Here is a 487,587-nt window from a genome sequence, read left to right as displayed (position 1 = left end):
GGAGGCGAGGGAAAAAGGGGAGGAAAGAAAACACAGACGGGCAAAAAAGGAATGAGGGCTAGGAAGATGCAAGGATCTTTCTTTAACGAACTGGAGTCACACCCATCTTTCACTTTCAAATCAATCGTCTAGATCTTATCCGTTTCCTTTGTGAAGGTTGTCCGCATTGCTAAAGGAAGCTAGTCAGTACTCCTCCCCCTCGCCCCACGCGTGCCTGCGCTGCTGTACCCCGGGCCCCTGAGACCCAATACATCCCGAGTGGGAACCTTTGCAGGAGCGCGACTCTGGGAACACTCTTGCGGCCGGTTGTCACCTGGGAGCCTAACCGGATTAATACCCAGAGTTGGATTACGCTGGCTGTCACCAATACGCCTAAAGATTATAATCCAATTTATGCACATTACAGCCAGTATTAACTTTATCTGCTATTTTAAGACTCCCAGTTGCCCCGCGTGTCCTCAGAGGACAATCCTTCACGTTCTGATGCAACCCACCAGGCTGTCAGGAGGGGAAGCCTCCCGAAGAAAACAACTCCAAGCCGGGTCCCTGAGGGTCTGCACCCGGTACTCGCAGGTGTCCCACCTTCACCTGGGCACCGCTTTGTGTTGTCTCCCAGCCGGGGATTACCAAAGCGGGAGGAGTTCCCTTGGAAGGAAATAGCACTTTTGTTCATTTCATTTTTGAATTTTCGGTGGCGGTGGCAGAAAGGCGGGGAGTGGGGCCGGTGGGCGGGTGCCTTTGAGTAGATGGGAAAGGGGGCCAAGGGGACTGTTGCCGGTTATAACAGTCTCAGCGAGTGCTTTTTGATGTTTGTTTGTAGAGTGGCACTGCTCTCGTTCTGTCCCTAAATAAGTTTGTTTGGGCGTTGAGTTCTTTCCTTTTCAGCACAAAACCACAAAAAGACGGGGTGGGAAGTAAAAGAAAGCCCCCTCTCCCCCCTCCTCCCCCGAGCGTGCTAACGCCGAAGACTTGATTTAACACCCCTTCTCCGGCTGCTGGGGGCTCTAGGCAGTGGCTACATTCCAGCAGTTTTAATCCGTTTTTTATTGTAGGGCGAGAGGAGTTTACACAGGGGCCGGGATGGCTCCCCAGCTGGCCGCTCTCCCCACTCTAGCGCCCCTTCCCCGCCCTCTGCTCCACCTCCCCCCTCCTCCCCAGTAGGAACCTGTTACTTTAAGCAGGGCGTTCCAGTGTGGCGGTGCGGGCCGCCGGGGTTTCGGGAGGTGGCCGGTGATTGGCTCCTTCGAGCTCCCCCTGGCTTGCTCGCTCGGCCTCCCCGCGCGCTCCGCCCCGCCCGCGCGCCCTCCCTCCGCCCCGTAAGGCTCGGAGCCCCGGTGTCAGGCGCCACGGCGCATGCTCCGGAATCTCATCCTCTGGCCCTGGAGCTGCTGCTGCTGCTGCTGCTGCTTTTGCTTTTGGGGCTGAGTTTAATAAGCGAGCGAGCGAGCGAGCAAGCGAACGCGGGGGGAAAAAGGCAGAGAATGTCCGCCATCTACCCTCCGCTCCTGGGCGCGCTCTCATTCATAGCAGCCTCTTCATGAATTACAGCTGAGGGGGGCGGGGGAGGGGGGTACCACACAACACCCCAGCAAACCTCCGGGCCCCCAGGCATGGCTAGCTCGGTAAGTACATGCAAAAATAATAATAAAAGACCCCCCCTCCCCGCCTTTCCTCCCTCGCCCTGCGCCGCCGCCGCCGCCGCCGCCGCAGCCCAGACAGCGCCAGCGCTCCGCGGTTCCAATTAGAGAAAGGTTGGTACGGCTTGCAGGGAGCTGCTGCCTCTCCCTCAGCCTCCGCTCCCCTCCCTCCCTCCACCCCCCCCCCCGGCGCGCGCACATACACACACACACACACACACACTCACACACTCGCCCCTCCACCCCCCCCCCGCGCCTCCCTCTCTCTTCGCCTCTCTTTGCAATCGCAAGAAGCGCACTCGCTCACACGCGCGCACTCACACACACACTCACACGGTGGAAGGAGGCGAATAATAACTCAGCCATATTTCAGCCGCCGCCGCCGCCGGGAGCCGCGGGCACAGTCCGGGGACGCGGCGAGCAGCTTCGGCGGCCGCTACGATGGTGCGTTCTCCGCGGCGCGCGTGTGTGAGCCGGAGTGTGCGGGCTGACAGCGGCGGGGCCGCACGCAACTTTGCCCCCGCGGCGGGCTGAGCGCAGTCGAGCCTCGGCGGCTGTCCGCCCGCCGCCCTGCCTTTCTGATTTTTATTTTTGGGGGGAGGTGGGAGCTACTTTGGGGCCACTTTGGCTCTTGGAAGTGTGTTTCGGGGGCTCTGCGAGGCTGGCCTCGCCGATCGCGTGGGGCTTTTCGCTGGGGGTGCGGGGTGCCTTAAGTTATGGATGCCTCGGCGTGTTTTCCTGCGGGCGTGTGTGTGTGTGTGACGACGTCTCATTTTTGTTGTGCACGAACCCAGTGCTAAGAGCACGGGAGTTTGTGCCCATCAGCAGAGGCTGCCTGTAGTTTCATTCCGCCTGGCACAGCGCTCCACACGCACGCACACACACACGTACACAAAGACTTCCTCGGCGTGTGCCTGTCGCCGCGGTACTTTCAGGGAGGGGGCTCACCAGAATCCCCCCTCGGGGTCCCGGCTACCTCCCTTCCCACGCCGGGAAACCGCCCCGGCATCGCCTCCTAATTGTCTTCTAATTTGTTTCCGATGCATTTGTTGTCGGGCTTGTAGTGGCTGAGTGTGCTCTCCCACTTCCCCCCCACCCCCCGACCCGCGGACCCCCTTCCCGACTGGGGCAACATTCCGTTACAATCCCCGCCGGTGTGGATGCGGGGCGCCGGGAGCCGGGCGGGCCGGGTGGGGTGTGTTTGGGGGTGTGGGGTGTGCGCGCCCACGCGCGTGAAACGTGGATGCAGAGGGCACCGCCGTTTCCTTTTATGTGCGTTTCAAGAAGGAGGAAAAAAAATGTCAGGCGCAATGTTCAGTGTCGAACGGTCGCCTTCCTGTTGTTCACGGCTGTCTCTCCTCCCCCTGCCCGCAGTGTGCCGTGCAGGTGAAGCTGGAGCTGGGGCACCGCGCCCAGGTGAGGAAAAAACCCACCGTGGAGGGCTTCACCCACGACTGGATGGTGTTCGTGCGCGGCCCGGAGCATAGTAACATACAGCACTTTGTGGAGAAAGTCGTCTTCCACTTGCACGAAAGCTTTCCTAGGCCAAAAAGAGGTAGGGCTCGAATACAAAAGGAGCTTGATAAAAAATGTCTTTGCTCGCGGAGGAAACAATCGCTTGTCCCGGGCGGTCCCCCTGCCCCTCTCCCCGCCCCCCGCGTCGCGCTCGCCGGCGTCGCCTCGGGACCAGGGTGCGCGGCGCCGCGCTGGCCAGGTCCGGGCTCCCGCCCGCGCGCGCGCCACTTCGGCTTCGGGAAAGTCACCGCCGAGAAAGGACCGTCAGGTGTCGAGTGTTTATTCATCCCAAGCCAGCCCTCACCGGTCCTCTGGGGTTAGCCGCGGGTTCTGTGGGGAAGGTGCAATTAGTTGTTGGATTGGGAGGTGTCGGGGGTGGGGGGTGGGGGGTGGGGGGTGGGGGGTGGGGCTGGAGGGAATAAACAGCTTGCGCCTTTTTTTTTTTCCTAGAGAAATTGAGATTTACCTGTGTTTTAGCAAGGAATGCATGGGATGTAGTTATTGTTTCGTCTTGAGAAGTCGCCTCTCTTTAGGGTCTTCTCTGCCTTCCACTGGGTGCCGGTTGTCACAGATTTTCCTTTCTGTGGGTTAGCCACCCCTACCCGGCACCATCAGCATTTTCTGCTTAGTCGGGGCGAGGGGGGGGGGGGCGAAGCGGCTTACTCGTTCCTAGCCCCCGATGGCACTTGATTGCTCCTTCGATTTTTGAGCAGCGTTCCGAAGTCTCTGCCCCATGGGATCTGCGGGGAAGAGGGTCCCTGCAAAGGTCGAAGCTAAGTTTCAGAGGAACGATGTGGTCCTGCCTTCTGCTTCAGTCCTTCCCCACCTTGGTTTTTAGCCTGGAACTCTGGTTTGCATAATCCAGCTCAGCCCCTCTTGCTCCCAAACATTTTCCATAAAGGGCAGGACAGTTTTGAAAAAAAGAAACGGGGTGTTATTTTGGAAGAAATTTAGAGAGGGTTTGAGAAATCCGATTTCTATTCCCTTCAGCCTCCTGAAAGCTACTGTCTGGTTGTTTTAGTTGGATTAGTGGAGGTAACAGTACAAATACAATAAGGTGCTTTGTTTGTGAGCAGGTTTATTTATCTAACTCGACACAATGGTTAGTAGTTATCTTCCATTTGATCCGTAATCTTTATTGGCATCTAGAACTCCTGCAGTTTCTTAGAGTAACATCATAATAAATCCATTCTGCTTAGAGCTACTGGAAATTATTGAGCATTGAGGAGCTGAATAAAGAAAGGAGAAATGCTGTGTGCCTTCGAGGTGGCAGAGGTTTGTGTTGATGCTTAGTTTTGTTTCCAGAGCTCATGTAATGGGTTGTAAGATTGTATGTTTTGCCTTTAGTGGTTTGTTGTATAGCTCTTCTTGAAAACTTGAACAGTTGAATTTGATGGGCTTTGCTGGATGGTTAATAAATTAATCCAGCCTCTAATAGAGGGGTAGGAATATGCATGGCCTCTAGGAAATAACATTTCGATTTTGTTAGCCTTTTAGATCAGAATATAGCCAGAGATCTTTTACTTCATATGTCCTCACCACTGTAATTAGGATGAGGATTGTCAAGTTTCTGTCACTGTGTGAGGGTGGGTGTGATGCTTTTTCCTCTCCCTCTCCTCACCGCAGAGGAGTTTAAACAAAAGAAACTACCTTCTAAGATCCTTGGTATCCACTGTTAGGACTACTTGGCTGCTACTCACTTCGAAATGAAATACATGGAACAAAAAAAGCAATATTTATTGTATTAGGAAAACTAAGTCAGTTGGCAGAAGATGTAGCTCTTAAGATAACTTTGTTTAGGCGCCTTAACAATCAAGCAATTGGCATTATGAAATTAAAGATGACCAACCTCCCCAGATTTCACCACTGTTTCTGTGCTTCAGTGTGTCTGTGGAGATGTTCCCCTGCATTTCCCCTACTTAATGATTTTCTGTCCAGCCCGAGGGAACATGAGGGTGCTGCCCGGCAAAGCCCACACCTGGGAGTTGTTGCTAGGCGTGGTAAGCTGCTTGATAACAACTGATGTCTTAGGCGTCTCTACTGAGAGATGCCTGCTTGCTGGTTGGGCTCTTCAATTTTTTATTTTCAACTGTGGAGTTTCTTTATGTAGTCTATAAGCCATTGTTTTAAAATGTTTATTTTTGGATTTTTATTTGTATGTGTGCTTCCCACGATGTGACAAGTCCTGGGAAAAATGCCAGTTTACATAGCCCAGGAGAGACCTTGTCATACTGTAATTACACATGATTCAGATTGCAAGAGAAGGTTTCTCTGTTCATTGGGAATAGTTAGTTGTAAATTCAAGTAACACCAAACATGCCACTTAATCCTGGGACTTATTTTTGGGCTTATAACATCTTTCAAAATGATAAGAATAAATACAGAATAAGGATGCCAGGCATTGCAGAGTCTACTTCTGTACCTTTTAAGGTGCTGTATTTGCCATTTTATAGATCTGTAAGTGAGAAATTGGAAAATGGGAAAAACTGCAAGAATGGCTTTGTGAAAAACCTGAGTTACAAGATACTTAAAAGAAATGCACATACGCCAAGCTGTAAGTGGCTATTGATAATGACAGGTTAAATCACTTTCACTATATACAGTAGCTGATAAACAGAAGTGGACCTTCGCACTGAGGATGAACTGCTCAGCCACTAAGATGGATGAGTCCTTAGTTTTGTAAATCTTTGGTTTGGAAAAGCAAATTGATTTTCAGGTGGATTTCCTTTATTTCACAGTAATATCATGAGAACTTGTAGAGGAAGAAATTCCAGTATTTTCAACTTGTTGCCTAATGAGAATTACATGTACCATTTCAGAATTGAGCTAATTGGACTTGAATTAATGAGGGCTTACTCTGTCCCGAAGATGGGTTGGAGATTTTCAACTTAAAATTACTAGCACAGAGTCCTAGAAGAGAGATTTTGATGAGATAGTGAAGCCTGGAATATCCATTAGCCGGTACAGAATAGGCAGGTCAGAGTATAATGCATTTTAAAACTATCTACTGCAAAAAAAGACCATATCTTATTTGCTAGTACCAAAGATTATAATAGTCTGATATGACTGAAATGGTCACATTCAAAACATTTCATTTAAAATATTAATGTTTTCATTTTCAGTATGTGGATTTGAGTGAACTTTCTTTCCAATTGCAGCCATTCTTAACTATTGCAGTCTGTTCCACTGACATTTATAATATGAAATCTGTTGCTTATTATTTTATGTAAGCTAATTTGGCCACTGGTATGATTTGATAGCTTCTTATTTGTAGCCCTAGTCCTTTGAGTGGGCAGATAAAGCATAATAAATCCACACTTAGAACTTTCCTTTGATTTAAATGGTTGAGCTCAGCGTTACTGCGTAGTTCTGATTTGTGTTAAGGAGTCTTCTGGAATAATTTGGGTAACTTTTTATCAGGGTACCTAAAATTGGAGACCAAAGTAGTTGAAGATACTGCGTGCACCTGGTGTGTTTTCCCTTCTGAGGTATTTAAAAGGTTTCAGGAAAAAATAAAGATGGGTAACTATTCTGATACATTCAGTGAGTGTTAGAAGATTTGTGTAGAATTCTGTATGGAATTAAGATGACCACTGACAGCAGTTCTACTACTTGGCATTTTGAAGCAACATACGGCATAATTTTCCAAGGCACTTAAAAGCTGAATTATTGAAGGAAATCTCATATGCTGTTAGTGGGAATGTAAATCGGGCACGGACATTTTGGAGGGCATTTGGCAACATCTATTAAGATTTTAAATGTTTACACCCTTTGACCCAGCAATTTTACTTCCAGGGATTTTCCAACAGATAAAGCTTTACAACTACACAAAGTTACAGCATATTTCTTGTGACTTTTTTAAACAGCAGAAATTTGGAAGCAAGCCATATAGGGGACCCCAGCTGGGTACAGTTAAATGATAATGATCTATTAAAAGGGGGTAAATCTAGGGGCGCCTGGGTGGCTCAGTCGTTAAGCGTCTGCCTTCGGCTCAGGTCATGATCCCAGCGTCCTGGGATCGAGCCCCACATCGAGCCCCACATCAGGCTCCCTGCTCCTCAGGAAGTCTGCTTCTCCCTCTCCCACTCCCCCTGCTTGTGTTCCCTCTCTCGCTGTGTCTCTGTCAAATAAATAAATAAAATCTTCAAAAAAAAAAAAGGGGGTAAATCTATTCGTAGATGCAGGATGATCTGCAGGAGATACTAAGTGAAATAAGGCAAGTCGCTAAATCAGTGTGATCCCATTGAAAAAAATATGCCTATACAGATAAAAAAATGTATGTGTGTATGTGTATAAGTAAATGAATTTTGGATGAGTGGGAACCCAGCTCCTACCAGTAGTTTTCTCTAGTGGGTGCTCATGGTGTTGGCAGTGATAGGAGGTTGTTTTGTAGTGTCTGATTTTTTTTTTTTAGAGTTAATTCTATATATTTAAAACATTCCAGTGAGCACTTATTACTTCTTAAGACTAAAAGACAAAGACTAAAGACCCAATATAGAACTATCTTGGGTAGATATTGTTGCTCAGTGGTGAGGAGTTAGGGTTAGGAATTACAGACTTATATTCAAAAGCTGGCTTGAGAGACTCCTTCTGTGATCTTTTTCTTAAGATTTTATTATTTGAGAGAAAGAGTGTGAAAGAGAGCAGGAGCAGGGGGAGGGAGAAGCAGGCTCTCCGCCAAGCAGGGAGCCTGATGGGGGACTCAATCCCAGAACCCTGAGATCATGACCTGAGCTGAAGGCAGATGCTTAACCAACTGAGCCACCCAGGTGCCCTTCTGCTTGTGTGATCTTGAGCAAGTCCTTTCTGTGTCTGTTTTCTCACTTGTGTTCTCACCTGTGTTCCTGAAATGATGGAAGAATAGGACCATTACCTCATAAATTGAGGATTAAATATGAATCAGCTGTTCTCAAATTTATTGTTCTGAAGACTGCTTTACACTGTTAAAAACTGCGCCCCCTGCTTGTGCTTGCTCTCTGTCAAATAAATTAAAAAAAAAAAAAAGAAAGAAAGAAAAGAAAAATTGACTCCAAAGAGCTTTTTTTATAGAAGTTATATCTATCAATATTTACGATATTAGAAATTAGGCCTGAAACATTTAAAAAGTTATTTATTAATTTGCTTAAAGATAACAATAATCAACGCATTAAAGGTAGCATGTGAATAGTATCTTAATGAAAAATGAGTATTTTCAAGAAAAAGGAGAGATGTGGTATTTTACTTTTTTGTGTACAAATCTTTTTGATATTTTGAAATAACTGGATCAGCTTATGTGCTTCTGCATTCAGTCTGTTGGGTTATCACACATCATGTAGCCTCTGGAAAACACAGTACTCTCATGAGAGAATGAGTGAAGGAGGCAAATAATGTCTTAGAGTTGTTATAAAAATAGGCAATCCCTGGGAAAGGTTTTGGGGATCTTGGGGTCCCCGAATACACTCAGAGAACGTCTGATATAAAATATTCACAGAACCTGGCACAGATCAACTGCCCTATTAATATGTGGAAGCTGATTTTTTTTAAAGCCGTTATTATCATTGCTAATAAAAACATTTAATGGAAAGAGGAAAGAAGTCTTCCAAGGTATTTGCATGGTTAAATTCCATTATAACAATTAACAATTTTTTTTCAGAAAAGGAAAATCCAAACTTGGGTTTTAGTGGATATGTTTTATAGTTAATATCAGTGTCCAGTTTATGGCATATTATTTGTATAAGCAGAAGCCTTTTACATTTGTTATTTTAGGTGACTCTGTATATATATATATTTTTTTAAGATTTTATTTATTTATTTGACAGAGAGAGAGATAGTGAGAGCAGGAACACAAGCAGGGGGAGTGGGAGAGGGAGAAGCAGGCTTCCTGCAGAGCAGGGAGCCTGATGTGGGTGGGACTCGATCCCAGGACCCTGGGATCATGACCTGAGCCGAAGGCAGACGCTTAACGACTGAGCCACCCAGGCGCCCAAGGTGACTCTCTGTAGAACTACCTCTATGAGGTAGACAGGGCAGGGGTATCAACTGGTTTCATAATTTTACCTTAAAGATTCTTTGTTCTTTCTCTTGGTTCTTTCAAGTTTCCTTCCAGTGGTCTTCTACAGGCCAGTTCTTAGCCCTTAAGTTGTTTTTCTGGTTAACTATTACAGATGACCCCTTCTACTTAACATAGCTTTTACAGTTCTAAGATGCAGAAAATTTTTTTTTCTTTTTTTTCTTTTTCTTTTTTTTTTTTTTTAACTCTCTTAGTGACTTACGTCTGCAAGAGATAACTTGGAAAGCTTAGATACTTGGGAGGAAATGTGAAACACAATTGTCCCACTTACATAATTAAGCAAAGACTTGGTGTATTACTGAACTTTAGACTCTAATATTTATTGGACAGATTTTAGAATAATTTTGATCTCTGATCTCAGGGTTTCTCACTGTCCCCATGGAAGTAATACTGAATTCTGTAATTTTTTCCCTTGGCTTTTAAACTTGCTTGATTTTATGTTTTACTCCTCAAACAAGAAGCTGCCTTGTAGAAAGAGAAATTCTCTTGTTTCAGTGATACATATTAATATTCTTTTGAAACATTTTGCTTTGTGTGTGTGGCCAGAGTCTCTAGTTCATCCTCTTCCTTGTAACATACATTTTCATGCTTTAATCTTTTATTCTCTTGTATTTTGTGGGTCTCCTTATTCCTGTTGTGCTGTATTCATTTTTGAGACTATAATTTGTCTGGAAAGAGTCCATTGATATTATAGGTAATTCATTAGTTTTCTTAAACTTACAGATATAGAACTTATACAGTGTACAGTCTGGCTTTTATGAGGAACCCATATATTTTTTACATGCAATTGAAAATAGTGTTATTTTCTTAACTTGCAGGTGTGTTCATTATGAAAAATCAAACCATAGAAATATAAAGAAAAGTTATCCTGAAAATTCTTTATAAGAGAACCATAAGAACTATTTTAGTAGATATCTGTATCTATATATACAAACACACACATGTTAACTATAAGTTAACCTGAATTCATTCAACAGGTAATTTTTGGAGTTCCTGTGTGGCTAGAACACTTTTAGGAGCTGGGGTTACAGCATAAGTGAACATTCCTACCCTCCTGGTATATGGGGAAATACCATCTTTTCAGAGCTGGATTTTATGGTATTACATCGAATATACATTTATTACAACTTCACATGGACATTTAGATTGTTCTTAGTTTTAATTTGTTATGAATAATGCTATGATGAACATCTGAGACATTGATTTTTATGGTTTTTCTTGTAATTTCCTTGTGTTAAATTTCCCAGAAGGGAGATAGTTGAGACAAGGTGTATAGATTTTAAATTTTGATAAACGCATTACCAAACTTTCCTCCAAAAAGGTTGTACCAGTTTATACTTCCCCAGGGGTTGGGAGAATTCCCTTTTCCCCACATGGTTGCCAATACTGGGAATTAACAGTTTGTTTGTTGTTGTTGTTGTTTTTGTAAATCTTTGTCAATTTGCTGGATGAAGCAAAACTTCATTTTTATTTGCATTTATATCACAGTGCTGCATATCTTTAGGTATGTGTATATTTACTATTTGTTGTTTATGATATGCCTGTTTTGTGCCGTTGTTGTATTTCTCAGAAAAAAACACGCAAAAAAACCCAGGAAAATACAAAGGAAAGAATGATATAACAAACATTCACATCCCCACTACCAAGGTTGAATAAATGTTTACATTTTATCATATTTGATTCTTTGTTTTGATTTTAGAGAATTAGGTATTATAGATACAGCTAAAGTTTTTAGATGCTTCCCAATCCTTTCTTTCAACTCTTCAGACTTTCTTCCATTCTGTTTATGTACATTCACACATTTATACTGCTGCAAGTAATAGTATATTATGTTATAAAATCTCCACGAAGAGTATCATACTGGATGAATCCTTTTTTAAAATTGAGATATAATTTGCATACTATAAAATTTACCCCTTTAAAGTGTAACATTCAGTGGCTTTTAGTATATTCAAAAAGTTGTGTGACAGTTGCCACTGTTTAATTCCAGAACATTTTCATGAGTGAATAATTTTATATCTTGCTATTTCCCCCCACTCTGTGTTTGAACCTTTTCACACATCCTTCATCTGTAGAGAGCCAATTCATTTCCTTTAATTTCTTCTCTTTAGTATTTCATGGTAGGAAGAAGTTCTAACTGCTTAATTTTCTGTTCCCCTGTTGAAGAATATAGAGGTCATTTTCTGTTCTGTGCAGTGACCATCTTTGAACGTGTTACCTTGTGCAAATGAACAAGATTTTGGATATAGGCCTGGAATTTGAGTTGTGTGTACGTTTTCATTTGTATTAGACATTGTCAGATTGCTCTACAAAGTAGTCGTGACAGTTTATACTCTGTCAGGGAATGAGTACATCTTCTGTACAGCTTTGCTAACGTTGGATATTTTCAGATTTCTTATTTTTATATTTAGTTGAAATAGGGTATCTTTTCATTTGCATTTCCCTGGTTTCTAGTGGGGTTAAGCATTTTCTCTATGTTTACTGATCATTTGGATTTCCTCTTTATTGACTTTTAAAAATATCCTTTGTCTTTTTTTAAAAAGAAACTATTGGGATCTTTGTGTCTTTTTCTTATCTGTAGGATGTTAATCCTTTGTTATTTGCATTGAAAATATATTGTCTCATTTTCGTTTCTTTTTCTTGTAGCCTAACGTATGGTATCTCTGTCATACACAAGTTTTTAATTTTGCCAAATTGATCTATTTTGTTTTGTTTTCCTGTGTGGTTTTGGGGTTTTGTTTAAGAATATAATTTGTGGGCTTGGTAATGTGCTTAACCAACAGACTTTATATGTGCAGGATACAGGGAATGGACTGGGGGAGAAGTAAGAGAAAGAGGAGGTCCCTGCCTTCAACGTGCTTGTGTCTTGTAGAGCTGGAAAGATCATTTGAGATTCTTCATCTTTGTTTATCCTCTCTTTTTACTTTGAATCGGAAGCCTAGAAATGTGAAGTGATCTTGCATGTAGACACAATGAGTCACAAGTGTGCTGGTGCGAAAAGATAGCTAGTAATAAATGGTGGTAAATGTTTACTTTTAAAATGTTGAATATTCACTTATATTAGACAAATGTTCAGCAATAACTGCTTTTGTAGGCATGATCTAGGATTTAATTAAGTGGTGGTAACCATGGTAGATGCTGTTTAAGAGGGAAAAGGTCTACAGCTACTTTCAGGCAAAATCAAATTTATTGTGTGGATTAATTTAAGGTTTCCTTTGCAATTAAATCATTAGGAAAAATTGTTACTGAGTGGTAGGTATCTCCTGATATTTTGCCTCCCCACCATGGTAGGATTGTAACTCCATAAAGGATCCAGAACATTGTTTTAAGAAATAATGTTGTATCGGGGCGCCTGGGTGGCTCAGTTGTTAAGCGGCTGCCTTCGGCTCAGGTCATGATCCCAGGGTCCTGGGATCGAGCCCCACATTGGGCTCCCTGCTCGGCGGGAAGCCTGCTTCTCTCTCTCTCCCACTCTCCCTACTTGTGTTCCCTCTCTTGCTGTGTCTCTCTCTGTCAAATAAATAAAATCTTAAAAAAAAAAAAAAGTATGATGTAATCCTTTTAACTTAAGTGTGATAAGTTTGCAGTGATTAAGGCCTGAAGAAGGCTATTATCATTGAATTTCTAAACAGATAAGGCTAGTACTTGGGTATGATTTAGTTGGTATGTAGTAGTTAACAATTAACTTTTTGGATAAAATCAATGCATCTTTTTTTTTTTTTAAGAAAATTATGGTTTATCTTGAACTTAATTCTGACGTCCATTTATTTAAAATAATGTTAATAAGTGATTACAAAGATGATAGTTGAATTTAGAGTTATTATCCATGTCAGAAGATTGATATTCTCTGAGCCAAATAAATTTTAAAATATTTAATTTTGCCAAAAGTAGATTTTTTTTTGTTTCTTTTCAGCAGAAATTATTAGTTATTTTCCCATCAATACCAGGCCAAATCCTGTGTGTATGTACTGATTTTAAAAAGCAAAATATACATTAACAATTTCCTAAAATATTAATAATAGCAGTGGTCTACAGAGTAGGGAGAGTTAATGTATCTTAATGTATCTGGATATAAATTTAGTCTACATGATGCCTTTAATCATTGCAGGTAGGTTTTATGTCCTTCTTCTCCGTCCCTCCCAGGGTGGTGTTGGGGGAGATTATTATCAGATTATTCTAGGTACCTATTTATTTTGATATATATTTGTAACATTTTGGATGTCCAAAAGCAAGGTTCTTTAGACTTCCTGTTATCCATACCTTTTACCCCAAATACTTCATAAATATGAGTTGCTGTGTAATGGAAGGTTTCTTTGTATTGAAGAAATACTTTATCTTATAAAATTTTTTCCTTTGTTTAATTTCTTTCCCTGTTCCTGTATTACAAGCAACTGTTTTGTAATGATTAAGTGAAAAATAGAGTTTAGACTGTTGGGATTTGGTTGCTTTTAGTGGGGTAGTTTATTCAAAATGTTGATGTAGCTCCAAATTGTCTTATCAGAGATGCTTGTATGACTTCCTACCTATGCACAGAAATAGTAAGGAGCAGTGGGAAGCTACTTTCTCATCATATAAACACTGAGCAATAGCACGTGTTCCATGCTCCATCAGTCCCGCAATGGCCTCTCCTTGTATATGTGTCCATTGTTCCTCCTATGTTGCATTAGTTACACATCCCATGAGATGGGACCTGTATTTTCATTGTGGATAGTACTCATACCGTCCATCAGTGTAGTCTGGACATTGGAAGTTTTTGGCAACAATATAAAGGCAGATATTGCAAGTCAGTAAGAGTTTTAGAATTCCGACTTTAGCTTCCACTCCCCTAGGTGGTAAATTATTACTCTGTGTTCTGAAACTCATATCTTCTGTATCTCTAATAATTGACTTTGTGTAAACAGAACCACCACTTGAATTTAGCAGGAAGCACTGTGTTGGCTGAGAATCACATTTTCTAGAATGGGTTTTAGCCTATGTTATAGGCAAAAATGAATTTTTCTCCTTTTCTGTCTCTTCTTCCTTAGTCTTTTTTTCACCTACTTTGGATGCTTTTTAAAAAAGCTAGTCACAAATTTGAGAGCCTTGGCCAGGTCTATCACTTTTTTTTTTTTTAACTACTTAATCCATGAAATACAACTAACTAGCCTTTTAGCTTTAAAAATAGGAGTCAGATGTATTCCAGAAACTTGTAGAGCAGTATTTAGCAATGCAGTAGGAAAGGGAGGCAGAAGAGGTATGTTTGGACTGAATAAGCTCTGTGGGCTTTTCCAACTTTGAAATATTATTTTTCCTTAGTTTTTTTTTTTTTTTAAAGGGTAAGTTCTGAGCATATATTTGATCTAGTGTTTTCCTAATGAAATAACTACCATTTATTAGATATCAACTGTGTATTGGTCATCACATGGATAGACACGTGTTGCTGTGTTTAATTTCTTATGTTTCATAATGTGCTGGTTTGGAGAATAATTCTTTTTGAAAAAAGAAAATGTTGATATGAACTTCAGTATATTGGGATTTTACCTTTTTTAATGGTGAGTGAACAGTGAACTGGGTGGAAAGACTCACCTGCAGTAACAGGGAAGTAGGGTAATTAACCACATAGGTGATTACGTTTTTGTTATGAAAAGTTACTTTCTGGTAATATTGGTGCTATTTATGCCAGCCATCAACACTACTTGTAGGTTGGAACATTCTAAGAACTCAAGATACCCTATGTTTATTTGAAACTTCTGCTTCAGGGGGCGCCTGGGTGGCTCAGTTGGTTAAGCGACTGCCTTCGGCTCAGGTCATGATCCTGGAGTCCTGGGATCGAGTCCCGCATCGGGCTCCCTGCTCGGCGGGGGGTCTGCTTCCCCCTCTGCCCTCTTCCCTCTCGTGCTCTCTGTCTCTCATTCTCTCTCTCTCAAATAAATAAATAAAATCTTTAAAAAAAAAAAAAAATGAAACTTCTGCTTCAAATATGGCTCTTGACCAGGTCATTAGACCATTGGGTTTTTCATGAAAGTTAACTGATTTTTTTTTTTTCTGTTTCATACGATGTAGTCCAGACCTTGAGATTTTTGTCACTCAGTTTGTTTTTCTGAAGCATCATGTTTCAGATAACTACTTGTGTTTCTATTATCAAGGAAATAATTGGGGACTTGGACTTATCATGTAAACAGGTTAAAATAAAGTATGGTATATCAAATATTTGATCACTCATCATATCTTCAGGGTTTTCTATTTAATAATTCAGATGCTTAATTGAAGTTGTCTTGAAAAGCAATTACCCTTCCACTTTTCACTTATGACTTGCTGCCTAACTTAAAAAAAAAAATTCTAGCTATCATTCCAACCTGTTAAAGAGAATTGTGAATGATGCTAGAGCCAAGGATTTAATTATATGAATATACAAAAATACACAAATGCAGACAATTTGAAGAGAGCAGCAAATAAATGAGAATTATATTGTAAAGGCTACTCAGTAGCTTGAAGTTAGTGCTACTTGACATAGTATCTTTCTGCAGAGGCTCTTTTTTTGGTTTATTTTCATCATTGATTTTAGTACTTGATTCAGGCCATTCTCTTTATATGAGAATGGCCAGAATTGTTCATTACTCACATTTTGAGAATTGTGCGAGAGATAATACATTTGTGAAAAGATGGGAAGAAAATGCTATAGCAAAATGTTAATAGAAGTTATCTCTGTGAGGTGGGATATCAAGAAATATATCAAATTGGCTTTATTCCAAGATTCAGCACCCCCATCTAGCAAATAGAAAGGAGCTTTCAGGAAATGCTTATAAAATTTACTGGATTTTTCGAGCTTTCTTGAATAAGACGTATTATTTATGTGAAGGTAAAACTAGATATTTAAATGTACATATGGACATGTTTACAATACGCTTTTTAGTTTTTTTTTTTTTAAGTTTAGTCTCATTTAGAACAAAAAAATGTCTTTCCCAAGGAACACTTTCATATTTTGTTATTTGAAATTTTAATCACCTTGTCGTTCTGAGTGTTCTTTTAATAGTACTATAATATATGTACAAATGGGACGCCTGGGTGGCTCAGTCGTTAAGCGTCTGCCTTCGACTCAGGTCATGATCCTAGGGTTCTGGGATCGAGTCCCACATTGGGCTCCCTGCTTGGCGGGAAGCCTGCTTCTCCCACTTCCCCTGCTTGTGTTCTCTCTCTCTGTCCAAAAAAAAAAAAAAAAAAAAAAGCACAAATGTTTCAAAAGTTGATTGTAAACTTTAAAGAAAACATGTAAATCATATTCTTACCTTTCTTAACAAAGTTGCTGTGTTGAAGTTGTAAAATGAATCAGATTAACCTGACTTATGAGTACATGATTCATGTAAGATGTTCTTTGTAACAGAAAGACAACCATGTTTAATATTTCAGTACAGTGTACATTTTTGAAGTACTTAGGAATATTTTGAAAAGTTTTGATTTTTTTTTTCCTGTGGAGTTTTGATAAGTTTATTAATTAGTGTGTTTATCTTGATGTGTGTAGTATTAGAAAAATTTCCAGAGCCTAAATCTGACTTTAAAAATTGACAGCAAATGAAAGGGCATACTCATGCTTAGATGTATAGTAATAGTGGCAGGAATAAATGGGATCCGTAATTGCAAATAAAGACCCATTTCCAGTTTGTGTCTTTGTGTATAATTTGGAAGTTAAATGTTAAATTATGAGAAAAAGTACCCAAACAACTACTAAAAAGCAAGACAAAAATAATGTTTGGGGCAGGGAAAGAAGAGGTGGTTCTTTTTGGATGGATGCATACTTGTGTAAACACAATATTTTAGTATTAAAACAGTTTAAATAATATTTCATATATAAACTACAAAAATAACCAGAAGTTTTAAAAATAAAAATGAAAATGTAATTTCATGTTTTATATACAGTAGATAAATATGAACATTCCTTAAACACAACTAAAAGAAATGATTTCTGCAAAATGACGGAGTTAATTTTAGTTGTCTTGAAGGTCTCTTTGCAATCCAAAATTCATCCAGTTAAGTCCATGATATTATGATGTGGGATATTAATATCTTTACCTTTTTAAAATTAAAATAACCATTGAAAGTAGTATGCGCAAATGCATATCAAAACTGTACATCAAATAAGAATAAGTCTGTTTTCCCTTTGGTTTTAGCTGCTTTTACAAAATTCATAAATGACAGATTAACTCCACCTCAGGATGTGAAATGCAAAAATTGATGTTTGTGATCAGAGCATTTCTTTATTAGCTGCTTGAATAAAATTGCCATTTTAAAAACTTTTAGTTCCATTTACTAGCATTTGGAGTAACATTTTCCATGGGCTTCATTTAGTTCTGCTGATAAATTTTTATTTAACTATTTCTATTCCTTTGGAGAGAATTCTAAATGGGATTCATAATGGCCTGGATTCTTTTCTTCAGGATTAAGATGTGTATGAAAATGAGGAAAATAGACTCTTTGACCCCATGATTATAGCTCCCCATATTTGCTTACTACTTTTATTAATTTATGTAGGTGGCTTAACTGCAAATACAGAAAATCAAGTAATTGTTTTAAAACCTATTCTAACTGAATCCTCAGGGGGGACCACACGAAAGCCTTGAGAGTTTGAGTAATACGAAGACTTGGTTTGAGTATTGCAGATTGTTAGAAATTCCAAATTTGGTACTAAATTAAATATACTCATAGAATTTTATTATAGTACAGACAAAGCTATGGTAGAGCAAGATAATGTATAAATGGCCCTTATTTGGAGCATATAGAGTGGGAGCATATTTTGCAGTGAAAGGGGAACTAAAGGAAAAGGTGTTCTCTACTTGTAGACTTGTAAAGGCCTCAGAGTTTTCTTTATGTTATTGTAGAAAGACATTATTTTTGCTTTGGCGTGCTTAAAACTAAAGGGCAAATGATCCAAAAGAATAATCTTGAAATTCAATAGCAAGAAAACTACTTGACATTGTGGGCTAGAGGCCAGCAAACGTGTTGCTTTCATTGAATGCGTGGGAAATGGGGCAGGCCTGGAATTTAAAGAGACAGGGTGCAGTATGCTAGAAAAGAAAAGCCCTCCTGTATGATTTGCCTACTGGGAGAAAAAAAAAATAGACTTACAGTTTTCTCTAAGGGATCTTTATTGGATCAACTATTTAAGACACTGAGTGAATTTTTCCTAACTCTGCCTCCCATCTCCCTTAGCCATCTTCTCTTGTCTGAAATTGGTGCCTGGTAAATTTGTTTATAACAGAGGAGAAGCAGCTTTTCAAATAAAAGTACTTTGTAGCCTGTTCAAATGGAGTATAATGTAATTCTCCCTGAAATTGAGCACTTATTACTTTGTTTATGTAGCTGTTTAAAAAGGGGGGGAGGGTGCGATGAGGAGTGGGAGGGGGGACTACTGGAACCTTTGCTTTAGAAATTTCTTTTTTTCTGTCTGAGTTTCCTCCCCCATCCACTCATGAATCCCCCTTGGCCCCCTCCCCCACCTCCCACAATCCTTCAATAAAATAGTATTTAAAAGACTTGAATAACCAGTCCTATGTACCAGCTTCTTGCTCGAGGCAATAATGTTGTACTATTTTCAATGGGTGGTCTTGAATCTCCATGGGAGATTTCACAGGCAGTAGGCTCCAAGACCCACTAAGTGTATTATTTTGAACATAACCAGTTAAATTCCTGAGCCATAGAGAATATACAGAGATAATTTTACATGATTGAAGTCCCATAGTTGATTACTTACAAATCCATTTATTTAGTTTTATTTGAAGAATTTATGGCTTAAATCCCTAAAAGTGACACATATTATTAACCCAGGATTTGAGGTTTCCTTTTTAAAACAAGTAAGCCATTCATACATGTCAATTCCGGAGTACCCATTTGTGTGTATATTTTAATTCATAGGTGTTTTTTGTTTTAATTTTTTCCTTTAGGAAGCCAACAACTAGTAGTCATTTCCAAATGTTAAGTTGTTGAAGTCCTATTTCTCCTACTGGAGAGGTACTGTAAGATGATAGGATGTATTATAATAAAAAAATAGATCAGATAGGTTTATAATCAGTATCTTTTGCTTGTGGCATGGAGCCGAAATGTATAGTAACCTGAAATTTCACTCAGATTGCTTTGGGTTAAACCTCCGTGGAAGCAAACAAGATTGAATTACAAATTAAATACTGGATTGAGATTGCCCTTTGGGGAAAAAAAATGTTTCTTTAGGCGACCTTACTTTAAATAAAATATTTACTTATTTGTTGTAAATATTGAAATGGGGACTGCTTCTGTCATGCCCATTCCTGCATAACTTAGTTGAAAGTAATTTTGGGAGTTTCTTCCCAGTGTGAACCGGTGGTTATTCACCAGTGTGATAGCATAACTTTGTTGGGTCACTGATTTGATGACTTTTTTCCCCTTATTTACATTCTTGAGAAAATTAATTTCTGAAGAATGTCGGATTTCTGTTTCGAGTACATATCTCTTAAGTCCTGAAATACCTGTTTTCCATCGGCTAAGTGGAGAAACGTTTAGGAGCAGGTATCCCAGATGTGTTGGTAAAGCCAGATGATCTATGATGAGAGATCATTTTTGTTTATTTTAAACAATGTAAGTAATTTTAGGTGGAAAATTGCAGGCTTGGAGGAGCTGAGTGTGTTTCTTGTATAAAAATTATTATACACTTGTTTTAGGTCATATGTAAAATGATGTGACTTACGCAGTTTTCTTCACTGCAAAATTCACATCATTTTAAAATGTGTCTCATCAGTTTATGGCACTGACTAAATGTTTGCCTTTTCTTTTTTAGCTCAGGACTAGTCCTTGAATAGCTAAAAAGTTTTCCAGTAGTTTTTATAAGTAAGTTTAAAGCAGTGATAGCCATCTGAAGTTTATCTTGTATAGCCAGCATTTAAGAGTTATTAAGATTGTCTCCACACAAAAAAGAAACTGCTCTTAGGTCCATACATGCGAATAAAAGTTAAAGGTTGGTAAAAATGAGCTTGTCAAGTAAACTTTCTGACTGAGGAATAATTTTGTTTTCATTATCTGTTCCCTTGGCTGAAAATGAAATAGAAACGATCTGGTTACTAAAGACTGGCGCTGTATTGGATCACTTCCTTGAGCTTTTGCTATGATCGTGGAAGGCAAAGTTAGACAGCTGCTGTAGATTTTGCCAGTGTCCTCACAAAAGAAGTTGTTTAACCCTGTTAGTTTCAGACACTATCATTTCTACTTTGCAGATACCCTTGCTGTGTTCAGTATGAACAATGTCCTCGCTGTGTTAGATAGGAGTGTCTGTGATTGCGATTTGAACTTGTGATTTATAGGAAGGTGGTGTAGCAGAAAATGAGTAATTTTAGTACTCCATTACAACACAGTTTCATGTCTTGGAGTATGACAAATCTCAACAGGTTTGCTTATATTGAGGCAGATTTAAAAACTTAAGACTTTTCTATTAGACTTGGCTTTTTGTACCTGAAGATTGTTAGGGAATTGGGAAAATTGTGGAAAGGTGTGAAAATGGAGTTTGACCTACAATCCATGACAGTTGGGTATTTAAATGTCCTTTTTGGGGCTTGAAGTCCAGAGGAAATACTAAGTCATTGGCTTTAAAATCTCATTTTGCGTAAGTGTCGAATTAAAACAGTACCACCTACTCTCACAATTGATGTCATAGTGTTAAAAATCCCAACGATATTGGGTTCTTTTTGCATAATGTATTTGCATCTTTGTCATGGGTTTAAAGGGCAGGGAAATACTTCGTTGTTAAGGCTGAAGACGGCAAGATTTTGAAACCTACTGCTATGTGATTAAATCAGTGTGTTTGCCCTGAGGCTTCAGCCACTCAATCTGAATTCATAGTCTAAAATTTTGGATTCCTTCTCTGTTTGAAAATAATACTTCTTAAAAATTTTAAGACGCCCTTTGCCTACTCAGATGAAAACTACTGAGGCAAATGACCAGGGTTAAGATTTTCATGCAATCAAGACGGAAGATAATTTCAGTATTTTAAAGAGAAAGTTCAGAGCCATTTTACATACAATTTTACTGGGCTTTTCGTTAATCTAAAATAACTGGTCTATAAGTACTTTATCAGTGAAAACTGCTCAGCATGTAAAACGAGGGGTAGAAGGAGCACAAAGGCTTCCTGCAAATTAAGGGCACAATGAGCACTAACGGACTTGCCAGCCATCTCCAGCTGTGAGATTATTATCGTTTTTGCAAACCCTTTTCTCTCAAAACTAAATCAAGAATGGTAGAGTCCTGATAAAAAGAAGTGTAGAAAAGCCTAACTAATCCTTAGATGAGTTACTTCAAACGTGCCAAAATAGAATAAAATCAGTTAATAGCATGGATTAAAGGTTACTTTTAATGCATTTTTATCACTCACGTTGAGAATTTTGTTGTATGTTAATGCGTTTGGCCTTGGTTAAAGAAAAAAAAACAACAACAAAAAAACAACCGGAGAGAAAATATAGTTAAATTTGAGAGATTCCATAATCCAGTTGTTATGAGGAAATTTAGTACTAACGTTAGGTGCCAAAATTGACCTAAGAGATAAAAGCTGTGTACTTGAGATCAGAGCTGTAAACAGGTGACTCCAATTTAAAGCGGTAAATTTTCGGGTTATAATGAGAGGGCTCATCTATGTACTTCAAGGGTTGATATATTGTATAGATTTTAAAAAACAATATGGCTCTGTGTCCTTGGATAAATATGTACAAGTTGTTCCTTGGATAAGATCACAGAAGAGTGCTAAAATCAGGTCTGGATCAGTGTTTTAGAATTGCTTGATTCTTACAGGTGGTAAAGAGAGGAGGAGGAAAAGTAAGAGGCAGGTTTTTGGGTGCAAAGGTAGTCTTCCCCCTGTATGCACATATCTGGGATCTTTCATATCCTGAGGAGACTGTGTCGTCTGTACTTTTAATTCAGAATCACGTGTTTGCCAACTACTTACTTTGTGAAATACTTTTTTCATTTCACTGGCATATTATGATAGAGCTGCCAAAAGTACTGGGTTGAGGAAAAACTGATTTGGCATTCTGTCGTTGGTAAGAAGAATTTTAAAAAGTAACACGTCTTCCTCTTTTTAGGTGCAGGGACATAGCTATTGGGGTGTGTATGTATCAACCTTAATAAAACTTTATTATAAGAACCTGGGCACTGGGAGATTTTATAATCATGTCACATTTGCCACGCCCCTTAGATGCCAAACTCTAAGTTTCTCTAATGGGAATTAGCATTTATTTTCTTGTAATGGGTGTCTTGCTTTTGCTGTGGTTTAATTGGAAATAGCTTGACTGGTACCCTCAGCACGTGTGTGTGCTGTGTATGTCAGGTCCTTTCATGCGTGTGCCATCCCACATAGAGTGATTTTTTCATAAGCCATGTGAGCATTAAGGTCTGTTAGTTTACTCAAAACATACAGTTGCCCATACATAAATTTCTTCTGTTTGATATGCTGACCAAATTTAACCTTATACAAAGCTTCTAGCTTGAATGAGTTTTGCAACATTGAATAAATACTGTACTGTATAGTTATTTATGTGCTCAAGAAGCTGAACTTTCGTTCCATCCCATTAAGTTCCCATGGGATAGTTATTCTAGTAAATCAGAAAATTTCTCTGAAAGCAGAGTAATTCTTAATTTTTGGAGGCTTGAAAATGGGGAAAATAGCCATATGCATGAGGGGGAAGAAATTCTAGTTGATCCACATCTAAAAAACAATTCAAAGTACTTGGACGTCTTAAATTCTCTTGGGGGGGAAGAAACCCCACCACAATGCTGCCGAATTGTTTTATTTCTGTAGTTATGTCTTTGTGTGTTTATAGGAGCGGGAACATTTTATCTTCTGTGTTTCTGTTGAGGTTGTTTTTCAGCAGTGTCCCAAGAAAAGTCCTGGAGGCTAGCTTTGAAGCCCTGTGGACAAGCTGGATATCAAAGAGCCAGAGGAATTCGGCAGTAATTGTTTTATGGCTGGCCAGAAATCAGACCTATTTGTATAGGTAGCACACAAAATAGCTGTGATTTGACAATTTGGTGCTATTTATACCTACCATAAAAAGAGAAAAGAAAAAGTTAAAGGGGTATTTTGGAAACAGGAACTAAGCTGTAAATGCAAATTGCTTCACCATTTTCTCAAAGGAACAAAAAAAGGAAAGGGTTAGGAAGTTTTTATTGAAGCTCCGTTATTGAGGATCTGTCTGCTTTCAAGACATTTAATATTTACTCACACTGAGACTACACTTCTTTCTGTTTTGCAGTTTTTTTTTTTTTCCACTATTCCCATCTGAATAAAGTTATTTTTGTGGAGCAAAAGGAATTCTCTGGAGAGGGGGACAGTGCAAATCACAAAGTTTCCAGCTCTATCTTAATAGACCTTTAACATTTCATCTTACTGTTTTTATTTAGCTTTGGATAAGAACCATCTGCTGTTGCTAGAGCGAAGTTTTTTCTTTACACATAAGTTATATTTTCAACAAGTAGTCATAGGTTGTTTACTGAGGTGGTGGGTGAGGATTCATGGCATTTCAGAAATATACAGAAGGAAGTTTTCACAACTATTCTTGTGTCTGCTAGAGAGGTCTTTTTGAATACAAAGTGCCTAAGCTGTTACTCTCACCTAGAGTATATTCCAAGCTCAAGGTGGGCGGTGTATCATGGTTTGTACGTCCATGAGCAGCCCAAAGTGAAGTTTGACTGTTTCCAGAATGTCATTCAGACCTTTTGAGGTTGTCAAATGCTTCATTGTTTTGTCTTGAAACCCCCAGCCCCAGAGCAGTCTGAGTCTGGGGCATTGGGGCAGAGAAAAAGCAAACACGTCTATGATTGACTACATTTTTTTTTTTCTTTTTAAAGAAACCCTAGAAAATGCCTGGGGACCCCTGGGGGTTTGTCACAATTTAAAACCATTTTACCATTGAAGGCGTTCCAGTGCTTTCGAATTGGGGCTGTATTAATTTGCTTTGGTTTTAATATTTTTCATTGGATTCTGATCAGTAGTAAGTAGAGTGGCCTTTGGCATGTGTACCTTAATTTTTGGGCAAAGGTGCTCAAGTTTTGATTGGATAAAGAGAATTCATTGAGAGTAGGAGGAGAGAAGGGGAAACTGGTAGACATAAGTCTGGTTTGGGGGACAATCAGTTTTGTCTTTTTTTTTTTTTTTTCTCAGACTGTGAAGAGTCAGAAGTGGCTGAATCAAGATTTAAAACATACCTGAAACTAATAAGATACTGCATGTCAATTAAACTTCAATAAAAAAAGGTTGAAGAGAAAAAGAAGCATGTTGTCAAAAAATGGAAAAAAGGGGGGGAGGGGAATCTCCTAAAAGCTGGAAACCTAATTGGATTTCAAGATGGATTCCCCTTAGGGAAATAGGTGAAGGGACTTTATAGAGAAGAATCATCCTGGATCGCTGTTACTCATCACCGAGTATGAAAACTCAGGTTGGGGGAAGGTTAAGGACATAGCTTGGTTACAGACCATCCTTGGGGGTGGAGAATATATAGCAGGGTTAGGGCTGACTAATGAAGGGTTGTATTTCTAAAGTAGTGATCATTTATTCAACCAACACTGAGCACTTACTGTGTGCCAGGAATTGCTCTAAACATTGAGGATAACAGCAGGAATAGAGGTAATTTTTGTTGTATAGGAGTGCATCAGGCTTGTCAAAAAACAAATCACAAGATGAGTGCTTTTATGAAGCTATGAAAACAAAGCTGTGGAAACAAAGTTCTGAGTGACTAGTTGTGCCCAGGTTTCAAACTTGAACTAAGGTGGTGGTGATGGTGTTTTAATTGCAAGAGAAAAGTCTAATAAAAAAGAGAATGTGTGGATTAAAAAAAAATCCTGACTCTCTCTTTTAATTTAATAAATTAAAAGAAAAAGAAAAATTTTGGGAAAAAAAAAACCAAACTAGGGGCTCCTGGGTGGCTCAGTACGTTAAGCGCCTGCCTTCAGTTCAGGTCATGATCTCAGGGTCCTGAGATCGAGTCCCATGTCAGGCTCCCTGCTTAGCAGGGAGCCTGCTTCTCCCTCTCCCTCTGCCCCTCCCCCTGCTTGTGTGCGTGCTCTCTCTCTCTCTCAAATAAAAGCCATTTTTAAGAACTTGTAGGTTAGGTGATGTTAGGGTGGGATGGAAATGCCTCATGTTGCTCATCCTACTTCTTACTCAGATTTCTGCATCTGGTCAGATGACTTGTCTGCCCTTGAAAAGCTCAGAGACTTGTATGGGGGGGGGGAGATAGACTTAGAAACATACATTTCAGTACAACTTAAGAATTATAGTTGATGTAAGAGTGGAGTTTTATAGAAGCATAATGGGGCAAGTGAAGATTGGAGATGAGCACAGTTATGTGTGCGTTTATGTAGCAAATGTTTGAACCTGAATCTCTTTTCATATTTTGTACCATTTTTGTTTTATACAGCATTTTTATGTTGTTTAGCTCTCAAGGATGGATTTTCATTTCTTTGATGTGTTCTTCTGTAAGGCTGTATGGTGTTTTTAGAGTTTCAGAGCTGTCTAGATTAGTATCATAGAATATAGGGTTATATAGCTCAAAAGGAGTAGGAAAGCAATTTGTAGTTACTGATGGCTTAATTCTGTACTCTTTATTCACATTTTACAGATGTGGATCCAAGACTCAAGTAACTTGCCCAAGGTCCATATGGCTTGAGTACAGTGACCATATGTCTTGTTTCCTGGGGATTGTCCCAGTTTATGCCTGTTGTCTTGTGTCACTCTCAAAACTGGTGCTTTTTGGATGATAGATTATATGGTCACTGTTTTTGAGTGGCATCACTAAGATTGACTCTCAGGCCTTTTTGACTCCCAAGTCATAAGCTCACTACTGTTCTACTGTTTATACTGTACTTCTAGGTCATGTCTCTATTTCCAGTTTGGTCTAGTGAGAAGGATTCTGAGGCATTTGCTGGCTTAGTATAGTATCAGTACTTGTTTGGTGTTGTTTATCATGAGTGATGGAGAGGAGCGCCTTGGTGGCTCAGTTGGTTGAGCATCCGATTCTTGGTTTCGGCTCAGGTCCTGATCTCAGGGTCATGAGATGAGCCCCACGTCAGGCTCCGAGTTCAACGGGGAGTCTGCTTGACTCTCCTCCATTTCCCTCTCCCCATCCCTCTGTGCTCATGTGTGCACGCGCTCTCTCTCTCTAAAATAACTAAAAAGAGTGATGGAGAGAAATGTGGTAGCTTTCATGTGTGTTTTACATCCTGTTACTAAAATGTTTTAGAATGTAATTCATTTTCCTTCCGAAATTCTAAAGGCATTTGAGAACTTTGTCTTAGGATCATATAAGTAAATATCAGTCATCACTGCATGGTACTAATCAAGGAAATTCTGGTGATTTGAGTTTTCTGGATAAATGGAAATTTGGTACATTTCTTGATCACTGAACATGTTGCTTTTCCCTGTAATTTTTGTTTCTCTTTCCCCACCTAATCAGAAGCCTAGACCAGCAGAATAGGATTTGAGGAAAGTAACTCTAATTTGGAAAAGAAAATTGGAAACTTATGTTCTGATTTGCTCAGTTTGGTTAGCTTTTCCACAAGGTTTGCTGGACAAATACTGAATATATCGCTTCTCTTTGGTTCCATTTCAGTGGCTCAACACTTCAGGAAACAGGATTTTAGAGGTGTACTGACTATCAGGTCAGCTGAAATGTATTTAACTTACTAATTTAACTTAAAATAAATTTAATTTACTAATCAAAGTTCTGGTAAAGAACTTTGTTTTGTCCTGTGTCATTTCTCATATATGCTGTGTCAGTTTCCATCAGGAGAGGGTATGATCTTCACGTACTTTTACTGAGACTGTAGTCTTCACTTAAAGAAGGACTAATACCAGCTGTTAGTCTTTGAATCAAGTACAGGGGTAAAGCCATTTTTGGGGCGCCTGGGTGGCTCAGTTGTTAAGTGTCTGCCTTCGGCTCAGGTCATGATCTCAGGGTCCTGGGATCGAGCCCCACATCGGGCTCCCTGCTCCGCGGGAAGCCTGCTTCTCCCTCTCCCATTCCCCCTGCTTGTGTTCCCTCTTCCGCTATATCTCTTTTGGTTAAATAAATTAAAAAGAAAAGAAAAGAAAAGAAAAATTTTGGGAAAAAAAAAACCAAACTTGGGGCTCCTGGGTGGCTCAGTACGTTAAGCGCCTGCCTTCAGTTCAGGTCATGATCTCAGGGTCCTGAGATCGAGTCCCATGTCAGGCTCCTTCTCCCTCTCCCTCTGCCCCTCCCCCTGCTTGTGTGCGTGCTCTCTCCTCTCTCAAATAAAAGCCATTTTTAAGAACTTGTAGGTTAGGTGATGTTAGGGTGGGATGGAAATGCCTCATGTTGCTCATCCTACTTCTTACTCAGATTTCTGCATCTGTTCAGATGACTTGTCTGCCCTTGAAAAGCTCAGAGACTTGTATGGGGGGGGAGGAGGGGGAGATAGACTTAGAAACATACATTTCAGTACAACTCAAGAATTATAGTTGATGTAAGAGTGGAGTTTTATGGAATCATAATGGGGCAAGTGAAGATTGGAGATGAGCACAGTTATGTGTGCGTTTATGTAGCAAATGTTTGAACCTGAATCTCTTTTCATATTTTGTACCATTTTTGTTTTATACAGCATTTTATGTTGTTTAGCTTTCTTTTTTCCCCCTCCAGAGACTATTTATGACCATACTTGAACAATGCAGTGAAATTCTTCTTTAGCTCAAGCTGTTGTGAAGCCAAAAATAGATCTGGGCTGAGATTGGACTTTGTGGTACAAATTGTGGTTTGTAGGTTGTGACTGTTATTGTTCTAACAGATAACTGGAATTTTAAAATTATTTAGAAGTACGACAAATGTTGCTGAGACAAAAGGGGACCTGGCTGATTTTTAAATGGTGTGTTAGAACAATAAGCAGATGTCTTAGTTCCAGGAACTGTTTGGAATGAAATTGTTTTTGTTAAAGAATATTAGTAAGCTTCTATGGAATAGTAGGATTGGAGCCTGCAGTCTTGCAGGAACCTTACTTGTTGTATCCCCCCTCCCCTGGGTCCCCATGTCTTTTTTTGTGTCCTTTCTCTGGAAACTGAAAAGCATGAAATAGGTTTCAGAGAAAGAAAAACCAAAGATAGTAATAACAAGACTCTCAAACTTTCCAGTCACTTTGGTCAAGTGCAGTGCAGGAGCATTGCTCTGCAACAGTATTTGTGTTCAGAAGTGTGGAAGAGTCTAGTAATAAACATGGAAAAAGTAAGGAGGGCTGAACCTCATTTGCATGGCTCAAAAGTAGATAGCTTTCTGAGAGTCTTATTTTTATTTTATCGAGACTCTTAAAGAATGTATGAAGGCAAATCTGTTGCAAAAGAAAGCTTATTAAATTTTTTTTATCTGATATCTATACAAATCACTTAAGAGACAAGTAGAATCTATTTCTGCTCTAAGACTGCTTGTTCCTTCTGGACAGGATTTTTTTTTTTTCCTTTAATCCCTGTATCACACTTTTAAACATAAGAGGTGTTGAATAAACATAGATACCTTACTAAAGCTCTTGATATATAAAAATACATAAGGTATATAAAAACACCCACTATGTGCCAGAGTACTGAGTACTATACAAGAATTACATAATTAGTCTAATGGTCACTCTGTGAATTGGAGTACTACCAGTACTACTCTCTCTTTTTTTAAAAAAGATTTTATTTATTTATTTGACAGAGAGAGAGAGACAGAGAGAGAGGGAACACAAGCAGGGGGAGTGGGAGAGGGAGAAGCAGGCTTCCCACGGAGCAGGGAGCCTGATGTGGGGCTCGATCCCAGGACCCTGGGATCATGACCTGAGCCGAAGGCAGACGCTTAACGACTGAGCCACCCAGGTGCCCCAGTACTACTCTCATAATAAACAAGTTCATCAAGGTTGCAGGATAAAAGGTCAATATACAAAAATCAGTAGTATTCTGTATACTTGAACAATCTGAGAATGAAATTAAGAAAACAATTCCATTTATAATAGCATCAAAAGAATAAAATACTTAGGAATACATTTAACGGAAGAAGTAAAACTTATGCTCTGAAACTAGAAAACATTGAAAGAAATTAAAGAATATCTAAATAAATGGAAAAATATCCCACGTTCGTCAATCAGAAGGCTTAATATTGTTAAGATGGCAATACTCCCCAAATTGATCTACAGGTTCAGTCCAGTCCCTGTCAGTATCCTATCTGGTGTCTTTGTACATATCAACAAGCTGGTTTAAAATTCATGGGGAATTGCAGTGGACCCAGGATAGCCAAAACATTTGAAAAAGAGCAAAAAATTTGGACTCACACTTCCCAATTTCAAAACTTATTACAAAACAATGTTAATCAAGGCAATGTGGTACAGACATAAGGTTAGATGTGTAGGTCAGTGGTATAGAATTGAGAATCCTGAAATACACCCATGTGTCTTTGGTCAACAAGAATGCCAAGACCATTTACTAAGGAAAGAATAGTCTTTTCAATAAATGGTACTGAGAGAACTGGATATCCACATGCAAAAGAATGAAATTGGACCCCTACCTGACAGCATTTGTAAAATTTAACTCAAAATTGGTCAAAGATCTAAGAACTGTAACCATAAAACCCTTAGAAGGAAGCATAGGGATTAATCTTCATGACCCTAGATTTGGCAGGAAATGGATTCTTAGATATAAGACCAATAACATGAGCAACAACAACAAAAAATAAATTGGATTTTATAAAAATAAAAAACTTTTGTGCTTCAAATGACATTATCAAGAAAAGAAAACCCAGAGAATGGGAGAACATATTTTTAAATCACATATCTGATAATGGCTTGTATCTGGAATACCTACACACATAACTCAAGAATATGAAAAATAACTCAGTTAAAAATGGGCAAAGGATATGAATAGACATTTCTTCAAAGAAGAAAGGCACATGGCCAATAAGTATGTGAAAAGATGTCTAACATGATTAGTTATTAGGGAAATGGAAATCAAAACCACAGTGAGATACCATATTATATCCATTAGGATGACTATAATAAAAAATACTGGGGAGGATGTGGAGAAATCAGAACCCTCACACACTGCTGGAGGGACGATAAAATGGTGCATCCATTTTAGAAGATAGTTTGGCAGTTCCTCAGTTACCATATACCCCAGCAATTCTACTCCTTGGTATCTGCTTAAGAGAAATGAAAACATGTCCACACAGAAGCTTGCATATGAATGTTTATAGCAGCATTATTCATAGTAGCCAAAGGGTGGAAACATCCCATATGTCTATCAAATAATGCATGGATAAACAAAATGTGGTATATTCATATAATGGGTTATTATTTGGCCATAAAAAGAAATGAAATACTGATACATGCTATAATATGGATGGACCTTGAAAACACTGTGCTAAGTGACACAAAGCTATTCACAGAACACATATTATATGATTTTATTTATATTAAATGTCCAGAATAGGGATATCTATAAAGAGAGAATTTAGATTAGTGGTTGCTTGGGGCTGGGAGTTTTGGGGGAAAGAAAAGGTGATAGCTAAAGGGTACAGGGTTTCTTTCTTTCTTGGTTTCTTTCTTTCCTTTTTTGAGACGATGAAAGTGTTCCAAACTTGACTATGGTGATGGTTGCGCATGTCTGAATATACTGAAAACCATTAAATTGCACATTTTAAATAGATGAATATATGGTATATGAATTATCTCAGTAAAGCTTTTATTTAAAAAAAGTTTGCCTAACGTTCATTAACAAAAATGTTGACACAAAACATTATCTTCATGTTTATTATACATTTGGGAACTAAATTAAACCTTGATGGCATACCTTTCCTCTGAAAGGAGGCACATGTCAACATTCCAGGGTTTTTCATGGCCCCAATATGATTTATTAAAGGAGCATTGTTTCCTAGGTTGAGCAGGACCTAATTAAAAAAGTGTATCTAGTTGTTTTAGTAACTTTATTCCAGTTTGGTGTATATATTTATTTTGTTTCCATCCATCAAAAATATAGCTCTTAGTTATGGGAAGTAATAACAATGTTCGTTGAATGCTTAGCATGGATATGTCCTGATTTTATTTATTTCTTTATTTGTCAGAGAGAGAGAGCTAGTGAGACAGAGAGAGAGAGAGAGTACAAGCAGGGGGAGCAGCAAGCAGATGGAGAAGCTGGCTCCCTGCTGAGCAGGGAGCCCGATGCGGGGCTCGATCCCAGGGCCCCGGGATCATGACCTGAGCCGAAGGCAGACGCTTAACCGACTGAGCCACCCAGGCATCCCCTATTATAAGGGATTTTAATGTGTTAGTAAATCTCACAATAATTCTGTAAAGTAAATATAGTAACCCTAAGTTTAAAGATGGGGAAATTGAGGCACAGGGTTTAAGTAATGTAGTCAAAATGAAATAGTAGGTAAGTGACAGAATATGATAGTAGGTAGCAGCCATGTTTTGTAGTGTTCTGGGCCAGGCATATCTTACCTTGTACAATAGATGTTTCTGGTAGTGTGTGTTTAAATAACTTTTTGTAAGTGAAACCATATTTTTAGTGTTCTAAAGGAGCTTATTATTTTAAATGAAAACTGCAAATAAGTCAGTTCCTTTTTATCATCTTGACAATTGTGACATCTTAAATCAGGACACTCCTATACGTTTGATTGAATGTAGTAATTTCCCTGGTAATTCTATTGATTGGGGTAGTTTTAAAGCTGTACAAGTTTCGTTTTGCAAACTTTTATTAAAGACTTATTTTTTGAAGTAAAGAGAAAGTGCTCTAAGAAAGTCCATAGGAGGCAATTCCTGATCTAGAATTAGCTGGTGATAAAAGCTTATAAAACAGTTTTCCCTGAAGCCTGTCCTTAATTTAAGCTTGTAAATTATGTTGCCTTTCATGTCTTAAGTTTTGTATATACCCTACCAGCTGCCTTGCCCAAAACAGTAGCCACTAGACACATGTGGCTATTGACATTTAAATATAAATTAATCAAGATAAAATAAAATAAAATAAAATTCAATTCCTCAGTCATTAACCATATTTCAAGTGCTTAATAGTTGTGTGTAGCTAGTGTCTGCCATAGTTAGACAGAGCTGGACTAGAGAAATGGTAACATATCCCCAGGACTTCTTTTTACAGTGGATTTAAGATGGTATATGTAATTTTATGGGGAATGGAAAGTAGAGGAAAAGGATCTAATGGGACTTTTAATATAAAATTATATGTTACCTTTTAAAAAACTTAAAAAATATATATTTTATTTGAGAGAGAGCACGAGCTCTGGGGGGGGGAGGAGCAGAGGGAGAAGCAGACTCCCCACTGAGGGAGTACATCCAGGGGCTCCATCCCAGGACCCCGGGATCATGACCTGAGCCACCCAGGTGCCCTAAATTTTTTGTTTGTTTAAGTTTTTTTTATTGATTTTTTCTTTTTAAGTAAGTTTTTCCCCCAATGTGGGGCTCTAACTCACGACCCAGAGAGGAGTCGCACGGTCGTCTAAGCCAGCCAGGTGTCCCTGTTACTTAAAAAAAAACAACAAACAAAAAACGCCAAAAAACAGGATGAAAAATACACAGATAAGTTTTATCTGACATAGGAGCTTTCATAAGGAAAGGACCCAAAGAAATAGTTAGACCTGTGTATTTCTATGCTAGGTTTGATGAAGAGTGGGTGATTGTGAAGGAATATGACAGATTAAGGAGTATGAGGTAATTGTAGTAAAATGGAAGAAATTTAGCAAGTCCTGTTTGTTGGGATTCTTCTGGCGTCCCTTTGTCTTCAGAGATAAGGATGCTTCTTTACTCCAGGTATTGGGAGGGTACCTCTCACAGGAGGATTTATGACCTCTTGGGGGTACCTTCTCTCACATTTTCATTAGGTACCTTATTGCCAGTTCCATTTTTTAGTAACATTTCTTTTTTTTTCCCCCACAGAGTTGTTAATCAAGTGCATCTAGGCTGCCATGTAGATTACCAGTTTATTATAAAGGATATAACTCAGGAATAGTCGGATTAAAGAAAGGCATGGGGCAAGGTATGGGGAAAGAGTATGGAGCTTCCATGCCCTCTCTGAGTACACCACTCTCCCGGAATCTCCACGTGTTCATCAGTGTGGAAAGTTCCCTGTGTCATATTTTTCAAAACCCTGGAGGATCTTCACAAGTTCCTCCACAAACTAAAAAATATGGGAAACTGTGATGTTGATAAAGAATATTAATTATACTGCATGTTAAATGCAATTACATGCTGTAAAATAAAGTCTCTACTCCTCCCATATGCTCATAAGTTAGTGATAATAAATTCATTAAATGCAAAAGGAAATACGAAGGCTTTGGTGTAGTATACTGTTAACTAACATTTAATTTTGACAAAAACTATAAATGTATGTTGAGAGAATAATGCAGCAAATGTTCATATGCCACAATTCATTAACATATGGCCATATTTGGTTGTGTTGTGGATCATTTAAAAATGACTTGCAGTCATAGTACTTGACCTTTAATACTTACAGCATGCATCTCCTAAGAATCAGGATGTTATCCTTTATAGTAATATTACAATTAGCACACAGGAAAGAAGTGATCAGTTTGTCCATAATATCATATAATGTCAGGGGTATATAAAAATCCACTTGTCTTCCGAATATCTCTTGGTTCTTTCTCCCCAAGCCAGGATCCCGTCACGTTTTATGCAAGTCTTTTAGTCTTAAGCAGTCTTCACTCCTTCTATTTTTGATTTTCATGAAATGGCAACCCCTTCAACTTTCTTTTGAAGAATTTCCAATTTACAGTAAAGTTGAAAAAAAAATAGTACAGGGAATTCTTAGCGTCATCAATTATTAATACTTTGCTTCAAGTGCTTTATCTCTTTGCTTATTTTTATACCTCCCAATCACTTGAAAGTAAGTTGCACATATCATGGCCTCTCACCCCTAAAAACTTGGCAGTGTATCTCCTAAGAACAGTGATATTCTACAAAACACAAAACTATTGATCACATCTAAAATTTAAAATAGCTTTAAGGTGTCATGTCTCTGTGGTATCCTATGGTCTAGGACATTACCCTATTGCCACCTCTTTTTCCCCCTGTCTGATCTTCACATTGACATCTTTTAAGAGGCTAGGCTAGTTGTGTTAGAGAACCTCCAACAATTTGGACTTGTCTATTTTCTCGGGGAGCCATTTAACTTGAATTCTCCATCCCCTGTATTTCTTGTGAGTTGAAGTTAGATCTATAAGCTTTGTTCAGTTTAGGGTAAGTGTTTTTAGTGAGAAACTTTCAAGGTACTTCTTGTTGTACTTCACATCAGGAGGCACCTAGTGCTGATTTCCCCAATACTAGAGATACTGAGTTTTATCACTTGATGGAAGTGGCAGAATCTGTTGTGATTTTCCCCCTTGTAATTACAAAGTGACCAGTGTGACGATACTTTGTATCTTTCAAATGTCATGTTCTGTAAATGGTCTTTCATGTAATGTTTTTAGTTATCTATTGACCATCCTTATAGATGAACCTGAATCAGCTATTTCACTGGGATTGCATACTGGTGATTTTCTTAGTTCAGTAGCACTTGAGTTTAAAAGGATAGACATAGCATCCATTCCATTCCTCCCTCCCTCCATTTTTATCCATTAATAATACAGTTTTTGAAACCGTTTGTTTCATGGCAGATGCTTTCTGATTTTATGGTTAATTTAGTGAAAATGTGATATATAAATTTCTGTATGTAATTTCTCCAATAATTTTTAAACGTTGAGCTCTGTTGGGGAAGGTGGGTTCTAGAGGGAGGAGACTGATTTTAGTCAAATGTTTAGGTCTGTTTTAATTTACATTGCCTGTGCTTCTTGGTTTTAAATATGCTTATGGCTTCTGAAGAGTCATCCTGTTTCAAAAGAAATTTCTATTTCTGTAGATTTAGCTACAGTTCAGGAAAATTTTGTGAGTTTTTATTAAGTTCTGGGCATGGACATCAAGAATGCCATCATACACTTAACAGTTTGGAAGCAAGTGTTGGAATGTAACTGTATAAACTCCCCCCCCCTTTGCCTTCTCTTTCATTGCTTCTTTGGTTTTATCATTGGGGATGGGTGTGAAAGCAACTTGTCTGAAATTTTGTTGCCCTTAGGGAGAGAGTGAAAATTCCCAGGATAGTTTTAGAGCTGATTCTTGATTTTGGAAGTATGGAACAGACCTTCTAGTAATCCTCTGGCTGCAGTGAACATGAGTTCTAGGAGGGGTATAGCTAGTCCTGTGAGTAGTGGGTGTTTTTTTTCTCTTTCTCGATTTCTCTTGTGCTTATGAGTCTTTATTAAAGAATTTTTCAAACTTTTTGAAGTAATAGTACTTTATTTTTTAATCCCCCCTCCCCATTCTTTGTTGAAGTCCTAACCTCCAGTACCTCAGAATTAACTGTATTTGAAGATAGTCTATAAAGAGGTAATTAAAGTTAAATGAGGTGATTGGGGTGGGCCCTAATCCAGTATGACTGTCCTAATAAGAAGGAGAGATTAGGATATAGGTATAAGGTATAAGACCATGTGGAGGCATGAAAAGAGGCCTCGGAAGAAATCAGCCCTGCTGACACTTTGATCTTGGGCTTCTAGCCTCTAGAACTGGGAGAAAGTAAGTCTCTGTTGTTTGAGGTACCCAGTCTGTGGTATTTTGTTGTGGCAGCCTGAGCAGACTAATATACCATATGATCCAGCAATCATGCCTAAGTATTTATACATATAGTTAAGTAAATTAGTCTGGGTTGTATCTAAAGCCACATATAAGGCAGGGAAAGGGCAGTGTGGATCAGGAATAACCACATGCTAGGGTTAAGTTAGGATAGATTGTGAGCTTAAAAATCCAATTTCCCACCTTTCATTTTATGTTGTTTAGGTAAGTGATGGGAATAGGTAAAATGTCCACCTAGGAGCTTGCCCTGTTTTCTCTCTTGTGTAGGTTTTATTGGTTTTACTTGGGAATGAAAGGATGTTAATATGATTGGTGGTTAACCAGTACCTCTTCATTCTGTTTCTGTAGCATTTCTTAAAAAACACTCTTCCTTTCTTTCATTTGGGAACTCATTTTCTTACTTTTAGTTTAATCTTCCTTTGAAAGCACCCTTCACATTTAATACACAGCCAATCATTGCTGTGAATCTTCTCTCCTTAAACATATTTGTCTTAAAATCCCTTTTAGTGTGAGTCCACAGTTTGGACATAGATTAATTTTCAGATGATTCTTTGTTTCATTGTTTCCCAAACATTTCACAGTTTGGTGCCATATTGTAAAGGTGTCCCCCCTCAGTCTGGAATGTCTTCAGTGCCTTACCCATAGCCAGTTCCCTTTTTATGGTCTTTAGCACTCACAGGTTGTTTTTATTCATTTATATTTTTAAGATTTATTTTAGAGAGAAAACGAGTGGGAGGGGCAGAGGGAGAGAGAGAATCTCAAGCAGACTCCGTGCTGAGCGGGGAGTCCTAAGTGTGGGATCCCACAACCCTGAGATCACGACCTGAGCTGAAACCAAAAGTCAGATGCTCAACAGACTGTGCCACCCAGGCGCCCCCACAAGTTGTTTTTAAATGTTTATATGTTTGTTTTGTGGGCCAGCGTGAGCCCTCCTGTGGTAGCGTTTGCTGGACACACCTGTCGGATCACCACCTACAATGGAATCATGTTAAAAAGGCTGCTTTCTGAACACTATCTCCCAGTCCTATTGGCTCAGAACCTTTTGATAGTGAAATCTGGGTACCTGCGTTTTATTTACTTTTATTTTTTAAAAATGTATTTAAGTAATCTCTACACCCAACGTGGGGCTTGAACCCTCGACTACAAAAGAGTCGCATGTTCTTCCAACTCAGCCAGCCAGGTGCCCGAGGAACCTGCATTTTAACAAGCTCCCTGGTGATTCTAAGTTGGAGTGCCTCTACTGTAGAGTAGGGGCAGCAGCTTAACTCATCTTCCCCAGTGTCCCAGGCCATAGTAAGTTAGGGAGAACAATAAACTAGATTAAAAAAAGAGGTCTGGTAAGTTCAAAATGCCACTAAATTTACTTAAATGCCACCATTATTTGAAAGTAATACGGATTTGAAAACCAAGGTTTTATAAACTTCCTGAAATCCAAGCCTTTAAAATGTTGATATTATTTATTACTCAGGAGTAGATATACTTTTGGGAGGTTAGGATGGCAAAAAGTGTAGGGGCTCTTTCTATTTAGTACTTAGGTAAAAGGGGACTCTTATTTATTTATTATTTATTTTATTTTTTAAAAAGATTTTATTATCTGAGAGAGACAGTGGGGGGGGGGGAAGCAGAGGGCAGAGGGAGAGGGAGAAACAGACTCCTGCTGAGTAGGGAGCCCGATGTGGGGCTCGATCCCAGGACCCTGAGATGATGACCTGAGCCGAAGGCAGACACTTAACCAACTGAGCCACCCAGGCACCCCAAAAGGGGACTCTTATTTCCTAGGAAAGCATGACTGCCATTTTCATCCATCCTGGCTTCCTGGATGTCTAGAAGCTTGAAGGGTCGTACCCATTGAAATGGTATAACCGTAGCTAAGTTAGAATGCTTGGTGGAACTCCCCCCCTACTTGCTAGATGGGATGCTGCCCAATTTATGAATCCATGAATCGCTTAATAAAGTCAGATTAAAAAAAAAAAGTTAGGCACGCCTGGTGGCTCAGTCGGTTAAGTGTCGGACTCTTGATTTGGGCTCAGGTCATGATGTCAGGGTTCTGAGATTGAGCCCAGTTTTGGACGCCGTGCTCAGGGCAAAGTCTCCTTAAGATTCTCTTTCTCCCGGGGTGCCTGGGTGGCTCAGTCATTAAGCGTCTGCCTTCGGCTCAGGTCATGATCCCAGCGTCCTGGGATTGAGCCCCACATCGGGCTCCCTGCTCCGCGGGAAGCCTGCTTCTCCATCTCCCACTCCCCCTGCTTGTGTTCCTGCTCTCGCTGTGTCTCTCTCTGTCAAAAAAAAAAAAAAAAAAAAAAAGATTCTCTTTCTCCCTTTTCCTCTGCCCCCCCGCCCCCACTCCCCATGCATGCTCTCTTTCTCTTTCTCAAATAAATAAATAAATCTTTAAAAAAGAAGTTAGAATGCTTGGTGAAGGGAAAGGTATAAAAAGGTTTCCCAACTTCTGACAACTGGCATAGATGACTTTTGTAAATGGGCCATTCATTACCCACAGAGTATTTTGTCCTGGTAGGTACTTTGTATCTTTAAGGGCTGCCTAGAAATCACCAGTTGACAGGGTGGTCTGGAATACTAGTATGAAGGAAATCGAGAGATAAAAACTTAGGAATGCTCAATCCTCAAATTCTTTTTTTCCGAAGAGGATTTCCCCGTGCACTCTAAAACCACATTATGGATTTTTTTTCTTTTGATGGCTAAAATGGGGATCTTTCTTTGTGTCTTATAATTTAAGCATTATTGTAGTATTGCACAGTGGAAAGCATAGAGGATTCCTTTGTCCTGGAGAGTAGAGTTCTGAATTTGAATTTGGCTCTGCTGTGTGTAGTGGAAAAGTTTCCCTAACCTTCAAGAGATTGCTTTCTTATCTGTAAAATGAGGATAGACAGATTAGCTTTCCCCAACTTCACTCAGAATAGTGATAATAGGATTGAGTAAAAAAGAGATTATGTATGAGAATGTGTTGTAAATAAGATAATAAATCAGTGATTTAAAAAAATTTATTACTATTTGCCATTACCAAAAGAATTGTTTTGAGTAAATAGTCTGATTTATAGTTGATTTTAACCATGAGAGAAAATCATTTTTATCTGTTTTGTGGCTTACTGCTTTTTAAAAAAGTTCTGTTTGCCGAGATGAATCTATTAGAAATCATTTTCTCCACTTGCTTATCTGTTGGAAATATTCAATAATTAAAATATAAACTTTTTAAAAAACTAAGGGAAACTAGCATTATCTTTAAGTTGCAGAATCCTGCCTTTTATTTTGTTCTTGATGTTTGATAAGATAAAGGTAAAGATAAAGGCTTGGCTGGTTATTACTTAGTAAGTTTGAAGAAAATTAATTCGTCAGATTTACTGCTGAGGAAAGAATCACGCTTTTGGTTTAAAAACAGATTCTAGGTTTCATTTCAAGCTTAAAAAGATCAAAATAAGGGATGTAGAGGATAGATAAGGAAGAAGTATTATACCACAAGTAATTCTTTCCTATTCCCTTTTATTTTTTGTTTTTTCTTTTCCCCACCCCCAGCCCCTTTGAGGAATGGGTAACTATTCCCCTCCCCCAGGCCTAACCAGCAAGTCCCACTGCTTCACTACCTTCTGTCCCTTCCTTCCTCTCCTTTCTTGGAAAGCAAGAAGTAAAAAAAAAAAAAAAAAAAAAGAAAGAAAAAAAAATCTCCTGGAGGCTTATTAGGGCCTTTAAATTTGAGTTTGATTTGTGACCTGTCATAGTTTGAATAATTCGCTTCCATGGTATTTTGCTTATCTCAGCTTCCCAGCTGTATGCACAACTTCTGCCTCTTCTGTTTCTTGGCAGGTTAGATTATTTTTAAGGAGTAGAACCAGTTGTCTCCCCATCTCTCACCCCCAGTGATTTCCAGGGAGATTGGGGTCAGACATCTCAATTCCTAATCTTTTTCCCATCACCGACTAGCCGTGACTTCCTCAACATGGCAGTACCTGTTCATACTATTTTCATTCTTAAAAAAAAAAAGACTTTGAGATTTACAAGTCAGCAGCCAGTGAGGAAAAGATAATGGATGCAGGTCTCTAACCAATCAATCTTGTAAAAGCCAGGATGACCATTGGTGATTCTCAGTGTTCTTCCCTTCTTCAGTTGTGTATTTGTCCATTTAATGTTTCTCAGTCTTGCGTGTACTAGAAAAATCTAATGCATTAGGGGCGCCTGGGTGGCTCAGTTGGTTAAGCGACTGCCTTCAGCTCAGGTCATGATCCTGGAGTCCCTGGATCGAGTCCCGCATCGGGCTCCCTGCTTGGCAGGGAGTCTGCTTCTCCCTCTGACCCTCTCCCCTCTCATGTGCTCTCTCTCTATCTCATTCTCTCTCAAATAAATAAATAAAATCTTAAAAAAAAAAAAACTAATGCATTAGTACTGGCTGGGGCCCAGTCTTCTGCATTTCTAATAGGCAGTCAGGTGATCCTATTTATGGGTGGCCATCAGACTACGCTTTGGTAAACATACTTTTAGAATAGTGAAAAGAGTATTTTGCAGATAGCTCATCATGGAAAATAGATGGCAAATAAGCATATGAAAAGATGCTCAGTATCATGTCATTAGGGAATTGCAAATTAAAATAAAACGAGATACTACTACATACCTATTAAAAGGGTTAAGATCTAAAATATTGACAACACCAAATGCTGGCAAGGATGTGGAGCAACAGGAACTCTCATTCATTGCTGGTGCAAAATGATACAGTCACTTTGGAAGGGTTTGGCAATTTTTTGCAAAGATAAATATGTTCTTACATATGTTATGGACTGAATGTATGCTCTTCAAATTCCTGTGTTGGACGGCCAAACCTCAATGTGATTGTATTTGGAGATAAGAGTCTTTATGGAGGTAAGTCCGTTTAAATGAGGTCTTAAAAGTGGGGCCCTGATCTGATAATATTAGTGTCATTAAAAGAAAAGAATCACGCAGGAGAGAGATCAGTCTTCTCTCCCTCAGCCATGTTGAGGACCTACTTAGAAGGTCATGCTCTAACAACCAGGAAGAGAACTCTGACCAGAAACCAAATCAGCGGGCACGTTGATCTTGGACTTCTCAGTCTCCACAGGTGGGAGAAATAATTTCTGTTGTTCAAGCCACCCATTCTATAGTATTTTGTTATGGCAGACTAATACACCATCTGATCCAGCAATTGTGCTCCTTAAGTATTTACCCATATTAGTTGAAAACTTATTCCCACACAAAAATCTGCACATGAATGTTCAATAACTGTTATTCGTACTTGGCAAAAATTGGAAGCAACCGAGATGTCCTTCAGTAAGTGAATGGATAAACTGTGGTACATCCATACAGTGGAATTTTATTCAGCAATAAAGAGAAATGAGCTATCAAACCATAAAAAGATATGGAAGAGCCTTAAATGCATATTGCTAAGTGAAAGAAGCCATTCTGAGAAGCCTACATATTATGTAATTCCAGCTCTATGACATTCTGTAAAAGGCAAAACTGTGGAGGCAGTAAAGATCGGTTGCCACAGATTTTGTGGAGAAGGACAGAAGAAAGGATGAATAGGTGGAATGTGGGATTTTTAGGGCAGTAAAACTATTCTGTATGATCCTGTGATGGTGTATACAAGACCTTATGAATTGTCAAAACCCATAGAATTATACAGCACAAAAAGGGGATCCTAAACTATGGACTTCAGTTAATAATAATGTATCGACATTGGTGCATCAGTTGTAACAAATGTACACCACCAACCTAAGATGTTATTTATAGGGAAACAGCAGGGAAGGGGTGAAGTGAGGGGGAGTGAGGGAAATGTATGGGAATTCTGTACTTTCTGCTACTTTTTCTGTAGACCTAAAACTGCTTTAAAAGTAGTTTATTAATTTTAAATAGGTATTTTGCATTCACCCTTGTTTTATAGGGGAATCAACTTGAAATTAAGATAATAAAAAAATTCAGAAAAAAATTTTCATTGCAGTTGGATTTGAGCACCAGATACAGACTTCGTTCATCTTATTTTTTTAAAAAAGATTTTATTTATTTATTTGAGAGAGAGCAAGTGTGTGCGCATGAGGGGGGGGAGGGGCAGGAGAGGTAGAGGGAGAAGAGGACTCCCTGCTGATAAACAGCGAGCCCATTGAGGGCTTGATCCCAGGACCCTGGGATCATGACCTGAGCTGAAGGCAGATGCTTAACCGACTGAGCCACCCAGGTGCCCCAAGACTTTGTTCCATTTTAAAAATAAGAAAAAAAAAAAAAAAAACAGGGGCGCCTGGGTGGCTCAGTTGGTTAAGTGTCCAATTCCTGATTACGGTTCAGGTCATCTCTGGGTCATGGGGTTGAGCCCTGCATTGGGCTCCTCCCTGGGCGTGGAGCCTGCTTAAGATTTCTTTTTCCCTCTCCTCTTCCCCCCAGCACTTACCATTCCACCAACACTCACTCTCTCAAAAAAAAAAAAGAGAGAGAGAGAGAAACCAGATATCTTCAAACTGGAGGGAGGGCTACTCTGCTTAAGAAATGATGGAGACCCTCAGATGCCTTTTTGTTGTTTATTATTTAGAGAAACAGGCAAAGGTGATAATACTTCTCTTATCAAATTGAAGGGTTAAATCTGTGAAGAAGGGTTGAGTGTGGAATGTTTTCTTGGTACCTGATAGAATTGCATAGTATTTCCTGGTCATTGAGTATCTGGGAAATTAGTTTAAGGTGCTTCGTTGACCGAGCATGGAGTAATCTTCCTAACTTTCATTGGCTGCCAGGGGCCTTAACAGCCTGAGCATTTTAATCAGCTGCTCCCTGGTTTGAGACCCACCTGTTGGGGTGGCTGGCCGGTTGTGTTCAGAATGGGAGTCCACCACCTCAAGAGTTAAAGGCGAATTGCATAGCCTCTTTTAGTACAAAAAAAAAAAAAAAATTCCAAATGAATTTCTCGTATGAGTTAGGGAAGACTTATTTAGGTTGCCCTTGTAATCATTAAAGTGGTTTCTTAGAACTCCTAAGTTAATGAAAAGATAAAAAAAATTTTTTTAAAAGATTTTATTTATTTATTTGACAGAGAGATAGAGAGCACAAGTAGGCAGAGAGGCAGGCAAAGGGGGAGGGAGAAGCAGGCTCTCTGCCGAGCAGGGAGCTCTCCCTGCTCGGCAGAGAGCCCGATGTGGAACTCGATCCCAGGACCCTGGGATCATGACCTGAGCCGAAGGCAGACGCTTAACCGACTGAGCCACCCAGGTGCCCCAAAGATAAAAATGTTTTGTAATTAGCAGATCAAAGCGTAACTGTAGCTGCTGTTTACATTGTCAGTATGTAAATGGAACTTCTGAAGGGAGTGAAATGAATTTAACACCTCTTTAATTTTGTTTATGTACTAACTTTTCTTAAAAGTCTCCCTCCCCGCACTTCCAGCTTCATGTTGATGATGCTAAGGTAAACATTAACTTACCCCTCTCACTTTTTAGTATCAAAGAAGGGAGTAATAGCAGTGTCCCAATTGTTGAGGCTTATTATTGAGTTCATCCATGCTTTAAAACAAAACATGATCTCGAAAGGTTCATTCATCAACCCTAAATCATATATGAATCCATTGATAATCTGAATTTAAAGAGGCACCAAAAAGCAATGGATATATCCATGGTAATCTTGATTTAGAATTTGGCATTATCGGGGTGCCTGGCTGGCCCAGTCAGCAGAGCATGCTACTTTTGGTCTCAGGGTTGGAGGTTTGAGTCCCAAATTGGGTGTAGAGATTACTTAAAAGTAAACTCTTTTTTTTTTTTAAAGATTTTTATTTATTTATTTGAGAGAGAGAGAATGAGAGACAGAGAGCATGAGAGGGAGGAGAGTCAGAGGGAGAAGCAGACTCCCTGCTGAGCAGGGAGCCCGATGCGGGACTTGATCCTGGGACTCCAGGATCATGACCTGAGCCGAAGGCAGTCGCTTAACCAACTGAGCCACCCAGGCGCCCCTTAAAAGTAAAATCTTAAAAAAAGAAAAAAAAAGGAATTCGGCATTCATTATCTTTCTGTATGAATTAATGAACACTATGTAGCTTAGTTTGCACTGCTTGTTTGGAATATACTGTATACGTAAAAATAAACTCTATTGACAGAAGCTTTTCTGTTTAGGTGGTTAGGCAGGTTAGCCTTGCGTAAAGTGTTGCAGGTCCAGTCCAGTCCCTCGAACTGGTGGGTGGGGTACTCTTTCTCCTTAAGGCAGTGCTCTTGACTGCTTGATTTCAAGGCTCTATCTACCTCGGCATGTTTGTGGGGAGGGCGCATAATGGAAACATTGGTTAGCCTTGCCTATCTGGAAGGAAAACTGCTTTATATTTCAAGTCATTCCATCCCTGATTGCTTTTTGGTTCACAGCTTTGATCTTCTCTAGGACTAGCCATTACACACAGTGTGCATTCTGGATAAAATGGCTCAAAGCAAATGGATTAAAAAGCTGTCCGAGAGAGCCTAAGAACTTATTTTATGAAAGCTCTCAGCTTTGCAGTGGTGGATCGCAATTGGGATTTATTCAGGACTAACAAGAGTGGGAACGTGTCTCTGGAAGGGTATTTCTTAAGAAGTTTGTTCTAAGTTACAAGCTGAGCTTCAAGAAAACTTGAGCTGTTACACCTCCACTGTCTGCTTAAGGCAGCAAATTTGGCTTTAGTTAATTTCCATACATGGAGAGAAGGGGTTTGACCTTTTTGTTTGTTTGGTTTAAGGGGTTATTAAATTCTCCCAGGGAAGAAGGAGAGCTAAGAAGGGGGTAGTAGCTTTTGTCTTTATGACCATTAGCAAGACTGTAGTTGTTTGCACATTCCTGATTAGGATGGGTAGACGTTTGATACTGCAGGACAGTGGTAACGAAGCCAGAGCTCTTGGGTCTTGCTAAGGTGACAACAAGGAAGGGCTTTCTTTATTCGGGCCTCATTAGTATGACTGGGATGTTGCTCCCTATTTACCCCACACAAATCTGACGAGACTTAATTAGTTGTACTCAAAAAAGCTACCTGGGGCCTTCATGTAAAGTCTGAATTCACCTAGTGCCTGCACCTCCCCTGAAAAAAAACAGAACCACCAGCTCGTCCTTCTCCCTCCCGAGGCATGCCACTCTGACCTCTCTGGGTCACCAGGCTGGAGGCCTGACTCCTCACATTTATGCTGGTACCGTGTCCTGTCTAGTCTTTCCTGCGTGTCCCTAACCTGGTTTGGGACTTAGTGAATAAAAAGGGTAGGGTTAGAAGAAAGAGCTCTTTCCCTCTAACCACAAGACTACATTTCCTCATACCTTTCATACTTGGCTGTTTCATAGAAAATTAACTTTGTGTACACCTTTGATGACTCTCATCAGCTTGCTGCTGAGCTTTTTTTTTTTTATGAAAGATTTATTTATATTTGTTCATTCGTAGGTCAGGATTATTGTGAGTAAATTATTTGGGTGCTTAGAAGTCTTATTTGGAGAGATGCTTTTTAGGTTTCCTCATGGCTCTTTATAGAAGCATATATCCCCTTATTTCTCCATGCTGCTAATTTGACTTATCCTATTCTTACCTCTGCTTTCAAAAACTGCTATATGTTTTATATCCTTTAAGGTAGAACTGTCCAATAGAAATATAAAGCAAACCAGAGTTGTAATTTTAAGTTTTCTAATAGCTATATTTAAAAAAATAAACAGTAAAGTATAATTTGTTCAACCTAATATATCTAAAATATTATCTTGCACAGTTTCTTACGCTGATTATAGTGTGTAATGAGTATAAACAATTACTAAACTGTTTTTCTTTGTACCGAGTCTTTGAAATCTGGTGTATTTAGATTTTATAAGATACACAGTTAAAAAAGTAGATTCATATACTCACATTGTTCCAAATATATTTAAGTTTGCACTGGCCACACCTCAGATGCTCAGTGGCCACATGTCGTGGTGGCTACTTTATGGGACAGTGTAGTGTTCTTTATCACTTTTTTTTTTTTTTAAGATTTATTTCAGAGAAAGAGAGAACATGAGCGGGGGGAGGGGCAGAGGGAGAAGGAGAAGCAGGCCCCCTACTGAGCAGGGAGCCCAATGTGGGACTCAATCCCAGGACCCCGAGATCATGACCCAAGCCGAAGGCAGATACTTAACCGACTGAGCCACCCAGGAGCCCCTGTCATTCTTTATTTGATAGGTTTCCCACTTTCAGATGAATAATCCAAGGCCCAGATTATTAATCACCCTTTTTTATTATGCTTCTGTAATATTTAGAACAAACCTTAATTCAGAAAGATTCAAAATTTTGAAAACCTTTTTTGTGCCTGATATGACCAGGGGAGGGATGATTTATCTAGATTTATTTTTAATTCATCCAGCAGTTCTTAAATTCCTATGTAGTGAAGGTCAGTGGAAAGAGTCTGGAGTAGAATCCAGATCTTCCCAATTGTTGCCTGTCTCTTCTGTTATGCTAGATTCTTTTTTTTTTTTTTTTTTAAGAGTTTATTTATTTATTTGACAGAGACAACGAGAGAGGGATCACAAGCAGGGGGTGTGGGAGAGGGAGCAGCAGGCTTCCCGCTGAGCAAGGAGCCTGATGCTGGGCTCAGTCCCAGGACCCTGAGATCACGATCTGTGCCCAAGGCAGACGCTTAATGACTGAGCCACCCAGGCGCCCCTGTTACGCTAGATTCTAATACTTCCCTATGCTATAGATGATTTCCTTTCACTAGTAATAAATTAAAAGGAATCCTTTTTTTCCCCCCCAAGATTTTATTTACTTATTTATTTGAGAGAGAGAGAGAGAGAGAAAGAAACAGCATGAAAGGGGAGAGGGTCAGAGGGAGAAGCAGGCTCCCCGCTGATCCGGGAGCCTGATGTGGGACTCGATCCCAGGACTCCAGGATTATGACCTGAGCCGAAGGCAGTCACTTAACCAACTGAGCCACCCCGCGCCCCAAAAAGAATCCTTTTCTTTTTTAGTAGTATGTAGGTGTGGATTCACCTGTTGAAAACAGACCACTCTAGCCAGTTTTAGCAGAGAGGGATTTAATGAGGGAATTAAGTCCTTAATGTATCTTGGAGGCGTGGGAAGAGCAGGCTCTGCGTCGAATTTCTAGGAATGATTCCCAGAATAACATTACAGAACTGGCTGGCCAAGGAAAATGGTACCTCTCTTGTAATCAGGATGCTGAGCAGTCAAGCAGCCTCCCATTATTACAGCAGTCAGGTCAGGACCCCATAGCCTGGTTGGCAGCACGATGTGGGTGTTGGGTGTTGACTCTTCGCTTTTCAAACTGGGGACTGAGTGCCAGGACTTCAGCCTCTGAAGCACAGCCCCGTCTTACAGATGTGTTCTGGCTGCATCTGGCAGGAGCTATGGCAGGGGAGCCCTTCTCTTGATGTCACCTGTTGTGCGATAAGGGGGCTAGACTATATTTCCAAGTCTGCAATAGTTGCCCGAGTGGTTCGCCAGCCTATGGATGTGGAAGTCAGAGATGGGCCATGGTGAATCTCAGTTGAACCCGGGGCTATTGATCTAGCTGAGGTGAAGTCACAGAGATGTTGAGAAAGGTACATGAGCCAAGAGGATAGGTGTTATGAAAGTTGTGTGTTCTTCTCTTTGTGTGTGTGTGTTTTCTTCTCTTGAGGGCATTTCTCCAGGTCGGTATCTTCTGGAAAGATAAGAACAAATGGTAATATTCCTGGATCAAACTTGAGTATTCCACATTTTGAAAGATCTGAGGGTTCAGTTCTTCATGAATATTATCAGTATTACTTAAATATTTAGATTAGTGTTCTAGCCTACTTTATGACGTTTTTGTGTGTCTGAACATTTAGGGCCTTGAAAATATGGGGGAGGGGAGATTACATGGAAAATTTTGCCCTACTGTTGTTCTAACTGGGGTTATTAAATATATCAAATGTGGGGATAAATCACTACAAATAGCAGTAAGTAATTTTGGATGAGAGAGGTAGAAAGAGTTATTTCTTGGGACTGTTGTGGGTCAAGATATAGACATTGGGCAGTGCTGCAGAATTAATCCTGGTAAAAAATATACTACTTTAAACCACAGTGACTTTTCACAGAACTGTTGTTCTTCAAAAGGTTTGTAAATCAAATAATTTGAAAATTCAGACACTGGAATTATGTCCCATCGAACACAATGCATCATTCTTTCATCATATCTCTAAATGTTTGGTGTGTTTCATTATAATTTGTGTAAAGCAGTGACTCTAAATATGGTCCCCAGAGCAGTCTCATCACCTGGGAACTTGTTAGAAATGCAGATTCTCGGACCCAGCAGGGAACCTGTTGAATCAGAGACCCTGGGGTGGGGGTGCTCAACACCCCACAACCTGCATTTTAACAAATCCCTCAGGTGATTTTGATTTTCAAGTTTAAGAATACAAGAAATGATTCATTCTTCTTTAAAGGGATTACCAATCACCAATTCTTCCTGTCCCAGAAAAGGCTACCAAATTTTGTCCTTTGGCAAGTAACCTAACATCTCTGAATCTCAGTTTCTTATCTGTAAAATGGGAAAATGTATAGTTTTGGGTTTTGATGAGGATTAAGTGAGATAGATGATTAGTGTTGTATGCATAGAATGGTTGAATAAGTAACTACTATTAATATTGTTGTAAGTATGTTTCACTTTTTCAAAAACACTTTTGGAGGTAGCAACTTGATTCCATTCTACCAAGGGGAGATTTAAGATGGACATACACTTCATCTGTTTGGGTTTTTTCTCCTAAATTGTGTTGGATTGTATAACTTATATTTCAGATAACTATTTACCTTATTGTAGCTTTATTTTGTCCACTTAAAAATTAACCTTATTTGAATTTCTTTTAACTTGTTTTCTAGATCTTTTATTATTTATTTTCATTTTAGTGGTACTATTTGTATGGTGTCTCTGTTTTTTAAAAATCCTTCTGATGTTGTGATACTTTTACTCTGATTTAGTTTTCAAACTTGGTGTGCCATGTGAAAAGATCAACAGAACAAACCAAATTGGTTTCTTCAGGTTGCTTTAGGCAGTGGCCTATAGGCACTCCTTTATGTATGCAAGTGTGTAATTTTGTAAAGGGGGAGACTATGTCTATGGATGGAGAAAACACTGAGCAAAAGAGATTTTCTTATTTTCTTCCAGATAATAGGCCAGAATTTTTTTTCCCCTGAAACTAACAAGTGCAATGAGAAATTTAGAAGTTATAAGCCCACCTGTGTTTGTAAGACTTAAGTAAAATACTGATTTCTTTATAAAGTTGAGTTAGCCCTCTATGAAAATAGGTCTTTGTTTGCTAAGGGATCATGTGTATGTCTGTGTGAGTGGTGGTCCTTGCTTTTGTTTGTGTGACTGACCCACTGTGAGTTTCTTTGCCACACAGACATGCCTTCTATTTTCAGTGAGTAGTTTTACTCCTTGTTTCTTTGTATGAAATACAGTCTAACAATTGTGTTGTTAGTTTACAAAGTCTGTGTATGACTCATCTTCAGGCTATGGCTTTTTCAAGTTACACTTAAAGGTCAGAGTCTATTTTGTCCTTAAGCCTGCCTTTTCTAAGTGGGAAGTGAGAGTTAAAAGGAGTAAAAAATATGGAATTTGTTGGGTCTGGATTCAGACCAGTAGGGTTTTTTTTTCTCCTTTTTTTTGAGGGTTACTTTTTAAAGGAGAACAGTCAGTGTTGCTAAGAATTGCTAAGAATTCCCACAATTGCGAAGTAATTTGATACTTAATCTTTTTTTTTTTTTAACAGTATTGTTCATTACAGTGGGCCTTTGGAGTTTAATTTTTGTTTCAATGTTTGATAGCTGTATCACACTGACAAAAACGAACTAAAAAATTCGTAAGTGTTCAGAATCCCTTTTCCTCCTCATGTCATAAGTGTATTTGTCTACATGTGTCTTGTCATAGACATTCCAAAAGTCTTATTTAAACAAAAATAGTTTGAGGTAATTAGCTTGAAAAATTGGTCAAACTGATAGATGCAAGAGAAATAATTTTCATGTTTATTTGAAAATGTAGTATTTTGGCCTTACTAGTTTTGCTTTTTATTTGTATTGAGCATTAGTGAATAACACTATACAAAAATTGAAAAAAACAAAATAGCTTTGAGTCCTGATTGCTTTTTATTACTACCAAGCTGGTAGGGCTGATGGGAGAAAATTAAGATTCTATGACTTGATTCTTTGGAATTCTTCCTGTTGTCACTGTATAAACAAATAAAACAATCTCTGGCTGCTCACAGAGTTTTTGTCCCTTGGACAGATATAATGTCCTGGCATTTTTCATATTCCATTATCAAAGCCAAGGTCTAGAATTTTAAGTGGGAAGTTGGCTCTGAAATAATCAAATGCCAAACAAAGCCCATCTGAAAGTCCAATAAAGTAAAATTATAGTATTGCAAAATAAGAGAGTTGCTGAACTAAATCCCCCCAATTTGCGGATCTTTACTATAAAGATGTTATTGTATTATGAGAGGAGAAGGGAGATAGTTTGGGCCCCCTGGGGGCATGACTTTGATCCACAGATGGGGAGCTGAGGGTTCATTTTCCCTTGGGGTTCCTGAAAGAGGAAGACTGCTTGCTGGTAGAGACCACAGCACTTTATGTGGGGATGAAGCTTTTCCCGAGCTTATGCTTTGCCTTGATTGCCAAGCACTGAGTTAGGCGCTTTACATATAAATAGGTATTATTAGCTCCGCTAAGAGGGACCAAAAGTGAGATTCCCAAAGTGGCTAAGTGATGACATGCCTGAAGTCATGGAACTTGTTAAGTGGAGAAGCTAGGATTCAAAATCTCTCTTCACATCACATCTCTTTTTGAAATGGGGCGTTCTGAATGCTGAGGATGCTGCTGAAGTTTCGTAGTGCCTGTTTGTTGAAGTTTTATTTTAGGGTAGTAATCATTGGCTTGTGTATTTTTCATAATATCCAAGCACAGTTTCCAGTATGTCATAGGGCCTCCCAAATCTCATCTTTCCAAAACACTTCTTGCACTTTGGAAAGTCTTGGGATACCTCGGTGACTATTTTGGTTGGGTGTTAATAATTTGGGAGTGTAGATGCTTACTATTCGGAGTGGACTTCTGAACTTTTGATTCAGAAGGGGGAGTGAGCCTGTTTTTCAAGGAGTGACATTGTTTCGTGGTATGTGCAGTAGCTGTGGAGGCTTTTTGAGTCTGAAAACCGGTTTTTGTTTATTAGCAGATACCACGTGCAAGTTACTTCTTTTCTCCAAGGCTCACTTTTTGTAAAATGGGAATGATGGTGGGTCATTTAGAGGGTTTGTGAGTGGCACAGTGGGACACATGTAAACTCTTCTGCAAGTGCTATAGCTACTCTGGTTGACCCGATTGCAGTTTATGCAGCTTGTTGATGTATTCCTTTTGCAATCATTTCTCCCCGCCTTGGTCTTGAGGATGGACAGGAGGAGTGTAAATGTTACTCTTAAATAGGGGTAGGCTGGAATTCCAGGCTCTGGACCGGTTTACTTTGGGGATTTTTTTTTTTTTGGAAGTAGATTAATTTTTCACTTGCTTGTTGGGAGTTTCCTCTCCTGTTTTCCTCTCAGACATCCTGAAGACAAAGACGTGATTCTTACATTCTTGGTTGGAATCCCTGCTCCAACTCCACTCTATTTAAACTCTGAATCTCAGTATCTTCATTTCTGAAACGTGGATAATGCTTGTACTTCCTCTCGGGGTTATTACGAGGATTAGATGAGCATACAGTCAAGTTATTTGTACATAGCAAGGGCTCAATCAACTTTAGCTAAAAGGGAAAATAAACCTTTTAAAACAGATGAGATTGCCCTTCAGGAAAAGGAATTAACTTGTTTAACTTTCTATTAGGATATTTTGTCAGATTCTTTTCATTCTATACTTGTTACATCCTCACTCGAAGCTTTGTTTATGTGGATTTGGGTGTGTATGCCTCAGGGCACAATAGCTTTCTCTTAAATTTGAATCTCGCTTTTGGTGCACGGTCTCAGAAATGGCTTCTAAAGTCATCCAGGTCATAGCGTCCTTTCCCACCAGAAATGTTTTAGCAGTCAGCATCCTGCTAATAGTAAATATTTACTTTCTGAACACAAAAGAGATACTATTTTTTGCTGAAAAGATCACAGGAGAGAATAAAATTAATCAAATCCATCCACCAATGGGTCGTTAGTATTAGCATTTTATTGTATATGCTTTCACACACCCCCCCTCGATTTTTATTATGGAAATTGAAAGATATCCAGAAAAATAGAATGGTTATAATAAACACTTATGTGTTCACTCCTCAGCCTCAATTATCAACTCACGGACTTACAGTCAATCTTGTGCCATCAGAATTGTCACCCAGCCTCCTTTCCCCACTGTCTCCAGCTGAATTTATTTTGAAGTCAGACTAGACAGCTTATCATTTTAACCCATAAATATGTCACTGGCATGTGCTCTTAAAAAGTTATCTGTCACAGTTTCTTTCTTTCTTTCTTTCTTCCTTTCTTCCTTCCTTCCTTTCTCTCTCTCTTTCTTTCTTCCTTCCTTCCTTTCTTTCTCTTTCTTTCTTTCTCTCTTCCTCTTTCTTTCTTTCTTTCTTTCTTTCTTTCTTTCTTTCTTTCTTTCTTTCTTTCTTTCTTTCTTTCTTTCTTTCCTTCCTTCCTTCCTTCCCTCCTTCCTTCCTTCCTTCCTTCCTTCCTTCCTTCCTTCCTTCCTCCCTCCCTCCCTCCCTCCCTCCCTCCCTCCCTCCCTCCCTCTTTCTTTCTCCCTCTTTCTTTCATGGGGGGGGCAGGTCGTGGGGGGTAGAGGGAGAGAGAGAGAATCTTAAGCAGGCTCCCTGCCCAGGTCAGAGCCCAATGCCGAGCTCCATCTCATCACCCTGAGATCATGACCTGAGCCGAAACCAAGAGTCTGACACTTAACCAACTGAGGCACCCCGGTGCCCCTCTGTCACAGGTTCTAAGGCATCCCCCACCCCAATACACTTAACCTCTTTTACTTTAGAGTATATTCAAGTAGTTATTTCTGGTCACTGTATTTAATTCTTCTTAGCTTAGGGCTTGCATTAGTTATTTTTCATTAATTTGAGATTGTTGAATAGTTACAGAACCAGGCCTCCAGTCAACACCTTATTTGTCTCTGAAGGCATCTCTGGGTGGGGATAGAGGTAGGTGGGTAGGATGTGAGGGTGGGAGTAGTTCTTGAAACATAGGTTTTCTCTTCTCTTCTCTCTCTTGAGACTGAAGGACTGTTTGCTTTCGGAGCTAGAAGCCTTAGTCTTAGTCTGTGTAGCCATTCTTGGCTGAATAGAAGACCTGCTTGGTTAATGTACAAGCCAATTTGTTCATTTCAAAATATATGTTACTGTTGGACATTTACCCAATGTCTTGGTCACTGTGCCATTATATAAACCTGGATAATGATGATATTGTGGTCAGGGCTATTTTATTGACCAAGTCGTGGAATGTTTCTTGTGCCAAATGAATTCTTGAAGTTACGGTTTCTGGAACCCTGGCAAGGAAAAGGTGAACTGGTAAGGATGAACTGAGTTAAATTTTTTTTTCTTAAAGATTTTATTTATTCATTTAACATAGAGAGCACAAGCAGGGCGAGTGGCAGAGGGAGAGGGAGAAGTAGGCTCCTTGCTGAGCAGGGAGCCCGATGTGGGGCTTGATCCCAGGACCCTTGGATCATGACCTGAGCCAAACAAAGGAAGATGCTTAACTGACTGAGCCACCCAGGTGCCCCTGAACTGAGGTAATTCTAATTTCAAAGCTCAAATCTGAAGATTTGCTAAAATGGACTTTGATATAGAATAGTTTCTATGCCGTTTTATGTTTAAGCTCATTATGGTTTGGGGTGGCTATCATTTGGTGACTTTGGTAATTTGAGATTATGACTACTAGCAAGGCTAATAACCTTTTTTAAAAAGTTAAGGTTAGGGGCGCCTGGGTGGCTCAGTCGTTGGGTGTCTGCCTTTGGCTCAGGTCATGATCCCAGGGTCCTGGGATCGAGCCCCGCATCGGGCTCCCTGCTCCGCGAGAGGCCTGCTTCTCCCTCTCCCACTCCCCCTGCTTGTGTTCCCTCTCGCTGTGTCTCTCTGTCAAATAAATAAATAAAATCTTAAAAAAAAAAAGTTAAGGTTAATGGGTTGGTTTGTACTGTTAAATTGAGTCATATCTGTTTTTTTTTTTAAAGATTTTATTTATTAACTTGACAGAGAGAGAGAGAGAGAGCACAAGCAGGCAGAGCAGCAGCAGAGGGAGAGGGAGGCTCCCCGCCGAGCAGGGAGCCGGACGCAGGGCTCGATCCCAGGACCCTGAGATCATGACCTGAGCCCAAGGCAGATGCTTAAGCACCTGAGCCACCCAGGCGCCCTAACTGAGTCACATCTTAATTAGCTAAATCATTTATGTTAAAACCTTTACTTAGTATAGTACTACTCCCAGCTCTCCTTTTGGTTACAGAAGCCCCTAAGTTTAGATGCTTGCAGAGGAGAGACCCACCCTAATTTTAAGACTTTCAGACTTAATGTTTTGCCCTGTTAATAGCTTTTTGTTGGCCTTTGAATGATAACATTTTCTCTTGGCCTTTTGGGTGTATTTGAGATTCCTTTTTTTTCCCCCAAGAAGAATTCACACATTTTCAAACACGGTTCAGATGCAGTTTGTAACCTGTGAATGTCCTGCCTACCCTTGAGGTTTAGGGACAGAGCAGCCTTCCAGAACCCTGAATTAATCTCCTTTTTAGGTCAGTTGGTTTGGGTATTTTTCACAAGAGACAGGTGTGCTGCTATACCCAGGTATTCTTGTGTTGGCAAACTGTTGGGCATTGGATGTGCCACCTGGACCTGCAGATTCAGATGCTTTGTGTTCCTTCCTGTTCCTTTTTCCTTAACATCTCACATGGGTTTGGACACAGGCACATGTAAGGATGCTTGTATCTGTTTCCTCATGCCGCTGGAGCCCCCATGAGGGACTCCTGTAAGACACCTGCTTTTCTGTTGCTTGTGACTCTGATCACTGATTGATTAAATATTTATTGAGCACCTATATGTACCAGCAGTGTGCCAGGTGCTGGATACAGAGGTGAGTAAGTTCTTGCTTTCATGGAGTCTGTGCTCTGTACTGATAAGCAGGTACATGTTTCAGAATAGAAACTGGACTGGAAGGAGACGTACCGAATGGTTAACAGGGGTGGGAGGGAGGAGAGGACCCTGTTTTTCTTATATATGTCTAGGTAATGTTTGAACTTGTTGTAGGCATGTTTTGTTCATGCAATTACAGTAAAGAGAAGATTCATTGTGATAGGTACAAGAAGCACATAAAAATATGGTGGGAAAGTGATTAGTTTCATGGAGAGCAGGGACCAAGAAACATTTTTTTTTTTTTTAAGATTTTATTTATTTATTTGAGACAGAGAATGAGAGACAGAGAGCATGAGAGGGAGGAGGGTCAGAGGGAGAAGCAGACTCCCCGCTGAGCAGGGAGCCCGATGCGGGACTCGATCCCGGGACTCCAGGATCATGACCTGAGCCGAAGGCAGTCGCTCAACCAACTGAGCCACCCAGGCGCCCCAAGAAACATTTTTAAAAACAGATTTTCCCCCTGGGTAGGAAGGGGGGAAAGTGGGAAGATAGGGAGAAGGGTTCTCATGCAAAGGGAATAGAATGTGCCCAAGATTGACAAAGCAGCTTATTTTGTTAGGAGTTTCAATAGTGACTAGCTTATAAAAGATTTCTAGGCACCATAGCTTTTCTTTCCTGGGGAGCAGAGAGGTAACATGCAATTATATTTTCTTTTGGGACTTGGGATATATTTGCTTAAATATATTTCAAACATATTAAATATTTCTGAAAAGCATGCCATATTTGGTGATTATGTTTCCAATGAACCTGGGTAAGTTTTTTAAACTCATGATTATAGGTGAACTGTAGAACTGGACTACGGGTTAACTTTGTTTCAATGAGGATATTCCATTAAGTTGAAGGATGTCTAGCAGTGTGAGGGTGGGGGTGGTCTTTATGGCAGTCGTCCTGCCATAAAGGTTCTCGGGTCAACTGGGGCGCCCTGGAAGCTTTCCCTTTTGGGCAGTGAGTTGGTAAGTTAATTCTCAGTATTTGTGCCCCATCAAGGGGGCACATTTACCTTACAGCTCACTGTGTTTTTTTGTTTTGTTGTTGTTTGTTTTTGTTTTGTTTTTTCCTTCATCCTCCATCCCCCTACCCCCCCACCTTCTGAGCTCAAACTTTTCTGAGTATAGCCTGTTGGAACCCAAGCTTGATCCTATTGACCAGCAACCACTTGCTGAAGATAATCTTGTCAATTGGAAACAAATGCTTAAGGGGATCTCCTTTTATTCCTCCAACTGATGGGAGAAAACTAAATACCAAGAAAAACACATGATCACGCAATAAACCAGAGATTTGCCCTAATTAATATGGAATAAAGCACTTAATTCTTTGAGTCTCTGTACATGTCAATACTGTTGTGATATCATTTGTGCAAGTTTTCAGGGTATTTTCATTCTTTAACTTTTCATAATTAAATGGTAGTCCTATATGCTGAGTTTAATGTAGAAAGCAGTCCTATTAAGTGCTACACATACTGTGTGGTATTTCTTTCCCTTCCTACAAAACATCTGCCTTTTGGAAGAATGGATGGCTCAAGGGATTAGTGATGGGGAAGTGGAGGCTTTCACATTGGTTCAGATTTGACCTTGGTTAGTGATGCTTGAAAATCAGCACTATTTAATAGGCATTAAGAGAGCCCACTTTTTGATCACTTCCAGTGGATAAATATCCATAGTTCTTTAATGCCATAGTTGTGGAACTAATTGGCAGAATTAAATGATTTAAGAACTTTCCTCCCCTTTTGCCCTCAGAAAATAGTTGGTTGTTGTTGAAATCAGAATCTTGGAGGCGGCATGAGTCATTTCGGAGGACTGGAGACTAGCTAGCTTTGCAACTCTTACTGTATTGGGAAGCTTATGTGCTTTGCGCTGCTCTCAGTGGGGGGAATTGGGTAGAAAGGCTGTTTTCCTTTCAGTTTGCAATTTTTCCCAAATTTGGGACTGCTCTTCTGACCCTGGACACTGAAAAAATATACTGGGGTCATTCATCACTCAAGATTCATTCTTTTCTCCATGATCAAATAAAGGGGGTGTAAGCGTCATCTATTCTCTGTCTGCTTGTTTTTCTTCCTTTGAAAGAATTTTAGTGCACAAGGCTTACTGACTCCCTACTTCTGACTGATACTATGGACTTTTGCAGTGTGACTCCAGTATTTTATGTTTGAAGCCCAGTAATTGGCAGTCATGATCACTCAGTATTTATAGAGCTTCCAAGGATGGGTGAGCATTCAGTGATGATAATTACCTGCTAATTTGTTTGCTGAAAGATGGGCCCATATATTTAGAATGATGACAGATCAGGATATTTGGCTAAGTGTATCAGTCAGTGTTTCATTTTTCAAAACATGAAAACTCCAGCATGCTGCTGTGAAAATGTTGTGCTGTAGATGGGTTTTTCTTGCTAAATGGATTTCTGTCCTGGCTGGACTCTTTTATTTATTAATTTATTTAAAAAGTCATCTTTTGTTGTATCCTAACTTGGGCAATGAGAACTTCTGGCTGATTCCTTTTCTTCTTTTGTACATTCTGTCTGTCATGCATGCAACTCACATTCCTTTTTCTTATTGCAGTATTGGACATCAACATCTTTACCACATAAAGGAGGTCAAGTACAGAAATCTATAGGTCTGGCTACCCTTTGTTCTCTCTGTCTGTAGCCAAGAGGTGTAGACAAGGCCTTCACTAAAGGGGAAAGGGAGAAAAACAATGGGCTGTCTAATCCAGCTGAGAAGCTTTAGGTTGTGGAAGGAATTAAAAGTGCCATCAGGAAGGCAGAAAAGCTGAGGTTACTCTTGAGTAGGTAGAGATGTTGCATATTCTAGACATCCCTATGGACTTTTTGGGGACTATTTTGCCCCTGCTCATAGAAGGAGTCCAGAAATGTACATATCCAGAATTGAATGGCTTATTTGAATAAATTGTCAACCAAAAGAAAAGCAAAGGAAAAGATTGTCTTCAGCTATTAGCTGCCAAATAAGTATGGGATGCTGCCCCCACCTCAGTAGGGACTTGGCTTGGGGACAGCAAGATTAGATAGTGAATGGATAAAAGATATTCTCCATTGTAGTTCACCTTTATATAGAAAGTGATCTTTTTTTTTTTTTAAGACAAGGCTTCGCTGCCTTTTTTTTTTTTTAAATTTTATTTATTTATTCATGAGAGACAGAGAGAGAGAGAGAGAGGCAGAGGGAGAAGCAGGCTCCCAAGGAGCAGGGAGCCAATGCGGGACTCGATCCCAGGACCCTGAGATCATGACCTGAGCCGAAGGCAGATGCTTAACCATCTGAGCCACCCAGGCGCCCCCCCCCTTTTTTTTTTTAAGATTTTTATTTATTTATTTAACAGAGTTACAGAGAGAGAGCACAAGTAGGCAGAGAGGCAGGCAGAGGGAGAGGGAGAAGCAGGCTCCCCACAGAGCAGGGAGCCCAATGCGGGGCTCGATCCCAGGACCCTGGGATCATGACCTGAGCCGAAGGCAGACGCTTAACGACTGAGCCACACAGGCTCCCCTGTATAGAAAATGATCTTTTTTTTTTTTTTTTAAAGATTTTATTTATTTATTTGACAGAGAGAGACACAGCGAGAGAGGGAACACAAGCCAGGGGGAGTGGGAGAGGGAGAAGCAGGCTTCCCGCTGAGCAGGGAGCCAATGCGGGGCTCAATCCCAGGACCCTGGGATCATGTCCAGAGCCGAAGGCAGACACTTAATGACTGAGCCATCCAGGCGCCCCGAGAAAGTTGATCTTAACAAAAAAAGTGGAAGGATGCTTAGAAATAAAGCAGATTGGATTCCAGGTAAACCCATTCATGCTGTTACTTGGTGACGTTACTGATTTTCCCAGAACTGTACTTGTAATCTGTAGGTTTTCAAGGTACTTACGTTTGGAGGTGACCGTAGCTGAAGAGGTAAAGTTTCTCCCCTGAACCCTGCCTGCTTCGTTTGTTTCTTGGAAATGTTCCCCAGCCTGCGGGACAGCTCGGACAGGCGGCTGTCCTCCTCTCGCCGCTGTGCTTGGGCTGGTCGTGCCAGCCGGGCTCTGCGCTGTGTGTGTTTGGTGGTGGTGGGATGGACTCCCTGGAAGGTTTTGGGTTGGGTACGATGTAAGTCAAATAAAGACCAAATGGCAGGAATGCTGCTGTGACCCAGTGATTTGGAGATCCCACCACTCACATTAGCTGGATTCCGAGCCTTGCCCTTCGGAAGAGAACGTGCTTTGTCACCTGTTCTATCATATCAAGTGTTAGGGAATGCTTTCATAATTCCAGTCCTACCAAGTGGAAAGATGGACCTACTGAAGCTATTATTTTTCAGAATAATGTCTTTTCTCTTAGGAAATCAGAATTATAAATTCTTTCTGTCCGATCATGCTCTTAAATACCCTTTCTATATAAAATTACATATGTCTCTAGGAAGTGATCCTTTTCCCTTTAAAAATATTTACTCCTTTTTTTCTTGTCACTCTTCATTTGCATTTTCTTTTGTTATGTTTCTGGATCTGTTTAAGCAAATTGTCTCTGAGATTGTCTTTGCTGGAGCTAAGAGTCTATCAGTTGGTTGTGTATATTTATGAAGTAGTTTCTTAAATCCTGTTAGTGTCACAGGTCAAATTTTAAATTCCCTGACTCACGACTTTAGAGATAGAAAGTACTACCTTTTGGGGGGGGGGTGTAAATTATTTTTAACTTTAATTTTGTGAATAGATAAACTTTTATTTTGTGGTGGGGGCTAGAGGCAGGAATGCAAGCAGGGACAGCAATACTCAACCACATTTTATATCACTTAGTTTCATTTGCTATGTTATATTTTTGCAGTTAGTTCTGTGTAGCCTCTGAGTAGGAAATACACTGATTATGAAACTGGTTTTCTTCTGGAAATGACAGAGCCATTTAGGATAAGGACATAGCCTTTTCTACCAACACAACTTTCTGTACTACATTGTAAATATGACATGGCTTTGACTATCTCCTCAACAGTAGATGTGATTAGATAAAGTACAAAAAATATTACATGTAAAATACTTGTAGAGAACATTGAAATTCTTTTTTTTTTTTTAAAGATTTTATTTATTTATTTGAGAGAGAGAGAATGAGAGAGAGCACATGAGAGTGGGGAGGGTCAGAGGGAGAAGCAGACTCCCCGGCAAGCAGGGAGCCCGATGCAGGACTCGATCCAGGGACTCGATCCAGGGACTCCAGGATCATGACCTGAGCTGAAGGCAGTCGCTTAACCAACTGAGCCACCCAGGCGCCTGAGAACATTGAAATTCTTGTGTCTGAGGTTACTCTTAGTATTCTCCCCATCTTTCAGTGGTGATCCTCCTTACCTTTTGTCTCTCATCTCCAGACCCCTCAACAACAAACAAACAAACAAACAAACAAACACAAAACAGAACTCTCAATTCTTCAAAAAGATCAGAGAGTTAATTATAATGATACGCAACAACTAGGACAATCGTAGCTGTTGGTCTGGCCCAAAGCCTACAGAAGGTTCTTATTTCATAAGCAGAGATAATTTGTTTTTCTCTGTGTGCCATATGGTTTTGCAACTGCAGAGATCAAACAGATTTGTGGATGTAAACTTCAGTTCTGTACTTAAAAAATTTTTGAGTTGTGTGGAGATTTTCATAATGTGCTTGAATCATTGATGCCAGTCAGGTCTATTGGAGTCAAGGATCCCTTGTCAGCTCTGTAAGCAACTATGCATGGTGGCTTTTATTTGCCTTGGACTTTAAAGACGATTTTGGAAAGAAACTTGGAACACAAATTGTCAACTGGAATGCAATGATTATTTGTTTTTTTATAAAGACGATGATTAAAACCAGGGATCATTAACATAGAAGAATAATAGTTCTGAGGCTGCCCAGGTGGTCTCTGGAAAGGACGGGAGTTTTCTCTTAATCAGAAAACTTTTAATTATGCTAATTTATTTTGAGATTGTTTTGGGGATGGTCTTCAGAAATAAGAGTTTGAATTTCTTCATTCCTATTTTTTAAAGGGGGAAATGGTATAAGTGTGCAGTGATTCCCCCCTTTTTTTTCTTTTTATTTTTTTAAAAGATTTTATTTATATGAGAGAGAGAGAGAGAGAGAAAGAAAGCATGAGTAGGGGCAGGGGGAGGGGGAGAGACAGACTCCACATGGAGCCCCATGCGGGGCTTGATCCCAGGACCCAAGATCACGACCTGAGCTGAAGTCAGAGGCTGAACTGACTGAGCCACCCAGGTGCAACCCCCGCCCCCCCCCCGCCCCTCTTGTTTCTAGTGACTCTCCATATATGTATTCTGACCTGCTTGTCACAATGAGTTAAATTTTTAGTATAGTGTTCAGGTTATCTAAAGTAGATGCATATTTCCTGGTCCCTTTGTTTTCAAATTATTAAATTTAACAGTGTACCAAAGTGTATCTAAACTGTCTCCTGTTTATAGACTTAAAAAAATTATTTATTTATTTGGGTGGAGGAGCACGGGGGTGGGGGGAGGGAGAGCAAGAAAGAGAGAGAGAAAGAAAGAGAAAGAGAAAGAGAATCTCCAGCAGACACCCTCTAATCCCAGGACCCTGAGATTATGACCTGAGCTGAAATCAAGAATCAGATGGATGCCTAACCGACTGAGCCACCCAAGTGTCCCCCCCCCCCCCTTTTTTTTTTAAAATAAAGTTGTCCTCTTGGGTGGGGTTAAATCTGGAGGGCAGAGCGGGGACTGGAACTCAACCCTATAGATGTAAAATTTGATAGATTCTAAGGTTATACTTTCTGTTGAGATGTTCTCTTGTTATACTCCCCCTCCCCCAGTTTACGTTCAGGTAAACTGTTATTCCCTGAGGAAAGCCTTCAGGACCCTCCGAACTGGGTTCTTACACTATTAGGTTTTCTGGAACTCCTGGTGTTGTAGCCACCACATCTGCAGTAATTGATTCTGTGATTTTGATTAACCTGGCTCTCCTGCTATTTGTCTGGCTCCAAAAAACCAGCAACTGTTTCTGTCTTGTTTTCCGCTCTCTTCCCAGCTCTTGGCTCATAATGTGTACTCAGTAAATATTTGTTGAATAAGTGACAGTATAGTTGGTATAAATCATGCTTACTTCGTATGCATAAATAGAACTTTTTCTCTTTTGCTAATTTTCATATAGAGCATCTTCCAAAATAGCAGTTGTGGCTTTTTTTTGGTAAATGACTCCGTACCTTCTGCTTGCACATATTCAAAAAGATCTGGTGCCTGGGTATCCAGATGTTATTTTTTATTTATTGATTTTTACTTCAGCTTGTGCATGGCAGCTATCATTTTGCCATTTCCTAGGCTTGTAATTCCAGAACCCACATCAGGAATAAGCAGACAGTAATGAATTTCTATATAAACCTTACAATATGTTTCATCTTTGTTGGCGCAGAGAACAAGAGCTGAGATTTCTTGGAGAGTTGAGGGTCATAGAGTGAGAGCTCGTAGAAATCCTGTCACCTAGCCCTCCCTCGTTTTATGTCTGATGAAACCAAGGGCTCAGGGAGTTTACCTGCCTTTGCCCAAAGTAAAATGACTAGTTAGATTGGCTAGTATGTGAGTAGTGTTAAGAATCTCGTCCCTGGGGCACCTGGATGGCTCAGTCGTTAAGCGTCTGCCTTCGGCTCGGCTCGGGTCGTGATCTCAGGGTCCTGGGATCGAGCCCCGCATTGGGCTCCCTGCTCAGCGGGAAGCCTGCTTCTCCCTCTCCCTCTGCCCCTGCTTGTGTTCCCTCTCGCGCTCTCTCTCTCTGTCAAATAAATAAATAAAATCTTTAAAAAAAACCAAAACAAAACAACCTGGTCCCTCTTCTCCACATTGGTATTCTTTCTGCTACAAAACTTTTGTATTTAGCAGGAAGTCAGTTTTTCTGTTTACCCCAACTTCTTTAGTAGGTTCGTACATTTCAAACATTCATAAGTGACTACTCCATAAATATATACTTTATGCTCCCTCAGGTGGCGGTAAGAATAGATACCCAACATTTGATAGTACAAAGGACTTTATCCTTCATAAATCAGGTGGAGGAGACTCACTCACATTGAAGGATGTGCCGTGGTGCATTTCATAGTGCAAAGTGATTTGGCAGAAGGCTCTGCGGTAAGTAGGAAGATTCCTCTGACCTGGCCTGCCACCACGCCTCTGTGCCACCCCCAGATGAGGCTTTGAAATCGAGACCTCCCGTCAGATAAACCCAGCAATTTATTTGGAAGGGAAAGTCAGATAAATGAAGGTGTGATGCCAAAATAAAGGGAACTCTCACCCCATCAGACACTTCTTCTTCTTCTTTTTTTAAAGGTTTATTTATTTATTTGACAGAGAGACAGTGAGAGAGGGAACACAAGCAGGGGGAGTGGGAGAGGGAGAAGCAGGCTTCCCGCTGAGCAGGGAGCCTGATGCGGGGCTCGATCCCATCATGACCTGAGCCTAAGGCAGATGCTTAACGACTGAGCCACCCAGGCACCCCCCCTCCCCTTTTTTCTTTAAAGATTTTTTATTCCGATCAAGATGCTTCTTCCTGCAGCATCCTGCTCTGATGCAGAACCTCGTAGCCATTCTTTCATCAAAACAGCTGGGAAACTGGAATGTCAACTTGACCACATGCTTCAGCCAGTTAGCCAGGGCTTGTTTTTTTTTTTTTTATGTTGCTTTTTATTTTTATTTTTTATTTATTTTTTAAAAAAGTATTTATTTGTTTATTTGAGAGAGAGTGTGTGAGTATAAGCATGAGCGGGGCGCAGGGGCAGAGGGAGAGGGAGAAGCAGACTCCCTGCTGATCCCAGAACCCTGAGATCATGACCCAAGCCCAAGGCAGACGCTTAACCAACTGAGCCCCACAGGCGCCCCTATATTGCTTTTTAGTAACACAAGTTAGAAGGGTTCCCATCTTTTAAAAGTATCCAAACATATATTTTCAAGGCGTAGGATCTACTAATGTCTTTTATTTGCTTGTTTTGAGGAGGAACACGTATATTCCAGAACACTTGCATTTATATCAGGTTTTTTTTTTTTTTTAAAGATTTTATTTATTTGACAGAGAGACAGAGAGAGGGAACACAAGCAGGGGGAGTGGGAGAGGGAGAAGCAGGCTTCCCGCAGCAGGGAGCCCGATGCGGGGCTCCATCCCAGGACCCTGGGATCATGACCTGAGCCGAAGGCAGACGCTTAACGACTGAGCCACCCAGGCACCCCTATATCACTGTTTTAAAATGGAGTCCTCTTGTAAATAAGGTATAATAACTTTATATTTTTTATATAAAATTACTTACAGTAGATACCAGTTAGGGAAACTGCCCAATCGAGAATGATTTCCCAGATACCGTATCTGTGTGAAGCCCCTTTTTCTGCTTTACGGACCTTGGCCGTAAAGGTGCGCTCAGGGTAGGATAAACCAACCACCGTGCCTCCATGTGCTTTCACCCTTCAGCCTTTCAGTGGGAAGACAAGCAGTGGTCATATTATCCAAGCCAGGCCAGCTGACACTCTTCACCAGGATTGTGCATCTGAGCTATGAGAAAGATGCTTTCCCCTCCTTCTCTGTTTGCAAGGTGTAACGTTTCCGACACAGAGCACTTAGCAGTCACAGTTTTAGCCTTGAGGAGCAGAGTTCGCTGATGCAAATGACGCCGACATGTCTAAGTTTCTCAGAATGGGCAAAGTGCATAGGAACTGCATTCACTAAGTGATATTCCAGGGATGTGTTTCAGGCAGTGGTTATAAAACTAGAGTGTACTCAACAGTTCCTTGGGTGCTTGCTTAAAAATGCAGAGTCTTTGAGTCCTACGCCAGACTGAGCCAGACTCGTTAGGGATCCAGGAATCTGTATTTCAGACAGATGTTTAATTCTAATATTTCTGGGCGCTGTTGAATGGATGAGGCAGCGGAAGATGTTGGTTAGCATTCGCTGCAAGTTAAGTTTAGGTTTTATTGCCATTAAAAAGTTAGGTTCATTGCAGTTAGGTTTATGGAGGTGCTTCCTCAAAGCCAAACACAGGGCTACGTTTATTATGGTAGATTATTTGTTGAAAAGAAACTTTCTTTCCTAGAGATGTGATTTTGGGGGGATGGGTGAGGGTGTTGTCATGGTCCATAAATTCGACCCTTCTGTAGCCGCACACCTGCCAGTGCATGTTCTCCTGTAGGTACTCTCTTTGGCTTCCTTCCCAGAGACTCCTTTTCTTTTTACATCCAGCCGTAGGCCAGAATGATCGGAGAGGGCCAGGCAGTGGGATCCCTGTCAGTTTCCATACTTAAGAATTGGAGGCCGGGGCGCCTGGGTGGCTCAGTCGTTAAGCATCTGCCTTCGGCTCAGGTCATGATCCCAGGGTCCTGGGATCGAGCCCCGCATCGGGCTCCCTGCTCCGCGGGAAGCCTGCTTCTCCCTCTCCCACTCCCCCTGCTTGTGTTCCCTCTCTCACTGTGTCTTTCTCTGTCAAATAAATAAATAAAATCTTAAAAAAAAAAAAAAAAGTGGAGGCCATCCAAGCCTTGGTCACACATACAGATTATCCCTCTCCCCCATTTATTTTCCATATATTGTCTCTTAGTGCAAGATAGTGGAAAGCCCCGAGGATAGAAAACACAACTACTCCTAGGAGTTTTTTCTAAGGGTTTTCTCTATTTCTTGCCGTAGGATTTTTCTGTCTTTGAAATGTAAAGGCTAAGGCCATGAGGAAAGGCCAGGGTGGAATTATTTGTTAATTATAATACCCTTCCTAGTGTTTCTTTCTCTTAACATGAGTTGACTTACATAGAGTTTTTATGGATCTTCCTCTAGGTGGGGACAAATGTGGTGGATAGATGTTCTTGTGTGTTCCTTCCAACTGAATAGGCCTGGCTTGGATAATGGGAAGTAGCTATGTGTAAAGATGGGGGCTCGTGCCTCTATAATAAAGTCTGTACCATGGTGTGATTAAGGTAGTTGTAGTAATTGTGGTGCTAATACTAATGATGATGTAGCAAAAATGGTGTGTTGAGCAGTGTTTTAAGGGTTTTAAATGCTTTAACTCGTTCGATTTTTACAAAACCCCAAACAGGTAATGTTGATGATAATCTCCGCTTTGTAGATAAGGAAACTGGACCACGGAGAGATTAAGTAACCGGCTCAAGTTAGTCAGTGGCAGAGCCAGAATTTGAAACCAGACAACCTGTCACCAGATTTCGTGCTGTCACCACTGTGTTATTCCGCCCTCTTACCAAATTAGCAGTTCATAGCACTTGACCAACTGCTGGTCTTGAAAGAGAGAATGGTGGGATTTGGAGGAGGGTGGGGTCTATCTTCCTGACAGTATGAACAGGGGTAGGAGGTGGGAAGGGCAGTGCCAAGCCTGTGGAGGAAATGATGTTCTGAGGCTCCACCTGCAGGTACAGACCTAGTTAAGGGCTGGAAGGGGAGATGGAGCATTGCTCTGAAGGAGAGCCAGCGGATGCAGGCTGACAGCCACTGCGGTGGCTCTGTGGCCTTCCTGTCTTCTATCTAAACTTTCATCCTAAGTATAGCTTGTTTCAAAAGATGATATTTCAGGCATATTGTAGAAATTCACTTTTTAAAAATAAAACGTGAACGTGGTAGTCTTCCATGTAGTGGATGAAAATCTAACATTTATACCAGCCACCATGCATTCAAAAAAGCGACAGACTCTTTAACTGGAGACTCATCTGTTAACCTTGAACTTTTCTTTTAATCCTGCTTCTCCCCAAAGTTTTATTCTAATGTAGTACACGTTCACGTTTCAGGATCTTTTGTTGATTATCACATTGCCATAAAAATGTATAAAAACTTAAAAATGTATTGTGCTTGCAAGCATTACTCAATCCAGAAATAATTGCTTAAACACTTCAATTATTAGTAGAATAGAGTTGATGGAAATAACATGATTATATTGCAAATTCTGATAAATGATTAATAAAGAAATAAAGTAAAAATGTATCTCTTTAAAAATTTCTCTCTTACTATATATTTGGGTGCTTTTTTCTGCCCAGAGGCATTTTTTTAGTAGATAGTAAAAGATTTGGCATCACTTCTATTTTCCATTTTTCTTTTTATATATATATATATATATGCAGGCACTGAGAAAACCTGTTCCTAAAAACAAAAAAGAAAGGAGTATTGTAGCAAGGACAGCCAATTCCTTGGACACTTTCTGAAGTTATACAGTAAAACTCACCCCAAGCCATCATCAAAAATTATTTTTCATGATTGGTTGATGGCTCAAAGATTGGATGCTCTCAGTTTGCAGCGATCTAACTCACAAAAGCATTTGCTTTTATTTTATTTTATTTTTTATTATTTTTTTGCTTCCTTTCTTTTAGATGCTTTTGTTTCTTACACATTTCTTTCCAGCAAGGCCAGTTTGTTTCCAGTGGTTCTCTTTGGTGCCTGGAGGTATAATGCCTGGTGAGATGTGGGTGTGGCTGACTTGTCTGTTCTCTAGAGGAATTGAGAAAAGGGCAGTTGGGAAAGAGAACGTTCTCTAGCAATATTCTCAGGCATATCATTTGTAGGAAGACAGACAGGAGGAAACTGAGGATGGAGAAATTGATCTCTTTCTTTTAGAGCAGTTTTCGTGTACCCTGAAGTGCCTCTATAGCCCAGTTTGAAGAACATTGCTGTAGGATGTAGTGTAACTAGGGAGATTTTAAGTTTGGTATTTCCCTAGCTCTGTGTGTCCAGGAATTCAGTGTTAGCTTCTTGAAGTGTAGCTTGAGGGATTACATACATCCACACTTACACTGAAAACTGATTTTTAAGCCAAAATACCGTTTCCACCATTAAAATCAGCAGGAGAATCCAGTTAAGTTCAGGTTAAGAAGATGGTTTGTGGGGTCGGTTAGATGACCTTCAGGAGGAGGATGGCCAGAGACTGGTCTGGTAGGGCATGGGGGAAAGGGAGGTGATAGGCGTGGCCACCACCTTAAGCATTGTTCAGTTCCATAAAACCCTTCTAGTTCAACATGAGACAGCTACTTGGTCTAGTTCTAGTTGGTTAGTTAAGAAAGGAATATCTAGGGGCATCTGGGTGGCTGAGTCGGTTAAGCATCTGCCTTAGGGTCTGGTCATGATCTCAGGGTCCTGGGATGGAGCCCTGCATGGTGCTCCCTGCTCAGCGGGGAGTCCGTCTCCCTTCCCTTTGTGTGCTCTCACTTTCTCTCTCTCAAATAAATAAATAAATCTTTTTTTCTCTTAAAGAAAGGACTAACTAAAATATATTCATTTATCTTAGACATTTTAACTGAATATGTAAATATTCTCCAGTGTCCCGAGAAATGTAATGTCTTCATTAAATGTTGGTCCACTGGGCGCCTGGGTAGCTCAGATGGTTAAGCATCTGCCTTCGGTTCAGGTCATGATCCCAGGGTCCTGGGATCGAGTCCCGCATCAGGCTCCCTGCTCGGAAGGGGGCCTGCTTCTTCCTCTCCCTGTGCTGCTCCCCTGCTTGTGCTCTTTCGCTCTGTCAAATAAATAAATAAAATCTTCAAAAAAAAAAAATGTTGGTCCACTGGTTGCAGTTCTGAGTGGTTTTTCTTGCATTAACCACACCCTGATATATCATCCATTCTAAAAGTAGAGCAAGAATTTGAAGTTCTGTAATCTGAGGTGAGAATCCTTTCAAATTAAAATTATGTTTTTTTCCAGTCTTGGATTCTCTTTCCACAGTTGATTGAGCAGTTATTAGACTCCCCTTCATTGAGTATTGACAAAGCATTTGCTTCAAAGATTTTATTTATTTTTATTTTTACTTTTATATTTATTTATTTAAAAAGATTTTATTTATTTGACAGAGAGAGACACATCAAGAGAGGGAACACAAGTAGGGGGAGTGGGAGAGGGAGAAGCAGGCTCCATGCTGAGCAGGGAGCCCGATGTGGGGCTTGATCCCAGGACTCTGGGATCATGACCTGAGCCAAAGGCAGACGCTTAACTGACTGAGTCACCCAGGCGCCCCAAGATTTTATTTATTTTTAAAGATTTATTTATTTAATTTTAGAGAGTGCAGCATGAGTGGGGGGAGGAGCAGAGTGCAGTGTGAGTGGCGGGGAGGGACAGAGAGAATCCCTGAGCTGACTAGCTGCTGAGCAGAGTCTGGTGTGGGCGGCAGGGAAGCTGATCTTCTGACCCTAAGATCATGACCTGAGCTGAAACCAAGAGTCAGTCAGAAGCTCAACTGACTGAGCCACCCAAGCACCCCTTAAAGGTTTTATTTTTAAGTAATCTCTACACCCAGTGTGGGGTTTGAACTCACAACCTTGGATCAAGAGTTGCATGCTCTATCGACTGAGCCACCAGGCACCCCTGCTTCAGTGTATTAAAAGTAGTACTTTCCATCCTCTTTTCACTGGTTTATGGGACAGAAAATGATCTATTTACAATTAAAAGTGCAGATGGCCAAATCTCACTCTCCCTTACCTAAGAAAACAAACCAGATTTGGAAAGGAACAAAATGCCTCTTGGTAAGTATATTATTATGGGAGAGGTACTTAGTAGCTGTTAAGTATCTATTCATTGGAAGGTATCACCCGGGTAGTGTATAGCATAGCGGGAACTTGGTATCCTTATCAGAGTGAGGGAAGGGAATTCAGTTAAGAATTTAAAATGCGGGCACCTGGGTGGCTCAGTTGGTTAAGCGACTGCCTTCGGCTCAGGTCATGATCCTGGAGTCCCTGGATTGAGTCCCGCATCGGGCTCCCTGCTCGGCAGGGAGCCTGCTTCTGCCTCTGACCCTCCCCCCTCTCTGTGCTCTCTCTCTCTCTCATTCTCTCTGTCTCAAATAAATAAATAAAATCTTTAAAAAAAAATTTAAAATGCATATAATTAGCTTTGTTTTGCTGAAGTCTGTTTCACTGAGTGTTTTGTCCAATAAATAAATCTTTCTCTCATTGGTAATAGAAATCTTTCCTATTGCATGTACTATTGCCCATTATGTTGTTCCATGCTGTATTTTATTCATATCACCCGTTTTTGGTGTACAGTAATTTTTAAAATGAGCTTTAAAGGTGGGATAGGAGCTTGAAAGTGGAACTTGGTTTTTATGATTATACTAGGAGCTTTCCTTTTCCAGAAACGAGTAACAGAACTTGTAACAACTTGTATTGGTTTATATTCTGCCAGGCTATGAATTTCCTTAAATAATAGGGAACAGAGGTCTTTAAAAAATTGTGAACTGAGTATTTTTTTTCAAAGGTGAAATGAAAGCAGTACTGTACAGGAAATTAAATTTTTGGGTAAGGAAGGAAAATTGGTCTGATTGAAATCATTAATGTCTCTTTAATGAGGGGTTATATGAAAAATGTTAGGCAGAAAGTGTGATGCCAGTTAAAAATCATAAATATGAAATTTATTTAGTTTGAACAAACAATATTTGGAACTGAGCAGAGAGGAAAAGGAAAATTTATGTGGAAGGGATTAGTTGTCATTCTCAAAGGTGCTGGAAATGGTATGGAAAGCTGCTGGACCATTACAATTGATTTGCTTTTTTCTGAAGAGAAATACTTGATTCAGAGATTTGTGATACTAGTTTCTAAAATTTCCACAAATTAATATTTAGTATTCCGGGGAAATTTTCTTTTGCCATCAGTGTTGTGAATATCTGTATTTGTATATTGTAAATTTCTGTTTGTTTCCTGTTTGTAGAAGTTAGGAAAGCATCTACTGTAGTCCTAAAAACTTAGTTAACATATTCAAGCTCCTGTTTGTTTCTAGTCTTCTAGATCTGTAAGGTAAGAGTGTCAAAAAGGTCAAATAATGGGGCGCCCCGGTGGATCAGTCAGTTAAGCTTCTGCCTTTGGCTCAGGTCATGATCCCGGCGTTCTGGGATTGAGTCCCCTGGGATTGAGCCTGCTTCTCCCTCTCCCTCTGCCTCTTCCTTCTGCTCCTGCTGTCTCTCTTTCTCTCCCTCAAATAAATAAATAAGTCTTAAAAAAAAAGAGATCAAATAATTTGACCAGCTTCATTGAGAAAGTCCCAGTGAATGCTAGCATTAGTATTTGGAGTTGAGTTTTCGGTCGCAGGTGAGGGATGCACATCACTTTAATGGGGAAGGAAGAAAATGAACAGGATGTCTATAGACAAAATGTTGATGCCCAGCTCCAGTGGCAGGCCCTAGTAGGTGCTCTGTATATGTTGCTGAGTGAGTGTTACGGATGAATTGAGATCAGCTGGAATTGGTGAGCTCCATGAGTAGAAGGAATTCTGACTCATTATGTTCAGGGCACCTAACACCATGCCTGGCAAAAGGTGCTCAGTCATGCTTCGTTGTGAATGAGGTTATGTGCAGTCAGTCATAAGGACTGCTGCCTCCTTGTAGACATGAACATAAGCTCTTCTGAGTCATTTGGAAGAAGAAATAATCAAAATGGCAGCCTTCTTTTTTCCCCCCTTTATTAATCCGTTTTCTACAGCGTTATTCTTAGTGTTGAGAATTGGGGGCTTTTTTATTTTAAGTGGCATTTAAGATTACCCTGAGATTCATGAGGTTAAAGTATAAAGTGTAACTGTAAAACAAGGACTTACTTCTGGATTCTGACGTCTGGTGGTAAAGAAAAACACCCATTACTCATAATAAAAGGTCAGATTCTCAAATTTTCTTTGGTACTTTCTGGATATCCAATACAAAGAAAGTCTGTATTAGAAAAAAATATTTGTGTGTTTTTCAATTTTTCTTTTTTTTTAATCTTTATTTTTTAACTTGTACCTTTTAAATAAACTTATAATAACATTTAGGATGTACTTTTATAAGGCTCATTACTGAATCTTTGGGACCTTGCCAGGTGAGAAAAGGCAGATTCTCTGTGAGATTTTTATATCTAACGCAGTCTTGCGTTTGACTTCTTAAACTTTCTATTTAAACTACTTCTCAAGTAAGTGTAAGGTTTGTTTGGACAGCAGTTGCATTGTCACCAAATATATACAGGGATGTGTTACTTGTGAGGAATACCAACGTGGACTGTTTGCTTAAAAACAACAGCTTATCAGAAACTCAACACTTACCCTTAAGGTTGCACCAGTTACTGGGCTTGTAGGTTCCGTCCTCCTACCTCTTCACCTTCAACATCTCTATATTTTCCTTCTTTTTTTTAACCTCCACAAAAACTGGAGCAGGAGATGTCCAAGCAGCTAGAGCCTAGCTGCTAGTGGTTCTGGAGATAATGAGGTGGTTGCAATATAAAAATTACTTCATGAGTGACGTTGGCCTTAATTAAAGAGATTTTTTTGGAGTTTGGTAGCTTAGGAAATTAGAAGGATGATTTTTTTTTTTTTTTTTTAAAGGCAGCACTTGTTGCCTGGCATCTGAACTCTACCTTGCATCTCCTGGGTGGTCTTCTGCAACTTGATTAACTTTATTTTTCCTGTGTTAATTAGGATTAAGAATGTTTCCTTTCTAAGTGTTGTAAGGCGGCTCTGGTATGACTCTGAAGTTCTTTGCAAACAAGACTCCAGCTAAGAAAGAAAAATCTTAAAACATCTTTGCTTCTCTTGCTTACTATCCTCCTCTAATAATGCTTCTGAGATTTGATCAGAGTTCTATAAAAGGGAAGTAGTTACAGTGTGTCAGGGGAAAAAAAAAACCATGAGAAATAAGTAATCCATAAACTTTACAGTCCTAAGGGGATCCGGGTGGGTGGATCTGATGACTTGGCAACTGAGAGAGGGAAGCAAGTGTAATTGTTGATTTTATCAGAGCAGGTTTATGTGTTTCTATGTGCACACAGGGGGATGGGGATTGAATATAGACTTAACGATTAATGTTAATTTCAGGTGGTTACAAAAGTGCTCCATAAATCCTAGGCAATATTACTATGTCTATAGGGTATGATATTAATACTCAAAAATAATATCAAATTCTGTCAAAATAGAGGTTGTAATAAACAAATATATGGCTTGCTTCCTTTCATTCAATCTGTGTTTTGGGTCCTTTAGGTAGTTTGTATTAACACTGGGAATGTATGAAATTTGATTTGGTACAATTAACTCTATGTGGAATATGGAAATCAAAAACTGTTTCACTAAGCAAGTTTTTTTCTCTCTGATTCTGGAATGTCAGCACTTGGAGCTTTGAAGGTTGTTTTGGGTTTGTTTTTGAACTGAAATGTCATGGGAAAGGCTGGTCGTTAAATTCATAACCAGCCAGGAGAATTTACAGGATGCAAAATGTTTGGTGGGTTCCTTTAGTGAAAATATATGTCTTCTGGACTTTTCCCAGGGAATGCAGTTCCATGTAATAATTTACTAAAAGGGAATTGAAAAAAGGAAATATCACCTTTGGGGGATAGGAGGTTGAGTGGGTGGGTGAGCAGAGTGCTTTAAAAGCAGTCTTTGCTCTGTACAATCCATTGATTTAAAGAGTTGCATGGACCACAGAAAGAAGCTCAAGTCAGTTATCATGTATGAGAGTACCTTAGAAATTAGGCACCAGGTATGTTATTCTACTTGGGGAGCCTAAAAATGAATTCAAGGATTGGGGATGTCTTTTCTTTATTCTCATGCCTGATGGCTGCTGAGGCCATTTGAAAATTTTAGCTAAGATGTTGTTTTATGTTTCTTTACCTATTAAATTTTCATAATGAGTATTTTCTTCCTCAGCAGAATTCGTCATTTAGAGGAAGACTTTTAAACAGATTAAGCAAGATTTAACATACTAAAAAGAAACGGTACATGGAAGAGTATGTGTGGTTAAATAAATGGCACTAAGGAAGAAATCCAAGTGGAGGAAAAGAGAGTTGCATAATAAGAGGACCAAGCAGGGTGGAAAGCCATGGCTAAATATGCATCTCCGATTTAAGAAGCGCCACATGCCTAAGGCCTTTTATCTCTATCTTTCATGTGGGTGCCTCATTATATAAGCCATCTCCCTCATAAGGTGTTTTGAGCTTTGGGGGCAAATAAGAAACAGCCAGTTGGCAGTCCATTATCAGCCCTGATACATGGGATTGGAACTACTGTCTAAAGTAGAATTGTGAGTTTTTGAATTATAGGTAAGATTTCAGTGCATGCTCTGTGCCCCCATTACTAAAAGTGGTTTGTAGCTTATGATGTTGGGAACAAGCCCCTGGTTCATGGGTCATGTAGATCACTGGTAAGCCATGGAATTTCTGCTGGCATCAAAATTTAGGTGTTCGAAATCCTTGGGTTGGGTGGGATGGGAAGGCAGTGGAGTAGGAATTCCCTAAGTTGGTTGTATTAACAACATTCTGGAGCTAGATCTCCTACGTGTAGGTGTTGGGAAGAGACACAGAGGTCGCAGTGGAAGGATCATTGGGCATCTTTGGTGGGCAAGAGTGGGAAGAAGTTTCATCTACTTCTCTGTCAGGGTGGAGTTCAAAGTTCTGAGGAGTTAGTGGTCTTACAGTTCTTCTCAAACCAACCCAGGTGATTTCATATTCTGGCTATACACTGCAGTGCTATGAAAAGCATGTGGTATGGAGCCAGGCAGTTTGGGTTCAAATCTCAGGTGTTCTGCCAGTCACCTGTGTGACCTTTGTTCATTAAGTTCTCTTTCCTTATCTTCAAAATGAGGATCATCAAGTAGTTACAGAGTTATTGTGCAGATTAAACAGTATCTGTAGAATGTGTGAAATATATGCTTAGAACAATTGCTGGCACAGAGTGACACACATGTGGTAGCTATTATTATTATTATTATTATTATTATTATTATTACTGCTGTTATTACTAGGGACTATTTAAGAGTTAGTCATTGTTGCTGTTATAAATCATGTTGGGTTGGTAACAAAGATGATGTTTCTTTGTTAGAGAAAGCAAAGCCTGTTGTCAATTTTACCTTTGAGTTCAGTGTTTCGGTCCACACACTTTATAGCTACCTGCCTTTTTTCTTTCTGGAGTTTCCAGGGAACCTCCCATCATTTACTGGTGATTGGAGTAGTTAATGCCTTGTCAAATGAAGGTGGTATTCATAACACCGTGTTTAAGTGTATTATTTTTTTATTGATGTCTTTGAGTAAAATGAGCGTGTTGGTCAATTTGAGCAGATTGAAGTTCCCAACGATGATGTTGTCCAGGAGTAACTTTTGAAGGCATTTAGGTGAATAATTTTCTCCCGTTGCCACTGTTTGCTGCCCTCTGTTGCCCGGAGCCCTCAGGAAGGATTATACCTAGGATAGGGGATGGCTTTTTTTGATGAAAAAAAATTTTTTTTAAAGATTTTATTTATTTGAGAGAGAGAGAGACAGCGTGAGAGAGAACACAAGCAGGGGGGAGTGGGAGAGGAAGAAGCAAGCTTTCCCGCCGAGCAGGGATCCTGATGCGGGGCTCCATCCCAGGACCCTGGGACCATGACCTGAGCTGAAGGCAGATGCTTAATGACTGAGCCACCCAGGTGCCCCAATTTGGTGAATTTTTTTGAAGTGGACCATCCAAATAGATGTTAGGGCAATTTCACATAATTAGGGCAAGAATATATTACTGTTGGTGTTTCCAGCAACTAGTTATTACAATTAAAATCCATTTACTGTAAGTATTCCAATGGGATGTCAGATCTAATCTGCATTTAGCATCCCCCTGGATGACTTACACTTTTTTCTTGTACTGTTTTTTAAACTTCAAATGCTGACTACCTTCCAGGAAACAAAAACACCTGTCTTGGGAAGGAGGAACTGCTTTAATCTCAGGTTATACCAATTAGATGCCATCAGAGCAATCGTAAATGCATGCTGAAGACCGATAGGAGAGATGCCTTTACACGTTCTTGTTAGATGTGCTGTCCAATATGGTGGCTACCAGTCACATGGGACTACTGAGCACTTGAAATGTGGCTAGATTGAAGGACTGAATTTTAAATCTTATTTAACTTTAATGAAATTTAAATTTAAGGGGCGCCTGGGTGGCTCAGCCATTAAGCGTCTGCCTTCAGCTCAGGTCATGATCCCAGGGTCCTGGGATCGAGCCCCACATCGGGCTCCCTGCTCACGGGAAGCCTGCTTCTCCCTCTCCCACTCCCTCTGCTTGTGTTCCTGCTCTTGCTAACTCTCTCTCTGACAAATAAATAAAATCTTAAAAAAAAAAAATTAAATCAGAGACTTGATTTTATTATTGGAAAATTGTAAATATGTTTGGAACAACTTGCGTATGTGAATCTACTTTTTCAACTGTAAATTTTTTGAACTCTAGATACTTGTCAAGTAGTTCCAATGAAAATTTAGCATCTGAATTGAAATGTGCTGTAAGTATAAAATATACTCTAGATTCCAAAGACTTAGTATGGATAAAAGAATATTAAAGTATTTCAGTTTTTTATACTAATTATATTGGAAACATTTTAGATATTGGGTTAAATGAAATATAATAAATGCCAATTTCTCCAGTATCTTTATTTTCTTTTTTTTTTTTTTTTTTTTTTTTAAAGATTTTATTTATTTATTTGACAGAGAGAGCAAGAGAGCACAAGCTGGGGGAACAGTAGGAGGGTGAGGGAGAAGCAGGCTCCCCACCAAGCAGGGAGCCCGATGCAGGGCTCGATCCCAGGACCCTGGGATCATGACCTGAGCCGAAGGCAGACGCTTAACCATCTGAGCCACCCAGGTGCCCTTATCTTTATTTTCTTAAAATGTGGCTACTTTCTTTAAGTTACATGTGTAGCCTGTGGTTCTGTTTCTGTTGAACAGCACTGTGTTAGACTGTCTTCCCTTAATCTGTGTCTTTGAAAGCTTTTGGATATACTTCTATGTTCCTGTGTGTTGGGAGATCACGTTCTGGAAGAGTTCATGAGAAATAAAAATCATCTTGAAATAAAATGACCAGTTTAATATTTATCGAATATGAAAAACCATCTCCAACATCTCCCTTTTATAATTTCAAATGACTGTTTTATAAGTAGATTTGCTGCTGAGGTTGATTTAAATCTAATGGGGTTAAAGAGACATGAATAAAAATATGAGGTCGTTAAATAAGGCTTTATGTCTAGGGTACTATATTCCTGTTGTATAGTCCTGTTTTTGGCCACAAAATTCACCCCCCCAACAGTACAGTACAATATTGTCAACCACATGTACATTGTTGTGCAACAGATCCTCAGAATCTACTTATCCTGCTTGACTGAAACTCTACACCCAGCTAACAACTCTCTCCATCGTTCATCCCCCAGACCCAGCCAATTACCATTCTACTTTCTTTCTTTTTTAATATGTTAATCTTTTCTTTTTATTGCTTTGTTTCCTTTCACTGCATCCTTTGCATTTTATTTATTTATTTACTTATTGTTTGAAAAGTAGGTTTTATTTTTCATTTTCCTTAGATTTTTAAAAATTAATTTATTATTTTTATTATTTTTTATTACTATGTTCAGTTAGCCAGCATATTGTACATCATTAGTTTTTGATGTAGTGTTCACTGATTCATTAGTTGCGGATAACACCCAGTGCTCATCACCACACGTGTCCTCCTTAATACCTATCACCTGGTTACCCCATTCTCCTACTCCCTCCCTTCTGTAACCCTCAGTTTGGTTCTCCGAGGCCAGAGTCTCTCTACTTTCTGTTTCTATGAGTTGAACTGTTTTTGATACCTCATATAAGTGGATTCATGCAGTATTTGTCTTCTTGTGACTGGCTTATTTCACTTAATATAATGTCCTCAAGATTTATCCATGTTGTAGCATATGATAGGATTTCTTTCTTTATTATTCATTATTCATAAGGATGAATAATCTATTGTATGAATATACCACACTTCCTTTTCTCTTTTTTCAAGTTTATTTATTTATTTCTTTAGTTATCTTTACACCCAATGTGGGGCTTGAACCCATGACCCTGAGATCAGGAGTTGCATGCCCTTCTGACTCAGCCAGCCTTCAGCCAGCCTTTCACCCCCCACATTTTCTTTATCCATTCATCCATCCATGGACATTCAGGTTACTCCTCCTCTTGGTTGTTGTAAATAATGCTGCAGTGAACGTGGATATGTAAACATGTCTTCACGATCCTATTTTTAATTAGTTTAGATATATACCCAAAGTGGAATTGCTACTACATGGTAGTTCTATTTTTAATTTTTTGAGGAACCTCCAAACTGTTTTTCCATAGTGGCTAAATCAATTCACATTCCTACCAGTAGTATACAAGGATTCCAATTTCTCCACATCCTTGTCAACATTATTTTCTTTTATCTGATAGTGGCCATTGTAACAGGTGTAAGATGATGTCTCACTGTAGTTTTGATTTGTATTCCTTTATGTTGAGTGATATTGAGCATCTTTTCATATGCTTGTTGGCCATTTGCATATCTTCTTTGGAGAAATGTCTATTCAAATCCTTTGCCCATTTAAATCATCTTATTTTATTTGTTCGTTATTGAGTTGTTGGTGATCTTTGTGTACTCTTTTAACTCCTTATCAGATTCATGGTTTGCAGATATTTTCTCTCATTTCATATGTTGCCTTTTCACTCTACTGATTAATTCCTTTGCTGTGTGGAAGTTTTAAAATTTGATTTAGTCCTGTTTGTTTTTTCTTTTGTTGTCAGTGCTTTTGTGTCATAGCTAAGAAGTCCTTGCCAAATTCAATGTCATGAAGTCTTCCCCCTGTGTTTTCTTTCTTTTTTTAAAAGCTTTTATTTATTTATTTGACAGAGAGAGAGTGAGAGAGAGTACAAGTAGGCAGAGAGGCAGGCAGAGGGAGAGGGAGAAGCAGGCTTCCCGCAGAGCAGAGAGCCCAATTTAGGACTCGATCCCAGGACCCTGGGATCATGACCTGAGCCGAAGGCAGATGCTTGACTGAGCCACCCAGGCGCTACCTCCCCCCCCCGCCCCGCCCCGTGTTTTCTTCTAGGAGTTTTATAGTTTCAGGTCTTACATGTAGGTCTTTGGAACATTTTGAGTTAATTTTTGTGTAGGATGTAAGATAAAGGCCCAACTACTACTACTTCTTCCTCTTCCTCCTCATCTTCCTTCTCTTCCTCCTCTTTCTCTTCTTCTTACTCCTTGTCTTCCTCCTGTCTTTTTTTTTTTTTTTTTGGTATGTGGCTGTCTAGTTTTCCCAGTGCCATTTGTTGGAAGAGATGTTCCTTTCTTCATTCTCTATACTTCAGTTTTGGCATCCTTGTCAAAGATGCCAAACCCATATATCTGAGGGTTTATTTCTGGGCACTTTATTCTGGCCCATTGGTCTATATATCTGTCTTCATGCCAGTATCATATCAACTGGTTTGATTACTCTGTTGTACTAATTTTTAAAAAGCATTGGCTTTTTTCATGTTTTTTAAGGGTCTGACTAGGATTGCTTAGAAAACTCTATTGAAAATGCCTTCTTCAGTTCTTCATAATTTATAACTTTTTGCATTTTTGTATCCATATCTTTTTCCTGGATGTGTAAGGGAATTTCTTTCTTCTCTTTTCCCCTTTCATCTCAAGCATGTTTAGAACAACTTGGGTATGTGAATCTACTTATTCAAAAGGGATGACAGATGGTGTGAATTTAGTTAGGAATGTTTGCCTCCTCAGGTATTCCTGATCTTCAGATGGAGGTGGGAAGTCAGGGAAGAAGTTTGGGATTGTTTAATATGGTGTAGTCTAGAAACATGGTTAAGATGTTATGAATCTGGAGCCAGATTGCCCAGGTTTGAATCTCAGCTATGCCACTTACTTAGTTGCAAATTTTGGGCAAGTAATTTAACTTCTCTGTTTTAGTTTCCTTGTCTTTAAATGAAGTTAATGTTAGAAGCTACCTCACAAGAATGTTCTGAGGGCTGAGTGAATTAAATACAGTGCCTGGCACATATTAAGTGCTCTACAAGTGTGTGTTTTATTACTTTGAATATTAAAAATAATAACTAGGACACTGACTAAATTCTTGGGTTCTGAGATGGCCAACCTTTCTAGTTTCATCAGAAAGAATGAACAAGGGGTGCCTGGGTGGCTCAGTCGTTAAGCGTCTGCCTTCGGCTCAGGTCATGATCCCAGGGTCCTGGGATCGATCCCCACATCGGGCTTCCTGCTCGGCGGAAAGCCTGCTTCTCCCTCTCCCACTCCCCCTGCTTGTGTTCCTTCTCTCGCTGTATCTCTCTCTGTCAAATAAATAAATAAAATCTTAAAAAAAAAAAAAAAGAATGAACAAATGGGGCACACATTATTGCTGTTCTTAAGAGCTCTTACAACTTAGATGGTGTAATAGGAGATTATACATTCTTAGGTTTGTGGAGGTTTCCAGATCTTTTTATTTTTTTAATTTTATTTTTTAAATTTTATTATGTTATGTTAGTCACCATACAATACATCATTAGTTTTTGATGTAGTAATCCACGGCCCATTGTTTTCGTGTAACACCCTGTGCTCCATGCAATATGTGCTCTCCTTAATACCCATCACGGGGCTAACCCATCCCCCCATCCCCCTCCCCTCTAAAATCCTGTTTGTTTCTCAGAGTCCATAGTCTCTCATGGTTTCCAGATCTTTTAATAATTATATGGACATTGCATTTATATTAAGGGATATTACAAATGCTGCTGTATAGTTTATCATTTGTCTTCTGGTTTGTAATTAGTTTTTTTTAATATATGTATAAGACATAGCGTAAGATGAAGATTAATGTATTTGAAAAGCATAAACCACAGTGACACTTTGATATTGGAATGCTTATAATATGCCATGTCTGTCAGATAAATTTTACAACTTAGACTTTATTTTCACATTGCAATAAATCATCTAAAGGGTTGGAAGTTTATAAATTTAATGGTAGTGCTTTCAAATTCCATTTCTTGGTGTTTTAATTACATTTAACTTTTATAGCTTGTGTTGCTTTATATTTGAATTACTGCACTATTTGAAAAAATAAACACATGGAAGTTCCCATTGGAACCAAGGATTTGTTGAGATTATATATCCTCCCATCTTTTTTTTTTTAAGCTATAAATGAATACAAAAATCTCAAGTGTTTTTTTTTTTTAATTTTAAATTCCAGTATAGTTAACATACTGTGTTATATCTCAAGTGTTCTTTTACTAGGAAAATCATGCATTAGAACTTATGATTCAAGATGTTTGTAAATGGTGAGATGATCATTTCTAGGGAAGTTAAAGCATTCTTCCGAGAAAGTGTGTCTAAAGTATCTTTTCTTGTACAAAAGGAATTCAACACATATTTTTCTCTATGTTTTAGACTTCTCTAACATACTGAAAAATCACCCCACCCCCTACTCCAGGCAAATGGAATATTTTTCCTTTTGTAGCATACATCTCTGGCCTCAAGGGAGACACACCTGTGTGTAGCACCAATCCTCTGTAGTAGTATACATTGACTGAGTCTTAGCAGCTTCTTGCCCAGCTGTAATAACATTGAGTGCTTGTCTGTTTTTTCCAAGCCATTTTGTAATGTGTAATATATTTAATATCTGCAATTAAGTGAAAGGTAAGAGTATGTGAATGCATAGGTTGAACACCTCATATATGGCCTTAAATAATTGGCTACTTAGTGGCTTCCCGTCCATAGCTTTACCACTGGCAGTGCAGGGCACCTAGCTTTCATGCTCCTGGATGTTTGTGTGGCTGAAACCCTAGTTATAAGTGAAGAACCAGATGGTTGTTCTTCATTTGGGCTGCCAATCTTAGATGTTCTATAAAGCTGCTCCTGTCTATAAATGTAGCACTTATATTTTCTGCACAGTATGTGCCTGTTGGCAATGTTTTTATTTTTCTAGTTAAACAGCCACTACCTGCAGGAGGAGTCACATACCGGAGCTGAGAAGAAATAGCCTTGGCTGGATAGTTTGCAATAATTTTGTAATTAAAAAAAAAAAAAAAAAAGCTGCACAGTGGATTCTGTTAAAACAAAACAAAACGGGTCTGTCTTCCAGGAAGGCTCCTCAGCATTCAAGAGCAATTTTAAATCAGAGGGGCTTTGATTAAAGTGTTGTGCCAGCAGGAAGGAGAGCCTCTTTGTCTTGACTATGGTATTACTGTCCGCTCTACTCAACTTTTTATCCTAAGTTATCTTTGCCTCCATTTGGTTCATTAGACTGATTCCAAAAGAACCAGAGGGATAGAGCATTTTCAGTTTATCACCCAGCATAGTGGTTTTTATGAAATTCTCAGTTAAGGGGGTTGTGGGAAGGGGTTGGATAAACCTAGTATATTCTTTCTGTCTGAATCATAGCCATCAAAATCTAGAGTCAGAAGTGTCTTTTTCATGATGAAGTGCTCTCTTCTTTTATCATTGCATGTGCTGTTAAAGCTTGGGACACTTACTCATTTCCAAGGACATGGTGTGGGCCAGAGTTGTAGGATAGGTACCACAAAAGCATTTTCCACTTTCTGTTCTGCTATCCATGTATCCTCTGCTTTCCATTTTTTAAAAAAAGATGCTAGTAGTGTTGCTCTTCCCATGGCTGAATTAATGACGAAGCATAGATTCCTGTCTCTTTGATTTTTCTAATGGATTGATTGGCTCTTTGCCTGCTTGACTACATTAAGAAAAAAAAAATCCCCCTTTCACAATTACAGTCAGAAATATACCTGTGATGGACTTTTAAAAGCTGTTTTATATTTAATAAGTGCGGGAGGCCCTTATGAGTTTGAGGCATTCTCCCCTTACTGCCACGACTCTCTGTTTAGTAATAGAATCACATCCTCCCGTCTGCCTCTTGATGGATGAAGAGGCAACTTCATTGGGTCTAATTTATGCCTTGCTTGGCTATTTCTAGCTGAGATATGGATGGGCATCCTCCCACTGCTGTCTGTTTTTAACATTTGCCAGTATCAAACAGTTTTTGAGCACATGGTGATGTCTTAAAGGCTGTGGAGCATGTGGGGGTTGAGATGCAGCCTCCAGGTCCTCTCGAGTGTACTTCATTGTGGTGAGCACCTCTGCTCCCGCAAGACCCCCCTGCTTAGTACCCATCAGGACCTCTTGTCATCCTGAACGTGCTCCCTGCACAGCCTGTTCCTGCCCAGCGAATGCGGTTTTCTTTCAGTAACTGTTTGTCTCTCATTACTCAAATATTTTATGATTGATTTTTTTTTTGGATGCGCATTTCCTTCCTTCCTCTTGGTTTCTATTAAAAGTACATGGTGTCTAAAAAAGCATTGCGGGCTCCGGCCTCTTTGGCACTAGCATTTTCTGGGGTAGACCTGATTCACCGTGCTGTTACTGAGTATCTTTTGTTGGGTTTACGTTGCTGCCAAAGACATGGTATTTGTCATTCAGAATGCTCATTCTTGTTTGTGAAGACCATGTCGTGTCTGGTTTTAACTATTTGTATTGTAGCGTAGTGTGCCTGTTGAGAGTACTCTTGAGAAAACTGTGTATTTTTGGGGATGCCTGGGTGGCTCAGTTTGTTAAACGTCTGTCTGGGGCTCAGGTCATGATCTCAGGGTCCTGGGATCGAGCCCCACATCTGTCTCCGTGCTTCAGTGGGAAGTCTGCTTCTCCCTCTCCCCCTGCTTATGATCTCTCTCTGTCAAATAAATAAAAATCTTTAAAAAAAAAAGTATTTTTAATTTAAACTCTCATTTTCTATTCATCCAGGTAGGGCAAGGCAGGGTAGAAATGAAGGACAATTCTACCAAAGCTTAGAACTTCTCATATAATTCTATCAAGTTGTAACTAATTAAAAAAACAACAACAACGCTTTTTTAAATTTGAGTGTAGTTGACATACAATGTTACATTAGTTTCGGGTATACAGGGTGGTGATTCCACTTCTATATTAATTCATAACTGATTTAAACTTTAAATTATTTGAAATGATCTGTTTTATAGCTTCTATATAGGACTGAAGTAGAAATCCAGGATCCCTATTTCAGTTGGACCTTTCTTCAACTTTTTCAGAGGTGGAAAACTCCGAAGATGAATCTATAATGAAGATATTTTTCCATCGTTGCTGTTGCTATTTGCCTTACTTTTAAAAGTTGGAGCAGTTTCTCCACGGTAGTAACTTTCCAAAGAAACGTCTTAGAAAATTTTCAACTAATATATTTGCTAAATATTTCTCCTTTGAAAATCTGCTATTTGTGTAGTAAGTGTTGAATCTTCTGTTGATAGATTCCCCCCCACATCCCCAGCCAAAAGATGACATTTTCTTAGATATCCTAACGACCTGGGGCAAAGTTCATGATATAAACTGAAAAAGTAGGCCCAAATTATATACCATATGACTTCAACTATGTTAATTTTTCACATATATGAATATTTAACATTTTGATGTCTTTTTCTGTTCTGTAAATGTAACAGTAGTTACTTCTGGTTGGTAGGACTATGAGTGAATTTAAATTTTGTGTGTATTTCTACATTTCCTAGGTTTTCTGTACTGTATTTCTAACAACAAAAACCTTTTTAAAGTGTTGCTGGTGAATGTTTTTAAGGGTCACTTTAGTCGAACAGTATTTTCTAGATGATTGTGAAGACTTTATCATATACTTGAATGTCTTAATTTCACAGATTAAATGATCGCTGGTAATGTTTAATCTCTTACTTGAAGTCATGGCATTTAGGGGCCAATACCAAATCTGTAATTGAACACAGCTGTGAAAACAACATTGCAATTAATTTGTTTTTTGTGGGATTTTTGAATAATGCCTGTCATTATATTAACAAAGAGTGGATGTTTTGTAAATATTTTAGTTACTTAGTATAAACTAAAATTAAGTTTCTTAGCTTTCCTGTGAATCAGTAGTTTACACAGATTATTACACAGATAAGATGGAGACACCTTTTGGAAATATGGAAGGAGACCTCAAGCCATCTTCCTTTCCCCCAGAGGTTTTTAAAATTTGTTTTTAATTCCTGTTTTGTATATTTTATATTTCAGAAATGATGGAGAATCAACAGTTTCTTATCTTACTCTGATGTGAAATGCAATTACACATTTAGTGACATACTTCCTCTTAGAACTTGGTTGAAATTAATACTGCAAGTGAAATTGAGAGAAGAGGAAAAAGTTTAGGGGAAGATAAATGAGAAGTGAAACTTGCTTTTCAATGGGGAGGCTATAGAATTAGAGTGGCCGCCAGCAGGATGAAATCCTAATTAAGTAGTTGACAAAGAATTAAAATAAAGACAAGCAGTGCTTTAAAAAAGATAAAAAGAAAACATGAATATGAAGTTGAAAGGAAAATATATTTGAAAAAGCAACTGTGTAATGGATAGAGGGGAAGAAACAAGGGGTAGTGTGTCATGAAAAAAACCTTTCTTGGATTTTTCTTTTTGGGGCAAGAAACAAAGAGGTAGCTACAAATATGAGTAGATGTGTTAAAATATATTTGGGTTAAAAAGAAGTATGACAGGGCGCCTGGGTGGCTCAGTTGGTTAAGCGACTGCCTTCGGCTCAGGTCATGATCCTGGAGTCCCTGGATTGAGTCCCGCATCGGGCTCCCTGCTCGGCAGGGAGCCTGCTTCTCCCTCTGACCCTCCCCTCTCTCATGTGCTCTCTCTCTCTCATTCTCTCTGTCTCAAATAAATAAATAAAATCTTAAAAAAAAAAAAAGTATGACATAGGGGTGCCTGGGTGGCACAGTTTGTTAAGACTGTGACTCTTGGTTTTAGCTCCCTCAGGTCATGATCTCAGAGTCGTGAGATCAAGCCCCAGGCTGGGCTCTGTGCTCAGCCGGGAGTCTGCTTGAGATTCTCTCCCTCTCCCTCTGCCCCTGGCCCCACTCACGTGAACGTTCTCTCTCCCCCTTTCTAAAATAAATAAATAAATCTTAAAAGTGTGACATAAATATATAATGCGTGCTTCATTAAAAAGAAGTAAGCAGTTTGCCAAGTACTTTTGGTTTGTGGCAGACTGAATGCCAGTTTATATTTAGTAATTGTTTTTGTGAAGATGTTTACCAGAGAAAAAGACACATAAAATAGATGTGAATTTCTGAAAAACATTTTTCAGATTTTGAAAGAAAGTTGTTGTATAAATTCCCATTTATGTCATCTAGGAACTGACACCTTAACCTCTGTATCATGACAGATTTAAGCTCTGAAAAATTGAAAGGTGAGTTAGGTGGAATATTCCCTAAGGGACTTTGAAGTTCTTTTTCCACTGGGCATACATTTTGCCTTGCATTGTATAAAAACAAAAATGTGTATCTCAAATCAAAAGTTTAGTCATTCTTTTTTTTTTTTTAAATATTTTATTTATTTATTTGACAGAGAGAGACACAGCGAGAGAGGGAACACAGCAGGGGGAGTGGGAGAGGGAGAAGCAGACTTCCCGCTGAGCAGGGAGCCCAATGCGGGGCTCGATCCCAGGATCCTGGGATCATGACCTGAGCCAAAGGCAGACACTTAATGACTGAGCCACCCAGGCGCCCCAAAAAGTTTAGTCATTCTTACGTATGGTTTTCATATGGAAACATGTGTGTTCTACTCATGGTAATTTTTTATCCATGTAATGAGAAGTAAGGGTAACACTGGAAACCCAACCTTTATATTATTTCCTGATTTGATCCTTCATTTGTGAAATCCATTTGTTGAGGTACCCTGTTTACCAATTTTGCACTTATTTATTACACTGATCAACAAAATAAAACATATTCCTAAGCAAACTTAACAAACAATATTCTCTGCTCCCAACCTTTGCTATTTATAAGCTTACTTTTGTTTAATATGAAACATTTCCAAAAATAAACAGTAACAGAATCTGCTGATTTTTGAGTTTCCCCTTCCTTTTCTCTGTAGTGGAGGTAGTAAGAAAACCCCTAGATAGATGGGTAAAAGAGCAGGTCCCAAAAAGAAGGAGGAGGAATCGGAGACATGAAAAGAACATCCTCGGTTTGAATAATTAGCCTGGGTGATAGAAAATTAGATTTACCATCTTGGAATCCTGACTGTCATTTTCCATGCCTTAGCAATGGTCCTCCATATAAAAATAAAATTGTGAAACAGTAAGCATAATTCTGAAATGATCTCAATATAATAAGAATATTTTCATGAGCTGTTTGTTCTAAGCAAGCATTACTTGGTACTGTTAAAGCAGTGTCGATTAAATGAACTCATGGATCCTTGTAATGAAACAAGGCATTTAATTTGTACTATTTCTTGGTTAGCCGTCCTGCTCACATATTCTGGTTTGGCTGCAAGAGTTATAGAGGTAAGTATTTAGAACTTCTGATATCAATATATTTTCAAATTAAATGAAGGACATGATTATTAAAGGGATCCTTTGTCCCTAAGGAGAAAAATTGGTTGTGTTAAATTGGTTATAATGATAAAACAAATTAAAAAAAAAACCCTTTCCCTGTATAATTAAGGTATCCATCCCATTTTAACTTTTCTGCTACAGATGCTAGTTTTTCAACTCTAGTTTCACATTTGCATCACCTGAGTTTTAAAAACAAACAAAATACCCCAGATCTGGGCTGTACACCCAGATTCTAATTTCAGGGGTCTTGGGTGGGGCCCTAGTATCAGAAGTTGTAAAATGTTTGTAGGTGATTTAATGTTTAGCTGGAGTTGATAATCATGTGCCAGATTTTTACCACTAATGGACGTCTATAGTATGACATGGGCAGTTCTGATTTTTCTGGACATTAGACTTGGGTGCACCCTGAATTTCATGACAGTACAGGTTGAAATTTCCTGCACTACTTTTCTACACTTGGGGCTTTAATATATGAACTGATGAGTAATTTGAACAGCCCTACAGTAAGCTGCTAGAGTGGGCTGAGTGGTGGCGCAAAGATACGTGCATGTCCTATAGGTGTTACATGTTTGGAAAGTGAGAAGTAGTTTGCAAATATGATTAAGTTGTGAGGCTTAGAGGAGGAGATCATCCTGGATTATCTCTATCCTGAGTTTCCTCTGCATACCATCATAAGTATCCTTGTAAGAGAAAGGAGAGGGAGATTTGATAGACACACAGAAAAGATAGTGGAAGATGAAGGCATGGTTTGGAGTGATGTGGCCACAAGTCAAGGACTACTTGTAGCCCCCAGAAGCTGGAAGAGGCAAGGAGCAGATTGTTCTGTAGAGCCTCTGGAGAGAGCACAGCCCTGCTGAAACCTTAATTTCTGCCCAGTGAAACTGATTTTGGACTCCTGATCTCCAAAACTGTGAGGGAATAAATTCCTATTGTTCTACGCCACCAAGTTTCTGGTAATTTGTTCCAGCAGCCATAGGAAACTAATATAACTGCTTTTCAGCTAACAGTTGGATTTTGGTGGCATGTTTTCCCTTACAGGAATATGTATTAGTGTATTAGATTAATTATTTTGTTGTATTACCCCATTTTATAAAAATAAGTTGAAAGCATGGAAAAGTGCTATTATGAGTGCACACATGTATATATTTGTATACACATTCAGGGGTGTAGCCTATAATCTTAATGTAATTGAGACAAAGATGGAAATTGTTAGGATGTGTCTTTAACCTCAATTAGATGCTCATTAGATTTAAGCTGTGTTTAATGATGAAGCAAAAAAAAAAAAAAAAAAAGCCACAACCACAATTAATGAACATGTACCGAATGCTGGAACTATTTTGTTGAAGATTGTTTCTAAAAACGCGATAGATAATTAGGGATTTTAATAAACTTCTATTGCACTGGGAATAGATCAGGTCTTATAACACTTCCTGAGCTTCTTTGATTCTGAGGTGTACCACTTTTCTCATTTCTGAAATCAGGATATCTACAATAAATGTGTCCATTTCCTATCTTTACTGTCACCCAAAGATACTGCAGCATTACAGATGTTTTCAGAGTGTGGCACTAGATCAGCTCTGTTGTTTGACTTTTCAGATTTGACCCTTGTGTTTTCGAGAAGAGCACGTTTTCTGAAATGCCTTACGTCAGAAGGCAAGTAGTACCTATATGAAGCTCTGAAGCTTCTAATGCTTTAATTTAATGACTGTTTTTGGATTCAGTTCCTGGGAGCTACCTTAGTAGAAATTAAATTTTATAATAATGGTGCTTGTTGAGATCTAGAATCTTTAGTAGAAAAATCATAGGCTTTAGACATAGGCAGACCTTGATTCTTAGTCTGGTTCTCTTGCTCCTTAGCTATGATATTAGGCAAGTTATTTGACTTCTTCATTGGTAAATGGGGGATAATACCCATATTGCAGACTTGGGGTGATTAAAGAAGGTAATGTATTTAAAGTGTTAAAAAAGGCCTCTTGAAAACTCCATAGCCCACCTCTATCTGCCTTTATTTTTATCCAGCCTATTTGGTGCCCAGTAAAGACTTGAGCTTTAGGAAAAGCAACGTTCACCCATGAATAAGGCTCATTCTGACTTGAATTTTGCTGCTCATGGCTCTTTATTCTCCTGCTATGATTATTCCATCTTGTTCCACTTATTTAAATTGATTAATTTCTTCATCGTCCACTTCAGATTCTCCCTTTTCTATGTGTCTTTCTCTGTCTGACAGCTTTAGATTGATCCTTCCTTGTATACTTGTAGGCTGATGACAGAATTTTAACCTTTGACTTTGTCCTGGGTCTTTTTTATGTGTGTATATCATGTTTGTTCCAAAGCTTCTTCCTAAGCACTTAGATCCATAATATATAAAGGACTTGGCCAAATCAATACAGAATAGTTAACCAGTAGAAAAAGTGGATAAAAGACTTTAACATTAGACACTTCACTTCATAAAAGTGTCCAAATATGTACAATAAACATGTTGAAAGTTGGCTAACCTCATTAGTTCTTAGAGAGAGGCAACTTAAACCACAGTCTGATTCTTCCACACACCCGCCACAATGGCTAAAATTAAGAAAGACAAAGTGTTGATGGGAATGTAGAACAATTGAAACTCTCATACTGTGCTAGTAGGAATGTAAATTGGTACAATCATTTTGGAAAATTACCAGTAAAGTTAAACTTAGACATACCTAGTGATCTGGCTATTCTACTCCTAGGAGTGTGAATATGTATGTGTGAGTATGTACATGTACAAGACATACAAGAATATTCATAGCAGAACTACTCATAATAGCCTAAAACGTCCATCAGTAGTAGAATGGATAAATATGTCGTATAATATTCCTTTTGTGGAATAATAGATTTCTTCTATACATTAGTGAGAATGAACTAACTACTGTTATATTCAACAACGTGAAAAAAAAATCTCACAAATGTAACATTAGCTTAAGAAGCCAGACACAGAAGAATATGTATTTTATGGTTCTGTTAATATAAAGTTCAAAAAAAGCCTTGTGCTACCCTTTGGGCACGTGCATTTTGAAGGAGCATAGAACTGGTAGGGAACACTGGGGCAGGCTCTAAGAAGCTCACAATCTTCTATGTCTTGAATCGGGTGGTGGTTACTCTGGTTTGTTGATTTAGTGAAAGTTCATTAAGCTATATACTTAGGATTTGTTACACTTTTCTGTATGCATGTACACTAAACTTTAATGAGTTTACTTTATAAAAAATTTACCATTGACAGCAGAGTGCTTAGACAGCTCATGGGTGCCTAATTGCCTAATAAACATTTGTTGGTTTTACTTGATTTTTACATTCTGAGTACTTTATGAAATTTTTTACATGAAATATTATGGTGCTCTCTGATCTTAAACATACATATATTCTGCACAGCAACCTTCCCACCTACCTTGTCAACATCCAAGCCTTTCTTTGCTGTGGTCAAAATTACAGAAGATATTGCTTATTTGGTCTCAGTACAAATATCCTTGCCCTGATTTTTAATAAATACCTTCAAAGAATGTCACAACATGTAAATTTAGAGGGTCAGACTTCAAGCTAAACTACTATGGGTCTTGTGAGACCAGTTATAAGTAATAGTTTGATGAAAGGTATTAAAATCCTGGACTGACACATTAAAAGAGCTAAGAAAAATATCTTACAGCAAGGAGGTTGTATCCCAAACCTATTAAATGGAGAAGCATGTGTGCCCAGTGACCTTGGGATTGACTAGACCTGCATTTGAGAGTTGACAGGAATGGTTTACAGATGAATGAAATAAGAAGCATGTGTAGTGGGGATACTGTTACATTTGATAGGAGGAATGAAAACAAGAGCTTTAAATTTCATTTAAAACCTTGGTACTTAAAAAAAAGAAAAAAAAAACCCCTAAGAATCTAATTTGTCTTTCTGTTAGCAGAACTCATAAATGTTAAGGAGCTAGGTACTTTTTTTTCACTGCTCCTTTTTGTCTCATCTTTCTTCTTTAGTTCCTTACTTTCTTGTTCATGTCCTCTCCCCTTTCACCCCTCTTCTTCCTCTCCTCTCTCCTGTTCCCCTCCCCCCTCCTCCCTCCTAGCTGGTAGGTGGCCTTCCAGAAGGTAGAAGATACCTTGGCTCCCGCTGTAGCCTGAGGGGGTCCTTTACCAGGGTCTCTCATTTGTTTTTTTCCTCTTGGAATGAAAAGTTTTAACTTCTTATCTCCCTTTGGGAATGCTTAAAAAAAAAAAAAAAAAGCAGGGGTGGAGAGGCTTTGGAGTTGGGAAAACTTCAGTGAAAAGGAGTGGCCAGCAGGAGCTCATTCAGAGTTCTGCTGGACACGTATGAATGGGAAGGGAAGCTAGGATGAGTGGTAATCCCACCTGAGACCCCTGGTAAAAGGTGGTGGGTCATTCATGACAGCTACTCTGTGCCATAGGTATTTCCTTTAATATTTTTATTGAAGAATGTTGTTTCTAGTTAGTCACAGTAATTCTCTTCCATTGCTTTAAAAAAGTATGAAAGATAATTTTTATTTTGCATGGTACATTTTATCTGGCAGAAATATTTCATCATTCATTGTTCTATGGAGCAGTTTTATAGACATTTTCATGCAGATTGTCATATAAGAACCAGGATAAGGATAATATTAATTCTGTGTCGCTACAAATAGAGACAGAACATTTATTTTTATTTTTGTTTTCTTCCTTATGCTGTACTGCAGAATTATTATTTCCCTCCAGAAGCACATACTGGGCATGAACTTCCCTGAATATTTGAAATAAGAGGGATTAAATGTCACATGTGACCTCAAAATTTAATATCAGAAAAACGGAGTTGCCTTAGAGTATTCAAAAAAGAAAGCATTAGTAGGCAATAATTGTATCTTCTAAAGAGTAATTACTTTAGTATTGTGGTCCAGAATGGTTATATCAATATTTTGGAGAGGAAAAGCTTGTTTTGAAAGGTGCCATGGCTTTCTTTCACATAATGTTAAAGCTTTAATGTTCAATTTATCTATTCCTAAGTATAATACAGAGTTATTTTAATTTTTTAAATTACTGTTTCCTTTGGTGGCTTTTAAAGCTGAAAGAGATGACTTAGCAGGTCTTATTTGAAGTGTAAATGTTAAAAGAGGTTTCTATATGGAACATGTTCCTCTATTTCATTGATACTTTAAAAAACATTGACAGGGGCGCCTGGGTGGCTCAGTGGGTTAAGCTGCTTGCTGCCTTCAGCTCAGATCATGATCTCAGGGTCCTGGGATCGAGCCCTGCGTTGGGCTTCCTGCTCAGGAGGGAGTCTGCTTCTCCCTCTCCCTCTGCCCTTTACCCCTGCTCATGCACTCTCTCACTCTTGTTTTGCTCTCTCTCTCTCTCAAATAAATAAATAATCTTAAAAAATTAAAAAAACATTTACAGTTTAGTGGTGATGGTAGGAGGGTCTTTCTAAAAATTTTTTTGTATCAAAATTTGATTCTGGGTTCTGAAAATAACTGTTTTATATTTTTATATTTGGCTTAATGAGGAAACCTCCCACAGCATGATTTCAGAGTATTAAAAAGCTGTGACAGTGAGAATTAAATTGTAATTTTTTGCTTTTAATATCAAATGGCATCTTTCTTCCTTTAGTTTCTATGCATTTCTTCTACTTCATTTTTCCCCCCTGTATCTCTTCTTTTAGGTTGTGTTTACCTATAACAAGCTGCATTGGATAAAAGGAATGAGAATATTATGGTAGGGGCGCCTGGGTGGCTCAGTTGGTTGGGCGACTGCCTTCGGCTCAGGTCATGATCCTGGAGTCCCAGGATCGAGTCCCACATCGGGCTCCCTGCTCGGCAGGGAGTCTGCTTCTCCCTCTGACCCTCTCCCCTCTCATGTGCTCTCTCTCATTCTCTCTCTCTCTCAAATAAATAAATAAAATCCTTAAAAAAAAAAAGAATATTATGGCTATTTTTCCAGCAATTAATGAGTCCTAGCTGGTCTTAATTGCTTATGGTATCATGAACAATAAGGGATTTCTCTTCATTAAATCAGAGTTCAATACTGATTTAAAGAACAGAAAGCACAGAGTCATCTTTTTCATACATTACTTGAGAACACATTTTCCTACTTTTTTTTTTGCTCTGAGCGTCCACATTTAAAATTCTTTGGCAGTTTAAGCCTTTCTTTTATGGTGGAGTTATCGTAATTGTGGTATTGAACCAAAAGTCTTGATAGAGATTTGGATTTGAGGGACAATTAAATTATTCCTTGTTCTGTCATCTTAGGAGTTTTGAACTCAAACTTCACATGTATTGTCTCCCATTTACACATACACACGGCCCCACGCACCACCTCTCCTGCTGCATCTCTGGCTTCTTGTGACGATGTTGTGCTGTGGCCATGGCTCAGCATTCTCTCTCAGTGTTGCCATTTCCACATGTGCCTTGGATTCTCCTGCCCTGTGTCTTGGAGATGTTATCCCCTTTCTCAGAATGTTCTCTCTCCATTATGGTTGGTCAATTTCTGCCCTTTGTTGCAGACTCAGTTCAACTATCAGCTTTTCAAGGAAACCATCCACTGCCTACCAGGTGGTCAGTCATCCCTTCTTTCTGTATGCCCAACCCTTGCATGTTTTTATTGTGTTCTTTACATTAATCTCTAATCATTTTCTTTTTTTCTTTAAAGATTTTATTTATTTATTTATATTTTTTTAAAAAGAAAGTTATTTTTTTAATTTTATTATTATTTTAAAGATTTTATTTATTTATTTGAGACAGAGAGAGTGAGAGAGAAAGGTGGGGAGGGGCAGAGGCAGAGGGAGAAGCAGACTCCCCGTTGAGCGCAGAGCCTGAAGCAGGACTCGATCCCAGGACCCTGAGATCATGACCTGAGCCGAAGGCAGATGCTTAACTGACTGAGTCACCCAGGCGTCCCATCTCTAACCATTTTCTTGTGTTAGTCTTCACAGAATTCTCTATTTATATAGTTTCCTATTTTACTAGAGTTTGGTTGCATGAGAGAAGTTGGAATTCACAGCATTTAGGATGGGACTTGATGGTACAAAGTACACTCAGAATAAGTACTTTTTAAATGATAGATTGATAGGATTTGTGAGCCAAATATGTGACGGTAGCCCAGCTTATTCCGTTTGAGACTTAATGATATTCTGTGAATTTGACCACGTGTATTGTGAGAGATATATGTGTATATGTGTAAATACATGTATTTCAGATAGTCAAGTAAGCCACTGTGGCAGAATATATGCTCCCACTGAGGCATCATTTATATAACAAAGTGATAAGGCATATTAACAAAGTTTTTATCTGGAATAAATTTAGGTTTACAGAAAGGTTGCAAAGATAGTACAGAGAATGCCTATGTACCTCTAACCATTTCCTTTATTGTTCAAGTCTTATATTACCAGGTATTTTTGTAAAAATTAAGAAACTAATACTGACACATCACTATCAACAAAACTCCAGACTTTATTCAGATTTCTTTAGTTTTTCCACTAATACCCTTTGTATTTTAGATCGTCTATGTACCACATTGCATTTAGAAAACATTAATTTTGGGGCGCCTGGGTGGCTCAGTTGGTTAAGCGACTGCCTTCGGCTCAGGTCATGATCCCAGGGTCCTGGGATCGAGTCCCACGTCGGGCTCCCGGCTCAGCGGGGAGCCTGCTTCTCCCTCTCACCCTCTCCTCTCTCATGCTGTTTCTCTCTCGCTCGCTCTCTAATAAATAAATAAATAAAATCTTTAAAAAAAAAAACATTAATTTTGAAAGTTTTATAATTTCAATGCTAATCTAAATTTCTTATGGTTAATAAGTATTTCTAACATTTTTCCCTCTTTAATTAAAAAAAAAACACCATTTTTTTCTTTATCTTTTTCATGATGAAAGATTGAACTTACTGTTAACTAACTGGACCATTAGTTAATTTAAAACGATTTACAGGGTCAACAAAATGAAAATAGTCCCTTTCCCTTTTAAATTCAAAATAGTAATCCATCTTAACCTTTATTGAGAATTGTTAGCTTCCTTTAGTCTGTGAATTTAGTGTATTTTTCTTTTTTAAAAAAATTTTTCTTGGGCGCCTGGGTGGCTCAGATGGTTAAGCGTCTGTCTTTGGCTCAGGTCATGATCCCAGGGTCCTGGGATCGAGTCCCGCATCGGGCTCCCTGCTCCTTGGGAGTCTGCTTCTCCCTCTGCCTCTCTCTTTCTCTCTCTCTCTGTCTCTCATGAATGAGTAAATAAAATCTTTAAAAAAAAATTTTTTTTTAAATCCTGTCCTATTTTTATGTCCTGTAAAATTTTATAATTTTCTCCATAATTATATTGCAGTTTTCATCAAGTTTATATCTGGTATTTTGTTGTTGTTGTTGCTGGTGTGATTGGGATAATTTTTCTTTTCTATTGTATTTTTAAAACCTTTATTTTGAGGTAATTTTATGAAGATTTGCAGATACAGGAAAAGGAGCACTGGCCAGGTATTTTGTAGAATGTCCCTCCATTTGGGGTTTGTCTCATGATTAGGTTGTGGTGATATGTCCATTGGGAAGGAGACCACCCACTTGACGAACCCTTCTCAGTGCGTCATACCAAGGAGTGCCTGATGTCAGCATGTATTACTGGGTGTTAACCTTGTTCACTTGGTTAAGGTGGTCTCTGCTAGGATTCTGTACTATAAAGTTCCAATTTTTCTCTATGATATTGTGGGAGATACTTTGAGACTGCATATTTGGTTTCTGCTTAAACTTCTGTCCACTTTGCCTGTCGTAGTTACCACTATGGTGTTCTAATGGCGATTTTGTTTCCCTTATTCTCATTTTTTAATTTATTTAATTTTTAAAGTTTTTTAGAAAGATTTATTTATTTTAGAGAGAGCGAGCGCGAGTGGGAGGGGCAGAGGGAGAAGGAGAGAGAGAATCTCAAGCAGACTGCCCGCTGAGTGCAGAGCCGACTAGGGGCTCTAGATCTCATAACCTTGAAATCACGACTTGACTGGAAACCAAGAGCTGGATGCTTAACCAAGTGAGCCACCCAGGCCCCCCTCCCTTATTCTCATTTTTAAATTGGAATTCTTTTATAAAGAAAAGTTGTTCATTGTCCGTTTGTTTATTCATATAGTTATTTATTTATATCAGTATGGTACATGGATATTCTTTGGCTTGTACTGTTGTACATTTTGTTATTCAGATTGTTCCAACTTTATCCAGTGGAATTCTGCAGGTTGCCTTCTGTGCCTTTTGACATGTATCTGTCTTTTTTCTCCCTTCTTTATTTTGTGACCCTATGAGATTGTCCAAGTGCATCTCATATGTTCACCACTGCAGCCCTGGATTCAACCAGTTTTCCAAAGAGCCTTTGTTCCTTTTATTGGGGAATAGCATTGAGAAGCCAAGCTCTGGGTGCTCCTTGTCATCATTGCTATGGGGGCCACTGTTTCTAGTTCCTCTTGGTGGATAGAGCTATGATGTGAAACTTTTTGATTGCTGTTTTTATAGCCCTCTACTGTAGGCAGTAACTATTGGCCTATTTTTTTTTTTAATCCCAATAGAGAATTTTTCTCCCATTCTGTGTCACTAAGGAAATTTGTCCAAAATTCTAATGGCATTATAATACTGAATGAGCATTATATATGCAATAGACAGTGGGCTCTTTAAGGTCTAAAAAAATATCTGTAATAACACATGAACAGTAAATAAATGTTTATTAACAAGTTGAATCAGACTAGTTTAAAAAATACAAATGCTATGTAAGTATAGTTATTTCTTATAGCTAATTAATAAAGTGGAGCATGTGTCCTTAAAGTGGATAGTAATTTCCAGCATATTACTGGAAATTTAGTAGATACTTAAAATATGTCGGTCGAATTTATTGCAACACATTTTCAATGATCTCATGATATTGTAAAAATAATATGCTTTCCTTAGGAAAGATTTTACCTTTTAGCCTGCCTGTCAAACCTGCTACAAAGAGTTTGGAAACAGAGTTCAGGTGAAATCTGTTACCAATTCAAGATTCCCACGTAATCTTTCTACATTATTGCAAGTACTTGGTGCCCTGTTAGGAGAAACACATTGTTTTTTGGTTCAAGTGAATCTGGAAATGATTCTACACACTCTGTAAGCAATAGAGCATTATAATAGATCTTGACAAAAAAGAAATAGATGTTTCTGCTCAGCCTAGCAAATTAACTTTTATAGTAGTATGTGCCTTTTGGCATGACAATTATTTAATAAAATAACATTCCAGAGACACAGAAAGTGAGGAATAACAGAGGGGACCTGACAGGTAATGAAAGTTTTGGAGGTAAGCCAAGGAATGAGAACAGTAAGACTGTTGAAGTTCTCTGATTAACTGTAATTTAAACTATTTGGGTGTGTATACATATAGATTTTAAAGCTTTTCTCTATTTTTTTGTGAGGCTACCCATCAGATTGGACTAAGGATGATTTTTAAAAAATTGCTCTGCTGGTTGTGATTAGAAGAGCTATTTATGTAAACATTGGTATCTAAGCTTTTGTGATGGAACTACTTTCTTCTTCATGTGGATCACAGGTGGAGTTGGTGAAGCCTTGGAGGAATCAGAAGATGATATTTGAGGCAGGTCTAGTGTTCACAGCAGTGAAGACCTGGGAGTGGGTCTGGGTTTATGGTGAATATCTTTTGGATCTCTCTCTCTCATTGGCTTTGCCTCCTTTTTTTTTTTTTTTTTTTTTTTTTTTTGTGAAAGTCTTCACAAAATACGTGTTGCTGTGGTGCAGAATATGCATCAGCTTCCTCTTTCTTCAGACATATTCCCAACCACAAAACCTTCATATTGGGGTTTCTGTGCATGAGCTTTGGGGTGGGGGGTGGGGCACAAGCCCCTTGAAATAGTATGGAACTTTTTATGTGTGAGAACGTTTTTTGCACATGTATTTTTTGGGGGTGGATTGTCTGAGGTTTCATCAGGGTTTCTGAAATGGTTCAGAACCAGGGCAGTCTCTGTGGTCACTGAGACACAGTGTAAGTAGGGCCATCAAACTGAAATCTTTGTCAATGGCGTTATGACTCACAGCGCCAGATGCAGGGACGAGTTCTCTGGACAGGTAATGCCACACTCTAGAGTCTTCCCTCTTCTGGGGTTGAGAAGGGAACGGGGCAGGCACAGGAAAATCTTGTCCACCACTGTGATGCAAAAATTTGTTCTCCCTCCAGTAGCCCCTGTACGGGGAGCTCGTGTCTGTAGCCTACTAGGCAGTCTTCTGTAAGGATTTATAGAGTTCATGAGTCACACTATGCTAGGCTGCTGCAACAAAGAGGCCCAAGAATATAGTGACTTCCATAACAAAGATGTTTTTATCATTTATGCAAGTCCTGATAGATATCTCCCAGGTTGGTGGATCTATGTTAATTCTGAGATCCTGGTTCCTTCCAAGTCTTTTTGACCCCATCCTGACACATTGTTGTCATTTGCATGACTGAAGCTCTGTGGCCGCCAGGTTTAGGTCTAGGTTTCGTGGGGGAGGGACAGAAGGAGAAGCATATTTGATGTTTGAAGTCTAAGATGTCCAAAGTCATGTATCACTTCTCACACTCTTGGTAAGCACTATTCATACAACGATTCTACTGTAGAGGAAGCAGGGGAATATTGTGTAGCATGGAAGCAAGAACAGATTTTTGGTGGAGAGCTGAGTCTCTGCCATATTCTGCATGGTGTTCTCCAGCTGGTTTGCACATTTGTTGAACCAGGGCCTTACTTGCTGTCTCTTACATATAGTATCTTTATATGGTGTCTTTTGTATAGTAGATGTTAGATCATCTATGTTTGCTGAATTGTCTTATACAGTGGAGTACGTATGTATGTATATATGTGTTTAAAGTCATTTTACATCTGGTGAATGCAAAAAGGCAAGTGCCATAAACAGCAGGAGTTCTGGCCAAAAGGGGAGGGGTTTGGTCATGTATTGTGCTCTGTGGCAGTGAAGTTAGAAGTGTTTTGGTGATGGTCACAGCTATTTTAGTAATAACCTCCGTTACCAACTTAGAGGAACAAAGTTTCTTGAAAACAAAATCAGTTGCATTAAAAGAAACCAAAAATAACAAATGAACTTTACTGGATGATGATGTTACATGTTCTGCTATTGAAACAGCATTATTACTGTTAAACTTTGTAGGTGTGGGGATAAAAACACTTGTACACGTACACGCTATTTCCACATGGATAGTCTGAGGCAGTGGTTCTGAAACGTTAGTGGGTATCAGAACAAGCTGGAGAGCTTGTTAAAACATGATATGGACTCCTCCCCGCCAAGTTTCTGATTTCATTCATTTTGGGGTGAGGCCTGAGAATTTGCATTTCCAGCAAGTTCCCAGGTGGGGTTGGTACTACTAGTCTTGAGGCCACAATTTGAGAACTATTGGTTTAAGGTAAGGGGAACATACCAACCTATCAAAATGGGCAAGTATCTGTTATTACCAGTTCATGCTGGTATGCTGTTGCCATATAAAACTTCTAAGAAAGATCTATTATGGAATGAAAACATGTATGTTAATGGAAGTTCAGATCAGCCACCAGATAGGGAGACATCTATTATTCCCCAATCCCTAAAACTATACCATTGCAGTCTTTCTTGGAGGTAGATCAAGAATGAATGTTTTAGTAGTAGTTATTGAAGAATACTTTGGAAAGCTTGCTCTTGAAGTGCTAGGGTAAGAAAGGATATATGCAGGTGCAGTGTGTGTCTCATCATTGGTTCAGGCTTGGAAGCTTTTTTTCCTCCAGCAAGTTCAGCTATTTGCCTTTCTGAGCCAGGGAAAGAAGATTGGTTTCTCCTGCTTTACAGGAGGTAGCGGAATTCTCAGGCTGCCCTCAACGACACAGAGAAAAGTGTGATGATTGATTATTCATGTCTGTTGCCATTCTTTGCCCTCAACCTGCCTCTTTTAACCTTTGCCTCTCCTTTGAGGGTGTGTGGGTGTATGTACCTAAGTATCTTGGGTATCAATGTGCCTATAAATGATGTGTTTAATGATGTTTTATAGCTTAACCTTTTCCTACTTCTGGTAATAGTTTGGGACAAGGAATAGGGAGATAGTGTTTTTAAGGCATCCAGCATAGAACTCAATGTATTATACTTTCCTGGTAGATTAATTCTTTCCTATTTGAAAAAGAAATATGGCAGTATTGCTTTATTTATTTTTTATTACATATATGCCTATATTCTTGCCAGTACTGGGTATGATCAATTTCATTTGGCCTTATTTATTTTTTCTTGAAGTTTTTTTTTTAATTATAAAAGTAACACATTTAATTTTTGTAAATTATTCACCCTAGAAGTCAAAACATCCCTCTATACACGTGTGTACACGTAAATTCCCATAGCTCCTCTATTATCAACTTTTTGTGGTTACCAATATTAACATTATGATGTGTTTCTTCCACATCTTTCTCATATGGTCAATAAAATAGACACATTTAAAAAATTAAAAATTAATACCATTAATAGCATTTACATGGTTCTCTAATTTGAATTTTTTAGTTAAACGTGTCTTGGACATATTTCAAGATCAGTAGATGCAGAGATACATAATTCCTAATTTTTTTTTTTTTGAGTATAGTTGACATACAATATTACATTAGTTTCAGGTATACAACATAGTCATTCAACTTCTCTATACCTTACGCTGTGCTCACCCCAAGTGTAGCGACCATCTGCCACAATACAATGCTGTTATAGTATCAATCACTGGTATTCCCTATGCTCTGCCTTTTATCTCCACAATTTCATGAGTGGAGGCCTGTATCTCCCACTCCCCTTCACCCATTTTACCTAACCCCCACTCCCATCTCCTCTGGCAACCATGAGTTTTTCTCTATATTTATATGTCTGCTTCTGCTTTATTATTATTATTATTATTATTATTATTATTATTATTTGAGATTCCTCATATGAGTGAAATCATTTGGTATTTGTTTTTCTCAATCTGACTTATTTTATTTAGCACAGTATCCTTTAGGTCCATCCATGTTGTCACAAATGGCACGATCTTATCCTTTCTTTTTTTTTTTTAAGATTTTATTTATTTATTTGACAGAGACACACCGGGAGAGGGAACACAAGCAGGGGGAATGGGAGAAGCAGGCTTCCCGCAGAGTGGGGAGCCAGATGCGGGGCTCGATCCCAGGACCCTGGGATCATGACCCGAGCTGAAGGCAGATGCTTAACAACTGAGCCACCCAGGCGCCCCAATCTTATCCTTTTTTTAAGGCTGTGCAATATTCCATTGTATGTATGTATGTGTGCATGCGCACGCACAAACATATACACCCCACATCTTCAATATCCATTCCTCTGTTGATGGACACTTAAGTTGTTTCCATATCTCTTGGTTATTGTAAATAATGCTGCAATAAACAAAGGGGTTCATATATTTTTTTGAATTAGTATTTTCATTTTCTTTGGGTAAGTACCCAGAAGTAGAGTTATTAGATCATATTATATTTTTAATTTATCGTTTAAATTATTTTTAATAATTAAAAAAAATTAAAACTGAATTTTTATTTTTTTTGAGGAATCTCCATATTGTTTTCCACAGAGGCTGCACCAATTTATATTCCCACCAACAATGTACAAGGGTTTCCTTTCTCTACATTCTCTACCATACTTGGTATTTCTTGCCTTCCTGATTGTAGCCATTCTGCTAGGTGTAAGGTTATCATTGTAGTTTTGATTTGCATTTCCCTAATGGTTAGTGATGTTGAGCATCTTTTCATGTGTCTGTTGGCCATCTGTATTTCTTCTTTGGAGAAATGTCTATTCAGGTTCTCAGCCCTGTTTTCCTCCTCCTCCTCCTCCTCCTCCTCCTTCTTCTTCTTCTTCTTTTTTGTGCTGAGTTTTATATATTTTGGATGTTAATCCCTTGTTGGATATATCATCTGCAAATATCTTCTTCCATTCAGTAGGTTGCCTTTTTGTTTTGTTGATGGTTTCCTTTGCTGTGCAAAAGCTTTTTATTTTGATGTAGTCCCAGTAGTTTATTTTTGCTTTTGTTTTCCTTGTTTGAGGAGACATATCTAGAAGAATGTTGCTGCAGCTGATGTCAGAGAAATTATTGACTTTGCTTTCTTCTAAAGTTTTTGTGGTTTTAGGTCTTACAGTTAGGTCTTTAATCCATTTTGAGTTTATTTTGGTCCAGTTTCATTCTTATACATGTAGCTGTCCAGTTTTCCCACCATGTATTAAAGAGACTGTCTTTTCCCCATTTTATAGTCTTGCCTGCTTTCTCACAGATTAATTAACCATATAAGTATGGGCTTATTTCTGGGCTTACTATTTTGTTCTATTGAACTATGTGTCTGTTTTTGTGCCAGTGCTGTGCTGCTTTGATTACTGCAGCCTTTTTCTTTTTTTTAAGATTTTATTTTTTATTTGACAGAGAGAGACGCAGAGAGAGAGGGAACACAAAGCAGGGAGAGTGGGAGAGGGAGAAGCAGGCTTCCCGCTTAGCAGGGAGGCCGATGCGGGGCTCGATCCCAGGACCCTGAGCTGAAGACAGACGCTTAATGACTGAGCCACCCAGGTGCTCCGATTACTGCAACTTTGAAGTATATCTTGAAATCTGGGATTATGATACTTCCAGTTTTGCTTGTTTGTTTTTCTTTGTTTCTTCCCAAGATTGCTTTGGCTATTCAGGGTCTTCTGTGGTTGCATACAAATTTTAGTATTATTTGTTGTACTTCTGTGAAAAATGTTGTTGGTATTTTGATAGGGATTGCATTGACTATAGATTGCTTTGGTAATAATTTTAACAATATTCTTCCAGTCCACAAGCATGGGATATCTTTGCATTTGCTTATGCCGTCTTCAGTTTCTTTCATCGGTGTTTTATAGTTCTCAGAGTACAAGTCTTTCACCTCTGGGTTAAGTTTATTACTAGGTATTTTATTCTTTTTGGTGCAGTTGTAAATGGAATTGTTTTTTAAATTCCTCCTCTGCTACTTTGTTATTAGTGTATAGAAATGTTACTGATTTCTGGGTATTACTTTTGTATCCCGCAACTTTTTAAATTCTTGTATTACTTCTCGTAGCTTTTTGGTGGAGTCTTTAGGATTTTCTATGGATAGTATCATGTCATCTGCAAATAGTGCCAGTTTAACTTCTTCTTTACTGATATGGATGCCTCTTATTTCTTTTTGTTGTCTGATCGCTGTGGCTAGAACTTTTAGTACTATGTTGAGTAAAAGTGGCAAGAGTGGATATCCTTATCTTTTTGCTGATTTTAGAGGTAAAGCTGTCAAGTTTTTGCCATTATGTATGATGTTAGCTAACTAACCAATGTATTAGTTAGTTAGATATTTTCATATATGGCCTTTATTATGTTGAAGAATGTTCCCTCTAAACCTACTTCATTGAGTTTTTATCATGCACAGTTGTTGAATTTTTCAAATGCTTTGCCTACATCTATTGACATTATTGTAAGATTTTTATCCTTTTTTTGTTGATATGGTCTATCACATTGATTTACAAATATTGAACCATCCTTGCATCTCTGGAATAAATCCCACTTGATTGTGGTAAGTGATCTTTTAAATGTATTGTTGAATGTGGTTTGCTAATATTTTGTGGAGGATTTTTGTATCTCTTTTTATCAGGGATATTGGCTGGTAGTTTTCTTCTTTTGTGATGACTTTCTCTGGTTTTGGTATCAGGGTGATGCTGGCCTTGTAGAATGTATCTGGAAGCTTTCCTTCTTCTTCTATTTTTGAGAGTAGTTTGAAGAGAATAAGTATTAAGTTTTCTTTAGATGTTTGGTGTAATTCACCTGTGAATCTGTCTGGTCCTGGACTTTTATATTTTGGTAGCTTTTTTGATCACCAATTCAATTTTGTTACTAGTAATTTGTCTATTCAGATTTTCTATTTCTTCCAGATTCAGTTTTGGAAGATTTTGTGTTTCTAGGAATTTATCCATTTTCAGAATTCATTATTTTTATTGGCTAAATAATATTTTATAGAGAGAATCAACGGATTTATTCTGCCTTTCTGCTATTGATGACAATCACACTTCCAGTTTTTGTTCTTCTAAACAGTAATGGAAAAATATCCCTGAGTATATTATCTTTGAATACTGGTACTTATAGTTTAGCTGAATAAATATTAAAAATGATGGGAGGATGTATGACTTTTAAAATTTAATAACATTTTACCATATGTCTTTCTAGAAGATTATGTAGACCTATGTAAATCCCCCCCCCCACCAAAGGGCAGTGTATGAGAATACCCATTTCCATAAGTGCTTCCAACTTTGAATATTAACAATCACCAACTTTTGGCAAAATTCATCTTTTTTTTGGTGCTTACCAGTGAGGTTGACTACCATTTCTTTTGTTTTTCATTTATTTGTATTTCTTCTGTTTCTTGCTCATTTTTGTCTCTTGGGTTCTTTTGCATATTCAGTTGTTGGAGTTCTTTAAAGGTATTGATCCATTGTCATATGTGTTTTGCAATTGTTTTCTTCTAGTTACTCATTTGATAGTGGTGCCTTTGTCTTTTGCCATACAGAAATACTAAATGTTTATATAGTAAATCTGTCAGTCCTTTTCTTTATGGTTTTGTACAGGAATTTTGAGTACATAAAACATTTCACATTTGATCCTTATAATTTACCTGAGATAAAGGGAATATTGTGGATAACCCCAATCTTCGGAGAAGTCAGCTGGCCTGCCCAGGTTTGTAAGTAGTTCATATCAGATTCAAATTAAGTTGTTTTTAAAATTCTGTATCCTGGACATTGTACTGTGCTCTGATGGATATAGTTCTTTTTACAACAAAAGTTACTTAAATTACTTGGCAGAATATAAAGCAAAAATCTGTGGTATTAATGAAACATAATTGTAATCTGTTTTCAAAGATGTATGTGGATATATGATACAAGTTATTTTGCTAGTGAAAGATGCATTGATGTGTACATAACAAGTGATTTGGGCTGTGGTATAATTACAGTCTTGCCGTGATGAGCTGTTTTTAACATGTTATCACACACAGTAGTTCAATTGTTTATGCTTAAAACAACCAAAACCTCAAGTGTAGATATTAATAAATACTTGTCTCAGGAGAAAAAGCAAGGTAGAAGAGAAACAACCCTCCAACAAGTTTTTTTTTTTTTTTTTCCAAGATTTTCTTTATTTGTCAGAGAGAGAGCGAGCGAGCATGCACAAGCAGGGGGAGTGGCAGGCCAAGGGAGAAGCAGACTCCCCACTAAGCTGGGAGCCTGATGTGGGACTCAGTCCCAGGACTCTGGGATCATGACCCGAGCTGAAGGCAGACACTCAACCTACTGAGCCATTCAGGCATCCCCAGCAAGGGTGTTTTAATGACTCAGATTAGGTCCTACTAGAGAGTGATAACCACTTTTATCCAGAGATAAAGAATTCCAAAGAATAAACACTTCTTCCCACTATATTCATCTGAAATTTAAGCAGAGTAAATACACCTTTCAGTCCACATTTTAATGGATATATTGCCCATAGTGAACACACTAAAAAATAGATCACCAGCTTAGGTAGGCTTCAGTGATTGTGCTACCAGATGTTGAGGGGACCCAATCTGGATTCTGAATGGAAAGAGTTTGACAGATCTAAGCAGACCTGGTGTTCATGTAGATCTTCACAAAATAACTCCTGTGGGCACTGTATACTAGGGAAAATAGGGAGCTTAATACAATAGTTACCTCTCCTGCATGGAAAGAGCAGGGCCCTAGTTCTTATAATTCCTGTTGGTTTATTTTGGGTTGTAATTTGTCATGTCTTCACCACCCTTCTCTACAAAATCACCCGACTTTTGGAAATGAAACTGCTTGAAATGAAATCATGTAACATGTTCTTTTGGTTGCTAGTTCCCTTGAGGCTATAGAGATGACAGGTGTATGAATTAGTGATGCCATAAATTAGAAATGATTTGAGTACAGTAAAGCTGGGATCCTTGGCCATTTTTTTTAAGAGCTGGGCCTATGGGGTCTATATGTTTATTTTATACTCATTTAGTGACCATGCCAGCTATAGTTTGCCATCTGTGTTAAAAAAGATTTTTTTTTAAAGAAAATTTAATACTTTTTGTTTTATTTAGTTCTTTCTAATTCAAGAGGCCAGTCTCTATAAACTTGAATTGCATGGAGTCTGACTTTGTAAAAAAGCAGTAGTTTGTGCTTATCTGTCCAATCCTTTCTTATAGCCCGAATCTTTAACCATCTTTTGTCTTCTTCATTCTTTACCTCCAAGATTTACTTTCAGTTCCTCACTAAAGCCATGACTGGGGTTTTGTTGACTAGAATTTCTTCTCTTTAGGTCTCTAGATCCTGGGATGATAGTGTTGGCTCTGGGGTAGTGTCCTCCCCTATCTCTTTCTACCATCTGTAAACACTTTCATTCTGCCTTTAGTGGATGGGCCTCCTGAGGATACATGAAGCAGAGTGTTTGTGAAAGGAAACTGATAAGACTGAAGACATTTTCCTTTATAAAGGAGGCAGGGTGGAATGTGGGGAAAGGTAAGGGAATAGATCTGTTGTCATTATTACTCATGCATTTCAAGCATTGTGTGGGTTTTGCCTTTACGTGGGGTTTTGTGAGACCAATACTAATGGACTTTATGACGGGGAAGTTGAACATATTTTAAATTTAAAGCAGTCTCAAAAGCATGGCACTATGATTCTGGTCAGTAGGAGAGCCTAAAATAATTTATTGTGATACATTGCAACAGAACCTCCCTTTTTTTAAGCAGGAGGGAATGTAAATTTGAATATCTTAATGTTCCTAATTAATTTTCAGCTTTAGTATGCCTACTTCTCTTCCCATATAAGCTGCTTTCTTTCTTTTATTCTTTTTTTATGTGTTATATTTTAATGCTTAGCCTAGATATTAGGCACACTTCATTTGGATCGATGATATGTTGTTATTGTAAAATGTACTTTTTCTTTTTATTTTATTATGATTTTAACATTTAAAATGTTGAGCCTGTTGACTTGTCTGTTGTTCTGCTTGAGGGTTTTTGTGGTTTTTTTTTTTTTTTCCATTTTGGGAATAGGCTGCATAGTGTTATGTGATTGGTTAATTTTCTTCTAATACTGCTGCTCTGCCTTTGAAGAAGACAATGAGCTTGCTATAGTTAGTAAGCAAAATCTTGCATGCATGGGCAGGAGGAAATTGGGTAATCCTGAGAAATCATCTGCTAGCTTTGAACATGAGATTAATTTTGGTTTTGATTACTGTGTTATACCAGAGGTTTGGGAGGGAAGGAGGAAACACGTAAGGGTCTGGTTTTTAAGGCAAACTTTAAAAAGGTTATGTAAGATTTGATCTTTCTATAAATATCTTTTTATAGTGATACCATTGGCATTTTTTAAAAATCATAGAAGTTTTGAGCATAGGTCCTGGTCACTCAGAGCAGACAATTTTAGACTTAAGAAATATTCCCTCAGATCATCAGTTTCATCAGAGGCTGATGTTCTTTTCGTACCTTGTAAGGTAAGAGGTGGGTTCCTGGGAGATGCTGAACTAACAGATTATATAAATTTGTAGGCTGTATATAAGTGCTCAAATTTAGAGCTAAGCATGGGTGGAAAACTTGACCTCAACTCAGCTTGTCCCCTTCTCCCCTTTAAAGATCAGTTAGCTGATAGAGGCATGTTTTAAGAAACAGGCTCTTTGTCAAAAGTAGATATTGTCCTTAAAATTGACTATTCACTTTAGCATTAAGCCAGGGCCTACCCTCCTGGAGACTTTACGGGTGCCTTGCATTCTTGCTCCTGCCAATTGAATAGTAAGTATTGATTTGCAACAAAGAAAATTAATGTTACGTGTTTGTGAGGGATTCATTTTTAAGTGATATTCTCCCTCTCTCTTAAATAGCAAGTGATTAACTGCAACTTTAATTTTCAATTAATCAAATTAGGTTTCTACTGGTAAATTTTGATTACATGCAGTTCTAACAGCTTCCAGATACACTTCTCTTTCCCATATGCTTACCATATGCTGAGTAAAACCAATGTAGAATAAATTAGTGTAAAAGTAAGAACACTTAGTTCTTTTGTAGAGTTCATCTTGAATGATGGAAGACAGCTCAGAATCATTTTAGCTACGAGGCACCTTTTGAAAAGTGATATGGCAAAATAGCCCATTTATGTGTGCCAGGGTCTGTTTTCATAAATGTAAATTTGAAAGTTCATTAAAATTTTGGCATGTGATTTGGAATGCATAATAACTGGAAGTGATTCAAAGCCAGAAATCTGTATCCTTATACCAACAACATGTTTCACTGAAGACTGGCTTTGTGTGGTTGTTTAATATTTAAAAGTTAAAAAAAATAGTATTTACTCGATGGTTATGGCTCTGGAAACTATGTTCAGGACGGAGAGGCTGCAGAAGCAAGGGAGAGCCAGCAGTCTAACTGGTGGGCCCAGAATGCTCACCAGCCTCTCCTCCTTTTATAAGCAGGGCAGGTGACTTTGGACTAGTGAACACTGTCCCTAATTTTTCAGAGATGGCAAAACAGAAATGTGTTTTCTCCTCGCTTTCTTTGGGAATGTGAAGATGGACCATGAAGGGACATTTCAGCTCAACGTAAAAAGAGCTGAGAAATGGCCAAGCTGGGGTCAGGCATAGGTGGCATCTAATGCTAGTAGCTAATGTGAGCCCTTAGTGCTTGGAGATATTCTAATGTTACATGCCAGGTCTAGTGCTAACCTGTAATATAAGCCTCCCAAGGTGAGGATGTAGAAGCAAAGGAGAAGACAAAAATTGACCTACCGTTGGTGCAAATCAGCCCGCTGATACTACCATTCTCTGTAGTAAGAGAAGTGCATTTCATCACCAGCCTTTCAGGCATCCTCCAGTGGGGCAAAGGAAGCAGTGCTCCCCAATCAAGGTAAGAGCAAATGAGGAATTACTGCAACAGGAAAGGTTTTATTTTATTTTTTTTAAAAGATTTTATTTATTTATTTGACAGAGAGAGAGCACAAGTAGGCAGAGGGAGAGGGAGAAGCAGGCTGTCTGCTGAGCAGGGAGCTGGACGTGGGGCTCGATCCCAGGACCCCAGGATCATGACCTGAGCCGAAGGCAGCTGATGAACCAACTGAGCCACCCAGGCGCCCTGGCAAGGTTTTATTTTAAAGCTTACAGGCTAACCTTTTCAAAATCTTATCCCTTGCCCAATGTTGTTTTTGCTGTTATATATGTGTACTTTGTACAGATGCCATTTTTATTCTGTTATTTCCCTCCACGACTTTTGTTTTTTAAAGTTTCTTGTTCCCTGACATCTCAGGCGCTCTGGTTTCTACCTTCCAGTTTTGTTTTAGGAGGAGAAAAATGGTTTATGAGGGGACTAAGATGATCCCCAGGATGAAAAGTCACACTCTTGGGTTTGTGATTATCTCCTTAGCTCATATTCTATCACTCAGTATGCCATTTATGGATATTGTTCTGTAATTAACCAAGCTTCCTGCAGAAAGTAAGTTTAAAATCACTGTCGGCTTGGTTTATTTCCTCTCTTACCCTTTGATCTATTTGACTTTGACACATGCTTCTTACCAACTTCTGTAGATTCTCATTCTGACAGGATACTTTGATTCTTACCCCTCCCCACCAGCCCTGTTTCAATGTATCAGTCACCAGATTGGATGTTCTTGTATCTGTTTTGTGGACTCCGGGTCTTGGCCCCTCCTTTTCTTTCACCCAAACCTAGTAGTTTTTCCTACTCCCTGGCTCCTTTTCCTCAAACCATTTTTTACATTGTGGCCAGTTACCCTTTTGTAAACATGGGTCTTCTCAAGTTTTTCTGCCTCTTAAAAGTATTTGGTGGTTGTCTACTGCCTATAGAATTCAGCTCCTTATGGTACTCTGTAAGGAACATTACAGGCTGGCCCTTGCTACTTTTCTAGCCTCACGGTTGGTCACAAATAGCCAGGTACCTATAACCATACTTCAAGTTCACTTGTAGTTCCTTATCAAGCCATATAGTCCCTCTACCCTGGGTTATTTGCTTATGCTTTTCCGTTTGCCTACAATGGACGCCTTTCATTTTCTTCTCTCAAGTACTTACCTACTTTTCCTTAAAGGTAATCTCTTTTGTGTGTGGTTTTAACTGAGTCTCCTAAGCCTTAAGAAGGCTTGCCTGTGGTGTGGTTATATAATGGTTGTTGGTAAATTTGCCTTTATGGTTAGATGCTTAGCTATGTAAGAAGCAGGAGACTGTGCCTTACTCAGCTTTGTCATCTAGCACATAGCAGAAGGCCTGGCATGCAGTTGGTGTATTCCATACAATAAATAAATATTTATTGTATGGAATTTAGTTTATTTTCCATTACATTTTATAGAGAATGAGTGAATCTTAAAGTAAATGAAGTACCTAAAAATGGTATATTTGAATGAAGATTTGTGGTTTATCATGATTTATGGAAGTAGAAAGGGAGATATCACAATTCCTTGGCACTCAAATTAGTGAATAGATACCATGAACCATAATTGGTAAGTTATCCAAAACCTTTGGCTAAGGAAAGTGTGTGTGTGTGTATGTGTATGTTTCAATGAGAAATTAACTTGAAACCAGTGAAAGAATGACATGAAACTCTGAATTATAAATAGTTCTTTTTCCCCCCCCCAAGATTTTATTTATTTGAGAGAGAGAATGAGCGGTGGGGAGGGGCAGAGGGAGAGAGAGAGAGAAGCAGACTCCCTGCTGAGCAGGAAGCCCGATGTGGGTGGGGCTCGATCCCAGGACCCCGAGATAATGACCTGAGCCGAAGGCAGATGCTCAACAGACTGAGCCACCCAGGTGCCCCAATAGTTCTTAATAATTATTTATTGATAGGGCTAGAGTGGAACCTAGGTTTCTGGGCCCTGATAGGAAGAATGTTGGAGTGGAAGGGGTTGTGAATGACACAGCTGAGAGGGAAGTGCTTGCCATCAGTTTCTCTGTGTGACTTTGGATAAATAATTTTTCTGACTCTCCTTTTTATAACGCACTGCACCTGAGTACCTGAGTCAGTAGTGTATACTAGACTGTAAGTAGTCGAGAAAGAAAAGAGGACTGGCAGAAACAAGAATGGGCAAAACATTGAGCCCCAGGGATTTTAGTATATACCTTGTCTTTGGCCTTTAATTTGTATGGAGCAGTCTCCTGTTCTCACAGCCCCAGGAGGATATGTTTGGGAGTAAATTGTATTTTATAAATATTTCCACATTATCTCCCATTATACATGTTCTTCTTATAATTTGATTTTGACATTCCTATCACGAAGTGGGGGTGCTGTTTCTCCCCTTTGAAGCTGAGTGTGCTCTTGTGACTATTCCAGCCTACAAAGAACTGCAGAAATGATTCTAGGTGGTTTCTGAAGCTAGATCATGAAAGTCTGTGTGGCTTCCTCTTTGTTGGCTGGAATGTAATGCTTGGTTACGAAACCTGCAGCCATCATATGAGCAGTCCATTTAGCCTGAGGCCATCAAGTTGTGAGGTGAGACTGAGAAGACTTAGCTGCGTTGAGATGTCCAGCCAGCCTTCTGCTTCCCTGGACTCCAGCAGCTCCAGCCACCATCTAACTGCAGCCGAATAAGAAATTTTGAGCCAGAGCTGCTCAGCCAAGCCTTCCTGAATTCCTGACCCAGAAACCATGAAAGATAGTAAAATGGCTATTGTCCTTTTAAATTGAGTTTGGGGTTATTTATTCAGCAGTTGATTGTTAGAACATGTTTCTTTGGGGAAGCATTTTCTATTTTCTTCTAGGTGGTATTGAAGGAAGACATGGCTAGAACTAGAAGAAGCACTTCTTAGTGCAGATTGAGAATTGTCACTGCCCTAACCTGTTCCTCCAAATTTTCGTACCCTAATTGGGCGTAGGTCAAGGAGGGGAGATCATAAAGGAGAAGATCATGTAACAATATTTTCCTCTTCACATTACCTTTACCTAATAGTTGATAAAGAAGGGTTAGCCAAGAGTAGATGCTTAAACTAAACTGACTGTGTCACTGGAATCTGTTTTGGGGAAGTAAGGCTGTGGGCAAGAAATCCTGCGAATGAGCTTGGGGTATATCTCTATGGGAACAGTGAATGAGGTAAGACCAGGCTGTTGTCAAGGAGGCCAGAATTTATGCTGAATAATTTATCGTTCAGTGTGCTTTTTAAAATATTAAAATCTGAGTGCCTCTTATGGGTTGAATTTGTTCCCTGCCAAAAGATAAGATGACATTGTAACCCCCACATACCTGTGTACATGACCTTATTTGGAAATAAGGTCTTTTGTAGAGATTGTAGTGGATTAGTGTGGGCCCTAAGTCCAATGGCTCGTGTCTTCATAAGGAGGTGGTGTGAAGATCCAGAGAGACACAGGGAAGAAAGCTATGCAAAGACAAGGCAGAGACTGGAGTTAGGCCACCACAGCTAAGGAATGTGAGTGTGCCAGCAACCACTAGAAGCCAGAAGCTAGCAGAGTGAAGGAAGGATTCTTTCTTAGAGCTTTCAGAGGGAGGTTGGCCCTGCCAACACCTTGATTGCCTTGATTTCTGTCTTTTAGCATGAAGGATTAAATTTTTGTAGCCTCAAGCCAACCAGTTTCTGGTACTTTGTTATGGCAACCCTAGGAAGCTACTGTGGTACCTGAAGATAGGGACAATGCAAAAATGTTGCTCTTCAAAAGTTATGGAGATGAAAAGATAAGCCGCAGGCTGGGAGGAAATATTTGCCAAGCATATATCTGACAAAGGACTTGGATCTAAAATATATAAAGATATATAACCCAATAATAAGAAACCCCCATTTAAAAATAGGCAAAAGATTTGAAGACATTTCAAGAAAGGAGATACACATGTCAAAAGAAGCACATGAAATGATGTTCAGTATCCCAAGTTGTTAGGAAAATAGAAATTAAAACTACCATGAGATATTATTACACTACTCCTAGAATGGCTAAAATTAAAAAGAATGGCCGTACCAAATGTTGATGAGGATATGGAGCAATTGGAGCTCTTATACATTGCTGGTTCAGTACTTAAAATGGTGTATCACTTTGAAAGACAGTTTTTCTTTTTCTTAAAAACCTTAAGTATACAACCACCTGGTTGTTCTATTCATAGCTATTTACCCAAGAGACTTGAAAGCATACTTCCCTAGGAAGACTTTTACACAAATGTTCCTCAGAGTGTTACTTGCATTAGCCCTAAACTGGAAGTAACCCAGATGTCCACCGACAGGGAGGTGGATAAACAAATTGTGGTATAATGAAATACTACACAGCAATAAAAAGGGATCAACTATTGATATTTACAACAATATGGAGGAAACTTAATATAATTAAATAATTATATTGAGTAAAAGAAGCTAACTTCCTCCCCCAAAAGAGTACATATTGTACGATTCCATATGTAGACATACCAATTTTAGAAAATGCAAAGTAATTATAAGTGACAGTGAAGATCAGTGGTTATGGGAGGTGTGGTTTGGGAGGTAGGGCAGGCCAGGGAGGGGAAAGATTTTAAAGAGACATGAAAAGGGATTTAGGATTGATGGATATGTTCATAATCTTGACTGTGGTGATGGTTTCCTTGGTGTATATTTATGTCAAAACATCGAATTATGCACATCACATATGTGGTATTTTAGTATGTCAGTTATGTCTCAAAGCCAGAACAAAAAGAGAAAAATTATATGGGAAAAATTAGGGTTAAGAAGGGGGCGTGAACTCCAGGTCCTGTTCTAACATTTATCAGCTGAGCATGAGCAGGTGCAGTTTGCTTTGCCATTTACTGTTGAATATGCCGTGTCTTTAATGGCCAGAGACCATTTAAATCTAGAGCCAACAAGTAAACCAAACCTTTAGAATCAGTTGGGGTTTAATCACAGAAGACCATAATGGGTTATAGAATAAGGGATTTATTATAGAAGTTAAACCTTAAAGATTGATGGTAGGAGCTTGGGAAATGAAGGGCCAGGAGGCAAGCTGGAGGATGAGTGGAGTCCCCAACTAGTCAGTCTGAGAAGCCAAGCGTGAGACAAGGCTCCTGGGGCAGGGGGCCGTGGACTCATGTGCCTCTGTGTAACTACCATCTCTTTGTGTCTGTTGGTGGGCCTGGAGTTGCTGTTGACCCTACAGGACCAGTTTGGAAAGGTGGATAGGGATCTGAGAAGAGCAAAGATAAGCTTGAACCCGCCCACAGAGCCTGTCTGGTCACTGTTCTAACCATAACAACCTTCAGAGAGTAATGGCTTCCAAGTCCATACAGATCTGTCCAGACCTATGCAAATTCTACTCTTGGTCAACCCTAAGCTGCAACTATACAGGGAAGAGATTCCAGGAAATGTAGTTTATGCTTAACAAATTTGACACAGCATAAACCACCACAACCTGCTAATTAATGGCCTTGGTAATTGTAGTACCAGTTATGAACCCATGGTCCCCTGTTCTTATGTAATGGGTTGATTATGCTAAACAAATTCAGAATATCTTTGGGAATGATCTGATTGGGACAGAATGCAGTGAGTTAGTCTGGGCATGAGGAATAAGGGTAGATCTTTTCAGAATCAGGGCTGATTACAATGTAAACAATAGGGAGACTCTCCATCCCCTCTTACAAGGAAGGTGTTTATAGCAACATAAACACCTTTTCAGCACAGTAACATAAACAGTTTCTCAAGGAAACATTCTCTGGCATTCAGGAAATGTTTCTTTCTTTACAAACAAAAAGTGTTTTTCTTAAGATTTAATTTACTTAAGGGCTCTGTTTAGAACAAGGCTATGATTGTAGAGGGATAAATTTATGCCCAGAGCACTTTTGTGGTAGGCTCGAGTTGAAGTCCTTATAGAGACATCTTGTTTAAAAACCCGTAGACTAACAGGGCACAGGTCAGTATAGGTATACCACGTTACATTTTAGATACGCCTCTGGAAAGTTGTATAAATTATACTTTTGTGAGTCAGATTGTATTACAAATTTCTGGTAGGCTATGATTTGATATTTTCTTATGAAAATCCTTCTTGAAAATGTGAAGACCCTTTGTTACAGGTATAACATACTACCTACAGTGAGGCCACGGCCTATGATATGGGACATGTATTTATCTCAAACATACCTAAGTAATGCATTTGTACAGTGAATAAATGCTTCCTAAAATTGGTCAAATTAGGATGCTTATGTTAAAATTCTTTAACTTCAAACAATTGGAAATAGATTTCATCCCTAAGACACATTATAGGTTTGAAAAGGAGAGGAAAATTCTTTAGCAAGAATGCTTTTCTTTTCTTTTCTTTTCTTTTTTTAAAGATTTTAGTTATTTATTTGAGAGAGAGGTAATGAGAGACAGAGAGCACAAGAGGGAAGAGGGTCAGAGGGAGAAGCAGACCCCCTGCTGAGCAGGGAGCCCAATGCGGGACTCGATCCTAGGACTCCAGGATCATGACCTGAGCCGAAGGCAGTTGCTTAACCAACTGAGCCACCCAGGCGCCCCAAGAATGCTTTTCTTAATAGAGGATGGAGAACAGATGTACCCATTTTCAGCACGTTATTAAAAATATATAGTTCTGGTAGTGCAATGAAGATGCTGTTAATAGGCACGAAGCATCATGTTTCTTTTTTGTTGTTGTTTTTTACCTTTGTGGAAAGGCCTGATTTAATTAAAAGATTTACCAACAGTCTCTAGGAATGATTTATTCATTGCTGACTAAATTTTGTATAGCTTTGCACAACTTAGAATATGGATGCAGGAGATGGTTTATCATGGTGCCTTTTGTCTTAACCTCTGGAGTAGTGCTTCTCAAAACTTTAATGTGCTGACAAATGACCTAGGCATCTTTTTTTTTTTTTTTTAAGATTTTATTTATTTATTTGAGAGAAAGAGTTAGAGGTAGCACTAGCAAGGTGGAGAGGGAGAGGGAGAGGGAGAAGTAGACTCCCCGTTGAGCAGGGAGCCTGATGCAGGACTCCATCCCAGGACCGTGGGATCATGACCTGAGCCGGAGGCAGATGTTTAACCGAAACCAACTGAGCCATCCAGGCACCCTGACCCAGGCATCTTGTTGGTAAATGTAGGTTGTGATTCAGTAGATTTGGGGTAGGGTCTGAGATTTTTATTTCTGTTAAGTTCCCAGGTTTGTAGAACACACTCTGAGAAGCAAGTAAGAGGCTTTTCTGAGTATAATTTTTGGTGTGGTTGCCCATAGTATTCAACATTTTACAGTAAGTGTAGTAGATAGAAAAATGATTTTCACATATGCCCCGTTTTTGTCTGGAGGACAAAAAGATAGTGGTAGACTCCCATTAATTAAGTAGCTTGCTAATAGTTTGGCAGGAATGAAGTATAGGCATTTCCTATTCAACTAGCTGTAAGTATATTGCATTTTTGAATTTATGAAAGTGGAGTAGTTTAAAAGCCAGGCTCTCATTGAGATGCCAGTTACCCTAGGAGGAAGAGAAATCATTTTGGATATATGTGGAGTACAACTATGGGCTTATTTCTTTCCTCTGGAAAGATCTCTTTGTATCTATAAAAGTAATAAAATAATTACATCCTTGGATGTTAATATATATAAAGTTAAATGATTTTTTGTGGGTATTAAAATAAGTTCAGGTCCAACTTGGTTGTGTTTGGAGAAGAGTTTGTGGTTGCTTCGGCAGCACATAGACTAAAATTGGAATGATACAGAGAAGATTAGCGTGATCCCTGCATAAGGATGACGGGCAAGTTCATGAAGAGAAGAGTTTAATATTGAGGAAATGTTCAAGGTGGGAAAACTTGCCTGTTTGAAGGATAAAAATGGAGAACTAATTTGAAAATAATTTTTAATTGTCACCATTTTTTTAAACCTTCAAGATGGGCAGCCTAGCAAAATTGTACCAAGTGATATTGAATACATTGGTCTTGAATAGTTTCAAAGAAAACTTCAGCCAGTTGGATTTATCTGGGAAATATTGAAATATGAATTTGAGGCTAGAAAAAAATGTTTAGAGAGATAAAGTCAAATACTTCAAAGAATTATTTGCTTATTTCTTAAAAAATGACTCAGTTTTTCTTAATTTTAAGTTGAGCCTTTATGTAATTGAAGGTTAAAAACAAAGGAGAAAAAATGAGCATCGTTAAAGCTTTCTGAATTAGTGCATAGATCTGGTCTTCCTTGAGGAATGGGAAGAGATGTAACCAAATGGCTATTATCTCTGTAGATGATATGATAGACCATAGAAATCATCCACAACAGTAAAAATCCCCTAGGATCTGACACAGGTGCGAAAAAATTCCCAGGGATTCTGGAAGTCAAATTGTGTTTATCTACGATAATAATAACTGATAACCAAATTAATTTTAACTATGATACTCTAGTAGTCTTCAGATAATAAGTTTTTTTTCTAAGTGCATCTTCCAAAAGATTGAGGCTGTAGTTGATAACTGAAAAATTTTCATTTGTGTTTCAGATGGTTAAGTGTATGGAAGTATGTGTTCTAGAAAAGTAAGGAAGGAGGTATGCATTCCATGGGAGCTAAGTGTTAAAATGACAGTAGTGTTTTTTATTTGTATTTGTATTTTTTTAAAGATTTTATTTATTTGAAAGAGAGAGGGAGCACAAGAGGGAGGAGGGGCAGAGGGAGAAGCAGACTCCCCACTGAGCAGGGAGCCAGATGCAGGACTTGATCCTGGAATTCCAGGAACATGACCTGAGCTGAAGGCAGTCACTTAACCAGCTGAGCCACCCAGGCACCCTGTATTTGTATTTGTATTTGTATTTTTTTTAGAGAGAGGGGAAGCAAAAGAGGGGCAGAGGGAGAGAGAATATCCCAAACAGGCTCCATGTTCAATGCAAAGCCCAATGTGGGGCTCGATCTCACGACCCTGAGATCATGATCTAAGCTAAAATCAAGAATTGGATGCTTAACTGACTGAGCCACCCAGGCACCCCTGTTTTTATTTCTATTTTTTATTGTTTGATAGTAACATATTTTAAAGTATGAGCAGTAGGAAAATAACTGTGGTGTTAACAGATGAAACAGTTATACATGCACATTGTAGACCATTTGGGAAAAGACAATAAAAGTTTGAAAACCCAGTGTACTTTCTAATTTTTTTTAATATAGTTTAAAAAATGTAATTTCTTCACTGTAATGTATTTCCCACATGATTGCACATTTTTGGGGTGAACATTATTTTCTATGGCTGCATAATATTCCACTTATAAAAGAAATATCATTTGGGTAGTCATTCCTTCTTAGACATTTAAGTGAATTTATATGTTTTTCTAAGATGAATAATACTATAATGAACATCTGTGTATAATGCTTTTCTTTGACCAGAATTTTCTTCTTAGGTCAGATTACCAGAACTGAAATTCATATTCTTATAGGAAACCTTTCCTTAAAAGCTCTTTGTGAAGTTGAGGGACTGTTTACAAAGAAATACTAACCCTTCCTGGGTGTTAAAAGATAAGGATGTTATGACAAGGTGTTAAAAGCTAAGCTGGAGTTGGACAGATCAGATTAACCTGGTTCTATCTTTGACACCTGTTTTTAACACTTGTTGAAAAGGGAAAAAAATCAGGGCTAAAAATTGGTCTTTTGGTAGGTTTTGATAGGTTGGATTCTTTCTAAGGAAATGAGTTGTTTATATGGCAAATGCCTTTAAAAATATTTTGCTAATAAATAAGAGTAGGAGAACACTTGAACATAAAGTTTCTAATAATAAGTTTATAATGTTTAACTCCTAGCCCTCTTGACTTTAATTTAGGGCAAATGTATGGAGATAGTTGTGATTCACTAAGCAAATAGAAAAAAAAGAGGGAAACAAGAATAATACTGCCATAGGAAGAAAATAGAAACTGTCTCACAATTCAGACTATAGACTGATTTGTAATATTTATTCTTAGCCAAATTTTTTTTAAAGATTTTATTTATTTATTTGAGAGAGAGAATGAGAGAGAGAGAGAGAGCAGGAGAGGGGGGAGGGTCAGAGGGAGAAGCAGACTCCCTGCCGAGCAGGGAGCCCGATGTGGGACTCAATCCTGGGACTCCAGGATCATGACCTGAGCCGAAGGCAGTCGCTTAACCAACTGAGCCACCCAGGCACCCTATTCTTAGCCAAATTTTAAACATAAGACAGTCAGTTGGATAGGTAAGCCATAAATCCATCCTAGTTGCTCCATAAAGTTTCAAACAACCCCAAATTTCTAATAGCCCACATCATTTTAGTTGCCCTAGTGTCTTCTCACAATAGATTTACAGCCAGAACAGAAGGTTTGCAAGACCAGATCTATAAGTTATATTTTCTATGTGTATTTTACTAGAGTTCTTATTTTAGTTGAGAAATTTTAGTTTTTAAGTGGTTTTTAATTTTTCTGGATTGTAATGATCTCTTCTATATAGTGAAATGTCTGTAGAGAATATTTTTTTCAATTAATTCCAAGACATTGATGTATACATAAATCTAGGAATTAATGAAGTACTGTTTTCATCATTTTTATGTTTGTGACTATATTTTGAAGAACGTATATCAACTATAAATTAACTTGTTTAGAGGGGGGAGGGAGAGAATCTTAAGCAGGCTTTATGCCCAGTGGGGAGCCCGATGTGGGGCTCGATCTCACAACTCTGAGATCATGACCGGAGCTAAAATCAAGAGTTGATGCTTAACCAACTGAGACACCAAGGCTCCCCTATAAGTTAATTTTTAACTACATAACATTTGGTACATGAATATAAGTAACGTGTAAAGTAAAAAGCAAAATAATAAAATGAACGTCCATGAAGCTACCATTCAACTTGAACTAGAACATGACCAAATTATCTCTGAGTTCTAGCCCATTCAGTTTCGCAGAGCTTTCAGGTTAAAAAGATCTTGGTGCCTACTCTTCTTTTCTTTCTTTCTTTTTTTTTTTAAAGATTTATTTATTTGAGAGAGAATGAGAGAGCACATGAGAGGGGGGAGGGTCAGAGGGAGAAGCAGACTCCCCACCGAGCAGGGAGCCCGATGCGGGACTCGATCCAGGGACTCCAGGATCATGACCTGAGCCGAAGGCAGTCGCTTAACCAACTGAGCCACCCAGGCGCCCGGTGCCTACTTTTCTAAATAGAATTAGTATGCTACTAGCCTTTGGAAGAAATCTAAACAAGTATATGCAATTTACATTAGGAACACCTGCAGATTAATGATTGATGTCAATGCATATACATAATTCATAATGACAAAGATGTTTAAAAATAGGACATTAGCATTGAAATTGTTATCTATGCTAGATTTAAACTTTTAAAAAATACTTCTTAGACTAGAAATTGTCTTTATCTAAGAGTCTGTTTTAAAAATATCACTGAATGGGGGCGCCTGGGTGGCTCAGTTGGTTAAGCGACTGCCTTCGGCTCAGGTCGTGATCCTGGAGTCCCGGGATCGAGTCCCGCATTGGGCTCCCTGCTCAGCAGGGAGCCTGCTTCTCCCTCTGACCCTCCTCCCTCTCATGCTCTCTGTCTCTCATTCTCTCTCTCACAAATAAATAAAATCTTTAAAAAAAAACAAAAACAAAAACAAAAACATCACTGAATGTAAAAACAACATGGATATATTATTCGTACGTAAAAGACCAAATATGTGTTTATTTAACAACATAAATTCACATTACATGTTGGAAATCCAGGGTTTTTTTTTTTTTTTTTTTTTTTTTTAAGAGGAAATTATGTATCCCATCCACCAAGGACCTTCTGTGTTTCCAGATCTTTGCCTCATTTTCTGGGAATCAAGATTTCAAGGTTAAAAGGATGCGTTGGCGGCTCGGTCAGTTAAGCGTCTGCCTTCGGCTCAGGTCATGATCCCAGGGTTCTGGGATTCAGTCTCGAATTGGGCTCCCTGCTCAGTGGGGAGCCTGCTTCTCCCTCTGCCTGCCGCTCCCCCTGTTTGTGCTCTTTCTGTCTCTCTCTCTCTCTGACAAATAAATACATAAAATCTTAAAAAACAAACACCTATTTAAAAGTTATACACAACATATTATCATTAGAGGAAAGTACTATTGATTAGTAAAGTTGCAGGTGTATTATGTGATTATTTAAAGGTTCCCCCCCAATATTTTTCCCATTTGTACTTTTGATAATTAATATTTTGGAATATAGTAGTTTTTGATTTTTCAAATTGATTATTGACTGAATCTCAAAGAGTAGAAACCCAAATTGCTTTTAAGTTTTTTGTTGTCTTAAGCAGTAACCCTTTGAAGATTAGTAAACAAATTTTATTCATCTCATAAAACTATTGCAGGTGATTGTCTCTGAGTCTGTCTTCCTCATAAAATAATTGATAGATTTCAATTTTGGCTTATATCTTCCCCCTGATTTCTTTCCATATTATCATTGCCTTTTTTTTTTTTTTTTTTAAGATTTTATTTATTTATTTGACAGAGACAGAGCACAAGCAGAGGGAGAAGCAGGCTCCCACCTGAGCAGGGAGCCTGATGCGGGGCTCGATCCCAGGACCCTGAGATCATGACCTGAGCTGAAGGCAGTCGCTTAATGACTGAGCCACCCTGGTGCCCCTTATCATTGCCTTTTATCTGAAATTTTCTGCTTTTTAAAAAAAATTTTATTTTATTATGTTAGTCACCATACATCATTAGTTATTAATGTAGTGATCCACAATTCATTGTTTTCATATAACACCCAGTGCTCCACGCAGTACGTGCCCTCCTTAATACCCATCACCAGGCTAACCCATCCCCCCCCCCACCCTCCCCTCTAAAACCCTCAGTTTGTTTCTCAGAGTCCATATTCTCTCATGGTTTGTCTCTCCCTCCAATTCCCCCCCTTCATTTTTCCCTTCCTTCTCCTAATGTCCTCCATGCTATTCCTTATGTTCCACAAATAAGTGAAACCATATGATAATTGACTTTCTCTGCTTGACTTATTTCACTTAGCATAATCTCCTCCAGTCCTATCCATGTTGATGCGAAAGTTGAGTATTCATCCTTTCTGATGGCTGAGTAATATTTCATTGTATATATGGACCACATCTTCCTTATTCATTCATCTTTGAGCAGGAGTATGAGCGTCTGGATAGTGTGGTGTAAGTGGTGTTGTTCCTCACTTTTCCTTTAAAAAAGTTCTCATATGGCTTTAACTTTCTTCTGCCCTTTTTTTTTTTTTTAAGATTTATTATTTTATTTAGAGAGAGGGAGTGCCAGTGCAATGAGGGGGAGAGGGAGAGAGAATCTCAAGCAGACTCTACCCTCAACGCGGGGCTCAATCCCATGACCCTGAGATCATGATCTGAGCCAAAATCAAGAGTCAGACGCTTAACTGTCTGAGCCACCCAGGTGGCCCTTAACTTTCTTTTTTTTTTTAAATCTAAATTTAAATTTTTTTAAAAGATTTTATTTATTCCTTTGAGACAGAGAGATACAGAGAGAGCATGAGTAGGGGGAGAGGCAGAGGGAGAGGAAGAAGCAGACCCCCTGCTGAGCCAGGAGCCCGATGTGGGTCTTGATCCCAGGACCCCAGGATCATGACCTGAGCCGAAGGCAGATGCTTAACCATCTGAGCCACCCAGGTACCCAACTTTTTCTTCTTATAATGCCATAGTTTAATGGGTTTGTGGATTAAGAATAAAAAGAAAAGTGATTTTACATTAAAACTTAACTTTTTGGGGCATCTGGGTGGCTCAGTCAGTTAAGTGTCTGCCTTTGGGCTCACGTCATGATCCTGGGGTCCTGGGATTGAGCCCCGCATCAGGCTCCCTGCTCGGCGAAGAGCCTGCTTCTCGCTCTGCCTACTTATGCTGTGTCTCTCTGTCAAATAAATAAATATCTTTAAAAAAACAAAAACCGAAAAAAACTTAACTTTTTAGGGGCACCTGGGTGACTCAGTTGGTTAAGCTTTGGTCTCTTGATTGGGGCTCAGGTCGTGATCTCAGGGTGTGAGATTGAGCCCCACGTAGGGCTCTGGGCTGGGCATGGAGCCTGCTTAAGATTCTCTCCCTTTCCCTCTGCCTGCCCCCCACTCCCCTTGCACTTTCGCTGGCTGGGGAGGGGCCTTAACCTTTTATTGACTAAATATCTATCTTGATTTTTGAATGTATAGGAACAAATGTGTGGTTACATAGGTTTGTATTCATTTTTAGCAATGTAGTTTTTTCTCTCAGGTTATCTGCTGTAAGGACATTATAAAATTGTCCTTTTGATTTAGAGAACTTTTCATTTGAAACTATGTAAAGTTTCTTCTTTTTGAACTTTAAAAATAAATTACTTTGTTGTAGAGTAAGATTCAGTCATCTTCTAGCTGAAAAAAAATTTTTTTTTTTAAGATTTATTATTTTATTCAGGGAGAGGCACAGGGAGAGGGAAAGAGAATCCCAGGCCGACTCGGCACTCAGTGCAGAGTTGGATGTGGGGATTGAACCCACGACCCCAAGTTAGTACCTGAGCCAAAACTAAGAGTTTGATGCTCAACCTGCTGCACCACCCAGGTACCCTGAAATTTTAAACTCATAAATGTTATGGGCCAGTTAGCTTTCTTACATGTAAGTCAGCCATCAACCACTCTGGTTGTCAGCAGGTTACTTAAGGCTTTTATTCCTCTGTTTCCTCATCTGTGCGGTGGAAGGAGATAGCTTTTCAGGGTGGTTGTGAGAATGAGAGGAGTTGTTACATCTGAGCACTTTTATGGAAATACTTGCATTACTTTTCTGTCACTGCCATAACAGATGAACAGAAATATAGCTGCTGAAAACCACACAAATAATGTTCTCCTGGTTCTGTAGGTTAGAAGCTGGGATTAGCTCAACTGGTTTCTCTACTATAGTTTCAGGGGCCTGAAATTCAGGCGTTGGTCAGCTAGGCTGTTCATTGGGAGGCTCAGGGAACAATATGCTCCCGGGCCTATTCAGGTTGTCCTCCGACTCTGGTTCCTGTGGTTGGAGGGTTGACGTTTGTTTCTTTGTCAACTGTCCACTGGGCCAGCCTTAGCTCCTAGAGATTTCTCCAGTCCTTTGCATGTGGGCCCCTACATTTGAGAGCCAGCAAGTGCTCTGCAAATCCTTTTCACACTGAGAAATTGTTCTGACTTCTGCTGTTGCTGCATCTCTCCTATTCCTCTTGTACCACATCTCTCTCTGATTAGAGCTGGGGAAGGTTCTCTGCTTTATAGTCTCATGTGATTCGTTCAGGATCATCTGCATAATACATGATAATCCTATAGCCCGTGGTCAGTTGATTAGTGATCTTAATTACATCTGCAAAATCTCTTCACAGCAGTACCTAGAGTAGTTTTTTTTTTTTTTTTTTTAAGATTTTATTTATTTATTTGACAGAGAAAGAGAGATAGTGAGAGCAGGAACACAAGCAGGGAGAGTGGGAGAGGGAGAAGCAGGCTTCCTGCCAAGCAGGGAGCCCGATGCGGGGCTCGATCCCAGGACCCCGAGACCATGACCCGAGCTGAAGGCAGACGCTCAACGACTGAGCCACCCAGGTGCCCCTAGACTAGTTTTTGACTGAATAATGAGAGGACAGGAATCTTGGGGATAGCTTCAGAATTCTGCCTGTGATCGTGCTCAAAAATGGTAGTGAGGAATAGTCTGGGAGGTGACAGGCAGTGATGAAAGAAATCACATGTTTACCTGAGAAGTACGGAGTAAATTGTTTAAATCCCTTATAGGTAGGCACTGTAGTCCTTACTTTTTTGTATCTTTAGGACCTTATGGCTTGCCATATATTTATTTAAATACCTGCCATTGGTTGATAACTTGAATGTAATTTCTCTCTTTTTTTTTTTTTTAAAGATTTTATTGATTTATTTGACAGAATGAGAGAGAGAAAAAGACCATGAGAGCGGGGAGGGTCAGAGGGAGAAGCAGACTCCCCGCTGAGCAGGGAGCCCCATGTGGGACTCGATCCTGGGATCATGACCCAAGCTGAAGGCAGTCGCTTAACCAACTGAGTCACCCAGGAGCCCCTGGTCCCACTGTGGAATGATTTAATTCTGGTACCACTGTGGAATGAGTTTCCCATTACCTTTTTTGCTACTTTTCATTTTCATTAAATCACAGAGACAAAATAGCTTGTTCTTGTGTTATAAGCTGCCAACAACCTTTTGTTATTGGAACAGAAATTTTGAGGTATTTTGTCTTGTACTCTTCAAGGATTTGTTAGTCTTTTGTGTACTCTTAGCCGTGTCTCCCGTGACTGTATTTGAAGATAGGTTTTAAGTAGAGCATACTGTTGATAGTTGAATGTAGAGTTGTCCACCTGCCCCAGCAGAAGGGGGCGCCCTTATTGCTGTTTTCAAGGTGGCTTCCTTAACACTGAACCTATAACCACAGTGGCCAGCAAGGTGATAATCACTCAGCGTTCCTCTTACCATTTGGGGACATTTTCCCAATCAGCAAATCTAGGACTTCCTTTCATGATTTTAATCAGACATATTGGAGACCTGCCAAGAAAGAAGAGTATAAATCATCACTTTTAAGAAGCCAAGATCTTTGAAAAGGAGTTAAGCCTTTTAATGACAGTGTTTTTAGAATATTTACATAGGCCAGTCTGTAGATATGGAAACCTATTTGTCTCAGGGACCCTCCTCATTAAAATTTTTAAAAAATTTTTATTTTTCTTATACTCTTTCCATCAGACTGGCTTGTTCATCCCTCCACCCCCTATAACCTCTACCACCTTAATCCTGTGTTAGGCAAAGAGAAATGAGGAGTTTATTTAATATACTTTTGTGGAATAGTGTTCACTTTGTTACTTCCTTTCATTCATAAGTGATGTCTTGGAATCTTTTCTGCTTTTTCTGACTCTTAGACAAAAATACATGTCTGTCCTCCCCTTCCTAAAAAGATGCATAACATGAAACAGCCCTTTGTGCCAAAAAGTTTAAACGCTTTTTACCCAAGTACCTTGCTTACCTTGCTGCCTTTGAATCTGATAATGAGGGCTGGCTGCGCATGCATATGGTTAGTTCTTTCAAGAATGCCTTTCTGTCTAAATCTAGGATCAACACTGTCCATTCATTGTTCCTTTGATCTTTCTGTATGTTTTGCAGACTCATCTGGCAATCTAGTTTCTCTCATGGAAAACTGGGCATTTGTTCTTTTCCTTTACTACCTATAAACTGAATTCGAGCCTTCTTTTACCAAATTTCATTTCAGGAGAACACATCTTTTAAAAGCTCTTTGAAAGAATCAGATTCAGTGTTGTTTTGTTTTGTTTTGTTTTTTTTTAAGTAAGATCTCTGCCCACATGGGGCTCGAACTCACGACCCCAAGATCAAGAGTTGCTTGCTCCCCCTGGCTGAGACAGCCAGGTGCCCTTACGTATTGCCTTTTTAAAAGTATTTTTAAAAAGTAATCCATGTTATCTAAATAGGTTAAAAGTATCATATTTATTTAATTTGTTGAGGAAGTTATCATTCTTTCTGAGATCATTATTTAGAGTCTTCTAAATTCTTGACAATTTTTCAGTTTTCTTTCTTTCTTTTTTTTTTTTTAAAGATTTTATTTATTTATTTGACAGAGAGAGACACAGCGAGAGAGGGAACACAAGCAGGGGGAGTGGGAGAGGGAGAAGCAGGCTCCCTGCAGAGCAGGGAGCCCGATGCGGGACTCAATCCCAGGACCCTGGGATCATGACCTGAGCAGAAGGCAGTCGCTTAGCCAACTGAGCCACCCAGGCGCCCTCAGTTTTCTTTCAATTGATGTACATTGTTCAATTTGTCTTATAGATCACCAGCCTGATTATAAATTTTTAAAAATATTTTATTTGAGAGAGAGAGAGGGAGAGAGTGTGAGCACACACTCGCATGAGCACACTAGCAGGGAGGAGGGGCAGAGGGAGAAGCAGGCTCCTCCCATGAGCAAGGAGCCGGATGAGGGACTCTATCCCAGGACCCTGAGATCATGACCTGAGCCGAAGGCAGACGCTTAACCAACTGGGCCACCCAGGCGCCCCATGATTTATTAATTTTTTTTTTTTTAAGATTTTATTTATTTATTCATGAGAGACAGAGAGAGAGAGAGAGGCAGAGGGAGAAGCAGGCTCCCAAGGAGCAGGGAGCCCGATGTGGGACTCGATTCCAGGACCCTGGGATCATGACCTGAGCCGAAGGCAGACGCTTAACCATCTGAGCCACCCAGGCTCCCTGATTCATTAATTTTTTTAATTGTAAAATGTACGTACATAAAATTTCATTTACACTGTTGTGAAGTATACAGTTCAATGGCATTAAGCACATTCCCATTGTTCCATAACTTTTTCTACCATCCATCTCTGGAACTTTTTCCTCATCCTAAACTGAAAGTCTGTATGCAGGGAAACAATAACTCCCCTTTTCCCTTCTCTCTCCTTCACCTGGCAACCACCATTCTGCTTTCTGTCTCTATGAATTTGACTTAATTGATTTGTTTTTATAATGTTTACCTTAACAAAACATTTATCCTTCAAGGCATGACTGGGGGTATGGTCTGGGGGCAGGGAGGAAGAGTTGATTTATAGGTATCAGATTAAATTTACTGCCTAAGGAATTAATAAGTAACCTTTACCTGCCTTGTGTATTTGATTACTTTTTATCTACAGGATTTGAACACTGGGAATATATGAATATAACTTGTCTTTAAAATGGTATGTCTTTGAAGAAAAGAAAATAAAGTTTTGAACTTTGAGTTATGGGCTTTGCTCATACTCATCTCTCTTAAATATATATATTTTTTCAATTTGGCTTTTCTTCAGATCATTTTACTTCCCATCTTGAATGTTTAGTCTATGACTCCTAGAGTTCAGTGGGAATAATTCCTTGTTTTTTTAGACAGCTAATGTCTTGATTTTTGACATAGATATGTCTCACATGCCATAAAGTTATTTTGAAATTAGTTTGATAAGAGTGAGATGTTCATAAATTATACCATTTGGGTTGTAGATATTTTGCCTGATAACTACATTACTGGTACAGACTGACTGTTTTCCTAGAATGGGGGCAAATGGTCTTCTTTCTCATTGTAGGAAGATGGGAATTTTCCTGAATGATACTGATTAGGGAATACATAGCAATTTTCTGGGTTTGGGGAAAGCATGGCTTGAGTTCAAAACTGGTTAGGTTGTCTTTTCAAGAGTGGCTCTAAGCTTCTCCAAAGGCAGTATTGTTCATTCATTTTGTAAACAATTGAATGATGCGTTGGCTATAAATAGAATTTCATTCCAATAGTGAAGGTCCTATGATTTTCCTAAATAGCAGCAAGTTTTTAGCCTTGGATAGACGGAGTTAAAGGTAAATAGAGACCACAGTTTCACAAGAAGCACTTCTACCCTTTGTTCCTTACCTGTGGTAGACCAGGAGAGCAAATGAAAGATGAGGCAAGGGACCTTGTAGTATTAACTAGTTCTGCCTTGCAACTTTTATGCACCAGCTTCAACATCTTTTTAGCTAATGTCTTTTCTGCCATGACTTTAGGTAATAAACATAGACAAATATGTGTATATGTACTTTGTTTTTTCACATTCTGATTCAGTAATTCTGTCTTAGAATCTCAACATAAAACAGTCAATAGCCATGGTGCATTTCTATAACGTTTCTCAGGTGGAGGTGGTTTTGTTGTTACAGAATGTCGTGGGTAGTAGCTAAGTGGGTTTTTTTTTTTTTTAAAGATTTTATTTATTTGACAGAGAGACGCAGTGAGAGAGGGAACACAAGCAGGGGGAGTGAGAGAGGTAGAAGCAGGCTTCCCCGCGGAGCAGGGAGCCCGATGCGGGGCTCGATCCCAGGATGCTGGGATCTAGACCTGAGCCAAAGGCAGACGCTTAACGACTGAGCCACCCAGGCGCCCCAGCTAAGTGGGTTTTTGTTTATTCCCAGATTCCTCTCTATTCCAGTTTTCTATTAATTAACAAATGCTAATATACAAAGACAGTAAAACTTAACATCCCTTGCCTTTGGGGGAATAAACCAGCTGATAGAGGCCCTTAGACATCCTCTGGAAGCATGCAGGCTCTCCTGTAATGACAGAACTGTAGGAGCAACTCCTCCTGACAGTTGAAACTTTCATAAAGGTGAACCGTGAGCTGGCCCTTGAAGAATAAGTCGAAAGATTTATTGCTGTGCGCCTGATACCAATTTGTGTTGTAGGAGTGTGACCTTATCTTATTTTAAATTCTTTGCCAATCTTTTAGAATTACTGTCTTTTGCTTTTTTTTTTAAACCAGCGAGTTGGACTATCCTTTCATATATTTATTTACTAGCCGCTCTTTTCTTTGGAGGGTTGCCAGCTAGTGGACTTCCCCATTTCTCTCATTAATTGTCAAGACTGGTTTATGTTCGTGTTGGCTTACCGAAGACAGGATGTTTGTTGGAATTGTGGTAAAGGTATGGATTGATTTATGGAAAATTAACCTTTTTTTGGGTGATATTCCATCTTCCCTGTCAAAGAGCATGCTACATTTTTTCGTTTATTCAGGTCTTCTAGCTCTCTCAGTAAAGTGATATGCAGCTTTGCTTATGGGTAATATGTGTTTTGAGTTCCTTAAGTTTTTGTTGCTTTTGTAAATGGAGCCCTTTGTTCCATTGTATTTCGGAAGGCGTGATTCCAGAATGTGATTATTGTACTACGGAGGAAAGCTATATATATTTTTTGTGTATCACCTAATTTCTGGAGATTCTTTTGGTTCCAGAACTTTTTCAGTGGACTTTCTGCATTTTCCCCAATAGACAGTAATTTTCTACAAGTAATTATGTATGGATCATCTTTGTTTGTTGTATTTATTATATGTGCTGGGGTTTTCTTTTTTTTTTTAAAATATTTTATTTATTTATTTGACAGAGAGAGACACAGCGAGAGAGGGAACACAAGCAGGGGGAGTGGGAGAGGGAGAAGCAGGCTTCCCGCGGAGCAGGGAGCCCGACGTAGGGCTTGATCCCAGGACCCTGAGATCATGACCTGAGCCGAAGGCAGATGCTTAACAACTGAGCCACCCAGGCGCCCATGTGCTGGGGTTTTCAAAACAATTTTGAATCATGCTGGTATTAGTGGTCCTTCTTGTTGAAGGCATACGAGAGTTCAGTGAAAATATTTTGGCAAACAAAAAAGCAGAGCTCAACACTTGAATATAACTGATGACAGACAAAAATGCGTTTTAGGAAATGTATGATTAACTATGGCTTGCATGTGAAGGAAGTGTTAACTTTATGGCTGAGAATAATATGTACACTTGTGCAGACGTCTAATATTATTTTATCATTATTTTGGCAATTGTATATTTATGTGTTGTACATATATAGTGCACATTTTAGATCAAGTGAAGTCTGTTTGCACAGTGCAGTTACAATTAATGGCACTGATTTATTTATCATTTAAAAAATGTAAAAATCTCTCCTTATTTTCAAATCCCGCTCCTAGGGGGAATCACTGTTAGGTTTGTTGTTTACCCCTCCAGTCTTTTCTGTAGGTATTTAATCACTCTGTGTACACACACTCACGTCTGCATGTGTTTATATATTGTTTTACAAAAACAGGATAATTTAAAGCATAAAGTATAGTAACTTCTTAGAAACTTAGCAATAAAATACATTGTGCATCTCTTTTTATGTGATTGATGATTTTTTTTGTGATTGATTTTTAATGTCTTGGCTTAGTGTTCTGCACTATGTTATTATGGTCGTAACATTTCATAGCTATTTATTTTTGGAGGATATGAGAAATAAGCAGGTGAAGGTATATCACAGCAAATAACTTACTTGAAAATAAGCTGTATTGTTTAGGTTTCCTTATTTATATAAATCAATTATTCTAGGAGCCAGTTAGTGAAAAACTCTCTTAAAATCATGTGGGATTTATATTTCCCTGAGAGAATTTTACCAGTTAAAAGCAATTTAGATATGTAAAATCCAGCCATTAACCGAGTCATGAATATGCTCTTGCTTTAAAAATCTGATTAAGAAAAATATAGATTTTCACCAGGGGACTTATATAAGTTTGATTCATGTTTTCAAAGACCTTTGCCATACTCCTTATCTTTTGAAAATATTTAACTGAGTTCAGGATGTGAGTGTGATTATATAATTATTGTTTTCTGGGTCATAGTGTTCTTATGTTCACAATTTGTTTTCAGTATTTCATCAAATGTTTTGAATACTTGGGGTAAGTACCATACTAGGTCCTGGCAATACCAAGCAGGGGAAAAAAAAAAGAAAAGTGGTTCTTTTTATAGATTTTACAGGTTACAGACTTGTAGGGGACCAGAGAAGCAGATTTCAAGCGCACTAAAATGTTGCTTGTATATAGGCTATAGAGGGGAAATTTATAATTTGGGAGGGGGGGGAGCTTATGAGGAAGATGCCCGGAAAGTCTTAGTGGGGAAGGCAGGGAAGAGGAGTAATTTTGGGATTGAGTTTTGAAAGATGAAGTTTCTCCCAGGCAGGTGGGTAATAAGGAGAGCCAAGGGCATAAGGGCCAAAAGAATAGAAACCTTTCTGGTTCTATGAGCTGTAGGCAGTCGAGTGTGTCCGTTGAGGAAGTATTAAGCAATGGAGACACTTCTCCAGCACAGCAGTGCAGGGTCATGATGGTAGAATGACTATTCTTTGTTAGAAAACAAGAGCGAAGGGTTAAAGGAATAACTTGGAGAGCATGGTGGAGTATGTATTAGAATTCTCCCACGATAGCTTCTTCATCAAAACTTTGAAGAGGCCTAAATGGAAAATACAGTGACACCAGAAGGAAAATAAAACTTACTTGAGGGGTGCCTGGTGGCTCAGTCAGTTAAGCATCCGACTCTTGATTTCAGCTCAGGTCATGATCTCTGGGTCATGAGATGGATTCCCACATCGGGCTCCATGCTCGGTGTGGAGTCTGCTTGAGATTCTCTCTCTCCCTCTCCCCTTCCCCTCCTCACTAAAATAAATAAATCTTAAAACAAACACACAAACAAAAAACCAAAAAACCTTCCTTGATAAGATTTCTCTCCAAGATCAGTTTGCTGGATTGCCCTTTTGTGCACATCATCTTTAGCCAAATCTTTTATGGTATGTTCATATGCCTGCAAATAATAAATCAACTATAATGATATAACTGCTGTATTTCATAGATTGTGAGATCTGCATTTAACATCTTTGAAACTGGGATATTTCTACTAAGCAGTACGAGGAGTTTTCCTGGCTATATTTTCTTCTTAGTATGGCATACAGTAATGTTGAATCTGTTTATGATCAGTGGCATCCTATACTTGAAATATGTTAATATTTTGCTGATTGTCATTTAAAAAAATCATATGCATATGTATTTTTTAATTTTTTATTTTAATCCCCTTGTAGTTAACATACAGTGTTATATTAGTTTCAGGTGTATAATACTGTCTTTCAACAATCCTTTATTACTCAGTGCTCACCATGATAAGTGTACTCTTAGTCCCCATCACCTATTTCACTCATCCACCCCACCTCTAGTAACCATTAGTTTGTTCTCTGTAGTTGAGTGTGTTCCTTGGATTGTGTTTCTTCCCCCTGCCCACCTCTGTTTATTTTGTTTCTTAAATTCCACATATGAGTGAAATCATATGGTATTTATCTTTTTCTGACTTATTTTGCTTAGCCTTATACTGTGTAGTTCTGTTCATGGTGTTGAAGATAGTAAGATTTCATTCTTTTTTATAATTGAGTAGCATTCTGTTGTGTGTGTGTATAGACACACACACACACACACACATATACATATATATGTATATATGCCCCTTCTTCTTTATCCATTCATCTGTCAATGGACACTTGGGCTGCTTGCATAATTTGGCTGTTATAAATAATGCTGCAGTAAACATAAGGATTCATGTACCCCTTTGAATTGTTGTTTTTGTATTTTTTGGATAAATACCCAGAAGTGCAATTACTGGATCATAGGGTTGTTCTGTTACTTTTTGAGGAACCTCCATACTGTTTTCCATAGTGGCTGCATCAGTTTGCATTCCCACCAACAGTGCACAAAGTTTCCTTTTCCTCCATTTACTTGCTAACCTTTCTTTCTTACGTTTTTGGTTTTAGCCCTTCTGACAGGTTTGAGGTGTTATCTCCTTGTAGTTTTGATTTGCATTTCCCTGATGAGTGATGTTGCACATCTTTTCATGTGTCTTTTGGCCATCTGTGTATGTCTTCTTTGGAGAAATGTTTGTTCATGTCTTCTGCCTATTTTTTAATTGGAAATTGGATTATTTGGGATTTTTTGGTGTTGTATCAGTTCTTTATATAGTTTGGATACTAACCCTTTATTGGATATGTCATTTGTAAATATGTTCTCCCATTCAGTAGGTTGTCTTTTAGTTTTGTTGATTGTTTCCTTCTCTGTGCAGAAGCTTTTTATTTTGGTGTAGTCCCAATAGTTTATTTTTGTTTTTGTTTCCCTTGCCTGAGGAGACATATCTAGAAAGATGTTGCTACAGCTGATGTCAGAGAAATTCCTGCTGTGCCCTCTCTAGGATTTTTATGGTTTCAGGTATCACAGTTAGGTCCTTAATCCATTTTGAGTTTATTTTTATGTATGGTCTGAGAAAGTGGTCCAGTTTCATTCTCTTGCACGTAGCTGTTCAGTTTTTCCAACACCATTTGTTGAAGAGAGTGTCTTTTTCCCATTGTATATTCTTGCCTCCTTTGTCGAAGATTAATTGACCATATAATTGTGGGTTTATTTCTGGGTTTTCTGTTCTGTCACACTGATCTATGTGTCTGTTTTTGTGCTAGTCCCATACCGTTTTGATTACTATAGCTTTGTAATATAACTTGAAGTCTGGAATTTTGATACCTTCAGTTTTATGTTTCTTTTTCAAGATTGCTGTGGCTATTTGGGGTCTTTTGTGTATGCATATGTATTTGCTACTTTTTAAAAATTGTAATTATCTTTAGTGATATATGAGTATCCATGGTGGTATGTCATTGAACATTTCTGATCATTGCCTTAATATGGATTACTGAGTATGGAATGGTCATTTTGCTTTTAGGGTCTGAAATGATTTACAGTTGTTGCCCTCTAATTGTCTTTTTCTTTTTTACAACTTCTTTTGCGTCTGAAGAAGCCATGACAACTTGTCATTTGTCAATTCCAATTCTCAGCAGCTGAATAGTCAGGTATAATTCTTTTTTTTTTTTTAAGATTTTATTTATTTATTTGACAGAGAGAGACACAGCGAGAGAGGGAACACAAGCAGGGGGAGTGGGAGAGGGAGAAGCAGGCTTCCCGCGGAGCAGGGAGCCCAGGGCTCGATCCCAGGACCCTGAGATCATGACCTGAGCCGAAGGCAGATGCTTAATGACTGAGCCACCAGGCGCCCCTAGTCAGGTATAATTCTAAGATCTGCAAAGACAGTTGGAGGTGGGGTGAGGCAAGAGGATAGAAGGTCTGTTTTTTAGGTTATAAACAGTCAAGAGGTATAGTATAATGTGTTAAACACAATTAGTAGAAGAAACAACAGGAATTAAGTAAATGGCAAGGACAGATGTTTGGTTCATTACCTGAGAAATAAATGTACAATCATTGGAACTTCTCTTGGATAAAAATAATAAAATGAAACCAGATTTTTAATGCCTCTTATACTATTTATCTTAGTTAATATGCATTCTCCTCTTTGGGACTTAACAGAGCTCTGTATTTTTATGATAATCTATTGTTAAACCTACTGACTAGTAATAGGTAAGAATTCCTGATGGTATATGTTCTTTATATATATTTGTGTGGGATATCACCTCTTAAATTCAGGAGTGACTAAGACAGGGAAATAGAGGATGTTATGATAAAGAGTCTAACTTTCTTAGGTTGGGAGATAAAGGTCTAAACAGGTATCTAGAGGAATCTGTAGAAATGGTTAAACTGGACAGGATAAGAGAAGACTGAATTTGGAGTACATTTCTTCAACACGTATAGGTTGGAGGTTTCAGATGTCAGATGGAGTATGTATTGAGACTGTGTACATTTTTTGAGCAAGAAGGTAGACGGAGTCTCTGAGGCTTTAGCCTCTAGAAAGTGGGGTGTCATCAACTCTAGATGGTAAAGGTTTGGGAGAGGCTGATAGTCTTGGCATGGTAGTAAGGTAAAAAAAGTAGGAGCTGAAATTTCAAAAGGCATTGTTTAATAAAATCTTCATTCTCTCTTACATATTAAGGAAGTTGTTTTCTTGTTTGCACAATGAAGTGGAGAGCTACTAGTTTGGAACTTGTCTAATTCAAAGTTAGTACTGAAATTTCTAAGAAGAAAATATCCAAAATAGTACGAAGTTATATGTCGTCCAAACTATAGGAAAAATGGACATATAATTCCTTGATTCGGAAAAGATCTTGAAATATATGAAGTACTTAAAAATTGTATAATATATGATTGATGATAGCCTAAAATGATGAAATGAGAATAAGCTACAGCAGGAGGGACTTAGGTGAGAAGTAAATAAGTATTTCCTGAAATACGGAACTCTAGAAATGATGCCAGTTGAGTTAGGCATTTAAAAATGCCTTCTCTGCATAATTTTAAGAAGCCATTAAGTTCTTATTTATTTGGATTGGCTTTAAGGTGTGGTAATCTTGAATTAGAGAGAAGTGTTTTGAATGACTTTCTTGTTCCTTCTGGCCCTAGAATTTAATACTCTTTTGAGTGACGATTTGCCAGTTTGATTCTGGTGGTGAAATCTTAGGAAAGTTAACCAGATGAGGCTGTGGTTGAAATAACATGTAGTGAGGATTTGGCTCGCCACAGTTATTTTAATGGACAACCAACTCTTTCCCCATACCATTGGCTCTGTAGTATCCATAATCTCTTTTTTTCTTTGAATCATGTCCTCATGTGAGTAATAGACCCTTTAAATCATTTCCTTTTGTATTTGTGTCCTTTTACTGAATAGAAAACCTTCTACCACCCTTGCAGTGACAGGAAGAAGTTAAGAGCTGGTTCTCTGAAGTTGTCGCTACTTGGGTGACCACAGTGTGATCTTGGGTGGCAGTGCTTCTTTTTTAGTGCTAAGGAAGGAACTTTTCTTTTGTTCAACTTAAAAAAAAAAAAAAAGATCTGCTTTAGCTTTTCAGACACAGTCTTGACTTTGATAAGTAGCTTGTAGCCTTTTTCAAATAAATATGAAGTAACTGAATTTTCTCCAGTGCTCCATGCCTAAGAAGTGGGAGGAATTCTTAACTGGCGATATGTTATTGAGAGAAGGATCTACAGGGTGATGGTGGGGGGTGGGGGGGTGGGGTGGAGTGGGAGTGGGTAGAGAACAATTTGATTCCTAAGTCACAGTGGGTACCTCACAGTGACATCAGGGATGACAAAGTCAGATAATTGTGGAATTTGAGACTATTCCTTAGGTGTCTGAAATTTTTCCAGGTCTGAGGTCTTTCAGATTCCTCAGGAAAATAGGAAAAGGGCTGTTTTGACACCAGTTGGGGAATTAAATCAAGAATTGGCCAAGAGTCTTAGTGGGAGCTTTAGCTGATTTCGCTATTTTCAGCTGCCTGGCTGAAATACATAGGTTCCTCATTAGAAAAATATATTAATATTCCATTTCCTCAGAACGACTCTTCGAGAGTTCATCAAGGAAAGCTTGGCGTTCGGTTAGCAGGTGACTAGCAATACTTCTGATTCTCTCTCTTCTTACTTTAGGTTCTTGAATCATAAGTAAGTTTTTACCAATAATACTTTTGAAGGCTTACCTTTAGGAATATCTATTAAATACATCTTCTGACGCCCACTGTGATCCTTTTTTTTTTTTTTTCGGTGCTACCTCCGCCCCTTGCCCCCGTTGCTAACGCTACACTGCTGACATTATAATCATTTATTTACAGCCTTGTTCTTTGAACAGAGTCCTTCTGCTCTAGTTCTCTTTGTGTTTGTAGCACCTAGCACTTCATAAATAGGTGGTCAGTAGAGAACTAATTGAGCATCTACTGTCTACCCATCACTACATGAGGCACTCTGAGATCTTAAATGGGTTCTTACTGGATGGCCTTTCCTTGTTTCCAGAAGGATAGGAGGGCTTGTCAAGTGAGTTAGTGCATGAGCCCTTTGTGGATTAAGTGGTCATCTTTCTGATTCTCTTGGGCTGTACAGAAATGCATTTGTGTCTTAAAGAGCAAAATTGCTCTGAAATGGGGCTCCTGGGTGGCTCAGTCGGTTAAGCGTCTGCCTTCGGCTCAGGTCGTGATCCCAGGGTCCTGAGATCAAGCCCCGCATCGGGCTCCCTGCTCGGCGGGGAGCCTGCTTCTCCCTCTCCCGCTCCCTTTGTGCTCTCTCTTTCTCAAAAAAAAAAATAAATAAAAATAAAAAATAAAAAATTGCTCTGAAGTGCCCAGCCCACAGGGTGAGGTTGTCTCTTCGACATGGAGGAAAAGGAATCCTCACCCTCTTGGTGGGCAGCAGACTGTCTTTGTCTGAAACTGTCAATCCACCATTGCGGAGTTTCCATATGGAAATTTGTCTTTGCTCAACTCAGTCTAGGGATTTCTCAAGTGGATCTGTTTGCGTGAAGGGGAACTTCCAGAACTAGAAGCATTCAGATGAAAGGGAAGGAGCCCGGAGGGAAAGCAGTGGAGGCCTTGTCCCAGGGGCTAGTGGAAGAGCGATTTCCCATGCTTATTTATTTCTAGGCCCTCTTTCTTTGAAGAAGTAGGAAGGATTGAAATGGAAAGGCCCCAGGATGCCCCAACAGGTCTGTGGCCTATGGTTTGGCTGTCAGGGCAGCAACAACAGTGGTTTGTGCTAACTTCTGATTTTATTTTAGCACTCATTTTTTCCTCTACGTTTTACTTACTTTGTTGCCTTAAATCTGCTTTCCAAAGACCAAGGCAGGGGGAGAGAAGATCTGGGGTTTGGCAAAGGAAGGGAACAGATAAAATAACTTTTGTATTTGTAGAAAGGACTGCACCTTGTTATAGGCTGTGATATTTTCCCATTTTATGTTTTAAGGACACCAGAAGCTTAACTCAGCACTGCAGAAGTATTGTGTTGCAGCAGTTCAGAGCATAGGATTTAGATAATTTCTACTCATACTTGCACATAACTCATCCTATTGTATTATATGTACTACAGCATTGTTTTAAGTTATGGGAATTGAATCATTGTGGTACATTATTTCTCTGAAAAATATTTCACAAGTTTATTCAAATTTGGTTATATCCACAAATCAATATTATTACCTGTGTGACATTTCAGCTGTGGATTTTGAGACCTTTTACTTCTAGTATATTTTTACTTTTCGAAACAGTGTTACAGTATCCCCAGAAAGCAAGCTAGGACAGATTACTACTGCCCATGTCAAGTTAAGGAAACTGAGTCACAGGAGAATTGTGACTTAACCTGAAATGTCGTACTTATCCAGTTAGGGGCGACCCGGAACTTCAAACTGTTGTACTTGACTTCTCTAAGCTTTATTCTTTTCTCCTCTCTCTGAACTGCTTCCTTTGAGTCAAATAGGTTAGCTCCTCCCTGGGGAAGGTCTCAGCTTAGAACAGGGCACTAATTTGAAAATCTTCTGGTTTCCTTTCTAGGATTTGTCTGAGGCAGGGACAGGGGATCACCTGTATTCCCTCTGGTAAAAAAAAAAAGCTATAGGAAAAAAGACAAATAGTTTGCTCTAGGTTAAGGAGAGGCCAACAGCAGTAACAACATAAAAAAGCAAATGAATTAGGGAAATAGTTGCAGTGCTTAAAAGGCACCCTTCACAGTAATTGCCTTGTGGCGCAAATACAAAGTTAAAAACTTTCATAAGAAACCTAAAAGCATATAAAGAGCCAGCAACACCCCCCCGCCAAAAAAAACCCCAAACAGCCAACAGCATTATGTCATATTAGAACATTAAATTTACAGAGGAAACCATTTTAAGCAGTTCCTTCCAAATGATCCACCCCCCCGCCTTCGGTAATTAAAGAGATCCTCATATTAGGAATAACATGAGAAAACAAATTCAGGCCCTGCCAGATGAGGGCAGACCAGGATCTCTTTAATCGAGAGCGTTCAAATCCAAACCATCATGAGGTGCTGTCAATCTCTTTCTTCATTAGTCTCTCAAGTACATTGGCACAGCTGCTGCTCCCCTCAGAGCCCTCTGTGGAGACTGGGTTCTGAGTTCCTAGAGGTGGGACTGCACCTCTGCAGAAGCCAGCCTTTCTCCCTCTGCCTCCCCCCCACCCCCCAGGTGCTTGCACAAACACGGCCTCATTTCTAAATGCAACTAGACTGTGCAGTAAGTAGGAGTCCTTGGTCACACAGGAGGAGGGCTGAGAGGTTAAAGTGACTTGCCCCAGGTCATAGCTATTAAGTGGTGGATTTAGTCTTATTCCTAGGCTTGTGCTCTTTGCACCTTGCTGGAGCTGTGTCTTAACTGCGTGAAAGTTTGCAGCAGAAGGGAGGACGTTTGCAGTCTCTCTGAGCCTAGACCCGGAGGGCTTCATGAGACCCTTGATGGGTAGTTTGAGTTGTCCCTTGACACAGGGTATGGTGTTACAGCCCGCAGTTGACCAGCCATAATTCTGGGTCCCGTTTCTGGCTTTACCTTCAAGAGGTGCATGTCTGTCACTTGGTAGATGGTTATTGAGCACCTGTTCTGTGCTGGGTATGGTGCTAGGAGCTGAGTCCCGTGCTGCACAAGACACAACTCCGTTTTCACAGAGCTCACCTCCCCTCTCCTCTCGGCACCTCTTCAGTGAGAGCCGGCAGTGTTTATAGGGCCCTATAAACATGGAAAGCACGTCATGTTAACTTCAGTTCACATATCAGGGGGCAGACTGCAGACATAGAGGAGCAAGGGGCTGCTCCCTACTGCATTGCCACCAACACGGGAAGAATGCCAGATCACCGACGGGCTGCAAGGTGCCTTCTCGCGCCCTGTAGCTGGAACCGTAGCCATACTCACTCAGCTCTAGGGCAGGGCTGAGGGTATCCTTGTCTTTGAACAAGGCTGTGTTTTGCTGGATCCAGCCCACATGATGATTGGACCTCCTCCTTGGGCCGTCATAAATAGGGAATGAAGTTGGCAAAGGCTGGAACAGCATTTCCTCTGCTACCCACTTAAAAAAAACAACCCTAAATGTTTTACGGGTTAGTAATCTATGAAACATAGTCAGAGAAAATATTTCTTTTTCTTCGGGATTTTCTTTGTAGCTTATATAGCCCCATGATTGCTCATCTGATTTTAGGGTAAAAGTGAGCTTGCAGATAAAACGCACAACATTCGGATTAGTTCCTCTCAGCATGTCCTTGGAATAGGACGGTGGAGGCAGAAAGACACCAGCTCCACCCTTCCCTCATTTTACAGAAGGAACTGAGTCCTGGGGAGAAATGATGTTGCTCTGCTTGGACCTTGGGTCCCAGAGCAGGTAGGAGAGGAGGGGTTTCTGAGGGTTTTTTTCTGTCCTCTTTTGTCATCCTTGATGCTCAGATAGGTTGGTAGTCAGCTTCAGCTTTGGGTGGCAGAGTTTGTTTCCATGTTGGGGAGGTCTGCTTTCAAAGACTTTTAACTGGGAATGTGAGACTACATCAGGGTCTGTAGCCCAGTGCCTTTGTAAACCAGAAACTCTCTTTCACATTCTCTCTCAAATACTACTTATAACAAACAAAACAAAACAAAACAAAAAACAAAGTGTAAGCACCTTGTCGAATTTATTGCCTTAAAAAGAAAAAAAAAGGCCTTGAAATTTCCTATCATGACTGATGGAACAAACCTTGAAGTCAACACATTCGACTTTTTCATTTTTGTTCCAGTTTTCTCCTGGCAAATAGAAGAATTTAATAAGAAAGGAACCCATGGTTCCAAAACAAATAGGATCTAAGTCCAAGACATCTAAAGCCTGTGTGGAATCCCTCCGGCATTTATCCCACTAGGCCTCAGGGAAAGGAGGAGACAAAAGTCCATATCCCTGTTGTAGTCAGAGTTGGTTCAATTAAAGGTGAAACTGTCTGTCAAACTATTTATAGCATGTTTATAACATGATGGAAAAAAACAAAAGACCATAGGTTTTGAAGCCTGGCCTTTATTCACAGATAGTAAAGACTTTTTGTTTTAAAGGGTAGATTCCTTAACATACTCTATAGGAATTGGTATGAATTTAAACCATGATATTTTAGCTAATTGATAATTTTTATCTCTTCATTATTAACAGTTTATGCTTAATGTTGAGAAATTAAGGAAATGTTTTTAGGATGAAGACATCACTTATTATTAGATAGAAATAGAGGGGCTTCAGGATAAGATATTGTCTTAGAATGTAAAATGTTTTTCATTTTAAATACTTAGAAGATTGGGTTTCATTGGCATTTCCAAGGAATTTCAACCAGGTATGATATGATTAATAGAACTTGCAGTATAATTCTGTGAACTTTTTGTTGAATTTTTGGTTTATAGCTATGTATTATCATTTATTCTAGCATCTCCGTGCTTTTGAATTAAGGTACCATTACTTTTTTATTCTAAAGATGTAAATTCGTTGGGGTTTTTTGGTACTATTTTACAACTGACTGCTGCTATAACTTATGTTTGCATAATGTAATAACGAAGGAACATGTGGATGAAGTATGCAGAAGTCTATGAAGAACCTTTGCTACATGACATATTTGACTCTGAGATACATTCATCAAAGTAAAGTTGCTGTCTTGGGGACTCTGCTTAAAAGTATTTCTCTAATTTGGGTCTCTCTAGCTTGTTCAGAAAACAAACCCACTGACTTGCCTTTTTAGTACTCGTAGAGAAGATGGCACAAAACCAAGAGTGTATAGTAGTTTTCCCTTCTGTTTTGTTAGCCTTATTTATCGTAAGGCATTTTATCCAGAAATGTCTTCCCCAAATAGAAGCATTAATGTTGGGATAGTCATTTCCTAACTGTTTTTGGAACATTTGGGAACATTTTTAGGTAGCATTCTCTTACTTGCTATTTAGGAAAATATGCATTACTAAAATGTGTAGTTTTCTCCCATGGACAGTTTTGTTGCTAACTGAAATAACACCCTGACTGATCGCTTTACTGGTATGGCTACCTTCAACCCATCAAAATCAAATATCTCTATTTTGGAGGAGGACTCAACTTTGGTGGATCAGTAGCCCTCATATTTGGGGTATACCAAATTCCTGGAAAAGGTAGATAATGTAAATCAAAGTAATGAAAGTCAAATGTGATTTTTCCATAAAACTAATGTGAAGACGGGGGCTTCCATTCCTGATCCAAGGACTTTGGGCCAGTTTTTTTTGTTTTTTGTTTTTTTTTTTAAATTAATGAGCCAAGCACCATATTTAATCAACTGTAAATGATGTATTTCTGATCCTGTTGGATTGTCTTTAATATGCATGACTCATTTTAATACAGCAGTCTAATAGTAGCAGGTTGTATGAGATTGTTTAAAATACGTTAACACATTCTTGCATATTTCTCAACCAGAGGTGATTTGTGCTTTTTTAATGCAATAGTTCAGAATTTGAAATTATACCATCAAGTTAATAAAATGCAGGATGGCTTCTATGGGGAGATTTGATGTGAATCTTTGTAAAAATCTCTAAAGACTTAGTGGTATGTGATGTGGCTTTTTTAAAAGGTAGATTACTGAGGGATATCTGTTTATACGTTATAAAAAGTTACTGTAGAAAGCATAGCCATTACCCATCAAACGGTTGGCATTTCTCCTGTGTTTGAATTTTTGCTTTCTAGACTGCCTTCCCATCAGCAGAAATAACTTCACCTTGAGCCTTAAGGTTGTATAAATCACACCGACCTTTAAAATGCATGAATCAACTCTTAGGACAATGGATTTTTCATTCTTTTTGTTCTTTTTCTCTTGCCATCACTTTATAATGTCAAGTAGCCTCAAAGCTTTGGCTTGATAAGTGGCCATTATAATAGGCTCGTAGTCCTTTGGTGAATTCATAGAGTCAAGTTATTCCAGGTCAGCCGCAAGTCTTGGATAATGACTTATGACAATAAAGTCCCCCATTGGCTAGAACACTATTCTCTGCACCTATCAACCGTTTAGAAATACTCAGCAAGTCCAGATGGGATTTAGAATAGAAATATTTAGAACAGTTTCTTGCAAATGAGTATGTTTATTTAAAGTGCTTTTCATGGTTGTTGCCTTCAGAATCCCTTTACAAGCTGTGGGAGAAAATTAACTCTCAATAAATTAGAGCCCTAGGACACTTATTTGGTCTGTTTTTTTTTCCCCTTTTTGGTCAAAGTGCTTGTAGGGCTCTATCTTCTTGAGCTAACAACTAGATCAGAGAGGAGGCTTGTATGTAGGATGAAATCAAACCAGGATGGCATAAAAGCTAAGATGTAGTGCTCAAGGTCTTTGCTGAATGAAGGCAGAAGCTTTTGGGGGTAGACTGAGGCTGCTACAAAGCATATGAGTGAGGACATTCATGTACAGGAACCAGAGTGACAAGATAGGGTAGGTCCATTTATAAGTAAGGACTTGACAAATAATTGGCTTAGTATAATAAATATAACTTGTGGGGCAGCTAGTCATTGAAAATGGAAGTACTCACAGCTGCATTTGGACATTAATGTCTACCCAAAGCTAATTGTTAAGGTGTTCTAATCTTCTAAATTTAGCTAGCATTTATGTTATAACAGATGCAAGCTCTTTACCACTCCTCCAAACCCCCTCCTCCAATTTACTCAACTCATTTATTTAAGTAGGTTATTATAAAAGTTTCTGTGTGGTCTTGCGTTTAATAAAGTTACTGAAGAATCTTTCGTTTCAAATCAGTCCAATAATTAAAGAGTTATAGAAATAACGTCAAGGTCCTCAGAAATGATATATTGCAAGTTTAGGAGCCAAGAGACAGAAAAAGATACTCCCAGCCAACACTTGCAAATCAGAAGCAGCTGCAGCAAGGTCAGAGCCCCTGTGTGTCAAGGGGCTGGTTATTTTATCATCAGTTAAAGGAATCGACTTTATTCCATGTCTCTAGGCATTTGACACTTCTATTGGGCATCATCCCTAGCCTTCTAGGAACAGACGTTAAGAGTGTGGTACAATAAATTCTACTTATGCAATGACTAGAAAGTCCAATAGTAATTTGCAAGTTGCGCAATAATTATTTATGTATTGTGCTTCATTGTTGTACATGGGCCAGGCTTTGAGTCCATTACTGTTAAACAGCCTGCAGCTATTTTGCTCTTTGAGTTTATTAGCACAGTTGGGTTTTTTGTTGTTTTTTTTGCTTTTTTGTTTTTTTGGGATCATGGTTTTCATAGCAGTGACATTATGGGATTACTCTGTTCTTGACATTTCTTATGGGAAAAGTTTGCATATTATCTGGTGGATTAGGCTTGAATTTTGGATCCAGTCCTACTCCTTGCCAACCAATGAAAAGCAACTGTTGTTTAGCTTTCTGATGTTTAGAAAGTTCCTTCTGTGACCATGTCCATGTTTTCCTGGCAGGGTCTGTTTGAGCAGTAAACAGACGTACCTTTTGTGCTATTACCACATTAAGAATCATAAACTTACTCTTGAGCATTTTGTTTTGTCGTTCATTCTGTTTTTTTTTTTTTTTTTTTTAAATACAGTTGGTGAAACTAAGTGTTATAACAGTTTTTGTATTATTAAAATAGTTTTAGAAAAAATTTTTAGGGGATAATTATACACAGTCCTTCAGTCCTTTCAAAAATAGTGATGTTTTAGAAAATGGTGTAATTTATGGGATGAAGGAAGTAACTTCTCCAGTTGGCAGAGGAAGAAACAGCTTGTGTAACCGAAGCAATGAAAAAAACAATCACAGAGAGAGCCATTCTGCTTGGACGAGGGTGAGTGTGGGAGAGCATCTCTAAGGGCAGCAGCTCTCACACTTGAGCAGGCATCAGAATCGCCTGAAAGATTTGGGATAACAGACCGTTGGGGCCTACCTACGCCAGCGTGTCTGATTCAAGAGGTCTGGGGTAGGGACGGAGACTTGGCATTTCTCACAAGTTTCCCAGGTGATGCTCACGTTGCTGATCCAGAGACCACTGCTCTAGTGTAATTAAACTAACGGAGTCCTAGCTAAGATTTTTTTTTTCTTCTTTCCTCTTTTTTCTTTTTCTTTCTTCTCCCCCCACTCCTCCTACTCCTCCTTCTTGTGTTAGTAACACCACAGAGAATGGAAAGAATTGAAGTTTGTTAGTGAGGGTGTCTGACTTTTGGTTGACTAGGAGAAGATTGAATTGTCATTAAGTTGCTGAACTAATATTAAGGAAATGTTGTGTTTAGAATGTAATATATTTCTAAATTTGCTTTACTTAGTATTTGTATGATAGCTTATGAGCAGTTTTTCTTTTAACAAAAAAGATGCATGTGCTTTCTCTATGGTTAGTTTAAAACGACAGATGTTTGTTCCATCCAGAAAATGAACTATTGCTACTAGATGGGGAACTTTCATTTAATGTTACAATCTGGGAATGGGTAGGGAAGGGGGGCTTAAGTTGAAATTTTTAATTGGGATCTAAAATGTCTGGATCCAAAATACCTAACTACGATTTCTTTGAGGATAAGTCCTTATTTTCTTCATGCTTGAATTTTTAGTCCTGGTGTATAAGTGCAATCCTTGTGAAAAGAGTCAAGGAATGGCTAGCAACACACTTGCTTTGAAAATAATTAGGTAGTGATGCTGGGAATCACAGAAGATTAACCTCCCCCACAAAAAACCATTAGTGACTTGAAAAATTTGCTTATTAGTTTATTAATATAGTTTTTGTTACCTCAGTAAATTTAAGGCAAATGAAAATCCTAATAGAGTTAAATAATATTGGGGTTGTTAATATCAAAACAAATCTGTAGAAACATACACTTCGGTAGCCATAACACATTATCTAAATGAAGCTGGGATTAAAAGCCATGGAGAGAGGACAGAAGAGTTAAATAAAGATATGAAGTCTTAGTAAACCATATTTGTCAAAGAAACTCACAAATTTAGATCATTAATTTAATCTTAATCATTTAGCAGAATCGTGTTATCCTAATCTTTTTTTTCCGAGGTCTTCATTTTCCTTGCTTTATTGGTGATGGGGCATAATATCCATATCCTGTAAGAAAGAGTCCTATATCCCTAAAATGGTGGGAGGTGTTCTTAAGGGCAGGGACTATGTTTTTAATGTCTCACACCTACCTCTTGGTTAGTCAGAAATTTTGGCTAAATGGCATCTTTTCTTTGATTCCATTTAGTGGAAGTATGCATAACTGTTGGCAAAATAGTCATGTGTTAAGACTAATGTTTGGTAGGAATTTAGCATTTAGAAAATGATTTTCTCGTAACATACCTAAAATACTACACTGGATGTGCACAGTGATGCTTTTTGTTATTTTAGGGATAGAAGAATCTGGGATAGAAGGAAGTTATGTAACATGCCTAAAGTTAGTTACTCGAGCTAGGAAATGTCAGAGCCAGGCAGAGAACACAGATTTGCTAGCTTTAAATCTGGTTTCTCTACAGAATTCAACTATGAACATATTGGTCTTGGGTTTTTTTTTCCCCCATAGGAAAAGGTGTATAGTGGAAGGTATACATAAGTGGAAAACTTGATCTCAGTTCTCCTTGACTTTTAAATATTTCAAATTCTAGAAACCTTGCTCTTCTCTGAGTTTCTCTTAACTTCATTCAGCATCGCATTATTGTTTTAAACATTTTTTATTATAGTAAGAATTTTTGTGTTTGTCGTAGAGAAATGAAAAGACACAAATAAGCACAAAGAGGAAAGTAACTTTGCATTCAAGCATCCAGCACTGAGTGCTGGGCATAGAAGCCATTAATAAATATCTATTGATTGAATGCCAGGAATTAGCTCCCTGACCTCTGGGTAAATTGCTTAAGTTGTCATATTCCATCTGTAAAAAGGGGTGGCTAGCAGGGCTCTTGGGCTGCTTATTTCCTTACGTTATGGATTTATGTGACATCAGCGGTCTTTCAGGGACTTGGTGAAAGGTGTTAAATAAATCATACCTTTATTATTATCTCTAAGGAAGAAATTATTTGAAATTTGCTGTCTTTAAATATCTTACTGCTCTTTGTCATAAGTAGGAAAGAAAATGACTTCTTTGCAGTGTATGGTACGTGTTTATCTGGAGGGGTAAGATGTCTGAGAGCAGTTGTATTTATTTATAAATAAATCGTCATTATGAAACATTAAAAACTTCTTCCTGTGATATTTCAAGTTATATTGTTTAGTTTCCACCCTCCCTGACCCCAGACTATGGTCAGATGGACTTAGAGTTTCTCTCTCATCATTTCTTCGTGAAAACAGAATTACAAGGGAAAGGAGTTAATAGAGTAGGAAAAGCTTGTTTGATTTCTTGGTAGTCTTTTTCTGGTTGATTGTATTTGCTCCATGGGCATGATACAAACACATGTGTATTAATTCACATGATCTACTTAGTTCATTTAGGTGCTATCCTAATTAGACGTTATTGTCCAAAAAATTTGACCATTTGGAAGAGAAACTAAATTAGACAGTGGGTTTTCCACATAGGATATGACAGCACACGGAGAGAATGACTTTTATAAAACACAGATGTACCTTTGTCTTATGATAAATTTAAATAAACCAGGTTTTTCTCCAGATGGGATTATAATGCTTCCAAAATATTTACAAGCATGATAAACAACTTTTCTTTTTCCTATTGTTTTAGCACTATTTTATGCCTCACTCAAATTTTCTTATAGCTGAGTTAGTATTTCCATTGTGTAGGTAGTACGTTTACATGGAGAGAAATACATTCATCCATTTAATTAGATCCCCTGTTAGAATGGGTTGGGACTGGTGGCTGGACATTCAAGTCAATAAACAGAAAAAGTACTCTGGAAACATAAGTTGCTAGTTTACCCTTTGTAAACGTCATCTTTTTTTATATACATGAATTAGGCTATAATAGAATTCTACAAAAAAATGAGCCGAAAGGCTCTTAGCGAAATTTATATTTCTATTAATATTTGATATTTAATAAATCTAGGATTAATTTTAGAAGTGTGATATTAATGATTTTACTGTGTAATTTTGCATGCAAGCTTCATTGTTTCATAAGAGGAGTGGTTCCCTGTAAAGGTTGTTTTGGGACATAGCTCAGCTTCATTCAGTTTTTATAATTTATCTTTTGGAACTGACTCAGTGAAAGTTATGATCACACTTTAAGAGGAGGAATTTTTCTTCTGATTTACACTGAATGAGTGAACATTAGCTAGCTCTTCAAGTTAGGGTCTTAATTATTCTCTTGTTTGACCTTTGCCTGTAACATTTGGTTTGAGTTGTGTCCTTCTCTTTGACTTTAAGATTCAACCACTGGCAGGAGCCTTATTTAATCTTTCTATTGAGCTGTTTCATCTCCTTGAATAGGGCATAAACCTATTCATCAACCTATCTTTCATATGGCATGCTGTTCTGGAATACTATTAAGATTGAGTGCATTGTGGCAGGGTGCATTCCATTTAAAAAGCAATGTAATATGTTTCAGTGTGATTAAGGACAAGAGTGTTACAAGTGCAATATATAGTAAAATCATAACACTCAAGGGCTTTTTACATAATGTGCTATTCCTAATGTGCAAACAGTTGATTTAATTTTTTACTTTAGCTTTCTAAGAGCATGATGTTTCTCATAAATGCTGCCGGTATGTTCTGATCTTTCATTCCTTAATACTTGAGTTGATATGCTGCTGTAACTAAATTATATCAAGTTCCTGAGGAATCAAATTTCTAGTTTGATTTATACATGTAAAACAGGGTCTTAGTGGATTTAATTTGACTTCATAATTGAAATGGAAATAAGAAGATGAAAATCTAATTTATAGAAAAAATTTTGGGTTTTTTTGGGGGGTGGGTTATGGGACAGCCTCTGTTAAGGAAAGTAAATGTTCACTTATTTATTGGTCTAATAAAAGTAAAATTCTCCTTTAAGTAAAAGCCTTTACCAGGAAACATTTTCTAAAAATTTGTGTGATTCTGATTCTTTGTTTTGGTTTTATTGTTCTTTTGTTTGTTTTGTTCCAATTTCCTGATTGTGTTACAGCAGATGAGGTGTTTAACCGATAGATGGTTTATGCTTAAGCAACGATACTAAAGAGGACAATGCAGTTACCTTCAAGTTCAGATAGAAGTAGCACATAGGACTTGTCATTGGAATACTAGAATTTTAGATGAGAAGCCACCTCTGAAGTGGAATGGTTCTTTAGATGACAGAGAAGGTCTGGAGTGAGTAGTCAGAGGGACTCTCCCAAGGTCATACGGTGAGTCTGGTAGAAATGGTGCCAGAATCATGTCTCTTGATTCCTTGCTAGTTTTTCTTTGGCTACACCACAGGACTCAAATTCAGTTTACATTTGTATTTTCTTTCTTTTCTTTTTTTAAGATTTTATTTATTTATTTGATAGAGAGAGCGAGCACAAGCAGGGGGAGCGGCAGGCAGAACGAGAGGGAGAAGCAGGCTCCCCACTAAGCAGGGAGCCCGATGCGGGGCTCGATCCCAGGACCCTGAGATCATGACCTGAGCTGAAGGCAGACGCTTAACCTACTGAGCCACCGAGGTGCCCTTACATTTGTATTTTCTACTTGTTTGTTTGTTTGTTTGTTTTTGCAGTATCTTTGTGTTGCTCTTTTGTAATACACAACCTTGGAAGCTTTATTTACTGCCTTTTTCGCAGTATGCCCTAACTAGAGCTTTATGAGTTTGAAGTGGGCGGACAGTGTGGACCCACTGCTAGTACTTTTAGTGGTGGATTGAGCTGAAAGAATTCCAAAAAGAAGAATATTTTCTTTCTTTTTTTTTTTCATTTCCCTGTCGAGAATCTGTAAGGCCAGCAATAAAGCCAGGTCTAAGAATGTTTAGTTAAACTAACTGATTGTGAATATGTATGTTTACTTGGAAATAGATATATTTAAATTATATTTGTTTTTTGGGGGGGGCATATTTTTGCAAGTTCTCTAATGCTTACAGTTTGAATTTGATTGCTGTTCAATAACTGGATGATTTCTAGTTTCCATGAAGTGTCTGAAGCTCTATAGGGATTACCTTACTTATGTCTTTAGCATGGATGCTCTCTTAAAGCTTAAGGAGCTGTATGATGGAGGTAATCGCATTAGCTCCATTTTTATAACTGAGAGGACAGAATGTGTTATGTGAGGATCCAAGGTGGGATCTTGGATTGAATGAGGGTGTCTCATGCACTCCAGCTTGTACTTTAATCTTTTCCTCATAAGCTTTTTCTAGAATCGTTCCTACTCATTACAGTGTTCTTTTCTTCTTGTTTTTGGGGGGCACTGTCAGACCTGCTTTCTTTAAACAAATGAAAATTAAACCAATGACTGACTTTCTCTGCTGCTCCATGGTTTGTCCCCTAAGCTTTTCAGTTTGTGAGTTCTTATCTAGAATACTGGCTATTAATAGTTTTTGTGTCAATTCTGATGTCTCTTTCATTTATATTTTTACTGTTTCCTCTAAGTAATTCCTGGATTTCAGAGACCATGAGAGGTACCATGCAATTAGCACTGGATTTGTTAATCAGAAGGTATTTTGTAAAATTTGACCTACAAAGAAGAGTAGGAGCTGGTTTTCTCCTGTTCTTCTCTCTTTCTGTTTAGCCCAAAGACATGTTAGAGCTACAAATCAAACTGCGAAATCGATGTAGCCCACTTTTATAGTCAGCATAGGCAGAAAATAGTAGATCACTACCATGTATTGTAGGAGCAAGCAAAAAATCATACTCTGTAAAAGAAGATTTACTTTAATGATATAGGTTAATTTTTATAATGTACTTTTCAACAGTAGTGTCAGATTTTATGTTTGCAGTGAGTTACTTTTTTTTTTTCCTCTCACATAATCCAAAGGGACCCTAATACTGTATCTAAAACTCAGGATTGGTCCTTAGGCTGTTTAAATTTTCATTGTTTGGGGCAAACACCTTATTGCTTTTGTGAAAGCAATATACACTACAGGGCTGTAGGGTTTCCTGGAACATAGTTCAAAAATCCTTGCCTTAGAAGGGTGGTGATAGAAGATTTCCCTGGTTTATTTGAGGAGATTGAAAGATTGTCAGGCTAGACAGAAACCACATTCCTGTATGTACAAGGTTTAAACCATTGCCGCCATATGAGCTTCACCCTCATTCTGTCTTCATTTGTAATATCTAATGGAGCTTAAATCAATTAAGATACTTAGGATAGTCTCTCTCTGTGCCAAATGCTAAATCGAAAAACAAAGTAGAGTCCACAAGATGTTGAAAAGAAATCTTGTCCCTAACCCTTCCTCTGAAGTTAGAACAGTTTTCATTCCTTCCCTGGCCACATTTGTTTTTTCTACTGAAAAGGATAAAGTAAAAATTAGCAAGTATGAACTTACCAAGTATTGAAAATGGAATTGTATGCTGTACAAGAAAACGGGGCAACACATTTCCAAGTGGCTCTTATACACTGTGCACTTATTAAAAGAACATTTTTATTTCAGTTAATGTATTCCTTTCAAAGGAGTGTCTGTGTGTTTGAGAAAATTGTAATTTATTTCAAATGGCATCACTCTTGTAATCTTCCTTTCTCTCCTGACTCCTGTGATTGTTTTCCTTGTAGCATGGGTTTCCTTCCCCTTGAGTAGACAGCTTTTCATTTGTGATCTTTCTTTTTCTCAAATTGCATTTAAAATCCACTAGTTTTTAAGGCTGGTGTTCCTTAGTCTAGACACTTTCTTCTGTACTGTGTTTAAGAACTCTGAGATTTCAAGAACAGATTTAAAAATATATATAAATATTATACATTTATATTATATAAATAATATATAAAATATATTATAAATATATTATACTTATATAATAAATGTAATATATATTAATATATAATAATATATATATAAAATATATATATATAAAACTTAAGATTAGGTTATACAATTCCCAAGAATTGATACTTACCTTAAAACCTTCACAATGAAGAAAGAATCATAATGAAGATTTTATAAGTAGATATGTTGTTTTCTTGGGAGTTTGTAGCATTGGGAGAATGTTAAGATTGGAGCAATGAGGTTGTGAAATCAGAATAGCCAAGCCTATGTGAGTGTTAAATGGTGAATTCAGGATGGAAGAGAAGTCCAAGTAGGCGATGTTCAGGAAGGAGGAAGTGCCTTCACCGCAGTTAGAAAATCCAGGTGAGGGGCTAAGTAGCCCTGGAGGCTAACGTAAGGACAGGCTTTCCTTAGGTGGTTTTCATATCTTCCTCTTGTAGGCAACATAAAAAGCGCTTGTTTCCTGCCTATCCAACACAGGTCTCAGCTTAAATGTCCTCAGAGAAGAGAATACCAATGTAAAATAAAACGAGCCCTCCATTCTCCTCACATCAGCCTGCTTCATTTCCACCATAGCTCTTGTTACTCAATACTTTCTCAATATTTTCTTGATATGTGTTCTCTCTTTCCTCCTTGCCCAACCTGCCTCTCATCAGTGTATATAAGTTTAGTATGTGCAGAGCTCATGTCATTTGTGTTCATTACTTTGTCTTGTCTCTAGCGTAGAATCTGCACTCAGACAACAGTGTCTCTGGCTAGATTGTCATCTGCTCGAGAGCAAGAATTCCACCTTATCTTTGTAGCCCTATGATTATATGGTTCCTGTTAGCTTGAATTAATTAGGCTAATATTCTTGAGAAAAAAATGAATTACTATGAATGAGAAAGTAGGATAATTTTATAAGCAAAGACATTAAATTCTTTCTCCCCCCTTTTTATTTTTTTAAAAAGATTTATTTATTTGAGAGAGAGAGAGAGCGAGTGAGTGCGGGGGGACGGGGAGGGCAGAGGGAGAAGGAGAGGGAGAATCTCAAGCCGACTCCCCATTGAGTGCAGAGCCAGCCGCACATGGGGCTTGATCTCAAGACCCTAAGATCACGACCTGAGCTGAAACCAAGAATCGGATGTTTAACCAACTGAGACACCCAGGCGCCTCCTTTTTTCCCCTTTAAATAAAAAGCAACACCAGGTTTAGGGACAGCTGGGCCAAGTATAAAACATGGGGTAAAACTGGGTAAAACTTTGATGCCAGAGGCTGTCCCAAGGGTTGTTTACTTCTGCTACATCCAGAAGTCATGAGGTGATTATTTTAGGAAATGTCATTCTTCAGTAGCTCCTTAGGTATTTGGTTAAATAATAAAAAGCCATAAATGGGAAACTCTGTTTCTGATGGCCAGCTTTTTGATGTGGTAATACACACTGAAATGAAGATGCTTCTGTTAGATATTGAGAGGTTCTCAGTTACTTTTCAAGAAGACCATTTTCCATGTACTAATGTTGCTTTTCTAGATGGCCCTTCTGAAATATGGTATTCTGAAAAATATTTTGTCCAAGGTTTAACTTTAAACTTTTTTTTAAAGATTTATTTATTTGAGAGAGGGAGCGCGCGCGCACATGATGTGCGCACGCATGTGGTTGGGGAGGGGAGAGAGTCTCAAGCAGATTCCACTGTGCGGTGAGCACAGACCCCGATGTGGGGCTTGATCTCACGGCTGAGATCATGACCTGAGCTGAAACCAAGAGTTGGATGCTTAAGCTACTGCACCACCCACGTGTCCCCAAGGTTTAACTTTAAAAATGATGGTCATCTTTGAGAAAGAAATCTTAAGATTTTTCTGTTTGAATAATTCTCAATGAAGGAATTGGGTTTGTCCTAAGTTGCAGTTTCTCTGAAGATATACTCTTGCTATTTCCTGTCAAATTAGCCTGGAAATACATTTCCACTAGGCCAGTTTTTAAGCAGCACGATACTGAGTTATCGTGAGGCAGGTTGGCAGAAGTACTGTCAATTTTAGTGAAAGATGTAAGATTGAGTATTTAGTATTTCCTAACAGTTCATAATGTTGTCTAGTTCGGGGCAACTTTTGTATTTTGTTGGCTCATTTGTTATACATTCCTTGAAGAAATGATCATGAAGGCAGTCTTGACTTAACCTCTGTTAGATAGGCTTTGCTAACTCTAATGACGTAACTGCTCTGAAAGCTAAAAATGTGCATATATTTTTTAAAAAATCCTCCCTTTTTTTCCCCTCTGGAGAGAGAGGCTAGGAATATTCTAAGTCTGTAAGTAAAGATTCCAAGTTACCAGCAAATGAAGTCATTTTTATGTTCACCATTAAGATTTTTTCAACATGGCCAATTTGGAATCTTGAATTCTTTTTCCAAATCTAGGAGTTTTTTTTGTAACATTTCAGAATTAATGATCCCTCTTTTATATATGTAATCCATTTTTTGCCCACCTGGGCTTTCTGAGTGTGTTATGGTATGAGGTTCTCCATGCAAGTATAAACTTTATCCATATTATCTGTTTTTTCTTCATTTTCTGTGTTTCCACTTACAGTGACTGCTCCATTATACTGTTGAACTTTCCTAATGACTTTGCTCATGCTGTGCTTGCCATCTAGGGCCTTTCTTATTTGTATTTTTTTTAATCTTTTAAAATTTTATTATGTTACGTTAATTACCATACATTACATCATTAGTTTTTGATGTAGTGTTCCATGATTCATTGTTTGCGTGTAACACCCAGTGCTCCATGCAATATGTGCCCTCTTTAATACCCATCACCAGGCTAGCCCATCCTCCCACCCCCCTCCCCTCTAGAACCCTGTTTGTTTCTCAGAGTCCACAGGCTCTCATGGTTCGTCTCCCCCTCCGATTTCCCCCCCTTCATTTTTCCCTTCTTACTATCTTCTTCTTCTTTTTTTTAACATATAATGTATTATTTGTTTCAGAGGTACAGTTCTGTGATTCAACAGTCTTTCACAATTCACAGCACTCACCATAGCACATACCCTCCCCAATGTCTATCACCCAGCCACCCCATCCCTCCCACCCCCCACCACTCCAGCAACCCTCAGTTTGTTTCCTGAGATTCAGAATTCCTCATATCAGTGAGATCATATCATACACGTCTTTCTCTGATTGACTTATTTCGCTCAGCATAATACCCTCCAGTTCCATCCACGTCGACGGCCAAGCTTGCTCCATCTCTTCCTTTGAAGTTCATACTAAAGTTATGTTCCATTGACTCAACTCCATTTCATAAATGATGGGCTGGGTTCAGAGATGAGAAATGGCTGGAGGCACAGCTATAGCCCTTGGGAAGCATAGAATTAAATAGTGGTGGGGATGGAGCTTGATAGTAGCATAGATAATAGACTAGCTAGTAGGATCAATGAGAAAAGAGGTTAAACTTGGAAGAGGGAAACTACCGTTGTTGTTTTGCAATATTGGCAGAAGGCTCTCCAGAGGAGGTGGTATTTGAGTTGGTCCTTGAGTGGTGAATCCTGAAGAGGTGGACATATGTTCCACGTCTGTTCAGTTAGCTAACTGTATCTAGCTTGTTTCTTAAAAGTTTGTGAAAGTTAATTGGACATTTATCTCGTGTGGCCACAGTTCTATTTTGCATATGAAGCAATTCGGTTTTTAGAATTGCTTTTGAATTAAAAAACCACCACCACCACCACAAGGTAAAAACCTCAACAATGGAACTCAGAAGTTGCCTGATGTTACCTTTAGTCGTTTTTCAGGGAGACAGAGGAAATGGCACAAAGGGGGAAAATATTTTTTGCCATTTAGAAATACCTGTTTTGAAATGGGCTGAGTAGAAGCAATGGCAGAATCTTTGTGTGTTCCCATGTGTGTATGCTTATAAAAACAAAAGCAAAACCCAACTGTTGATTTTTGCTCTTTTCAAAATGTCACAAGTGTAAAGGCTACCATGTTCCATGGTGGTGAGGTGCTCAGACTGCTAGATGCTAGCTCTAGACTTCTAAATGCTCCCACAGGACAGTTGAGGGCAGAGACATGGGCCAGGTAGCCCCTTGTTTCACTGTTCTTGGGGGCTCTGAACTCAAGCAGGAAGGGAAGGAGTCCAAAATGCTCAAACTGGAAGGGACATTTAGCACAAAGCATTGGTAATAACCAGTCTATATATAGAGTTCAGTGTGTTTCCTTCCTGAAGGACTCTGCACCGTAAATAAAGTAAAACCAATAATTATCAATGGTCAACTGGGCCATGTCCTGAACAAAAGTGTTCAGATGGGCATAAATCATAGTGTCTAAGCAAACAGACTGGAGAGGAATCTACCAGCTGTTTTCCTGAGGATTAGAGAAAAAACTATTGCCCAATGATATTTTTTTTAAAGCTTTAAATGAAGGTCTTATGAATCTGTAAGAGCTTCTTCTTCTTCTTTCTTTTTAGGGCTAAAAAATGGGATCTTTTAATTAAGTTTATTTATTGTGTCTGTATATGAACTTTATGATAATAGCACAAATTTATTTATTCATCTAAGGAGCATTTATTTCCCTGTACCAAGCACCGGGTTTTTTGTTTGTTTTAGTTTTTTTGAAGACTTTTTCTCCTAAATGAAGAATATTAAAAATCTCAGGTAAGGGAATAAGATTTTGACTTATTCCACGTTAACCAAAATATGACCTTTTCCCCCCTTCATTGGTTTTTCTTCCTTGTGTGCATTTTTTGCACAACTTAAATAGGTTAATGGTCACTGTATATAGCTAGCATTATACTACATATTTATATGGGGAGTGTGCCTACTTTTGAGAAGCTATTTTAAGAAAAAAAAAAAAACTACAGTTACTCATTATTTACGCACACTTCGGGCTGTTCCTCTCAGGCATGAGTGTTGTGTGCTGGTAGACCTTCATGCTACATGTGATTACTTGGAAAGAGATGTTTTGAAAATGTCTCCTAGTTAGAGGCTTGGAATACCTGAGCAGCAGTATGTGGAAGGAGAGGAGCAGGAACATGTTATTTATGGCTGTATAATGTTAGTTTCAAAATGACACTGGGTATCCTCTGGCACAATTTGTTAACTCAGTTTCTTGAAGTTTGGTACTATCAGAATTAAAACCAGTTGCATGGGAGTACTGGCTTTCAGGAGAAGGCTCCTCTGTGGCAACACTTCCTATCACCTCTACCCATTTTTATAAAAGTTCATGTTGATTGTAGGGCGTGGGAGTTTGGAGAAGAATTTGAGTGCTCCCGGAAAGCAACTTCTTTAGTAATGGTAAATCAGTGAAGGATGGCATGCCTCTTTAAAAAATTCAATTCAACAAACATTTGTTGCTTTACTTGGCTCAATGTTAATGCCCGGAGTTACAGATATGAGTAATAATGGGGTTGCTGACCTCAAGGGGCTCAGTCTAGTGGAGAAGTCTGAGAGGTGAGTGAATGTTATCTTGCCAGTCTGATAAATGCACCAACCTGATAAGTGCAACACGAGAAGCTTGGAAGAGGAACAAGGGAGACATTCTAAAAGAGCTAACGTCTGGGCTGGATTTTGACAGGAGTGAGAGCTTCCAGGGATTTCTACTGAGTATTAATTTGCATAGTTTAAAGAATGGATGTTAGTCCTCCCACTTTACTATCACCTAAAAAAATTTGGTGGCTTTCCAAAGATGAATGTCCCTTTAATAACTTTTGAAACTTTTATTACATAGATTTTAAGATTATCTGATTCTCGAACAATTGAGAGGAAGAATGAGTTGAAGGGTTTAGGATGCTTAGATCGTATGAAGGTGACACAGTAGCCAGTGATGATAGAACATGGATTCTTTTTTTTTTTTTTTTTTTTTAAAGATTTTATTTATTTATTTGAGAGAGAGAGAATGAGAGAGAGCACATGAGAGGGGTGAGGGTCAGAGGGAGAAGCAGGCTCCCCGCCGAGCAGGGAGCCCGATGCGGGACTCGATCCCGGGACTCCGGGATCATGACCTGAGCCGAAGGCAGTCGCTTAACCAACTGAGCCACCCAGGCGCCCTAGAACATGGATTCTTAATGAAGAAGCATTGCTGAGTGACACAAAGTCTGAAAGGTGGTCCTTTTAGTTTAACAATAATTGCTTTATGACTAATGTACTATCCCTGGCTAAAATGTTCCTTGGTTTGAACTCCTGTTTCTTTTTAAGAACTAGGTTAGAAACTCATGTTAATGATTCAGGTTATACGATACTTGAATAAATAAACTACTTCCCATAATTTGGCTTTCTTCAGATTGGGGCTGTAAGTTTCTATCTGTATTGCTACAGGTTTTCTGGCATGTTTAGTGTGTATAAAAAGTTTCTATTCTTTGCTTCTAATTAAGAACTCAGGGTGCTCTACAGACATCGTTTATTGTTATTTATGAAAATATTGCATTTAAAAATAATTGAGGTATGCATTGGTAAATAGTTTCTTATAAGCCAGACTTTTACGGAATATTAATATATAACAAATCATTTCCTTTAGAGGGTGGGAAAAAATCTCAAACTTTCAACTAGAAGATGTGCTCACTAACAGCTGTTTCCTATAATAGAAGCAATTTGCATGCAGAATAGAGAAAATGAATTCAACAAAAGGGGGTATAGAGAAGCAGCCATAACTTCCCTGGCATGTACCGCAGCCCCCAGAATAAACTTCCTTCAAGTGACATTGGCATGATTAATCCCCAGCGACCTGGACACTGAAACTGCTGGGTGGCAGAGAGGCTTTGCAGTCTGCAAATGTCATGGGTGTAATACGAGCCTTCTGTTTGGGGTGAGGTGGGGAGTGCTCAGTGCTTTTGGTGGCATATCCTCTCCCAAGGGTCCAGGAGATTTGAATATTCATGACAGGTCAGCAGGTGGTTAGTGGATGCTGGACTGAAGCTACTCTGAGTTGTTTCGCTTTTTCATTTTTTTTTCTTTTTATTAGAGACACTTGTAAAGTCAGGTGAGATTCCTCATTCCTGATTGACTTCTGATGTCCTGATTGACTTCTGATGTCCTTTTGGGGAAGGGTCCCTGAGGTGGATTAAAGGAGATGTCCAAGTGTTAAAATCCTATCTTCAGTATACCTCTTTATAACCATAGTTGTACTTGTGGAATATCTAACGAATCTTCATGTGTATCATCACCGTTGTCTAGAAGAAAAATAACTTACACTTGAATTTCTACACGTACATAGTCTTCTTGCATCTTGATGGCCATGCTTACAGTTGGGTATATGGTTCTCTTTCTCTCTGTCTCAAGAGTGAGAGAGAGAATCTTAAGCAGGCTCCATGCCCAGCGCGGAGTCAGATGAGGGGCTCTATCTCACAACCCTGAGATCATGACCTGAGCTGAAACCAAGAGTCAGACGCTTAACTGACTGAGCCACCCAGCGGCCTGATGGTGTTCTCTCTTTTAAAGCTGAAGGAAGTGGAAGCTGTCTGGAGAATTCTTACCCCAGGGGCCATGGACCTGAGTCTTATCATCAAAATCCAGGGCTCTACTTGCTGCCTTCTTTCTATTTTCATCTGAAAAGTTTATATGACAATTGGGTATTTCACGGATTAGATTTCCTGCCTCACTTCAGTCACTTTTTGAGAACTTACGTGTGCCAGGATCTGTGCTGTGTCTTATATATACATCATCCCTGTTTAATCCTTACACTGGAAGAAAACCCTATGTTCAGAGCTCTGAATTAGAGTAACTTTCAGTAACCAGATGTAGCCTGGTTAGCCTGAGGTGGAGCCCGGATTGGCACCCATGTGTGCCTAAGCCCTTGACACTTGACACTCATTATCTTCCTGAGGTGAACGTTTCTGTCCTTGAAGCCTGGAAGTAAATTACAGATGAGATTCCTGAATATGTGGTAATGGGGAACTCTATTGAGTGTCAAACCCGTAATTCAGACAGTGAATGCTTTGGGAGGGTAAAAGAGGAAGAGATGATAGTACTTTGTGGTCTGGAGAGGCCACAAAATTTGTGATGAAATTTGAATTTGAACTAGAGAGGATACTAACAGTATTATCAAAGTGTGATGGAAGGAATGGCAGGAGGACGGGGCATAGTTGGGACATGCTGGGCATATTTGGGGGGAGTTGGTGCACTTGAATGTAGCATAGGAAGATTGATGGGTGACAAAAGAGGAAGGCTGCAAAGGTAGGCTGGAGCCCTGCTGCAGAGGACTTGAGCTGCCACATAGAGGACTGTGTTGCCTTGATGTTCAGCATCCACATTTTTACTTCTTTGTGATACTATCAAATGCAGTCTTAGCTGGAATAATTTCAGTTGGCTTGTGACTGATTTTGATTTAATTGATATTCTAGTGGTATGAAATCATATTTAGCTTCTTGAGGGTGTCTCTCATTTCCCAAGAACTTGCCTAAATAGTCTCGCCTAATTCTTTTTTTTGGAGAGGGGGGACTGGGAATAGTGACACTATGGGCACCAATAACATTGGGAGACTCTGGGTTTCGGATTTTCTAAGGAAGGAGGGTGTCCTGCCACTTTTTGGCATAGAAATCCAAAAAGTGAGGGGTTTAAGGATGGGGTAATTTACATCAAAGACCTGACATAGACAGTACTTTTGTTAGGAAACTTTCAAGCTTTGGATCATAGGAGCTATCCTCAATTTCCCTAAAGCTTTAGGGCAGGGTGACAACTGAAGTCAAGTTATTACTAATCATGGTTGACTGCGATGAGATGCCTCCATCAAGATTTTAACAAACAGCTTACAGATTTGCTTTACCTAGGAAAATTATTGTAGATTCTGGAGAAGTAAAGGATAGATCAGAGGTGGAGATGGGGATTTAGCAAAGGGCTGTGAAAATTGAGCATGATCTAGATAGTAGAGTGGGTTTTGTTGTTTTTTTTTTTTTTTCCAAAAGAAAGAATGCCTTTTTGTCTTTTATTCTCCTCTCACCTATTTTCTCTTTTTAATGTTGCAGTGTGCAAAGATCCACCTTACAAAGTAGAAGAATCTGGGTATGCTGGTTTCATTTTGCCAATTGAGGTTTATTTTAAAAACAAGGTATGTAATCTTTACCCATTAATCTTTCAGTGGAAGATCCTCCCTTAAACAAATGATGTTTAAAATAATTTTGATTCATAAACACTTCTATCGCTAGATGATTTGAAAATAACAGTTAAATTTGTCTTCTAGGAATTTTGGTTATTGTTACCCTTAATTATAGAGGAAGTGGCTAAAGATAATTTCAATTATGTGAAGCCAGATTATATGAAATTCATTAAACTTTCCTTTTTAAGAGAAGAATGATTACCATTTGAAAAAGAAGATTAATATATGTTTGTAAAATAGAAAAGAGAAATTAGGTTTTTTCAGTGAAATGCTCCTTTTCTCATTTTCATATTTTTAGGATTTTAGACACTTGCAAAGAATAATCTCTCATTTATCTTCAGCTGCCATACACACATGGCATACATACACAATTATATCAGCTTGACATATAGATTTTACAGGATTTAAAAGTATATATGTAGCAAAACACACAGACTATATAATATTACAAATTGCTCAACCTCTGTGGGGTTCACTTTTCTTATTTATAAAATGGGGATAGGATAAGAGTATCTACCTCATAAGGGGGCTATGAAGATTAGATGCAGTATGTTTGTGTAGAATATTTAGAATAATGCTTCATGTATAAGTAAGCACTTGGTAAATGCTAATGATTACTTTTCTCAGTAATAATACTGAAATGTTCACGTTTTTTATCAAATCAGAATTTGTTGAGATGCATTATGTCTGCTCATGTGATATGACTTCACATTGATGTATTGATTTATTTTTTCTCATATCAATTTGGATTTCCCTAAAACCAGCTTTTAGCTTTTTTTATGTGAAAATTTGAGATATAATTTGCATATCATAAAATTCATTTTTTTTAAAAGTGTGCAAGTCTTCAGGTTTTAGTATATTGTGCAGACATCACCACTATTTAATTCTATGACTTTCTTAGGATTTTCACCACCCCGTAGTGAAACCCTGTACCTAGGGCAGTCACTCATTCTTCCCTCCTCCAGCCCCTGGCAATGATTAATCTACTTCCTTTCTTGATGTAATTTCCTATTCTGGTGATTTCATATAAATGTGTGACCATTTGTGCCTGGCTTCTTTCACTTAGTATGTCTTTAAGGTTTACCCACATTATAGGATGCATTGATATCCTTAGTATTTTTTTTAATAACTGAATAAAACCCTGTTGTATGAATATACCACATTCTGTTTATTAATTCATATTTTGCTGGAAATTTGACTTTTTTCCACCTTTGCCTACTGTAAATCATGCTGTTGTGAATATTCATATACAAGTTTTTGTGTGGACGTATGTTTTCAAATCTCCTGGGTATATACCTAAGTGGAGTGGTTGGATCATATGGTAACTCTATGTTTAACTTTTTGAAGAACTGTCAACTGTTTTCCAAAATGACTGCACTATTACACATTCCCATCAGCAGTGGTGGGAAGGATCCAGTTTCTCCACATCCTGGAAAACACTTGTCATTTTCCTTTTTTAAAATTAAAATTATCATGGTGCATGTGAAATGGCTTTGGTATGTATTTGCCTGATGACTTATGATTTTGAACATCTTTTCATATGCTTATTGTCCATTTCTTTGTTTTCTTTGGAGAAATGACCCTTTAAATCTTTTTTTTTTTTTTTAAAGATTTTATTTATTTATTTGACAGAGAGAGACACAGCCAGAGAGGGAACACAAGCAGGGGGAGTGGGAGAGGGAGAAGCAGGCTTCCCGCAGAGCAGGAAGTCCGATGCAGGGCTCGATATCAGGACCCTGGGATCATGACCTGAGCCGAAGGCAGACGCTTAACGACTGAGCCACCCAGGCGCCCGACCCTTTAAATCTTTTGCCCATTTTTTTAAAGTATTGATTTTCAATTAAAGTGGTTGTGTTTATGGGAAGGAGCGAGAGCCTATATCTCCACCCATCCCTGTTTTCAGTATTCTAGAAGTTTACTATTTTTTAAAAAGATTTTATTTATTTGACAGGGAGGGGGAAAGAGCACAAGCAGGGGGAACTGCAGACAGAGGGAGAGAGGGGGAGAAGCAGGCTCCCTGCTGAACAGGGAGCCTGATGCAGGGCTTGATCCCAGGGCCCTGGGGTCATGACTTGAGCCGAAGGCAGACATTTAACTTACTGAGCCACCCTCAATAATTCTAGAAGTTTAATTAATAAAGATCATGTGGTGCTTTTCTTCCCTCTTGTCACTCATCCAGTGTTTTATTTCATCTAGGCATTGGGCTGCCCATAGGAAGAGTCTAGGCTTTCAAGCCAGAAAAGGTGTTGTTCCAAAGAAATGAGGGGCTAGACAGTTATGATCTCTTGTGGGAGGATCATAATGGCTGTAGCATTCTGTTCCTATCTCCTTAAGTCAATTTAACATTGCACTGGCTTCAGTTTGGAAATAATGCGGTAGTGAGGTATCTTCTCTCCTTTGTTTTTACCTTTTCTGGTCATTTTTTTTTTTTAAAGATTTTTAAAGATTTTATTTATTTATTTGAGAGAGAGAGAATGAGAGAGAGCACATGAGAGGGGGGAGGGTCGGAGGGAGAAGCAGGCTCCCTGCTCGGTGGGACTCGATCCAGGGACTCCAGGATCATGACCTGAGCCGAAGGCAGTCGCTTAACCAACTGAGCCACCCAGGCGCCCCCTTTTCTGGTCATTTTTACAGGCTGTCTGTTCAATAGAAAAAATTATTTTCTGAATTCCTCAATTCCCTTATTTACAGAAAAACTGGAATCTCTCTGCACACCACACACATGTGCACACACACACACACAGGTTCAGTCTTCTCGGCACTTTGGGTAGTCATTCTTATGACTCATCTTCTTGACTCATTTTGTGAAGAATTGTAGTTTATTAAAAAAATGAAGGGAGGGGACGCCTGGGTGACTCTGTCGGTTAAGCGTCTGCCTTCGGCTCAGGTCATGATCTCAGGGTCCTGGGATTGAGCCCCGCATCGGGCTCCCTGCTCAGCGGGGAGCCTGCTTCTCCCTCTGCCTGCTGCTCCGCCTGCTTGTGCTCTCTCTCTCTCTGACATAAATAAATAAAATCTTAAAAAAAAAAAAATGAAGGAAGAAAGAGGCACATGAGATGGAAAGCAGTAATTCCTTTGGGGCCATTATGAAATAGACTCTTGAGTTGAACACCATTAAATAGATTTTCTGTTTAGCATCCATATCAGTTTATTTCAATTTTCTAGTTTTAGATTGTCTTTAAGATTTTATAGTTAATAATTGCTATTTTTATAGGTACACAATGAGACATCTATATTTCACTGTTTGTAATATGAAAAAGTGAGATACACCTAATTGGTCCTATGTAGAGATGTGGATCACTAAATGGTGGGTTAGGAATACACGGAATGCTATACAGCAGTTAATGAACAACATGGATAAGTCTCAAAAACAAGAATGACAACTTAAAAGTTACGGAAGTATATGGTTATGATACCATTTATGTATGTTTTTATAAGCCACTGAAGCTGAGAATAAATAATGTTCTAGAAATACACATACGTAGCTCAAGAGTGTGAATTGAAATGATAGCACGGGAACTAAGTAGCATTGGTTCCTGGGAGGATCCATAGAGCAGCTTACATTTATAAAATTGTATCCTTTGGGGGTGCCTGAGTGGCTCAGTCAGTTAAGTGTCTGCCTTCGGCTCAGGTCATGATCCCAGGGTCATGAGATCGAGTCCCCCATCGGATCCTCAGCAGGGAGTCTGCTTCTCCCTCTCCCTCTGCCCCTCCCCCTGCTTGTACTTTCTCTCTCGCTTGCTGTCTCAAATAAATAAAATCTTTAAAAAAAAATTGTATCCTTTGAAGCAAAGGTAAACACAGTGAAGTGTTAACATCTGTTTACTCTCAGCGGAAGATACATGGGTGTAGTATTTAAAGTTCTTTTCTGTATGTTATTAATTTTTTAGTTAGAAATTGTTGCTTTGTCATCTCTTCATTTATCTTGGAATTTTTTTTTTAAACAAACCAAAGTTTTGCTGTATTCTCTGAGCTGGATATATTTCTCTTTTCTCTTCCTACTGAAATGATTTGTGGGTAAAAATTTAGGAGTCTGGGCTATTCCTCCAGAATGTACATTTTATTTCTTTTGAGTTTTTATCATTCATCCCTGGAGTTGATTCAACTCTGTCTTGAAGAACAAACATCCATTACAATAATGGTTTATGAAAAATATTGTTCAGAGTTTTTAGAGGAGGTGAAAGCTGCAAAAAGACTTCCGTGTGATCTTGGGAGAGTCCTACTACTGCATATTAAGGATGATATCATCCTGTCCTCGGGTCCACCTCCATCTTTTCCTTTCCCTGCTTCTCATAAGCCTGTCTTCAATTTTACTCATTTATTTGAGAGGTCAGAGTCATTGCTCCAGAGCGGGAGGTGGAGTGTCTGTCAGGGCTGCTTTTGAGTTCGTGTATGTTTATTCTATCTTATTTTGCATTTGTGTTCAACAAAACAAGCTTGTCTATGAGAATTATGAGTGTTGCAGAAACTTTAAACCAGTAGGCACACTAAAACATAATTGACTGTAGCATTTTAGGTTTAAAGGATCCCGTGCTTCTCTCTTTCATTCTGTCCTCAGAGAAGGTACCTGAGTAAATGTCAAGGACTGAAGCAGAATGAGAGGGACAATTTGATATTGCCAAAACCAGATTTCCACCTCTACGAGGAAATGTATTAGCTTTATATATAGAATAAATGCATAGTTTCTTGTTTGCAATTTGAGAAGAATCTTTCCTGAGGAGCATAGATTGACATAATATTGAAGTCTGCTCTCCAGGAAAGAGATCAGTTGGCTAGAATGCAAGGTTTGTGAGTACTTTTTCCTTACTCAAAAAACAAACAAAAAACCACACACACACAAAACTTTAAAAGAAAATTGCACTCAGGATTCATAGAAAGATAGTCACTCTCTGTGGTTCTTACCCTTAGTTTCATGGAAAAGTGATTGGTTTTTTTTATATTTAAGTGTTGTGAAGTGATATTATTCATTCTTTTTCTGCTGGTAATGATTTATACTCAATATATTTTTATCTTTAAAAACATTTGCAGGAATATATGTATATATATATATATTTTAAAGATCTTATTTATCCATTTGGGGGAGAGAGAGAGAGAGCGCACACAGAGAGTGAGTGAGAGGGGAAGCCGACTCCCTGCTGAGCACAGAGCCAGACACAGGGCTCAATCCCAGGACTCCTGAGATCATGACCTGAGCCAAAGGCAGACACTTAACTGACTGAGCCACCCAGGCACCCCTGCAGGAGTATGTCTTTTGACTCCGTTTAATCATTATTAACTATTTGGTACAGCTTTTCCCGATTACCCCATGCATTTGCCCAGATAAAATCTATGTTGAGTAGAGATTGGCAGGGGCATAATATATCATACTTTAATATTTTCTGTGAGTTACCTTTAATCCACTTGGCAGTATTTCCAAATCTGTATTTTTAAACATCTGTGTGGTATTCAATGGTATGATATACTCACTTGAAGATCATTTCAATTTTTTTTTTTACCATTACAAACAATGCTACCACGAACATTTTATCATCTATATCTTTGCACACATATTTGAATATTTTTGTGGAAGAGATTCTTAGAATTACTGGGTTAGCATGCTGATAGATACTGCCAAATTGTCTTCCCCAAAGGCTTTACAAATTTATAGACCCAATTATAAGGCAGAAAGCAGCCCTTCTTATGTTTTTAATTAAATTCTAAGGTGTGTTGACTGTTTTACAATTTAGAGGAGAGGCAGGTAAGTAAAAAAATGATCATAATTCAATGTGATAATTACATTAATAAAGGAACGCTGTAAGAGGGATGTCTAATACAGATTGGGTTGGAAATATTAGGAAGACTTTCCAGTGGATTTCATGCTTTAGCTGTGTTGTGAATAATGAGTGCATTAAGCAAGCAAGGGAGGAGAGGTGTGTTGGGAGGGAAGACAGTGTAGGCGTGGGGAGCAGTACATGTGAAAGGCAAAATGAATGAGATAATGTGAAGTATTGGGAACTGCAAGTGCTTCACAATTATGGAAGCACAGGGTGTCGTGAGAGAACAAAGGAAATGCAGGGAAGGTATTAAAGGACTAAGATGGTTATTCCAAGGAAGTGGGATTTTATCCTGTGGAAAATGATGAGTCATTAAAGGCATTTATATCAATGAAAAGATGTAATCTGATTTTTCTGTTGGGAAAATCACTGTCTTGTCACTGTGGGAGGTAGAATGGGGTGGGTTCAAAAATAGAGGAGATGACCAGGTGAGGAGTGATGAAGGTCTAAGCTAAGGCAAGGGTATGGTGACTGGACAAAGGGGCTGAATTTGAGAGTTCCTAAGGGGGGATTCTAAGTAGAACTGGGAGACTATTTGAGTGTGGTGAGCGAAGGAGGAGGAAGAGCTGGGGATGGTTTTTCTGTATTTTAACTTTGATAAGAAGTTAGGATTTCTGCTTGCCAAGATACAGAGGATAGGAGAAAGGACAGATGAAGATAAACTCAGGTTAAGATAATCCATGACTTTGCTGTTGCCATGGCTCAACTTAGTGGAGATGTGGGCAGACTGTGGAACACGTACATCTGGCCATCAGGTGGGAGCTGGGCTGGAGGTATAGATAGGGGAGTCGTTGTCCTGTAGGTAGAAGTGACCCCCTGTGAATGGGTGTCCGCTCCTTGGGGAACTTTGCCTAAAGTTAAAGGACGCCTAAGGGTCAGGGAAGAAGACTAGGAAGGAATGCCAGTTAAGTGTGAGGAAAACCAGGGGAGAAAGGTTATCCCGATGAAAGAGGGAAGGAGCAGATTTCAGGCCTGCTTGCTAGTGAGCGAATGAGTGGAGACTGATTTGGGGAAGTGTGGATGAGGAGGTGGAAACTGTAAATTTGTAGCAGGAGATGCCTACATTTTGACAGTTTCAGGTGCTAAGACTTTTGAGTCAAAAGAAGTAGATTCAAATCACTTTGTTTCATCACAATAGTAATATAACAAATTGTTTTTTTTAAATAAAGAAAAATTTTTTAGGGATGCCTGGGTGGCTCAGTTGGTTAAGCGTCTGCCTTCGGCTCAGGTCATGACCCCAGGGTCCTGGGATCGAGCCCCGCATCGGGCTCCCTGCTCTGCGGGGAGCCTGCCTCTCCCTCTGCCTGCCGCCCCCCCTGCTTGTGCACACACACTCTCTCTCTCTCACAAATAAATACATAAAATCTTTAAATAAAGAAAATTTTTTTTAGAGTGAACTGGGGAGGGATGGGCAGAGGGAGAGAGAGAATCCCAAGCAAGCTCCATACCCAGCGCAGAGTGTGTCATGGGGCTCCATCTCACGGCCCTGAGATCATGAGCTGAGCCGAAATCAAGAGTCAGACGCTTAGCCATCTGAGCCACCCAGGTGCCCCACAAATTTTTTTTTTAAGAAAAACATTTCTTTATCTATGTAAAATTTGAATATGTTATATATTAAAAAACATATATACCTCATACATTGCTATTGAGATTTTAAAATGGTGCAACCACTGTGGAAAACAGTAATGCAGTTTGTAAAAATGTTAAACATGGAGTTACGGCAGGACCCAGAAATTCTACCCTTAGGTGTTTACCCCAGAGAAATGAAAATACACATCTACATAAAAACTTGTACACAAATGTTCATACCAGCACTATTCACAGTGGCTAAAAAGAAAAAATACAGGGACGCCTGGGTGGCTCAGTCGGTTAAGCCTCTGCCTTTGGCTCAGGTCATGATTCCAAGGTCCTGGGATCGAGTCCCACATCGGACTCCTTGCTCAGCAAGGACCCTGCTTCTCCCTCTGCCTGCCTCTGTCTCTCTCTCTCTCTGATAAATAAATAAAATCTTAAAAAAAAAAAAAAAGAAAAAAATACACATGTCTATCCAACAAGTGGATAAACAAATACTGGGATACCCATACAATGGAATATTATTCAACCGTAAAAAAGGAACTACTGACACATTACAGCATGTATGACCCCTGGAAAATCATGCCAAATGAAAGAAGACAGTCACAAAGGATTACATATCATGTATGTATTTTATGTATGTTCATATATTTGTATGAAATGCCAAGTCCGCAGAACAGGCAACTCTAGAGAAACAAATAGATTAGTGGTACAGGTGATGCATGATCTGGGGGGGGGATGGGAAATGACTACTAATGTATTTGAGTTTTATTTCTGGAATGATGAGAATGTTCTAAAATTAGATGGTGGTGATGGTTTCATACTTCTGTGAGTATACTGAAAACCACTAAATCGTATATCTTAAAGCGTGGATTTTATGGCTTGTGAATTATTTCTCAATAAAGCTATTAAAAATAAACAAAATGGCAAAGCTAATGACAAATGAAAAAAATGATAACACTTCACAGGGATGGTTAATATTTGTAACACAAGACATTTTTATATAAAGTAATATAACAAATTCCAGTCCTTTAATTTCCATACCTGCAAAACAGGGCTCACAGGTGACCTAGAGGCGAGCTATGAGAATTAAATGAGATCACTGTTAACATTCATATTAGTTATTGTCATTATCCTCAGTCTTCATTGCACCTGGAATGCTTAAGAATCCCTGTGTAGAGAGGTTTAAGTGTTTAGCTAACTAAAATAATGGCTCGAGAGTAGAACTTGAGTATCATGAAATTCTGATGGTTGTGTTCTCGTGAATCTGATGCTATTTCATCCTCCTGGTTCATTTCATAGATATTTATTGTATTTCTGCTATGCACCAGTGCTAAACTAGTTGCCAGGGGTGCAAGGATGATTCAACCATTGCTCCTACTTTCAAGAATCTTATGATTAAGCAGGATAAAGAGACAGGATAGGATGGTTACCCTAAGATGTGGCAAGGAGGAGAGAGATGCACTCAGAGCAGAGGAGAGGCAGTGGGAAATTGGGAGTGGGTTCTAGGAATCCGTCTCCAAAGTGAAACCTGAATGGAGAAGGAGGAGTAGAAGTTACCCAGGTGACACAAAGGTGGAGGAATGGAGGCGGGCAATGAGGGTGGTAACACAAAGCAAAGGTAAATCCCAGAGTTAGCATAGAACATAGGAAATGCTGGGAACACCCAACAGCATGTGTTGCTGGACCAGGAGATGGGTGGACGCAGTGTGGTGGAATGAAGAGCCGAGAGCCAAGTTCTGAAAGCCCTTATGAGGCATTCAAGTGAGCTTTGATTTTTATCCTAGTGGCAGTTGGCAGCTTTTGAAGTTTTGTTTTGTTTTTAAAGATTTTATTTATTTGACACACAGAGAGAGAGAGAGAGAGAGCGTGCGTGCACACACACAAGCAGAGGGAGTGGCAGGCAGAGGCAGAGGGAGATGCAGGGGGAGCCCGATGCAGGACTCGATCCCAGGACCCCAGGATCACGACCCGAGCCAAAGGCAGTTGCCCAACCAACTGAGCCACGCAGGTGCCCCAGCTTTTGAAGTTTTAATCAAGCTGTGAAATGGTTAGATTTTTGTTTCATATGGATAATTGTGAGGCCTAAATGAAGGAGGAATTGAAGATAAATCTGTCCTGAAGTAGGAAGGACCTACTAGAGAAAGGAGCTTATTATAGTTTGGGCAGTGAATAAGAGTTATGGGTTAGAGGGTTTGTTCGAGAAATATTTAGGAGAGAAAATGGCAGTTGTTGCTGATGGGTGGAGAGGGTGGTGTGGGAAAGGGAGGAAGTGGCCTCAGGGGTATCTTAGGTTTCTAGTTGGGTGGTTGTGTTGGTGGTGATCACCACTTGAGATATTACAGGAAAAATGATGAGTTTATTCTCTCAGAAAACAAGAGACTGATTCATTAGGTATTTGCCTTTTGCTTTGTAGATAATCCCATGAGAATTTTCTTTGTCCAGTACTTTGACACAATAGCTGTTGGTTACCTGGGTCTTTTCTGTTCCTTCTGAAGAATAAAACTTTGCTTTCAAAATTTGTATATGCTTAACTCTCTCTTTTCTTTCTTAAAATTTTTTTTAATCTCTAGGAAGAACCTAAGAAAGTCCGCTTTGATTATGACTTATTCCTGCATCTTGAAGGCCATCCACCAGTGAATCACCTCCGCTGTGAAAAGCTAACTTTCAACAACCCCACAGAGGAGTTTAGAAGAAAGTTGCTGAAGGCAGGAGGGGTAAGTGGGCACTGCCTTGTGAAAAGCCTTCACTTCAAAAACTAGTTGCTAGTGTGTTAAGAAGTGTACTAATGTTTTGAGAGAGGTAAGAGAGAGGAAGGACCTTAATGACTTAGCTGTGGACTCCTGGTTTGGGATGAAGAGGTAAGCAAACATGAATATTTTACGTAGGTATGAATCTGAAATTATGCTGTTGGTTGGAATAGCTTGATAGTCTGTGCAGCTCAAATCTATTTTAACAAAAAGCCAAAAACAATAAACTTTCCTCAGTTAAGCAAAGAACAATGTCTGAACTTTGTCATATCAGTTTATAGAAACTTTTCGGTAAAATTGGAAGTCCTGTTTAAAATTATATAAAAAGAGGTTGTTTTCCAGATTTTCTTGGGAAAAATTAATAGAAAAAGTATAGTAATTCATGTGACAGGCTTGGGTTATTTAAATACACATTTTTGTTTATTTGAATTGTGTGTAGGTAAAAGATGGGTTTTCTTTCATTTTTTTTTTAAATGTTTTATTTATTTGTTTGACAGAGAGAGACACAGCGAGAGAGGGAACACAAGCAGGGGGAGTGGGAGAGGGAGAAGCAGGCTCCCCACTGAGCAGGGAGCCCGATGCAGGGCTCTGTCCCAGGACCCTGGGATCATGACCTGAGCCGAAGGCAGACGCTTAATGACTGAGCCACCTGGCGCCTCTCATTTTTTTTTTTTAAAGATTTTATTTATTTATTTGAGAGAGAAAGAGAGAGCGAGAGAGTAAACATGGGCAGGGGTGGTGCAGAGGGAGAGGGAGAGAAGCAGACTCCCCGCTGAGCAGGGAGCCCAATGCGGGACTCAATCCCAGGACCCTGAGATCATGACCTGAGCCAAAGGCAGATGCTTAACTGACTGAGCCACCTAGGCACCCCGGATTTTTTTTTTTTTTTTTTTAAAGATCATGGTAACCAAGTTTTGCCTGTGTGATTTGGCTAGGATGGGGAACGATTTTTAAGTGAGGTTTTGTGCAGACACAAATGTACGGAATGTTTGCTTGCAGCTAAGTCAGCTGTGCAGGCAAATGCTACTGACTCATGGAAGTCTACAATGGGTGCCATTTGGACCATCATCCTCTTTCCACTTCAGATGAACTTCCTGTGTCATCTTATGTGGGCAGTTCTGACCCCATAAAATGTTGAAATGCATTCTTTACTCTAGAATTTCCTTCACTTAGTTTTTCTGGAAGGTTTTTGATAGCTTTGCCTCGATGCTCTTACCATATGTGTAAACATATGTGGATCATAACTTTGCAAAATGCCTCATTTCTTTCGTAAGCTCTATCTGAGGGCTATGTAGGGAAGAGTTTGGTTTTGTATAGCACAGAAGTGTTTTCCCTTTATCGAAACCCCTTTTTGTGGGGTTAGAGACAACCACTTGGAGAAGCTGTGGACCTTCTCATAAGAAAATCACCCATATGTACAGCTGTGTGAACATTTTGGGTTATGTGGAACTCCTGGAGTCCCTTTTTTGGAGTCCTATTTTGCCAAGATCCTATCCTTTCAGCTGAAATACTAATATGCATTTGAAGCATTGTAAGTCCCTTTACCACATTTCATTCAGTACTCTGCTATGTCAGTACATTATGGGTTAAATAGGTATTGGGCCAGGTTTGGAAATAAACCACCACTTATAGTATTTTATGGGGAAATGTGTCTTCATGAAGAAATGGCCTTTTGTAATACAACTCATTTTTCTTTTTCTTTTTTTTTTAAGATTTATTTATTTATTTTAGAAAGAGACAGTGCAGGGCGCCTGGGTGGCTCAGTTGGTTGGGCGACTGCCTTCGGCTCAGGTCATGATCCTGGAGTCCCGGGATCGAGTCCCGCATCGGGCTCCCTGCTCGGCGGGGAGCCTGCTTCTGCCTCTGACCCTCCCCCCTCGCATGTGCTCTCTCTCTCTCTCAGTCTCTCTGTCTCAAATAAATAAATAAAATCTTTAAAAAAAAAAAAAAAAAAAAAAAAAAAAAAGAAAGAGACAGTGCAAGCAAGCGTGAGTGGGCGGACGGGCAGAGAGAGAGGGAGGGAGAGAATCATCAAACAGATTCCCTACTGAGCATGGAGCCCAACATGGGGCTTGATCTCAGGACCCTGAGATCATGACCTGAGCTGAAATCAAGAGCCGGACGCTTAACCCAGGTGCCCCTGTAATACAACTCATTTTAAAGTTAGAGATTTATTATATATTTATTAAGGAAGTGGTGTTTTTTTTTAAAACCTATTTTATTCTTTTTATAGTTACCAAGAACACAGTGTTGATGCTATTTACCTGTGGCTGTGCCCTTAAAAATGAGCTGGTCCATCCCTGGTTATCTGCCCAAAGAAAATGAAAACACTAGTTTGAAAAGATATATGTGCCCTTACGTTTATTGCAGCATTATTTACACTAGCCAAGAAACACTCTCTGTGTCCATTGATAGATGAGTGGGTAAAGAAGATGTACATATATGTAATGGGATATTACTCAGCAATAAAGAAAGAATGAAATCTTGCCGTTCATGACAACATGGATGGACCCAGGAGGTGGATATTCTGCTAAGTGAAGTAGGTTAGACAGAAAGACAAATACCATGATTTTACTTAGATGTGGAATGAAAAAAAGCAAGTCAAACAGACAAACAAAATAAAACCAACGGAAACAGACTTGCAAATACAGAGAACAAACTGTTGATTGCCAGAGGGGAGGAGGGTAGGGGACCGGTGAAAAATGTGAAGGGGATTAAGAGGTACAAACTTCTAGTTATACAATAAATAAGTCACGAGGAGGAAAGTATAGCATAGGGAATTTAGTCAGTAAGCTTGTAATGACTTTGTCTGGTGACAGATGGTGACTACACTTATCATGGTGAGCATTTCATAATATGTATAGCTGTCGAATCACTGTGTTGTACACCTGAAACTAGGACGGTATTGTATGTCAACTATACTTGGATCAAAAAAATGAGTTGGTCCGTTTTAAATCCTGATTGTTATTATTTTCTTTTTATGTTGGTGGCATTTTATGCTTCTCATTATTCCTCTCGGATATGTCGTTAGGTGGGTGATCGGAGCCTGTGGATTCTGAAACTTGAGTACCTCAGGGTTCTGATAAGAGTCGTAGGAAAGAGTAAATATGATACAAGAACTTTTTGAAACGCCACTTAGTCCCAGAGCACTCAGGGCTTGCTTGCAAGCTGAAGAGGTTACAGGTCAGTGATAATGCGGCAGAGTGCACTGCTGCATCCCAATAAGGTCTCTAGTAGAGTTCTGTCTTCCTCTTCTCAGCCTTTCTCTCAGAACTGTCCTCCTTGACTTTCCTTCTTTGTATTTCTTGAAGTGCTGTTTGAAGCCTGTAGATTTGTTTCTGTTAGACTTAGATTGTGTCTTGACACCTCTAAAATAAGTTGAAATGTGAAATATTCAGGCAAACCAGTTACTTAACATAAATTCTTTAAGAGACTGATACCAGTAAATTTTGGGGTAAAATTAAAATTTAAAAATGTGCTTGAAATAATAGTAATCCAGGCGCCTGGGTGGCTCAGATGGTTAAGCATCTGCCTTCGGCTCAGGTCATGATCCCAGGGTCCTGGGATCGAGTCCCGCATCGGGCTCCCTGCTCAGCGCGGAGCCTGCTTCTCCCTCTGCCTCTCTCTCTCTCTGTCTCTTATGAATAAATAAAATCTTAAAAAAAAAAAAAAAAGAAATAATAGTAATCCTATAGATTCTGTCCAGTTCGTATGGGAAAATTAGTCTTTTATGGAAATGTGGGAATCTATAGACTAACAAACATTTTTTTGGCTTACCTAGATTTTTGGCTACCTTGTATTGTTTTTACCTGGTATGTAAATATTTATCATTGTCTTGATATTAATGCAGCCTGTCGTCGTGTTACTAACTTATCAGCCATTTTGATTTTATTAGAAATCTTTCTTGGGGCGCCTGGGTGGCTCAGCCGTTAAGTGTCTGCCTTCGGCTCAGGTCATGATCCCAGGGTCCTGGGATTGAGCCCCACATCAGGCTCCCTGCTCTGCGGAAAGCCTGCTTCTCCCTCTCCCACTCCCCCTGCTTGTGTTCCCTCTCTCACTGTGTCTCTCTCTGTCAAATAAATAAAATCTTAAACAAAAAAAAGAGAAATCTTTCTTTTAAGCTTTATTAACATAATTGACATGCATATACCATTGTATAAGTTTAAGATGTACATTGTATTGATCTTGTACATTTGTATATTGCAGAATGATTACCACCATAGCTTTGGCTATCCTCTTCATCATGTTACATAATTACCATTTCTTTTTTGGTGAAAACATTTAAGGTCTACTCTCTTGGTAACTTTGTTTATTTATTTATTTTATTATTTTTTAAAGATTTTATTTATTCATTCATGAGAGAGAGAGAGAGAGAGAGGCAGAGGGAGAAGCAGGCTCCCAAGGAGCAGGGAGCCCGATGCGGGACTCGATCCCAGGACTCTGGGATCATGACCTGAGCCGAAGGCAGATGCTCAACCATCTGAGCCACTCAGGCGCCCCTCTCTTTGTAACTTTGAAATACACAATTCAATAATATTAATTATAATTGCCATATATAATTGCTTTCCATTGCATTCCACTTACTCTTCTTATAAGTGAACATTTGTACTGTTTGACCAGCATCTCCTCATTTTCCCCCACCCTCCAGCACCTGGTAGCTACCATTCTAGTCTCTGTTTCTAGGAGTTCAGCTTTTTAAGATACCACATATAAGTGATATCATAGAGTATCTGTCTTTCTCCGTCTGACTTTCACTTAGTTTAATGCTTTCAGGTTTTATCCATGTTGTCACAAATGGCACGATGTCCTCCTTTCTCATAGCTGAATAATATTCCATTATTCTCTCCATTCACTTAGGTTGTTTCCAGATCTTGGCTATTGTAAATAATGCTGCAGTGGACATAGAAGCACAGATATCTTTTCAATATCCTGTTTTTTATTTTCCTTTGTACACACACACATACACGCACACACGGGATTGCTGGATCCTATGGTAGTTCTCTTTTTAATTTTTTTGAGAAACCTATATATTTAGTTTTCCATAGTGGCTGTACAATCCCACCAACAGAGCATTAAGGGTTCCTTTTTCTCCACATCATCTCCAATACTTATCATTTCTTTCTTTCTTTTTTTTTTTTTTAAAGATCTTTTATTTATTTATCTGAGAGAGAGAATGGGAGACAGAGAGCATGAGAGGGGGAGGATCAGAGGGAGAAGCAGACTCCCCACCAAGCAGGGAGTCCAATGCGGGACTCGATCCCGGGACTCCAGGATCATGACCTGAGCCGAAGGCAGTCGCTTAACCAACTGAGCCACCCAGGCGCCCCAATACTTATCATTTCTTATCTTTTTGATAATAGCCTAACAAGTGTGAGGTGATATCTCACTGTGATTTTGATTTGCATTTCCCTGATGATTAGTAATGTTAAGCACCTTTTTATCTACCTCTTGGCCATCTGTGTATCTTCTTAGGCAGATTTTGAAATCAGACTGTAGTTTCTGCCATTGAGGTGTATGAATTCTTTATATATTTTGGATATTAACCCCTTAGATGATTCGCAAATACTTTCCTCTGTAGGTTGCCTTTTTCATTTTGTGTTGCTGATTTCCCTTGCTTTGCAGAAGCTTTTTAGTTTGATATAGTTCTACTTGTTTATTTTTGCTTTTGTTGCCTTTGTGTTTTTTTTTTTTTTAATTAACATATAATGTATTATTTGTTTCAGGGGTACACGTCTGTGATTCATTGGTCTTACACAATTCACAGCACTCACCATAGCACATACCCTCCCCAGTGTCCATCACCCAGCCACCCCATCCCTCCCACCCCCCATCACTCCAGCAACCCTCAGTTTGTTTCCTGAGATTAAGAGTCTCTTATGGTTTGTCTCCCTCTCTGGTTTTGTCTTTTTTTTTTTTTTTTAAGATTTTATTTATTTATTTGACAGAGAGAGACACAGCAAGAGAGGGGAACACAAGCAGGGGGAGTGGGAGAGGGAGAAGCAGGCTCCCTGCTGATCAGGGAGCCCAATGCGGGGCTGGATCCCAGGACCCTGGGATCATGACCTGAGCCAAAGGCAGATGCTTAACAACTGAGCCCCCCAGGGACTCCTGGTTTTGTCTTGTTTCATTTTTCCCTCCCTTCCCTTATGATCCTGTCTTGTTTCTCAAATTCCTCATATCAGTGAGATCAGATGATAATTATCTTTCTCTGATTGACTTATTTCGCTTAGCATAATACCCTCTAGTTCCATCCACGTCATTGTAAATTTGTTGCTTTTGTTCTGATGTTTGTTATTAGAAATCTTGTTCATGACTATGTCTCTTCAGATAAACATTTTTTCCCCTCCCTGGGTTTTAGGGTGAGAGAGGGGTGCTGTGTTTCTTACACTTAACCATTATATGTGTGATGTAGATGTATATATTCTGCCTTTACAGGAAAAACTCAATCCTTATCATATGTATGTACTGTGCAAAATCATTATAGCTTCAGGCATGAGTGGAGTAAGCCTACTGTTTGGGCTGTGGTTCCTTCTCCTTATTTTTTCTTTTAAACAGAAAGTACATAACACTATTAAAAGTTGAACTTGGCTTTTCAAGAGATCAGAAAGGTTGTTTTTAGAGCTAGTAGCATCTTAGAAAAATGCTTTTAACATTAAAAGAAAATGATTCCAAAGAGCTTTTTGCCAGAAAAATCTTGAAAAATTGTAGATTTTTTTTCTACTTTCAAAACCTATAAGCCACTAACTACATGACAATTTTTTTTTTTTTTTTTTTGGTCCATAACATTTTTTCCACTGGATTTCTTCCTTTTTTTTTTTTTTTTAATTTTGCAACTCATTTCTAAATAGTCTCAATGAAATGTACCCTAAGTTCTTCTGTTGAATAGTCCCTAATATATATTTCGGATATTTTGCTTTAAAAGAAAAAAGAGTAACTTTTGAGGGAAGGACACATTTGTAATTAAGCATTGTTTTCTGAGAAAATTGGAATACAGAATGATTTCATTTACAAGACCCTAAAGGTAGTTTCCTCTAAATGAGAGACCTTATTGGAGCTGCTAGGGAAATTGTAGATTTAGTTTGGGATCTAGCCCCTGTCAGGCCTTAAGTAAAAAGCAGAAGGTAGGGGTCAGGAAATGGAAAAGAACAATCTGAGAGCTCCTGAGAGGAGACTGCTTTTTATTTTGAGATCTTATTTTATTTTTTGTTTGGTAGAAGGGTAGAGGACAGTGAGCAATAAACTTTTGAGGGTAAAACTTGATATGTCCATTTGTCCTTGGATTTTAAGCAAAAGGACCAAATATACCCCATTGAGGAGTACCTCTGAATTCCACTGAGAATATTTCTACTTGTTTTTATATAAATGAACTGATGAATCCTTTTTGAATGATTTTCAAAATGCTGTTTAGGATGTCAGGATTTTTTTTAAGGATTTATGATCACAGTAGATGATTTTGTTTTTATTTACTTGATCCCCTTCTTAGTAGCTAGAATTCAGTCCTACTGAAAAATTGCTGAAGGGCTTGACATCCATTACATTTGACTGAATGAAAGAGGATGAGTTTTTCTTTTGGGTGTTGGCAAAGTTAAGATGCAGATAGTGTACATCCTATAGCTGAAAGTCATCATTCTACTAACTCAGCTCTCTGGGATTTCCTGTGGGGAGGGAGTGTGATACCGTTGGAAAAGTTTCGAAATCAGGCAGACTTAAGTAAAAAGCTCATCTTTGTCATCTTCTGTCTGAAGAAAATAATGACATCTCTTTGAATCTCAGTTTGTCATCCGTGAAATGGGTGAGACTGTGTTTTCCTCATTGGGAATATCCAAACATGGTGTGTGACTCTTAACAGAGATCCAGCCCCTTGGTTCTTTTTCCTTTGTCGGTTTAGAAAATTAACAGATCTTTAACCATGTGTATGTCGAGCATTTAAAGTACCCTGAAAAAGGTGTGCTGGGTAGTGTAAGCTGTTCTAGATTTAGTCACAGGAAGACGTCTTTACCACCAGTTAGTGTGACTAGCACATTGGTGGACCTGTGTTGGATTTAAAGAATATTAGCCCATGGTATCTCTTTTCAAGGAGTTTAATTCTGGCAGCTTGTATTTTGCTTGTGTAATGTGAAACAAAGATCTGTTCAGAATATCGTTTAAGATGTAAGTTTTCATTAGAAAAATTATTAGTTCTTATCATTGTTCTTAATTCTAAATTTCTAGCAAATCATATAAGGCTTCTTACAAGATTTCCTAAGTAGCATGTTCAGCATGGTAGCCGTATCCTTATGCTTCTATGAAGAAAGCACAAAAGGGACAAGTATCTTTGGAGAATCAAGTTTATGTTATAGCTGCTCCCCTGTTTTTGGCCTGGAAATCAAATGGTCTGCTGTGGTTCTGTTGTTCTTTATGGAATGGTGGTAGGATTGGTAGATTTTTTTTTCCCCCTTGCTTGCTTGCTTTCCTCAATTAAACAGGCCAAAGTCTAAACATGTTGTTCAGTCTATTTCTGAATCACTGGCAAGCAGTTAATTTTGAGGACTGAAAATTAAAACTAACCACAGCAGTTGTTAAAACTAGGGTTTCTATAGGCAGAAATCCAATTCTGTTCAGACACCACCTGTTTCAATAGGACATTTCAGACGCCCATTTGGCAGACTTTGCTGGAGAAGACATGGGGAACATGCTTACAGTCTGTGTTAAGTCTGCAGCATAATGCAGTCCTGCTTCTCAGAGTGACAGTTACATTTATATATGATATGTTTTTGCAAGGAATAAATTGGGATCTTTTTGAAACACTGCTTATTGTGAAGTGGCATTCAAGTCCATGGCAGTCCCCCACCAAGGGGTTTTGGTTATTAAAGGACCAGAGGGATCTCATGATAAGGAGCTTTCACTAATACAGCTGTGCAAGCCATCTGAACATAGCATTTTATTGCAGGGTTCTGGAATGAATTTTGTCTAGGGCCATTTAGTATTTCCTTTTGTGGGGGAATTTAGAACACTTCTAATTTCTAAACAGTATAGATCACATTCTCCCCCCACCCCCCCCCAAGTTTACATTTTTTTTTAAATAGGTACGTAATACACACGTAATACAAAATGACATGCAGTCTGTCTTCCTTCAGGCCACCAACAAAGCTGTAGTGAATAACCTTTTACATAGTTCTTTGTGCGCAAAGATGAGTATATCTGTAGGAGAAATTCCTAGGAGTAAAACCATGGCTCCGAGGCAAAGTGGAATTTAAATTTTGATGGACATATACAAATTGCCTGTCAAAGAGGTTATACTACTCTGTGCTTGGATCAACAATGTGTGAGAGTACCTATTTCTCCACACGGTGATTTATTAAACTCTTCCCCCCCCACCATCGGATGAGTGAAAAATATCTAATTTTTAACTCCGATTTCACTTATGAATGATGATGAGCATCTTTTCATATGTTTAAAAGCTATTTTCATTTCCTCTCGAAGACCACATTTTAATGTATTTTAAATTGGAAATATTCTAAGTGTTTCAGTTTCAACTTAAATTTATGGGTATTCTTCCCACATACTTGCATTTGGAAAGGTTACAACAAGATACGGAAGCCTCTTTAACCAAGGTCCGTGTTTTCAGGCTTTCTTCAGTGTGTAACAAATTATGTTCTTAGGAACTGATTTGTCAAGACTTGGGCTTCTAAAAATGTAAGTGGTTTTTGTGGCAAACTCATCCCAGTAGTGCCCAGAGGATGGATAGCTGATTGCTTATTTTTAAAATGACTCAAAGAAAATAATACATGGAAAATTATTTTAGTGGCTGTTGCTGGACAGCTTCATTCGATTTTTGGATATTTGTTTTGGGACAAGTGTGCCTTTTTGTTATTTTCTGATCTATATCATCCTGTAATTACCTGCCTCAAAAGATGCTGCTGTTTTTCACCAGCACCAGTAAAAGGTGACTTATTTAAATAAATGTAGGATCAAGCAGGCTGCCTCATTTATTTGGTTGTGTGTCAGAGTTGCGGTTAATTTTCTGTCGTATGTGCTATTTTCTCTTTTCTATATCCCCTTCCCCCCACGCCTGGAAAATTAAATCATGAAAGTAGAACATACATATAAATGATAAATAGAATGTCAGAGTTGTGAGGCTTCATTCCAAATGTAACATTGGTCTCGTAAATTTTTAGGGAAAGCATGGTCATAGTAGAAAGTTATGTCACTCAGCATATTTAGTGGTTTTATGGTTTAATTTCACCCAGAGTCACAGAAGTTGATGGCAGGACACTGGGGACTTTTGAAAATATGCCCCCCAAAATAGCTGTGGTCTAACACAATCTGCGTGCCTTCATTTGTTCCTTCCTTCCTAATTACCTACTTACCTTTTCAGTAAGGAGGGAAAAAAGTGGGGCACACTTTTCACAAGGTCCACAGCTCAGATATGCTTACTGCATAAACTGAACAAAGGCTCAGTGGAAAAGAAAAATAGATAGATGTTCCTGAGTGTGTACTAGGAAAAATTCTGTCGAGTGTGTCTAAACTCTCAGAATTGGAGGGCGTGCCATGGTTCTTTCTGCAGACCTCCCAGGAGCTGCAGTGTAGCTGACTAAATGTGGGAGCCTTAATTTAGTCTTGAAAGGAAATGCTGTGATATTTGAAAGAAAAGCAACACGTAAGCCTACCCCTAATGCCCACCCCCAGTGCACAAAAAGCCAAGAAAATAAGAAATGAATAGAAAAGAAAAAAATGAAACCATATAAATCTTGGAGATTTTCAAATTAAAAAATGAACAATTCTTTCTCTTTTAATTTTATTTTATTAAGATTTTATTTATTTGACAGAGAGAGAGAGGGAGAAAGAGGGAGAGAGTAGCAGAGGCAGAGGGAGAAGCAGACTCCCTGTTGAGCAAGGAGCCCGATGCAGGACTCGATCGCAGGACCCTGGGATCATGACCTGCGCTGAAGGCAGACGCTTAACCAACTGAGCCACCCAGACTCCCCTATTCTTTCTCTTTTTAAATACACAGATATTACAATTGAAAACTTTTGATTCAGTTTTTCCCTCTCTTCTGGGCTCGTGTAGTTCATTATGTACTTGTTTTTAAAGCTGCTTACGAAATTGATCTAATATACCTGAATCTATTACCGTAACTTCTAGCATCCTAGTAAAGGAACTGTTTATGAGAGCAGCTGTTTGCCTTGACTGTCCCCACTGGGTATTGTTTTTGGCTCATACTCTATAATACTAAGTACAAATAAATTTTGCGATGGGGGGGTAGAGAAGAGAAGCTATAATTAACATTTTATTTTATTTTATTAGCTGAGTTTTGTTGTCCCATAAGTTATACAAAAACCTGACAGTGGTGGGATCTGTTTAAAAAATAAACGTTTGAGACTCTTGAAATAGCTATTTGTGTTTCATTTTTGAGGAGTAAGGATAAGTGGTAGGTGGTTTAATATAATAACCTTTATCACCACAAGGGACACAGCCATGGTGTGATAGAAAGAAGGTTTGATTTGAAATCTGAAGGCACGAATTCAGTTCTCGGATCTGCTGCTAATTTACCTTGGGCTTTAGGTTGGTATAAATCTAAAATAAGCATAATATCCTCTCCTCCCACTTGAAATGATTAAATAAAACGTGGAACCTAGTTAACCAGTCAGCAAGTAATTCTTTTATTTATTGAAATGACCTCTTTTTTCTGTAGTTTTTTTATTATGCTTTGGTTTAAATCATAGTTTTTGTTACTTAGAAAGGTGAAAATAAAAGACTTCTCTTCCAAGACTTTGACATAATAATGGTGTTTGACTGGAAAGAACATGTTTTAGCCCCAAGAAGAAATCTGACTTTTTACCTGTTTTTAAAATAAATATGTGCTAACTTTAGAAAAATGTAGACTTTCTAGAAAAGCAGAAGGAAGAAAAAATACATCATTTTAATCCCTCCAGTAATTGTCACCATTGTATTTCTCATGTAGATGAGATCTCACAGGTTGTTTGTATTTGCACTTAATGTATTACACATGAATTTCTTGTTTTAAACTGCATGACTTTATTTTAGTTCAAAAACGTCCTCACACCTCAGAGGATTGATGTAGAGATTTCAGTTGTTTAAGAAGTTACCAGTAAGGTGTTCTATGTTTTTATTTTCTTTTTATGTCTCTGATGACTCTCATGGAAATATGGTGGTCTAGTGTTTTTTTGTAATTGGATGGGCCATGTTAGATCTGTTATTTGGAAAATTTTGTATTTTAATAATTGTAGGTGTAGATTTTGGAATGTGTCTTTATAAATGTTATTCTTGCTTTCCCTCTCCTTAGCGGGTCATCTGGGGGCCTGTGGTAGTGTGAAATGGTTAAATACAAAAAGCCTTCATTAATGGAAAGATTGAGTAATATAAGGATGCCCTATCCAGAAGATAAACTGGTCCTTTCAACTACTGTCAAAGTAAAAATGGAATATAATAAAAATCCAGTTAACTTTACAAACTTCAGTCTTAACAATAACTTTTGGTGATTCAAGAGATAGATTTGGTTGGGTTATAGAGACAAGTCTACCCATATGGTTGATGTCTGTAGTGTCTTTGGGCAAATTAGAAATAAATATCCCCACCCTCCCTGCCCCGTGAAGCCTTAGCCCAAGGAACATAGCATAGCTAGCATAGCATAGTGGGATTTCAGCTTGTCCTCATCCCACAGGCCGAGCATCTTTGTGCAAGGGACCATCTGGACCACGATTTATAGGAATGGCACTATTTATAGGTCCAGACAAAGGTGGATTTTAATGTTAAAACTATCTTGTCTGAGATAGTTGGGACAGGAGTGTCTGGGGAAATAATAAATAAGACTTTATCGAAATTTTGCTATCGGAATATTCCAGTTTTAACTAATAATATGCTATATGTTAACCAACTTGAATTTAAATTAAAAAAAAAAAAGAATATTCCAGTTTTTAGTAGCCATGTCCTTTCAGAGGTTTAGCTTAGCCTCTTGTTCTGCCACCTTGCTTTGTGTGTTTAGTTTATGACACTATTGTGCAACATCCATAGATCTCTGTAAAGGTCTGGTTTAAGCATAGGAAGCAAGAGGACTTTTGATAAGACCAATGTGCTAAATCAGGGCTTTCAAATATCAGTGGCTATGAGACCAGGCTAACTCTTTGAAAGAACATACCTACCAAAACTGGAAGACTAGCTGAATAATTTAATATAGGCCTTGCTATTGGGAATTTCACACAATGGGTAGTGATATATTATTTTTTTAAAGTTAAAAATTAAAGAAAGTGGAATTTTCCTTTCAGGTAGTTTTGACCTTTGAATGCTTTGGTAAAGAGAGCATCAGTGAACTCCAGATCAGGGAAATCCTAGATCTTAGTAACAGTCACCATTAGTAAGCATGCCTTCCACTCTATTCTAGTTTTAAGATGGACTTTATCTGCTTTGCAGATAGGTCCCAGGGCTAAGGCTGGAAACTTTTTCTTACGGAGTCTTATTTCCCTTATGCTCCTTCTGTATTTTTTCTTTTTAGATTTCTGTTCCTCCTCGTGATAAAGAAGGGACTTGTTTCTTTTGTCCATCATGCCCCTCTTCCAGGGTCAAGTTTCTGGAGCTTCCCTCTCTCTCTCTCTCTCTCTCTCCACACTATCCCCTGGGATCATCTTATCTGAATCCTGTTCTTTTTTATTCTTCGCCTGAAGGGATTTTTGTGGTTTATATACATACTCCCAATTTTGGCTTCAGTTCTTTTTTTTCTTTTTAATTAAAAAAGCATGTTGTAGTTAAATCTTTTCTGATTTGCTTTTCTTAAATGAAAACGCATTGAGGTAAACGATGTATATGTCTCTACACTGCAGAGCAATAACAGGGTGTGGATGTCTCACAGGCACAAAGATAAATGCTGTACTTGGTTAATCAGCCTTGAAGGTAATAATAAAAGCTGTATGAGTTATTGAAGGATGTAGTAGCTTTCTCACTGCTTGATTTTTCTGTACACCTATTCTGATCTCTTTTGGTGAAGAGAACATACCCCACAGTTAAAAGGGCAGACTCTGTTATGAAATAGACCTTTTTTTTTTTTTAGAGATTGGCACTGGCACTTAGTAGCTGTGTAACTTTGGACAAATCAGTTATCTCTATTGGCCTGTTTCCTCGTTTGTAAATGTAATTTACAAACGAGGAAACCACGTATGTGTTTTTCATAGCTGAAGGTATTCTTTGATGTAATAGGTCAAGCTCCCCGTTTTGCAGATGAGTAAACTCTAAGGCACCAAATACTGAAATGATTGATCAAGGGAGAGTTGAGTCAGGGTATTGGTTCACTGTTCTTCCATATTTGTTCTACAGTAATACAGAGTAATGTTAATTTTCTTTTGATGATGCAATTAAAGAGGCAAGAAATTAAAACAGGTCCCCAGAGCCACTTCTCTTAGTTACATTAGGGTCACTATAGCAGTAGTCTCCTTCCTGAAGACAGGCTGCGGTGGAGCAGCTCGCTCATGGACGGCGGCAGACTTTATTCTTTTGTGTCTTGCTTCATAAAGTTCTCTGTATTTCTCTTGCTTCTGAAATCCAATTTGCATGGAGAAAATAATAGTTAGGAATCTGCTCCCCTGCCACCCAAACTTTCTTCTTCTTTTTTTAAATTTTATTTTATTATGTTGGTCACCATATATTACATCATTAGGTTTTTTTTTTTTTTAATATTTATTTATTTGACAGAGAGAGACACAGCAAGAGAGGGGAACACAAGCAGGGGGAGTGGGAGAGGGAGAAGCGGGCTTCCCACAGAGCAGGGAGCCCGATGCGGGGCTCGATCCCAGGACCCCGGGATCATGACCCGAGCCGAAGGCAGATGCTTAACGACTGAGCCACCCAGGTGCCCCCACATCATTAGTTTTTGATGTAGTGTTCCACGATTCATTGTTTGCGTATAACACCCAGTGCTTCATGCAGTACGTGCCCTCCTTAATACCCATCACCAAGCCAACCCATCCCCCCATCCCCCTACCCTCTAGAATCCTCAGTTTGTTTCTCAGAGTCCATAGTCTCTCATGGTTTGTCTCTTCCTCTGATTTCCTCCCCTTCATTTTTCCCTTCCTACTATCTTCTTCTTCTTCTTTTTTTTACATATAATATATTATTTGTTTCAGGGGTACAGGTCTGTGATTCATCAGTCTTACACAATTCACAACATTCACCATAGTACATACCCTCCCTAGTGTCCATCACCCAGCCACCCCATCCCTCCCACCCCCCACCACTCCAGCAACCCTCAGTTTGTTTCCTGAGATTAAGAGTCTCTTATGGTTTGTCTCCCTCTCTGGTTTCATCTTGTTTCATTTTTTTCTCCCTTTCCCTATGATCCTCTGTCTTATTTCTCAAATTCCTCATATCAGTGAGATCATATGATACTTGTCTTTCTCTGATTGACTTACTTTGCTTAGCATAATACCCTCTAGTTCCATCCACGTCGTTGCAAATGGCAAGATTTCGTGTTGTTTTGATGGCTGCATAATATTCCTCTGTGTGTGTGTGTGTGTGACATCTTCTTTATCCATTCATCTGTTGATGGACATCTTGGCTCTTGCCATAGTTTGGCTATTATAGACATTGCTGTTATAAACATTGGGGTGCATGTACCCCTCTGGATCACTACGTTTGTATCTTCGGGGTAAATACCCAGTAGTGCAATTGCTGGGTTGTAGGGTAGCTCTATTTTCTTCTTCTTTTTTTTTTTTTAAGATTTTATTTATTTGACAGACACAGTGAGAGAGGGAACACAATCAAGGAGGGTGGGAGAGGGAGAAGCAGGCTTCCCACCGAGCAGGGAGCCTGATGCGGGGCTTGATCCCAGGACCCTGGGATCATGACCTGAGCCGAAGGCAGACTCCAATGACTGAGCCACCCAGGTACCCCAGGGTAGCTCTATTTTCCACTTTTTGAGGAATCTCCATACTGTTTTCCAGAGTGGCTGCACCAGCTTGCATTCCCACCACCAAACTTTCTTAAGCCAGCATCAGCCTCTCTGTGGGGATTGGTTACATTTTTGATTTCCATAAATTAGAGGCAAGCATAACTTTTTGGAGTCTTTTTTTTTTTTTTTTTTTCATTTGAAAAGCAAGAACATGCATGACTTTAGAAGTCGTTTTCCTCGGCATTAGCCAGCTTATGAAAAAGACAACAAATAATTTTGTCATCTACCAGGTTTTTGAAAGTAGAGATGCAAATAAGTCATGGGGTAGTGGTGATTTTTTGAGTGTTTATTTTATTTTATTTTTAAAGATTTTATTTATTTATTTGAGAGAGAGAGAAAGAGAGAGAGCACATGAGAGGGGGAAATGTCAGGGGCAAAAAAGACTCCCCGCTGAGCAGGGAGCCCGATGCAGGACTTGATCCAGGGACTCCAGGATCATGACCTGAGTCGAAGGCAGTCGCCTAAACAACTGAGCCATCCAGGCGCCCTTTGAGTGTTTAAATATGAAAAGATTTTCTCTTTGAGACTGGAAAGTTAGATGGTAATATACTTAATTGGAATCAGCTTAATGTGACTGGCTTGCCACTTCTTTGGGGAAGCTGTTTTGACTTCTTGGTATTCTCACTGTCTGTCTGTCTGTCTCTCTCTCACACACACATACACATTCCAGAATCAAGATATATGATCTAAAAAATGGTTCAGAGAATTTGAATCTAAGACAGGTAGGACAGGTTCAGGAAATCCAAAATAATTTTCAAGTCCTGAAAGACTTCTGGTAGGAGATTTTTATTCTTTTGCTCCTTGCTTCATAGATTGAAATTCTGTGAACAAAACTAATTTTTCTTGCTTCTGAAAATCAAATTTGAGAGGACTTCCCTGAGTCTTGCCCTATCCCTTTTGCCTTCAACCTGTATTCTTCCTGCTCAGGTAGTTCTGTGTTTAGATAAGACAAGAATAAAAATTCCCTTCCAGGGTGGGAGGATGGGTTAGCCTGGTGATGGGTATTAAAGAGGGCACGTTCTGCATGGAGCACTGGGTGTTATGCACAAACAATGAATCATGGAACACTACATCAAAAACTAATGATGTTATGTATGGTGATTAACATAACAATAAAAAATTCCCGTCCAGGAAGCTTATAATTTTCCTTTTGTAGCTTAGTTGCTCACCTTATCCAGAGAAGAGGTGTAAGTACTTTTAAAATGTTTGTGTACCTACTGTGGGCCAAGTTTAATGCAAATGCTGGGTTTGCATTGAATGAACACTGGATTTCTTTTTTCTTTCTACCAAACCCTTGGCCAATTTTCAGGGGATAAGATATTCTCATCAACTCAGAGGACTAGAATAACCCTGCTCAGTTTCTGAAGGTAAGGAAAGGAAAGGAGGAATGAAAGAAAGGATGGAAGCAAGCAGGAGGGTAGGTGGGAGGGAGAAAGGAAAAGGAAAGAAAAGGAAAATTTCTAGCCACCAGACCAGGCTACTCTAGTGTGCTTTTAGGAGGAAAAATTATTGTGCTTTAAGGCATCCACTTCTTTTAGTGGGGTGCCAGAGACTTTATTATTGGACCCTGTCCCCAAAGGGCTTCTGAAGACCAAGGATGGCAAAAACTAAATACTTCCTCTTTTGGAAAGCTGGTCTTTTTGGTAGATCTTTAGATGGTCCAGTTGAATGTATATAAAACTGTTTTGTGTCTACAGCAAATCCTACCACGTGGAGCAGATTTTCCCAGATAAGCCAGAGATAGGTTGTTGCCAAATACATCTTTGAATATTTATTACAAAGTTACGGTTTTTTTCTTCAACAGAAACAACTGGTTTTAGTTGAGAGGAAATGTGAGGACTTCAGACCATGTGTGTTTTTTGTTTGTTTTCTTTGCTTTTGTATGTGGTATTAAAATACAAACTCATTTGGAATTTTTGAAAGCAAACCATGTCTTTCTTTAGGAAAGCCTTGATTTCCTTGACAAATCTAATTTGTTTAAGGAAGCCTTGATTCCTTTTGGGATGGTATCTAGATTCTTGTTAGAAGAATATGGTGCATTTTAGGTCTTCTTATATGATATGGGCCCTTGGAGAGAGAGCCAAGTGTAGTGAATTGAACAGACTGGGGATGCTTCTTGGACCCCCTCTGATTTTGATGCCCTTCCCAGGGGTCCCTTAGTTCTCTGTGCATAGGCCGTTCCAAATACTATTATTTATTTACTTCGTAAGTTTTTATTTTGAAATAATCTCATACTTACAGAAAAGTTGTAAATATAGTACAAAGAGCTTTTCTTTCCTGAACCATCTGAGAGTATGTTGCCAGCATGGTTTGCTCCAATATCCTTAAATACTTTTGTGTTTATTTCCTGCGAACAAGGACATTCTCTTATACATCTGTAATACAACTGTTGAAGTCAGGAATTAGTATGGATGTGGTACCAACCTCTGCTCCTCAGATCCCATTCAAATTTTGCAGGTTGTGCCACTAATGTCCTTTATTTTTACAGCAAAAAGATCCAGTCTAGAATCAATGTGTCATGTGGTTGTCATGTCTCTTTAGTCTCCTTTGAACTGACAATAATTCCTTGACTTTCATGAACTTGAAATTTTTTGAAGATTCGGGGCCAATTATTTAATAGATGGCCCTCAATTTAGGTTTGTATACTGGTTCCTCATGACCAGATTCAGGTTATACGCATTTCTGGCAGGAATATTACAGAAGTAATGCCAGATTCCTGGCATAGCACCTGATCATATGATCATGATTTCATTGTACCCATTATGACTGGGATGTTACTCTGATGATGTGATTCAGATGGTGTCTGCCAGGCCCCTCCACTGTAAATTACTTTTTTCCCCCCTTTTTGTAATTAATGAGTATTTTACTGGGAGATATTTTGAGAAAATGTGAATTTCTCATTCCTCCTCAAGCTTAAGTTTGTTCTTATATTTATTATATCATCACGGACTCATGGATATATATCTTTTTCACTGAGTTATAATCTATTACTATCATTTATTTTCATGCTTAAATGATCTTGATTTGGCCAATGGGAGCCCCTTCAGTCTGGTTTCTTTGTCTTTTTGACATGCTCTGATCAGTGTTTGGACACTTCCTGAGTTTTTGCTACAAGAAGATGTTCTAGGCTCATTTTCTATTTTGCTTGTGTCAGCCTTAGATTCAGCCATTTCTTCAAGGAGCATCCCGTTTTTAGTGGCTCTGAGACCCCGCATAGTTGCCTTTCCTGATAATTACCACCCTCTCCTCCCCTGCTGTTGCTTACTTTGCTTGGCCCTACCTAATAGCTTTTGGACTGACTTGTTCAGGAAGAGGAAGGGCACATTTTGTTTTGATTTAATCACTTACGTTAGCTTTGTGTGGATAGGGGTGTGGGGGGGGGACTATAACATAGTTGATCTGTCATCCCTGAGGTCCTAATATATAATATAGTAAATGCTCAGTTAGGGTATAAATTCATTCAAAGACAAATACCTTACTGTGCATTTATTAGGACTCGGTCATTCCAGGCACTGGGTGGACACAACAGTGAACCAAATTTAAAAAAACAAGAAAAACCCATGCATTTGCAGAAGCCCTGTGAATAGAAATAGTTCTTTGTGAAGGATGGAAATAATTTTCTAAGGCAACCATTTCCCCAACTGTGTTCATTTACATTAATATGTATTCAATGAAAAAAAAGGTTTTGACTTTGCACTTTTTTAACTGTAGTTCTTGTTAGAGCGCACAGACTAAATGTGTCACAGATTTTTTTTTTTTAAGCCTCGGTAATTTCTTTTCTTCTGTTACTGTAGTTCCTCTTTTCCCCCTGGAAATTCTAGCAATACACAAATGGTACATTAGTTAACTCCACCCTGTATAGTCTGTTAGTTTCTTTACCTTTGACCAGGATACTTTCAGAGAAAAAAGTGATTTTTCTCATTATACTTTTGGTAGTAAGTAACAGAATGTAGAAACAGTAAGAATAGATCATAAGCTCCCTTCTGTTAACAGAGTTAATCATCTCTTATTTCATTTTAAGTCCTGAGGGTAGAGCTACGCTATGTATAGCATATAATCAAACCCTTTCTCTTTTTGCACTGTAAAATTATTCAAGCATATATTGGACTGCCTGTGCTTTGCCAAGAATCTGCCTACCTACCTTTGCCAAGTACCTACCTCACAGGCCTCTTAAAGGATTAAACGAGACAATGTTTATGGTTTGTTCATAACACCTAATAAATATCTGTTGAATTGGAATGTGAAATTCTCTTGCTAGGCTGTAAGGTTGTGACATCAGGAGTTTTAAGTTTTTCTTAACATAAAAATGTTACTACATTATAATTGATACATCTGAGAATTGTGTGTGTTTTATATGTAAATTACAAAACAAACACCATAAACCTATCATTCAGTTTAAGAATGAGGATTAGAACATAAGTAGTGCCATTCAAACTACCCGTGTATACCTTTCTAGTCCATCCTTTGCCTCTCCCAGATGCAACTACTCTCCTGGCTTTTCCTGAACTTTTAAATGTGTTTTTACCACAAATGTGTCTGTCCTTCTATTTGTTCAGCTTTGCTTATTTTTGGTCTTTAGGAAAATGGTATAATACTGTAGGTAATTTTCTGTGACTTGCTTTATTTACTCAGTACTGTGTAAGATTTGTTCTTGTTATGTTACTGATTTCACTGCTGTATAATGGTCCATATAGCACGATTTGCATATCCATTCCCTTGTTATCTAGATATCTAGACTCACCCCTTTTTTTGTTTGTTTTTGTTTTTGTACTCCCCCCCCCCCCCCCCCCCCCCGCTGCTGTGAACAATACAGTTATGAACCTCCTTGGGCATTTCGTCAGTACACATGTACAGGAGTTTCTCTAGGGCAGTGGATTTCAAACTTTTATGACTGTGACCCATAGTAAGAAATATGTTCTTTAAAAAAAAAAATACGTTCTGCATAATGAAAGGACCCATATATATAAATACACATAAACAAATGAGACAAAAGCTTAGTAAATTAAATTTTTTTTTTTTTTTTTTACATTACTACACAGGACTCAATCTATTTTATTTTATACCAGTTGACTTACAGACAGTGATGCAATCCATCGTACTGCTTTCCAGTCTCACTAATAGGTTCTGTTTGAATAACAATGCTCTGAATCAGTGGCTCTCAAACTGTAGGGCACATGAGAATCACTTGGAGAGTTAGTAAACCTGAGGACTTATGTGCCCCACTACACAGATTCTTAATCGGTAGGTCTGGGATGGGCCTTAAGAATCTGAATTTCTGGGGCACCTTGGTGGCTCAGTGGGTTAACCAAATCCAGCTCTTGGTTTCAGTTCAGGTCTTGATCTTGGGGTCCTGGGATTGAGCCCTGCATAGGGCTCTGTGCTCAGTGGGGAGACTGGGATTCTCTCTCTCCCTCTCCCTCCCTCACCCCATGCACACTCACTTGCGTGCACGTGTGCTCCCTCTCAAAAATAAGGTTTTTAAAAAATGCGCAAGCACATGAGAGAGAGAGAGAGAAAGAGAGCAGGAGCAGGGGCAGAGGGAGAGGGAGAAGCAGACTCCCTACTGAGCAGGGAGCCCAATGTGGGGCTCTATCCCAGGACCCTGTGATCATGACCTGAGCCGAAGGCAGACGCTTAACCAACTGAGCCACCCAGGTGCTCCTAAATAAATAATTCTTGGAAAAAAAAAAAAAAAAGAATCTGGTATTTCTAAAAAGCATCCAAGTAATACTGATGTTGCTGGTCTCCCAGCCCACTTAGAGAAATACTGCTTTATGGTATATACCTATAAATGAAATTGCTGAGTCATAGGGCATTTACATATTTGGCTTTTTAATATTTTATATAGTAGTTGTAACAATTTTGAGTCCTATGTCAGCAATATGTAAAGAAATTCCATTGCACTCTTTTGTAGTCAGACTTGTTCATCTATGCCCATTTTGTAGGCATAAAATTATCTTATCACTGTCTGATCTTGTATTTCAGTGATTAGTAATGTGGCTAAGCATACATTTCAGTGGCCAATTATGTTTCTTTCTCTGTGAAATGCGTTCATGTCTTCTGCTTATTTGTTGGGGGTCTTTTATATTCTGGAGATATGGATCCATTGGTTATATTTACTGTAGATATCTTTTTCTAGTTAGCTTATTTAGTGCCTCTTTTACTTTGTTTATGGTATCTTTCGATAAACAGAAATTCTTAATTTTATTTTTCTTTTCTTTTTTAAATTATGTTAATCACCATACATTACATCATTAGTTTTTGATGTAGTGTTCCATGATTCATTGTTTGCGTATAACACCCAGTGCTCCATGCAGAACGTGCCCTCTTTAAGGCTAACCCATCCCCCCACCCCCCCCCAGAAATTCTTAATTTTAATGTGGTCAGATTTTTTATGGTTAGTTCTTTTTGTGTCCTGCTTATTATGTTCTTCTATACCCCAAGGTCATATAGATAATCTCCAGTGTTTTTTTCTAACATGTTTGAGAAGTTTTGTCTAACATTTAAATATTTTCAAACATCTGGAATTGATTTTATGTATGGTATGAGGTAAGAGTCTAATTTAAATTTTTTCCTATATAGAAAAGCAGTCCCAGCACATTTTATTGAGTTGTCTGTACTTTACCCAGGAATCCATAGTGCCTACCTTGTCCAATGTCAGATTTTCATATATTTGTGAATCTGTTGGGGGGATGTGGTTCATTTTTATTCCATTGGTCAGTTTGTTGATCTCTGTAGTAGTAGTATCATGATGTTGTAATTGCTATAGTTTTAAAATGAGGTTTGCTGTATGATGTGACAAGTTCTATTACATCATTCTTTTTTCTTCATATAAATTTTAGAATCAGTTTAAGTTCTTTGGAAAACTACTAGGATTTGGATTGAAATTACATTGAATATGTGACTAATGAGTGTTCTTATCCATGAAGCTAGTCTATCAGTGTATTTAGGCTTTCTTTAAAGTTGTTAAAATGTTAAGATATTTTTGATAAAGGTCTAACTGGTTTTTGTTTATTCCTAGGTTCTTTTAATTTTTTTTAATTGTTCTTGTAAGCAGACTCTTATTTTCTATGTGTTGCTGATGTGTAAATATACATACTGGAATTAAAAATTAATTAAAAATAGGCAGTTTACATTTGCAGATTGATGATTCTAACCATCTTACTAAACTTATTCTAGTAAAAAAATTTTTTTTTTAAGATTATCATTTATTTTAGAGAGAGTGTGTGTGCTTGTGCATAGGAGGGGTGGGGCAGAGGGAGAGAATCTTCAAGCAGACTCCCCACTGAGTGTGGAGCCCATCACGGGGCTCCATCTCATAACCTGTCTCAGTCGCACAACTGACTGAGCCAACCAGGTGTCCCTAATTCTAGTGTTTATGTATAGTCCTTTAGTTTTCTATGTGGACTGTCATAATATGTAAATAATGACATGTTTTTCTTATTTTGTGTTTTTCTATCTTGTTTTCCCCTGCCTTTTGTGGTCTTCTGTTAGTAGGACTACCAGTAAACCATTAAGTATAAATGTTTTTGATTTTATTTTATTTATTTATTTATTTTTAAAAGATTTTATTTATTTATTTTTGACAGAGAGACAGCGAGAAAGGGATCACAAGCAGGGGGAGTGGGATAGGGAGAAGCAGGCTTCCCGCTGAGCAGAGAGCCCGATGCGGGGCTCGATCCCAGAACCCTGGGATCATGACCTGAGCTGAAGGCAGATGCTTAACCGACTGAGCCACCCAGGTGCCCCAAATGTTTTTTATTTTAAAGGAAATAATTCTGGTAATTCACCATTTAGAATGTTGTTTGCATGGGATTTTAGTAGCTACGTTTTGTCATGTTAAGAAATTTATCTCCTAGTCCTGTTTTGTTAAGAGTTTTGTTTTCTTTCTGTTTTAAAAAAATCATACATGGATTTTTTTCTATCACACAACTTTTTAACATCTCTTGAGATGAACAGATGGTTTTGTTCATCATTAATCTGTTAATATGGTGCTTGACAAGCATTTTTATCATGCTAAACTACTCTTGGGATATTCTTGGAATTCTTGATAAAACCAATTTGGTTCTGCTCTCTTAGGGTCCACTCCCAACTGGGTTAATAGTACTAATATTTTCTTCAAAAATTTTGCATCCATATTCTTGATTTATGTTTCTCTTACTCTTCTTGGCAAGTTTTGTTACTTTGATAATATTCACCACATGAAGTGAGAAATGTTTTCTGTTTTCCATCTTTTGGAAGAGTTTTTGTGAGATTGAAATTATCTTTTTCTAGAATTTGCTTGTAAAACCTTGTGGGCCTGATATTTTCTTTGCAGAAAGATTTTTAAACTACTTGTTTAATAAAGGATTATGCTTGAGTTTTGTTTCTTTGTGGGTCAGTTTTAGTAAGTCACGTTTGCCTAAGAATTTACTTTCAAATTTGTCGGTAAAAAATTATAGCTTTCTCATCTGTTGTTGTTTTTTAAGATTTTATTTATTTATGAGAGAGAGAGAATGAGAGAGAGCACATGAGAGGGGGGAGGGTCAGAGGGAGAAGCAGACTCCCTGCCGAGCAGGGAGCCCAATGCGGGGCTCGATCCCAGGACCCTGGGATCATGACCTGAGCCAAAGGCGGGCGCTTAATGATTGAGCCAGCCAGGCGCCCCTACCATAATTTCTTCCTGAATTCATTTGTCTTCTTCCTGAAGTAAATCCTATGAAAATTCTTTTAGTGAAAGTCTCCTGTTAGTAAACTCAATTTTTGTTATACTATAAAAGTTTTGACTGTTGCCCCTGTTATGAAAAGTGGTTTTGCTGGTTATACAATTCTAGGTTGACATTACTTGCAATACTTTGAAAATATTATTTTGTTTTTGTGAAGTCTGATGTCAGTCTAATTCAGGGTTATGATAGTAGATGTTCAGCAGTTACCTTCCTGGGGAAGAAAGTCTTGGTTTTTAGGTTTATTTCTATGGTGTAATACTCATGCTGTGTTGGGTCAGTTTTGCTGAGCTGGGAGGAATGTGCAGTAGCACACAGTTATGAACTATTTCCCCTATTCTGATTGATAGACATAAGTAATTACTTCGAGAGCACAGATAATAATATGAAGTAAAATAACTAGGAAGTGATGAGTTTCATTTCTTACAACTGCTTTTTGTATTTTTCTACTTGTACATTTATATAATTTAACTTCTACTAATGACCTTTAAAAAAAACTGGCTCACAGAATTCCTGAAAATTTAAGAGTTGGCTTTTGTAAGCCTGTGTTAGCCAGCTGTAGTATACCACTCATTTATTTGTTTTTTTTTTTTTTTTCAGTAGGTGATCTCTTATTTTTTATTGCTTTTACAATCTTTTTTGTCTTTGGTGTTCTTCATTTTTAGTACAATGTGTCTAGGAGTAAATTCTTTTTCATTTATGTATATATCTTTTTTTATATTGTACTTACTCTTTTTGTGGATTCATGGCTTTTATGGTTTTGGAAAATTCTCAGCCATTATGTCACCTGTATTCCGTATTTTTTCTGAGTCCCTGATTAGATATTTATTATTTTTATTCTGTTCTCCATGTCTCTTAATAGCTTTCATAGTTTCCATTTTCTTATATTTTTGTGTGCTTTCTGGCAGATTCTTCATATCTGTCTTCCAGTTCACTAATTCTTTTTTTTTTTTAAGATTTATTTATTTATTTATTTGACAGAGAGAGACACAGGGAGAGAGGGAACACAAGCAGGGGGAATGGGAGAGGGAGAAGCAGGCTTCCTGCCAAGCAGGGAGCCTGATGTGGGGCTTGATCCCAGAATCCTGGGATCATGACCTGAGCTGAAGGCAGATGCTTAATACTGAGTCACCCAGGCGTCCCTGGTTCACTAATTATTTTCAGCTGTGTTTAGTTTGCTGTTTAATCCATTGAGATATTAATTCCAACAGTGATTTTTTTTCCTCCCTTCCATTTCTTAAAGTCTTATTTGTTTCTTTTCAGTGTCCTGGTCTTTCTTACTCATTTCTTATTGGTCACTTTTTGGATTCCCACTTTTTTCTTTTTTCACACTTTATATATTATTATTATATATTTTGCATCTAATGATTCCTGTATGTAAGATCCTTAGGGCTCTTCCTCAGACTCTCAGATCACAGTGGCTTGTTTTTTTTGTGTTCAGGAATATTTTTAAATTGTGAGTTCATCTTTGATTTAACTGAACTTTGGGAATCCTGAAGTCTGAATTCAGGGTACTTTTCTCTAATAGCAGATTTGTGAAGGCTTCTCCTCAATTTCTGAGAGACTCTGAGGTTCAGGTTTCCAAATAGGCTATAGACTTCAGGTTTGGTCTTTGGAGACATGTGAGAACATAAACCTGTATGCCATTTGGGCACCTCATCTCATGTAAAATTCACAGTTCACATTTTAACCCCTCCCTTCTCCTCTTTTTCTTTCTCTTTCATATACTCTTGATTCTTAGAATTTTCCTTTTTTAAAAATAAGCCCAGTGCTGAAGAATTTTGTAATTATCCAATATCTAGTTGTATTATAGTGAGAGTTCCCAAAGAGTCCACCATATTGTCCAAATTAGGTTTTTTCCCCAGAAACCATTGTACATCTAGTTTTTGTGTTTTTTTTTTTAAGATTTTATTTACTTATTTGACAGAGAGAGAGATAGAGCAGGAATACAAGCAGGGGGAGTGGGAGAGGGAGAAGCAGGCTTCCTGCCGAGCAGGGAGCTCGATGTGGGACTTGATCCCAGGACCCTGGGATCATGACCCGAGCCGAAGGCAGACTCTTAATGACTGAGCCACCCAGGCTCCTTGTACATCTAGTTTTACCGTAGTTCTTCCCATATCCTGGAGACTCAATGTGTAAGAATAACTACTGAGACAGGAGAGCGTAACTGTGATTATATTTTCCCATTATTTAATTGTGTCTCTGTTTGGGTTTTTTATTTTTGCAATGATTTGTTGAATTTCTATGTGCCAGGCACTGTGTTTCATCTTACACTTCCAGCTACTCCATCCCCATATATGTTGAAGATTGACTACTCTCTATGAGTAACAATTGCTTATCAAGCCTCATTGTCAGCAATTTAGCTAGTACTAAAAGAGAAGACTAGAATGATCTGGCCAATATGTTTTAAAGCTTGTTGAAGAAAAAAATTGTACAAAGGTAAACATATATAAACCTAGAAAGAGAAATGATATAATTATTACTTCAAGTTTCTAGTTTCAAACCACAAAAGTAAAGAGAAGTTTACTTGAAACTGCAAAGTCTTTAAATATAACTAGCTGTTAACAGTATTTAAGTATAATTTAGAATTTAAGCCATAGCAAGTCAGGTTATAGTATATGAATAGAAGCATTTTAAACAAGATTGGATTCTGAAACAAAAGTATTTTATAGTATATACTACATAGCTGAAACTAGTCATTTGAGAAAGGAGGGCTTTTTAAAATCTTGTCTCCTTGGAATATTATTTTGTAAAATACTGAATTTTTTTTTTTTTAAAGATTTTATTTATTTATTTGAGAGAGAGAGAATGAGAGAGAGCACATGAGAGGGGGGAGGGGCAGAGGGAGAAGCAGACTCCCTGCCGAGCAGCGGGACTCGATCCCAGGACTCCAGGATCATGACCTGAGCCGAAGGCAGTCGCTTAACCAACTGAGCCACCCAGGCGCCCAAAATACTGAATATTTTTGCCATTGATACTTTACAGTTAAATTTATATTTACATGCAAATACAGTACTTCAATATATTTTTAATACTGAAGAAAATATTAATTGGGTTTACTTTTAATGCTTTTGAACAAAGGGCTAGGGAAATGAAAATTTAAATACTACTTATTTTGGGGCGTGTGGATGGCTCAGTAGTTAAGCCTCTGCCTTTGGGGGGGGTCCTGGGATCGAGCCCTTTGTTGGGCTCCTTGCTCAGCAGGAGGCCTGCTTTTCCCTCTCCTACCCCCTCTGCATGTGTTCCCTCTTTCACTGTCTCTCTCTGTCTGTCAAATAAATAAATAAAATCTTTAAAAATAAATACATACATACATACATACATACTACTTGTTCACTTTAGAACTGAATTTTCAGTTGTTTCCATTTCTCAGTTGTAAATATGATTTATAGATTTATTTTCCTCATCTTTAAATGGTATAAGTATAATGAATAAAACTCAGAATGTAATCTAAGTATCTTAAGCTAAATCTGTAGATTAGAGAGCTTGATTGCAGTTTGCTCAAAAACAAAAAGACTTTCAGACTACATCAGTAGGAAAAATGAAAAAATTTTAAAACACAGGAAGAGAGTGGTCACTTACTTCAATAGTTTCTCTTTTTCTAATGCAAAATTTATTTCACAAAGTCTCTGAAGTGCAAATGGGTACATGAAAGAAGAGAGAATGTAAAAATACCTTTGGGAGGTTGAAAACATTTTATATCAAAATAATTAATGTACATGGTTTAAAAGAATTAAATAGCAAGGGATGGTATTCAGCAAAACCGAGAAGGCCTATATGCCCCCTCCACCCCCCGCATCTTCTTTCCACTTCCTAGAAGGAAACAATTTAACTGTTTTCTCTCTTTTCTTTCTCTTTCTCTATTTTCTTTTTTCTCTTCTTTCCTTTTCCTTTCTCTTTTTTCCTTTCTTTTTTTTTTTAAGATTTTATTTATTTATTTGACAGAGAGAGAGAGAGCAACATCAGGAACACAAGCAGGGGGAGTGGGAGAGGGAGAAGCAGGCTTCCCGCCGAGCAGGGAGCCCGATGCGGGGCTCGATCCCAGGACCCTGGGATCATGACCTGAGCCGAAGGCAGAGATGCTTAATGACTGAGCCACCCAGGCACCCCTCTTTTTTCTTTTTTTAAAGCTCTACAGTTACTGCCCAGAGTTTCCAGCTATATGCTTATGCTTCTATTTCTACAAGAGACTCTAACCCATTTGCTCCATCTACTTTTCCTCCTAGTATGTGACACCATTTTAAATTCTTGTCTTGGATGTAAGTTGGAGATATATATATTTTTAACGACTTTATTTTTAAGTAATCTCTATACTCAATGTGGGGCTCAAACTCACAACCCCAAGATCAAAAGCTGCATGCTCCTCTGACTGAGCCAGCTAGGTGTCCCTAACTTTCTAGATATTGAACCTTTTTGTTCCACCAACTCTGGACAGTGTCTTTTGCTTCTCAGCTTTGGAAACTCAGAGTATCCTAGAGTTTCTTTCCCTTCTCTGTACCTGTTTCTACCTTTGTGCTTGTCATCCAGACATTTACTTTTTCGTTGTCACACTTGATAACATTGTGTTACATAACACATTTTAAGTTTTCTTGCGTATCTGAGTAGTGACTAGTAAGTGAAAGCACTTCCAGAGTTTCTGCTATGTGCCAAGCACATTAATTATAAGTAAATTAATTATATAAGTTGCATACAAATAGGCACACACACAAGACTTTACGTATATGAAACCTATTTAATCATCAAGTTGACCTTGATGGTTTAGGTGATATGGTCTCCATTTTACCGACAAAGAAATTTAAGTCACTTAGCAAGTGGCAGAGCTGATTAAATTAATTTCTACAAGTTGAAAATCAGTAAACACTGTGCACGGTTCTGAGTAGTTAAAATGTTTCTTAACAGCTAAGGTATGTACTGTTATTATATTTCCTGGTACAATCATGTGTTTGGGGGCTTTAAAATTGCCTCCTTGTTTTTGTGCTAAATTTCTCACATTCCCTCTCTCTTTAAATACCTTCTATGGAGGCCCTGTGGCATCCTTTAGTTTTCATATTCAGTGACCTCCCTACCCTACCCCCTGTGGAGGTGATCATTTATTTGAGCACTATACATTTCTGTTATTTCAAATTATATAGTGTGGCAGATTTTTACATTGATTTTGAAAACGTTTAATTGTGAGATGAGATGGATCTTATACTTTTGTGATACTCTAAAATAATTGGAGATAACATGTGCTCTGTAGGTATATTAGAGGAAAGGTTGATTTTTCAGTATCGCACAAGCCCTCTGAACATAGCCATTTTAATGTCTGTTAAGTTTAAAATAGTTATTTAGTAACAAAGACTCAAAGTTTAAGCCACTTGAAACATATATAGGAAGAGCCACTGATTTCAGAATAAGTTATTTGCCACTTACCAAAAACTAGTATGTTGTACCCCCTCTAATGGAATAAAGTAGAAGTTCCTTTATGTAGTTCTGCCTAGATGGCAGGCATGTTCAGTGTTGTTCTTTGGAAGTCATTGAGCCCCTGCTCCTTTCTACCCATCCTTTTTTCATTTCCAGCTCAGGTTATGTTGGCAAGTTGGTTTCAAAACCAACTGACCTCTGAAACATTGGTGGATGTATACTGGTTGAGAGTATGGGCATTCGAGCCAGACCATCTGGGCTTGAATCTCCGTTCTACCACCAATTATAGATAGGTCTTTGGGCACATTGGTTTTTGTGCCTCAGACTCTTCCCTTGTCAAATGGAGCTAATAATAGCTACTTCACAAGATTGTTGAGTTAGTCACTGGAAAGCTGCTACATCAGAGTCTGGGCTAGTAAGCATTTCACTGCCACCATGATCACCCTCCCCCAGTGCAGTAGTCCTCTAAGTGGCCTTTCTTCACTCTGTACCCACCTTAGCCTCTCCACCACATTGCTACCAGATGATCTTCCTAAAACGAATGGCTGTTCTTACTGACTTCCTCCTTCAAGTCCTCAAGTGTGTCTCTTTTGCTTGCCAGACATGCTCTTTGTACCTGTTATTAAGGCCAATCTGTCTTAATAAAGAATTGGCAGAACTCATAGCCTGGTATGGCTGAGGGGAATCTGTTACTCTTCTAGATTCTCTCCTTGAATGATCAATATCATTTTTTGATTCTCTTTCATGTTATTTGTTCATTACTAATAGGGTGATTGCTGTATCTTCTGTCATTTGTGCAAAATCCAGCCTTAACTATATTTCTGTAGGTGTAGTTATATCTTTATTATTTAGTTGACTAATATATAGATCCAGGCAAATTGAGGAATTTGAGGATGTGATTCTTCATTTTCTTTAATCTGTCTGTTGCTCCTCCCTGGTGAAGTCTAGAAGAGGCTTTATTTTTTCTTCCCTGAGCTGTGGAGGTATACTGTAGGGTTCCTTCTAACTTCCTGGTTCAGTATCACCTCCAAAAATGATACAACATTATAAAAAAAAATATAAAAACAAGTAAAACCTTCCAAAGCATTGTGCTCTATAACAGCAGACTTTTCTTTTTCTTTCTCGTATATGTATAAATATTTGATGTGCTTTTAATGTACAGGCCATTTAGATTGTTTTTGTTTTTTTTTTTTAAGATTTTATTTATTTACTTGAGAGAGAGAGTGAGAGAGAGAAAGAGCACAAGAGGGGGGAGCGGGAGAGGGAGAAGCAGACTCCCTGCTGAGCAGGGAGCCCGATGCGGGACTCGATCCCGGGACTCCAGGATCATGACCTGAGCCGAAGGCAGTCACTTAACCAACTGAGCCACCCAGGCGCCCCATTTAGATTGTTTTTGAATGAAAGACCCCTGTTGCTCTTCTCAAGTACTATTTCTTTTCCATTCATGTAATGTTCTTTTAGCTCCCTACCCATTCATTGACTGATAAATGTTAAGTTTTGGGCCTGTTGCTTCCAGTTTTAGCCTTGGTGTTCAAATCAATTTTGGTTATTTTTTTTCCAAACCAAAATTGGTTTCCAACCAGTTGTTTTTGAGATGTTTTCTGCTGTACAATCTTGTCTTAATATTTATTCATAAAACATTTATAAAGTCAAATGGTACTAAAAAGCCCATAAAAATTATCAGCAGTCCACTTTGCTCCACCATTCCCCCAATTCTACCACCCCTCCCCCCAACACAACTGTGTGGCTGTTTTTTGGGGTATCCATCTACCTATTTTGAAATATTGTTACTATTTCCTCAATTTTATTTCTTTTATAGTAGATCATGATTTTAAATTCAAGTAACTTCGCCTTTTCTAGTTGATTATCAAAAAGAAATTGTAGATCTCCTTTAAGTCAGAATTAACTTGATAAATTTGTCAGAATTAACTTGATGAATTTCTCCTTAAAATTTCAACCTCAAATGTACATTTAAGGCCATTATTTTAAAGCATAGATCTTCACGAAATTTGTTTATTTTACTTTCTTCATTATATTTGGTATTATAATGTTTGCGTATTTGTGGATCTTTTTCTAGTTTTTCAGAGTGAGTACTAAGTGTATTCTTATACTTGGTTCCCCTGCACCCCCTTGCCCCACCCCTTCTTTTCCTTTTTAAAATGAATACAATAAAGGGTATACATTTTCTTTTTAGCATATGTTTTGCTGTGCTCCTAGATTTTTTTTTTTTTAATTTATTTATTTGACAGAGACACAGCGAGAGAGGGAACACAAGCAGGGGGAGTGGGAGAGGGAGAAGCAGGCTTCCCGCTGAGCAGGGAGCCCGATGCAGGGCTCGATCCCAGGACCCCGGGACCATGACCTAAGCCAAAGGCAGGCGCTCAACAACTGAGCCACCCAGGTGCCTCTGTGCTCCTAGATTTTTTACATGAAATGGTCTTTTCATTATTTTCTTCTGACTGATTTGTCTTGATTTTTCTAATTTTATTAGAGTATGACCAACCAATATAATCCATTCAAGCATTTAAAATAGATTATTTTAAAGTTCATTTATGATACCTTTATGATTGATTTTTTTCATTGTTTCATGAGCACATATAAAATCGTAAACTTTATGCAAGAGATAGAAAGTTTTATATATAATTATTAAATCAGATTTGTGGGTTGTTTCTGCCAGTTTCACTATGTCTATGCTCATTTCATTAAATTTGTCCATTTCTGACAAAGATTTAGTGATTTCTCATTTCAATGAAATGTTTTTCAAGTTTTTCTTACATATTCAATACCTTTTGCTTTATATAACATAGCTTCTAAACGGTTTATGCGTTTGGTCCTCTTAACTTTGAATTCTACATTGTGTGATATGAATGTAGCACTCATGCTTTCTTTCTTTTGGGGCCAATTAGTGGATAGTTCTTGGCCCATTCCTTCATCTTAAAACTTTTCTCAGTTGTTTGATGTTGTATTTCTTACAAACAGTCTGTATATGCCCTTTGTCTTTTTAACCCAGTCTAACAATCTGTCTTTCAATGGGAGAATTCAGCTTCCTTTTTTTATTTTGTGAGTAATACTTGTTTTTATTACTTATATTTGTGACTTTTTCCATTTTTCTGAATTTTGCTTTTATTTTCAAGTTGATATTCATTTCTGAGTTTCCTCCTGTTTATGTGGCAGTTCTGTACTTTTCCATTTCATTATTGACCACCTTCCCTTTCATTGGCTCATAATCCAGTTTTTTCTATTTTACCATGTAAAAATGATACCAGCATTTTCCCTCACCTTGATACTCCAACCTTCTCTAATGTACCTAAATTTCTAGAGATAATTTAATTTTTTAGATCCAGATTTTTGTTAGCCTTTTGTATGTGTATGTGTGTGTGTGTGTCAGGAATTCACATTCAGTACTTCTATTACATATTCCAGATAGTTGATTATCCATCTAGATTTAGTTCTGTATAGAAGACAAGGTACATTGCACTCTTGTTTCCTCTCCTCTCCATCTTCCCACACTGAAAGGTCTCATTTCTAATTCAGTTACTGTTTCGTTAAAATCCCTTCTCAAGTCCTTTCCTTAGATGGGGCAGTGGGTGATGTGCTCTTTGAATCCTTAAATTTTGGCAAACACTTCTTTCACACTGACTGTGTATGTAGGATGTTTGGGTGGTTCTGCTTTTTCTCCCAGCAGTCTCAATTTTACTGTTCTTCTCAGTTCCACTGTTATAAAGTCTCATGTAATTTCATTCTTTTTTAGTTTTAAGTAATTATTCTTGCTGGTAACTTGTAAAGTTTTATTTTTATCCTTAAAGTTGAGGCATTTTAGCGTGATGTTCTTGAGTGTGTCTCTTTTATTAGTCCTGCCTGGATCTTGAAGAGCCCTGTGAGCTTGCAATTCAGTCTTTACTTTTTTCCGTATTACTTTATTACCTCTCTCCCATCTTTTCCTTTTCCTCCTTCAAGAGATTCTTCTGGAACTCTTCCTTGGTTGGTACATCAGTTAGGGCTCCTCAGTCTGTTCTTCAGGTTTCTTCTCTTTTCCATTAATGATTTTCGTCTCTTTGTATCTTTACTTTATGCTTTGAGATTTCTTCCAGTTGATCCTTCATGCCATCATCTAGAGTCTATCTTGTCCTTTTTTAAAAAATTTTATTTTATTATGTTATTTTAGTCACCATACATTAGTTTTTGATGTAGTGTTCCATGATTCATTGTTTGCATATAATCCTCAGTGCTCCACTCAATATGTGTCCTCCTTAATACCCATCACTAGGCTAACCCATCCCCCCACCCTCCTCCCCTCTAAAACCCTCAGTTTGTTTCTCAGAGTCCATAGTCTCTCATGGTTCGTCTAGAGTCTATCTTGTCCTTTAATTTATCTACTGAATTATTCAGCTTGGAGGTTTTATTTTTACATTTTATTTCAGCTAATATTTTAAATCCATGGAAATTTTTTTTTGTTCTCCGTTGTGCCTCTTCTGAAGTAATCATACTATTTTTGACCTCAGTGTTTCATCTGTGTCCTTCAGAAAATCTGGTAGGTCTGCTCTCTCATACTCTCACCGACTCTTGGATATGTTATTTATGTGCATTGGGGTTCAGGTTGAGTTGTTAGAAGACCTTAGGTTTTTGTAATCCTATAAGTGATGAAAGGTACAGGCATTTCAGCCTCTACTGTAGATGCAGGCATGTTGTGTATTTCATGTGTATACACCTGGGAGACCCTCTACTTTCCTTCTGGTCTCCTTGCATCTCCAGCCTCAAGAGTAGAGGGGATTTCCCCCTCCTGTTGAGCGCCTCCTGAACATCCTTAGAGCAGGGAGGCTGGCCATACTTGTGCATATTATCTGTGTGCACAACTTTTCTGAGTCTTGCTTAGAGCCCAGAGCAGAGCAAGCCCTGTATCAGTCCTCTTTCAAGATGCCCGTCATCCCCTGGCCACATTCTTCAGGCCTCATTCACTATCTGTTGGTTCCCAGAGCTGACTGGTTCAAGAAGGTAAATGGATTGGATTTGGGATTAAAGTTGGGGGAGGTAAGTCAAATTTAAGGTCCTCCTTTTCCCCAGAATCCTGAATTTTTATACTTTATTCTTAGCTTCAAATGATCACCCTTCTGTGCCATTTGTCATGTGTTTAATGGTGTTACAGGAGAGATTTTTAGTTTGAAAGCTTATCTTTGACTGTTTTACCCAACCTTTTGTATGCATACTCTTTTGGACTATATTACAGTTTCTAGGAAGTATCCTTTTCAGATGCACTGTGGACAAATAAACTTTTAGAGGAGAGTTTATTGCTTTTGGATAAATAAAACTCTTCTGAGAGGGTTTATTTGTCCGTATGCAGATTTCACTGAACAAGATATGAATGATCTGAAAATCTTGTACAACACAGAAGCTAGATGAAGTAGGACAGAGACCAAAAATAAGAGCATAAGTAAAGAGAAGAGACAGGAGCTGGAGAAAGAATCAGCTTTGCATTATCAGTGGCATTAGGAAGAAGACGTGGCGATAACACAGTAGTTGAAAGCCACAAATAATCAGAAAACCTTATTTTGTCCACTAGTTAAGACCTTTTCGCAAGCTATCTACTAGAGTTGCTGACAAGTAGTATTAGAAGAGATTATACATTAAAAGGACCCATTTTGTTCCTGAAAATTAGAACAAGGAAGCATTCAGTAGAATCTGAGAGGATGAAAGAAAATTCTGTATCCTATATTCATAGGTAGTAAAGTTAGTGCAAATATGTATATGTATGTTTAAACACTCATTTGCCTTAAATATTTGAGGTTTGAATTACGCATACTTGCTCTCCCTAATATTGATATTCAGTTTGTCCTAATGAGCCTCAGGCAAAGAGAATTTGAATTACACAACACGTGTAAACTTCGCATTGAATGGTAATTAGTCTGTTCTGCTTAGTGGCACTTAATGTTGAAGTTAATAGTTCAGTAAAAATTTTAAAAAGCCAGTAGCTTGATCTCCAATATATATGGCATAGATAGGCTGAGAATTAGTAAAAGCTTTTATTCTGTGTCAGTAACAGTTTAATTCCTGACTTTGCATCTAAGTCTCTGTTTTACGTTTATTGCATATTTGACTCTGGAGTCAGAGGACAGTACATCTTAACTTTGCCATTTATCACAAGGCCCAGGACAAAGAAAATGTTGTCCAGTATACTAGGGACCATTCTTCCACCATTTTGTTATTTCTTAAATTTTTATTTATCTGGGGTGTTATGGAATATGTTTTTCTTTTTACTTCTCAGTTGTCTTAATTTAAAAAGAGAGCTTTTTTGGTAAAGGGGCAGGTGCGAGAATAGCTGGGTGCCTTGCTTTTATGAAGATTTGTTGGGTTGGTGAAAAGCTGACAGTGGGCATTAAATACCTAGACCAACGTGGGAGTAAAAAGTTATAAAATTTCTGGAGTTTTATACTTAACATCATATGTATGTAATTAAGACGAATTTAAACTTTCTGTGACACAAGAGTCTGTGTCATATACCACTATGGACTTTGCATTAAGAATTCTAGTTTGTCCTACAAAAGCGTTTTAAAAATAAATCACGGGGGGCACCTGGGTGGCTGTCATTAAGCGTCTGCCTTCGGCTCAGGTCCTGATCCCAGAGTCCTGGGATGGAGCCCCTCACCAGACTCCCTGCTTGGCGGGAAGCCTGCTTCTCTCTCTCCTAGTCCCCCTGCTTGTGTTCCCTCTCTCACTGTGTCTTTCTCTGTCAAATAAATAAAATCTTAAAAAAAAAAAATCATGGAAGGACCTCTGTAGAAGTTTTTTTTGGTACTGAAATTTACTGTTTTTTAATGCTTAATATTAGGAAACATGTTGGTAAGTAAAAATCTGTGTATTTTTAAAAGTCACATTTATAAAAATATGTGTAATACTCCATGAAGGTTGAATATTAAGCAGCAATGCTTGGGTGTTCTAGAGCTGTAATTAGAATACTGATCGCAAACTACCAAAATTCAGTGAGTCAACAAACCAATTAAAAAAAAAAACTCAAGGATATTAGATTTCAAATGTTCTTCCTTAATTTAGTTTGCCCATTATACTTTATTTTAATTATTCATAGTATTGCTTAACATGCCAGGAAATGTCTTGTAATAGAATTTATAAAATAATGTAGTTTCAGTAATATGAATACTATCTTTAGCATTCTGCTTTTAAATCTCAGATTGAGATTTTTTTTTTTCAGATTGAGATGTTTTGTAAGGAATCAGCTAGTTTGGTGCATAAAAGCATGTCTTTGCAAGTAACTTTATCCATTTTAGAAGTTTGAAACCAAATGCTCACTTGAGAAAAATAAATGGAATAATTGGTATATGTCATTTTGTTGTTGTTGAGCAAATGAGAAAAAAAATTGAGAAGAAAAAAATACATAGTCCCACTAACAGAACAATAATTTTTCATTTTGAGTAGTACCTCTTTTTTTTTTTCAAGTTTTTATTTAAATTCCAGTTAACATAAAATGTTGTTTCAGGTGTAGAATTGAGTGATTCCTCACTTGCATACAACAAGTGGTGCTCATCACAAGTGCACTCCTTAATCCCCATCACCTATTTCCCCCATCCCCCCTCCCCTCTGGTAACCATCTGTTTGTTCTCTGTAGTTAAGAGTCTTGTTGCTTGGTTCCCCCTCCCCCCCACCCCCCCGCCCATGTTCATTTGTTTCTTAAATTCCATTTATGGGGTGCCTGGGTAGCTCAGTTGGTTAAGCATCCGACTCTTGATCTCAGCTCAGGTCTTGATCTCAGGATCATGAGTTCAAGCCCCACATTGGGCTACTTAAAAAAAAAAAAAAATTCCACATATGGGTGAAATCATATAGTATCTGTCTTTCTCTGACTGACTTATTTCGGTTAGCATAATAGTCTCTAGCCCCATCCACGTTTTTGCAAACGACAAGATTTCATTCTCTTTTATGACTGAATAATACTCCATTGTGTGTATATATACCACATCTTTATCCATTCATCAGTCGATGGACATTGGGGCTCTTTCCATAATTTGACTATTATCAATAATGCTGCTGTAGGGGCACCTGGGTGGCTCAGTCATTAAGCGTCTGCCTTCAGCTCAGGTCATGATCCCAGAGTCCTGGGATCAAGTCCCACATTGGGCTCCCTGCTCAGTGGGAAGCCTTGTTTCTCCCTCTCCCACTCCCCCTGCTTGTGTTCCCTCTCTCGCTGTCTCTCTCTCTCTGTTGAAAAATAAATAAAATCTTTAAAAAAAAAAATAATGCTGCTGTAAACATCAAGGTGCATGTATCCCTTCAAATTAGTATTTTTGTATCATTCGGGTAAATACCTAGTAGTGCAATTGCTGGATCATAGAGTATTTTTAACTTCTTGAGGAACCTCCATACTGTTTTCCACAGTGACTGTATCAGTTTGCATTCCCACCAACAAAGCAAGAGAGTTCCTTTTACTCCATATCCTTGCTAACACTTATCATTTCTTGTGTTTTTGATTTTAGCCATTCCGATGGATGTGAGGTGATATCTCATAGTAGTTTTGATTTATATTTCCTTGATGATGAGTGATGTTGAGCATCCTTTCATGTGCCTGTTGGTCATCTGTATGTCTGCTTATTCATGTCTTCTGCCCTTTTTTTAACTGGATTATTTTTTTTTGTTGAGTTTTATAAGTTCTTTATATATTTTGTATACTAATCCTTTATCAGATATGTCATTTGCAAATATCTTCTCCCATTCTGTAGGTTTCCTTTTAGTTTTGTTGGTTGTTAGCTTCACATTGAGTATTACTTTCTGATGCTTATTCATATATATGCTTTTTTTGGGGGGGGAGCATAGACCCTAAAAGTATTGTTCATTTTAGGGAAAAGCGTAGCCCCTGCCCAGTATCTTTTCTGTATTGTGCTAGATATTGAAGGGATACAAGATTGGCTTACATAGCACTGATTTTAAGTGGGTGAGTTAGAGGTACAGCATAATAAGCAAACCATGGAGATGTAAATTCTGTTTGAAAATTTGGACATTTATTTGTCATTGATTCCATTAGGAGGTGGAAGTAAGCAAGAAAGAGCTTTTCTTTCATAGTATTGGTATGGATTTTTGCATGTCAAGGATCTACTTCTGTTTCTTATTCTTACTATTAATGGTAGAGGTTCACAAATATGTTAAGTATGGATTTAAATTTTGCTCCTAAATAGAAAGGTTCTGTGTAGGTTATATATTCTGAAGTACTTATATGAGTGAAAAAGTAGGTAACACATTTAGAATGGAATAGGCAGTGATGAACTCTTTCCTCATCATTGCACAACTGAAGACTTTTCAGTCCATTTAATAACTATTAGGTAAAAATCTTTGTTCTGTTCATTTTTTTTTCCTTTGCTAGTGATGGGAGACCTATTCCTTAGCTCTTGAAATTTGGATAGCAAAAAATAATTGCCTTTTATCTCAAATTGAGAATTATTTTTTCTTGAGTCTTGTGATTCTTTATATTAAAAAGCCATTTAAAATGTAACGTCATCCAGCCTGTGGATTAATATTACCCAACTCTGTGACCACTGGCTGTTTTTCTGCATCCTTCTCAATCTTTGCTATAGCTGAATGCTGCGTCCCAAGCATAATCTGTGCTTTGATCCCTCCTTGTTGTGCTTCACTCTAGTCCCTGGTCTGCAAGTACTTTCTCATTCTTCTCTTCATAGTAATTCCCTGCTGATCCTCAAGTATCTAGTTCAGGTTTGAATTCTCCATACACTTCTGAATTATTCTTGTATCATGCCCCCCACGGAATTAACGGGCGCGCCCCCCCCTTGTTTTTGTTGTCCTAGCACGTTATCGGTGGCTCTTGGAACCCCCACGGCTCCCGGCTACATCCTCGTTACTGAGAGTCGGGCTGTGTGTTACCCTTCTGTGTATCTCCCAGGACAGGCCCTCAGTGAACACCTGTTGAACTGAGACGGTTAGAGCGCCATGCTCGTCATGCCGGGGCGGACGGCTGGGCCCCCCTGAACTCCTGGACCATCGTGGCCCTCGCCCAGCCTGTCCCCACCTGTTAGGCCGAGGCTCTGGCTGTGTCTTGCAGTGAATCTGCGAGCAGTCAGAGAGAGATCGTTCTCGTGGAGGTGGAGCATGCCGGGAAGCGGGCTTGCACCTCCTGGTTGCTCCGCAGCTCTGAGTTGCATCTTCTTGTCCCGTTTCTGCAGGACCCTAACAGGAGCATCCACACCAGCAGCAGCAGCTGCAGTAGCAGCAGCAGCAGCAGCAGCAGTAGCAGCAGCAGCAGCAGCAGCAGTAGCAGCAGCTGCAGCAGCAGCAGTAGCAGTTGCAGCAGCAGCACCAGTTTTTCAAAGCCTCACAAATTAACGAAGGAGCACAAGGAAAAACCTTCTAAAGACTCCAGAGAACATAAAAGTGCCTTCAAAGAACCTTCCAGGGATCACAACAAATCTTCCAAAGAATCCTCTAAGAAACCCAAAGAAAACAAACCACTGAAAGAAGAGAAGATCGTTCCGAAGATGGCCTTCAAGGAACCGAAACCCATGTCAAAAGAGCCCAAACCAGACAGTAACTTACTCACCGTCACCAGTGGACAGCAAGACAAGAAGGCTCCCAGTAAAAGGCCCCCCGCTTCAGATTCCGAAGAACTCTCAGCCAAAAAGAGGAAGAAGAGTAGCTCAGAGGCTTTATTTAAGAGTTTCTCCAGTGCACCCCCACTGATCCTCACGTGTTCTGCCGACAAAAAACAGGCAAAAGATAAGTCTCACGTCAAGATGGGAAAGGTCAAAATTGAAAGCGAGACCTCCGAGAAGAAGAAGTCAACTTTACCGCCGTTCGACGATATCGTGGATCCCAATGATTCCGACGCGGAGGAGAACATGTCCTCCAAATCTGACGTGAGTAGCCTTGTGGGTTTCCCTCCTCTCCCTTGTTAGTCTTCAGATTCTCTTTCGCGTGGCTGCAGGATAAGGAGCCAGGGAAGAAAATGACAGCTGAGCCATGAAGTGGTAGCATGGAAGTACCTAGAAGTGAATTTCCTTAACTCATGGAAAGAAGGAAATGAGATCGTTAAAGAATCTGCACACACTTGGGCAGCAACTTAAATTCTTAAAGGAAGATACGTTCCATAGAATGCCATTTGAATAGCAGCCGCAGAATTGAGATGCGCATTAGAGCTTAGTTTACTATGCTTTTCGGTGAGTGTTGATTTAGGAAAATGAGAAGAAGGCAATAGAACTTGAATATATGAGAAAATAAATTTGAAAGAGAAAGTTAGAAAATATTGGGGTGCGGCTCTAATGTTGATCGTTTTGGTGCAGGGATGTAATTTGTTTACAAAGATGGAAAGCTGGTCATGGTGGTTTTTTTTTAAGCAGTGTTGTTTTAATTGATGTCACAATGTACTGTATATATATTTAAAATGATTAATTCGGTAGATTTTTGAGTTGTATGTGTGCTTGTGAAACCAGGTGGTGGTATTTTGAAAATGAAACGTTTGATTTTGTTTTCCTTGGCTAGCCATTGATTTGGGAGGGGGCGGGGAGTGTGATCTTCATTATGTTTTTGCTGATGGATAGGATTATCTTTTATGGATGCCTAAAAGACCATCTGACCCTCTAACGTCCCTCTGAAATGTTATCTGATGTTGGAGATTTAAACCAATAATTACAGATTTCTCAGAGATGAAAGGGATTTTCACGTTCTCTCTTCTAATTTCCCACCAGTGTAAGAAATCTTAACACTTCTAATGACAGAACTATTAGTCATTTGAAAAGTATTCCATTCCATTTCTGGAGAATGAACATTACTTACTATGAACTCACGTTTGCTTTATTACAAACTTTTGCCCCCTTTAGTTGCTTATTACGATCAGACCAAATAATCTCCTTACTTTGGCTTGTCAGTATTTCTAAACAATGATCAAGGAAGATGTCTGGCTAAAACTGGCTGGCAGTTTGAGAATATTTCTCTTTCTGTCCCATACACACATTCCTAATTTAAATGCTGGCAGAGGTGGGGGGACTGAGCAGCAGAATCTCTCTTCTGCATTTGCTCTCGGTAGAAGGGAAGCCAGGGCTAGGACATGGTGTCAGTACTGATCCCCAGTTGTTGAGAGACTACTTCCTTCCCTACTACCTTCTACAGCTAATCTTGAAAAATTTTTTTAAGATTTTATTTTTACTTATTTTAGAGCGTGAGCGAGCAGGGGGTGGGGAAGCAGAGGGGGAGGGAGTGAGAATCCGAAGCAGACTCCATGCTCAGTGTGGAGCCCAACGTGGGGCTCCATCCTACAACCTTGAGATACGACCTGAGCCGAAACCAAAAGTCAGTCACCTAACTGACTGAGCCACCCAGGCATACCTAATCTTGAATTTTTAATACAAGATTGATTATTTATTTATTTATTTATTTATTTATTTATTTATTTATTTATTTATTTATTTATAGCCACTCACGGGGGGAGGGGCAGAGGGAGAAGCAGGCTCCTCCACTAGCAGGGAGCCCGACGTGGGCTCGATACCAGGACCTGGAGATCATGACCTGAGCCAAAGGCAGATGCCCAACCAACTGTGTCACCCAGGTGCCCCCCAGTCTTGAAATTTTAATAGAAAACCAGATTGGGAGTAGAGTAGCATATAAAATACAAGATATTGGCGTGATTTGTCCCAGTGTTTGGCAAATGTTTTATAGTGATAGTTTATTGAATGAAGATGAGAACTAATGGGTTTGCTCCAATTTATCTCAAGCATCTATTTTTCCTCCTGTGCTTTTTACTTAGGCTCTTCTTAATACAAAACTTGTTCTTAATGCAGATGTTATTTGAAAATTTTTTCTGTATGTTTGACTTTTACTTCAGATCACCCTAAAATGTTCATTGAGCCTCTTGGGATGTGATTAGTCTATCAATATTGTCAGGTTTAGCAACTTTGTCTTTCTGTATTCTGACATGTTGTGATTCTTGTAGAGCAGAGGTTTTCAAATTGTGGCTTCTGATTCACTGGTGAGCCATGAAACCAATTTAGCATGTCATCAGCAGTATTAAAAAAAAAATCAGAATATGTTATAATTAGTATGGGTAAGTAATGGTTTGTAAAAATTTTATTTCATAGGATGTGTGTATTCCTTACAGTAGGTTGTGGTCAAATTCTGAAAGGCATCATTCTTGAATGTTTGCTGATTTATGAGAAGATCAAATGACATTCATAAAGCAAAGTTCTTTCTACATGAAATTATCACAAATAATCATTCTCTTTAGATAACTCTGTATATTCTTGTTTTTGTCTCTTGCTCCCTCCCTTTTATGAATGATTTATAAGATATGGCTTTCATAAACTTCATGTTCAACTTAGTATATTTATCCAAAGCAGTATCTTAAAAAATCTTTTGGAGTGAAGAATTAGAATTGTAATTCCTTACAATAGGTAGCATGTGTTCAAAAACAATTCATGACATATCAGAGCCACACATCCGGTGATTGTTACAAGACTTTTTAAAACGGGTTCTGCACATCATTACAGAGAAAGCCTCTAAAGACTTTTAGGCATTATTTGGGTATAAAACCCAACAAATGTACTTCCTTTATCAGTTTTCTGGTAGTAGTGCTTTTATTATTGCTGTTGTTGGTTTAATTCTCTGCATGTAGGTGGTGGAGACAAATAGAATTGACAAAGCGGTTCCAGATAAGCCAGGGCCCCAAACACCTTTCTGTGAGCGAAGGAGATAAAAGGGGGCTGAAATTCCCTTTATCCAATAGTAGAAATCACCTTTGTTTGGTTTTCTTCCTACTTGGTGTCCCTCCTGTGGGCAAGACAGAAGGAGTGGGAGGCCATTGTAATGGAGAGCAGTGAGAAGCCCAAATCCTCCCTTGGCCAGTAATGGATTTGTTAGCTTAGGACAGGCCCAATTTCAGGGGACACTGTTCACAGTGTACTGGTGGTGAGTGTGTCTGCATCTGAGTAAGTGTGATAAGATGACCTACCTGATCTCGCTAACGTCCTTTCCAGCTTTGTTATTTGAATATGAGCCAGACTTGTGTTCATTTATGGCAGATGGGGTAGTGGGGTAATTTTAGACACAATGGGCAGAGATCATGGACTTTGAAACAGAAGAAAGAGACAAAAAAAGAAATTGGAAGAGTGTGAAGAATTAGGAAGGGCTAGGGAGAAAAGATTATTGACCTGGTAAGCCTGTGAAGTACACATCTTACCTCAGTACATGTTAGTTATAATTAAAAGGAAGAACTTTTTAAAGAAGCTTTTCCATAATTAAGGTAGATTCAAATTTTATTTAAGAATAAAATCAGTGTTATTACGATGGATTAGGAAGCTCAGATCGCTGATTCAAATGGTTCTTTTGGATTAAGATTTTTATATACTTCGTGTAGAAAAGTAAAAGTACATCCATGCCTACATGTTTTTTGAGGGATCGTTTATTTGTTAAGTGCTTAGGCAGTTAGGTAGGTAGTCAAGTAATCGAGTAATTAAGGAGTTTGTATTGTGATTTTAGACTATGTTTGGAAGCCCAGCTTTTCCGGTAATCTTGGGCAAACGTTTTTAACCTTCTGTATTTCTTTTTTTTTTTTTTTTTAAAGATTTTATTTATTCATTTGAGACACAGAGATACACAGAGAGAGAGAGCATGAGCAGGGAGAGAGGCAGAGGGAGAGGGAGAAGCAGGCTCCCCACTGCGCAGGGAACCCGATGCGGGGCTCGATCCCAGGACCCTGGGATCATGACCTGAGCCGAAGGCAGACGCTTAACCATCTGAGCCACCCAGGCGCCCCATCCTTCTGTATTTCTTAATTAATTCTTTTGTAAGATGGAGATCATAATAGTGTTTACTATGTAGGATTATTGTGAAAATGCTCAGTCTGGGGAAACTACATAGCACGTTAACCAAAAAAATATTAGTTAACTATGATTATGTATGATGTGGCTTCTGGAAATCTTTATAAGCTATAGCTTTGGAAGAGATTTTTTGCTCTTCAAAAATACCGTAGAATTCTAATGTCCTTTTTCAAGGGTGTGGGCTATATGTTTTTAAGGGGACAAAGTACTTGGCATCTATGTCCTATTGCTCTGAATTTTGTCTTGAGGTATATGGCCTTGATATTGATATGCATTTGTTGCATGGTAACTGGAAAAATACAGGATGAAGAGTCTAAGTTTTAAATCAGAAGTTAAGCAAAAGTTTCCCAGGATCTTTTAGCTTTTAAATTAAAATAGATAAAGGACAAGAACATAGCTAGCACTGCATCAGGGAGGCACTTGGTTGTTTTTTTTTTTTATTGCTGTTCCTCTTAAAGGAAGACGTTCTAAGAAATGAGTTACCTTTGGGTTATTATTAATGTTACACAGAATCATTTTTAAATACATTTTGCAATCCCTGAAGTGTTTTTTCTAAAGAAATTCAATATTATCACATGAAAGTACATCAGTGATTCCCCCTCCCCCTACAGAATTCAAGAGGTACAAGGTGGTGGGTGGATAGGGAGGTAAAAGGACTGGTTTATAGTGGGTGAGCATTTAGCAAATACAGAAATCATGATAAGAGCATGTTTTTGCTGTGTCTGTAAATGTTAGCATGAAGAATATTTTACCTTCAAGGACCTAGGTAATTCCCGTTAGAGTAAAGCTGTTCTTGGTTTAGGAAATCATCATTTTGTGGTCATGATGGTCATTTATGGAAAGTGACCTTACTAGTGCAGCTGGAAGGGTGGGAATCTGTATTAGGGTCAAGTAAAAGTTTATAATTGGAGTTTGTATTAACTTGTTTAAACTTGAATCGACAATTAAAAAGTACCCAAAATATCTATTGCCCTTCCTGTAATTTCCTAGGTTTTGTTTTTCATATAATTCAGCTTCTGAAGAGAAGTCTGTGGAGTTGATCTTGTTTTGTGATATGAGGGAGTTTGGTCTTCATAGCACAGAAGGAGGGGAAAAAGAGTAAAATAAAATTGGAGTAACTATTTATAATCAGATTTGGTTATGGTAGCGAAAAAGAGTAAAATAAAATTGGAGTAACTATTTATAGTCAGATTTGGTTATGGTAGCAATTACCTTATCATTGCCTTTGCTTTTTGCTTTGCTGTATAGAGATTTAATTGTAATTTAAAAGCACAGTCGTTAAAAGTTTTAATTGTCTTTCCTTGAAAATTGGCAGATTGCATTTGGTAAAATGTTACAGACTTCAACCTGCAGTGTGAGGAATGAGATTGTAATCCTGTCTTTCCATACTTTGGCTTACCAGTGTTTTCTTGGATAAAATCTTCCTGTGGGAAAAGGATGAAATCTCATCAGATGGTAGCATTTTACCAAGGGCGGGTGGTGGTTCAGCTGCAGGATAAAGACTGCAAACCACCTTAGCCAAAGTTTCTTTGAAAAAGAAAAAAAGAAGGAAAAAGAAACTTCCCTTCTTTTGTTGTGCCTCATTTCCTCCCACCCCACCCTGTTCCTTGCCCTGCTTAAACTGTCTCGAGTTGGCAGTAAACGTCCTGCTGTTGAGGCACTGGCCTTAGGTTTTTATGTGATGGAAGGTTGTAGCAGTCAGAGAAGAAGGTCTTTATTGTATTTTCAAAGTGGCTTTTTTAATGACTTGTAATTCCAGCAAATGCAAGAGCTGTAAAGTCTGTAAGTATGGTGAACGAGCAGCTGGAGAGGCCATTCATTAAAGGGCGGCCCTGCCTGGTAGGGGGGAGGGGAAGGGTGAACTCTCATTCTGGACTCCTATTCTCTGCATTTTATAACGGAGGTAAACATACCTGAAGGGTTGCAGTTCTTCCTTGGGTAGATTCAGCTCATTGTGGAACATTCATTAAAATTCACCTGGCCTTATTTTCAAATGCTTTTGCATTTGTTTTCTGTGTAAGGTGTGATGGGTAGAGGGGAGGGGATGGTCCAGCCAATCGACTGTTCATTTATTAAGCCACTTGACTAACTTAGTCCAAAACAGGATTTGGCGCAGTTTTTAAAAGGGAGATTTTTACTTTAAGACAAAGTTAGGGGGCTTCCGCTCTTTCTTGTTTGTCTACCATACTCAGCCTCAATTGTTTCTTAGTTTTTAAATTAAAGAATTCCTTAGAAGCCTTTCGGTAGCTGAGGGCCATGGACAGACAGGAGGTTCTGTCATTGCACAGTTGGTTACCACCAATAATTGCTAAAACTCCGTATTTTTACTTACTTGTATTGAATTGAATCTCTCAATAAATTCCATGAGCTTCCTTTAAGAGAGCTGCATCGCCTATTCATTGCACTAGTGTTTCTTACTCTAGGGCCCATGATCTTTACCTAATTGTCTCATCTGTCATCTTTAGACACAAAATCAAAGATGTGATTCAACATGGTCTTTGCATGGCCAGCCTTACCATACCACAGGGAGACTGTATGGTTGTAGTTAAACATGCCTTGAGCGCTTTCTATGTGCAGTCACCAGTCTAAGCACTTGACTTGTTTCAACTCACTTAACTCTCAAAGCAACTTTATGAAATAGGTACTATTATCCCCATTTTATTTTATTTTATTTATTTATTTTTTAAGATTTTATTTATTTGACAGAGAGAGAGATAGCGAGAGCAGGAACACAAGCATTTTATTTTATTTTATTTATAAAATAAATAAATTTTATTTTATTTTATTTATTTATTTTTTAAGATTTTATTTATTTGACAGAGAGAGAGATAGCAGAGCAGGAAGCCCGATGCAGGGCTCGATCCCAGGACCCTGGGATCATGACCTGAGCCGAAGGCAGACGCTTAACGACTGAGCCACTCAGGCGCCCCAATTATCCCCATTTTATAGATGGGGAAACTGAGGCTTAAAGGTTAAGAGACTTGCCTAAAGTTGCCAGCTGGTGGATCCAGAATTGGATCCCACTTGGTAGAGAATTCACTCAAGAGGAATTTTGGAATGAAGCAAATCTGATTTTCTCATGAATTCATATTACATTTGCAGAGTTGGGCTTTCATGAAATTGGCCTCACACTGTGAAAGCCTTTGATGTCATAGTCTTGTTCCATTTATGAGTCATGTTTCTTTGACCTACCTATTGATTTGGGCTTTTACCAACAGCCTTCAGGAAGTGACAGGTCATCCTTAGAGCTGGATTTGGCACCCATAGCCTGAAGTGAGGGAGGAGCTTTGAAGTGTCCAGGAATCTCTGACTTCTCACACAGGCTTGCTGCAACTACGGCAGACTCTCATGGCTCTGTTTTTCACATTATTACATCATCAGCGCTGTTTTCCTGCTCCCAGAATTTTCTCACTTGCTTTTGTGAGTAATTTATGTTTAACAGAGCTGAGCTGCAATATCAAGCTTTCCCAGAAGGTGCCACCAAATAACAAATGGTGTCCTACGGTTTGAAGATCACTTCTTTTTTTTTTTTGAATCTTCTAACTATATTTTGTAATTTCATGTTATACATGTTATTCAAAATGTAGGCTGCACTTTCTGTGAATCAGGGGGCAAGATAATGCAATGGCATAGATCAGAGAGTGGTTTTCTTTTGGTGTCTAGGTAATTATTTAATCACATTTGAGAAATTGTTCTCAGTAGGTAACAATTTATGACTGTAAACTTTCAAGGCAGTGTCAAAGTCCACAAAGAAAAATCACCCCTAAGAGGCTACTTTAGGTCACAAAAGGTGACTGCACAGTGAGATGTTCCCAGATAATGTCAAAGATCCTTCTATTAGGAGAAAATGGAAAAGTATTTACGGACGTATTTGGGGACAACAAACTTTGCCTTTGAATCCTGTGGGGGCACTGGGATAGGGAGAAATACTCAGAATTGGTGACACAGAGAAAAGGAAATTTTCTTGCCTTTCTTGGTCATGAGAGAAAATGTATGGGATCCTCAGATGTGATGTGATGTGATGTTACATATTTATTTAACCATTTTTTGGTTCAAGTATAATTAACATACAGTGTTATGTTAGTTTCCAGTGTACAATATAATGATCCAACAATTCGATACATTAGCGCTTATCATGATAAGTGTACTCTTAATCCTCTACACCTATTTCACCCATCCCCCTACCCATCTCCCGTCTGACAACCACCAGTTTGTTCTGTATTTAAGAGTCTGCTTTTTTGTTTCTCTTTTTCTCTTTGTTTATTTGTTTCTTAAGTTCCACATATGAGTGAAATCATATGATATTTGTCTTTCTCTGACTTATTTCGCTTAGCATTATATCCTCTGGATCATCCATGTTGTTGCAAATGGCAAGATGTCATTCTTTTTTAGGACTGCGTAGTATTCCATTGTGGTAGAAGATGGGGTATATATCACATCGTCTACAGTCATTCATCTGTGGATGGACACTTGGGCTGCTTCCATATCTTGGCTATTGTAAATAATGCTGCAGTAAACATAGGGGTACATTTGAGGTACCACCATACTGTTTTGCACAGTGGCTGCGCCAGTTTGCATTCCCACCAGCAGTACACAAGGGTTCCTTTTTCTCCACATCCTCATCAACACTTGTTTCTTATGTTTTTGATTTTAGCCATTCTGACAGGTATGAGGTGATATTGCATCATGGTTTTGATTTGCATTTCCCTGATGTTAGTCAGCTTGCCATCTGGATATCCTCTTTGGAGAAATGTCTGTTCAGGTCCTGTATTCATTTTTTAATTGGATTATTTGGTTCTTTTTGGAATTGAGTTGTTTAAGTTCTTTACATATTTTAGATATTAACCCCTTATCAGATATATCATTTGCAAATATCTTTTCCCATTCAGTAGGTTGCCTTTTTGTTTTTTTGATGGTTTCCTTTCCTGTGCAAAAGCTTTTTATTTTGGTTTGGTCCCAATAGTTTAATTTTGCTTTTGTTTCCTTTGCCAGAAGAGACATATCTAGAAAATTTTTTCTACAGCTAATGTCAAAGAAATTACTGCCTATGTTTTCTTCTAGGAATTTTAGGGTTTCAGGCCTCAGATTTAGGTCCTTAATTTATTTTGAGTTTATTTTTGTGTATGGTGTAAGGAAGTGGTCCAGTTTCTTTAGTTTCTTTTTTTTTTTTTTTTGCCTGTAGCTGTCCAGTTTTCCCAACATCATTTGTTGAAGAGACTTTTTTCCCATTGTATATTCTTGTCTCCTTTGTTATAGATTAATTGACCATAAAAAAGTTTGGGTTTATTTCTGGACTCTATTCTGTTCCATTGATCTATATATCTATTTTTGTGTTAGTACCACACTATTCTGATTACTGCAGCTTTGTAGTATATCTTGAAAGTTAGGATTGTGACACCTACAATTTTTTCTTTGTTTTCAAGATTATTTTGGCTATTTGGGGTCTTTTATAGTTCCATACAAATTTTAGTGTTATTTGTTCTAGTTCTGTGAAAAATGCTTTTGGTATTGTGACAACGGTTTGCATTGACTCTGTAGATTGCTTTGGTTAGTATGGATGTTGTAATGATAGTGGTTCTTCTGATCAGTGAGTATGGGAGATGTTATTTTAAATAAATAAATAAAGTAAGTAAGTAATTAAAGTAAGGTGCCCTGGTTTGGAACCTCAGTGTTTGGAATTATGGTACTGTTTTGTTTTTTTTTTTTTAATTAAATTCTTGACACCTGCTTTATTTTGTGGCTCTTTTATTTATTTATTTATTTATTTTTACATATGATAAACTGCTATATCACTTTGAGTACCTACAAACATTTCCTTCTAAACAAGTTTAAATTTTTAAAGATATTTTTTGATTACTTTAGTGATGTTTAGTAACATTCGAAAATATTTATGTGGTAGATACTCCTGTATATAAACACTGTGTTAGATGGTACAGATGGTACAAAATTAGAATTTAGGCTGAGCTTGGAAGAAAGAAAAGCATGAATAAGAGGGGATGAGGGGTGGAGTAGGCAGGACAAGCCGTTCTTGATCAGAGGAAACAACTTGAAAAAAAAAAAAAAAGAACTGTTGGCAAACATAGCTTATTCTATGTTGTCCTTACTGAGAATGAAGAGAGATCTTATAAGTGAATCCTGCCACGAATTTATCAAACTGGTTTATCAGGAATGAAGGAAGTCTTATCGAACTCTATTCTTGCTGGGAGTGTGCTGGACACTGTCACTCAATACCCTCTTTTTTTTTTTTTAAGATTTTATTTATTTATATGAGAGAGAGAGAACACAATTAGAGAGAGGAGCAGAGGGAGAGGGACAAGCAGACTCCATGCTGAGCACAGAGCCTGACACAGGACTCGATCCCAGGACCCCGAGATCATGACCCAAGCCAATATCAAGAGTCAGACGCTTAACCAACTGAGCCATCCAGGCGCCCCTTGATACCCTTTTTTAATCCATGTAGTTTGTGTCATAGCTTTTGTTCTCCTCCTACAGATGTAGATGTGGCAGAGCTAGAATTTGAATCCAGTTTTCACTAATGCCATGCCCCATGCTTTTTTGTACCATATCACCAATTAAACCTTATTGAGAGAGAAATCACATCAAGTGAAAACCACTGTGGTACTGATAAAACCTTTTCCAGAAAAAAATCTAGCTGGGAAGATTAACTAGGTAATGGTGCCACAGTTTATTGAAAGGGGCAGAGTAAGAAATAAGATGTAGCCACAATACTTGGGTACTTGGCTATGAATAATGGGGAGCAAGAGGACCTGGCTGGGATTTCCAAAATGATGATCAACTCATGCTTCCTATGCATCCCTACATTTTCTAAGAAGCAGAATTGCAGAAAGTATTGAATAGCTGTGCTACCTTGGAGTCTATCCAAGTGAACCGTCTTATTAGATTGTATCATATACTTCACACTTGGGACAAGACATGGCCAGGGTTACTGTGTGAGAGGTCCCATTTACTTTATTGCATCATCTAAGGGTTGTACTCATGAAGGACCTGAAGAAGGAAGGTAGGTTCAGAGTTCTACAAGATAGTGGCATAGGAGGATCCTGAACTTGCTACTTCCCATGGACACAGCAAATCTACAGCTACATATGGATGGACCATTTCCCTCTGAAAAAGATCTGAAAACTAGATGAACTGCTTCTCTAGAAAAAGAGATAAAATAACCACATCAAGACAGGTAGGAGAGGCAAAGACTCAGTCTCACCAAAAACCCCACTCAGTGCTTCTCTTAGAGGAGCAAGGGGTTGGTGCTCCCCACATCAGGTGCCCAACCCTTGGGATCTATACTGGAAAGAAAAGTACTCAAAATGTCTGGCTTAGGAAACTAATGGGGCTGCCATCCAAGAGACCCAAAGTGCTGGAGGAAACTGAGATTTCTCTTTGAAAGGGCTGGCATGTGGTCTTACTCACTCCGAGGTGCAGCAAAAAAGAGCAGTTTGAAAAGTGCCTAAATAGGAAGGAGATTCAGTTGCTAATCTAAAAGTATCTGCTCGAGGGGCAGGGGACAGTCAAAACTCTCCCTGGTAATGGAGGCAGTAGGGGACACTATTTTTGCACTCTCAAACTACCCTGCTAGCACAGGTAAGCAAGCTCTGTTTTGGCACCCTCCCACTGCCTTCCTAAGACAGGTGGGGGTGAGCAGTTGCAGCTCTATTCTGCTGCCTTGCTGAAGCTAGACAGTGCAGTTGTAGTACTCCCCCACTCCCTGGCTGGGGCAGGCAAGCATGAGTGGTTATGGTATTCTTCCACTTGTAGCCCAAAGCCAGGGGCACTCTCCCACTATATTCCTGGTCTACAGATATTCACAGTCAAGACATTTTGCTGCTGCCTTTCTGAAGCTGGTGAGTGTGCCCCACCTCCAGCTGCCTACATAAAGCCAGTGAGCACATGCAATCCACACAGAGAATGCCCCTTGATCACCTGGCCCTGGTGACCAAGGGGTCAGATAGTCCTGAGCTCCACAAGAATGTAATAATCAGACAGTTCTTGGCAGACTACAACAACCCCCCGGGCACTGCACAGACAGCAGACTTAAACACAACTCCAGTCTTCCTATGAGAAAGGCCTCTTGACTTAGAATGGAGCTTCAGCCTAAGAGGAAGGCTTCAGGTTTCCCACACATCTAGGTGCTTCCAGGGAATGTAAGCAGGGAGACAGTGTTCTTTTAAACCCCCTTGGCCTCACTACAGCTCAACATGGCCTCCCAGAAAGGAGCTCATACATTTGTCTAGAGCCCTGATTTTTGCAGCTGTCACCTGCTGGACACCTCCAGATATTCTGGTCTGGAAGCCAGGAGGGTTTAAAATTGCAGCCCCATAAGACTGTACATATTTGCATACTTTTAAAAGCTCCTCCCTGAGGGTCTTTCTCCCAGTCAGCCTGAAACTAGGTGCTAAATGAGATTCCTCCCCTTGGAACAGTGATAGATCTTGCACACCCTCAATGATGGGGACACATCAAGAATAAATCAGGCAGTTTGGGAAATCACACAGGTTTGAGAGACAACCAAGAGCTAGGGCAATGTTCAATGAGAAGGTTTATCACCTACACAAGGCCACACCTTCAAGACTGAGAGAGGTAGCTGTTCAGCCCAATACATAGAAAGAAACACAGAGCATCCAGCAAAATGAGGAAAGAGAAATATGTTCCAAATCAAAGAATAAGATAAACCTCAGAAAAAGACCTTAATGATACAGAGATAAGTCATCTATCTGATGAAGAACTCAAAGTAAGGGTCACAGAGATGCCCACTGAACTCAGAAGAATGGATGAACACAGTGAAAACTTAGATAAAAAGAGAAAGTATATGAGAAAGTAGCAAACAGGGGCACCTGGGTGGCCCAGATGGTGGCATCTGACTCAGTTTCAGCTCAGGTCACAATCTCAGGGTCGTGAGATTGAGAGCCCTCGGCTCCACACTCCATGCTTAAGATTCTCTCTCTCTACCCACCCCGCCCCCCAAAAAGTAACAAACAAAAGTCAGAGAGCTGAAGAATACAGTAACTGAATTGGATTATATACGATCAGCAAGCTGGGAGACAAAGCAATGAAATTAACTTCTCAGAACAGCAAAAAGGAAAAATATTTTTTATTGTTTAAGATTTTATTTATTTATTTGTCAGAGAGAATGTGGCAGGCAGAGGGAGATAAGGAGCCCAATGTGGGACTGGATCCCAGGACTCTGGGATCATGATCTGAGCACAAGGCAGACACTTAACCGACTGATCCACCCAGGTGTCCTGGAAAAAGGTTTTTAAAAAAATGATGATAACTTAAGAGACCTATGGGACATCAAGTGGAATAACATTTGCTTTATAGAGGTCCCAGAAAGAGACAAGAGAAAGAACAGGGCAGAAAACTTACTTGAGGAAATAATGACTGAAAACTTTCCTAACCTAGGGAAAGGAACAGATATTCAGGTTCAGGAATTCCAGGGAGTTCCAAGTAAGATGAACCAAAAGAGAACCACATCAAGACATTATAATCAAACCGTCAAAAGTTAAAGATAAAAAGGGAATCTTAAAAGCACCAAGAGAAAAACAAATTGTTACATGCAAGGGAAACTCCAGGAGGCTATCAGCAGATTTCTCAGCAGAAACTTTGCAAGCCAGAAGGGAGTGGTATAATATATTCAAAGTGATGAATGGAATGGAAAAAACTTCCAACCAAGAGTACTCTACTTAGAAAGGTTATTTTTCAGAATTGAAAGAGAGAGTTTTCCAGAGAAGCTAAATGAGTTTATCACTACTAAGTTGGCTTTTACAAGAAATGTTAAAGGGACTTATTTAAGCTGAAAAGAAATGGCACTAATTAATAACAAGAAAACATATGAAAGTAAAAAATCTCATTTGAAAGGTAAATATGTAGTAAAGGTCGTGGATTAATCACTTACAAAGCTAGTATGAAAGTAGTAAAATTAACTAAAACTATAATAGTTAGGTAAGGGATGCATAAAAAGATGTAATATGTGACCTCAAAAAACAAAACATGGTTGGGGGAGTAAAAATGTAGAGTTTTGGAATGTGTTCAAATTTAAGTTGTTATCAACTTAAAATAGATAGTTACATGCATAGGATGACATACGAGAACATCACGGTAACCACAAAGCAAACACTTAAACTAAATACATAAAAGAAAATAAGGAATCTAAACATATCCCTAAAGAAAATCATTAAATCACAAGGAAAGAGAAAGAGAAGAAACAGGTAGTACAAAAACAACTCTATAAAAAACAGTTAACAAAATGGCAATAAGCACATACCTATCAAGAATTACTTTAAAATTAAATGGACTAAATGCTCCAATGAAAAGCCACTGAGTGGCTGAATAGATTTAAAGAAAAAGAAATCTATATGCTGCCTAGAACTAGAGTTTGACTTCAAAAATAAGGACACATAACAGACTGAAAGTGAAAGAATGGGAAAAGATCTTCCCTGTAGTTTGAAATGAAAAGAAAGCTGTTGTAGCTATACTTGTATCAGGTAAAATATACTTTAAAACAAAGACTGTAATAGAAAACAAAGAGGGGAACTACATAGTAATGAAGGGGTTATTCCAACAAGAAGATACAGCATTTATATCTGTACCCAGCATTGGAGCATCAAAATACATAAAGCAAGTGTTAACATAACTAAAAGGAGAAAATGACAGCAATACAATAATAGTATGAGACTTTAATACCCCACTTACATATCAATGGATATATCATCCAAATAGAAAATCAATATGGAAACACCGGCCTTAAATAACACATTAGACTATATGGACTTACTAGATGTATACAGAACATTCTGTCTAAAAGCAGCAGAATACACATTCTCCTCAAGTGTGCATGGAACATTCTCCAGAATAGATCATATGTTAGGCCACAAAACAAGTCTCAATAAATTCAAGGAGATTGAAATCAAATCAATTACAGGAAGAAAAAAGAAAAACCACAAATACATTGAAATTAAACAACCTGTTACTGAACAGCTACTGGGTCATAAAAGAAATGAAAGGAGAAACAAACACATACCAAAAGGCAAATGAAAACAGAAATATATATGAAAATTGGGGGTGGGGGTGCATGGGTGGCTCAGTCGGTTAAAGTGCCCGACTTTCGGTTTTGGCTGGGGTCATGATCTCAGGGTCCTGGGATCAAGCCCCGTGTCAGGCTCCATGCTCAGTGGGGAGTCTGCTTCAGGATTCTCTCAGTCCCTCTGCCCCCCTGCCAATAATAAATAAATTAAAAAAAAAAAAAAAGAAAATCTGTGGGATGTGGCAAAAGTGATTCTAAGAGAGAAGTTTACAGTAATACAGGCCTGCCTCAAGAAACAAGAGAAATAATAATTTAACTTTATGCCTGAAGGAACTAGAAAAAGCGGAGCAAATGATGTCAAAAATTAGTAGAAGGGGGGCACCTGGGTGGCTCAGTCGTTAAGCGTCTGCCTTCGGCTCGGGTCATGGTCCCGGGGTCCTGGGATCGAGCCCCGCATCGGGCTCCTTGCTCAGCGGGAAGCCTGCTTCTCCCTCTCCCACTCCCCCTGCTTGTGTTCCCTCTCTCGCTGTCTCTCTCTCTGTCAAAAAATAAATAAAATCTTTAAAAAAAAAAAAAAAAAAAAAAAAAAAAAAAATTAGTAGAAGGAAGGAAATAATAAAGACCAGAGCAGAAATAAATGAAATAGAGACTAAAAAAGACAAAAGAAAAGATCAATGAAACTAAGAGCTGGTTCTTGGACAAAATGAACAAACCTTCAGCAAGATTCACCACCACCATCCCCCCAGAAAGGGGGGGGCTCAAATAAAATAAAAAATGAAAGAAGTTAAACAGGATATCACTGAAAAAGAGGATCATGAGACTACTATGAACAATTATACACCAACAAATTGGACAACTTAGAAAAAATGGATAAATTCCCAGAAACTTATAATCTTCCAAAACTGGGTTATGAAGAAAAAGAAAATCTCAATAGACCAATTACTAGTAAGGAGATTGATGAATCAGTAATCAAAAACTTCCCAACAAACGAAAGTCCTGGACCAGATGGCTTCACTGCTAATTCTACCAAACATTCAAAGAAGATTTAGTACCTATCCTTCTCAAACTCTTCCAAAAAAATAGAAGAGGAAGACTTCTAATCTTGTTTTAGAAGGCCAGCATTATCCTAATACCAAAACCAGACAAAGACACTACAGAGGAAGAAAATTAAAGGCCAGTATACCTGATGAACAAAGATGCAAAAATCCTCAACAGATATTAATGCAAACTGAATTCAGCCATATATTAAAAGGTTGAGACACCATGATCACACGGGATATATTCCAGGGATGCAGGAATGGTTAAACATCTGCAAATCAATCAGTGTGATACATCACATTAACATAATGAGAGATAAAATCATGTGATCATCTCAATAAATACAGAAAAAGCATTTGATAAATTTCTAACATCCATCTGTGAAAAAAAACTCTCAATAAAGGTATAGAGGAAATGTACTTCAATGTAGTAAAGACCATATATGACCAACCCATAGTCAATACCATACTCAGTGGTGAAAAGCCAAAAGCTTTTCCACTAAGTTCAGGAACAAGACAAGGATGCCTGCTCTTTCTGCTTTTATTCATCATGGTATTGGAAGTTCTAGCCACAGCAATTAGGCAAGAAAAAGAAATGAGGCATCTAAATTGGAAAGGAAGAAGTAAAACCATCACTATTTGTTGATGATATACTATATATAGAAAACTCTAACAACACCAAAAAAACTTTTAGAACTAATAAATGAATTTGGTAAATTTGCAGGATACAAAATTAATGAACAGAAATCTGCATTTCACTACATTAATAAACTATTAGAGAAATTAAGAAAATCCATTTACAATTGCATTAAAAAAAAAATACCTAGGAATAAATTTAACCTAGGAGATGAAAGACCTGTACTCTGAAAACTACAAGATACTGATTAAAGAAATTGAAGAAGAAGGGTTTCTGGGTGGCTCAGTCGGTTAAGTGGCTGCCTTCAACCCAGGTCATGATCCCAGGGTCCTGGGATCGAGCCCTTCATCAGGCTCCTTGCTCAGCAGGAGCCTGCTTCTCCCTCTCCCTCTGCTTGCCACTCCCCCTGCTTGTTCTCTCTCTCTCTCTGTGTCAAATAAATAAATAAAATATTAAAAAAAATAAATAAGTTGAAGAAGATCAAAAATAAGTAGAAGGATATTCCATGTTTATGTACTGGAAGAATTAATATTGTTAAAATGTCCATAATACCAAAAGCAATCTACAGATTCAGTGCAATCCGTATCCAAATTCAAATGGCATTTTTCACAGAACTAGAACAAATAATTTTAAAACTTAAATGGAATCACAAAATATCCAAAAAACTTGAGAAAGAACAAAGGTATCAGGGAGGTATGAAGCTCCCTGTTCTCAAACTATACTACACAGTTATAATAATCCAACAGTATGGTATTGGCATAAAAACAGACACATGGTGATGGAACAAAATAGAGAGCTCAAATAAACCCACAGATAAATAATCAAACAATTTATGACAAAGGCAAGAATGTACAATAGGGAAAGGACATTCTCTTCAAAAAATGGTGGTGGGAAAACTGGACAGCTACATGCAAAAGAATGAACTTGGACCAGTGCCTTAAACCATATACAAAAATTAACTCAAAATGGATTGACAGACTTGAATGTGAGACCTGAAACCATAAAACTCCTAGAAGAAAATATATACACCAAGCTCCTTAACAGCAGTCTTAACCATGTTTTTTTGGATCTGACTCCAAAGGTAAGAGAAACAAAAGCAAAATAAACTATTGAAACTACATCAAACTAAAGCTTCTTCTGTACAGTCAAGGAAGCCATCAACAAAATGAAAAAGCATCCTACTGATTGGAAGAAAATATTTACAAATCATATATCTGATAAAAGTTTTATCCAGAATATAGTAAGAACTCCTACAACTCAATTAAAAAATCCAATCAAAAATGGGGAAAGGGTCTATAAATAGAGATTTTTACAAAGAAGGTCCACAGATGGTCAACAGACACAAAAAAGATGCTCAACTCACTAATCAACAGGGAAATGCAAATCAAACCTTCAACGAGATACCACCTTACACCTGTCAGAATGGCTATTATTAAAGAGACAAGAAATAACAAGTGTTGGCGAGGATGTGGGAAAAATGGGAAACCTTGTGCATTGTTGGTGGGAATGCAAAATGGTGCAGCCACTATGGAAAACAGTATGGAGGTTCCTTGGAAATCAAAACTAGAACTACCATATGATCCAGTAATTCTACCACTCATGGGTATTTATATGAAGAAAAGGAAAACACTAATTTGAAAAGATACATGTACCCGTATAGTCATTGCAGCATTAATTGTAACAGTCAAGATATGGAAACAACCTATGTGTCCATTGATGGATGAATGAATGTGGTACAGATACCTATAATGGAATACCATTCAGCCATAAAAAAGAATGAAATCGTGTCATTTGTGATAAAATGGGTAGACCTAGAGAGTATTATGCTAAATGAAATAAATCAGAGGAAGACAAATACCAAATGATTTCACTTATATGTAGAATCTAAAAAACAAAAGCAAGCCCAGACTTATAGATACAGAGAAAAATTTGGTGGGTGCAAGAGGGGAGGGGCTATGGCAGTGGGAGGGTGACATGTATAAAGGAGATCAAGAAGTGCAAGCTTCCAGTTATAAAATAAATAAGTATGGGGATATAATGTACAGCATGGACAATATAGTCAATAACATTGTGATAAATTTGTATGATGAGAGATGGTAACTTACTATGGTGATCATTTCACAACATATACAAATGTTGATTTACTATGTTACACACCTGAAACTGATAGAATATGGTATGCCAGTTTTACCTTAATTTAAAAAAAAGAGGGAAGGTAAACTCTTTTTTCTTGGAACATAGCCATATCTGGCTATTTCTTACCTTCCTGGGCCCGATGTGGAGGGGGGCGGGGGGCGCGTAGTCCAGGAGGCATGGTCCAACAGCAGACACTTGGATTCAAAAGACTAGCCCAGTTCAGCTGGAACTATACAATGTTGATTTTAATAATAATGATGAGATTTTCGATGCAAACTGCCACTCAGGTATCAGTTGAAGCAAAAATATTAATTATGTCCTAGACAAAGACTTAACCTTTTTTGTTTGGTAACTGATGAATTGTGTTCTGTGAAGACCTGGTGTTCGTAAATGTTCTCATAAAGATGGGAGATGTAAAGCCACAGTCTAGGAAGTTAGTGATTTATAATGTACAGTCATAGTTGTTGTTTTAATTCCTGCATGTGTTTCTAAAATGTCATCTCCAGGGGCTCTTGGGTCTCAAGTCGGATAAGTGTCTGATTTTTGATTTTGGCTCCAGGCATGATCTCAGGGTAGTAAGGTTGAGCCCTGCCTTGGGCTTTGTGATCAGTGAGGAGTCTACTTAAGATTCTCTCCCTCTGCCTCTCCCCCAGCTCAGGCTTGTGTGTGCACATGCGTTCTCTCTCTCTCTCTCTCTCTCTCTCTCTCTCAAATAAATAAATAAATCTTGGGATGCCTGGGTTGCTCAGTCGGTTAAGCGTCTGCCTTCGGCTCAGGTCATGATCTCAGGGTCCTGGGATCGAGTCCCGTGTGGGGCTCCTTGCTCATGGGGGAGCCTGCTTCTCCCTCAGCTTGCCACTCCCCTTGCTTATGTTCTCTCTCTTTCTCTCTCTCTGACAAATAAATAAATAAAATCTTTAAAAAAAAAAGTTTAAAAATAAATCTTAAAAAAATAAATTAAAAAAAAAAGTCACTCCAGGTGACATCTCCAATGGCCTAACCTTAGATTATTTTAGGAATCCAAGCATAGTCTTGCTGAAAGTCCACCCTAGTTTAAAATGCTTAGTATCTGACAAATTCTAATCAAGGTGACCTGACACATTTTCAGTGTTAAAAAGTACTCACTGTATTTTCAAGCTTCCTCCCCTCCCTTATTATTTTCCAGGGATTTTTTAATTAAAGGTTAACATCACACTTCTTGCTGATCTTGTGATGGGTTGTTTCACAGTGCTGGGTTATCTGATGATCTTGGACCCAAGTCATGCTTTTACTCTTGCTTACCAAGCCTGCTTTCATTGTCCAGCAGCTTTCAGACTTCCAACAAGTCCCTTCCCCCTTGTAAAGATAAGTCACGCACAGTCTTCCTTGTTTTGTATAAGAAAAGCATTGAGTCTCACAGTTTATTCCCAAAAACAAAGGTTTGAAGGAAGGAGGTGGTGTGTCCTGTGCTTCCCATCTCTTTATCCCCGTCATATTAATAGTTCTGTTGTCTCTCCTTTCTTTAGAAAACCCACTCTGGCTTAACGTGCCCTCTGAAAGGTTTAAGGCCAAATTTAGAAACCATGAACAACTGTCTTTAAGACAGCATTTACTTCATGATTTAAAAACATCATAGGAATTTTATTTTATTTCTTTTAAAGCTTTTATTTATTTGACAGAGAGAGAGCACAAGTAGGTAGAGCGGCAGGCAGAGGGAGAGGGAGAAGCAGACTCCCCGCGGAGCAGGGAGCCCGATGTGGGGCTCGATCCCAGGACCCTGAGATCATGACCTGAGCCGAAGGCAGACGCTTAACTGACTGAGCCACTCAGGCGCCCCCATCATAGGAATTTTAAAGCAGAAAGAGACTTCAGAAATTTCCTTTAAGAATTTCGATTTTGCAGAGGAGAACTTGAAGCCAAGTTTCAAAACTTGCCCAAGATCATGGAGCTCTCATTGCTGGGGGAAAAAAAAAGGCCCTAACATGCAGGTCCCTAATTGGCATGCCATTATCACTTCCAATTCAAACAGTTTATAACCCCTCACATGTACCTCGCTTCCTGTCCCAAACTATCCTCCACTTGATATCACCAAGTGGTTCCTAATGGGTTGTTTATGCTCATCAGGCATATGGTTGGTGTCAGCTCTTGGCCCTGCATTTAAATCTGTGCCCTTCTGTTGAATGAATGAACCTCACATTTCATATCCCCAGCAGAATCCCACCTGAAATACCTGATGTCATATCTCAGTGAGGGTATTGTTGATGTCTCAATGTACGTTACAGAGATCAATTGGTGGAAAAATTTGATAGACTTTGTGCCCTAGTCATCCTGGATTATCTCCGGGGAATTAAAAACCAGCATAATCATGGCTTGCTATATTTCAGGGAGAAAAGTATCATTAGGCTAAACAGAAAATGACTCATTTAAGTATCTGGCAAATCAAAGGTCTTACTATTGTTTAATAATAAAAAATGGAAAGAGCATTCAAAACCTTATTTACATTTGCACTCAGTTCATTTTCTATCAATGAAACCTTTCCTTGGACAAGCTAGTATTCTTACAGATGAAACCTGAATCCTACTACCACCTGCTTTCCAGTATCTTCAGTATCTGCCTCTGTGTCCTGTATTGTTGCCCTTAGTCTCGCTACAAGTGTACTTATGGAGAGCTTCCCTCCTACCAAACAGCCAGCCTCACACCTGTGCTCACCTGCCTCCAACTTTTCTGATTAACCTCGATGCTCTTCAGACTGTAGGCCCTTCATTTCCTTTCCTTCACTGGCAGATATCTCAAAAGCTCCCGTTCTCCAACCCATTGCGGTCTGGCTTGTGCTTTTGTAACTTCTTAGAAGTACCCCTGGAAAGGTCACTAATGCCTTCCAGATTCTTCTGTAGAAACTGTCTGGTAAGTATTGGGTTTGATCTTTCTGGCACCTTTGACTTGCTTTTCTGTTCTGTTCCTTGGCCCTGTTATACCCACCCTGATCTTCCTAGCCATTCTCGGAGTTTCCTTTGCCAGCTGATCTTCCCCTACCACCCTGAAGTTTGCCATGGCCAGTCTCCTTTTTTGTTATAAATCTTTCTGTGCACAGTCATCTCTTACCAATGTGCATTTTATATTTTCTTCTTCTGCCTCCCAACTGTTCTCAGAAAGCTACCAATTTGAAACGTCTGACCAAGAGATACTTGAGGCATTTTCTGAACTTACATATATTTCAGATGCTGCTTGTTGTTTATTCTGTATCTATTCTACTTTTAGTCTTTCTAACAAAATTTTGATTTTGTTGGGGCGGTAGTAATGGTCAGAACATTTCCCCCAGCCTTCCTTGGAAATAGATATGATCATATGACTAAGTCTGGCTCATGAGATTTACATAGAAGTTATTAGGTGGGAGTTACAGGAAAACATCTTGAAAAGGAGCTGACTCAGCTGGCATGTACCATTTTGTCCTTTTCCTTTCTTCTACTTCCTGCCTGAAACTTGGATGTGATGGCTTGTATTCTAGCAGCCATATTGTGAAAAGCATATCCTAAGGATAAAGGAGCACAAAATACAAGAAGATACTGGAGTTTTGATGACATTGTGAAGCTGCCATATTGATTCTGTCTATCACAGTGGATTTCTCATTTAGTGGAAGTTATAGTTCATTTTTCAGATGTCTGTTATTTAACAGCTGAGTATATTTAGTCAATTCCACCTATTATCCCCAAACACCTGTGTCTCCTAATTAAATTGATATGTACTGCATCTATTTATTAACCCAAGTTAGAAATATCAGCTATTATTGAATATATTTTTTCAACAAACAGTTACTAAGCACTTCTCATGTATTGTTGGCCCCTAGAAATAAAACAAGGAATAAGACAGGCACAGAGCTTACCTTCTACTGAGATACCTAATTTTAGGTAATGATTGGCACTATGAAAATTATTTCTTTTCCCTTCAATCTCATTTCAGTAGGTTATGATGCCTTGTCAGGTTTGCTCTTAAAAGGTCTGTGAGTCTGTCCCTTCTCCTGCTGCTACTCCTCAGCTTCTCACCACCCAGCTTGACTGAGGTTGGAGACTTTGTGTTAATCTTCCTTTCTCCTCTCTTTCCTTTCCCAGGCCCTCCTCTGCATAATGATCTGAAACACAGACAAATTCTGGAAGGAAATGTGCAAAAGGATGTAAAATAACTAGTTAAAGTCGTGGTCTTTTTAAAAATATTATCTTTAATATGGCTGTTTTCATACAGCATTTCATTGTTTTCAAAACTCCAGATCTCATATGGGCTAAATACCAAGTTCTCTTTAGCATTCCCTTTTTCCCCCTTTTGTAATATATTTTTGTAAGATTTTATTTATTTATTTATTTATTTATTTATTTATTTATTTGGGAGAGTGAGAGAGAACAAGCCAGGGGAAGGAACAGAGGGAGAGAGAGAAGCAGGCTCCCCACCAAGCAGGGAGCCCAATGCGGGGCTTGATCCCAGGACCCCGGCATCATATCCTGAGCCAAAGGCAGGCAGATGCTTAACCGACTGAGCCACCCAGGCGCCCATTTTTTTGGTAATATTTTTAATGGAGAATTTAAAATATACACAAATATGCAGAATAGTATAATGAGCCCGCCATTTTTCCATCACTCAGCTTCAACAGTTATTAACTGAAGGCCAATTTGTGTCAACTGTAGCACCATCGACCCTTCCCCATTATATTTTTAAATGAAATCCAGGATGTCATATTATTTCATTCATAGGTATTTCAGTGTGAATCTCTAAAAGATAAGGATTTTTAAAAGGCAGAATTAAAATATTATTATCACATCTGAGCAAACTAATAATTCTTAGTATCAAATTTCTGGGCAAGTTTCCAGTAGAATCAAAATGTCATAAATTTTGTTCTTACAGTTCATTTGAATCAGGATCCAAATAAAGTTCGCATCTTGAAATGTATAAAAATGTCTTGTTAGTTTCTTTTAATCTATAGGTTCTCTCTCATCTCTCTTTCTTCATATAGAAGTTTCAAGGAAAGAAAACCACTAGGTTATTTGTCTTATGGAGTTTCTTAGTTTAGATTGTGCTGATGGTATCTTTGTGGTGTATTTTCTATAAACTAGAAGCATGGTCAGATTAGGTTAGGTTTTTGGTTTTATTTTATTTTATTTATTTTTTAAGAGATTTTATTTTATTTATTTGACAGATAGAGACACAGCAAGAGAGGGAACACAGAGCCGAAGGCAGACGCTTAATGACTGAGCCACCCAGGTGCCCCAGGTTTTTGGTTTTAGTTTTCGGGCCAGACTATTTCCTGGGTAGAGTTGTGTACCTTTCATGAGGTGTCCTGATGAAAAGGTGACGTGTGAAGTGAGGTTAATCTTTTTTTTTTTTTTTTTTGTGAGGTTAGCACCCGTTGGTGCTCAGTGCCTATATGCATTAATTCATTAGGGGTTGCAAGTTGACAGTATTTTTATTCCATCATTCTTCATTTATCAGCCAGAATTCACCTGTAAAGAGCAACTCTCCCCCTTCTCCCTTTTGTGTAACCAGCAGTACAATTTGTACATGAAAAGTAAAACATGGTGCTTGATTTTTTTTGCCTAACCAGTTTTCAAAAGAATGGGTTTGGTTCCATAGTATCCTTCAAGAATGTCTTTTTTTTTTTTAAAGTATCGCTTTTAAGAACTCTTCAATATGACCTTTCCAACCTCAGCTTTCTTTGCTCCCCCTTATATGTTAGTGATCCTAAAATATTAGCAATCTTCAGTTCTTATATCATTCCCTGCTATTTTATGCCCTAATGAAATACCCTTGGTCTTTTATGACCTGGTTAATGTTCACCTTTTCTTTGAAACATTTCTAAATTACTTGCCCCGCCTAAAGTCATCCCTCTCTGCTTGGTGCTCCCTCCATTAAGAATATGTATGCTTTGACAATAGGTGTTATTCTCTCATATTAAAGTGCTTTTCTGCCAATCAGTGGAATATTTTGAGGACAGATACTGTCTCTCAATTATCTGATTTCTCAGCTCTTTGTACTGTGCCTAGCACTTGGTTCTCAACAAATGTTGAGTCACAGTGCAAAGATTTATTTATACTTATGTATATGTATTTATGTGTTTACAGTAAAGAGTCCTCTTAACTAATTTATGTATTTATAGTTAGGGAGTCTTAAATACATCCAAATGATCTGGAAATATGATTTTTTTTGGCCCCTCTCCTTGATGGAGGTGCAGTAGATGGGCCACAGTGAGTGGGAGAGTTCACTATGAAGACAAGTCTCGGCCCTCCCAGAGGCACACAGTTCAGGGTGTAAGCACCCCTCTACAAATAAGTTCATACAACAGAATCCTGGGATAAATGGGAGGCCACAGAAAGCAAGTTGTATAAATTAGATTGCACTTTACCTGTCTTTGTGTTGGAGATATAAGCTAGCCAAGGAGTGTGGAGCTCTTGAAAATTCCCATAAAATGACCTGAGATTTTTTTTTTTCAACTGATCCTAACAATGAAGAGTATTAAACCAAAAACGTAACAAAAGAAGGCAAGGACCACAAATTAATCTTTTATTGGACAGCAGAGGGATGTCAGAGTTTAAAATCCCAAAACATTTGCTTCTGTATTTTAAAAAAGCAAATAGTTTTCAGAGAAATCTCAATAACAGGATGTTGAAGTGGAAGAAATTTCTGCCTCCCAGTTTCCTATAGGGACTGTGCAGGGGCATGATAACATGAAAGTTATACGACCACCTTGTTTTTGCTGTCTTTGTGATCATGAAATATGATTATATTCCCTCTAATGTTTGTATGTACTCTTGAAATTATTGAAACTGGTAAAATACCACTCGTATACTATAAAAAAGGAACTATTGTTTCCCCTTCTGTTTTCTCAGGTTGCATAATTATCATGACAGATTAGCTTTAAATTAATAACCTTAATTTGGTTGTTAAGTATTTATTTAACCATCACATTTGAGTATGTGCAACTGTGCAATTAAATGTTTATTGTATATGCGGGTGAATGAAAAATACAAAAAATTTATGTTCCTAACCACAAGGGGCAAGCATTGTAAAAAAAAACAAAAAACAGTTTTACTCAACAATAACACTTAGGCAGAGAGAAAAAAGATGTGGGGGATACATTTAGTTTCCCTAAAGAATTAGCATCTTAGGTGTCAAATATATATTTAATTATACTCATTGAAGACTGTTAGCATTTCTAAGGGTGGTTTAAAAGTCATTATTACACTATAAAACTAAAATTATAACCACATATAATTTGTCACTGTGGGAGGTTGAATTTATTAATTGAAAAAAATGAATTAAAGACGGCAGTCATTATTTTGGAAAGAAAATGTTATCACAGCCAACCTATGTTAAGGAAATACATTGCTCCAGTGCATGTACCTTGAAACCTTATTAAGGTATCATTAAATTTATATATTGATGGAGTCCCTCCTGTCTTCAGTTCTGGGGATCCCCTAAATCGGAATGTGCATGCTGGTGCGTCCTCAACAGTTGCCCTTCTACCCAGCCCTTACAGGATCCTGCACGTACCGTACCCGAAGGACGCTCAGCTAATGGGCCTGCCCTGGTAACGCTGCTCACCATTCCCCTATGAAACCTGCTCAGTGTGCTCTTCACTGGTGGACGCTTTCTTATACTGTGGACTTCTGCTCCCACAGGCTGAGTGCTACACTCACCAGGAAGCCAATGTGGTTGTTCCTAAACATGTGTGTCCGTTCTACTTGTAATTACATTCATTAATTAAATGTTATGTAAACCAATAATGTCCACAAAAAGTAACTGTTTGGAAACTCAGTTGAAATCTGAAGGGAAGTCCCTTGAGAAAATTTGCTCTCAAAATAGGTGTAAAACACCAAGGGAAAAATCATAAGAATTTAGTAGGACTCTGCATTCTAACAGCTATGAAAGTTTCTGACTTATTGCTTATGTATAGATGGTGATAATAGATAATGCCTTGAATGTGGTTTATGTGAGACTTTTTAGACTCTACTCAAAACTCCTTGATCTGACATCAAAAGATGAGCTGATTAATGTGTATTTATAAACTTTAAGTAAAATATTTAAGGGATGTGTGTATTTTTTTTTTTTTACTTGTTCTGGAATCTTCTCTCTGTCGGATGTTCAGTAGCCAAAAAACTTGACTGCTCCTCACCTATGATTCTGGTACTTTTTTTCTTGATCCTTGAGTTAAAAATGAGCCTTACTCCAGAACAGCAATCTCTTACCTCTCCTTTCCCCCCATTATTCCATTTTATGAATGATGATTTTATTCATACCTCACCTTGGATGCAGCATTTTCCAGATGAGTTTGTAGGTTTGCTCAGGTTTGGTAGCATCCACATCCACCAACACTTGCCTGCAACATTAGTATGCTCATGTACGTGTCATGGACATAGGAATTGGCTTATAAACCATAGTGTGGTCCAGGAAAGCCGGTCGTCCATAGTTTGGTGAGGAACACAGACCCTCTATTTTTATAAACCAAGTAAAAAAAGTGTCTCAGAAAGAGTCTTAAGAGCTCCAGGTCTGATAGTTGTACTCCCTTTGTGATCAGGGGCAAAATACCCATTTTGAGTCTTGATTTTGTAATCTCTGAAATGTGAATAATATCTCCCCAAATTGTTGTGTGAATCAAATGAGTAGCAAACAGTACCTGGCATGTAGTTGGTAGTTGGTAAATGCTAAGAGAATCTGAATATTTCTAAACTTGCCCCCCCCTTTTAATACAGTGGGGATCCTAGTAATGCCCACCTCACTGATTGTTAGGATTATATGGGTAAAGGGCTTCCCAGATTTTAAAATCCTGCTCAAAAGATGTTGAGAAATGACTTTATGCTTAAAAATAATGGAAAACATGGTCTACCCTAAGCATTTCGTTCTTCTAGCTGATAGAGTTTATTCTGCTTTGATATGAAATCACTTTGTGTCCATATGTGTTGGCTGGCTTTTGCCCAGTATGCTTCATCTTGTCTTCTGATTAAGATCGTGAATTTTGTTGCCAAATACTGTGCACTCTCCCAAGAAGCCTGTCTGTCCTGACCACAGGGTCAGAAGTTCCTGAAGTATAGGTATCAGTGGTTTTCCTTCACCTTGTTTACCTGCTGCTCAGCTGTCACTACTTTTGATGGCTTTTTAGCAGCCTAAATCCAATAAAAATGCAGCCTTGGCTAGCATGGCTTACTCCATCTTAGGGTGCATAATGTACAACATAGGAAAGATTTATTATGCTTTCATTGTGTGTGGTCGTGAACCGTGTCAGTAAGTCAAAGGAAAACCTTTTAATTGTTACAGAAAGGGCAGTTAAAAGGTGTTTAACCTAAATTTCTTTCCTGAATGCCAAATATCTTTCCAGGGGAGAAAGATGCCAAGCATTTTCTGATTAGTTCATTACAGAATAGTGAACACATAGCCAAGATCAAAAGACAACATGGTTTTGCATTAGATTCATAGCTGCATGTTTTAAAGTAACTTTAAAAGTTACCCCGTTAGTACCTTTTAAAGCTACCCATAAAATGCCACTTTACATCTGGCATCAGATCTATTAATTTGAGTATTATGAATATGTAGGAATATTTTTGAAAACTCCTGTGGTCTTGTAAAACCTCCAGGCCCTTATTAGCGGAAAAATCTTGCCTTCTGCCAGGGCATGGAGCCAAGGTAAGATCTTTAAGTAGATAACATTTACCATTTGAAATAATAATAATGAAAGAGAAGTCCATGTGGAGCTTTCAAGTTGTTATCCATTTGAAATATCCAGTATGGAGTTGGAGTCCGAGGGAGAAGATTCAGCAGATGTCAGGCTTGTTTCGGCAGGATGCACTGCTTAACCACCTTCCCTCCAAAGTGTTTTATGCCTAGCATCCTGGGAAGGGCACTGACTAATTCATTTGATCCATCTGTTGCTCTGGGAGACACTATGGGTTGGTTCCTCCAACTATTAGCTTCACAGGTGGTGACCAATGAACTTGGGGAAGATTATGGCTTTTCATTATGCTTGTGGGTCCTTTCTTTCATCTACCCTTCTCTCACATGAGTCACCTTGGACTTATCCTCCCACCCCCGCTGCCACAACCCGCCCCCGCCCCCCGTCACAACCTCCCCCCCCCAAAAAAAACCCTCAGGACACAGCTTCTTTAAGTAGGCTCATTTTCAAAAAAATACTGAAATAGGTCAGGACTTTTTCTCTAGAACCCTTATTTTCCAAATTCTTTCTTGTATTTTCTATTACTCTATTTCTTATGTTATTGTCTTTTCTGAGGAAGAATTTAAAAATACTTTCCATGGTTGTTACAGCTATATCTTATAGCGAGTGTTGAACATGTTGTGAATGAAGATAATCTCCCCCCCACTAAGGTGACCTCTGGAGTGGTGGAGGAAGGTTACAACTAGTTCCATATTCTGAGTAGACCAGTTCTTTCCTCCAGGTTGTAGAGTTATACTCCTAAACAGAGAGCTGGCATCCTCTTTGCAGATCCCCAGTTTTCCTATTAGGGGTATTGAGTTAAGTTACTACCATTTGGTTTCCCCTTCTTACCCACCCTCTCATGCCCCCCCTTCCCAATTAGGCCTTTGTGGGAGCCTTGAACTCAGGGCCAGGTCACCAACTGGCTCATTGTCTAGGTAGAAGGAACCACAGCTGGATTTCTTTCTTTCTTTTTTTTTTTTTAGATTTTATTTATTTATTTGACAGAGAGAGGCACAGCGAGAGAGGGAACACAAGCAGGGGGAGTGGGAGAGGGAGAAGCAGACTTCCCGCTGACCAGGGATCCCGATGCAGTGCTCCATCCCAGGACCCTGGGATCATGACCTGAGCTGAAGGCAGATACTTAACGACTGAGCCACCCAGGCGCCCCCCATAGCTGGATTTCTTAAAACTGCTCACCATCCTCTTGCTTGGCTTAGGTAGTGTTTTATTTTGCATTCAGGTCGGGAAGTGCTTCTCTCCTTCCCTACCTCCACAAGTGGCATATACCTGAAACCTTGATTCTGATTCTGGAAGAGGAGGTACCTTCCCTCAACCCTACCCCCTGCCTGCTTCGGGTGGGGGGGCATATCCCCTCTGTTGGGCTCTCAGCCTGCAACCAGAAGCCTATGTGGGAATCAAGCCTGCCCCTTGTGGAGGAGTTAGTGGAAATTATACAAACTCTGTATGAGTCATTTTCTTCATCTAGAAAGAAGCACTGAATGAATTTGATAGAGTTGTTGTTAAGGACAATTAAAACGACTACAAATGTTTTTCCGATGTGAAACTTTGTGGGAATAATAAGTCTTATTAATCAATGATGAAATGCTTTCAAGTGAAGCATCAAAGAACCAGAACCAATTTATTATAATTGGTTTCAAATCGATAATGTCAGTTATAAGTATATCACGATTTAGGGTTTATCACTTGTTCTTGTTACTCTAATTTTTGTGGTCCTAAAGTATATTTACCTGTTTCTATTAGGTGATTGGTACTTAAAAAAAAAAGCATAACTAATTATTACGTAGGGCCAATAATGATTTTGTTTCTTTTTCAATTAGCATTACTTTTGCCAGGCAATTAAAAGTAGTTACGTCAGGCATCGACCTTGGGATAAAAAAGGAGGTATTGCACATACTTGCCGCCCTCAGTCACTGGCCTTTTCCTAGCAAATAACCTACAACGTTCTGCCCTCTGTGTAATTATGTGCTGGCAAAATGCTCAATTGCTCAATTTTTGACCATTTTCATTGCCCCTCCCCCACACAGGCAGAATTATATCATTGAATAACTTTGAAATTAAGAGGCAATCTTTATAGCAAGTCTGCTGAAGATAATGTAATTCTACCATTAAAGACAGTGTTACAGTGAGTAATAGGAGTATTTAGCCCTGGAAATAAAACAGTCAGCATGCAGTGATAAAGTGAGCACAGTCTCCCATGAGTAGTCCTGACACATCCTTAGATTCCTGAAACTGCAGATTGGCAAATCCCCCATTGTTTCCTAATGAAACTCTAGAGTTGAATTTGAAATATGCAACTAAGGAGCATTTGAAAAGGATTGTGGCTATCACTAGGTTTTAATGGGTTTTTATACCTAAATAATCTAATTTTCTTATTATAAGGTTGACTAGGGAATAGAGTGACTCATCAGTCTTTTAATGAAACAGGAGGAGAGGTAGAGGAGATATGAAAACCGGGTGATTTTTCAGGTAGGTGGATTTGTGTGGCCTGAACAAGTGTATTTAAAGAGTTCATGTCAGCCTGTAAAGAGATCTCTTACAGAGCTTTTTGTATTTTTCATGTCTTATTTGTTATTTCTATAGTGAGTTTTGTAAAGATGGAAGTCATGCTCACCAGTGACTCAAAGATGGGAGGGATAGTGTATTACATATTATCCCAGAATTAATGACTAAATATTCTTAAGCAAGTAGAAAGCTGGACTAAAATGCAAGAAAGTGAAATTTAACAAAGATAAATATAAGTTCCTTCTTTCAAAATCAAGTAATTGTTTTGATTAGTAAAAGATAAGGGCAGATCAGCCTTAGAGACAGTTTTTATGGGAGAGAAAAGTCTTGGGAACTTTTAATGGATCATCAGTGTTACAGAATTAATTTTATCTGAGACTGTAGTAATAGAAAAATTGTATTATATTATTATATACTATAGTATATAGTATACTGTATTATGTTTATATAGTTATGTATTATATTTATGTTATACAATTTATATAATATGTACTATATTATAAATAGCATAATAGGATAGGATAATAGATTATAGTACAATCTTAGTTTTCCCAAACTTGTGTAATTTCTAGTTATTCTATCACATACTTGTGTTCCTTTGATTAACTTCAACTTTAGAGAATGACATTTGATAGGGATAAAGAATTTTTTTATTTTACCCTACCTTATTTTAGGAAAAATAGTGTGGAGTAGCTTACAGAAATAATGCTTTATATGCAATAGCATATTGATTAAGTTTTAAAGAGGTAGATGTGGAAAGTGGGTTGGGACAGATAAGCATAGGATCCTTTTCATAAACTGGAATATTTTCTTGTGAAAATGTTAAATAAATAAATAGATGGATGGATAGATGGGATGGGACAATTATTCCATGTGTTGTGAGCTGCTCTTTGATTCTTATAGGCTCACAATATGCTGCTCCTGAGCTCTAGCGTGATGTCTTTGGTTCCATGCCTTAACTAACAATTTCCTCATACTGTCCACCCTCCCTGCAAAATAAATATGGGCAGAATAACTCCTTCCATGTATAGTCTCTCTCATTTACCACTTACATTAGTCCTGTTTGTAGAAACCAATTCTGCTTTGTTTTCTTCTTTTTTGTACCATTTTCCCCTTTTCTAGTAATTACCCAGTATTTTCTATACAGAGATGATCAGTCATCTAGATGTGATTTTATTACTACAGAATGATTCACCAATATCATTTGGCTTGCCTTTTACAAAATCTTCTACCCAGTTCACTGGGAGAGTTGCTAGGGCCAACCAAGCAATCCATTGTCATTACTTAGCAAACCATTGTCCAAAGTCATCATCAGGGAAACTGTTTTATTTTGATCTGATGATAGTTACATGGGTATCTACATATGTAAAAATTAATCAGGCTGTACACCTAGATTTGTGCACTTTACTGCATATAAGTTATACCTCAGTTTAACCTATGTATTATTTAATTTGCCCTCCTATTATAGGAAGGAAATGATTTCTCTGACCATAAATTCCTACTGCGAACCTTGATTTTAAATGTTTGAATAGTAGCAGCCAATTTGCTAGAGTTCTTCATAAATGTGAAAATTTGAAGCAAAAGGCAGTTAAATGTTAAACCGTAAATTAGACTGTAAAGCCTCTGGGCAGGAATCATAGCTCAACGTTGTTTCCCCAGGGTGCTAACACTTTTCCAGACATACAGTAGCCATGAAAGAGCAAGTCAATAAAAGACATTTTTCATATGGACAAAATTTGCTGATATGTTTTACATGAAGGAATTCATTTATGATTATTTTGGGATCAGTATTTTGATCTGTGTATACTTGTATCTCTATTTTTATTTTACCTTAATGCTAGATTTTTTTTTTTTTCCAGTAAGTAGAAGTTAGACTGTGTAACACGGTTTTAAGTTGTGTTTTCAAAGCCCTGTCTGTATTTACAACCATGGAGAAAGATTAATACCCTACTTTTTTTTTTTTTTTTTTTTTTTTTTTAAAGTAGGCTTCACGTCCAGCATGGAGCCAGTCCAGGGCTTGAACTCACAACCCTGAGATCAAGACCTGAGCTGAGATCAAGAGTATGACGCTTAACTGACTGAGCCACCCAGGCGCCCCAATACCCTACTTTTTAGTTCTCTATTTAAACTTGCCACCTTTTACCTCCAAATATCTCAACATATTTTTCTAATTTTTATTCTTCTTAATGTAACACTATCAAATCTACTACTGTTTACTTTGGCTAATGTTTCACATTTTATCTGTAGTTTGTTGGAAAGGTTACTGCCAAACTTACCATTAAATTCTTCTGGTTGAGTCTCATAACATTTCCATTTTAGGAGCTTCCATAATAATCTGATGGGCTGAGTATCCCCGAAGTATATATAATTTAATTACGTCAATCTTTAAAAACATAGGGTTTGAATCTAATTGCCATACTGGACAAAGTAAGAAAAGGAAAAATAATTGAATGAGCAATTGCCAGGAAATATTTAGTGTAGTTTTCTAAAAACAACTTTATATAATTCACAATATGTACAGTTCACCCATTTGAAATTTATGATTCATTGGTTTTCATTGTATTCACAGAGCTGTGCAACCATTATTACCACAATCAATTTTTGAACATTTTCATTGCCCCTCCCCCACCCCAAAACGCCATACTTTTTAGCCATCATCTGTCTCCCAGATTCTCTCTTGTTCCCTAGCCCTAGTGATCTACTCACCTACTTTCTGTCTATAGATTTGCCTATTCTGGACAATTCATATCAATGGGATCATATTACACACTGTCTATTGTGATTAGCTTCTTTTACTCAGTGTGGTGTTTTCAAGGTTCATCTGTTTTGTAGCATGTAGCAGAATTTCATTCCTTTTTATGGCTGAATAATATTCCCTTACTTGGATATACCACAATTTGCTTACCTGTTGATGAGTTAATGGAGATTTGAATTGTTTTAACCTTTTGGCTCTGGTGAATAATGCTACTAGTTTTACATAATGTGTTTTTGATAAAATGTTACCTTCTTATTGGCATAATTGTCTATTTCTTTTTAACTCTGAGCGTCTTGAGAAAGTTTAGAGAATTCTGATAGATGTTGAGGGAGATGGGTTATTTTTCTCTCCAGTGGAATGCCCCCTTGGGTCAATTAGTTAGGTATCCTCAGTACAAAAAACAAAATAAACTATATGCCCCCACCCACATCTTTATTACTGGTGGGGAGAATTCTTGTATAGTTATGCAACTATATAAAAAATATGGAAATTATTAAGATTTGCAATTTGTTTTTGACAATTATTATCATTGCCCTTTAATGGGAGATTCTTTTGAGGGAAAACAGGTTCATTTAAAAAGAATTCTATTATCTTCTTTGTAAACCTTTGATTTTTCTTTTTAGCTGACTGTTCAGTTTGTTGTTTATTAGAATAAGTATTCAAAAGAGAGAGTCAAGTACAAATTTTCTAACTCATTCAGCAGTACTTGATTTTTTTGTTTTGAAGTTTACACAAGGATCAATTTGGTTAAAGATTCTAGTTTGGAGCGTTTCCTCTAGGTGAGAATTAAAACACTGAATCTTCACAGATGTCAATTTGAACTTAAAACACATGTACTTATTTTACGTGGCTAGATAATATTTTGGGCAATTGTCATGTTACCCTCCCATCCCCCCATGAGCTAGTCCTGTGTTTCTGTTTACAGAACTTGAACTTCCAGATATCTAAAATTTACCCATTTTAAATACTTGGTCTTTCCAAAACAATTAATGAATTGCTTTGCTAAATGAGTGACCTTTGGATAGCCTTCCTGTAGGGGTTTGCAGTGGCTTTGGAATTCTAAGTTTGTAACTTTTCCCAACTGCCTTTTTCAAGATGTTGCTGTGTCAGAAGGACTGCTGTTTATCTGGTAAAGAGTAATTTATTGATGAGAACTTTATTTGTACACATTCAACAATATAATTGGCATGAAAACTCTTCAGGATAATATATCACAGTTATGACTCTCACAACAACGAGAAGCTTGGACAACAAGGTCAGAACATTGCTCTTTCATGGGATAAAATTGTTTAGTTGCCATCAGACAGAGTGTTTTAAAGGAGTTGAAAACCACATAGCTAGCAAATGAGGTCATTAAGCTTTTTTTTTCTTATTTTGCAAAAAACAAAGAATGTTGTTTGTACAAACAGAAATGGACCAGGAGAAATGATATGGTGAATTAAATCAGAGAAATTTGGTTTAACCCACTATAAGCGAGAAGTTGTGCTAAGTACCCCATAGGGTAGGAATCAGCAAACTTCAAAGCCCTTGGACCAAATCTGGTGTGCTGCTTGTTTTTGTAAATAAAGTTTTATTGGAACAAAGCCATGCCCATTTGTTTACATATTGTCTGTCCATGGCTGTTTTCATGCTACAGGGTCAAAGTTGAGTAGTTCCAACAGAGACTGTACAGCTTGTGAAGTCTAAAATGTTTACTGTTGGTTTAGTAATAGGTTGAGAAAGGTTTCCAACTCCCTCCATAGAGGGTGCAAAGTAAGTAAAATGTACTTTCTTTCCTCATCTTTGTCCTTAGTGGGATTGCAGAGGGAAGTGTTTAATGCAAGTATTCAAATAACTCCTAGACAAAGCAAAATACAGAATAGTAGAATGATCTGTGATGAAAAGGACTAACAGGCATCTTAATATAGTAAGGCCCTAAGAAGCAGAATTTGTACGTTGGAGAGTAATGGATATCAGGATAGAACAGCAATAGATGGCCTAAATTCATTATCTAGGTTCAGTTCAGGACAGTTTGGAATTTTACATGTATATCCAGAAAATAGCATGCCTGTTACCATAGGAGCAGAGTGGCCAGTACTAATAGCCATAAAAGGCAGTTGGCATTTCCTACTGGGAATTCTCTGAGGTCTGGAATATCTGATGTGGTTGTATATTCTCTTGGCTGTATCATTTCAGCACATCTTTGGAATAGAAGCTTGGGGCATCCATGGAATGGAGTCTGTCACCTCCAGTGATGACTGTGGCAGCTGTGAGCTTCTATTAATAGGCTTTGTTCACTCCTACAAGGTTCATTTCTCCAGCGATTGGGCCTCCAAACAAATCTTGATGACAGAAACCAGACCAAGTCCTTCTTGGTCTTTCTTTAGCAAAGCTATAGCCAAGAAAAAGAAAACCACACCAATTTCAGAGGCTAACTTGTCAGACTTTGGGTTTATTGGCTTCTAAGGGGGTAGGCCCGGGACTACTGACCAGAGGGGGATTTAAATGATCCTTCTCCCCACTCTTTGACTGTGCCTTGGAAATTCTTCTCTAACCATTGTATTGTGTCACTTCAGGCCCAGAACACGCTTTCTCTAAATGTAAACCAACTGATAATACCACTCTTGTATTCACCAATTCTAACCGCAAACTCTGATTTCAGAGAAAATTATGTAAAGTATGTGTCTTCACATGGTGCTTTTTGGATGCTGTTCACCAAACGGCATGCGTCTGTCCTTGTTCTGATATGGAGTCCAGAAATGGCGGTACCAACTGGAAATGGGAATTTGGTTTCAACCAAAGGGACTGCAGTGGTGCCCTAGGAGAACTAAAGTGGAATTATAGGCCAGATCACGGAAGTGAGAGATTGGAGGCAAATATCTCAGAAGGCAGAGGTTCTAGTTTCCTCTGAAATGTATCTTTGTGTGAATACCAGAGAGAGATCATTGAAATGCATTTTGTTAGACCAAAAGTGTCATTTTGTGGTGATCTCAGAATTAGAACTTTATTAAAATGGAATACTGTGCCTATCGTGGTATATGATTAGATGAAACCCCTATAGGCGACTGTAAGAAAACACTAGCCTAGAGTAGTGGTTCTCAACCCGGGGTGATTTTGCCTGCCCCCCTCTCCCCGATATTTAGCATTGTCTGGAGACCTTTTTTTTAATTGTCATGACCTGGGCACGTGTGTGTGTGTGTGTGTGTGTGTGTATGGGGGGGTTGCCACTGGCATCTAGTGGGTAGAAGCCAGAGATGCCACTAAGCATCCTACAATGCACAGGACATTCCTCACAATAAAGAATTTTCCAGTCCAAAATGTCAATCGTTGAGAAATTTTGGACATTGAACAAAAATTCTTAGCTGAGATTTCAGCTTATTAGGGCCAATTATTAAACTTTTCTGAATTCCGTTTGGACATAAAAAGGGAGTATTTCTTACTGCTTTAGGATGGTCTCAATTAAGCCAAGAAAATATATTTTATTTCTTGCTTATATTTCAAACATTGTATTTAAAAATTTTTTTAAAGTACAGTATAGGTTTATAATTATAAAAAAATAATAAAACACAGCATGATCCCACTACTTATTTGTACATTTCCTTCAAGATTAGAAATATCATGGAACAGAATGGTTTATCCATCAGAATATCCTCTGTAGAGAAACCAGCTGAAAGAGAATGGAATTTTTTTCTGGGCGTTCTTCCTGCTTGTATTATCTGTTCCTAGCCCCTTCTTTTTCAAATAATACTGCTGTCACACAAAGTTTAGGATCAGTTTATCAGAAAGTGATTAGACCATAAATACCTGAGTTGAATTCCCAATGTCAGGAATTCTCATTGATATTTAAGTAGAGTGAGAAAAAAGTCTTGTGAGATTTTATTATTTTTGGTATGTATGTGCTAAATAATTTAGAGGCTTTTATTTCATACCTTTATTAATGGTAGGTTTCATTAATAAATAAAAGTATTTTCTAACTTCCCAGTCTGAACCTAGATGTAACTTGTTACTTTCCAGATGAATGTTTAGTTGATTATGAGATCTGTAAAAGCAAGGGAGGGGAACAGACCAGATATTCTAGACCACCATACAATAGTATCCCTGAACTTCAAAAGCCCAGGAGGGAGCAGCTGGGGAGTGCTATATTTTCTGTACTCTTGGTGAGCTAAATTTGGTTTGGCAGAGAATTTTTAGGAGTAGATAAGGCTCTGTAAGTAAAGCTGCAGTTTTAGCCAAAGAAAACAGACTGTAGATTTGATGACTCTATTTGATTTATTAGTGCCATATGCAGGGCCTTTTGATCTTCAGAATTCAGTAAACTAACGAATTGATATTTATCAGAACTCCATCACATGGGAAGAAATCTTAATTTGCCTGTAGTGTTGATGCTAATATAATTACCCAACACCTGTATCCTATTGATGATAATTGTGTTAGGTTATATTAAATTTTAATGATAGGTACTGATGAACATTAAAAACAAGTTTTGGGGTAGCATTAACATTGGAAGTAATCTTATTTCTCAAGTATATCAAATTTGCTTACTTCAGTATATACAGAACCTCTTACCAGGAGTGCAGGAACTGCATGTAATGATTGTGATTTTCAAACAAAGAAAGGGAGATAACTTGACATTGATGATACCACATGAACAGATGATCTATAATGCTATTTACAGTCTTAATTTGTCAAACAATGTAAAGAAGTTCCAATTAAGTTTGAGGTTTTACCCACTTCTGAATTTCCTTGTAGTACTTTTATAAGGTAGCAAAACCACAGGATAAGTATCTCTCCCACTAAGCCATCAGCATCCATCAGTTTTTGTCTTTTAACTCCTAAGACAAGTTAACATATGACAGAAATGTATATGTCTGTAAAATTGAGATGAAATGTCAGGAACAATATCATGGTATTAGTATTTTCTTTAAATAGATCTTTTTCTTGAGACTCTTGGGGTCCATGTTTTTGTGGGTGGAAAAGCTTATGGGTCTCAATCAGTGGGATGCCCTAAATGAGTCTTACTTTCTTTTTTTTGTGAATTCTTAATTATTACCTGACCAGACAATTCTTACCTGAAAGTGATTTGTACTTAGATTAACTATCAGTTTTTAATTCTCATCCTTGCTTATTCCGTTTGTGTAGAGGTCCTTTCTGTAGTGTCTGTTATATCAAGCATTGAACTAGGCATTTTATCAGCTCCCTCCTCCAAGAGAAGTTTAAAGGGAAAAAAAATTTTTTTTGGATCAGTCTAGAAGAGGTTGCCTTATTTCTTAAAGTGTCAGATATATTTCTGGGAATACTGTTACAGGGGGAGGGGTGAGCAAACCAAATAGACACATACATGACTTTTCTCAGGCATTATACTTCTACAGTTGTTGTAATTGGTGATAACAGTGGCTATTTATTCCATGCTCTATTCTCAATGCTTCACTTGCATTATCTACGTTCTCATCCTAACAATGTGAAGTAGTACATTATTAATTTCATTCCCTCTTTTTAGAGATGAAGAAACCAAGACTTGGAGAGATAATGTTACTTGCCTAAGGTCACTCGGCTAGAAAGTGGTGGAATCAGGATTCACACCAGGACTAATGTTTCTAGAACCTGACCCCAAATCATTATATTATTCTATTCGTTTCATCTTCACTCTATAACCCTTGAGTTTTCAGAGTATTTGACATTCAAGATGTAAGTGCAAAATTCATGTCAAAAGTAAGATAATTATTTTAAAATTGTTGGCCATTAAAAAAAATGCGATTTATTTATTTATTTTTAGGGGGAGTAGCATATGCAAGTTGAGGGAGGGACAGAGGGAGAGAGAGACTCACAAGCAGACTCCCTGCTGAGCTAGGAGCCTGACGCCTGGCTGGATCTCACAACCCTGAGATCATGACCTAAGCTGAAACCAAGAGTCAGACGCTTAACCAACTGAGCCACCTAGGTGCCCCTGTTTGCCATTTTTTTTTTTAATAACTTTTTTTTTTTTTAAGATTTTATTCATCTACTTGAGAGAGAAGAGAGATCACGAGCAGGGGTGAAGGGTACAGGGAGAAGCAGACTCCCTGCTGAGCAGAGAGCCTAATATGGGACTTGATCTCAGGACTCTGGGATCATGACCTGAGCCAAAGGCAGACGCGCAACTGAAAAAGCCACCCAGGTTTGCCATTTTTTATAGCCTGTCCTTTTATCACAGAGTCAATAACTGTGTGTGGCTTTCTGCATCTAACAACACATCTTACTATATATGAATCTCCATACATGTGCATACATATAACACATACGTATATACAAACATATATATGACATAGCAGTGTTGTAGGTACAGCTCATAGCTGTGTCCAAATAATGCCCTCTGTGTTTCCGGTTTTTTCTTATTTACTGGAAAATGTTACTGGAGCCCCAGTAATGAATAGGAGCTTAAAGTTCATGTTCTGTATTTCCACCTTTTAACCCTATCACCCTTTAAATGTGATCCTCTGCAGTGACTTTGCCCTGTTTATGGAATAGGAGCGTATTACTGAAAGGATGGGCAAGTCTTACCATTAAAATACTTGTGAGACAAATAGATTTTGGATCTTCAAATGGTCATTCCTTTACTATGTGCTTCATAAAACTTCAGGCTAGAGGGAGTGTACTCAGCTGACTTAAGTTGCTGAGTCACAGTTACTTTAGAGAAATGTTCTGAATACTAAAGCAATGAGATTCAAGATCAGGTATACTGAGAGAGATAGTTAAGTATTTGACATCTGATCTCTTCAGCAGAATGTATGCTTACCACACAGAGGGTAGTATCAGATGGAAGAAGCTAGTTTCTAAAACAGTTTGGGTTGGATGTTTGCTTCTGATTAGCCTGTGTGTGTGTGTTGGATGAATGAGCAATTGGGAAGTCATGACCATGTGTTTGCTGTCATTTAAACCGCCACTCTAATCTAAATATACATGTGGGTGCTTAAGGAGACTTCTTTCTTTTCAAGAGGATCATTCTTAACAGCTCTCAACTCCTTGCCGGCACACATGAACTTTAGGGCACTTCTGTTTTCCTGAGGGCTACTCTGTTTTCTTTTAAAAGAGGTGAGGATGATTTCTTCGCTTGCTGTATTTCTGATTTTTAAAGGCCAGCTGTATGTAAAGTTTATTTACCATGAGCAATCACTTCATAGGAAAGACAGCTTCTAGGATGTTCTACAAGGTAATGAAAGAGGGGGATAAGCATGAGGAGACAAATAAAAGACACGGGGTTTCTTTTTATAGGAGAATTCAGGAAAAACTTAACTGATTTTAGATCACTAATTTGCATATAGCATGCACTAATCTAATTAAAAAATTAGAGAAATTTATAAAATAGGTATGATTTTCTAATACATCATCATATAATGGAACCCTCATGTGTGTTTTTTTTCCCCTCAGAGTGATTTAAAGTAGAAAAAAAAAAGATACCCTTCTCCCTTGACTTCAAAGCATTTACATATATTTTATCTACCCGAGAATTATTAAAATACACATTAAAGAAGTTAGAAGTTACATAGAAGTTTCTTCTGCTCATGATTATAATAGTATAGACTTCCTTTTATTTTCTTAGAGACACTAAGGATTAGGCTTGTAAGTATTTTACTAATCTGGAATGAATCTTTTCATTCAGAAAAGAATAATACTGGTCTTTCATTTTTTCATAATTATATAGCTTATTTTTGAAGAGCCATATGGCCAAATGTTTTTCTTTGCCCATTCACACATTTTTAGATATAAGAGCAAACAGTGTAAAATACAACTTATGAAAAAATAACACCCCTTGTCATCTACTAGGGTATTTGATAAAAATTAGTTATCACTTAATTACACATGAAAATGTTTCCTTAATATTTTTTGATAATCCTAGGGAGACTGTGTTATTTTTTTAAAAAAATTATTGCTGTGTAAATTCTTAAACAAATACATGTATTTAACTTTTAATTTACTTAATAGTTATACTGTATGCCTGTTTGGAAGTTGCCTTACAGATTAATATATGTGACAAATGTAAACTAAGGTAAGTAGTAACAAAATTTAAAGAACGGAGTGTTTATTCAGAGTTAGGCAAATTTTCTACGTGGGCAATAAGGTCTACCATTTTTTTCCTAGAGAAATATGAGAGTTACATAGTTTTATATTTGGAATATCATAACGCATGCACATTCATTGGCAGAAAGAAATTTTCCTGGAACTATATTCCAGGAGAATTTACCATATGGGTCTCTAGATGTCCAAATAGTTAATGTTCTGTGTAAGTGGGCAAAGTAATTTCATGTAAATACTAATCTCATAAATTAAAATTATTTTTTTCTGATGGGGTAGAACATCCAGGCATGGAAATATCTAAAGGCTTAAGAAACTTTTTTTGAATAGCATTTCCTTTCTAAATGTTTTCATTTCAGCATAATTTCAGAGAAAACAGAAGCTGATGATAATAAATCCCTGTCATTCCAGGAAGAGTCATATTTAGTAAATTCTATTCTAGAGCAATAAGTGGAGCCTTCGTGTTTGCTTCACAGCTAGTTTCTCCCTTCCCCCTCCCTTCCCTCCCCCATTGCTCAGCCCACACTCAGGGAATTGTGCAATTTGCTCAGTTCATCAGGAAGTTTATGAGAATAATATCAATATTTCTAATTTTCTTTCTGATTTTTTAGTCTATAAGAAAACACCACTTTCCGGACTAATTTGACTTTCAGGTTTCTAGCAGCCAGCTGGTAAAGAGGACGTGATCTATTACACATTTCACATTGTTATGAGATAAAAACCAATCTCTTAGGAGATGCTTAAGTCAAATGCAATTAAGTGGAAAGACGAGTCTGTGTTTTCTACTTGCTTTTCAGCACTTGGCCTTTTAAGTATAGTGGATAAAAAGGTAATAAGTAGCATTTACCATAGAGGAAGAAATTTGAATGCCGTATTATAAACTAAATGTGCTGAAGTTTTAAATTATGTATATATTTGAAGCATGCATGCATAGGTGGGTATGGTGAGGTTTGTGGAATTGAGCTTTTCCTGAATAGTGATTGTATGAGTAGGGAATGCTCTCGTTTCATGAAGATTAAAAAACAAGTTTAAGGTCTTTAAATCATTCTTGAGATATTGAAATTGAATGAGTTTCTGAGGATCAGTTCAGAAACAGTTCCAAACCATCCTCTGAGAATGCGGTAAATCATGTGTGCTGGGTCTCTAATTGAACAGCGTGGATCTGAATCCTCATTAACTTGTCTGTAGGGAAGAGAAAATTGAGGAGAGCAAGGAAGAGGCCGAGGAGAAGACCTTTAGCCGGCGCTGGCCTGAGCTGCCATTGTTGAAGGACATCCTTTGAGCTAATTTCAGTCCCATAAAAAAAAGAATCTCTTTAGTGATTAGTAACCAGTGGATAAGAGCAGAAAGCCCAAGTGAATAAAGGCCATAAATACCGAAGTCCTTGGGATAACAGCCTGTAAAACTGTCAGAAAGCATTGCTTAAGTGACAAAAGATAGCCCAAAGTAACAAGAAGTGCTAGGTCACTAGGCAATACTCTGTGTTCTCGGACAGAAGACAAAATTTAGTTTTCCCCAAAAATAGAGGTTCTTCTTGAATCCAGTACCTGCCCCACTTTATTTATTTGTAGTGGCTGGTGTCTCTGCTTTTAATTTATGGTTGATTGCATTTGCTTGTCGGAATCTTGAGGCCTGTTAAAGATAGCGTTTCCAAAAGTAGCACTAGGATTCCTGAAACTTCTGTTTAGATCCATCAAGATCTACTTACTTGCTAAGAATGTTTAGCCTAACTAGAGTGAGTGGGTAAGTGTGTGTGTGTATTTTTTAAAAAGCAGATGGTTAGGGATTAGATGCTGTCGAGTGCCTTTCTCTTGTTTTTAATTTAAAGTCTGAAGTTCACCATCCTTAAATAGTTTTTCCTAAGGGAAAAATAAGTAAATAAAGCTAGAAGAATGTAAGTTTATATTATAAACTATTTTGTTATTACTGTGCACTGTTAGGATCACAAATGATTAAAGTCTTACCAGCCCGTACTTCAGAGGTGTTTAGAGTTAGAGAAAATTCAGAATGATTATGGAATCAAGGGTCTTTATTCCAAGCTCCTATTGTTCTGTGATGATGATTTTATGGCATTTGAATTACGGTGTTAGCCAGCAAAATGATATGTTTTTACAGTTTTACAGTATAACCTTCAAATCCCAGATGTGTGTCTGAGAGCTGTGTCTTCAGCGTACTCAAAGTGTTGTGCTTCTTCAAGTTAGAGAATTTTGTCAACTTAAGGGTATTTGCTTCTCAGCGTTCCGGCTGTGAGAACTAGAGGTATCATTCACTTGAAGGGAGCAGATGTTAAAGGTTCTTGCCCCTGCCTCCCTAATCCCAAACACCCTTGAAGAAGAGAAACGTCCTATTACCCAAATAGGCATCTTTCTGATGGTGAGAAAAGGCGGTAAAAGGCAGTAAATCTGCCTTCTCATTATGAAGTGCAACAATAGATTGATTTATGAAGAAAAGCAACTGTTGGGTTTATATGTGTGCATGGAAATGTAGGTTCCTTTAGAGCCTTAGAAGCAGTAGCTTTCCTCCTGTTCTTGACAAGAGTTTAATATTACTAATACGGGATGCGTTGATTCTAAATGCCACATTTTTTTAAGGGGGTACATTGAGAAGAAAACAAACAAACAAAAGTCCACCTCCTAATGTTTTCGCATGAGCACAGTCTCTTAAATAGGCTATGTTGTTGCTATTTCAGTTCATTTTCATTAAGATCGAGGGGAATTCTTAAAAACAGTTTTATTTTTATCAACTGTGTGTTAGTACTTAACACTTTAAATAAAAGTGAGTGTAAGTATAGCATATTTAGATGTTAGGCTGTTTGTAAAAATTTCAGTTTCACTTAATGTGTCATTTTCAGCAAACACTATAAAACTACCGGATAGACCCACAGTAAAGATAATTTCAAATTTCAAGGGTAGGGGAGGTCATGTTATGTATTTTGTGTTGGGTTTTTAAGAAGGTCTTTGTGCACTTTAAAATCTTTTAAATAAGTCTGTGTTACCTCTTATTTAGTAAGAAGCTTTGTTAGAGGATTTCTATTTAACTTAAAAGTTAAAATTTAAGCTCTAAGTCAATTTTGAGCATAAAATATTATAAAATACAAAAATCTGGATGGTCTCTAGATAAATTGATATGATACTGGCCTTGTATATTTAGCACCTAGTACTCCAGAATTTGAAATCTATGTGATATAATTAAGATTTGAGCATGCAGATTACAGAATTCAAACTGATAATTATCTATAGAGTTGATGTTAAAGCTCATCTCTTTCAGTAAACATTTATCCCCAATGCATGTATATTTCTAAATTGTAGTAATAGCTGTGCTAACATACTATGTACAAGAAGGTACATATAAATACTTGAAAAACTAAAAGAAAAAGAAAAGTATTATTTGAATAAAGGTTCCGTTCTTTTCTTTTACCGCTATGGCCTACCTTACATACATCTATGTGCACATGCATATGCATACCCACACCCAAGGAATTGTAGAGCGCTCTGATCTAGAAGAAAGGGATTCAGTGTGTTACCTGAAAAAATGCAGTTATTTTAATTAGGAAGATACAAGGCTTGTAAAGACTTATTCCTTGCAACTATCAACAGTCTTTGTGATAAATAATAGACTGATAAGGAGAAATGTTGCATTTTGACCTGCTGATGATTGGATAGTTTTAAATCAATACTTTTTTTTCCCAGTGGACTTTGGTTATTTTGGAAGTCAAAATACCATGGAAATAAAGGTCTTGGCAAATAAAACGAAGTCTTGATGCCGCTGCTATGATCGTAAATCTAAGCTTCACATTTAATGGGGAAAATTCTCTAAGATGGCCAAAGATGAAAATTAATAAAACTTCTTGACATTTGTGTAAGTCTATAAAGATTCTATAGGTGTCAATCAAATGCTCTTTGGCCTTTTTCAAGTAAACCATTTTTTAAAAAGGTCTGAAGTTAATGAGAAAATGCAATTAAAATGTCTTGTCAAATGATCTCTTCAGGTGTATCTGTGTTTTACTTCATTTCAATTAATTACTATCTTTATGATACCCTGAATTCATTCTATTTAATTTTAAATTTTATAATCCAAAGCTGAGAGCTTAGCACCACACCACATATAACGTACTTTCAGGACTCCGTTCAATTCAACACTGCCCTTATAGAGCGAGAGGAATATAATATTTTACATTATTTTGAGCGTCCTGCACTCTGCACAGGTGGGTTATTTGACAAGCAACTGAATAGTTGTTCTGACAACAGTTTCAGGATCTTACTGTTAACTGATGAGCAGTGGTGTTTTGATGTTCATTGGTCAGCTTCAATAATGGTTATTTATGGGGCAATTCCATGAGGAAACTTGTTTTTTCTTTCTCTTTTGTGAGGCGTTACAGCTCTAAGCCCTCTGCCTTGTAACTTTTTCTTTCTCTACCCTAATCCTCAAAATACACAAGAGAGGGGGGAAAAAGGACCAGTTAAAAGACATGTCTCTGGTATTATAACTCAGTGGTATATTTTATGGCCAGTTGTGAGACACGACTTCTCACGGTCTTTGCTCAAGGGATAGCAACATGCTTAGAGGTGGTGCAACTGTAAATGGCCTGTTTCCAGATGATTTCTCATTCTTACAGCTCTTAACAAGTGAGGGATTTTTGGAACACATCTGGTACACCATCTTGCAACAACCGGATTTTTTGAAAGATCATATGTTCTGGCCACAATAGTCAGTAGCAGCCTACTGACTATGAGAGATACAAGACTTGGGGCTCTTGTGCTTAAAAGACAGGAAACTAAAAGAAAATTATCGCCATCCCTACGTGTGGAAAAGGGTCTCCTGGAAAGATTTCTAGACCCTTGTTCCCCAAGTCCATTTCGTTTCCTAATGGGATTCTGTGTTCTCAGACAGGGCACAAATGGTGACACATTTAGTAATAGCAGCAAAGAGGACAATAATAAGGAAGAAAGCAAATGCAGTAGTTAAAACCAGAGGCACCACAATGTAAAGCCAATTATCTTGGCATCCAGGATGATTTTGTCCGTAAGTTTGAATAGGTCACAAAAATAAGGACCTTTGCTATCTGTAGAGACGGTAATTCTTAGGATCTTTCTCTCTTACCAGCAAATGATGGGCATGACGATAGCTTTTGATAATATAAGGGCCCAGCAGGCTAAATACACTTATAATTTAACATCAAGTTCATTTAATTTGTCATAATATCTACAAATGGAGAGGGTTTGCCAAAGAGAGATGGGGTGTCTCCCCCGTGGTCACGGACTTGAGTAACTGTCCAGCCGTAACTTGAGTAACTGTCCAGCAAGTGGTAGCTGCCTATTCCAGTGTCCTTTCCCCAATTTCACCTTGTTTTCAAAGAAATTGGCAAATTACTTAAAGCAATAAATCTATTTTTTTTTCCTGGAGATTATGTATAGATTGTATGGAAAAGTTGAGTAACAAGACTAGATCACTTTAGAAGGCAAATAAAATAAATGATCGTAGTGGGTTGTCTGATGTCAGTCTTCTTGATCAGTACCAATGCCATTCTAGGAGAAAAGTCCTTGCTTTTAAAAACAAAACTTATCGAACTAGTGAGGTGAGTACCCAGGATCTCTTGTAGTATTGATTGGACAAATGTTAGAAGCAATTGACACAGACGCACCCATTCAGACCCAGGGATGAAGTATTTTGTTTTATCACTGGTTTGCCTTGGGTGCCAATCACAAGATATCCCTTAGGAACAGAGGGATATTCAGGGCAGCTTTCACAGTGACATAGAAAACCGTGTTCCCTGACTGGTGTTATAAGAGGCTGTTAGTGTGTTCAGAATACTGCTTTAAATTAATTCCACCTTTTCAAGGTTAATAGGTGTAGTAGAAAGAGAACTGGATGAGAAGTCAGAAAACTTGGTGCTAATCCACCTAAATATTACCTACTGGCCACTTAATCTTATTGTGCTTTAGTTCCATCAGCAATAAAATGGGGATAAAAAATATGTCCTTTTGTCTTAATCAGCTTGGGCTGCCATAACAAAATACCGTAGAGTTAGGTGGCTTAAACACAGGGATTTATTTCCTACTGTACTGGAGGCTGGGAAAGCCAAGATCAAGGTGCTGTCTGATTTGGTTCCTCTCTGAGGGTTATTTTCTTGACTTGGATTTGGTTACCTTCTCACTGTGTCTTCACATGCTGGGCGGGAAGTGAGACAGGGAGCAAGCTCTCTGGTGTCTCTCCTAAATAAGGGCACTAATCGCATCATGAAAGCCCCACCCTCATGACCACATCTAAACTTAATCACTTCCCAAAGGCCCCATCTCCAAATACCATCACATGGGGGTTTAGGACTTTAACATAGGAATTTTAGTGGGACATATCAGTCTGTAGCACTTGCCTTTCTCATGGTAGAGCGAATGAAATAATATGATAAGGCTACACAAAGATATATTAAGAGGTTAGAGTTATTGACTGATGTTTGTCCAATTGGATTTTCATATACCTTTCTATATAATAAAGTTTTGTTTTTGGGGTGCCTGGGTGGCTCAGTTGGTTAAGTGTCTGCCTTCGACTCAGGTCATGATCTCAGGGTTCCTGGATCCAGCCCCCTGCCAGCTCCCTGCTCAGTAGGGTGTCTGCTTCTCCCTCTGCCTCTCCCCCTGCTTGTGTTCCCTCCCTCTTTCTCTCTGTCAAATAAATCTTTAAAAAAATAAAATTTTGTTCTTTTAGCATGCTTATTTTGAAGCAGGTATTAATGTAAAACTAAATGAAATAAAAGTTCTCATTTCTAGCTTTTTGACGAGTCACTCTTGCATCATTCTTGTTAGATTAACTTAATGTAAGTGTTATTTCACAACTTTTCAATCCTTAGTTCTTTGCTTAACTGTGAGCTTACCTTTTATTGAAACAGCTATCACAATATGTTAGCTATCTATGGGAATTGGTAAGAGAATGCATTTATGTGATGAACATTTTCCACAGTTGTTTAAAATGGATGTCATTTTTCTTTAAAAATGTATTAAATGTATACTTGAAAGTTGAGTTGGATTATCCTCAGTTTCTTACAGAAGGTTTCCTACTACTAAATAAGGTTTCTTACAGTAAGTTTCTTATTACTAAATAAGGTAGTTCTTTTTTTCAGTTTTATCAAGCTATAATTGATGTATCAAATCAAGTTACACACCTTAAGCTAATACAGTGTTATAAATGTGTATATTGTGAAATGACTGCCACTGTAAATTCAGTCCACATCCATTGTAAATGAGACAGTCTTTTAAATGATACTATATGCTAAGAAAAAAAAAAGTGTCAGATGATTATTAATTTGTAGTGAAGGAAGCACTAAACTGACAAGAACCTAGTAGCTCAGTCATGGAAATTAAATAGAGACGTAAATAAAAGTATATTTACATTTGTGTTTTCTTTGATTAGTACTCACCCTTGACATAGTCTTTCTGGATATTTGTGCAAAAAAAAGAATTTTTATTGCAGGCTATGTGTTTTCTTTTTCTAAACAACGTAGAAATTTTGTGAAAAAATATAGCAATGTGTCTAAAATAATCTCTGTTTAACTGCTTAGACTGTATTCTCTTCCTTTCCCCTGAAGAAAAAAAAAGGTGTACGTTATTCTTCCCCTTTTTCTTTATTTTGATTGTTTTAAAGATGCAGTTGAAATTCTGGTCATAAATATATGTTGCCTGTGAGAAAAGATGGAACTTTTATCTTCTGATTACCTAAGGAGGAAGCCTGCTGCCAGTGTTAAGAAACAATGCCAGATTTTACCAGCCCTGTCGCCTGACCTGCCTTGATAGGTGTTCTCTTTTGAAGCACTTAACTTGTAGGAGTTGTAAACATGTGGTTTTTCTTACTTGTCTTGGACAAAAATAATCCTCCATTGAAAATCCATTACAAAGTGATTTTGCATAGCCATTTAATGTTGAAGATTCCATTGCAAATCTTGGTAGGCCATTGTTTTGGTAGTAAAGATATATCTTGTTTTAGGCAAAAGAGGAGTATGTGGTCTATTGTAAATAAGAGGAGCAACCAAATGTTGATTAGCTACCACTGGAAGAGTAGAGGGCTAGGAGGTTTTACTTTACTTCTACATGAGGCTCAGTGCCCTCACTGTATGAGGACATTAATGCCTAAGCAGTCTTCCCAAAAACCTACACAGTAAGCAATAGAACTTAAGATTTTTTTTTTTTAAATCTGAATAAAGTCAGGTTTTTATTAGATATTGGGAAAAGGCTTGAGCAGGCAAGGTGAGAGATTTCTAAATTTTAACACTCAATGAATGTTTGATATGATAGTGATTGTCATAGAATTTGAGTTTTTTTTTTTAATTTAAATTCACTTAATTAACATGTAGTGTATTATTAGTTTCAGAGGTAGAGTTTAGTGATTCATCATCAGTTGCATGTAACACCCAGTGCTCATTACATCATGTGCCCTCCTTAATGCCCATCACCCAGTTACCCCAGCCCTTCACCACCTCCCCTCCTGCAACCCTCAGTTTGTTTCTTGTAGTTAAGAGTCTCTTAAGGTTTGTCTCCCGAATTTGAGGTTCTTAAGACTAGACTTTTGTCACTGTGGAGAATGCCATTTAAAGACACTTCATGTCTAGTGTTTGATTACTCAGGAGGTAAGCTAAACATGTGACTTTGGGCATCAACAGGAAGAAGTCAAAAGTTTTTTTTTAGTGGGGAGAATTTTGATATTTCAAAAACAAGTATCAAATTAGTAATGGGAAAAATCAGAACCTCGTTGAAGTTCCCTATATTTAGGTTTTGGCACATATACACATAAGGAGGGGAAAAGAGGATGCAGTAATCTTTTCAGTCCTTGGGTACTTTAAAGACCTTACTCTAGCTCTGTTTATGGTGAATATTTTAAAAAATAAACCAAACAGCATTTTCTAGGTTATAAAATCATCCTTGATTGGCATTTTTGGAGAATAAATATGATTTTATTTTCAAATAAAATACAGACTGAAAGTGAACAACAGCTCCGTTCGGTTGGATTTGATAAAATAGAAGACTGTGTCACCCTCATCTAGTAGCAGAATGGCTTTTTGAACAGTTACCATTTAGTTGAATTCTGTCCTGGTCTGGCTAGGTAAGTTTAAGGTCCATCCACTATGACATGATTTTGTACATGCTTCTTAGATGTTTTTATTGAGAGGTAAATGCATTCTTTCCGGGTGTTCTCTTGCAAAATACTTTGATGAGTATGCAGGGATGCTACTTCTGGATACATCAGTAAGTTTCTAATTTTTCTCATGATGCTTTTTTTTTTTCTCTTACACTTTCTTGGATTTGTGATTCTTTCCAAAACATGCTTTTGCATTTAGAGGAAAAGAAATGACTAACATAGTATCAGTGGTGTTTTACTTGGAATTGTCATTAATATCATTTGTTTGAACAAAATATTCCTGGACCCCCCACACCAAACCCACTTAATCAGAATTTCCTTATGTATAGAATGCCCCCGACTGATTCTGATGAATATCCATGGCTGCAAATCTCTGGAGCCTTGATCATTGGTTCTTAAAAGTCTGGTTGGTCCCCAGAACAGTGGCAGCAGCATCACTTGGAAACTTTTTATGGAATCTAGGTTCTCATCCCTATCCCAGAATTATTGACTCAGAAACTCTGGAGTGGGACCCAGCTGTCTGTGTCTTAACAAGTCCTCCAGGTAATTCTAATGCCCATGAAATTGTGAGACTCCCTGTCTTTGATCATCCCAAGGGGTCTTCTTGGCTCCAAAACCACAAATCCTTGTCCTGGTTACAAAAAGCTTCCAGGATATTGGATTTGCTGCCCACCATTCAACATTTTATCCTTCTCCATTCACCTCTGTTGCTTTAAAGTTTCTCTTTTAATATTGTCGGTGAATTAATGTGTCTTCTACCATAAACCTTAAATGCTTTGTGGATCAGGCATGGTGGTAATGATAAACATTGAATGAAAGCCTTTTTCTCCTGTTGTATTATGTTCTTTACTCTTCGTCAATTTTCTGAGGGTTGGTAACTGGATTTACTAACCTTGTTTGTGGTTAAGAAGCTAAAAGAAGGCTGCCTGCAGGTTTGGTTCTGGCATTGGCATGAGGCTTGAGACAGATGGATCAAGTTTAGCATGGGGTGGTTGGGGAGATGGACACCATCCCCTCTTGCTTTCCTGATTAGTGTCACTCTCAGCAAATAGCTCTGGCAGAATGGCTCCTTTAAGTCCAGTGCAACATGACTGGTCCAGCAGGAGGGGGAATTAGAGCTCTCTCCACTGACTGTAAGGAAACCTCTTTTTTGGCTCCCAAATGGTTTCCAGAGCTATCAAAATAATACCATTTGCAGACACTTTTCATGGCTGAAAAGAGCAACTTGGAGAGGAGAAATGTTTTGCAGCTGGGCATTGCACATAGCTGCTAACTGAATGCCCTTGCAGTGTGTAGCTCACTTTTGTGGCTCAACAGTGGAAGAGCCACTCAACAGAAATGAAGAGTCCCTCACACAGGCGTTTGTGCTTGTAAACCAGCTTTTCTTTGTGGGCCACAGACAGCAATGTGTCGGACGTTGTACTGCAAAGCTCAAGTAAATCTTGCAGTGGTAAAGGGTTGGTGGCCGCCTGCCGCTCATTAGAGATCCTGTCTGGCTCTTTTCCTGCGGAATGAGTGGTAGATTGCTGACACCTGTTTTCCCATCCAGCCTGAGGATGTGAAGTGTGCATTAGGAATGCTTGAAAGTGCTTCCTTGTGTCCGAGGCTGGATCTCGGTGTTGCTTGCAGAGAAGGGGGTTGGGATTCAGTGCTGAGAAGGGAGATGAAAAAAAAAAAAATCTGTGGTGAGAAAACTGCATTATCAACTGAACTGAGATTCTCCTCCTCATTTAGTGGCTTCTGATGGTGCTCTTAGTTTGTCTTCCACGTGGCCCCGATAACTTGGGTCATCCAATGAGCGAAGTCGAAAGAAGAAAGATAATGTCCTGTATGTGAAAAGACCTCATCTATGTCTCAAATAACAAGTGTATAGTTGAGACTCTGAGCACATTAGAAATGGGATAGAAATAGTCCAACATTAAGTTATTTTCAATTTGGCCTCAATACGTAAAATTCAAGTGTGTTGATGGTATGATCAATTTCTTTGCACACTTCTGTCCATGTATTTGTTCTTCCCACCTTTACCTACTGTAAAGCCTCATAAAAACTGGCAGGTAGAGGAGAGGACCTAATGCTCTGCCTTCAGTCCCAGATGCAGCGTGCCTGCTGTATGCAGTGCATTATGCTAAGTATGAGTGGATAACAAGCACAAGACAGACCCCCACACCCCTGCCTTTTCAAGTCCCTGCAGTCTACTGGAGAGGAAACACACACATCAAAGGCAGCATAACAGTGCAGCACATCAGATAAGCAAACAGATGAGATCCACATTTTCAGTGGGTTTGGAGAAGGAAGACAACTGTGAGTTGGACAGGTAAAGGAGGATGTGGACCTTGTTCTGGGTATTAGGGGATGAGGAGAATTTATGGTGAGAGAGTGGGGCATGTGTGTGATGCTCTTTACCTGCATACATAGGCTGTGGATTTAGAGGGTGGTGTGTGTGTGTGTGTGTTTGAAGTAGTGGCAGTATTTCCCATTGACTCGTTTGTGGGACTTGGCCAGATCTCCTTGTGAACATTACCTCCATTTGTGAACTGTGGATGAATGGGGTTAGAGTTGGGTCATGGCCTTGGACCAGAGTGAAATTAACTGGCTCGTAATGTGATTGAACTAATGACCTTGGCCTCATTACCACTATGTTTTAACCAGTTGAGTCAATCAAAGATTGCAGAAAGGGTAATCAAGGTAATCTTTTTAGAAAGAGATTTGGATAGCAGCAAACAGGAGTGAAATCAAATCCGTCGTGCCAACACCCAGGTGTTTGTCTTATCATCCTTGAGTTTATATACTTGTTTCTGCATCTAGTAAAAACATGGTGGACAAAACAAAAAGGATACCGTGGTTCTACTGTGTCGCTGTTTTTGGCATAATGCAATGTGTATTCATTTTTCTTGCACAGCATCGGATGGTTTTTGCAGAGCAAAGTATTTTTGAGCAGTGATGTTGTTCTTTAATTTTAGATGTGTAGTGTCCCATAAATTTATTGATGATGGCTTTCTCTTCTTCTTTAAAGTCTGAACAACCCAGCCCTGCCAGCTCCAGCTCTAGCTCCAGCTCCAGCTTCACACCGTCCCAGCCCCGGCAACAAGGTATCAGTATCTCCCAGGCAAACGATGGGACATTTTCCTCGTAAAACATCTTAATGAGTTGATTTATGGCCTGTTTTCTACTGTTTTATTATTGGAATGATAACTTGGCTTTTATGCAGTTGTATTTATTTCCCCTAGGCATGCACTTGAGTATTGTTCTGATGTATGAGGCGGGCCTCTAGAAATTCCTCTTTTTCCAGTCCCTGCCATCAGAGTCCCATTTTACAAAAGGATTATAGACACACACAGCCCATTCTGGGGAGCTCCCAAAGGAAATACAATAGCAAAAGCTGGAGTTGAGAGGCTCTGACATAGAGAAATAGGTTTTTACTCTCCCTCCTGGAGGTCTTTCATTTTATTTATTTATTTTTTTTCTGCAGATTAATAGACCTGTTTTCTTTGGCAAGTGTTAGTTTGCTGTCTTTAAAATTTATTTTCCCTCTGCTTGAGCTTAAAGAAATTTAAATTGAAAGAAATCTAATAAAGAAGTTTAAGCCAGAACATTAAATATATATTTTATACTTTTTGGTGTGTGCAAATCTTCAAGTAAGGTCTCCCCCCCCCCTTTTTTTTTTAACATGAAAAGTGAGATCATATGAAGGAATAATTTGTTCTTGAGCATCATGTTGCACATGACCTCTTTCATGGACCATACTCAATTTCTGATGGCCTTGTATGTTTTGAAAAGGATTAAATTGTTGTATGTATTTGGGCTAAGGCTAAGCTTCCTTATATTTTTTATATAATATATATTTATATATATTATATATATTTTATATATTTATATATATTATATATATTTTATATATATTATATATATAAAACTGACCATTTTGGCTAATCAGATTTCTTGTTACACTGACTTCCAAAGGTAGAGAAATTTGGGTTTTGCAAAGTCTGAGATTGCAGAGAATCAATACTTATTTTAGAGCCGATTTAGTGAGAACTCAGATATTCATGTCCTAGATTAGGCTTTAGGAATTGCCTAATCCAGAATAAAAGTGCCTCTCTCACTTTCTTGATTGCCTCCATAATCTCTTCTTTAACATAAAAAAGAGTGATCTTGTTTTCATCACATTTAGAACAGTCAAGTGAAAATAAGCCACGCTGAATTTTGGTTTTGGTTTTGTTTTTTCCCCAGTTATGTCCTGTTCTAGAATAAAACTAGTTATGACTTAAATTTTTTTTCTCTCCCATCTAATACTGGATACTCTCTTGAATTTTCTGGGCACCTGACTTATTACATGGTTTTATTTATGCAAATATATGCTGGTGTTTTGCCAGGAATTTCTTAAAAGATAAAATAAAAATCGGCTGCATAAAATTGTTGCTTGAACAAGACCTTGTGTCCAAGATCAATATGAAGATCAGAGATAGGACATTACACCATGGAATTGAAATACTTCATAATCTGAACTTGACTGAAATGCTTGCTTGACCTGAAATTGACCTTGAAATAAAAGGAACAGCTAAACCTTAATAGATCAAAAACTACCACACAAAGGCTGCATTGCCAAGAACAAGTTACAACCACGGTGATTTATTAGCTTCAACTTTTCAATACATGGATTAACCTAACAAAACATTCAATTTACTAATAGATCTTTCTGTTCCTTTTTAGGTGTAATTTTTCTTAGGGAAGAAAAAAATACATAGAAAAACATTCCTAGGAAATAGAGATTTTCCAGTGAACATCCTGGGGCATCTGTTGTGAAAACAGTAGTGTTTCGTTTAGATGTTACAGTCCAGAAACTACCAAATATGTCTTGTCAATTGTATAAATATATATGATAGTGGGGGTGTTTTTTTGGTTTTGTTTTGTTTTGTTTTTGATTTTTTGGCCAACGTTCCGTGCTGGATAGCAGTCCCATGTGTCCAGTATGACTAAATGTGTATGAAGTCGTGTGTTTGATTGTGGTACACCGTCATTCCTCAGGTCCTTTAAGGTCTATAATGAAAGATCTGCATTCCGATGACAATGAGGAGGAATCAGATGAGGCAGAGGATAATGACAATGACTCCGAAATGGAGAGACCTGTAAATAGAGGAGGCAGCCGAAGCCGCAGGTGAGTGTGTCTTGGCAGGAACGCAGCTCCCTGTTATGGAATCATGCCTTTTCCCCAAACTTACCAGTATATGACCACCGCAAAGGTGTGCAACACCAAAAACAGTGACAGAAAATGGTCACATTCATTTAAGCTGGGTCACCTAGGCATGCTTTTATTCCTCTCTCCAAGGAACTGTGTATCCCTTTTCTCAGAAAGCAGAGGTTTTTTTCCTCTGAAAATTCTATAGGGAAAACATCCTACTAGGAGTTCTTGTTTTTGAAAGTCTATGCCAAGGTAGCAGGACTGACTGCTGAAATCAACTCCGTTTTCATTTGAAGAGTTTGTGTAGATCCATTGCTATAGCTTCAGAGTTTGAGGAAGCGTGTTTGCTGTTTGTAGTTAGAAATACGTAATTGGCTTCAGTGAATTATGTGTGACCTAATTAAAACTAGGATCACCTGTGTGTGTTTTCCAGCAAATAAATTCCTTTTAAGTGTGCTGACAATTAGGTTCCTTAAGTAGCTTTAATGCTGTGAGGCATAATTCCACATTATAAGATGGTAATTCATGTCACTTATAATTAATAGTCAACTTGAAATTGCCTTGAGGGTTTTCTTTCTTTATCATGAGGAAAACAAATAGGCATGCTTACTTTAATGTGTTTGAGTAGAAAAAATATGAATCTACTTGAACTTAAAATCCAATTAATTTATAATACATCACATTAAATCTTTTCCCATTATCCATTACTGTGTGGAAGGCCCTAAAATTCCTCAAAAGAATACCATCTTAGTCCCAGCTGGACAGATCGGATGTTTACTAATCGGTAATTCCTTAGTGTTCTTTGAGAAGGGCTTCCCGGAGTATATACGCCTTTTCAGATCTCTCAGTGATGCTTGTAGCCATAATCAATACTTACATCCAATACCTCTTTCTCCACCTTGTCTCCCAAACTCACCCATATATATACATATATATTTTTTTTATTTTTTTTTTGAATAGAAGAAAATAAGGAGACTTATCGCCTTGGTGTGATAACATTTCCCTTTAGAACTCTTGAATCTGACAAGAAGGAAACTAACTGGTAGGACAGGTCTACAAATGGACCGGAACGTGGCAGTGAGCGTACTTACAACCACCAAAATCCTGACTGCTGGCTGTTCTCAAATTTACCTGATGAAAGATGCATGACCTATTTAGCCAATTTCCAGTTATTGTTATTTAGAAAATCTGGATATTCCGTGATTGGCCGTTGCCCACCCACTTGCTGCCCCCTGCCCCGAGTCGGTGCGGGTCAAATCGCTCAGGCTTGTGCGTTGTCTGACGTGATCCCCGTTGTTGGAGATTCGCGTCTTTCCCCCCACCTGACATGTGCTGTTAGTACAGCAGCGCCGATGTAACATTTGGTCTTCCTTGCACTTGTGAAGTCTCAACTGTTTAATCAGTTTAAATACTCAGCCTTCCGCTTCAGTCAAGAAGCATTTTAAAGCAGCGCTTCAACGGAACACTTCATTAATGTAATTTAGTTAAGAAAAACAAGTTCCATCAATTTTTGCTAAAAGGATGTCCCAGCGTATCCTTTTCATTTCCTATCTTGTATCTTGTCTATCTGAATATATTATAGAGCTGGAATGTGATTGCCTATTCAGAGCAAAAGAAAAACTATCCTGATTTCTAAAGCATTTTCTGTTTCTGAAAAGAATATTATATTAGGTGACTGTATAGCCAAAGAGAGCAAACACTGAAGGACATTTCAGAAGGAGGGTGTACATTCAGTAGAGTAGAATAAAGAAATATCTCCTACCCTGGCTACAAAGAAAATTCTATTTTGTTCTGAAAGGAAAAAGACAGGGGAGGGGTGATGTTTTTATATTGTCTTTGGTTGTTGAAAGATACGCTCTTTCTTGAAAGCAGTTATCCCAAACACACTGTCTCTTCATGTTGCTGAAGTGTATTTCCAACAAATTATTGTAGCAGTGGTCAAGACTAGGGACAGCCTTGAATCATTACATGGTAGAAATAGTTGGTGTGGGTCTAGCATCTTGGGCTTCCACTCCCACAGCCTGGGTTCACCCACAGCAAAGAGGCAGGAGGAAAAGGAAACTAAAGGGTAATAACCTACAAAATATCTAATTTTGCTGACCTGGCAGCTTGGGTAACATGCTTGGTGATAGCAGGCGGGTGGAGTTGGAGCAGGGAGATATAAGAATAAATGGGGCCAGTACAGTATAGCTGCTGAGCACCAACGTCGGGTACCATTGCCTGGGTTTGAATCCCAGAACCGCCCCTTTTACCTCTTGACCGTAGGCGGGTGACCTAGTTGAAGTCCGTTTCCTCATCTGTTGAAATAAGGGTCATTAAGTGAGAAAGAGGCGCTAAAACACCTAACACGGTTCCAACCCAGAGTGAGCACCACTATGGGTTAGCGGTTGTAGGAGTTGCACCAGGTTTCCGGTGATTAGTGTTTGGATTCCTTGCTCTCTGCGCCTATTTCCATAGATATTTCAAGAACTGTCTAGACTGATGCGTGTGACTTCTGTTTCTTTTCAGAGTTAGCTTAAGTGACGGTAGCGACAGTGAAAGCAGCTCAGCTTCTTCACCCCTACATCACGAACCCCCGCCACCTTTATTAAAAACCAACAACAACCAGGTAAATTGCTGCGTTTGCCCTCTTCAGGACTCTGCCAAACGAGGTGTGATCATTTTTACAAAGCACACAAAACTTTTTATCCCTTAATTTTAAACAAAATTTCTCTCACTATCAAATAAATGGGAATCTACAACCTTCGGAATAAACACATGGCTGGGGTGAAAGAACTTTTGTTGTCATGGGAAAAGTGTGTTCCATCGGATGGGTTAATTATATCGACGCAGGAAGGGACGGTGACAGAAAGTGTTGCTCATTTTCTCCTGATCCCTGTGGGGTTTTTTTTCCCCCCTTCAGCAGTAAATAGGCTAATTTAATGAATTAGAAAGAATATAACCTTTGGAGCTAGGATAAAGCCTGGTTCTTTGTTTTACTAATTTACAGTAATGTACTGGTGGGAAATTAACTTTGAACTTTTGATTCTCAGTTTCCTCATCCATAAACGGGGATATTAATACCTGCCTTGCTGACTCTTGGAACAATGATGAATACTGTATTTGTAAAGAGCAAGAGGCCATGCTCATGCCTACTGGGCACTCAGTTGATGAGAGTAGATGTTTATTATTATTATAGGTGCTCTGCCCCTGTGTGCTCATCCAGGAAAAGAGGGTCATCATTTGAAATTGTAAGGAATAGTTAATAAAATGCAGAATAAATAATGGTCATTATCATTGTTATGAATCAAGCAAAAAGGAAGCCTTATTAATAGTCAATTCAGAATAAAGTTATTTGGATAAGGTCTAGGCAAAACTTTGAAAGCTATGATGAAGAGCTTTTGTTAAACGATTAAGAATGGGATATTTTAGGGCGCCTGGGTGGCTCAGTTGGTTAAGCGACTGCCTTCGGCTCAGGTCATGATCCCAGGGTCCTGGGATCGAGTCCCACATCGGGCTCCCGGCTTGGCGGGAAGCCTGCTTCTCCCTCTCCCACTCCCCCTGCTTGTGTTCCTGCTCTCGCTGTCTCTGTCTCTGTCAAATAAATAAAATCTTTAAAAAAAAAAAAAAAAAGAATGGGATATTTTAAATACTAAAATAAACTAATTTCAAATATCATGAATATTGTAAAAGCCTCATAGTGCATTGAGTTGATACACTCATTTATGTAAGCTGTTCTTATCTCTTTGTTTAGGCAGATTCCCTGTGACCTCTAAAATAATTGCTTAATCACGTTACCCTATGAATATTATGAACTTGAGAATAAAAGAACTGAGCTTCTCTGAAATTATTCTCTTTCACAGATGTCCTACAATTTTAAACAGCCTTGTCCTTGAATTTGTGATCTTTGCTTTACTGGGAAATGTGATTTTTATAGCTGAAGATTTTCTTTTTAAATTTTGCATAAAGCATAAGATCTCTTAAAATTTAAAATACCTCATTTATAAAGTTTATCTGCAACTTAAAGCCTTCATTATGGAGTAGGAATAATATCAGTGTTCTCTGCCTCACCGTGTTCATACAGTTTCTTTGTGGATTACATGTAAATGCAAGCCCAGCCTCATCATCTGTTACAGACTGGCTGGCTGTTCAAGGAGTTAGTACATTCTTACTCCTTACCCTACCTCCCGGCATCCCTGCATTCCCCAGCTCCAGTGCCAGTCATACCCTTGGCTCTCTCCTCTCACATGGCTGCCTACCACCACATATCAAGCACTTCTGGGGCAGGTGAAGAATAAGGGCATAACCATCACTGCCAATCAGTTGGGAAGAGCCCTGGGCTGGCTAACTAGATAACTTGAGTTTCTTTTGTAAATCTGTGCTTCCGTATAAGCTGGCAAAGTTTAGAATTTGGACTTTGAATATATTTGCATATTTAATTTAAGCCTCTGGAACCCTGATTTCCGCTTCAGGTAGGGAGTGTGTTAGAACCAGGGTCCCTTACGGGCAGTAGCAGGGCACTGTCAGGAGTTAGGGGTGTTAGGTAAGCCCCTCCTTAAGCCCCTTCAGCTTCATTCCCAGTCGGGGTTAAGACTGTGCTTGATAAATAAATGCAGCTCCACAAAGCCCCCATCTTGCCTTTCAAACCACCCTCGACACTTCCTGGATAGGCAGGCTTGAGCTGACTTGGCTCAAGTCTTGGCTTCAGGGAAAGGTTTGGATTCTTTGTCAGTTTTTTTTTTTTTTTTTTTAATACCTGTCTAGCAAAACGAGACTAAAAAAAAATGAATGGTATCATCTATCTGGTGAGGGTAAAAATTACTTTATCCAATTAGATAGCATACCACTGGTTTCTTGGCATATGTTTATTCGACAAATGTAGCTTCACACATGTGAATCATCAATCTGTCAGGAATACTCAGTTATATGTCACTTACTCCATGCACCTATAAGCATAATAAGAAAGTCCATATGCTTTCACTTTTAGCTAGTCTAGGGTAGGAAATAGGTGTAGTACCGCAAGAGCACTTACCTCCTTGTTGCTGTCTTGGAACAGAGAGCAGAGAAGGGTTTTAAAACTTTGTTTAGTATTGATTTCTTAACCCCTCAAATCACCTGCTTCGGGTCAGGTGTGTGTTGCTGTCCCTTTAAGTCTGTGTTTTAGGACTTCTTAAAAATTAGCTAGTCTTTCTTAGTTCTCCCTGCCGGTGAAGTGGAATAGTGAAAATTAATTAAAAATATAAAAGTCCCCTGAATTTCACCCTAGAATGTGTTTTCCATCTTTATTTGAATGTATGTGTGATAATTTGAAATTTCACATCAAATAAAATAGATGAAAACAGACTTCCTGTTTCACAGTTAGGCCTTCAGAGTATGAGTTTCCTGGGTTGCTCTGTCTTCAAGTTGATAATGATCTCTCAGGTTTCTGTAAATCACGAGACAACGCCGAGTTTTCCTTACCCGTTCTCAAGTCTTCCAGGGACTAGGGAAAAGAGAAAGTGCTAATTGAGTCAAACATTTTCTAACTATTGATAAAAAGTGAACAGAGAGCCACATGTCAACAAAGCAAGTAATTAACCTGAGTATTGTTAGGAGCTACTAGCGATCGTTAACATGAAAGACCTATCAGTAGAGAATCCATCTCCTGAATAATTGAGTTGTCAGTCCTCTCAAAGGGATACAGAAATATAATAATCTTTGAAGTTTGAGTCTCAAGCCATAGCCTCAGATTAAGGATCGAAGTGCAACTTAGTTCTGTTTTAGGGGACTACCATGTGTATAAATGGTGCATCTTGGCAGTCTGGGTGGCTGTCTCCAGTAAAGCTTAATAGGGAATAATAGTGAGTGCTGTGCCATTTTAATCAGAGGGCTGTGTGTGTATGTGTATTACTATTATTACTAAACTTCAAACCTCCCTTACATGAGTTTCAAATGAAATCAAAATTCCAGATCCTTTTTGGCTGAAAGTATGTATGAGAAGGGCGGGGGTGGGGGCCTTGAGGGAAGGAAGTGATCCACTGGACCCAAGTTAATATTCAGAATATCATAAATTACCTCTCAGCCTGCAAAGCATGTTGAATGAAATTAAAGAGTCCATCCAGTTAAACTGGTTTGAAATAAGCCCATGGAAGACAAGGTGCTGTACTTTTATATTCTGGAGTCGTTTCCTTAAAGATAAGAAATGATCATAAATAAAACAATTGTCTTCAGCATGGCTCAAGCTCTCTCAGAATGAGGTTTTGACAAAGCTGTTTATTTTGGAGCAGGGAGAGATCAAAGAAGGAAGATTAACTGAGCCCTCTCTGGGCAGCCACTCAGTAACTTGAGGCGGATCACTGACACCCGGAGCTTTTGTTCCTGCCACTGCAGCTTCAGAAGAAAGAAACTAGGATTTCAATGTAGTTTGGCCTTCTGTGCTGGAGCACTTACGGAATGTGTAGGGTGGGACTTAAGTGCCCCGAATGTTCTATTTTCTGCTCTGAGGAGAAGGTGGTAGAACTCTCTAAACCTAGTTAGCAGAGTTGCCTTACAAATGTAGAGCCCTTAGTCACTTTGACCCCCAGAGTGCAGTGAAGGGGGGTGCAGAGAGGGATATGATGGCATACAATTCAGTTTTCTAATGCACAAGGCAAGCACGCAGGCGCTGTTTTTCTCTCTGGCCTGGAATCTCGGCTGACGGTCTCTGCTTTGCCCAACCGCGTGTCTGAGTTGGCGAGGAGTGCCATCTACTGACCTACTTACTCCTAGGTCTCCGAGCTCGGAGTTTCCCCTTGAGGTCTCATTTCCAACAACAATAGAGAAGGAAATTCTGAATATAGTGGAGTGTTGGGTTTCCTTTACAGTGCAGCACGTTAAAAATGATTGCCTTGCCCCAGCGATTAAGTAATTTCCTTGTGTTGCCCAGAGCATTGTATTTTAAGTGACTGAGCCTGGTCAGGTTGGTCATCTGGTTATCTTAATGTTAAAAATGAAGAAATAGAGGCAATTCTCAGGAAAGATCTGTTGAAGCTCACTTCTTACCCATGCATTATTCTAAATTCAAAGGAAAATATACCCTTTTAAAGTATTTGGTCTTTTCCAGAATGTCATGGTCCTATATCCCCAACAGGTGAACTGTTGGTAGTATAACATTTTACAGCTGAATCTTGTTCATCATGTTCTTCTTGTTTATTTCATCTCATTTTTTTTGAGGTCCAAAAATTTTAAATAATAGGGCCAGGACCTGAACCTAAGTTTCCGAGCCCAATCAGAAACTTACTAAAAGTGGACTCATTTTAAGGTCATTTTGTGTTATGGAATATGGTAGACTTTTGAACAGAACTCTGTGTGTGTGTGTGTGTGTGTGTGTGTGTGTGTCAGAGCAGAGAATGAAGAGCAGTAGGAATGAACATGAGACTTCGTAAATATATCCTTTATTTGGTATTTTCCTCCTTATTATTAGCTTCTGATTATAACTCACTTGGTAATGAGGTTATCATGAAAAAGACAAATTACTTTGCTTTTTATGTTTATATACATTTGTAAACACTCATCAATAAATTCAGTGGATCTCAGCGATTTTAAACAAGACCCATTTAAAAATATTTCCCTTATAATCCTCAATTTTGAGGACCCTAATAAACCAACTGCATTTATTAAATAATAATTTGTGTCTCCTTCTAGTTCATTAAAAACCTAGCTCCCCACGGAAGCTTATAAACAGCACGCAAAACTTCCGTTCGTACCCTAAGCTGTAATCGGTTCAGATGGAAGGGCAGGCACTTGGTACTTTATCATGGGTAAACACATCATTTCTTGAGACACAGAAGATAGTCCTGCCCCTTTATTTCTTGAGTCGGAGGATCCCAAGGTGGGAGCAACCAGTGTAACTGATGGCCATCTTCATTTCCAAGGCTGCATCCAGTTAGTGGATCTGAGTAATTTTTAACTCTGAAAGTCAGGTACTAAAAAGGGCATTTGAGTGTTTGTTTTATCATCCCTAGCATGCTGAGCACTGGTAGTCATGCTGAAACAGCAGAATGAGTAAGAAAAAATTCTTGCCAGAGGGGACTATAATCCAGTATAACTCAGCTGCTGTGCATATGTGTGAGAGTGTTGTCACAAAAAAGCAGCAGCCTTGGAAGCTTCGATCAATTTCCTTATCGTCAACTTTTTTTTTTAAGTCTATTGCCCTGACTCAGCATTTCAGATAGAAGTCCTTTATTTTCCAAGAAAGAGTGAGATTAGAAGAGAAGAAAGAAAACATAGGAGAAATGCTATTTGGAAAGTGATATTATTGTATGACATTTCATGCCTAAGTGCCTTTGTTTAGGGGGCCGGTTCGCTACGAAGTGCCTGAAATCAAATTTACCAGTGTTCTCTTTGATCCCTAGATTCTTGAAGTGAAAAGTCCAATAAAGCAAAGCAAATCAGATAAGCAAATAAAGAATGGTGAATGTGACAAGGTAGGTTTCCAGGGCGTTCCTGGGAGTGCTCTAGCACTGACTAGCTTCCCTTTCCTAGTGTCTCCCTTGACCATTCCTGCTGGCTCTCCTTCCATGTCTTCATCGGAAGTGCCCCACATCCCCAAATGATGAGCACTTCTTCTCGGGTTCTCCAAGTCTCGCCTATATCTTCAGTGGGATGCGGGGCCCTTATGCTACCATTTGCCATGATGCCTGCATTGCCAAGGGGTTTTGGGGACATTGAATTGGGAGGTAAGAAAACCATGGTGGAGGATTGGGGAATCACAGCCTAAGTGAGCGGGACACCTGATCCCAGTGTAGTGTGCTTTCCAGGTGTACGTCATGCAATCGAAATCTGACTGCAAGACTCGCTGGGGGTTAGTCTCCTGTTGTGGGCAGGGTCATAAGGTGCTTTGCGGGATCAAGGCAGGCCTGACTAAAGCTTCACCTGCCTTTCCTTTGCCTTCATGGCAAACGGCACTAGGAAAACCCATGCAGTTATGCAGACAAAGATTCCGGAGTCTGAGCATATGGAAAGAGAGGTGCGCTTCTGCCCCTTCAGGGGAGCTTTTGACAAACCACATGCTAATTTGGACAGTCATCCCTGTCTTTCATAAGATGTTGGTGATGTTGTTAGGTAAGACTGGAAAAGCCTTTTTTTTTTTTAAAGAATTTGTCCTGATATAATTGGTTATGTGCATTTATACTTTCCATGTTCAAATTTAGACTTTTATTCTCCTAGTTAATTTTCTGAGATGGAAGAATTAAAAAAAAGTCTGTGCTAATACGTTTCAACTCACAATTTACCATTGAGTACCCTTTCTTCCTATAGAGGGTGTTACTGGGAGAGGGTGGGTCCGCTCCCTTGAATCTTGTTGAGAGTAAATAAGTACAAGAATTTTCCCTTCGTAAAAAAAGCCGGCTTTGTAAGGGTAACAGTTGGCCAGGAGAGACTCAGTCTGCAGGAGCCTTGGGCACTGACTCCACACAGCCTGGGGAAGGGAGCTAGAATGGGGAACCTCCAGCTGCTGCTTGTGTGTTCCTGTTTAGTTGTTGTGTTATTTTTGGATTGCTTCCTAAAGTGCTTGTTCTTTTGGGGGATACTCTTCTCTTTCAGGCCTACCTAGATGAACTGGTAGAACTTCACAGAAGGTTAATGACGCTGAGGGAGAGACACATTCTGCAGCAGGTGAGAGAAATGCATTGTAGCACAACCGTTTCCAGAAGCTGCAAGGCCTACTTCATCCTGGGATCGTGTCCTAGCCCCTGGAGGTCACGCCAGCCCTGCGCTGTCAGCAGGGGTGATGCCACCTGCAGAAGTATTTTGGGGGGTGGGAGGAGTGCTCGTTGCTGAGGCTACCTGGAAGTCTGCTCCGGAGCTCGGCGTGGATGATCTCCCTCGCCTGGTGTTGCAGGTGGGGAAAACCGGGTCACTAGAGGAGGCGATGGTGCTGGAATGCACGGATTCCTCCGAATCCGCTGGTTGACACTGGCCTGTGGGCTGAGGGAGGGGGAGAGTGGGAATGCAAAAGCCTTGGGGGCTAGGCTTCTAGTTTCATGAGAAAACAGTGATAAGAATTTCAGTCAAGTGTTATAAACATTTGTGATTCAATGGAGTAACCTTTTGCCAGAGCTCTTCGAAGGGAAAGAAATATTTTCCTCATTTCTCTTATCTTGTACAACATACATCTATTCTTATGAACTCAACTGTGAAATACTTGCGGAGTGGGGAAACTTCTATTAGTACAATTGGATGTTTTGTGAAGATAAGGGTGCTTTTTAATTTTACTATAGTTACAGTACATGTGTCTGTTGCATTAACAGTGGCTGGTGATAAATAACTTTTCTTTAACACCCAAAGAGAAGGTTGCGTTCTAAATTCCAGGGTGGGTTTGTAGATTAGTTCACTGTTTGAATTTTGTTTTATTACTACTTTCAAATGACTTGAAGTAGTACTTAATCTACCCCAGCTGTGTGTGGGTTATTTTTTTGTTTAATGGCTGATGGTCACTTTTATATTCTGTGTACATTTTTTGCTGAAATCTATAAATATGCGCTCTCAAACCTGCCAAGTTGCCTGATTTGTCTGATAAGGTTTTTTTTTTTTTTTTTAAACCCTTCTAGAGTTTCAGAGTTAAACGAAACTGTTACAGATCTAGGATTCTTAATTGGGACGAGTTGCATTTCTTGCATTTCCCTTTAAGCGAGTATGGGTAAGGGAGCCGGATTGGAGTGGTTTACCCTAAGAATTACCCTAGTCCTCTGCTAGTATCTTTCTTCAACGTTCTTTAGAAATGAAAATTGTTCAGCTTGCCATTTACCAATTACGTGGGGTTAATTGACTGAATGGTGATGGTAAATCTATTAGCTGATATTCCCATCCCTTTCTATCCCTTTTTAAACACCAGCTCTGAACCACTGTGGAGCAGTTGTCCAATAAAGCTATTAATGCACAAGCCGGGTCCAAGTAGCGAGTCTTGCAGGAGAGTGAAACAGATATTTGGGCAGGGTTGGGACACCTTCACAAAGAAAGCCCAGCCAGTGAGTGGAGGAAGGAGGCCTTTGGCAGGGTCTTACCTTGGGTGTCATTGGCATTCTCGATTTCACATTGTCCCTTAATTTGACCTTTGAAAGAATCGTGAGGGAAGGTGGCTTACTCGAGAATTCTAGCGAAGTGGATTACTTTAGTGTCCTAGAGGGAGAGAGTGATGGCTATGAATTTTTAGCCTGGCATCAAGGCGCTCCAGGACACACAGCGTTTCAGCCTAATTGCATTCCCAGGCCGGTTGAAAGCTCTCAGTCTTTGGCCTTTTGCCTTGTAATGCAGCTGAGGCTTGTGATTATGATACCATGATGCATGTACTGTCACGGTTTACTGCTTAATTAATTCCTATTGTAAAACATAGCACTATTGAGGACTAATGTTATTCTCCACCTCGAGAGCTGCTCATCTCGCGGAATGCATTCCGCAAAGTCGACGTACTCTCCGCCATGCGGACCTGAGCACCTGCGACAATATTTCTGGTGAGGCCAGGATCACATCCGAAGTCTTCTAGTATTAAACACGTCCTATCAAAAACTCTGGTCTGACCATTTTATTTGGCTCACAAAAAGTGGTTAATGTCTTTGTTTTACTCTGGGGACACCCAGCATCTAGCTTAATGAGCAGAAAGCCCTGGATCAAGAGAGCCTGTGTTCTTCGCCACTTTCCCTTAAGGTAAAAATACAGTACAGGGGATACAGTCAAACCCAGAGATCTGAGTACTGAGGATGGACTAATAATTGGATTTTTCTTCAAACTGCATTCCACCTTTATTTGGAAAGGGAGATTGAGCACTTCTCACCTTCCCCAGCAATTGAGCTCTGAGTCTGGGTTTGGCATTTTAGGATGAAGTAAAAGCTCTAAGGAGAACAAGGGCTTCCTTAGAAGACAGGTTAACAGTTTAGATAACAGCTACTATACTTTTAAAATTGTCTTCAGGAAGATGGGAAATGAGTGGTATGTTAGAGTATTCCTTCTCACATCATGGAGAACCCTCCCTGAGAAGTGTTCTGCTGAAGATTATCTCCATCTTGGGAAATTGCCTTCATGTTACCGAACCCCTTACAGCCAGGATCCTGATGGCCTGCCTCCTCCCCCAGGGGAGGGCCCATGTGGTCCCTCCGTAAACAGCACTTCCCTGTCCGTAGCCCCCGCGATTCTACAGGAAGACCTAACATCTCCCAGACCTGAATCCACTGCAGGCAGCAGTGGTTAAAGCAAAGCCTGTTCATTACTTCTCTTCACTGAAAGAGCTGCTTTTGGGCAGAAAGAACTCTGATTTTTAAAGAAATATAATTAGACTAGAAATAATGCATCCACCTCTTTATAATTAAAAACCAGGGTTGGGGAAAGAGCCATAGATTTAACAAGTGGACCTTACTTTGTTTTTAAACAAACAAAAAAGGCAGCCTGCCATGGTACCCCCTAAAAGGCTTACGTGACAGGAAATAACCCATCACAAATGTTTTCTCCCCATAACCGTGATGGGAAGAATGAGTTGTGCAGTTGAGATACTCTTCCTTTTCCACTAAGTATCTACACCATGTATCCTTGCCTTTTCTTATCTACAGCACTCTGTCTTTTATTATCCTTATTTGGGGGAGGTATTCCTTATTGCAGGATGACGGGGGCTGACAACAGCAAGGTAGAGCCCCGCCACATGGGCAGAGCAAGGCGGTTCCTATAGCGAGGCAGAGGGGCATCCTTCGGGGACCAGTGGGGTGTTTCTAGGCTTTGGGGCTTGTGTCATTGGAATAAGGCATGTTAATGCCGTGCTTCTGATGTTCTCACTATCAGGGTTCCTGGAAAGGAACCCACGTTTATTTTTCTTTATGAAGTCTTTACTTAATTGAGGACGTGGGTACATGCTCTAGTAATTCGAGTCATTAATGCCGTTCCCTTTGGCAAATGGTCCCGAACGCCCCGACTGCTGCCACTGCTATTAATACTACTTTAAGGCTGTCTCTGCGTCTACCTTGATGTATTCTTACAAGCGCCCATAAAAATATGGGGCTCATTTAGTGAGATTGATCGGATCCCCTTCATTTCTTTGTGTGTTTGCAGGAGTTGGGGGGGACGCGGGGCCGCATGTGGGGGAGGGAGGCGGCCTGTCATCCGAGCACTGGAAACCTACCGGACAGTCCGGTGCACCTGAGACACCCCCGTTTCCTAGTGGGCAAGTGGGGTTATTTGCTTTAGAATCAAGTGTCTTTTTCTACAAGGTATTTTTACTGCTCTGGTTTCTACGTATTGTTAAGTAATTAGTCAGCAGCTATATTGAGTCACAGAAAGCTATCTTCTTAAAGGAGTGAGTTACCATTTCAAAGGGAGAATCTAGGACTATCCTTTACCCCCACATTGTGATGTAACTACTCTCCTTCCTCTCCTGTCCTCCCTGCTCTCTTCCCTTACCCCTGCAACTTTCATTATAATTGTTTGTTTTTTTTTTTTTAAATTCAAGTAGGCCTTTTCTGAGTTTTAGCTTCTGGCATTTTCCCTGCTTCATTTGTTTTAGTGCTAATGAAATGGCTAACAGTCAATGAGGGGAGGTGGAAAAAGCGCTGGGTCTGAATAGTCCATGTGCTGTACAGTTACCTCCCAGATCATTAAGGATACATTTATATTTATACGGTAATCATAATCATGTTGCCCTGATCTGTGTAGCAATTTAGTTTATAAAGAAGCTTTATTTATCCTATTATCTTATTTGATCCTTTGCACAACCCTGTGTACTAGAACAGGAGTCATCGTCCCCATTTTGTAGGTGAAGAAGAAATGGAGGCTCAGGTTATCATGTTCTGTGCAGTGTCCTTCAGATAGTGAGCTGAGTCAGAACTGATACACGAAATCCAGGAGTCTGTTCCGGTTGCTTGGGCGCTCCCCTCCTGGCCAGCTCGTTGGGGAGAGAGGTCACACTCTGGGAGAATTGTTATTGGCCTTCATTGTGTACGTTGAAAGCCTATCTCTTTCTGTCCTGAAGATTACACATATTCCCTAGTCCTATCGTATTTTTTTATAGTATCACAAAAAAGATAATTTACTCTGGAAACTACTGTTAGTATGTCTTTAGCATCAGTTGAATTAAGTATTTGATTGCCTTGAAAAGTTTGTGTGTGGGTTACTTACCAAAGCTCGGTAACTAGTAACTGATAAACAAGTGTCCATTTTAGATCTTTTAGCGTTAATAAGCTCTTGCTTGATAAGTTCTTATCTTATGTGAATATAGTACTTTAACCATAATGGGGAACACCCTTTCTGGTAGTCTCTTGATGCATGAGCTAGAGCTAGAAGCCTGGGTCCAGTGGTTTAAAGTAAGTAAGAGGTTACTGAGGACATAGACTCAATGCTGTCCTGATCTTCCATCTTTCCCCTCTTGCACTCATCCTCTTGAGGGGAAGATAGGTTTCCATCTTTATTCCAGACAGGAAGGGGGGGACAGAGACCAGAAAACACATACTCATGGTCTACAACCTTTTCAGAAATGGTCCTGAAATCCCAGTGACTTCTGACAAATAAGTAGGAAGTAGCAGTATCTGCCAAATGCTGCAAGTGGGTCTGGGGAGGCAAGTGTTTTAGCTGGGCTTGTGGCTACTTCCAGAAAAATCAGGCTTCTGTTCATTAAAAAAAAAAGGGGGGGGGGGAGGATAAAAGGATAATAGGTAGGCAGTTTGCTGTATCAGTCATGATGATTTCACAGTGAGAGTAATTTGTTTTATGATGATCCCATAGTTCTATTTGTAAAAAAGAGTTCCAGACATTGAATAAGGCAATAGCTGCTCAGTCTGGAGCTGGGCAATTAATTGGGTTGGGGTTCAGTATATCTTTTATGCTTCTGTGGAAGTCAAATATGTCAGGAATGGGGAGCACATTTCCTGTTGAGAGCCATTTACACATAGGGAATAGTTCACAAATTTACCATTTTTTAAAGAAAACTAATTCTAAGAAGAGAGGGTCAGAAGTTTCCTCTCTGCTGTTTGCCACCTGAAATTAGGTAATCTGAAACTCTGTTGAATAAATAATAGGCTAAATAATTAAAATTGTTCTCTGTTTTAAGGTGAACTAAAGAGAATGAGAAGCAAGTGATAGGAGGGGAGTAACAGACAACTAAAAATAAATAAAAGAGTTTGCCCATTTTCTCTGTGCAAATATTTTCTTTCATCCTGATGTTTTTTTCTCTCCCCTACAAAGCTTGCTAAAATTACCCCCCTCCATCCCAGTTTACCCACAACATACATCCCTCAAGTCCATGCCACCTCGGCACAGCGTCCATTTCTGATAAAATTGAGTAAGATAAAAATGGAAAGACACTAACATGATAAAAGATTCTCTCAAACCAATGACCAGCCTCGTTCTTAACACTGGAAACTTAGAAGTCTCCTCTTGAAAGCCAAGGCAAGACAAAGCAGTACCTCTGCCACCACGAAAGTGGGAGCCCATACGGGAAGAAATGAGGTAGGACTAGGCCACACGAGGAGACAAAGGTTTTTTCTTTTTATAGATACTCATACCCCCAAATATCCAAGGGACTAAACGGGACACGACTGTAAGTAATAAATACAGGTTTTTAATCATTTGGTGCGGTATAACAAAGTGTACAGCTAGCTGAATTTTCACAAAGCGAATGCATCTTTTGTAACCAGCACCCAAATCAAGCAACAAAACAGGTCCAACCCCCTTCCTCTAGTTACTACCCATGGTCGTCAGGGGCTGGGATAGTAGATGGTTTCTCTTTTTCCCTTTGTGGGTTTTGTGCTTTCTAAGTTTTCAATAACATAATCAGAAAATGATTATTATATATGTGTGTGTGGTGTGTACTTTATAAGGAATTTTGTTATTCCTAGGATGGAATTTCCTTACATCTAGTAAGTCAAGTCACTATCCATTGAGTAACTATTTTTTTAAAAGGGTCTTGAAATTGTATCTCCCCCTAACCACCCTTACAGTAAAATAGTCTGTTGATGACTTGAAAGGAGGAATCAGTTTAAAGGCTATGAAAGAGGAGAACAGGTAATCAGCTCTGATAGAGGATTTCAAGGGGTTAATCGTCCTTTGGCTTTTACCAAATTGGCTAAGGGATAAAGTTCCATGCCAACAGGGCATAGGACCCTCTTGTTATAAAGGAGAATATTAATCTCTTGGTTCCATATTTGATACCATCCTCCCCTCTCTCTCTCCCTTTGCCTTGTGATGTCCACTGCTTATTGCCCAATCTTTGTGTTCTTTACTTCCCTAGATCGTGAACCTTATAGAAGAAACTGGACACTTTCATATCACAAACACGACATTTGATTTTGACCTTTGCTCGCTGGACAAAACCACAGTCCGTAAACTACAGAGTTACCTGGAAACATCTGGAACATCCTGAGGATACAACAACTGGATGCATCAAAAACTATTTTTTTTTTTTTTGGTTGTGATTTTTTTGTTTGTTTGTTTATATGAAAACACTCAGAATGATGCAACCAAAAGGGAAAAAATAAAAATCAAACAACCTTCAGCTTTATTTTTCTTTAAAGCCAGTCATCATCTCTTGATAAAGGAGAGGTTAAGCAAACCAGCCTCAGCGGACCACTCTTCTCTCCAAGGAAATCCCCGGGAAGAGTTAGCCTGGATAGCCTTGAAAACAAATCAAACACAACACAAGAAAACTTAAAGAATGTGTATGGTATCATGTATCTCTCTGTCTGTGGTGGTTCATTCCACAGGACGAATGCATATTCAACACACTGCCTTATTACATAACTGATCTATTTATTATCGCATACAGATATTCTAAAGTCGTTGAGGGAATGACACCACAAGACATTATAAGTACTTGGTCCCGCGGATGCTCTTTCAATGCAGCGCCCTTGCCATCCCAAGCCCAGTGACCTTACTCGTATACCGTGCCACTCTCCACCAACTTTTCCAAGTCCTTTTACTCGTTGCAGTCTGTATTTGCCACCTTTTGTTTTTCCAGTTCCAGGACACAGGTAATCAACTGGGGGGACCAAATTGCCACCCTGATTTTCTTCTTTGTGGTCTTTCTCCTGAAAGTTGGGGCCCAGCCCTTGGCTGTATCCATATAATGATCTTGGACCATGGTAGAAAATGCACCAAATAGGATCATATGAATTGTTGTCTAGCCTTAGTCAATAAACCTGTAGGACTTTTAAACAAGTGTACCTGTAAACGTCCTGCATCCAGCACTGTTGAGCTATCATCAACATCCTTGTGTCTGTTTTACTGTTCTAATATTAGATAAAGACAGAAGTAAAGGCATTCCACAGGATCATCGTTTAAAGAAGAAAAAAAAAAGAATTCTGGTTCTGTTTTCTAAAGAAATGTTGTAGAAATTCTTAATTTGGATCTATTTATTAGTAAGAGTTTCAGCTTTCTTCGGATGCCAGTGTGTTATCCATCTTTACCATAAAACCTGGAATAAGAGATTTTTGTTCACATATGATCCTCTTAGACTCTTTTATATTTGGAAAATTAAAATCTTTCTTTGGGGGAAAATTCTTGGTTATTCTGCCATAACAGATCATGTATTAACTTGTAGATTCAGTGGTTCGATCCTGTTTAGTCACTTGCTTATGTTTCCAGAAGGATTTCTTGTATTGGTGAAAATAAAGATGGTTGGGGGGGGGCTATTTTTGTTCTTGATGTACCCTGTTTTAAAACTAGAAGTCTGTCCTGTGGCATGCAAAAGAAAGCGAATTATTTTTAAAAGAAAAAAAAAAAAAACTCAAAGTCCTTTTGGTGTCATTATTCCATCCTCTCCATAAATGGAGATATGCCAAGTGAGAACAGCTCATCTTCCAAGTTTTTGCTAGGAACTCAACTGAAAAGAAGGAAGATGAAGAAATACTTCTGGATCCAAAGGTTCATTCACTGGATCAGCCTTAAGAAAGCCTCTATGTGTGCGAATAGACCAGTCTCTAGGCTCTCCCTTGTTTATTCCCGTGCCAGATGCTGTCTTTTCATACAGAGATTAACTAGTGTCTGTACAGAAAATGGTCTTTCCAGACCCATTCTTTTGGGCAGTAACGTAAATGCAGATTGATAATGAAGTTATTTCTGCATTTTAAAAAGGGGATTTTTTTTTACATTGTTTTTTTCTATCCAAAGACACTATTTTTTCCTTTAAAAAATTATAATACAGCCATGCTCCTTGTAAATTACTTCTGAAGCGTCCTCCCCAAGGACAAGTGTACTTTTTTTGGTAATGTTATGATTCTTGATGGTTGGCATGAACAGTCCTTGAAGCATTTGTTGTGTGTCCTCTGCTCAATGTTTAACTCCAGAGAAACTTTTGGAGTCATTGTGGACATTAGGTGACTGATGTGTGTGGTTTTAGGTGTGGTTTTAGTTGTGTTTCGTTTTTTTAACTTTGCGGATGAAAGGGGAGGGTATGCTTACATGAATTGTTTGCAAAATTTAGAAATCTTTAAACATTTCTAACTGCTAATCCACATATTCTCATTAAGCCAGAAATGGATGTGGTTTAACTAAAATATCTGTGTAGTGTAACTAGAAATGTATATATGTAGTTGAGGCCATTTTTATTTTTGTAACTAAGTTGTGCGGTAATTATCTGACAGTGTGAAGATTTTTCTCATTCCTCTGACCACTTACCAGGAAACTAGGTAACATAAGCAACCAAACAAAAAAGGACAATGAGAAGGGAAGCTATTACAGTGATAAACTTTAGACCTAAAATTTAGGCAATAAAGCGGATGTCTTCAGAATATCGTCAGAATGGAAGTTTGTATATTAATAACAAAATTCAAGAAAACTTACCCATCCACTAATCCTCATCGAGACAGCAAAATGAGTTTTCCATCAAATTTCAATAGAGTGAGGGTCACATTGTTGATTTTTTGCAAGTTGTATTCTTACTCTTACCGAATCTTTAAATGCGGAAATAATAAATCCCCTTTCAGTTAATTTCAAATAGTTATACTTCTCTTCAGGTAACCCCCTCAGTTCTGCCATGTTTATAAACACCATTGAAACCTATTAAAAAGTATATTTGGCACATGTGTTTCCTGATGGTGGCTTTGGTTTTTTTAAGCACAAAGGGAAAATGGCAGGGTTTAATTTCTTAGATAGGTTTCAAATAAAATCAACTGGGTGAATGTGAATATGATTTGAGCCAGCCAGAGTCTGAGAAATTTTCTTTACATTTTCCTCCAGTACTTTGAGGGGGGAAAGATATATGTACAGAACATTTTCCCCCCTTATAAATGGGCTTGCTTCTGGTTTTGCAGCAGGATTATGTATGAGAGGGGATGCTTCCCCTAGCATAGAGCAATTATGTCAGAAACAAAAATGTCCACCTTTCCCTCTACCTTTATGCAGACAAAGAGGTGTGTCTATATGCTTGTGTATTGTGTCAAAAAGTAGGGAGAAGTGTAAAAACTTAAGATCGGGGATAAAAACTCTAAGAGAAAAAATTCCTAAGAGCGTTCTGAACATTTTTAAATTGCTAAGCCAGTCTCTCTGATCGGAATAATTACTCACCTTTTTGTGGAAAGAGCCAATGAAATTGGTTTTCTTCCACTAACATGTTTCTCCCACCGAAAAAATGTTTCTGCTCATACCTTTTACAAACCCAGCTAACCTTTTAGAAAGACAGTTCACAGTTCGGGCCTGCATGACGTCCCACGTACCGTGCGTTTCAAACCCCACACATTAACAATAGTTAACATTGGTTTACGAGAGACTTTGCCCTTAAATGTTTTCACTGTACCCAGGTAACGGAGTTGGATGTCCGGTGCTGGAAATGGTCAGCGTTCGTCTTTGGTGGCTTGTGTTCATTTCTCGCACTTTGAAAGCGATCTGTATGCGCACTGCGTCCCGCCTTTCTCGTTTTGTGTTCTAACGCTGTGTACAGCCCACACGCACATGCTCATGTCCTAAAATGTTGCTTCAGACTGTGGCTCTCAAGCGGGGACTCTGATGTAGAGACAACTCCAGGTGCAGTGAACGTTGAGCCCCTATCCCATGGTTTAGTTTAATCTTGGGCTGGAAGTCTACATCTCTGACCCCTTTTGTTTTACATGATGCTTTTGATCACATAGTCACTGCCGTCCCTGGATATTGCGTGTAAAGATGCATTGAAGAAGTCCATTTAAGAGGAAGACAAAGCCACCGCTGTCTGTAAACTGTAAATATGGATTTGGGCACTTGTACTCCGGTATCTGCAAATAGAGTTATGATGGAAATGCTGACAGATCCTTCACGGTGGCCAGAGCTACCGTGCGGTGCAAAAATAAATGAAGGAAAAATGTATTCTTGAGACTAACAGTGCAAGGCCAACACATTTTCTAAATCTGTCAGTATCTTTTTTAATGGAGTGTGTATGTGTAGTTATGTTGAAAGATACACTGTGTATGTGTGTGTAGATGCTATTATGTGAACTACAAGGCATTCGTAAGATGTATTTCCCATCTCTAAAACCCATGTTGAAATATAAGTACAGATTGACAGAAATAGGTGTTTTACTTAAATTCATATTTAATCTACTGTGGCTCCATGTTCTTTACAATGTATAGTCTTACTAATTGTTAAGAGTCATTTGACCAGAGTTTGGTTTTCGTTTTGCATACAGGGGAAAATGAGCCCTTGGCCTTTCTCAAGAAGTGATGCTGGTCCTGGGAAAGAATGGACAGATCAGAACCATCTGAGGGCACAGTCCTGCCCCCCATTCATATCTTTGAGTCCCCGGGGTCTAGCACCATTTTCTGTGTCCTAAAACCAGTCATTTTTCAAGCTCTGCAGAGACTGGGCAAGACACGGTGGGGCCCATTCTTAGAATAAACCAGGTTCCTTGTGCGTGGCATTTTTTCTCTTTCCCCCTATTTCTCTGGAAGGTTTGGTGCCTAAATTAAACAATGTGCTATCGCTAGACAAAGTCAGTCCATCAAAGGCTCTGCATTTACTTTAGCAGCAAGAAATGCTACCTTGATTAGACAGGAAGGAGAAACTACTTCAAAGAGAATAGAATACTTTCAGTTTGGCAGATAACACAGGAATTGGATATAATGCTCTAGTTAAGAGTAAAGAGACTTCACAGCAAATTTGAGAAAGTCCCCTTATCTTCAGGCTGACAAGCCACGGTGATTATAGTGGACTGCCTTGTATGCTATCAACTAGGAGCTGATTTTAGGTGTGGAAGCGTCAGTCCCAGATGCGCTTGGCTTGTAGCTGAGCTTTCTAGTGACCATGCTCGAATTGGACTCATCTCTTCCCTTGCTTCAGCCTAGATAGATACTGATTTGTTGACTTTAAAATCATGGCCTTGCATTTTCCCCAGTGAGGAGAGAGTCAAGATAGGCAGCTTGGGCGTGCTGAAGACCACTCCGGATGCCGTCTCCAAGCACTCTCACTCACGAGGTGTGCTGAGCCACCGTCTGCCCCAGTACATTTGTTCTACCAGCTCTCTCCGAATTGTGTTCCCGCTTGGATAGGCAAGGGGTCCTGGAGAGAGCTGGTAACTCACCCAAGGCTGACGCCCAGACCCGTCCGCCTGGTAGTCCGGAAACATGGTGTCCCAAACTAATGGACTTGTTTGTTCTGATTAGTGGAGCAACTAAAGGGTATTTTATGGGTTTCCTTGCCCGGATACCACCCAAATAGAAAATCCTGAGCACATTCCAGGGCTTCCGCTTTCTCTGCCAGGTAATAGTATCCACACCTTCCTGTTTACGTGGTCCCCTTTTGTAGCAGCATTTCCAGGCTTTTCCAAAGGTTGTTAACTTGCCCTGGGCGGTCAGCTTAGCTTCTTGGTCTTCATTTCTCCCTTAATTAAAGGAGGGTAACCAATAGGGTTCCCAAGGGCGAGGGAGAGAAATATATGACACAGACTAAAAGACGTTTCAGCAATTGTAACTGGGCCCTAGAACTGTTAAGTAACAACAGAAATAGTCTACCACCTAAATGGGAAGGCCGCTGAGCCCACTTTTATCATCACTCAGGGCACTGGGCAATCTGCACAGAATAGATGGCCCCAAGGGGCGGGGGAGATAAAGGCAAAGCTGTTTGCTCATTTTCCCCTCGTAATCATGTCTTCCACCACATGCAGCCCCCACCACAGAGTTCTGAAGTTTCAAAAGGGTAGAAAAGGATAAATCCAGGCCATTAAAAGAAAATAATCAAAGCTATTGAAAAGATAAAACAAATGAGTTGCACTAAAAGGGCCGTCTGTGCAAGTAATAAGGTTGAAATAGTGATACTGATTTCCTAGCCCAACAGCATTCCTCACACATGTGGTTTGTGTATCCACGTCTGGGTGGGTGGTCTGGTGAGAAGTGCTAAATGCAGCAAGATGGCTTAGTTTTTGAGCAGTGGAGGGAAGCTTTGGGGACAGGCTCAGCCCGTGGCATCTATAGTCCCTGCAACATAAAGAGGCTTTCCTTTTGCTTTGTTCCAGGAGGGAAAGTTTTAACTTGGCTTATTCATTTAAATATGAGTCTCTATTCTGCACAGAATCAATCAAAGGGTAGGAGTTTTTTTGTGTGTGCGTGGTTTTCTTTCTTTTTTTTTTTTTTTAAAGCACCTCCTTGTCCCTCATCCCAGCCCTAGAGATGTGTGGCATAGAATGGAATAACTCTCCATTTGTTCTAATTTATTCCCTGAGTCCTAGGCAATTATAAAAACATCTCCTTTGAAAGTGATGCTGTTTTCAATAACACCTCAGTTCTAGATAGGACAGAAAAGAATATTAAAGGTACGTATTATGAATATAGTTCCCAGACAAAAGCTGACAGAAGATGGACTCCCCCAAAAGCACAGTTATGTTAATGAGAATGATAAAAGAAGTCCACTCAGTTCAAGGGTGGGGGGAGACTTGTTTAAAGAGACTTGTTTCTACTAAGAAAACATGGCACCTGTTAATGGCTTTTGACGGACATGAATCATTGCTGACTCATGTCTGAAGACAGGTTGCTTCGTGAATACTCAGAATTGGCAGAGGCTGTGATTTTTATTTTGACCGTCAATCACTTGGGTGATAGGTCATTGGTTTGCACACTACAATATTTGTTTACAGATTTATTACCTGTCTGCCCCGCTAGAATGTAAGCCCCATGAGGACAAGGACTTTTCGAGTTCACTGATGGCCCTCCAGGCCTAGAACAATTCCTAGACACACTAAGTGCTCCTGTTAGTTGAACAAAAATGTGGGAGCATTTTGTAAACATTCACCTCTTAAGACATGTCATGAAAAAAGGTTTTAAATTTGACAAAACTGCCCAGTAAATGACCCTCCACTGTATGTTCATGACATGCTACTGAATTCAGTCTCTGGGGAAGCCCTATGTTCTGACAACAACCAAACTTGTTTAACCTTATTTAATGCAGTATTGCCCAAATTGTGTATCACCCAGCAGTAGTTACACAAGATAACAGCAGTTTTCCTTTTAAGTTCCTTGATCGAAATGGTTTATATTTGAGGTTTGTAACATAGACTGGGAGCTTACAGGTTCAGAGAAGGAGCACACAGCTATTAATAGCCCCAGAAGTGGCTTTCTGGGTTAGGTGACCATTTAGCTTATTGTTGAAACTGGAACATTTTTGAGAATGAGACGGGACACTTAATAATTATCCCAGGACAACATGAGCAAACCCAGGCTGTCTTTGTTGCAAACCAGGACATGCGGTCACCCTATTTTTAAAGAACATACTTTGGAACATGCCGAACTGAAAATCCATCCTTCTGTTTCTTTATCACTTAGGTATGTGCACAATAATGATAAAGGGGGTTGGGTTGGGCTGTTTCTGGTGATAGGAGAGTCACCCAAGGTAGGGGCAGGCCCTTAGGATCCAGACTGTAAAGGGCGTTTTCAGTGTGGCTCAGGAGCCTTGGTAGTTGAAGGGGTCCCTGGGCTATACCTCACATCCCCGCCACCGCCCCCACCACTGTCCCCACGTGAGCCATCGGTTCTTTCTATAGCTTGTGCAGGGAGGACCCATTCCTTGTATTGGGTCCCTGTCCCGTCCCCTGAGCCTGCTGCCTGTTGAGGGTGTGGTGTCTTCCTGCACAGGGTAACAGACACCTAGCCTGGGGCTGCTACCTCTTCATGGTCCGCTGCGGAGTCACCCTGAGCAGCCCGTTGCCGGAGCTGCTCAGTGGGCAGGTTCTGTCACTCACTGGTGGAGCATGTTCTGGAATTCTGCTGCTCTCCACTCTGTCTCCAGGTCCTGCTACCTGATATCCTTTGATATTTTAGTGGTCCCAATCCAGGTGGGCACAATTTCTCACATAGATAAACACTCAAAAAATGTTGAATAAATGAATAAATCTCTTGCCTTACATTGATGTCATTCTCTCCTGCCTCTTTCTCCAAAATTATGTCTTAGTCTGCTACTGAAGGTAATGTATAGTGTGGTGACAAAAATCAGACACAGAAAAGCTTGACTTTGAATCCCAGATCTGCCACTCCTAGCTCTGTAAATTGACCTTTCCCGAACCTCGGTTTTCTCGTCTGTGAAACGGACTGAACAACGTACCTGTGTTTGAAGGCGTTTAGAAGACTGGATGTTTGGAGAGCGCTCGGCACACTGTGCCTGCTCTACAGTAAAGTGCTCAGTGCATGGTAGGGAAGTTAACTTCTGCTGTTGGAGTCTGATGAGAACCTTCTATTCTCTTGGTGGAGGATTCTGCCAACACGTGAGAGTGTCCTGGTGCTATTTGCCATTCGGGCTCAGGTGTCTTCATCCTAACTGGCAGCGTGTTGCAGCGTGCCCGATACCCTCACAGCCATGGCCGTTGGCCATCCTCGTGCACACCTTCTTGCAGGTCCTCAGCTACGTAACCAACTGCTACCTTTAAGGCGTTTTCAGCCCGTGGGGAGGAAATGAAGCCAGAAGTAAAACATCACAGTTTTCAGGTCTCTTTTTGGCCTCAGAGCCAGGTCACATAAGACAGAATTGAACACATTTCTACCTGGTGAGTTCAGTTGCTAATGATAATGTTGGCAAACCTGAAGTCATAGGTTCAAGCCCCTTGGGAGCCCCTTGCAAGGCTGCAAACTTACAATCCCACACAACCATGCCCTGAGTGTCCTGGGTCATATAAGGACAGGGGGACAGCATGCCCTTCCAAACATGACTTCATAACATCTTCTGAAGGTGGTCATTGTGCAGCATAAGCATCATCGTCCTCACCCAACTGCGGCTTGCCATTTTGGTGAGGGGTATTTGGATGGGAGGCCAGCTCTTGCTAATGTTGGCCGTTTCACCTGGAGTGAGCGATGGTTTGTGACCTTGGTTAGCCAGACATGCTAATCTATTACCATGTAGACCATGTAGACCTTTAGAATGATACTTTTTTTTTTTTTTAAGGCAAGCGTGTATGCCATGGAGAAGTGGCCATTGTTATCCTGTGATTTGATTTACAGCAAAGATCTCCATAACTCTTATTTCAGCAACGTGCTCTTTTAAAAGCATGCCACACTTTCAATGGGGTACTGTTGGCCATGTCACTTTGTCAGGTACCCAGTGCAGCCCAAACTATGTTGAAATGCTACTCTTAGTCCCTGTATTTTTCCCCTTAAATAACGGCATGATATATTACCTTCCTATTGCTCCTATAACAAATGAGCACAAACTGGTGACTTAGAACAACACATTTTTTTTTCTCTCTCCAGGGCTCTGCAATGGGTCTCCCGGAGCTAAAATCAGAGTGTTAGTAGGACTGCATTCCTTCTAGAGGTTCTTGGGGGGCGGGAATCAATTTCCTTGCCTTTTCTAGCTTCTAGAGGCTGCCAGCATTCCTTGGCCCATGGCCCCTTCCTCCTTCAAAGCCATCAGTGTGGCTTCCTAAACTCTCCCTCTGACCCTGACCTTCTGCCTCCTCCTTCCATCTTTGATGGGTCTTGTAATTACCTTTGAACCACCCAGATCATCCTGGATAATTTCCTCATCTCAAAATCCTTAAATAACCATGATCATAGCTGCCCCTTTGTCATTTAGGGTAATATAGTCACAGGTTTGAGGGATCAGGATGTCATTATCTTGGGGAGACTGTGACTGTGCCTGTCACAGATGGGAAGACGCCAGTATTGAAATCCCCGTCATTTTGGAAATATAAATAAAGCCTCCTTAAATTGCTCAGAACTTCTTTGCCCCCATTAAACATTAAAGCAATTTTGCGACTAGTTCCAGTTGTTCATGGTGTCCTATTGTGATGATGACTGTGGTGGTTTTTTTTCAGAAACTGGGGAAAACTCCACAGCGAGCTACCCTAGGAGGTTATTTAAGGTTTCAGCTGCGGTGATGGAAATTCAGTGGGTCGTCCGACAGATATTTCTTGAGTGCCCACCATGTGCCAGCCACTCTCTTGAAGAGCTTGTGAAAACGCAGCAGCTGTGGCGACAGGATCTCCTTTCCATTTTGCTGGGATAGAGACTTCTTACTCCCGAGCAACAATGTCATCATGTGGTTAGAACTTCTTTGAAGCTATATGGAAATCCTTTGCTGGCAGGCACACTCAACAGCCTTTCCGGGCTCTCAGCCTTCTTATTCCCATTGCTGGTGGCAAACTTAATCTGATCTGAGTTTCACAAGCTTTTTAAAGGATAGCCCTGAATAAATAGTTCAACTTCAAGCAAATGCATGGGGAGCAGTCTGGAGTGCCTTGCAGTGTCTGTCACAGGGTCGGTATAGAGTTGCTCCTTGCTGCTCTGGTTTGTTGAATAAAGATGAAACCCGGTGACCTCAGGGGGGCTTGGACCAGCTACTCTTCCAGAGGTCCCTGATTCAATTTTTCTCGTTTTTTGGTTTTTGGTTTTTTTTGAAGCAGGCTCCCCACCAAGTAGGGAGCCTGATGTGGGGCTCGATCCCACGACCCTGGGATCATGACCTGAGCCAAAGGCAGACACTTAACCGACTGAGCCACCCAGATGCCCCCTGATTCAATTTTTCTGCACAAGGTCTTGCATCTTGGGATTTTTAAAAAAAGATTTTATTTATTTATTTGTCAGAGAGAGAGCACAAGCAGGGGGAGCAGCAGGCAGAGGGAGAGGGAGAAGCAGACTCCCTGCTGAGCAGGGAGCCCGATGCGGGGCTCGATCCCCGGACCACAGGATCATGACTTGAGCCGAAGGCAGACGCTTAACTAACCTTGCCATCCAGGCGCCCCAAGGATATTGGGATTTTTCAGTGCCCCTCAGACTATTCTGGTGGGCAGCCAGGGTAGGAGCATAAAAAAATTAAGTCCCAGGTTCCACTGCTAGTGATTTTGATTCAGTAGGCCTAGAGCAGGGGACATGAGTCCCCATTACTAAAGTTCCTCTGGTGAGCCTAATACACAGCCAGGTTTGGGGGCTACCATGTAGTATCAATCTTCTGGCACTTTCAGATATCCTAATTCTGCTTCCCAGGAGTCCAGGATGCTAACGAGGGACTTGTTAGGAATACAGATTCCTGGGCCCCATCTCTAGCCCAGGCTTCCTGACGCAGACTCGGGCCTGGGCCCAAAATGCTGCATGTCCAGCGTGTACTCCAGACGAGGAGACACTACCTAGCTGTTTAGGATCCTGAGGCAAATGACTTCAAGCTGTGCCTTTACTTACATTGAGCGGTGTAGCCCACACACCTACCCTCAGTCCTGACATCTGGCTGATTTGCTCTTGGGGCCAATATCCTGGGGTGGCTTGGTGGCGTACGAGGGACAGGGCATTCCCGAGTAGCACCGAGTACTTTGGTTCCTGAGTGATTATCCTGACTCTCTGTGGGTTGAGGGCTGCCTGGAAAGTGATGTTAGTTCCCAGTTAGGTCATGTGTTATCAGTAAGAAAGGGGAAAGGGTGTTCCAAAGAGCTGTGCAGAGAAAGAGGCAAATCAGATGCAAATCCATCTGGATAAAAATAACCCAGAAGTACTTAAGAACGCACCAATCGAAATTTCCCTGAAGGAGACAAGATGTTACCACTGAAGGCTTTAGTCTGTTCTGATCTCGCCAACCTGCACCCAGGATAAACTTTTAAAGTTTCTTTTACATAATCAAATTTGTTAGCAATTCTAGTATAAAAAGATAACTTTAATCTTCTTGTTTTAGTTTATGAATGCATTATTTCCTCATGTCTTTGCTTAGTAACCAAGGTCCAAAAATGGTTTCCCCGAAATTATTGCACCTTCTCCCTTCGGTGGCGTATAGTAGCTTTGTTAGCCTCCATGTGACTCACAGTTTGGATTTTCAGGTGCAAGAATTTTTGTCCAGAGATATCCAAGTCCTCTTTACAGGTGGTATTCAGCACATTACATAGTCAAATCATCAACCCATCAATCATGTCCTTACACCCAACTGATTTGTAAAAACTCAGTCATTTGCCATGCAAGGAGTCTCCATGGTCTGAGGGTTCCTTTAGGTCATAAGTCAACCCTGCAGAGATTTCGGCTTAGGTTTGGATGTATTCTCTTCTGTGGACCAAAAGTGATAGTGAGCATGAATAGAATTTTATTTTAAGTCATTCTACTTTTTTTTTTTTTTAAGATTTTATTTGAGAGAGAGAGAGAGCACAAGAGCAGGGAGGCTCAAAGGAAGAAGCAGACCTCAGTGGGGCTCCATCCCAGGACCCCCTGGGATCATGACCTGAGCCGAAGGCAGACGCTTAACCGACTGAGCCACCCAGGTGTCCCTAAGTCATTCTACTTTCATAGGATTCAAAGACTTTTCTCCAAGGCTCATTACTGATCTTTCATGAAAATCCCTCATGACAATAAGCCTATTATTATATGGAAACAAATTTTTGCTCAACTGTCTAAATCATCATTATTTTCTCTTTCTTCAAAATGGAAGGCATCCAATGCAAGGCGCCACTGACTTAAAGATATTTAAAAAGAGTCATCAAGTATCTCCATCTGATAGGCTACACCTTGTAAGAAAGACATTTTCTCTAACATAGTGTCATTGCTACCTTCTTCCCTGAGCATTTCTTTATGAGGAAGGTGGTTGGTTTCACCGCTTGAGGGATTCCTATGCTGATCTAACTCTGGGTCAGCCCATCAATTTCAGGTGGTAGCAAGTGGGCAGGAAGGCAGATTTCTTGAAAGGCATTAACATTAGATGTTGATTTTTTAAATCCCCTCCCCTTTCTTTCAAGTGATTGGAATATTGGTGAAAAGAACTGATACATAGGATGGGAACCTGAATTGTGACAAACCTTGTGAAACCCATTCTCTTAATGGATTTCTCAACATGAGCAAAGTGCAAGGTATAGGCAAATTAATAGTTCTAGAATTTTCTTGTTTGTCTAAGGGCAGAGTGAAATGTAATCCTCCACTGTGACAAATATACCTACAGTTTGGAGGCTTTGCTTTTTCATCTTCCAATCTGGCTTTTGATTTTGTGGGCCCCTGGCCTTGAATATGGGTCTTTTTATTGTAAGCTGCCCTATTATTATTTCAACAGCATGGTATCAAATATAGTAAAACCAATAAATAATTGTTTGTTGTCCTGGCAGGTCCATCCCATGGTTATTCTTTCATCAGTGATTTTCCAGCCTGTGAACAGCCTCTGAGGTACCAAGTTGAAGAAGAGGCTCAGTAGAGAGCTTAGTGCTAGAGGGGCTGCTGGACAAGAAAATCAAAGGTTGCAGGATGGGGGTATGGGGGATGAGAGAGTCACTGGAGAGGCAGGTATAGGGGTTTGCATGGAGTTCCAGAGTATCAGGGAGGGATGGAACCAAGCCTGTACAGCAAGGCATTCTGGGAAGGGGGAGTGGCATAGACAAAGAACAGTTTTGGAACAAGTACATGTAGCTCGGCATGACTCAAAGATAGGGGGCAGGGAAGGCGAAAGCAGGAGATGAAACTGGAGAAGGAGGCAGAGGCCAGATGATGGCAGTCCTTGTTGCCAGACTAAGAAGCTTGGGCTTTATCCACTGGCTAGGTAGACAGCTATGGTGGGTGAGAACGGCATGAACAACTTTGCATTGTTAAGTAGGGTCCCATACTCCTGTCCTCCACAGAGTGTACATCTTACGTGCCTATGACTCCAAGTTTCTGTGCTCTCTTGACCCTGTAGTGTGAACCTCTGCTACACACATCTCACACTTGTGTTAGTTACCTCTTGCTGTGTAACAAAATAACCCCAACATTTAGCAAGTTAACACACCAAGTGTTTTTCACAGTTTCTGTGGAATCTAGGCATGGCCTAGCTGGGTCCTCTGGCTCAGGTCTGCCACAAGGCGGCAGTCAAGATGCCGGCGAGGCCATGATTGTATCAAGCTTCCACTTGGGTGTGATGTGCTTTCAAGTTCATTTAGTGGTTGTGGGAGGACTCACAATGCCTTACAGGCTGTTGGATCAAGGGCCTCAGTTCCTTGTTGGCTGGTGGCCAGATGATGCCCTCACTATCTTGCCGCATGGTCTTCCCTAACTGTGTGTCCACCCTGTAGGAGCTTACAGACTCTAGCATATATTGAGGTTGGCTTGTCTCATTTTATATAAGCTTTCCCTTCCTACGAAAATGCCATCCAGTAAATGGTTTCAAAATATTTGCGAGTAACAACAACAAATTGTTCCTCAAAGTGTTGGAAAAAATTTATGTGATCTTCTCTTCACTTGACTTTGGTGAAGTAAGGAATGATTGACTTTGATCCATGTCAAGAGCAAGGAGTGAGTGAAGGGGTGCCCGGCTGGTTTAGTTGGAAGAGCATGCAACTCTTGATCTCTGGGTTGTGAGTTCAAGCCCCATGTGGTGTGTAGAGATCATTTAAGTAAAAAAGAAAAAATTAAAAAAAAAAAAAAAAAGAGGAAGGAGAGAAGACCCTCAGAGGTAAGTGAGTTTGAAGGAAGTATGAGATCACACGGCAGGCCCCAAACCCGGCTCCCTCATTGGTTTCTTGTTCATTATCTTCTATCTCTGCTTCCTCTTTTGGTCAAAACCACCTCCAAATGAATGAACCTAGAAAAAATATTTCCCTCGAAGGCATTTGAACGTGGAAAGGGGGGTCAGCACGCCCTTAGTACTGTTGGCATAGCTTCATGACCTTAGAGAAGTTCATTAGCTACCCTAAACTCCTTTTTCAACTGTAAAATGGAGGTAACAAGAATACTGCACTTCATCTATTTACTCAAGAATGTTTTATTGAGAACACTGTTCTAGACTGCGGCGATTCAGAAGGGAACAAAACAAAATCCCAACCTTGTGCAGCTACATTCTAGTGGGGGGAGACGGTAAATAAATAGGTAACAGGCTGTGGGTGGGGCTGGAATAGAGAACATGTAAACAGGGTCTAGAAGATAGGGTGGAGGTGGGCTGCTATGGATATCTGATGGCCAAGGAAGGTCCCATGGAGGCAGCGACATTTGAACAGAGACCAGGGACAGTCAGAAGGACAAGTGATGCGACAAGGAGACGGAGGAGCACGGTGAAGACCAGCACAGGTAGACTGGAGATACAGAAGGGTAGCTAGGTAGGCAACATGGTCAGACCACAGGGCCCTGACTATGGCTTGGAGCGAGGACTTGGCTTTTCCTCTGAGTGAAACAGAAAGCCATTGGAGAGTTCTGTACAGATGAGTGTCATCACCTGACTGCTATTTTAAAAATCATTCTGGAGTTTGGGGTGGATTCAATGAGATAATCCAAGAAACCCCACACGAAACACATAAATGTTTGTTCCAGGGATGAGGGGCCTAGGATCGCAAAGCGTCAGGTCTTTGGAAACATATTCACAAAGTTCGGGGTCTTCCAGATGAATGGCCCTGGATCTTAAGAAACTGAATTGTTCTTCTAAAGGGTGTTCACTCCATACCAATGGGGGTTATTCCCTCATAGGGGCAGGAAGGGGCATTCATGGTGGAGAAGCCTTGGCTGCTTAGAGGTCGGTGGCTGAAAACGGTAACCATTTAAGGATGCCTTGGGAGCTGCTCGGAACATGCCCACAGAAACCTGAGGTGGTCCTGTGTGCATTCTTGCCAATGGCTTTGTAGAGATTGCATTCATTAAGAAGTACCACCCCATCCGCTAAGCCCCACAGATTTTATGCTGAGAAACAGCAGATTAGCTCAAGAGGTTTGCTAGAATAAGTGCTTTTTAATGCATTAGGCACTAACTGGAAACTGAAAACGAATACGCAGGAAGAAGTGAGCTCAGGGCAGGGCAACCTGGCTGCTCAACCTCTGGCTTGGGAGGCAGCCAGGGGGAGCAGGGGAGGAGAGGATTCTGGTCTGCAGTGTGAGTGAATTTTAAAAGCGGAGGATGGAGTGAGTCTTGGCAGCTCACTCCTGTCCTAAGTGAACATCCCGAAGTGTTCATTAAAGGGAGCCCTTGAAAACGGTGGGTCCCAGGATCCACTACGTGCCTTGATGAAGAATTTCTCTGAAATGTAGGAAGTCAGGCAATGGGGTTCTTTTTTCTCTGTGCGTAGATAAAAAGGATCGGAAGGTATCAGAGCGCTGCGTTCTTCCCAGGCCATTTTTGTCTCTTAGGACAGCGTTTACTACAGAGGGGGTTGGACACACTTAGGTGGGTTAGCAAATGTGCAGCATCTTAAAGAGACAGAACGTAAGTCTGGCTCTCTGCACCACCCCACGTTCATTTACCCCTTCTGGCCCCTTCCATTTCCCATCACTTATTGTTCTCTTTTGCTTGCATCCTCCCCTGCCATTCTTTTATGCTAGATTTCTCTTCATTAATCACCTCTGTTAGGTGTTTGAAGCAGTGAGCGATGTGTGTATTCGCAGCTGGCAGGCCACGCCCTGGTCCTTGGCCATAGTGTTACTTTAGCACGAGGGCAGAGACGTGTAGAAGGCTTGTCTGCCCTGGGGAAGGAGGGCGGCCTCCTGAAGGGGTCTGAGTGTGGAGCAAGAGACTGATAGGAATTCAGAAAGCAGGAATTTGCCTTCAAAGCTTTGGGAAGGTTGAGCGCAGGCTATTTATAATCCATCAGGGGATTAAAGAGAAAATAGGCAGGTTCTGGGATATTGCTATAGATCACCTAGACAAGATGAAAAGATAGAGCAGCTCAGGAAATGTGTTTACAGATAAGAGGCAAGTTGAAAAAGCCGGGCCACGATCATGGAGACTTTGACTGATTGCCCCTACCAAATAATGTACAAATGAATGTTATTCAACAACTACCGATATTGACTGGCAGCACAACGGTGGACAGATGGAGGCAGAAGCCCGAGCAATAAATCTCAGGAGCCTGCCCCTGCGCGGGATACCCACAGCCCTGACCTTTCCCTCTCGTCCTCCAACCACACTACTCCCAGCTAGCTGTGGGGGAATGGATTCTTCATTTGTTCACTCATTTATTGCCACACATTTGAGCACCTACGCTGTGTCCGATCGGATATATTTAGAAGATGCAGCCTCAGCCCCAAAGGACCTCATGGGAGGGAGACAGGAAACAGACCCAGCCAGTAAAAATCAGATCATGAAGTTGGCAAAGATCAAAACAAAATGTACTGAAGACCTCAGAGGCACACCTCAGTGTGGGAAGTATCTTAGAATTAGGACCTGGTGTTTTTACTCTGGGATGAAAGAGTCCTGAGATATTCCTGCATGGTGGCGACGTCCCCCTTCCCCCTTTTATTATCAGGATTAAATTACAAGTATCAGGAGACAGCATATATCCAAAGTTCACTAAGAAACTGGAAGTGAGTCTGGAATGAATCCAATCCTCACCATTTCTTCTCCTGACCCACGACATAAGCATTTTTTAATATTCCTTGAGATAAAAAGATCCAAGCACACCAAACACTCGACAGTTTCTTATTTGTTAGAATGAAAATGTGGCAAAATTTGGGAGTAGATTTTTCTGAAGTTGCAAAGACGTTGATGACCAAGGCTGCACACATTGCTTCTATGAGTTAATACTTTTAGGGTCAATAAATATGAGGATAGCAGGTAGTACTTGGAAGATGGCAAGGACAACTGTACCCCGTCGTCACACATACCGTCTCCTTTTGAAGTCAGTAAGCTCTCAGCCACTAACCTTCAGTGTTGTGGGAAATTCTGAGGACCCTCTCAGAGCAGATTCAGAAAGAACAGCTGGTGTATCTTAGTCTCATTATAAATGTCAGACTTCCTGGGCTCCTGGGTGGCTCAGCTGGTTAAAGCATCCTACTCTTGATTTTGGCTCAGGTTACAATCTCAGGGTTGTGAGATCAAGCCCCACTCTGGGCTTGGAACCTGCTGAAGATTCTCTCTCTCCCTCTCCTTTGCCCATCCCCACCCCCTCTCTAAAAATAAATAAAAATTTAAAGAGTCAGACTTGCATTTGTCAAAGTAGTTCCCCAATCTTCAGACATCCATGTAGGGAATTGGAGATGACTAATTGTTAATTAGTATCAAGGAGGAAATGTAGGAGCTGCTGTTAATCGGGCTGGGAGATTGGTTATAAGCACTCACTCACTAAAAATAATAAGCAGTGATTGGCTGAAATAGTAAGAAGTCTAACAAACATTAAAACAAACAAAAAAATACCACCACCATCCCCACTCCAGCATAATTAAATCAGAATCTTGAGTGGTGGGGTGCCCGGTACCAGCACTTCTTCAAGCTTCTCAAGAGATTCTAATATGCAACTAGGACTAAGCAGCTCACGGGGGCTGCTAAACTTGGACATGGAGAGAACCCAGTAGCCAAGATTCAACACGATTAATTAAGGTGATAGCTGTAAATGTTGTTCAGCGCAGGAAAAATGGGATTGGGTTACTCTAAATTTGCTAGAGCGAGGTCTACAAACAGCCCAGGCCATCCTTAGGCAGTAGGGCGTTTGGACTGAAGCCTCCAGGTTGCTGGGGTCAAGAGTCCAAATGGAAAGCTCAAGAGCACAGGATGTGATCCCACCTCGGTGGTGCAAAGGTGTGAAGCTTTTGTTTCTGTTTTGAAAATCCGAAGTTGTTCTCTCAGAAAGACACGTGAAAGGAGTGGAAAGAAAATTTGGAGGGGAAGCCCAAATATTCGTCCAGTGGAAGCCAATTATCCTTTCTCATGCACAAGCAAACCTAAGCCAGGTCAGTCTTCAACACGTGACAGAACTAGCTCCAGGGAAAGGTCATGAATGAGGAGCACAAGCAGGAGCAAAAGCTTCAATGCCCAAAGCTTTGGTTACCCAAGATGCCTCTCTGAGGTATGGAAGCACAGTGACTGTGATGGCTGATCTTATGTGTCAGCCTGACCCGGGGTTAAGGGAACCCAGAGAACGGTCAGTGAGGGGGTTTCCAGAAGAAATTAGCTTTACCCCGTCTGCTGATTAAGATGCTATCCTCCCTTAGACCAATGTGGGTGGGCATCATGCAACTCTGTGAGCGCCCAAAGAGAATAAAAAGTCAGAACAAGGCCAAAGTTTCATTTCCAACTTCTCCTGCCTTCAGATATTGGACACTGGAGCTCCTGGGTCTCACACCTTGGACTCAGGCTGAGTTATACCCACCAGCTTTCCTGGTTCTCTAGCTCATAGACTGCATATCGTGACAGAGCTCAGCCTCCATAGTCACATTACCCAAAGCTCATAATAAATCTCCTCTTAGATGTCGATCTATATCCTATTGGTCCTGTTTCTCTGGAGAACCCCAACTAATTCAGCGACCATCCTGGATTTCCCAGAGTGGTTTAGATTTCTCTTCCATTATCCCTGTATTGCTTCAATGCCCAGTGCTTTGAAATCCCAGGAACTGATGTCCAGTCAACAGATACCAATGTTTGTTGATCTGAACTCAAGGCTGCTACCCGCCCCCCCACCCCCCGACCCCACCACCACCAAGTTGCCTCTCCTACACAGGACCAAACTAAAGCTACTGAAGACTGTAACCAGCCAAAGAGCTGAGGGCAGGGACGCCCAGGGATGAAGGTCTGTCACGGTGGTGTTCCCACGGGACGTGCAGCGTGGAATCCAGCTTCCTTCTGGCATACAAACCACTGCCGCCCCTGCCTTCTGAAAGCCCTGCTCTGGGTCCTCCTTTTTCCTTCTCTGGGCTTCCTTTTTGGGTCCTACACTTCTATCTGATGGCAAAGATCTGACTTTGGCTCCCCCATTCGTGTGCATTTGGGGCACCGGCATCTGCTTTGGGATGCTGTGTCTAGCACCTGGCGGTCTCTGTCCCCACCCCGGGGCCATCATTCTCCAGCTGTCTTGCCACCACCCCCGAGGGACGCCAAAAGCACCTTGTCAGAGCACTTATTTGCATCATTCACCCGGAAGACGGGGTGCCTTGGTCACTCATCTATTTGGGGCAGCCAAGGCAACTGTTTTAAGCTAAACCAGTGGTTCTCAGCCCCGGCTACACCCACGCCTGGGCACCACTCCTGAAGGTTCAATCGGGCCTTAACAAAACCCACAGGTTCCTTCAGTTTAAGCTTTTGTCTCTGTCTGGAGATCCCAGGAGGCGTGTTTGCGCACTTCATGTGGGATCATTAGCTCATACAAAGGTCACAGGGAGGGAGTGACCCCCACTCCTGGAAGGCAAGAATGGAGATTACTCCCCCGCCCCCAGGACTGTGGCTGGTGATTGCAAGGACCTCATGCAGAGAGCCCCTGAGACTCAGAGCCACGGGGGACTTGGGTAAGTATCCCAGGTTCAAATGTTCTGCTCTGTTTTCCCTGGAATGGCTCCCGGGCATAAGGGTGCTTTGCTGGTAGTTTAGATTCTCTGTTATGACAGAGGATTCGGTCCAACCAAGGCAAGCCAAAGGTGGAGGGGGGGTTGGGGGGAAGGGAGGGGGAATGAATGTCAGCACAGAGGCAGCTGCTCTTGCTTTTTGTTTTTCTAACTTTTGAAAGTTTAGCCCCGACGGCTCAAGCCTCCAATGATTTAAATTCACTTCTCTCCCGTTTCATTTCACAGAGGGCTCAAGGTGGCCAAACTCCAAGTAATTTTATACCTGAAATGACCGTATTCAGAATATGACATCACACATGGATAAGAACAGCAGTTTTTTTTTTTTTTTTTCTTCTAATCAAGATGCAAACTTGACTCTTTCAGTCTGGGTCACAACTCTCCCGCAGTTCGGCGTGTCTCCTCATGGCTCTGACGGGTCGGTTTTCTTCTGTACAGAGAACATCTTGGCTGGTGAAAGTCTGAACTGAAAATACGCAGGTTCTGTTAAGACAATCCTGTTAACCTGTCATTACACGCCAATTACATTGTTCCTTGTTTTAGAAATCTAGTTAAAAGAAACACACTAAGAAATCCATGAGGAGTAGCCAGCATGGGTTTTTATGGGTAGGGGTAGGGAATCTGCCTGTGGCAAGACATACCAGGGCTGGCATGCCCAGAAAATTCCACCTGGAAGAGGGAGTAATTGGCACTTGGCAAAGTTGTCCTCTCGTCTTAATTGGCTAGTGTTGGTTTAAAAATGTAATTTGTGTATGTTTTTTTTTTTTTTTTTCAGGGAGACATTATGGTAAGCTTTTCAAAGACAGTACCCCCTGAGATTGCTCTCTAGCCTGAATTCCTGTCAGGGTGAGGCTAACGTTTATGGCGAGTCTCGAGGTGTGGCGGTGGGAGAAGACTTCACCCCTCTGGAGCGAAACAGTCTTCAAAACTGGGCCACCTGCTGGCCTTTCCTACCCAAATCTCCTGAAGCTTAGCCACCATCCAGCCAGTGCTCTTTGCCTCTTGGCCTGATCTAGTGTGTGACAAGAATGAGAAAGTGTGAAGCAGGAGCAAACGTTCTCCCCCTGTGCAGTGAGGTTTGGTTAGATCAGAAAACCCCACTCCAATTCCTTTTATTGTGCAGATAGGATTCAAAAAAATAAAAGGAGTATCTGTGACATAAATTTCTAGTTCTCCAACTCAGAGAAGGCGTGCGGGGGGTGGGGGGGGTGCGGCGGGGAAGGGACAGAGACAGTGAGCATGCACAGGGGTATGAGCTACTCCAGGAAATGCTCAGCTGGGTGAGGGCCACTGGCAAAGCTTAGTATCAGCGCTGGGCTCAGAGTCAGTGGTAGGGGCTCAGTAAGTATTTGCGGCATCATTAATTGATTTCAATAGGAAATTTCCTCTTTATCCACAGTTGTCAAATTCCTAAGTGTCCTAAGAAGCTTCAGAGACGGGATGAATACAGGTTGCCCTAAAGCAAACCAATAAAAATGGCATTGCTCTGAAAGATGCCTTTGGCACCTTAGTTACCACAGGTGCTCATTAGAGTTTTCTCTTTTCTCGAAGGTGTGCCTTTGGCTGAGAGTAGGTAAGTGGGCTACGAGCCTAGCCAAATGCCTTCTCTCTTCTGTACTTGAAACCCTATTCTCCCAGGCCGAAGAGTGGGTGACTACAGGGAAAATGTGACTCATTGCAAGTGTTGTTATTAAATCACCTTGAAGTGTCTCTTGTAAAAGATAACTCCCTGCATGGTAGCAATGTCTTTGACAAGAGAGGATTAGGGTGAGATTGCAATTACTTTGACATAAAGGAGTGAATTAACTTTCCAACTTGTGTTTTTTTGCAAGGCAAAGATTCAAGCCGCTTGGAATATAAACATAGAATGCACTCACAATAGCTTGGGGCACTTGAAAATTCCAAGGATCGGCCAGGGAGCCCTGGGATGCGAGGCAACTTTAGAGGTGTTCCTCACCACGGAGGGGATGCCTGCCTGGACAGAAACTGCCCGTGTCGTCCCCTCCCGCGTCAGCGGGGTTTAGAGGACAGTGGGGACTGACGCCTCCTGGGGCTGATGCCCAGAGGCCACGGCTGCAGGAAGTAGAGGGGGGCCCTCCCAAGATTTGACTAGATCCAGCAACTATTGATGGAGCACTTACTAGGTGTTGGCCTGGGAGGGGAGGCAGACAGTCTTGGCTACCAGGGACCTGGGGAAGTCAGACATGCAACTGAGTGGCCATGAGCCTCAGTCCACGATTCCTGTGCAAAAACACACATTTCTGTTTATTTTCTTGAACTCAAAGCTGACTAAGCTCTCATCCTGCCAGAGCAGCAGGAAATTCCAGCTCGTAGGTTTGCCCTGAAAGCCCAGGGCTTTTAGGAGGATCCTGAGAACTCAGGACCTCTGGTCCCAAGAGCCTGGGAGCTGCTGCAGGCATCCCTATGGGCTCTCGGGCCTCCGATGGACAAGGAGGCTCAGGACGGCAGGCAGAGCGGGGAAGGCCATGAGTGGGCCTGGCTTCCCAGGTACACCACTCAGCCATCGCTCTGAGGTCTAGTCACAGCACCCCGGGCACGGCCACACGGCCGCCTTCAGTCTCAGACACAGACCACCCCTCCCCATGCGGGGCAGCACCTAAGGCGAGGGCCCCGGCCACCCGTGGGTGGCAGGGGAGGGGGCATCGTTGTCCCGTCCCTGATGTATGTCAGACTCGCCCCTAACATCTTTTGGTCTTATTCTTGGCAGAAGCCATGCCAATATAGGGCTTAAAATGGTTAGAAAGGCCAAGTTCTTAGAAAATGGGCTCGAGGGAACCATTGTACCCCACTTGGCTACATTTATGTCTGGTTTCTCTAAGCTCAGCCACTGCCGCCCGTCCTCCACTCTGCCATTCTCCAAGAGCTGCTTCTCTCGCTCTTCCTGTCATGGGAGGCATGGCTCTCCCCCTTCATCTCCAGCATAGAGGTTAGTGTTTTATAGGAGAGCAGGCCCTTCATTCAGCTTCTACTTCCCCTCTGGAAAAATCCCCACAGCAAGGGAGTATAAAGCCTGGAACCTGGCAGAAATAAAGACATGGAAAAACAGAGGAACACCACCCATACATTACCACGGCTCACTAGGCCCCGAATTAGAAAATGCGTGAAGATTCTGCAAGAGGAACGATCCCAGCCAAGGGGACACACCAGGCTGCTTTGAGGGAAAGAGGGCCTCCTTGAGGAGTCATGATAGGGTTGAGACGTCAAGGCTCAAAAAGGAGTTAGCCAGGGGAAGCGTTTTCAGATGTTTTCAGGTCTGGTCCAGAACGAGAGCGAGTGGAGCAGGCCTGGTCTCAGACCAGAGAAAAAGCCCGAAGTGCAGGAGGACAGCGTGGAGATGGTGATGGTGACCCAATGGGTGGCGGTCTGCCCTTTTCCTCCCCGAAGGTCTCCCCCTCCACTGGTTGCCTTACCGAGAGGGCTGTCTACGTGGGGGCAGTACAGAGGAGAGCGAATCCGTGCAGAGCCAGGAACAGTGGAAGAAAAGAAACTGGGGCCCCGGCAACAAGCCCATGCGCAAACCCAAGAGGTGATGGGGCTCGGAGCTGGCGACCCGGAGCCGACTGCTTAGGCTCCAGTTCTCACAGGCTCTTGTGAGGCTCTGGTTAGCAGGGTAGGCTCTGCTCGCCCTCCGCTCCACTCCTTCCCTTCCTGCTCGCTCGCTCTGGGCGGCAAGGGCCATCCCCGTGGGCTCCGGCGTCTGCTGGCTCCCCAGCCGGCGGGGGCCTGGGTGGGAGATCAGAGGTGGCAGGAGGAGGAAGGCCAGCTGTTTCTTCCCTTTCTCTCTTCTCTCTGGCGCCAGCTCCCTCAGGACAGAGCTGCCATGTCCTAGCTTCCACTCAGGGAGGGACCCAGCACCCAGGCGCCCCTAACACAGACCCTCACTCCCTGCCCCCGCCTTAGATGTGGTAGGAGCCCTCTGCTTTTGCTAATCTCTAGGGCGGTCATGTTTTCTTGTTTGTCTTCTCAGCATTTTCTATCTCCTCTTTGTGTGTGTGTTTTAAGATTTATTTGACAGAGAGAGAGAGAGAGCGAGCGCACAAGCAGGGGGAGTGGGAGAGGGAGAAGCAGGCTTCCCGCGGAGCAGGGAGCCCGATGCGGGGCTCGATCCCAGGACCCTGGGACCATGACCTGAGCTGAAGGCAGACGCTTAATGACTGAGCCCCCCAGGCGCCCCATCCCCTCTGCTTTAAACACCTAGTGGTTTGGGTTTTCCTGCCTAGACAGTAAGCCATGCAGTGAGTAGCAGCATTGCTCTTCCGTGGACAGCTGCTGTGGGCTCAGCTGTGCTCCCCAAAAGATATGTTGAAGTTCTAACCTCCCCCCACCTATGCATGTGACCTTATTTGGAAGTAGGATCTTTACAGGTAGAATGAAGGTCATTAAGGGGGGGGCCCTAATCCACTGACTGGTGTTGTTATAAAAAGGAAATTGGGCCACAGACCCACGCGTAGGAGAATGTCAGGCGAAGACAGACAGACAGACACACACTCTGGTGGCAGCGGCGAGTAAAGCAACTCTAAGTCACAGAATGCCTGGGATGGACAGGCGCCCCCAGAAGCTGACAGGTCTCAAGAAGGACGAGGCTCTGCTGACAGGGTTCAGACTTCTAGCCTCCAGAACTGTGACCCACTAAACCCCGCCCCAGACCCCCACTTCTTGGTACTTGGTTAGGGCTGCTCTAGGAGACCAACACCCCAGCCGGGGCCGATCCCCTGGGGAAGCCCCTTAGGTCCAGCTCTCCACACCCACCTTCAGCAGCCCGAAGTACCCCAGACAGACTGCCTTTCCCTGCCCAGGGCTCGCCTTCCGGGAGACGTGTCCGAGCTGGTCTCCAAGGGCACAGCCGCGGGCTGGGCTCGTCCCGTGTGACTCTGTTACCGTCAAAGGGAGGTTGGGGTTTATCACTGTCAATGTCTGTGTGGGTTTTCATGGTTTGGTTACATCCCCTCCCCCAACACCAGAAAAGAACAGAAACCTCAAGAAAAAGGTGGGTGGGTGGGTGGGTGGGGGAAGACACATAAATCTGAAGAACCCAGAGACACGCGACAAGTCACAAAAGCACTCATGCACCTGTGCCTCTGGAAGGGACTGGAACCGGCAACTGGGCGCCCTCCGTCTTACAGAGCACCGGGTTCAGCTGCTGCTCCAGCCCACAGCTCCCAGCCCGACCCGACACACCACCAGCCAGAGAGGGACGATGACCCGATTCGCCTTTGGTTCAAGAGGCACGCTCACAAAGAAGAAAATCTGATTGGCTCAGCTTGGGTCGAGTGCTCAGGCCTTATCCAATCGGCTGTGTCCAAGGGGGCGGGAGCACACCCTCCTTTAAGTCCGGGCGAGGTTCAAGCCAGCAGGGGTTTCCTACAGGCTCCGCTTGCCCCAGGGGAGAGGTGTGTTCTGGGCCCCATGCCCTCGGGGCCGAGGCTGGGCCGGAACTCCGGCTCACCCCTCCTAGTCGGGGCCCTGGGGACTTCCAGCCGGCCCTCACCAGATCCCGCCATCTGGATGTGCAACGTGAAAAGAGTAACCGGAGAATTCACTCTACCCTAGTTAAACCTGCAAAATCAAACCTCCCACCTCACTAAATGATGTGTGATTCTGTTATGTAATCTGTGGGTAATAATAGCTCACATTTATTGGACACGTAAAACAGGCCAGGCACTCCGCTAAGTGTTAAGAATATTCTCTCTGATGTTCATAATTCTGCAAGATCGGTTTCGTTATTCAGTTTCATCTCTGCGAACCACCCCACTCCCGCATACTCTAGTCTCAAACACAAGGTAAAACGACTACTGTCTTCATCCTTCTGCTCCTTAATTGGTTTTTAAGAGGTAAGGCAGGCACATGGTTCAAAACTCAGAGCTGGAAGGGTGGAAAGCTAGTCTCCCTCCCATTTCTGTATCCCAGCCATCCCATTTCCCTCCCTAAAGGCAACCACTGTTACTGGTCTCTTACATACAAAACAAAACACGGGCATTTATGCTTCGTGTATCTGTAAAAATGGTAAATTCCTTTTCGCATTATTCTAAACCTTTCACACTCCGTCTTCGTAGTGGTTCCTACCGGCCTTGCTGATGGTCTGGTGTAAGATGTGAGAGAGAAAGGAGTCCAGGTAACTCTAGTACCACTGGCTGAGACGGGGACAGGTGGTGCGGGAGGGTCGTCAGCAACAGATTTGGTGGCACAGGGAATCAAGAATTCTGTTTCAGACATGATACATGTGGCGGTGTGGCTTGAATTGGACAGGTCAGGGCAAGAGATATCAATTGGGGACCACTCCCTACTGACAGTACTTAAAGTCATGGGGCCAAGAGATATTATACACTGAGACTCAGTCCACGGATAGGTCCTTTACTAGATCAGTGCTCCCAGAAGTAGCTTGGCTGGTCCACTCCTTAGCAAGCTCTGAACAAGACACCTGATCTAAGGGGGCTCACAGCCTAAGGAAAGACAGATGGTTATGAAACAATGTATTCTGTACTACATATAATGATGAGCTGGGTGTTGTGGGGACAGCAGAAGAGCAGAAGACTAATAGCCTGAGTCGTAAGGAAGACTTCATGCTGAAGATTGAATTTGAAAGGGGCCATGAAGGTTAAGTACAGTTTTCCCAAGTAAAAGAGGGGAAATATTTACAAAGGCGTGAAGGCAGGCCGTATCGGGAAAGTTCCATGAAACCAAAAATACATATCCTCTTCTAAAAGCTGCAGTCATGGTTAATGGAAAGACACGAAAAACATTCCCACTAAAATTAGCAAAAAACCAAGGACTTCCAAATTCACTAGCACCTTTCAAGAGGTGTGTCTAGAGACACAGGCCAGCACAACCAAAGAAGACAAGGGGCTAATGAGTTCCAAACTTGCCAGAAGGGTCGCAGTATGTATAGATGATATGATCAGATATTTAAGGGGGAAAAATAAGAAACTAATAGGAAAAAAATACAAAAATGGATAAGAAAATTCAAAAAGGCAGCTATAAACAAAATTTAGACTAAATCAGTACTAAAAAAATAGCCCAAAATATGGGAACAGTGATCAATTGTAAAATATAGAAGAAAAGATCCTACTTTTAACAACCTGAGGAATAAAACTAGAATAAACCTAAGAAATTGGATTTCAATAACACTGGCAAATTTTTTTTCAAATTATAAATCATATATGAAAAATATATAGTAACAAGAATATCACACTGCTCTGAGACCACCCAGGGGACGGTGTGGTCTGAAGGTGATAGGCAGTCAGCCATCATTCTGAAATCACATGTGGTTGGTAGGGTGCTATTTACTGGCAGTGAGGGAATTATATTATTGCCTGCATTCAAAACTCGCCAGTATGTCCTTCTGCTTAAAACTGTCTGATTTGAAAACAAATCACAATTTAAAATGGGGAAGAAAACAAAAATTCTTGTAAATGGCAGAATTTTTTGAACATTCTTTGTAGCCAATTGGTGGTAAAATAAGCAAATTTACTTCTGTATACAGAGAGTATTAAATCCTCCCCCCCCCCCATACCCACTAAATAAATATCAAACAAAGAATATTCAATTCAAGTAGCACCAAATCATGAGGCTGCCCGGGATCCTGCATAGACTGGCCTGCCCTGAGCTGTCCTCATCAGCCTTGGTTTTTTCCCAAACCATCACGCAGAGCTCTTGGTAAAAGCTGATGCTCACTTAAAGCTTGTGAAATGGAAGAGGCAGGTGAGAGTCTTGTATTTTCCCTTGGCATCCAAAGAGCTGGGCTTTTTGTGTTCTCAGCACAGAATGCTCTAAAGGGAGCCATCCAATGTGGACAGTGTACTCCGTTCCTTCTGGCCCCTTTGAGAGTTTGTTTCAAGAATCCTACCCAGAGCCCTGCCTTGTGTTTATATTACCCCAGACCAATGGAACAGGGTGGCCAGACTCTATTCCAGCCTTTTTCCCCCCAAAGCCTGAAATCTTCAAAACCTCTCTCGGGGTGTACTGGAAATCTCAGTGTAGACGCATTTACCATAATTAGATTCAGCCCACTGCGGTAACTGTGGTATGTGTGATGTAATTAGCAAAGCAACCAGTTGAATGCATTTGTGCAGCTTCTAAGGCATTCTTCAAAACAAACGTCCCCACTTGGGAGGAGGGGAGATGCTGACACACTCTGCAGAGACCGCATAGCTACGAACAGCGTCTAGGTGGATTGTCAGAGGAATGCAGGTTCTAATTAAGACCGTGAAACGGCTCCCCCTTCTCCAGCAGAGATGGTCCCAGTGCCCTTCTCCTTTGGAACTGAACCTTTCAGGGTTAGGCTCCATGCAAAGTGGGACTTAACTTTCTCCAAATCTTAATATTTCAGGGGAGTGGGTGTGGAGTTCTTCCTTCCAATGGGGGAGTTTTGTTTGTTTTGTTTTTGTTAGTTTGTTTTTTTGGAGAGAGAGATAGAGCGCAAGCAGGAGAGGCAGAGGGAGAGAGAGAATCCTAAGCAGACTCCATGCCCAGCACAGAGCCTGATACGGGGCTCGATCTCACGACCCCGAGATCATGACCTGAGCTGAAACCGAGAGTCAGATGCTTAACTGACTGACTTACCCAGGCGCACCCCGCTCTTTTTTTTTCTTTAAGAATTGAGCAAACAGAGTTCAAAAAATTAAATATTATTAAGGATTTGTGCCCTCCCAGGGGTGCTAAAAATATAAAGATTATTAAAGATTAAATCATCCCCAACTAGAAACACCTGGCTGAGTGTTTGGAGGCATGCGGGTGGTGATGATAGTGGTCACTTAGCAAGTGTGGTCTAAAATCTTCCATAGAGTGAAGTTGTTGCTAAGAAATGGCTGCTCAGGGAAAGACTGCATGTGGGAGGCTGAATAATCCAGAAAAGAGATGTCCACTTCCTAATTCCCAGAAGTTGAGAATATGTTAGGTTACATGGCAAAGGGGGATGAAGGTGCTAAGTAGCGGCCCTTAAATTAGGGAGATGATCCTAGATTATGCTTTGGACAAAATGAAGAGAGCAAGGAGAAGGTAAGCCAAAGTTAGCAATGGCAAGGACGGGGAGCACGGGAAGCTGGGAAGAAAGAGAATCTTCTGGGGGCAACAGGTATGCACTGTTAGCAATGGCTGGCCCATCGAAAATGTCACTGGCCAGGGGCCAGAAAATCGGCTTTCTAGTCCTGCTTCTACCCCTCCAGGCTGTAATCTTTCTGAGCATTTACAAAATAGGGATGAGAGACTTACCCTGCCTCCCAGGGTTGTTAGGATCAAGTGAGGAGCATGCATCAGTTCTTTGTAAAGTGTGATTTTGGATACAGAACATGGTGTGACGTCACAGGTGAAGTTTAAGTCTCTGAAGCAAGCTACTTGTCCCCCCCCCCCCCCAAAACTTCTTGAATGCAGGCTGACACAGTGGAGGCAAGCTTGGAGCTATCAGCTAACACCCCACATTTGGTGAAAACTCTGAATCTGATCTTGCTGGCTGCTCTGGGCACACGTACCATAGCATTTGGCACAGTCGGCTTCTCTGAGAAGTCATTAGGAAATATACCCCACCCTGGAGACATCAACTCCCTCCAGGCAAGGGCTCTCTACTTGGAAGAGTCTCCCTTCCCTCTCCAAAGCACTTGGTGTTGGACCCGAAGTGCCTCTTTGTCCTGTAGGAACTCAGGTAAACCCCCGTGAAGCTGGGAACTCGGACAAGGAGCACTCTTGGTCTCCAAGTCAGCCCGTCTGCCATCTGTCCTGTGGGTGAACAGGAAAGGCTTTCTGAAAAGAGCCAATAGATGGTTATAGAGCTGAAGCACGAGGTCTCCGAGAGGGAGTGATTTCTATCAAGAAATGAAGCAACCCATCTCTGCAGCCTCATCTTATAACACCTACCCTCCAGCCAATGTGACCTTCCTTTGTCTTCCTTTCCTGCACGGAGCTGGTCCCAGGTCATGGCTTTTGCCCCTCTGCCTGGTGACCCTCCAGACCTATTGGTGGCTGCCTCCTTCCTCAATCTGGGGTCTCGGCTTGAATGTCATGTCCTCAGATCCACCATGCTGGACCCCCCTGCAAATGGTGCCGACTCCCACTCTTACAACTCTCTCATGGGATTCATTTTCTTCAGGATTCTTCTTACTACTGAAAGTTGGATTTTTTTTTTCTTTCTGCCTCACCCCTTGAATGTAAGCCCCATGAGAGCAGGACCCTGTCTGTCCTGCTCAGTGCTATACCCCTAGAGCCTGGAGCACAGCCTGGACACTGGAGGTGCTCAATGCGTATTTACTGAATACACACCTTGGCTTGGAACTTACCACGTACAAAGTAACGTGTGTTCGAATTACTTCGAGACTTTGTTCCCCTGAAGCTTCTGATTCCATCCATCTGTGAAGTGGGGCGCAGGTGTGGAGGGTGGAGTGTGGGGACATACTGCACTTCTAACAAGCTCCCGGGTGGGGTTGGTGACCCCCCTTTAAGAGTCAGGGTTCAAAGTGTCCTCTGATTTGAGAATTCGGTTAGCTATTTGTAAAACAAAGACAGGAAAGGAAGAAGCTGGTAAAGCTTGCGGTCAAATCATTTGCCACAGCTGAGCAAAGAGAGCAGCAAGCGGTCCCTCCTTCCCTGGGAGAAGCGGATGTTATTCTAGCACCTTCTGCAGCCCCGTCAGAGGCAGAGTCCTGGAAACCTGGGTCTAGCATGTGTGTCTAAACCTACCTTTGGTTTCCTGCTGTGTAGTCCTTGGCTCAAGGCCAACGAAGGGGTTGAGCCCACTATAGAAAGCCATCTCTCTAGCCGTAAACCTTCCTGCCCTCCCTCCTCCCCTACCTGGACCTCGTTCCTGGATCTCAAACACTGTTGTCCAACTCTGAACTCCAAAGAGGTGGCTTGCCTGGGGCTTAGGAGTATCTAAGAGTGCCTACCATTTGCTGGAATTTTCTCCCCATTGAAAACAAGTGTAAAATGTCTGCCCTGCTTGTACAGAGGGTGGTTGTTAAGAGTGCTGTGAGAGGTAGAAAGCAGCATTTCCTGCATGTGAGTGGGATGGGACAAAGACCCAGAGAACATTGAGAAAGTTCTTCCCCCCCCTTCAAGTGTGTTTTGACCCTCTAATTAACTTAGAAGAAAGTCTCACATCAGTGGTAGTATTTCTCAATATTTATTTTAGCAGAGAGAGGGGGGTAGTAAGCAACTGTATCTAGCTAGACTTTAGTGCTATTTTTCCTTGTGCTTGTTCTGTGGTTATCTTCTGCGGCAAAACTTACAGGTTTTCCATTTAAGACAGTTAGAGAAGCCTTCCCTTAACAGAGACATTTAAATAAAACAAGAACGATGGTTTTAAAAAAAAAAGTAAATAACATCATAGGTTGAATGCAGATGTGGTAGAAATTGTGAAGTGAGTCCGTCTTGGAAAGCAGCATAAAGGATCGCAAAGTGGCACGGCTAGATTGTTCACTGGAGAAGACAAAGGCCCTGGACAAAGCCATCCACGTCCTGCCTACTCTGTGGACATTCCACGGGGCTGGCTGTGGCCTGGTCACCCCACCAGAGGGTCCTCAGGCAGGACATGGAGAGGAGCCTTGATCCCAGCCAGGAACGTGCAGCTAAGTCCAAGCCACCAGGCAACAGAGGTCTTCAGGCCTTTATCTGTGGAACATTGTGGGGAGAAATAAGCAACATAACGATATAAAGCCTCCGTCATCTTGCATGAGCCAGCAGTAGGGACAAATCGATTGTTGTACTTCGGGCCTTGACTTTTTGTGTTCGTTATGGTTAAAAGAGCTATAAGAATTATAAATAGACATTGTCTATTCTGTGGCTCCTTAAATCCCATTGAAGTGGGCCAAAGAAGTGAAGGAATCTTTCTGGAATTTGAAGGCAACACAGGGCTACGGAAACAAGACCAGCTTCCAGCATCACAGACTTGAAGCAGAGTCTTGGCTCAGCCACTCGTTCTGGGCCAAATCATGCCCCCTCCTTCCCGGGTTGAAGTCCTCGCCCCCAGTACCTCAGCATAGGGTTGTATTTGGAGATGGGGTCATTCGGGTGCGCCCTGGTCAAATGGGACTGGTGAGTTGATAAGGAGAGAAGATGAGAGCACACAGAGGGGCGACCATGTGAAGACAGAGAGATGATGGCCATTTAGAGGCCATGGAGAGAGGCCTCAGAAGAAAGGAGGCCTGCCCTTCCCTTGATCTCAGTTTTCTAGCCTCCAGGGCAGGTAGAAATACATATTGCATAAGCCCCCCAGTCTGTGGGGTTTACGTTCCAGCCGCCTCAGCAAACCAGTCCTAGCTCACACTCACCATTGGGTGGTCTTGGAAAGTTTGTTCAACATCCCCAAGTCTGCCTGTCTTCATCTATATATGGGGATGATCGTCTCGACCTCATAGAGGTGTTTTATGATGATGCACGTAACACGCAGCCGTAGATACGGACATACTGGACAACGGTTTTACTTTGATTTATTCAGGTGACTCGCTCTTCCTCTCCCATTTCCAAAGGGGTTAAGGTCCAAAGTGATAGCTGTGATTGCCACCTCTTGGCCCAAAACTCGCTAAGACATTAGCCGCTCTCATCATATAGCGCTTAACAGAGCTAGGTAGTCACCGACTGCAACTCTCATAACTATTAATATGCCACTGTGCTTGTGAGGTCCCACTTTCTTTAAAAAGCCAATCTCTACCCAATGGTTTCCATAGCTAATCAGCTCCCCCGGGAGAGCGTACGAAGGGGAGGGTCATTGAAGGGATGTGAGCAGGGGCAAAGCGTGCCGGTAAGGCTGGCTGTGGGGTGGGGGGCCCTGCACCAGGACGCGAGGATGCTGGCCACTTCCCACAGTGCCCCGGGGCGGGGGGGGGTGCTGGAATCAGTAGGCACGGTTGTTGTGGTGACTCTAGGATCACACCTGGGCCCACATCCGTGCTCCGCTGCTTTATCTCTGACACTCTAGAAAGTTTTTTCTGCCCTTTAATTTGGTTTCCTCCTCTCTAATGCAGGAGGATGCAAATAGTGTGGCGTGCTCTTATTTTATGTAAGGATTGCATTCCCGAAAACCTAGTACAATTCAAAATGTACATGATTAGAACAATTTATCTGTAATATATAGCAACCCTGACGTTTATTCTGACGGGTAAGGTAGGCTTTGCATTATTTTTCCACTTTCAATTTCCTACCTTTCTGAATGATCTCAACCTCCTAAACTTACATATGTATTTGATGTAAAATATCAATGAGGATTATTTGGCTGGTGAGAATCTTTGTAAAAAAAAAAAAAAAAGAGTTCTGCTCTGTACCTCCTTATTTAAAAAAAAAAATTAAAACAAGTTTTATATGTGTTTAGTACTGTGGACTCTTTCTAAAGATCTTTTCTCTTCAAAAAAGAGCCCTCGGGATGGATGGTCAGTTTTCCTGCATGCTTCCTAAGCCTTTGCAGAATGCACCCCTAGGACTGTGGACTCGGGGTCGGAGGGCTGGGGAGGGAGCTGGCGTCCAGCAGTGAAATAGTTAACCTGCCTGTCACTTAAGCCCAGAGACTCAGCTTGAGACACTGCCTTATGAAGCAGCAAGATACCCAAGCCAGGCCTTCAGAGTGGAAACTTCAGCTAGCCTCTCCAATTGGGTATTTCAGACTCATCCCGCAGAAAACCTGAGACCAACAAATTCATACCTGGAACGGTTTTTTACAGCCAGGTCATGAAATGCAGCAGAGGTTCTCAGTGGACCTCGGGCCTGCCATCTTGTGTAGCCACTGTCAGTTAAGGATGATGAGGCTGAAGGTCTTCCCCAGTCTTGTGCTATCTAAACCCCCAGAGCAGAAGGAGCTCAGCATGCACGCGCGCGCGCGCACACACACACACACACACACACACACACACACTGAGCTGAGACCCTGCCTCCCCTTTTTCGCATTAGCTTCAGGTAGGAGGCAAAGGCCAGGAGCCCTTGAGATCACGCCCCGAGGCTCCCCCTACTTGGGAAAAGCATTGGCTGGGTCTCTAACCATGAGAAAATGGATTCTTCTGATAGCAGAGCTCAATTACCTATCAAGATAGGGCTGCAGGCAGGTAGAGGAAAGGCTTCAACCCTTGCAGGAGGGAATCACTGGGCAGCTAAGTGTTGGACGATCTCTAAGGCTCTGGTGCAAACCTCCCTTTGCTGGATTGATGTAGCAAACCTCCAGTTACTCGAACTCGCCCAGGCTCTATGGGCTGGGGGCTATCATCTTTAGCGGCCTCCAAACCATGCTGTCAGAATGTGGGAACTCGATTACTTCATTCTGCTCCTGGGAAAGGGAACAGACTTGTGGGATTTTCAATGAATGCATTAAATTTGATTATCAAAAGGGAAAAGTAGAGAAAAATAAACACACTCTTCCAAGATCTTGGCTGCAGCACAGGGGCCAGAGTGGAAATCCCTGCTCTCAACCACGTTAGATTTTGTAAGAGACCCTCAGAGCTCCCTCCCAAATCACTCAGGTGGGGTGGGGGGGAGACACCTCTCTTTAGTGGGCCTCTGGAATACATGAAAAGGGGCATCAGCCTCATGATGGTTCAAAGCAGGTTTTCTGCTGTAAAAAATCATGTAGCGGGGCACCTGGGTGGCTCAGTCGTTAAGCATCTGCCTTGGGCTCAGGTCATGATCCCAGGGTCCTCTCCCTCTGCCCACCACTCCCCCTACTTGTGCTCACTCTGTCTCTCTCTGTCAAATGAATGGATGGAATCTTTAAAAAAAGAAAGAAAGAAAGAAAGAAAATCATGTAGCTGTATCGAGCTTAGTCAAAGTGGAAAAGAAAAGGGGGTGGTGAGGTAGATATTTTCCCATGCAGGTAAGGGAACAGAGCGGTATAGCCTTTTGGGAGAGATTTTGCTAAACCTATGTCAATACCTTGACAATCCCCAAAGACGGATTCAGTCATTCGCTTTCTGGGAGTCGATGTGAAAGAGCTACAACCCGAAGACTGATGTATGAAGATGCTCTCATCACATTGTTTACAGCTCTGACGAACTCGGAGGACCTCCGTGTTTGCCGTATAGGAAATCATTGGTTATATTCATGTTGGTCTAGCCCTTCCCGGCACCCTCCTTGATAATTAAAAATAAATGACAGAGGGAAATGCTCAGGGTGTAGTAGGAAGAGAAAAGAGGCAGGAAGTGTAAATTGGTGGTAATAGTTTTGAGAAACCACACACTCACACTCACAAGAAGCAAAATTCATCCGTCAACTCCAGGGGCTGGGGTTAGGATTAAATCTTCACTGTCTTTTTCATCTTTTTCTGGATGTTCCCAAGATGTCAAAATTGGGCCTGCCCAGTTTTTGTAAGCAGGAAAAAAAAAAAAAAAAACAGTTAGCCAGCGTTTGTGGTTCTTCAGCACCTGAGACAAAGTGGGCGACGTGTGAGTTGGTCTGCTGGGGAGGCGCGACTGTGCACCCGGGCCCCCCTTCCCTGCCCCGGGCTGAGAAGCCCAGAAGATGCTGGAGGAAGACTGAGCTGAATGAGTGCTTTGTGCTTTGGCTCTTGTTTGCTTTGCTTAGGACCTCTTCAGGAGAGAGAGGAGGTAAAGGAAGCGCTCATCCAGTTTTTAATCCCCTCAGCTAATTACCAGACCTTTCTTGTGGTTTTACCGGGACTCTTTTTACTAAGTGGGTGGATTTACACTGTTTGTGTTTGTATGTTGTACTTGGATTATGCCTTAATGTGTCGCTGTGATGACAAAGAGGTTTGCAAGCAGCGGGCAGGCCAGCTTCCCTGCTTTTAATGGAAAGCACATTCCAACACTTTCTCTGTAACACATAGAGCTGCTTAGAACAAAGCGTTGCCCCTAAGACATGGTCCCCGAGAGTCTTTAATAAGGACCAGACCCCTGTGAAGGTATTAATTAAATATTTGAAGCCGAATGGCTTGAGCTGGCCGGGGCATTTTTATGAGGGGAGGGAGTGTCTTTAAAGTCAGGACTGTTTCTGTAACAGGAACTGGTTTTGAAGGGAATGTTCTTGGGTGGGACTCTCTGGGTACCAGGCTGTCAAACCTCTGGGCCAACTTGATGTCAAAAACAGACGTTCTGAATGTCTCAGACAATGTTTGTGGAACTTGGACACGATTCTAGGGTGGTTTTAACGCCGAGGAGAATAGTGAGAGTCTGTGAGGGTAGTGGGCGCGCTCGGAGACGGGTTTCGCACAACGGTCCTGGGAGGAGAGGCTCGGACAAGGCCATTTTACAGAGAAGCTAATTAAGTGGCTGCTTTCCAAGGTCACGAAGTGTGGTGGAGGAGCTAAGCTCCACAGCTCCATGTAGAGTCCGTCAGTCTGTCTGTCACCTATCTCTAATTCAGAATACTGCACTCTCTCTCAGAAAGGAGAAGGAACAAAGATGAATTTATAGAGCAGATCCCGGTCCAAAGGACAGGCCTTTCCCTAAATTGGAAGTGACCGGAGTTACTGAACACAGGGTTTACTGTGGAGGCCCAGAGTTAGCGGACTTTGCTGGAAGGCAGCATAGTGTGGTAAGAAGAGAAGTGTACTTGGGGCCAGAGGTGAGGTTTGGATGCTGGCTCCGCCCCCTGGGGCACAGAACAACTCCCACCCTGAGCACGTGTCTTGTCTTCAAAATTAAAATATCATTCAGCATCATCTAGGGGCTCAGTGAAGGGGAGTTATAGCTGAATTTGGTTCTAGTCGTGGGGTGAGAAGTAGGGAGGGAGTGGTCTTTCCTTCCCCTGTGGACCATTTTGGGTCTTCAGGGATCATCATTTCAGTGAGCTTGTCAGGAGCTTCCCCATCCTGGCCAGTGACGGCCAAGTTGACAAACTAGAGTGGAGACATGTCCACGTCCGATATTGGACGCCCCTCATGGGGGTAATCTCGTTCCAGTGAGTGTGAGGCGGGTGGCTACTTCTGGCTTTCATTTAATTCATTCCAGACCCATCGGCCTACTTCCTGGCTCTGCTGGCCCCCTTGTGGGACCACCCTCGGTACGTGCCCACCTGCTCCAGAACCCCATCCTTCCCTGTTCCCTACCTACTTTCTCAGAGGTTATGTTGCCTTACACATAGAACCTTTGAATCTTCTCCAAATAAAATATGTGTTCATGTCTGCGAAGGTTCTTTGTGATCTGGGACCAAGGGTTGCCCACAAGGAAGGGCTATTTTTTATTGTCCCTTTGATGGGCCTGCCCTAAACATTCTATGGGTCTTCAGAAACTCTTAAGTTTTCCATGTAGCCATTCTTGCCTCTTTAGTTCAAGAGTTCCCTTCCCCAACCTTTTCTTTCTCCTCCTTCCTTAGGGAGCAACGTTATAGGGCCAAATTATGTACACCCCAACCCCCAAACTATATCTCAGATACTCCATGGCTGCACATCCTCTCGAGAAAGACGTGAAATCCTATGGGCCTGGGTTTGCCCTAAATGGCCGACTGGCCTCCAGCCAGGCGAAGGGCAACGGAAACGTGGAATTCAAGGGATAGCTCACTCTCTGCTCATCTTCTCGTGTCTGGCTAACCTCTGTGCCTCCCTTCATCTTTAAGATGAAGATCCCAATCACATCTTGCTCAGTGCTCTTTGGAAGGATCACATGACCCAGTACTTACAAAGCACTTAGCATAGTGTCTAGTCCACACACTGCTGAAATCTAATGATTAGAGGTAGAATATTCCACATTAGAATATACCTGATTTTGAATCTCTGCACTCTCATTCACTGGAATATTTGGGCAAACCAACCTCGTGGAGCCTCCTCCCTCATCCTGACAATGGACCTGACAGTCGCTCGCTCCCAGGGCAGTGGGGATGTCAAGGCTCTAGGACTCTGCCCAGCACAAACTAGGCATCATGGGTATCAGTCACCTCATGTTGCAGCGGTCTCACCTGCCATTGCTGAACGTTCCAAGGTGTCAGGGGGTTGCTGTTGCTCTGGGGACTTGGTCTCCACTGGCCCTTGGAATGGGGAGGTATGCAGGGCAAGCAGATGGGGGCTCAGGTTGAGGAATATTGTGTACTTGAACTGACAGTGATTCACAACACATCTGTGTGGATTGCTCAGAGCCCAAGACATTTGCCAAAGGGAGGGAGATGGGAGAGCTGTGAGCAAAGGATGTTCCGTCCCTGGGAGTATAAACACAGCACCGTCTGTGACCTAAAAAGGCTTGGTTGGGAGGGCCCTCGAAGTCTGTTGTCCATTGTTTGGACGGTGCTCAGCCTCCCCAAGGAAGCACCCAGGGAACTACCTGTGTTGTGTCTGAGAGCTGTCAGAGGCCAGGGCTGGCGCTGTTGGATCCAGTACGGGACCTCAGGCAGCTGCCTGGGCCGGGCCCAGCGCTGCTCTCACTTGGCTCCGCGGCTCTCCGTGCTGCAGACGGACATGTGCCAGGGAGGCGCCAGCCACTTGAATGCCCTGGGTCTGTCCCAGACCTGCCACTGTCCCAGGTGGCACGTGCGCTCCTGTCGCCGACACGCACTCCTTTTTGTCGGGGATGGGGTCTTATTTTTCCTGCATCCTTTAGGTCTGAAACCGAATATCTGTCCAGCAAACATTTACTGGATTAAACTGCGGCTCTTGTATAGTGACCAGATTCTCTTTCAATTAATACACGCTTTTTAAAGAAAATCACTAAGTGATTTCTGATGTCTATAAATAGAACTCCAGGGACTATACTCAGGTTTTTCTCTTCACACGGACTTGTTGTTTTTCAACATGTATCTTAAGATAGTATTGGTGTCTCAGGCCCCCCAAAACGGGCTTTGAGGGGAAGGTTTGAATCGATTTCAGAGACAAGGAAGAGCTCTAGGTTTTTTCCCCAGAATGCAGAACATCCAGCCAGGCTGGTCGACCGGGGGCAGCAAGGTAGAATGCTTCACTTCGTAGGATGCTGTGAAGCAACAATCCGTCCTTTTGAAATAACTTCTTCCAGGATGACTGGTGTCTTTATAAGAAGATGACCACATGAAGACAGAGGGACACAGGGAGAATGCCATGCTCCAAACAAGGCAGAGATGGACACTGTGCATTTAGAAGTCAAGGAACACCAAAGATTGCCAGCAAAGTACCAGGAGCTAGAAAGAGGCTTCAACTTTGAATCCACCTGACATTCTTTTCTTATTTCTCTTCTGGTTTTTCTCTTCCACTCGCCTATATTTTCCACATTCATATGCTAGTGTTGTTCCTACTTGATGACTTGAGGGAGGCATTTTTCACTCATCTTGTCTCCCTGCTGCTTCTGATAGTGACTTCCTTAGGCTGCCACCTTTGAACTCTTCCCCTGGCCAGAGCTTGTGTGTATGGTTGTGCATGTTGCTCACTGCACAAGGACTCCTGGCCAAGGGGAAAGTAGGGCTAAAAGTCCAGCCTTTGCTATGCTTGCCAGGCTATGTACTCTGGTGCAGGACCACAGCCACATTGGGGGAGGCTTTTAAAAAAGTTCTCACGATGATGCCGGATGGCGCAGTGCTGGCCGGCCTAGTTCTAAGACACGTCCTCTGGCCTCAACGTCTCCAGTGGCCTCTGTGGCCTCTGTCCCTTGCCCAGCAAAGCCTGACTTGATCTCTGCCTCTGCTCTTTCCCCCAGAATCCCCTAACAGCGCGCTCACTGGTCTTCTAGAGCTTTCAGAATGTTTTCCATTGTAGCTCTTTCTATGGCAGCTGGTGGGCATCTCAAGAGTGGCTCTCTGTAGTCCCCCAACTTATCTGTCCCTGTTCTTCCCTCTCACCCTGCAGCACCTGCCCGTGGGTGGTGGCGTCACCACAGCTTTGGGTCCAAGAGATTCATTCCAGCCGCAAAAGCGCTAAGCTTTCCCTGTGATCACACATTTTTGCACCATCCAGAGCTCACACATGCCTCTGCAGACCCGTGGCCAAAGGTATGTGTATCTCAGGGACTGCGTAGAGACGCGGGCCAAGGCCGCCCGCTGAGGGAGGGCCCCGATGACGTGCAAGAAGAGATCTATTTGAAACAACTGACAAGAAACTGTACGTCGGAAATCAGAACAGCTGTGGGCTCCTCAATGCAGCAGATGGGCATGCGGGGAATGCTCCGCGGCTTTAATCACATTTAGCACGCCTGTCAGAGAATTGGGTCCATGTCAGTATGAATTCGGGTTTTAGACGTTGTTTGGTTGACAGAGTTGGGCCTTACGGGGCGTGCTGCGCTCCGCACGGCCAGGAGGAACCGGTTTCTGCGCCTCGTTTTCAGCAGAGCGCCGAGGGCAGCTCTGCCGGGCTGGGAAAGCAGCGGGGTTCACACCGGGGGTGGCGCGGGGTGGAGGGGCCCCTGTGCGCCTCCCTAGAGGGCAGAGCTCGGCTGAGGCTGGGACAATCGTGCTGCAGCCCCGACTTGCAGTCACTGGGTGGGGGCCAGTGTGTGTGTGTGTGTTTGTGCTTCAGTTCTGAACGTTTGCGTGCGTCTATGAATGCGAGATTCAGGGAAGCAGAGGAAACACTTTCAGTATTTCCATTCCAGGCCAAGCCTGCACACCGTTTCTGGCCAGGAAAGGCAGCCCTGCTGGCCCCAAGCCCTAGGAGCGACAGCAGGATGGAACGGCAGCAGAGGTTTGGGCATCACGAGACCTGAGTTCAAGTCCTGATGTTGCCTCCTTCATTCGTTCATTTATTTCACCCACCAACATCCATGGAGCACCAACTCTGTCCCAGGCGTGTTCTCTGCACTCACTGTAGACGAGAAAAGCAACCCTTCATTTGCTCTAGCCAGGCTGGCTTGGGTGCCAACCAGACCTGTTCCTAACGGATACAGAGCTACCTGGGGTCAAGGTCATGTGGATACAGGAGGTAGGGCACGAAAAGCACACAGCACATTGCAGGCAAAGGGGGATCAGCACAGGATGGTCGGCAACAATAAAACGGTTTCCTCTTCCTTCTCAGGAAGCGGATGTTTGTTTCCCGCCCGTGAACAGGGCATGTCGTCTTCTGCCCATCCTTCTAGCTCTGGCTTATAGTCTGGGTCCTACTGGCCTGGTAGTCAACCGTAGGTGCTCCTTGGACTATAGACCGTTTCAAAACTGCAAATGGAATGCAGTTTTCTTTGCATTGCAAAGGCATAGTAAAAAAAAAGCTGGTTCCCAAACAATACCACTGTAGATTTTATGACCCTCAAACTCCCTGTAAGGCATTGAAAATAGGAACCAAATGCCTGTAAACATATACGTGCTGTCCTCAGGAAAACCAGTCCTCTTGTTTCTATTTCATGGGTCCTTAGTGGGGGTGGAATGAGAGATAGGAGGGGCTGAGGAGCCCATCGCGCTGTACTTTTCATCTGACCCTCAAAAGCCAGCACTGGACGGCACACTATTTTGCTTCCTTCTATAGTGGTATCCTTAGTTTCATGGCTTCTACAGAAGGTTTTGAACACGTCAAAAGAAAAATTTTAGCTTCTGCTTTTAAAATCCCTTCTTTTGCCATCTAGTTAGTATCCTGCTGGGCGCAGATGCTGAATCCTCAGTCACTGACTTGACTCTGCCACCAAAAATGTGTTCTAAACTTACTCACGAGGACAGATTTAAACTATCACATCCTGACAGGTCTGTCTGCAGCCATGAATGTACCTGAAAGCACATTTTGAGATTATATGGCTGAACAAGAGCTTCATGTGAGGATGACCAGCTGATTTTGACTCATCAAAGGATCAAATCTTTCACCATTCGTTTGCTGCTACTAAGTATGGAAGGGACAGAGGTGAGATGGAGAGGGGCAATGGTTATCCAAATCTAGTAGCATGTGAATTGCCAACAGAGCACAAACAAAATAAGATTCCCCTCTCAGGCCCCACCCCAGCGTCTTATTAATAGTCTGGGTTGGGACTCAGGGATCTGCCTATTTAGGCTACACTTTGGCGTTCTAATGCTGGTAATCCAGAGACCATTCCGGGAGGAACACTGATGTCCAAAAGGAGAAATACAGATGATCAGTAATTAGATGCTCAAAAGCAGTATTGTTTAAAGAAATATAAATTAAAATAGGATTTTTAAGCCTATCCAAGTGGCAAGTATTTTTCCTACGTGGCAATACCCAGTACAGACAGACACTCAGCAGGTGTCCATTCTCCCCAGCTAAGGGAGTGGGACCTGTGACCGGTCTCAGGGGCATGGGGAGAAGTATGGGGGGTGGGGAGGGTGGCGTGGAGATTTGGCCATGGGTATTAAAGAGCCTGAACAGGTTCTAACCCAGGAGAATAGGTCAAGAAGTGATTTATCATAAAGGAGTAATCACAAGTATGTGCAAAGTTGTAATGATACAGATGTATGGTTCACCATAGAATTATCTGTTATGTGAAAAATAGTCGAAGTATCCAACATGACAGGTTTTTGGTTAAAAAATCATGGCAGATTAACTGATAAACTAATATGCAGATGTTAGAACGGTGTTGAATAGGGAAAGTCACGAAGTGGTATTAAGTGAAAAAAAAATTTAGAAAAATCATTTATCGAAATTTTGAAAAATATAGAGAAGTATAATGAACAGGTCTTTAATTGTTGGGAAGTTACTAATTAAGGTTTCTTTTAAGAAGAGGGGGGAATTACATTTGGCATCTGTCAGGGCTGGATTTGCATTTCCATCACCGATGGAGTGTGATTTGGGGCTTTCATCTCTCCACGTTTCAGATTCCTCAACTGTAAAATCGAGTAAATGCTAATGGCATATGGATTTGTCATGAGAATTAAAAGAGATAATTATGTAAATGCACTTGACACACAATAGAGTATATAAATGTTGGATTTCATCTCCCTTTTCAAATTTTGAAATCAGAAAAAGAACCAACCTCTGACCAATGATCAAAAGAATTCATTTCTTTTACACAAACTATGGAATTTCAAGTTGTTTCTTTTGGAAACTTTTTCTGGAAAGGAGTTCTTAGGTCCTGTTAGATACTGTTGGAAGTGAACACTGGAATTTGTCGTTGACATCCTAATTGGCTAATTACAGCCTCTGGCCCTATTTGTTTTGCCTTTTGTCAGCTTTAACAGTGTGGAATATTTAAATAATTTTCCTTCTTCCACAATTTTAATAAAAGAAAAATCTTATGATTCTTATCTAGAGAGGCAGGAAAGCTCAGACTATTTAAATTTTCCATCTCCTTAAAATCCCACCAAGTCCCAATACCATTTATGATCGCATCAAAAATGTAATACACCTAGGAATAAGTCTAATGAAAAATGTGCCAGACTTCAACAAAGAAAACTACAAAGCATTGAGAGAAAATTTAAAAACACCTAAATAAAGGAAGGGATATACCATATTCATATTGTGGAAGACTTAATGCTGGCGAGAGGTCAGTTTCCCCCAGATTATATCTTTCAGCAAATATACATATAGACTAAACTAGAATGCTGATAGCAGCCCTATCTGTAATAGTCCCAGGTTGACAACAACCCAAATCCCCATCATCACTACCATGGGTACATCAGCTAGAGTATATTCCCCAAATGGAATGCTATACACCAGTGATAATGAGCAATCTACCACTACCAGCAATATGGATAAATCTCATCAACATTATGTGGCACAAAAGGAGACACACAAAAGAATACATATTGTATAACTCCCTTTATACAATGTTCAGAAAAGGCAAAATTAATCTATGTAATTAGAAGTCAGCATCGTGGTTTTCCTTGTGGGGGAGTAATGATTGGGAAGGAACATGAAGGAAGTTCCTGGGGTGCTGGTAATATTCTGTTTCTTGGTCTGGAAGCTAGTGAAATGGGTGTTTTTGGTTTGTAAAAATTCATCAAGCTCTATAATAAGGAGTCAATACACTAATGCATATATTTGAATATATTTGATACTTGAATAAAATGTGTAAACACTTGGTTTCCTTAGGTTTGCACTACTGGGTATTTACCCAAAGAAAATGAAAACACTCATTTGAAAAGATATATGCACCCCTATGTTTATTGCAACATTACTTACAATGGCAAAGATATGAAACAACCTAAGTGTCCATCAATATACAAATGGATAAGGAAGATGTGGTATATATACATACAATGAGATATTATGTGGCCTTAAAAAAGGGCCTGGGTGGTTCAATTGGTTAAGCGTCCAACTCTTGATTTCGGCTCAGGTCATGATCTCAGGGTCATGTTGAGCTCCGTGCTCAGTGGGGAGTCTGCTTAAGATTCTCTTTCCCTCTCCCTCTGCCCTGCCCCCTGCTCACACATACACTCTTTTTCAAAAAAAAAAAAAAAAAAAAGAGATAGGGATGATCATGCCATTTGCAACAACATGGTTGGACCTACAGCATATTATGCTAAGTGAAGTCAGATTGAGAAAAACAAATACCATATGATTTCACTCATATGTGGAATCTAAAAAACAAACCAAACAAACAAAGCAGAATCAGACCTATAAATGCAGAGAACAAATTGGTGGTTGACAGAAGGAGGGGGTGTGGGGGATGGGCAACATGGGTGAAGGGGAGTGGGAGAGGCAGGCTTCTGGTGGGGCATAGGGAAAATAGTCAATGATACTGCAACGGTGTTGTAATGGGAGCTACCCTTGTGGTGAACACAACATAAGGTATAAACTTGTGGAATCGCTATGTTGTACACCTGACTCACTAGGTCGTACACCTGAGTATAACATTGTCAATTATACTAAAAAAATGAAATTGAAGATGAAGTCTCTCATTAAAGTTACATTTTATTGAAGACTTCATGTTTGGCCTTATTGCAATCTTTGGAGGCAAAGCCCCACTGTCCTATTGAGAGAGGAAATGAGCAGTGATTATAGCATTGAGGTTTCCACAATGGAAAGGCAGAGTAAGAAACTACTTCAAAAAGTTTTGCTTGGGAGCTAATATAGTTAGGAGAAGAGAGACAGGAAAGGAAGATTTACTGAACATCTGCTTTGTGTCAATTCAGGCTTATCCATGTGTTTCCCCCCAAAGCCCGCCCTCGCCCTGCCCCCCCATCTCTTCATTTACATGACAAAATAGGAAAAGATTATTCACCTTCTTTTACATGTTAGAAAACCAAGGCTCTGAGTAGTTTATTAACTTGGTCAAGACCAGACAGGAGATTTCCGTAAGAAATCACCACAAACTGGTTGGCTTAACACAATGGAAGTTTATTCTCTCACAGTTCCTAGAAGTCCAAAATTCAGGAGTTGGCAGGGCTGCACCCCCTCCAATGGCTCTAGGGAAGAAGATTCCATTCCTCACCTCTTCTGGCTTCTACTAGCTCTAGGCAGTCCTTGGCTTTTGATTGCAGAACCCTAATCTGTCTCGGTCTTCACAAGGCTGTCTCCTTAGTGCTGTGTCTTCTCTTCTGCACCCCGCCCTTTTCTTTAAGATTTATTCCACAGAGAGAGGGAACACAAGCAGGGGAAGTGGGAGAGGGAGAAACAGGCTCCCCACCAAGCAGGGAGCCCGATGCGGGGCTTGATCCCAGGACCCTGGGACCATGACCTGAGCCGAAGGCAGATGCTTAACGACTGAGCCACCCAGGTGCCCCTTCTCTTCTGTCTCTTATAAGGACACTTGACATTGGATTTAGGGCCCAAATGGATAATCCATGATCTTACCTTGGGATCCTTAATTATATCTGCAACCCCCCCCCCCCCTTTTTTTTTTCTCTAATAAGCTTACGTTCACAAGTTCTGGGGTTTAGGATGTGGACATATCTAGGATGAGGACACCTCCTCTCTAGTCTCACCTCCCACTTCATTCTCCTCACTCCACGCCAGCAACAGGCCCCTTTGCTGGTCTTTAAAAAACCCATTTTAGGGGCTGAAGTTTACAAATGAAAACAAAGACAAAAAATCAAAACCCTAAATCTAAGATCTGATGTAGCTTCAGTACTAGAAAGGTCTTCTCTTTGTTAACCATGCTCACAGCTGGTCCAATCTTCAGGGCAACTTCTGAAGTGCCCCAAAGTGTCTCCTTGGAATATGCCAGAGTTTAATGAAGAGGCAAAATGCCTTGGAAATTTGCTACTCATTTCCACTCGCTGCTTATAGAGGCTGCTGTCAGTGCCTGGCCCAGACTTTCACCAGGCGGACACACACCCTGTGGTCCAGGACTTTGGTGCCTGCTAACAGCTCCCAGCCACTAGCTACTTCAGAAAATTGCCCTTGGTCAGATGGACTCTGTCTCAATCTGGAGGTTATGCACTCCCCACCACAGGCCAGTGACTGGCAAGGGGTACAAGGCAGCCCTTTGCCTAAGGATGGGATCAACTTTATGTTGGAGTTTGTGTTCCATTAGGGGACCACATTGGAACCACATCCTTGCTTAACTTTGCCCTATTCTGCTTTTCTTGCTTCCTTTCTCCTAAGCACACTCCCTCAATAAATCCCTTTTTTCAGGTACCCTGGTCTCAGACTCTGCTTCTTGAGAATCCTAAGACAATGCCATTGCCCTTGGCAATGGCCCACCTTGCCTGCCAGACTCTGCTGCTTAGAACCTTTTGTTTGGCAGGTGCACACATGTGAAGATTTTAAGGCTGGGGCCATTTAGTAAGCTGAATTCCAAAGTCTGGACCCTTGATGGTTTTACTGACAAATTTTATAAATACCCAGCTTGGAAGATCAAAACATTATCATTGATGTCAACGAGAGTGAGTCCCTGAGGCCTGGAGACCTGCTTAGGACCAGCAACATAAGCCACTGGAAGAAACACTTGTTTTTTTTTGCATGTGTGTGCGTGCATGCGTGTGTGTGTGTCTCTGTGTGTGTGTTGGGCGGGGATGAAATAATCAGTTCATTAATCTGAGCAAAGATTTTCCTGTCCTTTAAAGTATGATTTTTATCTTCTAAATTATACTTTCCAGAAAATAAGAATATAGAACTCTTTGCCATTTAATTTTATTAGCCAAGTAAGCTAGCAGTGTGGCAGGAGGATTGTCCAAACATCTTGGTTAGAAATGGATCAATGAGTTGCTGATGGACCTACCAAGTCATCTATATTAGCTCTTTTAAAGATAGCCTTCATTTTAATTAAACAATATGCATAGTGTTTTAAAGATTTAGCACTACAGACATATCTCAACACATGCTTAGAGTAAAACAACCCTGACTCTAAACTTGGCCTGGATAGAGCAGCATTAGAAAAAGCTTTTGAGGATCCATAATCAGCTGGGAAGCAGGTGGGGTTTTAAGAAGGAGGATGTGTGGTGCTATCTTAGGTGTGATCTTCTTGGTGGTGGGATGGAGGCCAGACTTGCTGAGCTTTAAGGCTTGAACATCTAGAAGATGTCACTGTCACGTTCTGTGGCTCCCAGGAGTGCTGTGATCCTCACTCATGGCCTCTTTGCATCTGCTCTCTCACCACTTATTGGCCATAAGCCTTGATCCAACCCTGGGTCTAGGTTTACTTTTAGCTTCAGATCCCTCTGCTGAGAACCTCTTTCTGTTGGTGTTTCTCAGCTGGGATTCCAGAAAGGGAATTTGATTGGTCATCCTCAGCTGTTTATGCCAGGCTACCTGGCCCTAGCTTCCTGGCTAGCCTTCGGATTTGTTGCCTTGGATCAGGAGTCCAGCCCTGATCCTATCATCCAGGGGTGAGGGTCAAGGGAGAAAGTCATGTGCCATAAAACATGGCTGCATGAGGGCTGCTTCTTCATCTGGATGGTGGCTGGGGCAGGAACAGCAACTGATACATCTGGGACCAAGTTTCTACACTGTGAGCTAATATGACCTAGATCTCCCTGCACGGTCTTATCCCCTCACCTCCTCTCTAGTCTCACCTCCCACTTCATTCTCCTCACTCCACGCCAGCAACAGGCCCCTTTGCTGGTCTTTAAATGTGTGCTCCTGCATTTTACACTTGCTGTCCCCTTGGCTGGGAACACTCTCCCCCAGATATCCACCTGATCCCTCCACAACCACTCCATATAGGAGAGCAGCTCCCAGAATGCCCAGCCCACTTCCCTGTTCTAGTTAAACCCATAATCCTTGAGGCCACAACAACCGGCATCTTTATCTCCTCATTTGCTCATTGTCTATGCCTACCCCCCAACCCACACACTAGAATAGAAGCTTCAGGAGACTAGGAACTTTGGTCCGCTCGCTGTCCTATCCTCAGTGTTCAGAACAGTGTCTAGCACACATCTGTTGAAGGAGTAGAGATGTAAGTGCATAGGTCTTGGGAACAAGTATCAACTTTTTGGCTGTCCACATCCTCTGTTCTGTGTGGTATTGGTTGGACACACACCCTATGTCCCACTGTAGAAGTCCCAAAGGGTCGATTCTCTTCATCCCACCTACTGGCAGACAGGGGGTGGGCATAGGACTGATGCTTGGCCAATCAGATCCCAGCTTGGGACAGTGGCTCAGGATTGAGGGGTACAATGCTGATGGCTCTTCATCTTCATCCACAATACCTGCGACATGCCCGGGCATCACTGGGGGGCTCCATGGCAAGTCTACTGCCTTTTTGGTGGGCTCCAGCTTCTCGTGTATTCCCGGCCCTGTCTAATCTTCTGATAAAATTCTCTTCTGCTGAACAGAACTGGGGTAAATTTCTAGAGCTTGTCACCAAGAACCTGGACTGGAACAATAGGTATCATTAATTTTGGCTTCCTCAGAGGCAGCTGCAATGTTTTTTCTTCTTTTCATTGTTTTGAAGCACCTGCTCAGTTTATTGGTTTATTTCAAAGGCTACTTTATAGGCTATGGGAGAAAAAAAGAGACAGTTTGGTGTTTTATTTGATCAATTTACCAACTTGCTTTAGAGGGGACTGTGGCCTTATTAGAAGATCTGCTCCTTGAGAGAGGGATGGGGTCCTGGTCAGCTTTACAATTCCCAGGGTACCAGGGCAGGGTCTGGAACACTGCCAGGTGACTGCAGCTCACATTGGTAGGACTGGAATGAAAACTGGGGAGCCTGAGCCAGACAGACTTATCCACGTGAAGGGATAGGTCAAACCGTGAGACTCCCAGCAGGAATTCTCCCTGGAGGATATTAAGAGTCACAGGAATCTCCTTAGATCTGTGAGATGGTCTCGATATGTGTCCCTTTTAGAAGGTCTCAGAAGGACATTGTTTTCTGGTCTCAGTATCAGTGCTTCTTTCAAATTACTGGCTTGTTTGTGAATCCTACAAGCTGGTCCAAGGTGTGTAGCCGGCATTTTGGACGGGACAATTCTGCAATGTAGGACTGTGCTATGCACCACAGGATATGTAGCCTTGCTGACCTCATCCACTAAAGGCAGAAGCAGCCCCAAATCATGATGAGAAAAGAAATGTGCTCTTCCACCCTCCCCCCTCCAGAGAGGTGACTTCTGAAGCTGACAGGTTTTCCTCTTTGCTTTGGCCATTAGAAAGCTCCGGGAGATATCTGGCAAGAGTCCTCAAGAACTACAACAAAGGATATCCTAACTGGCAAGTTTTCTATTATCCTTGCAAAAGGGTATTTCGTCTTTCCTTATTTCCTTTTCAGTTGAATTTCCTTATCACTTTTTTTTTTACATATTTTATGCATTTTTGTAAGCCTCTTCAAATCTTTAAGATGGAGTCCCAGTAACTAAAATAGTATAAAATTATTTGGTGCTTTTGAAGCTTTTCTTCTATATAAGACATTTGTGCCAGTCTCTTGTTTGAGCTTTTCTTTCCTAAGATGCTTTGGGAATAAAAGCACTTGTAGAAATACATCGAAGGCATTTGTCTATTATATCTCGTAGCACTGTGAGAGAGACCTTCTGTGTGCCGATAATCTCAGTTGGTTGTAAAGCTACTCTTCAAAGATGATCTGTTGGGGGCGCCTGGGTGGCTCAGTCATTAAGCGTCTGTCATCGGCTCAGGTCATGATCCCGGGGTCCTGGGATCGAGCCCCGCATCGGGCTCCCTGCTCAGCGGGAAGCCTGCTTCTCCCTCTCCCACTCCCCCTGCTTGTGTTCCCTCTCTCACTGTGTGTGTCTCTCTCTGTCAAATAAATAAATAAAGTCTTAAAAAAAAAAAAAGATGATCTGTTGGATAGGAGCAGGAGAAATATAAAAAGGAAATCCCATAAAAGAAACAGCAGCTTATATCTGGTGAAACCCACTAGCCCAGGAGGGGGAAGAATAAAGACACACAGTCTAACTGTTGAAACTGCAGGAGCGCATATTCTGGGTAGGATGTTAACTCCCCAGACATCTGTTGGTGACATCTACAGTCAGACATGCATCATTGGAGGGATCTGTAAATTATATGGGGGGACAGTTTAATGACCTACAAAGCAGCACACCCACCCAGCACAGATAACATCTTCAAAATAGGGCACAAAAATGAATTTGGGTGGGAGAAGAGGGAGATTGGAGAGGTGGATGGGTGGGCAGAAGTGCTTACAGGAACAACTCCTTGCGAATAACCACCTTGAAGGCAAGAGTGGACCAAGTGAAGGGGGTTGTGCTGCTTTGTGCATTGCAGAGAGGGTTAAGCAGTAGACAGGAGGCGGCTAGTACCACCTAGGGGAACAGAGGAGGAAATGGGCTTTCCAAAAAGGAGGAGAGTAAAAAAGAAAACTGGGGTTTCAAGAACAGAACCAAGTTCCCCCTCTATCCCCTATTCAAGAAGGATAAGCAGCAATAGTAACAACCCATGGTGGTCAACTTAACACTTTCTTAAAAATATTCTAAGACCTCAGCTTTCCAGCTTTTATTGTGTTGACAACTTTTTATTTCTAAACGTAGTTTATGCGGAGTTCTGATAGAGGGTCAATCTCCGTAACAGGGACTTTGGTCCTGCTATTCACTCTTGCAACCCCAGGTTCTGTCACCTAGGAGGCACTCAATATTTGTTAAATGGATGAATGAATGAATGAGTCAATGAATGAGCAGGTATGTAGTTGGGCTGAGAAGGATCATTACCTTTCCAGCAGATACCAGAGTTCCTTAGGGAAAGAACCTTATTTTAGTGGAATACCTTGATAAGTCACTTGAAGGCAACGAAGACACAACTCAAGGCTTTGTAGAAGTAATAAACTTGAGTTAATGGTGGGAAGATGGGTAGCAAAGAGAGGGGAGGGAGAAGGATAGAGAGGCTGAGGGCTTGTTTTAAATCTTCATGACTAATACTCTTGAATTATAGGCTGTGTAGGACTATGTGGAAACTTCTTACTATGACCCCCAACTCCCCAGTAAAAATACAGTCCAGAAATCTTCCTTTATGGGTGAGAATGGGAAGGATACCAAGAGGAAGGGGGCTGCATTCTTATTTTGGGTCAATACGAAGAAGATGAACAAACAACAAAACATAAATCTCTATGGACCAGATTGACAAATTCAGTAAAACCAAAAAAATGAGATCACAGTGACTGGAAAAAGGTAGGGCTCTAAGTAGTTGAGGAAATCTTGAGGGGAGCTTGTATTTCCTTCTTCTGGTTGTAGAATGGAGGTTGGGGCTGTCCTTGTATGGACATTGAAGTGCAGCTGAGATTAGGAATACACAGAAAGCAGAAGCAGCAGAGCTACTGGGGATGAAGAGAGGCACCCAGAATCCTGCTCTCTCCTCCTGTCCCCTTCTAACTGGCCCCTACCTCCCTTTGAAACTTTTAAGAGCTGAAAGCAGAGCAAAGAGAGGGAAGTTTGGGAGGGTTAGGGGTCAGAGAGGGGAGAGAAACTGAGGAATGGGGCACTGGGGTTGGATCCAGGACCAAGGTATGGTGGGAATATTTCCGAGACCGTTCTATCCCCAATTCTCCAAATCATGGGTGTAGCTCATTCCCTTATCAATACAACTGGGATAATACATCTACCCTGTAGGGTTCTTAAAAGGGTCACACCTATTTGTATTAAGGGAGAGCTACAGAAATGTTGAGATTTAGGTGAGGTCGAGACTGCTCCCTGGCTAAGACTCCTCCCTACACACCAGCCTGGATTTGTGGAGCATGGAGATTCATGTCTCAGGCAAAGTGAAGGGCTCTCCTTCCCTCATGGCCCATTGGGGTCACTTGCAAATGGTCAAAGCAACAAATTTTAAATCCTTAGCAGCAAAATTGTACCTAAAACAAACAACAACAAAATCCCCTAACTGTAAAGGGTCCATAGTGAGTCCCCCTCTTGCCAGCTAATTGTTGGAGGTGATGTCCCAGAATGGCACTCCTCTAAGAGGACTCTTTTCTCTTCCTCCCCCCGACCCAAAACCCCTAGCACCCATTTCTGGTAGTTAAGGGCAGGTAAGAGAATATTTTAACTAAGTATCTTCAGATCTGCATTCTTCCAGGGCCTGAATCCTTTACACGACAGTGTAGATCCTGAAGAGTTGGGATAGGCGGTTGTAAAGTCTCTGGGGCTACTACCCTCTACCCCGAGGCAGCTCTCTCTCCTCCTTCCTCCCTCCCCTCCTTCAGTTTCCAAGTGTGGCCTCTGCATACATTGTTTACAGTCTCACCTGAGTGTGAGAGCGAGCCAATCCCCAAACCCTGCTTCCCACCTCAATGGGAATTTTCTCAAGTAAATGAAGTGAAAGTGGTTGTCTTCCACTTCAGGCCGGTGACTTCCCATTCCCTCTGTCTGGCACAGGAGCAGAATAGCAGAGAAGCTGGCTGACGGGAAGGTGGTGGAAATGGCCCTGGGGGAGGAACAGAAGTGAGGGACCAGGCACACCCAGCGGGATAGGGAGCTTTGAGTAATTGGAAGAGGGTTGGGTGCTCTAGTCCCATTTCTTGGCAGCCAGAAGAAAGGACCAAGAAGAAACTCAAGGTCATTCACTGATTTCATTCACTCTGTCACACACTCATTTGTTAAGTCCGTGAACCAGGCCCATTACAGATATTAGGCACACAAAATTAAAAGAAATCCTATTTCCCCTCGAGGAACTCATGGAGAGGCAATGATTCTCCCATCGGTGGAATATTGAATTGCACTAGGCACGTTGCAGGATACTCATCCATCACCTACCATGAAGCAGACACTGTTCTAGGCTCTGGGAATGTGCATCAAAATCTTGTTACAGGAGCCTCTGGGAAGGTGGGGCATCTAACTCCTCACCTCAGAGTCTCCCCTGACTACCTACTCTAGGCCCCTTTAAAGAATGGAGCCCCTCTATTTGACAGAATGTGATTTTTTCCCCCTCCACCAACAAACGCCAGGAAAAGTAGAGCTGTGGGATGGTGGGGGCCTAGAAGGGGGTCTGCCTGTGCAGTGGGCTAAGAGCCACCACTCTGGCCACACGGACCTTGAGGGGAGAGTTCCCAACAGGATATGGACAAGCAGCTGCCATATTGTTATTCCAAACTTAACACAAGACCTAGTCAAGTTTGAAGTGGGTGTGTGTGTGTGTTGGGGGAGGGGGGTGGTCATGATGGTGAAAACTAGAATTGTAACATCTTAAAAATATCTTTATGGTTAAAAAGTCCATTTAATTTCATTTCCATTTAAAAATACTATAGTTTCTATTTTCCAAACTGGGTCTGAAGAACACTTGTATCTCCACAGAAGTTTTTTTTTTAAAGGGGCTCTATGTTTTAGGTTAATTTTTGATTTGCCCATTGAAGCAAATCAAGCTAGTTTTCATTAAATCAGAACTGTTCAGTGCCTTGGTCTATGATAAAGCATACTGTGATTTTTTTATGGATGCAGAGTTGTCAAACTTGCTTGTGTAGGACCTACTGAACTTGGTGAGACTCTTGGTGATCAGAAGGATATAGGTTGTAGGGCGCCTGGGTGGCTTAGTTGGTTAAGCGTCTGCCTTTGGCTCAGGTCATGATATCAGGATCCTGGGACTGAGTCCTGCTTTGGGCTCCCTGCTCAGTGGGGAGTCTGCTTCTCCCTCTCCCCCTGCCCCTCCCCCCTGCTCGTGCTCGCTCTAATAAATAAAATGTTAAAAAAAAAAAAAAAGCATATAGGTTGTGAAATGTAGCTTTGATGATTCAGGAAGTTTTGGGTTCCATGGTTTATAATGGCATTTGTCTCCTGAATTGTTCTGGAAAGAAAAGTGAATTAGGTGCTTCGCAGATGTACAAAACAAGACAACCTGGGCCTCTGTGGAACCTAAAAAAGGAGTTACCTGAGGGCAGGGACTGGGTGACTTTTCTTCAGCTTTCTTTTAGAGTTGGCAAAAATCCAGAACAATTGATTCCCTGCCTTTGCCCAGAATCCACACGTGGATGGCAGGGTCTGTTCAGCCCTCTGCCAGAAGCCGTATCTGACGTTTCTGCTCTAATCCTTCCATGACTGAGGAAGGCCATAGTGGTACAGCCATTTATGTGGGTCTCCTGTTGGAGCCTGCTACGAGCGCAGGACATGACCCAGGACATTTGCAGGCTGCCGCCTCTCTGGCTGGCCTGGAAGTAACCCCCAAGTGGTGAGAGCCCTGTGTTGATGGACCCAAGGGTGGGGTTATGGGCTGGGTCCTAGACCTCCATGCTCAGTGCTGGAGTGGCAAAAAAAAAAAATGGCACATTCTCATTAAGAAGATACTCTAACAACGGTGACTCCATAGGTCATCTTGATTTACCTACTTTACATATATCATTTTACACTTTTACGTATTTTAGAACGGATAGGCCCTGGGAGGCCATTGATCCCAACCTTTCTATTTTACAGGAGTGACAGTTTATAGAGTTTAGGGGACTTGCTAACCTCTCTAAGCCTCGGTCGTCTAGGAAATGAAGACTTTAGTGATGGGAAGAACAAATACCGAGCGCTTCCATTGTCACAGGTAAATGATCTTCCACATCATCTCATTTAACCTTTACAAGTACCTTGTGAAATAGTGATTATTGATGGCTTCCATCTTCCAGAGAAGGAATTCAGAATGGAACTTGCCTCACCCGAATTTCCATAGTGGTAAGCTAGTCAGTGACGGATACAGGGTTTGAGGTCTATTGTGTCTCATACTTCCACTCACGTTTGTTTCCACAAAGAAGAGATTGGTTTTAGAAATTCTTCACTTGGTGTCTTCAGGCAACCCTTTGAGCCAGGACATGTTTCCACTGTAGTAGGTGAACAAGCGCCGACTGCCCTGACTTATTGTTTTGCTGGTCCTGCCCACTGTGGAGGAGATAACTGAATTATCTGAGAAATAGCTGATGATTCTTGAGTATCCAGAGCTTAGGCTTTGTTCAAAAGCCCTTTCAATGAGGAGGAACACATTTAAATTCTCTCAATGAACCCGTGAAGTAGATCTCATTATCCTCATTTTACAGGTGTGGAAGCCGCGGCTGGGTGGTTTATGGGACTTGCCCCATTCAGTTGCTCAGCTTCCATCAGAGCAGAGATCTGAATGGTGCCATTGTTACTTCAGTGTCCCTGCTCTTGACTGCCTTTGTTATACCTCAGCTCCTCGAGGTCTCTTGCATTATTTATTGAGCCCTGACAGTTTGCCTTGTGTTGCTGGAGATGGGGGCCCTCGGGGCTGACAGTGATAGAAGTAAGATTGGCAGGAGGAAGTGGTACCTGGGTCTCTCTTGTCAAAAGTTAGTCATTCCAGACACCTGACCAGCCCAGAAGTGCAGAGCAAGGAGGAGACCAGTAAGAGCCCGGGGCGAGAGAGAAGGAGATCTGTATCTCTCAGCCATATTTGAAGTTTACTCAGAGCCTTCATTGTCCAGGGTCTTGAAGGAGCACATCCAGGAGGGCACAAGGGGAGAAGAGGGGCAGGTTTACTCCCTACAACAATGGAAGTATTCAGGGTTGGCTTTGCCATAGTGGCAGCAAGGAACATTGCCAAAGCCTTCATAAGGGGACACATATCATAGAACAAAACTAGGGCTGGATTCTGCACTGCTCCAGAGGGCATCATTCCTTCATATAGAAATGTAGGGCATGGTGATTAAGGGCTGCCATGTTCATGGAGTCCATCGTGAAGGTCTCTGGAACGTTGGAAGTATTCTAGTTTCTCACTAGAATGCATGCGAGCTGAACTATGAAGAATCCTTCGCCTCAGTTTCCCCCACCCAGGTCTTAAACTCATTGGCTAGTAGGCCCCCCAGGTTACCCTCAGAACGAATCAGTAGTGAAGGAAGGAAAACTACATGTGAATTCTAGAATTCTTCATGAGCTGGAGAATGGGTGGGGTCTTGGGTTATGGAGAGGACCCAGTGTTACCAGAGGTGCAGATTCCAACTGATTGGAAGCAATCCATGAAACTACTCCTTCCATTTATCCACCCATTTACTCAACTCTTATTTATTCACTCAGTGAACATTTACTGACATCCACTAAGGGCTACTCTGCCAGGCACCGGGGAAGAGGATAAAAAGGTTATAGATTCTGTTCTCAATATCGGGAAAAATTAAAACCAACTCTGTTGAGTGGAAAGACACATGACAGTAGAGAAATGTACAAACTCCATTTGGACACCAAGGAGGGTGTGATGGAGTAGGGAGTGGGAGGAGGATGGGGGAGAACATTCCAGTGGAGGGAGTCCATTAAGGGGAGCCAGAGTGTAACATCCACATGGTAGATTTTTTTTTTTTTAAGATTTTTATTTGAGAGAGAGAGAGAGAGAAAGAGAGCACAAGGGGGAGAGGCAGAGGGAGAAGCAGATTTCCCACTGAGCAGGGAGCCCAATGTGAGGCTCGATCCCAGGACCCTGGGATCATGACCTGAGCTGAAGGCAGAGGCTTAACTGACTGAGGCACCCAGGCACCCCATGTAGTGGATTCTAAAAAATTTCTAGCTTGGTGGTTTCCATTTTATATAGGCTGATGCCCAAATATGAAATAAAAGAATGCCTGTGATAGGGCTTTATAAATGGAAAACAGCCAGTTTCTAGCTTTAGGGATTAGATAACTATTTCTGGGCTGTGCTGAGGTAAAGGTCCTTTTTTGGTAGACAGCAGAGTTACAAGTGGCTCAGGACTGGTGGCCGGCAAAGCCATCAGGAATCCCGGAAGATCCCAGTTGACAAATTCCTGAAAAATTACTTTTGATCCAGCAATGACCACTTTCCTTTATTAAGCAATGTACTAAATGCTTTACATAAGTTATCTCCGAACCTCACAAAAAGCCAAGGGGGCTTTATTCACAGATGAGGAAATGGAGCCTGCTGGAAAGAACTGATTTACAGAGGTAGGAAAAGCCAAAACAAAAATTCAACTATGTGTGTCTGACCCCAGTGGGACCCTTCTCTGGGAGGGTCAGTTTTACTTCCCTGTAAGGAAAATTCTGAGTAAACTGGGAGCAAGCTTGGTCAGAGAATAATGGTACTACATGGTATTTGTCCTTTTCCTATCAGTTTAGAGGAAATGTAATCTGAATAATGCTGTCTTTTGTTTATGGGGTGTTCAAATGATTTGGTGTTTTCTGTGTTTTCCCAAATGGCCAGGCTTTACTAGACCAACAGAAAATAGTAAACTTTACATCAAAAAGAAAATACAATTATGATAGTATTTTAATCCTGACCTACATCTTATAAGTTTCTAAAAAATGAAACTGAGAATTGATATCTAATTGTATTTAGCTACCCAGAAGCCAAAGATCTCTAGTGTAATAGAAGGTGTCCCTCCCCAACTCCCAACCTTAAAAATTTATCAATTTCCCCCTTAATTCTCTCAATGAGAAAGCTTTCTTTTGAATAGGGACTCTAAGATTTTATAATTACTTGAGATGAAGTTCCAGGTATGGTTTCTGGTGACTTCCCAAACAGTAGGCATAAGATTCACTGATCTGCTGGGGAGCATCCAGGGGTTTTCTTCAATTCCTAGTCACCCCCCACCTTTGGGGAGGGGGCATTGTAGATATATTAAAAGCTAAGTTTTATTGAAACAAATTTTTTGATTGAGGATACTTTCATCCTCCTACAGTAGTAGTATCCTTAGAATTTTCTCTGGGGCTTCGGTGGTTACTTTGTCAAACTAGTCATAGTAAGTATCCATAGGTATTGGTCTTCTACTGCTGTTACACCAAAATATCACAACACCACAAATTTATTGACTTAAAACACAAAACTATTTTACAGTTCTGGAGGTCTGAAATCTAAAATGGGGTCATATTGGGCTAAAATCAAGGTGTCTGTAGAGTTGTGATTCCTTCTAGAGGTTCTAGGAGAAAATCCATTCTTACCTTTCCCAGTTCTTAGAGGCCACCCACATTCCTTGGCTCATGTTGTGGTCTTTGAAGATGGAGGAAGGGGGACATTGTAGCTTTCAGACCATTCTTCATTGGTCACATGTCCCTCTGATTCTTCTTGCACATTCTAGGGCACTTATGATTATGTTGGGACCACCCAGATAAGCTAGGGTAATTTTCCCATCTCATGGTCCTTAAATTAATCACTTCTGCAAAGTTCCTTTTGCCATGTAAAGTAACATAGCCACATGTTCTTGGGATTAGGACATGGACAACTTTGGGGGACCATTATTGTGCCTACCACATTTTGTGTATGTGTGTGTATGTGTGGTAGGGGAAGGAATTGGGGAGACAGAAATTATAATGTAAAAGAAACCATGTATAAAGTCCAGAAACCATGGACTTATTCTCCATATTCAACCTGCTCTTCCAAGTTAGTTCTTGAGGATCTTTCTGGATGGCCCCCTTCTTAATTACTCATAACCAGACTATGAACTGAGGGCCCATGCCAGGGTCATAATGAACACCATTTCTCTGTGGTGATCTAGATCCATTTGGCCTACTTGTTTTAGGAAAAGAGGCCCAGGGGGACTCAACCATCATTAAGAGTTTGTTATGTGCCAGGTTATTTTTGTATATTATTTTACTCAAATTGTCACGACAAACAGATGAAGTGAGCACTTTGGCTCTCATTTTACAGATGAGGGAAAGACAGTGGAAGATGTTAAGTGAACCAGTCAAGTTAAAAAAAAGCCAGTAAGTGGCAGAGTGGGGATTGAAACTCCATTCAGTTGGTTTTAAATTTGGCTCTCTTTCCATACTTAGGTACATGCCGTCTCCCAGAAGCCAAGTTCACACTGCTAGTTTGAGCAGGAACTTAATTCTAACAGCAGTGCTTTTCTTGTCTGCTGTATGAATGCATCTGGCATGTTTAGAAGGCTTTGGACCACTGGTGTAGAGTAAGCCAGCTACAGAACTATGCAAGACCCTTCAGCTTGGCTAACAACTATAACGAGGTAGGTTTTAATCTCAGGAGCTTAACATTTCTAAAGATTAGGCGAGTGTTGCTTCTATTTTTGTCTGTTTATAAATTTCTGAGCTTTGAAAAATTTAGCCATCCTTAAAATTAACAAGTTAGGAAATGACAGATGTTGGCGAGGATGCGGAGAAAGGGGAACCCTCCTATACTCTTGGTGGGAATGCAAGCTGGTGCAGCCACTCTGGAAAACAGGATGGAGGTTCCTCAAAAAGTTGAAAATAGAGCTACCGCGACCCAGCAATTGTATTACTGGGTATTTACCCCAAAGATACCAATGTAGTGATCTGAAGGGGCACGTGCACTCCAATGTTTATAGCAGCAACGTCCATAATAGCCAAACTATGGAAAGAGCCTAGATGTCCATCAATAGATGAATGGATAAAGAGGTGATACACACACACACACACACACACACACACACACACACTGGAATATTATGGAGCCATAAAAAACCCGAAATCTTGCCATTTGCAACGATGTGGATGGAACTAGAGGGTATTATGCTAAGCAAAATAAGTCAATCAGAGAAAGATAAGTATCATATGGTCTTACTGATATAAGGACTTTGAGAAACAAGACAGAGGATCATAGGGAAAGGGAGGGAAAAATGAAACAAGATGAAACCAGAGAGGGAGACAAACCATAAGAGACTCTTAATCTCAGGAAAAAAACTGAGGGTTGCTGGAGTGGTGGGGGGTGGGAGGGATGGGGTGGCTGGGTGATGGACACTGGGGAGGGTATGTGCTATGGTGAGCACTGTGAATTGTGTAAGACTGATGAATCACAGACCTGTACCCCTGAAACAAATATTACATTAATAAAGTTTTAAAAAATAATTTAGCCATACTATGTATTTATTACTAATTGCAATTAGGATCAAATCAGTCTGGTCGTGTACATGACAGACCAGGAGACTTGGGAGAATTTCTAGGTATTGGGTAGAGGCTGAAACAATAGGTCTCAGAAAACCCACAACCAAGTTTAAATCCAGGTTGATAGAGCCTCTAACTTATACTAGCCAAAAGTGCTGAATCCTCTGATAATATAAAATGATTAAGCTTTTGGTAACCAAAGGCAAATAGAAGAATATTTTTATGATGCAAAGAGAATAATACTGCTGTACACACACTTATGCACCTTAAGGGTGTGTGTGTGTGTGTGTGTGTCTTAGGGTTTTATTTTTTCCTTTTCCATTTCTTTTTCTTCCCTTGGGAGCCATTTCATGCTTAATGGGCATGACAGGAGCAAATATAAATAAAAAGAGCCACAAGCCTGTTTGGAATTCATTGACACCAAAGGTTGCCTTTACTGCCTGGGTAAGGTAGAGGAATCATCAACAGGGTCATCAGAAAGCCCTCCCTGAATGCACAGCTCTAGAAAATCAGAGCCTAGTCTCTCCCCTGCACATATGAATGACTGGAAGTTGGATTCGCCAAACCACAGAATTTATAATGCCTGATGACAGAGTCTGTAAGGGTAGGAAAAGTGGAGAGAAACCTTGGGTGAGCAGAGAAGCCAAAAGGTGGGGGTTGGGCAGAAGACACACTAAGGAAATTGGAGGGTTCAGTGGGTAAGGGAGAGAGAAAGAAAGTTACGAAGTACAGGAGCAGACACCCCACTTCCTGGAATGATGGCAAAGGCTTGGCAGGACTCTAGGCCTTCACTGTGTAGCCTTTGAAGTTCTTGAGAATGTACCACAGAGCAGAGGCTTAGCAGGTAGGACATAGCAGAGCAGAGTCGACTGCAACAGTAAGTCTCACATTCTAAATCATTTTTCCTCCCAAGCCCTTTTGACCTTCCCCTCACTCTTTCATCATAAGGTTAGCCAACAACTGAAGTTTGAGTTCAACCTGCTTCCCGAAATACAAGAACAGTGTGGCAGATTAATAGGATATGACAACAGTGACCTTGGGTCAGTTTCAAGGACCAGGTCTTAAGAGCCTTGTACTTGCCATCATCTCTTGGGACCCAGTTACTATGCTCTGAGGAAAGCCAAGTTGCCCCTTACAAAGGCTCACATGGAGGGGAACTGAGGCTCCTGGCTGATAGCCCCAGCTGAGCTCCCCGCCCAGAGGCAGGACCACCCAGCCAGCCATGCGAGCGAGCCATCCTAAAAGTGAATCCTCCAGCCTCAAATGAGCGGCCCCACTGATGCTGTGCAGATCAGATGTGAACGGTCTCCTCCCAGCTCTTCCCAGATTGCAGACTCATAAGAAAGATAAAGAACTGCCATTGGAAGCCACTGGTTTAAGGACTGGTGTTGGCAGTGGTTTGTTGGACAGCAACAGACAACAAGAACAGAGACTGTGCTAAGTGAGGGACAGCAACTCTCTTCTTTAATGCCCCTCCCATGGCAGTCATTACCAATGGATCAGAGAGGACCTGAAAAGTGAAACTCTTGGTCATTTCTGGGCTAAGTGGTGAATGGCTGAGAAATAGGGTTCGATGTGCTAAACCCTGAACTTGGGAGTTTTTGGTCACATTCCATTCCAGAGAGACAGAGTAATAGTCCCTCCCCGACCCCCCGGCATCCAGGAGCCTGCTTAGAACCTCACTGCATCATGAGACCAAAAGTTGTCATTTCTGCCTGTTTCATGGCTCACTGGCTGGAGGTCACTATCGACTTAGCCCAGGGGCCCCTAGGGTCGAGGATGAATGCATTTGCCATTCTCCTCCATTCGCCACCTGAAACAGACTAATGATGTCTGAGGGGTTATGCCCACGTGACCCTTCAAGTCATCATCTGTATCGTCTTCTAGGGATACCCCACCTCCTTTGCACCTTGCAGGGGGCCTGACACACTGACATGAATATATTTGTCAAGTGGATGTGGCCAAGGGATGGGGTCAACCCTCTTCGTCTCCTCCCACCCTCCAGCTCTTAGGACAGAGCCTGGCACACAATGGTGCTAGATAAATGCTCATTACATTGATTTTGATGGCATTATTTCCAAAATAGTTGCTTGATGAACAAGTGGAATCTCTCTCCTTAAAAAATATGGACTCCAAACAGAAGCATAATAGAGCCAGAGCTCAAAGCAAAATTATTCACAAATTCCAAGTGCCTCAATCCGTGGGTTTTAATGAAAGTCATTCTGCAGTGGAGAATGTTGTAGTAATTACAGGCAAGCTAATGTCTCCGCCATATGGTTTGAAAGCAGGTCTGCATTTCGAAAGCCACTATCAGCAGTTTTATTTTCTGCTGCTGCTTCTCCGTGCCCCACCCCCTGCCTGCCTTTGTCTCTTTTTTTGCTTTTAGCTCTTTCAACCTCATATTCCCTCTCTCCCACACGCTGCTCCCTCACTGGCCTCCCTTCTTCAAGTGCAAGTCACATTTTATAGCCTTTGATAGGAAACCTCCAGTAGTTCTGAGAATTGCAGTGCCCAGAACGGGTCATGACATAGCACTGGCCGTGCTGACCCACTTGCCGAGAAGGAGGGCCAAGGATGCTCTGACCCCTTGTGAATGGACCATTGTCACTCTGTCCCTCAAGGATGGTTGCATGATTGAAGGAAAAAAGACTCCAATTCATCTCTCTGCTACCGGATCACTCCAGTGCAGTGGTTCTCAACCCTGGCTGCTCAGAGAATCACCTGAGGAGCAATTGAGAGTGCAGATGCCTGGAGCCCACCTCTTAATTGGCTCGGAATAGAGTCCAGACTATTAGACGAGCCAGCATCTCCCCAGCTGATTCTGACATAGAGCCAGGGTGAAGAGCCCTACCCCAGAACCTTAGACTGGGATAAACAGCAATGGGATCTCATCTTTCTGCTTTTGTCTTCCTGTTACACTCAGAAGGGAGACAGCGTAAGCAACCATTGTCAGAGTAATGCCCAATTAAAAGGCATCCACTCACTTAGAGGCAGCGATGAAATTGAATAACTACACATCTGTTGGACTCCAATCTCATTCACAAATGGTTTGATAACATTTTATAAAGACTCTTCCAAGCGGGCTGAGCTGGAGTTAATCTTTATTTTTGCAAATGGGACCTTAGGTACTCGGATCGTAGAGTAGGCATGCGACGCTCAGGTCAAGGCTCTTTCCGGCTGTCTCACACCGTTCCCTTTGCCAGCCTCTAGGACCATGACAGGAGTGATGGCTCCCACCTCAACTCCAAGGGGCAAGACTTCCCTCTAGCCTGCCCTAAAGTGCTCACTGGAGGGATGACTGCCTTGGGATAGACTACCAAAGTGGGTGCCTTTTCTCTAGAATGCTGTTCTTCCCTAGAAGGCCAGGAAGCTGGAGTCTTTCCTCAGCTGATTTGTTGGTAAGACTAGCTGATGATCCCATTGGACGGTCAGAGAGCCTTGAGGCGACCATGAAGGGAAAGCTGTCAGGAGCTCATGGGGGGCTCACGCTGAGTCAGGCGCAACAGAAGGCCGATGGAGCCTGGAGCCGGAAGGGGCTCTAGGGTGTCAACAGTTGGAATGGGGTCTCCTATTTGGGAGGCATCCTTGCCAATTTAGGACCAGGTACTGAGAGACAGCTAGGGATATGGAAGAAGGATAAAAAACCTACCATTTGGTAGTAAAAAATGAAACAAATGAAAATTGGTTCAACTCACCCAAACCTGAGTTTGTTTTCTTTTTGTTTTTTTTTTTTTTTTTTTTTTTTGCACCACCAGCCTGCTTGGTCCTCAATATCCTTTATCTGTTAAAAAAAAAAAAAAAGTAATTCTACCCTTGCTGGAGGTCTCACAGTGTTGTTCTGAGAAGGAAATGAGGTTATAGATGTGTGTACTTGTGGGAGGCGGGTGCTCTGCCCCCGGTAGGCATTTTTCTGGAGAGAGGGATGTGGTGTATTAGAAGGATGTGTGAACTAGCTAGCGGTCAAAGGCCTGGTCATCATGTCCCCACTCAAGCTCTTGCTAGTCATTTGACAAGAGACAAAATGATCAGCCGCTTCCTTTTCTGGAAGATGGAATAATGGTTGCAGTGCTATCCCTAGAGGTAGGACAGCCCAATGGAGAAACTGGTGAGAAAAGTGCCAACTATTAATTACTACAGAAATGTAAAGTGATATTGGAATTACAACCCACATGCCTTTCCCGACTCACCCTTTCGACTGAATATGGTCTTATTTGTAGACTTTGAGCTCTTTAAAATGACTTTTAAAATGATCTTATGGTTCATAGCAGTTTTTAAGATTTGAGAGAGAGCGCGTGCACGAGCAGAGGAAAGGGTGGGAGGAGAGGGAGAAGCAGGCTCCCTGCTGAGCAAGGAGCCCGATGCAGGACCCTGGGATCATGACCTCAGCCAAAGGCATGACTGAGTTACCCAGGCGCCCCCTTAGCAGTCTACTTTTATTTATAGTGTGAACACAGTATCTTATAGTCCTTGTGGCTGGCTTCCCGATATCTGTTCCATAAGAAATAATTTGCCTAAGCTATTTATGGCAATGTCCTTCTCTTTGCCAATGATTGATCTAAGAATGGGCAGCTGATCGAAGTCCTGGTCAATGAAGCATGTGGCAAAGTCAGCTGGGGGCTTCTGGGAAAGATGTCCTTGCTCCCAGGAGACCGAGAGAACAGAACACCACTCTACCTCTGGGCACGGTGGTGCAAGGCTGGGATGCCTGGGACCACAACAGCATCTTGAGTCTATGTGCGAAGCTGCCTTCTAGCACAACTGATACATTGTGGGTGGCAGAGGGAAGACAGCAAGAACCCTTTGAGAATCATTGAGCTGGAACCATCTCTGGAGCCATCCCACCCCTAGACCTTTATTTTAAAAAAATAAGTTTTTTTTTTTCTTGTCAGTCTGTGAAAGTTTTAAAAATTGCTATAGCCCTAGGGGCACCTGGGTGGCTCAGTTGGTTAAGCATCTGACTCTTGATTTTGGTTCAGGTCCTGATCTCAGTGTTATGGGATCGAGCCCAGCATTGGGCTCCACACACAGCTTAAGATTCTTTCTCCGCCCCGCCCCAACCTCTAAAAAAAAAAAAAAAAAAATTTGCTGTGGCCCAAGGTATCTTAACTGATAAACCTTACAGCTGTGATTATAATAATGTAGTATTATAATGTAGTAAAGTTACATTAATTCTTGATATTTTTCACAAAGAAAATATTAAGGAAAAGTAACTTTCCTCTCTATTATAAAAATGCTGATTGTTAATGACCATAGAGTTGGCAAATATGCAAATGTTTAATGAATATAAATTGTAATAGCTTTCTATTGGAGAAAGCCTCAGCTAATATTTTGATCAATTTCTCCTTGTTTACATTAACCTATTTTCCTTGCTGAAACAGATTGGAGAGGGAGGGAGGAAACTCGCAACAGAGTTTACTGGACTCATGTCCTTCTAGAAGGGATGCTGAAAAAGGGATAAGGGTGGAAATCCAGGAAACCTTGTTGGGAGGAAATCCTGAAGAGTAGCAGAGATTTGGGAAGAGAGGAAAGTGGAGAGGAAATTCTCAAAATGTAACCTTCAAGATTTTCCCAAAGGTTGGTTGTGCCTCTCTCTCTGGCTTTCCTTGCCATGTTATAGAAGAGGGCTCTTTCCTTTTCCACTCTTTTTCCTTCCCTGTGGGCTAAGCCCAGCAGAAACTAACCCCGACCCCTCTGTCTGGAGGAGGCAAACACGGGAGCCAGCTGGTGCCTTGGATATTTTGAGCAGCTCTTCCAGATGCATCTTAGTGATCTCATTAATCGAGGTGAGAGCTGTGCTTCCAGGAATCAGGGCACGAAGCTTAAATGGATGCTCAGAATTTAGAGAAAGGCAAAGATCACAAGACTTGATTTATGGCAGAAGTTGCAAACTGATGGCCTCTGAGCTGTGCATGACCCAGACGTGCATTTTATTTGGGCTGCCTAGTATTGAAGAGTTGGGAGATTTTACATGTATGCCCAGATTTAAGGTTTTTTAAAATATGAAGATAGGGCAGTGTTGAACTAGCACTTCACCATAGGAAGACATTGAGCTAAAGGTGACTTGGCTTCTCCTTTATCCAAGACCTATGGCTGTGTGTTCAACACACTCACGTGAGATGTGTGTGCATACACCATTTCTATGACCTGACGGGTCCCTGCTGGAGGAATTGGAGTTTTCAATCTTTAAGATTTTGTGCCTGGGTGATGGAGAAGTTTCTCCTCACCTGACAGATTTGATCAAGTGGTGATGGGTCCCAAAGGGCTGTGTTGAAAAGATTCTGGGGTTCATTAGAAAAGAACTACTATTGATCGGTGCTGTCTGCTATGGGCACCAGGTGGGGGCTTGTCACCTGTGGTCCAAAAGGTCAACAACTAAACATTTGAGCAGATGGCTTACAGAGCAGTGGGCCAGGCTACCTGTGTTTTTAATATTTTATTCATTTATTGATTGAGAAAGAGTGGGGGAGGAGCAAATAGGGAGGGGGAGGGAGGGAGAGAGAATCTCAAGCGTACTCTTGACCTAGTGAGGAGCTCAAGCTCTATCTCAATCTCACGACCCTGAGATCGTGACCTGAGCCAAAACCAAGAGTCGGAGGCTCAACCGACTGAGCCATCCAGGTGCCCTGGGCTACCTGTGTTCTAATTCTGATTCCACCCCTCCCTAGCCAGAGCAGAGGATTTTTCCAGTTCCCAGTTTTCTCACCTGCAAAATGGGGTTAGTGATCATTTCTCTGGCTACAGGATAGGGTTGTTCTGAGAATTAAGTAAGATGCTGCATATAGTAGGGCTGGGATAACCCTAACAATTGCTATTGCTGTTCTCTTGTACTGATCTGGCTTGAAATACTTCCTGAAGTGTGCACATCATTGAGCAAAATTGGGAAATGGGCCTTCACCCCAAACCACTTGTGGATGTAACTTTTCCTGGTTTTCATTTGAGTCCCTAAGGAAATTCTGTAATACACATTTTCTTTCATTTAAATGTAGAGCTGAGTGGGGGGAAGTGGTGCAGGAATCTATATAGATCGGCCTAGATCTGTGTAAGGCCTATTTCCTGATTCCAAGAGGTCGACATTGGGAGTCTGCTCAGGTGCTGTAACCACCCTTTCCTTACTTCCTATTAGATTTAATTATCATGGTTCTAGGATAATGGCAGCTATTTTCTCAGTGCTTACTAGTAGTAAAGACACTTCAGATGGATCATCTCATTTAATCTTTATGATAAACCTGGAAGGTGTCTATTGTCCCCCAGATTACAGATGAGGAGGAAATGGAGGCTCAGGGATTTTAGGGAACGTGTTCACAGTTCATGGCTATAAAATGGCTGAGGAACAATAATTATAATCCTAGCTAATGTTTATTGAGCACTCACTTTGGGCCGGTTGACATGCACTATTTCATTTGATCTTTGAGGCTAGCAGGTTAGGTAGATCCTTTATTATTCATGTATTTATCCCCTGAGAAAACGCAGGCTCAGAAGTTAAGCAACTTGCCCAAGGTCACACAGCTTGTAGGACTCCTAGGCAGGCAGGCAGACTCCAGGGTCCATGACCCTGTTGGTCTCACCTTGAGCACAGGACTGTGGGATCTCGGTTCGCTATGCTGCCTCGCCTGGGCAGACTGTGGCTGTACATCGAACAGCTTCTATGGGGAGAGGAAGAGAGACGAGGAGCAGGAGATCTGCCCAAGAAGTATGGGCAGATCTCCAGAGGAAGTGACTGTTTAGAGGATCCCTTATTGTTTATAAAGGCTCTTTAGGAGCTCTGCCATATAGGTACCTCAGAAAAATAAATGCCAGAAATAGTTGTAGATAGGATTGGGGCTGGATAGTTCGTTTGTCCCTGATAAGGGGGGGAAACCCTGTTAGGCAGAGCTCTTTCCTTTTTGGGATTTTTCTTCTATACCTATTAGGGCCCTGAGGCAAGACAGCCGCAGTCCTGAGCTATGAGAGCTGAACTGTGGCCCGGAGGAAACTCCCACAGGGGTCCATGGCATCACCGCTGGTCCCAGCCACAGCCATCTCCCCAGAAGAAGCTGCTTGGAATAATCCATTCTGGTTCTGATTCTTGAGCTGGGGTCTCCGAGAGGTTGAGTTTCTCAAGAACACACACCTAGTTGGTGTGAGATCTGGGTCTAGAATCCAGATTTTCTGGGGTTCTTCCCTTCATACGCGTGTCAATCTGGTCAAGTGGTATTTGTTGAATGCTTCCCATGGGCCTACACTATCTAAGCACTTGGTGTGTAATAACTTGATGCTCATGGGTATGTTAGGAGGCACTGTTATTCCCATTTTACAGACGAAGAAACTAAGGCTCATAGAGATTGGAAATTTGCACAGGAAGGGAGTTTGGCTTCAAGCCCATGCTCTTACCCATTATGCTACATGGCCTCTTGGTTTTGGCAACAGTCACCTGAAAAGCCCCTAACTGGAACACAGTTGAAGTATGGAGGGGGGTGGGAAAAGCCAGACTGACTGTACAATCTTAGAGCTGCTGATAAAGTTCTGGAAGGCTGAAGCGAGAATGATACCACCATGGGATTTACTCTAAAGGAAAACAATCTGTCGATTCTCCACGTGGGCGAATCGGTCAGTAGTGGCTCTTAGCTAGAGTGGAAAAGCCTGGATTTTCAGGCCACTGCTGAAAAATATTTTCAATATTGAAATCTACGGAGATTTAATGGGAGGATAGCTGAAAGTCAGTTGAAGTACTTCGCAGAAGATGCTATTTAAGTTCAAGATATAAATAGTCTCAGATGTTTTCCTGTGAAAGGAATCTCATTGTATAATTATGCAGCAAACTGTATAATGGTCATTTGGAGCAGAAAAATGGTACCAGGAAGTTGTGTTCTCTGGGAACAGACAGGGATCCTGGTGCCGCTCCCCTGCCCCCCTTTGCAGGCTGAGCTGGAGCAGATTTCACTCAGAGGCTGTACTGGGGGAGGGGGGTGGCAGGTCTAGAAGGGTTTGGTCTGACTGCTAGGAACCTTCAAGGGCTCTCCTGCTGGGCCTGGACACCTGAGGTGTGCGTGTGCAAATGGTACAACCGAGGCTGAGGGGCCAGGACAGGCCAAAACATGGCCCTGTTCCCGCCCTGCCAGTGTTCTTGAACTTCAGGATTGAGTTTCTTCCCTCTCTTCCTGAGGGGGACCTGCATTCTGTTTACTTAGAGGCATCCCTTCATTACTGTGGCCTTCCCGTTAAAGTCTATCAACATAACTGACGGAGATACATTTATTTTATTATTTCCTGAGCCCAACACATGTGCTGAATCGTTCATAAAGTTAAAAATGAACTTTCTTCCTGACTGAATTTTTATACATTTATAGGGCATTTTGCTTTAAGGAAAGCCAGTATAATTCCAAAATTGCAAAAACAGGTACTTAAGGGGTAAATCATTTGTTTTATAGAAGGAGCTATCTCCAGATTATTTTAAAGGGCATGTGTTCAGCCGTGTGATGAAAATGACTTGCTTTACTAAAGTTTGATACACACACACTTTGCTTTGTGGGTGTTCAGTAAACATTTTGGTGATGTTGTAACTCTCTCTCTGACACAGGACCAGGTACCTCCATAGTAAGTGCTAGAGAAATATTTGTTGAAGGAATGAATCTCCAAGTGCCAACCCTATTTTTTCCAACTCTTAATTGGCCATCTCTGTCTTGGTATCCTGCTGCCATCTCGAAACTACGTATACACATGATCTAACTTCTTTCCCTTAAATGTCCCATCTCCTCCTTTGTGGGCAGTATAATGTCTGGTCTCCCTGGACGCTCACTACCAACTTTGAATTCTGGCTTCCTCATTTACTCATCTGTGACCTTAGGATACCAAAGCTCTCTTTGCCTCCTTTTGCTCATCTGTAAAGTGGGTATAACAGTAGTGCCTACCTTAGAGGGTTGTAGTGAGAATTAAGTTAGAATGGCGAGTGTGGATCTGGCACATAATAGCTCACATCTACTGCGTGTGGTTATTTCCTATTTTGGCCAAGCACCTGGTTAGGAACTTTGCTCTCAAGCTCACCTTCTCTCCAAATCCAATCGGACTTCATCTCTTCCTGTTTTTGTTCACCCCAGCACTGCCATAGTTCAAGTGTTCCTTACTGGAAAATCTTGATCTTCTTCACCTTCCGACACAACCCATGAAGACCAGGGTATTCTTTCTCCATCGATTATTCCCCTCCCTCTAACTTGGGAGTCCACCTTGCTTAGCACAGCAATCCAAGCCTCTGACAAACTGCTATGTAGCTCTGGACCCACATTCCCAGCTGGTCCTCAGCCATTCCTTGCCCCTCCCAGTCTCCACCCTCTGGCCACACTGGGCTCCTGCCTGCCCCCAGGGAAGCTCACACTTCTACTCCTCTTGGCCTTTGTTACGGGCTCTGGGCTTCCCTTATCTTTCTTGTTTCACCAGTATCATCTAGGTGTAGTTTTCCTGGAAACATTTATAGTCCTCCAGAAACCATTGCTCCTTAGGTATACTCCACGCAACTTGATAACCCAGCTCGATAATAATGCCTATCCTCTTGCCCCTCTCCACCTTCCTTACTTCCCTCTTTAGGTAGGAGCTCTTTGGGGGCAGGAAGCATGGACCACGAGATCCTTCTCCATCCATTTTTGTGTCACGAGGGCCTAATACAGGATTGCAGTTCAGTAATTTTTTTCAATCTTTCCTCTTATAAAATTAAAATATTCCCCTGGCAAAATTAAAAGCTCGATAGGAATAAATGGCTGAGGATGGGATTTCCCTGTAACCTCTGTGGCCGGTGCTAACTCCTGCCAACGCACATGGACATGATTTCAGACGTTTGCCTTGCGACCATTAACACTGCTCATGTTTTAAAATGGAATGGGGGTAAATAATCAGGCTGACACCCTATCAAAAATAGAGGATTTTTTTTTGTTTTCCAGGGGTAAACCTGTGCTAGGTTTGATGGACTTTGGAGTAAAGCACACTTCTGTTTTCAAAAAAAAAAAAAAAAAGAGACTTGCTCCTATGAAGAAACGATATGGTTATTCTGTAATACCTTTTGTTTTTATAGAATCCCTCCTTCACCATTTCTCGTTTCCACTTGAAAAAAGAAAACACAAATGCACAGCGAGATGGTGGGGATATTAATTTCTCTTTTGAACCTAAGGGGAAAGCACATGCTTCTACCAAACTTCCATTTGGCTTTGAAGGCAGAACAATTTTTCATTGGGAACCCAAGCAGAATTTCAAGGATGTTCAGGGCTGGTGCCCACTCTGAGTTGCCACTCAAGGCAGGGCTTCCGCCTGGCAGGGTCTCAGGGCTGCCCACCTGCATTTCTCAGGAGGGCAGTGCGCAGGGCGGGGTGGGTCCTCTGGCTGGCCTGGGGGCGAGGGCCATCTGGCCTCCTTTATCCCTTACTGCTGGCTTAAAGGGCGCCCTTTACGGATGCTGCTCCCGCCTTTCTGCTGTTTCCAATGCTGAAATCCTCATCTGATTCTTCACTTGTTCCCACTTCCCTCCATTGTCTCCTTGGAAGCTCATAAAGATTCACTTTGGAGTGTGGCCCATTGCTGTTCAAAGGTACATGTTTTAACCGGATGCTTTTTTCTTTTCGCCCCGGAGTTCACGGTTCTGCGAAACGACCTTGACTGGACTGCCAGAGTCAGGGGTACTCCTTGGAGGCTTGGAACCTCTTACAGGAATCCGTTCCAAGCTGTCCAGACTCCCCGAGTTAACATAAACCCTCCTGCGTGGGCTGCCAGGCCCATGTGAGCGCACGTTCATGGGCTGGGAGGGCAGAGGACGTCCTGCTTGAGTTTAGAAATCCCAGCTTGGTCCTCCTTCTTCCCCTTCCCTGGTCCTTGCTCCTCCCATCCACCAATAAAAAACTAAAGAAACCTAAGAAATAATCTCCAAAAGGGGACACCTCCTGAGCCTTGAGGGCCACGCTGGCCTCAAGCCAAATTTGAGCCTTTAAATGAGGCCGTGAGGGGAGTTCCTGGAAGGCAGCTAAACACCCCCAAATCTGAGGCCATTAACCACCCCTGTCACCAACAAACTCATTTCCTCTGCCTTCCTTTTCTTTAAAGGAAAAACTAAGTCTTCTAAGACATGCTCTAGGCTAGTAAGAAAATCCCAGAACTCCTTGATCATATAGAGAACAAAACAGAATGGGTGTGCCCAAGTAGGGTGTGTGTGTGTGTGTGTGTAAACAGGTTTACAAGTTGGCTAGTAAAATTATCCTAGGTCAAAAGTCTCCTCACTTAACAGGAGGAGATGTTTATCATTCCCAAGTATTTTTTTTTTTTTCTTAGAGATTTGAGAGCGAGAGAGAGAGAGAGAGAGAGAGGAGCAGGGGAGAGAGAGGAAGAGGGAGAAGCAGACTCCCCTCGGAGCAGGGAGCCTGACGTGGGGCTTGATCCCAGGACCCTGGGATCATGACCTGAGCTGAAGGCAGATGCTTAACTGACTGAGCCACCCAGGCACCCCATGTTTAAATATTTTTATTACTTGTATATGTATGTGTCCACAGACAGTATCATATACTTAGTATACTATAAAAATTAGTAAGTCGTACCTCATTATCTGTAGCAAGTATTTCATAAATATAATCACAAAAAAGGAAGCCAGGGCATCAGCATTCTGTTTATGTACTTCTCAGATATGACAGCCTCATGAAAAGGGGATTTTAATGCATTCTCACTTGAAATGCAGATGTCAGCCATGAGAGAATGAAGGTACTAATTTATAGTTTTTAAAAACTGTGCAAAGAGAAAGTAAAAAGAATGTAAGTGCAAGCTTAGCAATAGGAGAAGTAAAAACAATATAGGGGTGGGAGCAGAGTCCCTTTGTCTAACCAAGGAGGTCTGTAAGAAACCACGGAAGCTCTGCTAATTTGAAATTCCCCCAGCTGAGAACTACAACACTGTTGGGTTACTGAAGAAAGGTCTTGGCACCTTATGCACGGGAAATGAAACTTTTCATTTTGCAATTGGCTTGTAGATTTGTTCTAAGCCCTTCCCTCCCATCTTTCCAAGGCTTGAAGAACAGGCTGGAGTTAGAGATGTGGTCTGCATATACTGCTTAGTTGACAGCAGCGGATCAATGGTGGAAGACTAATTAAATGAAGGCCGCTAAGAAGTAAGGTTTTGGCAAATGACAAAGCCATTCATTGAGCAGTGTTTACTTCCACTTTCTAACTTCTGTTTTTAATTAGCATCAGGATATTTCACTGCAGCCATTTGGTGGTGGCAGGGGGGTTCTTTCCCTTGTCAGTTTGCTGCATCCGAGAGTCAGGTCTGGTGAGATGAGGAAAACCAACACATCCACCCCTGCGCCGGAATTCCCAGGCACCTCTCTCCCCAGCCCCCTCCCCTCCCTGCACAGCAGTAGAGGCCAAGGCCCTATTGCAGGACAGCTGGCTTCTCCCGCTGGACCAGCCGCAGTTAGTGGACTTGGAGGGTAATTCTGAACATATGCAGCAGCTTTATCTTGCTGGAGTCCAAGCTCTGGATTTCTGCACTTCTAGTTGATTGATAACAATCATTCAACCTTGGATGTGATCAAACCAGCCTACTAACCCAGCAAAGTATTGAGTCAGATGCCCTTCCTCCTTTGCTGCCTATTTTTTATTGAGAGAGAGAGCACAAGAGAGAGTGCGTGTGCATGAACGGGGGTGGAGGGGCAGAGGGAGAGGGAGAGAGAATCTCAAGCAGGCTCCACGCCCAGTGCTGAGCCCGACATGGGGCTCAAGCTCACGACCCTGAGATCATGATCTGAGCTGAAATCAAGAGTCAAATGCTTAACCAACTGAGCCTCCCAGTCGCCCCTTGCTGCTTATTTGTAAATAGTGTTTCTTCAGCCCTATTTCTCGAGACTTCGAGGGCCTTTGTAGCCCACGAGTCTCCTTTTATCTAAATAGAGAGCACGTGCTTCTATTTTATGGATAGGAAAAATGAGGCAAAGAAGTATTTTAGCCAAGCTCATGTTGCAGGCTGTGGGGAGGGAGGACAAAGAAGGGCAAATCTGCAGTTGGGCTGCTAGGTGGAACCTTCTGGGTTGGGGTGCTTCAGTCCATAGAATGGGGGAGGGGATAGGTGCTCAGGGCAGAAGCTGTGTTTGGTGAAGGAGGCTGGTAGGTCATTAGAATTTAGAGTAGACTTTATAGGAAAATGAAGAGGTGAACTTTAGGAGTAGCAGCAACTAGATTCAATTTGGAGGGGATCTGGTATTAGTGGAAAGGAGAAAAGACAGCAATAAATGTAGTGACCATGTTTTTAAGAAGCCATAACACTCGGTCTTGCCCCTACTATTCTTGTTCCTTCTGGCTGCTAAGTCTAGGCTAATAAGCATTCAAGGCTTGGCTCGGTTGCCCCATTCTCCTCCAGCTCCCCTCCACCCATCTCTATACTGGGTTTAGTGGCTTATGGCCCCATGTGACTGTTAATTTTGTGTGTTAACTGCTGGGTGAAGTTACGCCCAGAGAGCCGGTAAAACATTTTCTGGGGATGTCTGTGACAGGGTTTCATTGGTAGGCTGGGTAAAGATTGATCTCACCAATGGCGGCAGGCATTGTCCAATGCACCTGAGGAGGACAAAAAGGCAGAAGGGTGAATTTGCTCTGTGCTTGAGCTGGGACATCCATCATCTCCTGCCTTCGGTTATCAGTGATCCCGGGGCTTTTTGTACCTTAGACTGGATCTTCTACCACTGGCTCCCATGGGTTGGGTTCTTGGGCCCTAGGACTCTCATCAGGACTTCTCTCATCAGCTACCTTGGTTCGCAGGGCTTTAGGTTAGGGCTGGAATTACACCACTGGTCCTCCTGGGCCTCCAGCTTACAGATGACAGATGGTGGGACTTCTCAGCCCTCATGATTACGTGACATGAGCCAATCCCTCATAAATCAATCTCATATATATATATATATATATATATATATATATATATATCCTGTTGGTGCTGTTTGTTCAGAGAACCTTAATATGCCTGCCGAATATGGTGGTGTACCCTACTCCCAAGATAGATGGCAATTTCCAGCTTCTATTCTTACTCAAGGTAGTAAGCCCAGAGACAAAGACTTTGAGGAAGAGACCATGTGATCATCTTTGTAGGCCCTGACCAGTTTATTGAACAATTACTTTGTGCCAGGCACTATGGATACTTGTTTTATATTATTTCAATTAATCCTTACAACAACACAATGAAGTAGTACTCTCATAGTTCAGGTTACGAAGGAGCTAGGCTCAAAGGGATTAAAATAACTTCAAGGTCATACAACTAGTAGATGGTGGAGTCCAGATGAAGCCATGGGTGCTGAGGTCAGAGCCCAGGCTCTTAATCATTAGGCTACCCACTTCCCTAGCAGACCCTCAACAAACATTTGATAAATTGAGCTGGTAATTTGTATAGTGCTTATTTTACTACATGCAGTGGGTGCCTAATTGATGATTTCAGAACTCATTCAAGTGGAAAAGTTGTGTATTCCTCTAAAGGTCATGTCTTAGATTCTAACATGAATAGGTGAATGAAAACCTCAGCATTACCACCAGGTGAGCAAAATGTTTGCATGTCTCTAAAGGTAGTGATGAAGTCTGGAGACACATGGTTTTTCTTGGCTTAGGGATCTACATTTTTTTTCATATAATTTCTTTCTTATTGTAACTTAAAGGTGAAGAATCCCTTCTAGGAGGAGGGTGGAAATGAAGGGAGGAGGAGGGACGAGAAGGCTCCACTTCTGGAGAAGGTAAAAGTCATGAATCCATGCCTTGACTTAGATGTATATGGCAGAAGGGCCACCAATGCAGTGGGCTTTGGGGGCAGAGACTGGACTTAGTTAGGAGAGAACTCCATGGTTGTTTCAGTCCCTAGTCATTTCAAACCCTGCTATAATCTGTGAAAGAAATGAACCTGATTGCCTTAGAGTTCAAGACAATTCTATTCCCATTACATTTCCTGAACTAAAAAGGAAGTGGCTCAGTTTGGCTCTGAGCCAGTTGACCCTCAACCCCCCTCCACTCCTCTACTTCTCCCTCTTGACTTTCATGCAGAAAGATGCCCTGAGTGGTGGTTAGCAGGGAAACTGAAATCCAGAGGATTCTTCACTTTCATGAAGTTCCAAGTTCATTTACATCTTTCCACCAACACTCATCACTTTGCCTTGGGGTGAGCTTGTTGGGTCCCCTTTGTGTGCAGCTCTGAGTTACAAATCACAGGGATTAAATTCTCTTCCAAGTTGGAAGAGCAAGGAGGTGTATTAAGCAAATAAGTACATCATAGCATCTCAGGCCAGGGAAGGTGGCCACTCTGCTCCCTCTCCTTCCCTACTTCCTTGAAGAGGATGGGGCCTTACCCTCCCATGAGGCCCCAGGGACAGGAATGAACAACAGTGAGGGAGAGAAGGGGCGAGGGAGAGAAAGGGATATGGATTTCGTGGAGGGAATAGTTCAAATCCTCACCTCTCCCGAGATACTCAAGCCCCAGTCTCTCTCCCTAAGCTTCACTGGCAGCTACTACTGAACAGAGTTGACCCTTTCCCAACCCAGGAATGGGCAATAGAAACCCCTTTCCCCAGCTCAGCTGAGGCAAATCAACTCAATGGCAAAAAAACAAAAGGCAGAAAACCCAAAGCATTTTCCTAGATCGCTCTTTTCAGGTGAGAGTGAAAGCTGCTAGTATTGAGACCTACTGTGTATTGAACATGGGGCTAGGTTTCTTATGAATATTAATCCAAGCAAGCTTCCATTTTACACACAGTTCAGATCACTGGGGCTCACAGAGTTTAAGAGACTGTGCCCAAGGCTCAGGGTGGAGCCCAAGTCTCTTTGTTCCAAAGTTCAAGCTCGGTTACTGTCCCATGTCCCTAATCCAAGCCTCCTGCTACCAGTAACTGCCCTTAGACCTGGGCAAGAGGGGCCCCAGTCTTGGGCCCAGAGCTTTAGAGGTAAGGAGTCTGCAGTCCCGAATTACAGTCACAGGGATTAAATTCTCCCCAGGAGGTAAGGAGTCTGGGGGGCCAGGAGGCTCTGCCTACCCAGGACCCACCTTCCCCCTTACCTGGCCCCCTTCCATTTTAGATTCTACCCTGGATACCCAGGCTCCTGGACTCCCTGACCACAGGGCTCCAGCTAGGGTTCCCAGATTTATCAAATAAAAATACAGGATGCCCAGTTAAATTTGAATTTCAGATAAGCAGTAAAATAATTTTAGTATAAATGTGTCCAATGAAATATTTAGAACATATTTAATACTTAAAAATGATTCATTATTTATCTGAAATTAAAATTTAACTGGGAATCCTGTAGGTTTTCTGGCAACCTTAGCCTCAGCTCACTTCCAGGACCTGGTGGGCTTTTTCCTGGTGGTGATTTGGGTAGGGATGTGCACAGAGCTCAGATAGGCACACTTGGGCATCCAAAAGGCATGCAAGCAAGAGCCCTCTCAGGGCTAGAAGGAGACTGAGGAGGGAGAGAAGGGGGACTGACTGGAACTCTTCAAATGTGCCCCTGTTAGGGGTGTGCTGGCTCCCTAAACCTTATAGATTGCTTTATTCTCGAACTTCATTTGTGATTTTCATGGTCCGTTGAGCTCACAGAACAGGACCCCTTTTATTTTGCTCATCTATGACTTGATCTGGGGGGAGGGGGATAGGTGTTAGGGGCTGCTCAGAATCCCCATCTAAGGGAAATGTAAATGTTGGTACAGATGGCTTCACGGGTTTCTCGGTCTATGAAAAGGAAAAACTGCGGATGGGAGGGTCAAAGCCTTCGGTGTGAAGGGTGCCTGTGACTATGAGGGGGATGCTTCATCTCTTGGAGGCCATCCCCCACCATTCCTAACATGTGAAAAATATTCCTGCCTCCTAAAGGAGTGTGGGGGTAAAATGAAAGAACATGGGAAAGCATCAGAGTCCTTGGCAGGTGTCAAGCCTCCCATAAATGTAGTTGAATCTGAATAGGTAGAAATAGAACCCAGGCCTCTCCTTTCATTCAGCCTCAGCTGGACCACCCACAAATTCATTTCCAGTTGGGGGCCCCTGGGATCTTCTGGGAAGCTGAGAGGACTCCTAAATCATAGAACAGGGATGTCACCTCCATCCCAGTCTTCTGGAGCATTGCTATAAATGAACCCAGGGACATGGCCTTTCAGAAGCATCTGACTCTAGGGCTGCAACTGAGAATTACTCTACACCATGGGAACTATGCCATTTCATCTGTCTAGAGGACAAGGAAGACCTGCCCACCAAGACAGAGCTCAGTCATTCATCAGAACAGAGAGCTGAATCATTCCCATGAAGACTGCCGAGAGCAAGTCTTACTAAGAGTTATTAAACAAAAACCCAACTCCTTTCTAGTGCCAGGTAAGTGCTCTTTCTTAAGCATGAAATGCAAAATAGGAAACAAGAAACATTCCAAATACACGGTACAACAGTGTTCTCAGTGCTTCCCCAGCCTCCTCTAGTTGCTGTTAACACCTTCCTAATGCCTTCCCTCTCTACCTTCTTTCTCCCCCCACCCCCCCATTAAATTCTAAGTGTCTGCTAGCAATCCTTAGAAGATTTAGGAGGAAGGTGGTATACGGTGATGCGGAGAAGGTGGACTCTGGTGTCCAAAAGACTTCGGGCTCAACGCCAGCCCTGCCACCTGCTGGCTTAAGTAATCATGGGTAAGCTACTTAACCTTTTTGAGCCTCAATTTCTCTTTTAACAGTGAATTACACAACCTACTTTAACTTAGCACAGTGCCTGGTGCCTAGAAGGTGCTCGTTAAATGTGGCCATTATTGAAGATGTTTAAGATTATACCTTATGCTCAATAAAGTATAAATGGTAGGTGCTCGGTAAAGCATAAAAGAATGGAGGGGCGCCTGGGTGGCTCAAATGGTTAGGGGTCTGCCTTCAGCTCAGGTTGTGATCCCAGGGTCCTAGGATCGAGCCCCACGTTGGGCTCCCTGCTCAGTGGGGAGCCTGCTTCTCCCTCTGCCTGTTCCCCCTCCTGCTCATGCACTTTCTCTCGCTCGTGAATAAATAAAATCTTTTAAAAAGAAAGAATGAATACTTTGACATGTTCTCTTTGCAAGATTTACACAAAAGCAGAAAGTCAGCCAAAGGAGTAACGTGGGGTGGGGGGTTCCCTCCTGCCCTGAGACCCCAGACTGGGGGGCTCTTTTGGGTCTCACATTTGTGAATTCGTCTCTAGTTTGGCCTGACCGTGAGAGACACACCTCACTTCTGCTGGCTCACTGTGCTCATCCCCACCTCTTCCATCTTCACTGATCTGGGTCACGTTTACCTGTAACCCATCCCTGATTACCTGCAGGACCAAACAAGTAGGGAGCCATAATTAAGACATTACAGGCACATACTTTCCACATCGCATAATCACCCTACAGTCTGGTACCAGTGCCTTGACAAGCTTCCTGCTGCGGTCCACTCTGCAAACAGTTCCACCCACCGCAGGTGAAAACAATTCTACTTTTCAGGGCCAGAGAAGACGGATTTTGTGCAGCAGAAGCCTTTCAATTATTCAGGATGCTGGCATCTTTTTTAGTTCAGTTATTCAGGGATTCTGAGTACAGGATTGTAAATTCAGCATTTGCTGGTCCTAGAGCTTGGACTCGACTGGTTTAGATCCAACCTGCTCAGTAGGTCCCAAACATGACCGTGACTATGGACAAGAGAAGTGGACATCCCTTTGACAGAATCAAGCACAGAGGAAAATTTATCTTTGAAAATTTTTGATTTGCAGCCTCTTGCCAATACAAATGGAGTGCTTACATGCATGCGGATCCTTTCCCTTTCCAGCCAACACTGGCAGAAAGATTTTTGGAAATCAAACAGTTTTTTTTTTTTATTTTTTTTTTATTCATGAGAGACAGAGAGAGAGAGAGGCAGAGGGAGAAGCAGGCTCCCAAGGAGCAGGGAGCCCGATGCGGGACTCGATCCCAGGACCCTGAGATCATGACCTGAGCCGAAGGCAGACGCTTAACCATCTGAGCCACCCAGGCGCCCCAAACAGCTTTTTATGTATAATATATAGACACTTATTTCTGGTAAGTTCTTCCGCTCTACCCTCCACTCGGATAGTATCAACGTATCCTTCTGAGAATTTCAAATGGAGGTTAGGTTACCTGCTTGCCAACCAGGATGCCATGTTTTCCTGTTTCAGATGAGAAACCAACTTAAGGCTAAGGTACCAGGGTTTCCAGGTTCCCTTTGGAGAAAGGATTAGCCCAGGGAGGCATGTGGTTTTTTTTTTTTTTTTTTTTTTTTTTAAGAAAGCACTGCTGGTGCTAAGATATTTAACACTCACCACTTGTCCCCTCTGCTGTGCTGCATTCTAATGAGAATATCTAGAAAGTGAATGAATGAACTAAAAATAACCAGGGATCATTCAACAAACATTCTTTGAGCATCTAAGATGTTGATTTGGGGTTGGACAGGGAGGAATACAACGATCTCTAGATCCTAGTCCCTGCTCTTGGAAGCGGAGACAAATATTAAAAAAAAAAAAAAAAAAGCACACAAAATCTAAGTTTAGACACTTCGAGATAAAAATAAGAAAAAAAAAAGCATAGGATAATGAACCCAAGACTAGACTGCTACCAGGGGAGGTTGACAAAGTCGTGAACGGAGCCACGTGATTGTCTGTTGATCTCCAGCCCTTGCTCCATGTCTGGCACATTTTCCATTGTGTGAATGAAACCTTTGAGGCACTTTTTAAGAGTCTCCAATTTTAACAAATAAAACTTGAATATACTGTTTACTCGGCACTGTTGTAGTTCTTTAGGTTAATATACCAGCTAATATGCTGATTCACTACGCCCTCAGAAGTCTGAAGTGGTATTAATATTATGCTTTCATTGGGGCACCTAGGGGGCTAGGTGCATCCGACTCTTGATTTTGACTCAGGTCATGATCTTGGGGTCCCGAGATTGAGCCCCATGTTGGGCTCCACACTCAGCTCAGAGTCTCTCTCTTCCTCTGCCCCTTCCCCAGCTCATGCACATGCTCTAAAATAATATCTTATGCTTTCATTATGTAAATAAAAAAAATCAAGGCACCTGTCTGTTGGCCATTTGGAGGTCTTCTTTGGAAAAATGTCTGTTCATATCTTCTGCCCATTTCTTGATTGGATTATTTGTTCTTTGGGTGTTGTTTGATAAGTTCTTTATAGATTTTGGATACTAGCCCTTTATCTGATATGTCATTTGCAAATATCTTCTTGCATTCTGTCAGCTGTCTTTTGGTTTTGTTGACTTTCCTTTGCTGTGCAAAAGCTTTTTATCTTGATGAAGTCCCAATAGTTCATTTTTGCCCTTGCTTCCCTGAAAAAGTGCTCAACATTGCTCAGCATCAGGGAAATCTAAATCAAAACCTCAATGAGATACCACCTCACACCAGTCAGAATGGCTAAAATTAACAAGTCAGGAAACGACAGATGTTGGCGAGGATGCGGAGAAAGGGGAACCCTCTTACACTGTTGGTGGGAATGCAAGCTGGTGCAGCCACTCTGGAAAACAGTATGGAGGTTCCTCAAAAAGTTGAAAATAGAGCTACCGTATGACCCAGCAATTGTACTACTGGGTATTTACCCCAAAGATAAAAATGTAGGGATCAGAAGGGGTATGTGCATCCCAACGTTTATAGCAGTAATGTCCACAATAGCCAAACTATTGAAAGAGCCCAGATGTCCATCAACAGATGAATGGGTAAAAAAGATGTGGTATATATATACAATGGAATATTATGCAGCCATCAAAACCCCTGAAATCTTGACATTTGCAATGACGTAGATGGAACTAGAGCGTATTATGCTAAGCGAAATAAGTCAGAGAAAGACAAGTATCATATGATCTCACTGATATGAGGAATTCTTAATCTCAGGAAACAAACTGAGGGTTGCTGGAGTGGGGGAGTGGGAGGGATGGGGTGGCTGGGTGATAGACATTGGGGAGGGTATGTGCTATGGTGAGCACTGTGAATTGTGTAAGACTGATGAATCACAGACCTGTACCTCTGAAACAAATAATACATTATATGTTTAAAAAAAAAAAAAAGAATATAGTAGGAAGGGAAAAATGAAGGGGGGGAAATTGGAGGGGGAGACGAACCACGAGAGCCTATGGACTCAGAAACAAACTGTGGGTTCTAGAGGGGAAGGGGGTGGGAGGATGGGTTAGCCTGGTGATGGGTATTAAAGAGGGCATGTATTGAATGGAGCACTGGGTGTTATACGCAAACAATGAATCATGGAACACTACATCAAAAACTAATGATGTAATGTATGGTGATGAAAATAAAATAAATTGAAAATAAACAAAAAAAAAAAAAAATCAAGGCACCAAGAAGGTAAGGCACTTGATCAAGTTCACATAATTACATGGTAGACTTTGGATTTGAACTTAGCTCAGACTTTAGGATCTCAATTTTTAATCACTGTACTACACTGCTTCCTGCAAGTTAATGTGCTCTGTCTTGACCATAGGAATGTGATGAGCTGTGTTTAACAAGAAACAAATGGAAATGGAACTTGGATAGCCTGTATTTCCCCAAAGATTAGCACACTGGGGGGTCCAGGAGAGCAAGAGAGTAATAGTGTGGTTAAATCACAACTCCCTCTCCCCATCACCTGCCCCAGATCTTGCAGCTTTCCTAAATCGCTTTCTTGGACCCAAAGCAAGCATCTACTTCCGTAACTCCACACAAGTCCATGTTCCCAGGGGTGACTGGCCCTGGTTGGTGGCCTTTGGGGCTTCTGGAGAATCCACAATGCTGCAACCACCACAATGCTTTATTTTCTGTCTATTGCTATTCAGATGCCCGTATCTAGAGCAACTGCCTTAGCATCACCATCTCTCCTCCCTCTGCTGGAGGCTCTTCTCTTCCACATGCTTCCAGCTATACATGAGTGGGGGGCCATGACAAGTTGGGGCCTGGGTTGCCAGGCTGAATTGTACCCACAATGGAGGTCGTCACAGTCTGCTTTTCTTCTAGGTCTCAGCCTCTACCTGGATCAGGGAGAATAGGGGTGTTTCTTTCCTTCCCTCTCGGGGCAATAGCACAGAGCTGAGAAAATGGTCACAGCAAGTGCCCGTGCCCCAGCCAGCCAGTCTATCCCCTTCTACTCCGAGTTAGCCTAACCTCTCATTCTCCAGACTCGTTTTCTGTTGAGGTTTTTTTTTTTTTTTTTTTTAAATTTTGGGTGCCTACTCCCTTACTTGGGGATGCATGCTCCATCCTCAACTTTCCTACTTGAGTGCATATGTAAGTCAACTGGGTTTACCATAAAAGTAGCTGACAGATCTGTGACCCTCCCATCAGAGCTGGTCTTTGTACCTGAGAGCAAGAGTTGCAGAAAAGCCTCGGTCTCCCAAAGAGGAAACCCAAGGACTTTGACCCCTAAGGTTTGACCCTTGGAAAACACTGTTTAGAATCTCTAGTTATGGGGAGATTATGTGAAAACCATTCACAATTTCATTTGTTCCCAAGTCCTGTGACAAAAAGAAAGTTTTGCTTATTGTATTTGAGAATTGTAAACGGAGAATGTGCAAGTGAAGGAATTGGTCATTTCAAAGCTTCTAGCATTTCTTTGTGTTACAGGAGGTGGAGGTTTGGAGAAAAATATGACCTGTTTTCGTGGATGACTTCATTGAGCCTTTTAGTTTTGCAAAGGCAAGTGAAAATGCAGTTTTGAAACAAAGAGGGTCCAGATTTGAACTCTGAAAAGAGAAGACGGACCAGGTTGTTTTCATCGTGGATGGAGTGGAGTTTCTGTAACTATTTCCTTTGGGGGAAAAATGGTCTATTTCATAGCACACAGTCCCTGAATATTATTGTTAGTTGTTGGGAGATGTTTGCAAGACATCATTGGGGCAGTTGTCCCAGTAGAGCTGTGGGGAAACTATAGGTGGCAATATTAAGAGATTAGGTCTCCAGCCTGAGCTCAGGTGGTTATTGAGCCTAGTTGGTTGCCTAGACTGTTCTGGAATGCCCCAAGGTCACGCTGATAGCTACGTGGAAGGGTATAGAAGACACTTTTTGTAACAGAGCTTTATGGAAACGTGGCTGCTTCATGGTACCAGTCATCTGCAATTCATTCTGCTCAGGCTTTTCCTTAGAGATGTGTAAGCATGCATAAGATTATGCTTTTAGTTCTCCATTAGACCTTCAACTCGAGGGGCTGAGTTGTCATTAAGTATTTTTATGGCTGACTGGGTATTCAGACACCAGGAAGATGATGCAAATAGGTATGGACCACTTTGCCAGGTTATTACGGAATCACAAGGCTGAAGAAAAGGGAGGTTATACACCATCACATACCAAAGAAACCATCAACAAACCAGAGATTTTCGTTGGCAAAGTGTAGTTAAAATATGTAATTGAGTCCAGCAGCAGAATCAACATATCATATTTATATTTTAAAACAACTGACTGTGTCCTGGCATATATGAAAACCTGCCCATTTTCAAAGAGGCAACATTTCAATGTCATTCAGAACCAGGGCATAAACACATCTAAAAGGAGCTTAATAATGATGCTAAGATGAAGTTACTCCTGATGTTTGGACTTACAGAATGAACAATGTAATTAATCTATTAGAAAAGATTTGGGAATTTCCCTTGGATGGGAGTGGGGCGAAAAAAAAGCTATTCAAATTCCTTACGAAGAGGTCCCCCACCCCCTTCTGTTAAATCAGAACAAGGACTCTAGTCCTAAATTATTTCCCTGATGTTAGTCAGAGTCCACCTCACTGGCTAGACATATGTATTTACAAACGGTCAGGTTTCCCCATAGGGGCGGTTAGGACGCACACATGGTTGAGAGAGATTACAAAAGTTGCATAGGCCCATGCAATATATAAACATGTATCTAATGTATTTAAAATACAGACAGACGGAAGAACGTGCCCACTAGGTGACAAGACAGGAAGATGTACGTATATTGTGCTGGGTCTTCATCACTATTGCTGCAGCCCTATAAAGGTATATATAGATCACGGCCTAGGGAATAGGGGCGCGCATACACCCACGGGAGCCCCAAAGAAAGGAAATTGCAGTAGGCACACAATTCATCTCTAGCCCACCTGCCAAACGTTGGCGGACTACTCAGGGTCACAACCCACATGTTGTGAACCACAATTTTACCTCCCTGGGTAGCATGTGGTTTGAAGGCAAAGGCTGGGAGTTTACGTTCCCGGACGCCATATGTATGCAGTTAGCAGACAACTATGGTCTCTTTATATGTACATGGCCACAAATCACTACAGATTGATGCCTAGCTGACGGACTTGATCTCCTGCGAATTCCCCATACGCTTCACCTTACTCCAAAATGTGGTAGAGGAAAAGGTGCAGTATGGGGAGCTTTTGACAGACAATATGGGAAGCCTCTGCTGTGGAGTCACGGTTATGAGGCTACAATGGGCCTCGGTGGTGGTGGGTGAGGGTGGAGGGTCGGGGGAGACAACCGTTCCTTGATTTCCTTACACCTTCAAAAAGCAACAAAAACGAGCCAACCTGCAGTCAAAATATAATTGGCCACTGGGGCTTTCTCCAAAGCGGTTTGTTCTGATTCAGCCTTAGAAACTGAAAGGAAATAGCCACCTTCATGGTGTAAGGTTTTGTTCCCCCTGACAAGTGTTATTCCCAGGTTCTGTTTCTCGAACTTTCCTTTTAGCCTTTCTTCCCTCCAGGTCTTCTTCTCTTCCCCCCTTCCCATGGACGTACACATTATTTTGCTCACTTCATAAAAGGATTTGGGAATCACAAACAAGAACAGATGCAATTAGTCAACCTCAGAACCACAGCAGTTGAGAGCACAAGCTGACCGTAAAGACCAACAGAGGTTAGCATTATGGAACCTCCATATAACTCAGTTCTCCTGGGAGTGGCCTTAGAATAAAGATCGAAGGAGGGAAACATTTTACATAAGGTTTTGTTATCAAAAAGGAAGAGCAGGGCGCCTGGGTGGCTCAGTCAGTTAACCAAGGACTCTTGGTTTTCCACTCAGGTCACTATCTCAGGGTCGTGAGTTCAAGCCCCAGGTCAGGCTCCCCACTCACTGGGGAGTCTGCTTGAGATGGTCTCCCTCTGCTCTTTCCCCACTTGTGTTTGCTCTCTCTCAAATCTTTAAAAAAAAAAAAAAAAAAAAGCAAATTGCTTCCACACAGATGTCCCCATGGGAGTGTACCAGGGGAGGAGAGTGGGACAGGTTTGAATGAGGAGTTAGACCCCCCAGCTCTTGTTTTTTTCATGAAATATATTTTTTAAAGATTTATTTGAGAGAGAGAGAATGAGAGAGAGAACACCTGAGCGGGGATAGGGTCAGAGGACGAAGCAGACTCCCTGCCGAGCAGGAAGCCCGATGCGGGACTCGATCCAGGGACTCCAGGATCATGACCTGAGCCGAACGCAGTCGCTCAACCAACTGAGCCACCCAGGCGCCCTTTTTCATGAAATATTTTAAGTAAACAGTAAGAAAGTATCAAAAATCATCAGACCCATAAAATAAAGATACCAGGTGTACCCACTCATGTCCCAGCTTTAATAAAACCCAAACTTTTCCAAATTTCTTCAACATTCGTAAGGACAGTATTTCAGATATGAGTGAAAATTCCTGCCACCTCTCCTCACTTTCATTCCCCTCCCTCCTCTCCTTTGCATGATTCATCCTAGAGCTGAAGCACCCTGACTTTTTTTTAAAGACATATTTGAGAGAGCGAGGTGGGGGAGGGGCAGAGGGAGAAGAGAGAGAATCTCAAACAGACTCCCCGCCCAGCACCGAGCCTTCATGGAGCTCGACCCCACAACCCATGAGATCAGGACCTGAGCCGAACCCACTGAACCACCCAGGCGTCCCCCAAACTTGTAACAATGTATTTTACGTAAGTACCCGCTACACATACGCAAACTCTTAAAAGCATTTACCCTCCGTCTGAGGTTAGGTTCCCTACCAGCAGAGCCTAGGACAGAGTTGCTTGTGCAAGAGAAAACCTTTAAGAAAGTGAGGGAAGCGAGACAGAAGAGAGGAGGGAGCTACGCAAAGATGTGATTTCTGCCAAAGTCTAGCCTCAGTCTGAGCTCTTAGGGAATTCTGGGCCGTGAAAGCACCACAGATATGTCTCACCGAGGCAAAGGCACCTGACTTTCATGCCCCTTATTTATAAGCCATTGGCTGTAGATTACCTGGTGGTGGGGGTTGGGGGAGGACTGCAACCTCTCAGGCATTTCCAGTTAAGTAGTTCCCATCAGCCAATGAAAAGAGTGCAGTTGTAAGCAGTTAGCAGCAGATGGGGGTGAGTGCACTAAGGAATCTGAGTCATCACTGGTATTGACTACACCTTCCGACCTCTGATCCAACTTCTGATACAATTTTCCTCTCTCCTCCCCTCTACCTTCCTTCTATTCATAGCTTACGAAGATGATTTCATTAATTGAGTGAATTAGTGGGGGATAAAATGGATTCTTCAATAAATGGTGCTAGAATAATTGGCTATTTATGTAGAAAACAAAGCAAAATTGTATCCCTAATCTACACACACATACACACAAATTCATGGATGAATAAAGATCTAAATGTACTGTTCCTCTCCTTCCCTTTCTTTCCTTACCCCTCCGTTTGGTTCAGTGCCCGCTAAAGTTGATTTTGTTCTCTGTCAAGGGGGCACAACCTGAAGTTTTTGAAACACTGGAATTACTGGAATATAAACATCTACATTAGTAGATACTTGAGCATGGTCCTTTCAACCATGCTAAAATATCTACTACACATGCTAAAGTTTAATGTATATTTATATCTATATCCATATACGTTAAATATGTTACAAGCACCTTTTCCCTGCATATAATTTTTTACATTGTGGTGTGTTGTGATGTGCAGAATTTTTACATTTTTATAAAGTTGACTTTATATTTTCCTTTAGGTTTTATGCCCTTTTTTTGGGTTAAATTATTATGAAATTATTTTCTAGCTTAAAGACATAAAGACATACTTCATTTTCTCCTAAACAATTTTTTATTTGTCATATTTAGATCTTTATTCATCCACGAATTTAGTGGGAGCTGTAGATTAAAGAATATAATTTTAGTTTCTATATAAATAGCCAATTATTCCGGGGCACCTGGGTGGCTCAGTCAGTAAAGGGTCTTAACTCTTGATTTCGGCTCAGGTTGTGATCTCAGGGCTGAGAGATGGAGCCCCGCCTGGAGCCTGATTAAGATTCTCCCTCTCCCTCTGCCCCGTCTCCTAAAAAAAAAAAACTATTATTCTAACAGCATTTATTGAATAAGTCATCTTATCCCCACTAATTTGTAATCGGTCAATTTTTTTGATCTACACAGGTCTGTTTTTCGGTCTTGATATCCTATCCCATTGATTGATGTGTCTATTTACCCGCACCGGTATCACACTCTCTTAATACAACTTTGTGATAAATCATGATATTTGATAGGGCCAAACTACTCATTTTGTTCTTCAGAGTTTCCTGGGATACTTTTTGTCTTTCTTTTTCTCCCATATAAATTTTAGGATCAGCCTTTTAAGTTTCATGAAAATTTCTGATTTATTTTGATCAGAATTTAATTAATATGTTAATTTGAGAAGACTAGATGTCTTTCTATTATTGAATTTTTTCCATCAATGAATATGGCATGTCACTGTATTTATGGCATGTCTTTGTGTCCTTCAATGCTATTTTCAAGCCTTCCTCATAAAATTATAGCATATTTTTCCTTAGTTTATCCCTGGATATTTTTTTTACATTTCACTGATACTTGAGTGGTATCCTCTTTTTCTATTATATTTTCTTTTTTAAAAAGATTTATTTATTTATTTGAGAAAAAGAGAACAAATGAGAGTGCACGAGTGGGGGGAGGAGCAGAGGGAGAGAATCTTCAAGCAGACTCCCTGCTGAGCATGACCCATGAGATCATGACCATGACCTGAGTTGAAACCAAGAGTTGGACGCTGACTGAGCCACCCAGGTGCCCCTCTATTACATTTTCTATGTGGTTATTTCTAGTCCACAGGAACACCACTGATGTTTGTATTTCTAAAACTCTCTTATTGATTCTAACTTTGCCTAGACTCTTTCTTAGACAATCATAAAATCATCAGCAAATAAAGAGAAGCTGGCTTGTTCCTTCCCAAGGTTCAATAATAAGGAAGTTCCCTTATTATTCTGGTTTGCAGAGATTTTTAGAAATATTGACAAATATTGGATTTTATCAAACGATTTTTCTGCATCTATTAAGATAATTATATAATTATCTCCTTTAATCCGTACTTAAGATATATGAGAGATTTCCTTATGTTGAACCATCCTGAACCTTCCTGAGATAGACTACTTGGTTTTTTATACACTGCTTAATGATCTGTTAATATTTTATTTAGGATTTTGCAACTCTCTGCAAATGTCTTTTTCTTAAACAATCCTACACTCCTTGTCTGGTTTTAATATCAGTGTTATTATACTAACCTTGCAAAATGAGCTGGATATGTTACCTTTTCTTTTGTTCTCTGAAGCAGAGATCACCATATGGGATACAAAGACAGTCTAGTTTTATATTGCCTACAAAAGACTGTGGAAGCCAAGCTATGTTTTTCATTAGGTAGGTTGGAATACTTACATTGGTTGCATTTTCTGATATATGTGAGTTTATTTCTACCATTTTATTTTAGGTTTTCTGACCACCTTCTTTATTCTTGCTTATTTTCTTTTACTTCCTTTCTTCTCATGGACTGATAGGATACCTACATTCTTCCTACATTCTTTTCTCCCTTCTGCTTTTTTTTTTTTTTAAGATTTATTTGTTTATCTTAGAGAGTGGGGGATGGGAGGAGGACAGAGGGAGAGAGAGTCTGAAGCAGACTCTGCACTGAGCACAGAGCCTGACATAGGGCTCAATCCCATGACCCCGAGATTGTGACTTGAGCCAAAATTAAGAGTCAGATGCTTAATCAACTGTGCCACCCAAGCGCCCCTCCCTTCTGCTGTTTTATAAGCGAGATTGTTTGCCTACCATTTTAGCTGCTACTCTTAGATGTTTGCCAAAATATATAAGCATATCCTTTTTTACCAGCTTTCAGGATCCATAGTCTGCCCCACTCCCATCTTTTAATTTGTTTAGAGTTTTTGTTGTAGCTTTAAAAATTCAAAAATAGTTATTTTTAGTTCTTTGTGTATGTGTGTATGTTCACTGTTTCATTTCTTCCTTCTGGGTTAATTTTTCTTCTTGATTAAGGTAATCATTTAATAGTTTCCTTTGTAAGGGTCTGTAGGTGGTAAGCTTAGCCCTAAGTCTTTCTGTGGTGAAAAATGACATTATTTGTCTATACAATTGAAAGATTGTTTGGGCATAAAAATTGTGGATTGACAGTTATTTCCTGTCAACCCTGAGGATCTTATTCTGTTATTTTTGGCATTGATTGCAATGAAGGAAAAGTCTGCTCTCTAAGAGCTTTAATTGTCTTCTAGTTTTCTTTGATGGTCTACAGGTTCATTATGATGTATCCAGTTGTGAATTTGTTTTTATTTTATTTTTTTATTTTTAGAGAGGGGGAACGGGCAGAGAGAAGCTTTTTTTTTTTTTTAAAGATTTTATTTATTTATTTGAGAGAGAGAGTGAGAGAGAGCATGAGAGGGGGGAGGGTCAGAGGGAGAAGCAGACTCCCTGCTGAGCAGGGAGCCCGATGTGGAACTCGATCCTGGGACTCCAGGATCATGACCTGAGCCAAAGGCAGTCACTTAACCAACTGAGCCACCCAGGCGCCCGGGCAGAGAGAATCTTAAGCAGGCTCCATACTCAGCGCAGATCCTGATGCAGGGCTCTATCTCACCACCCTGAGATCATGACCTGAGCCAAAATCAAGAGTTGGATGCTTAAGTGACTGAGCCACCCAAATGCCCCTGGTGTGAATTTATTGTTATATATTCTGTTCAAGACTTGGAGATGCACTTCCAATCTGAGAACTTATGTCTTTTTTCAATTTTAGAAAATGACTATTTATTATGGTTTTGGGTCTTTCTTTCTCCTTTCTGTTCCTTCCTAAATTTCTATTTCATACTTTCTCCTCTTTCTTCAAACATCTACCACCTCCCTTACCTTCGTCTTTCAAAATAAGTCCCTCACCTTCTACCCCAAGTTAGTTCTCTCATGTTCACTGTCTTTTCTTTCTCTCCAATTCACTTTATCACCAATCCTGTTGGCACTAATTTAAAAATCAACCCAGAAAGTGACATCTTCTCATCACTCTCACTGTCAACACTTTCCCTAAGCCACCATTACATCTGTTTCTCCCTCATCCTCATAGCCTATTCTTGGCATTTAAAATGTTAAATTCCATCCCCACTCCTGTTGTTCTTTTTTTCTCCATGGTACTTATCACAATTAACCTGTTTTTTCTTCTCCTTCTCCTTCTCCTTCTCCTTCTCCTTCTCCTTCTTCTTCTTCTCCTCCTCCTCCTTCTCCTTCTCCTTCTTCTTCTTCTTCTCCTCCTCCTCCTCCTCCTCCTCCTTCTCCTCCTCCTTCTCCTCCTCCTCCGCCTCTTCTTTCTTCTTCTCCTTCTCCTTCTTCTTCTTTCTTCTTCTTCCTTCTTTCTCTGTCATAGTTTTCTTCTCCTCTTTCTCACTAGTATATAAGTTCTAGTGAGATAAGAATAAGGATGTTTAGAAGGATAAGGATTTTTGTCTATTTTGTTACTCCGCTCAGCACCCACAACAGTGTCATACATAGTAAGAATTCATTACATATTTGTTTTTTGTTTTCTTTTTAAGATTTTATTTATTTATTTTAGAGAGAGAGCGAGAGCATGATCAGGAGGGGCAGAAGGAGAGGGAGAGTGAATCTCAGGCAGACTCTGCTGACCATGGAGCCCAACATGGGACTTGATCTCAGGACTCTCAGATCATAACCTGAGCCAAAACCAAGAGTTGGACACTTAACCAACTGAGCCACCCAGGGACCCCCATTACATATTTGTTAAATAAATACACATATTTAAAGTAAAATTTATCTTAGATTTAGCAAGTCTTGGGCATTTCCTCTTGTGCCAGAATTTATTCAGATTGGGTATTTGCCACTTAGGTAGATGAGAGCCAGGGAACTCAAATAATTGATGAGAAATATATTTCAAGTAACTAAGAACATGACACTATTTTAGAGAATTAGTGTTCCATCCTGGATCTTAGCATTCATGTGTTTTTTAAAGTAAGGGCTTCATGACTGTGTTCTAAGTTAGGAGATGATGAGGCATGCAGAAGAAAAAGAAATAGGAAACTTTGCAACCAACTGCCCAAATGAAAGCTAAATAAACAAACATACCAACCAACTGTCTATCTGGGCTTATGATAGAGGCGCTGGAAATCACAGGAGACTTTCCTGGGACATGTGTTGTGTAACAAATCCTGACAAATACATGGATCATCAAAGAGATTTCTATTTTATATACTGAGAAGCTTTATGATCCAGGAAGTGGTCAGGCCATCTGGGATCTCCTGGTTACCCATATGGAGCTCTGACTGAATATGTGAGAATAAGAGGAAAGCTCAATTTTGTGAACATGAGCTGTTTGGAGTCAGCATGGGGGTGCATCAAAGGTGGTGCTGAAACAAAGGGATTACTTTTCCACCAAGCCCTTGTAAGGGAGAGCTGAGGGTAGTCAGTGTCTTGAAAATTGAAGAAGGAATGACAAAGAAGGACAGAATGACCTCCATTTCTCTAGGTGACAATGTTATAGGATGCTGTCACTGACCTAAAGAGACAGACATTTTTGGGGTAGAGGGAATTGGTCAAAAATACATGGAAGCATCATGTTGTCAGGAAAACAAATTATTTTGAACTATAGAAACCAGCATGTTTTCTTCAGTGAAAGTAATAATTGCACTTACATAGCACGTTACACTTTTTCAAAGCATATAAACCACTTCCCTTGATATTTTCAACCCTATGAGGTAGCTAGGACAGCTCATTTGAAAGTAAGAACTGAGCCATAATTCTTTAACCATGCTCTCCTACCCTCCTCACCCCACCAGAATCTAGTACAGTGTGGGATGAACAAAGTGCTTTTAATCACTCTTTATTATATCAATTTCCATTTTACAGTTAAGATCAAGAGGAATTATGAATTATAATTATTGTTGGTTGCCAAACATCACATAACCAGTCATGGCAGACCTAGGACCCAGGAGCAAGTCTAGTAATTTTAAATTTTGTGCACTCAATATTCTATCATGTGCCCTGCCAAATGTGCCAATATCCAAAGACCACACAGATGCAGGAACAGGAAATACAAGTGTTCATGGCAATTATCCTGTGCCATGGGTCATTGATCTTGAGGAAGAGCTACTGTTGATTTACCTAAATCTTAATAATCTACCAGTGAAGGCACTATTAAGAATTGCTTAACATAAGCACAATTTGCCAATTAAAAGAACCTTTTTTTTTTAAAAGATTTTATTTATTTATTTGACAGGGACACAGCGAGAGAGGGAACACAAGCAGCGGGAGAGGGAGAGGGAGAAGCAGGCTTCCCGCCGAGCAGGGAGCCCGATGCGGGGCTTGATCCCAGGACCCTGGGATCCTGACCTGAGCCGAAGGCAGACGCTTAACGAGTGAGCCACCCAGGCGCCCCCAATTAAGAGAACCTTAACACAGCCAATGTCTGAGTCCATCCAACCCAGGAAATTTTATTAAAATCTCCAAAATTGGTCTAGCCTCAAAGAAGCAGTGCCAAAGAGGTTCAAGAAGAACAAAACAATGTTGTTGTTGTTTTTTTCAGTCCTAGGTGATTTCCTTGAAAAGTCTCACTCTTTTCTTTTCAGGTCAGTGTCCAGTTCCAACACTGACATAGGTAACAGACCTCCTCACTGTAGCTTTCCAGTGTGTTCCTATATCTAAGTGGAAACCTGCTTCACACTGGGGGTATCTACCTGCTGCCAGGAATATTCCCCTTAGTTCATTTCACCAGCAAGTGTACACGGTCTTTTCCGTACTCTCTGCTATCTGTATGAACAATGTGTCTGCAAAACCATCTATTAATGGGAATGTTCTGGGGTCTATCAAATTTCATTGAGTAACTCAGTTTCCTAGCTTTCAAGAAAAAGGGGCCATACCGTCAGTTATTCAGCTTTTGATAGTAGAATGGAGGAGGCCTAGTAGATCCTCAGGATGGTATATTTTTATTTTAGCAAAGAAAATGTTTCTCCTTCCAGTTAATCTTGATTAAGAAGTTCTGGGGCCTAATATATTATAGCTAACACTATATTACATATTTTTTTTAAGATTTTATTTATTTATTTATTTGAGAGAGAGGATGAGAGGAGAGAGAGAGCACATGAGAGGGGGGAGGGTCAGAGGGAGAAGCAGACTCCCTGCTGAGCAGGGAGCCCAATGCGGGACTCGATCCTGGGACTCCAGGATCATGACCTGAGCCGAAGGCAGTCGCTTAACCAACTGAGCCACCCAGGCGCCCCCTATATTACATATTTAAAAGTTGCTAAGAGAGTAGATCTTAAGTGTTCTTACCACAAAAAAAGAAATGCTAATTGTGTGACAGGATGGAGATGTTAGCTAATATGATGCTGCCAATCATTTTGCAATATATAAGTGTATTAAATCAACATGTTGTACACCTTAAACTTATACAATATTTTATGTCAATTATATCTCAGTAAAACTGGAAATAAAAAACAATGTCTTTCCATTGTTGGCTTTGAAGAAGTAAGCTATCAGATTTTAAGAGGGCCCATAGGAAGAGCCTCATGACAAGGAACTCTGAGCAGCCTCTCAGGGTTGAGAATAGCCAACAGCCAGCAGCCAGCAAGATGGGGACTTCAGTCCTGCAAGTGCAAACAGATGAATTCTGCCAACAACATGAGAACTTAGAAGCAGATCTTTCCCCAGTTGAGCCTCTGATGAGAACTCAGCTCTGGCTAACAGCCAGACCTCAGCTTGATGAGATCCTGTGGTGGAGAATCCAGTTAAGCTGTGCCTTCACTTCAGAACTATAGAAACTGGGAGATAAATGTGGTAATTTATTACATGGCATAGAAAGCTAACACAACTGGGTACTAAAAGATATGGGCCCCTTTCCTTGAGCCAATCCCATATGAACTTGAATAAGTTATTTTGCCATGTCCAGCATCTGAACTAGAATTTCATAGGATGTTAGAACTCCAGGGAACAATCTTGTGACAGTGACCCCTGTTATATTTGTTTTTTCTACTGATCCAGAAAGTCTAAGTCTAAAAATCCCTGGCTTGAAGACATTCTAAATATGGAGTCCAGACACTTCTGGAGTGGTTTGCAATGCTCCCAACACAAGCTTGAGGGCGTGTGTGTGAGGGGGAGGTGAGTATGTGTGTTGTGGTGGTGGTAAAGCAACTTATTTAACAGGGCCATAATAGTTGGATGGAGCATTAGAAATCCAAGGGAATGTAGAATGGAATAGCAAAATCTAATTATAGATCAATGACATGGAAACAATTTTATTACAAGGGGTTGAATCAGAGACATCAGTAACTGAATAGATAAATATGAGGGTAAAATTCATAGAGATTTTGGTGTGAAAATTAATCAGAGCAAATGAGTAAATCAATTTGGATATGATGTAGGTTTTAATTATGGTGGCCTGTGGTGACTTCCTTGTTTAGAATTAATTTTCTCTTTGAGTACCTTTTGGAACCTCAGGCTCAATGTTACAGGTACTCCTATGCTCCTATATTGGGGATCTAGGAAAATGGTTACCTCAATTCACAGATCATACCCTTCTAGAGAAGGCAAAGTGTTTGCCTAAAGCCTTATAGCATCATCTCAGGAAATAAATCTGGGGCTTCTTCTTCTTCTTCTTTTTTTTTTAAAGATTTTATTTATTTATTTGACAGAGAGAGACACAGCAAGAGAGGCAACACAAGCAGGGGGAGTGGGAGAGGGAGAAGCAGGCTTCCCACTGAGCAGAGAGCCTGATGCGGGGCTTGATCCCAGGACCCTGGGATCATGACCTGAGCTGAAGGCAGACGCTTAACCGACTGAGCCACCCAGGCGCCACTAAATCTGGGGCTTCTAATTTCCAGCTGACTGTTTTCTTTGAGATCACTGAAAAAATGGATATAATTGATTTAACAAAATGCTTGGAGGATGCAAAAGTGGGAGGTGTTGAAAGTTCCAGTGAAGATAGAAAGGCAATACCAAAAGCCAACCGAGATCAGGAATATGGGCAGGAAATAGCCAGATGTGATTCAGATTGGAGAACAAGAACCCAAAACATCTGGGGAACAATAATTTGAAACAGATACTCTCCAGGAGAAAGCAATTTGGAAAGCATTCATGTGGTGAGACCTGTATAGCACTGTGAAGACAAATGGGGTCTCTAATGCTTGTGCAGCGGCCAAAACTGGCCACACTGCGTTTGGAAGCCACAGCTGGAGAGGGTCAATGGATATGGAGGGAGGATGCATTTCTGCAAGTCTAAGTGTCTGAATCCATGCTCTTCCAGTCCTTCTTGGCTGTGCACTCAGATCCGTCTGGCTAGAAGGGAAAGTCACGGATGATGTACTACTAATGAAGACAAGGGACTGTTCTAAGAAATTGATCCTCTCAGCCCTCAGAGCAGTGGAGCCCCTAGACCAGTTCTTCAGGCTTGACCGAACTCTCTTTTTTTTACCCCGATACTCATTCAGATATTATCAAGGTCTCTCTGTGCCATACATTTAAAAAGGTTAGGACTCACTGGCTGAGAAAACCACCCCCACCCTCTGCTTGTTCTTTCTAAATACTATCAATTAAAATTTTTATATCAAAGTATTGTACACATATAGAGGAGAGCAAATAGTAGGTTTCCAGCTGAGTGAATTATAAAAACTGAACAGACCTGTGTAACCAGCACCCAGATTAAGATGTTGAACATCAACAGAACTCCGGAAGTACCCTTTCCCCCATGCCCTACGGTAACCTCTTTCTGATCACCACTCAACCCCCCCGTGCCCCCAGTAGCATAGATCAGTTTCTTCTGAACTTGAACTTTATATACAATTGGCAATTTTTCTTTTTTGGTTCAAGTATAATTAACATACAGTGTAATATTAGTTTCAGGTGTACAATATAACATTCAACAATTCTTTTTTATTTGCAAGTGTGAACTATAAAGCATTTTGCATTTTTGTTTGTTTTTGGTTTTTGTTTTCTTAATTAAGTTTTTAATTTTAATTCTAGTATAGTTAACAGTTATATTAGTTTCAGGTATACAATATAGTGACTCAACAATTCTATACATTATTCAGTGTGCATCATGATAAATGTCCTCTTTAATCCCCTTCACCTGTTTCACTTATCCCCCCCAACCACCTCCCCTCTGGTAACCATCAGTTTGTTCTCTATAGTTAAGAGCCTGTTTCTTGGTTTGTTTCTCTCTCTTTCTCATTTTTTCTTCTGTTGCTTGTTTGTTTTGTTTCTTAAATTCCATATATGAATGAAATCATATGGTATTTGTCTTTTTCTGACTTATTTCACTTAGCATTATACTCTCTAGCTCCATCCATGTTGTTGCAAATGGCAAGATTCTATTCTTTCTTATGGCTGAATAATATTCCACTGTGTGTGTGTGTGTGTGTGTTTGTATGTATGTATATATGTGATATATATACCACTCTTCTCTATTCACTCATCTATTGATGGACACTTGGGTTGCTTCCATAATTTAGCTGTTGTAAATAATGCTGCAATAAACATAGGGGTGCATGTATCCTTTTGAATTGGTATCTTTGTGTTTTGGGGGTAAATACCCAGTAGTGTGATTACTATATCTTAGCGTAGTTCTATTTTTCACTTTTTGAGGAACCTCCATACTGTTTTCCAGAGTGGTTGCACCAGTTTGCATTCCCAACAACAGTGCACGAGTGTTCCTTTTTCTCTACATCTTTGTCAACACTTGTGTTTCTTGTGTTTTTGATTGTAGCCATTCTAACAGTTGTGAAGTGATATCTCATTGTTGTTTTGATTTGCACTTCCTTGATGATTAGTTCATGTTGAACATCTTTTTATGTGTCTGTTGGCCATCTATATGTCTGCTTTGGAGAAATGTCTGTTCATGTCTTCTGCCCTTTTTTAAATTGGATTATTTGTTTTTTGGTTGTTGAGTTGTATCAGTTCTTTGTACATTTTGATACGATTCAACAATTCTAAATATTTCTCAATGCTCATCAAGATAAGTGTACTCTTCATCCTTTTTACCTATTTCACCCATCCCCTCACCCAACCTCTCTTATAGCCACCAGTTTATTCTCTGTATTTAAGAATCTCATTTTTTGTTTGTCTCTTTTCCCTTTGTTTCTTAAATTTCACATATGAGTGAAATCATACGGTATTTTTGTCTTTCTCTGACTTATTTCACTTAGCATTATACTCTCTAGCTCCATTCATGTTATTGCAAATGGCAAGGTATCATTCTTTTTTATGGCTGAGTAATATTATAATGTATATATGTCACATCTTTTCTTTTCTTTTATTATGTTAATTACCATACATTACATCATTAGTTTTTGATGTCGTGTTCCATGATTCATTGTTTGCGTATAACACCCAGTGCTCCATTCAGTACATGCCCTCTTTAATATCCATCACCAGGCTAACCCATCCCCCCCCCACCCCCCTGTATGTCACATCTTCTTTATCCATTGATGGACACTTGGGTTGCTTCCATATCTTGGCTATTGTAAACAATGCTCCAATAAACATAGGGGTACAAATACCTTTCTGAATTAGTGTTTTTGTTTTCTTTGGGTAAATACCCAGTAGTGCAATTACTGGAACATATTATAATTCAATTTTTAATTTTTTGAGGAACCTCCATACTGTTTTCCACAGTAGCTGCACCAGTTTGCATTCCCACCAACAGTGCACAAGTGTTCCTTTTTCTCCACATCCTCACCACACAGTTGGCAATTTTTATGTCTGCCTTGTTTTGCTCAACATTAGCTTTGTGAGTTTCATGTGCCTTGTTGCATGTAGTTCGACATTTTCCACTTTCATTGTTGTATAGTATTCCACTGTGTGACCATATTTACACTTTCTAATGGTGATGAACATTGGGTTGTTTCAGTTTTAGTCCATGATGAACATTTTTGTTTTCTTGGTGAGCATATGCACACATTTCTTTTAGTCTTTTTTTTTTTTTTTTTTAAGATTTTATTTATTTATTTGACAGAGAGAGACAGCGAGAGAGGGAACACAAGCAGGGGGAGTGGGAGAGGGAGAAGCAGGCTTCCTGCCAAGCAGGGAGCCTGATGCGGGGCTCGATCCCAGGATCCTGGGATCATGACCTGAGCCGAAGGCAGACGCTTAACGACTGAGCCACCCAGGTGCCCCAACATTTCTTTTAGTCTTAATCAGCTTTTAAGAGTCTTTGATATAACATTCTCCAAATTCCTTTTTATGTCTGAAGTCCCCATGAGCTCAAAAGACATTTAATTATTTTTTTCTCCTCTCTCTTCCTTGGGAAAAGATGGAAACAACCAATTGTGAATATTAACTATTATCCTCAACTAAAGCACACCAAGATCTCTGTATATCTTTCTCCGAAGCATTATTCCAAGTGGAATACACAATGTTTACAAGCATCCTGTGAGAAACCTTTGTTCAAAAACAGCCAGCTTTTTGTTCAATGGTAAAACTAAAAAAACACAGGGATACCTGTATATTGAACCTACCACAAATGAGGCATTGGATGTTATCACTGTTCCAGGAGAGACAATAAAAGAGGGTCAGAACCAAGAATTACTACCTGGACTGACTGTTGGGAACCCCCCAACCAACCTCAAACAGGTTGATCAACCTCTTTGTTTACCCCATTGTACATTCAAATATTATCATGGTCTGTGTGTGCCACTAAATCAAAAAGGAATGCTCCTTGTTTTGATTCTTCAACAGACACACTTGACAATTCTCCCTTCTCTGATAAAAACAATAGAGCTTATTACCTAAGGGAGGCCAAGACTTGTATAACACAAACCTCTTAAGTATGCCTATTCCCCAACCCCCCCCATTCTTGTCTTAGAAGGAATTCATTTTCCAAGGAAGACCTAGGCTGTCCTCTGTTTCCTCTTTGGGAGAGGACAGAGAGAAAGAAGCCAAATCAAATGTAATCTCTGACAGGTTATCCTGTTCTAGCTCTGGCATTTCCTTACAGCACATATTTTCCTGAGGCAAACTGGATACAATATGATGTATTATAGGAAACACATTTTGCATTAGACTGCCCAAGGCACCATTGATACCAGGAACTAACCCTGCAATAGAAAATAGAAGAAAAAACCTCCCATTTTGTTTGAATGGCTTTGTGATTTATCATTAAAAAATGGATCTATCAAAGGGCTAGTATCCAAAATCTATAAAGAATTTATCAAACTCAACACCCAAAGAACAAATAATCCAATCAAGAAATGGGCAGAAGACATGAACAGACATTTCTGCAAAGAAGACATCCAAATGGCCAACAGACACATGAAAAAGTGCTCAACATCACTCAGCATCAGGGAAATACAAATCAAAACCTCAGTGAGATACCACCTCACACCAGTCAGAATGGCTAAAATTAACAAGTCAGGAAATGACAGATGTTGGCGAGGATGCGGAGAAAGGGGAACCCTCTTACACTGCTGGCGGGAATGCAAGCTGGTGCAGCCACTCTGGAAAACAGGATGGAGGTTCCTCAGAAAGTTGAAAATAGAGCTACCCTATGACCCAGCAATTGCACTATTGGGTATTCACCCCAAAGATACAAATGTAGTGATCCGAAGGGGTACGTGCACCCCAATGTTTATAGCAGCAATGTCCACAATAGCCAAACTATTGAAAGAGCCTAGATGTCCATCAACAGTTGAATGCATAAAGAAGATGTGGTATATATATATACAATGGAATATTATGTAGCCATCAAAGAATTGAAATCTTGCCATTTGCAATGACGTGGATGGAACTAGAGGGTATTATGCTAAGTGAAATAAGTCAATCAGGGAAAGACAAGTATCATATAATCTCACTGATATGAGGAATTTGAGAAACAAGACAGAGGATTGTAGGGGAAGGGAGGGAAAAATGAAACAAGATGAAACCAGAGAGGAAGACAAACCATAAGAGTCTTTTTTTTTTTTTTTTTTTAGATTTTATTTATTTATTTGAGACAGAGAGAATGAGAGAGAGAGAGCACATGAGAGGGGGGAGGGTCAGAGGGAGAAGCAGGCTCCCTGCCGAGCAGGGAGCCCGATGCGGGACTCGATCCCGGGACTCCAGGATCATGACTTGAGCCGAAGGCAGTCGCTTAATCAACTGAGCCACCCAGGCGCCCTCCATAAGAGTTTTAATCTCAGGAAACAAACTGAGGGTTGCTGGAGTGGAGGGAGGTGGGAGGGATGTGGTGTGCTGGATGATGGACACTGGTGGCTCACCAGTGATGGTGAGCACTGTGAATTGTGTAAGACTGATGAATCATAGACCTGTACCCCTGAAACAAATAATACATTATAGTTGATAAAGGGATAGATGAAATGAAATTGGCTCTAATCTCGTAACTGTGGAAGCCGGGAGATGGGTACAGAGGATTTCATTATTTTAATCTCCCTACTCCTTAATATGTTTGAAATTTTCCAAAATGAAAGTTAAACCATACACATGTCTATATTAATTGACATAGAGAAGTAACTGTTAAACAGTTAAGCCAAAGAACAGATTCACAAAAACAAATAAAAATAAAAAACAAACAAAAATGGATTTATCAATTAAGTTTTGTTGTTGTTGTTTTGTTTTGTTTTTTTAAACCCTGTAACAGAAATGGACTCAGGGTAACTTGAAAAACAAAAACAACACAAAAAGGTTTTATTGGAGGATATTAGGAACATTGCAGATTTGAAGTAATGGCTGAATAGTAAGACCTCAGGACCAGGAATAAGCATGAGACACTGGCATGCCTTCTCTCTAGGGTGATTGACCCACACATTTTGGGTCAGGGCTCATTCCTGGGGCCACTCATTGTGGCTGGGGCTGGTGTGGGCTGAGGCAGTCGCAGGGCTCAGCCTGGGACATGGGCCCTCCATCTCAGGGGCAGGTTTGTTACCAGAAAAGGGTCAGGGGAAGCACAGGCAGACAAAAGCAATAGCCTAGCACTTTAAGGGTGACAGCTGAAGCTATCAGCTTACTGATGGAAATAGTACAAGAAAAAAGGAAAAGTGGTCTGATAAAGATGATAGCGTTGTTAAGTGTGTATAAGAAGTCCTGGGCTAATGACAGGACTGGAAGATACAGGACAAGGCTTTACTTAAGCACATACCATAATCAAAGACCAGGTTTGCTCAGGATATGTTTGCTATAGCTACACAAATTTTTTCTATTAAAAAATATTAAACTTCCTGCAGGAAAGTAACTTTGTTATTGTGACTCTTCTCATTCTTTCCATTGAAATAATTGTCTTTAAACATAGTTCTCAATAATATGAAGTTTCTTAGAAGTGTAACTGTTACATTATAGTTGAATATATATGTATATGATAGGATCTGTAGGATCTATCATCTATCTATCTATCTATCTATCTATCTATCTATCTATCTATCTATCATCTATCTATCTATATCTATCATCTATCTATCAGATAGGATATATAAGTTAGGATCTTTGCATCCATATATATAAATGAGACAAGACTGTGATTTTTCTATACCATACTATTCTATTCTTTACTCCACTCTACTATACTGTGATCTCCCAGAGTTCTCATTCTTTCAATAAATAGTTTATTGAGTTACTCTATGTGACAGGCTCAATGCAAATACAGGTGCTGGGGATATGGGGATGCTTATGTAGACACAAAACATCCAGCCCTGTCCCGGTGGAGCTTAGACTTTAGTAGGGAAGACAGGTGATAATAACAGAATTTAATGGTTTTTTTTTGTTTGTTTGTTTTTGGTAACAGAAATACAGGATGCTATGGAGACAGAGTGATATAGATAGTAATACCTACCTTCTAGGGTTGTTATATCAGGAATGATGAATAAAGCCCCTGATACAAGACAGAGCACATAGTAGGCACTAAAAAATATTGTTACTATTATTTGACAACTTTTTCCAGTTTTTAAATAACTATTAGTTTGTATTAGTTTCTAAGTTCCTGAGCCAATTTTGATAATATCTATTTCTTGAGAATACTGCCCACTTCATTATACTGGCATAAAATAGAATATTATCTTGTCATTTGAAAATCTTCATGTCTGTGTTTACCCACCCTTTTTTCTTTCTAATTTTTCTTTTTCAGATTTAAGGAGAAAAGGTTGGTAAACTACATGAACTTTTTAAAGTTTTATTTTATGCTTGAATGTATTTGTTGATTCTGTTTTTTTGGCTTTTAAGTCATTTATTTCTGTTTTTCTCCTTAATCCCTTCTACCAGTTTTTTTTTTTTTAACAAATTTTTTTTTGTTCTTTTTCAGGCATCTACATTTTCCTTTTGCATATTTGGATGCAATGAGTTTTTGGTATATAAAATTTATTAACTCATATCTTCATTATGAATTGAACCACTTATCAACATGAAATTATACTTTGTCTTATGCTTATGCCTTGAATTTTCCTTTTTTCTGTATCAATATTGTGGCACCTATTTTTAAGGGTAAGGAATACATTTAACATTTTTGTATATTTATAATTTAGGTTTATCACTTTTAACAAACTATCACTGAATTTTAAAAATTTATTTTGAAATTCTTTGCACTTTAATAGGGAATTTCAACCTATTTATTGATGTAACTATTTTGATTTTACTTCTAATTTCATATTTTAATTATTCTCTCTAGGCTTCTTCGTCTTTTCCCATTTTTTTCCCTTCAGAGAGACTATACTTTCTTTTATCTTCAACAGTGCTCCAGAAAGTTCATTTTCTATTTTAATTCTATTTCTTTTTTTTTTTTTTTAAAGATTTTATTTATTTATTTGAGACAGAGAGCATGAGTGGGAGGAGGGTCAGAGGGAGAAGCAGACTCCCTGCCGAGCAGGGAGCCCGATGCGGGACTCGATCCCGGGACTCCAGGATCATGACCTGAGCCGAAGGCAGTCGCTTAACCAACTGAGCCACCCAGGCGCCCAATTCTATTTCTTTTTAAGTTAAAAAAATTGTTCCTTGACCAATGTCTCTTTATTTATAAAAGTAAAAAATACACATGAATCTTTTGAGACCACTTTTCTAGACAAAGAATTTAATATTCTTATATATATATTATATATATAATAAAGATATATTTTATATATTTCTTATATTTCCCAATTTCTGAAAAAAATATAATTTGGGGACTTATCCCTAAATTATTTTTATTCAATTATTACTATAATTTTTTATATTTTCTGTCTAATCCTTTAAGAGTAATTTATAGAAGCCCTTGCTTTTGCGACCATACTTGATACAATTATTTGGATTGACATCCGTGGCTAACTGGCTTCGATACTCACTCTGAGTCCCTTAATTTTGCAGTGAACATATATTCTTTTTACAATCACAAAAATAAGGATAGTTTTTATTTTTTTATTTTTATTTTTTTAAAGATTTTATTTATTTATTTATTAGAGAGCGAGCGAGAGAGAAACAGCATGAGAGCGGGGAGGGTCAGAGGGAGAAGCAGGCTCCCCGCTGAGCAGGGAGCCCGATGCGGGACTCAGTCCCAGGACCCCGGGATCACGACCTGAGCTGAAGGCAGTCGCCTAACCAACTGAGCCACCCAGGCGCCCAAGAGTAGTTTTTAAAAGAGAGGAGTCAAGTGCCAATACCAATCAGGAGAGCACATACTTGTTAAAACTTTGCACGTTGTTTTCTCGAATTTAGCACCAGGAGCCATTTCTGAGGGGTCTTCAAGAATCAGATCTATGTTTCATGGCCTCACAGGAGGAATTTTTCCCCCTTCCTCTTGCCAAAGTCAAGTTTCTCCTCATACAACCTAAAGTTCTGCCTTTTCTGGTGCACATTCTAGACCTAAAGGGCTTATGTTGACTGTTCTGACCGAGGCAGACCTGAAGGATCTGGGGCATAGCTGTGTGATTGTGATGATAATCTTATGTCAGACTTCTTTTCCCCTCTTTACTTATGCACCCTATGGCGTGGCACCCTTCAGGTGCACAAAACCTTCGGCATGATGATTTGGCCATCCTTTCTTCTTTTCTTTAAATGCTTTTTTGCCAAATGTTTGTCTTTTGTCCTTGCTTCCTATCACCTGACAGATATATTTTTTTTGAGAGCCATTTGTTTACCGTCATAAATTACTTTTCTGGTTGCCAGAACCTGCTTCAAATTTTGTGTGTGATGTTAGTCTAGCCCCAGCCGTGGGGGCCACCTGCCTTCCGCCATCTGCCAGGTAGTGGGCCTGCGTGTGTGTGTAGTGGGGCTAAACCTGCCCCTCGAAGAAAACCACATCAAGTATTTTATCCCTTTTAATGCTGTGGTGGGCTTGTTCATCCCATATGAACGTAAACTTCAGAGCACTTGGTTCTTGGAATTCAGGAAGAAATAACAGTTGTTAGAAACTCCTGACAACGAACTGTTCGCAAGCCCCCTTAAATTAAGCTGTCTGCAGGTTTGAAAAAAGTGTTTCAAGGTTCTAAGTACTTTCTTTCATTTGAGATGCTGAGATACTGCTATGAAAGTCTTCATGCAAAGGTCAAGGGTGTTGTTTTAGTTATTTCATATTCCAGGCATGCTTAAACCAAATGTATACTTGTGAAAGTCTTTCTTATTTCTTACCCTGCACAATCTTGATGTGGTCTCTATTGATCCTTGTTCCACTGAGGATTAGGTAAGAAAGAGTCACTTTTCTCTCACGGACACATTGGACTTTGAGGGGCCTTGTGGTTGGAAAAATACCAAAGTCTGTGATTACTTCATGCTTTGCCCGCTCTTAGGGTAAGTGTGGCCGGCGCTTGATTTCAAGGTGTTGCCGATGTGAAATGAGGACCCATGACATGCCCACGTCTGGGTGGGGGTTCACATTAGTGAGTGACAGCAGAGGGGAACTGCAATTCTCAGACTGCAGCATCTGTTTGGGGCAGAAAGGAGGCTGGTGGCAAATTTAGGGAAGAAAAGGGCTCTTTAGAATCATGTTTTAGATATTAATACAGAGGGCTTTCTTAGAATGTTTTTAACAGGATAAAAAGGTTCTGAGCAATCGGGAAGGGGAAAAAAAACCAAGTAGGTTTCTTGCATGGCTGGTTGGCTAGGATTTCATCAAATTAGTGTTATATCTGCAAGAAGACTAAAAACAGGGTGATTCATTACAAAAACTGTGTCCGTAGGAGGCCAAAGAAGTGGTTACAGATGGAGATAAAAAATGCATTTAGGCTGGCTTTGAGGTCTGGTGTGTTGAGACTTGGAAAAACTCTTGACTGATTGGTCATGGGCAATCATGACCATAGCTGACATTTAATGAGTGCTTTGCTAAGCACTGATTTTATATTATCTCATTTAATGCTCACAGTAGTCTATGAAATAGGTATGACTTCGTATTACAGAGGAGGAAATAAGTGACAGATAGGTCAAATAACTTAACCAGGTCACAGAGCTAGTAGACGGTTGAGCTGGGGTTTGAACGTAGGCAGTGTACCTTAATTAACCAACGGCACCTATGCCACTGATTAGCCAGCCTCCATTTCCTCCCTCCCCACGTCTAACAAACCAGCTGAAGAAACTCATGGAGCTTTGCTAGTATCTTCCCAGTTGAGTGGCTGACCCTTCAGTAAAAGTTGGTCCCGGCTGCAGGATGGGTGTTCCCATAACATTGCCATGACTCTCTTTGAGTTATGTTTTGGTTTCCAGGCAATAGCCTGAGTAGGGTCTATCTACTCATTCTGGAAACAACCATAGCTGGGCTATTTTTTCCTTTATTTATGGTTTGTGATCACTGCCAGCAAATTTCTCTGCAGAGTGCATTTAAATATGCCACATTTGTATTACTGTGTTTGTATTCTGGGTGAAACATTTATGATAAATCAAGATTTTTAGGTGCCCTATGGGGATAGTGCTGATGGAGAAATACATCTGAAGAAAACTTTTCTCTTAGCAGTAGTTACTTGAGGAAACGGACTCCATTTATCTTGTGAGGGCTTATGTGAGATGAATATAGACCACCCAGAATTGTGGTTATGCATATCACAAGAGGATAATGAAGTATCCAGACTTAGCTCGAGGCTTCTTTTAGGTCTCTAATGCTGTACCATACAATCCATCTCCCATTTTCCAGACTTCACTCTCTAGCTTGTTAGCCTGGTGACACTGGCAAATGCCTACTTTCATGTCATGCCCTCCGCCCCAGCCAAATTAACCACCCTGCCCACTGCATGGAATGCTTTTCCCAGTAGGCCTGTGGTTCGCTCCTACACATGCCTACACTCTGGTACATGTCAATCATTTCCTCAGAAACCCCTATTCTGATCCTTTTTCCCTCCTCCACCTACATTAGACCCCTAATAATGGCATCTTTATACTCTTTTTCCTCCTTGGTCCTGCACACCACTTGTAATTTATATACTTTTTATGTGGCATTTGTTTAATGCCTGTCTCCTTCATGAGAATTGACTTTAAGTTCACTGAAGGGACACACTTCCATTAGTATTTTGCACAATGTCTTGCCACAGAGAAGGTGTCCTAAATATTTGTTGAAAGAATGTGCTTGTCCTGAGCTCCACAGAAACATGTGCATGTAGTTTGTTTATTATATGCCACCATTTCTCTCTCTCTCTCTCCCCCATTGATATAAATATTTGTAATCCCCAATGCCAGTCATAGTGGCTGGCACATGTAAGTGCTCAATAAAAGTGAAGTGGAATGGACTTTGCATGACTTACACCTCAACTTTAACATTATGGATGGGGAGCATTTCAGTTCAGTCTAATTAATATTATTAAGCACCCATTAAGCATCAGACTTTAGGTATGGAACTGAAGATACAAAAACGTGTGAACTGAGAGGCTAGAAAGGAAGACAGACACACAAAGGGATAATTACAGGCAAAATATTGCCTGAGCAATTAAAAAGATATACAGAGTGTATTACAGTAGCTCAGAGAACAGAGAGAAGCCTCATTGCCTTGCCTGATCTGAATCTTCAAAGTTCAGAGTTAAAACTATGAAGAGTGTGTGTGTGAACAGCTTCCAGATCCTGGGTGGGGGGCAATGAAAAAGAATGATTCAGTTTGATGCCGCTGAAACATGAAGCATGAGGCAGGGAGTGAGGGCGGTGAGGCGAAGGGTAAGTCATGCATGATCTTAGGAGATAGACAAAAGAATGTGTGGTTTTCCTTTATGTTTTTCTTTACAACCTGGACATTGTAATTGCTGAAGATTTTCTTGGTCAGTGAGACCAAGGCCAATATTACAAAATGCAGGAAAATTTCAGACACTAACGTTGAATAATTTATTCATTTGTTCCTTCAGTGAAAGTTTACTTAATAATCTGTTGAGAACTAGGCACTCAAGATAGTTACAGATTCAAATAAGATACAATGTTTATCCTATCTAAGGAGTTCAGTATTATGAGGGAGACAGAAGAATAAACAAGAGTAAAAACAACGAGTATAAGCGTATAAGTCAGCAGTTGTCAAATATTTTGGTCTTAGGACTCCTTTATTTTCTCCTGAATATTACTGATGATTCCCAAGGACTTTTGTTGATGAGGCATATATAGTACTATCTACACATAGTACTAGAAATTAAAATAGAAATTTTAAAGAAGATTTATTAACTAATTAAAAATTATAAACCAATTACACATTAACATAAATGAAAATAACTGTATCTTGTTATTTTTCTTCCACAAAAAATTTAGTGAAAAGGGTACCATTGTTTCACATTTTCACAAGTCTCCAAGCCTAGCTTCATAAGTGTTGGATTCTCATATTTGTTTTCTGCATTCAGTCTGATGTGAGATGTTGTTTTGTTGAAGGCCATGAAGAAAATCCAGGCTCACACAGTTATGTAGTTGGAAAAGGGGGGTGGGTATTTCAGTAGCCCTTTCCAATAATTATGGATATTCCTCTTTGACATTACACCAAAACTTAACAAGTGATAGTTTCTTAAAAGTAGTTGCAGTGTGGAATCTGAAATTAATTAATAAACTTTTTGTATTCTGTCATATGAAAATGTATTGGTCTACATTGCACTTCGAATGGATCTTTTAACTCAGTGTGATTTTGTAACATCAAATATTAGTCATTTGGAAAATATTGGTTCACTGAGTGAACCACAGATACATTTCACTATAAAACATCGGATCATAATATAAACATAATATAAATACAATAACATAATGAAACATCATAAATAAACATAAAAATTTTAAAGATTTATTCATACCACTGCTGACTTCATCAGAAAAGTCTGTAAGTACTGGGAAGCTATAAAGCTCATGGTGACAAGTTTACCAGAATTCTAAGTTGTGTTTGGAAGTTCAAGTTTCATCACTGGCAACAAATACCATCAGCTGTTTTCTTTAAAGTGACAAGTGACTGGCTTTTTTCCTTTTCTAGAAAATGTAGGGTAAATACTCCAGTCTAAATAGCCACAGTTTTTACATAAGTCATTCTTGCAAGTAAAAATGGCATTCCACGAGAAAAGTTCAGCCTACAACTCAGGCACACAAGTGCTTTTCTTCAAGACATCCATAGAAGTAAACTATCACACTTTCATATGCAGAGGTGCTTTGGGCGTACTTCCCATTTTGCCACATAGAGTTAAAAAATGTGTACCGAAGAGCCAAGTTTAATATGCTTTTTCTTGTTGTAGCAAACATAATATTAAGTGAAACAAGTGCTTGTTTGTCTTTACTTTTTGTGTGTGGTGGTGACGAACACAATGGCTCCTGGCACAGTTTGGTGCCAAGACTTGTGCCCAGACCCGACACCAGCAGTTTTATCCACCGTTGCTTTTGCAAGATCAGCGCTCTGTGGACGGGGTGGTTCCAGGATTAATCAATAGATCTTTAAAAAGGGATTGAGCACTTTGAACATTTCAACACCACTCATATTTGTTATCAGACATTCACATAAAAGATGATCTTCTTTAATGATCGCTTGGTGCTGATGTTGGATAAATACAAGCAATATAGTCATGTTTCTAGATTCTTCCATTTAAAAGGCAAAAGTACAATCGTGCAGATGAGAGAATAACTCAGGCTTCTTGTTTCCAGCTAAATCTTTAATTCATCAAGTGACCAGGTTGTTGAAAAGTGGCGGTGCTGTGAATTCTTTTTACTGACTTTTCATCCAGCAAGCATTCAGCACTTCAACTATAGGAGGCTTTATTGTCTACTGTGTACGTTTCTCCAGTCGATGCAATTTGATGATTTACCCTTGCAGCTTCTTCACTTGGAGTTCAAAGATGTAAGCAATAGTTCTTTTGCATTTAAGAGCTCATTACATCTATGTTTAAAATATTTTTAAGTCACTCATCTTTTCCCACTATGTTTTGTTGAACTTTCTTTTGTGTATTGAGTCTAATTCAGCCCAGGAGAGTAAATTAGTAATATGAATCTATTTCGGAAAATAATTTTTTGTTACTAGGAAAAGAGTTCTTTTCCCCCCAACTCCACGTTTTGAATAAATAGTCAAAGAATATTTGTTCGAAGGGGTGCCACATTATGAGTCTGTGAATGTGTATGTATCATAGGTCATCCCAAAAAACATAAACAAGAAGGGCCACTGCCCCAGAGTTTGGGTTGAGATGCATTTTTTTCCAATTAGTGATAGTGTATTTGCCCATTTTTATTAGGTATCACTGAGTCCCAAGGTCCAGGATTGCAGGTGTGCTGATGATCTTTTCCTACTTGAGTGACCCTGTTGTTGTCCTAATGTATGGCATACAGTTAAAACACAGTTTGATGCTATGAGCCTAAAGGTAAGGTTCTAATTGTAGCAGCAGAGACTGTCAGTCCTCAAGGGATTTAGAAGCCATGTAGTCCACAAATACATAGAAGTGCTGAGAGCTTAAGTTACTTGCCTGAGTTCCCCCACTAATTAGTGGTAGGGCTGAGCCAACAAGTTAATGCTTTGATGTACAGTGGAGCTGAATCAGGAGTGAATTCACATGCCAACTTTAGGGGCAACTCCCTGCCATAAGAAGAACTACATGGACTAGCTTAATTGTCACGGCAACAAACAAATCATAGCATGCATTGAGGTAATAGGGACTCTGTGCTGAAGGAGACTCTCACTGAGCATACAGAGGTCTCCTCTATTGTCCCAATCACACCTGGATTTGGTAGCGCTGTTAAAGGAAAAACAATATCCTAACCTAGTCTTGTTTGTTTGTTTGTTTCTCCTTTGCGGTCAGTGGTTTTCCAATTGTAGTGTGGAGAAGAATTATTATTCAGAGATGTGTGTAATTAATGGGAGATTTAAGGATATTCGAGTCAACTTTGCTAATAAGCAATATTTGCCAACCTGGAAGCCTGACTCGGGATGAGATGGAAATCTGCTTTCGTGCATTAGAAATTTAGCATTTAATACATTTGCGTTATTTCCTAAATTAAAATTTTGAATATAAATTTCAGAAAGTAAGATTGGCACGTTTTGGGGGAAACCCTAGAAACTACTGCTGTCTGTGTCAATACCTCCTAAACCCATTCCTGGTTTCAGTGCCAGTTATCAAGGGGCTCTACTGGGATTATATTTTGTAAACGTCTACCTTCGCTCCCTTTTCTTTTTCTGTAACCCAACAATACATTCCGCTTGCCTTCTCCCCTCCTCTTCCTGGCCCCAAACACTCTTTTTTGGAGCATTCAAATTCCAGAGAACTGTGAACTCTGACCCACCAATCCAAGCCAAATTTTGTGGCATCTTATTCTGTATTTTCTGTATTTTTATATGTAGGCAAATCTTTCCCATCTCTCCTCCGTCCCCACCCCATAACTGTCCCCTCCGGCTCCGCCATCACTGTGTTTTCCCACCTGGCAAATAGCCTCCCTGAATTCTGGGTGGCAGGCATTGACCAGACTTCAATACAAATGCTCCTGTCGAAAATGGCACCAACTTAGGTGAAGAACAAAGACACTCCAGCTTCAAAGCGGAAGCCCCAGTTTCTGCACAGAAGGGGTTTCACACAACCCCGGTTAACAACAACAACCACCTCAGGGGAAGAAAAGTCCCCGACTACAAAGAAATGCCAAACAAGCAGTCACCAGCCCTTCCTTTCTTTTTCTGGTGTGTTTAGCACAAAACCTGATCAGGAGAGCAGTTCTTTGATAATTGGTTGGACCGTGACGGCTGCGAGGAGCACTTCTTCAGCCTCATATATCCCAGAAATGTATGGAGATCTGAGTGTTCGGTGTTCACCCAGGCTTAGAGATGAGCAGCACCCACACACGTGTGCATACATGCGCGCACACACACACTATAGGGAATTGGTTTGCTGGAGAAGGGTTCTGGCACCCGAAGATTACGGGCCAAGTCATGGTTCTCCCTTTTTCTTCCTTCTGTTGTTATTGCCTCTCTCTTCTCCCCATTCTGGTCAACCGCTGAGGTGTGCCACACAGCAATGGCAAGTACATACTTCCTCCCATTGCCATGTGTTTGCGGAAAAGACATCGAACACAATGAGCAGGTAGGGGGTGAGGACGTAGGGAAAGAGAAAGAATGAAAGTTTAAAATAATAAACACTTTGTTTATTATACACCCAAAGAAGAGAATGGGAAAGAATGGTTTCAGCTTGATAGAGCCCTAATTCAAAATAAAAGGGGAGCATCGGTCCTTTGTGGATTGAGGCATTAAGTCAGTAAACAGGTCAGACACACAATATGTTTAAATTCCCATTCTTGTTAAGATGCTTCGCCCACCTCGTTATGTGATAGATCTCTTTTTCCCCTTCAATCCCTCAGTTCCCTTTTCCTTCCTCCACCCCAAACTGTCTGTTCTCTCCATCTCCCTGTTGGTCTCTGTGATCTGAGAGGTGGACAAGAGCCAGGCATAGTCATGGTTCTTTGCCATGTCACTAGCTACACCAGTTCCTGATGAAAATCTGGCACGGAGAGATGAGACCATCTGTGGTGAAGTTTAAACCTATTTACCTCTCTGGCAAGCTGGTTGAAGCCTCTCTTTCTCTGTATTCAGTGAGGCTGAAGATGACAAATGCAGTGAGATTAAAGCCCTGGGATGAAGTTTGGGCAAAAAAAACCCTTCCCCAAAGACAGCTCATGGTAGTCGTTAGCTGTAAGGATAAGCAAATCCCTAGTGTCTGGAGTGGATAGCCAAGGGGCGCTCCTGCCCTGGGTTCCAATCTCTGTGCGCTTGAAGGAGGCAGACAACTGATTGCGTTACACTCTGGACTTTGGTTCTTGGGAGCTGAAAACTGGAATCTGCCACTTCTTTGTTGAATGCTCTTGGAATAATCCTGGGCTATACTTTGCTATTTTCAGGGCAAACACCCTATTTCAGAGAAATGTTCTCAGATATAGTTAATGATCTATAGAACACCACCCAAACTTCTGACCTGAAAACAGGACTCCACATCTTGACCAATTACCTGAACCATAACACTGGAGTCCAAAGGACTTTGGCTGTTTCCAAAAATCCAATCAACCCTTCAAGCTACCAGTGAGACTATTCAGACAAGCATGAAGTAAGCTCTGAAGTCAATGCCAAATGCTCTGGACAATGGCAGGATCCCTGGGCAGAGGCCAATTTACCATGAAGCTAATAAAGCTTAAGCTCCTGGGCCCGTTTTGAGGCCCTGAGAGGGATCCTAACAATGTGTTCACATGTTTGCATTTTTGTTGCAAAATCTGCTAAAGCCAAGGCTCAATGAGTCAACCGCTACCTCCATTTCCAAGTCTCTTCTGCTCTATTTCTCCTCCTGTTGCATGGGGTCAGAGTGATCCAAAGCAGTTGAGTTAGAGATTAATCTGAGTTTAGTGAGATAGATTTATGAGGCTCAAAGTCACTTCCGTGTCTGGTCACTTCGTTGCTGGCTATCTTGGTATAGGAATGGCTACCAGGCACACACCTACAGCCCACCGTGCTGACCCGCCTGGCATCGTGACACAAGATGGCAGGGCCAGAAATTGACTCTCCATGTGAAAGTACTCCATGGTGCTTGTCCCTGGAAATATATGGGCAGTGGAGGAGGAGAAAATGTGTAGAGCCAGAGGCTAGTCTGTGAAATGGGGATAAAATTCATCGTGAGCTTATAATGAAGATTAAACAAAATAAGGTGTGTTGGAAGTGGTAACTGATGTTTAGTATTGGTTGGTGAATAAAGGTACTTTCATTTCTTACTTGGAGCATCTTGGTATCATCACTATGAAAACCAGGTAGCGGGATACCTGGGCGATTATGATAGCCCTTGAAATATATTATTCTAAAAAAATCTCATGTTACCTTTTCCTCTTTTTTGCCTCTTTATTCTCAAAACGACTCATGGGAGAAAATATTGAGGATACTGGTTATTTGGATTCCAGATAATAGAAGTGTCCTCACTCTAAAGGATTAAAATGCGCAACATCCTCAAGGTGCTTCACAGTGACATTAGTAATAGGAATCAAGACCTTCCAAATGCTACCGGTAAGAAGCAAAGTGCATCCGATATGATTAAGCAGCTCTTTGCTTTATCTGTTGCTAGATTCTCTGAGGAGAAGAAGAACATTTTGGGACTTAATAATATATGGTTCCTGTCCCACGACATAGACACCCAACAGTGACTGTTACACATCTCGGATTGTTCTTTTTATTGGCTCCTGGTCCCTGGCCTCTATCCAGTCCAAGCTTTAAAGATGAAATTGAAATGGACCACTTATTCTCCATTTGTCCCCATTTCTAAAGTAATGGCTGAAATCATCTCTAGCTAGAGAGAGAAAAAATAAAATAAAATGACACCTGAAACACTCTTGTCAGTGAATCAATAATCGGCAGGCTAGAAACACGCTTTCCTCTGCAGAGAAAAGACCACGCGCCCCTGTCCTCTGCCGAGGCTACCTTCTGTTACACTTTTTTTCTGCTTTTTTTTCCCCCTGCCACGTCCAAAAGAAAAGAGGTGCCTCATTGAACTGAAAGCAACTTTCCCCACATTGGAGAACCAGATCCCCGTCCCTTTTAGCCCCGCGGCATCACCTTGGTGAAACTTCAAGAATGTGCCCGAACACAAAAGAGAATTTGCTCCTCCTTCTGGGAAACTGCTGCCTCAGGGCCCCCATCAGGTTTGCCAGACCGGGCTGAAAGTTCAGCCATAGTAACTGTCCTTCCGGATGTCAGATCCAGCCAAGGTCCAGGCTGTAAGGTGTTAGCACCTAGGGTTGGACTGCAGTGGACAGAGAGGGAGAGGAGAGAGAAGGAGAAAGGGAGAGAGAGAGAGAGAGAGAGGGAGAGAGGGAAGGAGGCAGGGGGAACCCGTGTGTTCCGCAAAGTGCCTCGCTCTTGCACCCAGCCACGAGTGTATGAAATAATTCCTCCTTTGTCCACCAGCTGGCTTTCAAAGCTGTCGGGATGAGCCTGCTGGACCTGTCTGGGAAGCTTGTTAAACTGCACCGCGTAAGTCAGGGAGAGGGAGCGGGGGGGGGGGGGGGGGGGGGGAGTTGAAAGAGTGAGCACAATCTGTGCGAGGCGGTGGCCCTGACTCGAAAGAAACAGCCGATCTAAGGAAGGGAAGAGCTTCCTCTAAAACCAGAGCCTGCATGCAATGCAAATGACCCCGCGTGCAGCTGCCTCTGGCAGGCAGCCACCCGCCTCCCAAAGAATAAAGTCAGAGCAACAATTCCCTCCTGAACCCTGAAGCTTAGTGACTTCAAACAAGAAAAAAGAAAAGTGACATGTTTTTTTCCCTTTCCCCAGTGAACTCATCTAGTCCCCCAAATTGTGCTGATGACCTCATCAGCTGCAGCTGTGTGCTCTGAGCTTGCCCCCCCCACTTCAACTCCCAGGGGATCACATCTGGTGGGGAGCCTCGGTACCTGGGGCAGTCACATCTGGAGGTAACTGTCTTTGGAAATGCAGGGTTTTGTGACCCCCCCACCCCCACTTTCACTCTTGTCGATGCAGCCAAGTGGCAGAGAGGTCTTCAGCAATTTTCTTCCTTGGGAGATAGCCCTCTGGTCTTCCTACAGTAAGGATTTGCAGGGGGAAACAGTGAGGTCAAGGTTAGCATTTAGGATACCTTTCCATATGTCACGTTTACATTCATGAGTGATTGCAGAGCTCACCTTAGACATGATACTGGTCTTTTGAATCCATTCTGCCGGTGTTTGTTCTATAGTCTGGCAAAGCCCTGGTTGACAAAGACTATTAAGGTGTTAACTGATAATGGACAATGACTCCAATCAACAGAATTAAATTGACTTTATGTATCATATGATCTCACTGATATGAGGAATTCTTAATTGCAGGAAACAAACTGAGGGTTGCTGGAGTGGGGGGTGGGGTGGGAGGGATGGGCTGACTGGGTGATAGACACTGGGGAGGGTATGTGCTCTGGTAAGCGCTGTGAATTGTGCAAGACTGTTGAATCTCAGATCTGTACCTCTGAAACAAATAATGCAATATATGTTAAGAAAAAAAAAAAGAAGAAGAAGGTAGCGGGAGGGGAAGAATGAAGCGGGGGAAATCGGAGGAGTAGACGAACCATGAGAGATGATGGACTCTGAAAAACAAACTGAGGGTTCTAGAGGGGAGGGGGGTGGGAGGATGGGTTAGCCTGGTGGTGGGTATTGAGGAGGGCACATTCTGCATGGAGCACTGGGTGTTATGCACAAACAATGAATCATGGAACACTTCATCTAAAACTAATGATGTAATGTATGGGGATTAACATAAGAATAAAAAAATACAAAAAATAAAAATAAATAAATAAATAAAATAGAACAACAACAACAACAACAAAAAAGAATTAAATTGACTTTAGAAGCCTTCACGGTAAGAATGACCCCATAGTATCTGAATTTGGGGGAAAGCGTACAAACTCAAGAAGGGGCCCTTTGCCCTATTGTGAGAATATCAGTTGACCCAACAAACCCTCAGAAAAGCCATTTGGCAATTCTCTAGATATCGAGGGTCTTAAAAATGCTCATATGCTTGGATCCAGAGTTCTGTTTCTGGGACTCTCTCCTACATATAATATAGACACGCACTAAACTATGGTGATGATCTTCACTCCAGCATTATTTATTATAGTAAAAAGAAAAATAAAACAACCCCCCCTAATCATAAAGAATCTAATTAAATGCCCAACCTTAGAGAAATAAATAACTGTTATGGTCATATTTTGGAACATTATGCAGTTGTGAAAAATGATGGAGCACTGTTTACGATGCAATGGTTTGGACATGCTGTGCTGGAACATTCCAGAATACAAAACAATTTCAGCTTTGTATGAGATGATGCAGGCATGGGCAAGAGGATTAAAAGAACACATACACTATTTCCACAAGAGTTATTTTTAGAAGGGGATAATATTACTAAAATCTGTTTCTTTTTTAGGCCTTCCTGTATTTTTAAATTTTATATAGTGAATATGCCTTACTTTTATAATCAGGAAAAAGAAGTTGTCTTAAAGGGGGGAAAAAAATCAAATCTGTGGCAGATCAGTGCCCTTTGCAGGACATAATGAATTATTAGCCCTGTGGATTGTACACTAAAATGGCGTGGGTATTAGGCAGGTCATATAAATGAGTGAGCCAGGACTGGATAAGAAAATGGCAAACCACAGGGAAGCTTATATTCAATCCTGCTGATGTTTATCATGTGGAAATATAAGTGGCTCAGAGTTACTGAATCTGATTTTTCCAGAGAAGTCCTAAATCAATATTTTTAAGTGAAATTGACTGATTTCAATTTCAATTTTATTTTATTTTTCTTTTTAAAGATTCATCTATCCATTCTAGAGAGAGAAAGAGAACAGTGTAGAGGGGCAGAGGGAGAAAGAGAGAGAAACCCAAGTAGACTCCATGCTGAGAACCGAGCCCCATTGAGGGCCTTATTCCAAGACCCTGAGATCATGACCCGAGCTGAAATCAAGAGTCAGATGCTCAAATGACTGTACCACCCAGGGGCCCTGAAACTGACTGATTCTTAAGTGAAGGCAACAAACTCACATTAAACAGAAATCAGCTACATGTGTTGGGCAAACAAAAAATCCAGCCTGCTGGGCATCTTTCTGAAACCTACTCATTAGACAATGAAAGCGTACTCTTGGGGAGTCATCCACAAGCCTGGGGACCTTCCAGAGACTTCATTACTATTACTAATAGTGCAATGAAGAGCCTTCTGCATCTGTCTTTTCATATCTACGCAATTATCTCCTTAAGGTAAACTTTAAGAAAGTAGATTTTAGATTCAAAAGTTATGGACATAATGTTTTGGGGGTGATTTGGGACACATATCGTCAAATAATTTTTCAGTAAGCAAACAAGTTTCTATTTCCATTAACTGTTCATTAACTGCTCTCCATTTCTCACACTCACCGTGTTTGCTCAAGCTTATACTTATCACTGATCTTAGAGATGAATGTTTATATCAAATTATAGCAACTTGCATTTGTTTAATTAATGTATTAAACAGATCTCATATGTTTATTGACCTTTGGTATTTTTTTTTCTTTATGAATTGCCTGTTTCTATTTTTTGCCCATTTAAGAATTGCCTCTTGGACTTTTTCTTATAGTTTTATATAAAACTTTTCTTTTTTGTATATTATGGATATTAACTTTTTCTCTTATATAAATATAAATTACATTGTAAAAAATTTGTCATTTGTCTTTAACCTTGTATAACGGGGTAACATTTTTATTATTTTAACATTTGTCATGAGAGTGTTTTGAGTGGGAAATTAGTTTGCTTAGGAGAATAGTTTAAGGAATCACTTAGATCATAGACAATGAGAGTGCAGTTTGTACAAAAACAGTGAAACAAAGGGACACCCAAAGTCAGTGGAGTGCTGGCAAATGTTTAATAAAAGACACAATAAAAAGAGAGAAAAGTAGGGGATTTTGCAGCACATATAATTCATAAGTATTAGTATTCAGTTTATATAAAGAAATGCTACAAACTGCGAAAAAAGGTAAACAATCAATAGAAAAACGGACAAAAGATTTGAACAGAAACTTCATAAGAGATCCAAATGGCCAATAAATGTATGTAAATTTTCCAAAACCTAATTAGTAATCAGATCAGTGTAAATTGACACATCAATAAAAACACACCTATCAGATGTTTGCTGCCACCAAATGTTTTTGAGGATGTGGAATATCAGGAATTCATCTAAATCACTGATGTGACTATACAATCTTTTTGGAAAAGCTCCTAGCATAGTGTTCCTAGTGTAGACATGTGTATCCTGTGACCCATTTCTGCATTTATATATATATATATATACATATGTATATATTCAGTAATGTTTACTGAATGTTTTCCTATTTTATTTCATAAGATTTTATGTATTTGTTTGAGAGAGAGAGAGAGAGACAAAGATAGTGACAAAGAGCACGAGTGAGCAAGAGCCAGTGAACAGGAGGAGAGGGGGAAGCAGCCTCCCCTACTGAGCATGGAGCCCAACCTGGGGCTTGATCCCAGGACCTTGAGATCATGGCCTGAGCTGAAGTCAGACGCTTACCCCACTGAGCCACTCAGGCGCCCCAATACAAAGTATTCTTATTAAAAAAACTTGTCTCTCTAATTAATCTGTTATTTTTGTATACTTCTCTACTGGGTTTTTTATTTCTCTTTATCAACATCCTAACTATTTATGATCTCTAAATAAACGATCTTGTTTATCAGTTTCAGCATTCAGCATTAATTTTAAAAAGCTACTTTGATAGTTATTTGTCTCTACATTAAAATATTGCTACATTTCATTGGGGGATGTCAGTTGTTGTTATTTTTAATACATTATATTTCCTTCTATTTAATGGAAAATCTTCCCAGATTCTGGCACTGAGTGACAGTCTCTGTTTTGGGTGGTGTGATTTTTCAAGTGTTCTTATTTTTCTGTGTCTCCGTAGATATTTTAGTAGAAAGCTGGGGAGGATACACCAGGAACATCTAGGCAGGTACCATTTTAAATGAGAAATCTGTTCACTGACTAATAAATAATAGACTTCCAAGGCCTCATTTATGTGTCTTACTGTTGCTCCAGGTTACAAACTTAGTCTGTTGCTTTCTTTATTTCAAACCCATTCCTGTCATGTTAATTGATATATGCAGCTAATATCTGTATGTCTGAGTTTTAAATGTATGTGATTTCATGGTGTACTTAATACACAAAGTATGTGGCATGTTCTAGCACCTGTCACTGTTGCTTTTCATCAGACCCAATCAGAGCAGAGATCTTACTGCTTTTATTTAATTCCAACTTTGGTCCTTTTATGATAATCAAATGTCAATTGCCAGGGATGGAAAAGCATCGTATTGTGTGCCTGGGGGTTCTTGAAATGAAAGGGTGGGTAATTTATATTTTTAATATAAGTGATTTAGGGCCCAAGGCTTTTATCCAATTAAGTGGAGAATCAAATTAGCTGGAGATTAAATGAAGATGGAATGAGGGGGAAGTCTTGCTGGTTCCTGAGTTTTCTAAAGGAGGCTTCTTAGAGTGCAGTGGTTCTCAACCTTGGCTGCAGAATTACTTGTGGAGGGTTAAAAAAAATACTGATGCCCAAACTCCCCAGACCCCAGAGAGTTCAGTTTGGTCTGTCCAACAGCCTGGGCAGCAGGAATTTAAAGATCTCCCCAACTAGTATGATTCTTCTATGCAGTCATGGTTGAAAATGACATAGTCTCAATCCCCAGTGTGGTAAGTAAGGGTCACCATGGGACTAGTTTAAAAATCGAGATGCCGGGGCTCTACCTAGATACCTTCTGACACAGTGAACTGGGATGGGGGTCTAAAAATCTGCATTTCTCATATGTCTACGTGATTGTGCTGTAAAGGATTCCTGTTCTACCCAAGGATGGGTTTATCTGACTGCAGTCCATTCTCTCCCCTTCTACCTATAACTTGGCTTACAGAATATCTTTCAAAAAGAGCTATTCCTTCCCCAATCTAAAACATTCACTGGTTGCCCATTGTATTCAAAACACAGTCTTTAGCGTGGCTTTGAAGGTCTTCCCCTACCTCCAACTTTCATCCATCAACTTGACTTTCTCAAGCATTCTATTCCAAACCGTCCCCTCTTTTTTTTTTTTAAGATTTATTTATTTGAGAGAGAGAGTGGGGTGAGGGGCAAAGGGAGAGAATCTTCAAGCAGACTCCCCGCTGAGCAAGGAGCCCAACGTGGGGCTCGATCTCCCGACCCATGAGATCATGACCTGAGCTGAAACCAAGAGTTGGATGCTTAACTGACTGAGCCACCCAGGTGCCCCATTCCAAACCATCTCTTAACATGCACATTAGACCCTTTCCTGAAGTAACTTCTGCCTTCTCTCAGAGTCTTTGCTTACGTAGTCACCTCTGCCTTCAAAAGCCTCTCCCACCTTGACTCACCTAAATCCTGCTCTCCAGCAGCTAGAATGCCATGACTTTCATGAAACTTTGATCTTTTCAAATGAGGATAATTCATGCTTTTCTCTGTATGCCTATTGCAATTGAGCTGCATCTCGCTCTTATTTGGTTTGGTTGGACTTGAGCTGTAGAAAGCTGAGTTCATCATACCCCTCTATGTCCAGCACATTCTCTTCATTAGTTAATGCAAGGCCCCTCTAATATGTTTGAACAGTATCCAAAAATATGTGTGTATCCTCTTAAAGTAAGTCATGTTACCTTGTATGTAGATGTTTTTAATTTACATAAACGGTTTTATGCTGTACATCTCACTTTCTTTTTTCACCCCAGATTTTTTTTTTTAAAGATTTTATTTATTTATTTGAGAGAGAGAATGAGATAGAGAGAGAGAGCATGAGATGGGGGAGGGTCAGAGGGAGAAGCACACTCCCTGCCGAGCAGGGAGCCCGATGTGGGACTTGATCCAGGGACTCCAGGATCATGACCTGAGCCGAAGGCAGTCGCTTAACCAACTGAGCCACCCAGGCGCCCCAACCCCAGATTTTTTATGATCTATCTACATTGTTAAACTCAAATCAAATCCATTACTTTTACTTGCTGCATAGTATTCCTTAGTGGGCATTCACCACATTTTCCTTGTCTGTTCCCCTCTTAAAGGATGCCAGTTGGCCCCCAACACTCCATTGTCTTGAGGAGGCCACAGCAAACATTCTCTGAGGTGACCTCTGATGGGTCTGTATGAGAATTTCTCTGAAACACTGACTGAAGAATGGGGTTACCTAGTCACAGGACCTGTGCTGCCTCAATTTCACCAGACACTACTAGGACATCTGCCAGGCGGCTGCACAGTTGCATTTCCTGTCTGGTCTCAGACACTCACCTTTGTCCCTCTAAACCACCCTGGCAAGGGGAGGCACCATTTGTGAATTCAAGGCCCGAGAGGAAAAAGTGAGTGAGGATCTTGAGGTTGTAATTTTTCAAAAACCCTTTGAGATATTCTTATGTCTGCTACAACAATAATTACAAAAAGTATACACTTACAAAGGAGATCATCAGTGATATTTTATAAACTAAAGGTAATAATAGATATTTTTATAAGGGGGAGTAAGAAATCCAAAGGTCTGGTCTGTCCCAAGAAAAAGTGGTCTAGAAAACCTAGTGACTACAGTTTGATTTGGCCCATTTTATGATCTTGAATAACTCAAGATCACTCAGTCTGAGATCTTTGCTAATGGAGAAACAATCCTCAAAAGTCAATTCTCAAATGTTAAAATTTTAGAAAAGAGGAAATGTGTTGGTGAGGGAATTACCATCACAGGATAAGTTCCTTGAGAATAGCATGGAAAAATCATCATCATCATGTATAGTTAACACTTCTTGAAAACTTCTTATGTACCACGTACTGTACTAAATAATGCACCAAACATTACCTTATTTAGTTCTCATCAATCCTATGAAATAGATATTTTTTTATCATCTCTTTTTAAAGATGAAAACATTTAAGCTTAAAGAATTTAAATAATTTAGCTAAAGTCATACAACTACTAGGTAGCAAAGCCAAGAGTTGAACCTAGATTTTTAAATTTCTCTTGTTTTTAATTCCAGATTTCTAGCTCATAGCTAGGTACAGAAAAAGCACAGACTTAGAGACAGGCACACCAGGTTTAATTTCTTGTTTTGTTCACAGCTTACTAGTTATAAGATGCTGGGTGAATTACTTTACTTTTTTGAGCCTCGCTTTTCTCATCTATAAAATGGGGCCAGGAATCTGTACTTTCACAGAGTTGTGAATATAAATGAGCACAATGTATGGCCCATAGTAGGTGCTTAGTAAATGTAAATGTTACTTCTCTTAGGAGATCTTTTCTTTCCAGTCTCTGGTACAGAGTAGATCTATATTTATTAAATAAATATAATAGGTGATTTAAAAATTTCAGATATTATCTAAAGTTTCCCCTAGATTAATTTGGTAGATCCAAGAGAGATGAGAGGTTGTAAATAAAAGGTAGGGGCCCTAAAAAGGCTACCTTGAGAAGCCAGTGGCAACTGTTGTCTATTTTGCAGTTTTCCTGAAGACAGCCCTGGGTGCTGTCCCTTCTAAGCACGGTCAAAGAGTTACCTGACTTACTTCCAGAGAGAGAGAGAGAGAGAGAAACAAAGATACCAATGAGCAAAAAGCTCATTTTGCCTCCTTCACCAGGCCTCCCACAGGGAGTGTTGTGGGTTCACACAGCTATGAACCAATGCAAACTCTCCGAGGGAACAGCTAGAGAGGAAATTAATTAACCCCTGCCATGGTTTCCTGGTGGGGGGCCGGGAATTAAGGTGTCACTCCTCCTGGATGTGTGGATCGGGCCCCTCTCTGTGGCTGTCTTAGATTCTGAACAGAAGCCCATCTTCCTTCCCTCCTACGTGCCTCGGACTGAGAACACTGCCCTGAGCAGGTAAGAGGGGTATTCCCTTTCAGAAGCCAAATTGCACCCTATTGCCCCTGGTTTTTAGGGTTGGAAACTCCAGAGAAACCTCTTTTAGGAGATGCAGAGTCAGCTACCCGTAGCTAAAGTAATGCGATTTGCAGAAATCTTGATGAAGTAGCGGTAGCTGTGGACACCAAGGAAACTGTCCAGCATTTGGGATGCTGCGGCATCTAGACCATTGTTAGTTCTCCAAAGGGAGGCTCCTGCCATGTGAATTCAAAGCTGCTGAGAGCTTCACTTTTAATGAGATCTTTCAAAGGGGATAGCTCAAATGGTCCATAAGAATCATAATGTCAGGTGGATTTCATGGTCTAGACAGATCTGACATCCCCCCCCCTTTTTTTTCTTTAAGGTTCCCGCATAAACCAACAGTAATAAAAAAAACCCCTAAATTTCTGGGAAGGGATTAATTTATTAATAGAAGCTACTGGTTTTCTGCATTGATGGCCCCAGGGACTTTTGCTACATGGTTATGATGACTGACTTTCCCCACCAAGCCTCCAGAGCTCCCAGCAGTCAATTTATCAACACAGGATGACAAGTTCTTTGTTGTTCTCTGGAAGCTTTGGCTCTTGAGAACTACTCAGGGTTTTAGGTTAGGAAGATGCCTTTGGGAGAGCATTCTTACATGTGGTAGTACATCTGCTTAAAAAATGCTGGATCTTTTGAAATTGTGATAGAACCAACCTCTTACTCCTCCCCCTCACCCAAGGGAGTATGTTTCTTTCTAGAACTTTCCAAGAGCTGATCAACTGGAAATAAAATCAATTTCTGGCAGCCCGGGACGGCAGGAGTTTAGTTTGTGTAACCCAGACGTTACCACATGGCCCAGCTTGTGTGCAAAAGGGAATCCACATTCATATGAATAGCTGAGATTTCCTACTTGTACTAGATTTCCAATACTGCTGTAACAAATTACCCCACATTTGGCAATTTAAAACAACACATATTAATTCTTTTGTAGTTCTGTAGGATAGATGTCCCATTCGGGTCTCATTGGGCTAAAATCAAGGTGCCAACAGGGCTGGTTTCTTTAGGAAACTGTAGGGAAGAATCTCTTTCCTTGCCTTCTTCACCTTCTAGAGACTGTCCTTATTCCTTGGCTAATGGCGCCTCCTTACATCGTTCCAGCTCCTGTTTCTGTTGTCATTTCTCTTACTCCTTTGGCTCTGATGCTCTCTGCATCTCTCTTACTTATAAGGATTGTTGTGATCCCACCAAGTCCACCTAGACAATTCAGGACAATCCCTTCATCTCAAGATCCTTAACTTGGTAACATTCACCAGTCCCTTTTGCCACATAAAATATTCATAGATTCTGGGGGCTAGGACACGGACATATTTGGGAGAGCCATTATTCTGCCTGCCACACTATCTTGCTCCCATTTGTTTATAAAGGACCTTTGACCCCTGCAGTTGTTTCTATCATGTTATTTGGAGTTCCTTAGGAGTGCCCTGACCCCCGACCAGTTGCTCACAACAGATTCCCCCTTGTTAAGGTTGGCTGCTCCTCAGAAAGTGAGCTGAGGAAGCTTTGCCATGGCACTAAAATGAGAACTCCAAGGCCTGGGCCTGGAATGTGGGCGTCCCAGAGCAGTGATGGATCCCACGGGAGAGATGTGGAGAATGGCCCTGGGCTGCACCTTGTCATGTAGGCCCCACAAACTATTGTGATAGGAGTTCTTCAAGACTGCTCTTGAAAATAGCTTCTGGCTCTAACCCTCTCTTGACAGGGATGCAAAACCAATCTAAGAGGTCACGTGGGGTTCAGGTATAGGCACAGTGCCAAATTTAGCTTCCAGGACATGCCAGATACCATGGTAGTTACTGGGGATGCAGAGCTGAAAGACAGTTTCACCTCGTGAGGCCCCTCACAGTCTGCCTATAAGGGAAACTTTCTCAAGCTTTAATGAGCATAGGAATCATATGGGAATCTTGTTAAAATGAAAATTCTGGGGCGCCTGGGTGGCTCAATCAGTTAAGTGTCCAACTCTTGATTTCAGCTTAGGTCATGATCTCAGGGTTGTGAGATTGAGCCCCACATTGGGCTCCATACTGGGTGGGGAGCCTGCTTGGGATTCTCTCTCTCTCTCTTTCTCTGCACCCCCCTCAAAAAAAATAAAAAAATTCAGATTCAGTGGGTCTGAGGTGGGCCTGATGAGTCTGCATTTCTGATATTTCAAGTAGCAAGGGTCTAGGGGAGACTGACCTACACCAATGATTAATCATGATATGATCTGGTGAGTGTTTTGCCACCAAATCCAGAAATGTTGTGAACACAAAAGAGTACATCTAGCCAAGGCTTGGCGAAGGAGGGGGCATGATTTCTAGAGGAAATGACATTTGAATAGAAGTTTTCCAGGCAAAGATTCGGGGGGAAAGGATGCAGGCAGACAGAACAGCACGTACAAGGGAGGGAGACAGGAGAGTTCTAGAACTGCAAGAACCACACAATGCCAGTAGCAGAGGTGAAGGATCAGGGAGTGGCATGAGATGAGTGATCATGTAGGACCTTGTACCCCAGGCTAAGAAGTTTGGGCTTCATTGGATAAGCAATGGGAAGAAGTGTTTTGTTTTTTTTTTAATTAAGGGAAAGGAGGAAATGGAGACAGAATTATCTCTGTTATGACCCATTCTGGGAAATGTGCCCTTTGTTTTGATTGGCAAATCATAGGGCAATTAAATGAATGACAGGAAACTTTGGCTTTAAAAATTAGACCTTATTTAGAGCCTATGGGCATATCAGGGCACTGCCATATTTGAGGTCAGCCAAGCTCTGTTCCATTACAGAATAGTGGCCAGGGCCGAACCAGGTCCTGACCATTGGAAATGAGCCTGGGTGCATGGATGGCATGGGGGTGAGGGAGAACAGGACCTGCTCTACTGGCCAGTGAGAGACACTGTCTCAAGGTCTAGCTTTCACACCTCTTCCTCTCACATCTTTCATGTTAGTCTCAACAGTAACCTAGTCAGCATATCACCTCTTTAAAGGTGCCACATCTGGAGGGTATGCAGGGGGCCAGCACTCAGAACTCAGTCCCCCACCCCATCCCTGCCCAAAGATCAGAATGCAAATCAAATATATTTAGGTAATGGTAGTTACTCAAAGTTAAACAGTTCCCTTAACTGCAGACTTCTCAGAAGCTTAAATATGCTAACAAACAATATGACTCTCCAAGAGGGAGCATCCCTCATGTTTCTGTAGAGGACAGTTGGGAACATACTTCTCCCATCCATGCACATCTTCCTAGTCTCTGAACTTCTTTCTTATACTTCTATTTCTAATACAAAATAGGACACTTATTTATATTATAGTTAATCTTTTTTTCAAATGTGCCAAATGTTCTTTGAGATCAGGAATCAGATATACTTAACTTCTCATCCCCTCTGCTCCCCATCTCCATAAATACTCAAACTAAAATTTCTTTTCCTAAGTCCAGCTATGAGTCACTAACCTGGATCTAGATTTTAGGTTGAGGCCAACATTGCATTCTCTCCAGAGAGAATTTCTGGTAAGCAGCTTTTTAAGATAGGGTAGTTAAAAAGAAAACAAATCAAAACACCAAAAAACTTCTGTCTTATCACCATCGTATAAAGAGAACTGAACTATTGAACCTTTTTAAAAGACAATTTCAAAACTAATTCTTGCCTCTTAAAGAGATTTTAGGACATTCAGATGAGTAGAAAGAACAGAAGATTGTGGCTCAAGCACATCAATTGCTAAGATTTTGGTTACTTACTTAAAAATGTTTCCCTACCTTTATACTTAATGTATTGACATGAATTTATGTATGTATGTATTTACCAAGCTTCTTTCTGTGCCCAACAGAGCAGGGTGACTTGGTGCTGCTGGAAACAGTTCAGACTGTACTAGGCTTGCCAGTTGGCCCTGGTTGTGGCACATTATGCTATGTTACAAGAGAACTAAGAGAAAGCAGAGCTCTTCTTAGGAAGATGATCTTCAAATTGGAAAGGAGCAACCCAATATGCCCGAGAGATTTGTGTGTTTCACTTGACATAGGAAGAGAAGAACAGGGATGCCTATGCCTGGGTGGCTCAGATGGTTAAGTGGCTGCCTTCAACTCAAGCCATGGTCCTAAGGTCCTGGGATCGAGCCCCACATGGGGCTTCCTGCTCAGCAGGGAGCATGTGTCTCCTTCTCCCTCTGCTCCTCACCCAGTTCATGCTCTCTCTCTCAAATAAATAAATAAAATCTTTAAAAAAAGGAAGAAAAGAACAGGTTAGTCGAGGAGGGAAAAGGATGATGATAATTATGCACAAGTCTTCAAGGCTCTGACTATTAAGGTCTCAGGAAATTTAAAAGAACTGTGAACACAAACATTGAACCATGCCAATAATCTTCGTGGAATCACAGAAAACTGGAGAGATGGCCAAAAAAAGTCCACAAAGCAGATCTATTCTGTCCACAGGGTATGAAAGGATAAGGGATGTCTGAAACTGTCCTTGGCAAAATTTCTGGATGAATTTTTTAAATGGATGGCTTATAACTAATTGGAAAATTAAGTGGAGATCACCAGGAGTCAACATGGGTGTGTTACAAAGATATATTCTAAATCAACCATTCCTTTTGAAATAATGAGATTTAAATACAACTTGTCTTATGTCAAGAGATAATAGCCAAAATCTGTGTGCTGATGAATATTCAGCATATATGTGACCTCAACTGATCCTCATATCTTCATAACAGGTCTTGAGTCAGGTATTATTGATGATTTTGACCTTCATTTTACAGAAAATAAAACTTTAAAAAATGGAATCTTAGAGAAGTTAAGTAACTTATACAGTCTTCCTCAGCTAGTAAATTATGGAATTTGAAGAGGTTTTCTGACCCCAGGGCCTATACATATTTCTTACTCATTCTTACTCATACTCTTACTTTATACTCTCTGAAGATAATTGTGTATCTTGATTTCAGCTAGGCAATGGCCAAATCCTTACTGATATTCTCATGTAAAGTATGGGGCATAATGGATGACTACAAGTATATCGCATTGTATTGTAATCAATGTAATCAATGGATATTGATTTATAGATTGACATCATCTCGGAAAGCATTCTTTGGTCATATGTATGCTGAGCTCTCTCCTTTGTCCAGTTTTGTTCAATAACTTTAAGCAATAGATAAAAACATGAACAACACATATATCAGGTAATATTAGCACACTCTGCAACTCACATGTATCAAAATACAACTTTCTTCTTTTTCTGTATTTGAATTCAACTTTTCTCTTAAGTCCTAGGGCTCACAACCTATTCTATTCCATTTTGTTATGGCTGATTTTTTCCTAGTCAATTTAAGTGTCATCTCAGTCTTAATTCAATTACTTTGGAGTAAAGCATGGGTTTTTCAGGATTGCTTCCCCTTCTCTCTCCTCCTTTCTTTCTTCCAGAAGATGTCTGTGTACAGAGGGAAGGTTTCATAAATAACATCATAGCCACAGGAGAAGGGCTGTCTGGCCTCTATGTACTTGTCCAGTCTCTGTTGGTGATAAAACATATCCCATGTGGTCTCTGGCCAGGGACCAACATCTGCTGATACATGAAAATCTTATCACAGCCTTCAGTCATGATGGCCTCGTATTTTGGGCCTTCTGTCCATCCATACACCAGGCCACTTCATTCCCTTTGTCATCTTACTGGGGCACGTGGGGACTTCTCAATTACCAGTGGGCTCTGCTCAAGCTGTAGGGAATGAGATGCATTATCTCAGATCATCATCCTGAAGACATTCCAGTGCTCTGCACCACAGGGCAAGCCAGGTATGAGTGTTTGCTTTCCCAGCAAGCAAGGCACAAATTCTCTGTGCCCCAGAAGTCTTCCCCTACCTACTCAGAATTTATATGGTCTCCTCTTTCTTCCAGCTGCCCTCCACCCTTGAACATCTAAGTTGAGATATTAGAAAACCTGGTAGGAAATGAGGAAATGGAGGTGGTCACTCTAATCCTAGCTCATCAGGCTGGAGGTCTGCCATATGGAAAGGCATTTTTCAAACTACAAAGCAAAGTCCCCAAGTGATAGAAATGTGATTTTGGACACAAGTCTGTCCAACCTCAAACTGGCCTTCAGTGTCATAGAAGTATATTACTGGTTCAACTTCAAGGATAATTGTACTTGACACATGGTTGATCCTCAGTGAATTGTTGCTATTCTGAGAATCCTCCTAGGTATTTGGGTTGAGAATACACCTGCTGACTTGCTTGGGTTTCAATAAGAAACCCCAAATCTCCCAACCTGCCAAAGAACCTGAGCCCTACCTGACACATTTCCTAGCATTTACATTACAGAAAAGACTTCTGGAAGCATCAGCTCTTTCTTTCTTATGAGTGATTTGATGTCCACGTCCCTGAGTGTCAGAAGTATGCCTGGTACTGAAAAGGTAGAGGCAGGGGTCGATGTCAGATGGGCTGGGAGGGCTCTTCTAAGTTTACCTCCTGGGCATAAGACTATTCCTCTTTATCAGCAGTTTTCATGTTGGGTTTGCTATTTTGCAAAAGATGGCTGCAGAACGTGAGTTCCTGAGGGGTGAGGTAGGGGAAGATGGATAAAGAAAACCCACGGTTAGCATTTGTCTCATTAAAATCTGTCAAAGCCAGAGGAACAGAAGGCAGCAAAGAGCTAAAATCAGATGTCACTAGCTTTCAGAATATGTTGACATGTGGGGGAGCAAACTGTAGTGACAATGTGCCCTTCAGCTGCCTTGGCTCTCAGCTGGTAATAATAAAGCCCTTTGCAGGCGGCACGGGGGGGAGGCAGACAGCAGTCTAGCACCCGAGGACAGGGGGTGCGGAGGACAGTTACAGCTGATGGCTACAGGACCCTGACAATGACTTTATTGCCTTTTAAGAAACATTTCGCCCTGCCAAAATCGGCATAGGAAAACCAGTGTGATTTTGTTTCTAAGAGCTGTGGATCTGGGTACACCATGAACAGTTCAATTCCTGCACCTGTAAGGTTGAAAATGTTTAAGCTTATAATAGAGAAATACACAGAATCTTACCAATCCAGACTCTATAATTAATACTGGATGCTATAAATGATGGAGTAATTAATTACCTAGAATGGATAAAGTAGCATATTGGCTTAGAAAAAAGTAATGCAGTCTAGTGGAAAAATATGGACCCCTGAGGTAGACAGAGAAGGGTCCAAATCCTGGCTCTCCACTTACTGTTTCCTTGGGCAATTTATGTAATTTCTCTGTGACTCGATTTCCCACATCTTCAAAATAAGAATTCTTATTTCTTGCTTTCAGGTTATTGTGAACATTTACTGTATATGGTGTAATCAGCACTCAATAAATGTTAGTTTTTGTTAACCTTGCCTTGCCTATTTACTTTATATTTTGAATATATTTGAATTAATTTATTATTTACCTGAAGCTTTAAGGAGCAACTTAAGACTTGAAGCTACTATAGGTGCTAATTTGGTTCCCAATCGTACAGCTTACTCGGTCGGTTCCAAAACCATCATACACTTCCTCTCAAGATTGGATCAGATCATATAACTAGAGCTGACACCTCTTCCTGGACTCCTGTTCCTCAGGAAAAAGGGTCATTTGTACCCCCTTGGCTACTCTGATCTGAGTCTTTGGAGTAGGTATTGTTCTGTTGCTGCAGAGAAGACAGAGCAGCTCCTTGGGGAGAAATAATTTAGAGAAAGGAAATGAATATTTCCTTCTAAAGATGGTGAGCAGTAAATATGGTACTAGCATTGCTTCTAGTGATCACTGAAAAAATCAGAAGTCAGGAAGTATGGTCGGATAAAGTATTTTTTATTTTTGGAAGTTTATATAAAAAGTCTTATGAGAGGGGTGCCTGGGTGGCTCAGTTGGTTGAGCTGGGGTCCCACTCTTGATTTCAGCTCAGGTCATGATCTCATGGGTCCTGAGATTGAGCCCCGTGTCGGGCTCTGCGCTCAGCACAAAGTCCGCTTGAGATCCTCTCTCCCTCTCCCTCTGCTCCTCCCCCCTCCCCCGCTCTCTTTCTCAAAATAAATAAATAAACCTTTAAAAAAAGTCTTATGAAAATATAAAACTGAAATCCACACGTGTATATTTAACAAATGGTTATATTATGAAGAATAAGAGCAAGTGAAACGAGTAAAGCACTTCACAGAAATGAGTAAAAGTACATACCAATTAATCTAATATTGGCTATGGAGACAGATGGTCAAAATAACCATGCTAATGGTTGGAAATAGACGTCTCTCTGAATCAGTGAGTCCTTTTTATGAGATTTATTTATTTATTTATTGTGAATATGCATTTTTCTTTGTTCTCTGAGTATCCTGCCTGCCCCCCCAGATCTAGCTGAAGAAATTTGGAAGAACAATTCTGATTCGACAACTTGGGTCAGCTGCTGTTGCTTTCCTGAACCCTGCCAGCCCTATCCAGCCCTGCCCCAGGGTAGGTAATAGTTCTTTAGGGTGAGTGCTATGCTCCTTTCATGAGTTATAATTTTGCCTCTTCTCTGAGTATCAGATTGTTGTGTGCTTGAAGGTACAGCACAGGGGAGCCATTTCACCTGGGTTGGATCCTGACTCCTTGACCTACTAGCACTGTGACCTTAGGCAAGGTGCTAAACCTCTTTCGGCCTCAGTTTCCATATTTATAGAATGGGGATAAGGATATTCCTGACCTCATGACACTTAGGTGGATATTACATGAGTTCATGCATCTAAAGTACACTTAGAAGAGTGTCTAGTACACACTAAGTGTTAATAAACATTACTACTATGAAAACACATGAGAAAAAAAACATATGAGGAACAATAGATAGTAAGGAAGTTCTCCCTAATTTTCTCTGCTTCTCCATCCACCCTGTTCATCTTCCACTTTAGATAGCTATTAAAAGTTTAGTGTAGGGGTGCTTGGGTGGCTCAGTTAGTTAAGTGGCGGAGTCTTGATTTTTAGCCTCAGGTCATGATCTCCAAGTCCTGAGATGGAGCCCTGAGTCTGGCTCCGTGCTCAGCAGGGAGGCTCCTTAAGATTCTCTTTCTCTCCCTCTGCCCCTTCCCCCCCATTTGCATGCTTGCGCTTGCTCTCACTCTCTCTCTCAAATAAATAAATCTTAAGGAAAAAAAGTTGAATGTATTTCTCCAGAATTTTAATGCTTATATTAGTACATCTGTATTTATAGATTTTGCAACATGCTTTTTTTCATTTAACATCTTTCAACTTCAATACATTAGAGTTCAAGACTAGTTATTTTCTCAAACTAGTGAGGGAAGAATAGACATGGAGGTAGAATTTATACTCAAAGTAGACCAAGACTATAGTCATTAAAGTCTACTAGCAGCTCCCTCATTTATATACCTGGCTGAACTCCTGGAAATAAAATTTATGCATGTTCAACAGCTCCTATGGCTGGCATTTCTCATCTGCAAAATAGTACACTATGTTCCTAAGACATTGCTGTTTCCAGACCCTTCCAGAGTTTATTTCTGGGGGGAGATTACAGGAAGTTATTTTAATGACTACATTCCTGAAAAGAGGTTTCGTACTACTCTCCTAAACCTTTGTTGACCTTTCTTTTTGTACTTGAAATTTCAGTTCAAATAGTCTGTGATTGGACCACAGAGTGTTGATTCTTTCTCTGTGGTTTGATTCACCATCTGATTCAGGTAACTAAAATCACAGCTATAACTTTATAAATCAGAAATCATTTGACTTTAACTTAAAATTAAATCAGAAGATATTGGAAAAATGGCTTTACTCAGAAAAATGGCTAATTTGGGGGCCGAATAGAAGACAAGACTGGTTATTCTAATTTTAAGCTTCTTATTTGATCACAGGACAAATTGGAGCTTCACTGAGGCTCTAACCCAAGCAGCAAAAGCTTTCAACATAGTGCCTCTAAGGTTAAGAAAGAAAAAATCCTAGTGCTATTGTACTTCATGGAATCCTGTGACTTGTCCGTGCTTCTCTGTTGTTCACACTCAATGAGTCCTCACTTTATCTTTCTGCCCTTCCAAATCCTCCATATCTTCCTATCTCAGATCAGACTTCCTCCATGTTCTCTTCCCCAACCTTCTTGGACTTTGGTTTCTCTCTAGCTTGTAATAGCTCCTTGAGTCCTTAGTCCAGTTAATTTATCCCTCCATCATTCAGTTATTCATCCAACAACAGGGCCTGGAGCACAAAAGTGAGTAATGATTTTCAACATAAAGGAACTTACAGTATAGTTAGATTATCATAAAAAAGTAATATAGTGATAGGGTATAGTGAGTGGTATAATTAATTCATAACTGAGGGTTTTCTCTCTCCTAAAAAGATTTTATTTTATTTTTTTTCCTAAAAAAGATTTTAAAGTGTTTTATTGTTTGCTTGCTTGCTTTCTTGTTTTAAGGAAAATATATGCCAGATTCTTTGTATTTAAGATACAGAGAATACTTGAAGGGTTTCTAGTGCATCCTGTATTATATTTGAAGTTACATAATCATTTTCCCACATATATTCCTTTTTAATTTTTTTAAATTGTGGTAAAATATACATAATATTTATCATTTTAACCATTTGTAAGTATACAATTCAGTGGCATTAAATACATCCATAATGTTGTATAGCCATCTCTACCATCTCTAACCCAAAATGTTTTCATCAGCTCAGTATAAACTCTCTAGCCATAAAACACTACCTCCTTAATCCCCTGTCCTCATAGCACCTGGTAATCTTGATTCTATTTTCTGTGTCTATAAATTTGCCTATTCTAGGGATCTCATATAAATGCAATCTTACAATATTTGTCCTATGTCTGGCTTATCTCACTTAGCATAAAGTTTTCAAGGTCCATCCGAACTGTATAATGTACTAGGACTTTATTCCTTTTTATGACTGAATAATATACCATTTTATAAATATACCACCTTTAAAAATTCATTCATCTGTTAATGGACACTTGGGTTGTTTCTGTTTTTGGCTATTGTGAATAATGCTTCTATAAACATTGGTGTACAGTATTCATTTGAGTCACTGCTTTTAATACTTTTGGACATATACCTGGGAGTAGAATTGATGGGTCATATGATAGGTTGATAACTTTTTGAGGAACCACAAAAGTGTTTTCCACAGTGGTTGCCTCATTTGATATTCTCACCAGTAATGCATGAGGTTCATGTTTCTCTACACTCTTGTCAACACGTTATTTTTTGTTTTTAAAAAAATTATACCCATCCTAGTAGATGTAAATTGCTATCTTTTGTGGTTTTTATTTACATCTCCCTAATGACTAAAGATATTAAACATCTCTTCATGGGCTTATTGGCCATTTGTGTATCTTCTTTGGAAAATGTCTATTCAAATTCTTTGCCCATTTTTGAACCAGGTTTGTCTTGTTTTGTTTTAAGAAAGACAGTTGGGGAGGGGCAGAAGGAGAAGGAGGGAGAGAATCTTTTTTTTTTTTTTTTAAAGATTTTATTTATTCATTTGAGACACAGAGATATATATATAGAGAGAGCATGAGCAGTGGGAGAAGCAGAGGGAGAGGGAGAAGCGGACTCCCCGCTGAGCCAGGAGCCCGATGTGGGGCTTGATCCCAGGACCCTGGGATCATGACCTGAGCCGAAGGCAGACGCTTAACCATCTGAGCTACCCAGGTGCCCCAGAGGGAGAGAATCTTAAGCAGGCCCCATGCCCAACCTGAGCCGAAATCAAAAGTTGGACACCAGGGGCACCTGGTTAACTCAGTTGGTTTGGGTGTGTCTGCCTTCAGGTCAGGGTCCTGGGATTGAGCCCCGCATCAGGCTTCCTGCTCTGTGGAGAGTCTGCTTTTCCCTCTGCCTGCCACTCCCCCAGCTTGTGTTCTCTCTCTCTGACAAATAAATAAATAAAGTCTTAAAAAAAAAATGGACACTCAACCAACTGAGCTACCCAGGCACCCCTAGGGTTTTGCTTTTTGTTTTAATTGTTGTTGCATTATAGGAGTTCTTTATATTTTCTGGATATTAATCCTTTATCCAATATATGATTGTGCAACCATTTTCTCTCATTTTGTAGACTTTTAGTTTTCTTAATTGTGTTCCTTGATGCACAAAAGTTGTTAATTTTGATAAAGCCAATTTATGTGGCTTTTCTTTTGTTGCCTATGCTTTTGGTGTCATATCTCATAAGTTCCCTTTTAAGCTTTTTATTTTGAAATAATTTTAAGCTTATAGAAAGCAGAAAGAATAATACAGAGAACTCCCACATACTCTGATTGACCAATTTTTTGCATTTTGTCGCATTTGTCTTGACTATCATCTATCATCTATCAGTATTCATGATTACATTTTTTTCTATACCATTTGAGAGTCGGTTGCATGCATCATATCCTTTTATCCCTTAATACTTCAGTGTGTATTTCCTAAGAACAAGAATATTCTCTTATGAAACCAAAATATAGCTCTCAAATCCAGGAAAGTTAACATTGGTACAATGTTTTCACCTGTAGAACATATCCCAATTTTGTTAATTGTCCCAATACCTGTCCTTCGTAGTGTTTTTTCCCATCCAGTCAGGAATCTTCTATGTGGTTATTTTTATATGTATTCTTTTTAATTCCCATATTACTTAGGTTTTTATCGCCTGGTTTGCCTGTATTAAAAAGATATTATCTGTTGATATCCACCAATTACCTAGACAATGGCAAATGATCTTACTTGACTTTACCTTTTCTCCTTTTCTCTTTTTGGGGAGTTAATACTCTTTCTACTTTATTAGAACATAAAATGTTTAGAGATTTTTAAAATTTATTTGACAGAGTGAGACACAGCGAGAGAGGGAACACAAGCAGGGGGGAGTGGGAGAGGGAGAAGCAGGCTCCCCACTGAGCAGGGAGGCTGATGCAGGGCTCGATCCCAGGACCAAGGGACCATGACCTGAGCCAAAGGCCCAATGACTGAGCCACCCAGGTGCCCCAGAATATAAAATGTTTAAATACTACTTTTCATCTCATGTCCTTACCATTGTTTTAGTTCTATCTCTATAATTAAATATATGCTTCATTGATCCTTTTCCAAAAAATTTCAGTTATCTCTTGGTTAAAAGAGATTTGTTCTTCAGTACATCCAAGAGGGTTAAAATTGGTTCCTGTGGCTATATTACACTGGCATGTAACCTTCCAAAGGACAACAGTACATAAACAGATACACAGGATAGGTGAGGTATTAAAATTTCATGGTGTGGAATGCATGTCTAGGAATATCTAAAAAGGCTTTTTAGAGGAGCAATAATGGGAAAAAAAAGATTGAGAAACATTGCTTTAGTGTGGACTCTTCAGGAATGGCTCATGTGTATAGTATTCCCTGAGGTGACTGATCTTCAAAACTGTTTTCCTACAGCTTTGACACTTGAAGCAAAGCTTGGTCAATTATAAAATTCTCAACATGCACTTCATTCTGTGAATTTCTTGAATATTCAACCTCACTGTGGCCATGTTTTGTGTGTTGCTCTTGACAATGTGATGTCAGCCTAAGTTTTTGCCCTCACAGATAATTTGATCATTTGCCTGAAGGCCCTGATGATTTTTTTTTTTGGTCTTCAAAATATAATATTTTTACTAGTATAGGTCTAGAAGGGTGATTGAGATCATTCTATGTCATTTTTTCCAGATATATTGTGACCCTTTCAATATATAGTTTCAAATATTCTTTTCTTTCTGGAAATATTCTTTTATTTACTTGGTTATAAGTATTTACTTTGACTCCATAGTTTTGTTTTCCTCCCTCAGAGCCTCCAGTTATATGCAGGTTGGACCTTCTTTGCCTTCTTTACTCTCTGATCATTTTTACTTCTTTCTTTTCTCATTTTCATTCTCACTTGTTTTGCTCTCTTTCCTCAAAATCTTATTAACTTTTTATTTTAACTGATTCTCCCTTGTGCAACTAGTTATTTATTCCTCATTTCATGACTTTGTCTTTTTCAAGTTCTTTTCTGAATTTAGTGATTCTCACTGCATTTCTTTCTAGTTTTTTTTCTATGGCTGTTTTAGTTTTTATATTTCTCATTATAGGCATTAAAAAAATCTGAAAAAACCTCTTTAAATGATTGCTTACAGCTGTTTAATTTACTTTGGAGGTTAGTTATTGTTTTTTCTGCCTTATGGTTTATTGGGGAGAATTTTCACCTAGAACCCAGTTTTTGTTTGCTTATATTCTTCTTAAAAGATCTTTGCATAAAACTGGATTGCTTTTTTATTTATTTTTTTTTTCAGATTTTTTTTTTCTTCAGATTTTATTTATTTATTTGAGAGAGAGAATGAGAGAGAGAGAGCATGAGGCGGGGGAGGGTCAGAGGGAGAAGCAGACTCCCTGCTGAGCAGGGAGCCCGATGCGGGACTCGATCCTGGGACTCCAGGATCATGACCTGAGCCGAAGGCAGTCGCTTAATCAACTGAGCCACCCAGGCGCCCTGGATTGCTTTTTTAGATTTCATTTTTAGGTAGCATGTGGTTAAGTTTCAAGAGTGCCCTCTTTAGTATTACACAATTTCTCTAATGGAGGATGCTGATGGTGGTAGATGTAAGAAGAAAGATTGGTGTATCTTATTTCTCTAGTTTCTGTAGGATCCTTTATTTTGTATTTCTCCTTTTTTCTTTCTTTCTCATCACTGCTATATCTCCAAGGGTCACAGTATTTTCCGTATTTATCAAATTCTCCCACAGAAGCAAGGTTTCTCTGAAATTGCCATCTCTAACATGTCTCACTTTCAAGTCCCTTCCTATAGGCATTGTTTGGAACATCAAGTCCCAGATCATTCAGCATTTAATGTTAGATTTTATCTTTTTGAGTGTGTTTTTTTCTGTGTTCCATCCAAATACTCTACTCTTCTCCTTTTCATGGAGTCTCTCAAGCCATTTTATTCTATTCTCTGCATTCGTAAACATGTTGTAAATGTGGAGCTCTGTGGGAATTTGAAAACTGGTGTTATTATGCATAACTGAAAGTTTGTGGTATTTTGAGGTATTGTTAAATGTAGGGGTCATGCATATTTCCTTATTCCCTCTTCCTTAATAGAAACATACTTTTTCATTTTAACACAATTGATGTGTTTTTTATTTATGCTGTGTCTTCCCTACTTATTTATCAAAGTTGTGAGTACTTACTAGATGTTTAACAAATGAATTGATAGTAAAAATTATAATGAATGTTTTTAAAAATCATTTTTTTTGTCTTAGTGCTTTGCTTAGAAGTTATAGTAGCTTTAGTAGACATCCTAGTCTCAGAGCCAATCATTTCTCATGATGGCCACTTTTAATTGGAAAAGCAATTGCAATTTTGAGTCTGGTGAATAGAGAGATTTCCTTTCTTTGCCTTGGTCTTGATCTTTGTGCTACTGACTTGGGAAAATTTTAATTGATGTGTTGCAATATTGCAGCAATAGTTACCTTTAAATTGAAATAACTTTCTTGTACTTAGTGCTAAGAGGACAGTACAGAGGTGCAAGACTCTACTACATAGATAAACTTTAGATACTGGTGGGGCATTAGGTAGGTGGAAGAGCATGTGTGGGATTCAGCACGAACAAGAAAGGAGAAGAAAACTGTATGATGCCACTGTCAAACAAAAGGAAGTTTCCTTTCTTCTGAATTACTAGAGAGAATTCAGCAACTGGGTGCCTTGCGTGGACAGATGATGAATAAAAGATCTCATAAGGCCCATGGCTTCGAGGAAGGCAAGAAATAAAGATCTCAGAAAGAGGAGCCAGCAGGGAGGTGAGACTGGCTCTAGTGGATTAGAAAGATTAGGAGATGAGGACTACACTGAAAAGGAACTGAAGGGAATTCTCCTGGGTGATTTCATAGATTCACTGCATAATATGGAGTCTTGGGAAGCCATGAGGTTAAACACAGAATCAAATGCTTCCCAAGGCCTTGAATGTTTTCTCTGGAGAAGGAATATGGTGCTAAGGCTTGTGAAATAAATTCGGTTTGCCTAATTAGGTCATCTAGGAATACTTAAGGTCTACATGCATTTTGCCCAAGTAATGTTTGACATGAATATCATATAATATTTTCTGTTAATTACATTTCTCAACATAACATTGTGGTAAGAGTGCTTGTATTTTATGAAATCTCAGGAGTAATGGTGAGGGAGAATGTGCCATCCAGCAATATTTCATGAAACTAATTACCTGAGGGAATTCAGGAATATTTGTGCAGATGAATACACTACACAGGTAATAAGCTCTCATAAAAGATGAAGTGTTCTAATTACAAAGCAATTATTATCACGCATGACAATTTTAAATTGCTCTCCTTATTTGGTGTTGTACTGAGTTTTTATTGGAAAGCAAAACAAAACAGATAATATTTGTCATTTATTTTTAGTTTCACTTTTCAATGACTCTTAACTCATCTGGGACAGCTGGCATTTGATCTCAAATACTATTCAGAAACAAGTTTTATTTGTTTAAAAATGAAACTATGATGAATGTATATTTACCTTTTGTTTTTAAAATTACTATATTGATGGCATCTGAATAAGTTAGTAGGAGCTGCTCCAATTATGTGCTGCATTTTTCTGTAGCTTCTATTTTGCTTAATTTTCTTTCCATGCCTAAGGGCATGTAATTTCCATCATTTGTTGTGTGATTTCAAAAGTGTTTATAAAATATTTCTTTCAAACTTTACAGAAGAAAGGTAAACATTCACAGAAACCATACATGCTTGGCCTCTGTTTTTTATTGTTGTTACAATTCCTTTAGTTACAACTGAAACAAAAAAAGGAAAAGTCTACAAAAATCTAAAGAACAAGAAATAAATGCTATCTTCTGTGATTGTGAGAGGATCTTGTTCTGTAATGTCAGCCAAAGGACAAACATTGTAGGAAGAATAAAACAAAAAATAAAATCAGAGACCAGTATTAGGAGTGTTTACTGTGTGTGTGCACGTACAGGAGAGGTGTTATGAGGAGTATAAGTACATTTATTTTAAGTGATATCTACTAAAATAACTAATTCAATGGAATCACTTGGTGAAATAGCAAGTTTTCTGTAGGAAGAGAAAACTTGGAAGTGAATTAACAGAGGAAAGGCATTTTAATTTATTTAATAAATTATAATTGTAATGCCCAATGTTAATTCTCTATGTAACAGCTAGTTGCTACCCTGGTTTTTTCATGTGGGGAGAGACAACAGCCCACATTAGGAATTAAAAATGCAGACCTTTGCTTCCCTGCCTTCCTTGGTGGTGGTGGTCTTTTGACTCTATTGTGGCCATTAAACATAAGGGGAGTTTGTTGGGGAGCATAGAGGAAATGTCTTTCTCCCTGATAAGAATAGAGAGACACTTGGGGAGAATTCCCTTGCTACTCTTGCCTTCCTTGCCCCATCCCCACCACCACTCTTCCCCCTCTCTTGAAGGTTGAATGAGAATATGGTGCTTGGAATGGCTGTGTCCATCTTGCAGCTATGCAGGGAGCCCTGACACTCTGAGGATGGTAGAGAGAAACACACTTGGAATAGTTTGGATCCTTGATGTTGTTGAGTCACTGAATCAACCTTGAGACCACCTGCCTCTGGGCTTCTATTATTCAGGTCACTTTTTAAAAAAGATTTATTTATTTATTTTAGTGAAAGAGAGGGCAGAGGGGGAGAGAGAGAGAGAGAGAGAGAGCACATGAGCAGGGGGAGGGGCTGAAGGAGAGGGATACGGAGAGAATCCCTAGCAGACTCCCTGCTGAGCGTGGAGCCTGACTCATGGCTCAATCTCATGACCCTGAGATTATGACCTGAGTCAAAATCAAGAGTTAGAGGCTTAACCGCCTGAGCCACGCAGGCGTCCCTTGGGTCACTTTTTAATTACATATTCTATTACATACAGCCAACCACATTTTAATTAAATAGGGTATCCAATTTTTCACATTTAAGAAGTACTAAAGTGGCAAAAAGCTAACATGATTATAGTTGCATCACAGGTCATTTTTTTTACGTGACCAATATCTGCATTCATCAACTCTCCTTTTTTGTAACCCAACATCCGTGAATTTCTCTACAATCGTTGCAATTCCAGAATTCTTAGTGCTCCTTCCCTATGGCATTTTTTCAACCCTCATGAAAAGCCTTTCACCGCGTCTAGCTTGCATTTTAACCCTCCTCAGATTCTCTATTTCTTTGCCATCTCTCCCACCAATCAACATGAAGCATTCCATTAGATCCAGAGGAGCTCTCTGCTTATGTACTCAGGGCTGTCGGCACCCAGTGTGATTTCCTCACTCCCCACCTTCATGTGTGCTTGCTTTCTGCTCAGGGATCACATGGTTTGATTTCATTATTATTTTAATACACACAGACCTTTTTAAGATCTAAGTTCCCAGAGAGGTGGGAATCATGTGTGTTTTCTCTAATCTGTTACAGGGTTTGAAATACAAAGTAATGGTACATGACAGACCAAATCAAACACATGGAATAGAAAATCCACATGTAAGAACTGACCATGAAACCTGGATATATATTTGCCTAATTTATGTATAGCAACCTACAAAGAGCTGCTGAATAACTAGTCTACCAATCACTGTTTTTGTTCGGTATTCACCCTTCTTTTCTAGTCAAAAATACTTATTAAAATATTTAAAAGCAAATATGCTTATATAGGAAATTTGGAAAAGGCAGATAAAAAGAAACACAAATCACCCAAAACCCTATACTCCAAAACAGTGTTGCTAACCTTTCGGTGTTTTACTTTCTCATTATTTTTTTCTTTGCATAGATTTCACTGGGAGTTTCTTTCTTTCTTTCTTTTTTAAAGATCTTATTTATTTGAGAGAGAGTGAGAGAGTGCAAGCACACACAGAGGGAAAAGGAGATAGAAAGGCAGACTCCCTGCTGGGCAGGAAACCCAATGCGGGGCTCGATCCCAGGACCCTAGGTTCATGACCTGAGCTGAAGGCAGATGCTTAACTGACTGAGCCACCCAGGTGCCCCTCAGTGGGATTTTCTGGGTTTTGTTTGTTTGTTTGCAGCCATTAGCCAGGCAAAATCGAGGTGGTAGGAGAAACTAAAGGAGTGTATGTTAGGAAAGGCTCCCCCAAAACTCCTCCTGAGCCCCCAGTCATCATGGAAGAATAATTACAATTTTGATTGCTTATTGTGTTCATGATGTCCTTGAGTTCTCAAAATAACACAGTTGTGAACCAATGTTATTCTTCATATTTTATTTTTTTTAATTTTATTTATTTGAGAGAGAGAGGGAGCATGTGAGTGTACAAGTTGGGAAGGGGTAGAGGCAGAGGGAGAAGCAGATTCCCTGTGGAGCAGGGAGCCCGATGTGGGGCTCGATCCCAGGACCCTGGGATCATGACCTGAGCCGAAGGCAAATGCTTAACTGACTGAGCCACCCAGGTGCCCTTATTCTTCATATTTTAAAGATGAGGTACGTAGGTTAGAGAAATTCAGGAGTTTGCCTGAGGTAAAGAAGCTGCTAAGTCCTGAAGTTTTTTCTCTGGTGCTTTTCTGCAATTACCAAACCATCAGAACCAGTGGGCAGTTGTTGGTCACTTGGTTCCAGTCCCTTGTATTTTATAAAGTAGACTATCAAGAAGAATGCCCTGGAAATGAATGTTCTTACTTGCTCTTTCTGGGTTCTTGTTAAGCTTTACTGCCAGTCTTTGGCCTCTGTGCCTTTTCCCTCTATGCAATCCATATGTGTTTGCGGAGCCCTTATTTAAATGAGGAGGACCTAGTACTAAACATCATACAGATCACTCCAAATGGTGAACACCAACAATTGCTGAGATCCTAAATTCTAAGAGTTTTGAGGCACTCCTTGATGAAAGATAAGGTCTTCGACTTAATGCTCCCTGTCTCAGGTGCCATCTTTAAAAGCAAGGCCATGCTCTGTGCCCCATCCACCTTTTAAACAGGGTGAACCTTTCAGGGCAGAGCAAAGAGGAGAGATTCTAGAGCCTACAACTGACAGAGGACAGCCAAGATCAGTTTTATTTGGCATGTGTTTGCTTTCTTAAGCCCGAATTATAGTCAAAACTGGACACAGCTGTCGTTTCTCAAGGAGATTTCACTCCCAGACTGAATGTTTGGATTTCAGCTCATTGTTTAATAGTTCTAGAATTCAACTGGTCACCGTGAGGCAGGAAGGTTAGCACTCCATTAAGATGGATGGGGAAAGTTCACACCTCTCACTTTTATTTTATTTCTTTGCTTTTCTTTCCATTTGCCTGCATACTCAGCAAAGCTGAAGCCCATTCGCTACACAGTCTGTTTTTATACCCACTGGACTGAAAAGTTGATTTACTGAAGAACTTGGATTTTGCAGGAAAAGGAAAAATCCACAGAGAGTTTTAAAATCTGCAAAATACAACAGGATTATCAGAGGAATAAGAAATCTTATGCTAGATCCTTTGGTTTTTAAATCAATCCCCAAAGAGGTTTTAAACCTCACACACTTTTTGGATGGTTCTTCTGGACATCCCTATAAATGTTCTTCATATAATATCTACTAAGAGGGAGAGCTAAAACCAGGATTTATGTGAACTAGTAAGCCAGTGCGGTTTTTGTTCAGTTAGCTTTTACGAATGTTGATTGGAAAGCATGGAAGGAAATTAACCTTCACTGAGTGCCTACTATGTGAAAGCATCATGCTAGGTATCAGGGGAGACCACGAAGTGTAACATCTAGTTCAGTCCGGTCCCTTTGCTCTGATGAAGAAAAAAAACATACACGATTTTCTCTAACACAGGTCAGACTCTGAGAAGTGTTATTGTATAGATTCCTGCAACAGGCCCATGGAGAAAAGGACAAGTTCACTGTGACTGAAACATTTCGAGAAGCTTCTTAAAGGTGAGAGTCAAAGGGAATTTGGGAGCTCTGGCAGGAGCAAGGTCAGCGGGGTGGAGGAGTTCTTTTAGTAAAGGGATTAAGGTAAACCAACCTAGGTGGTATGGACAGTTGAGAACTCCTGTCAGTAACCTGTAGTGAATACAGCAGAGAAGGGCTTGATGTCCTTCAACCCCATCCCCTCTTCCCAAACGTATGGAAAGTCTACATTCCCCAGCCTCCCTGTGGTTACATGAGATCATGTGACCATCCTTCTGCAAACGGAATGAAGGTAGAGTGATTGTAGGCCATCTTCTTCTAACTTTCTCTCTTTGCTTGTTGGTTAGCTGAACTCCTAGATTCCAACAAAGACCTCTGAAGAAGCCTTGGCATGTGGCAGTCCCATGCAATGGAAGAACCCAGTCTGCTGGAATCATTAAAGAGCAGGCTGCCCACCAAATACCTGATCAGGCTATGAAGTGAGCAAGAATCATTTGGTAAGCCACTGAGATTTGTGAGCTAGCATTAGAGTGGAGACGGTAAGGCTGAAAAGGTGGGTGTAAAAGGCCTATGAAACCCTCTGGAAGCAAGTCGGTTACAAGAATTAAGATAATACATTAAATTGGGCGCCTGGGTGGCTCAGATGGTTAAGCGTCTGCCTTCGGCTCAGGTCATGATCCCAGGGTCCTGGGATCGAGTTCCACATCGGGCTCCCGGCTCAGCGGGGAGCCTGCTTCTCCCTCTGACCCTCTCCCCTCTCATGCTGTTTCTCTCTCGCTCGCTCTCTAAAAAATAAATAAAATCTTAAAAAAAAAAAAGATAATACATTAAATTAAATAGAAATAAGTTCTGAATTTATATATGCCGGCGTCAGCAAGGAGCATAGGTCATTCTTTTCAGTGTGGATCTCTATGAGTCATGATTTTGGGGGCTCGTTTTATGTGTACAACTTAATTTGGGGTCTAAAGTAAAACTGTTAGGAAGGGGGGGTTTCAATAAAGAGGGTACCTGGGCATTTCATAGCTTACGGAAAGAGGAAAAGAACTCAGTGCTCTGTACGGGGGAGTCTAAAGCTGGTTGGCTTGGGACTACTTTAAAAATACATTTTATTGCTTTTTTGATTATGAGAGTAATATATATTCCTTGTAGAAAAATTGGAAAATATAAAAATATCAATGGAATAAAATAATAACCATTTGTAACCCTACCACATTCTGGTGTGTTTCATGCCAGTCTTCTTTGTATCTCTCTACATATATCATATGTAATGTACGTATAAACCATTAAGTTACACCATTTGTACTATGTATAATATATAATCTGTTTTTGCCATTAAAATTCTTCATAAACTTATTCTAAATCGTTCTGTAATTTTTTCATTATATGAATATAACATAATTTTTGTCTTTTCCCATAAAGTTGGATGAAATTTTTCCAGGGTTTTTTCTTTTCCTTTCCTTATTTTAACAAAAACAGATCTCATTATTCATAAATATTTGCCTGTTAATAAATTATTGATTATCCTTGATTATTTTTTTAGGATAGATTCCTAATAGTAGAATTCATGGTCAAAGAGTTTGAAAAATTGTGAAAGACACCAATGAGTATAGGAAGCCAGCTTCCTTGAAAAGTTACAGAAGTTTGTTTTCCCGCTAACAGAATAGGAGATGACCTGTCTTACCATACTTTCATCTGCATTGAATAGTATCATTAAACAAAAATTATCTACTTTTTACAGTTTTCTCCACAGTCCAAAGACACAAAGATAATAAATCCATGCTATATTTGCTAACTAATTTTCAGTTGCCAAAGAGGCTGTCTTCTGCTAAAGTGGGTACAAGTGTTTCATTTTAAGGAACCGTAAGTATCCCCTGATCATAGTATATAATGAGCTGGTTGCATTTAGTACAGGTTGGACTAAACTATGATGACAAACATCTCAAAATCTCAGTGGCTTGTTAGACAGAATTCTATTTCTTGCTCAGTCTCCTTGTACTGCAGGTCAATAGTTGGTACTTTGCCCACTCATAATTGCTCTAACCTTGAGAAGGGAATATGGTAAATCACATTTTTTTAAAAGATTTTTATTTATTTATTTGAGAGAGAGAGACTGAGAGAGAGAGCACATGAGAGGGGGGAGGGTCGGGAGGGTCAGAGGGAGAGGCAGACTCCCTGCCGAGCAGGGAGCCCGATGCGGGACTCCATCCAGGGACTCCAGGATCATGACCTGAGCTGAAGGCAGCCGCCCAACTGAGCCTCCCAGGCGCCTGGTAAATCACATTTTTGCTCCTGAAGTTTTTACCTGGAAGGGAATATGTCACTTTTTATAGGTCCTTGGCCAAAGTAAACCATATGACCACACTGACTACCAGGGTGTGGGAAAGGATGATGCCACCCTGGGCCCAGGAGCAGACCAGGAAATAGTCACTAGACAACACTAATGACTAGCACACCCGATTGACCTTTAACCTTTGAGGAAGAGGCTGCACCCACAGCTAACTACCTAGAGTGACTTCTAAAAGCGTTCCTTAGTGCTCTTTTCCCTTCTGAGCTTCTAAGACAAGGGTCAGCAAACTGTGGCCTATGGGGCCAAATGTGTCCTGTTGTCTGCTTTTGAATGGTTTAGGAGTTAAGAATGTTTACATTTTTAACAGGTTGGAAAAACTCCAAAGGAAAATAATATTGTATAATGCATAAAAAATTATGTGAAATTCATATGTGTGTCCATAAATAAAGTTTTACTAGGACATAGCCATTGTTACTTGTTTAGTATTCTCTATGACTGCTTTTGTGTTATAGTTGCAAAGTTGAAGACACTTACTATGCAGCCTATGGTCATTTTAATATGGCTGCCCCCCCCCAATCACCTTTTGGGAAGTGATTATTTCCTAGATGTTTCAAATTCAGCTTATTAGATTCAAAACAAAAAAGGTTTTTAAAAATATCTCCTCAGGGTGCATGTGCGTAGTTACCAAGGCTATGGCTGAGCCATGGATGGAAAGAAGCATAATGAGAATTGAGACCCAACAGCCAAATCGGACTGGAATTAGAGACGAAGGCTATTGGAAGTACCCGGAGGCTGCCTAAATTAGACATCGCGGTGGTTAGCTAGACCATATCAGTTTCTCTCTGGGATCTTTCACCTTCCTGAGGATTTGTTTATATAAATCTGCTCAATGTTTTAGAATCGACCTGGATGCAAACATAAGCCCTCATTGCTTTCTGTTAACATTAAAACATAGAAAACAAAGGAAGGAAAGATGGGCTCCCCGAGTGGAGGAAAAAACCCAGGTTTTGCCATCTCCTTCCCCAGCCTATTGCTGCTGGAAGATATCACTTTACTTTCAACTGTGATTTTAAAAAGATGTTTTGGATTTTTCCTCTGAGGTTTCATAAGCATTTAAATGGACTTGGCTTTCTGGGTGATTTACCAGCTGCACTGTGTGAGGTTTTCAGTGTATCATGCTCCATCCATTGTCAACATACTCCTTGTGTTAAAACTGGGATTTCGGAAGTAACGTGTTGATCCAGTGACGGAATGCCATTTCTCTTCATTTAGTGTCCAAGCAATAATGCGCCCAGTTAGTAATGCTAGGAACGAGATGGGAGGCTCAGACATACATATTCCAGCTGAGGTCAAGATCTATTCTTTTTAAATGTCAAAAATGACATTTCTAATACCCATGTATATGGATTCTATTTATTTGTGCACTTAAATTTACTCCTTTCTAATCCAGCTTCCACGGCTGCCAAAGGCTTGTTCTGAAAGGCATTTTCTTCTCAACTAGTCATAACTCACAACTACTTCTCATTGAAGGGGCTCTCATGGCTTCATGCCATAGTCAAAAGTATAGGAGGTTAGTTTCATCTAATTTCAGAGGGTAAGTTGGACCTGGGTTGGCAACAGACACCTCTGATAGCTGCTATTTTCCCTTTCTTCTCTTGAGATGGGTCCTTATTTCATTCTCTTTCTTTTTGCATTTGGCCAGTTTTCTTATAAAAGACTTAAAAAAGTATTGAGCATTCTATGGCTTTCAGAAGGAGATCACTATTAGAATATTGTTTGCATGTAGACTTTTTTTTTTAAGATTTTATTTTTTTGAGAGAGCAAGAGAAAGACAGAGAGAGAGAGAGAGAGCAAGCATGAGTTGGAGGGAGGGGCAGAAGGAGAGGGAGAAACAGACTCCCCACTGAGTAGGGAGCCAGACATGGGGCTCGATCTCAGGACCCTGGGATCATGATCTGAGCTGAAGGCAGATGCTTAACTGACTGAGCCACCCAGGTGCCCCTGCGTGTAGACTTCTAATTATATGATGCATATGGACACATCTCACTAAAGATTAAGTGGCTGTGATTTCCAATCTAAGGATATATGATTTGAGGAGTATACTCATGAGGACGGTGGGACAGAACTGTTGAAAGTTAGGTCACCCAGGAAAATCTAGGACATACAGTTATTCTGCCCATAGAGTATCTGCCTGACTATGTAGAACACAGGAGATGATTTGGGGCTGAAAAGAAATTGATATTGTGATAACAGCAATAATGTATTATGGTCATAGAGCAGTCTCACTTATATTACCTCATTTAATACTCTCAAATTTCCTCTGAGACAGGAAGGCAAATTTCAGAAATAAGAAAATTGACTTAAAATGACTACATGACTCACCTAAGGAAGTCATACTGGATAGACATAAGATCTAGTTCTTTGCTCCTGGTTAATTGCATTCTTTTGTGATGCTATTTCCTCAAGACTGGTAGTATAAGGTACTGACCACAGGATATCCTCTGATGTAGGACGGCAGGGGGGTTTTTCTTTTAAAAATAAATCCTTAATTCAGATTAAGTCTTGAATCTTTGAGTTGGGTTCTTTTTGATCAAATCTTTATTGCACAGCTATACTGGACACTTGCCAAACTCAGGACTAGCTCCTTTCTCTAACTATGGCCCAATTTTTATTTCTTCTAAAATAAGATATTTTCAGACATCAAGAAAACAAAAATCCAGTCAAGTTATTATTATGTTGCCTATTTGTTTTTGTCTCAAAACTTTATACATTATTTATTCCTTACCACATGGTTTTCAGTCCTCTGTGAAATTCCCCCCCCCTTTTTTAATATATGTATCTAGCAGATCAGGGTATCTCAACTCCAGAGGTGGGGATACTGAGAGGATTGGACATCTGATTCAAAGTAGAGAAGTGTTCTGGATCTTTTCATAATCTTTTTTGGGGGGCAGAACTGATTGATAGCAAAGACATCCAAACAAGTCTATATTTCATTTGAGGAGGGTTCATGGTTGGGATTCTCTCTGTTCTTTAGCAGCAAGGTAAATAGCAAGTAAGGGCAACTTTTAGACAAAGGCTAATCCTTGGAACTTGGAAAGCATTGCATGTTCCATATATTATAATAAAATAAAATAAAAATCCTGAGAAAGGTGCTCTAGATCTTGGATTGATTTATATTAGAATAACATTTAACAAATTTTTAAATAATTACCTGGTTTTCACAAGGAGAAGGAAAAATGTTAAATTTATAATGAATATTACCAGGGAGCTTTTGACCAAAGACTTTCTAAAACAACTTTATAAATGATTGCTTGGTGGTGGTATCAGGTAACCAAGGTCAAAAAAAAAAAAAAATATGGTGTCAGATAACCAAGTTCAAAAATAAAACAAATGTCACATTGGTTCATATTAGAAAGAAATAAAGATTTCCCCCCCTTCAATGAAGAATTCTCTTTTTGTTCAGTCCTAAGGGACAGTTTCATGTCAATCTGACAATATAGATTTAATTTCTGAGTTTCACAAACTTACTTTTCCATTTGCTCACCCAAGAAAGGTTGAAATATAATGCCAAGCTTACTTTTATAAAAAATATTAATATAGATACACAATCATGACCATTTATGAAAACAGTTTCCTTTAAACCTTATTCTTTGGTGGGCAGGACAGCTCAAAAGAAAAGCCAGGGATAGCAATAGCCAAACTATGGAAAGAGCCTAGATGTCCATCAACAGGTGAATGGGTAAAGATGTGGTATATATACACAATGGAATATTATGCAGCCATCAAAAAAATGAAATCTTGACATTTGCAACAACGTGGGTGGAACTAGAGGGTATTATGCTAAGCGAAGTAAGTCAATCAGAGAAAGACAATTATATGATCTCACTGATATAAGGAATTTGAGAAACAAGACAGAGGATCATAGGAGAAGGGAGGGAAAAATGAAACAAAACGAAACCAGAGAGGGAGACAAACCACAAGAGACTCTTAATCTCAGGAAACAAACGAGGGTTGCTGGAGTGGAGGGAGGTGGGAGGGATGGGGTGGCTGGGGGATGGACACTGGGGAGGGTATGTGCTATGGTGAGCGCTGTGAATTGTGTAAGACTGATGAATCACAGACCTGTACCCCTGAATCAAATAATACATTATATGTTAATAAAATTTTTTTTTAAATTAAAAAAAAAAAAAGAAAAGCCAGGGATAGGGTGGGGGCAAATAGGCCCATGTGACTCGTGAGTCCAAAACTCTTCCCCATCCCTGCCTATCTCCCAACCTTATCAACCTTGGTTTTACTATGGAAGCCCCTGCCCATCAGGGAAACATTTATACCTTCTATCTTACAATATATTAGATTTCTGTTCCTATGATCTATATTTTAGATTTCTCAAGGAGAGGGTGGTGGGAATGGAAGGGCATTTCAGATGGAGAAAATAATATAAGCAGAGACCTAGAGATGGAAATTAAAGGTATAGTGAGAAATTGGATTGCAAAGTCATGATGGGTCCAGATCTTGGGTCCTAAATGCCAGCCCTCAGGGAACTGTATTTTGTTCTATAAACAACAGGATGCTATTTTTGTGTGCTTTTGAGGAGAGTGAGACTGAAGACAGTGGAGTCAGGTGCAGGCAGCGTTGATGTTGCGGTTAAGGGGCAGAACCAGGAGATCTCAATGTTAAAAACATTGAGAAATTGACATGGCAACTGATGCCCACTCTGCCATTGCCCTCTAGCTGTAGGCATGACAAACTCAAATAAGGGTGGTGGGTCTTGCTCTCTAGGAGCTTACTGTCTATCCAAGTTTGAAAGTGGAGATACATAATGGAGACGAGATGTTGACTGTATTAATGACAGGATGTCTTCCAAAAAGCACCATAGGTAATTCTATAGTTTCAAAAACTAATTCTGTAGTTTCAATAACTAATTTTATGAGCATGCTGGGAGGATCCATTTCGCAGGGGCAGATTTATGTGAACCCAGAACACAGACTGGCAGGGAGCTTACTATCTACATTTTTCCTATATTCAATTCTCTCAAGTTAAATCTTTGGGGAAATCATATTGCATTCAGAATGTTGCTTTGTGAGCATAAAATCTGAGTAAGTTATAAGAATTAGATACTATTAAATTTACCTAATTATTACCTAAAATTAAAATGATGACTCAGGAAAGCTGGAGACACTGATCTCTTGAGAGAGATCCCTTGTCAATGGAAACAGATACCTGATGTCAGAGACTCTGACTTCCTTTTCTCTCAACAGTGTTTGGATGAACCCTGCCAACATTTATCTTCCAGACTCTCTGTGTTTCTGTTGCCTATGATCCCATGATCCCTTCTCCCTCAACCTCAAATTCATTGTTTTGATAAATTAATAACTAAAGGCCAGGCCCAGTTATCAGCATTACTATTTCTAGGAATCTATCTTTCAGAAATAATTATACCAATCAGTGAAAATATATATACAAGGATGTTAACTGCAGCCTTGTTTAAAATCCCCCAAATTAGCAATGAGCTCAGTTGTGGGATTGGTTTAATAAAAATGGTATATTTATATAGGCATACTAAGCAACCGTTAGAAAGAATACATGGAACAGTACATACGGACTTGACAAGATATAAACTAAAAATGCTATTATAAAAATAAGTGGTATACCAATAGGTATAGCAGGATTCCACTTTTGTGCAAAAGAAATGCACATATATATGCTGTTTGTGATGATATATACATGTATGCATACATGTACATGTATATTCTTAGAGATCAGATATAAGCACAAGAAAAATCCAGGAAAGGAACGCACTCAAATGCTATAGGGGCTAACCCTGGGGGAGGGGTGGGATTGTATGTTGGAGATGATCTAAGACTTTCACCTCTTTATGTACGCATACACACCTACACACACACACATGCAGTGGGATCGTGGGTGCAATTTACTTTGGGTTTTTTTCCCTAAGAACCTTTTTCTTTCCTTCTCTTGCCTACCAGTGTCCCAAAACCTTACGATTTTAAGAAAATCACTATGTAATAGGATACATTACTATTAGGACACATTATATGATAAATGATTCTAGGATAAATTGCTATCCACTGTAGAAATGAATGAATACTATCAAAAAAGTATAAACTGAGCCTCTGCGCTCCTAGGAAACAGAGATTGCTTCCAACTGCATGGGAGTGGGAGTCGAGAGACAGTCAAGAGGTGGCAATATTTTCTATTTCCCACAACTACCGAGACCATAAGCCTTGCTTTCACAAAGCAAGAAGCCCACTTTTAAATAGTCGGTAACACTGCTCCCCTTAAGTCATCAAAGTGCCTGTGGATTCCAGGACTTGAGGCACCCACACTCTATCTCTCTAACCGCCTCTTGAGTTGGAACCTGCCACGGTTATTTCACGTGAGACTCTGAGTTTCCAATTTATGGTTCACAAAATATGTTCCCTCCACCTATAGGTACAGACACAGCACTTCGCATGGAACATTACTTGACAAATAGTTGCTACTTCGTGGATTATCATTTATGTCGAAAAAAATAACACTACTTGATGATGATCTTTGAATTCAAGCCTCTTATCTTTCCTCTCTAGAAGGACAAGATGATTGCTTGCAGCTTCCCCAAGCCCTCTAATCAAGCACAGGAAACTACCAGAATGCAATGAACTCCAACCAAAGATTCCTTTTCTTACCAACGTTACGGAAGAACACTTACAGAGTGTTTCATGAATGAATGAACGCAGAATATGCCAAAGGAAGAATGGTCAGATAATTAAACCCAAGCCTGCAAGATTGAATGACCTCAATTGGCAACCCTTAACGCCCAGTCACAAACAAATGGGACCAGGAATGCTTTTCTCTCACACTTGCTGGGAGGCGCCTGCACCCACCACCTCCCGCCATCCATCTCCTCCTTCCCTGATTTGTGTCTGTTTTTGTTAAACAGTGGATCTTGCTATGCTTTTCAGAAAGCTGACAAGAAGCAAGCTGAAAATTAAAAATGGGTGCCGAGAGGCTTTACAGGAGTCTAAATAAACAGCTCGACAGGAAAGACGTGTGGCAGACTAAAGTTTCAAGCTAGTGGTCGGAGATAGTTAAAAGACATCCGTATAACAGAAGGCTGTGTTTGTTTTCCCTGTCCCGGCTCTAGCAAATTTATTGGGTTATCTGTCTTATTTTGACACTTGGGTGTTTAAGGTTTCTGTTCTAGGTGTCTAAAGACTAAAAAAAATTATTGTTCAGCTTACATTCCTGGCAGAGGCTCTGACATGTGCTAGCTGAAAAGTTCCTATCTGCCAGTAATTTTGCAGGAAAAAGCCTTGTGGAACTGGGTTTTCACAGAGGGTCCAAGAATCCTCTGCAGAAAATACCAAGAACAAAGGGGTTATTTTATTTCTAACCCTATCATCCGAATGTTCAGTAAAGTGCTGCCACCCAGCTACGTTCTTCTCATTGTTCTGCTTTTGCTCACCCTGGAACACACAAGAAGCATTACTGGTGTCATGTAAAGGGAGAGATTTTTCCATCAGTGGAGCTCGCAATCAACGTAGATTGACAAGATCCTGTTTGATTTGCTTTTGAGGTTAAAAATGCGTGGTAGTGTTGAGTGGACACTAGGTGTTATGATAAAGCAACATTTATAGTCATGTGTGTAGAAAATATTGACATTTTGATGACTGATGTACAAAGCCACCCACAAGGAATGTTGCTATATTCTCAGAATACAAATTTCAAAATAATTTTACTTACAAATGCCTAATTCCTCATAGATAGCGAGGCTACCATAACTAATTAAGGGGAGGTAGGGAATTTAAAGAGTTCTCTGGCATAAACCTATTTTCACTCACTCATTCATTCATTCACTCTTCAAATGGCTTTCAGTGACTACTCAGGATTTAATGGTTTAATTGTTAGCAAGTGTGGGGAAAAGTATAAAACACAGTCTGTGGCTCTAATAGAAATTCTGTTTCTTCTCTCATCATCTTCTGTAGGGGAAAATCTGCTAAGCATAGTCTGGTCAAATTTTCATGGTATCGGGTGATCAGCATTAAGTCAAGGCAAGAAAAACAGTTTACAATTTACAGTTTATGGTTCCCCCAGGGCAGGTAGCTTTGCAGCAGCTGAGGCAATCTGAGCACATTGTCATTTCCTTCTTTGTCAGTTTTCCTTCTTTTCGGTTCTCCATGGCCTAAGATTGGGACTTGGCAGCTCGTAGCTACAGTGTCTTCTCCTTATAATGTTCTTGGCAAAGACTTATAACCCAGGCCACCGGACAACTGCTTTTCTTATCTTGGCTTCCTTCCCTTGTTTTCATCGTGAACATTTGCATGTCCCTCTTCACCTCATTGTTTGCGAAAGTTTCAGTTTTGTGCAAAGGGCAAAGATTTTGGGGATCGGCATACCTGAATTTGAAGACAGACAGTGTAACTTCATTGGTGGGTGACTCTGAGCCTTGGTTTATCATCAGTAAAGATGTGGATATATCTTGTCTATTTCATAGGGTTATGAACCTGACACATGATCATGTACTTGACCGAAGCTTGGCTCCTGGCTCTAGTGAGTGGTTAAAAAAATGCCCACTCCTTCCTTAAGTCCTATGGAGAAATGAGGCCTTTGAGAGAATCAGAGAAAACATTGGTGTCATAGAGATTTTATAGTTCATTGCTTTCCTGTTCATTTCAGACAAATGTGCTGTAAATTTTCTTTTAAAAAGCAAGGAAAATTCATGCCTCCTCTGGGGATGGGACATAACCTAGCATTCCAGGTCATATTGAGCACATACTATATCCAAGTCCTAGAACAGGTTCTGGGAGAGATACAAATACATAGCCCAAAGCGTATTTTCTAGTACCTTAAAAACATCTTGAGCTAAGATTTATATAGTAAAAGGTTGAATAGTAATCAAAATAAGTATGTCATGGATATTACTAAGAAGCAGGCACTTATTCATTGACTAAGTTTTTTTTTTTCCTGTAGAGCTCCTCACAGAGACTTTAATATCATAATTTACATTAAGAATCTCGAAGAAAGGAATAGTAAGTAAAGCTTTCTAGACTTCCATGGTCATGGAATTCTTTAATTTATTTTAATTTTGTCTTTATGGCAATCTTAGGTATAGAAAGATAGACTGGGATCATAGAAGGTGAATGCTAAAGTGAAGAATCAGAACTTTACCCTAAGGCACTGGCATTTCTAGAAAGGCAAGTGTCATGATTCAAGTATTTAATGTTTTAGGAAGGGTGGGTCATTGGTGAGAATCAAGAGAACGGGTTTTTCCAAGTAGAATGGTTAGGATCTAAACGAGATTGCTGTTAAAAGGAGATTCGAGACTGTGATGTAGAGTCAGAAGTAGTTGAACGCTCTTAACAGTGATTTTGGAAGTGAGAATGAGAGACCCAGCCACGACAGTTGTGGCTCGAGAGGGTTTTATTCAGGATAGGAAAGATGAGGGCGTGTTAGATGATCAAGAGGAAAACCACAACAGAGAGAGGACCATGAATGGTCCTGGAGGGAGTGAGGAGAACTGTGGGATCAAGTCCCTGGAAACAGTGGAAGGGAATAAGGAAGAGAACATAGACGGGGAAGGAGCCAAGACTTATAGCACATAGAAGACAGAAAGGAATGCAACTTTGATTTCATAATGCAGTCCTCTATGCATACCAGCGAGATCCAGCAAATGCTGTCTTTCTTTTTCATTGTCATAGGTACGTGTCATAGAAATGATCATCTGAAATGTGCAGACATGGAAACTTGCTCAAGGTCACACAGCTACTGAAGGGCAGAACAGATACTTGAAAAATCACAAAATTCCAAATGATCGTCTTGAGTGGATACTTCCTTGCTTTAACATGGACAATCCAGTAGATAAAAAAAAAGGCTTCAACATGGCCAGAGATGGGGCTGCCTTCTGGGGGAAAGGATGGGGATAGGAAAATTAGATCCAAGCCTCACCTCCAAGCCAGCCTCAGGAACAGCCTGGATGATCCTTGAGCCTACAGCTTAACGTTGTCATGCTAGAACTTGCTGGGTTACTCAAGTAGAGATGGAGGAAACTGATCTGTCTTCTTCCATGACAGTATATATTTTTATATGTGTGTATGTGCTTATGTGTTTGTGTATTTAGATACCTATAAATGTGTAAACATAGATATCTTCATGTATATATCTCTGTAGAGCAAGGCACACTTAAGCTTCCCAGTGAATGATATCCTCATCTCTTTCAGACAGGTACATAGCCCTTTGCGTAAGGGGAGAGTTCCCTTGGGAGAGGAGCAGGCAGTTCTTGTGAGCTTATCTCTTATAGATCTGGACACTGGGTCCTCAGCTTGTGTCTATAGTTGATGTTCTCCTGGCAATTCTCTTAAATTGATCAGGGCCCAGGGACCTCCTATGGTTGAGTTTTCTTCACTTCTCTGTGTTTTTTTTTTTCACATCTTCCATTGCACTTAGAAGATTCTGCTCAAGTTCACTGCACCCTTTGGCTTACAGTCTCCCAACTTGTATCCCTGGCTGTCTCTTGGCATAAGGGAATGTGCATATCTCCTCCATTCTCAGAGAGCAAAGGGCGGCTGGGACACTAATTCAGGCTCTCTCTCTCTCTATCCAATTCCATGAAGCCACCACCTATACACCACTGCTAGGTGACTTCATGTTGGATCATGTCTTCTTCATGAAGAGTGTAGTACATGGCATAATCTTAGTAAGTTAGGATTTCTTCTTTGCTACCTTCCTCCCCAATTTATCTAAGGTTTCTCATTTCTAACTGAGCCCTACACAAACTAGTTGAACTCTGGGAGACTCTGTATCTTCACATCTCTGCTCTCCTTCCTCTTATTCTCTTTGATGTCCCCTTCCCTTACAGAAGGACTGCTATTTCTTTCTTATTGGGTCAGGATTTTCCTCAATTGTAACTTTTTTCTCACTTATACAAGCTACATGATTTTGCCATAATGGCACAGAGATGTTTAGAAATACTTGCTACAAATATAATGTATAAAAACACTGGTTATTATGTGAGGGTTGTAAATTACCAGTATTACCAAATGACAATTTGCTCCATTAATTAATTGCAACTTAATTAATTGCAAATTAATTAAACAAAACACACACACTACAGCAAAAAGCAAAGGAATAGGCTTGAGATAAATAAAACATAATTCCCGCATTTAGGGGAATAATCTTGTGGGGAAGATAAGGTTATTTAGACAATGGAAACATGAAAGGGTATAAGGAGGTAAACGGTCCATGAGAAAACAGCTGTGGGAATGCATAGATAGGAGCAGTCATATCTGGCTGAGAACATCAAGAAGGACATCTAGAAGGAGATGGCTTTGGAGGGGAGCCTGGAAGGACTGGGCACATCGTAAATGGCAACAATTAATTCAAGACTTCCCTCCAAGTCCTACGGAACAGGCCCAGAAATGGAACACATTCTACAGATGGCTAGTGTGGGGGGCGGGGCCATTACTGTTTGGGTATAGAAGCACTTTAAAGGCATGAATGAGTAAAGGTTGCCTAAATATAGCTGACCTCAGAGCACAAGCTAAGAGAGGACGCCAAATGCAACCAAAAGCTTGCCAATGGACTGTTGAGGCTGGGAGTGAGTAAAGAAACAGGAGAGAAACGGCCTTAGCCAGAATGAGGAAATGGGAGAAGGGGAAGGTTGTAGATGAAGAGAAGGAATGCCACAACCTTGGATACGGAGCATTACCATGGGTGGCTCAGGCTAGGCTTGGTACAGTGAGACAATATGGATGGAGATGAAAGCAGGTATAAAGCAGAAGGTAAGAAATTCTGAGGTCAGGGTTTCAGACGGCTAGTTAACTGAGTGCTGGAAATAAGGGGCTCGTATTTTTCATTTTGGCCTGCCAATTGGAACCGCACCCAATGGCTATAAATACACTGGTCTGTATTTTCCGCTGCGTCTTGGTCTTTATAAAGGAATAGAAAGGTCACCGTAGGAAGATGCCAAACCTAAGCCACATCCAGCTGTTCCCAGCTGTGAATTCACCCATGTAGGAGGCGCTACAGCTTACCATGTCACTTGATCAGTGTGTTTCAGCTTGGACTTGAGTGCTTTTCAACACATGCAGAAGCGGGGTTTGAAAGGAATGTATTCCACTGCAGTTCTGGGGAGGAAGAAAAAAAAAAGACAAAAACTCAGGAACACCTGAGTCAGCTTCAGTAGCTGGAAATGTAGCAGTTTAGCACCAAATAAAGGCCCGTCCAATGGCTGGTGAATCAAATTAAATTCTGAACAAACAACTCTCTAGCCGCATCTCAATCAATTTTAGAATCAATGCAGGTGATTTGTGGTTCCTTAGGGTTGTATTCTCTTTCCAGTGTGCTGGGATTTCCACACGTAGATACCATTTACTACTAATGAACAGCACACATCAGTCCCAGGGCACCTGGATGGGAATGCATCACTTACTCTCATTCAGCGGCATGGGCTCTTTCCATGCAAAAGGGGCTCCTTGGCTGGGTCAGAAGCCTGGGTCTGCTGGGTAGATACTGTTAATGCAAAGTGGTGATATTTTCCAGTCTTTTTCCCCCAGAAGTACCAGTGCTTTTTAATTTAATGGTTCTCTGGTGTGTGAGAATCCTTTGGGACAAATTTCCTTCTCCAGCCTCAGCACACGGATTCAAACAGAAGCTGGGTAGGGGTAGAGGAGAGCATTTGGCTTTCTTTGTTATCATTTGAGGAAAATGAGTCTTGAGTCTATGTTTTTAGGGGGGCAAAATAATACCCCCGTGTTTATCACAGAGCCTGCCACATAACAAGAGCTCCATAGATATTTGTGGGATAAATGGCAGGTAGATGCAAACATAGAGCATATGTCTCTTCAAACAAGCGTTTGGGAATTCTCTGAAGAGTATCTGTTAACTGAGGGGGAGGCTAGTGAGACAGAAGAGATTCTGGGAAAGCTAATGGTTTTGGAATGCTTGACTATATGCCAGGCCCTGTTCTAACTCCTTCATTTCATTCATTGCTCACAATAATCTTTTTAGGTAAGCACTGTTGTCATACCCATTTTACACACGAGGAAGCTGAGGCACAGAGGGACTAATGTGACTTGCCTGAGGTCACACAGGTAGTGAGTGCTGGTGCTGGGATTTTTAACTCAGGCAGTCAGTTGGCCTCCAGAGGTCCTACAGTTTTGGGCTTTTGTTTTGTTTGTTTGTTTGTTTTGTTTGTAGTTTTTATAGAACATTTTACTTAACATACAGCATTTTCTGGCAAAAAGGCAATATACAGAAAAGTTGGTGGACGTTGCTGCTACAGAAACAAACAAAAATCCTGGAAAAGGATGAAAAATAAGTGTAATTTGCTGATTCCATTTTACTGCCCTCACAACTAGACACACAGCCAACATTAGCTCCAAAATAAAAGGAAACAAGGCTGGGAATGAAATAAAATCATACACAATGAATATCCACACCTGTGAGCGTCACCCAACAAAAAGTCACCTCCTCCCAGTGGTGAATTATACATGTTCACTCATTAAATATGTAATTTCATTTCTCCTTTTTTCTTTTTTCTTTTTTCTTTTTTTAAGATTTTATTTATTTATTTGACAGAGAGAGAGAACAAGTACGCAGAGAGGCAGGCAGAGGGAGAGGGAGAAGCAGGCTCCCTGCTGAGCAGGGAGCCCGATGCGGGGCTCGATCCCAGGACCCTGGGATCATGACCCGAGCCGAAGGCAGCCGCTTAACCGACTGAGCCACCCAGGCGCCCCTCCTTTTTTCTTTTTTTAAAAAGATTTTATCTAACAGAGAGAGAGAGAAGAGTTGGGGGAGGAGCAGAGGGAGAGGGACAAGCGGACTCTGAGCTGAGCACAGGGCCCAACGCAGGGCTCTATCCCACAACCCCAAGATGATGACCAGAGCCCAAACCAAGAGTCCGCTGCTTAACTGACCAAGCCACCCAGGTGCCCCTTCTCTTTTTTTCTTCGAAGTGGTTTACAAACTCTACAGAGGTCCTACATCTAACCATGAAGGGACAAGGAACTCTCGCAGGTCTCTTCCATTTGCGTGGTAGAGTTTTTCCCCCAAAGCAGGGAAAAAAAACTAGCTTTACTTCAAAATGACAAGCAAAACAAAGACACAATATTTGCAGCCTCTTGAGTTCTCAGCTTTCCTAGCACTTAGCAATGCAGACGGGAATTCACAGTTGGTTTCGGACCAAAGAAAGTGGAGGGTGACTATGAGGCACGAAGCAGTGGGGGAGGAGAACAGCTTTCTAGGCTGTTCTTGAGGCAGATCTTATCATTTTGAAGACAGACGCTGAAAAAAGGAGAAAAGCAAGGCAGAGCCTGTGAACAGGCATGGTGGGTGGGGCCGTCGCCTGGGAGAAGAACAGCTTTGCTGAGGTTAGAACTCGAACCGCATGCGCAGGAGAGAATGCTTCTAGCTGAGACAGAGATGTCACCTCATGTCTGCAGGACGTAAGTTAACCTTCCAGGGCAGTAGAATAATGAGAACCCTGAAAAAGTAATTTTCTAAATGAAACCTTAGTTCCCTGGGAAAACACAGCCCCTAAATGAGGAAGGAAATTTAGGATCTTTCCATTAACTCTTGGGATGCAGGGTTTCACTTGCCTCCTAAAACAACAACAACAACAAAACTGTGCAGTGGAATCCAACTAATATTGCTTGCATTCTTTAGTATATGTGCTGCCGAAGCGAGCACGCTTGTATTCTTTAATAGTCCTTCTTTCCCTAAAAGAGACTAAGTTCCATACAAAACAGAGTTGAAGTTCCCAGTGAAATTGAGTTAGCATAAGTAGTCTACAAACAAAATAACAGGCAAAACATTTGGGATCTGTTTTCCAACCCAACCTAAAATTTCAGGATCCAGATTTCATAAGGAAAAGGGAGCTGCCTGTTTGGAAATTTGATTTAAAAATAGTTTCTAGAAAGTATTAAGTATGCCCCAGGACCTCCTGGGAAAACAAGTGGCTTTTAAAAATCTTAAACTGCATTGTAGAAATTTTTATGAATGAGCAACATATGGATTAAATTACTCATATTTGAAAAAAAAATCCAATGACAAAGCATACTTGGCAGTTTTATTGAGCCTGAATTATTTGGAAAACAGTTCCGTGATACCTTCGAAATCCCCAGTGGAGCCTAGTGTACGGACCATCTTTGAAAAATGAAATTTAGCCATTCCTAGAAAAAGGGTTATCTCCGTTAGAGTGCATAGAGCTCAAGATAAAAAGGTAGCTGATTTTCCTAAATTCTGAGGGATTTCACAGATGAGGGGACCCATGACAGTGATGATCATACACATGATCTCCGGGAATCCCAGGGTGGGAACCAGGGGGGCAATGTTGATTCTCCTTTTAGTACCAGTTTGGCAGATAGGCTAAAAACTTGGCTGTTCACTCTATTCCCTAATTTTGCAACTCAATCATTGTCAATGTTGAATGAGACTGGCTTTCTGAAAAATAATCTGTGGTCAATTTATTATATACATTATGATTCCTGTGGCTATCTTTCATTCCATACATGAAGCTGTGGGGAAACCTCTTTAACTCTGTTTAAAAATCTTGTTACAGTTTAAAAATAGTCTGCTCTAAAAAAAGTCTAAACATTTATTGAGTAGTGAATGAGAAAATGAGTGAAGGTACCCAAGGGAAATAAAAAAGTCCCTGGTTGAATTTTATTAAGTAGAGAAAGGGAGAGAAGTCATGGGTCTTTTACTACCATATCTGGTGCACGGTGCCAACACATCAAATGTCAAATATAGACATGAATATTTTCCAAGACTATCTTGGACAAACCCGATAAAGACTTAGATTTATAAATCCATAGGCCTCTTTATCAATAAGTGACAGTGGCAGGACTGGATCCTAGGTCTTCTGATCCTAAGTCCTGTGCTCACGCTTCTAGAATAAATTCCTTAGGTCTCTGAAAATCCTAGGCTCCTGGACTGGCCTTAGTATTGAACAAGGATTTATAAAGTGGGGACCCATCACAAGTTTAAGTTTTTAAATTCAGCTATCCAAGTGCTCTTTTAAATAATTCATACGAGAATGCCTTAAAGGTTTATTTTGCATATATGCCATTTGCTATATGCCTTATACACTTATACACCCACAATTGGATGCATTATATGTTTATACACACATAATACCAAACAGGGTCATCAACACAAAACATGCACATTATTCTTTGTGGGTGGCTTATGGGATGTTCAAGAGTATTTGCCCACACTCCTGTGCCTTCTATCCAAACTTCGGAACTAAATCCTGTGACAGATATGACTTCATTTCCTATAATGTCTATGGATCAGAGAGCTTTATGTCAATTATAATAAAACACACTGTTTTGGCCAGTCACTCTCCATTTGCCCATCCTCACTTCTTGCCTTTAATGTAACCAAAAAGTTCGCGATGGGAGGTGAGCAGGCGTGAAGGGGAAAGGTGTGCAGATGCATTTTGGGTAAAAGCTCAGTGCTGTTGGTTCCTCCAGGTAAGCCCATCTTATGCCAGACTAACCTGGCCAAGAAAAATGACTGTTTTTAGGAGATGCTCTGTCTCCCTGCTCTCCTGAATCATTGCTATTGTTCTGTATTCCTTGGAGAGAGGCCACCATCAAGGTGAAGATTCTGAGGTAATTTTAGAGTTAAGGCTCCCTTTCTTTTTGTGCGAGAAAACTTAGTAATTGAGAAAATTGGTTTAAATTCATCTAAATAACAATTCCAGAGAACATAATGTAAATGTTAAGTGTGGAATGATGGTTTCTGGCGCCCATGGTCACTCATGCTGTTTCTCTGTATAGACTTTTCTTTCTTCCTAGCATGGCTCCTCTGTTTTTTTTATTTAACTAACTCATCATCCTTCACAGCTCAGTTTAAGCACCACCTTGGGAAGCCCTCCCTACCCAGGTGGTGTAGATGCCTCTCCTCCAGGCTCCCGTGGTAATACCAGGCATAACTCTGTGGTAGGATTTACTTGTTCCTTAATAATAAATTTGTCTGTAAAGTCCAGAAACAGACCCCTTGAGGGCAAGAATCACGTCATTTCATGCTGAATGCCGAGTTCCTGGCCCAGCGTCTGGCCCATCATAGATCTTCAAAAAATGTTTATTGAGTTGCAAATAAATGCACGGCTTACATAGTGCTGCTGAATCCCCAGCCCCAATTATGCATGGAAACCCAGCAGCATTGCTCTTTCTCAAGATGCTTCAAAATGTGTCTTGCCTTTGGAAAAAGACAAACAATCGTGTCCCCCAACACAACGAAGTATATGAATACAATTTGGAACTTGGAGCTCAGAGTTTCAGCTGCAGAGAAACATCAGAGGGAAAACCAAAACCAACCCAATAACCGTATCACCTTAGCAAAATTGTTTGAGAACCTATTTTCTCAGCCTTGTTTGCAAGCTTATAGATTTTTATGTAGTTGTAATTCTTCTGTGGTTACCACTTAAGGGGAGACAAGATTGTTTATAAGGCATCTTCCATATCTGAGGCACAGTGACAAATGATGTGCACGCTATCTCAGTAAATACTTCTAATGACTCAATGTGCTGGAATTGTTATCTTTGTCTTACAAGTAGCGCTACCCAGGGGAAGCTAAGCAATAGTCTAGTAAGTGGCAAACATGGGGATTTGAACTGACATCTGTCTGACTAAGGCTATTAAAACTTAAAAGTTTAGGGGTACCTGGGTGGCTCAGTCGTTAAGCGTCTGCCTTCGGCTCAGGTCATGATTCCAGGGTCCTGGGATCGAGCCCCACATCGGGCTCCCTGCTCCGCGGGAAGCCTGCTTCCCCCTCTCCCACTCCCTCTGCTTGTGTTCCCTCTCTTGCTGTCTCTGTCTTTGTCAAATAAATAAATAAAATCTTTAAAAAAAAAAACTTAAAAGTTTAAATTACATGGAAATTAATTAAAAATAAAAGTTACAAAAATTATTTCATTTGGTCAAATTTCTGGCAGTGGGCTTATTGGGGTGAGTGAAATTTGTATGCTTTCTAATAGCTGTGGCTGAACTACTTTCCAGAGGGACTGGAAGAATGAATTCACAGTCCACCAGTCTGCATGTTTCTCGAAGGAAGAGTCTGTGTTTTATCTCCCTAATCTCAGAATCTAGCACAGTGCTGAGCACAGAGCAGCTTCTTCACAGATGTCTGCCGAATGAATTATTGAATAAATGGACACTGCCCCCAGTATTGTAGATTTCCTTTGAAACCCACATAATGTAGTGCCTGAAAAGCATATAAACCTACAGAAGTCAGATAGGTTTCTTATCCCTGAATAAAAGGAAAGAGATGACCCTTGTAAAGCAGATTGACTCTGTTGGAAAAGTAGCTGATACATGTACTTTTGCAAGCAATACAAAATCTTCTTCCCCATTTCTGATCTAAGGATTTAGTGAATCACTTTCCAAAATATGTGATCAATCCCAGGCTGCCTGGGGGCCCAGACTCAGCATGCTGGTACAGTTAAACATACCATCCTGCAAGCGAAAGTCATTACAATGTAGTTCTGGGCTTTATTTGAATTGTTCAAAGGAAATTGAAGGGAATCTAATAACACTTCTGAAGATGCTCCCCTTTCTCGATTCTCCACTTTTCTTCCGTCTTGGGCTGCTCTCATCCCCACAGGTCTCTACATCTGCATTCTCAGACTCCACTCAAACTTCCATTCGATTCTTTAAACCTAGACCTCTTTGGGGCGCCTGGGTGGCTCAGTTGGTTAAGCGACTGCCTTCGGCTCAGGTCATGATCCTGGAGTCCCGGGATCGAGTCCCGCATCGGGCTCCCTGCTCGGCAGGGAGTCTGCTTCTCCCTCTGACCCTCCTCCCTCTCATGCTCTCTGTCTCTCATTCGCTCTGTCTCAAATAAATAAATAAGATCTTTAAAAAAAAAAAAAAAAGAAATGACTGTGAAAAATAAAATATAAAAAAAATAAAATAAAATAAACCTAGACCTCTTTTCATTTCCCTTGTTGGAGTTTCAGTGGCCTCACCTCTCCAGAAGTAGCCTCCTGGCCTCCATGACCTCAGACCCCTTCTCCTCATGTTTGGAAGTTTCTTTCTCTTTATCTCTGTCTTTCTCTTTCTCTTTCTTTTTCTTTTTCTTTCGCTTTCCTTCTTCCCTCTCTCTCTCTTTTTCCTCCAGGAGAATTTTTGCTTAAAAAAAAGTCCTTAACTTCATCATATATAGTTCTTCTTCTTCTTTTATTTTTTATTTTTGGAGAGTGAGACAGTGAGAGAGTGCATGTGAGTGGGGTGGGGGCAGAGGGAGAGGGAGAGAATTTCAAGCAGGCTCCCTGCTGGGAGCCCTGTATGGGGCTCAATCTCACGACCTGAGCTGAAATCAAGAGTCAGATGTCTAACTGACTGAGCCACCCAGGCGTCCCATATATATATATATATTTCTTTTAAAGCTGAGATACAGGTAGTATTTAGAATCAATTAATTGACCCGAAGCATTGCTTCTCAAATTACACTAAAATTTTCTGGTGGCCTCATCAAGCTTTGCCACTTTTTCTGTAGGAAGCTTTCTTAACTATCCTTCTTGCTCTCCCTTCCCCCAGCTCCAGCCCTCACCTGTATAATAGTTTTCATGAAGGCTTTGACAAAAACATGTCCATCATTGGATCCATTCCCCAAATTCGGTCCTTTGCTTTCTGCTCCCGTGTTTTCTTATTGACATCCCCTTCTCTTCATTTCAGACACCTCCAGCATTTTAGCCATTTCCCCTCTGTCAAATCAAGGAAGGTTCCAATAGAACTGACCTTATTAGGTTAAACTGAAATTCACATTTAGATACATCACTTCAGTATTTGTCTTTAAAACTCTCTCTGACACATTTGTAGAATCAAATCTCTTGAATGTATTTGAGGTTGACTGAGGTTATTGTCAGTTGTTGGTAACATTTATCTGAATTATAAAACTATTTACCCTGATTCAAATTCAGTTTTACTTTTATGACCTTTAAAGAGTTAGGTAAGTGACATTATAGCTTTGGCAACTTACACAAATACACACACACACATACACACACACGTTTATATAAAACAAAGTAAGTTAAACCTATAGTTATTTTTTTGTGCTTTTAGGAAAAAATTTAAAACAATTCTCATAATCCATTGTTTTGTTATTTTAGTTCTTTGAAATATTAAGAAAATTTGACAGTTTAAAATAATTTGCATACTTGCTTTGTGGTTTGAATTTGCAATGTTATTATTATTATTATTATTATGTATTTATTTTGACAGAGAGAGACACAGCGAGAGAGGGAACACAAGCAGGGGGAGTGGGAGAGGGAGAAGCAGGCTTCCCGCTAAGCAGGGAGCCCGATGCAGGGCTCAGTCCCAGGACCCTGGGATCATGACCTGAGCTGAAGGCAGACGCTTAACGACTGAGCCACCCAGGCGCCCCTGCAATGTTATTAATAAATGTGTAATTTTTTAATTAAAAAAAGTAAGACTATGATTAGGTTTGGAAATAGTGTTGCATATTTAAGAAAACCTAGTTTTTTTCTACTTTTAAAAGTTTCTTTTATTAGATTAATAGAAATTTTGCTCATAGGGTTTGTAAGTCTGCCCTGTCAGGCATTTGAAGTTTGTGAGAGTTCCAGCTATATCAGATCTAAAATGTATATCAATTAGAATTCAATCTGAAAAGCAGATGCAGTGGGAGGTGTGTGCATACGTGTGCGTGTATGTATATGGTTTATCACAAGGAAACTGGCTTGTGCAATGGTGGGGGCTGGCTGAGCAAACCCAAAATCTATCTAAGGCAGGTCATTAGAGAAGATCCTGACCTGAGTAGGCTGTCACTCCATCAACATGGGCCAAAGCTTTGTCCAGACGAGGAATTTCTTTTTTTCTTCCTATGAAAGCCTCAGCACTGCTTTTAAGGCCTTCTCACTGACAAAGTCAGGCTCACCCAGAATAATCTCCTTTGCTTAAACTGAACTGAATAAGGGTGCTAATTACATCTGCAAAATCCTTTCGCAGCAACACCTAGATTAATGTTTGGCTAATTAACTGCAAGACTGTAGCCTCGTCAAACAGACACAACAAAAAGTATCACAAAAACGTTAAAGATATTTTAATTAATTTATAAATAGGTTGTACCCTTTAGTGGGATTTAATCTGCTAAATTTATCATTAAACATAACACAAAGTAAAAGCATACATTATATTTTTCTTTTAAGATAGAATCACTAGTTTTTGTTTTTTTTCTTTTTTTTAGAATTACTAGTTTTTTAAATAGATTGACACAATTCATAAAATGAGCCTAAAGACATGAGAAAGCCTAGGTTTTAGTGTTTATGATTGTAGCAATTATAATCAACCAAATAGTTGCAAATGGTCTTTTCTGTGCACAAGGCTTTCCACATTTGTAAAAAAAGAAAATCCTCAATTGATCGAGACTTGGCAGAGCAGAATTGGATACAGCACAGGGGTCCTCAGCCCTGACACATAGTATAGGAATTACAGAAGATGGAATTCAAGCAATTATGGAGTGGTATTTGAGAACTCTAAAATATATTTGCATCAGTGTTTGATAATGATAATGTTGAACACACTTGATGTGTTCTCCTGATCAATCTCCTGATCTGTGCAATCCAGTTTGAGAGCTGGATCATGGTAAAAAATAATAGTAATATCCAGCAATCAAAAGAAATTTCAAAATAAGGGTTTTGCTTGCATTTCTTGATGCAACAGTGAATCACAGGAATACTTCTAAAAGAATTCCTCTTTTGTGTGTTGTCTAACTCCCTTTTGTAACACTTCTGCAATTTCCCCTGCAAATTTTCCCCCCATTCTCAGCCCTAGTCTTGTTTTTCTTGCCTTCTTTCTCTTTCTGCATGATAAAGCTCCAAATAGCTGTTCTACCCAAGGAGGACCCTCGCTGGAGGACAAGGGAGACCTCAAGACTTAGGAGGAGTAGAGGGAGAGACTGTGACATTCACACACCCATTGGTTTAGGTGTTTGTTCCTTCGGATGGTGATCATTCATTGTGAGTGTCGGGAACACAGGGCCCCGCTGATAGCAGATACTGGAAAACTTAAGGCGAGAAAAGAAAAACTAAAATGTCTTTAGTTACGTAATAGTAACCAATTATACTTAATTATGTAAACTATTTACCATTTATGCCTAATTACTCCAAAGCACAGTCGTGATGATGCACCCCATTAGCTATGTATGTCAGGTTAACCTGCTGGTAAATTTTATTCTATTAGGACAGTTTTACTAAGATTACTGTAGCCTGAATGTGCTGTGGGATCATTTGCTTATAAATTAGGAAAACTTGTGGAGGGGGGGGCTTGTCCAGGCTCTGACTGCCACACCTCTGAACTTTTGCAAGAGTCAACTGTAGCTCCCCAGCTTTCGGCCTTTCTTCCTTTCCAGCTGTTACACCCATTGAAATAAGAATAATCAAAGCCTCCTAGAGCCTTCTCTCATCTCACAAAGGCTCCTGAATCTTACTTCTTAGGCTTTTGACCTCTTGTTACAGAAGAGTTATCTTTTTTTTTAAACATGGAATCCATGTGAGGCATCTTCCTTTAGGACCTCAGGCCTTCCCTACAGAAGGTGAAGTATGAGTTTTGTTGTCTAGGATGTATCTTGACAGGTGTCCTTTTCCTTTCATTCAAATTCTTTGTCTAATTTGGATTCTTTGATCTACTCTCTCTGTCTCTGGTTCAGTTCCTAAGCTAGTCTTCAAGGATGAACAGTGGAAAAAACAGAGGGGACCCAGAATCTGGGCCCCCAGTCTGGGGTTCACCATTGACAATGGGATAAATAAACTACTCTCCAAGGAAGGATGTTGTGCCCTTTAGGGACCCGCTTACATGGAATAATGACAGAGCCAAGAGCCTTTGCTCCTATTGTGTGCAGGGGCACGTATTGCCTCTCCTTAAAGCAAGCCCTGCTTTGAACTGCAGGACCTCTTTTTATAAACAGGAAGTATCTGGACCAACGTACTTGTAACAGAGCCCACATTCTGGAAAATAGCAGAAATCTCAGGCTATTGTTCTTTCTTGAATTTTTTGTTGTTGCTGTTTTGTCATGAGTATTTTCAGACCTCTGCCCCCTAGCCCGGGTGAGGAGAGTAGCACAGGATAGGTCCTGACAAGGTGCTGGTAGCCAAGTCATGCTGGGGCAGGGTACTAAGAGTGGGTTTAGGGCAGGGGCATTGTAGGTGATATCCAAAAGGCAAAAGTGGCCGAAAATGGGAGGCAGGGGACAGGGTGAGGAATCTTGGGTGGTTTTTTTTCCACCTCTGCTGCTCCCACCCACTTCTGGGTCACCACTGCCTCTCGTGGGGTCTCTAACAACGGTCTCCCTACTTGCGCTCTGTGACCTACAGAGCATTCTCCCAGAGCGCAGCAGCCAAAGGGCGGGGCTTTTTAAAGCACCAATCAGATCATGGTTTCATGTGCCTAAAACCTTACGATGGCTTCCCAATAACCAACCACTTTTACTGGATCATATTTCTGCCTACCGTTCCCATCTACTCTGCTTTGGCCACTCTAGTCTTTTCTGAGTAAGCCCTGGCCTTTCCATTCTTAGGCTCATGTATGCGCAATTCTCTCTGCTTGGGAGCAGCTCCATCCTGAATTCAGGCTCTCAACTCAACTGGATTCCCGTCTTCCCCTATCATTCTCAATCATGTCATTCTGTTTCATTTTCATTGTAACCGCGGATGCTTGTGAAATTATGTTTCCTTTCTTTCCTGTCTCTTGTCCATCATTTAAGTTCTTTGATAGTAGATTTCTCATTTGTCTTGCTCACCATAGTGTCTCCAGTGTCTAATATAGAGGTTGCCACATAGCAGGAGTTTTGCAAGTATTTAAGAAATAGAAATATATATATATTCCTGGCACACCATTATGAGCTATTCTTAGAATTAGTATATACTGGACAATTGAGTTGCCATAAAGTTGGCCAAAGGTGTGTGGCTGGGAACTACATTTTAGATTCACAGGCAAAGAGTCTTTCTATAGCGGCTTCAGGTTGAAATGGGAATTGCTGACCCAAAATCCATTGCTGGGAAATCTTTACTTTTTTTTTTATTGCAGTAAAATAGACATAGCATGAAATTTACCATTATTGACATTTAGTACATTCACAATGTTGTGCAACCATCACTTCTATCTGGATCCAGGACATTTTCTGCACCCCAAGGAAACCCTGGGCCCAGGAAGTAGTCATTCTGTTCCCCTCTCTGCCTCCAAACCCTGGCAACCACTAATCTATTTTTTGGTCTCTATGGATTTGTCTATCCTGGACATTTCATATGAATGGAATCATACAACATGTGGCCTTTTGTGTCTGGCTTCTTTCATTTCAAATAATTTGTTTTCAAGGTCCATCCTCCATGCTGTAGTATGTACCAATACTCCATTCCTTTTTATGACTGAATACTATTCAATTGTGTGGATACGCCACATTTTGTTTATCTACTCATCAGCTGGTGGACATTTGGGTTGTTTCTATCTTTTGGCCATTGTGAATAGTGCTGTATGAATATTCTTGTAAATGGTTTTGTTTGAACACCTGTTTTCAATTCTTTTGGTTCAGTATCAGGAGTGGAATTGCTCAGTCTTATGGTAATTCTATGTTTAACTTATTGTGATGGTTAATTTTATGTGTCACCTCGACAGGGGCCGCAGGGTGCCCAGATATTTATCTATGTATTATTTCTGAGTGTGTCTCTAAGGGTGTTTCTGGATGACATTAGCATTTGAATTGGTGAAGTCAGTAAAGTGGTGGCCCTCCCCAGTATGGGTGGGCACCATCCAATCTATTCAGAGCCTGAATGGAACAAAAGGGTGGAGGAAGGAAAAAATTGCTTCTTCCTGCCTGACTACTCGCCTGGCACATTGATCTCTTCTTGCTCTCTGTGTTCCTGGTTCTCAGGTTTCAAATCTGAACTGGAAGAAACATCATCAGCTCCCCTTGTTCTCGGGCCCCAGACTCAGAATGAATTATATGAGGCACCTTCCTGTGTCTCTAGTGTACAGATGGCAGATCATGGGACTTCTCGGCCTCCATAATTGTGTGAGCCAATTCTTGAAAATAAATTTCTTGGCTCTGTTTCTCTAGAGAATCCTGACTAATACACTTATTAGGAACCACCAATCATTTCCCACAGCAGCTGTACCATTTTACATCTCCACTGGCAATGTATGAGGGTTCCAACTTCTCCATATCATCTTGACCAACTCCTGTGCTTTTTTACTTTGGGGGTTTTAAAAACATTATAGACATCCCTGTGGGCATAAAGTGGTATCTCATTATGGTTTTCACATGCACTTCCTAATGACTAATGATGTTGAACATCTTTGCATGTGCTTGTTGGTCATTTATATGTCTATTTCTCTTGGGAGACATCTACTCAAGTCTTTTGCTCATTTTTTAAATTGGCTTGTTTGACTTTTTGTTGTTGAATTATAAAAATTCTTATATTCTAGATACTAGATCCTTATCAGATAAGTAGGTTGCAAATATTATCTTCCTTCTGTGGATTATCTTCATTTTTTTTTAAAGATTTTATTTATTTGAGAGAGAGAATGAGATAGAGAGAGCATGAGAGGGGGGAGGGTCAGAGGGAGAAGCAGACTCCCTGCTGAGCGGGGAGCCCGATGTGGGACTCGATCCCAGGACTCCAGGATCATGACCTGAGCCGAAGGCAGTCGCTTAGCCAACTGAGCCACCCAGGTGCCCCATATCTTCATTTTTTTGATGCACAAAGTGTCCTTTGATACACAAAAGTTTTTAATTTTAATCAAACCCATTTTATCTATTTTTAGTTTTGTTGCTCATGCTCTTAGCGTCATAAGTAAGAATCTTCTGCCTAATCAAAGGTCATGAAGATTTATCCCTGTGTTTTTTTTTAAACTTATATGTCTTTGGTCCATTTTGAGATAATTTTTGTATATGGTGTGAGGTAGAGTTCAACCTTTATTATTTTGCATGTAGATATCCAGTTGTCTCAGCATGATTTGTTGAAGAGACTATTCTTCTCCTGTTGAGTAGTCAGCATCCTTGTTGAAAGTCAACTGACCATGCATGTATGGATTTATTTCTTGTCTCTTAATTCTATAGGAAATCAAAACACTTTTTTTTTTTTTTTTTTTTAAAGGAGACACTGTTAATACGTTTTGAGATCCTGGAGGAAAAGGTCTTAGAAAATTTCAGGCTACCTTTTGAATGTTGTTCTGATTAATCTGGTTTTAACACATTAGAAGAATGCAGCCCCAAAGTCAAGTAAATTACAATTACTGCAGTTTGGTATTAAAAAAAAAATCCTGCTGAGATGATATTGACATTATTATTAGAAGTAACAGTAATGGGAATTTTAGATGGTCCCTATTTACATGAATCTTCACAATCTTTTAAGACATATGATCCAATAATAAATATTAGGTTAATGTTTCTCTCAGGGCCTGTACCTCTTTTTGGCCACATTTGAAGATGATATCTCTTCCTTGACCAGTCCCTTCACAATCTTAAGAACTGAATAATGGACAGAGGGCAGAAGAAAAATTGTTTGGAATATAAAATGTAATCATTTCTAAAATACATGAATCATCTGTCTTTTCCACCCTTTCTTTCACCAGACTCAAGACTTAAATAAATGGCTGACCTGGACTTGGTAATATGGGTCCTGCTGAAATCAATCTGAGATTAAACTATTCCATTGTACATAGTTCATACTTTCATTCTTATAACAGACATTATTTATGGAGTTTCAGGCTCTGGAGTGGATTCTGGTATTGCAAGAATATGAGATATTTCCTGGTTTTGAGGCATATTTACTGTCTGATGAGGAACATATACATAAGCATAGAGCTAGGCTTTAATGTTATAAAGGCCTCACTAAAAGTTATGTATAAAGTATTCAGATAGCATGGGGAAGAGAGTGATGAATCCTGCCCAGGGTTTCGCAGTTCTTCTATTAGACAGAGCTCCTTGAGGGTGAGAACTCTCTCCACCCTCATACTCCCATTGCTGAGAAGAAATTTTGAGCATTTATGTGTTCTATAAATGTTTATTGAATAAATGGACAGACTAAGACTTGAATGATAAATAGAAGTTTTCCATACAGAAAAGGAGAATAGAATTCTAGGCTGAGGGAACAGCATGTTACAAGTACACAGAGGCTTATGAGTGCTATTCATCCATTGAACGAGGTTGGAAGGGTCTGAAGGTTCAAGGGCAGCAGGAGATGAAGATGAAAAGCAGCCAACGATGAATTCATAGGGAGCCTCAGATGTAACACTAAGAAATTTGGAGATTATTCTGCAGGCTACAGGGAGCTATGGATCGTATATAAACCCAGGTTGGTGGCAGAAGTGGGGAACACAACAGTTACATGAAAATTTATCTGTATTTTAGAAAGAATACTCAGGGAGCACAGAAGAAAGTGGATTTGTGGTTGGAGGAGATGGGCAGCGAGACCATACAGGAACCTATGATAGTCCAAGGGAAGGTTGAAGAGAGCCTAAACAAGGGCAATGTCAGTGTGAATACAGAGGAAGTGATGGGTCCCAAGGATACTTTAAAGGTAGAATTGGCAGGATTTATTATTAGGGGTGGAGGTTGGGTTGTTGAGGAGTGAGGCCAAGTTTCTAGTTTGAGGAACTATGTAGATTATGATACCAAAAGGGAAATGAAGAATAAGAAGGGAAACCAGATTGGGCCATGTGGATGGGAAGAATGGGAAGGAAGAAGATGGATTGATGGAAAGATTTATCACCTGGTTGAAAAATTCAAACCCCAGGTCACTTTCTGTCTTTAAAATTGTCCAAGAACGAGAACTATTCAGATAATCTGGCAAAAAGAAGAAAATTCTATCTTAGTAATATCGTCACCTGAGGCTTTGAAAAAGATCCTGTCCATTTGAAGAAGAATGTTACATTACCATATTTGGGCTGACATTTCTCTTTTTTCTTCCCATTTCACAGTCTTCTACACTTTTATTCTAATTCTACTGGTTATTAAGTATTTAATATTAACAATGGCTAGCATTACTATGTTCCTGACACTATGTTTCATATTTTTTGTATATCATTTCACAGTTATTTTAAGTAGAGGAAATGGTTATGATTCCTATTTGACAAAACCTGAGGCTCAGAGAGGCAAAGTGACCTGTTTAAGCCCACACATCTGAGTGACAGAGACAGGTCTTGAACTTGGTTCCTCTGAGTCCATAGCCCCCATTCAACCACTAGGTCAGTGACTTTCAAACTGTGGCAACTCATCGGCATGTTGTGAAATCAATTTAGTATCATCGGCATTAAAAATAATAGAATATAATCAAAAAGCATCAACATTTATCACACATATTAAAGCTAACTAGTGTTTTGTAAGGCTTTTGTTTCTCTCACACACCCATCACACACACACACAAATGGCTGGGATTGCAAATAGCAAGTAGTATGTATCCAGTATTGGAGTGTGGGTTGGTGGTGTTTTCAGAGGAAAGCCTTTCAGTTTGGGATAGTGGAGGAAAGTTTCAGAGACGAAGTGATGTTTTTTACAAAACCTTAAAGGATAGCAAGATTTGGGCAGAGGAACAGGGTCATTCTGGGTGGGTGACTGTTACATTTTACATGAAGTAGGTATGTCTAATTTCATCCTTTGAATCTTTTTATTCAAGGAATGAAATTAGCACTGAGAACCTATGTATGCATTGGTTAATTTTTGGTCATCTAGCATCCTCTTCTCCTTCCTAAAAGAATCCAAATTTTCTTTGGGAAATTGGCTATCTGGTTGGGGAAAAGATTAGGGTATTAATAGGGTGGCCATTTCTCCTCTAGGTAAGTAACTGCCCTGGGACCACATATGGTTTTAGCTTATTCATTCCCTCGTCTACTCCCTGGGTTTTATTGTAGTTGCTGATGCTTCAGTCTGCAGAGCAGCATGGCTAGGGCTCCTGGTGATGGGCATTCCCTAATCTTCCAGCCATCTCTTGGCTCCGTAAATCCTAATAAATTTCCTTTGCCTTAACTTAGAGTTCTTCTAACTGGAACAATGAGCAAAGTCTTTCCCGACCATTATCTTGTTGAAAATCTCCATACTTGCACATTATTTTACAGAAAAGCAAACAGACTCAGTGGGAGGGCCTGCCCAGGGAAGAGATGGAATGGGGGCCCTTGAACTCAGGTATTATTAAAGGACAGTGTTCTTTATTTTTTCCATCATTGCAGGCTGCCTTTCCAGAGCTGGATAAGATTTTGTGCTTAGAAATTTTTATGATTTTAAGGAGTCCTCAGTTGTTGTTAAAATGACCAAAAAAATGTAAATGATCGTCTTAATATAAAAAGGATCTTTTCTTAAAAGAAGATGTTAGGCTTAAAGTTTCCTTGTCTCAAAAAAAAAAAAAAATTAAAATCACTCAATCAACAAGACTGAGCCAGCCCTCTCCTCTTTCCGAATGTTTATTAGGGATTCTAGGCAGCGGCTTATGTAATTGAGAGGATTAAAATGAAGGAACGGAAGGAGAGAAGAAAATGCTCCCTTGGGCAGAATGGGAACTAGAGTAATGGGAAAATGTTTCCTGAGAAAGCAGAAAACGTGTGCAAGGCAAAATTATTTTTAAAGACGTTGAGAGGATAGAGGTTGGGGTAGGATAGGGAGAACAGGGAGAAGGCAAGGAAAATCTACCGGAGAAAAACACAAGAGAAGGAATGAAGTTTGGTCTGGTTTTAATTTATGTCAATTGGCAAATAAATCCATGAAAGCTGTTCTAGGCATGGATATCCCCTCTGTAACATAAGTAACTGAAACCAGTTCAGAATGCATTTTTTCCTTCTCTTCCTAAAAATATGATATACCCTATAGACAGAGGCAACATCAATAAAGTTGCTTGCTTCTGGCTCCACATTCTCCTCCCCCCCAACACCTTCTGTTTCTGCCTACAGTTCAGAGCTGATATAATTAGGGGAATTAAGGTTATTCACGAACATAAAATATATGTATGTTTAATTGTGCTGTCAAACCAAAAAGATAAAGGTGAGCAATCAAGCAGTGAATGAGCAAAATTCCTCTTCTAAGATTTTGTTGAAAAATTTGATCCTTAAAGATTCACCCATTTCCGGCACTTTCCCTAACTTTGGGGTGAGGATAAAAGAAAAAGTATGTTCAATTATAACCATTGTGTTCAGAAGTTTTTTTTTTTTTTAATTTTCCTTGAATTCTGAAACGAATTTTGAGACGATTAGATAGGCATGAATATGAGTGTTTCCACAGAAAGTTAACCTTCGTTGATTGACTGCCATGGGTAAATTGGTGGAAGTCAGAAGATTAAGGGCAATGAACTGATAGATATTGAATATCTGGAAAATAGCTCCTACAAATCAGAAAGAAAATGAACAATCTAGTAAAAAAAAAAGTGAAAGGTATAATCAGGCTTTCGCAAAAGAAATACAAATGTTTCATAAACATATAAAGAGATGCTGAACTTAATCGATTGCAATTTGACCCCACAGAAAGATGTTTTCATACCCACCAGTTTGTCAGAAATGAAAAACTCAGGCTAAGAGTTGGTAAGGATGTAGAATGACAGGATCCTTCTACAGGAGTGTAAATGGGTTAAATCACTTTGGGAAGTTTTGTATTGCCTAGTAAGTAGTGCTGTCTATGTTATCCATTAGAGCCTTTAGCATATTAATCATAGGTGATTTAAATTCTTGGTTTGATAATTCCAACATCAGTGCCATATCTGAGTCTGGTTCTGATGTCTGCTCTATCTTTGCAAACTTTGTTTTCTGCCTAAGCTGGACTTGACAGCACTGGGTAAAAGGAACTGCTATAAATAGGTCTGTAGTAAGTGGTGATGAGTATGGGGGGATGGGAGGTAATCTCTAATCTTATGATTAGGTCTCAGTCTTTTAGTGAGTCTCTGCCTCTGGACTGTGAAACTCACAAGTGTTTCTCAGTCCCCTGTAAGGTGGGACAGGACGGTTAGAATGTGTAGAGTTGGATATTTCCCTTCCTCTGTATGGAAGGCTAGAGCCAGCTGAAGTTGGGTGTTTCCCTTTCCCCAGGTTGGTTGGGCTCTGATAAAACACCTGTAAGGTTAGGCTCTGGTTAAAGTTTCCCCTGAGGGCAAGGGCAACCCTTTGCTAAGAACAGAATGCTCTGGTGTATTTCAAAATGGTCGGCAAACATCATCTTGCTGAAGCAAAACTATGGGTCCCATTTTGAAATTTTGTCTACAATTTCAACCATGACAGAAAGGGGTTTGGGATTGGGGTAGGAGATCTAAGGCCTCAAATTTAGATTTTTGACCCTCTATTCAAACAAAACTATCCATATAGCCACAGAGATACACTGTGCCACCTTTCCCCCTTCCCCTGTACGAAGCAAGAGGGGATTTTTCTCTGATGTTCACTGTGAGAACCTGGTTGAGCTTCTGGAGGTAAAACTGACAAAAGATGTGGATGGGACAATATATGAAAGACCGCATGAAGGCACTAAGTATGTGACAAAGGAAGGAGGAGAGAAGGGGACAGAAGGATACAGGCAGAAGCTTGGTAACAACAGGCTACCTAAAGAAAGGATATCAAAATATGATTGGCTTTGAGGGTAGAAATGTGGATGATTTTTTCTCTTAAATTTCTCTATGTTTCTGTATTATCCAACATTTTTACAATGAGCAGAAGGGGTTTTGTAATGGAAAAAAAACACAAACAAACCTGATAAGCCTTACTTAAAAAAAAACAAAACATATCTGCCTTTTTCCTCTATAGGTGTGCAGCACAGAATCACAGATTATTTTTTTTTTGAGCTTGGAGAACTCTGAAAATACTTTGGTCCAATTCTCCTCTCCCTTGTCCATTGTAATCAACCACCATATCTTCCTGCTTACTGTATACAGGGCACTTTGCCAAAGACACAGTTATATCAGGAAGAATAAAATAGGATCAGGGCTCTTATCTCCACTTCCCCTTGGAAAAATTCCCCCAAGAGGAAAATTATAATAGCAGGTAAAATATGCTAAATGTCCTACCATTGTTTCAGGGAAGGACAGAAATTACTAGAAAGGCGGTTAACTTATTTAAGTGCATCTATAAGACAACTCTTCATACTCTTCTATGAGTTGATATTCTTGGTATTTTAAGCCTAATAATCAGGAGGAGAGGAGAAAGTCAAAGCTTTGAATAGTTAGGTGTGGCATTTTCAAAATGCTAGTCAGCACTGTATCTTGTGAGTATCTTCTCCAGTATTTGCGCGTAATAGTTTCTTGTCCTAGCCTCAAGCTCAACTTGAAAGCAGTTGATGCTTATTGCTTTTTCTTTAATCCAGGGATTATCTAAAACAAGAGTGGAAATTTACCAAAGCTATCTTCATCGAAGGAGAAAAAAATCCAACTATTGCTACTTACTAGATGTGACTTTAATAATAATCATCACCGTTTACCACGTGTTTACCTCGTACTGGGCACTTTACTTATATAATCTTAATCCATACAGCAATCCTCTGAGTTTATATTATTCTTTCCATTGTACAATTACAGAAAATAAAATTCATAGTTTAGTAATTTTCCCCAAGTGTCACGCATATAAGTACAACCATGAAATTTGACCCTAGATCTGCCTGATTTTGAGTCAATGATCTTAATGACTTCTCTGTACCCCCTACTTACACAGGTTATTTCACTTCTCCGAGCCTTAGGTTTGTCATTTGAAAAATAGAGAAAATATTTCCTCCTTCCTGGTTTTGTTCTTAGGAAAAATCAATATAAAACGTTCCCTGGGTGCTCAGTAGATGTGGCTTCTCCTAAGACAAAAGCTGAAAGCTACAGGAATGGCATTTAGCAACTCTCAGGTAAAAATGGAGGTTAAAAAAAAAAAAGGTAAAAATTCAAGTCCTCATCTCAGGTTTTTAAGTTTTATAGGAATTGGCCAATAAAGTAAACTCGAAACATTAATGTATCCTTATCCAAAACAAGAGCTTGGAGATAGGATGGTCATTACAAATAATTTCTCTAGCAGTCAAAAGAGGGTTAAATAAAAAATTAAGAATTCAAGAGTTTTTGTTGTTTTTTTTTAACACAGCCACTGGGACAGAAATGCAATCAACCCCTTTACTTTGCCTGCCTGATTACCAGCGAGTGTGTGGAACTGTTGAATATAAACGGAGCACTCTTGTCCTCAGAACCAGGGCTCGCTTCACGGACAAGTAACCCATGCAGCTGCATAGAGATCCATGCTTAGAAGGGCCGCATGCTTGGATAAATGCTCTCCTCTCACTGTCTTGAAATTCCTAATAATTTTTGAACAAGTCACCTAGGTTTTTATTTTTCACTCAGCCTGGCAAATTATGTATGCAGTCCTTCTCAGAACCTTTGGTGTCCCCCAGTTTACCTCACTGAAATGCCCTCAGTCCAATGAACACATTCCCAGGAGATCACATAGACTGCTGCTTCAGCAGATTTCCCTTCTCCTTCTGTTTTTGTTAGCAAGCAATCGCCCACCCATCCTTTGAGGTTATGTATCATGCGTGCTATGTATAAAGGTCTAGGTGTGTAAGGATGAAAGCAATACAGTAATTCCTTTTTTAAGAAGGAAAACAGCACCATGGCCAAAATGAATGTGTGGAGGATAATCATACTTTGGAATGACTTCTTCATAGGGAAGTTTTGAATTTCTGCTTACGAGTAGCTTTGGGTGGGGTCTGGGTATCTGTATTTTCTTAAAATGCCCCAGGGGAACCACTGAGTTAAAAACTTGCTGAAAGAAGTGGACACTTCTGAAAGCACTGATAGAATTTCTTTAAAAAATCCTCTAGAAGATTGTATGTAATCAACTTTGTATTCCTGAGGCAGCTAGAGTTTTGCACATGGTAGGTACTCAGCCAACTTTTATTGACTGACGGGAAACCAAACTTGTCTTTCATGCCTTTGTTAAAGGACACTGTAAACACAATCTGTACCTAAGATTTTCAGCCTTAAAAAAAAAAAAAAAGATTTGCTCACCCCTGGATGAATGATTGTAAAGTTACATTTAAAAACATTCCATTTATAATAGCATCCAATAAACCTAACCAGAAAAGTTACAAGATGTCTACGCCAAAACCTGTATTATATTTCTTGAAAAAGTTAAAGGTCTAAATAAATAGCTATACAATGTTTATGGATTCTAAGACTGCATATTGCTGACATGTCAATTATTTCCAAATTGACCCATAAACTCAATGCAATTCCAAATGAAAACCCAGAGAGTTTTGGGGGTAGAAATTAGCAAGGAAATGCTAAAATACATAGGGAAATGTGAAGCATCTAGAATGACCAAAGCAATTTTGAGAAAAGATCGAGAAAGAACATTGTTGGAGCCACGCTGCCTAATTTCTTTTTTTTTTTTTTAAGACTTTATTTGCGAGAGAGACAATGAGAGACAGAGAGCATGAGAGGGAGGAGGGTCAGAGGGAGAAGCAGACTCCCTGCTGAGCAGGGAGCCCGATGTGGGACTCGATCCCGGGACTCTAGGATCATGACCTGAGCCGAAGGCAGTCGCTCAACCAAATGAGCCACCCAGGCGCCCCCACACTGCCTAATTTCAACATTTACTATAAAACGTCAGTAATTGAGACAGTGTGATATTTCCTAAGGGATAGGCAAATAGAGAAGAGAATAGAGTTTGCAAACAGACCTGCCCATATACAAACAGTTTATTGACAAGAAAGATACTCTTTTTCATAAATGATCTAGATCCATTGGATAACCAACTTGACCCTGTCACTCACGATACAAAAAAATTAATTTGAAATGGATCTGAAAATGATCACAGACCTAAACATAAAAGCTAAAACTATAAAACCTCTAGAAGCTATGCAACCTTGGGTTGGAAACATTAATAGGACAGAGAAAAGAGCGAACCATAAAAGAAAACCATGATAAATTGACCTAATCAAAATTTAAAACTTCTGTTCTTCAAAAGACACCACTAAGAAAACCAAAGGGCAATGCATAGTCTGAGAAAACATTTGTATATGAAGAGTGGTTAGAGAGATGTAATGTTGCTGACTCTGAAGATGAAAGAAGGGGGTGACAAGGCAAGGAATGTGGGTGATCTCTCCAAGTTAGAGTAGTCAAGAAAGCAGATTCTCCCCTAGAGCCTCCAGAAAGAAACAACACTCAAGATCGCACCTCAGTGAGATTCATATTGGACACCTAATCTACAGACCTGCCAGATAATAAATTTGTGTTGTTTGAAGCTACTACATTTGTAGTAATTTTTACAGCAGCAATAGGGAACTAATCTTAATTCCTTAGGATTTTCTACGTAAGCAATCATGTTGTCTCTGCATAGAGACAATTTCCCTTCTTACTTTCTAACCTTAATGACTTTTACTTCATTGTTTTTCTTTATCGTACTGGATAGGAATCCAGTATACCACTGAACCAAAAAGGTGAGAGTAGACATTCTTGTCTTTTTCCCAATCTTTGGGGAAAGCATTCAGTTTTTATACCATACAGTATGATGTTAGCTGTAGGTTTTTCATAGTTGTCCTCTATCACACTGAAGAAGTTCCTTTCTTTTCTTGGTTTGCTAAGAATGTTTGTTACAGAGGTGTTAAATTTTGTCAAGTCCCTTTTCTGCAACTATTGTGCTGATTATATGGCTTTACTTCCTTTACCAACGTGGCAAATTATTGATTTTTGAATGTTGAGCCAACTTTGCAGTTTTGGAATAAATCCCCTTTTTCTGTATTAATGGGTTGATAGAAACACCTAAGCTTCTGTTAGTGGAACATATGATTTAAAATAAAAATAAAAATAAAAATAAAAACAAAACTTTGTATTTGAGAACAGAATTAATAGTTTTATTTTTGAGTGAGCCCACAATGGCCACTTAAAAAGTATTGAGCATCATTTAAGCCTCAGCCAAGGGCCTACAGAAGCTTTATTTATGTCTATGTTTTGTCCATCATACTCCATAACATCCCTAGTTTTTCAATAGGATTTTAGCAAAATTAAACTTAAATTATTCAATCATGTGTAATGAATTTCTTTCAGCTTCTATACAATGACTTATTGATTTAGGGCTGCAAATTAACAGCTGGTGACAGTAAGGTAAACACTGGTAATGGCAAATTGACAGTTGGTCTTATTACCTAGTTCTTGTGCATTAAATAATTTAATAAAAGGGCTTTTTTTTTTTTTTTTTTTAATTTTCACCAGCTCTACACTGGGGTCAAATTGGCCACATATGAGCATATTAAGCCCTTGGGTTCGGGAGCATGGCTTGCTCTTTATCCTAATGGAAACTCTGGGCATTTTGTAACTGAAGAATAATTTAATCTAAAGATGTGCTTGTAGTCAGGCAGAGGGGTAAGACTTGTAGCTCTGGAGTCAGTCAGACCCTGTGTGAATTGTGACACCGCCTCTTCCTAGTTTTGTGCCTTTAGGAAAGTTATTAAAGAACTCTAAGCTGCCCTTTCATCATTGATAAAATAAGTACAATAGTAGTACCTACATCAGAGAGTTGTCAGAATTAAGTAAGTTAATTCATGCATAATGCTCAACACAGATTTTGACACATAATACTCACTTAATAAATGTTATCTCTTACGATCACTTCCACTGTTATGGTCAAGTGGAAAGAGTATGGGCTTTGGAAACCAACAAACATGGGCACCACCATTTCCCAACCATGTAATCTTGTGCAAGTTAGTTGACTTCTATGAACTTCAGGCTCCTTGTTTCTAACACAAGGAATATGATAGTACTTTCTAGGATTGTCATCTAGCAGAGTGCCTGTTGCACAGAAAGCATTTTACAAAGGCGAGTTTTGTTCTTCATCTTTTCTCTAGTGTTCTTTTAGAGGCATCTTGTCTGAAGAACAAGAGACCCTGAAATAACAAAATTGCAGAATGATCTCTCTTTCATGCAAGAGGCTAGTACATCACCCAATATCAGGGATGCAGTGTCCTTCCATGCTGTTGCTCGGTCCTCCTCTGTGTTTTAGCCTCTGGGAAAGGGACAGATGGAAAGGGGGAAACACATTTCCTTCTTTTGAGGAAAATTTCCAAAACCCATATGCCTCACTTCTACTCATGTACCATTGGCCAGAAGCTAGTTATTTGACCACACCTACCTGCTAGGAAAGGAGGTGTTATCTTTGGCTGGGCATGAGGATGGTGTGGTAGGTGGGGCCATCAGTCCCTGCCAAAATACATTTCTAGCCTAATCCTACCAGATGAAATGAGAGCACAAGACTGTATTTCCCTCCAAAGTGGTGGAGGTGAGTTTCCTGGAGGATGAGAGTTGAAAAAAACAGTGTTTGATTGTTCCAAAGAAAGAGACTGGTATGCTTGCATAACTGAGCTCATGTTTTGGGTATTAACAAGGCTTAACATGACTGTGGTTGCTTTTGTTTCTCATTTCTTTCCTTTATTACAATTAATGCTTGCTAGGAATGATCTAAGTTTTGTATTATCTTCAACGTCCACTAAGCACAGAGGAAAACAATGCTGCTTCTGTTCTTTTGCCCCAGAAACAATGACTCAATCAATAAGTAGTTATTGAGCTTCTAGAATTTATTCATTTATTCATGCATTTATTATTCATGCATTCATTTATTCGTTTTCTCTTATTCCATAAGTATATCTATTGAGTTTTACTTTGTACTGTGTTCTGGGAACGTTAATGCATCCTAGACATGACCTCAGGCCCCACGGAACTCTTGTTTAGTGGAAGAGAGAGACAAGAATTGAACACACAACATGGTGCAGTAGCTGCTGGGAAAGCAGTCAGCACAGGGTGCTATGAGCACCCAGTGGAGAGCTGCTACTCGGGGAGGGGGTGGACCCCGAATTGAATCAATCACTATGATGGATGATGTGCCACTTTCCATCAAAACAGTCAGAAAACAATGAACGCTATTTTTTTAAAAAAAATATACCTCATTAAATGTTTAGGTTTCCCAAGATCTACAAGCATTTACAGGAGAAGAAGATCCATGAGGCTGGAGCAGAGAGCAAAGGCTTTTGGATAATGTAAGTCTCAGGAAGAGGTTGGATCAATTTAGAGACGTGAGAATGGCATTCCAGTGTGGGAGCAGTTTGAGCAAAGGCATGGCATGTGCTGAGTCTCTGAAGTTAGAAAATGTCCTAGACATTATCATTAAGTTTCCTTCAAATGTCTCATTCTTTGGTTTTGAGACAACCACAGAATAAATCTCAGCAACTTCTGCCTTGTCCTGTGCGGCTCTTCACCAAATACAGGGTACAAAAATGGACAATGGCAGAGTTGTGTTTAATGCTGCTAAGCTTTCCATTCTGAGTTGGCAGCCTCAGTATATAATTTTCTCAGATAGAAAATCTCCTGGCTTGGGAGTTGTCCAGAAATTACTTTCCCCCAATTAGATTCCAGTTTGATGCAATCACTGCTTGAAAATTGTCTCAAATTGAAACCATCTAATAGCCATTTTTGGAATGAAGACGATGGGAGAAATTCAATACACCACAGACAATCCATTCATAGAGTGTGTGATCCAAGAACAGGAACAGAGCAGATTCTCTGTGTATCTTGTCCTGGACACAAAGTGCAGCAACTTTCATAACAGGGTGGTCTACCAGCAGATCCTTTTGTTGGCTTAGCACAAATCAAATCAAGCCTTCAGAGGAAGTGCAGTTTGATTGTATTTTAAGAAACCAGATTTGACATGTTCATCAGATGCTTTTCTTTCCCTTCATTATATAGGCATATTGCAGGGAGGTTGGCCAAAGGGTTCAAAGGAATTGGCCATATCCTGGCTCCCCAAGCAGTGGCTGAGCACTGTGGAGAAGGCACTGTCTGTACTGACTGGTGTTAAAATGCATAGAGGCTTATTATATACTTGAATGGATGGATTGATTGAAGAACATTATCAGATCAGAACTTCCCCATCTCCACAGCAGGCTAGGCTTATCTTCTTCCAAACATTTCTCCTTAGGTGCACTATGGCACTTTTGTGATGACATTGCGTTCTCCTGGGACTTTGTCCTCATTTCATCTGTGAGCAAATACTAGCAGGTGATGCAGGTAAACTCCTTGGAAACAGTTTGTCCTTCTTGGTCTTAGCTTTTAGACTTCATTAGGTGGGACCAGAGCAGTCGTTTCTTTTGTTATCATTTGTTTGTTTTTAGATTTTATTTATTTATTTGACACAGAGAAAGAGAGAGGGAGAGAGAGCAGGAGCAGGGGAGGGGCAGAGGGAGAGGGAGAAGCAGACTCCCTGCTGAGCGGGGAGCCTGACGCCGGGCTTGATCCCAGGACTCTGGGATCATGACCTGAGCCGAAGGGAGATGCTTAACCGACTGAGCCACCCAGGTGCCCCCAGAGCAGTCGTTTTTATATGGCAAATTTTGCCCCACTGCTGAGGTGACTGCTTCCTGAGCACTCTGCCTGGTCCTCCAGGTATGAGATTTTGCCAGTGGTTGGAAGGAACATAGATTCTTCCTGGCCCTGTGTGAGTTGCACGGGTTACTTCATCTACCCCTGTGGGGGTGGTTCTTTCCTTGGCCTTGCTGGGTGGGAGTGGGGTTCCTGTGCAGATATCTGCAACATTCTTACAGTCAGTTTGATAGCCCTCTATTAGATGGAGCTCTCTCCTCTCTGATACCTTGCTACCTTAAATTCCTCAAACTCCCAAATCCATATTTATTGTCTAGTATAACTGCGGACCTTTGCTTGGAGTCTCCCTGGGATGTGATCTGGCCTCTCTTTACAGGTAATAAGCTGGGGCAATGGGAGAATTGCTCTCATGTGTTTCCCCTCTCTCAGGGGTCACTGTCCTACGCTGCCTGTTGTTTGAGGTCTGAAACCATTACTTCATGTTTTTTCTGATTGTTTTAGATTTTTGATGGGGGAGTATAAATCTGATCTCCGTTACTCCATCTTGGCTGAAAGCAGCAGTAAGTGCATAGAAATTTATGTAAAAGAACAATTCACCGAAGTATTATTGCTTGTGAAGAGTAATTGGAAATAGACAAAAACAGAAAACAGGAGATGGTGTGATTGTGGTATCACATAATGTATCTTGTGGCATCTATGTAATGTGATGCTATGCAGCTACTAAAAGTCACATTTTCAAAGAATATTTATTGACATGGGAATGTATTTGTGATGTTATGTTTATTAAAAAGGGCATATGTAAATTTCTTTTTATGAGTTCAATTTTGTATAAATGTATATATATTATATGTACTATAAGTGTATATCTCATATATAATTTACATATACATTAATATATAATAAGTGTATATTAAGTCCATACAGATTAAATTCTATAAATATATGTATATAATGTCACATATTATATAAGTATGTGCATTATATATAATGTATATATAACAAATATAAATGAGTATATAATATATAAATACATATGTATGATGCATTAAATGTATATGAAAGTATACTTTATGTGAATATATTTTTAAAACATATATTTTAATATGTATGTAAAAAAGGGAACACATATATGGCTTTTAATACAATGGATCAAAAAAGTTCAGAAAAAGAAAGACTTAAAAGCAAATACAGAAAAATGTTAACAGTGCTATATTTTCCGAATTTTTACAATCAAAATATAATAATTATCAAGTAAAAATATTAATCAAACTTTTCAAGAGCTAAGACTTTAGTAAAGAACCAGCAAAGATAAATTTTACTGTAAATCAAGAATCTATTTTTAATGAACATAATAATAATCATCATAAATATAAATAGCCTTCTTCTATTTGACAGGCACCTAAGTGTTTTTTATATGGTAATCATTTAATCCTCACAACACCTTTTAAAATAGTAACGATTATGTCTCCACTAAGGAAACTGAGGCACAGAGAGTTCAAATCATTCTCTCCAAACTACTAAATGGCAAAGCCAGAATTTGACCCAAAGCAGGCTGGGTCCAGAGTCCGTTCTTGATTGTCATGCTCTGCTGCCTTGCTCCCCAGAGCTATGGGGTTCCAAAGGGCTTGAGAAGATTTCCTGAGCAAGTTTGGGGAAAGAGCCCAGGTGACTGCAAGACCAAGGGGTCGGCCATAAGACTGGGAGACACTCAATTGCAGGTGAGGGCTCTGTGTGTGGAAAACTCTGGGGATCAAGTAGATGGCAGGGCTGTTGCCCAATATGGCATGGTCCAAACAGTTCATATAATAGAGCCACAGTCTGAGCCCAAAGCAACCTGTTACACCTGTGCTCTTCCAACTCTAACCAGGTGCCTCTCACCACGAGACTGTTGGCCTGGCATCTAGGGAGATTGAAGGCCTCAATCTGTTTTCCTGAATCCTACAAACTAGATAAAAGAACGATGTAGGGGTAGAGGTAGGGGAGGAAGTCTGTTAAAGATTGGCAGACTACCACCGAGATAGCGTGCCTTCAGCCAAGCCCCCTTCTGGAGCCCCAGAGACCGCACTCCCCAGCAATGCTGAGCAGAGAGAAAAAGAGCTGACACCAGACTACAGAGTGACCATCTAGGCAGGGCTTCCCATACACTGACACCCTGGGGTTATTATTGCTTTGGGTATATGAGATTACTCGGAATGGAATGCCTCATTATAGGTTTAAACCCAAGCTATAAATCAAACGTTTCTCCTTTAATATAAGGAAGTTGCAGATTATTTTCAAGAACACCTGGTGCAAAGTGAGGTAATCTTATATGGTAAGGAGGATGAATAACTTAAACCGCATTCTCACAAATTTCTTTAACCTGGAAGGAAGCCTTTAAGGCTATCTGCATACATGATGTGTCTGATTTTTCCTTGAATAATGTGCGAAGTGTTTTAGACAGACCAGCAAATTTGCAGAGTTCTAAACCCTCCCTTGGATTCTGCTTTGCTTTCTGCATGTAGACAAGCATCGAAAATTACCAAGGATTGCTTTCTTATTTTGACTAAATGTTCTTTTTTTTTTCCATCCAGAGAGATCTTGTTGACAATTATTTCTTCATTCTGCATCGCAGACTTCCAGTTTGCAGAGGTAGAAAAATCAATATGAATAGCTTAGTGCTGACAAATGAGGCTCCAATTACCAATACTTGTACGCAAGATGGCAAAGATTTTCATCCAGTTAACTCTACTGTTTTCTTTTTTTCATGGTGTTTGGCATAGGTGGACTTAATTATTATTCATAACTATATCTGTAAGCACTGTTTTCCTCTGCTTTTCCTTCCAAATGTTCTACTGATTTTAAAATGAAATTATTTTGAGACTAGAATCAACAACTTTTGAACATAAGATTCTCTAGGTTTACCAAATAAGGACATTTTCATTTTAGATTTTGTATTCTCTTCTTGGATCAAATAATGAAGAGTTGGAGAAGCATGGACACTAAGGACCAGATAATAGTCTTTCAATAAAGCCATTAACATTCTAATGCTAGATTTGAGTATATCCACTGATGTGGTAAGCCAGTGCTTTTCAAACTTTAATGTACACGTGACTCATCTGAAGATCCTGTTAAAATGAAGAAGATTCTCTTTCAGTAGGTCTGGAAATGGCCCAGGCATCTCCAGTTCTAAAATCCTCTCAGCTGCTGTGGATGCTGCTGGTCATCAAGGGTTAAAGCCAGGGTTAAAGAATGTTTGCATCCATTAGGTTCCTGGCAGAAACAGATGGCATACTCAAATTGGAAACTTGAGGAAAGATTACTTAAGGGCTGATTTATAAATGTGTGGACATCATTCAGAAAAGTAGCAAGAGATGGTGTAGTGCCTCTGGGCTGGTAGCACCTGGAAGGCAACATGACCGCTAGATCTCAAGGAGCAAGGACAGAGAACAACCTGGAGAGGGATGAGTAGACTGAGTGCAACCTTGGCCTTCAATAAGGGGACTGAACCACCCATAGTGACTCTGCAGGGTGAACAGGTGGGAAGTGGGAATAAATACCTCACCTCACTCTCCTCCTGCCCTTCAGCTCATCTGCCAGGGCCTCCTATTATCCAAATCCAACCAAAAGCAGTAGAGCCAGGGAGTCTGCTCAATGCCATCCACACAAGAGGACCAAAGGGGAAATTTAAGAAAGATAGGTACTCCATAGTCTTACATGTTACTGACGCTTTGGGTTGCAGGTAAGACGTGTTCTTTTGCAGTCTGGAGACTAAAAAGAGGCAAAGACTGGTAGGACTGTAATATGATAAAAGTACACAAGTCAGTCTTTAATTGTTACAATGATCTGGATTAACGTCAGAGTTAAAAAAAGAAATGCTTGTAGTAGAAGAAGTTGGGCTACTTTAGGTGAGATTTTATTTTGCAATTGATCTGATTATTTACAGAAGCTTTTAAATAGTTTTCATTATGCTAACGGTCCCACATGTCAACAGACTTTCTTGAACCCCTAATATAATTGGGTCAATTTCAGAGCAAGAGTGAAATCTCCTGCTATAAAATACATTGTAGGCCACTGACATATATATACACACATATATATATATTTGCTTTATATATAACTATATAATATATAGATATATATTTGCTTTATATATAACTATATAATATATAGATATATATTTGCTTTAATGTCACTATTTTAAGTACTGTATATGGTGACTTTGTATTTAGGGTTAAAGTGGTTTACAAAAGCCACATGTCCTAAGCCCTCATTCCTAAAGCCAGATGAAACCCACCTTATATTTTTTTCTGCTGTGGCTTCAGTTTCTTCATGAAGGGAGTGGATAGGACTATATTTCTTCTAAAATCCCTTCCAGTTCAGACGGCTTGACATTGAAGTAGAAGATGTTTAAAAAATTAACAAAACTCTATTAATATGTAAGAAAAATGAATAACTTTTTGTATAAGAAGAATACAATAGTAAATACATAAACATAAGGAAATTTTAAAAAATAATGTGTTTTACTTGTGTGTTGGGGGACCCCTAAGATCACAATCTTGGTTTTGTGATTCCCTGGGAAGACTGAGCATGTAGTCTTGATGGTTGGCTATGATTTATTACAGCAAAAGGATACAAAGCTGAACCAGCAGAGGGAAAAGGTGCGGGGGACAAAGTCTGGAGGAAACCAGGCATAAGCTTCCAAAGGTCTTCTCCCAGTAGAGCCACACACTTCATGCCTCCAGAGCGAGTTGTAACCACGCATGTGAAGTATCTGCCAGGGAAGCTCAGTAGAGACTTGAGGCCCAAGGTTTATGTTGGGACTGGTCACACAGATACCCTCTGCTTAGCAGGTCCCAAAATTTGAGATCCCAGAAGACAAGCAAGTGTGGAGTATAAACCTTGTTGTTTGCACAGGTTAGGCCCAGTGTGCCACCCATCTGTCAGAGTCGTGGGAATATTCCTCAAACCCAGGTCTCCAGATGCCTGCCTAGAGCCAACCTTACAAACAGGCCTTTCTGAGGGTAACAGTCTTAAGCCTGTATGTTAATTCTTTCTGCACAATGTGCTTCACAAGCCTGGGGCAGACTTGAGGTTACATATATTTCTGAAATTATTTTTATTCATATTAGTTTTTAAATTCCATATCTACCTAGATGAGCAGAAAGTCTAGTATCTCTCTTAGGGTCCTTTTTACCCCAATAATCTAAATACTCCATGGGCTTACTCATTCCAGAAGGCACAGGATAGAGTTCAACTCCTTGTGGAGAAAGGAAGAATTAGGGAATCTGGTTCACTGGCAAGAGCCCAGATTTTATTCCTGTTGCTTCCGTGGTTAACACCTGGTGTAATACATGAGAGTTGGCACGGTATGATACTGTCTCTATTCATTGGTATAAAGGAGGCTACAATTATTATTGAGGAAGAAAAGGGAGGTCTTTTTCCCCAGCGTTAATCTCACATGTATTTATCCCATGTCACCTAGGCCAGGGCTCCAGGTTCACAGATCTTTATCCAGGCTTTCAATGATGTAGCCATGGTTTTCTCTCCACACGTGTGCACCCCCTTCCCTCATTGTGAGTTCCTTTTTGGCAGCTTTTGGTATCTTTCTTTTTTTCTTTTTCTTTTTAACATTTTTTTTTTCCAGACTGACCCAAAACCACTTCACATCATTAGAGATTTTAATACCATTAATCTTCAAAAGGGAAGAGGTCAAGTCTCCATTCCTTTCCTTCCAGAAAACTTCTTGGCCTACTTAAAAATTTGCTTAACCTAGAGAACTCTGAGTTCAGTTCCCCAAGGGTTATTAGTTGGGACAGCCATTTTTTTTTTTTTTTTAATTTGAGAGAGAGAATGAGATAGAGAGCACGAGAGGGGGGAGGGTCAGAGGGAGAAGCAGACTCCCCGCTGAGCAGGGAGCCCGATACAGGACTCGATCCCGGGACTCCAGGATCATGACCTGAGCCAAAGGCAGTCGCTCAACCAACTGAGCCACCCAGGCACCCCCAGCCATTTTTTTTTAAGTAGGCTCCACGCCCAACGTGGGGCTTGAACTCACAACCCTGAGATCAAGAGTCATATGCTCTACTGACTGAACCAGCCAGGCACCCCGGGATGGGACAGCCTTTATGAAGCTGAAAATGATCTGTCACACCATTCCTCAAGAGCAATGAATATCAACTGGTCTATTTTCCTAACTAATGGGCTGTTCCAATAAGTCTTCTGAGAACAAAGATCTACTTCAAGGTAGGCAGTCTCTGTGAATACAGGCCATATAGAAAGCACCAGCACCTTTTACATGGCAGCTTCTCTTATGTTACTACACTACAAAAATACGTTGAATAAGGTCTGTGAGGGTCATAGGTGAAGAGGCAGCCCAGCCCCCAGTAAAATGGCAATGCGGTAGCACTTCTCCACTGACCCCCTCCCGGTCCCTGGGTGCCACTCCCATCCTTCAAACCTATTCTCAGAAAGGATGATGAGAAGTCACTGAGACCTTAAATGAGATTTAAATAAAAGTACAATTTCTCTTGTAAGGACTTGCATTTAAAGCCATATCTCTTCTTGCCATTTGCAACGACATGGATGGAACTGGAGGGTATTATGTTGAGTGAAATAAGTCAAACAGAGAAAGACATGTATCATATGATCTCACTGATATGAGGAATTCTGAATCGCAGGAAACAAACTGAGGGTTGCTGGAGTGGGGGGTGGAGTGGGAGGGATGGGGTGACTGGGTGATAGACACTGGGGAGGGTATGTGCTCTGGTAAGCGCTGTGAATTGTGCAAGACTGTTGAATCTCAGATCTGTACCTCTGAAACAAATAATGCAATATATGTTAAGAAAAAAAAGAAGAAGAAGGTAGCGGGAGGGGAAGAATGAAGCGGGGGAAATCGGAGGGGTAGACGAACCATAAGAGACGATGGACTCTGAAAAACGAACTGAGGGTTCTAGAGGGGAGGGGGGTGGGAGGATGGGTTAGCCTGGTGGTGGGTATTGAGGAGGGCACGTTCTGCATGGAGCACTGGGTGTTATGCACAAACAATGAATCATGGAACACTTCATCTAAAACTAATGATGTAATGTATGGGGATTAACGTAAGAATTAAAAAAAAATAAACATATAAAGAGTGAAAAAAAAAATAAAGCCATATCTCTTTTTGTGATACTCAACATCCCACCTGCTAATGAGGGAGTTATTGGCATCCAAAAGAAGTACAGGTAGGATTTCCTCAAGAGTCCAGAAATGAGACCGTGGTTCCGAGGAAGCCTGGCCTTGCCTGCCTGCATAAATTGCCTTCACGGACTTAGGCCTATTGTGTAAGTTAGGCTGTAGAGAGACCGTAATGTCTCTAGGAAGAATCTATCTATAAGAAGTTTACTTCTTGGGGCGCCTGGGTGGCTTAGTGGGTTAAGCGTCTGCCTTCGGCTCAGGTCATGATCTCAGGGTCCTGGGATCGAGCCCCGCATCAGGCTCCCTGCTCAGAGGGGAGCCTGCTTCTCCTTCTCCCCCTTGTTCCTGCTCTCTCTCGCTACCTCTCTCAAATAAATAAATAAAATCTTAAAGAAAAAAAAAGAAGTTTACTTCTTTCTAAGCTAAATGAGCCAGGGGGATAGGGTAAGGGAAAGGAATGAAAAAGAAAAAAACAAAACCAGAAATCATCCCTGAAAAAGGAAAATGATCAGGGTGAAAGGAATTTTAAATAAATACTACTTGGAAAATGAAATATTAAGACTGAAAACGAGTACGTGGTAATAAAAGGAAGTCTTACTAACGTCCTTAAGTATTAATAGTGGCATTGGTATATTCAAAATGTATTAAGGAATTACTTACTTAAAACATTTGTTGAATACTTACTAAGTGTTGGGTACTGTATTAGATGTTGGAAATCATGTTGTGAACTTGGACAAGGTTCCTACCTTCAGGGACTTCGAATCTAGTGAGAAGCAGACCTTGTTCGAGCATCTACACGTATGTTGAACGATATGCAGAGAAATGCAGCTGGGTATGGAATGTGCAGTAAGGGCACTTAATCTAATCTGGAACATCAGGGGAAATCTTGCCTGAGAAAAGGACATTTAAGGGAAGAACTGAAAGATGAGTAGAGGAGATGGAAGGCAACTTCATGATAAGAGATAAGCAATTAGCTGGCACGACACAAAGTCTTCATGACATGCTAAGAGGTGACTGTTTATTAAAGGAAACCCATGAAATTGTCAGGAAAGCTGTGATTTGGACATATGTGGGTAGGACTTTGCTTATATAGATTATATCTACCAATGTTTTCCATATTAGAAATAAAAATGGAGAATGTGAAGAAAATATTTAGGGGTTTATTGAAAAAATAAGCCCATTACATGTTAACATCAATAGCATATTTTAATGAAAAAAAGCCCTATATTTTCCAAAACAAAGAAATTATGAGAAGAGTGACACTGTTTTACATTTTTGCAAATTTCTCCAATGTCTGGCTTAGGAGAATCCAGAAGGAGTTGCATCTCTTTCTGCCTTCACTCAGTTTTAACATGTTATTTTGGTTGAAGTGCTTGAAAAATATCTAGCATCACACAGATGTGTAGTTGGAAAAAAGAGTATTTTAACAGCCTTTTCAGACGATTATAGATGTTTTTCAAATGCTGCACCAAAAACTTGAAAAATGGTAGTTATTAAAGGTTAACTATGGAAATAAGGAAATGCACTTATATTAAATAACTTTCACGCTCAGTTATAGCAAAATCCGTTGGTCTCTCTTACACTTTAAATGGATCTTTGCCCATATATTATGACACCATTCATTGGTCATTTGGAAATATATGGTTTCCTTGAGTTATGAAGATCTTCCAAATGCGGACACATTTCATCATACAATTTTTAAAGCTCACATTTATTGATATCACCAGTTGATATCATCAGAAAAGCTTAAAGTGTTGCAAAGTTGACAAGCTCACAGTGGTGGTTCAAAGTTGTCCAGAACTCTAATTTTTGCCGGGAAGCTTAAATATTATCCATGACAGCAAATACTTTTCCTCGAAGTGATGGTCTCAGTCCATTAAAAAAAAGGTCTGACAAATACTTAAGGTTGAGTTACCACAGTTTTTTAGTTGTTCTTTCAAGTAAAAAGGAGTGCTCTATAAAAAATGTGACTACTTCAGTTTGCAACTCAATTGCCCAAGTGGTTTTTTTTCCCCTCAAGATAGTCATCATGGGCGCCTGGGTGGCTCAGTCGGTTGAGCGACTGCCTTCGGCTCAGGTCATGATCCTGGAGTCCCTGGATTGAGTCCCGTATCGGGCTCCCTGCTTGGCAGGGAGTCTGCTTCTCCCTCTGACCCTCCTCCCTCTCATGCTCTCTGTCTCTCGTTCTCTCTGTCTCAAATAAATAAAATCTTAAAAAAAAAAAAAAAAGATAGTCATCATACTTAGATGTGCTGCAGAAGTGACTTATGAGTTCCTCTCCTTATCAGTGACTAGAATATCCAGGGACTAATAGTGCAATTTGCTGCCACAGCCTTGATTCTTGCTAAGGCTTCACTGCTTTTGTACTCCTAGTGCAAATGTCAATACTGGGAAAGAAAATAGTATGTTAGTAAAATTAGGAAAAATGTTTTGACCTCATGGACTCCCTGGAGGGTCTCAGGGACCCTCGTGTGTCCACAGACCACACTTTTAGAAGCATTGCTCCCTAAGCATCCAAACAGACTAAAAAAGAATTTCTACAAAGGAAGAACAAAAAATCCAGCTTGTCTCTGTCATACTAAATGTGAGAATATAATGGGGCAATAGAAATTTTGAGAGATACAGTTTGTAACTCAAGATGTCTTACATATTTTTGGTAAATACATCATTCTCCCTGCTAAAAGACAAATATTTCATGGAGATCAAAAAACAAAATTCATTCACATACTATTTCAAAGAGACCTATCTAAAAAAAAGTGACTCGAAAGAGATAAAAAGAAAAGGATGCATAAATGTATTTAAAAATCTGAAAATATAAAGGAAACGAGAATCTGAATGTTATGGAAGTATAATTCACATCAGAAATCATTAAACAGAACAAAGACAGCTGTTTTTATTGGCCATGGTTTCATTCCACAAGCAAGGAACTACTGCCCTAAACCTTTATGAACCAAATATATTATCTATTAAAATAAACACAATAAAAACAGGCATACAAATACAAGTAGAAGTTGAAAGAAAAATACTAGAAATGGTAAATAAAATCTTTCTTAGATCAAGTAGGAAAGGGAGAAAGGCAGGCTACAGAGCATCCAAAAAACACATGATGATTTTATATCCGTTTTGCCTCCTGCAGAACAAGACAGGCTTTAAGCTACAGGAAGAGGAAATATTATCTCTCTTTGAGACTTGAGCAGTGGGGTCTATGCTTTGAGGGTAGTAGATTTATGTAAATGATTTCCTGAGTGGTGAGTCTAATATCGAGGCTGAGATTTCACATGTGGCCTGATATCTGAACCCCAGAGATCAAGTGTATCTTGTAAACCAGATAATTTCAATTTCTTGGGTTCTCTCTATTTATGTCCCGTTATTAACATCTATTCTTAAGTAAACATTCCATCCTTGTTCCAGTTGTATTATAGGGAAGCTGGAGAGGATCAAGGATCTTCTTCGATATCACTAGCTTTTAGAACAATGTCTTGTATACAATAGGTGCTCGATAAATATATATTGAATGAATGAACCAGGGCCTCTCTAATCCTTAGATTAGCATGATGGGGAAGCAGAGAGGCAGTGAAGATCCGCCCCAAATCCATATAACAGCCAGACATACACGGTCCAGCTATCATTTCCCATTGTGGGAAATTTAAACTTCACCACCACCCTTGGAGGATTTGAGCTGTATTTTATTCAGGAAGGTGGCCATTCCCTTGCATCCATCATTCTAGAAAAGAGCATATAGTGGAAGTATGTGTCCGGGGGGGGGGTGGAGGGAGGGGGGTGCATAAGTATTCAAATAACCTCCTGCAAGGGCAAGGGTGCTCAAGACTAGGCTCCCGCATATTAACCACACCCGCTGCGAGTGTCTCCCCAGCTGCTCCATGATGCTCTGAGATGAGGCGCTCCCGGGCCTGAGCCGAAAAATTAACTTAATACGTTTCTCAAATAGGTCAGGGCTGCGCAGGCTTTAGGAGCTGCGGGGCTCCAGGAAGCTGAGCGATGCACAAAACAGGAAGGGTTAGTGGAAGAGCAAAGGTGAGAGGCCTGGAAATAGACAGCTCGCTGCCCAGATAAGACTGACAGGGTTAACAATGGAAACAATACCAAGGAGGGGAGACCCTCCAGGCACAGAGAAGCCTGTACCAAGGCACTTGGGCACAACCCACTTCTCCTGACAAGGAAACTGTTCCGAGGCCTGAGCTAAAAGAGTGCCTGCGGCAAAGTCCATTTTAATAGCATAAGGATTCGCCTCCTCCGTAGCGGTGGGAATCAGAAACAGGCAAATGCAAAGCACCAGTTAGGCTGGGAGGCTGGGGGCTCCTTGTGAATTGCACGTGAATCTCAAGCTTCAAAGCCCTGGGGGACAGAGGTGACAGGCCCTGAAGCAGATGCCCCGGCACTATGGGCCACGTGGTCCCAGAAATGACCCAGGGCTTTGTAGTTGAGGACGCGAGCCAGGAAATCCGGGCCCTTGATATGTGGGAGAGGAGACAGCAGAGGGCTGCCATTGTGAGCATTTTGTGAGGTTTTTTTTTTTTTTTTTAATGCATTTGACTCTACCAAAGGGTCCCTTCCTCTGCTGGTTGCCCCCTTCTGGGATCACATATCTTTTGGGGGCAGAAAATCCTGCCCTTATAGCTGAGCCGGCTTCTGGATTCTCACTTCCTCTGCATTTTCTCTAGTGTATTCAGGTTAAGTTGGAAAAATATTCCAAGGGGAAAGCAGCAAAACCACAGGTTTTTGTAATTAATGCGGCAAACTGGCCAGGTTTTTAATATTCATGAGCATTGTTTGATGTCTGTATGTCTGAGTAAAAGCATATTTGGAAAAGAAATTGAAACTATTGTGAGTATATGATGAATATTTAATAATCAAATGCAATAGTATGTTTAACACTCAAATACACTATTTTAAATTGGAAAGGTACGCTATAAAATTTTGCCAGTATTACCTATGAATGGTGGGATGAGGTGCTGTGTGGATAGATTACTTTTGATTTTGTACTTTGCGCTTTGTATTTTTGAACAATGGGCTTTTGTAATTAAGATATTACTTAAACAATACTGTTATAGTCTAGGCTAGTTCTAGAAATAATAATAAAGTGAGAACATTTTGATTTGGGAGCTCCATTCTCATGAACCCTCTTTCCTCTGTATCTTTCATCCCCCATGAAAATCTTTCTCTTTCACATAGAATATAATAAGAGTTTAAATAATGAAATTTTGATTCGATAATAATTAAAGCCTTAAGCTAAAGGAATTAAAAACAGACATTGGGACTCGTCTGGCTTCCAGTGTTTTAGGAAAACAATAGATGTAATAACAGAAGCGATCCTTTCCCATTCTCCCGAAGCCAGCGAAACCCTAAACTATCCACCCAACCTCAAACTAAATTACTGAAAAGAAGGATTTTCCCTTTCAAAACCAAGTATGATCAGGCTCACGGTACTTTCACTCCAGAAGTTTCTTGGTTACAATCCAAGGGAATATACGAGAAGCTGGAGTTGTAGGTATTGGATTGAATGAATTGGGTAGAAATAGTGAGCCTGGTGTCAGAGGTGGTGCTACTCAGGGAACAGACCAGTCCACTTCCATGGTGAGCCACCAGCAATGAATGAGTCTTGGTTTCCACCCAGCTGTGTCTGGGGAACCATTTCATTCTGAGCGTCCAATGAGGTGGGGGTGTGTGGCATATGCTTAATCATCAGCTCTCTGAAAAACAGAAAAGGCAGAGACAGAGGACGGGAGGGAAGAAGAAAATTCTGATCTATAGTGTTTCCCAATATCCATGGCCAATTATAGGTTACCTGCCTGACAGCAAGTCACTGAACCTGGGTTTGGGAAGACATGTACAACGTTGGCTCTCCCAAACCAAGCCGTATCACTGTAGCCCACCACTAACCTGTTTCACCTTTCAGGTGCTTGCTGAGAAGCTCACCAGGTTTAACTTTAAAATCTCCCTGTTCCATGGTGAAAAGCTGAGATCTGCTGCCTAATGAGGTATTATTTTTGGAGGCAAGCGCGCGAGCTCTGACCATTGGCTTATTATTTGCAATATTGCCCTAGAAACCCGTTATTAGAGGAGCAATAGGTATATGGAAAGGAAAAGAAATTACTTTGGCTCAGAGCAAACACTATAACGTGACACCAAAGTGGAGGAAATGGAGTCCAGGATCCTGTGCATCAACTGGTAGGTAATGAGAGCCTGAACTCCTAAAGGAGAAACCCACAGCAGAGCCCCGAATTAGCATATGCCAATTTATCTCAGGTTCTAATGTAGGCAGAGAGGCTCCTAAATGAATAATTGCTGAAGGGGCAATTGTGGGAGTCATCTTTTGAAGAGATAAGTTTTACTATTTTTTTTCCCAGGCCACTGCAAATACGAGCTTAATAATCCTTTCAATGGGTACTGCGTTATCACAAAATAATCTAAATGCTACTAAATGGTATTTAAAATGATTTCCAGACACCGGCAGACTCAAGTGAATGGCAATTCAGCTGCTAATGCATCTCTAATACAGCATGTGAGAAGGTGAGGTAATCAGGTCACATTGCTGGGATCAAAATCCTTCTCCATGATTCTTTCTGCTTCCACATTTTAGCCCCATCTGGTTTGGGGCCCTCTGCCTCATTTCTCACTTCTTTATATCTTTCTGTAGTTCTCTGCCCAGATCCTGCCCAGACTCAGGCTGGGGTATACAAAGGACGGTGTCTGCCATTTCCTTCCTTCGTGCAGAGCTTCTGGGAAGGGGGAACGGGAGATGAAGGTAGCCTTCCCTGAAGCCCCAAAGAGCACTAGAATGGGATGAGGTGCTGCGCTGATAGGACATATAGGATATATTACTTTTGATTTTGTACTATAAGTGTAATTAAGATATTACTTAATTGTGAGGTGTGAGCTCTGATAGCACAGAGACCCGTGGGAAGGGAAGGTTCGAGGCAATCCGGAGGTGAAAATATCCATGACTCCACTGTAACTATGAGACAGAAATTTCAGAAGTTCAAATCCATGACTTAATCATTTCCTGTCCGAGTGAGATCTACAAAAGGCTATGCTTAGTATCCCCAGCGCTAGTACATCACTGACATATGTACATTTCCAGCACCCTCGAAATCAGGCAAGTCGTGCCGAGGAAGGGCACACTTGCCCTCCTGTTTCTCTATGAAGACACATAATAATGCAGGAGGGAGAGATACCGTTTGGATCAAAGACCTTGTTTTCGGTGGCTTTTTTGGAAGGAGAATAATGCTCAGCTCTTAATTTGTTTTTGGTTGTTATTGTTCTTTTTTTTTTCTTTTCTTTTTTACTGAATTTGTTTTGAGAAAGAATTTCAGATCCACTCCAGGAGACAGGCTGCAGCCCCGCCCTGCCTGCCCCCGCCGTGGGGACTAGAGGTGGGGAATTCAAAGTATCTCCTAGCTCCCTTTTCCAGACTACAGCAAAATGTCAAGAACCAGGCAGAGGAGGGCTGGAAGCACAGGCACATTTACATCTCACACTGCTGACAGGCAGCCAGCTGGTGATGGTGCCCTGGAGCAGTCACGCAGAGAGACGCCACCGCGGAGCCCGGGGAGCGGGTGGCATGAGGGGCCGCAGCCCCTCGCTGGCGAGGGTGCCAGGAGAATGGTGGCTTCGCGGAACAGCAAATCTGCTGCTTCCGGGCGTCAGGCACAGAGGTCTGCAAGCAGACATGGGGATAAACTGGGATAAAGACGGAGGTTGTGGGGGTCCCTCAACATACTCTCTGCAGGTAACTCTCCTGGAAAAGAGGAATTAGCCAGAAAGGGAGGTTTCAGGACCTGGATCTGCCAGGTGCTGAGAAGCCAATGTGCACAAATACAGAATCAGGGTTAATAAGAGGCAAGCTATCCCAAATAAATAGAGCAGCCAGCTCGGGCAGGCCCTCTGGTTGAGGGTATCACGTTTGTTTCTTGATTTTCTGGAATGTTGTCAATCAATGTCAAACAATCACCACATAAAATCTGAGTCAACTGGAAAAGAGACCTCGGGTACAATGCGCTACAGACAAATTTATCTGACCTAAGATTAATGGAGCAGCATGAAATTCACTCAAGTCCTCAACCCAGGATTTGGAAAGTCAAAATATTCTTCAGGTCACGGTGAGAATCCCCTGAAAGGTGGTGAGGGATGGCTGGGATTAACCGACCGGATGTGGCAGGGTTCAGGGAACAATGCTACAACATAATCTATCTGGGAAGGATATTTTCCCTTAAAGGAGAAAAATAACATTAGTTAGAATTTTTGAGGTTGGGTCATAATTTCCAGGATAGAAAATTTCTCTCTCCACCCACACCCAATAACATCTGAATATGAAAAATATTGTCCAGTATTGATTAAAGTTGTTGACTGTACCTGGTGTGGCCAGTGGCGTGGGGAAATGGGTCCTCTCAAAACCTGAGAGGTTAAAACGGGGTGCAGTCCTTTGGGAAGGTGATTGGGTAACACATGCTCTTTGCCCTACAGGTTCTATTTCTAAGAATTTATCCCATAGGTATATTTGCCACATACACACAGATATATGTACATTGATGTCATTGTACCAGTATTTAAAATAGCAAAACACCAGAAACAAACAAAAGGTCCTTCTACAGAGAATGGTTGCGTAAATTGTGTAGAGTCCTACAATGAAAATATTGTAGCCATCAAAAGATGAGGCAAATCTTTTTGTGGCCAATGTGCAGTATGTCCACGGTAAGTGGAAAAAACAAGTGGCAAAACAGAATAGGATAATCCCACTTGTGTTAAAAGAAGAAGCATATGTATGTTTTTACAGGAATTGCAGGAAGGCTTATGTAAACAACAATAACAACAACAACAACAACAAAACCCCAACAACCCCAACAACTGCCAAGCATGTTTACACTTGGGAAGGTAGTTGCATAGCTTGTGTTTTTCCAATTTTTGAACTCAGGGCATTTTATTCTCAATGCCCATGCTTTCATAATACTCTGCTCTGTCGTCCTGCCACATCCATCGCAAATTATACCCAACAGGCAGCAATAATTATTACTTTAAATCAACAAGTATATTAATTTCCCAGGGCTGTCAAAACAAACGGGGTGGTTTACAACAAAAGAAACTTATTTTCTTACAGCTCTGGAGGCTACAAGTCCAAAATCAAGGTGTCAGCAGGAACTTTGAGGCTGTAGGGAGAATCCTTCCTTGCCTCACCCTGGCTTCTGGTGACTGACTGGCACTCTTTGGCATTCTTTGGTTTGCAGTTGCAAAGTCTGGCCCCTTCAGTCTCTGCCCTGGTCCTTACGGGGCACTCTCCTCTAATAAAGATACTGAATTTCATTTGGATTTAGTTCAATAGAGAATTCATAGAATTTTAGAGCTGGATGGAGCTTACAAGTCTTGTGTTCTTTTCAAATCTTAAAGAGATGTGTCTTGTGTTCTTTTTAAATCAGAACTCCCCATGGTAAGTACAGCAGCAAACCAAGAGAGTCAAGAAACAGGGTGTCAATTCTGTTCCTACCACGCTGAGTAGCTGAGTGACTTGTACAAACTCATTAAATCATTTCTTATCATGTAGGAAATAAAACTGATTTCTAATGGTCATTCCACTATTAAATTCTAGGGGACTCTAACTTTTTTACTTTTACCCTTTTGATCAGTCTTAAATTTTGATGTGTCCTGTATTCACTTTACAATAATTTAAGACTGGGAAAAATAGAGGTCAATTTCTGCCGGCACTTCCACATCGGTAGAGGAGTCATTTGGGATGCAGAAATGCAGGTGGTCTTCCAGATTTGCTAGAGGGAGCTCTGCCTTTTAACTCCCCTGATTCTTAAAGCTGATGAGACCAGCAGAGACCCTGAGAAGTGGAATATTTGAAAGAAGAAAGGAATGACCCCACACCTCCAAGCCATTCGACCTCTACCCCATGTCATCCAAAGAGTGTATGGAGGGGAGAATGGGAAGCAGAGAGTATGCTGCCTATCTGGGTTATCCCCCAGTGGGGCAATGTTGGGCTTGACTGACCATTGCACAAGTGACAGGGCAGGTAGTGATGG

General features: G+C 40.2%; 1 protein-coding gene and 1 non-coding gene across 3 annotated transcripts; both read left to right on the top strand.

Annotated features, from left to right (window-relative positions):
- The first annotated feature begins 1,349 nt into the window (after positions 1-1,349).
- On the top strand, positions 1,350-284,247 carry MLLT3 (MLLT3 super elongation complex subunit). Of its 2 annotated transcripts, none has more exons than XM_045882476.3 (11): positions 1,350-1,622; positions 3,012-3,192; positions 160,542-160,624; positions 170,631-170,774; positions 211,025-211,714; positions 265,620-265,695; positions 267,632-267,761; positions 270,294-270,393; positions 276,137-276,208; positions 277,326-277,397; positions 283,984-284,247. In XM_045882476.3, exons 1-11 carry the CDS (start codon positions 1,611-1,613, stop codon positions 284,113-284,115), a joined length of 1,692 nt encoding a protein of 563 aa, XP_045738432.1. In that variant the 5' UTR covers positions 1,350-1,610; the 3' UTR covers positions 284,116-284,247. The 2 variants fall into 2 exon arrangements, with proteins under 2 accessions (XP_045738432.1, XP_045738433.1); XM_045882477.3 differs by lacking the exon at positions 1,350-1,622 and adding an exon at positions 1,928-2,081.
- LOC123850310 (U6 spliceosomal RNA) lies at positions 116,568-116,674 on the top strand. Its single transcript, XR_006792277.1, has one exon. It is a non-coding gene; the product is annotated as a U6 spliceosomal RNA (small nuclear RNA).
- Positions 284,248-487,587: the final 203,340 nt, after the last annotated feature.

Source organism: Mirounga angustirostris, unplaced genomic scaffold (assembly GCF_029215605.1).
Source record: "Mirounga angustirostris isolate CCGP_5_RB_7025 unplaced genomic scaffold, mMirAng1.0.hap1 SCAF_15, whole genome shotgun sequence".
NCBI lineage: Eukaryota > Metazoa > Chordata > Mammalia > Carnivora > Phocidae > Mirounga > Mirounga angustirostris.
Note: the sequence above shows the minus strand (reverse complement) of the source record. Positions and strands in the feature narration are given on the sequence as shown.

Bases quoted from the DNA above. Each gene is read 5' to 3' on its own strand.
- MLLT3 (XM_045882476.3), top strand. The intron at 160,625-170,630 runs GTATGTAATCTT...TTTAATCTCTAG, and splicing joins AGGTTTATTTTAAAAACAAG to GAAGAACCTAAGAAAGTCCG. The intron at 267,762-270,293 runs GTGAGTGTGTCT...GTTTCTTTTCAG, and splicing joins GGAGGCAGCCGAAGCCGCAG to AGTTAGCTTAAGTGACGGTA.